General features: G+C 40.0%; 27 protein-coding genes, 2 long non-coding RNA genes and 15 other non-coding genes across 71 annotated transcripts; 21 read left to right on the forward strand and 23 right to left on the reverse strand.

The window, feature by feature from the left end:
* The first annotated feature begins 762 nt into the window (after positions 1 to 762).
* On the forward strand, positions 763 to 2,539 carry foxl1 (forkhead box L1). 2 transcript variants are annotated; one of them, XM_037254608.1, is made up of 2 exons: positions 763 to 1,865; positions 1,939 to 2,539. In XM_037254608.1, the coding sequence occupies exon 1, from the start codon at positions 782 to 784 to the stop codon at positions 1,742 to 1,744; it is 963 nt and encodes a 320-aa protein (XP_037110503.1). In that variant the 5' UTR covers positions 763 to 781; the 3' UTR covers positions 1,745 to 1,865; positions 1,939 to 2,539. The 2 variants fall into 2 exon arrangements, with proteins under 2 accessions (XP_037110503.1, XP_037110504.1); XM_037254609.1 differs by having other exon boundaries at positions 763 to 1,835; positions 1,895 to 2,539.
* Positions 2,540 to 6,542: 4,003 nt separating this feature from the next.
* Positions 6,543 to 16,722, reverse strand: kiaa0513 (KIAA0513 ortholog). 3 transcript variants are annotated; one of them, XM_037254606.1, is made up of 13 exons: positions 16,598 to 16,722; positions 14,460 to 14,948; positions 13,683 to 13,782; positions 13,397 to 13,470; positions 13,187 to 13,257; positions 12,822 to 13,029; positions 12,688 to 12,728; positions 12,463 to 12,535; positions 12,143 to 12,220; positions 11,921 to 11,950; positions 9,772 to 9,852; positions 8,922 to 9,016; positions 6,543 to 8,714 (listed from the first exon to the last, which is right to left on the reverse strand). In XM_037254606.1, the coding sequence occupies exons 2-13, from the start codon at positions 14,804 to 14,806 to the stop codon at positions 8,665 to 8,667; spliced, it is 1,248 nt and encodes a 415-aa protein (XP_037110501.1). In that variant the 5' UTR covers positions 14,807 to 14,948; positions 16,598 to 16,722; the 3' UTR covers positions 6,543 to 8,664. The 3 variants fall into 3 exon arrangements, with proteins under 3 accessions (XP_037110501.1, XP_037110500.1, XP_037110502.1); XM_037254605.1 differs by having other exon boundaries at positions 16,565 to 16,712; XM_037254607.1 differs by lacking the exon at positions 11,921 to 11,950 and having other exon boundaries at positions 16,565 to 16,711.
* Positions 16,723 to 17,237: 515 nt separating this feature from the next.
* On the reverse strand, positions 17,238 to 25,390 carry ces3 (carboxylesterase 3). The gene is made up of 13 exons (XM_037254651.1): positions 25,159 to 25,390; positions 24,788 to 24,989; positions 24,551 to 24,689; positions 23,804 to 23,937; positions 23,102 to 23,255; positions 22,245 to 22,349; positions 21,169 to 21,270; positions 20,956 to 21,096; positions 20,761 to 20,841; positions 19,447 to 19,588; positions 19,082 to 19,231; positions 18,775 to 18,847; positions 17,238 to 17,766 (listed from the first exon to the last, which is right to left on the reverse strand). Exons 1-13 carry the CDS (start codon positions 25,223 to 25,225, stop codon positions 17,583 to 17,585), a joined length of 1,674 nt encoding a protein of 557 aa, XP_037110546.1. The 5' UTR covers positions 25,226 to 25,390; the 3' UTR covers positions 17,238 to 17,582.
* Positions 25,391 to 27,414: 2,024 nt separating this feature from the next.
* On the forward strand, positions 27,415 to 103,044 carry zfpm1 (zinc finger protein, FOG family member 1). Of its 2 annotated transcripts, XM_037254650.1 has the most exons (10): positions 27,415 to 27,863; positions 64,192 to 64,341; positions 69,687 to 69,824; positions 85,270 to 85,403; positions 95,461 to 95,563; positions 95,764 to 96,009; positions 96,356 to 96,592; positions 96,682 to 96,924; positions 98,011 to 100,488; positions 100,580 to 103,044. In XM_037254650.1, the coding sequence occupies exons 1-10, from the start codon at positions 27,824 to 27,826 to the stop codon at positions 100,639 to 100,641; spliced, it is 3,831 nt and encodes a 1,276-aa protein (XP_037110545.1). In that variant the 5' UTR covers positions 27,415 to 27,823; the 3' UTR covers positions 100,642 to 103,044. The 2 variants fall into 2 exon arrangements, with proteins under 2 accessions (XP_037110545.1, XP_037110544.1); XM_037254649.1 differs by having other exon boundaries at positions 98,011 to 103,044.
* A 1,263-nt stretch (positions 103,045 to 104,307) lies between these two features.
* On the forward strand, positions 104,308 to 104,381 carry trnai-aau. Its single transcript has one exon. It is a non-coding gene; the product is annotated as a tRNA-Ile (tRNA).
* Positions 104,382 to 104,605: 224 nt separating this feature from the next.
* On the forward strand, positions 104,606 to 104,679 carry trnai-aau. The gene has a single exon. It is a non-coding gene; the product is annotated as a tRNA-Ile (tRNA).
* Positions 104,680 to 104,925: 246 nt separating this feature from the next.
* On the forward strand, positions 104,926 to 104,999 carry trnai-aau. The gene has a single exon. It is a non-coding gene; the product is annotated as a tRNA-Ile (tRNA).
* Positions 105,000 to 105,245: 246 nt separating this feature from the next.
* Positions 105,246 to 105,319, forward strand: trnai-aau. Its single transcript has one exon. It is a non-coding gene; the product is annotated as a tRNA-Ile (tRNA).
* A 250-nt stretch (positions 105,320 to 105,569) lies between these two features.
* On the forward strand, positions 105,570 to 105,643 carry trnai-aau. The gene has a single exon. It is a non-coding gene; the product is annotated as a tRNA-Ile (tRNA).
* Positions 105,644 to 105,889: 246 nt separating this feature from the next.
* On the forward strand, positions 105,890 to 105,963 carry trnai-aau. The gene has a single exon. It is a non-coding gene; the product is annotated as a tRNA-Ile (tRNA).
* A 245-nt stretch (positions 105,964 to 106,208) lies between these two features.
* trnai-aau lies at positions 106,209 to 106,282 on the forward strand. Its single transcript has one exon. It is a non-coding gene; the product is annotated as a tRNA-Ile (tRNA).
* Positions 106,283 to 121,283: 15,001 nt separating this feature from the next.
* Positions 121,284 to 129,071, reverse strand: trhr2 (thyrotropin releasing hormone receptor 2). Its single transcript, XM_037255171.1, has 6 exons — positions 128,912 to 129,071; positions 126,231 to 126,924; positions 125,925 to 126,057; positions 125,426 to 125,577; positions 124,422 to 124,545; positions 121,284 to 121,962 (listed from the first exon to the last, which is right to left on the reverse strand). Exons 2-6 carry the CDS (start codon positions 126,611 to 126,613, stop codon positions 121,363 to 121,365), a joined length of 1,392 nt encoding a protein of 463 aa, XP_037111066.1. The 5' UTR covers positions 126,614 to 126,924; positions 128,912 to 129,071; the 3' UTR covers positions 121,284 to 121,362.
* Positions 129,072 to 132,581: 3,510 nt separating this feature from the next.
* On the forward strand, positions 132,582 to 156,179 carry zc3h18 (zinc finger CCCH-type containing 18). Of its 4 annotated transcripts, none has more exons than XM_037254381.1 (21): positions 132,582 to 132,764; positions 133,579 to 134,564; positions 135,765 to 135,849; positions 137,346 to 137,494; positions 138,635 to 138,730; positions 139,508 to 139,650; positions 140,508 to 140,537; positions 140,683 to 140,797; positions 142,632 to 142,897; positions 147,976 to 148,158; positions 148,346 to 148,471; positions 149,318 to 149,410; positions 150,040 to 150,333; positions 150,698 to 150,814; positions 151,068 to 151,076; positions 151,281 to 151,489; positions 151,577 to 151,801; positions 151,844 to 151,980; positions 152,378 to 152,477; positions 154,114 to 154,210; positions 155,086 to 156,179. In XM_037254381.1, the coding sequence occupies exons 2-21, from the start codon at positions 133,593 to 133,595 to the stop codon at positions 155,282 to 155,284; spliced, it is 3,645 nt and encodes a 1,214-aa protein (XP_037110276.1). In that variant the 5' UTR covers positions 132,582 to 132,764; positions 133,579 to 133,592; the 3' UTR covers positions 155,285 to 156,179. The 4 variants fall into 4 exon arrangements, with proteins under 4 accessions (XP_037110276.1, XP_037110277.1, XP_037110274.1 ...); XM_037254382.1 differs by having other exon boundaries at positions 151,577 to 151,654; XM_037254379.1 differs by having other exon boundaries at positions 151,577 to 151,980.
* On the reverse strand, positions 144,011 to 159,788 carry LOC119124424. The gene is made up of 3 exons (XR_005098272.1): positions 159,778 to 159,788; positions 157,890 to 157,892; positions 144,011 to 144,094 (listed from the first exon to the last, which is right to left on the reverse strand). It is a non-coding gene; the product is annotated as an uncharacterized LOC119124424 (long non-coding RNA).
* On the forward strand, positions 159,723 to 164,488 carry il17c (interleukin 17c). The gene is made up of 3 exons (XM_037254383.1): positions 159,723 to 159,891; positions 159,964 to 160,193; positions 163,586 to 164,488. The coding sequence occupies exons 1-3, from the start codon at positions 159,835 to 159,837 to the stop codon at positions 163,830 to 163,832; spliced, it is 534 nt and encodes a 177-aa protein (XP_037110278.1). The 5' UTR covers positions 159,723 to 159,834; the 3' UTR covers positions 163,833 to 164,488.
* Positions 164,489 to 173,337: 8,849 nt separating this feature from the next.
* Positions 173,338 to 179,522, reverse strand: utp4 (UTP4 small subunit processome component). The gene is made up of 16 exons (XM_037255065.1): positions 179,109 to 179,522; positions 178,157 to 178,345; positions 177,990 to 178,074; positions 177,792 to 177,881; positions 177,486 to 177,697; positions 177,135 to 177,306; positions 176,590 to 176,681; positions 176,373 to 176,469; positions 175,581 to 175,645; positions 175,141 to 175,260; positions 174,802 to 174,958; positions 174,519 to 174,625; positions 174,336 to 174,431; positions 174,044 to 174,229; positions 173,842 to 173,952; positions 173,338 to 173,591 (listed from the first exon to the last, which is right to left on the reverse strand). The coding sequence occupies exons 1-16, from the start codon at positions 179,265 to 179,267 to the stop codon at positions 173,475 to 173,477; spliced, it is 2,055 nt and encodes a 684-aa protein (XP_037110960.1). The 5' UTR covers positions 179,268 to 179,522; the 3' UTR covers positions 173,338 to 173,474.
* Positions 179,523 to 179,563: 41 nt separating this feature from the next.
* On the forward strand, positions 179,564 to 181,275 carry chtf8 (CTF8, chromosome transmission fidelity factor 8 homolog (S. cerevisiae)). Of its 2 annotated transcripts, XM_037255283.1 has the most exons (4): positions 179,564 to 179,611; positions 179,696 to 179,740; positions 179,845 to 179,968; positions 180,841 to 181,275. In XM_037255283.1, the coding sequence occupies exons 2-4, from the start codon at positions 179,721 to 179,723 to the stop codon at positions 181,102 to 181,104; spliced, it is 408 nt and encodes a 135-aa protein (XP_037111178.1). In that variant the 5' UTR covers positions 179,564 to 179,611; positions 179,696 to 179,720; the 3' UTR covers positions 181,105 to 181,275. The 2 variants fall into 2 exon arrangements, with proteins under 2 accessions (XP_037111178.1, XP_037111177.1); XM_037255282.1 differs by having other exon boundaries at positions 179,564 to 179,740.
* Positions 181,276 to 182,695: 1,420 nt separating this feature from the next.
* has3 (hyaluronan synthase 3) lies at positions 182,696 to 188,508 on the reverse strand. Of its 3 annotated transcripts, none has more exons than XM_037255259.1 (5): positions 187,789 to 188,508; positions 185,402 to 185,495; positions 184,770 to 185,329; positions 184,008 to 184,109; positions 182,696 to 183,931 (listed from the first exon to the last, which is right to left on the reverse strand). In XM_037255259.1, exons 2-5 carry the CDS (start codon positions 185,493 to 185,495, stop codon positions 183,002 to 183,004), a joined length of 1,686 nt encoding a protein of 561 aa, XP_037111154.1. In that variant the 5' UTR covers positions 187,789 to 188,508; the 3' UTR covers positions 182,696 to 183,001. The 3 variants fall into 3 exon arrangements, with proteins under 3 accessions (XP_037111154.1, XP_037111155.1, XP_037111153.1); XM_037255260.1 differs by lacking the exon at positions 187,789 to 188,508 and having other exon boundaries at positions 182,696 to 183,480; positions 183,598 to 183,931; positions 185,402 to 185,507; XM_037255258.1 differs by lacking the exon at positions 187,789 to 188,508 and having other exon boundaries at positions 185,402 to 185,507.
* A 612-nt stretch (positions 188,509 to 189,120) lies between these two features.
* On the reverse strand, positions 189,121 to 201,045 carry tango6 (transport and golgi organization 6 homolog (Drosophila)). The gene is made up of 19 exons (XM_037254887.1): positions 200,870 to 201,045; positions 199,788 to 200,443; positions 199,476 to 199,592; positions 199,050 to 199,197; positions 198,872 to 198,975; positions 198,402 to 198,564; positions 198,080 to 198,147; positions 197,743 to 197,855; positions 197,345 to 197,521; positions 197,140 to 197,266; positions 196,788 to 196,994; positions 195,668 to 195,811; positions 194,918 to 195,412; positions 194,311 to 194,368; positions 194,018 to 194,176; positions 192,992 to 193,143; positions 192,732 to 192,845; positions 191,046 to 191,237; positions 189,121 to 190,951 (listed from the first exon to the last, which is right to left on the reverse strand). Exons 1-18 carry the CDS (start codon positions 200,919 to 200,921, stop codon positions 191,061 to 191,063), a joined length of 3,231 nt encoding a protein of 1,076 aa, XP_037110782.1. The 5' UTR covers positions 200,922 to 201,045; the 3' UTR covers positions 189,121 to 190,951; positions 191,046 to 191,060.
* A 364-nt stretch (positions 201,046 to 201,409) lies between these two features.
* cry2 (cryptochrome circadian regulator 2) lies at positions 201,410 to 213,480 on the reverse strand. The gene is made up of 12 exons (XM_037254644.1): positions 213,162 to 213,480; positions 212,104 to 212,212; positions 211,274 to 211,416; positions 208,667 to 208,851; positions 208,370 to 208,458; positions 207,811 to 207,951; positions 207,602 to 207,727; positions 207,208 to 207,393; positions 206,966 to 207,117; positions 205,768 to 205,970; positions 204,423 to 204,503; positions 201,410 to 204,304 (listed from the first exon to the last, which is right to left on the reverse strand). Exons 1-12 carry the CDS (start codon positions 213,317 to 213,319, stop codon positions 203,757 to 203,759), a joined length of 2,121 nt encoding a protein of 706 aa, XP_037110539.1. The 5' UTR covers positions 213,320 to 213,480; the 3' UTR covers positions 201,410 to 203,756.
* Positions 213,481 to 216,709: 3,229 nt separating this feature from the next.
* LOC119123820 (C-Jun-amino-terminal kinase-interacting protein 1-like) lies at positions 216,710 to 226,784 on the forward strand. The gene is made up of 12 exons (XM_037253139.1): positions 216,710 to 217,124; positions 218,511 to 218,586; positions 218,974 to 219,558; positions 220,154 to 220,717; positions 221,086 to 221,337; positions 221,557 to 221,632; positions 221,721 to 221,887; positions 222,232 to 222,335; positions 222,945 to 223,055; positions 223,115 to 223,185; positions 223,269 to 223,367; positions 223,985 to 226,784. Exons 1-12 carry the CDS (start codon positions 217,053 to 217,055, stop codon positions 224,055 to 224,057), a joined length of 2,250 nt encoding a protein of 749 aa, XP_037109034.1. The 5' UTR covers positions 216,710 to 217,052; the 3' UTR covers positions 224,058 to 226,784.
* A 904-nt stretch (positions 226,785 to 227,688) lies between these two features.
* Positions 227,689 to 232,758, reverse strand: c6h11orf49 (chromosome 6 C11orf49 homolog). Of its 2 annotated transcripts, none has more exons than XM_037253142.1 (9): positions 232,644 to 232,758; positions 232,278 to 232,380; positions 232,029 to 232,159; positions 231,646 to 231,730; positions 231,059 to 231,144; positions 230,430 to 230,631; positions 229,924 to 230,033; positions 229,336 to 229,399; positions 227,689 to 229,233 (listed from the first exon to the last, which is right to left on the reverse strand). In XM_037253142.1, exons 1-9 carry the CDS (start codon positions 232,675 to 232,677, stop codon positions 229,065 to 229,067), a joined length of 984 nt encoding a protein of 327 aa, XP_037109037.1. In that variant the 5' UTR covers positions 232,678 to 232,758; the 3' UTR covers positions 227,689 to 229,064. The 2 variants fall into 2 exon arrangements, with proteins under 2 accessions (XP_037109037.1, XP_037109036.1); XM_037253141.1 differs by having other exon boundaries at positions 232,544 to 232,758.
* Positions 232,759 to 233,690: 932 nt separating this feature from the next.
* ckap5 (cytoskeleton associated protein 5) lies at positions 233,691 to 259,247 on the forward strand. 6 transcript variants are annotated; one of them, XM_037253133.1, is made up of 45 exons: positions 233,691 to 233,784; positions 236,524 to 236,620; positions 236,907 to 237,100; positions 237,410 to 237,616; positions 237,872 to 238,043; positions 238,139 to 238,259; positions 238,793 to 238,893; positions 239,199 to 239,312; positions 239,716 to 239,820; positions 240,481 to 240,570; positions 241,035 to 241,199; positions 241,280 to 241,408; positions 241,490 to 241,654; positions 242,294 to 242,392; positions 242,877 to 242,987; positions 243,170 to 243,262; positions 243,386 to 243,571; positions 243,887 to 243,981; positions 244,106 to 244,289; positions 244,390 to 244,526; positions 245,524 to 245,698; positions 246,184 to 246,297; positions 246,371 to 246,499; positions 246,667 to 246,861; positions 246,943 to 247,063; positions 247,529 to 247,614; positions 250,061 to 250,171; positions 250,744 to 250,866; positions 251,113 to 251,262; positions 251,386 to 251,589; positions 251,675 to 251,810; positions 251,918 to 252,111; positions 252,202 to 252,377; positions 253,417 to 253,440; positions 253,904 to 254,077; positions 254,173 to 254,293; positions 255,072 to 255,251; positions 255,340 to 255,527; positions 255,838 to 255,913; positions 255,997 to 256,185; positions 256,520 to 256,657; positions 256,990 to 257,073; positions 257,183 to 257,342; positions 257,417 to 257,526; positions 258,551 to 259,247. In XM_037253133.1, the coding sequence occupies exons 2-45, from the start codon at positions 236,564 to 236,566 to the stop codon at positions 258,809 to 258,811; spliced, it is 6,144 nt and encodes a 2,047-aa protein (XP_037109028.1). In that variant the 5' UTR covers positions 233,691 to 233,784; positions 236,524 to 236,563; the 3' UTR covers positions 258,812 to 259,247. The 6 variants fall into 6 exon arrangements, with proteins under 6 accessions (XP_037109028.1, XP_037109031.1, XP_037109032.1 ...); XM_037253136.1 differs by having other exon boundaries at positions 256,520 to 256,642; XM_037253135.1 differs by having other exon boundaries at positions 233,724 to 233,783; positions 236,533 to 236,620.
* A 1,617-nt stretch (positions 259,248 to 260,864) lies between these two features.
* LOC119123822 (homeobox protein DBX1-B-like) lies at positions 260,865 to 265,785 on the reverse strand. Of its 2 annotated transcripts, none has more exons than XM_037253144.1 (4): positions 265,343 to 265,785; positions 263,786 to 263,893; positions 261,826 to 262,031; positions 260,865 to 261,474 (listed from the first exon to the last, which is right to left on the reverse strand). In XM_037253144.1, exons 1-4 carry the CDS (start codon positions 265,713 to 265,715, stop codon positions 261,184 to 261,186), a joined length of 978 nt encoding a protein of 325 aa, XP_037109039.1. In that variant the 5' UTR covers positions 265,716 to 265,785; the 3' UTR covers positions 260,865 to 261,183. The 2 variants fall into 2 exon arrangements, with proteins under 2 accessions (XP_037109039.1, XP_037109038.1); XM_037253143.1 differs by having other exon boundaries at positions 260,865 to 261,492; positions 265,343 to 265,780.
* Positions 265,786 to 283,841: 18,056 nt separating this feature from the next.
* Positions 283,842 to 288,686, reverse strand: dnaaf4 (dynein axonemal assembly factor 4). Of its 2 annotated transcripts, none has more exons than XM_037255287.1 (10): positions 288,540 to 288,686; positions 288,284 to 288,419; positions 288,046 to 288,193; positions 287,130 to 287,263; positions 286,332 to 286,548; positions 285,960 to 286,105; positions 285,760 to 285,869; positions 285,526 to 285,679; positions 284,962 to 285,067; positions 283,842 to 284,279 (listed from the first exon to the last, which is right to left on the reverse strand). In XM_037255287.1, the coding sequence occupies exons 2-10, from the start codon at positions 288,398 to 288,400 to the stop codon at positions 284,176 to 284,178; spliced, it is 1,236 nt and encodes a 411-aa protein (XP_037111182.1). In that variant the 5' UTR covers positions 288,401 to 288,419; positions 288,540 to 288,686; the 3' UTR covers positions 283,842 to 284,175. The 2 variants fall into 2 exon arrangements, with proteins under 2 accessions (XP_037111182.1, XP_037111183.1); XM_037255288.1 differs by having other exon boundaries at positions 288,284 to 288,413; positions 288,493 to 288,686.
* A 2,183-nt stretch (positions 288,687 to 290,869) lies between these two features.
* Positions 290,870 to 301,920, forward strand: anpepb (alanyl (membrane) aminopeptidase b). The gene is made up of 21 exons (XM_037255192.1): positions 290,870 to 291,205; positions 291,781 to 292,087; positions 293,242 to 293,384; positions 293,463 to 293,599; positions 294,268 to 294,394; positions 294,856 to 295,010; positions 295,225 to 295,338; positions 295,430 to 295,573; positions 295,697 to 295,762; positions 296,071 to 296,136; positions 296,685 to 296,860; positions 297,138 to 297,214; positions 297,951 to 298,084; positions 298,169 to 298,224; positions 298,494 to 298,641; positions 299,033 to 299,124; positions 299,229 to 299,336; positions 299,412 to 299,579; positions 299,663 to 299,803; positions 300,872 to 300,953; positions 301,297 to 301,920. The coding sequence occupies exons 1-21, from the start codon at positions 290,908 to 290,910 to the stop codon at positions 301,450 to 301,452; spliced, it is 2,895 nt and encodes a 964-aa protein (XP_037111087.1). The 5' UTR covers positions 290,870 to 290,907; the 3' UTR covers positions 301,453 to 301,920.
* Positions 301,921 to 302,275: 355 nt separating this feature from the next.
* On the forward strand, positions 302,276 to 319,868 carry LOC119124557 (aminopeptidase N-like). Its single transcript, XM_037254661.1, has 24 exons — positions 302,276 to 302,381; positions 302,469 to 302,617; positions 303,866 to 303,963; positions 307,943 to 308,059; positions 311,361 to 311,547; positions 311,641 to 311,783; positions 312,134 to 312,270; positions 312,526 to 312,652; positions 312,823 to 312,977; positions 313,055 to 313,168; positions 313,469 to 313,612; positions 313,833 to 313,898; positions 314,267 to 314,332; positions 314,809 to 314,981; positions 315,103 to 315,182; positions 315,342 to 315,472; positions 315,574 to 315,629; positions 315,952 to 316,099; positions 316,209 to 316,300; positions 317,037 to 317,147; positions 317,244 to 317,411; positions 317,477 to 317,617; positions 318,190 to 318,271; positions 318,349 to 319,868. Exons 1-24 carry the CDS (start codon positions 302,346 to 302,348, stop codon positions 318,502 to 318,504), a joined length of 2,877 nt encoding a protein of 958 aa, XP_037110556.1. The 5' UTR covers positions 302,276 to 302,345; the 3' UTR covers positions 318,505 to 319,868.
* Positions 308,382 to 308,455, reverse strand: trnai-aau. Its single transcript has one exon. It is a non-coding gene; the product is annotated as a tRNA-Ile (tRNA).
* Positions 308,677 to 308,750, reverse strand: trnai-aau. The gene has a single exon. It is a non-coding gene; the product is annotated as a tRNA-Ile (tRNA).
* trnai-aau lies at positions 308,988 to 309,061 on the reverse strand. Its single transcript has one exon. It is a non-coding gene; the product is annotated as a tRNA-Ile (tRNA).
* Positions 309,308 to 309,381, reverse strand: trnai-aau. The gene has a single exon. It is a non-coding gene; the product is annotated as a tRNA-Ile (tRNA).
* Positions 309,771 to 309,844, reverse strand: trnai-aau. Its single transcript has one exon. It is a non-coding gene; the product is annotated as a tRNA-Ile (tRNA).
* trnai-aau lies at positions 310,092 to 310,165 on the reverse strand. The gene has a single exon. It is a non-coding gene; the product is annotated as a tRNA-Ile (tRNA).
* On the reverse strand, positions 310,468 to 310,541 carry trnai-aau. The gene has a single exon. It is a non-coding gene; the product is annotated as a tRNA-Ile (tRNA).
* On the reverse strand, positions 310,819 to 310,892 carry trnai-aau. Its single transcript has one exon. It is a non-coding gene; the product is annotated as a tRNA-Ile (tRNA).
* A 504-nt stretch (positions 319,869 to 320,372) lies between the features above and the next one.
* LOC119124558 (synaptic vesicle glycoprotein 2B-like) lies at positions 320,373 to 346,426 on the reverse strand. Its single transcript, XM_037254662.1, has 18 exons — positions 346,415 to 346,426; positions 344,503 to 344,631; positions 336,570 to 336,728; positions 336,183 to 336,457; positions 334,720 to 334,943; positions 331,772 to 331,952; positions 329,635 to 329,786; positions 329,403 to 329,536; positions 329,049 to 329,138; positions 328,442 to 328,555; positions 327,367 to 327,455; positions 327,201 to 327,276; positions 326,830 to 326,918; positions 324,764 to 324,897; positions 324,392 to 324,589; positions 322,802 to 322,961; positions 321,516 to 322,496; positions 320,373 to 321,455 (listed from the first exon to the last, which is right to left on the reverse strand). Exons 3-17 carry the CDS (start codon positions 336,633 to 336,635, stop codon positions 322,313 to 322,315), a joined length of 2,166 nt encoding a protein of 721 aa, XP_037110557.1. The 5' UTR covers positions 336,636 to 336,728; positions 344,503 to 344,631; positions 346,415 to 346,426; the 3' UTR covers positions 320,373 to 321,455; positions 321,516 to 322,312.
* Positions 346,427 to 359,258: 12,832 nt separating this feature from the next.
* mical2b (microtubule associated monooxygenase, calponin and LIM domain containing 2b) lies at positions 359,259 to 389,406 on the forward strand. Of its 8 annotated transcripts, none has more exons than XM_037254018.1 (38): positions 359,259 to 359,446; positions 366,908 to 367,259; positions 368,228 to 368,435; positions 368,850 to 368,966; positions 369,218 to 369,319; positions 370,278 to 370,433; positions 371,491 to 371,591; positions 371,733 to 371,990; positions 372,081 to 372,196; positions 372,543 to 372,669; positions 372,836 to 372,917; positions 373,179 to 373,326; positions 373,812 to 374,011; positions 374,707 to 374,777; positions 375,041 to 375,103; positions 375,225 to 375,350; positions 375,787 to 375,848; positions 375,921 to 375,957; positions 376,106 to 376,327; positions 376,501 to 376,635; positions 376,950 to 377,369; positions 377,489 to 377,590; positions 377,731 to 377,823; positions 379,116 to 379,302; positions 379,399 to 379,463; positions 380,208 to 380,289; positions 383,724 to 383,870; positions 384,516 to 384,566; positions 384,714 to 384,835; positions 384,918 to 385,127; positions 385,245 to 385,423; positions 385,590 to 385,921; positions 386,730 to 386,797; positions 386,901 to 386,990; positions 387,106 to 387,199; positions 387,618 to 387,729; positions 387,820 to 387,893; positions 387,955 to 389,406. In XM_037254018.1, the coding sequence occupies exons 2-38, from the start codon at positions 366,996 to 366,998 to the stop codon at positions 388,188 to 388,190; spliced, it is 5,259 nt and encodes a 1,752-aa protein (XP_037109913.1). In that variant the 5' UTR covers positions 359,259 to 359,446; positions 366,908 to 366,995; the 3' UTR covers positions 388,191 to 389,406. The 8 variants fall into 8 exon arrangements, 6 of the variants coding, with proteins under 6 accessions (XP_037109913.1, XP_037109914.1, XP_037109912.1 ...); XM_037254019.1 differs by having other exon boundaries at positions 375,924 to 375,957; XM_037254017.1 differs by having other exon boundaries at positions 375,787 to 375,957.
* A 959-nt stretch (positions 389,407 to 390,365) lies between these two features.
* parvaa (parvin, alpha a) lies at positions 390,366 to 401,045 on the forward strand. Its single transcript, XM_037254023.1, has 13 exons — positions 390,366 to 390,673; positions 393,362 to 393,451; positions 393,946 to 394,016; positions 394,496 to 394,598; positions 394,781 to 394,921; positions 395,776 to 395,891; positions 396,038 to 396,096; positions 397,604 to 397,623; positions 397,736 to 397,797; positions 398,193 to 398,261; positions 398,461 to 398,562; positions 399,446 to 399,518; positions 399,854 to 401,045. Exons 1-13 carry the CDS (start codon positions 390,535 to 390,537, stop codon positions 399,928 to 399,930), a joined length of 1,122 nt encoding a protein of 373 aa, XP_037109918.1. The 5' UTR covers positions 390,366 to 390,534; the 3' UTR covers positions 399,931 to 401,045.
* A 7,929-nt stretch (positions 401,046 to 408,974) lies between these two features.
* Positions 408,975 to 441,779, forward strand: LOC119124437 (transcriptional enhancer factor TEF-1-like). Of its 2 annotated transcripts, none has more exons than XM_037254420.1 (12): positions 408,975 to 409,336; positions 423,022 to 423,403; positions 430,585 to 430,649; positions 431,006 to 431,068; positions 432,986 to 433,117; positions 433,292 to 433,341; positions 434,676 to 434,737; positions 435,900 to 436,024; positions 436,597 to 436,770; positions 438,119 to 438,259; positions 439,163 to 439,315; positions 439,397 to 441,779. In XM_037254420.1, exons 2-12 carry the CDS (start codon positions 423,199 to 423,201, stop codon positions 439,508 to 439,510), a joined length of 1,284 nt encoding a protein of 427 aa, XP_037110315.1. In that variant the 5' UTR covers positions 408,975 to 409,336; positions 423,022 to 423,198; the 3' UTR covers positions 439,511 to 441,779. The 2 variants fall into 2 exon arrangements, with proteins under 2 accessions (XP_037110315.1, XP_037110314.1); XM_037254419.1 differs by lacking the exon at positions 408,975 to 409,336 and adding an exon at positions 409,832 to 410,110.
* On the reverse strand, positions 435,256 to 457,380 carry LOC119124438. The gene is made up of 4 exons (XR_005098274.1): positions 457,367 to 457,380; positions 446,640 to 446,644; positions 439,361 to 439,366; positions 435,256 to 435,331 (listed from the first exon to the last, which is right to left on the reverse strand). It is a non-coding gene; the product is annotated as an uncharacterized LOC119124438 (long non-coding RNA).
* LOC119124436 (ras association domain-containing protein 10-like) lies at positions 446,672 to 448,717 on the forward strand. Its single transcript, XM_037254418.1, has one exon. The coding sequence runs from the start codon at positions 446,969 to 446,971 to the stop codon at positions 448,352 to 448,354; it is 1,386 nt and encodes a 461-aa protein (XP_037110313.1). The 5' UTR covers positions 446,672 to 446,968; the 3' UTR covers positions 448,355 to 448,717.
* Positions 457,381 to 473,857: 16,477 nt separating the features above from the next.
* olfml1 (olfactomedin-like 1) lies at positions 473,858 to 478,371 on the reverse strand. Of its 2 annotated transcripts, XM_037255050.1 has the most exons (9): positions 478,140 to 478,370; positions 477,884 to 477,965; positions 477,031 to 477,134; positions 476,738 to 476,928; positions 476,502 to 476,605; positions 476,123 to 476,314; positions 474,995 to 475,175; positions 474,321 to 474,480; positions 473,858 to 474,189 (listed from the first exon to the last, which is right to left on the reverse strand). In XM_037255050.1, the coding sequence occupies exons 3-9, from the start codon at positions 477,063 to 477,065 to the stop codon at positions 474,033 to 474,035; spliced, it is 1,020 nt and encodes a 339-aa protein (XP_037110945.1). In that variant the 5' UTR covers positions 477,066 to 477,134; positions 477,884 to 477,965; positions 478,140 to 478,370; the 3' UTR covers positions 473,858 to 474,032. The 2 variants fall into 2 exon arrangements, with proteins under 2 accessions (XP_037110945.1, XP_037110944.1); XM_037255049.1 differs by having other exon boundaries at positions 477,884 to 478,371.
* Positions 478,372 to 490,291: 11,920 nt separating this feature from the next.
* syt9b (synaptotagmin IXb) lies at positions 490,292 to 513,252 on the forward strand. Its single transcript, XM_037253964.1, has 8 exons — positions 490,292 to 490,466; positions 503,137 to 503,312; positions 503,828 to 504,045; positions 504,576 to 505,116; positions 509,855 to 509,975; positions 510,273 to 510,444; positions 510,527 to 510,656; positions 512,076 to 513,252. Exons 1-8 carry the CDS (start codon positions 490,319 to 490,321, stop codon positions 512,151 to 512,153), a joined length of 1,584 nt encoding a protein of 527 aa, XP_037109859.1. The 5' UTR covers positions 490,292 to 490,318; the 3' UTR covers positions 512,154 to 513,252.
* A 3,843-nt stretch (positions 513,253 to 517,095) lies between these two features.
* spon1b (spondin 1b) lies at positions 517,096 to 564,674 on the reverse strand. The gene is made up of 16 exons (XM_037253963.1): positions 564,067 to 564,674; positions 560,742 to 560,848; positions 552,634 to 552,767; positions 537,192 to 537,265; positions 536,270 to 536,392; positions 535,787 to 535,935; positions 526,216 to 526,280; positions 523,920 to 524,121; positions 521,752 to 521,892; positions 521,337 to 521,412; positions 520,876 to 521,058; positions 519,927 to 520,097; positions 519,289 to 519,456; positions 519,003 to 519,161; positions 518,323 to 518,574; positions 517,096 to 518,232 (listed from the first exon to the last, which is right to left on the reverse strand). Exons 1-16 carry the CDS (start codon positions 564,284 to 564,286, stop codon positions 518,069 to 518,071), a joined length of 2,388 nt encoding a protein of 795 aa, XP_037109858.1. The 5' UTR covers positions 564,287 to 564,674; the 3' UTR covers positions 517,096 to 518,068.
* Between the last annotated feature and the right edge of the window lie 6,574 nt (positions 564,675 to 571,248).

Below are 571,248 nucleotides of genomic sequence, written 5' to 3' on the forward strand. Positions count from 1 at the left end.
AATTATAATTTGAGAAATGTACCAAACAACTAAAAAACAAACAAGTAATGGTAGGAACAGGCAAAATCTGGGGAACAATGGGAAATTTGATAACGCTCTTTAATTTCATTAGTTAGTAAGACTCGGGTTTTTTTTCCCTGCGTCCATGTGACCAGTATACATTATATTTGCAATATAGTTAGACAATTTTGCTCAATGGATGGATGGATGGATGGATGGATGGATGGGTGGGTGGTTGGATGGATGGATGGATGGATGGATGGACGGACGGACGGATGGATAGCATTCGTTTCGTCCACGTTTTTGTCTGAGTGAACCCACAGCAAGTCCTAGAAAAAAAAAAGTCTGCGGTGTTTGCTTGTTCTTTCTGTGCGAGCAAGACTCAGCGTCAGGGGTGGACGTGAAATTTCAAACAGCACATCAGTGCGTTTATGTATTGGGTGGCCGGAAATTTTTCCAAATAAACACAGCTTGATTCAACTTGGGTGGGCAGACTTATCAAGCGACTAATTCTATAAACAGATGAGGAAATAAAGCGGCACCTGATTGGTCGTGGAGCCAAGTGGGGGTGGGGGGGCACATTCGCTGCAATGAAATTTTAATTAATGTGGGTGGGCTAAAACGGCACCGACGGTTTAGGGTGGACAATTTATTTTCCGGCGCAAAATCAACATAAACGGAGCAAAAGTACAACAGTGATTAACATTTATTTAGTAGAGCACATGAGTCAGAAGCGCACTTCTCCTCCGGGGCTCACTCCAGAGTGCTCGAACTTTGCGTCATGACGCTCTACCGCGGATGTATGGCGAGATTCGGCGTGCCAGCCTCCGCACTGAACTTCTCCGCACCTCCGCTCATCTACTTGTACAGAGGAGACAACGATGGGGTGGTCCCCGCCGCTTTGAGCGTCGTGTCCGCCCGCCAGGAACCCCCCCAGAAGCCCCCTTACAGTTACATCGCCCTGATCGCCATGGCAATCAAGAGCACGCCGGAGCAGCGCGCCACGCTGAGCGGCATCTACCAATTCATCATGGACCGATTCCCATTTTACCACGATAACAAGCAGGGCTGGCAGAACTCCATCCGCCACAACCTCTCACTTAACGACTGCTTCGTCAAGGTGCCCAGGGAGAAGGGTCGACCCGGCAAAGGCAGCTACTGGACGCTGGATACCAAATACACCAACATGTTTGAGAATGGCAATTACCGGCGGAGGAAGAGGAAGGTGAAGAGTCAACAGGAGCGCGCTAAAGGTTCCTCGTCAGCCTCCGTAAGGGACCATTCCAGCTCATCTTCCTTGGTGGTGGAGATGACGCTGAGGCAGGACGCTGAGAGAATCGAGACCCAACCGGACTCAATTCAACAGCAAAGCCGCAGAAAAAAAGGATGTCACGCCGTGAAGCAAAACAGGAGGAAGGTGGACCAGAGGTACATTTCACCGCGGACGCAGGGCGCACCAAGACTCAGCTTGCAAATTCCCGGTGACAACAACTCCACTTCTCTTCTTGCACATTTGGCTCCAAAATCAGGCGTTCCCAGCAAGGACAAATGCACGGCGTTCAGCATTGAGAGCATCCTTGCAAAGCGTGAAGGTGACCTGGGCTCGCAGCGCCAACGTACTGGTGTCGGTCCAAACATGGTTTTGGAAACTCGACAGCATCACTTCTACCAAATGGGATTTCCATTTTGCTCTTATTTGTCACTCTCTTGTCCAGATCAAATTCTGCCTTACAAATCTGAATAATGATTTATAATATTATTGATTCAAACCGTGATTCTCAACTTTTTTTGGGAGGGGTGGGGGCTTAGATTTCAAGGCACACCATCAAACTAGTGTCACAAAAATGAAAACAAGGATTTATTATGTGCATTCTGCCATCTAGTGGAAAAGCAGTTATTGTAGTCTGCCTGTCACCGCAATAGACAGGTTGGACAAAGAAATGATGAAATAATTCTGAGCTAACCTTTGGAGCAATAAAAGGAACTTTCATGCATCGGAAGATCTTTCATGGCACACTGCCACAACACACTAGTTGGGAATCACTGTATTATGCAAATTCTATGCAAATGCAGACCAGATTATTTTCAAATGCAAACTTTCAATCTCGCGACCCTTGTGAGGATAAACGGTTCAGATAATGGATGGATGGACATTCTTCTACTACATGGCTCAGTCCGTTTAGAAGCCTCTCATATAATGTTTTCTCTTCTGAAATAAGATAACATGTTCCAAAGTATAATGTACCATATATTTGACATAGCTATTTCTACATTTTGTGTATCGTCTTTTGTAATCCTGCAAGTAAGATTTTAATCCATGCATGACCGTTTATTTTCATCTGCTGTGAATTCATTGTGTAAAATAAATTTTAAAAGAAGACCACTAAATTGAATAGCTTGATTTTGGTCCATTCTTTGATTTGCAGAGTTTCAGAAGTATCGATAAACCTGGCCACTTTGTAATTGTGGAAAACTATCCAAATTAGGATATGATGTGTTTAAGGTTCAGAATAAAAGTTAAAACTGAATTTTGATTCAATTGATAGTATCATTATGGTTATTATGAAGTACAATTTATTGAAATTCCACAGCATGTGATAAATGTACTTTAACTTCCGCTGTATTTACAACACCCGCATGAAATCAGTCCAGTCAGCTGACAGCATCGTTTGCCTGTCTAAATATAATTTTACAGCTCGGACACCCAGTGGCCTGAGAAAGCTTGGCCCTGCAGGGCTGTGCAAATCAGGAATGTTTGTTGAAATAAATAAATTTGAAAATGACCAACTCATAGTTAGACGCATTTCCTGTTTATACTATTGTTTCTTTTTCTGTGTGTGTGTGTTCTGTAAACAAAACATGCTAAAATGTCAGAGGGGAAAGAATGGAGAAACAGATATTTATAGAAATAGAGCAGAAAAATCATTGTGTTCATTTCTTTGCTCTTTGTGTACATTAGTAATTCAACAAATCATTCATCCATCTGCATTTTTGTCTTCTCTGAAGTGCTGTATCAAGAAAGGGACTCATAAATGCTACTGTTATCTGATGGTGAGTGTTTGTATTGTAAAAGATCTTCATGAGATGTTACACTGGCAAAAAAAAAAAAAACATATCGTCTTGTTTGAGATACCATAAGAAAACAAATGTGTCTAACGGGTAAGCTTTGGCTACAACACTTTTTCATTTATTTGCATTGTTTGCTTGCTTGACCTTTTGGTATTCATCAATTCTTAAATAATTTTTTCAAGGCATCTCTCTGAGTGGTTATGAAAATATAGAATTGTTTGTATGGTTTCATAGTTATTTTTTGTTTAAGATGAGGATCAGACAAACGTTTTTGATAAATTATTGCAAGCATTTTTGATATTCCAAAGAGTTCACATACTTTTTCCTCGCACTCTGCAATAGCTCATCGAAAATATCACCAACTTTAAAAACATGCTGATCTATTTGATCACTATATCTTTTCATTTGACATAAACAGGTAAGACAAACAAGTGAGTGAACATCATTAATTGCTAATCAAACAACAGAATTGTTGTTTCTCCTCGATACAGAGTCAACATGTGCAAATTGGGAGTAACCTAAAAACAAATTCTCAGCCAATCATGTTTCATTATGGCACACAGACTGCTGTGATCACAAGTGAAATCTATTTTTTAATGACCAATGAGAAATATGGGTCATGCAACAGAAGCTGACACATTAATTAATTTCGACAAAAAGAACCTTATAATAATAGACCTTATAATAATAAACCTTATAATAAAGAAAGGGGGAGCTTGCTGTAAGGGGGATTTCTGATGATGCACCCAGCTTCTTTGTTTGTTGCTATCCTTAAAGTAAAAATCATATTTTTATATTTTGGTCTACAGACGGTGGTAATGCACAGACCAAGTCATTGCATATTGCATCACAAAACGGCTGCCATATTGGTTATCATTGTGGGAAACCTTTTTAATATCATGCAACATAAGCACTATGGTTCTAATATTGTCATTAAACATGAGAGATCATTTCACCATCTTGGACATGGGTGTAAAATTCAAGACCAAAGTTCTTGAGCAGGGGTTGCACCACGGCATGTTGAGAATATTAAGAGGACTACGCTGGAATACAGATAAAGGCCAAAACCGATTGACCGCTACTCGAGACCACTTCATGAAAGAAAGGAGGAGGAACAGAGTCATAAGGGGAGTTGGATGGATTAGTCTGGCGAGCTACATCCTCTAAAAACCTTCAAAAGAATTTACGGACAGAAAGATCAAATGTGGCGTTTGAAACGAGAACCCAAGCTGTCGCAACCTTATCAATAGCAGAAACAATTGCAGGAAAGCTGACAACGCATCTTCTAAAAGGGAATTGTGTTCATCATAATAAGAAACCTGTTGTGATTTAAATATCTTAATACCAAGGCTGTAATTGTTTGCATCGGTCAATTGGATAGCATTAATGCAGTCAGTTTTAGAATCCATTGCTAACATGAAATCCGTGTGAGAAGTTTATTAAGACGAAATATTTACCCTGAAATGTGAAAATATTTGATTTTGTGTCAAACGTTTACTCTGATAAATGTTTAATGAATACTTATGTTTGTGTATGTGAGCGTGTGTGTTTGTATGAACACTGCTAAAGGGACAGCAGGATTACCATCCCACGACTGGGACCACCCTGACGTTTAATCCAACGACGAGGCGGAGCTTCGTCACTAAGGGCCACCACCCCCTCTGTACACACATATGTAAACATGCTCACGACCTCACTGCATCTTGAGCAGTAAGCTAAAACAAACTACCTAAGATTTATATTGTACAGCTGCTCTTGTACAATTCGAACATGTTTGCTGACTGTGTTAATGTTAGAGGGACACCGAATGTATCCGTTTTGTTGAAAAAGTACAGCGGGTGTGTCACGGTGTCACCGAGCACTGTAATTAATGAACCTTCAGGAAAGGGATTAAATATATTTTTTGCTTTTTGCGTGGCTGAACAATGACAATGACAAAGGTGTTAAAGTCAATTAAAAAAAGAATCCAATTCAGGTTTGATTAATGTCAAATTATAAATTGTGGAAAGACATCGAATGACCACCTTGATTTTCAGTCCAAAAAGTTGTGTATGTGCCATTGTTTTGCAACTAAATGAACAAAAGTATTAAAATTCACCTCTTTTTATTCAACATTACTGATTAATATAGTAAATTTAAATTAAAAAAAATTGTTAAGTACATTATCATGTAGATATCAACTGCCTTTGTGGTCTTTTTCAGGGTTAGCAACATTAAAAACGACTTTGAAACAAAAAGCAAGTAAAAGAGGAGAGTAAAACATTTAAAGTGAAGCTAATAAAAATGCATTCAGAAGAGATTATTAAAGGGGTCATTCATGAGAATACAGTCATGTTTTCAGCCCTGAATTGAATTAATTGGGTCAGTTTGAGAAGACTTTCATTATTCAGGAAGTTTCTAACTATCATTTTGGAACAAAGAAATTTTGAACGTGAATACAGTAAAAAAAATACATCATGCTTTTTAGATAAACGTGGATGATATAAAAAACAGGAGTAGTGAAGTCATGATTCAGTCACATGGCAGTTCCAGAAGATGACACATAAAGTCCCAAAAAATTCTTATGCAAAGATATTGATTAAAGACATTATCAGGATGTCATTTCATTATTTTTTTTTTAAAACACCACATGATTTTTTTTTAAATTCAGACATCTACTTGGATGAGCATGAATATGCCAATACATATGACGTGGTTGTCCCTTGTGCAAAGGTCTGGTATTAATTAGATGGAGGAGGTTGTTCACGCTGTGACATTGCAAACTGGCTTGTTACAGAATGGCCAATCAGAGTGCAGTCAATGTGACCGCTGTTTATTTATACGCGGCACTGAGTGCAGGCAGCTCCAACTACAACGCAAACACTGAAACACTCCAGCACATTGTACAGCTACAGAGGCTCCTCATCAACACCTCACTTCTATTGACACGACCATATACAAGCGCTCACAGTCACACCTATGCACTCGGAGAAACGCTTTTGGTGTGCAGTATTTTTTTAAGCTGGTTCTCTTTGCTCAGCCTGACATGGTTTTGATTTTTCTGCTAACCACACAACTCTCATTAGAGTCATGGCTTCATTATGATAATTGGATAAGTTTCAATGTTTCTCATAGAAAACATCAAGGTTATTGTAACTGATACATTCTCAACTCAGGTAAAAGATACCATGGTAAGACATCTCAGAATGCAGTTGAGTGAGTGACTATGGTATCCACTTGGTTGTTTTCTCTCACTGGGCATGGTTCTTATGAGATATTCAAGAGTTTGGCAACACGTCATGTATGAAAGGTGCTTGTTTGGATTCAGAAATCACTTCCTTCGAAATCCATGAACAACTGATGTATCTATATCCCCTTTCTGTCATTGTGTCGATATTAGGTAGGCACAACCAAATCCCATTTTTAGTTTTGAAGTCTATCTATCTATCCGTCCATCCATCCTGAACTGATCGCCTCAAAACACACACAAAACCTCAACAAAAATACATTTATTACAGCATCTTGATTTCACATCGACTTGTCCATGCATAAAAAAAACAAAAAAAACATTCAACAACAAAACAATATGCGCATCTGAACGAATTTCTGAAAACTCAGGAGCTGCAACTGTCGGTCAACTGAAATATCAACATTGTATTCTTTGCTATGAGGTTAAATTATAAATTTAATTCCTTACTTATTTTGATTAATTCCTCCCTGTCTGTGAAAACATTTTGCAGTGCTACAAGTGGCAGCACCGATTTGTAAATTCAGGGGGAACTGGCTGGATACTGGAAGCAACTATCAAAAGCAAAGGCAAGAGTATCATGTACTGTACATATAAAGACTACATCATACAAATAAATGCTTCAAACGCCATATCAACACGAGTATTGTGATCAGCAGCAAAATAGGTGTAAAATAAAGAAAAATTGAAGCTGCCATAGTGAGGTCAACCTTACACACGCACGCACGCACACACAAACTAACATCAGGTTTCCCAATTAATATCCTGGTAGCAACATTGGAGCACACACAGTAAGTGACAGTTGAAAATAAACTCATAAAAACAGTGCAATCTGGCAAAGATGAAGGGCATTCTGTATGTGCAACATCATGGAAGGGGACATTTACTAATTCATACATAAATATTTGAAATGAGAACGGATAACATAGGTGGGTTCAACTACAGAGTGACAGACATTCATATTCCTCATGGATCACAACCACTACATATGTTTGTCCGCCTACAAATATACTGTAGACGAGTAATTCACGGAACGTTGAGCTTGATAAAGCCTGACAATATGCCCACAATTTGCTCAATCAAATGATTTGCAACACTCAACTGTAACAAGCATTTAAAAGCGCTTATTGTGCTGCCATCTAGAAAAACACTACTGGAGGAAGTTTAGTTGGTCGCGCTTCTTAAATCAGCACTGATCAAGACTCGTTTGGAAGGTTAAGGCACAAATAAAAATATATACATAGTAGGGCTGCTCGATTAGGGGTTAAAATCCTAATCACAATTATTTTGTTCAATATTGAAATCACGATTATTTACATGATTACGTTTTTGAAATTGGTATTTATTGAACATTTAAAAAAAACACAAATTAGTTCAAGGTTCAGTTCAAATGTTTTGAAAAGAACTTGTTCCGTTCATAGTTCATAATTGAAATTTTATTAGCTAACTTCATGGTTCCAAAAATGAAAACTTATTTTACTTGACACCTCTGCACTTTAATGCAAAATAAAATTTTATCCGACTAATCGATGGAACGATAATCGATTCGAAAAACAGTGACAGCGCGACTCAAGACCCATATATATTTATTGAGCAATACTATGAAATATTTGCTTGAAACAATTCTGGATGATAATTGACCAACCTCGGCACCCGCAACCCAAAAACTCCTGAATCGTAACAACGATCGATGACGGTGCACTTCAATTGTGACGATGACAGTGCAGTTTAACTCAGCAAGTAATTGCAAACTACGGTAATTGTTGAAATGGTCAGACCTCACTTATATAGACAATTAGACATTGCGTAACAGCTAGATCATGGAACTGAACAGTCTTTATGCTATCTCCCGCTGGCCATAGAGCTCTGATTTAATTAATTAATCAGGCTTATCAATGTAAATGTTCCTTTTTCTATGATTGGAATGATTAATTTTTTGCCCAAACCTTCCTCTATTTTAAATGCTACTCTAAAAATTGGAATTTGTTTTGGTCAATGTACGGTGTTATGGAGCGCTCATGAGGGTTGGGAAAGATATTCAGTCATTTGGTAGTGGCAGATGAAACCAGTTACAAGAGGTTATTGCATTGTATACTGTACAGTTGCAACACAGAGGCAGATAGGATTTTTCAGGTTACACACAGTTGCTATACGGTAAATATTTTCAATATTACAGCCGATGATGACGTATTATTGCTGATGTAGGGTGTGTTCAGAATAGCACACTCAAAACGGACGGATAAGCTTTGCTACAGCTATGATACAGTTCACTACAGTAATGTGTTTTCCATTCCACTTGACACTCGTTAGGCGTGGCTTACGTGAAGCGAAGACCGGAGACTTTGAAATTCGGCACGTCGTCGTGACCCTCACTCTGTCGCCATTTTCTCAATATGGTCACTTAACAACTTGTACTGTTCTGTAAGGATTTAAATGATGTCACTTTGGCATTCTTGGAAAACAAATCCAATATAGGTCAGTTGAGAGCAAGTGGTCATAAGATGGCATGAGAACTCGATAGCTGGCAAAGCGTCAGTGCCACACTCAAAGTAACACCAATAGCTTATGTATACTACTATATACTATACTATATCATATATGTATATTTTAAAATGTATTACGGTACCTTTATCTAGATTTCCAATGACAGCCTGCTTTTTCAGAAAATCGCCACAGAGTTTTTTACTGAGCCCAAATGCCAGCATGTTGTGAGTAAATGTCCTGAAAAACACACACAAAAGCAAAGAGGTGATCTTCTCGGGAAATGCAGGGCATACAGTACAATACTTGGAGCTGATTGGCCGATACGGCAAGTTGTACAAACCGACCAAACTTTTTGTTTTGACCAGTCATGATAACATCATCAACCGGCATCTTTACCAGTTAAAAAATTAAAGAGCCCCCCTCGCCTCTCGGGAACTGGGGAGAATTCTGCGAGAACAGAATTAATCGCGGTGCGTTCATCCACCGGTGTCACCGTGTTCAGCTTGTTCGTTTCCGCCAGCCTTCTTGTTTTCGTCACAGCGCATATCCCGCGCAGAAACGCAAAGTTGCTTGGTCCAAACTGCCAGTGATAAAAGGATCATTTATTCACCGGTGCTTAAAACGTGTGCGTCATGTTGTTTTTAAATATATGCCCTAATATTCCAAGATGGCTTGTTTTCAGTATCTTAAGTTAGCTTAGCAGGATTTAATACTATGATTTTATTTTATGGGTGTTTTTTTTTTTGGTTTGTTTTTTTTGGCTGCAGTTCTCTTGAGTACCTGACACGATGCAGTCAAACTTTCAAACAGAGGGAGACAACACTTAAGCCCATGTCCTGTGCACCCATATGATGAAAACGAACATTTACAAAGGCGTTATCTGACTGAATGGATCTTTTCGATTTGCGGTCATACAAAAAGGATTCGAAAAGATCTGCAACAAAACTGCTAAACAAAAGGTCGCATTTCCACGTTTTTCCACCCTTCCTTACCCTAGCTGGCCAAAGGCAATGTTCTCATCCATTTTGGAGCTGTCGTCTCTTTCCTCCTGGGTCATGTGACACCACTTCTCCCTGTTGACAGAAATAAGTTTGCCATGAATTTGAATTCTCCCAAAAAAGAGAAAAGGCCAGGCCAAGGATGGATGTTAAACAATGCCACTTTACAAATAGAAATATTCATAAATTCTGATTTATTGGATGTAAAAAGATTAAAAAGAAGATCAGTGGGAAAGAAGATAAGACGAAAAAGAATAGCAATTAATCACTAAGAGGCATTATTGTCATAGACAGACCACTCAGAAAAAATTAAAGATATTGGGCTACCGCTGCACCATGATGTATTGTAAGCTTTACAGCTGACTTTTAAACTTCAATGTTTCAGTACTTTTCACACTCGTCTAAAAAGGAGCTGAATGGCAAAATTCTCTCTTTTCTAAATAAAGTTCCCCTTTCGGTGTCCCTTCATACTCTATGTTGCGATCCAACAACGACAGTAAGATCAGATGTCAAAATGTGAAACATAATGATGATGAAGAGGAATTATAAGTGAAACTGGAATCTGATTGGCTATTTATGGATTAAACACCATGAATGACATCTTGTTGAAAGAAACCACAGGTGGGGAAGTGGGCTATGTCCCTTTCAACAGATCAGGAAATTAAATAAACACGTATAACAAGGCACATTTCAACATTTCTGGTGCATTTGCTGCTTTTGTGAAAACTGTTGCTGTGAAATGGCAAAATAGCAGCAGAATGTTTCCTTGCATTTGTTAAAAAAAAACACACAAAAAACCCACATGATACATGAAAGGGGAAAATGATTCACTGAGCTGTGAAGCAATAGTGAACAGCAAGCAGTGGATCTGTTGGCTCACAATATACAGAAAATATATTTCCGGACAATGTCTCAGCAGCACTTTTATCACATCAATTGTTGGTTAAAGAAACTTCACTTGAAAATAAACAAGAAGCAAGAGATCATTTCAGCGTCATAAAGCACACAGATTGTCAGACAAACCATGAGTACATGCCAACAGATGCCAAACAAAGACAAATGGATATGAAGTAGGACACGGGAAAAAGGAATAAAGGGGAAAACAAAATTGGAATGAGTTTCAAATATGCTTCGCAACAAGAATCAACACTTCAATACTTTTACCTGATGAACTCCTTTGAGCACTCGTGGTTTGAGCATTGTTTTCTTTCTCTTTCCAGATGACTCTCTTTTGTACTTTCATACTATGAACCGTTATGAAGTCTGCTACTATAATAACTTGTCGTCTCATTTCTGAAGCCCACTGAGCAGGCTCAGATGCAGACCAACCAATCGTTGAGTATGTCACACTCCACAGGCTACAACACGTCAAGACCACTCAAATCGGCTACGTTTGTGTACGACGCGTTTCAAAAGCTGACGTTGGCATTAATGACAATGGATCATTTCTCTTTGAGCGATTATTTTATAGATTTTTAAGCACTGTATGTACGGTGCAAACAGAAAACTATTAGATTAAACATTCAACTGCCTTACAAGTTCAGCCCTAACCCAGTCAAAGTCATTTTCATTTCAAACTATCGTTCAACTTCCATCCATCCATTTTCCTAACTGCTTGGGTATTTTAAAGTCCAGGGGTTAGCTCTATTTTCGTAGATGGGCGATCAGGGGTGGAAGGCGGTCGGTCTCCAAGTGGCCACGTTAAATGAACTCTGTGCGAGACGATCACCAGTATGATCACCCAGTCTGTTAAGCTTCCACCATAAAGATCGCACGCCTCATTTGCACTGCCTTAAAAGCGAATGAGTGGAGGCACTCCCACGACGTGAACGCCCATTTCTAACGGCGCACGACTATGAAAATACGAAAGGAAAGAAAACTCCCGTGCGCACAACTAGATTGCACTTGATGCTAGACTTGCGCTGGCCACGATGAAAATGGAGCCGCACACCTCAAAAGAAAAGAACTAAAGTACAAACTAGTGTTTAACATACTAAAAAAAAAATCATTCCATTACAAAGAACCTTATGAATCACATGAAGCCATGCGCAAAAAAACAAGACAGCCGCGAGAGCATTAAATTTTTCCTGCTCTTTCTTTTTGGAATCGCCTTTCGAAAGCAGCAGACAAATGGGAGACAGACCTCTGAGCTTTCTTTCCATCTTGCGTTCCCCTGCTCGGCAGCAAGGCACAAGAAGACAAGGATTAAGTCGACATGCAGAAAGAGGGCGTATAGAAGAAAGAGGAGCACACTTTGCCCAGGCACACACATGAAAGAAGTTTCTTTTTTACTATTTTAACAACCAATTCAATATAAGTCAATTAGTCAATTACTCATCTAGCCTTCTATGACTTTTAGACTCACCTTGTTGTTGGCGACCTCTTTTTCCGCTCACAATGAACCGCATCGAAGAATGCAGCGTTCCAAAATCGCAACGTATGCCTGACAAGAGCCAATAACAAGTTCTTGTTACTTCAAAAGAAATTCTTATCGGATTTAAAGGGGTGTATATATGGCCATATATGTATGTATATATATGTATATATATATATATATATATATATGTATGTATGTATATATATATATTTAAGACTTAAAGACTACTTTAAGACTTATGTTTCTTTTCTGTTTTGTTGTAGGCGTTCTGTAGCTCTTAAATGCGCAACTGGAAAAACAACAAATACCAGATAGGTTGCTGCTTCAGATGGGTGTACAAGTAAACCTTTTCTCCCTTCTTTTCCTCCGGCGCGTCTGACACTAGGGTGAAAAGAATGTGTTCATTGTTGTCAAGTGTCATCAAATTAAAAGAAACATGAATGCAGTAATCCAACAAGATTATTTTTGTATTTAGAACAAATGCAGACACACACACACACACACAACCCCAATGAAATTTCAATGCCGTTTACCTGTTAATTTGGGTTTTGTCTCAACTGGATTTTCACCATTCCTGAAGTGAATGTAAAAGGAAAGGGTACGTTAAATGAGAAACATGCATTACGTTTATGAGATTGTCCAAAACAAGGAACGTATATTTGCTTACTCTGTCTTTGGAGTTATTGAGCTTCTCAGTTTGCTTTCTAAGCCTCCGAAAAAGCCTTTGACGTCAGTTTTGGATGAGTTCTTGAGGAGGCGCTCGGCAGCGTCTTTCTTAACAGAGAGCCAGGAGTTGGCCTTGTTTAAATATGAGTCCAGTCCAGCTGGAGGACCACCTCGCTCAAGGAGCTCTGCAGGAGATGGCTGGGATTTCCCTTCACAGAAAAACAAAACAAAAAAACAATCAATAAACAACCTCCCACTCTATTCTGATGTTGCTCTTTTACATATTTATATAAGTCTCCGAGTGTTCAACCAGCATGTAGGTTGCAAATATTTGAATTTCCGTCAGAGGGAAAAAAAAATATTTACCGATATAGTAGTATGTAAAGCACATGGTCATGAGGTTTTTGGCTGGGCTGTAGTCATCCATTTGGTAACATCTGGGGGGGAAAACACACACATTATATAACACTTGCACTTGATTCAAACAGCAATAGTCATACAATACTGTCAAATTTTAAAACTATTACTTAGCCATAAATTATCTGACTGTCAAATGGACGCCACAAATTGACTTACTCAAAAAGCACGACTGCAAACGACTGCACCAGTCGGTAAAAGGTAGCTTCACTCACACATTTAGAGTGGCAGCGCTGAGTAGGGGAAAAGAACATTTCAAATGAAAAATATTTGATGCATTTCCGATACAGTAGACAGATTTGATGATTTTCAGAGAGGATTTGTCAGTTAACACACACTAAATGGTTCTGGGGAGAGAAAAATGCCACACTTCTGTCATTTGGTGTCTGGTAGTGTAAGGCAGTGTAGCAAAACTCGACTGAGTCATTCATTTCTTCTTGTTTACCTGGGCACTGACGTATATAGCAAACCATTCCCTGCCTTTGCCATTGTCGCCAGTGCATAGCTGTCCAAAACGAGCTATCTCTTCCTGGTCCAAGTCCTGCCTGAGAAAAGATGTGCACCGATCAAAGAAAGACAACATTGAAAACACAACTCTACAGTTTAATTACATGAACAATGATTGAAAAAAACACATGTAAAAATGTTATGACACCAGCGGCACGAAGACCTCTAAAGCTACTACAACAGAAATCTGAAAATGTACAAATGAAGGTTCCTCAACCTTAGAATGTAAAATACACAAAGTCTCAGCACCATCTGCTGGATCTGGAAGTCACTGCCCCCCTTAGCTAAAAGCAGAGGGGCTGTCCCAATAAGCAAAAAGTTGCTCTCTCCAACTTCAGTCAACAGTCAGGAGAATTCTTTGTGGCACTTATTTTTGCAGGTGGTCCGCAAAATTGGAAATGGAAAGTAATTGTAAGACTTTTAAAAATAAAATTGATTCCTTATTTGATTTATTTTCCAGATAATTTTGTGAATCATTAACCCATCCAAATGATGTCAAATGTAGCTGAGATTCCTAAAATAGACCTACAGATGCAAATCAATAGCCTGTATAGGTCTATCCTCCTTTGGTGTAAAATAAAATAATATTAAAAGAATATTCCACTCAAGAAGTGGTCCCCGAGTTGCTTCTTGGTTATAATGATGGTCCCTTGGACAAAACCAGTTGAAAACCCCTGTACTGGACTAACCTTGCATGCTCAATAACGTGCCTTACCTTCCATGAAACACTTTCTCCACATAAATCTTCATAAACTCTCTCCTCTCTAAGGCCTCAGCATGAGTGTCCCCGTTACTATGAACGGATGAGGATGACGACCGTCTAAGTTCCCACATGGTTGAAGGTGGATCCATGTCATTCTCACTGTCCGCAGACTCTGTTGCATCACTTATGTTTTCCTCTTCATCTTCAGGAATGTGATATGAACTGGACTCGGTGGGACCGATTGGCTCAGGGAGTACAGGTTGTTGAGCAAATCTGGAGGACGGAAAATCTGAATGGGCCTGAGGGTTGTCTCTCGCCCCGTTGAGAGTTGTAGGCTCAAAGTCTATGAGGTTGTCCATTGCGATAGATAGACTCCGCTGGTTCTTTCCTCTTAGGTTTCAGATCGACCTACTAAGCGCTCTGCAGGAACAAAATTGTGGCTGCAAGTGAGGCTGCATGAGGCTTCGTTCGGGTGATATGGGCATCACAAACACTCGGCATCTGGAAACAAAAGAAAGAAGCTCTTACATAATAGTCGCTTTAAACTGAAGGTCTGGCATTTGATTACTTTACTGGAAAAGAATAACAGCTACTGGAAATTGTGCACAATGGGTATAGCGCTTGACAAATTTCCAGCTAAGTGCTCTCTGGCATCCCTGAAGTTCCCTGACAGATGGAACCAATGCCAAACGTGGGATTTGAGTTCTTGAACAATCAGTGGACGGTGTGTAAGTTGAGACAGAAGGTATATTTCTAACTTGGTTTGTGCATTGTTGTTGCATGTTGGTTGTGCATGCTAAGTGGTGTGCCGCGAGGTTTTTATCCCCGTGTGTAATCTAAGTGCATTGTCTCAATAAAGGTTGGTAAACATTGAGTTCTATAAAAAAAAAAAACATGACTGATAAAACTAAAAGCAGCACTCTAATCTCTCAAAGAGGCACAGCAATCAGGCTGGGTGACAACTTCACAGCGTCACATGCTACAATAAACGTAGAACAAGCAGAAGTAGTTGACAGATGATATAGGAGGTGAGAGGTGAGCTTGGCCAATGAGTACCACCACAGACTATGTGAGAACTATAATTTATTTGATTTCTTGCAATGACGTCTGGTTTATTTACAATAAGACCGCAAACATACGCTCAGTGGACACGTTATGGAAACTTGTGCACATTCAAATTAGTTTCAATGAAAGTGCTGTACCAAGGGTTCAGCCTTTACAAGTATATTTAATTGCCTATTTTGAGTGACTCTGTAAGAGGTAATTATATCATTAATTATTATTCATTATAATTAGGACTTGGAGAAAAAGTCAAGCAACTCCGTTTAGTCGACCGCAAAAATTGGTCAACACAGACATATAGTATATGCTTCAAAACTAAAGTCATATTTGCAATGCCTAGGTTTTTTTCTCATTATAATCGACCTCAAAAACGTTTTATGTCAACCTCGCTCGCCTATTACTCACAATATGACAGAAACATGACTTGTTTCCTGTGTTTGCAGACAGACTAGAGATAGAACGGGAGAAAAAGATGAAGTGTCAATAAACTGTTCTATTTAGAAGCGACTATCAAGCCATCCCAATGTAGCAATACTTACTTATCAGACAGAAATAAAAATGGGGTGCTGGAAGGATTCTATGTTTTCATTCCAAATAACGACGGATGACAATATCCAGCACGGACGTCTATTTTTTAAAAGTCTGCTTTTAAGGGCAAGGTTAAAGAAAAGTCTTGCTCATCACCACAGACTTGTAATTTCAACCTGAGAGCTTAAGCTGGGCGCAGAGCTGCTGATAAAGGAAGCAGCACTGAATAAACAGACAAACGCTGCTTGACGTTTCCTGGAAGGTTGCACGCTGCAGTGTGATAAGCGTCACTGCGTAGCCATTTTTTTACGGAATACGATGATAACTTGGTTTTGTTAAAAGGTCAAACACTGGCTGAACAATTGTAGTCAAACATCTATAACGGTTGCCAAAAAACACCCTGACAGCACTGGACGGGACGAATAACTCGGACACCATTCAAACAACAACATAATTGTTTCAAAAATGTATTCAAACACGAAATTCTGCTGAAGCTTGAGGCATATGCAATAAATATGCGTACGTACATGTTACGAAACAGAAAGTAGAAGTGTACGTACAAGAGGGGGAGCTTTGCTGCCTGGAAAGGGGGCAGCTCCTCTCTGCCGTCCAATGTTTTCGCTTTTGCTGCTGGTGTGGCTCTTCGCTCTTGTTTTGTGGAAGTGAGCATGCGCAAGAATGGAATGACGCGAGGAAAACTCACGTGACGTTTGATCAGGACAACCAATAGCCAGCGCCCATAGGGAAAATGATCCAGGATGACGTCGATGAACGACCTAACAAACCGGGGCCCTGACAGCCATCCCGTTGCCATAGTTACTAAATACTTTTGTTCGTTTTTTGCAGAAAAAAAAAAAAATCGGAGTATTTTAAATCAGCATCCAGAAGTTAGATTTACACTTTGCACCTAATTTGTCCTGATGGGTTTGTTTTTGTCTGATGGTTCTGACATGATGGACGTGAATATTTAAGTAGCACTCAGATATACCTTAAAAGAGAACATTCAAAACTGAATTCTTCACTCTCCGGCCTCCTCCTACTGTGCAAATGTTAAACGTAACTGAAAGGTTTTATTTTTAACCTTTGACTTTTTCCCCTTTTGCATCTCGTGAAGTGATTCCGTAGCAAACAGTGTATATTGTATGGACGGTAACTGTACATGTACAAATTAAAAACATAAATGCACAGCAGGAAACTATGACTTTGTCAAGTTCCTTTATTTCTCCGGGATGTTTTAAACCATGGATGGATGTTTTTATTACATACTTGAGTACTGTGGAGACAAGTGAACATATTGAAAAATTGAAGTCGACCCCTAAATTTTCTTTATGATATTATGTTCTATGCAGCCAAACTAGTCAAAACACGGTGTCCTGATCAATGTTTTGTTTGTGGAATATGAATTAAAGAGGCAAAATCCTTTCTGTTTCTATCCATCTATTTTGCCAACTGTCAACTGAAAATGACATCACAGTTTCCAGGTCGCAGATCACCGGCCAGCAAATCTCTCGTCGTCAAGTAGTAAAAAAGGACACTACAACCAGTTCAGTTTCCAGATGTAGCATCTGCAGCTATCATTTCCACTTTCTGGGGCAGAGTGACCGTTGCAAAATGGACTCTGTCCTTCTTCAGTTTCTCTCTTACAGTTTGCTTCACGTCAAGCTCCATGTACTCCTGCTTCTGCCTGTCATACTGAGGCCAAGCCACCAGCCCTGGGCCATTGGGTGAGCTAATGAGAAACACAAGGGGAAAAAAAACATCATTGCAATTCATTCATTCATTCATTCATTCATTCATTCATTCATTCATTCATGTGGTTTTTTATTTGTTTGTTTGTATTTTATTAGTTTTTTATTTGTTTATTTATTCTAAAGGGCATCATCCACATCTGAAAATCTTAGTATTCTGTGCAAACTATAAAATAATCAGTCATTTGATTTTTACAGTCCACACCACTCAAAACCATTACTAACGTACTAAACTACCAACATGGCAGAGAAGTCATTGTTTACCATTCACAATCAGGTTTCACACATACACCAATCTTGACTAGCACACTCATAATACAAGCAGGAAAAAGAAATGTTTACAAATGTGAAGAATCAAAAGATAATTATGCGATTCTGCTTTTTAGATACGATTTGAATGAACAAGGCATCGGATCGCAGTATGCAAAACGGCGTCGACTGAGCCTGTCAGTGACAATTGATCAGTCTGATTGGCTGTTAGCTAGCACATCAGTGCATGTAATAGAAATGAGATACTGTAATAAACAAAAGCGACAGAAAAGTCAATTAGGATGAGAAAAACATTGCTTTTTAGATTTTACTTATAGACCTTTCCTGTTGTGAGCGTATTTGAGCAAGGTTCTGTACATTTGTGTATTTTATTTTAAGTAACCCTGACTGCGCATGGTGTCATAAACAGTCACTTAGAGAGAAGGGTACAAGCAAATATGACTGTGTGCTCACACGTGTGCATGTGCACATGTGGCCCTCCACTTTCCACCTGTTCATGTGCGCACGTGGTCACTCTCACAGATATTGTGTCACCTTTCCACCCCACTGAAAAACTTTTCATCACTTTAGTGTTCATGTTTCTTTTGATTCTGCTTCTTTTTTGTTTTTTGGTTGTTTGTTTGGTTACGCCCAAGAAATCGTTACCATGGGTATAATAGTGGATAGATCAATAAACGGATGGGTGGAATTCTAGCTAGCTTTATCGCATTCTTACTTACCCAGCACGGACATAATTCGCCCAGTATTTCATGATAGTTAAACACTGTTGTTCATCCTCTTTGCTAATATTTCCTGAAAATACATCCAAGGGAATCAGATAAGTCAAACAGAAAACAATAACATGAGGCAAAAATAACATTGGCCTGAATAAATACAAACCTCATACCCAAAGAACTGTCACTCAGCAACAAAAACGTAAGAAACTGTGAAAAGTTTTTTGGATGCATGTGAGATTCATTCTACTTGTCATCACTTAGCCTGCACAGTATTTTATGAATGACAGATAGTATATTATATGCAACATACCGATCATTTTTACACTTCCACTCCAGAAACATCCGCCAAACACAAAGCCGACATCGTCACCATGATCTGCCTTCACGAAATCGGGCCTGGAGTCTTTGTGTATCCCAGCACAATATCCAAATTCATACATGTAAACTGGATTGCCGGCATCTAAACATGAAAGACAATTTAGATACGGATGGACAAGGTCAATCAAAGGATGTACTAGCTAAAGAAATTTGTCATTACTGTCAATGACCTTGTCATCATTTGTTTATTGTAGATAAGAGGCACGCCTGAAATATTTCTTAACTCAATGATTCACACAGATTAAAATAAACAGTGCTAATATCAATAATATACATATAAATAAAGCTATTTCTGACCTGTGAGGTAGTCTGCCACTTTGACAACAGGTAGCGTCATCAGGAGGTCTCCCATGAGCTCAGTGAATTTGTTTCTAATATCATGTGGAGTTTTGGCAGTTTTCAGGTATTCATCCACAATGAGTCCGTTAGCTAAAGAGCCCTAAACCAAAAAGAAGGGCTGGTGCATTAGTTCACATTTATGTTTACGTATAATGTGAAACAAAATTGATGAGAGCTTAACATTCACGCCAAAGTACATTGATGTCATTCAAATTACGTAAGTAAAAATAAAAAAACTTTTATATTGATATTTTGCTGCCCCATACTTGACATTAAAGTTTAATGTTTGTGCAGCCTCCACCTTTTTTGCCCTGTGGTGTTTTGTGTTTTTCTTTCTTTTTTAATCACAAGACTCTGTTGTGTCCAGTGTGCTACTATGACCCTGGGTTTCCCCCCTCGGCATCATTAAAGGATTTCCTTATCTCGTTTTAAACACTACACTAACCAACTTTATCGCCGGTGCCAAGGAAAAACAAATTCCGGGAACTGCTCCCCTTGATTAGGGAAAACAAATAGAAGTGTTTAGGTAATGTTCATATTTTCCAAGCTGACTAATCGACATGAGTGTCAAGAATTGTTTTCATCAAAACAGACGATGACCGTGCTCCCTTCATTCTGGTAGGGAACTACACTTGCTTTACCAAAGGTCAAGAATTAAGGTAAACCCAGAGGCGCAATCAGCAACTGAAACATCGTCATCAAGGCCCGCCACACAGAGTTGGCGATAAACCTTTAAACCAGGGGTGTCAAACTCATTTTTTTCACGGGCCGCATTGTAGTCATAGCTTCTTTCGGAGGGCCATTATGACTGTCAACCCAAATAAATGTATGTCGGGAAAAAATGCATATGAAGGCTGAGAATAATTATGGAATTATTTGGGATAATATAAAATGATGTCAAATGGTATTGAACGATATGGAATGATATAGGCATACAATGATTTGGACTGAGTTGAACTTGAAGTTGGAATGGTTTGAATCAGTCAAAAAATGCGGAACCTGGAAGTGAATATGTAAAAATGTTAAGTTTTGGCTTTTGAAATCATATGAATTTTGTCAGTGGGAACAACAAATAAGACGGATAAAATTATTTGTGTTGGAAGTGGAATGTTTGAATCTGGCAAGAAATGCTGAGTAAATAATGTCCTAATATGGATTTTTTTGGGGGGTAAGGAATTCAAATTCAGTAATAAGTGCGAAAACTTTGTACAAATTGAAGAAAAGTCTTTTTTTTGTCATTAGAATTTTCACAACAAATTTCATGGAGCTCACCCCTTCAGGATTGAACATTTTCACCACTGCCATCACAGACTCTGTGGTCATACCGTTCTCCCAGCCAGGAAGAGCAAAACTCTGCAAACCACATTAAAAATATGTTCCAATTTAAATGAATTGTTTGACATCCATTTTAAGATAATTGCATTTATAATTGTGAATCATTTTAATATTTGGAATGAAATGTATTACCTGCGGCAGAATCCACCCAAACTCATGGTTGGTTATTCCCATCATAACTGGAACTGCCATTACTTCTTTTCTCTTTAGAAGCTCCTCAGCAGTATTCGTCAGAAAGACGCCATCTACCACGCCTCCCAGGTAAATTTTCATCTAAACCCAGTGTTAAAAATACTCCATTCAAATCGATTTTTTGCTTCGACATACTGCATGTGTGCAATTTACCTTTTTAGTTGCATCAACTAACTCCTCTTTGCTCTTTCCTCTCAAGCACTGAACCAGTTCCTGTGATGTATTGTCGTCACATCCAGTCAGGTTGGCTACAATCTGGTGTTGTGAGGAAACGGCAAATTTAAATATTCCAAAGAAAATGACATGCATGTGTTATTTGATTTGTTTATTTTTGCCATTTTGTGTCATTTTCATTCATTACGTACTGCATATGTTACTTATTACTTCATTTTTTTTAAATCTCGGCACTGCTAGTATGTGATTGTCACTCAGGCTGGATTTACACAATGTTGTTTTTTGCTCTTAAGTGGCACAATTTAGGCACAACATGTGTCATGGCAAGATAAAGAGAAAAAAGTGCAGGGAAACTGATATCAATGAGATTAAAACCATGCCTCTTCCAACTGTAGATAAACATTTGATGAGAACAAATTGGCAATATTTTCTCAATGAGAGCTTGACATAATCAAAATACATTACACATGCACACCTTCAATTTCATGCCAGGGCAAATTTTGTTTACTATCCATCCAATTTGGTGACAAAAAATAGACTACTTTTTTGACTCACTAAAAGTAGGTCTAAGTGGTGGCACAAATTATGTAATTTAGTATGACCGTCCGACAGTTTATACCGGCTTGTTCCGCCCGGCCCGCGTACAAATTCAAATGTCAATAAATGAAAATAGACTACTTTTTTGACTCACTAAAAGTAGGTCTAAGTGGTGGCACAAATTATGTAATTTAGTATGACCGTCCGACAGTTTATACCGGCTTGTTCCGCCCGGCCCGCGTACAAATTCAAATGTCAATAAATGAAATACACTGACCACGGACCAAAGTGGTCCAGTACATAAATGGGTTTTGAAATCATGTGAATTTTGTCAATGGGAACCACGAAAAAGACGGTTAAAATTATTCGTGTACAAGATGTCAGAGTGATCTTACAAGAGTGTCACCCTGAACATTATTGTGATTTAAGCAGGCCACAATAATGATCATACCTTTGGTTTGAAACATGATTCAAATGTTCGACTCAGAACTAATAAAAGCAAGATTCAGGTCACATACCTTGACAAGACCCGATGAATGGTTGCTAATGTAGGTTCCAACTGTTGCAACTCCACTTTGAAAAATTGCCCTTTGGAACAATCCTTTAGCTAGCGGAGACAGAGTCTGAAAAAATACCTTTGATTAAATCAATACACAACAGGCTGGCCGCTATCCAAATTGTGGCCTGATGCATAATGTCATTTCTGTGCCCCTCAAACGGTCGTTTCCCATATCATGTATTGGTCATGCACCGAAAGAATTTGGTTTTTGGGGCGAACGAAAAGTAAGAACACGAATGTGCAAACCGTGCAAACGACGTTTTTAATGCACTAGAACAATTTTCTCGATGAGAAGGGAGGGTAGCAAAGTCATTCTTATTTTTTGTTTGACTGAACTGTCCATAGTTAGCATGATGACTTTCATATTTAAAAGAAATATATTGCTGGCATCAGGCGTAATCCTCATACCGCCAAAATCATCACTTTTCAGGTGACTAAAAAATGTCAAGTGTGTTCAACTATTAATATAGCATGCTCAAGGACAGCAAGCCATTAATACTTTTATAATTTGTAAAAATAACACCAACACATGTAGACGGATCAATAATATAGATGTGAAAATTATCAAATTAACCAAGTCATAGGAGGAGCATTTTGACCCAACGCCAGCATCCTCATTCCGGTGTCTCTGTCGTTTTTAAGCACGCCCCGTGAGACAGTGTTTCCCAAAGCTAGAAAAGGAATCACCTGAATGCCAAGTCATTAGAAAGAAAGAAAAATGATATAGAAAAACACTTGGAAAACTCTGCCTCAAAGACAAGTAGCCTACTAAAATGTTATATTGGTGATTTTCTCTTTGCAATTTATTTTCTTTACCAGTATAGAAGCACTGATGCCACCTGCAGATTCTCCAGCAACGGTAACAGCTTGAGGATCACCACCAAAGGCCTCAATATTTTCCCGCACCCACCTCAGAGCTGCTAGCTGGTCCAAGAAACCCCAGTTTCCCCGCAGATGTTCATCTCCAGTTCTGTTGGAATGCAGTGTTGCCTTTATTCAGGTAATTTCACCACAAAAACATATTGGAAACTTCACCAACCAACAGGACAATAAATGAGTGACCATACAAAACCAAAGCAAGTACGAATGAACAAAACATCTTGTACACTACCGTTCAAACGTTTGGGGTCACCCAGACAATTGAGTGTTTTCCATGAAAACTAACATAAGTGCACAAGGGTTTTCTAATCGTCCGTTAGCTTTCTAACACAATTGGCAAACACAACGGACCATTACAACACTGGTTGCTGGAAATGTATGTGAAATGGGCCTCTATGTAGTAGCTATTGCATTAAAACCCAGATGTTTGCAGTGGAATAATCATTTACCACATTAACAATGGATCGAGTGTATTCCTGATTAGTTTAATGTTATCCTCATTGAAAAAATAGTGATTTTATTTGAAAAAGAAGGACATTTCTAAGTGACCCCAACTTTTGAACAGTAGTGTACGTACTGTTGTGCTTATTATTAGGAACATTTCTTTGACCATAGGTGAAGAACAAGATGATGTCTTACCCTAGGAATCCCAGAATGCCGAGGCGATACTGAATGATAACCACCACTATATTTTCATAAGCAGTCATTGGCGCACCATCATACTGAGAGGCAGCTCCCATTACTAGACCACCTCCATGGAGCCACACCATTACCTGACAATAAGAGAACAGTATATTTATTTATTTATCTATCTATCTATCTATCTATCTATCTATCTATCTATCTATCTATCTATCTATCTATCTATCTATCTATCTATCTATCTATCTATCTATCTATCTATCTATCTATCTATCTATCTATCTATCTTAGTTAGTTTCTATTTTTTATTTTTTATTTACATTAGCCAAGTATAGTTCTAACTACAAAGGAACTTCTAAAGTTCTAATGCTTTGGTCATACGAAAATGTAATCCAACCCATTCGTCGTAGCTTTAGTACTTTTGTCAATGAAGCGTTCCCGAAACAGCAGATTGCGATTCCTTCAGTCTGATCTTGAGGATCTTGTTGCTGATGTCACTAATAGTTCTTGTTGGTCCAGCTCTCGATCAGACATTTAGTGCTGCGTTAATCAATGTACTAATACTTTTGCTCACATGAAAACTGAGTGGATTCCCACAAAATGTATCTTGTTTCAAGCTGCATATCGGATCGAGATAAAATCCTTGATAATAAAAGCAATGTGTTGATTTCAGCTCATTTAATGTGTTTTCATTTCTTTCGAGGAAAGTTTTCACTGAATTTATGTGCAATGTCTTAAACCTACCGGCAGTTTGTCATCTCTTTTTGCCTCAGCTTGAGTGTATACATTCAAATATAGACAATCCTCTGAAAGTTCTGGTGGAGCGTATTCCACTGACATCATTCTGGAAACATTCACAACTATATCAGAGTCTTGAATACACCTGAGAAAAAAGAAGGGAAAGTCAGATCTATAAGCTGTATTAAGCAAATCTTGTAATGCTTTCTGTCGATTCATGATTAAGTGGTTATTAAATTTTACATAGGAGGCTGGCGTGTGCCATCTCTGATCCCCTCCCAAGGCTCTGCATCTTTGGGGGCAGCCAGTCGGAGGTGCCCCACTGGAGGGCGGGCAAAAGGTATTCCCAGGAACTGTTTGACTTTTATCGTTGTTCCTTTTACAGACACAATTTCTCCTCTTATTTGGCCATTTGTCAGTGAGACCACAGGGTCAATGCTTCTTCCTATAAAAGGGTGAAAGACAGTTAATCCTCTTCTAAATGCACATACTATATATGTATATATATATATATTTTTTTTGTGCATTTGTTTTGTTTTTTACAGTTTTTTACAGTTTTATGAAATTTTCCATTGACTATGCAAAGTGAACAGAGGTTAGTTAAAGCACCTTACCTTGTGATTCCTGTGCTTTCAGTGCTACAGGACAAAGCAGATAAGCAATGAAGAGTATTATTCTCATCCTGAATGTACCCTAAACTAGGCACTTTAAGAATGCTAGTCCTGTTTTTGTTCTGGTCCTCTTGAATCCCCCTTAAATTTAAGCACACACACACACTTCGACTTTTAACGTCACAAACACCGCTGCTCAAATTCTCCATTGATTTGATTGATTTGACCTCCACTGAACAAACAGTACTCTGACCGCAGTTGTGAATGACAAACCCTGTTTTTTAACCACTCCAAGCTCCAAAATTCTAAGTAGAATCCGTTACCAATGACTAGACAAGGGCAATTCAATCACGCAACTATAGGCTACATCTTTTCATGTTTGTTTCTTTTTAAGTTTGCTGAGGTCATGTTAAACTTATTGGTTGAAGACAGCTACAAGGTGGAAATTGTGTTTATACCAAGAGTGTACTCTGTGCTGTTATTATGAATGGTGTAACCATAAGTTGAACGCCCCTGAAGTCATACAATTTGGAATTTGACCATAACTTTCACAAGAAATAGTAGGTGTCCCACGCAGCTTTTCTTATGATTTTATAAACACGATACACTAAACTCACTTTTGTGTTGACGGCTGCGTCAAAATAATCAATAAAAATTGTAACTGTTTTGCAAAAGGGTGGGAAAGCTGTGTCAATCCAATGACAAAGGGTTAACACACTTGCATGAGGTGTCTTCTGCTCTGCTGAGATGGTGATGATGAAGACTAAGAGGTTCCCAGTTTCTTCAAATAGGTCAAAGCAATCAAGAAAATCTGTAAACTGAAACACCTTCCTGTTCAACTGAAATCTCAGTCGTATTTATGAGAGGGTTTCAGTAGTGTGTGTGAGAGCCTTTTACTTGTGTGTGAGAAAGCTTTTCAGTTTGTATGTGTGAAAGCATTTTACTTGTGTGTGTGTGTGTGAAAGCATTTCAGTCGTGTGTCTGAAAGCATTTCAGTTGTGTGTGTGAGAACACGACATTTTACTAGTGTGTGAAGTGAAACTTGGAAAATAAATGGAGATGAAACCTGAAAATAGTTTATTAAAAAAAAACTACCAAAGCAAAGCAAAACTATGTTCAACTCCATCAAACATTTCATGCAAGTATTTTTATTTAGAATTATTTTTTTTCTTTTTTTCAAGTTTCAAGCTCAACACGTTTATTATCAGTTTCAAGTTTTATTTTTTCAAGAACAAATTTTGTTTTTTCAAGTACAAAACTTGAACCCAATCTACCTCCATAGCTTCACCCTTGCCAGCTTTAGTTTTATATATATTAACACCATTCTCAGTCAACAGCAATCAACATTTTCATATTCCACCAGATAGTAGTGGATTGTAGCATGCGAGTGTATTTTTGAAAAAAAAATATATATATAAAAAACTTTTTTTTATCATCTGGTTTTCTTCTGCTCCACAGCTGCAGTAAAGCTTCTAGTTACAGTGTATTTGCCAGCAAGTGCATAAAAGGTGATAGGTAGTAACTAAGTTGGAAGAGGCTTAAATTAAATTAATACATTGCAAGAACTGATTTACTGGGATGCTATTAAGGATTGCGTTCATTGGGTATTTATTTACAAGTTGCTTGAAATGAAATGATACTTTGACGCCTACAGATGGAGGCCACGAGCAAAAAATGACTCTCACGTAGTCTAAAGGTTGACCGCCAGATAGCAGCATTGGATCTTCCAAACTGAAATAAACTGTGACCCGACCATTCGTGAGTAAAGGACTACTATCTATCTCCCAGATCGCTGTTTACTGTACTGAGAGGGAATTGGTTACACCTTCATTTGGGTTAACCGAATATATGATTACACTGAGCTAACCAATATTTACATAATATTATGCTATGCTTATATGCTTGAAGAACAATTTGCATTTGTATATAGAAATAAATGATATCTCATATACAATGCAGTCAAATTTTAAACGTATAGGCTATAGTGTAATAAATAAAAGTAATATAATGTATAATATAAAGTAATATTTAAAAATTAAAAATAACAACAAGTGTGTGGTTTAAAACAGAAATACCAGGCGAGGCCAAAATAGGTTCGATTTTTAAAAAAAATGAAAGACAGGCCATTCAAGAGAAATAATGTGCGTGTTTGTAATGTAATATAAAGTGCATGAAGTTTCAACCAATCGGAGAGGAGTGCGACATCTTACGTCACAAATAAGGGGCGGGCAAATAGTACGCCGACTTGACAGTGTGGTGGTTGGATAAGTGGCACTGTACCCTGCTTGAGTGCCGGTGAAGACGGACAAATAGGCGGACCGATGAACAAACGATCTGACATTACACGAGTTCTTATCCAAACATTCGGCATCGTTGCCTGGCAAGGCACGGAATAATAACGTGGACTAACGTTAGCAGTAAAAGGCGAGGTGTCGTGGACACGTTTTGGAAGGAGGATAGTAAAAGGACGGAGCCACAGGTAGGAAAGCTGCCGTGGCAGAAGATCTCAAAGTGCAAGCTGGTCATGTAGATTTTAGTCTCTGACCCGAGCGACGAGTTTCAGCTACGGAACGGCGCAGGTCGAACACAAGCAGAAGCGAGAAGACTTTGCACGCTGTTCCGCCTCTCGGTCCGGTCGACCGGGATCCTGGTCCCAGGAAAAGCCACAATGTCCAGGAGAAAGCAGAGCAAACCCCGACAGATAAAGCGTAAGTCAGATGAAATCACTTGTTGTTTTGTCGTATGCGATATTTGCTCGGTGTCAAACTTGTCAGACGAACAGAAGACAAGAAAATCGCCTGTAATGCTCCATAGGGACCGCTCCATCCTAAAAGTTCATAAACAGGACAAAATCCAACTATAATGCATGATTTTAATCTACAGTAGCAGAGTTTTATTGTGCCTTTTTAGAGCAGACAATATATTGCGTTTTAGTATATCTTACAGAATTTACCTTGCAGTGCAAATGACACAACTCCCCCCCCCCCCCCCCCCCCCGTGTGTGTCACACTAAAAAAAAAAAAATACACTGCAATGTTCTCATATAAATACTTAGGCTCGCATTGGCAGACTTAACTGTAGCCGAGACTTCCTGTTTAATTCTGTTGTGAAAACGTCAGTATTCTCTGAGAAAGCCGATGTGAACAGAGATAAAGCAGCGATCCGATGTGAGCCTTGATAAAAATTAAAATTGGATCTTTTTTATTTGTTTTCTGTCTGAGGCAGCGCCAAGGCCGCCGGTAAATTTCCCCGCTGGCTTTTCACTTTTCTTTTCTTTCTTTTCCCCCAGAGATGGTGCATTAGATAGCCCGATCTTTCCTCCGTTGCTGCTTACAATTAGACAGTTTTACATATTCCTCCTTTTCATTCAAGAATTATTGGGTTCGAACGTGTTTTTGTTGCTTTGCTGTTTTAATCATTCACTGTTCATCAAAAGTGCATTTTTCTATAAACTAGTTTTGTACCTTGAATGCATCATTGGGGGAAAATACATTGCAGTCTGTTAACAAAACGATTGAGGAATCAAGCCCACTCTCTCTCTACGTTTCATTGAAGCATCACCTGGATGTTTAGAACTGCATAGCATCACTACGCAAACATGAGTTTCAGGAGCCAGGTACCCTGTGAAATGTTAGTATTTTGTATGCAGTAGTTGACCAGTCCCGAACTTTGAAACGCAATAGCTGATTAACAAATGACAGGACGGTATTAAACAATTGGGCTGGTGATGGAAGAAAAGTTACAGTTACTACTAGATTCTGTTAAAACCATCACTGATCAATAAATGGTTGATTGTAATTTGAAAAGAGATTGCGCAACAAGAAGTGCAAGTTTGCACTCATTTAAGAAGCTGTTAAAATGATATTTCTTTAACTTAAAACGGGTGGGATTCCTCCCATTTTATTATTTATTTCATATTGTTAGTTACGGACTTTTCTTTGATCAAAATCAAACGAGTATGTTGTTCAGCCACAGATTAAAATAAGACAAGTGCTCTCTCTCTCTCTCTCTCTCTCTCTCTCTCTCTCTCTCTCTCTCTCTCTCTCTCTCTCTCTCTCTCTCTCTCACACTCTCTCTTATTCTCAAAATTTGTACGATCAATGCACCACATTTTTGTGCTATATTTAAAAAAAAATATGACATTGGCTTTCACGATGAAAGTGCCCAATATCATCAATACCTTTCTTCACTAAGTTTTAGGTGCTGTAAATCGCTAGTAGACAGTTTGGGAAGTGGCGAGGTGTGGAAAGGCATCCCAGAGCAAGCGGCTACTAAATCCCAGCTTGAATTTGTGTGTATGAGTGACAACAAGAGACACAGGGAGAGCATACTGTATTGTGTGTTTCCATCTCAGGGGTGTCATGGCCATCTTTATCAGCGCTTCTGGTCCCTCATGCTTCCCTGTGCAGCAGGCCTGGCTGTAGTCGAGGCCAACCAGCTCTCAGCCCCGTGACTCTCTTGTGATTTGGCAGACATTTTGATAGGAAAGAGTGTGGAGTGATAAGGACAACTTTGTTGATCTGGGTTTTGAGGGGGTCCAGCAGAGGTGTGGGCCTGTGCTGTTACAACTACATTAGCACTAATTAAAGCAGCGGGTCCACTGTGTTGTTTTGTGTCTGATCCATATTTTTACTGAAGTGAGGTATTGTTAATGGAAGGTAAGGTTCTGCAAGGTGGTACAACTCTATCTTCCTTCTGTCCCTCTTCAGAACAATGCAACATTTCTGCTGTGTTATTTATTTACAATGCAGGAATGATGCTTAAAGATGATGATGATTATGTTCTAACCAACATTGCTGCAGATGCAGGCAATTCCTGCATGGAAATGATTGGAAAGCAGTCCATTTTTTTATGTTAAATTTGTGTGTTCCACAAGACACTAGCGTAAGGAAAAGCAGAAGGGAACTGTCATTCAAATCATAAGGACTCCAGTGCATACTAATGTAGTGTCCAGTACCGAATTGTTGTATGAAAAACTGCCGGTAGCGCTTCCACTATCTGCACATGAGCAGGAGACTGAAACACAGCACTCATAGGAGCTTTAAACGTCTACAATGGCTTTGTCCGAATGTGCACAGTATTCCCACCCAACCCCTGGGTGAGGACCTGTAGCGGTCCGTGGATCATTTGGTACCAGGCCGCTAAAGAAAGAATAAATAATTAGCATTATTTCCATTTTATTTATCTGAGCCTGAAAGATCTTTTATTTTGAAAAAAAAATAAAAAATGGATCGGATTATCCCCTACACCTCGGTGACGTGAACATTACATAACATTACCCACAACGAGAGAACTATTTTCTATAGTGTAAGACTATATGAATGAGGCAAAGGGCAAAGGGTGTGGACATTCGGATACAGCCAATGTCATTTATTTTACCAAGATATTTTTAAGAGCTACCAATGACGACAAAGGGCGGGTGCACGGTCGTCACTGGGGCGATGCCACGCGGTGCTCGCGTTTACTTTCCCGCGCATCTAGGTCCTAGCGCCCAACGAGCTGCGGACAGGCTAGCCGTTGACATGCCTTGTCACTCATCACCGAAGGGAAAAAGTCTTTTGACACTTCCGTGAATATAAAGTGAATGTTAAAAATGATTGTTGTCTCACAGTGATCATTTAACCTCTTTTTACACTGCACTTGCTGTTTACAATTCTTCAAATGTTGCTTACCTGCCTGTACAGGTAAGTTTTACGAAGGAAACAAGAGATTGATCTAAGTTCATTATTTACTGTTTGAAAATAGTCGTGAAATCCAAAAGAAATGACAGCCCACCAGTCTTCCAGAGCCCGTTGTCAGTGTTTTAGGCTATCCAACTGTAGCGTACTTGTAAGTTTCCTTTCGAGACTCTTGTGTTTGCATTGCCTGACATGTGATGTCGTTTTTGTATGCACTTTTGTTCAAACCACCCAACAGCCTCTTTACAACGAAGTCGTACATGAGGACAACATCAGTACGTTGGGTTTCAGGCTTTCTCGTGGCCAATAGAAGAAGCGGATGTTTGTGAAGCAGATAGATATTTGTCTGTGCCTTTTTGTGCGTCATCCTCCCCTGCAGTTGGAGATCTTTGAGCCTGATAAGGCTTCTCTCCTTGATGGACAGATAGGAGTGAGAAAGGGAGGGGATTCGGAAGGCGGGGTAGGCAGTCAGTCAGCCAGCCCGCTGAGGCTGGATCCCTGGGCTTATATTTTGCCAGTTGAGATGGGAGACATGATAAAACATGGCAGTGATCCCTGCCGGTGATAACAGAAAGCAGAAGAGAGTGGAAGAGATGAGAGGTAGGGCAGATGGAAGGAAAGATCCAGATTGGAGGGCGCATTTTAATTACATTTGGCTGTTGCGTGCCATTCTTCCAGCATTGTCGCGCTGTTGTCATTAGTTTTGTTTGCGATCGGCTGGGGGTGGATCCCCAGATAAGTAAAGAGGAGAAAGGCAGAGCCAGGGTGATAAAAGAGACAAGATGCAGAGGAGTGGACATAGTTGTATGGTGGGGGTAGGTAGAGATAGAGTGAAAAGCGTGCAGAATACATAGCTGTTAGATGAATGTGTTGTGGTGTGTTTTTAATGGCAGTGCAGCCTGTTCTGCTGCTCCCCCACCCTTCTGTGGAAGATGTTTCAGGCTGATAAGAAGGCCTGCTGATGATAGATAGATAACAGCAGGCAGATCCACAATGCTGATTGTGTGCCTCTCTGTGTGTGTGTGTGTGAGAAAGCTTGGTTTCTATGACAGCCAAACCGGAGCTTCTGAGGTCAGCATGAATAATAGCTGCCCTCCTCCAGCTTAAAGCAAACCTGGAAGCCTGCAAGATCAGACGGAAGGAAATCTCGAAGCCAACCTCCTCTTTTTTTTTTTGTCTACTCTCATTTTCCCCGGTAACTTCATAAAAGTTCATAAATGAGGTTTGCATTTGTGAGATGACAGGCACGCTCTCGTTTATGGGTTGTGGTTCGCATTGTGAAAGCAAAGTTATTAGTCACGTAATTGTTTCATGGATACACAACTGAGAATTGAGTTGTCATGCTTTAAGCATGTCGCTCTCTCTCCCTCCCTTCCTCTCTCTCTCTCTCGCTCTCTCGTTCTCACTCTTTCTCTCTCTTTCTCTGCACACACACACACACACACACACACACACACACACACACACACACACACACACACACACACACACACACACACACACACACACACACACACACACACACGCGCGCATTGTGCCTCGATGCCTTGTTTTTTCTTCTTTGTTCTGCTTTTAGCTTGATGTGAACTTGCGATAAGCCACGGGGCCCGATCTCCGGTACAGATAGAGATTGCCAAGCACGATTAAAGTTGTTATCTGGCCAGAGCAGGCAGGAGCCTAGGCTCCACCGCAATAACAACAGGCCTCGGTTGGAGCAGCCAGGGTCTGGACCCTGGCAATCAGTTCCACTGGTAATGGGATTAATGTTGTTGTATAATTAGATGATAGGTGTGAATGCGCTTCAGTCTTTTCTCATTCATTCAAACCGTATCTTTCTCCTCCTCCTTCTCCCTCGCCTCCCCTATCTCTTTCTTTGCACCCCTTAACAAGCATTGTCATTGATTAATTAAATTAAAATTAATACCATGTCTTACTCATTCCGATAAAGTGTAAGATAGAGTTGACATGTTCGGAAATTTTTATGTTTGCGGATGCTTATCACCAATTTTCCCTTTTAAATCCTCTTTTCTCTTTAAGAGCCATAAGAGCGCAGCCAGTGCGAGTGAGGAAAACGAAGAGTAAAGTTGCTGATTCAGCGAGATGACTCACATTTCGTTTGATTCTACTGGCAGATTTTGAACAAGCAAGATGGCGTCCGATTTGGTTATTGGAACTTAAGTCTTCTCGTTCCTATGATCAGATAGCTAGCTCTTGCTCGAGAGCTGCATATAACTGTAGTCAGTAGAAAACCAGTGGTTGTGTGCTTTGTGGAGTTTGTAAAAGTACATAAGATGTACGGCCCCAAAATTTGACATCATTGTGGACATACCTTCTTTTATCTCAATCTCTAAATACATATATACACATACGTATATACACAGTTTATATTGTGTGCATTGTGTTGAGTTGAGCACAGCCAACAAAGTGTGTGTGTGCACGTGTGTGTGTGTGTGCATATGTGTGTGTATGGATGCATGTGGACATATGGTCAAATATACTCAAAAAGGGAAGTTGGCGAGGTTACAGAGGAAACACCATTTGTGCTCAGAGTGCAGATGAGTTATTACCCTTTCCTGCTATTTACCCAGGGAAAAGCTTGTTGAATCGTCCCAGGGCACGGCGTCATCACAACGTCACCATCCACCATTGTGGAGGCTATAGCCAACGGGAATAAAAGGCTGACTGTAGGCTGGTGCACAGGTTGCGTATTTGGAGCATTTCTTTGCAGTCAAGATGAAATGCAAGAAAGCGGTGGGATTTGAGAGATGCACACCTTGCAAATATTATTAATCATTTTGACCCCTGGTAAATTATATATAAAGAGTGGAGCAAAAACCCGGAACTACTGCCTCTGGATATTTTCGATTATCTTTGTGGATGGTGTGAGTGGGCCGGGCAATATGGCAAAAATATATTCACCATCTAATTTTTCCATAATCGTTCGAGCTTGATTGTTGTCACAATTTGTTTTCTTTTGTTGCACTGAAAACTGAAGGTAATGAAGATGATTATTTTACATAAAATACTCAACAGGAAAACAAAAGTAGAAAAAATGTTAACGTGGAAAATGGTGGCTTATATTCTATAGTGCTTTTGTAGGTGTGCAGAACCCAAAATTCACAAATTACCCTCTTGGGAAAAATGGAAAAAAAAAAAAATGTAAACATGCGGCTGAATGTGAAGATTGGTCGGATTTTCATGCTTCTTTAAATGATTAAATCGATTTGTTGCATTGTCGTGTTTTGTGGGTCCTGACCACTGACACATGGGCTTAATTTATTCCGTGTCACTTTGGAGATATCCAAACCAACGCCACACAACCAACGTTGAGTGACGTGAACAAAAGAACTATGAACTTTTCATTTTTGGAATGATGAACTTAAATAAATCCAGTTATGGATTATGAACTGAACAAGTTCTTTTTAAAATTTATGAACTGAACTTTGAACTAGTTTGTGTAAAAAAATGACGTTTCCCAACACTGGCACACACACACTCGTAAATCTTCGCCACTCAATGAGATACGGCCTCTTACTGTATAATTGTCGGACATTCATCATATTTCGATTCTACAAATTCTACTACAACTCAGAAGGGACGCAGCGATAGACAGAGCAATAACACGTCTTGTGTTGTAGTTCCATCATCTCCAAAATGACAGTCTATGATGACCCTGATGATGATGAGCGTTGCACGTTCCCTATTATGTAAACATTTTCACCTCCTCACTCTGGTGGGGCTGACATTGCCCTGACTAACAGGAGCCTAATCTAAGTCCAAACTATTTGCTCAAGCGGTAATTACAAGTCTGCCAGCTCTTCCCGAGGAGCTTTGAGAGGACTTAGATCACAGATGACATATGAGACACTGTGGAAGTTGGACCTGACCAACCCCAAAATCCTATAGCAATATCTTTTTTACATGAAGACAATTTGTAATTTTTGTAACAACACAAAGTTGATGCAAAATTTGTCTTCGCAGGCCACATAAAATTATATGGCGGGCCATATCTGGCCCGCGGGCCTTGGGTTTGGTACCTATGTTATAGAGGATGTTTGTTTAGGAGACAGCTGGTCAGAATGCCATTGGACACATGAAGGTGTGTGGATAAGAGAGACGGACACATGCGCACGCACACACACACATACGCACACACACACACACACACGGCAATTGTTATGACAAGGCCCCCCCAGTGGCGTTGATAAGACAGCCCATTCTCCTACTGTTCGGAATGCTCAGGTCTAGTACAGCACAGCCTGTTTTTACAGCTCCACCTCTACACGCATGCCGAGTTGTACTCTTAAACAAGTTGCCTATTATCGATATCGTTGTGTAGAAAAGCGGAAAAGCCTTGAGGGGATAGCGGTCCCATCCAGATGGCGACACAAGTTGACATTTTCTGGCATGTGCATTTTTGTATGCATGTCTTTTCCTTTCCCAGTTCTATCACTTTTCAAATCGCTCGTCATTCATACCACATATTCACTGAAAAAAAACACCTTTTTGTGACCTGACTCCAAACAGCTAAGTAGCATAGCAATTGGTGTTAGGGAAGCATGTACATGAATAGACAAGCTTGCAAGCAGAATGTGCATGGACATGTGCGCATCCAGTGCATGTGACTTTTATAACAATCGACTCATTTGTAGTCAATTTTATTAAGGATTATGTGAAAAGACTATTAAATTATACTAAATTGTTTTGGGATGGGGGGGCGGCTCGGTGGAGCACTGGGTAGCACGTCCGCCTCACAGTTAGGAGGGTGTGGGTTCGATTCCACCTCCGGCCCTCCCTGTGTGGAATTTGCATGTTCTCCCCGAGCCCGTGTGGGTTTTCTCCGGGCACTCCGGTTTCCTCCCACATCCCAAGGACATGCCTGGTAGGCAAAATAATAATAAAATAATATTCTTTACAGTCATCCGTGATAGAATCTAAGTTGTAAAATGTAGCATACAAGGTGAAAGTAAGTGATTGAAATTGCAACTATTGTAGTGTTTCATTGTTTTAGAGATGCTTGGCTGCCTACTGACAAAGTGCCCTTAAGCCGAGGCATTGAACCCCTCTGCCAGATTTCGATCACAAATGCAGTCAATGTTTGCGCGCCCCATCACTCAGACATCCCAACTTGCGTGCATGCATGGTCCTTTGTGCAGTGTGAATTTAATTTCCCTCGATATATATATATATATATATATATACTTTGTAGACTGTAAAGCATTTCTGTAAATGTATCACGGATAATATACAAAAGTATCTTACCGTTTTTTTTCCAAGAATAATTCTAGAATACCGTTAAATATTCATCCATAGCATGTAAATTAACAGTTAAATCATCAGTAAACAAGAACAATAGAAAACTGTATATTAACAGAATAATAATAATAAATAAATAATAAATAAAGAATAAATGCATGTATTGCTGTAAAGTTTTTTTTATTTAAATTGCAAAATATCTTTCAATATTCATTCCCACGTGTAAATGAACAGTTAATGCTCGGTTAAGAAAAACAAACTGTAATTTAACTGTATAAATTATGTCTAAATTAAATTATTAAATTTAAATGAATGTTTTCTCTGTTCTTCTTGACAACAAATACATCCCACTCTATTAATCACCTTGTATTGTAAAATACAATAACACAGTTATCCCACTGTCATATGCTGCACGATATAATGTTTCAAAATATGAAATTGTATTGTAATTCAAAGTACAGTACTGTACTGTTAATAATAACAGTAGGTGCACTGTAAAATAACAAATGACTGCTGTCTCATGCTGCCAGAAATGTATTGTTCTTTTACCACAAAATCTTTAGGTGTGTATGTAAAATAAACTCTTTATGTTTGTAAAATAAAAAATAGAGTTTGAAAAATAAAAAACACATCTTGATCTTGAAGGTTGTATTGGAAGGAGGAAATTGGGAGGTTGACAGTCAGTCAATGGGGTGATAAGGGTGACTCAGCATCATAGACAATGGGAACTAGAAAGACAAGATGCCGTATGATCTCCTGGGATCCTCCTTAACAGAGGAGCTTAGACTAGTGGCACCTCTTATCAGTCTCTCTAAACTGACTTTGCCTTTTCCCTTAGATCACCTTTAATAATATGTGTATGGAAAATAACAAGTCAAGCAATAACCAGCATTTTCGTTAAATTCCTAAAAAGAGACTGTTGTTTGTGTGTGCTTCCCCCTCTGTTTTATCAGCTGCAGACAAGACCTCCGGAAGCTCAGTCAGTTGTTGCAGTTACATCTGGCTGCCAACAGAGGATGATAAAAGCCATAAATAATGCGTCCTTTTTTTAAAATGCAATATTTATTTTCTGGATGGCAATTTAACGAAGGCCCATAGTAGGCAAGTAAGCACCCCTCTCTGGTGTCGGTTTGCGAGTCAATTTTATTTGACAATTCAGCGAGCATTGATCTACTGATCACTTGTGTGAGTGTGTGTCCATGCAAATAGATCGTCTGTGTGAGAAAAAAAACAGTTCTAGTACTTTTTATGTGTGGAATATCGCTGTCTGAAATACAGTAATATAGAACTCAAGGTTCCCTTTCATTGCATGCATCATTTGTTTATTGAAATCACGGTATTGTCTACTACGTCTTCTAGGTTTGTCAAATAATATGCACAATTTCAAGTTGTGCGTACGTGTGTACCCACGCTATGATTTAAAACTGGAAACATAGTTTAGTAATTTTTCGAAGGTTCATGTCACAGGTTACAGAATGTTTGTAGGACTTGGTTAACCTCAGATAAAATAAAATGTCTACACTATTTTTTTTATTTTGTTACATAACAGAACATACCAGTTTAGACAAATTCAGACAGCCTGAGCTGTCATTTTTCCCATGTCACTGTTTTACTATATAAATGACAGACGCAGAATGTCACCACAATCCTTCACCTATTCCACCTGTGTCTAAGAAACTGCAAAAATGGCAACAGGGACTCACTTCTCCTATTCTGTACTGTTGAAAGTTATTGTTGTTGTCCAACGATTATTTTTCTAGCACAGAAGAAATCTCCTCACATGCCACACATTTATTGCTGTGCCACTTTGTGACAATGCATACAGTTGCTTAAATATCCAGAGGTGGGAATTAGTCACCGATGTGCAAATCAAGTCTTAACCTACGAGTCTCAAGTTACTGTGGGGAGAAAAAAAAATTAAGCAAGTCGAGTCAACGTTGTCCTATGTGAAGCTCACAAGTATTTGCCAAGCAAGTTGCAAGTCATAAAATCAGCAACTCAAGTGGACTTGAGTCCAAGTCATATGATTTGAATTCCCCATTTCTGTAAATATCCCACTTTTGTTTTGTCTTTTGTCATAGCACAGTTGCAATTTATGTCAAGATCTTTGTGTGCTGTAGATAATCTGGTCGATTATGACCAATCAGCAATGACCTGATTATCCAATGTAAAGAGCAAAGGCAGGCATTCTGTCAGACTGACGGGAGGTCCTTTAGTCCGTCACTGACGGATGCCTGATTTTCTTTCAAGCTCAGAAGTGTTAATATCTGAATTGACATGACAGATTTTAGCACATGTAGCACACATACCTATTTTTTAGGTAAAATAAAAATGTGAGTGTGAATGGTTGGCTGTCTTTATGTGCCTCGCGACTGACTGGCGACCAATCCAGAGTTTACTCTGCCTCTGGCCAATTCATTTGGGATAGGCTCCAGCATATCCGAAACCCCAATGAAGAAAATGAATGGGTAGATAACATTAATAATGATAATAATAATAGAATGCATTTTTTGCAATTTTCCATTAAAATACTTCTTCCCTTTTCCTCCTGATGACCAAGATAAAACTAATTTGTACTTTTCAAGCTTATTAAAGCCACACTGTGATACCATCTTTTTGGAGTGTGTTGATCCAATATAACTTAAGTGTCCATAGAGGCAGGATGTTTGACTGTAAACACAACACAGCCTCGTAGATACAACAATTCAACGTCGCTGGTTGACATTAAATAACAGAGGTTTTTTTTTTTCTGTATGCTGGTTTCTAAAGCCTATGACACCACCTTCAGCCCTCCACCTTGTGTTATCCCATCATTTTATCCTTTCACTAATTTTCTACTCCAAATAATCTTCCATCTCAGTCTTGATTTTTAAACTCTATTGCTCGCCTTCCACCTCAACTTCTCTATCACCTTTTCTTTCATTCCATCTATCTACTCCCCGCTTCCACCCCCTTTCTCTGTCTCCAGCCAGACCCCTAGCCTTGGTGAACCAGGTCTTGGCGGTATGATAATGTGGAAAGTTGAACTGGCCCCATTACAGCGAGGCTGATGGTAGGTCCGATAAGGGCGTTGATAATGGGTGCAGATAGCGCTGACACAGCGGTCCAATAGCCTCGCCCTGCCCCCCACCCCCCTCCCCACCCCTCCCCATTATCATTCCTGCCCACCGATGGGCTCCCAGAACGCTATCTCCTCTCCATTTCCACTCCTGCGACAGATAAGGATGGAAATACTGACTTCATAGCTGACTGATTAAAGTGTCTGCCTTTCTTGATAATACACAGATAAATTATGTTTCTTTCCTTTCTGTTCTTCTCTCACTCTCTATTGAGAGAAAAGGGGTGGGTGTAGCGGGAAGAAAAACCTCTCTTCTTTTCATTTCTCTTTTCCATTGAGGAGCAATATGAAGTGCAGAGAGATTGCTGAAGGAGGAACGGCACATTCCGTACTGGTCATCTGATTGGAGGAACTCACTCGATATGTCGATGTGTATTTTATTAACACATCCTGCGCTGTATAAACGTGTGGCATCCACATACACAAAAGCAGAAAGAAAAACTTGAATTACAGGCATTTCCTGTCAGAATAAAGAGACCAAGAATGGCTACAAATGTAGTAAGACATAGAGATGGACAGACAGATTGGCGGGGGCACGGTCTGTTTGTCGCCCCGTGAACTGCAGCTTGAGCCATTTCCAGGTAGACTTTTTCTTTTAATCGCTGATCGTGCCACTTTGATATCAGGAGAGATCACTGACGGATATGCTCCCTGCATCCAAATCCTCGAACCCATTTGCGTTTTAGCCCCCAACTCGCTCGCACTTTTCTCCCCCATACTATTTTTTTTAAGCTCTCCAGCTATCAGTCTGTCTGACTGAACCTCTGTCATCTCTTTCTGCCCCTTCCCACAAAGAGAAATTCCTTCTTCTGGTTTTGATCTTGGTGGCAGGAATGACCATGGGTAATGCCGCTATCAAATTATAATATGGGTCTTTTGCAAATACATCACCACCTATGGAGAAGTATTTGAGTGTTGGGTCCATCTGTTTTTTTAGCTTAATTTTAGTCTCTACTTCAGCTTGTCAAATTGATCTTCTTGAAGTTTAAGCCACAAAACAATCTTCTTGGTACTAAGAACATGTAAAAGCCCCAACACACAGAAGAGTTTATCCATCATTTTTCTCAACTTTTTTGGTATCATTATGGGTAGAGATGAAATGTTTTTTAGGCGTTTATGATTTACGAATAAACGATTCAAAATTTTACTGTACTTTTAACGTCTGGAAAAAATGTATTGTTTCAGCGTATTAGCGTCTGGGAAAAAAAGTATCTGTTTCGATTGCATCTGGTGCTCGCTGCAACAGCAGATGTTATCAAACCATCAGTCCAACAATTTTCTATACAAGTTGTCCGCATTTAACGTCACCGATGAGATGTATCCTATCCTTAATTGGTTGCGCGGCAGGGTGGCCTGCTCACCAGCAAATTGTACATTTAGACAAACAACCATTCACACTCATTTTTACACCTATGGGCAAATTAGAATGTTCAGGTTGCCTCATGTGTGGTTTTGGAATGTGGGAAGAGTTTAGAGATCGTGGTGAAAATCCATCAAGCAAGGATCTTTTTACTATGAGGCCGCTTTTACAATGTGCTGCCTTTGGCAATCTCAAGGCTAAATAAATCTAGAAGCCAATCCAAAGATGGGTTAATCATCAATGAAGGCAAGTCCTTTTGCGCAACCGTCCAGCTGGCAAACATTGCCGTGAAATCAAATGACATCTGCTTTCTAAACTGCTCACTGTCTGGAGATAGGAATTTTATTGACAAAGTTGCAGGTGCACTGGTCCTCCCATTTTGTGTTGATGTCTGTCACCACAGATCAGCTGTTCCTTTGTGAGCTGACATTTTGTTATGGGGTGTAAAACGATTCCGGATGATGACTGAAGAAATGTTTGTGTGACAGAGATCACAATCAAATTATTTCATAATTTATTTACTTACGTTTGAAACTTAAGTGTGCAAATACAATGTGGCTTCTCAAACAAGTTGTGACATGATCCACCTGCAAAACTTTGGAAACAATATTGCTTTGGAATAGTTTCTATACGGCTTTACACATTGTAATGACCAACAACATGCCCACCCAACACATGGTGTATTTTCTGAAAAGATAGAATAATTTCTGAATTTCTATTAGGCTACAATGTCAATTATTTGTGATTTGATGATCGAGGATGTGGAGGCGGAATTTTGGCCGACATAAGAAACCAATTTCCACCATGGGGGGGCGTGACTGTTTTTCTCTTTTAACAGCAATGTGAAATGCATGCTGCCTGTGATGGTTACGCTAAGTGAGAGGATGCAAAACATGGATCCAACCACTAGCCAATGCCAAAAGCATTAAAGAGGAAGTCAACCCCCAAATTTTCTTTGCAGTAAAATGTTCTGTGCAGCTCAACTAGTGGACTCAGTGTTGTGTCGTTTGTGGAATATGAATTAAACAGGCAAAATCCACCTGTTTTTAATCCATCTCAGTGGGCGGCCATTTTGCCACTTGCTGTCAATTGTTGCCAGGTCTCAGATCACAACCAATCGTGGCTCCCCAGTTTTCCGAACCTGAGCCGTGATTGGTTGTAACCCGAGACCTGGCAACTGTGATGTCATTTTCAGTCGACAGCAAGTGACAGCAAGTGACAAAATTATTGTAAAGAAAATTCCTGGGTTGACTTCCTTTTTTCTGTGCTAATTGCTCAGAAACAGGAACGCTCGTAACTAAAACTTCCACTGTATATATTGGAATAACTGATGCATTTATAGCATTTATTGAAATTGTCATGCGATAACATCATCCATGTTACAACATCGTACAATTACAGTTGGTGACCCTGTCAAGTTAGTCATGATCCAAACATCAAGCGATTGTGTTCTCCAACCGGGAGTGCTGGAATGAAACAACATGCTGTTCGCCCAGGCCACACTAGCTGACCTTGATAGATTAGAGTCAGAGAGGCTTTTCTGTCTGACACATAGCAATGATAAGCCCGTCTACGCGAAATAGTTTTCCTCTGTCAGAATGATGGTTTCAGTCTGGGAGTGGACAACGTTGTTGTTGTGTGTGTACATGTGCATCTTCTACCAAATCTTTCCATTTGTGCCCCCAAGTAGGCATCTTCTGTTCCACCTTAATAGGTCAGCTCTTTTTTTCCTCTTGCACAGAATCTACTTTGCACATATGCAAACATTTCTCTGCAACAGATCCCTGTACATTACCTCACCATGGATAAAGAAAATCGGATTCAAGTTACTTTTGATACAAATCCACGTCTTGCGTTTGTGTCCCATGTGTCTCAGTCCGCAAAGGACAGGGAATAGACATCTGAAAAGGAAAGAAAATAGAAAGCATGAAAAATGATAAAAAGTGTAGATAAGCCAGGGACTGGGTGGTGTAGGAGTTGATATCAATGTTATCTATCTGTCTTTTTTCACTCAGCAAACCCTTTTGTTGTTTTTAGGCCTTATCTCATTGCACCAAAATGCCAAGAACAAAAAGAGTCGCGAGAAAAAAAAATCGGTGTGGATTATTCATGTAGTTAGGAAATTAGGAACAACGCAGAGAGGTGTTTGTCATTCTCTGGCAAGTTTTGGTCATTTTTTAAAATAATTATATTGTTGTTTTTTTTTTTTTAATGTACAATCTGCTATTGTTTTGTATTAGTAGAATGCACACAAGCGCACTCTGGTGGATGCAGATAAGCTCAGTCCCTAATCTATTGCTAATAGAGAGCCAAGAACCCATGATGGACAGGTTTTAGTTTCCCCAATGAAGGGCTGCAACGTCAGCGATGCATGAATGGGACACTTTGATTGCCCTGCTTTGTGGCACAGAGACATCAGATGGCGTCTCAACTGAAGACACGGCGACAGGCAGGTCAACAGCTTGACCTCACTTTACATCTGAATCACTAATTGTGTCGGTGCTTAACACAATACCTATGAAGTCCCAGCTGACCAGCATCTTTTTTGCTCATGAATGTTAGGTTGACCTATTAAAAGTAATCACTAAGTTCCAATGATGCAAAATAGCGGTACGGAAGTGCAACATTTTCTTTTTTACCCAAAACCTCATATTTTTTAATAATACAGTACTTATTATACATGTTGTCTCCTTTTTACTAATTTAGATGCCAAGGACTTAAAGAGAAAGTCACCCCAAAAAATGTCTTTACACCACTATGTTGTGTGGGCCTCCAATAGTCTAAACACAGCAATCTGATTGATGTAGAATTGAGTTAAGCAGCAAAATTCACCCATTTTTATTCATCTCGAGGGGGCGGGGGGGGGGGATTTCGCCACTTGCTATCGACTGAAAATCACAGTTGCCAGTTCACAACCAATCGTAGCTTCAGAAAACTGTTGAGCCGTGATTGGTTGGAGTTGTAAATGGCCATCGGCTCGTAAACACGTAGAGGAACTTAGTTGCAAACAACATGTAGCAAAACATGGAGCTTTAGAGCAGAGAAACAGATGACTGCCACGAATTGGAGTTATCCTCCGAAGATGACGCCATTGTTCGATGTCACTCAACGTCGGTTGTGTGGCGTTGGTTTGGATATCTTCGAAGTGACGCGGAGTAAATTAGGCCGGTGTGCGAGGTATGTTGGCGGTCAGTGCCCACAAAAAGCGGCAATACAGCAAATCTATTTAATGATGATGAATTTATTCGTTTCAAACAGGCAAACCACACATAACCAATCAAATGCAGACACATACATTCAAAAGCACAAGCAAGGAGAAAGTCATTAAAACTAGGACTCTATGCAAACAGAAAACAATCCACTGTACCAAATAGGTGGAGCCTACCTGTTTGAAAAGGAATGGGAAGAAGTAAAATTTATTTAATCCCACCCCCTATCAAATGTAATAATTTCAAGAAGTACCAGCCTGGTGATTATACGGAAGGCATGAAAATCCAACCAGTCTTCACAGTTAGCCGGGGCCTCCAGCACACTCCTAAGCACACCAGAAATAATTTTTACATCTGTTTAAATTTTTTTTCCCCATTTTCCCCAAATGGGTAATTTGTGTATTTTGGATCCTGCAGCCTTTTTTTACGCAAAGATGATGGATGATAGTATGAATCTCATTCTATGACCCTTGGGCAGTATTTGCATACTATCCTCAAATGCTAGAGCTGTCGCAATTTCATTTAGCTATCGCTTCCATTTGGACCTGGCCTGAAGCTATTCACCAAAAGTCATTACTTATTTGCATGGGCATTTATGTATATCTTATGCAATCATGTTTGGCACACACCTATGTGAATAGTCTTTAAAAACACAGAGAAAGACAATATAACTAGAAAGAATAATGAATTGGGAAAGAAAGAATTGCTTTCTTCTCTCACACCAGTGTGACCCTTTACCCCCGACTATGTTCCGCTCACCTCTCCTTCGGTCACCACACTATTGTCTGCGTATTAGTATTAACGGCGGCAGTGTTCCCCGAAGTTAAACAATCTGCTGTAATCTATCAGTTCATTATCAGCACTATCTGAAAGCTAAGAAAGCTGGGCCGGGGCTGTGGCGCCGCTCTCTGGAGCTGATAAAATTTCCAGAGTTCAGCGATGATGAATGCTAAGAAACTACACCCTCATTGCCGATGACGTCGACTTGGCAAAATACAGCAGAAGGAAGGGGTGGACAGAGGCGAAAAATTGGACAAGAGAAGAAAAGAGTTACATTGATGACAGGAAGAAAGAGAGGCATCAAGTCACTAAATATGTTGTTTTTTGGCTTTCCGCTCTTATTGTTATTATAACTCATTTATCTTCACCTCTGTTGACCCATATGTTTGGTTAGCACCCCAGTGTTATTTTAGAAACATGAAATTGCTAAATGCTAACAATAAAAAAAAAAGATCCCTACCAACCCTTGTTTCCTTTGGCTAGCCTGAACTGCTTCAAACTGAAGGTTGTCGTCATGAAAGTGGACGACTCCACAGTCTGTCCACATGAAGCCTCTATTCTGCTGCTAATTAAACTTGTAAGGCCTCAAAGTCCCACAATTATGATGCAGGTGATAAAAGTGGTTAGAACAAATGATAAAACATTCAATAGTGGAATAATGATGAATCAACCAGTTAATACTGGCCCCTTCTATTTTCTGACATTGTAATCATAAACGCATGAGAGAAGTTTGATGTCACAACAGCTCTTAACAGCTGTTAGTCAGGAAGCATTTGTTTTGCTATAAAGGAATGCTCGATAATATTTAAAATTGTTCCGATATTTCTAGATCAGTAGGTGTCAACCAGAAGCCTGTTTTGGAAGGTGTGTGTTAAACATATACACCAAAAACTTGGGGTCCAAAATTTGGAAATCACGTGAACCCTGAAAGCGCGTTGTATAAAAAGTCAAGGAGACACATTTACTCGTATACGCAGTGGATGCAATGATTTCTGCAATGACAGCGCTCAGAATCTGTGACATCACAGAAACGTGCTGGCTAGCACTTGCAGTTTGCAGGGCAAAGAGTGAGATGACATGTCACCATGAGTCAGGAGGGAGTCAAAAGGTTTAATAAGAGTAAGGTCGTGCTTCATTTCAAGGTAGCTAGATGTTGATGAAATAAAACTTTGTGGTACAAATGAACAGTTTATTGAAAAGGAATCTCTGAAAGCACCTCCAAATAAAATTTTGCTTAGGGCCCCAATTTTGTCAGGGTTAGCACTGATGCAAAAGGTCCTCCAGTAAATACACTTCAGAAGAGCTAATATTGAAAGCTAATGCAAAACATTTTTCGTTCTTGGTAAATGTTAAGCTGCAAAAGAAATGAAACACTCATCTATGTCTCCTCCAGAAAGAAATATATTTTATATCCTTTTGTTATTAGTCTTCTCTGTAGATACAATAACAAGACTGTACAGTTGTAGTCTGACTTTGCACTTGCAGCCCACACAAACACACATGTGGAAAAAGGAAGAAAAAAAAAAAGAGTTCATGAGCATATAATAGAAGTTAATGCGTGGCAGGGCGCGGGCAGCTTTGTTCGCCAAAGTGTCAAGCTCTTAATAGAATCTGATAGATGTCTGTCTCCTCAGGCCTCTTGGGGACTTTGTGTGTGTGTGTATGTGTGTGTGTGTGTGTGTTGTCGGGGGGGTGGCACTCATTATGCCAATAGTCACTCTTCCCCTTTACTCCCACCATTCCTTGTCTTACTGTTATTCTATGAAGGAATAATTTGTCAATAATTGGCCGTGTCGTTCTCGTCAAGACGGTTTGATAAAGTGCCATTACTTTTGGGTCCGGGCCATAGAGTATCTCCTAAAAACGAGGGAAGCGAGGAAAAGGCAGCATGTGGCAGCAGATCTGTGGCAGCGATAGGGCCATTAAGCGCTTTAGAAGTATTTTAGCTGAACCCACACAAAGCAGAAATAGATAAATAAATAATTAAAGCTGAAAAAAGTGGAACGTCAAACTGCCAGAGAAGTGATATAGACTTTAAGAAATCATTTGGGAGGGGGAAAGATAAAAGATTATCCCTCTTTTCTGCAAACATATTGCTTCCTCAGCCATTGCTGAAACCGATTTGCTTACTCAAGCATTTTATGCAGGCGTACTCTGAATGTGTGTGTGTCCCACACAAAGGCGTGCTAGGATCACACGCCGTTTCTATAAAAAAAATGTATTCTCTGTGTTTGCGTGCATATGTGCTTGTTGGTGGGGTGTATATTGCTTGTGTGAATCTGATCTTGCCTCAGTCTACATCACTCAGCATTGTATTTCATTCATTATCAACTACTCTACAAAAGACAGGGATTTTGCAGAAATATCCCAGAATGTTCATTATCTTTAAAATATCACACTGACGCACATTTGATCTGGTTGAAATCGTCCTCACCTAGCACATTTCTCAGACCCGGCTAACCCAAGGGGTGCAGCTTTATTCTGGGGCTCAGTTCATATCACTACGTTACACGTGTCGCCAAAATTGTTGTTGCTCGTCCATTAAAGAAAGAAAAACAACTGGCACTGAAATAGCTTGATTTTATTCAATTTAATACAAATAAATAATGAGAATTAGGCATTGCTTTATATTTGTGGTCCAATCGAAGTCTGTCAAAAACTGCCTTGGACAAAAGTGATTGTATCCTTAACTTTATATTTTGATGCACAACTTTTTGACGCTAGGCATGGGCGAGTACTGATACCAGGCACCGGTATCAGACCGATACCAGCCGTTTCAAGGCATCGAGTACTCCCGAAGACTGCCAATACCAGTCAGAATACTCGCTGGCGCCCTCCTCTTGTGACTGGTCTACCATCGGGAAGTAAATACCATACATGGATAGCAGAACATTTTGTGATTGCGTTCACGTCAGTCCTGTCAAATGTAGATGGATGTTTCGTAGGTTTGTATTAATGCTTAAATTGCATTAGCCGTCTGTTGATAACAACATGGACCCTGTTTTGTAGACGATAGAAATGGGTGCGTCTTCATTTTTGTGGCGGCGCAGGGGTAGTTTAGCGTGCTTGTGAATTTGGTGGACTGCATTTTGCCTCAATAAGCATTCTGGGATATTCAATTGCACGCCCCTAGAACATTTGTCAATTTGGTGATAAAGGTAAACTACATTTTAGTGCCGCAGATGGTGTAACATTTTTTTGTTGGATTCAAATGAGACACACTCCTTTTTGCATCTGAAAACATCGAGCTAATTCGCGTCGCTGAAAATATTAAGTTTTATCTCGTTTTTTTTTTTACATTCTCCCAGTAGCTTTGTACGCTGTCAATCGTCATTTTGATCAATTCAAGTGTCATGATCATTGTTGCTTTATTGGTTATTTTTCCTATGTCCCTACACGAAGGAAAGAACAATATACCTGTTGTGAAACATGGGGAAGGCTGAATCCACCTGTTCAGATAGAAAGTGCTGTCATAGGAAAGTATCTCCTTCATCTTGATTTCATTCATTTGCGGGATCTCGCTGATAACATCCGACTGACCTTTTAGTCAACTGGTCATGCTTTGCATCCCCACTTGTGATGCCATGCATGTTGCCTAGGATTGGGAAAGTCCATGTTGTTAACATACCATACAAATACGAATTAAGTCAGAAGTTTTATGAACAGACGAGACAAGGTTTGAGCTAGTTAGCCACAGTGGCGAAAAAAAGTGGATCGAAAATTGAAGAATATTGTAGGATATTTAATACATCCAAATTCTTTTAATTTACCATTTGAACAGAACAATAATCCCAAAAATGCATCAAAAATGGTTTTGGAATGGATAAAGACACTAACATTAAACATCTGGATATAATCCTGATCGTGGACAAATCGTAACAGCACAATCTATGGAAGAAAGTGTGTATTGTATGTTTGAGGTCGGAATTGCATTTCAAATATTGATTTTCTACTTGTGTTGGCAATAATTTGTGAAAATGAAACGGAGTTCCATCTGGAGGGGTCAAAAATACAATACTGGTTCATGGAGCAAATTTGAAGCTTCATTTCCCCATCACTAACAGTAATGAATGACTTCTGAATGGAATCAAATGGTTATCTGATTTACTTTTCTGAACTAAAGATGTCAGAGCCTAACAAATGAATAATCCAATTTGATCAAAATGGTAAATAGAGAGAATTTACACTTTATAGTAGCATTTTTTTCTACAGTTGAGGTGTCAAAATTAATTGATCATCTACAACTAAGCAACTAATTAGTTTTCATGAAATGTTTGTTATTTCACTACATATATGTAGTTGCGATTTTTCTTCAGTTGAGGTGTCAAAATTAATTGATTAGGTAATCTACAACTGAGCGACTAATTCATTTTCATCACATTTGTATTATTCCACCATTAGTTTGTATTCTTTTTCATTCATTAACAGGGTACCAACCTGTGTGTGTATATGTACGTACTAATACAAACTTCCGCTTAGTAGATTATGCTCCCAGTCTACGTTTATTAATCATATTTTACACTTGAATATATCTCACACAATCCTCACTGTGAAATTTTCCAAGAAAGGCCACTTGATCGCTGACATTCATCACAGATTTCACCTTGTATCTCTTTTCAAGTTCCTTTAATCAAAAAAACAGGGCCAGCACTCTAAACCACAAAGTGTGTGTGTGTGTGTGTGTGTGTGTGTGCGAAGTGAGGGTAAACCCGGCATCTTGCATTCATTATTCATCGATGTATAGCTCTGCCATGGTTGGATAAGCTGTTGGATTCCTACTAAATTTCCATTATTCACTTCAAAAAGCCAAGCCACGTCAATCTCACGACTGATTGACACTGGCTGCCCCCTCCTTTCCTCAGTGCACATGTGCGCACACACACACACACACACACACACACACACACACACACACAAAACTGTAAAGACAATTATTAATCATCCCATCGACTCCTCACATCTCTGGCATTATTTGCAGGTTCATCAGAGAAATAATACAAAAGGAGTGCTTCTGTGCTTGGGTGAGGGTGTTTCTGGTTACCATGGTGACAAATGGAAAAGGTCAGGCATAGTTTATCTTATCAGTGATAGCGAATGGTTACTAATTACAGATAGGTACTACCGCCACTCGTTCCACTGGGCCTTGCCTTAAAACATTATCAGCAATCCACACCAGTGAGATATTAAAATAATGTCTTCCGTCATACTCTCTTGCCCCCCCCCACACACACACACACTGAACAAGGCGAGGCTCCATGGCCTCAAAAGACATTAGACTCGATAAAGTCCTGCAAAGACTTGATGCTATCACAGATGTCAGCAGATGATGAGATACTGAGGTTACCATGAGTTAATCTAGTCAACAGTGTTTCATTTTAGAAGAGGAGGCACATGTTCAAAATCAGGAGAGGCTTAATCGACAAATAAAAGCGGGGTGGGTATCATACTTACGTACATGCCACCAACGCAAAGGTTAACTTACCAAAAAAATACATTGATGGCAATGCAATATCCATAATCGGCTTTTATTTTGTTAGTTGGCCAGCATGGTGACGTGAGAGTTTGCTTGACTTGATTTCAGCTTGCCCTATCCGTCCGTCCATCCATCCATCTATCTGAACCACTTATCCTCATGACGGTCATGGGAGTGCTAGAGCCTATCCCGGCTGACTTCGGGCGGATCTGGGCACAAGGCACATACGGTTTAGACAAACAACCAATCATTGTCACTATCACACCTACTGACAATTTGAAGTGGTCAATCGGCCTGTCATGCGCGTCTTTGGAAAGCCGAGGAAACATTTTGTGTGCAAGTTCATTAGTGGTTTGGTCATGTGTTATGTGCATTTTTTTTTGAATGTCAGGTTGTAACAGAGGCAGACAAGGTTGGGAAATCACAAACATATACAGCATGGAAAAAAACACTACATCAACAAAATTATCTTATTGAAGAACACTGCGTTTTTTTTTAAACGTGGGGCCAAAAGTAAAAATTTCTTTTTAAAATAGCCTTGTGTATGAGTGCCTTAAAATCAAAGTTGCAAGCATTAGTTGAAACTAAATACACAACCTGTCAGTCCTTTTTTTTTATATAACTTATCGAAGTTGGTTCATTGCACAGTATAGAAACCAACAAGGCACCCTAAGTGACTTTTAACATGGAAGAAACAGTTGTAACCTGTTGTATGTTTCTTATATGCCCAAATGAAGAGAGGGAGTATTTCCCCGTGTGTCTGCCTGCCTGCCTGCCTGCCTGCCTGTGCTGTGTGAGTGATCTTGTCTCTGCACCCTTCCATTTATCATATTTGACATTTGGCTGTACTCCCCCTATCTAACCATCATCTGAGGAAAGCACATTTTTCCCATCAAAACCCTGTTGTGACTTTTGGCGTTGTAAAGGGGGTGAGCGAGAGGGGGCTGCTGATACTTCCTTTGGCAAGGCAGAAAGATATGTAGATGTAAGTGAGCGCATCTTTTCTTGGCTCTGCTCCCTTTTTATGTGTGTGTTTCCTTTGTCCGTGTGCTAAAGTAATCCTTCATGACTTAGCTTTCATGGTCGTGTGTTATGTGTGTTTTTTCCATCTGCAGAGTAATTATGGCTGTCTTTTGCGCACAAACACACACACACACACACACACACGCACACTTAGTAACGTGGATTATCAGGGCAACGAGGGCTCCACTGATGCCCTGCCTCTTGAAAATGCCTCCTTTCTTTGCTGCTGCCAGCCATGCAATAGGTTATATTTAACCAGCTATCTCCTTTACATCCCCTCTTCATGCTCCACAGGGCTATCATCCCAACACTGCTGCCACCATCTCACTTTATTTTTATTTTTATTTTAAGCCTTGTGACAGGAGGCGGAGATAACGGCTGCAAAGCCAAGTGACTGTTGGCCCCCCCCCCCCCTCCCCACAAGCCCATCGCATCTCATCTCATCTCTCTCTCTCTCTCTCTCTCTCTTTTCTTTTACTTTGCTTATTTTGTATCCCCTTCTCTGTCTTTAGCAATATAACTTCAGATTTTCAAGAGGTCGCTCACATACTTTGGATGTTGCAGTAATGCATTTATAATTTACAGTGCAGCATGGGCATTAACCAATAGGCATATTAAAAGTAGAGGATTATTAAATCATAAAAGCAGGTAATTATGTTCCAGCTCCTGACTGTCTTAACATTTTTGTATGTCTTTATAATTGGTTTCCTTTCCAACGAAAAGAGGACCCATATCTCTGTCATGTCTTTATAATCTCAACGAATTTATCAAAATTAAGATGGTTCTCGTCAATAAATTTGAGCTTTGTCCCATCAAATGGAATTTTGAAAGACACGTTTTGATCGTTCATATTGAACATTCACAATGTAAAGTAAGTAGGAGTGAAAGTTAATGTCCTAAATTATAACATTATTCTCTGAATATGTTTTTTTAAATATGTATGAAGATGGAAACTACCCATGAGTTTCATTTTAATTGTTTGAGAAATGAAAGGATTATTTTCTTTTTGAATTAGCCTTTAAACTCCACCACAGTGTTATTGAAATAAAACACAGGTTAGACTGAAATGTAGGCTTTTCTGGCACTGACCACCATTTAGGAATTACTGTCAATTACAGTTGAGTTGGCATTTGGCAGCAGTTTGAAGCCCAAGTAAAGTGTTCTTCTGTGCTTTAGTAGGTTTTCTTATTTGGCAACATTACATTTTATTTTAAAAATAAAAAAAAAAAAGCTGAAATATAGCATAGAAATGAAATCCACTCAATCCCACCACACTGTCAAAGTGAAACAACCCTCAGGGAAGATATTGTTACACTTTCCATGAATGTTTTTTTCCCTCTTTGTACGGGCTGTTGTTCCTTCCTCCCTCGGAGTTGTTTAGTCTCTGAAAGCAACAGAAATGTGTGTGTGTGTCTGTGTTTGATCTGCCTGTGGAGCTTTAGAGTTAACACGAGTTTTCAGTTGACATTCCGATAAAGAGTAATTATGAAGGCCGCTGTCGTTTTGAGGATGAGCGAAAGAGTGTTACTTTGTCGAACAACCATCCGGTGTGATGAATACCTTCATCAAATATGTTGAGAGATAAGATGTTGGGCTAATCCAAATGATTAGTGTTACTTTTGAGCACTTCATTTGTCCTTATCGAATTGAATGTGTGCCCGTCACCACTTAAGGTTGCAGAAGCGGGTCAGCCTCTGGAAACTCGTCGCAAATATGAAAAGTCATTGGACTATGAGTGTTCAGGCTGAATCATAGCATAATGGACATGCTAGTATGGACCATACATTTGTAACAATGGACTGTAATACGTAGTAGCCAATTTGCAGATCTCAGGGTAACCTTATTCATGTGTCTTATTGAAATAATAAACCCTCAACTAAAGGCCCCCTGGTATTTACATTTAGGTCTTCCTACCGTTGGTTCCTGTACTACTCTAAACGAGACATTGTCGTGAACATAATCATGCCACTGAATTGGTAAACTTGCCGTTCCAGACATGATAATGTGTTTGGATCGGCAAGCTGGATACCCCAATGACCTTATTTCATCACACTGTGTGAAAATTCTCACCATTCTCCTCAAGGTCAAGAATCTTTGTAGCTAGAGGGAGAGACTGTGGAGTGAGGTGAGTCACACATGTGGTACTATTTTTTTTTTTTCTTAAGAAGGCTGGAAGTTATTTCACTGAATTCCATGCATTCTGTGCATTTGGAGAAATCATCCTCGTATCTTTCTACTGTGTATTAGCCTTGTTGCGGTGTTTCTGGGGGAACAGTGATGTGTGTGTGTGTTGGGGGTGTTAGATAGGAAGAGTGATTCAATAAGTAAGTAGACTCAACCCCTCCTTCTCTCATGGATCTTAGGATGGTGGGAAAGTTCAAATCTGCTGCTATTTTCCATCTTTTATCAGCGGAGCTTATCAGCTGGCTTTCTCGTCTGCATGCCTGGCTTCAATAGTCCAGGGTCTTAGCTCAGGCTGCATGGTAACTGCTCTTTATCACTCTTATTGAAAACTCCACCCCTTCCTTTTGCGATTTCAAACAACACCTGTTTTTAACCTCTGTTCTCAAAATTTGCTATCTCGGTTACATCATAAATGCACAGGAAATTGATTTGATTAGCTATTCTGCCACATTAAATATCAAAATACCACATTGCATCCAGGCCCTTCCTTCATGTGACTGGTGGAGCCATTAGGCAGGAAACCCAAACAACATAACTACAGACCTTTTAAGCATTGATGCTGCTTTTCGTTTTCGACAAAATGGAAACAAAAACCAAACTTTTGGACCTGAGCCAACCCAGACTTGCTAATGACACATACAGCACTGTATGTTTATTTGCTCTAAATACTTTGTGAATTGACCACGTGCATGGCATCACATTAAGCATCTCCGGTCTTTCTGTTGTTTCAAAGCTACTGGGAAATTATCTAGTAAAAACATGGCCTCATGCTTTAAATTTGTGTTGATGTGGGTTGCGTAATAGCTAGAGGTGGGGGACTCAAGTTATACATTATGTCTTGACTCGAGTTGGATTCAAGTTGCCATCTTTTGGACTTGCAACTTGCTGGCAAAAATTTTGGGAACGACTCAATTTGACGTCGACTATAAGCATGGCTTGACAAGTCATGTTCGTAGTTTGGAATCCGAGCCCCACCTCCGTGTAATAACGAGGTGAAGCGATGTGCACCTAAAACATGGACACCACCTAATGAATGCAAAAGAAGCGAACCGACATTGCTAGCAGTTAGTTGCCTGCATATCGAGTGCAAAAGCGTCGTTGAAGATTTACCATTACATGCATTATACACAGTATTATACAGGTCTGCTGTATTATGATGACGACCATATTATTCTGAGTGGCGTATGTGAAAGTGGGTTGTCCTTGAGTAGTACTTTTTTTTTTGAGCGTCTGAAGTGCTGCCAGAAACGCTGAAACCGAATACAGCACCAGAGGAAAGATTTGATCCAACTCAACAGAAAGTATCTTTGCTACTGAATGTGAAACACCTTAATTCTACATTACGATATAAAGTACAATACTTTTTCTTTAGAGACTATGTCACATTAAATTGCAAACATGTTGTTTCCTTGATACTCTGCTTCAAAATGCAATCTGGAGACCATTACTTTATTTTATGGAAACTGTTTACAAAATGCGCCAAACTCAATGTGCAACAACGATGAAAGAAGAGATCATCTGAGGAGCAGAGAGGTGACGTTATAGGAGCCAAATAAGTCTGATTAAATCTCTGTCAGAGGTGATGAAATATGACATGCATCATCTCGAATATGTTATCAACAACATGTCAGTAGTTATGTGACGCATGCTCATTAGATGTAGAGACCATTTCCACAGGATTTGCTGATGACTTGAACAGCAGTTTTAAAGATGTTGCACCTATTGTTATAATAAGTTATCAAACAAAGCAAAAATACTTTTGTTTAAGCGCCCATCCCATGAGCGGCAAATAATTGCGAGTTTGTCAGGATTCGTTCAAGGTTGCAAATGCTCGCAAAATGTTTGCCAAATAGTTCAAATTTAAGATCCATGAAGGCAACTAAAATACCCTTTAAGGGGAAGTCAAGCCAAACATTTTCTTTGCAATAATACAGTGAAATCCCATGTATATATACACATACATGTATACCTAATAAGATTTACTCCAAAAAATCCATTCGTTTTTCTCAGGGGGTTGTCATTTGTTTCCGTACTGCCACCTGCTGTCGACTAAAACTGACATCACAGTGCTGACGCGCTCGCCTTGAGAGCACTCAGACGACAGGTGAGCTGTGATGTCTGCAAGCCGAGTCCGTGGGCATTGTGATTTCCATTTCAGTTGACAGCAGGTGGCAGTAACACAACACAATATTAGTTCAAATAGAATATTTAGACGAGGGGGGGGGGCACAAAGAGCCTATTATTGGAAAAAAAGAAAAAGTTTACTTGACTTCTACTGTAATAGTTCGTTCGTTCGTTCGTTCCATCCATCCATCCATCCATCCATCCATCCATCCATCCATCCATCCATCCATCCATCCATCCATCCATCCATCCATCCATCCATCCATCCATCCATCCCATTAAATGGCATTAAATCTCACAAAAATCACAAAATCTCACAAAAAGTTATTTTTTGTGTATTGCCCTTTTCATCTGCTAGTGGTGATCCAAGAACCAGAAGTGATTACAGGTGCTAGTCAAGTACTGCTTATCTAATTCTGAAAAGTGTAATCGTGTACTGAGGTTAAGTGGTATAATATGAGCCTTTGGGATGACTGTTGGAGGGGAAAAAAGACAAGAAGACAGTTTTCATCAATTACAAAATAATTTTGACATCGCAGCGCATTAGATCTTTCCACATCTGTGTACTGTCAGTGTTCAGTTACCAGACTAGCTGGAGCTCCAACACGGCACACTGCTATCAGGCTCGAAGCAACATACTGTTCCAAGACTGAGCACAGCAACGGGGAGATTCTTTTCTTTGGGTTCAGGGCCAGTGAATAGTCCTCGTGAGAGGCACCGGACTATCAGATACTGTAGTCCTGTGTTGAAGAAGCTGCTGATCCTCTTCTCCAGGACTAGTTTTTCTCTCAGTGGGGCATGAAGGATATACTCCACGTCCGGACCATTCATCACGTCTGGCGCCAAGGCAATGCACGAAGGGTATCTGTGATGCTATGAGGCCGTTATCGCTATTATCTCACTACCTGTCCCCCTCTCGTACCTCCAGAAGCAAATATCTCCTCAGAGGAGAAGGAAGCAAAACTAATTGTTCCTCTGCATGGTGTCAAGTCTAACTCATTCTGTTTCGATTACAAGCCATCCACTGGCCAGCTCTATCACTTTCCATCTTCCCCTTACTGTCTCTCTCCAAAGGTTCAGCCAGTGTCCCACTTTGCCATCTCACCAGAACCTTTATCAGGGAGACAGCTCTGCTCATTAAGGAGTTAATTTTCTCCCTCCTATCTCTGATTAGTGCAGTCAACCTAAAGCACTGTGAATTCTTTAAATTTTCTTCCTTGTTATCAAAAGAGGGAGAAGCAAAAAAAAGATGAGAATGGGGGGTATTTAATCGTTTAAGTAGTCTTCCTGGGGAACCAGATTTCTTTTTTCCCCTCTTCCCAGCAATGCAAAGAAATCTCTCTGAAAGTCGGCACATCTCAGTAATGCAGTTTTTAAAGTGTGTGGATGGAGGGAGGGAGGGAGGGAGGGGGGACGGGGAAGACGGTGGTGGGGGGATGGAGGGAAAAGCAGTGGCAGTAGTGATGGCAGGAGAGGGAGTGGGGGAGAGAGACAGAGAGAGGGGAGAAAAAAAAAACGACTTGATGAAATTCCGCTATCAGCTCCGAACCAATATGCAAAATATCTCGCTGGAAATCAAATAGCTATTATGTTTTCATTTCCACGTCGGCGTATTTGCTTAATGAAGAGGAGACAGATCAGACCGGGAGAGAGAGTCTGCAGGAGCCGATAACCGCCAACGGCTCCCAGCTATCCGCAGAGTGACGCTCCCAGTCACTACGTTTTTTCGCTGAAAAATAAGAGGAGGAGGAAGAGATGGAGGTGAAGGAGAGAGAGAGAGAGAACAGGAGGGTGGTGCTATAAGGAATGGGGAGAGAGCAGAAGCGATATTAAAAGGGCCACAAAGAGGAATAAAGTAAAAGAGGCGATGAGATAGATAAGGAGAGAAATGAGGGAGACAGCAGGTCAGAAAGTAGAATGAAGGATAGAGACCGAGAGAATGTTCTTCATTTAGACATGTATGCAGTCAAGGTAAAGAGGCCTTGAATTCTTTTGAACTCAGGGTATTGAAGACTTTCAAATTCCCGTGTAGGTATTTGGTCTCTCATTAGGGAAAAAAGGGTCACGCGTATAACGTCTTGGGTTTCATCCACCCGTCCGTCCGCCCGTCCATCCTTCCATCCATCCATCCATCCATCCATCCATCCATCCATCCATCCATCCATCCATCCATCCATCCATCCATCCATCCATCCATCCATCCATCCATCCATCCATCCATCCATTTTCCGTACCACTTGTCCCCACGGGGGTCACAGGCGTGCTGGACCCTATGCCTATCCCAGCAGTCAACGGGCAGTGGGCACAATGACACACAATGAACCGGTTGCCAGCCAATCACAGGGCACACAGAGACAAACAACCATCCGCACTCGCACTCACGGGTGTAAAGATTGAACAGTACAGCCATATACAGAGCGACCAGACTTTATTGTGAAAGGGAAGGGGATCGATGGAGTCTTGGAGCGGTGGACGGGCGAGGCTGTATTCGCTGAGCGTGGGTGGCTGGATGACAGGACTCTTCTGGAGCGGACGACTGCTGCTGCAAAAGCGGGACAAGACTGACTGGACAAGGACCGAATCATCAGGAAACAGGGGAGTCAAGCGTTCTAAGATCGATGCGGACAAGGACATGACAAGACAAGCTGACAACTGGAGTTGCGCTGGTCACGCTAATATAGACTTCCTGATGAGCCAGCGCTAGGTGGCGGTGATCAGGGTGATAGGGGGGCGTGGCCGAGCGGCCGGCGGCGCCCACACGTGACAACGGGCAATCTGGAGTGCTCAATTGGCCTACCATGCATGTTTTGGGAATGTGGGAGGAAACCGGAGTTCCCGGAGAAACCCTACGCAGGCACGGGGAGAACATGCAAACACCGCACAGGGAGGGCCGGAGGAGGAATCGAACCTCTGAACAGTGAGGCGGACGTGCTAACCAGTGCCCTACCGTGCCGCCCCTTGGGTTTCATAACAGTTAAAAAATGCAATTGTTTTATGATTCACACTATAAACAGTCATAATGAACTTGAAAAAACGATTGCACTAAATAGGATGGATCTGATCAACGCCTGCATTAAAGTCCGCTGAGCTCTCGCTGGTTAGTTAAACAAGACCTGCTCAGTCCTCGCTGCCGTGGAGGGGAGAGTAACAAAGCTCCAGTGCACACGATTGCACTACATGGGTGGGTGACTTAATTAAATTTCTCAAACCACATGTTTTTTTTAAAGATATATTTTACAGTTAAATGCTTTACCAAAAATTTCGTATTTTTTGTGATAGGTTGGGATTCATGGTCTTTGTATTTACTTCATAAAGGAAATGAATGATTTGGCTCACCAGTGTGTCCCCATTAATAATTCAACCTGTAAGTCAAGGGACTACACTGCAATAAGTTATATTTCAAGGGCTCTCTGATTTTATGGCTTGGATTAGTTGGTGGCAGGTAGGGCATGGCCCAAGGGAGCTGTTACATGTGAACGATTGATTGAACAATTTTCACACTAAGTGGCTCCTTTTCAGTCACGTAAGTCATGCTCCCACCCTCTCCTGTCTTTCTTTAAATATCCTTTCCTCATGTTTTTCTTTCCAAGTTTCTGATTGTCTGATACAAGTACACCCCTACTCTCCCTTTTTCTCGCTGTGCGTTGGGTTATTAGCGTAAGAGCGGCGAGGCTTGCGTCTGTTTAATCAGGCTTGTTGAGCATACAGGTTTGATGTGTGTTGTCTCAGTGTTTAATCACCGAGCTGCCTGCCGCAGGTTTGATGTGGATGGAGAGTTAATAAAGCAGTATCTTGGGTGCCTTCATCAGCTGCATCACTTTGTTCTGCCTCTCCTCGTGCCTCTCTAAGACAGACAGCGACAGTCCCTGAGCAGCAGCTCAAGTATTCTCCTCTTCTACAAAACTCTTCTCAGTTTCATCTTGATGCCGCTCTGTGTCTGCAAGGACTTAGATTCATCACCACATTAAAGTCTTGTTTTCATTTAAAACTTTGACAAGCCTTCACACCATCATTGCATGTGTGAACAAGGGATGCTCTTGATCATCACTGAGCATACACCGCCAACAATACAATTGAGTCACAGTATGAATAAAGCTACTCCTAATATAAAATTAATTCCAATTCAATTCTCTTTAAATTGCAATTCAGAGGCCGTGGGTTTTATATTCAGGCTCCTGGCTTCCTCTGTGGAGTTTGCATGTTCTCCCCGTGCCTGCCAGGGCTTTTTCCAGGTAGCAGCTTCCCCCCTCACAAAGATGCATGTCTATATCAGGGATAGGCAATCCAGTGGCCCCAAGTCTCTTCCATCCAATTCACATAGCATCAAAATGACTTACTCAATCCGCCCGATATTGTCATCTGCGTATTGCTTCTCTTTTAATAAAATGTCAACAAACTTTGATGTGTTTGATAATTCACGGTGACGGATGGCAAAAGGACCCCTTCGACTGTCCAACAACATGCCTAACCTAAATTAACGTAACAAAATGTCCCTTTGACAAACAAGACAACGCACTTTCGGGGTTAAAACGATTTCCCTAAATCTGGACCCCAAAGTCCGCGTAAATTTGAGATTTAGGTGTATTTTATTTATTTATTTATTTACAAAACCCCAATAATTCTTCAGAATACACTGAGAAACACTTTTCTTGAGAAACGGGGGAAACTCTGAAACAACAAAAAAACAGGAAAATGTCACGTTGCAGACGGGACAACCAAATGCGTTACTGTTTGTTTATTGACTTTAACGGAATGGGACATAGAGAGCGGACGCCATCGTTAAGTATTTTCCCTATATTGATACTGCCTAATTTTTTGGTGGATTAGGAATGATGTGCACGACAAACAGCACCTCAATAATATTACATTTTTGAGTGAGTTGATTTTTGTAAAGAAATGTACAAAATTAGTTGTTTGTTTCTTGTTCAGCAGCTTTGAGCTGTCCTCGTCATTTTTATGCGAAAACCCTTTACACTGGGGGAAAAATGCAGAATGTGGTTCTTTTGTTGTTTGCTCAAAGCCTAAATTGTTGGGTTAGGATAATAGATCTTTTGTATGTGCATTGAAAAATGTATCAAAATTGAAATTTTACACTTACTATAGTAGGAAGTATCAAAGTTAAATGACATGAAAAATAAAATATTTCATATAACATATAGAAAAGCTTCATATGTTGTTACTGTCCAAAAATGCAACAATTGCACTAAAAATGTATAGAAGTATATTAATAAATCTTGATTTGCAGAGACTTTTGCAGAGATTTACATGCGTTTCATGGATTAAATTAATCTTAAGGGTGTTTATCTGAAGCAGCCTCTTCTTTTGCTAGATGTCCTGTCATCTTGTCAGGGATTATTTAAAATCCATGTTCTTATTAACTGACTGATTTTACGCAATCATATAGAAATGTTTGTTTTGTTTTGTCACTCAGACAACATCATTTACATGAATTGTAGCTTTTTCAAATGGAAACACCCTCTCAATTGAAATTGAAATGAATTTATTATTACTTAATCATCGTATCATTTTTCTGTCAGTTAGATATTTCTGTGTAGCTTTCATTCTTAGCAATGTGCTTAAGTTTTATTTTTCTGTGGTCATTGAGTTTGGGAATTAGGCAGCTCAAGGCTCTTTTTATGAGCTGTGGATTGTACGTCATTATTTCAAAACTCGGAAAGTTCAGTGCTATTTGATAAGTTCAGCACAATTGATAATACATATGTGCCTTGTGCAATTCTTTTTTCGTTGGTCTCCAATAGTTCCGTCCAATTTTCCTAGTGGATATATCACAGAATAACAATTAATATAGCCTTAACACTTTAAAGGGCAAATGAAGCGGAACATCCACCAGTTAAATCTTACAGTCTCCCACAATCCTTTCTACCAACTCTCCAAGACACAAGGAGAAGATATTTCTCCTTGGATAAAAAAAAAAGAAACCCGAAACTTTCTCTTTACCATTCAATGTCCGAAAGCAATGATGCAGTGATTGATTCATTAAACTGGGGCTGTAATGAGGAAAGAAATCACAATTCAAACTTAACATTTGAAACACAAAATGTAATTGGAATTTTATACAGAGAAGTCCCTTTGTACAATTATGATTAAAGCAAAATTAATTGTATGAAAATGTCCTCATAGATAGTGAAAACTAGATAAAGCAACGCTTGGACGGCATTGGCCTAATTCTAAAAATATTGTGTATGGGATCGATCTTTTTCTTCTCCCCCTCTCAACTATCTTTTTCTCTTATGAAGGTCCAAATCTAGCTATGTTAATTTTTATCTGAAATTAGAGTGAACCATGCAGGCGTGGAAGTTGAAATTAGCCTAAAGATGTTTCATTTACAAAGACAGAAACACTTTGTCAGGCAGCGATTGTTTCCAAGCATTATCTCTGGCTGCTTTTAATTGCTTTGCAAGTGAAATTAACAGAATTAGAAAAATTGCCTCTCCCTTTTTCTACAAGCTTCTTTATTCACAGGCATTGTTGTGTGCTTTGTATAGATTATAGACCCCTTTGTTTCAGTATTGTAAATATATACGCCCCAAGTCACGGCTTTAGTTCTGTAACAATCCCTCGACTGGTTTGACACAATCAAATTAGAAAATTCATTCACAACCTGTCTGGGTTGAGGCAAAGGGGTGGGGCGAATCATGGCTTTCCCTCTGAATTAAATTTCAAACCTTACGCCATTCCTTCTTTTTAGTATTTCGTCATCTGGTGTTCTCCCTTGACAGGGAGCACATTATATTAATCATGTCTGCCTTACTCAAGAGCTCAAAATGGATGGATGGGTACCCCCACTTTTTTAAATATACCGTTTTTTTCCGTGTATAATGCGCCCCCATGTATAATACGCACCCTAAAAATGGCATGTTGATGCTGGAAAAAAGCCTGTACCCATGTATAATACGCACCCAATTTTTTTTTTTTTTTTTTTGCTTTTTTTTTTTTTTTTTTTTTTTAAGTCCCAATGATCGTCACACACGCAGGGAGGCAATGGGTCCCATTTTTATAGTCTTTGGTATGGTCTTAACTAGGCTGGATGTATTTTTTTTTTGTTGGCGTTGATTTCTCCGACTGCCCGTAAAGGCACCACCGCGATCAGATGAAAAGAGAGGAAAGTGACGTGCGGACATGTGAAAAAGGCGGCTCTGTATGGGAGAGACGTTGAAGAGGAATAAAAACACCCTTGGAAACCAAAACTTGCCCCTCGTCGTGACTCGGAGCCGCAACAAATGTTTCGGATTTGTGTAGGGTACATTGTGACAGCAAACGAGCAGGTGATCGAGCAAGCGTCTGATACGAGAGCATTGCGTTCGTATGGAGCGTGTTTGAAGTGAACAGCAGAGACGAAAGGAACATGGCAAAGTGTTGTGAAATAAAATATTACCTGTAATACGCATTTTGTTATTTGCTGATTGTATTAAACTATCACATTCATTGTCAGTCAAGAAGAGAAGAGGACTATTATCCCTTCTTTGACGAAATGACCAGAGCACAGTACAAACACACTATTGTCGGTCAGTCCTGTTGTTGGTTTTGTTGTACCATGATTTTCTTAAAAAAAAAAAATAAAAAAAAAAAAAAAAATTAAAAAAAAAAAAAATTAAAAAAAATTTGTACCCATGTATAATGCGCACCCCAGATTTTAGGACAATAAATTAGTTAAATTTTGCGCATTATACACGGAAAAAAACGGTAGATATATATTGTCTTGTATTTATTACATTTGTCAAATATTAGTTAAACACCCGGCTTAATGACAGACAACTGGTGAGCTGGCCCGTGGTTGGTTGTGACCTGAGGCCTGGCAACTGTGATGTCATTTTCAGTCGGCAGCAAGTGGCAAAATGGCAGCGCCCTGAAATGGATAAAACCAACTGGATTCTGCCTGTTTAATCCATATTCCACAAACCAAACATCATTCAGAACACTGGTTCGATTTGTTGGGCTGCACAGAACACCAAAAATATTTTGGAGTTGACTTTCCGCTTTAAATGAAATGGTTACCCAGACTTTCAGGGAAATGAAAACGATGACTAATATTGTCTGGCAACCAAGCAGCAAGCCAAGAATCATAACTGAAGCTTGAATTCCAGCAAACAAGAGACGGTTCCGAGCGCCAAATGTACTATTTTAAGAAGGCTGATATATTAATCTTAAAGAGGGGGCATTAATAATGAAAACGCTTTTTTCACCCCTTTTCATGGATGTAATCTTCAAACGGGCTAAAATAGATCAAAAGTACTGTATAATTACTATGGTCAGCAGGGATTGTGAAATTGTAATTGATATAGATCAGCCCTTTACTAATCACTCTTTTAGCTTCAATTTTAGGTATACTGCAATTTGGCTTTAGGTCCCCTTTGGCTTCTGCCATTAATCTTATGGATTAGATCATTAAACGGGTCCCTGTCTTCAAACCATTTTTTTTTTTAAACCATTGGTTTAATTTGGATGTATTTGTCTGTTTTGTGTCTTGACAGTTTGCTTTTCTTTCTCTAAATTGCATTTGATTTGTGCTGCTACTAGTATAAGACAATTTTTCTCAAGTCCTTCAATGCCACTAACTATACACAACGAATGGTTTGGTTGGTTGGGAAAACTGTCTGGAAAAGAAGCCTTACAGAAAACAACAATGCATTTCAATTTAAGATGATTCATAGTTTTTAGGCTGTGCTATAAAAGTCCTCTGTGGCAATATTTCGTCGTTTATAACAACAATTAAAAAAAAAAAGAAAATCCTACCAACATTCACTTCTCACCAACCTGTAATAGTTTTATATTTACAGTCTGTTCCATTTCCCCTCATCTTTGCCCTGCAGGTTCCCTTGGTGATCTTGACGAGAATGAGACTGCCACTCTTGACAACTTGGGCCTCTCAGGAGAGGAGGCAGAGGCCTCGGACCTAGATGATTCAGCAGCAGAAGGTGACAGCAGTAGTCCACCATCCTACACACCACCGTACAATGAAGGTGAGATGCCTGGCACAAGCCTATAAAGCTGATTCAGCTTCACCAACAAGCATACTATGTATTTACAACACCTTAAAAAAACATCTAAAACACATTTTATCTTACATATTGTTAATAGTAAATATGAGAAATACGACGGTGAGTAAATTAACTTCTATTTTTCGTCTGATCTGTAGTGATCAAACAATCAACCACCACAAATGTTCAATTAACAATTATAAATTGTTGATCACAAACAAGCAAGTTGGAGGCAAGCAACATTTTTGTGTCCTTGAAAAATTTGGAACCTACTAAAATAATATTCATGGGAAATCTTGACCTTTAGTTTACGAATCTCTACTTTTGGTTTTCATAATGTATCCTCAGTTTAGAAATCTATATCCTCAATTTAGACACCTCTACCTGTCACATTACAGTATCATGTGTGAAGAGCTGTTTAGACACCTGATTAATCAACATGTATTAATTATGAGATAACTTGAATAATTTGTCACCCATATACACATTTAGTTGACTAAAACAGTAACAATGGCCAGCTTTCCTCTTCAGCATTATGTGCCTGCCTGTTGCCAGTACAAAGATCATTTTGGCAGTGAACAAAGATTCTTACTGAAACATGGCAACGTAAGTTTTCATTGGTTGTTTTTCACAGTTTCATTTTACATGCTGGTAACCAGCGCATATTATGCTGTTGAAAAATCTAAGTCGTCATCACATTTCCAGGACGTTATTACCGGGCAGCTGCCATGCAGAACAATCAACAATTGAAGGTTGCATGCATTTGTGTATGGCCATGTATGATTAATAATGGTTGATATTTCTCTCACTTCAAACCACCTCACCAGTCACCTCTGATTCTTTGCCATTGTTTTCTTTTTCGTAAAACTAGCTAACTTTTCAGAACATTGTCCTTTAACCCTACTGGAACTGCAGCATATGGTCAAAACTCCGCCACCACAAACATAAACTGCAATCTTTTTTTTTTTTTACTAAACTGCTGTTGATAAGTCGTCTGAAAAACTTGAGACTCAGACCACAAACAACCTGCTGTTTAAAAACTGAATTAGTTTTCTCAGTAACGCACATCCATTAAATAGCTGCAGCTCACACTACTTTGTTTGTTTACATTTATTTTAGCAACGTTACGATAATACTGATAACCGTGATTATATCGATCACTTCAATAGGAATGTGAAACGCCGTACCATTCTAAATTTCACACTAAATCACCACGCCTCTCCATTCTAAAGCTTAGTTTGAGCTTCAGCAGATTGCCTTGACCTTGCTGCCATGTGATTGTCTTACTGTATGTGATTTTCCCCTTAAATTTGTACCCAATAAAGTGCCCCCTCATCATATTTTAAAAATATATCTACATTCTAAAAAAATCCTCAGGCTCAATCTAGAGACCGGTAAATCTGTCCCCTCAATGCACCTCTTATCCCATGCCTCCCGCTTGTACCGTCTGATAGCAGAGTGTTCAGTCATATTCTTTTGACTTATTCAAGATTTCTCTAGCTGTGTTTTTGTAATCTCAAAAATTCCTGCACTTGTGAAATTTTGGGGCTGGAAGTGATAAGCGTCTGTTGGTTCGGTTGGTTTGATAAAGCCATGGAAATTCTGTCAGGTGCTAATCGAGACAAGATTAGAGATTAGGAAAGTCCGTGTGTGCATGTGTGCGTGTGCGTGTGTGTGTGTGTGTGTGTGTGTGTGTGTGTGCATGCAAGAAAAGGGTAAGCGGTAGGTTATGGGAACGATGGAATATAAAAGAAAAAACATGTTCCTACTATGTTATTACTGAAGCGCCCTTGTCTGTTTTGTTTGACCATCTTTGTTCTATCCCTCCCCCAACATGGACCATCCCATCACACTCTTGATATACTCCTCCGTTCTCGAGGGTTCCTCAGTTTCCCAGCGCTGTCATTATCAGTTCTCTATAAATCAGCCATGTTTGACGAACCTGCTCTTTCAACCTGGGATCAATACCAGGTCTTTATCTGGCCAGCGCTGGCTAATAAGGCAAGGCCTCTTATCCGCCATCTGGAAGAGAGAAAAAGAGAGACAATTGCTGACACACACACACACACACACACACACACACACACACACAGGTGATAAGTGCCTCCGATAACTAGCAAGAAAAACACAATCTACCAGTAACGCAAGCATGCATTCAGTTCTCTACCTAACACCCTTCTCATTTTGTAGTAATTTTTTATTATTGCACACACACTCACGCGTACATTCTCCCTCTCTTTCTCTCTCTCTTTCGCTCCCTCTCTCTCAGAATTTCTAAACCGCCGCAAACGTGTTCCGTTTTTACAAAAAGCTTCAGTAATCATACTTCTAGATCACAGGAAGCCTGGCCAAAAGCTTACTGATTAGTTAGTCAATGTATGACCCAGTTTTGACCTCTGACTTTCATGTCCTTTTTAGAGCCAACCTCATCCATTTTTGAGCATTTTTTTAAGGAGGAGTGTTTCAGAAGATGTATGGATGGATGTGGTATTAATTCACCACCAGAACTAATACAATGCAACAGTCTAGGATTGGTGCATATAGGTTTTAAAGTTACATGCACTTCTGTGCCACAGAGAAACAAGACTTTGCAAGCCTACCACCAATTTCTTCAGCAAAAGTGCAAGCAAATGTGGTTAAGGACTGTGGGAGAAACAGGTAGAACATGTCAACTACAATGTGCAAACCACCGCCTGTTTTTCTTTTTTAAAGTAGCGTCATTTTGATAAGTAGTTGAGGAGAGGGAATACTTTGCAGAGCTTTGTGTTTTATTCAAAACCATTTTATGGCTTTATAGCCAGCAGAGAGTTAAGAGAGAAATTCAAGATACGGTGCTTGGCTATACTCCAATTGGGAATGTTTGGGCTCGTACATTCTCTTCTGCTACACCTCAAGAGACCGGATGCACGAGTGCCCTTTGTTTAAAACGGTGTGTGCACTAGATAGTTGACTCATTTTTTTTTTCCATAATATGTTAGTGATTCGCCAGACGCAAATGTATCTTTTTTTTTTGCATATATGATTTACATTCTACCTACAAGCAGTAAACAGTGAATCATCTAAATACTCTTTAAGCTTTGCTCCTCTAAGAAAAAAAACCACACAATTTTCTTCCAAACTTGTTTTTATTGTTGTTTTTAATATTTTAACTGTTTTCCCTAAAGTGATGGACTGGACAAGGCCAGAAGTGTTATTTAAAAAAACAGAAGCCAACTTTATTGAAATAATAGCTAGTATAAAACTCTCAAATGCTAAATTATCTTTTTAGGACATGCTTATGAAACGCTTTTCCTCGATGTGATTTTGCTCTTTGTTTCATTGATCGTTTTTATTAGATTGTAAGTTTGTGGATAAATAATACCAGTCCACACTTTGATGCAACTGCTGCAAAGATTTCACCACATATCGATTGCAAGGTCACATCTAGTTTTTGTCACCCTGTGTCCAGCCATGACAGCATATGCAAGAAGGAAGAACTACACAGAGGGGCAGAATGAAAGCCAAAAAAAGAATGATAGAAATGAGTTAGGAGGTGAGATTGTTGGATGACTTTGCCCTGCCAGTTTGACAGGGGAAGTTGAGCTTATCAGATTGATAGAGACTGTCTTGAGACTGGGGGAGGGAGGATTTTGGCAGAGAAGTGTCTGTCGACTCCTCCCGATACCTGCCTCCCTGTCTGAGATGATATGGGAGATAATATTGATAATATTAAATGCAATAACTGTGTCTCCAGCTCCCCTCCCACGCTTCATCCCCCGCGGGATAAAATCAATGTGCCATTCAATGTGATTTATAGCTGAAAATAATGGCACTATTTAGACGGGTGGGGGTATTTGTGTGTGTGTGTGTGTGTGTGTGTGTGTGTGCTTGTGTTTGCATTGTCCTTTGTTGTTGTACAGTATGTTGCTACATAAAGTGGTAGCCATCGGGTGATTTGATGTGTGTGTATGGGTGTGAGAGTGGGAATGTTGCTTTATTTGATCAGATCTTTCAATGGTTACATTATTAATGTTGGGTGTGCCTCTTGGTCATCTGACCTTTTATGGTGGCTATTGATTGGACGCTATTGCTCTTTATCAAAGTGGCAGTGTTAGGGTAAACACGGCCTTTGTGCAGTCTAAGCTAAATTGTTGGAGGCTAAAAAAATATGCAGAGGTTAAAGTGGCTAAATCTTTAGTTACAGGTACTCATCCTCATGTGTTATTTATTTTTTGGTCAATTGATAGTGCCAAGAACAAGTGGATAGTAACAAAACAAGTCTTCGAGCCTCACGTTAAGAATTCAGCCCCAGTATTTATTCATTCTGTACGTTGGGACAAAAAAAGCGATGGTTTAGCATGCTGTTGCATACAATAAAGACTATTAAGGCCATAAAGATGGCAGGTGGTGTCGATTTAGAAAGGAAACACCTTGAAAAAAAAGTATGACAAACATAAAGACTTCTTCATTTGATACAACCCTTGTCCTGAATATGATGCAAGACTTCTTGAACAAGAAAAGAGTGATCTTTACTCAGATAGTCTGAGGCGATGTGATGTAACGATATATCGATCTAATCTTGACTAATCACGAGTTGTGCTAATAGGGAGGGGACACGACCGTTTGATAAACAGACTGATAGCAGCTCCACAGGCAAAGGTCACATGCATGGATAAACACTTGGCATTACCACACACGTGAAGCCCATGCACACACACACACACACTGGTCAAATCATGTGCCAAACCACACAAGGATCTCTTTGATCACTATAATCAGCTTGATCAATGGCATCTATATCAGCGTTGATTGGAAATACACTGGTAGCCTCAATTTTTGCTAAATGTGACAGAGCAAGGGTAAGCTAGCGGTAAAGCGGAAAGAAAAAAAAACCTGGAACATCCCCCGTTCCTCGACACTCTCACATTTCGCAGAGGGATCGAGAGAGAAGAGTGGTGGCTAACGATAAAAACAAATCATGAGATACTGGCAGAAGACAAGTGGAAATATTGTAGCCTCAAAATGAGGGAGGTGAAAGCAGGAAGAGTGAACGCATCATCTCTGATTCTCCAGAGTTGTAGACGCAATGAAAGGGCCCGTTTCTGTGTGGCGAGGTGTTGTGTTACACAGCTCAGGTAGTCATTTCACAGCAGCCTTTGATCAACAGACAGGAACAGCCACTGCCCAGACACATTCACACACATCACACGGGCAAATATCCAGAGTTTGCAAACACACCAGATTAGGTCGATGACTGTCCAGATTTGAAAGCCAGTTATTATGAATGGTTTATTTAGTCTGAAGCTCATAGGAATTCTCACTAACGACTTGGTGCGTCTTGTATCTAGATCCGAGGACACGGGACATTCATGGAGACCCGGATGAGGCAGACGAAGATGGGGACGAGCAACGTCTGCCACGCAGTGGTGGGAAAGAGGAAGATGAAGGGCAGGAAGAGGATGGGGTGTTGCAGTGGAGCGGTCCAGGTGAGTAGAGCCCCACACGTTCTCGTTGCGTTGAGTTCAGTATCACTCTTAATGTCCTTGACAGTGACCTTGGCACATTGCTCCTAAAATGTGCAACTTTGAAGATCTCTTGGACAAGAAGTTTGAAGGCAATGAAATGATCACATTCAATTGATGGTGTAAATTGTTGTGCCATCCCACGGTGGCGCCACTGTGCTTTCCTGAATCCTGCCCTCTGTCCCATCATTAGTTCTCTGCTTATAAAACCATAAAAAGGATCATGTGATTGCCTTCCTGCTTCATCTCCAAGTTCAAAAGATGTTTGAATGAACATGTGAAAATATGCTTGTCGTAAAAAAAGCATTTCTGCTTCGTCCCTTTTGTGGATACTTTTAATATATCAACTGTCAGAAAGGAAATCAATGTAAACAAAAAATACACGTGATTGCTATGGTCACTAATCTATCTGACAAAATGGTTTCTGACTTGTTGCGTCTCACCTTAAAATGATCCATCTGAAGCAGCCATGACCGTTCACAATTCACACACGTCTTGTGTATTTGCTTTGGATCATGGAGGCACGCAGGGAATGTAAACTTTAATCAGCATTTGACAGAAAAATAAGGAGAAAATAGGTTTTGCATAATAGCCTAAATCGTCGTCATCAGAAATCAATTAAAAAATATATAAGAAAAAAACATTCTCTTCTATCGTGTCACCGTCTTCCCATGTCCTTTCGGTCGTCCTACCTTGTCCCTTGTATCGATGTGAATACAACAGGGATGCAAATGTATTCAACTCATAAACAACAACAGAAAACAGACACACAGAGCTAGAAGGAGATAACACGAAAAATACCTTTCTTATCGAGGTTTGTTTATTTTGTTGTTTCTTTTGTCTTCAATGAGTTAAACAGTGCACAAAGATTAGCACACCATTTCTCACTAGTTCCTTTTCAAGCTGTGTTTGCATGTTTGAGCATGTGTGTGTGTGTGTGCGTGTGTGTGCGTGCGTGCGTGCGCGTATGTTTTAATTCCTCCAGTGGGGAGGAGAGGATGTGTTCATTATCGTCCTGTCCCAGCCTTGTCCTTTTAACAGTAATTGGAGCGATATTAATTGCTGCGTGGTGGCTGGTTGATGGTAGCACCATGATGCTGTACTGATATGGTCATTCGTGTTTTTTTTTTTACCCCCCAACACACACACACACACACTCCTCCACGCAAACTAACTGGCGGCTGAGCGAGGTGGTGGAGTGGGGGAGAGAAAGGGAGATAGCCCCTCTATCAGCTCCGGAGCAGGCGCTGTCTTTATCAGGAGCACGATTGGCAAAAAGGAAACTTTGACCAGTCTGAATTTTTCTCTTATCGTCAAGCCTCCCCTTCCTCCATCGCTCCATTCATCCATCCATCCATCCACCTTCTCCTCCTCTGGTCTCTCCATCACTGGCTGGCCAACAACTCCGCCAACCCGTCTTTCCTTCGCTGCTTCTTTTCTTCTCTTCCTCTCATCTGGCCCGTCATTGTGGATAAGTGCCACCAGCCAATTGTACTCTTGTCCATACAAAATGCTCATCATGTATCAGACACTTCCCATAAGCGCATGAGAGAGAAAGTGTGTATTGGCTAGAATGGAAGTAAACAGGGTTTTATCTCCCCTGGGAGTGTTGGCATTCCGCTCGTTTCTCACTCTTGTTGATTGTAGACACTGGCTTTAGGGACGAGAAGTTCCTAGTGTTTAATCTTATGGTGGTTTGCCGTTTACTCTGTGTCGAGTCGCTCGGGAGTGTCAACATTAACAACCTTTAATGCGCTGTCACAATGTTTATAGCCCGTTAACTTATTAATAACTACTAATGTGAACATTATAGAGTTGAATCCACTCTCCTCTAGACACCGGTTGACCTCTGATATGATCATGGAGGGTATTTTTTCCCCAAATGGAAATTGAGTCGTTGCCATTTTATGTCGTATTTTAAACCACAAGTGCATGAACACAACTGTGTTGACTGCAAAGTAACAAAAGTGGTGAGGGGAGAGGATTCGCTTTTCGACAATCTTCGCTGTCATGCAAATGTCGAGAAAACTGTGAACATCTTCGTGTTAAATGAATGATTCTTTACTCAATAATTCTGTGGTGAACCTGCAGAAGGAGTTAATTGTATTTGCGTGTCAGCTAAGACGCCACATATAAAGACTAAAATGGACGTCCGACTGAATTATACTGAATTCCATTATATCAAAATACGAACCGTGCAATTTCAGAAGCGTTCCGCTTTGGAAGTTCCACTTGAAGGTTCCACTTAAAGGCACTGGACAACAAATGTCCTTTTATTGCAGTCACTATTTCTAAGGAATGGCATTTTCTAATAAAGTATACCTACCGCCGTGTTCCAATGCACTGAAATGCAATCATATACAGATTGGCGAGTTTTTGTTTATCTCACGCAAGAACAGCAGTCAATTACGGCATAATGCAGCCAGCTGGAGCTCTCTTAAAACAGTTGTTTTTCCTCGTTCACTGCCACACAGACTCCCATTCCTTATTTGGCATCCACCTAAGGTTTGTGTGTTTTCCCCACTTCCTTCGTGCATCAATTCAGTTTATTTTAACGTTCTTGAATAGCAATCTTGTATTTGCCCTTTCTACTGTAACCATATGATGTCTCTTAATTTATCCAACTGCCGTTGCCAGTGCTCAGGGACATTTTTAATTTCTTTATAATTAATGATCTCCTTTTGTTACATACAAATATTATTTGATCACTGGAAAGCCTTTTTCATTCAATATATTCGACACTGTTGTTTGTGGTACTCTAAACTGCTTATATTAATTTTAGACTGTCGTCAACAATTTTCTTTTCATGATTACTTGCTGCAGAGTGAGAAACAAGACAATGACTTAGTGGCCTCTGCCGATATAATAAAATACATAAATTAAAGTAGTGATAATTCAGAATGGATTAGTGAGTCCAGCAATTTTCACTTCTCGGATGTGTACTCTATTGTGAAACAATCAAGATGACATCTGCCCGCTGCGGCACTGTGTGTGTATCTGCGTGTGTGTGTTCTCGTGCCATTTTGATCGCGCACTGGCAGCGAGGTGCCTTAAGAAAGGTCTAGGTGGGAGCCGCTTCCTATCAGGAATGATATGATTTGCTAAAGCTGCCATTTTTAATCTACAGTTTGTCCATATTGCATGATATGCAAAATAAATGATGAAGTGAAGGGGGAAAAAAACTATCTTTCGAATGACCTTGCAGGCTTGACGGTTCGATATTTTCTCCCTCGCAGCTTTAACTTCTTGATATGCAAATGGTGTCACAGTAATCCCTTGTCGTTTGCTAGCTGGCTGCCTGGCAGTCTCCCCACTTGCTTGCCTTCTAACGCCATTGTCAGTGGCCAAAGACAAGTGCTTTATGTCCTTACTATACAATTGCAAGCTGATGAACAACACAGTGATGAATGATCAAATTCACAAGCTCTCATAAAAACGATAACCTTGATGTCTGTGGTACAAACCTGTGAGGTCAAACTGCTATTCCCAGTTTCCGCTTGTCATTATAGATTTGAATATGAGAAGCCATCGTCATTGATGGGGCAAATCTACACCGCTGACGAAACGTACATTTGCACAATTTCACAAAATAAAATATTCAACTTTTACCATTATGATAGACCTTAGATTTGTTTGAAATTTGTTATTTATGAAATCATGACTATAACAATATCTGCCATTCTATTATACTTGTAGTATGATAATACCTGTCATTTTATTAACACATTTTAGTTTTCCAATTTCATGATGTGTCGCAAGGATAGCAAAGAATAGCCTCACGGGGCCCTTTAAAGATAAACAGCCTTTGAAAGTGTCAACTATGCAAGCAAGTCAGCCAAGTAAGACATATCGTCCAGCTTGGCACTTATCCATCTCAGCACAGGGTTTTAAATTACCAGGATTCCGCTAGCTACTTTAATAAGCACGAGTAATATTTACTAGGTCCTGTGGAAATTGCATTATCATACTGTATATAGTTCCGTGCTGTATATGGGCACATGAGGATACATTCCATTTGTCACAGTCAATGATACTTTACATCCTCTTTTGCCTTACAAAAATGAGGCCCTCAGCTGCAGAGCTAAAGCCAAGTACAGCTTTCATGACCATTTGTTGCCAAGACAACTATAGGCAACGCTTGGGGTCGATTACTTGTTGAGCCTTGCAAACGCAAAATGCACCCGAGCCCCGATAAACGGTGCGAGCTTTATTTCCTTTCGGCAGCACTTCATCACCCAAGCCGTCGAATTCATTGAAAATGCAGTGAATGTGCTCACAGACACATTTCAGGCAATAGATTTTTTTTTTTTTTATGTTTTCGCACTCGATGACACCCATTTATTGATATACAGTACATTTTCCGTGGTACTTTCCCTTTAAAGGGACAGGTGAGGTGAAGGTGAGGGAGCGTGGCCCTTATAGAAACGGTGAGGAATAAAGAATATTGAGTTAGAGCGCAGAGATAATGAGGGGTTTAAATGGGTGAGGGATTAAAGATCAATGAGAGGCACAGATGAGGGGTGAGAGATTTAAGAGGGCCAATTCAGATAGCGAAATTAGAGGTGAACGATGGGAAGTGGCTCGGGTTCAGAGTTGGAAGGCTGAGGGAGATATCATTTGTCTCGATGCTGCTGTTAAATGAAGTACCTTAAGTAGATCACATTTCAGCTTGGCTGTCAATTTAATATTCTCTTTTATCATAGCCATCCTCGAAATTTTTGTAGAGAGTTGGAACGAACAGAAAAAGGAACATTTTAAGATTGATTTTAAGATTTTTTTTTTAAAATAGATATACTTTTTCTTGGTTCATCTTCCTTTTGTTTTCAAGTATTTTTGTGGAAGGACCAAAACTCAAGTATACTGGAAAAGAGTGCAGTTCCAGAATAACCGTGAGCTGCATGAGAGTTGAGCTGACCCACATCCATCCATCTCTTGCAAACGTGGAGGTTACTGGGCTCCGACTGTCTCCTTGCACCATATCTCCAACCAGCAGACTCACTTGCATCTCAGGTGAAGGGTACCACTCTGCTCGCTGTCAATTTGAGATGTCAGTCGAAATGGCACAGGATGCTGATTGGCTGTCACACCACCAGAGGGCTTGTCTTGTCAGTATGGGTCATACTTGAAGGAGATGGGGAAGTTTGGCTTGGCAAAATTGTCAGTAAGTTTCCCCTTCAAGATTGAAAACCCACAATGGCTACTTCTGTGATTTGCAATTTCAAATGTCAATGTTTGGTAAAAGAAAGGTTGGCAGGAAAATATTTAGTCAAGGTTACCAACTTACCATCATTATCATCAGTATCAGTTTTGTCCATGACTATGTTGTTTAATAATTCTGTTGAACTAGAAAAAAAGGCAATGCAATATTATCATTAGTATATTTTCTTTCATCAGTTTGAAAACATTTCAGTGACCATTGCAGGCTTTCTTTCTTTTTTTAATGAGTGGCTGCCAACATTTTAGCCTACCCGTCATGTATGCAGGCTTTTGTTGCTCAGTGTCATAAGTACTAAAACATTGTTGTTCTATGGTCATAATTGGCCATCATAATTCTGCGATTCAAATGAATAGATTATTTGATCAAATCCTTTCTTTATTTTTTTGGACATGTTCTGGACATCTGGATTGATATCAGTGTCGTACTGCCCTGTGAGAACGTATGCACGAGAGGTCTTAGTGGATTTATCACACTTACTTATCGCCGATGTTCTTGTTTTCAAACTAGTTGAGACTAAAGAAAGCACAGGTGCTCGTTGCAGCCAAGCAGTAATCTACAATCGGCACATCCAGATGGTATTTTGGCCTTGAACAAATGTTCATAATACATAGTGGTAAATGCCTCGTGGAGTGTTTGAGGAAATCTTCCATGTTCCCGTGATCTTAACATCATTTTGTGACCAGAAACCCCAATTCTGATCCATTTGAATTGAGGTTAATCATTTTCTTGATACTTAATTGCAAATAAAGTTCATACCCTTCTTAGCCACACAACCCTCAATTATTGCCATAAGATCTAGTCATCTTAAAATTGATATAAAAGATTCCATTCTTTAAAACACCTCTCCAGTCGAGGCACAGGTGAACTGTTGCCTAACTCAGCTTACTATGGGTGAGAAGCGAGGTATTAACTGGACTGGTCGACATCGAATCACACGGCCATGTAGAAAATTCTATCTTTGACTTTTCATTCAGTTTACACCATAGACATGCATAAGAGAAAATCGAGTCTTTCTGGTCAAAGTTCATTTCTGGCCATTTCAGCTGTTAAACCATGTTCTGTATTCCTCTTGGCTGCAGCCCATGCCTTTCCTGATATGACTGACAAATGGTGCTCTCTTCTCTCCAACATCTCTCTCCAGCTTGTCTGTGAGGTGTCACTCACCTCATCCTTTCCCAAGACACAATTTGCTCATCATCTTTGATGTTTCTGTGGCATCCAGAGAGCGGGGGGACCTCCGAACTTTATATCATCACAACACTCAGCTGCGGCCCTTTAAATTAACAAGTGAAGCTCCTCTAGCATAAGATTATTTATATATTTCATTTTATATAAAAAATAATTTACTATTATGGGTGATAGGCATTTATTTTATTTTTTATACAAATTTCAAATCGATTAATATAATTGAGTGATTCAAACAATGTGAATAAATCAATGAATATCAAACCACTTGAGTACAAATGAAGAACAATTGCAGCGAAGATCTCCGCCTGGCTAACAAAGACACGCGCGAGGCGTTGAAGAGCGATGAGATTGTGCCGCAGTGGCATAACTACTTGGCCCCATACTTGCCTTTGCTCTGTCAGTTAATCAAATACAAATCGGCATTTAAAATTCCACATGGAATGACATACCCAACCAGAGGTGCGAACGATTCAACGATAAGGCAACATGATGTGATTTTGAAATGATATATTCTATACGTTCTTGTTTTCAAATGTATTACTTTTGTAGGCAAAAACATTCATTCACGGTTGCTGCGCTATATGAATCGATCTCACTGAAGATCGGCGCGTCAATGCCTTCAAAGAATAATTGCAATAATCATCCAAACTCTAAAATCTTCTCCTCTTCAAAATCAAAACTTCTGAGCCACCATTAAAGCACTAGAGGCTTTTGTCCACAGTATCTTTGCACTCTTTCTAGATATGAACACGGTCTGTCTTTAAGGGTCCCTCTCATGTTGTCTTCGTTTGTTCTTTCTTCCCTTTCTGGTTGCTTCTATTTAATTGTTGAACCTCTAAATGACCCTGAGCATGTCGAGCGAGTCTGTCACTCTTTAAGTTTTCTATGCTTCCTTTCCTGACCGCTGCCGATACTGGTTTGATTGAAACATCCTTTTTCATTGAATGCCAGAAGGAGTTTTTAAAGCAGACATGAATTAATTATCAGAGTCACATAGCATACAATTAATTTTGTGGCTTTGCCTCAATCTTTTTCCCCCCTCGTTCTGTCTGTGCTTGGAGAATGTCAAGTAACATTTTCTAATTAATTTATGTGATTATCAGGGATAGTTTCTAGAAGGTCGTCACTTTCAATTTGTGACAGGCTACAGCTGAACAAAAAGGGATGGCTGATGAAAATGGAGGCCAGGGTGTGATTTAGCGACTGGCTGAAATCCTAAAACACATGCTTGGAGGGACTTACATTGTCTTGATCGCTCCGATTCAAAGTTTCACAGCTGATTTACTCTTCACCCAAGTCACAAGAGTGACGCTACTTGAAAGAACCTATTAGCATTTCTGACTCAGTAACAATGACTGACTCATTATTAACGGGTTTGAAGAGAAAAGGTTCAAAGACGACATCACGGACTCAAAGCTAGCAACTCGGAAAAGTGGGCTGTAAAGATGGACATTCATGCTGCAAATTACGAGCATCTGTTATCAGCAAGCTGGCAGCTACCTTCGGGCGAGAGGTACACTCTACCAGAAACCCTTTCACACCTATGGCCAATTTAGATTCTTCAATTAATCTAAGAAGCAGGATTTGGGGACGTGGGGCAGATACACATAGATTATTTTCTTAAAATAATATCACATACGTAAATACAACATTTAGTCTGTTCACGAGTCTGTCTTTTTTAGTTTTGTTAGGGTTAAGTGTGTGTGCGTGTGCTATGTAATTGCCCATACTACAGCGCTTACTGTTGATCAAGACAGATATTGCCGTCTTAACTAATTGGCTCGGCCGTGCAGTTAATTTATAAACTGAAAGGCAATATTGTAAACTAATGTGCACATCACCAGCATGTGAAAAACCACAATAGTAAAGTTATTTTTGGCATCCATACGTCATGTCATTAAATGATGATACTTTATATTATAATGATTGGATGGATGGATTATAATTAGGGGCATAAAAAGAAAAAATGCTTTGAACTGGCAAACTTTTTTTTTTAAGATGTGAGTGCATTGAATCAAACCGTATCTAATCGTTCCACTTTGGACTATATCGACGTCGATATTAAATTGTATTTTATTGGAGAGCGATATCTTGGAAGGAAATGGAACTTTTACAGTACTAATAAATTAATTCCAGCATATGAAAAATTACAACACAAAAATTAATTTCGTCAAACCCTCTTCAGCTGAGCCAAAAAGAATGTCAAAAGCAATCCCACTGAGTTGAACCAAATCAAATGGCTCCACTTTGAAATCAAACAGTCTTTAAATCATTTCACAACCCACATATCGAAAACCGTATCGAATCGCCTTTTGTGGATTTGTGGAGTACTAATTGTAATCAATCTTTCAGTACCAGACTATTGTACGGATTGACAATCCAATTACATTTCCTTAATTTTGACCTAAATTAAGCGTGACTTTTTCCCTTCTACACTGAAATAGCCTACTGTGGAGTGCTTCATTTTGAGTTTCTGTGATATAGTGTATGTTAAAGTCTGTATCCAATGGCACACAAGTAACAAGCTTACCTATTGGTAACAACATACTAAAATGTGCCAGCGCATCTTTCATCAACAGATTTCAAATGTGATATTGTGGTTGATAATGGGATTTTCTTCCCACGCCATCTCATGGCCCACACAACAAGGTCAAAGAATAGTTGGTGTTGCTGCTGTCAAACAACATCTCACCAGCAGTTGATATGAACACAAATATTTTTTTTTTCTGCTTAATGTCAGTGGCAGCAAGGTAACTTGGTCCGTCTTCACTTCCTTCCTCTTCTGAATAAAAATGCTTTTAGTTTTTGTTGCCTCTTTCATTTTATCTTTCTTTGCATATTTGTGAATTTGCATGTTTGCTTCTTGCTCTTTTCTGGTAGTGTATGTATTTTGTAGATAAAAGTTCAGCAGTGCAGTTAAGAGAAATTAGTTGGGTAAACAGTGGTAAATGTCAATGATAAAGTTCTGTTGAAGCTCATCTGATTAGCGAGGCTACGCAGGTGTCTTATCTTGACTGTGCAACAGAGGGTAAAATGGAAATGATTGCGTGGTCCTGAGCAGTAGATGCCTATCCCAGAAATGCGTATCTGCCACTGAGCTCATCCTGCTGGACTCTCGGCTGCAACGTGGAAGATCATGATGAGAGAATAACGAGGAGAAAACGAAAAGCAATTAGACCTTTCTTGTTTTTTCCGATGATGCTCTTTTATAGAACAAAATTGCCATGAGAGTTAGAACTAATACAAACATCATGTATTGGAATACTTTTGTAAGCTTTAAAAGCCTCTTTTAGCAGTGTTAAGTGGTGTCATGGGGATTCAATATAGTACCATTTTGACATAAATGGAAAAAAGTGAATTTAGGGCATGGATCAATCTGCGTTAAATTGAACAGATTATGTATTGGCTCACACGCGTTGTGACATACATTGGCATGACAGTCAACACATTTTTAATGTTTTTAGTCAAGCTAATTTACTGTTAAACATTGAAACCACAATTGATGGATTTTCTTTGCTCCTGCAAAATGTTTTTTTTCTGTCATCATTTTCAAAACGATTTCTGAAATGGCTGATTTATGTGCTCTTGTTCACTTTTTTGCAACACGATTTTGTTTAATGTGGCAAAACGTTCCTTAGTGAGGGACCAAGCAAGCATGACTCAGAAACGTCTTTGATCACAAATAGAATTGGACTATAACCCATACCCAATCAACTTCCCACCCCCTCCCTTTGGAACCAGACCTGGAGGTCGGGCTCAATGGTGAGTGCCTGGTGGCTGAGCCCTGTACACATGAGGCCTGTCCTGGCACAGTCCAGAAAGGCAATGTAAATGCCACTTTCCAAGGGCTCACCAAATGTGGTTGGATGCAATTTGAGCTGGGTGGTGGCCAAAATTTGGAACCTTGGCTCTAGGCGTGCGGAATGTCATCCTTCTGGTAAGGAAGGAGCCTGAGTTGGCATGCTAAATTGAGATTCCGGCCAGATATACTTGGGCTCACCTTTTTATACATATTGTTAACTATATTTATCTAACTTGAGCTCCTCAGAATTGCAAGCGGACTGTTGAGTTCAGGACAAACTGACAGTAGCAGGCATAATGAAAATGTTAATGCTATTTCTTTGTCTAAATTTACCTCATTACTATATTAATTTCTTAGTGTGAGTGTAAGAAAACGAGAGAGAAGGACGGGTCGGGATTTTCTGTGAAAATCCACATAGTTTAACCCAAAACTATTAGTGAGGGGTCGGAGCAGCACCTTGATAAAGATTTCCTGTTGTACCGTGTCAAAAAATCAATAGCTCTGCCGTGATCTTCTCATTTGATATCAACAATAGTCCTTTCTAATCAATTAGCTGGAATAGAGGAAAAAATCAGTGTGGGGTTGCTCCTTTGTGAGACTCATTACTTTGTAAGCTGTCATTTAGTAAAGATGTGTATTGTGAGATAGACTTGCAAAGCCTTCAGTGTCTTTTTGGTCATCTGCATTTGACAGAGTGGTTGGTCAAAGCATATTGGCTAATATTCAATTAAAAAGATGAGAGTTAATGTTAGTATAAAAACAGAATTTGTCCCAATTTACTCTCACACTAACATGTTTCAGAAAGAAACGAAATGTTCATTTACAGGCCTCTTAAGATGGAAATGGTTTTAGCCTTTGGGTAAGACTGCAGTTTCTATTTCTACACAGAGTCATGGACAGTTTCCACACATAGTAGTAGATAAGTAGTGATTGCATTCCATTTGCAAGTTGCTTTTTTTTTTCCTTGGAAACACCAATAATAAGTTATAAAAACTTACGTTCTTATAATTTTTTCAAAAGATGATGATATTTATAATCAGTTTAACGATTCAAAGTCAAAGTCTGCTTTATTGTCAATTTCTTCACATGCCAAGACACACAAAGAGATCGAAATTACGTTCCCACTATCCCACGGTGACGACATAGTACACAATATACATACAAGTAAACAACACAAAAAATAAAAACAAGAAGGCACAAACAATGAATAAATAAGAGTGATGAATAAATAATAAATAAACAAATAACATAATAAATAAGAGGAGCAAAAATGGAGCAAGTGTGCATACATCAGACAGTCAGAATATAGCGCAAAAGAGTCAGATAGATTGTATATATGTATAAGATAATATCCTTACATCATTTTTTATTATTATTTGATAAATTCACACTGGAAATTCCTATTTGGAGTAAAATATTTAAGTCACAGTAAGAGAAGTTACTGACATGATTGTAAACAATTCCAATGTATGATTTGGAACTAGCCGTTCATGAATCTTTCAAACATACAGTGAATCTGTAAGTCATCATCATCATCATCCCCTGACAAAGATGGAATGGTTAACGTTATAACAACAAAAATAATGCAAAGGTGCTGCTCAGGAAGTCCACTCAAGATCCCATCTTCCAGGATTTCCTTCACACAATGGTAATGTCCCCAGCTCTTTCCAACCCCCAAATCATAGTTAATCGCGTCATTTGTTTAAATTAATAGCAGACTGATTGTTTTATTGTGTTGGCTCAGCGCAGACCTGGGTGCTACAGTGGCTGCTGGAGCATCCATATTGATAACGCCGTGTGTGTGCGTGTGCGTGTGTGTGCGAGATGTTTTTTTTTACATTGTAGCAGAGCTGTTTTATATTGATAACAAGCCCATGCTGTCTTGTGTGTCTGTTCTTTTTTTGAATGGGTCATCAAGCAATGACAGAGAAATAGTGTGTCAGCTGCGCACAGTTTGTGTACCGTTTATGGGGATAGTATCATACAGTGCAGTGAGGGTAGCATGCAGTCATATTGATAAGGACTGTCAGGTGATTGCTCAGGTCTATGGTGAGCAAGGGGGGTAATTAAAAGGGATTAAGATTTTTGCAGGCCTCATGGTATCCCTGCAAACACAGTAAACCTGTTGGGATTAGCAAAACGTAGTCATTAGTGGAGGTGTTCAAACCATCCGAAAAGAGTCTTTTATTAAGCGGACCTCCTTGACAGGGACATAATCTACATTTGATTATGCTGCTTTAATTAACCTACTTGGTTCCATCATTTGCATTTATTTATTCACTATGTACATTGATTTGTGGTTTAATCAGCTGAACAATGATAACAGTGATTGTTAATATGAAATACAGAAAAGTTTTTTTTTAATTATTCTGCAGGATTGTAGCCTTTTGGGGGCTTTGTTGGCATTGGCTTAGATCGAATCTCCTGGTCATATGTGCCTTCAAATCTTCACATTTCTATTTTTGTCCTTAGAATTGTCTGCATTAAATTTATAATCTTGATTTTTTTTTTTTTTAAAGTAACAGAGGTGGGGACTTCAATTCATATATTTATTAAAATGTGCAAAAATAGAAGAACACATTTCGTGAAGAAGTGATTTCAAGTTATTGTTTCTTTTCATCTTCTGATTGGTTGGTAATGTCTGACCTTTAAACTAGGGACATGGTTGGTTGAACAGAGCGCCTCTTTGTGGAGCACAGATTTCCAAGAAAACCAAATTCAGTATTTCAACTTATATTGATACCAAGAGTCTCATATCATCTGGAGAAAATGTATCAATATTGTGTATCATAAAAACACAATACAGCACAATACAGCTCTTACTGGATATTTGATTTTCTCGATCCTTGTTAAACTATGAGTAAATATTATTTGAACTCACTGACCGTTTTTCTTAACAAATTCTACCTTTAAACATCAAATAGAACCAGTTGACTTCAAGTTTGTTCATTTTAAAACAATTTTCCCATTAGAAATAATATTAAGGTCATTATTTTGTTCTAGACAATTATTAAAGCTTTTTAAATTGTGCCGGTACTAATTGTTAACATTTCAGTACAAAGGGATGTTAGCCAACTTTGATGACACTTGATGATTTTTTTAGATATTGCTGGAATTAACAAGTTGTCTGTGTATCTATAGGAATCATTTAAACACTTCTTAAGCTGTGTGGTTGCTTCGTCAGTCTGCGGCGTCAACACATTTGGTTGTGAAATTCATCTTTTCATTTGACTAGCTTGTTTGGTCATGTTCATATTAGTCAGTCCATTATGCTTTCAGCTAAGTTATATTTTGAACCAAATAAATGGTAAAATATGAAATAAAATGTTGAGGTCACTCTTGATACCGCACAAAATTTGGCCTTTGACGTATGTATTCCAAGAAGTATTTGGTTGTACTTCAAAATGTGTCACTTTTGGGGGCCTTCACCTTCAAGGTTTCACTTGGTAGTATTCCTCAACTTTTTAGCACTGAATCCCTGTATCAATGGAAAACAAATGTATATTGTAATATTTACATATTCCCAAACAACTATTGGCTAGTTTGATGAACCTGTGGATATATGCATGGAAGCACAGGAAGATCTGTTTCCACACACGATGAAAGTAAGGTGTGTATTCAGCCGTAACAACTGACAAGCTCTTGTTTATAAATTGATATCTGTGTTGGCTCACTGAGCTCAAATTCTAGCCCAATTTCACAATAAGGGTCAATGGAGCTGGTCAGCTTGATAAGACTCCTGTGTGGTGAGGATCAGCCAATAACACAAAAACAGGCTGGGCATTGATGGACTGCTGTGATAAGGAGGGTCACAGTGGCCAAATAGACCGTCCACTGGAATATAAGCGCCTGGACGGACATTGGACTTAAGACAGTGATGTGAGCAGGTTAGGCTGACTATAGGAGTCATTTTGGGTAGGCTCTTGACATGGAACGGATATCTGATGTTTATGATACTCAACTTTAGGCCAGGTTTTTTTTTTTTTGGTCGTCTTTAGAGCATACTAAAAAATACACCGCCAGCACAAATCTAAGTACAAAAGGTTGATGTTGTCATATGCAGCAGAGTGACAGAATAAAAAGTAGAACTGCTTATTGTACTGACCATGACTGGTACATTGGGTGAGAGGGCACATGAAGGAGACAGCTTTACATTTTCAGGCGCTTGATTTTCATAATCCATACAGTTGTCAGTATGCAGTTTTTATTGTCAATTAAAGAGAAAGTGTTATCTTTCAGAGTATTTAACCACTGCTGCACATAATTAGCTGAGCTTTTCATACATTATAACATAATTTTCCTTCTCAAACCATGCTTATGGACCTCCTCATAAATCTGCCCCCTCCCATCCCTGCACCAACCCCCCCCCCCTCCTCCCCCCACCAACTGTGGGAAAGACATTTTATCAGCGTCTGTCCGTTGTTCTCTGGTGGGGATAGATACAGAGAAGATAGATGAGTGTTTTGACATGGAGAGTGTTAGACAAACACTCTTATCAGGCCCAACACTTTAGACCGACCCCCTGAAACAGTCTCCTGAACCATGGATGAAAAAAGGCAGAATAAGAAGAGGAAGGTGAGGCTGAATTTGGATGTTTTTTCATCAGAGAAATATGAAATGACCATAATGAGAGAGATTTTCCACTGAAGGGACCCTCCGACTCCGCTGGTCACAAATCTTCAGATCTGCTGGAACTTCTCGAAAGTACAGACCACTCCCACAGCCCACTATCTGTCTGGGATGCACTGTGCTCCGACCGCAGCTGTCACTGCCATCCTTCTAGTTATCACATAGAGGAAATACACAAAAAGAAGCTGCTGAACTGAGCCAGAAGTCAAGCTGCTCAGCTCACGTCAAACGCCCCCTGCTGATGAGCCACAGACTGTTTGGTCAGTGTGCTGCTGGTGTTACAGCTCCAAGGGTTCAAGTCAAGTTCAAGTCGAATGCCTTATTTGTTTTTCAAAACCCCTCACGTGCTAATGTGACAGGGATGTGTTCAGTAATCCAGCAACTCACAGATATTATGTCCAAAGTATTCATTTCACAATAAATGCGATCATTAAAACTCCCACAAGAACCTCCACATAACAATAAGAATTTTCTACATGGAAGTAAACCACAATGGTATTAATGCTTATTTAAATGCGTATACTTATAATGTCACTGATGCTAATGTAATGCTGATGTTCTTCCCATGACAGATGAGCTGGAGCTCAGTAAAGAAGGCAGTGGAAGAAAGGTCGTCGCTCGCAGGGAGCTCCATACAGACACAGTTTGGGGACCCTACCCTGGAAGCCTCCAGTCAGACTGCAGTGCAGATGATGGTGCATCGGAGGTAACGACTCGAACCATGAAGGTCCAAATATATTATGTTATTAATGTGAAATTCAAATATGATACAGTACAAACAGAAAGGCTGCAGTGAATTTGTTTATTCTAATTGTTTAACTCTTAAAGGGGAAGGTAAGTCGAAAATGTTCGTCACATGACCAAACCCAGAAAACGTGTGAGCTGTTGTTACCAGATTACTCGGGTGGTCAGATCGGCTCAGGGGCCTGTTATCTGTTTTCCGTATGCACGTCATTCACATTGAAATACAGAGAGTAATGATAGAATAATACTGCAACATTACAAACTTGTAATACGAAGTACTAATATTATAAGTAATATTGTGCCTCAATAAATTAAGAGTCAGGATGTGTTCCTGTTTTCTTTTCAATCAAATTACACTGTTATATTAATAGTGGGAACATATTGGCAATATAGATTTAATTTTTTTCCATGTCTGTAAAGCAATTTGATTCTGTAGATAATTTTATTCGTGTTGAACTGTCTGGGTTTGTTTATTTCTTTATTTCTTTATTTCTTTATTTACTCACTCACTCACTCACTCACTCACTCACTCACTCACTCACTCACTCACTCACTCACTTATTGGACCAATCAGTTCCAATATTTATGTTTGAAATCAAAGACATTGATCTCCACCACTGACTCAAAACATTTAACATACAATTCACACGACACTAAAGAACCTCATTACAAATTTCACGAACTCCTTTTAAAATAGCAAAAACATCAATAAATCAATCACCAAAATAAAATGCACATTGTTTTTAAAAGTAATAGTTTTCTTTGCAAAATGTTTGTTTTCTCTGACAAACTACAATTCCATATGTGCAAAACAGACCAACGTCAGTCACTGTACTGTCTTCTACGCAATCATATAGCGTGATGTCATCAACAGGCGCAGGCCCCTGAGCCGATCTGACCACCTGAGTAGATCTGGTACATACACTGTGATTGCTTGTTATCTGAGCCCAAAGGCACTGTGATTTCATTTACCGCTGCTTTTAGGCGATGTCACTGTCAGAGCGCAACAGAGCGCAGGTTGGCAAAATAACAGCTGGTAGGTTTGGTCATTTCAAAATCTGGGGAGTCCTCGTGCTAACAATTTTGGTTGTATTGGATGTGTGCTCTGCTCCGATAATCAAGTGTCACATGAAATCTCTGATAATTGAGGAATAGAAGTTCCTGAATACACACTGAGGTCACCCAAACATTACCACAAAGAGACCAGAGGCAGAGCATTGAAAATGAGGTCAGCAAGAAAAGACTTGCTTTGGAAAATACTACTTGGCATCTGGGGAACCCGCTTTTATACAAAAATCGACTTTTACCGCTGCGTCTTTGTTCCTCTGTCCGAGCGCTTCTTTGTTTGGCTTCATTCCGTCACATGAAAGGCCGCGGAGTCAAACGGCTCGAGTAGTCAGCTTTCTTTTTTTGATTGTAGTACCATGCCTTTTGGTCCCAATTATCAGGAGAAATCCCAAATTAACACACCTCAGGCAGAAGGATAATCTTATTGGGACGGTTTTATAAGACATAAAACAGCTGGGCGTTTGATGTCTTTGGTCGGGAAGGGGCAACTTCAGGACGACAACAATAACCCGATTGTCTCTCTGTGTATGCCTGACCAAACGCATGACATTGAATTTGCCAATGGAGATTATTTAATATCCAGTTGCTTTCCGCTTTGGTTTGGGTTCTGGAGCCTTGCTTGATATTTTCCTTTAAATCGTAGGTTGGATTTAGGTGTTTTTTTTTAGACTGCCTAGGGATATTTATCAGGCTACTTTGCAGAACATTTAACCAGTTTGTGAAACAATAATGACATTTTTGTAGTAGTAGTAGTGAAAGCATTTCGGCAACTTGTATGCATCGTATGGCTGGGTGATTTTTTTATTTTTTTATTTTGCAATATAGCCATATGCTTTTCCTCTCAGCCTGTTCTTCACACTCTACATCAGATCATTCTGTCATTGGGACAGAATTTGTATGTTGTGGTTTTCGGAAACACACACTCGGTTGAGACTTCCTCCAAGGTGAAGTACAGGAGAAGTGGTTTGAATTTGAGAGGTGGATGGTCACGGGTCAGATGTGCGTGCGTGCATGCGTGTGTGTGTGTGTGGGACCGGATGGAGCCCTATCTGTTATTTTGCATCATGTGCAAGTCCATCTAATCATACGAAGCTCATGCCGGATGAGGCTTCCTGGTACGGAGTGAAAACTGTTAAACATGCTCACAGAGTATCATGTTAAATACCAACTGGTCAGTCAGCCAGTGCCTAGTTCACTTTTTGACTGAGGCTTTCTCTAGTTAAAGCCGGTCATTTACCTCTCCTCCCTTCCTGCCCCAGACATCCGCCTGTCTTTTATCTCCGTTTGGCGCCATCCTCCTGGACAGCAAACCCCAATGATTGATTTCTATTTGATAGTCTCTCATTTCTAAGATTTTATTTATCAGGAAGCATACAGATAGTGTGTGTGTGTGTGTGCGCGTGCATTTGATCACCCATCACCTTTTGTTCGTCTCCCTTCCCACTGTCCTATTTGTCCTGTAGTCTGTCCTTGAAGGCTTGTATTTGTATGATAAGTATTTAAAACTCAGCCTTTAATACTCATGCTTTTCCCTCTACCTCATTTTATGCTTCCCTTCTATCCTCACCTCCTCCCATCCGTCCTAGTGGACTGAAGGAGTGAGGAGTCGGCCCTTCAGTATCTGTTGGCGATAGCCGTCGCAATCTCACATTCCTCCTGTTTCTCCGCTTCTTTCTGTATCCTCCCCCTCATCTGACTATCACTCCATCCCTACCTGGGTCAGCAGAGGTCAGGGCTATGCTAAAAAAGAGAGATGTGCACATGTTAAGCAACCTGGGAATTTTTTTTATTCAGTTGTTCTCAAGTTGTTTGTAATGTATTCCAAAACACTGGTCTACTACTGAGTCATCCACATTTTTCCCCACTTTCAACTTGATAATCTTTTTTCATCAGAAAACACATTTATTAAGTATTTAAACTATAATAAAAGTGTAAAATAAATCAATAAATGACTTTTAATAGTACTGTGTGAAAGAAAACACTTCGATTTAACTAATGACAGAGGAGCAGTGTTGCCATGGTTATCTGGAAAAAAAAGTAACTTGTTTACTGAGTTCATGCTTTGAAACCAAATTAGTTTACTGATTATTTTAAACGTAACCAAGTTAGATTACAAGTTACTTGTATGTCGACATTCATAGCAAGAACATTGACAAATATAAAACTGTTTTCAGTGTGTGCATGCGTTTTGTAAGCATCCAGTCTTGACTTTATTTTTCACTGATGCTACGTTTTTATGTACCTGCGTTGTCCAGCTTCCTGTTTGGGAATTGCTTCCTCTCAATCTAGTTTTAAACATTATTGAGTCACAGATCAGTCTAATCATCTTTCTTTCAAATCGATTTATTATATTCTACCTATCTTCCCTATTCCTCAGCCAAAACTCCAGACCTTGCCCCCCCCCATTTCTAGGAATGATTGGCACACCCCAGCCCATGATGCCCCTTCTGGCACTTCTCTTCCCCTCTCAACTTATCCGTCAACAAATTTGTTTCGTATTTGGCCCAGCAAGATAACCTATCAGTTCAGTAGGAGGTCTACTTAGCAACACTACCCGGACGGGAAGAAATTTTGTGTGAGCAGCAGTATGTTTAAGTTCAAGTGAAGATGCTCCACGCAGATACATATGACGTATTTTTTTAATCTTAATCAATATATGGATTTGCTGCTGTTTGTGAGTGTTGGTGTGAGCAGCCGCTATATGTGCTCGTTATCATGCGGGTAGCAGTGAGCTAAGAAACAGATCTCCTTCATTAGATTAGCAATGTGTTAACTGGCCTGTGTCATATGGAAATCCCCCCATTTGCATCTCTTGAGAAAAAGGCGTAAAACCATTTATCTATTTAAACATATTCGAGCTGATATGGCCGGTGGAGTTGCGAACAGGGCTATGATAATGTTTACTGATGGACTGATCACATGGCTGCTGATTCCTCCCGTTTCTGGTTGAGCGAACAACCAGGTCCTCCTTGGCAAGACTCCCATGGCAACCCCACGGTGAGCCACTCATCTGATTGGATCATATGTAACAAATCTGATTTTAAATGGTGTCTTTTTTTTGATTGGATCCAGCTTTAATTAACTGATAGTAGAGATGCGTGTCATTGGACCAAAGTTTCAGCTTTGTTTTGAATCGAGATGGCTAAAAGTGATGATGCGGCAATGCAATAATCTGCGCAGAAATTCATCCGTTCATTCTTGAGTTGACAAGCAAAGTCTCGAAACGCCCGTGTACAACATCATTCCTATTGTTCTCTCTCCGTCATCACTTCCCAAAGGCTCACGCATCGCACCAATCCTGTCTTTCTTGGAAAGGCAGCCTCAAGGCACGATCCTAGAAGGAGCAGAGTAGTGGAGTTCAAAACGTTATCACGCGCAAACGTCTTTTCATCATGTTTTAGAAACAAGCGTTCGCACTAATCCCCCAATAATCTCTCCAGGAGAACTTGGGCGATAAGGCGCGCCACCCACGGCTTTTCAAACACTTTTGGGGTAGTCTCTTCCCACTCTCTCTATCTCTGCTTCTCTCTACCTCCACTACTTTCCTCATCCCTCCACTTCTTCATCATCACTTCCTGTGCTGGAAGGACACGTGAAGGTGATCACCTCCTTATCCTCCCAAGAGCGGTCTTCTTTCTTTCTCTTTTTTTTTTTTTCTTCATCTGAGCCAATTTGTTTATGTACTGATTTCCATCTTTGCCTTTATCTGGACTCATCAGCAGTTTTTCCTCTCTAGCCGTCTGTCTCCTCCGCCCATCAAATTAGAATGTTAATTAAAATTATGCTCCTTCATAAGATGACAAATCGATGTTTATGGTGAGACACCTTCTGTGATGCCCCCCAGAAGAGATGCAGCAGTTAGATTCTTTGAAGGAACAGAACAGCGAGAAACGGGCATCCAAAGTAGTAATCGCATATTATTTTCCAAGTTTTGCCCTTGCTACTTTCGCTAAGTTGTTTTAATATTTTTAGCTAATGAAAACCAAATTGGTCTGTTCACCTTTTGGCTAGTGGCTCAAAGAAACTCAGAGAGCATGAAAACATTGCAGTCAAGGATCCATCCAGTGCTCTTCCCAAGGAGAAACAATCATTGCCTTCTGATTTTAAATTGAAACGCTCAGGACCAAGTTACAAAAGTAATCTTGGGCCGGGACAACCTGTAAAACCACAGCTTGACTTTGGCTGTCTGTTTGAAGAGAGGAAAACTGAGATGGCGATGATTGGAAAGAGGAGAAAGAAAACATCTGGAGAAAATAAAACCACTCCTACCGACTGAAGTTAGCCAGACACACCAAGGAGAACCTAAAGAGAAAAAAAAAAAGGCTGTTAATTGGAACAAACTATGCAAGCAGACGTATCACGTGAAAGAAGGAATGTTGAGATGTCTGAGGATATAAAAGAGGAAGATTCCGGTATCTGCATCCCGCTGTCATCTGCATCGGCTCCTGCCCGGTGGAGGAGGAAAGCAAATGCAAGCGTTAAGCCTGCCTCCTCCATTTTCTATCTCGCTCTCATCTTTGGCTGTTCAGGAGCTCGCTCTCCAAGAGGGCCTCATTTTCCAATCTCTTGTCAAACTATCACAAGTTTATATTTGCATGTCATTTCCTTGCAGCCAATCCAACTTGACTCAGAATTTTTCCAAGCTATGCGTTCAAATTCAAATCTTGTCCATGAAAGGAAATTCTTCTTCCATTTCGACTGCAAAAGAGAATCGAAGCAAAAGAACTTAAGTGTGTATTTTGCGTGTGTTTTGTGCCAGAGTGTGTATTTGGATGGGAGAAGTGGGAGTAGGTTTCAGATTTTTATCTGCCTTCCTTTTCTTCTTTGTGTTTTTGGAGGATTCACACAGTGACCTCTTTGTTTGGGACAGTGAGTACAACCCTGTAACCCCCTGGATAGGGAAGGAGACTATTTCCTGTAGCAAGAGGTGGAAGAGAGAAAAAAAGCGCTCTGATGGAGATGAAGGGGACGAACGGGAGTTTGAGAGAGGAAGAGAATGGGAGAAGGCTTCATAGGAGAGACAGTGAAAGGGGAGATGGGAGGAAGTAGAAAAATCAGAGGATGGAGTGATTGGTTTTGTGAAGGAGTGAGTGAATGAATGAACAATGGTTGGGATAGGAATAGGATTCCCGGCGAAAGAAACACCAAAATGCTTCAAAATGGGAAATAAATTCAGGAAAATGCTTCCAACCTCAAGTTTGAATATTAATTAGTCAACACTGTACCTTCACCTTTGAGAAATATTTTTTTTTTAATGATGTTGAAATATGGTTGACTCTGGGAAATGTATCACATTGCAAACAAATACGCAAACTGCAAGTGGGAATTGAAAAAAGAACTGCGACAACGACAGAAGTAAAAAGAACCTTTGCCAAGTGCATAGACGTGCCTACAAAGCAAGAGTCTTGACGCTTGTCCAAATTGTTTTGTCTTTGGTCCAGAGCATGTAGCATCGGAAATGCCTCTGGGTACAGGGAATTAGAAGTCATTCTAGATACAAAGCTTCATTTTGACGATTGGAATTTTTCGGTGGAGATTTCATGTTGTGCTTGTCATAACAGCTGTCAAACATATCCAAGCCGTCTCTAGTCACATGTAATCACTAACTGAACCATACTCATCAACACAAAACATTCATGTAAATGTTGGTCCATCACTCCTTTCTGGGTTTTATGGAAAGCAAGTTGCATATACCCTTATCTGCCACTTTTTTTTTTTTGGAACCGACGCATTCCAATTTTGGATTCAGACAACTGCATCAGTAACACTTGTTAAAAGATGATGATAAAATCTTTTCATATTGAGACTTCCAGAGGAGCTGGAGAGTAACACTGCAATCCCAAATAGCAGGCGCTAAATTACTGTACCTACATGTTCGCTTTAGCGGGTTTGGCAACAGCTATGAAAATGATCTCGACTACTCTGTTGTCAACATGAAATATCTACTTGAGAACCACAAGCACAAACCAAAATTTAAAATCATGGAACTGGAAGTCTTAGAAGAAAAGGCCAAACCATTGCAGAAAAGAAATCAACACCGCTTGTCCTGTATGGTCCGATAATTATCAGGAAGCCGACAACCGCATCAAAGTCACATATTTCAAATGCATCTCGTTTGTACAATAATCGAGGCGAGTACACGTGGAACATGCCAATATGAAACGAAGAAGTCTCTTTGGTTTTGTTCAAGGAAAGTTCTCGTCCCCGCTTTCGTCATCTTCCAGTTTCGTACGGATTGAGCGAGAAAAGGATAGAGAGCAAGGAGGCATTCTGATAGTGAACAAGAGAATGGAGGAAGAAAATGAAGAAATGAAATCAGCCTGGCATCATTTGCATTCAAGTTTTATCAGCAAAGGAGGAGGGTGTTTTGGGGCCTGATAAGGAGAGAGTGTCGTAGGCTGTGCTAGAGGTGGAGGGGGTTGGTGGAGACGTGCGAGCTTGAGTGTGCTTACAAATGTGATGCAGGAATTGACTTTAGTAAGTGAAGGTGGCTCCGAGTTCAGTTCAGTGTGTGTTTGTGCCGCAATACATGTTTGAATGTTGGAAGAGCCAAGACGTGCTGTTGGACGTTGTGGAGATGTATGCGTGTGTGCTGGGGCTGTGGGAGCGGGGGGTTAATATCAGACCAAATAATTAGATTCGCTATCGTCTCAGCAGCAGCAGTGCGAGGATCAGGCAGATTAAAGCCAGGCTCAAGGCTAGTTAATATTCATGAGGGGACCAGGGTCCGGGCTTAGACTGTGGCTCAAAGACTCTCCTCCGGCTGATGGGGCTTAAGGCAACGCTCTCCACCAAGCTGTAGCGGAAAGGCCTGACTGATAGATGGAGAACTGCGTTGACAGTTAAAATGGCAGCCGAGGAAATGTCTTGACGTTGAATAAATCTTCATCTCTGCGGATTTATAGATCACTGTCTAATTGACTAATAACTGAAATGCTGGCTATATGATATTAATCAAATATTTTTGCCGTTTATATCCTCCAGTATCAAGTCTTGGTTCAACTCTCTTGTGTTTCAGTTCTCATGATATATTATTATAAGCCGTTATTAGCCCGTCAATGGGGAAATTCAGCACGTACTGTTTAGGAGGAACCGCCGATCTCGTATCGACTGCTGTTGAGGTTCATGTTGGATGTTGTCACATCTGACATATTCAAAAATGTGCTGTTATTGTTACATTCTCTTGAGAGACCGCAAGACCCCAAGATGAAGACATTGTGACGGCTCAGCGGTGCATAACTCGAGCACACTTCTTAAAGGCAAAACACAGCAAAAAAGATTTTTTTTAAATTCCAGTTTTTGTTGATGAGAAACAGATTGACATGTCATATATATATGTATATGCAAGTTTCAAATGTTCTATTTGACAATTTCCAGGATGGACCAGCAATTCTTAAAGTTGATTCTATAAGACCACAATGCTTCTCAAGTATGAGATACGATCATCGAAAAATGCACACTCAGTACATTTCGAGGTACAATAACTCAGCATGTCATTTTGGTGGTTTCTGCTTCTGTCCCTATTACTTAGAAGAAGAAAAAAGAGCATGTTGGGTGGGGGCATCAATTTTGGGGATCCTTGTAAATCCTTGATCCTTTCTTGTCTATTATTTACCCTTATGGCATACACGTTAGACTCTCGTTGGTGCCAGCTTATGATTTCAGTACTTGGTACAGATTCAGTACTTTTGACTTTTTTTTTTACTTTTATTCAGTGTTTGGATTAACTGTATCTCATGTAATTTGGTATACTCATCCTAATAATTCAATTGTACAACTGCGGGAGTTGCGTGATCAACATGCTCATTTGTTTGCTTTGCAGAGTAATCCACAGACGATTCAAAAGTTTGTAACCATTTTGTAACGTTGTCACCACTTGGGGATTTTAATTTCTAGATTTAAGTTCATTATACGCCCATTTTGATGATTTTTTTTCATTTTTTATTTTATGAGCGTACGGATGTGTGGTGTTTGTGTTTTCCACTGGTGTGCTACTGAGCTCTCCCAATTGCCCTATCATGGTAAATTCCAAACTCATGGCCATGATGAATTAGTCTGAAACAAATTAGAAGTACTTACGACTCAGACGGCTCCAGCATTGGGTTACAAATTAAAACAAAAGCAGTCGTATCGTCCCATCAGCTTCAATTCCCCGTGAAATACAATACGCTCGGCCTCGATCTCTACTGGAGAACAGAATGAGAAGCTTATTTCTCTCTTCCCACTCTTCTTTCCATCCCAAACAATCCCACGCATAATTTCCATCTTTGTCACGTGTTTTGGTTCTCCATCATGTTTTTTTTCCCTCTTTTTTTATTTGCACCAAATTTGTACTTTAAAAAGTCTTGCCTGTACCAATTTTCTGATTTCCAAACGTCTGGTCTTTGTTTACACCGGAACAGTCCATCGGCTCGCTCCGTAGTCTGTGACCTGCTCGCCGAACCGCCTCTGTACCGGTTCATGGACCCTGTGGAGTTTTTTATGTTTTGAGTGTCCTTCTGGGTGTTAGAGGGGGCTTTGTGGCGGACCTCAGGACCAGGCCTCTCACCCAGCAGGCCTGCAGTTAGGCGTGTGTCCTTTGTTACATCATATTGTCTTTGTAGGTTTGATGGCTTGTGTCTTGTTTGAGTTGTTGGCAATCAGTCGTGGAATGAAAACGTGTTCTTAACTTCTGCCACATCGTAACATTGAATCCCTGCTGCCCCCAACTGGCTATTAAACATAACTGCATGTGTGCTATTTATTTATTTTTTATTTCATTTAATGAATGACTGCACGGATGAACAAAAGTGCACTGTTGTTCTCTTAAGAGCATAATTGCTGAATCAGCATCAGTTCCACCGTTTCCATAAGGATTAGTGAAAGTGATGATGATTCTAAGAATTGAAGTTAAGGAGATTTGTGTGTTCAGCTCTTATATTTTGCTGTGCCTCTGTATTTTTTTTATGTAGAATTCCAATTGGACCTTGGTGTGTGATGATCCAGATTGTTGGATAAGAAGTCTTGCGTTGACCACGAATCCATCAGAGTCCAACTGTACTATCTACAGCCAAGGTGAGATTGGCAACAGAGATATTGCTGTGCCCAACTCGTCTCACAATTTGACTTTTAGCCTGAAGAGCTCCACCGCATGTCATATATTAATGAAATGATAATATGAAGTTTATCAAATTTAGATGCAGTTTATCATGATTAAAATTGCTTTAAAATGTGTCCCAGTTATTTACTCATATCCTGACCCTATGTGTTTTTAGGTGAAGAGTTATTCTGCAAGGTGACCAGAGACATTTTTGTAGAAGAAAGACTCCTGGCTACTCCGCTGCTTCCTCCAAAACCATCCTCCCCTGTCGCCAGGGCTTCCCCTCTTCCCAACATTATAACCCCGAAAACATTGGTGGCAAAAGAGGAGCCACTGTATCCTGCTGCTCTTCACACAGACATCCAGCTCCTCCCACAGCAAGCAGGCATGGCTGCAATCTTGGCTACTGCTGTTGTCAATAGTAAGTTTTTAAAATAAGTAGATATTGCAATCACCTTCCCAGAAATGTAATAACATTCTAATGTTTCACATTCTGCAATGGGAGTATTTAACAAGGATTTTTTTTTAACTACCTGTAGTAATGTTGACTTTAGCCACATGATGGCAATGCGGCTCTTTAGCAGCAACTATCAAGTACTCGATGACTGTTATGCTTGACAATAGTGCTGCCCTGTCTGGCTGTTGCACACTGTATATGTCGCTAAAGTTAGCTTTGTAAAAATCAACACACCCAGCAAAACTATGGAAATAATGAAATTCAGTTTGTGCGTTGAATCAACTCGGCGTTGTGTTATCTGTGTGATCAGAGGACATTTTCCCGTGCAAAGACTGTGGGATTTGGTACAGAAGTGAAAGGAACCTGCAAGCCCACCTCATGTACTACTGTGCCAGCCGGCAGAAACAGCCAGCCGCGGCCTCATCTCCCGGACCACAAGACAAACCGAAGGAGTCCTATCCCAATGAACGCATCTGCCCCTTTCCTCAGTGTAACAAGAGCTGCCCAAGCGCAAGTTCACTGGAGATTCACATGCGTACACATAGCGGTGAGAACATTGCATTGTAGACGACACAGACTTTTAACCTCAGCGACATTTTTGTTTCCCTGACTCATTTCACTTTCTTCTTCCCACAGGGGAGCGTCCATTTGTCTGTCTCATCTGTCTGTCTGCCTTCACCACTAAAGCAAACTGTGAGCGCCATTTGAAAGTCCACACCGACACATTGAACGGCGTGTGCCACGGCTGTGGCTTTGTCTCCACGACGAGGGACATTCTCTACAGCCACTTGGTTACGAGCCACATGGTTTGCCAGCCCGGATCTCGTAGTGAGGTCTACTCTCCAGGACCGGGCCTTCCAAAGTTGCCCATGTCTACAGGTAAGTCCCAATGTAAATATGTCTTAAGACTCATTGAGTTCCATTATGAAGAAATTTCAACTCTTGTCAGAATCAAGCATTGTTTTATTTTCTGTGTGAAAATGATAGCAAGCATACGTTGTATCTGAATACATCCAGCAGTTGCAGAGTAGCAATATTGATTTTAACATCTTATAGCGATTCCCAGTTCAGCCCAAAATTATTCTACGCACGTATCGACAGCCAATCAAAGGGAATTTGATCACTTGTTACTTTCTACCGTAAATAAAACACGCCGTATATTTTCATATATAAGTCAGTATTTCGACCGCACCTCTACAAAATGCTTCGTTGACTGTTACAAAAAAGCTTTTGACTGTTCATTTTAAGAAAGGAAGATGTGAGCAGGAGAGAAACTTTAATAGCTCAGGCAACTTGGATAATTATCAAGCCCTTACTTGACAGTTAGTCTGCCAAAATACCACTAAATCTTCTCCCCAATTGGAGCCACATGCCTGACGTCATGGCACGGCACGGCCGCTCTTGAATAGAAGGTTTTCTAATTCTCGGCACCTCGCCGCCCCTTACCACATATGCAATGAATGGGTTTGACGACGCCACGCTGCGCCCTGCTCAATGCGGTGTGAAAAGGAAGCCTTTCTCCTACGTATCGAAACAACAAAGCCTCAGTTACCCGCTTTATTTTGAATACTCAAGTCTGCTGTAATAAATAACAATAAAAGAGTGAACTATTTGATCGCAGTTGGCAGAGGCATTCTTTACAGTCTTGACATCAACTGCAGGAAGTGCAAACAAAAGTTCAGAACAATCAGCAATGGATTGAATGATCATTTTCCCCATCATCCATTTTCAACACCTCTTATTCTGTCATGGGGGGTGCTGTTCTTGACACGTAATTAATCAAGTCAAGGCTCTTGTACGCTAACCTTTGCTTCCGACATTCACTTGTAAAGTGTGGGTTGCAATTAAAAGCTATTTAATGTAAACCTGTCGGTTTTGTTTTACGTTTCTAAATGAAGTCACCAAATGAAAACAGTACAATGATTTGCAGTGTGAAGACTAGTGACTACTGTTTTATTTGATCAGTTCTCAGCCCAGGAGACTCTGGAGTGGTTCTGAAGTGTCAAGTTTGCGGCCACAACGCTGATTCGCCTTCCCAGTTGCAGCAGCACGTACGAACCCACCTTGAAGTCAGAGTCCCCGCCGAAAGGAGTCCCACCCCTCGTCAAAGCACCCCGTCATCTGCCGATCAGCCGTCGACACCAGAGGGTGAGCCTCTAGGCTGTGTCCCAAATTCAGATTCCTCCAGCCCAGGTGCTCACGGAGGCTCTGCCACTCCACGTGGATGCAGTCCACCAGATGACCTAACCACCACCCTCCGAATCAAAGAAGAGCCTCATTCAGAATCGGAGGCGGAAGACCACCAGATGGACTTTAAAGAGGACGGTGAGGAGGCTGACAAGAAAGTAGAGATGACAAAGGAGAAGCAAACGACCACCTCTATTTGTCAGACGTCAAAGAGTCCTGCCACCACAGCGGTAAAAGCGGAACCAACGAGTCCCACTCCTGGTTGTAGCCCAAGTCACATAGGTGGTGCTGGCTCCGTTTTCCCCGGTGGATCAATGTTTTTGCCTCAGTACATGTTTAACCCCGAAACAGCCATTTTGCCTCAGGCCTCCGAGATCCTGGCGAAAATGTCTGAGATGGTTCACAGCCGTCTGAAGCAGGGCCAGGCAATTCCTCAGACTAACGCAGCCACTTTCTTCCCCTCTGCGCCGACTGTACCAACAGCCGCAGAAACACCACCTCTAAAAGGCACCACCTGCTTTGAGTGTGACATTACATTCAACAATATCAACAATTTCTATGCACACAAGAGGCTTTACTGCTCTAGCAGGCACCACGGAGAAGGTGCAACCTCAGCTTCAGGCCCTGGATCAGCAAGAGATACTTCCCCAGCCACTGTGCCGTCCAGCAAGGTACAAGATTCATCAGCATCTCCTCAAGACGGAGCAGTGAGCAGAGCAGCTTCCGCCTCTCCCTCTGAATCCGAACCTGCTGCAGATAGCGGAGCAACAGAAACCAAGAGAGTGTCGGTGAAGACCGAAACTCCTACAGGCCGGGAAGGAATATCATCCTCGTCGGAAGGCGAGGGAGTAGGCAGTAGAGGAGGACGAGCGAGTGAAGGTAGCCAGAGCCCCGCCAGCGGGTCTGCTGAAGATCTGGAAGATGATCCCAACAGAACCTTTTGTGTGGCCTGCAATATTCGCTTCACCCGTCACGAAAACTACACCGTTCACAAACGCTTCTACTGTGCATCGCGCCATGACCCGTCCAATCATCGAGCCGTACACACGGCAAAGGGAACCACCACCACAGCAGCCTTTCATCCTCAGCCCATTCGTACACGCAAAAGGAAGAAGATGTATGAAATTCATATGGCGCGAACAGAAGCCTTAGCGGCCGCCGCCGCCGCTGCCACGGTTGCCGCTGCCACGGTTGCCGCTGCCGCGTCTGCGCCCTCTCCTTCCGTACTTGGCCTGGCAGTGAAGCAAGAGGTTTCTCCTACTGCCGCAGGCTGCTCTAGCCCAGAAGGCGACGGTCCGATTGATCTGAGCAAGAGGCCCCGCCTCCAAGAAGTTCCTCATCACGGTACCAGCAGTATTCTTCCTGCCTTGCCGCTCACCGATTACCATAAGTGCACCGCCTGCAGTATCAGCTTCAATAGCATTGAGAATTACTTGGCTCACAAGACCTACTATTGCCCTGCCACCACCCTCCAACAGCAAAGCTTACAGCTTCACAGGCTGAAAAGATCAGCTTCTACGTCGCCGAAAAGCAGGTCTCACCAGGATCGCCAAGATCTCCTTCAGCCCGTGGAAGCCAAAGTACTCCCCGCAGATTGGATGACACAGGCACAAGGCTCATCAACCAGTCCTCACACCTCAGCCTTAAGTGCCTCTGATGCCACACCTCCCCCTGATGCAACAAGCAGACAGGCGGCCACCCCAGGTGCAGGTGCCACAGGCGTTTGCATGGCTTCTTCTCAGATGGTCTGTCCATATTGTCCTAACAAGTCCATCACATGTGACCTAATGGAGCACTTCAAGACTGTCCATGGCTTGGTTGTTTCTATTCAGTCGCCCCAAGAGGCTCAACCCCAGCCAGGCAGCAGAGTTAGTCCCAGCCCGAGCCTTAGTCCCAGAGACGGAGTCACAGCCACCAACTCAACGAGCCCGCCGAGCGCCCCCTCAAAATTGCTCCCTCGCATTCACAGAGATACTATTAATGGGCAGGGAAGGAGTGACGCCACTTCTCCGTGCTCCCCTCCGATAAACGGCAGCCCATCAGGTGAGGGGCGATCGTCGTCAGCGAGTCCACCTCAACCCGTTTCCCCCTCAAGGGCTCCTCCCCCTCTGACTTTGTCACCTGTGCCTGATCACCGAAGAGAAACCGTGGGGCTGTCCCTCCCCCCTGGTAAGACTTCACCAACCGTTGCCTCGCGTCACCTCCCTGCACCCAACCCCGGTCCCAAAAGCCCAGTCGTGTCCCCGGTCCAGAACGGTAACTCCCGCTACTGTAGGCTGTGCAATATTAAGTTCAGCAGTCTCTCGACATTCATAGCTCACAAAAAATATTACTGTTCCTCCCACAGCGCTGAACATGTCAAGTGAGCTGAGCAATTGCCATCATCCTCTTTCTCCTTCCCTTCATTAATCTGACTGAGCAGATGCAAGTCCTCACTCAGCTCCAAGAAGGTCCCATGCACCCTTTGTGCTGTCAGTCCTTGCTAAAGTGGCACTCAACTGGCATGACATTAATCCCAATGAAAGGCTGTTACTCATCGGCAGGGCCCGGTCGGTGTCCATTTGCTCCTGAGCACAATTTGCCAGTGATGTTACTCACTGATTATTCCTCTCTCGTGGGTCAACAACACTGTGAGCTGAGAGGGATCCTACCCGTATGACTACCTGCACACTAAAGTGTGCCTCGTCCCCTAGGTCACTTTCTTGTCCCAAATTAAACACCAACCACTTGTCAATATTTTGCATCGTGGGACGTTAAAAGGTCCTATGTGAACAACCTCATTCTGTCTCGGTTGAACTGAGTTGTTGATGAGCAGTAATTACGTCGACAGGCGATCGTAGAGTTTTGCAAATCTCCAGTCTTTTCACCTCGGTCCAGACCTAAACAGAGGAATAATCTCTTGTATAGAAAAGACTTGATCATGTAATTTTATTATCTGTGCATAGTCGATGATGTCTAAAAAGAATTCTATAATACATTTTGGTTTCAACACTGGCTCTTTTATGCTTACTAGAAGAAGCTAAGGCATTTTTGTTAAGAAAAAAAGAAAATAAATGTGGTATGTAATGTTACTAATTAGTGAAGGATATTTCAAATTGATCTTTTTTTCTTTCGTACAAGCATTTTTTTTTATTTCTCTTCAAACGCAAGGGAGAGACAAATGTGAAATATTTATCTTCTAGTCCTCACTGATTTCATGTCAACAGAAAACTACCTACATATTGTGTATTTTTATTTGTTATTTGCTTTATCTTCATGCTGTTAGAAGGAACTGTGTGGCTCTCGGTGTGTTGAAGTGGTTTTGTGTAGATATCGGTCTTCTCCATGGGACTACACTGAATTTTCTTATTGTATAACCATTTTTCTTCTGCGTTTGTAGTCTATGCGATGGTGACATTAACATTAGATTGATTTCATATTTAATTGATTGAATCTACTGTTGGATGAGCAGCACAACGTGATCCAATCGTCAATCAAGGCTTCGGAAAATATATTTTGGACACAGCTGCTTGTATACTGTGATAGCAATGAAGTCACCTTCCAAACTGAAGCGATACAACATCTTTAATTTCATTCTGGCTTTATTGACATGCTTTCTTTTTTCTTTGTCCTCTAAGTGTAAGATGAAGTGTTTGACATCCCCCCATGCCATTCAATCAATATACATTCTAAAATGCTTTTCATTATGGTGATTGTTTGTCGTGGGCAAAGACACTGTCATGTTTCTTTACAGCACGGCCAGCACCTCATTGCACTAAAGGAAACACGTCATTTCATAACTTGTTGGGTGAGAGTCCATGTGACACTTTGATTTGTCATTTGTCGCACATGCAAATATAGAAGACCTCTTTTCATTTCATCAGATTCAAGCTCTAGTTGCAATTGCAAAAGTCAGTAGTGTCGAATTTATATCTGTCCTGCAAGCATTTTTGACGATCATGACCAAAAAGAAATTGTATTGGAGGTGTTAGAAAGCCAATTGTCCTACAACACAAAGTCCCCTACATTTTTCTCATCACCAGTGTTAGCATTATCACGACCTCGTCAGACATTCCGATTTCAAGGAACAACATTCAATAATGTATGCGTCACGTGTCTGTGCAGCCCACTCTCATTTTTTACACTGAATAAATCCAAAGCTGCTAGATGTTCCATATAGCTCAGATGGTTGCCACTCACTTAAATAAACACAATATTTCAAACAACCTTGTGGACAACAGCTTCTGCTTAATCCTATGAAATCACAGCTGCATTTTAAAAACATGACATAATGTCTGTAGGTTATATGCGATGATGGTGTGAGTCTAAAACCGCAGCCCAATTTTAATCATGTTTCCACCAATTTTCTCTTTTGCTGCAATTCATCCGACACATTTGATTTAATAGAGTCTTGATGTAAAGCCCAACCAAATTTGTAATTGATTATTGGACATCTTTTTACATTGATACATTATCTTCACTAAAATAGTTTACAGTTGCAGAGAGGGCGCAGAGTCAGAATCTTGTCAACTGCTGGAATTTTATTTTATTGTGTTGGTCTTTTCCCATTTTATTGCACTGTGTTGTTGTTGTTTAAAATTTATTTTAGGGATTTTTCCTGTAACTGTATTTATTTTATACAGCACTTTTCCCTATCAAAAAAAGACTAATTCCTATTGAACTATGAAGGACCCTCCCACTTTATTTTTCCTCAGATTTAGAAAACCACAATGAATGTCAAAACCTCTATTTTTTATTTTCATATATTTCATTTCCTCTATAAGCTTGTCCAAACTATGCATGGGAAATAAAAAAAAGTTCTGAGACACATTATGGGAATGTACTTTGTTGTGACGTCTGCTCCTTTATGCACTTTTCATTTTGCTACTGAGTGGCACATCTTAAGGTTGGTGGATGACGCATTCAAACGTATGTATGATTACTCACAGGTGAATAGCTTCCTTTTAAACTAAAGCGTCGTCTTGATGATGGCCTGTGAAGCGACCTTGAATGACTCATCAGACTAGCTTTTAAAATTATGGATGATCGTCTATGAAGAGCGTTTTAAGTATTGAAAAGAATATGCCGGTACTCCCTTTATTTGACTGTTGCCAGGTAAATTAGACGCATCAGCAGACCATAAAGGCCAAATGTTTGACGCCAGTGTATTATTTGTCGAGCTTTTATTTTGAATTTAGCCTTTGCATCGGTGACGTGTTACGTAAACGACGGCACGTAAATTGTCACCCGAGGCATAAAATATCCTCTGCCATTTTTTTTTAGGTGAATTACTGAAAAAGTCTTAGGAGTATTGTAAGGCGGAAGAGGGAAATAAAACAAGTGAGGGTACTGTGGGCTTATGTGAAGTCCCTGTATGTCGTAAAAAGTCCTGTTATATGAGATGCTTCAGTTGAGAAGTTCCAGGACCCACTTAAAGAACTGAATATGAAAAATTGTACATGCAACACTTTGGGAATTACAATGTAGTTACTGCACAGCCTTTTGGCATCAAATTCTCATCCATATCACAATAATTATCCTAATTTAATATAACATATTACTGAGAACTGGAATTGCTTGATCTAATGCTTTTTAGAAAAAATCTATTCACCTGGGAAGATTATCATATCTGAATGCATAGAAATCGCTTGATTTATAATGACACTTTTATCAACCATTTTGCATGTAAAGATTTATATACGATGAACAAATGGCAAAATGTTGTGCGTTGTGAGACAATTCAACAGAATTTGCATGTTTTCCCTATGCCTTCGAGCATTTCCTCCGGGTACTCAGGTTCCTTGCCACATTCCAAAGAAATGCACGGTAGGCCGATCGTGAGCACTCCAAAATTGTCCGGAAGTGCGAGTGTGAATATATGGTGCCCTGCAATTGGCTGGCGACCAGTTCCGGGTGTACACCTCCAACTGCCCTAAGACCTCTGGAATAGGCTCCAGTCACCAGTTCAGAAGATGACTTAAGCAATTGTTAACGATGAAAACGTCAGGGAATTGTACATAATCATTTGCACCAAAGAATTTGCAACCAAGGCAGGACTTTTGGGGACATTTGTTGACCAGATGCAAACTCAAATGTGGCCTGTTAGCGCAGTTGGTTAGAGCGTGGTGCTAATAACGCCAAGGTCATGGGTTCGACCCCCATATGGGCCACTGTCTTTGCTTATGTGTGCTGCTTGAGCTTTGCCAAAACTGAAATGCAGCAAAAGTCCTCGCTTGAACATACTGTTCTTAGTGGGTTGATATTTTCCATCACTGAGGTGTCATACATTGGATATGGTTTTATCTTCAGCAGACCCAAAGGAAATCGCGCGTCACTCCTCTCATTAAAAATGTTAGAAATTTTAAACCAATTGACCAGATTCAGACTAACCTGTGGCCTGTTAGCTCAGTTGGTTAGAGCGTGGTGCTAATAACGCCAAGGTCATGGGTTCGACCCCCATATGGGCCACTGTCTTTGCTTATGTGTGCTGCTTGAGCTTTGCCAGAACTGAAATGCTGCAGAAGTCCTCGCTTGAACATACTGTTCTTAGTGGGTTGATATTTTCCATCACTGAGGTGTCATACATTGTACATGGTTTTATCTTCAGCAGACCCAAAGGAAATCGCGTGTCACTCCTCTCATTAAAAATGTTAGAATTCTAAACCAAGGCAGGACTTTTGGGGACATTTGTTGACCAGATGCAGACCAAACTGTGACCTGTTAGCTCAGTTGGTTAGAGGGTGGTGCTAATAACGCCAAGGTCATGGGTTAGACCCCCATATGGGCCACTGTTGTTTCTTATGTGTGCTGCTTGAGATTTGTCAGAACTGAAATGCTGCAAAAGTCCCCGCTTGAACATACTGTTCTTAGTAGGTTGATGTTGTCCGTCACTGAGGTGTCATACATTGTAGATGGTTTTATCTTCAGCAGACCCAAAGGAAATCCCTCGTCACTCCTCTCATTAATATGTTAGAATTTTTAAACCAAGGCAGGACTTTTGGGGACATTTGTTGACCAGATGCAAGCCAAAATGTGGCCTGTTAGCTCAGTTGGTTAGAGCGTGGTGCTAATAACGCCAAGGTCATGGGTTCGACCCCCATATAGGCCATTGTCTTTGCTTATGTGTGCTGCTTATGTGTGCTGCTTGAGCTCTGCCAGAACTGAAATGCTGCAAAAGTCCCTCGCTTGACCATTCTGTTCTTAGTGGGTTGATATTTTCCATCACTGAGGTGTCATACATTGTATGTGGTTTTATTTTCAGCAGACCCAAGGAAATCCCTCGTCACTCCTCTCATTAAAATCTTAAAGCAAGGCAGGACTTTTAGGGACATTTGTTGACCAGATGCAGATCAAAGTGTGGCCTGTTAGCTCAGTTGGTTAGAGCGTGGTGCTAATAACGCCAAGGTCATGGGTTCGACCCCCATATGGGCCACTGTTGTTATTTATGTGTGCTGCTAGAGCTATGTCAGAAGTGGAATGCTGCAAAAGTCCTTGCTTGAACATACTGTTCAAAGTGGGTTGATATTTTCCATCACTGAGGTGTCATACATTGTATATGGTTTTATCTTCAGCAGACCCAAAGGAAACCCCTCGTCACTCCTCTCATTAAAATGTTAGAATTTTTAAACCAAGGCAGGACTTTTGGGGACATTTGTTGACCAGATGCACATCAAACTGTGGCCTGTTAGCTCAGTTGGTTAGAGCGTGGTGCTAATAACGCCAAGGTCATGGGTTCGACCCCCATATGGGCCATTGTCGTTACTTATGTGTGCTGCTTGAGCTTTGCCAAAACTGAAACGCAGCAAAAGTCCTCGCTTGAACATAATGTTCAAAGTGGGTTGATATTTTCCATCACTGAGGTGTCATACATTGTATATGGTTTTATCTTCAGCAGACCCAAAGGAAACCCCTCGTCACTCCTCTCATTAAAATGTTAGAATTTTTAAAGCAAGGCCGGACTTTTGGGGATATTTGTTGACAGACGCAGACTAAATTGTGGCCTGTTAGCTCAGTTGGTTAGAACGTGGTGCTAATAACGACAAGGTCATGGGTTCGACCCCCATATGGGCCACTGTCTTTGCTTCTGTGTGCTGCTTGAGCTTTGCCAGAACTAAAATTCTGCAAAAGTCCTTGCTTGAACATACTTCTTCTTAGTGGGTTGATATTTTCCATCACTCAGGTGTCATACATTGTATATGGTTTTATCTTCAGCAGACCCAAAGCAAATCCCTTGTCACTCTTCTCATTAAAATGTTAGAATTTTTAAACCAAGGCAGGACTTTTGGGGACATTTGTTGACCAGACGCAGATGGCTGATCACCACCATCTGTCCCGTGTTACCCGCTGATTAGGGCGTGTAAATAGACGGCGATCATCGCCAGTCAATCTTTGCCGTTTTGTCTGCTTTGACACACGCACGCCTTCCAACTGATTCCCGTTTGTCTGATCCGCGCTTGCCCGCAGCGATGCACATTGCTCATAGGCACGGCCCGCGCTATCAGCGTGTATTTAAACGCCGTTCTCCCGTCACTTATAAACACGCAAAGTCGCCCCGCCGCGATAGGTGAAGCGCGAAGTGGTGAGGGATCACTGTATTGTATTGTAAGCCAAGATTCGAAATGGAGCGAAAGGTCACAAGGACGAAAATTGCCACTTTCAAAACACTAATGTTCACAAACAGAAATGAAAATCCCTCACTCATTCACTTTCACACCCAACAGCCTTCAACACAAATACACACACTTACTCACAGCATCCAACAGCAAGCTGCCATTGAGTTTGGACAATGACTATCGATGACAAAAGTGGTCAAGTGTGACAAGCCAATACCAGCTGTCCACTTGATCACTGAAGCATTGCTGTCGAGTGGAGTCTAGTGTGTGTGTGTGTGTGTGTGTGTGCGTATGTGTGTGTACTCACAAAGCAGAGTGCTGCAAAATAGAACTCCCTGTCCAACAATCTCAATAAACTGTAACCGTGAGTGAACCTTGAAGCTACTGAAGCGCATTTCGTTTTTAGCATTGTGTAGTTAGAAATAAATCCAATACAATAAATAAATGTGAGTAAACACACTTTATTATCAATAAATAGCATGTACCTGTAGCAAATCACTGCACATTGTCATGTGACTTTATCATTTACTTTACGACTTTTCACACCCTGGTAATGTGCACATTATTTACAAAATTGTATTTCGTGTGATTAATTACACAACCTAACCAATTGCCTATTCCATGCAATGCTGTTTTTTGCTTGTGCAAAACTGTCACGTCTCGTCCCCAGCCGTGTTACTATGTGTCTCTGTTGTCATGGTTTCTGTCTGTGTGCTCGCCCCTCCCCTCCTGTGTGCCCATGATTAGTTTGCTTCTTCTCACCTGCCTCTTGTTACCTGTCGTGTATATAAGTCCTGTCTGCCCCTCACGACCCTTCGGGTCATTGTGTGTGTGTTGTTGTTGTCTTGATGTATTTTGGTTCCTGTTGTCTTTTTGATTCACGAGGCTTTTGTTTCACGTCCCTGTCGGTCAGTCCTCTTGTTGTTTTGTTAAACCATGTCAGTTTGCCGAGTCTGTTAGTTTGTTCTCTCCAACAAACCCTGGTCCAAGCTACATTTCGTCGCCCTGGTCCAGCCGATCCATGACAAAAACATATTACCAACAGCAAAAAAGTAGGCTAATTTCAAGTAGTGTCACCACTACAGCTATTCAGAGTGACTTTTTTTTATTTTTTTTATTAGCAAGCATGTGGTCAGAAGTCATTGAGTTACTAAGTTGGCAAAACCGAAGACAAGTTTCTTCTCTTGTTCGCTTGCATTGCTGATGCACATGCATTTGATAATATAACCAAAGCATAGTTGACATTTTAGTTTGACTTACTAAAAACTGCAGAGATGGTGGACAGGCTGGTTGTAGTCAAAGAGCCTTACTTTGCCCAGATGTGTTGTAAATCTTCTCTATTCATCTATGAGGTCAGTGGGTCAGGAAAAAATATGAGCACCAAACAACAACCATTGGTGGTCATCTGAGAATCCCACTAAAATATTTGTGCACTGAATGTGTGCCTTTTCAATTCCATGAACTTAGCATTCACACAATATATGTGAGAAATGTAAAAAAGGAGATTTGCTGGAAGGAATGGGACTAGGTTAGTATGACAAAATTATAGGTACTAAATTGTTGCAACTAATATGGAGGCCTACTCTTCATGCATAAAAGCATGAATATGTCAGTTAAAACCATGGACAATTATGTTTTCATAATGAGTGGATTTTTAGGAGGCTTAAATTCTGCAGCCCATAATCATAGAGTATAGGAAAATTAATTTAAATTCCTAAAAAGGTTGCTAATTACCTTTTGGTGTTGGGCCTTGGTTGCTACATCAAGAGGTAAAGGACAAAAGCACTCATCAAAACACTTCAAGCTGTGACGGAGGAAGCTCAGAAAAAAAGATTTTCATTTTCACTCTGAAGGCTAGTTTTTATACTTGAAAAGGGTCCATCATAGTCACAAGCAAAGGACAATAAAACAGAAGAAAGAGCTGAAGGACAGGCAGAAATGTGCAGGCTGGAAATGTCATTGGAAAAGTTGACTGGAAGAGAGTAGACCAAGCAACTACATTTTGAAACGTCCAGGAAAAATAAGAAAAAGCAGTCTAAATCAACAGAATCAAAAATGGTTTCATGTAAGCCAAGGTTTAATACAGTGACACATTTTGTTTAATACCAACAGCATGAGAGTGAATACAGTTGTTTCTGTGCAGTAACAATTTACAGGCTGTCTAATATTGGCTGTAAAAGGGATTACAAGCAAAAGCAGGATTCACAAATTAAAAATTGTCATTGCCATTTAAGACATGATTTCCATAGTTGACTTGCTTAAAATCATATGCGTTCGAAATGTACAATAAAATAATATTTTTCAAGTTTTTAACACTCTTGCTGGCATGAATTTGGACAAATGTATTTATGTAATATTTTTGTCTTCGTTCACTGATCCAATCATTTCATTGAAATTTAGTTATTTTAAGTTTTAAAAAAGACTGGAGTTAAAAGTAGTTAAAATTACATAGAAATTAAAATTACATCGAAAAAATAATCTACTTGTACATGACCACATTACAGAGGGTACGTTTATAATTTATCTGATGCATCAAAATAAGAACGGCCGCACATCAGCTCAAGTTGCAGGCACAGCTGCTCTGAGAAACTGGGTGTGTAATTAGTCCACAGGGGCGGTACAGGGATACCTCACTTTGTGACATCACAAAGTGAGGCCTCGGTCATTCTCTTGAATCGGGCGGGGGTGGTGCTTAGCTGGAATGGTCCAAGTTGAGTAAAAGGAGATGTATTCATACATATTTTTACAATGAGTCATTCACTCACAAAACCTAGTACACTGTCTGAAAGGTAAAATGGGCAGAAGCGTGAGCTGAAAATGAAATTTAAAAAAATATCTACATTCTTGGACTAACAATTATTAACTGATATACGCAGACAGGAGACGGCTGGAGACGAGACGTGACACAGTATTGTAAATGACATCTTAATGTTTTTTACTGCTTCTGAAGTAAGACCAAGATTCCACAAAATGGAATTTAATTAATGCCGCCCTTGGGTATTGCTCCATGAACAAGTACCGTTCAGTTAGTTAGTCAGTGACCTTGTTTGATTGCCATCCATAAAAGGAATGTTGCCTCACCCGTTCCGAACGCCCACGTATACATACGTCTTGTTGCCTTGGAGATTTTAGATGTACAGTACATATCCAATTTTTAAGGCAGTTATGCGTATTTCCAAGTTCTGCCTTCTGATGTATTTTTATCGGTGTTAACAAGCATTATGTAGCCACCTTGGTGTTACAGATAGATGTTTTGACCCCCACCCACTGGCAGCCACGCATGCTTTGCAGTGTCACAGCAATCGCTTCTCTTCCAAATGTCAAACCCATCTGTTCCCACGTCCTATGTTGACGCATGCGGCTTGTACAAAAGGTGAAGGCATTTGCTGTTCTGTCAGCTGGAGCTTCGAGAATCAATAGTGGGCTCACATTTCGTTATTTGTCTGGAGACTAAATCATAAAGGAGAACAATATAGATGATTTGCAATTGCACCTAAATAATTTAGCGCATATTCATTTGAAATTAAATAAGGTTAACTTTTCGCTACCGGCATGATTGATGACACTTTTTTTTCTAAATGTTTCTTTTGCATGAGAGTAAACATTATTGGGATAAATATTCAATTCTTTTAAGATTTTTGTTGTATGCGTACTTTTGTGAAATTATTTGTACTGACCTGAACAAATACATTTTGAAGAATATTTACTTAACTCTGAAAATTCTTTAATTTTTTTTGTAAAACCAAATAATGCCCTGTTCAGTTTCATACCCTTTGTCAATGTTGGCTGAAAGTTTCTGCTCAATTAATCTCCTCTAACCTAAACATAGTGCTGTCCAGCCGGAAGGCTTTCTTTTTCATGACGTCACATTGAAGTAATTTCCCGCTAAACCATTCTTTGACACCAACCACAAAATGTTCATATTAGCTGCGTGTGAAGATCACCTCAGAATACAATATGCTGCAATATGATTGCAAAAAGACATATTGGGTCAGAATGTTACCTTGTCTGTTTTGTGTAGGAGTAATGCATTTGGCAATATGTTATTTAGGCTCCGAAACGATAAACTTAATAAATCCCCCTTATTCCTATGCCCCATGATCCTGATGAAATATGGGAGGAACTTCTGATATGTTTTATTTCTATGGGAACCCACTTTCAATGACAGTTACAGACTTTGCGGGAATGTCACCTGTTGCAACCTCTGAGAGAAAACATTTCAATCTCACTTCCTGCTAATCTTAGCGGGGGAGGAGGAAGACATAAAAAAAAGCGGCTGGCTCCAAGTTACAGTCACGTCTTACGACATTCTGAACTCTGCTGTTTCAGATGTGATGAATCTGAAAAGCTCTAAGGCGTATGTAATAAAGTTAATCGCTTTTTTTTTTTTAAAGAGGGTGGACAGCAGTCTTATTTAACTTGAAGTAGACATAACTGTTTGCAGCCAAACTACTTCCCACTGCCTGGTCACCGGGAGACTTAAATATAGACAAGCTTGACGTCACTCGATATCATAAAACTACAATCATTCTTCAAAGTTCATGTGAACAAAAACGCTAGTTCCTGTCCATAAAATCTAAAAACACTCGCATTGAACTCTGTGCTTGCTCGCTCTCTCCAGCTTAGTTTTGTAGCAATAATTTCAGAAGTTGACAAATAGTAAAGTCTCCCACACACATTAAACAATGCTCGATGTTATTGTGGCACTCATGGTGACTCTGCTCCGGTGGTTTAATGCAAGCACATTAGCACAAAATTCAGTGCGAGTGTTGCGTCGTATCTTCGTCCATGAAAGGAAAAGCAGGACGTGTACAATGTCGAGGTGGTCTTTTTCAAACCACTCTCAGCCTAATTTGTTCCTTATTCCCGGGTAGAAGATTGACTCTTTGGAGGCTGAAAACAGCACCTTTTTCCTCGCCCGGCAAGGCCACTTATAAGCAATGTACTTGTCATGCCACATTCATTCTTCTGTTTGTTAGTACAACCGCCAGCAGCAAAGCAGGACATGTCCCAAGGTGTGAGAGACAATTTTCAATGCCGTCCCGTGAAGTGGAACCAATGGGAGCAATTGGCTGGACGTTCCTCCCACATTCGTTCCCTCAAGACAGAGCTCCGGAAAAAGGTAGATACAATTAATCTAGTATTTATATATTGACTGAATATTTGAGCTCAAAACCAGTTGTTGGTTGCCTTCTAATGCATAAAACTCGATCCATAAAGACATCGCCGAGAGAGGTTGGTGTGGATGAACTTGACTGTAATGCCCAAAGTCATGCCCTCAACCTGAGAGTACACCTTTGTGATGAATGTCCAATATCAGTGTGTGATTTCCCACATCAGCGGGTAAAAACCATCATAAAATACATTAAGACAGTTCCTGAAACAATACCGTGGCAATTACTTTGAATAACACACCCGCCCCTCTTTTTTTTTTTTCTGATAAACTCTAACGGTTGTCTACTAATGCTATCTCCCTGTTCCGGTCATTATTTTGACCGGTGAGTATTTTGTTTGTTGAAAGTAGCCCAGACCTGAAAATCCACCAATGGAGACTGAATCTGAAATATCACGACACGCCACTTGTCTCATGGGTATTCACGCGTTTGTATGCAAGGGAATGACTTCACTTTGCTTCAAGTGGACAAGAGTGAGGAGCACTTCCCCGTTGAGAATGTTTACGCATCGCCAGTCAATTTTGTCACCGACCGTGGTTATGTTGGCAGCTATCTTGGTTGACACAGTTGTGAACAATTCAGTTCACTCACAAGATAGCCAGTAAGAAAGTTCGCTGTGTCGTTGTATGTTTTGCAGACCCCAAGGCTATTCACGACCTTTACATGCGTCAATATTTGGTTTAAAGTCAAAATTACAGTTTCGGAATCACTAACTCGTTTACATGCCTGAGCGACAGAGCTACTCCTACATTAAAATACCCCATTTGAAACTGTGACACACGTCAACATTATTACACAAATAGACCATTTCCGCTTGTTGCTTTCTACCATAAATAAAACACATTATAGTCATGTCACTCACCACGGAAATAATGCAGTAAATTTCCTCGTCACATAAAGAGGGGATTGGGATGACTATTTTATGAATCGAGGGACAAAGACGTAAGGATGCCCAGGGATGCAAAACTCGTGCCCATCTCTATAGTTTTATAGATGAACCCCAAAGTATTCTTTTGTGAAAACTCTATATACTAAAGAAAGTGGCAGAGGTGGGCACTTCAAATTTTGCCGCTCCGTCCCACGGCCCAAGACATGTGCCGACTTCCGTCCTCGTCCCTCCAATTCAGAATGCACAAGCATGCTTATTGAGAAACAGCCATGTCTCAACTGAGCTCCTCAGCACTGATTGAAAGTCTTTGGAAGTCAAAGCAGGACAAAAATCGATCCAACTGTGGCTCGTACGTCTTGAAATTTGTATCTTGACTCAAGGCACTCAAGGCACCTGAGTCTCTTCTTGCTGTGAGGTAACAATGCTGACCAGTCGTTCAGTTTTGTTCCATTAATTTCAAACACAACAGTCAAAATGGTGAAATGTTGAAGGTTAAAGATGCATGCTTGTTTTGTTGCACTTTCTGTCTGCCTCAGTTCCCCCTATTATAAGCCATTGTGGTAGATTTGACGCTGAATTGGATTTCATCTGGGCCATTTGTAGAATGGCTTTGCTATGTGATCAATCAGTGAGGCTTTCAAACCACTTCAGAGATAGCAATTCCACCCTGCATGCGCACTTGTGAAAGAGGAAAAAAGAATCCAAACACACAACTTGCAGTCTGCCAAAAACTGACGGTAGATTTATTGAGTTTAACAGGGATTTTAAACGCCGCAATGAGGCAATTACAACAGTCTTAATCACAGGTAAGCATTTCGAATTATTACGTGTCGATCGGATTTTGAATGAACGGCCACAGAGTTCACAGAGTAAGTTACCGTAGTAACTGACCCAGAGTTTAAGTTACCTCTCTTTCTGGAACTAACTCACTCATTTCAGGGTTAATTTACTCAGAGTTTTATTCAGAAGATTATATAGAGAATATAGAAATAATTAAAAATAGAATTTCATCTCTGCAGTCCAGTGCTGCCATTTGCTCAATCTTAAAAGCCATGACACAAGAGCCCTGGAGGCAAATATTATGTTTCTGTAGCATATTTATGCAAAATCTCATTTTATACTTCTTCAAATTGATGTTTATTAGTAGCACCTTTTAAGTCATAATCTGTTTTACTAGCTGTGTGAGTCCAGCTAATTCATGGTCAAAAGTACCATATGGAAATTAGATCGGTTTGCATCACAAGTCAATGCATTGGAATTCAAATCAGGATCTTTAAATGCGGGAGTAACTATGTCCGTTCAGATATTAAAACGGGTTATTCCAAATGTTTCAGAAACCACAATGCTAATGCATGTGAATGCATTTTCTAGACTTGTTATTCCTGCAACGATGTGCAGTTCTGTTTCGGCAGCCCTTAATGCATGTGAGTGAGAGAGAGAGAGAGAGAGAGAGAGAGAGAGAGAGAGAGAGAGAGAGAGAGAGAGAGAGAGAGAGAGAGAGAGAGAGAGAGAGAGAGAGAAGAGAGAGAGAGAGAGAGAGAGAGAGAGAGAGAGAGAGAGAGAGAGAGAGAGAGAGAGAGAGAGAGAGAGAGAGAGAGAGAGAGAGAGAGAGAGAGAGAGAGAGAGAGAGAGAGAGAGAGAGAGAGAGAGAGAGAGAGAGAGAGAGAGAGAGAGAGAGAGAGAGAGAGAGAGAGAGAGAGAGAGAGAGAGAGAGAGAGAGAGAGAGAGGAGAGAGAGAGAGAGAGAGAGAGAGAGAGAGAGAGAGAGAGAGAGAGAGAGAGAGAGAGAGAGAGAGAGAGAGAGAGAGAGAGAGAGAGAGAGAGAGAGAGAGAGAGAGAGAGAGAGAGAGAGAGAGAGAGAGAGAGAGAGAGAGAGAGAGAGAGAGAGAGAGAGAGAGAGAGAGAGAGAGAGAGAGAGAGAGAGAGAGCTGTTGTGGCAAGGCCTGAGTGGCCAATTGAAAGAGATGGTAACAAATTGCACATGCATTAAAGAAAAAGCCAAGATGATTGAGCTGCTTTTATCTAGTGAGTTTCCAGGGAGACCTGAGAAAACTTGATTCACGTTTAACTGTTCAAATTATCTACTAGTGGTGGACCATAGTTGCGGGTTCGATTCCACCTTACCTCCCACATTCCATAAACATGTTTTAGGCCAATTCAGCGCTTCAAATTGCCCATAGGTGTGAGTGTGAGTGCGAATGGTTGTTTGTCTCTGTGTGCCCTGCGATCGGCTGGCAACCGGTTCAGGGTGTCCCCCGCCTACTGCCCGTTGACGGCTGGGATAGGCTCCAGCACTCCCGCGACCCCCGTGGGGACTAAGCGGTTCAGAAAATGGATGGATGGATGGATGGATGGATGTTTTAGGCCAATTCAGCGCTTCAAATTGCCCATAGGTGTGAGTGTGAGTGCGAATGGTTGTTTGTCTATGTGTGCCCTGCAATTGTCTAGCAACCAGTTCAGGGTGTCCCCTGCCTACTGCTCGACTCCAGCCCGAGACCCACGTGGTGACAAGCGGCACAGATAATGGATGGATACTGGTCGCCAGCCAGTTGCAGGGCACGTACTATAAAGATCTGGTCTTCTAGTCATGGCCCATTTTTGACGTGTTTTCCTTTTTCAGATTCCTGTGTGCCCGCTGACCTTTACTTGGTTATGTGCTTACCCATTTATATGGTACCATTATGTGGTGACCAAATAAATGTCATAGTTGTTTGGTTGTCACATTGTTCCGCCTCGATTTCGTTGACACCTCGTATGTCGCTTCACCTCCTGTGCAAAGGATTACCGTCAAAAAGGTAATCCTTGCTTTCATTTCATTCCTCCGCACTTTGCCACTCTTGTTTCTGGCGTTTCCAAACTTCTATTGCAGCATGCAGGCTGACTTCAAGGCCCCAATTTGGGTTCCGTAGTATCTTGAGAGACGAGTTCCAGTTTAGTGGCTATCCAAGGATCCTCCGCAAATTGCCTGTCCAGAACTGTTCCGCCAGTGACCCTTTTTGTTCACAGGTCCTGAAGTTGCATTCTGACCCCGCTCTAGTGGCACACATCCTTTCTCAATTTGGTTCAACTATCTAGAATTGATGTACGTGGGTTCAGAGGACCAACAAGATCAAGCACTGCCAGGTGGACAGCAGGCAAATATTTCACAACAGACACCGCACACATTGTAATTACATTACACAAATGTTGTCTTAGTCTTGGGTGATATTTTGCCTTTGAAATCATCATATTTGTCAATACTTGTAATGAGGGTGACAGCTGGCGCCTTCACAGATCCAAAGAGAACGATATCATAGTCGCAGTGCTCGTCCTGACAGGATGTGACTCATGGAAAAAGAATCTTAAATGCCACTGATGATTGAAGCAGAATCAGAGTGTATTTATGACGCTTTATAGAAGGTCCGATTTTGCAAATCTGCGCTAAGGAAGTGACTCATCAAAGATGCACGCTGTGCGCTGCTCAGATGTTGATTTTTCAGTGCCAGTTCACAGATAAGTGTATGGTTAAAAAAGGGCACAGAGTATCATGTTTAACCAAAAGGGAGAAAAAAAGCAGCATGAATTTGTTGCCATAGGACAAGATTTGTTAAGAACCTTGCTCATCAAGCATTTGTCACTTTTGAATCTGGCTCAGTGAGGAGATGAGATATGCTTCTTTATCATTGAGTTGACACACAATGTTTGAATGAATATTGAAGACTTCTGGTGTGAAGAAGTCTAAACTGCCTCTTAGCATACTCAATAATCAGTCAATATTTCCTTCCGGAGCGGTCGGTGTCTCTCCCAACAAGGAGTCCGTCAGCACCGGCGTCAGCACTGATGCATTACTGACTCAGCAGTGTACCAGTTTATTCAGTGAGCCAATTCATACTTGTGATCATATAACACTTGTCATTTTCTTTTTTTAGGTTCTACATCCTCTGAGAAATTCAGACCAGCTCCATCCAGCAATATCGCCAGCAAACCTGTTCAGAAAGCCCCATTGGTGTTTTTCACCTGAAATCTTTGCAATAAATCTAAATAAATAAATGTTTTCCATGTCTCCCTGCTGCAACAGACCTGATTCAGGTTCTGATTTGTGTGCATTTTATTTCATAGAAATCGGATAAAACTGATGATTAACAATAACTTCTTGGTTTTCAAAGGTGCTCACAAGAATGTGAATAATGCGAAACAAAACACGCCCCATTTACTTTAAGCTGAATGTCAAGAAAATAAGTGTGACTGAAAAATGGAATTAAACATAGAATGGCAACATATTTAAATGTAAGACGAATCAAACCGAAGAGTAATTTATTTTTTACGTAAATCTAAGGGCACCTGAGACTAGAATGTCATTTTTACTGGAGGTTATTTCACTGTCATTTGCACAAGATAAGGAAATGACTTCAACCCTTGAGATAAGAATTTTAAGGAAAATCTGAGATCGAATTGATGCCATGAATTCAACATTTGGTTCAATCATCTTTGACAAATAACCTTTTTACCCTCTTGCCACTGGAATTTAGGTAGTGTGATGGCTATTACGCCCAAGAGTTTCATCCCCGCCCCCCAGAAAGATTGATTTTCAACAACACAGACCAAACAAGACTAATACGACAATAGAATGCTGTGGGATGGAATTCTAATAAGGAATAGATTACATCTGGGTTGACATGTGTGTGTTTGTGGGGAGGGGGATATTTGTTGCTATTAGGGCTACTCTCACTCATCTGTTGCTCTCTGCACATCTCCTTGTCACAGACAAAATCTCATCCCTCCAGACTGCAGTTAAAGCCGAGAACACAGAGTGGAAGAAAACACACTTAGCTTTTAGATGAGATATTTTGATTCACAAGGAACAGACGTGACCTTGGGTTCATATGCATATGGAAATGAAATCGTTTACAGGAATAATAAACGTTTCATGGACTGCATGCTTGACTCATTGGCAATTTTTGATGTATTCATCTTTGAGGTTCGCATAGTTTTTGCATCCATACAACGAAACCACATTTTAACCGTATATAGTCACAGGTCAATGTTACAACTGACATGAATAGAATTAGAGTGGAGATTAAACATTGCATACATATCAGTGCCTAGGTGAGAAACGCATAAATTTTGCTTGCCTGCAAATAACAGCTATGAAAGTCAAAACACAGGACTGCGTGGATGAATAACTAACAGTTTGATCAAAAGTGCAAATGATGTCTTGACTCATGTATTATTTATTTGCCGTATGTGTACATGTGTATGAATATTGTATGCTGATATGTGTGGCAATATTCAAGGAAGGTACTCTCTTTCATCTCATAGATAATTACTTAGAGATACAAGGTGCTAATTCATATAGATCCTCAGGGTTCACATACATAGTCCTTATGAACACAAGGAAGCCCAAAGGTCCACATGAGTAGCCTGCTCTAAAATATAGCTCATCAGTGATGGAACATTGTGATTTCCAATGAAAGTTGGAGAAAGGATCATTTGAAAATGTAATTAAGGATGTGTCATCATTTATTAAGAAATTATTGTTGCATGTTGTTACAACTGTTTCCTACCTTGTAAAATAATTCTTGAGAAAATAATATCAGTGTCTTCACATAGACAAACATAATTAATTATTACTAATTGCTCAAAGTTAATTTGAGCAAAAACTGGTAGCCTTACTCATTAATTGGGACTTCTGCATTTTTCTCTTGATAGCTTGAAGTATGTCAGTAAAAATTCATAAACCATGTCACATTAAAAACCACAGGGTTCAAAGAGTGGGAAAAATGCAACGACCTTTAGTCCAGAAAGCACGGTAATTATTTAGAAATGAGCTGTGACCAAAAGATGCTGTGCAAACAGAACTATTTATTCCCATTGATTAAGTGAAAATAATTTATGCACACTTATTCACTTATTACTTATTCACTTATTAAGTGAAAATAATTCATGCACAAATTACACAGTAAGAAGAGAGCAGAACAATAAGTACAATATTGGGAAAATATTTTACAAATGGACAAAAGATAAAACCCAAAATATTTAAATAAATTGCTGGCATTGGGTGGACTTTTCACTTTTCATCCAACTCCAATAATAATAATAATAATACTAATAATAATGATGATGATAATAATAAACACAGACAGGTAGACCAATACACCAAGGGTATAGATTTGTGGAAAAAAAAAAGGGAAATTTATCCAACTGTGACATGGGAAGTTCCAGCCCAACGCCAGCGGTATGCAATTACAACAGTGATACCATATACCATATAACAAAAGCAGCTTTCCAGGGCCGAATAAACACGGATAATGAAGTTTTAAAACTTTTAAATGATGTCAATAAAGCAAGGCAATACATATCACACAACAAGTAATTAGGTGCAACAGTTTGTTACACATATTGTGCACTTCTCTTCATAAAATATGTTAAAGTCTACTTTACATTTTTTCCTTCAAAACAAATTGCCAGACGAAGGAAGGAGCTGGTCGAAATACAGTCCGGGTCTCGGTCATAACTTTTAGTGACTGACTCAGAAAGACATACATTAAGAGGCCAATTTCAGAAGGCAGCCTTAAATTATCAACTGAACATAATGATCAATTTTATTTTTTATTTTTATTTAACCTTTATTTAACCAGGAAAGTCCCATTGAGCTTAAAAACCTCTTTTACAAGGGAGTCCTGGCGAAGAGGTATTTACACATCTTACTAAATTGTACATAAACATTATAAAAAGCAGTTGCAATTTGATCAAGTAATCTCAAGTGCTACCAAACATGATAAACAGTTAAGATATTGGCATTCTTGAACAACACATCCATAATCTGAAACAGATAAAAACGTTGCAGTAACAAGTCGCTTTTTTTTTTTGCCTCAAATGAGAAACACTGTTAATTTTGAAAGAAAAAGCCCAGTTTCAGTTTTTTTTAACAAGATTGTCAATATGGGTCCTAAAGGTGAGAGAGTCATCAAGCAAAACTCCAACATATTTTGTACACAGGAACCACCTCTATGACATTTCCCTTCAAGGTAGACATCGTGGGCAGCGCTTAAGGGACTTTTGTTGTGCTTGAAAACCGCATTAGTTTTGTCTTGTCAGCATTAAGGACCAACTTTAGTTGAAGATGAGTTTGCTGGACCACATTAAAAGCTTTCTGCAGAGAATCAACAGCTTTAGCAGGGGTTAATCCAAAACAGTAAATGATTGTGTCATCGGCGTAAAAATGCATCAATGGGAAAGAACTGCAGCTACAAAAAGTTAGTTGCTAGATGCTACAAATTGCTGGCATCGGGGCAAATCCTTGTACCTCTAAAAATGTCACTTTGCACGAGACCTCAAAAACTACACGTTTGTTCTTAACATTGCATCATCAAAGAAGCCAAGGCATTTTAAACACTTTGGATAAATCAATAATTGTGAAGGTAACACCTGCATGAGTAAACTGTATTTTTTGAAATGATATCTAGTTTTGTAGCTTATAGGTTTTAGTTCACTCAGCATCAGCATTCATATTTGCTTGATAGTCAAACAGTATAATCATGCATTCTTTATAGGTAAAAACAAAAACATATATTGTATTTTTGACGTCGATCACATAACACTCAGAGAGTCACAGCACTAAAGCTTACAAATACAAAATCAAAAAGTAACACAAGGCTTGGAATTACAGCAGGGAGTGACGTACCAGGATGTTGCCTTGTTCATTTGTTGCTCAGAAGACATCCGTTTGTTATAACCCTCTGAGTGGCAATAAGATTTAACATTTATAACGGTATTATTTACTATATTTGATTGATCTTTACATTGCTAAAAACGTAGCGATTTTCGTTTCATGCGTTGAATGTTGGATGATGCAAACTTCATCTGCCTCAGTGCTTGCTATTGCCTCGTTTGTTGGCTCTTGCTTGCTTAATGCATTTTTATTTATATTGCAGTTTCACATCTTTTTGTAATAAATCCTGCCAACTACAACACACATCTGTTCCTTGGAGAAGATGTTGCAAGGAGTTAAGCTGGCTGTGAAGCTCAATATAGAACAGGAGTTACATGGAGTATAACAGAATATATATAAAATAAGGCTTTATAAACCCTCCCCTATACTTTTGAACCTTTCCCATTCCCTTAATATCCATTCCCACACTGTTCTGTGCATGTACTGTACCTTTACAGTAAATATAAGAACTGAAGATCTTTCTTTCTTTCTTTCCTTCATTTCCTTCCTTCCTTCCTTCCTTCCTTCCTTCCTTCCTTCCTTCCTTCCTTCCTTCCTTCCTTCCTTCCTTCCTTCCTTCCTTCCTTCCTTCCTTCCTTCCTTCCTTCCGTCCGTCCGTCCGTCCGTCCGTCCTACCTACCTACCTACCTACCTACCTACCTACCTACCTACCTACCTACCTACCTACCTACCTACCTATCTATCTATCTATCTATCTATCTATCTATCTATCTATCTATCTATCTATCTATCTATCTATCTATCTATAATCTATTAATCCAGCTATCTATCTGTCCGTCCGTCCGTCTACCGATGTAGCATCCGGTTGAGCTTTTGTTGTCTGTGTGTCAAGAAAATGAGTTGTGTCATCAGTTGATGGAGACCGCTTCACATCACTCATCAGGGATGTGTCAATGGAACTGACATCTAAACAATAAGATGCCGATCTGATAAAGTTGTCTGCTTTGTTGCCATTTATCAACTTTGTCTCTTGATGACCGTTTCCATTATGTTTTGTGTTTATTACATCTGGAGTAGAATTTACAATATCTCTTTTTGCTTTTTCATTTGGTGCACTAATATTGGACAAGGATGTACGTGGCTCGCGAACGGTACTGAAGCCGGCAGGAATGGCTGATAATCTCTGCGTTCCCCCTTGCGGCTTGCAGTGGTACAGCCCACGAAATGCTGAGCGGAACTTCTGAGACATGGCATTGTATATCACAGGGTTGATTGCACTGTTGGAATAAATGCACGTCCGACAAAATAATAGAAACCAGGCATCCAAATAGGGTGTGGACACAAAAGAGTTGATCAAAACCAATGTTCGATAGGGCATCCACAGCAGAGCAAACAAGATCACCACGACGGCTAACATTTTGGTCACCTGTAGAAAGGAAGCAGAAAGAGAAGACATGCATTGAACGCGTGCTGCGGTGATACATAACCGGGCAAAGCCAAAAATGATAGAGCAGGAACAGGTACAAAGAAAAGAAGAAAGATAAAAGGCTCACAAAAGAGTCGTGCACCATAGTAGTTACTGTTAGTTACGTAGGTAATTTGAAATTCTGAAGGATCGGACAAAGTATAATTAAAATAGGTAATAATTAAAGGCTGTGTGCGTGCGCCTGTGTACGTTATCTCTTGGTTTACTCACCCCTCCCAACACTTACCCACTACCGCACAGATGGGAACAGACATTTTTGAACATCACAGAGTTGGCGAGGAGGGCAATCTAATAATACTGGCTACCTTTAACCTCCTACGCATCTTTGCCTCAGTCTTCCAGTGGTCATTTTTGTTGCAAAAGCCTTCCTTCTACCTTTGTTGTGCCATGACCTTTTAAGTCAAGTGTGTATATTTCCTTTCATGCAGCTGTCTCTTTTCACCACCAAGGAAAGAACAATAGGGGAAAAACAAGCAGGAAGTACACCATAAGTGTGTTTTAGGTCCAAGCTGTGCGGGAAGCCAGTTTCAACTACCTCAGCAGGTAGATAAAGAAAAAATGTGGATGCAGAGCCAAATGTTAGATTTGAAAGGAGAGGGGAATATTTCTAATTACATCATAACGAGCAGAGCAGCACTGGGTAAATTTGAATATGTAGATTAATAATGTGGTGGGAGGCTACAGGCTACTACTCCAACATAAGAAGACCCTCCACTCTGGGATTGAACAATAGCGTTGTCTTCAGAATCAAAAAATAAAATATATTTATCTTCCTGCGCTATCAAAATGCTGCAAGCAACAATGACTCTACTGTATAAAGTCTTTTTTAAGATCCACATCATAGCCACATGATAGCCACGGGGACTTAAATAAGATTAAAAGTGTTTAGAAATCTGGCAACGGACTGCTTTAACCTTCATCCATAAAAGTGCAATTCTTCAGCGAGCAAAGGTTTATCAATATCCCATCAGATTAAGTTGGCCTATCAAATGATGAATGGAAGAGTGTGAAGTACCTAAGAACTGAGAGGGTAAAATCATCAGCGATATTAAGCACACTTCTTTGTAAAATGAAAATCACATTATGCGAATCTTCTGCTCTTAGATTAAGGCTCTTGACTACACGAGATTGTGGTCTTCTAAAACTCAGACTTCAGGCAGTGCTTACCACGGATACATGAGGTAACTCCGAATGCAAGCATGATAAAAAAAAATCTAGGCATCTGATAAAAGTCAAGAGAGAAGGAAAAAAAATCTTCCAATGGTCATTGTCATTATTTGAGACTGACAAATTTATCATTTCTAAAACTTGTGAAAATCATCATTGGTTTATTTTTGTGGTCCAAAAGATATATTAGAGCGGATACTACAAGCAGCCTGCCTCTTCCATTGGCACGGTTTAGTACAGGTGTGTCCAAATTCCGGCCCGCGGGCCAAATCTGGCCCCTGGTCAGAGTTCATACGGCCCGCAGCTTCGGTCTTATAATGTATTATTTATGGCCCATTTGTGTATGTGTGTTCGTATTTGGTTTCTGACCACATTAGAACTCTAACCTTCTCACAAATTGTATCAGTTGAAAGAAATCCATTTTCAAACTCACCGACGCAAGTCAGGGTGGTAACACCAGGCGTCACAATGGAGGGGGAAAAAAGGAGGGAAACTTTTCCTGAAAGACGATCGACCAAGCTGGCACGCTCAGAGTGCACCGAGACATGGCAGTTACCAATCAGAGCTGCTTTCCATATCAAATTATGGAAACAGACTCGATCAGAGCAAAGCTTATTTACATATTGATTTTTTTAATTTTAATTACAAGATCATTCAAAATCATGGCCATTTCTGATGAATGAATATAGCTTGAAAAAAGGCATCCTACTCATTTCCAACCCAAATGATCTTCCAGCCCCAATAAAAGGACATCAAAGCTTATAAGAAATAAAAAAATAAATAAAAATAAAAATAATGGCATGTGATATTTAAGTAAATGACTTGAATATGTGCTTTTACCTTCTACTTTTTTGTGTTTTGCACAGTTTTTAGACACTTCTACTTGAGCGCAGAGTGTGAGTACTTTGGCAACCTCTGATTTTTATTCACAAATGACAATACTGATTGCACTTGACAAGTACTAATTTTAGATGTTGACGCTTTGCAAATTGGAGGCAAGTTAAGCCTACTGTGGAAAATAAACCATTGTTTACCACTCAGATAAGATGAGATGATGCTTGTTTTCTGTTCTCTCGTGGGTTCTTGTGTGTGTTTAGCACAAACATAAAGAGCTAGTTGCGTGAGGATTAATAAAAATAAAAAAAAACAATCTAGCTCCAACCTTGTGTTGGAGACCCTCACAAAGCCAAATTGTACCTGTTGATCAACATTTATAAAAGTGAGGTACAGACCTGCTTCCTGGAGGAGAGTGCACTCTTCAGACGGCGGGGACGACCCCCCTTCCCCATTTCTGTGACCTCCCGACAACTTTGGCGCAATGTTGTGGCTCTGGTTTCTGGTTGGTTTGGCAGAGGTCTGGAGAGACGTGAACACAAACTTGGTCAAATTCCAAACTGGCTCACTTTTCCACTATTGTTCCATCATTTGTTGATTTGAATTTAATTGCATTATTATCTTATTCTATTCTTTTGTATTTGGATTATTTAAATTAGTACAAATAAAACCATTTCTAAGTTCCTTAGCTGTGGAACAGCTTCTAATGAACAAGCCCGGGGATTTGCGCCACCATGTGGCTACTTGCATGGTCATGTGATACACCGTTAAAAAGTGAGTTCCTGGAGATTTGAACAATGCCCAACATCTTAAGATACAATTATGTCTGGAGGCTCAGCAAGCACTTCAATCAGACAGTCGGAAACACACAAAACAGGAATATAAGGATATCTTTTCAGTATTGAGGCATTTCATGCATCAAAGTCCAAATTGTGGTATCGTGACAACATAAAGTTGCTTCCGCTAAGTGGGACATCCTGAAATGTAAAGCAAAGTTGATGTTGACATGGGGGCATACGTTGCATTTGGGTTTGGCTGTGTCAACTCCCTGCGTCACAAGTTTGGATCTGTAATCGACGAGTGTAATTCGGCAGTGTTAGAAGTGCTGCCTCTCCGAGTGAAAATGTAAATGAGGTTATTGCTTCATCTTCATTGGCACCACTCACTTAGTTGCAAGAAAAGCCATATACTGTATTGACCACAAGTGATTAAGGGTGCAGTGGCTTATTTGAATGAGACCTAACAGCCCCTGCAAAATGATTGTTTAATTTTGTGTAATTTGATTAGAATGTAAGTGACCTTTTATTAAAACATCTGGAATTTTTTTTAAATTGTAAACATAAATGATCTGTCAACTTTAATAGTGAATCACTGGTATTGTCAATAATGAAACTGTAATTACCCGAGGTAGAGAATCCTTGCTATCAGTCCGTAGAGCACAACAGCGAGAAGTAATGGGACAACGTAAAAAATAGCAAAGTCGATGAGGTAGATGGGAAGGTAGAGCTCCCGCTTCACCTTGTACCCACACTGTACATGTCCATCCAGGCTCACCTGATCACAAATTTATTGGAGAAATACAGCAGACTGAACATTAGAATGTTCATTTACACTTTACCTCACCACACAGAAAAGAGTGCTCTCAAAATGGCTTTCGACGTTCACTTATTGTCGAGCAAAACATTCCTCGTCTCGTAAAGGTTACCACTATTGACTGAAGGACTGCTAAGTATGATCAAGGTGGACCACATTTTGAAAACATAATGTTATTTAACTGCTCTATTATTTTGGAGTGTTTCAAGCACAAACACTTGTCCTTTATACCTTTCGTATTCCACTTAGTTCTAAAGGTTACCGTTGCTTGTAAATACATAAATTGGCAACTTCTGCATTACTCCTACCTGAATATCCACAAGGAAAAACCATAATATGCAGTAAATACAGGTGAAGATCCAAACCCCTGCAATTATCCTCTTGGCCCTGGACACTGTGCACACAGTCTGAGCCTTCATTGGATGGCATATCGCAATGTACCTGCACATGTGACAAACCATTCATTTATCCTTGATTATTAATGGTAAGACAAAAAAGACAATAAAAAAAAAAACTCAACTCAATGGTTGATAAACAGAAAAAGCAATCGATACATTTTATTTGATAAATTAGTGGCAGCAAAGACAGTGGAAATGTTGATTGGTCATGCTCACCTTTCTACAGTGAAGGCGGTGATGGAGCATGATGAGACATTGATGCCCAAGTACTGCAGGTAGGTGATTCCCAAGCAGCCAGCGTGCCCAAACACCCAGGTTCCCGTGAGACTGTCTGAGATGTTCGGAAGTCCCGCCGCAACTAGTACTGTTAGGTCAGCTATTGCCAGGCTCACCAGGTAACAATTTGTTGGTGTCCTCATGTGTCGGGTGGTTAGGACAACGAGGACCACCATTATATTTCCCACGATGCCAACACCACACACAAGCAGGACCAAGAAGACAGACACAGTCTTGTACTCCAGGGACTGGGAAACGGCATTGCTGGGACTCAGAGAAATATTGGTTGGGGTGTCAACTCTGGCGCTCGCATTGTCAGTCATGTCTACTTGAAAAGCTAAACAATTTTTTCCTCTTAGTGCGAGTTAATGAAGGCTAGAATGATTCAATTTTAAATAATGATGAAGGACATGTTCCTTCCCCTGAGCTGACTCTCATTTTAGGCTATTTGATTTCAAAGGAATGGAAGGATATTTGTTACCAGAAACTTGCTAGCGGCTTTTTTTCCTAATTGATTTAATCATCAAGTCCTTATTTTAAACAAACGCAGTTGTAAACACATGAGGCAACCAATACGACATTAAAGGTGATTGTCTCTCAATTTCTGAGCAGCTCCAGGCCCATAGTCAGTCACCTAGAATAAGAATGAAAACAGAAGAAAGGGATCAGTTTGTTGTCGATGATTTAAATCATTTATCGTTCCCAGCATGTTTGAAAGTAGTGTGTCACCAGAGGGAATTATTGAGTTAATTGAATTGATCATTCTCAATGTCGGTTGAATAAGCAGAAGAGTCAAAGGAAAATGAGAGAGACATTAAAGCCATACCATAAAATTAGGCAGGGGGGGGGTATATAGAAATGTCTTCTTCATTCAGCTGCTCCCGGTGCAGATGAGAAATGGTACAAAATGTCAGTGACACTTGAATAAGATGGTTACTTTTTAATTACTTTGAGGTCAGTTTAAAAACCTTGCTATATTTTGAGGTTGTCTTCATCCTCCATCGAAAATTAAGTGAGCGGCGTACAACACTTTGAAAGTGAAGGAGGCATATGTTGCTCTCCTGGCCCATCTCCCAGACAAAGCACAAGCACATCTTGGACTTTTTCTCCTGGGGTCTGCCTCTAATAAATTGAGGTTCACATGGAATGAAAAAGCAATTTAGTTACATTATTCTGCCATTAATTTAAATGTGTTACAAAATAACTGACCTTATGCATCTCCTTGAAATTATGTTCCCATACATGCCATTTGCATTCTCATAAAAATTGCAGCTGATGCATTTTCATCAATAGTTATCAATACTTCCATGATCTCATTTACCAGCAAACACAGGGCGATGGGAAGGATACACCCTAGATTGATCACCCATCAGTCATAGAACTGACAAATAGAAAAAAAAAGATTTAGCATAGAATGGACTTGAGTCCATGTAATAATTTGAAGACCCCGTGAAACCTGTCAAAACATACCATGTGAGTAACTCACTGCGGCGACCCCTGACTAAAAGAAACGAAGCCAAAAGTCAACCTGAGGTCATGCAATTAAGCGCCACACAAATTCAGTTTTGTTGCCCAATCAACCTTGCTTCCGCACTACTCTCCCCATTTGCATGTTGACAAAAAAGGTGACTGACACTTCATTTTGGGAACATGATTTGTCCTCGATGAGTTTTAGTATGACTGACAGTTGCGTTTCAGCAGATTGTATAATCAGTGGCGCATTGTCCTTCCAACAAATACACCACAAAACAGTCATATACAGTATTAACTTGGGTGACACTGCATTTTTGAAATATAGTGGACTTGCTTGGTGTGTATTTGACTGTATATGATGTTCTGTCTCTACAACCAACTCAGAAATCGAGGAAGATCTGCAGTGCGTATTACGAGCCAGGAAGTCTTGTCCAAATGTGTCAGTTGATCTGACCCAACAAAGCTCTTCTAGATTAATGGACAACTATTCCCAAAATTCGGAGAAAACTACAAAAGATGTGAACTCCGTATTTGTTTTTCTGCATACACAAGCATAAGGCTCAGGTGCTTTGATTCATTGTCCATGCCTACATGTGTATCCATATTTAGTTAAAAAGAGGAAAGCATACAGGTACATCAATAAGAAGCGTAATTGACAAACTTAAGTTAATTAATATACAAGGATCTCTGCTCATGTTGAAACGCTGACAAACTATGGATAGTATTCGTCAGCTGATGACAACACATATAATATGATGATGCAGCCTAACACACATTGACTCCAAATTCCTATACTCATGTATGCAACATGCATTTGCAAGTAGAAGGCACACAAGATTGAAAATAAAAAGACCATATCAAGCTATTCAAGCTTAACTTCTATGTGAAAAACCAAACGGTATGCAAACATGTTCAAAGACTGCATAATTAGGTAAAGGAAATAAATGATCAGCTATTTCATGACACAATGTGGATGTATCAATCTTGATCTTCTGCCTTAATTGCTTCAATTATTGTAGTCGTTTTGTGTTAAAACCTTGTTGAATGCAAAAAATGGAATGAAGGCATCAGTGTGACATAATACGGCTGCACATATGTTGATCCTAAACTTATTTTTAATCTAGTTGTAGCATAAAGGAGTTACTTACCATACGTCTCTCTGCAACATGTTAGTTTCATCCTGAATCCTTGTTAGTTCATATCTACTTACATGATCAAAACTATTACTAGTTCCCCACGTGTCTGGTTGCACCAAAGCAATTGTGACACTGTCAGTGGTCGACTTGCTGTAACGCTCCCTTCGCAAGATAAATCACCAGTCACTCACTACAACTTGAGAAGCGGTGTGTGATTTCAAAATAAAAGCACTATACCTTCACAATAAGGTACAGTATACAGTGTGGGGCTTTCAGTATTTTTTAGGCTACACAATTCTCACCATGCATACAAATTATGTACTCCTGCATTATTTGATGCATCATGTCCGTATTTTCATAAAACAATATACAGTGGTACCTCTTCTTACAAACTTAATTGGTTCCGTGATAGGGTTTGTAAGTGGAAACCTTTGTAAGTAGAAGCAATGTTTTCTGTAGGAATCAATGTAAAAGCAAATAATGCGTGCTGGACTATCCCAAAAGTCACACTTTTTGCCCTATTACTCTGTGTAAAACACCCAGAAAACCAAAAGAACAGTTTTATTTTTGCTTTTTCAAAACTCAAAAATAATAATAATGTGACTTGATTCTTGACCTCCTAACTTTGCTTGGGGAGGGGACCTGTTCTAATTTTCTAGACTTGCTAAAAATAAAGTCAGACTAATAAATTATTGTATGCTTCCATGTACTACTCCTTGCAATGTGCTTACGTACGCGTCATTACATCTTGGTGCAATTAGTGAGTTTTCCGACTGTGTTAATGGTCAGTGAATGCACCTACTGGACAACGCGAGTGAGAACTTGCATCCATCCATCCATTTTCTGTACTGCTTGTCCCCACTGGGGTCACGGGCGTACTGGAGCCTATCCCAGCAGTCATCTGGCGGTAGGCGGGGGACACCCTGAACTGATTGCCAGCCAATCACAGGGCACACAGAGACGAACAACCATCCACACTCGTATTGACACTTACGGGCAATTTGGAGTGCTCAGTCGGCCTACCAAGCATGTTTTTGGGATGTGGGAGGAAACCCGAGTGCCCGGAGAAAGCCCACGCGGGCACAGGGAGAACATGCAAACTCCACACAGGGAGGGTCGCAGGTGGAATCAGACCCGCACATTCCTAACTGTGAGGCGGACGTGCTAACCAATGCGCTACTCTTCCATACTTTTTCACATTTGCCATTCTCATCCCTGATATCTACCTTCCTACCTACCTACCTACCTACCTACCTACCTACCTACCTACCTACCTACCTACCTACATCAATAGATGTCCTACATGAATGAATATGATTATGATACACGAGAGGATTTATATTCAGTGCACGTGTGCATTCAGTTCTGAATGACTCCAACTATAGAATATAACCTACTGATAATAAACATTCCAGATAGCAAAAGCGTAGAGCTCGTGAAAATTATATATAGGTGAGTCGTCGAATGGCATTTACTATGTAGGCCTAACTCATGGAAGCTTCCATGAAAGTTTAGACTTCCTCTTCCAAATTAATCTGAGAATAAAGTTGATGGCACCTGTGACTTGGATTTGATATATTATTAACATACAAGACTTTATAATGCATATATAATGGTTTTTTTCCCCCAGTTCAATATAAAGCGTCTCCTCTATCAAATGTGCCAAAAGTTAAACGGTATTAAAACGCCTATTATGTTGAAAACAAAAAGAAGTATCTGCAGGAATCATAGGGAGCCCCTAATAAAGTAGCATGGAAAGAAAATTTTTTGTGGGGAACATTTTTTTTCGTTGCTGTACTTCTGGGTAAATTTGGGGTAAACCAAGTAGCCTTCCATTCAATCAGTACTGGACCAAATGACTTCATTTGCAGCAATGAGTGTAGTATCAACCCATCTGTGCACATCTCGTGACGGATGAGCAAACATTCATTCATTCATTATTTACCGTCAATCTCGTTATGGAATTCCGTGGTAATAATCATGCATGATAATGCTGACCCCAAGCGGACAACAAGGATACCTGCAACTTACAACTGTATTGGATATAAAATCTTACCACTATCAGCAGTTTTTTTCCCCTTCACTTTAGTGGCGCTCCACAGATGTAGCTAATTTATTTACCTAAAACCAAGATCAAATATCATGGATTGCCTTATGTGCAAAAGTGAAAAGACTAAGACTTGAGGGCACACTGGAAGCAGATCTACTAGCGGCAGGAAGAGGCACTTCCCCAACTGTATCATAAAGCTATGGATCTCCTGAGCTGGATTTCAGTGCAATCGACCAGACCATCTCCACTTGACATCCAAGAACTAGAGAGCCGCAATGCCCCCACGGTACCTCTCTTGCAAGGTACACAATGGATGGCTGGAGCAAGTGGCATGTCATATGCCTTGACGTGTTGCACACGGAAGATGTAGAAGATGTGTACATCTTGAGCTTCATCGGCTGGCTCTCGCTGACCCTCCTGGACTCAACAAGAAAATGGCCAAGCTAAAGGAGGCCAACATGGGAGATGTGTGATCGGTCGGTGCAAGTACCGCCTGTTGCTGGGGACCATGCCCGGAGTGCCTTCAGGATTGTGACTCTAACTCTCTCGAAATTGATTCAACTGTCACTGTTGTATTCAAATCAAACTGTTAAAACATGTTATAACTAAATCAACTTGGCATTGCTGTATTCAAAACAAATTGATATAATTTGTTATGCAAACGTCCTGTTTATTTGTTATTGCTGTATTCAAATCCTATTCAAACTTCCAGTTTGTTGTTGCTGTATACAAATCATTGCTGTATTCAAATCCTATTCAAACTCCAGTTTATTTGTTATTGTTGTATTCAAATCATATGTTATCCTGGACACATTTCTGTTTTCTTTTGTTTCATGATTATGTCAGTATTATAGGTAGTCCTGTAGTAATGTAGATTGTATGTCCGGCCTGGCAGTGAAACACTCGGTTGTCATCGGGACTTTTCTTTCTTGCAGTCATCTTCGTCGACCGTAGAAGTGCCCCTCGCGCTTTTCAGCAGCTCCTCTTCTCCGCATGTAGTTTTCTCTTTTCAGTTGGTCAATTTCCAATTTCGTCTGTTTCAGAATGTCTTTGTGGCAATTAACATTCACACCAAGCTGCTCGACTGTCGAAGTTATCCTTTCAATGCGTCGAAATGTTGAAGTTGTTTCCATGATGAGTTCAATCGTTGAAATCTTCTGGGAAGTCTCATGTTTATTTGAAAGCCCTTGAGTTGCTAACAAAAGGTCACTGTTGTCTCCTTTCTTTTGTCTAATGACAGACTTCTTGCTTGTGTTGTTGGTTTGGACTTTAGAGTTGTCCATTGAGGTTTCTGCATGTTTCACACCAGGTAAATACATTTCTGTTGAGTTCTCGGCGTCACTCACTTTGAGGTCGCCATTTACATGCGTCCCCTTCTTTCCCACAGTGTCCTTCGTCAGCTTCAAACTGTTTTCACCTCTGCTTTTCAAAATAGTATTTTCCATATTGACGGATTATTGTTCCGGGTACCAAATATCAAAGTTTTACAGTCACTTCGTTTCTCACGAAGACAATGAAATTACGACATATTCTGGTGGTCTTTTCATGACAGGCCACTGGCACCTTATACTCAATGCACCCTGGCTGCAGGTCGGTCTCCATCGATGGCGCGGCGTTTTTGCGTTGCCGTGTCGTGTCTTTATGACGTCAGCTAACGGCCAACCTCGCTGTGTCGAGTGGGGTGTTTTATTTTCTCAATCCTATCGGTTAAATTAGATCGTATATGAGACATTATAGACGTCAAACACCACTATCAGTGCGGAAGGACAGTTCTTAACGCAACCGTGACGCGTTTAAGGAGTTCCGGTCGGCAAGGTGAATTACATCGAGGGTTTGTTCATAGTTAGCTTAGTGGCGTTACGCGCATAGCTTACCACCGGGCTCGGCGCTCATTGTTTGCGAATTGTTGGTCGATTTACAAGTGTCCCGAGGTTGCCCAAGTGATAATGGACTTAACCTCAGAACATGAAGCTAATCAGTTTCTTCGATCATTCCCCGAAGACAGTTGGTTGTTGTTAGATGATTAGCCTGTTAACTATGCGCCCTCGCGTTATGGGCCTTGTTGCAGACTACACGTCCTGGCGGCTATTAGCATGCTTACCAGTCAATGACCCTGTCATGAATTGTGTCGTGTTTACATTCTCTTGATCGTTGTATACTGCTGTACGCACTAGTAGGTGACATTATTGCCTCTACATATGATTTTGAATGCTTTAAACCCATGCTACCAACTAGCAAATTGGCTAGTTTGCTAATGCTAAGAGGATGGTTCATTTGAAACATTAGATTCGTTGTGTGCACACTTACGTGTAAACATATGTAATTATTGACTCTTTTATTCCCTCCTTTATTATTTTAGACTGATTGTGTCTACAAGTGTGTACACATTTTACTTGAATTTGGCGATCGGCTTTAACGCAAGTGTCTTTACTAACATTAAAGCATCAAAATGGCCAGAAGGCCTGAACAATCAGATATTTTTCGCCTTATCACTTACAACTTGGGTGTGCTAAGAAATAGGGAATTATTGGAGTTTGCTATAGCAGCTTAATTATAGTTATACACAAGGAGACTGCCTTTTGAATCCATATTACCTTAAACTGTACGTGTGCCTTTTTTTTGCCTACAGTAAAATATTCTCAAATGGATACGCCTGAAAGCCCTACCCGGTCATTGCAGTCTCCCGTGGAGGAAAAGGACATTTCTGACAGTGAGCTACTGGATTCCCCCGGTGAGGAGGATGGGGTCATATCAGACAGTGAGCTACTCTATGAAGAAAATGGAGAACTGGTGGAAGAGGATGAAGATGAGGATACAGTCGAAATCAGAGGAGGAGGTCTGGCATTACAGGCGGTGGCAGGGGAAGAGGATGAGGTCGTACCTGACTTTGTTTCTGAGCCAGATGATGATGAATCTGTAGGAGAAACTGATGGACTGGGCCAAGAGGATGAGGCTATTTTGCTAATGGAAGGGGATGAGGACGATGACGATTATAAAGATGATGACGATGATGATAGACAGCATGAGGGTGGTTTGGATGGAGAGGATGAGGTTGAAGATGGAGATGATCGATTACTTCACACTCTGTCCCCTGAATTAGAACCAGCACAAGGCAAGAACTTTGTCACCAAGGAAAACAAAAAATCATCAGACACGTATGGGAAGTCCAGAAGGGATGCAGCGGTCCTTGGTGCTGATCGTGAAGATGAGGAAGAAGATGAGGAGGAGGAGGGAGTGAAAAACGTTGCAGAAGAACAGAATGATATTTTGCGGACTCGAGACGGGAGAGCTCCTGTGTCGAGAGACATTAAGGAGGACTCGCCGTCTGTTTCCAGGGAGCTGGATGAACATGAGCTGGATTATGATGAGGAAGTCCCAGATGAGCCCAACATCCCCCCACATGACGATGAGGAAGAAGAGGATGCAAAACTAGCCTTGGAAGAGGAGGTGAGCGAAGCCACAACTGTAAAAAAGCGAGAGAAGAAACCAATCCTTCCCCCGTCCCCCAAAGATGGGGAAACCAGAAAGACCGATAACTCCAAAATTCGTAGAGAGTCTTTGAAAGACAAGAAGAAAGAAGAGGATGATGGAGAGATTGACGAAGGCGAGATTGATGTAAGTAGACACGGTTTGGCTGATAACCGCATGGGGCTTGATTACAGTTGGTGTCACAGTGCAGGCAAATCGACCCAGATAGGATTTTATTTTCGCCCGTAATCTACCTGTATCTTTTTTAATGACACTGCGTCCTGCGCAATTCCAATTCCGTTAGCAACCTGGGTCGCGTTCATATGTGGTCCTAGATCGAATACGCATCAGAGGTTTTTTTGCAATGCGACCGCAGTCTAAACGGGCAGGGTGCATATCAGACCTGTATGTCACTAAAAGCGGGCTGCTTGGGAGTTAGATTGAATCTGTAGAGTTGTTCTGAGTAACAGTGTTGACTTATTATTATATCACATTAATCCAACTCGGAAGATGAAACATTAAGTGGTCCCTTGTGGCGATAGTAATTTAGCTAACGTTCAGCAGACAATTCTGGCGGCAGTGACGTGACGTCATCTTGAGTGGCGTCTCCATGTAATTAGGTCCAAGAGCCTCACTTCATTAACCCAAAAATGTTGTATTCATCTACCTCCTCCCAAATTGTTCATGTGGAGATATGAGATGATAAAACGTTTAGCCCCTACGCGCTGGACCATATTTACTTCCGAAATCTCTAAACTGTAAATGATGTCGTCTTTTTATGCGCGGGTGGGTTTCTTTGGGGACCCATTGAGTTCACACTCCAGACAGACTGAGGTTGCATTTAATAGTATGTAATGTGCTCAGTGGCCTAGTGGTAGGGTGTCCCCCCTGAGACTGGAAGGTTGTGGGTTCAAACCCCGGCCGGGTCATACCAAAGACAATAAAAATGGGACCCATTGCCTCCCTGCTTGGCACTCAGCATTAAGGGTTGGAATTGGGGGGTTAGATCACCAACTGATTCCCGAGCGCGGCACCGCTGCTGCTCACTGCTCCCCTCTCCCCCAGGGGATGGATTAAAATCACACGGGGATGGGTTAAATGCAGAGGACAAATTTCACCACACCCAGGTGTGTGTGTGACGATCATTGGGACTTTAATCTTTAGTCGATAAAAGACAGCATATTGTAATTTTTCTACTAAAAATCATTGAATGTGTTTCACTGTTATTTCGAGGCTCTCATTGGCAGCGTTTGCTGAATGAGCCGCTTCATACCTTGCAAGTTGAACATCATGTGCCTTAAAATGTTCTGTTCAATGTAAAGCTGTATTTTCGTGTTTAATGTCTAGGACGATGATTTGGAGGAGGGGGAGGTAAAAGATCCGTCAGATAGAAAGATCAGACCACGTCCTATCTGCAGGTTCTTTATTAAAGGTAAGTCATGTTAGAACATATCGTGACCTCTGTTTAGCTTCTGTTGTATAGAGAACCTGTAAAAATGCGTCCTGTAAATTGTGAAACAGTGTTCACAGTTGTGCCTTAATCCTTGTGATCCTCCACGGAACTATACAGATCATGTGGTTGAAATTTAAGAAATTGAGTTTAGGGCTCAAATGGCTCCTTGACTAATTTGGGTACCTTTGTTCAAAGAATTGCCCGAGGCATTTTTTTTTTTTCTGCCTTGAGTACACATTTATTTATGTGTACAATAGAAGTAATGACGTAGTAAGACGTCAAACTGCAGGAACAATAGTTCAAGCTATTTATGACAGTAATAGGCCGCCAACTTGATGAGAAAGCCAACTTGAAAGGTAAACGTAGCTCTTCAATGCCAAGTTGTTGTTTTTTTTGTCAATGTTGCAGCCTAATGACTGACTTGTTGTTTCCCAGACTCGCGTTTGCCGTCACAGACTGAAATAACATTCAATCGCTAATTAAGGGCACTAAAAAACAACAACTTGTAACTGTGATTACGCTGACACTGTCATGCGGCACCTTTTTGCAGCGTTTAATGGCACTCCAGCGTTAGCTCCTTGCAACGCTAGCTGCTAGAAGTGCTCAAGTGCCCCATATAGGCTTGCAAGAACTTTTTAAAGGCAGTTTATTAGACCTAAATGACACTATCGCAGTTTGATTCTCGCTGACAGCCTGACTGATGCCGTTCCTACAAATCACTTTTTATCAAACCAGACTTACTCAAGTCAAGCCTGCTGTTTTCCGCTAGCAAAATTGCTACTCTGTTTCTGTTGTTAATCTGTCTCATAGATCTGCTACGCACAATTGAAATTTTAAGTATGAAATATTGTCTGAAATAAAAATCAGTTGGTTGTTCGTTCAGTGGGAATTTGTTTGGGGTCTTCTGTATTTATAAGACGATTTTCGTTAATTATTATTTCTATCCGAATACCCAATCATTTGATAATAATTAAGGATAAACAGAAGACTAGGTGATTACCAAAATATTCCATAGCTGAAGCCCCAATAGAGTTATGTATATTTTCTGATAATGCATTAAAATGCTCTCACGTGATGTGTAGATTGTGGAAATTGGACAATATTTGGTACAGCTATATGAATTTAAAGATAAGGAATCAAGTAGTAACATTGATCTAAGTTGGCCCTAGCCCATCGGGAACAATTAGCTTAACAGTAAGGCTCTTAGTGCTCTCCAACTCTCGTCTCTTAAGTGTCAGTTGGAATAACGTAACATGGTAAACATTTCTTTTAGTAGAACTGCAATTTTATGACACCGCTCTCCCCAATTCATGCAGCTCACTGATTGATGAAGTCAATGTTTTTGAAGAGTCAATCATTATTGATCATTATTTATTGCCAAAGATGAACCACTAATAACTCCAACCTAAATCATTACAAGATTCTATTGTGTGGTCTATTTTCATGAACTTTCAAGAACTATTTTGTTTCACCAGGCAATTGTACTTGGGGTATGAACTGTCGGTTTATCCACCCTGGTGTCAATGACAAAGGTAACTATTCCCTCATCACAAAGCCAGACATCTTCTCACCTAATGGAGCACAGCCTGGAGGACCCCTGCCGCTTATACCCAACAACTCCTGGGTAAGTCGCTGTCTCACTTCTTCAAGTGGGTATTTGTGTTCTTTTTAATCATGTGTGCAGGACAAGGGAAAGTCCATTTATTTGAATTTGTTTGACAAAGTGAAACTTGTATGTTGTATTAGTCACAACGACGTGAAATATTTCAAGTTGGACTTTTTTTTAATTTAGATCATTATTGTCAAATGTTGGCCTTTTGAAAAGTGTTCTCAAACTCGCAGCCCGCAGGCCAATCACCTTAATATGAGAGTTTAATGTTAGTGTCGCCCACGATTTTGATATGAATGATTGTGTGCGAGTGGATTGTTTTCTGTTTGTATTTGTTGTTTGTATAGCGTCATAGTTTGAATGACTTTCACCTTGCGTTATGCTTTAGTGGTTTGCCTGTTTGAAACGAATAAATTCATCATCAATGTGGTTCAAGTCAGGCAAGTTTGTTGGCCGATCAAGTAGTGTTAGTCCATGGCTGTTTAGATAGGTATTGGTAGTGTTGATGTATGGTCAACTACCAAATCCTGCTGAAAAATAGAATCATTGTTTATAAAAAGCTTGTCGGCAGCCAGACTCATTTTTTGCTCCAAGATTTTGTGGTTGACAGCTGCATTGACTGTGGACTTTAACAAAGACAGTGGCTCCACACCAGCATGGTTGACAAGGTTCCCCTTAGCATTACGGACCGTGGAAACATCACAGTGGACTTAAAGCAGTTTGACTTTTGTGCTTATTCACACTCTGTAACATTGAAGTGCAAATGAAATGCAAAATTGACTTTCTTCTGAAAAGAGTTGAGACACTGGGCAACAAACCTGTACTCCCAGGGGAAAGGGAGCAGGAGACAGAGTAGAAGTGGTAGTCATCAATAATCATTGAAACTTCCATCCATTATCTGAACCACTATATCCTTTATGATATCATTTAAATATACAAGTTCATTGCCAGTTTTGGCAGAGTCATCGCAACATGGCTCACGGTCCAAAAAAGAGGTTTCCTTTTCGGAGGTGCTGGCACAACCTGTTAGCAAATTGGCTTTGCCTCACAAGCGCGGGCTGCCTTGTTTCTTTCTGTTGCTTTGTTTTCACACCTGTATTTGCATATTTGTAATTGTTTTTTGGCACAGTATAATGATCATCATTTCTCTTTCAGGCTGCACCCGCAGTGGAAGAGCTCCCCCCTCCTCCACCTCCTGTCGAACCTCCCGTGGAAAGTGCGTGGGAGAGAGGTGTCAGGCATGCCAAAGAGGTAACCATCATGTGTCAAAACTGGATGAATCACATATGGGGTTTCGAAGGGCAGTCACAATGTTGCATTATATTTGTTTTAGAATTCCGATGAGAATTTCCGTACTGGTAATTCTCAACTGGCCTGGAGAACGACACAATGGAAATAAATCAATGAATGCTCACTAAGACAAACAATACTAACTTGCTTTGCAAACTACACAAAGCGGTCTTTAGTGTCGTTCGCTGAAGCTTTTATTTTACCCGTTTCGCAGTCCAGGGTCAGCCCACTGCATTTTTTTGGAAGGGGGGGGGACAATTTTCACTCAAAACTACTCGGATCATCTGTTAACCTGGTCAATTTCTTTCAGTATTCTTTTAGCAGAGTGGCATTGGAGGCTACTCAAAACAAGAATGATCAAATACAACGTCAAATATCTTGTCTTTGTAGTGTATTCAGCTAAATATAGATGGAAAGGAATTTGCAAATCGGTGTAATTTGTTTTTGCCAAAATCTTACACAAAGTTCCAATTTAATTTGATTTAGGATTTGTAGTTTACGGACATAATTGGCCTTTATTTGGTATTGCTATTTTGGCTTGGTTTTGGCTACTCTGGGGGAAAAACTCAAGATATCACCACTGTCACTGATGACGGCTGTGTCTGTAAAAATTCAGGAATGAGTAGAATATTTGGGTAAAGTGTTATCTTCAAACTAGATAGTGGACCCACCAATGTGCTCAGGCATGGCCGTGTTCATTTATTAAACAAATTCTGTTTACTTTTACGTTTCCTGTAGATTTTGAAGAAGGCCACCATCCGAAAGGAACAAGAGCCAGACTTTGAGGAGAAATGTTTCAATGTGACTATTGGAGAAGATGAGAGAGAATTTGACAAGGAGAACGAGTTCTTCAGGGACCGCAGCTACCGTATAATCAGAGAGTATGATCTACCTGCATTTGCTGCACTGATTCCTTATTTGAAATGACTCATACTTACTGACCAAATGGTCAGCGATTGGGACCCGAATTATTTTTGTCTTTCAAGATTCAACTGACAGGGAAAACGCTTGTTAGTGGGACATCCCCACATATTGAATGGGTGTCACTCAGTTATTCGGATTTTCACTATTGGGTGCAAATAGTGGGCATCCTCCGTAGGCTACATGGTTTTAAAATTAAGTAATAACATAACCTTGGATGGAATTAATTTGATTTCCAAAAATTTGCAATGTCTACATTTTTTAATTTGAACTTTACCCAGTTACAATGGGAGAACTGAGTGTCAAAATAAAGCACCTCGATTGAGAGGTTCTAAAGCCATTATGCAATCATTGAGGGTACTTGGTACTATATTTTGTAAATATACATACTGGATTGATAAACTAGACAATATAATTTGGTTTTTTGGTATTACCTTATTGCTCTTTCTTATGAAGACCAGATACTGCAGGCAAGACTGCATTAATAGGTGACCTGACTTTCCTGGGACAGAAATGACTTAGGACTTTAAGTCTTGATGGTTAAGACTTTGTAATTCTTGCACATGTGGGACTTGGGGATGGTATCACCAAGCTCACTGTTCAACATCGGCTCATGTAGATGGTGTTGGTGATTAAACGACAGTTAACACTGTTGGTATTAATTGATTAATCAATATAATAATTAATACATAATTAATTGATTGATTACTCAGCTTTTTATTTAAAAAAAAAATACTCTTTTGGATGTTTTAATCAATATGAGACAGTCAATAGAATATAAACAGTTTATTCACTAATATTTAATTTGCTCTTCCAGAGAAATGGACATCAGAGAGCCAATATATGGGTAAGTATAAACTAGTCTATATTAAAAGCTTGCTTTATCATCCCAGTTGTTACAGTCCATCAAAAAAATCAGCAGACCTTTAACTCAAATGTTCAGGTATGCACATTTTTGATGTGTCCATTAAATTGCTGTAATACGTTCACAGTGATCAATATGCTGATCCATACTATGACTATGAAATGGAGGCCCTATGGCGAGGTGGGCAGTATGAAAATTTCCAAGTGCAGTATACCGAAGCTCCTCTTCCATACCACTATAATGTAAGTATCCTCAACGCATGCAACGACTTATACAGGCTGTTGATCTGCTTCTTGCTCTCGTAGTGCAGAGACCTTTTTTTCCATTTCTTTTAAGTTGATCACTTCTTTTAAGTTATTCCATTTATATATATATGCAAGATGCCATTTACCATGAATAACTGTCAAGGAACTTTTGCATTACAGTAATTGTATGACACGTCGTCCATGTGCATGCATGACCAATAGTGTCAGACCACCTCTTCCAAGCGTGCCAGAGGAGGGGAAGTGTACCGAACCTAAAAAAATCTGGAAAGTTGCTCTAAAGTGTTGTATCGTGAGGTGATGCCGCACGTAAACATTTTGAAGGATGGATGTTTGCAAAGCAACGTGAGTGCAGGCTAGAGGAGGCCAGGGGAAAGAAGGGTAATCGCACCAAAGTGTGTTACTACAGAACTCATCTAGTGTGAGTGATCCCTTTTAGACAGTTGCTTTTCTGTTACTTTATTTCACCAGCATTCACATTCACACGACATCAAGTTGATCAACTTTGAGCGGGAGTGAACATTCACAAGCAAAGGAAGAACATAGACTCCACACAGACCCTGAACAAAACCCTTGTTGGTAGGGCTTCACAATATATTGAAAAAATATCCATATCGCGATAATGGCAATATGCCTATCGCAACGGGAATACAAACTTAAATGCACATCGCCGTTTCGTAGTTGAACATTAAGGGGGTTAAAATTAAAGTGTACCCGTGGAGCACAGAAGACAAAATATGGTTTATCAAGAAAAACTGTATCCAAACACATTTTGGGTTACACTGGTTGTATTATAGCAAGCTTATAATAGTTTGCCGAACCCATTTGTCGAGTCTCCCGGGGCACATCCATATTGCCTGTAAAAAAGGGGAGCCTAAGGTGCGCCATGAAGCGACGGCATTGAGAGCGGTTTTGGGTCGACCACCTCATCAATACAAGGTGACTTGGCGTCTGACTGCAATGCAGCTTTTTCAAGGTCAGATTCAGAAATACCTGAGGCACTCTCACAATTTTCCAGTGTCGATGCTGTCTGAAGGTAAATAAATGATTTTATCTGACATCTCCATGTCAAATGAGGAAGCAGGCGGGGCTGACGGCTTGCTCTTGGCTTGCTCTTGGCTTGCCCTTGGCTTGCCCTTTTCTTCTCCCCCTACGACCGCTCATTAGGGTCCCCTCGGTATTAGGGGGGAAAAAAAGAAGGCAGATTTACAGCCCTAAGTATGTGATCTGGCGTATCACTCAAAAGCAAGTGCTGGGTGCAAGGGAAGAGGGCCCTGTCAATGACTTGACATCACATCCGTTCCCAACATGGCCCTGTGCATTAAAATACACCAAGAAAATTATTTTGGGCAAATACAAGACGAGACACAAAAATAGAAACACCAGATTGCCTTCAAACTTTACAAAATTGCTCTCTTTTACCCATCAAGGCTGTAGAAGCCCCAAGGGTACACTTTAATTAGAATACATTATTGAGCTTGTCACAGGAAAAATAATATTGAAGTTATATAAAAAATGTGATTTATCTTAGGTACAAAATGAATATTGCAATAATATATATCGCTTTATTAAACAGCATCACATTTTTTTCAAATATTGTGCAGCCCTAGTTCTTGGTCTACATACCATTGCCCCACAGTTGGGTAATCCTGACATCTAGTCAGGACATCCAAAAAAAAAAAAGCCTTTACAAGACGTTTTTGACCAAGCAACAGATGTCAATCCCAGGGGGATCTAATCCTGTGTATATTGTTGGTAAAATATTTTAAAAATAATACAACATGATTTGTAATGATTTTTGTCACCATTCCAGGAGCGGGAAAGGGAACGGGACCCTCGGGAGAGGCACAGAGATCGAGAGCGGGATAGAGATCACCGTGAAAGGGAACGCCGGCAGAGGGAACGAGAGCGGGAGAGAGAGCGAGAGAAGGAGCGAATAAGGCGGAAAGAAGAGTGGGAGAGAGACAGGATAAAGCGCGATGAGAAGGAGAGACCGAAGATGCGTCCTCCTCGAGACATGCGGGAAAAGAAAAATGATAACAAACTCAAGCCACAGTCACCTTTAATTCTACCACCCAAGTAAGTAAGATACGTGATCAATCTCTAAAATCTTGCGATAGAAGGAAGTAAAGATGGTGATTTGAGTCATTGTGTCTTGGACTGAAGTCAACTTGAGTTTCCCTTTATAAATGTATAAATTGTTACTGAATATGATACAAAGTAGTGCTGTCAGGTGTTTAAAAAAATAATCTAATTACAGGATTTGGAATAAATTCATTTTATGAATCACATTTTTATCATAATACCCCTATTGAAAGTTATTGTACAGACTATCGCTTAAAATGTCCAAAACAGCGATTAATTGGCACCAACATTTACATGGACATCTCTACTTATTACTATTTCAACATATTAAAAGGATTAGCCTCTCCATGGCTGATTTAAGAGCAAGAAATGAGCAGCCTCTCTGCAACTCAAGTGCCGTTTCTGTCACGGCTATATCCTTTCACCAGTCACAAACGTACGCAAACACGATGCGTTTCCGAAAGGCTTTACGTAAGAGGAATTGTCAATGCGTCGTTATATTTTCAATTGAAATTGAATAGTTTAAAGCTATAGACATGGAGGGGAGGGGTCTGTGGCCCTATTCTTCATTAAAAGTGGGCGGTTTAAAGGCGTTCGTTGTTTCATTATTTCTCCAAAATGAATAGATAAAATAAAAAATGACTAACTTATTTTCCTGATTAAAAAAAAAAAAAATAGATTAACTGGGTTCGTTAGTGAAAAATGAATCAACCTGTTTCAACCTTTCTTTACCGTATTTTCTGCACTATACGGCGCACTGGATTATAAAGCGCACTTTCATTTAATTTTTTATTTTAGAATTGTTTTCATATATACGGCACACCCGTTTAAAAGGCGCATAGAATAGAAGCTACTACAGCAAACTGGGGTTGACTAGGGTTACGTTATGCATCCACTAGATGGAGCTGTGCTAAAGGGAATGTCAACTCAGTCAATGAGGTAAAAAAAAGTCCAACTCCCATTCCATATAAAAGTGATACGGTTTGGCTTCTTACTTGGTCCAGCAACCCCACTAATTTTTGATGGTCAAAAACATTCTATAGTTTAAAAGAAAAAAGTACGTGCGTTGATGTGTAACGCGTTTATTAGCTTGTTAGCGTTGGCGCCAGGTTTGTGTATGCGCAGCCAAACTTGCTGCGATGAGGGGGTTTGGTCACTGTCTATTGCGCATGTGCGGTTCACTGTGTTTGCCTCCCGACAGGCTACCTATATGTCAATCAAGCGATGGGATGGATTCTAGCCTATAGAGTTTTTAAAATGTCAAGCGATCGACCAGTAGTAGCTTACTTCGGTGACGCCCCTGACCACGGTTGCTGTAATGCTGAAAGCGATGCGACCTTGTAGTTTACTAGTTGTACTGCAACGTACGGAAATATTTTAGCAGAGCGCTGTGTACAACCAGTATGGATCAATAAATTCATCAATTGATCCGTATATAAGGCGCTCCGCATCATAAGGCGCACTGGGGTTTTTTTCCGAGTAAATTATAAGCTTTTAAGTGCGCCCTATAGTGCGGAAAATACGGTCATTTGCAATACGCATTGAGTCGTCTAATATTGTAGAGATATATTTTTGAATAAAATGTCCCAATGACAAGTTAATATGTAAACCAGAGCTGCCAACTGTTACAGATTGTTTGTATTTTGTTATGGAAATCACTGATTGCTGGAGGAATTTTTGGGCCGTAACATTTATTATAATGGATATAAGCTGGTGGCTCCGGTGACAGCGCACCTCACTGGTTTTTCACGATGAGTAATAATCCAGTGACACGATGTTAACGGGATGATATACACGTGTAGCAGGAGAGAATGTGGAAGAGAAGTCAAATGATGAGTCAGTGTGTGGGTATGCTGACCAACAGCGAGCCAACATTGTAGCCGCTAATGTAATCTAGAAGTGCGTTACCAGCACGAGCCAAATACAGCAGTTACATCACCAGAAAAAAAGTTATTGGCGCTTCATCAGATTTTTTTATACCATGTGTGTGTGTGTCTGTAATTTCAAGATGATACTTCATGTACTTGTACTTCAGTATTTGGCCACTTTATACTTTTCAAACTTCTGTCGTATTTCAGGCTTCACACATAAATATATGAATTGTAACTTTTTGGTGAGGAATGGGACACACTCATGAAGTGGAATAGATTTTTGGGTATATTTTAAACTTTTTTCACAGTTAAAAAACTGAAAAGTGGGACGTGCAATATTATTCGGCCCCCTTGCTTGAAAACTTTGTAGCCGCCTTTTGCTACAGCCTTAAGTAGCTTGGGGTATGTCTATCAGTTTCTTGCCCAGTCTTCCTGGAAAAACATCTCAAACTGAGTGAGGTGGAATGGAGAGCGTTTGTGAACAGCAGTCTTCCGCTTTTTCCACAGATTTGCGATTGGATTCAGGTCTGAACTTTGGCTTGGCCATTGTAACACCTGAATATGTTTCTGTGTGAACCATTTCATTGTGGATTTGGCTCTGATCTCCTTAGTTGAGATGAAAGTTTAGAGGGACGGCCGGGGTCTTGGTAGATCTGGAGTTGCCTGGTAGTCATTCCATTTCAATATGATCACTTGCACAGTGCTCCTTGACATGTTCAAAGCTTGTGAACGTTTTTGTATCCAGATCCGGTTTTAAACTTCTCTCCAACAGTATCTCGGACCTGCCTGGTGTGTTCCTTGGTCTTCATGATGCTTTCTGAGCTTTAAACAGAACCCTGAGACTATCACAGAGTAGTTGCTTTTATACAGAGATTTGATTACAGACAAGTGGATTCTATTTATCATCATCAGTCATTTAGTACAACATTGGCTCATTCAGAGATCTTCACTGAACCTCTGTAGTGAGCTTGCTGCACTGAAAGGAAAGGTGCCGAATAATATTGCACGCCCCACTTTTCAGTTTTTTATTTGTTAAAAAGGTTTAAAATGTCCAATAAATTTCATTCCACGTCACTTGTTGATTCTGAAAAATTACAATTTATATCTGTTTGAGGCCTGAAATGTGGGAAAAGGTTGAAAAGTTCAAGGGGGGGGGGGGGGGGGGGGGTGCTTTTCTTACGCCTTTACAATCCACTTCCTGTAAAGTCCTCACTTAGACTGAGCTATGCTTTTCCTGAACCCTCATAAAAATCATTTAATTACATCGACAAGCTTTGAAAACACTGTTTACTTGACATTGAATGGATGGATGTTTACTTTCTTTGTTTGATTTTTTTTTTTTGTTTGATCCTTGAGCAAATGAAATGCTTCATCAAATGTCTAAAAATAGCTTGCGATTCTATTTTTAGTTCTGACACCCAGATGTATTGAGTCATCTATTTGCTCTTGCATCACACTTGCGGAATTTATCATTAACACCAAGTCATTGACTAATTGACATACAACGACAATATGTTGTTCCAGATAAGATCATCACCAACTCTCATGACAATGGTCTTCTGTTTAATTATCAGTTCTTCCTGTTTTAGCGTGATGCTAAACTTAAATGGGTGGATATCGCAATGAACCAAAATATGCAACAGTGCTTAGCACCACTTTTATTACAGCCCTTTTGAAATGCAAGAGTGGGGAAATCCCCGAACATGTTCATTTCCTCCTGTCAATACTTGCAGTAATTCGTTAATTCGAACAATATCTCTACCCAAGCAAACTGTCACGTAATGACCGGCCAATCCTGAATGGTTCACATAACACTTGAAAGTTTTTAGATATAACAGGAATGCTTTGTTTGTATTACGATCCTTGATGCGTCACAGGGAGTTGTCCGAGGATGTGAAACTCATTTAAATATTGCAAAAGGTGTCGTTTGCTCCTTTATTGTTGTTTGTGGTTAAAATTGGATTTGGGTGATCTCGCTGGACTTTATCCTGGTAATTGTATAACATGGCAGTCAACAAAGAAACGTCATCTGTGTCGTGCAGAATCCTTGTACCACCGTCATAAAAAACAAGCCATTTTTGACACTTCAGATCCGGCAATAATTTGTAATTTGTCAATCATTTGTCTACACAGACTAATAGTATCAACTGGTGAAAAAATTCTAATTTTCCAAATTTTAACTTGGGGTTTTGACTCGAAGCCAGCAATATGTAGCAGGGATGAGAATTTTCCGCGGATCCGAGGATTTCTGTGTTTTTTTCCGTCGAAAGTATCATTTTTGTGAATGGTGTAAATCTGTTGAGAAAATTATTTTTGTATATATGGGGGGGAGCGGCCGGCCAGCTGGCCGGGCAACGTTAGCCTCGGCGACTTGCGAGCATTCCCTCGCCTGCCGTGACGGCATCTTTAGGCACATCTCAAAACAAAGTTAGTTAAGATGTGAGTACGGAAATTGGCTGGCAGCAGTGATGCGACAACATCCGCCTTATTTTCGGCAGCATTTTGGCGCTACTTTGGTCACATCATTTCCACTTGTTAACTTACGCGGAGAACTAAGTAAGTTTTCACACTGTCACAATGTGAATTTGCGATTGGGTTTTCATCACTTGTAGACGAGTTATTTAGTTAGATAGATCGAGGGCCTACTCAGCAAACGTTTTCGCCAGCATGGCGAAGGTTTTGGAGAAAAAAGACGAGGATCGTGCCAGGGAAATAGACAAGTCGAACTGCTTCAGATGGGCATGGCTCGAGAGCAGCGTCATCGTACAACTCGGAACACAGTCCGTAACCATGTGCCTGACTGAACAGATCCGTGAAGTAGATGTCCCGGGGAAGGTTTTGTGTATTCTCTGTCAAGATAGGATCAGCTATGGAGGTCGCGACTCTAGGAACATTAAAAGAGCACATCGAAGCAAAAAAAACCACAAAGCTACGTTTTGACTTTTACAAGCATGTGGGTTTAGAAAGTAACATGATGTTACATGTAAGCTAGCTGTTTTGTGGCAAATATCTGTCCAGCCAATATCATTACGACTGTTTCAATTAGTGTATCAACACATTTACACAGATTTACCAAGTTGCATTTAAATTTTATTGGATTGAAAATAATTTGTTCTGAAAATGTAGCACTTCACAAAATTCTCAAAGCAGTCCTTTCATTCTAACATGTCTTACTTATTGCTTCGTCTTCTATCTTTTCAGCCGACCAATGGAGCCTCCCACCAAGAAAGAGCTTGTGCCAGCAATGAGACAACCGGACGAGTGGAAGGACCCTTGGCGTCGGTCAAAATCCCCCAGGAGAAGATCCAGTCTGGGTTCTCCACCCCGAGGTCGTCGGAGAAATCGTCATTCGGGTTCTTCTGTTTCTCCATCAAACTCTTCCCGGTATGAGCTTTCCTTGCAAGTCATCATGCCTGATAGAATGATGAAAATCTCATTCTACAATATACCGGCTGTATGGCTTGCGATTTTATTCTTTTATTGCAGCCACCAAATGATGCGCAATCTCCAAGTATCTTTCGATTTGTGTCAATGTTTTTCTTTGCTCCTTCATTTTCTCTGTCTGCCACAGGTCTTCGTCTCACTCTTCGTCCTACACTGGCTCGGGCTCCTCTCGTTCCCGCAGCCGCTCCACCTCATTCAGCTCCTATACCAGCCACTCCTCGCATCACAGCTCTTTCAGTGGGAGCCGCTCGAGGTTTGTTTGTCTCACAATGCCTTTTAAATCATTTTGTATACCTTCTCTGCAGCTTTACTAAATATACCTGCTCGCAAAACTACCTGTATAAAATTCACATTAGCTCAAATGGCCTTGTTCAGTCACATTCCTTGCAGACTGCTTATTTGCTGTAGGCTCACCACAGACGGGGAGATGCGGCCAAAAGCGACTAAAGTTGAGCATTGCCAAAATAATTAGTTGTTGAATCAAACCCACGTACAAAATTTAACACTGCTGTGTTCTCCGGACGGAAAAAGACAACTCGGTGTGTCATATTTGATCAAGCCTTACTCTTTCATTAATATATTGAAATTGTAATCCATTCCTGCTTTTTCTCATTAAAAGTGTTTCTAAACTTAGGTTCATACAATCCCAATCAGAAAAGGTCTTTCATACCTTTCTCTTCTCACATGTTGAAAATCGCAGTTTTCTTTTGACCCATCTCCATAAATTATCATTTTATCCGTTCAAAATGCCAGGCTGAGCTTTTAGCTATACCTCATGTTTCGTTATATCACTCTCATCCTGATGGTCTTGCACTGTTCATTTTAGCATTGAGTGCAAAATAGTTTTTTCAAGCTAATGTTGCAAAATTGTGTACAAAAGAACCACGCGCGTTATTAGCTGTCGGCTTTTCTTTTCCCTGTGAAATGGATAGTAAGCTTACTTTACAAAGGCGTTGTCCTGAATATATTGATATTTTGTTTGTTAGATTGGGTTGCTCAATAAACTTATGGAATGGAAATTGTGTATTGTTAGAATAACAAAAATATAAACATGTGTACTACATTAAACTTGTTCTTGTTTACTGCGTTACTGATTCAGGTCAAGATCCTTTTCCACGTCTCCCTCTCCGGCTCCAACTGCACCAAGGAATGCCAAAAATAAGCCAGACCTTCCTCCAGTGCTAACTAAAGGGTAAATCAAAGTGCATTTCTTAACTGCAACAAGTGATTGATTTAATTAAATGCTTAGTGTGGGACATCAGAGTTATGTTTACTCCGCAAAACCATGTTCCAATTTTCCATATTTAGAGCTTTTCAGCTGCTCCTTCTCGCGTTATTATAATAATGCATTAAATTTATATAGCTCTGGACACTCAAAGATGCTTTACTGAAGATACATTATTCATGCACACACACACACATTCACACTTTGGTGGTAGTAAACTGCGTAAATAGCCACGGCTTCCCTGGGGCAGGCCGACGGAGGCGTGGCTGCCATTATGCGCCTACGGCCCCGCCGACCACTACCAAACAGGCATACATACCACTCTGAGTGGTACTGAGGGCAAGGTAGGTGGGATATGAACAGCCGATTCTCTGAACGCTCTACCACCTGGGCCGCAGCTGCCGCAAGATCATAAAAATGATCAAGTATAAATCCATTCAAAGTTTGCACATTGGCCAAGTTTGGTTGTACCCATTTTATAATGCGGGGTCACTGTCTTTTTTTTAAATAATGAAACTATGTTTTTATCATTTATAGTTTGTTTGCACTATGTTGTCTGCATGTTTCAAAATGTCCCCCCCTCTTCCTCTCCATAGCGTGCCATTGAAACAGGGTGCTGCACCCACTCTACGAAGAGATAAACCCCCCATTAAAAAGGTTCCGACGCCTCCACTACCCAGTGGCCCAATGAGTAGGCCTTTCAAAGCCTTGCCTGAGGGAGGAAAGCCTTCCGCTAATCTTCGGCAAACCGGAGGCATGGTTGTCGGGCCCAGTGGTGACGGTAGTGCTGGTGTGATGGTTAGACAGCTACCTTCCCGAGAACCTGGGAAGCATCCTAACCAGAGGGAAGGAAGGCTGAAAGAACGGCAGCAGCAGCAGCATCCTCAGAGGTAAGCAGTAAATTCATGTCAAAAGATTTATTTAAGATTGACTTATTTAGTGTCTTCCTTAGAAGTCTGTTGGCAATCTGATTGTATAATGAAAAAAAGCAAAGCTTAAAAAAAGTCTTCCTAAAACTAACACGTGTACAAAATATGACACTTGTTGGCCCAACAATGCGGTTTTTTTTCCCAGTTTTTTGAACCTGCAAAAAGTCTAACCACTTGGACAAACTACATGTTGGTTTGTGGGGAGGGTTATCTATTGGAGAGCGGCTCATGAGAGGCCTTTAGTTGTGTCCTGTTTATCTTATAAAGCATGCCTGTGTGCACTGTGTTGTCAGTTCTTTCCTTTATGGTTGGTCTCCTCTTTTAGGCGCACTCTAAGTGGAAGTGTTAGCGGAAGTGGCAGTAGTTATTCTGGTTCAAGCTCTAGGTCCAGATCCTCTTCAAACTCCCTGTCACCTTCACGTTCCGGATCCAGAAAATCCAAGTACGTCGACCCTCAACACACTTTTTGTTGCATGCATGGTACATACTGCAACGACAATGTTGATCCAGTCGAGCTAGGAATTAATTGAGCAATGTGGAGTGGCATCATACTGGGAGGGGCATGATGACGAATCATATTGTGAAAAACTGTAACAGGTCACGTGTTTTCGTGTCTCCTGTGCTGTAAATAACAAAAACCTAATTGAGCAATCTCTCGTTTCCACATGCTTGATCGATCTTGGGAAACCTTTCAGGAAGTCCAGGTATGTTTGTCATGATTTGTGTGTTAAAGGAAGTGTCTTTGTGTGTGCCTGCAAATACTACTAGCTATCTTCTTACGTTATTCTGTCGACATGCTAGCAGCCAGTGGCAGGCATGTTGCGCAGTGTGTGAATGCTTGTCCATTCCACATAACCAATACAGTTGTTTGTGAGACTCTTGGATAACCGACTTTTTCCCTGCCACAGGTCTTTGAGTGTAAGCAGTGTGTCATCGGTGTCATCGGGTTCAACGGGCAGTAGTTCTGCTCGTAGTGCCGACTCTGATGACATGTATGCTGACTTGGCTAGTCCAGTGTCTTCAGCCAGCACTCGCTCACCTACGCCAGGGCACCCACGGAAAGAGCGAGCAGTCCCCCCTCGGGAACGACCTCCACAGAACAGGGACAAGAATAGGGGTCAGTGTGGATGGAATGCGTAGTGATGACAGTTGGAAGCATAACATGTTTGTACAGAGGTTTTACTGATGTGGTCCATTATCATAGAGAGGCTGGTGAAGAAAGAAGAACCCTTAAGAGACGATCGCAGAAAGATGAACCCATCTGGCGGCCCACCCAGAGGAGGCAACCCCATGCCCAGAGGAGGCAACCCCATGCCCAGAGGAGGCAACCCCATGCCCAGAGGAGGCAACCCCATGCCCAGAGGGGGCAACCCCATGCCCAGAGGAGGCAACCCCATGCCCAGAGGAGGCAACCCCATGCCCAGAGGAGGCAACCCCATGCCCAGAGGAGACAACCCCATGCCCAGAGGAGGCAACCCCATGCCCAGAGCAGTCCCCGGAAACAGAGGTGGTCACCCTGGACACCACGCTGCTGGGAATATGCCCCCACCGGGAAACTATGGCGGGCCAAGTTCCCATAAAGATATCAAACTCACCCTTCTCAACAAGGTACTTGCGAATCTAATTTATGGCTGAACAATTCATCAAATTCAAATCAGCTTCTTGGATGCACGTGTATTGTGGATAGTTACTCAGCCTGCTAATGAGTTTCGAGCCAGTAGTTCAACAGTATGCTCAGAGTTCAAAATTGTGAAGTAAAGAACGGGGGGGGGCGAATGATTTCATGTCTGAGTTTTAGACTGTTATATTTACGCTCACATTCGCCAATGTGACTTGACACCAAGCTCCTGATTTTGCTGACATTGCCATGTATCTGTAAAAAAAAAAAAAATGATAGTAACTTGAGTTACAATTTGGTCACTGAACAAATTAAACATGAAAGTGAAGGTACAACTTGTTTTATTGTTGTTGTTTTTAACACGTAATTGAATGGTTTTTTTTCCAGCAGCATAGTGAGAAGAGCAACAGAAAGCGCTATCTCCCTTCTGACAAAGACCGGCCTGTTTCGCCCCTCAGCAAAAGGATGGCTATGTCTCCTGACAGAGGTGAGAAACATCGTAATGCACATGTCCCACCAACACCAAAATAACTGCTCTGAATTGTAGCACATTATTGCAAGCTGAATTTTGGGTGCCATTCGTGGTGGTACAGTAGGAAGGGTGTGGAGGCAGATTGCAAAGAGAACAGAATGCTTAATGTTGTCCGTCCGTCCATCCATCCATTCATTCATCTGTCCATCCTTCCATCCGCTACTGCCTATCTGGTGTCGGGTCGCGGGGGCAACAGCTTTTAGCAGGGAAGTCCAGACTCCCCTCTCTCCGCCCACTTCTTTCTAGGGAATCCCAAGGCGTTCGCAAGCTAACTGGGAGACATATTATAGATTATCCACCTTTTTGTAATTGGCTGGTTAGCACTGTCCCTAGGGACTCCCTCGTTCTGCTGAGAGACTTCAATACTTAGAATTGAAAGTGAGACCTGCAAGGGCGTGATTGGAAGGAATGGCCCGCCACTCATCATGGATTGTCCATAAAAAACACCTTGTTCAAACATAAGGCTGTTGCAGCATTTCCCCCAAAATAAGAAATGATTACCGTATTTTCCGCCCTAAAAGGCGCACCGGGTTATAAGGCGCACCTTCAATGAACGGCCCATTTTAAAACTTTGTCCATATATAAGGCGCACCGGATTATAAGGCGCATAAAATAGAAGCTATACTGCATCAAACTGAGGTTGACTAGGGTTGCGGTATGCATCCACTAGCCAATAACCAACGAGCCCTCTGTAAACAATGGCGTTTCTCAAACGATCTCCTATAAAATGATCAGAACTGACTAAAGTTCGATCTAACGCATTGGTACTACTTACCTATGTTTCCCTTCCATATCGATCCGTAGATTTACTCGAAACATTAACAGAGCAGCCTATTTTGACATGAAATAGCCTGGTACGTATAGCAGCTATCGCAATAGCATTAGCCATCCGCAAAGTCTCACGAGCCTCAGCTCGCAATCTCCCATGAGCCTCAGCAAAGTGTAAACAATCGCGTTTCTCAAACGATCTCCTATAAAATGATCGGAACTCACTAAAGTTCGATCTAACGCATTGGTACTACTTACCTATGTTTCCCTTCCATATCGATCCGTAGATTTACTCGAAACATTAACAGAGCAGCCTATTTTGACATGAAATAGCCTCACGGGTACAACAGCTATTCGGTGACGCCCCCTGACTACAGTTGCCGTAATGCTGGGAAGCGATGCGACCTTGTAATTTACTAGTCGTACTAAAACGTACTGAAACATTTTGGCAGAGCACTGTGTACAACCAGTATGGATCAACAAATTCATCAGTTGATCCATATATAAGGCGCACTGGCCTATAAGGCGCACTGTCGGCTTTTGAGAAAATTTTAGGTTTTTAGGGCGGAAAATACGGTATATTGTTATTTTTGCCAGCTAGATATCATGGTACGGAACCATTACTTGGTCCAACACTACACAACAGTTTTGTTTTGTTTTTTTAAACCAAGCTTTGTCTATCATAACCATAAGCCACAATGTCTTCTATTGTCCTCTATGACGAAGGCAGCAGTGGATGTGTGGTGTATGCCACAATAGCTGCGGCAGAACGTATCACAAAATGCCAAGAATCATTACTAATGGCCTCATCAACCTCTTTCAGCTCGTGATCGCAGGATACCTGGCCGACCCCCACCCTCGCCTCGAATGGATCGATCCAGAGGCCAAGGACCCCGGGCGGTGCCCCCCCAGGGAGACCGGTAAGTGCAGCTGTCCAACATTTGTTACACTTCATCACACAGTAATTCGAGTTGTCAAAAAGATGGACGTTTAATAATTACCGCACGCGCGCGCGCACACACACACACACACACACACACACACACACACTTATTATTGTTACCAGCAGCTGCACAAATGTGTGCTCTGGTCACAAATGTCTGGTCTCAATGAGGAACATATCATAAAAGGTACATATGTACGTGTGCAATTCTCTAGTTCAAAGCACGTCTCTGCTGACGTCGACTGCTTCCGCTAACTGCAAACAGGAATGGGGGTTTTTTGTTTGGTTTTTTACAACAACGCAGCCAGTGTTGCCAACTTAACAAGTTTTTCGCTATATTTAGTGACACAAAAGATTTTCGCATTAAGCAATTTTAATTCCTGATAAGAAACAGCAAAATATATTAAAAAACAGTATCAAAGCATTATTATAGGAGGGGCATAAACAGGTTGTAAAATTGATTATAAATTAAAATAGTGTAAAGAAATTCATCAAATGCATTTTTTTTTCCACAATAAATATAAAAAGCGCCCCTTGAACTCACAAAATGCTGCTGATTTTTGCCACTCAAACTAATTCTGGTGACATTGGTGGACGAATGCATAGACGCTGCAATTAATTCTGTTAATTATCCAGTTTCCTTTTTGAAAGAAGAACAGTGAGAAGCACCTTTCCTTTTTTGGCTGGTAAAGATGCCGGTGACGATAACCCAGACCCCCCCCCATCCCCATGACATAGCAGATGGTCAAAATCTAGGCGGCTGAAAGTTTACAAAGATTTTTGGGGGGTTGGCTACAACCCCCAAAAAATACAATCACAAAAACTGGAATATATTTTTGTCTGGTTTTGTAGAAAACGTCCTCTATCACCACCCTCAAAATCATCTGGGAAAGGCCCTGGAGTTCAGTCTGGCAAGGTCGCTGCCCCCACTCAAGCTCCCACTTCCAGTAAAACCAGCAACACTCTGTCTCGTCGTGAGGAGCTGCTCAAACAACTGAAGGCCGTGGAAGACGCCATCGCTAGGAAAAGAGCAAAGATCCCCGGCAAATAAGCCAGAGTGCATCTCTCGCTTCTGTTGACTGGCTGGCAGTCCACACCAGCGCACAGCATGGTAAGCCCAGGCCACTCGCAGGTGGGGATCAATTCCCAGTGAATCCTGCTTTATTCTTCTGGCTCCAGTGGACATGTACAAATGCTGTGTGGCGCTCGTGTACATTGTGTAAGTAAACATGTGGCCTCCACAAGAGAGTTTTGTCTTAGAGCATCTTTCACTCCCGTATGCCCTCATTCTGCGAGTAGTTTTAAAAGCAGGACAGAACACAGGCATGCTGGGATCATCTAATTTGTCTCCTGACTAACAGAAGGTGTCACTCTAATCTTTGAGTGATGAAACAAAATCCATTATTTGTTCTTCTGATGACGAGCAAGATTCTAACGAATCTGCTTTTGCTGTTGTGTGGACTATTTTTGATTTTGTTCCATCAGATCTTGGTGCCTCCTGTTATTTTCTGTATGAAGTGTTCCCTGTAGTAGGACACAGAATCAGCAAGACCCTCCCCCCCAATCCTTTGTAAAAAAATAATAATAAATTTGTTGCAAGTGTGTAGTGTTTCCTTGTATATGACAACACTGGTCGTAGGCCCACCTTCAACCAAAGGTCTGTCTGGAGTTATGTCGTGACACCATGTCTGTCACACCTTGTACCATGACAAGAAGTCATCAGGAGCTCAAGAAGATTATATACAGCAGTAGTGAGTTATGCTTTTTAACAAAAGAAATATGCATTTTATTTTCTTCATAGCTCTTCTCGGAAGTAATGAATAAACCAATGTTTTATTTGTGTCATATTTGTAGTTGGGGGTGAGAGAGGTTGCAAATGGGATGTTCGAGACAAGTTATGTCTTGCTTTTGTGACAAAAGCCCAAATAAACTATTTTGATAAAGAGCACAGTTGACTTTTTTTGCCGTGCTGTCCAGAGGAACTAGGTCAACCTCAAACTTACTATCCAAATGAGGATTTTCCAGTGGTTTCCCAAACTGGTAGCCCTTCGGCTTAATCAGTACCAAAGTGGCTTTCACTTTCAGAAAGGTTAGTGACAAAGTTGAAGAGATAAGGCTTTAAGAGATACAAACTTGTGTAAGTGATTAATTTGCTGTATATTGTCATTCACCCGTCATAGCATTCTTGGAACATGGATCATCACAACTGGATTGTTCTGGTTGACATTTTGCCTCATCAGATAAGGCATCATCAGTTCATGTACATAGGCTAGATAGGACAGCAAAGAGTGGGGATTAGTAGTTAATGTGTGGCTTTTCTGGAAAGCCCAACATGGACATGCAGTCCAAAAAAAGATAACTTGCCTAAATTGTCTTTGACATCATTACTGCACGCCACCTTGATGTTTTTGTCCACTGAGGTAATGTGCTCCGTCATGGTTTCCACTTTCAGTTGTTGATTTGAACCTACTTGTCATCCACGTCACATATCTGTACTAAGACTTGAAACAGCTCCCTTCGCATCAAATGAGACGAATATGAGGTTATGAGGTGACTGAAAGGTGACTTCGTTCCAAGCAAATGACTGCACTAGCCACATTAGCCCCACCCCCAGCCGTCTGGCGTGTCTGAAATAACTCCAACATGCCATCATCTTGACCACACCTACTTCTTGAAAAGAGAAGTCCTTACAACCTGAGCTACTGAGAGAGAGAGAGTCAATATATATATAAACAACAAACTATTTATTTGCCAACCCAAGATCATGACCGTGAACGCACCCTTAACCCCTGCGACTAGTTAAAAAGTCTCACGGCATGGGGGAGAAATGAACCCGTCAGCCTTTCCGTGGAGCAAGATGGTGTCTACAGCCTGTCACTGAAGCTCCCCCTTTGTCCAGTGACGGTGCTGTACAGTGGGTTGGACAGGATTGTCCTTGATGGACAGCAGCCTGGCCAACACCAGCTGTTCTGCCATAGACGCCAGATTAGGTACAACAGATTGGTAAAACATCTGCAGCATCAAATTGCAGATGTTGAAGGATACCAACAGTCCTTTTTTGCACAAAGCGTCCACATGCGCAGACCAGTCGAGTTTGTCGGCCAGCCACACTCCCAAGATATTTACAGGTCTGCACTATCGCCACACAGTCTTCATTGAATGTCACTGGCTCAGGATGAGGCCTGGGCATCCTGAAGTCCACCAGCATTTCCCTGAACTTGGCGGGGTTTAGGTGCAGGTGGTTAGAGCCACACCAACCGATGAAGCGCCGGACCAGGCCCCTGTACTCCTCCCGTCCATTTCCAATACAGCCAACAATTACAGTGCCGTCCGCAAACTTCTGCACATGGCAGAACTCAGAGTTGTACTGGAAGCCAGAGGTGAACAGGAAGGGAGAGAGCACCGCTCCCTGCGGACCTCCCACGCTGCTATTCACCGTGCCTGACCTACAGCCTCCCATGCGTACATAGTGAGGTCTACCCGTAAAGTAGTCCATGATCCATGCCCTCAGATGTGAGCTCACACCCATCACCAACATTTTGTCTCTCAGGAGCATTGTCTAAATGGTGTTAGAGGGCGCTAGAGAAATCCAGGTGGACCCTTGTCCAGGTGAGAGAGAGAGAGAACATATAGGCATTAGCATCCTCCATCCCCACCTTCTCCTGATATGTGAATTGTAGAGGGTCAAGAGAATGCTGAACCTGAGGCCTGAGGTGGTGAAGCAGCAATCGCTCCAGGGCGCTTCATTACGTGTGAAGTCACCGCGACTGGTCTGAAGTCGTTCTGCTCCGCTGGTCGTGGTTTCTTTGGGACAGGGATGATGCACGACGTCTTCCACAGCTGAGAGCACACCCTTTTCCAGACTGATGTTGACCTGTTTAATACGGAGTATCGACACCAGATACCGATTCACTCACCTATCACTAAGTGGCTAATGTCAGTGATGTTACACATGATTGCCATATTATAACTTCAGCATCCCAGTGCAATTATTTGTCGTTTATTATTGTAATGTGATTTATTCTTCCTGTTTTTTTTTTTTCTGTTCAGTCTTGCATACAACACTTTGTTACACTGCGGTTGTCCAGGTACTGTATAAATTGTCATATTGTCAGTTTCACACTTATACGACCTGTGAGTCACCTAAAGTTGTATACAGAGTCTGAATAAGGAACTATAAATGTTTAATGAGAGGTTGTATTTCCTTTTTGGCCTCTCTGTAAAAATTTGTCTAGGAAGTGGAAGGCGTGGGCCAAAATACTCAGGAATTTCTAACTTATTTGGATTACCCGTATCAGTTACTTCATCATTTTAGTTGACATCAGGGATTTTGAGGTAACTGCCTATATTCAGTATGTAGAGAAACACGGTGAGTAGGCATGAATGTACTTGTTTGAATAGCAACAAAAGTTGTGGTGGGACAAGTTTACATACATTCATAGCTTCTTTCGGAGGGCCATTGTAACTGTCAACCCAAATAAATCTATGAGCACCTCATATTATACACAATAAAAGCTACAAAACAAACTGACAAATAACTCATTTTCAAATCAGACGAGTAAAAACTGGTCAAATATTTAAAAAAAAGATATTATTAAAAATAAAGACAATTTGCAATTCGAGTAATGACACGAAGTTGATGCACAATTTGTCTTCGCGGGCCACATAAAATGATGTGGCGGGCCGTATCTGGCCCCCGGGCCTTGAGTTTGACACCCGTGCAGAGCAAGTGTTTGATTGACAGGTAAGCAATTGCTCAAGTCTCGTCAAGCACAGCGTCATTATGTCGTGACTACACAAAAATGGCAGGTTTGTTAACAAACGTGTTCTCTGTCACGAAAGACAAATTATTCACTTGACAAGGACTTAAAAGCATACTCGGTGAATTGTCAGCAATTCCTGAAAATAAGAGTGCCAACTACAATCACATCTTTTGTATACTTGTTCATTTGTAATGGATTGGACTGGTTTATCTTAAAACCAGGTTTCTGGTTGTCGATTGGCAATTTCACGCGGAAAAAAAAACATTTTATGAATGAATCTTTATTTCGAACAGGATTTAAAGAATAAAAACAATTTAAAAAAATATATATATACTATATATATATATATATCACTGTTCGAAAAGGAGTCGGACCTAAGCCAGAGATTCTGTTACGTTAGAATTACTCACATCTGTGAAATTTGCTTACACTGATCTTAATCGCTCCCTTTCTTTTCCTGCACGGGAAACTTTCCATCATTATTGGCTACATTCATTACAGCGAGGAAATTATTAATAAAACGCGGTTAAACAATCCTCGATGCACAGGGATTCTTGCCCAAGTAGTTAAACAGTACTTTGGCAAATAATAAACGATAGCCGACATGACGAAATCTCGCCCCATGCGTCACCGGGCATTATCTTTGTTGTGTTTAACAATTTTGGGGGGGGAGGGAGCGACCACGTGACGTCTCCTGCAAATCAAAACACTCGTGAGCGTGTAAACACCACTATGCGTGAGTGTGTATGCGTGGTAGTTATCCAAACTCTTTACCAATTACACCTGCTTTCCATTTCCTCATGCCACCGTAGCTTCCGCTGGCTCATAAATAATAAATATGTCCGCCAGCAACAGTCAGTCAGGCAAAGAGAGCCAAGAGAGGATGGAGACTCAGGTGAGTGGGGACGTCACAATCGACTGTTCCTCATCCCATCCGCGGTACCAACCACTTTCGCGTCCGACACAGATCATGGCCGTGGTGGCCCTCCTGGTGGGGCTCGTGTGGTCGTCCAACCCGAACCGTTGCTACGAGGAGGGGGAGCTGAGCAAGGTGGCCCTCAGGAAGCTGGCGAGCCACTACCCGCAGCCGCAGGAGCCTGAGGTGGTATCGGCCCACGACTCCCCCGCTGAGTGCCCCCTGGACCTCTACTCGCATTGGGACCTGGAGAAGAGGTCACTGTCTCCCTGGAGATACGTGTAAGCATCCTTTTCATCTTTATCAGCATCATCCGCATGTCCTGTACAGTTAAAAAGAACTGCTTTCCAAATGACAACTGGATAAATAATGGTTAAATCAATCAAATGAAATGACACTTGAGTAACCCCAAATGCTCAGCTATCTTAACAGAAAATTACTTTACATTAGCATAACCATTGTTGAGTATTACTCGGATAAATGTTTTAACATGTGAAATTACTGTATCGAAAGTAATCTTGTGATATTATTTACACCTAACTCAGTTACTTACAAGGTTTTATTCTAGTTAACAAAAAGTAAGGAAAAACTGAAATTGAAAAAAAACTTTTTGTTGATAAAATTAAATAAAAATGAATAAAAAACAAAACAAACTGAAACGAAATGATATGTTTATATAACTAACTCAAATTAATTGTAGCGAAAATAATTATCATTTTTGTCTTTGGCGATCATTTGAAATTTTGTTCAGTGCAAAAGGGAAGGTCAAACAGTCGTTTGAGAATTGTAGTTTACTATATCACACAATACTTTTCATGGTCTTGATCTCCACAAATACTCCACCTATTTACAAAACAATAATACTCAAACAAAACTAAACCAAAATGAAGCATTTTTGAAAATAAAATAAATCAAACTAACTGAATTTAAAAATTAAAGTCAAAGTGAAATGAACAATAACTATATTGTAAAAACAATCCAAATTTCCTGTTCGTCTGTCACTGCCAGCCATTTTAGTGCATTTTGACTGTATTGTGTTTGGTGCTCCACTTTGGTGGCAACCGTGGCATATCTAGAAACAGTGACACCTCAAACTTTATAAAAAAAAAACAAGACTATGAAATGGCTTTTGATGGCAAACTAATTATCAAGGCATCACTGTGTCGCTGCATGGCTTAAGTTGAATGATTTTATGTGCAGTGTTTATCATGCGAGAGATTCATCCTCTAATCTTTATCTTCAACTTAAAAGCTGTGCTGATCTCAAAATCAAAATACATCTTAGCTAACACGTCACCCCAAAATGCACAATAGCATTTACAGTTACAGGTCAGCTTAATTTGACCTTTTCCAACTTTATAATGTTTCAGTACTTTGGCCAATGAAATAAATGTGTTTCCTGGCTCAATTAAAATGGGTATTTAACCAGTTTTCTTTATCATGCTGTTTAAATGTTGACATCATGAGACAGACACAACACCCAAAAATGGTACCAAGGCTTCAAACAGAAATAATATTGCAGGGAAGTGGCCATTCAGAGTGTTTGTTGCACAGTGTAATCAATAGCAGGTTGATAGAGAGACTGAAATTGATAGACTAGGTTTTGCTGTTCAAAATATAATACAGCATTAAACAGTTAGGCATGGATTTAGAAGTTTAGGTCTAATTAAGTTCATCAGGTTACCTCTTGAAATTTCACCTCAAAACTGAATGTTTATTTTGATTGTATTAGATCATGTCCATCACCTTTCACATTTAAAAAAAAAAAAAAAAAGGTGTATAAGTCGAGACTGATGAGGACAACAAATTACGTCACACTGCTTGCTGTGTGACTTGTGTGTCAACTGGTGCCATCAATTATTGAGGCGCTGACGCGCTCTCGCGCTATGATGACGAGTGATCACGTGATCGCTGAAACCAGCTGAGTCTGACAAGCGGTGTCATGTGTTGTCATGACGGTATTTCCAGACTTTCACCATCTCGTACCTTACGTTTCCTTTGTTCCAAGTGAAAGGCATCAGTTAACCAACAAGTGGGAAATGATCCTGTGGCGAAATCAGCAGGTGGGAAATGATCCTGTGACGAAATTGAACGCACCCATCTTGAAAGCACATTCGCTAGTATATTCCCCGATCGATATATTTTGACGTTCAAAAACATTCGTGTGGATGTCAGATTAAACTCAATTTTTCTATTTTTATCTATCCATCCATTTTCTGATCGTTTTTCCTCACAAGGGTTGCGGGAGCCAATATCAGCTGACTTCGGGAAGTAGTTTGTTGTTTATACAGCGAAGTGGGCGGTACAGGGAGGATCTTTTGTCTTTACTTTTTTCAACCGGGTTTTGCAGCATTGCATCATTGTACAAATTGCATCATCATGACTCGTACAAAACTTGTGTTTGTTCTATTTATAACCCAGACCTATTTATAACCAGAGGTTTATGACCAGAATAGCATCAACTGACTCTTTCAAAACTGGACTTAAAACTCACCTCTTTACCTTAGCATTTCCGTAATTCCTCTCATATCTTGGTTGTCGTCCAGTTGTTTTAAACTTGTCCTTGTTTTGTTTTCTTGTTTTTTATCTGCCATGTAGCACTTTGAGATTCCCCCGAATGTAAAGTGCGTTATAAATATAATTTATTATTATTATTATTATTATCAAGGAAGAGATCTGTCATTGGAAAAAGTATTCCCCCAAATATTGCTCGAGTAAAAGTAATTGTGGGAAAATTAGATAAGGAGTAACTGCTCAGTCACTTGTGATTTTTTTGATTGAAGGATGAATGTCAATTAGACAAAAGGTTAAACTGGGAGTGTGCAAATTCAGGTATACAGACAATATCAGTCTAACTGAAACAATAATACATTTACTTTTGAGAAAATAACAAATTAAGGCAGATTCTGCCACACAAGAAATTTAAATAAAATAAATGTGTATTTACACTCATGAAACAACACACTAGGCTAACACATCAGATACATTTGCTGTTTTTTTTTTTTAATATTCATTTATTTACTTAAACAGGTTTGTGACCCGAATTGAAATTCTTTTAATTTTGCTCCGATCAATTCCTCATTGTTTAACAATGCGATAGAGAGAAAACCAAATTCATTTTTGTTAGTTATTTTTGTTTTATTGATTCCCCTCTTGCTCTTACCTGCATCTGCTATCATAACTGCATGTCTGATGTTTCTAACAAACCAATCCGTGTCCAAATCATAACAGTTGCCTTAATACAAGTGAATGTACTGTATAGTACTTCAGTTTTATTATTAAACACAGCAAAATGCTGTTAATACCAATTCCTACCGAATTCCTTTAGAATTGTTAGGAAGTATAATCATCAAAATAATGAAAACCATTGTAATCATGAAATCTTTCACTTTGTGTGAATCTGATGCTGTGCTGTCCACGAGAGTCCCTTTTTTAATTGAGCCACTGAAACAATGTATATACATGATCAAATAATATATTGTAATTTAAAGGGAGATGCCTTAATAGTTCGTCTATTAGTTTCCATGGCGGCGGCTCGGTGGCGCACTGGTTAGCACGTCCGGATCACAGTTAGGAGGGTGCCGGTTTGATTCCACCTCCGACCCACCCTGTACGGAGTTTGCATGTTCTCCCCGAGCCTGCGTCGCTCACCCTGCGCTGTCGTTTATCTCCAGATGGAGACCCATGAAGGACCACTACCCGTCCATCTACGTTGAAGCTCAGTGTCTGTGCTCCGGGTGCATCGTGATCAACAGTAAAGGGAGAGCCGAGTTGACCCACGACTACAACTCGGCTCCCGTCAATCAGACCCGAGTGTTTCTGAAGCGGGAGCGCTGCGTTGACGGGAAAACGTACTACTTGAAGCCTGTCTCCGTGGTTGTGACGGTGGGCTGCACCTGCGCCAGACCTCGTCTTGTGTAGTCTCATCTCAGGTCAACTATGATCTCCTGCTGGAATGTGGATTTTGTGATGGTGGCGTCCCATTCCAGAACAATTGGAGTTGACCTTTTCTGTTTTTGCTGTAATTCAGTCAAGACTTTAGGGTTCAAAGTTGAACCAACTTTTATTTATTCTACACTATTTATTTATTGTCATGTTTACAGTGCTGCATTTTGTCTCATAAGGGGAATTTAAAAAAACAAAACTGTTTTTTTAATGAAGATGTTCTAGTATTTTAACATACAGTATTCGGAACTCATTTGATCTATTCTGCAAGACTTAGATGTTTTGAGAGTGAACGAAGAACATCTGATATTGGAAGCCAGTGAATTGATGTATCTATGTTGATATCGTGTTTGTATTGTCCCAATGGGACCAGTCGACTGGATTTAAAAAGAGAAGTTTCTTTTATGAAGATGTTCTGGTATTTTAACATACAATATTCGGGACTCGTTTGATCTATTCTGCAAGGTTTAGATGTTTTGAGCGTGAACGAAGAAGATCTGACATTGAAAGCCAGTGAATTGATGTATCTATGTTGATATCGTGTCTGTATTGTCCCAATGGGACCAGTCGACTGGACTTGTATGGTTAGCTTCATTCAACCAAAATAAAGATGACATTACTTTCTCATGGTTTGCAGCCGTTTGCTGGGTTTCTTTGTCAGGCTGACATTTGTGTTGCTCATTTGAATTTGCATTGTGTTATTCGTCCTGAATGCAAAGGAATATGAAAAGAATACGATACAAATATGAGCTATTCACCATGTTATTGAAAGGTCATCTGATTCAGTGTTTCCCAACCAGTGTGCCGTGTTCAGCTGTGCCGTGGGAAATTGTCGAACATTAAATACCGAGCGCATTGTAAACAGGATCGCCAAACCACAGGTCAGTTAGCGCAAGGCCTGGTCAGCCACTTGCTGATCGTGCATGCGTGGCAAATCGGAGAATCTTAAGATTTCATGTTGTGGCATCGGCACATACTCAGTTTATGCGTGTGTTGCTGTTAGTGTTGGCTCGTGAGTGAACGATTCGTTCAAAAGAACGATTTTGTTTTCAGTGAAAGAGAGTGAACGAATCACTTCCTAAAGTGATTCGTTCTTTTTTCAGTTCATATGACTTCAACCAGTAGGTGCCGGTAATGCGCATTGAAGCTGGTGCTAAGGATGTGCATTCCAGTTCTTTTAGGTGAACTGAATCTTTAGAATCAGTTCACTCAAAAGATTCGTTCTTCGATGAATCCCCCACACACACACTGATACAGCTTTTTTTTTTTTTTTTTTACATCCAGTGGAAACAACCCATACACATTAAACAATACAACTACACACAATGGGTTCAAAAGAACGAATCTTTTCAGTGAACGAATCACTTCCTAAAGTGATTCGTTCTTTTTTCAGTTCATATGACTTCAACCAGTAGGTGTCGGTAATGCCCATTGAAGCTGGTGCCACCTCGCCGTAAAAGAAAACGAAGAAGAAAATGACGTCACTTCCCGTTCACGAACGAGTCGTGAATTGCATTTCCCGTTCACCAACGAACGAATCTGTGAGTGAACGAATGATTGAGTGATTCGCATTTCCAGTTCATCGCGAGAACGGATCAGTGAGGGAACGAATCCTGACTTTCCCGTTCGCGAACGAGTCAATGGGTCAACTGCCTTCCTTCCCGTGCATCAACGGATCAGTCAGTGAACGTGTTGCGTCTCCCTCCTGGCGTGGACTATGCCTAAATATTGTTATCCAAGATATCTACTGCAATTTCACATTGGATTGCTGGTTTGAAATTTACTTTTATTATTATTTTTAATAAACATTTATGTTAAAACTTGTCTGGTGTTTTATTTCTTGTTTTTATATTCGCCAATTAAAACATAAAAATCAGACATTTGGTTAACTGCTTTATATGACAATATGTGTAGGTACACCTCATGGACACTTCAATAGGTACACTACACGAGGTAAAAAGAATAAAAAAAGAATAAAATAAATAAAGGGTTAATTGCACAACAAAAGCACATTGAGATATTTTCTCGCACCTGGGATCGAACCAAGATCTTGCCGAGCAAGAGCCCGTGGCAGTAACCAGTCGGCTGTTTCAACATTGCAGGCAATGGTCGTATGGACTGTTTTGTACTAGTACCTGTAGGTAGTGTACACGGTAAAAAAAATGAATAAATAAAGGGTTAATTGCACAACAAAAGCACATTAATGAATTTTTTCGCACCTACGCTTGAACCAAGTTCTTACCAAGCAAGAGCTCGAGTTACTAACCATTCGGCTATTTCAACCGGCAGCCTACAATTACTGGTAGTGTTTTGTACTAGAGACGTGCGTTCCAGTTTAAGTGATGAATCTTTAGAATCGGTTGTGTGTGTTTAATGAGGGTAACTTGGAAAACATATAGGAACGCAGCCCCGAGGACTAGCGCTTGACACCCGTGACCTTTGACCATGATATTTCCCTAATAAAATGGCCTGTTATTAGGTACACTTGAAAATGGCGGTGTACCTAATGGAGTGTCCATGTGATTCCTTCGTTAAGTGCACCTGCGTGAAAAGTTTTTGGTCATTTTCACGTTCTGCAGGAGCTAAAACTTTTCACGCAGGTGCGCTTAACGAGGGACTCACGCGGACACTCCATTAGGTACACCGCCATTTTCAAGTGTACCTAATAACAGGCCACTTTATTAGGGAAATATCATGGTCAAAGGTCATAGGTGTCAAGCGCTAGTCCTCGGGGCCGCGTTCCAATATGTTTTCCAAGTTACGCTCGTTAAACACACCTGCGTGAAAAGTTTTAGCTCCTTTCACGTTCCGCAGGAGCTAAAACTTTTCACGCAGGTGCACTTAACGAGGGACTCACGCGGACACTCCATTAGGTACACCGCCATTTTCAAGTGTACCTAATAACAGGCCACTTTATTAGGGAAATATCATGGTCAAAGGTCATAGGTGTCAAGCTCTAGTCCTCGGGGCCGCGTTCCAATATGTTTTCCAAGTTACCCTCGTTAAACACACCTGCGTGAAAAGTTTTAGCTTCTTTCACGTTCCGCAGGAGCTAAAACTTTTCACGCAGGTGCACTTAACGAGGGAGTCACACGGACACTCCATTAGGTACACCGCCATTTTCAAGTGTACCTAATAACAGGCCACTTTATTAGGGAAATATCATGGTCAAAGGTCATAGGTGTCAAGCGCTAGTCCTCAGGGCCGCGTTCCAATATGTTTTCCAAGTTACCCTCGTTAAACACACCTGCGTGAAAAGTTTTAGCTTCTTTCACGTTCCGCAGGAGCTAAAACTTTTCACGCAGGTGCACTTAACGAGGGACTCACGCGGACACTCCATTAGGTACACCGCCATTTTCAAGTGTACCTAATAACAGGCCACTTTATTAGGGAAATATCATGGTCAAAGGTCATAGGTGTCAAGCGCTAGTCCTCGGGGCCGCGTTCCAATATGTTTTCCAAGTTACCCTCGTTAAACACACCTGCGTGAAAAGTTTTAGCTTCTTTCACGTTCTGCAGGAGCTAAAACTTTTCACGCAGGTGCACTTAACGAGGGAGTCACACGGACACTCCATTAGGTACACCGCCATTTTCAAGTGTACCTAATAACAGGCCACTTTATTAGGGAAATATCATGGTCAAAGGTCATAGGTGTCAAGCGCTAGTCCTCAGGGCCGCGTTCCAATATGTTTTCCAAGTTACCCTCGTTAAACACACCTGCGTGAAAAGTTTTAGCTTCTTTCACGTTCCGCAGGAGCTAAAACTTTTCACGCAGGTGCACTTAACGAGGGAGTCACACGGACACTCCATTAGGTACACCGCCATTTTCAAGTGTACCTAATAACAGGCCATTTTATTAGGGAAATATCATGGTCAAAGGTCACAGGTGTCAATCGCTAGTCCTCCGGGCTGCGTTCCTATATGTTTTCCAAGTTACCCTCATTAAACACACACAACCGATTCTAAAGATTCACTTAAACTGGAATGCACGTCTCTAGTACAAAACAGTACCAGTAATTGTAGGCTGCCGGTTGAAATAGCCGAATGGTTAGTAACTCGAGCTCTTGCTTGGTAAGAACTTGGTTCAAGCCCAGGTGCGAGAAAATTCAATAATGTGCTTTTGTTGTGCAATTAACCCTTTATTTAGTTATTCTTTTTTTTTTTTACCGTTTACACTACCTACAGGTACTAGTACAAAACAGTCCATACGACCATTGCCTGCAATGTTGAAACAGCCGACTGGTTACTGCCACGGGCTCTTGCTCGGCAAGATCTTGGTTCGATCCCAGGTGCGAGAAAATATCTCAATGTGCTTTTGTTGCGCAATTAACCCTTTATTTTATTCTTTTTTTATTCTTTTTACCTCGTGTAGTGTACCTATTGAAGTGTCCATGAGGTGTACCTACACATATTGTCATATAAAGCAGTTAACCAAATGTCTGATTTTTATGTTTTAATTGGCGAATATAAAAACAAGAAATAAAACACCAGACAAGTTTTAACATAAATGTTTATTAAAAATAATAATAAAAGTAAATAGGGGTGTAACGATTCATCAATACACATCGATTAATCGATATAATGCTCTACGATTTATTGGCATCGATGCTAAACGTAAACATCGATTTATATCGCCGTGTTTGACCTCGGACATTAGACGCGACTTTATTTTGAAATCCAGTTCATTGTTGCTTGCTTCCTCTTTCCGGGAGCAGTACGCGGCGTGCTGTGTTGTGAGCAGAGCAGGCACGTGAAAGGGGAGCCGACAACTACGCGGCTCCTGGGCTGGTGCTATGGCTAGTGTCTGTCCAAGAAGACGAGGAAATTCGCTCCCCTTTGGGCTTCAAGTCATTCGTTTGGAAGCACTTTGGATTCCAAAGAAAAGATGGCTCAACGGACAATTAAAATTATTGTGAATAAATAGTTCAGTAATGCACTTTAAAGTTAATGGTATTACAAAAAAAGAAAGAATATTCATTTTTCTTTACTTATATGAGAAAAAATATAGGAATTTGATAAAGTTCAGTGTTAAAATAAGCACTTTGTATACTACAATACTCTTGTAATTTCCTAAATAAAGAGTTTGCAGTACCTTGTTGATTTTGCGGATGAATTGTTATAAATCAGGATATTGTTCTATATCGATCGTAGAGCACTATATCGTGATGTATCGTGAATGAATCACAGCAGGCTTTAAGATATCGGCGAATATCGTATTGCGGTTCTTTGTATCGATATGATATCGTATCGTTACAAAACCCGCGATTTACACCCCTAGTTTGTAACCCTAACCTTGATTTAAAACCCTAGTCGGAAACCCTAACCCTAGCTTGAAACGCTAATTAGCAATGGCAAAACTCCTTGGAAACCCTGGTCAGAAACCCTAACCCTAGTTTTGAAAGCCTAGTTAGAAACCCCAATCTTAGAAACCCTAAAAGTAGTTTGAAACCCTCGTTGGAAACCCTAACAGCTTTAAAACCTAGTTTGTAACCCTAAGCTTGGTTTAAAACCCTAGTCGGAAACCCTACCCCTTGTTTGAAACTTTAATTAGCAATGGCAAAACTCCTTGGAAACCCTGGTCGGAAACCCTAACCCTAGTTTTGAAAGCCTAGTTAGAAACCCTGATCTTAGAAACCATAAAGTAGTTTGAAACCCTCGTTGGAAACCCTAACCCTAGCATTAAAACCTAGTTTGTAACCCTAACCTTTGTTTAAAACCCTAGTCGGAAACCCTAACCCTAGTTTGAAACCCTAAATAGCAATGGCAAAACTCCTTGGAAACCCTGGTCGGAAACCCTAACCCTCGTTTTGAAAGCCTAGTTAGAAATCCTAATCTTAGAAACCCTAAAAGTAGTTTGAAACCCTCGTTGGAAACCCTAACCCTAGCTTTAAAACCTAGTTTGAAACCCTAACCTTGGTTTAAAACCGTAGTCGGAAACCCTGAGCCTAGTTTGAAACCCTAATTAGCGATGGCAAAACTCCTTGGAAACCCTAGTCGGAAACCCTAACCCTAGTTTGGAAAGCCTAGTTAGAAACCCTAAACCTAACCCTAACTCTAGTTTTGAAAGCCTAGTTAGTAACCCTAACCCTAACTCTAACCCTAACCCTAGTTTTGAAAGCCTAGTTAGAAACCCTAACCCCAACCCTAATCCTAACCCTAACTTTGGAAACCCTAGTCGAAAACCCTAACCCTAGTTTTGAAAGCCTAGTTAGAAACCCCAATCTTAGAAACCCTAAAAGTAGTTTGAAAGCCTCGTTGGAAACCTTAAGCCTAGCTTTAAAACCTAGTTTGTAACCCTAACCTTGGTTTAAAACCCTAGTCGGAAACCCTAACCCTAGTTTGAAACCCTAATTAGCAATGGCAAAACTCCTTGGAAACCCTGGTCGGAAACCCTAACCCTAGTTTTGAAAGCCTAGTTAGAAACCCTGATCTTAGAAACCATAAAAGTAGTTTGAAACCCTCGTTGGAAACCCTAACCCTAGCATTAAAACCTAGTTTGTAACCCTAACCTTTGTTTAAAACCCTAGTCGGAAACCCTAACCCTAGTTTGAAACCCTAAATAGCAATGGCAAAACTCCTTGGAAACCCTGGTCGGAAACCCTAACCCTCGTTTTGAAAGCCTAGTTAGAAATCCTAATCTTAGAAACCCTAAAAGTAGTTTGAAACCCTCGTTGGAAACCCTAACCCTAGCTTTAAAACCTAGTTTGAAACCCTAACCTTGGTTTAAAACCGTAGTCGGAAACCCTGAGCCTAGTTTGAAACCCTAATTAGCGATGGCAAAACTCCTTGGAAACCCTAGTCGGAAACCCTAACCCTAGTTTGGAAAGCCTAGTTAGAAACCCTAAACCTAACCCTAACTCTAGTTTTGAAAGCCTAGTTAGTAACCCTAACCCTAACTCTAACCCTAACCCTAGTTTTGAAAGCCTAGTTAGAAACCCTAACCCCAACCCTAATCCTAACCCTAACTTTGGAAACCCTAGTCGAAAACCCTAACCCTAGTTTTGAAAGCCTAGTTAGAAACCCCAATCTTAGAAACCCTAAAAGTAGTTTGAAAGCCTCGTTGGAAACCTTAAGCCTAGCTTTAAAACCTAGTTTGTAACCCTAACCTTGGTTTAAAACCCTAGTCGGAAACCCTAACCCTAGTTTGAAACCCTAATTAGCAATGGCAAAACTCCTTGGAAACCCTGGTCGGAAACCCTAACCCTAGTTTTGAAAGCCTAGTTAGAAACCCTATTCTTAGAAACCCTAAAAGTAGTTTGAAACTAGGGGTGTAACGATTCATCGATACACATCGATTAATCGATATAATGCTCTACGATTTGTTGGCATCGATGCTAAACGTAAACATCGATCTATATCGCCCGTTTTTGACCTCGGACATTAGCCGCGACTTTATTTTGAAATCCAGTTCATTGTTGCTTGCTTCCTCTTTCCGGGAGCAGTGCGCGGCGTGTTGTGTTGTGAGCAGAGCAGGCACGTGAAAGGGGAGCCGACAACTACGCGGCTCCTGGGCTGGTGCTATGGCTAGTGTCTGTCCAAGAAGACGAGGAAATTCGCTCCCCTTTGGGCTTCAAGTCATTTGTTTGGAAGCACTTTGTAATTTCCTAAATAAAGAGTTTGCAGTACCTTGTTGATTTTGCGTATGAATTGTTATAAATCAGGATATTGTTCTATATCGATCGTAGAGCTCTATATCGTGATGTATCGTGAATGAATCACAGCAGGCTTTATGATATCGGCAAATATCGTATCGTGATTCTTTGTATCGATATATCGTATCGTTACAAAACCCGCGATTTACACCCCTAAAAGTAAATTTCAAACCAGCAATCCAATGGGAAATTGCAGTAGATATCTTGGATAATAATATTTAGGCATAGTCCACGCCAGGAGGGAGACGCAACACGTTCACTGACTGATCCGTTGATGCACGGGAAGGAAGGCAGTTGACCCATTGACTCGTTCGCGAACGGGAAAGTCACGATTCGTTCCCTCACTGATCCGTTCTCGCGATGAACTGGAAATGCGAATCACTCACTCATTCGTTCACTCACAGATTCGTTCGTTGGTGAACGGGAAATGCAATTCACGACTCGTTCGTGAACGGGAAGTGACGTCATTTTCTTCTTCGTTTTCTTTTACGGCGAGGTGGCACCAGCTTCAATGGGCATTACCGACACCTACTGGTTGAAGTCATATGAACTGAAAAGATTTGTTCTTTTGAACCCATTGTGTGTAGTTGTATTGTTTAATGTGTATGGGTTGTTCCCACTGGAAAAAAAAAAAAAAAAAAGCTGTATCAGTGTGTGTGTGGGGGGGATTCATCAAAGAACGAATCTTTTGAGTGAACGGATTCTAAAGATTCAGTTCAGCTAAAAACTGGAATGCACATCACTAGCACCAGCTTCAATGCGCATTACCGGCAACTACTGGTTGAAGTCATATGAACTGAAATCAAATCGTTCTTTTGAACGAATCGTTCACTCACGAGCCAACACTAACAGCAACACGCGCATAAACTGAGTATGTGCCGATGCCACAACATGAAATCTCAAGATTCTCCGATTTGATACGCATGCACGATTAGCAAGTGGCTGACCAGGCCTTGCGCTAACTGACCTGTGGTTTGGCGATCTTGTTTACAATGCGCTCGGTATTTAATGTTGGACAATTTCCCACGGCACACTGGTTGGGAAACACTGTTAGCACATGGAAGTGACCAAAGCAAAAATAAATCTGAACCACTTTCACTTGGAGCCTGGATCCAGTTTATGAGACAGTGCATGGCAGTCGAGAGAATATTTCTTTATGAACAAACTGTATGAATATGGCATGTTTTTAGGAACCTTTAACATTTAGTGAAAAAGCTGGTATTATTAATCTTTTAACTAATACGTAGACCTAATTTACAATTCCCTTGGTTATAATTTTGTTGTTTCAATGTCTATTAAAATATTCCTATATACTTGCTATATATTAATACTTAAATAATACTTATTTTTTGTCTTTTTCTGATACAAGGTACATATTGTAACTGGATGGTGGATACTGGAAATTGTATGTGTACGCAGATGTTTCGGTAATTTTTTGTTATTTTTGTTAACTGAGGTGACCATGTACAAAACAGTGTTTTGTTTGAGGAGGGTGGGCAAGGATGGGGTTTAGGACTGCATCATGTATTTGTAATCATGTTGAAAATAAGAAAAATTGAGGAAAAAAGGTTAACCGGAATAATCAATGATTCATGGTAGAAAATCTTGATAAATTACAACGGCGCCCAAACTTTTTGATGCATACTAAGTTCATCTCCCAAAGCAGACGAACTGAAATTAGAGCTGTTCCGTCATTTGTAAACTTTGGACTGGACACAGCAAGTGTGACTTGCAAGGATGATCAAAACAAAGCATTAACATATTAAGTACCTCGTGATAGCGTTGACAAAACAAAAATTAAAGAGAACAGCAAGCAGAACAAACAAGAATAATGGTAATAATTGTGTTAATTTATCAAAATGGTTTTACAAAATGATAACCGGCTGTTTTTTGGATGTGCTCCAGCAACAACCTTCTGATATCTATGCTGACAAGTCGGTGAAAAGCTGTATTTGCGTGCTTTTGTTTAGGTGGCAAACGTTTTCCGTCGTACAGGTGCAGGCAGCTGAGACTGGATGTCCGACAGGGGGCGCTCAACCACAACTAAGGACTGGTCATCCAGCAGAGACAAACTCAAAAGAGGCTGTGGAAGCAAAGTGTGAAAGTCAACATTGCTACTTTTGAGTTATTAAACTGAAAGCTCAGAAACTCAACACCTCCCTGCTTGCATATCTATCTATCTATCTATCTATCTATCTATCTATCTATCTATCTATCTATCTATCTATCTATCTATCTATCTATCTATCTATCTATCTATCTATCTATCTATCTATCTATCTATCTATCTATCTATCTATCACCATAAGCACAATCAGCATCATAAAGGATACCTGAAAGGTTTTGCAAATCTTGAACGAATGGCTGTATTCCGTCCTCTCTAATGCGGGAAGACTCCTTAGTGCCATCTGATTGGAGAGTTGCCACTTTGCTTTAGGAAGGGGCTATGTGGGGAAAACAAAAAGGACCTGTTAATTTGAATTTCGCGCCCCACAAAATAAGGCAATCAAGGTGGATTTTAGTCTGTTCACACACCAGGCTCTTGTCAATGATGCAGAACATAAATGCATCGCGCAGAAGAATATGAGCCGAGTTCTTGGGGTTGAAGGAGACGTGGGTGATGGGCGTGTCCCTCTGCAGCCACAGAGGGTGCAGCCCATGATTCTGCAGCTTGCGACTCCAATCGGTGTATTCCTTTTGTACTAGAGAGAACTCAAATATCTGCGTGGCGTAGATGCACACATCACGGGCAGGTTAAGTGATTGCAACATTAATCTTGGGTATTGCACAAGTAAGAGATATGAACAAAAGTGACGGAGATGTTCACCTGCCGGTCAGCATGCACTGTGACGAGGTTTCCAGTGGTTGGGTGGATGGCCAAGGCGGTAGGACAGGAACTGTACACCGGCAGCGTGCAGTGAAGCTACGTGCACATGCAAATAGGAACAAGTTGAAGCCGTGTCCAGTCAGGCACACATCTTGTGTCCAGTCAAAATAAAATTAAAATCACCTTGAGCTTTTGAAGGTTGTAAACGTGGATCTCACAGCCTGTATTGGCTGTAACCAGCCATTTGCCATCGTCACTCGCATTCAACAGGTGGACTGCCTGTGGGGAACCTGAAACACAAACATACACTGGATTGTCATCCATCGCTATATGTTGCGGTTCACTTTTTGCCGGTTCAGTGCATTGCTTAATTCATGGGGAACAATACATTATAGTCAATCAACTGCATAACCAAGGGATTATTGCAGGTCAGATGAGTCCAGACAAAGGTCAGTTTCAATCACACCTGGCTGAGGTTTAAGGGTATGGATGTATTTGCACTCTGACTGGCTGAGGGAGACCACAACAACTGATGACAAGCTGCAGGATGCAAAGAGTTTGGAGGAATCCGAGGAAAAGCAGAGCTGCTGGGCTGAGTGAAGGATCTTGGGTATTTTAGAAACCTAAGGTGAGGACGAAAAAAGGTAAGAGGTGAGTAATCTTGAGCCAGGTCAACCTGGCTTTGCATGTCATGAGTCTGAGATGAATATTATCAAACACAGAATGTACATGAGGCGCAACAGTGTTTCATGCTTTTACTAGAAGTCCGACTTAACAGGTTTCATGTCAGCATCGAGGCGGTCACCTTTGTAATGCTGATGTTGTTGAGGACCTGTAGCCTGTACAGACGAACGCTGGAGAGAGTCGAGTATGCCAGCCACTCTCCGCATGGAGACAGAGCACTGCACCAAATATTATCTTCGCCCTGCGCACATCACAGCTTGTCATTAGAGTTGGTAAGAAGTTTCTCTACTGATCAGCAGTGTTAATTTTGGGTCCATATGCAATCGTAGTGAGTCAATAAAGATAAGTGTCCTCAACGAGAGGAAGTTGTGGCCTTGTATGTGCAGTCACGTAACACTACTTTTAGAATTCATAATCCGCTTGAAATGTTTGGCATCTCAGATTGGCCCGTACATTTATGCAATGCCAGTATATGAATCAAGTCCAGATCCTCTTACAATTCACCAGTCAACGCTAGAGAAAAGTATCAGGCTCAAGTTTGGTGAACTTCACACCACATACCTTCCTCTTCAGATGAAGCAGTTTCTCTGGTTTCCTCTTCAAAGGTAGACTATCACCAGGCTTTCCTGGTCAACAACATAGTGGTGTTTTAAAGGTCATGTTTACAGTATGCTGACATACGTCAAAGGTTTGTCATTCTTTACTGGCGGCTTTCAAGTGCTTTGAGCTGTGCTGTTAATTAGACACGTGACCACCGTATTGGCCCGAATATAAGAGGACCCCCCTCTTTTTCAAGACTCAAGTTTGAAATTAGACTTTTTGAACACCAAATTTAAATTTTATACAGAAAATAATTACAGTACATCTGAAATAAATGAGTATAACAATATATTCAAGAGAAAAAGCATGTTATTTAGCCTCATTCAAATCATGCAAAAACTGTATCACATCCTAATATCTGAACATTTAGATAGGTAAACTAAAGTGCAATCACACTTGTAAATGACTGGCTTCTGGGTTTTGAAATGTAAATAAACCTACTGTTTCTCCATCTTCTGTTATCTCTTATTTTCTTCTCCTTTCTTTCTTACTGCTATTTTTTATTTTTCTTCTTCGTGCTACCGCTATTTTTATTTTTATTCTTCGTGACAGGAGTTCGCTTTGGCCTGCGGAGTTAAGTTCAGCATTCGCTTTAAAGATATCTGGCGCCATCTAGCGTTGCGAATGGGTCTAATGTCACCGTCGTATATTCGAGCCCATACGGTATACCTCACGGCTACACATTACCACTTCATATTTGAGAATCCAAAATGAGCACAGGTATCAAAATTGGGCGTGTTATTGTCTTCTCACCATGCCCCTCACTCTCCCCTAGTCTCCACAGCTCAAGATGATCAGGGAACTGGAAGAGCAGCAGTCCAGACTTCTTGGCACAAGACACCAAACTCCTCTACATAGAAGGGAACCACATTGACATTTTGTATTTTACGTTGTGATTGCCCAAACAATTATTAAACGGATCCATTTTCATGTGGCTAACTGAAATAAATTCAAAATTTACAGTACTCACATGAGGGAAAATTATTTTACGCTGAGCCGACTCTTGTGTATTCTTCTCCACATTGTGCAGCAAGGGATGAATTATCAGCTGTGTATCCATACCTGACAAGGTGGAAACCATAAAAAATGTTTTAGCTGCTTTCTTAGCCTTCATAACAAGTTTCTTTTCACAGATGGCTATCAGGGCTTATTATATGAATGTTTGAAAGAGGAACAAAGTCAGGAACGCACAGTGGTCATCCCACATCTTCACAAACTTTGTCTCCATATTCTATGGATTAAAGTTCAATTCCAGATGGCATCGTGAGCTGGAGTTTATGAGTTGAAGAAAATATACTAATTTTTTTGTCACAATGAGGTCACCCAAAAAACAAACAAACAAACAAACAAACAAACAAACAAACAAACAAAAACCCGACAAAACAAGCACAATTAACAGGCATTTTCAAACATCCTCTTTGGGGTGGTCCACAATTGATAAAATATTGAAAGGAAGGGGGGGTGGAGCATAAAATATACCGCAGAGCAACCACAGAAGAAAAACTTAAAACTAACCTCCAGATACAACAGCAGTCTCGGTGTGAACCAGTGCCCCCACGTCATGTGAATGGTGTTTAAAGGTTCTGGTTCGGACCCAGTCCTTATCTTCGTGGTTGAAGGAGCGGGAAATAAATTCGAATTGGGCAACAGTGCCTTCTGACGTTCCTGCTACTAGGCTGTTTTCATCCTGCAAAATAAGCAATTCATTTACATGCACCATATACATACTTTGCAAAGTCTGATTTTGGAAACAATCCCTTATAATGCTCTGAAACGCACGTTTATCTATGTAGTTCTATGTATTTGGACTAAAATAATGACACACTACATTTGGAAATGTGTTGCTTCAACTAATGCCCCACTTGCCTCGGATACAGAAAGCGAAAGCACGTCACACTTGGCGAGGAGGTGAGTGCGGACGAGTGTTCCTGTAATTCCGTCCCATATCTGGACCTTTCCAGCAGAATCACCACTGATGACAGTGTGATTAGATAAGAAGACCATGCTCCAAACCACCACCTCCTTGGTTTTGGATGCTTGCGCAGCTCTATCAACAAGCATTCTGTGCAAGCTCTGACCTGAAATAAGCATAGCCACCAAAAACAAAAGGGTCATTTTTATCCATGTACCATGTGTTCGGCATACATTTATGTCGGGTTTGAATCAAATTACCAGTCTCAACATCAAATATTCGGATCATGTCCATCATGCCTGCGGCCAACTGCGTGCCAGAGGGATGCCAGCAAAGACTGATGACACGACCTACAAGATTTCAGTAACAGACGTGTCACAATGGCTGTAAAGACACATGCCACATGCGGTGTGTGTGCGCTGGCAAAATAACGAAGATTCTCTCAAAAATGGTCTTACTTTTCTGCCTATTGAAGTTTGTCTGAAAGTGAATCTTGCCCTCGAGTATTTCAAATATCTTCACTGTCCCATCTTCACAGCCAACCTGATACAAAAATATGCATCATCTATCCAAATTAAAACGCTGACAGATTGAGTGAACAAAAAGAAAGAAGGTGCTAATTTACAGCCAGCAGGGTTCCCTTGCTGTTGCAGCTGATGGCCCAGATCGGTCCCCCATAGGCATCCACAGTGTACATGGGCTGCAAGTTCTCGAGGTCATATTCTGTGATCTCCCCACGCAAGCCAGCACTGAAGAGACGCTGACCCACCCAGCACAGAGCCTCAATGCCGGCGTTATCCTGACCAGGAATCACCTTACCAAAAGAGTGGAAATGGTCACTGCACAATTATACGTTCAAACATAAGAATAAAAACTGTTATTCTCAGTTCCAGAATACAATCATTCGCTTCCGTAGGTGATTTTCCTGTAGGGCCACAACAATTAGGGCCAAAACCATCACTTATTTTTGATGTAGATGAATCTCAATTTTACATTCTTTTTTTTTTTTTTATTAACTAATGGTTATTTTGTCAATTGGAGAATCATATTCAAGAAATGTTTTATTTTTCATCATGTTATTTAAACAAAAACAGGACAATTCAAATTGGTAGTACAAAGAAAATGCACAAAAATGATGGATGGCTAGATTATTGATCCCAAACAGGGAAATTGAAGGTGTCTAATAGTAAAAAACTACATCCATACCAAGTGTACAAAGTAGTCAACAAGAAACAAAGCATAAAATAAAATGTTAAAAGTTACTTTAAATAGTACCAAAAGGGACATTACCAAGACTCATTTGCCTGCCTTTCGTGGCAGCAGCCCCCACTAGTAGAATATCTCACTTTCGTTGTACATCAGTTGGACAATGACAATAAAGTCATTGCATTCTATTTTTACCCCAAAGTGAAAGTTGATGTTTGTAAGGGGAAGCAAATGTCTTTAATAATAATAAAAAAAAACATTCTGATTAAATCGTTCATGTGGTTGAATGCTTGGTTTGTTAAATGCCATTTCTCATTAAATTGGAATACAGCAATCAAGGTGAGAGTTGAGTGAGCTGACCACAAGCTTACCTTCTCTTGGAAGTAGTGGTCAGTGAAGTTAAAGACCTCCACAGTCCCGTCAGCCCGGGCCACTGCAAGCCTCTCAGTGCGGCTATTGAACGCCATGGCTCGGATAGCGCTGGGCATGTAGTCGAAGAAACGAACCCGGTGCACCTTAAACTCACCCATTTTGTTCGAAAGGGAAAAGCCACGCTCAGGTAGCTCCTACACGAGTAGGGGGGAGCCTGGCAAACACGTGCTTTCGCTACGTGCTAGCGAGTTAAACAGCTAACACGTGGGGAAAAAAATAAGCGCGTGAAAGTTGGCCGGAAGAACACGTTGAAGATTACGAGTTCTCACGTTATAATAAAGATTCACACAACTTTGACACACGCTGGAAAACATGGGCAGCCACGTTAGGAACATCTGACCCGGAAATGAACAACCTACAGGCGGTACTAACCGGAACTACGTCATGAATCAGGGACCCAGCCCACCGGCGTCTGGCGGGAAACGTGACTGTCAACATCATCGAAAGACCTTTTTTGGCGAGGCTTCGCTATGTGTGGTTACTTGTATTTAATGTGCATTTATTGTTTTTTGTGTACTTTGTTAATGAATTGAGGAGTACGAGTGTCCACAATGGTTCAAATAGTCATAAGGTAAAAAGCGAATGCTCTATTGTTGACTTTTGAGGTTACTATTCGTGCAGTATATGTAACTAATACTACTTGTCAATATGTATTCATCTGATTTATGACTGTAGAGGAAGTGTTGATGGCAGCAGTCCTCCTGAGTGGCTGTTGATCGAGCTGCAGGGAGAGATGATCTCCAGACACAACTCTGGTCTGGCAGGTAATGTAATGGGAGACCTGCTTTACACCAAAGAGGTAAACGATGAACAATGTTCGTTAAGAATGCTGAAGATGTTTACATATTTGCTGACACTGAACCACACTCAATAATCAAAATACAGCGCTGTATATATGACATTATTCTAATATTGCTGATATCCAAAGCCCTAAATAAGGGTAACATATACATGTATACTCATTTAAAACATTTAATTATCTTTGTTGTGTGCATAACATAGGTCAAAGTGAATTTGTTACTTAGTTTGACTATTTATGCAGTTTGTTGTTTGCATGCAATAGTCTTTGTAAGGCCTTCAAAAATGACTCAGTGGATTTAAATTAGCCATCATACACTCATTCAAGTCCCTGGCCACTTTGTGGTTGCTACATGCCCACTTAACTCATGAAAACGCTTCCAAACCCAATAAAATATTTTCACTTGTCCATAGGTGTGATTGTTCTGTGAATGTGTTTGGCCAGAGCAGAGGGTCTCAAGTGACATCAACCTGGGGCCTGCATTTTTCTAGTGTTTCAAAGTTGTGACATATTTTACAGAAATCAAGAACAGACCTTTTTAATTTTTCTTAGAAAAACCCTTTGAAAATACATCTTAAGGACGTTTTTAAACGATTGGCTGGCGACCAGTTCAGGGTGAACCCCGCCTACTGCCCGAAGTCAGCTGGGATAGGCTCCAGCAGCCTCGCGACCCTTGTGAGGATAAGCGATTTGGAACTTTTGGCTCCAGACCTACTGATAAGAATCACTTGTTCCCTGCGATTGGCCTTTTTTCCCTTTAAAATATCTACATTGTTATAAAGTAAACCCAATTCCCCGCTAAATCAGAGTTGCTTGTTCTCTACGTTGTCTTGATTTTTAATCAGCCCCGTTGTCCTTTCTCTTTCCAACAGGGGGTGCCTGTGTTAATTGTAGGACATCACATATTGTACGGGAAGCAGGTCAAACTGGAAAAAGCCTTTGCCGTCCTTACTAAGCATCCTGCCCAATCACAGGACGTTATGGACAGCACCGACTACCACAATGCCTCCCAGGTTGCCATGAAAACCGAGCTGCATGACTCAACCTCCTACTCCGTGTCGGCACTCATCAAGAGAAAACTTATCTTTAAGACGCGACCCAAACCCATCATCACTAATGTACCCAAGAAAGTATAGTGTATAAACTGCATTACAACACAGTACTTATGTGGTGGCCGATATTATGAAAACAGAGGTTTTATATTTGTTTACAAGCAGTTAGGTCTCTGGTGTGCCTGCAACCCTAACCGAATTTTTCAGCTAATGCCATGATGTGTTTAGGCTGACCTGTCTTCAAGAGAAAAAAAACAAAAAAAAAACACTTTGACAATCATGTCAAAGCTTAGTCAATTGAGGCTGTATTTTCAAATGCTGTTGTCATTTAATGTCGTATTGAGATTTAGCATTTCTGTTTTGATGCTTAACTGTTTTGGGGCAAAGCATTAAAGCAAGTAAGTAGACGTGTAAGCTTGAATTTTTTTGTCGGAAACTTGCCTTTTCCTAAAAAAAGACCAGACGTTAGGTTTGATCAGTATACACTATATTGTAGGGATGTTCCAATCACTATTTTGTGCTACCGATACGGATCGTCCATGAGTGTTATCGGCCAAAAGCAATCCGATACGACCACGTGGCTTCAGTGTAAAATTTTCAATTTTAGAGCTACGACTGCCTATATTTCTTAAATAAGCGATGATTGTGTCAGATCTCACGACCCTCAGTAGTCTACGTTTCAACACGGCATACTGAATGAAATACAAACATGGAAACACTCAAGTATGAATGAATGGCTCCATTCTGTCAAAAGCAGAACACATTTTATTGAGTGAGAAACATTCCAGTGATTTCTTGAGATCATCATCAAACAGGAGAGATTTGACAGTCGGACACCGAATTGTCACAGTCATTTTGCTCGGATAACAGGAAAAGAGTGTGAAACACTCAAACACGAGGTTCCCAAGTCTCTCACAAGGAAATATATTTGGTCCTCAGTTACAGTTAAAAGCATTTTCTTCTACTGTAAAAGGTCAAGAGAAGAGTGCCCTTTGGTTCAAATATTACTTGCTGCACAGATGATGCTCTGGCACCTCAGGGATCACTAAGCTAAAAACTCACCAGAACAAAATAAGGAATAGAAATAGCTGGAAGGTAAATTTGACATGGTACATCCGTTTTCTGAACCGCTTCTCCTTGCGAGGGTGCTGGAGCCTATCCCAGCTGACTTCGGGCAGGAGGCGGGGGACACCCTGAACTGGTCGCCAGCCAATCGCAGGGCACACAGACAAACAAGAATTGGCATGACAGCGATTCGTACAACAGCGTCAAAATTCCCGTTTTATCAAGTTCTAAGAGGATGCCACTGGCTTTGGATAGCCACTTGATCAACTTTGGGACAGGCTGAAGGATAGACAGCCACCCTGACACATTCTTTGAGCTTTTAACCTAATCCACTTGCTCGATAGATTGATCGGAGCCATCTCAGTCAGAATATGGCCGTTTCATTTTGTTAATTTCTCTATCTCACTTCCTAAAATGAATAGGTTTGATCCGTTTTATAATCAAACCTAAATAATTATTCAGCATGTTTCCTGGAGATATTATTTCAGGAATTGACACCTCTGAGAGACTGTGACTTGAATCTTCTTTGCTGTCCTCGTGTTAATTTATTTGGTTGTTGAAGCCCTAATCTCAACCATCTTTACTCCACTTCATTCCATTTGATTAATTCTTTGTTCTCATCACAAGCCCTGTTCTGGACCGCTTTTGTTGTCAGCTAACCGCTACCCATGAACTTCATGATGTTCAAATAGAGTACATGATCTTTCCTTTCAGCGCAAGCAGTGTTGTGCTTCCTGGACTCAGTCATAGCTCACAAGTTCCCCCCCAACTGGATCTGCTCCCTGCTGCTTGGATTTCACATCCCCACCTTTTTAGCACTGGCACTACAGACATGACTGTGCATTTGCTCCAGCAGTTCACAAAGGTGTGAGGATACAGCAGTTGGCCTTCATATTAGCAACTTCTTGAAGCAGTTTTATGCCTCAACATACGGCAGGCGATACTGCTCTTGCCGCTTGTTACATCGTTTGGCTACAATCGCAAGGTAAAGCACCAGCAGAATGAGCCAGTAGCAGGCATACAGTATCGTCCCCGATATCAACAAGACCTTTTCGGATTCGCTCAACGGCTGTTGCGTTTCACAGTAAATTGTATACACCACGCCTCCGAGCAGCACCATCGTCCACACTGTCACAGGGACAGCCCCGATCAGGTTGACCACAAGCTTCCTGCGGCCTGAAGTTCCCCAGCCTGCTTTGTTGATTGTGAGCAAGGCAAATATTTTGGCAGGGAGTAAGCTCGACATGTAGAGCAGAGAATAGAGCGACATGAAGATCATGACCAGGCTACCACGCAAGAAACAGGCGTAGGTGGCCTTCAGCATCCCAACCAGCTGGACGGTCAACAGGAAGAGCAAGATGTTCCACAGCCTTCCACGGTAGAAGAGATGGATGACTGTGGCGACCAAGAAGAACGGGAAGAAACCAGTGACCACAGACTCATAGGTCATCCAGAGGCTGTGCTTGTGAAACCACAAAGCATTATAAAGCCACTCGCGGAAGTACGACTTACTCCAGCGAGTCTGCTGGTTGAGCCAACGCAGGTACTGGGTTGGCGTTTCAGTCTGACACTGTGATCGGGCTGTATATTTTGTCTTGTAGCCGAAGCTTAGCACTCGGTTGGTGAGGTGACGGTCATCGCCGAAGCTGCACTTGGAGCCCAGGAAGGTTTGATGGTACCAAGCCTCTAGGAAGCGCTGGAGAAGGCAGTTTCTGTACATTCCCAGAGGGCCGCTGATACACTGGACGCATCCAAAGTAGGACTGGCAGGCACGCTCAATGTTAAAGGCCATCCAGTAGCGTACACTGCTGAGGAAGGAGATCCAGGAGTCATACTTGTTCAGGATCTGTGAAAGGAAAAGAACTGCATGTTCATCCGTTGCCAAGAGAGATTTTTGTGTTGAACTCTGACTCATGTTCTACCTGTACATCTCCGCCTACTCCTCCTACTGTCGTATCTTCCTCGAAGATCTTCAGCATCTCAATGGTACATGCTGGGTCCAGAACTGTGTCCGAGTCACACACCTGGAAAAGGCACAAGCACATGCTAAGGACAGATGCCTAAATCTTTGCGGCCCATGACCTTATCCATTAGCTTGAGAACAAAAGACGTAAAACAGATGGCATTTGGCCGTTGTTAATTCAAGTATGCCAGGCATTTATTTACTGTACCACTGTTCAGAGTATCCTAGGTGGTTCTGCCCTACAGTATGTTCCGTAGATAGGGCACTACAAAATATATATATTATATATGTTACTTTTGTTATTTGTATTGCAATTTTATTGGCAAGACTGCATCATTCTTATACAATATAATATTGTTTTTATTCTTTAAATCATGTTCGAAATAACGATTCATTCAATACCGTACTATGGTATTTCTATGATGAAGAATCACATTACAATTTTTTTTACTGTTTAACAGGGGTCGGGAACAGATTAATGGCTTTTTTCTTTTTTTACTGTTTTAAAGGGGAAAAGTTTATTTGAGACAATGATTTGAAAATTTAAAAATGAGATGAGAATGCTTTGAGGTATACTACGAACGTGGTCAAAGAATAAATGATCCGAGTATCTCAAGTGATCATTGTATACGATATAGCCTCCTGGATGATTTGATATTTATTTCAGTCCTTACCAACCAGAATCATATCATCAAGACTCTTATTAGTGTGTGGTCCTTACCTGCACATAATCCACAGTGTCCCCCAGCGCTTTAAAAGCTGTATACATGACTTCTCTCTTCCCTCCCCACTCCTGCATGATGCAGGAAAAGCGGCAACTTCTGACCAGCCGAGTCACCCGTAATGCTTCCTCCATGTGAACTGTGCTCCCTCTGACTCCACCTCTGACTCCAACTCCGACTCCACCGCTTCCATCGCTGTGATAGTTTCCCTTCCACACCATGCTGCCCGCTTGGTCAGCCCCACCCATCACCTCCTGGAAAATGTCCATCATGTAACGGTCTTCTGGTCTGTTTCCATCCACCACCAGCACTACTTTTAATCCTGGGAAAGAAATCCGTCTGATACTCCGCAGACACTTCCTTAAGTAGTCTGGGTCCTCCTGGTAGGCGGCGATGCAGAGGGCCACAGTTCGGCGGAGATGTTGAGGGTGAGTGGGGATCTTCATCTGCCGATGCTCCAGAAAGGCAAAAAGGCTCTGGAGGAGAAGGTGGAGGGAGAGGAAAGCGCCATAGAGGCCGAAGGACAGGTGGTGCTGCTCAGTTTGAATAAACTGGTAACCTGCAAAGCACAAGAACAAAGTTAACTCAAATAAGTACTTGGAAATAAATGACCGCTATAAAGATGCTAAACCTGTGATGTAGGCCAGCAGGATGGTGAAGAGGACCACCGCTGCAAAAACGGTGGTGACCACGATGTTCACCGCATTTCTGCAGCAAGAGGTCATCTGAAGGGGCATCGCAATAAGATTAGGATCAGCACGTAAATGCAGCGCAGCAGAAGATGGAAAGAAATAGCGATGACTCGAGAAAACTGTTTTCAGCGGAGCATGAATTTGTGATTTCTGTCACAGTTCGTGCTTTGACATTAGCGGTACATACAGTATGCGAGTCTTTTGGAAAGCTTGAAAGGTGTCATGAATTGACTCAAATGCGATTTCCTGGGTTTTTTTTCCCCCATCAGCTGAAAACACATCATTAGCCTCTGGATGACATCATGAATACACAGGGAAAAAACATGAACGTTGAACGTCACAGCCTGGAAACGAAATAAATTCATCACGGACACTTACTATACTACGCAGTTGATTACTTTTAGCGCCCTTGGGAAGAGTTTCACTTTGTAGACTGAAGAGCAACTTGGAGTTGGACTTTCTACCTAAAGATTTCTCAGATTGGAGGATCCATTTGGTAATAGTAGTAGGTACAATAAGAACAATCACTCCTAATATATCTTCAGTACAACTTAAACAAATCCCAACATAAAATTCCAGTCCTGCCACTGCCAATTTGATTACCACTATTACGATGTGAGCAGTCCCAGAGCTCATTCAATTTCCACATTCAATAAATATAGAGCATTTACATTAATTGTCATGATTCAACTTGGGGAGTATAGGGTTGCGGGACTAAAGCTTGCTATGTATATAAAAATGGAGGTGTTTGTTGGAGGAATGCCAGTATGATTTTTGAGCATTGGCCATTTTGTAGCGATGGAAATTGGCCCCATCAAGTAAAACACTTCATGGATGCACAGCCTCAGTGTTGTATCTTTCATCTTCCTCCATCCTGTCCCTCGCCAGATGTCCCCTTAGTCAAGCATCTAGCACTCCCTCTTTAGCCTGTCCTCATGAGAATATAGTAGGACTTTGTACAAACTGTAATGCACCATTTTGAAAAATGGTAGCTTACATGGAGGCTACTTCTGAAAGAAAAAAAAAATGGTTGCGCAATATATAGAGTCTAACATGAGTGTTTTTTCATATGAAATTCTCACGAGAATATCCCTGATCCTTTGTTGCCTGGAGGGGTTATAAAGCTGATTAAAGGTCAGTCTGGGTGTGGCTGGTGCTCAGAACCGGCGTACCTGGAGCTACAATTCCATCCTTTCATTCCTAACATTTCCTCCTAACCAACCCCCATCAAAACCTCCCCACCAGACCTTGACAGCAGACACAACCCGATTTATTTATCTCATTACGCTCAGCTCTGAGAGGCCCGTGTACACATGTACAGCTTATTGAGATGACATAAAATAAAATAGATACTGTATATGAGCACTGTTTAGGGGGTAAAATATTCTAATGTAGCTGGTGGGAAAAAAAATCAATGTTAGAAAGCAAAAGATTTTTTTTTTATGAGAGCTTGACCCTCAAATTAATTCCTACAAGCTCCCCAAATCTGACTAAATTGGAGGTTGACCATCATCCTGGAACCGATTTTGCTTCAATGTGGAAGACTCTGATGTCATCCCCATTATTGCCCATATTTGCATTATACCAGATCTTAAAATTGGTGTTTGGCAAACTGATATTCCTTAACAGTCTTCTTTCTTTTCAATAGAAAATATGTATGTGTGTCACCAAATTGTTTCTACTTGTGTCCAAATATCATTCACAGATTTAAGCATGTTTTTCAGTCTAACTTTCCGAATGACAACCAATGACATCACCGTTCATTTGGAAGGCCCGCACCTCTGCAACCGCAATAGTTTACATCATTAAGATGAATTCCTGTCTGACAGGCTCAATTAAAACCGGACATATTTTGGAATTCAGATTATACTCAAACACACACACGCACATATGAGATGAATATGCATGTACTGCACCCAAACAAGTGCACCTACCCATGCACACACCACGGTTTCTCTACCCCACATTGCAAACACATTTGCCCCACAAACATGAACACACTCAGCTCTTTGTCCTGCATCTTCTAACTCAACTTTAATGTCGCTTCCTCAAGCTTTTAAAAACTTTTCCATTCAGTGTCAGTCCCTGAGAACATGTTTGCTCATGGATGAAGACTTTCATTCATTTCTTAACAACAAACCCTCACAATTGAATCCATCTAATTATGGCTTTAACACTAATCCTGAGTCCTGTTTGAATACTAAAGTTAAAAAAAGTGGGAGGGGGTGGGGGAATGGATCTTTTCTCCTCTCCCAGTGGGCATCAATTTACATTATAAGGACGCACCGCTGTCTCCTCGTAGTAGGAAATTGAATGCCTTCCTTACCTTCCTGATCCAGCAGACCCACCGGCCGTCTTTGTCTCCCCCCCAAAGATCTGTCCTCCCAGTCTGTGCGCCCAGCTGGGACGTCCTCTCCTTCCCTTAGCACAGCGCTCTCCTTGTTTGGTCCCCCTCCTTCCACCGGCTCACACTACATCTTTATTCCAGCGCACTCGCTCCATTCGCAGGATCCCAAAAATACAGCCGGCAGCCGAAACCACTGCGAGACCACTTCTGAGAGACAGCCCCCCACCGACCACCTCCTCCTCTTCTACCTCCACCCCCCTCCCCCTTCTGTCTCCCAGGACGTGCTCTCTGATGAAGCCCTTGAAGATTGGTCAGATCAGTCCAGCTCTTCTCCTAGTTTTCCATCCTGGCTGGCCCACTGGGAGGTCAAAGAGGTTAAGAAGGTTGAAGGTTACCCATGCTTCATCTCCAGCGCTCCAGCCGTCCTTGTGCCGCAATATCAGCTCCACTTCAAACCTCCAGTGCGCAGATGAGCCTCCATCTCTCTCCCCCTCGGTTGCACTATCGGCTCTTACCTCACGCCACCACCGTCCTGTCTTCGCCTCTCACTCTCCTCTTCCCCCTCCTGTACCTGTACACTGAAGCTCTACCTTGGCTTTCTCACTGCAATGCAGCCAGCGGAATCCAACAAGCCACGGGACTGTTTGGTTGCGTGGAGCCACCTCTCGCCTTCCCGCCGCCTGACTCAAAGCATCTATTATGACTTTATTTATTCTTCCCTCCCTCCTTCCCTCCCCTGCTCTGAGGCTTAGCTGCAGCTTCCATGACACAGACTGCCTGCATGCCTCAGTGGGATCGATATGAGGCTACTACTTAGATACTTCATTAAAATCCAGTAATAAATAGTGTGCACTTGTCTGTTAGGGAGATGAAGCAGAAAGGGTAGCTACTTAATATTCCTCCCTCTCACGCCTCTCTGCATGACCTTTAACTTGATGATTGGGGAACACATGGTGGGAGAGTCTTCTCCTGGAATAAAACAAAAAGTTTGATTGTCTTCGGGACAATCACAGGGAAAGAAATGAGACAAAACAATCGGACGGAGTAGGTAAAAACAGGCCCCTCGTGTGTGGGAACTGGATCGTCATTCCTCCAGTTAAAAGTTATACAGTCAAGGGATTCATAGCCTTGTTAAATTTTTAATCAAGGCGACATTTTAATCTTTTAACATGAAATGTTGCACAAAAAATTGTGTTATGGATCCACCCAGCCATTTTTTATACCACATGAATATGTCAAAAAATAATGGCTGGCTGTTTTTACTGTTCTCTCTAATAAAACTGGTGTGATACTGAAGCCAATATGCTTTTCTTTTTTAATGCTGTCACTCGTCTTTCTTAATAGCAAGAATCATAGGCGAAAAGCTTCTCATCACCTAAGAACATTTACAAAGATTAATCTTCCATCAACATTGACACAGTTCATAAAATATTTGGAATATGGAATGCGTGTTTGGATTAGGGTGTGAATGAAGGTGGTCAAGGGGCTTATTCATATCTTTTTATTCAGCTTGCAACTGTCTATAGTAAAGGTTTATCAAATCACAAAATAGCAGAAAAACAAGTAAAAGGTAAAATCCTTCCAGATTAAAGATAATCTACATTGTCAAACTATTTGCCTAATTACTACTTTAAAAAAAAATAAAATCTGCAATGCAGCAGTTTTTAAGAGTAAGTAATGAAAAACAAAACATGATCACTTGGTGGCTTGGTTTTGTCATGTTTAATAAATATTTTTCAAATGGTCCCTGGAGTCTTTAGTTTATGGAGTCCACAAAGAAAAAAGTTCAGACATCCTTGCTTGAACTGCAAAACGTTCCCTGTTCACCACCTTAGTACAAAATTGGGCAACATTTTGTTCATTCACGGAGAACATCTTAAAGGTCACCAATGTTAAATAAGGGGATTTTTTTCCACACTACTCAAATTATGCATTTATGGACATTAATTTGTGCATTGTTGGAAGCATAAAATGTTAAAACGTCTATCTAGCCAAACCCCAGATTGACTGCCTTTGACGTGTAAACTTGCCAATTACTATGGTGAAGGAGAATCTGATGGTGCTCCACTGCAAAGTTCAAACTTGGAAACTACTTTATTGATGCACAACAACCAATAGATGGCAGCAATGCACCATTTTGAATATGAAATCAACTCAAGAGTCCAATGGGGAGAAAAGGCTTCATTTTGTTCGACCACTTTTGTTCTAATGCTGATTATAAACGAATGGAAAATATCAGAATCAACCCCCCCCCACCTCCAATTGCACAACCCCTTGGTGAAAGGGGGGAGTCTATGTTGTATTTGTTCTTCACGAAATAATATATAATTCCAGAATAAACACATCTTTGATTAAGATGCCAGTTCCATGATATTCCTGGAGAGGCCTAAATCACTCAACAAAGAGATTTGTAAAGCACCTCACACCACTGCAATACCTTGACTCCGTATTAAAGAGAATATCCATGGAAACCAGGCTGGTCTGCCATGTTTGCCCTCTGAGGGGGAAGAGGGGGAGGTCATGCTTCATGCACTGTGCTGGAGGGATGAGAGGCATGATGAAGGACAAAAGAAGGAATGCCTCTTGAATCAGATCCTGTTCAAACCCCGAAGGTCATTTGGGTGTATTTATTTCGAGCCAACCACCCCTACCTTCTAATTCAGTCTATATGTATGACAATACTCCAAAATTAATTTCTAATGGATTACTTACATGATTTTCAAACAAAGTCGGCATCCAGTTGGAGAAACAAGACCAATTAGAATATTGTACAAAGGAATTGATTTGTTACAAACACAGTGGGGGTTGACGCCCCTCAAAGCCGGCCGGTTAAGCAGATCAATTCTCTTGTAGTCCTTTATGTCAAGTGAGGCGGACCATTTCTGGTACATACGGTGTCTTCAATCATTCCATGGGGAATTTATTCAAATCCAGCTTGAAATGTCCCATGTTAAATAGGGATAAGTCATGGAACCTGTGCTGATTTATTTTTAGTTTTTAAAATGTGTTACACATATCATGAATATTTGGTTTTGTTATGAGCACACTGTAACACAAACTAATACTATACACCATTTGATTTTGGGGGGACTGATTATTTGGGGTGTTCAACTTTACTACCTCTACGAGCCAAGAGATTTATGGTGACGCACAATGATTCTGTGGGGTCCTAAATATGTCACAGAGTTCACCATTGTGCTTGGGGGGGGGAAGAAAACGTAATACTGAGGGAAAAAAAAAAAATCCAAGTTTTACGGCAAGACAACTATCTTCTTCTCCAGCTTTTGTTTTGGGAAGATGAGGCTTCGCATAATGTCGTCCAGCTCCTCAAGAGCGAGCTGGGCATGAAGCACGGCGACCTCATCCGGGTCAGCTCGAACGACCCACTTAAGAGCTCGGTACAGGTCCAGCAGAACATCGCTGAGGACCTGGTGGACACAGAGAAATGCTAGATGTTACACTGGTAAAGTGACCCTGAAGCCGCATCCAATCTTTTTCACACTGAGATAATCCTCACATGACCCTTCGCCCTCCACAAGAGCGTCACCACCTGGCCTAACCTTTGTGGTGTGTTCTGCTGATATCTGTTCGCATGTCACCGGGTATCATTAAAGCATCTACAGATGGTGCACTGCAGCTGTTCGGTAATGACAGAGCCTGGTTTGAGAACAGCAGCGCAGCCCCACCTGAACATTTCTTTCTTTGGGTGGAGGTGTCAAGGGTCGGGGGTTGCACCACAAGAAGGTTTTAATGATGGGCCCCTACCATTGATTGAATAATAAAGAATGTAATGCTGCTGCTTATTTCAATGATTACCTAAGGCTAGCATAGTGGAATGGTTAGTACAGCTGTCTTGCATTTAGGAGTCAATGGGTTTAAAACTCAGCTAAAGCCTTTCGAGTGTGAGCAGTTTTTTTTTTCTTTTCTTTTTTTCAGATTACTCCAATTCCTCCCATATTCCAAAAAATGGACTGTAATGTTGGGTTGATTGAAAACTCTGACTGTCAAGTCAATTTTTTTCTTGACAATAATATGTCCTTTGCGCACCACTAGTTTTAACACGGTATTTTCATTAATATTGTGTTTGTGGAAAATGAATTACAGCAAAATCCTAAAAAGTGAATTTTGTTACTTTGTTCATATTCCACAAATGCAACAGTAATCAGAATACCATGTTTAGGCGAATGGAGTTGCACTGAACATGTTATTGTAAAGAACATATATGACTTGACTTCCCCTTTCAAGAAGAGTCAATTGACTATATATGGAAATCTGAGTGTAAATTTTCATTTGATTGACTGGGCATAGAAAATAGATGTATTGTATTGTATATATATTATAAACACACAGAAACGTTTATATTTTCTAACCTAAAGTTATCTTTGAAAAACAGTACAATGATCTGGGGATAGGATAAATGAACCTCCTCTTCTTACTTCAGCATAGGTCAACAAGAATACCACAAGATAGCTTTAGCGTGAGCACAAAACAGCAGACAGGTGAGTTTTTCCAGCAAATAATGAAGGGAAAGTACCCCCACCCCAAAATTTGCGAATAGGAAAATTTGGAAATTCATGTATGCAAGGGTTCACATTATTACTAGGTGTTAAGAATAATATTACCTGTGAAAACAGTAATGACCAACAGTGAGAAATTGCTTGATTGTTAAACGTGACGGGAGGGTCCCTCTGTGTCCTGGGCTTGGTGAGAAGCTGACATTAATCATTTCCTGCCATGGTATCAAAGAAAAAAGAATGCTTCTTTCCCCTGGAACATTTTCATCCAATTTTTGGAAGCATTAATATTAAATCTACGTATTCCCACTGCAATGTTCCTGACAGAATTTTAAAAATAGGAGCATTTTACTTGGAGGGAATGCAGTCAACTGTTTGCATTAGAAAATTTGCTGTGCGTGTTTGTACCTGGGTGGTTTTGTCACTGAGGCCTCGGAGCAGTAGGGTGATAACGTGAACAGCAGCTCTCCTCACCTCTGCTTCTTTCTCTGTCTTTATCAAGGCAGTAAGACAGGAGCTCATCTGAACAACACAAGTGGGACACATCACTGCGCTGATCAACAATAGCTTCATGAAATAAGGACATAAGAAGTTTGGATCCTGTCACTGTGGAAGCATTTGTAATAATGTTCAAAGCTACGATACTGTCATTTGTTGTTTCTACTTGCCTCCTGAGCCAGCGGACCCAGTGCATAGTCCAGTCTCTGGCACAGTTCTCCCAGATTAGAGAGACTGCTGGCACGGATGCTTTGGTCAGAGTCTCTGGTTCCTCTCAGGAACACCGACAGCAGGGGACGACCGATGTGGGGTGCCAACTCCCCTGCAGTAGCAGAAGGGGGGGGTCGAAGGTGATCACCTTTAACACTGCCTCAAACAGCAGTGCATATTCCATGCAAACTTGTGAACATTAACAGCTCATCTCAGAACACATACTAGAATTAAGTTCAGCTATTTTCCAACTCCATATCTCAGTAGATTGTCTGTGTAATGTTTGTAAAGGGTGCTGAATAAACTAAAAGTCCCAGGCAAGGCAAAAAAAAAGAGAGAGACTCTCTTGGTGAAAAGCAGCAAAACCAAAAAAGGGTAGGGAGCTGAACAGAATTTTTAGCCATCGGGTCACTTCTGGAGAGTTCTGCATGGAAAACAGGACAACATCGTAGGTTCTGGGGTGAATATTGTCTACCCAGAAAATGAATGAAATACAGTATGCCTCTGGACTAACATATATTCGAAACATTGTTTAATGACACTGTACTGAACGTAGCTCCAGAAAATAAGATTTAACCAGGAATATGAATGTTACATAACAAGAAATCATCCATACATGTGGGCCAAGGCTGAGCTAGAGCCTATGTATCAGATGAATTTGGGGCACTGGAGCCTGGTCGCCAGCCAATGGCAGGCCATATAAAAGTAGATAAAAACAACCGTGAATGCTCACATTCACGTTTTGTGGGAATAGGAGGAAGCAGGTGTACCAAGAGAAAACATCGACAAGCACAGTGATGACATAGCAACATGTCTTCCCCAAAAGAATGTTGGAGCTGGGATTCAAAACTTAAATCTCTGAGTTGTAAAGCAGACATGCAACCAGTAGGCAGCGTGCTGCCTTCATTAATCCATAATAATAACATATTACCTACCGGTTGTGAAACAATGATTCCGAAAATGGATAATGACACGCTGATGCTCACCCATAGCTCTGCTTGCCCTCATTAGGACTTCACCCATTTTAAGGCGAAATTCCAAGGAGTGGCCCTTATTGGATGTGGAGAGCGAGGAACCATGTTGAAAGTCTTTCAGGAGCCTTTCCAGAATTCTCTCAGGATAGAAATCAGCCAATGAAGCAAGTCCTGCAGACAGTATACAGTAAGTCTTTGTCTCAGGAATTAGCCGTACTCAAAGGCTTCTCCGCGACTATAACTTTATGAGCAGTTCACAATTGACAAAATATTACATTTACAGCCAGATCGTTAGATTACATTACCTTGAATGGCTGACAGGTAGACAAAGGAGTCCTCATGCTCCAAGTTTTCAAGGAAGAGCTGGGGAAAACAAATCAACTGCTTCAGTAATCACCACACAGCAGAAGACAGTTGGAGTTGAACTTACAGCAAGACAGACATCTAAATCAAAGATGATCAAAACTGGTAAAGAACAACAGGACTACAAAGGGAATAATTCAAAATGGAGCCCCAGGACGGTATAACGGTAACCCGGGGATATGGAAAAACATTCATAAAATGATACAAATACAAAAAAAAAAAAAAAATCAATATTGCGAGGTCCTGCTGTCCAGATAGACGGTTAATGGATGTCCAATATGACAGGGAGGGAACATCGATTAAAGAGAATGTGAAAGTAGTTCTTGTTCCTTTTATGCCAAGGCAAACTAACAAGTCCCAAGACATCACCAATGTTGCCATGGAGGAGCTGGCTCAAGTGATTCGTCCATGACACAATACACGCGCATACAAGCAATCGTGCTACAAGATACTGTGGAAACCTGCAGCGCCCAACAGACAAGTTATCTCCACTGTCCCTTTTGTTCAAAATGTATTCATTGCATTGACTGAAAATCAAGAACAACTTACAGTTAGGACTTTCTCCTGAGCTTGTACAATTTCTTGGTCTTTGGATCGCACCATTTGGGTCAAGTTCCTCAGGGCAAATGCTCTGGTTGGAACATCGGGGTGACACGCCTCGAGTAGCCAATCAGAAAAGGCCTTCGAGGAACGTGAACTTTCACCTGCCAAAGAGCCCTCAGAGGACGTTGATTGTTTGATATGGGATTGTTGAAGCGTGTTGTTGAGAGACAGAGGTGATGGAGGACAAGTCTGTGTTGTTTTAGTTTCAATCTTATTTTTTCTCATTGAAGGCAGATTGTTGTCATTGGGTGACACATGACAGTCTTTGGAACCTGGGAAGGCACCGCTAGTGAGGTTATCTGGTCGGTAGGCACCGTGAGTGGCAATGATTGCTCTTAAATTTGAAGCCAGTTCCTGGATGAACACCTCTGGGTGTTGCTGAGAAAGAGTTTCGAGCGGCCGGAGCAGTCTTGACATTGATGAGTAGACGTCAACAGTAAGCTGTGGATGTCACAGGAAATGGAAGCGGTTAGGCATGACTCACTTTGGTCTCGCTATGCATGATGTCCCCCGGGTGAGTGTAGTGTGGTAATTCTGAAGGTGGTAACCCTTTGCAACGTTTGGCAAGGTAAAAAAAAAATCTTCTAAATGACTTGCAATAAAACCATGCCCTCTAGCGGCCAACAGGAAACATCACATGTTGGAAATTTCAACACAATGGTGTTTATATTTCTAAATACACATGCTGTTTTGTACCTGGGGTCCGGAGAGCAGAGTTGCCACCAGGCCCATCCCCATACTCAGCGTTTGGTTTTCTATTGGGTTTTCAATAATAACACCATTTGCCTTCTCCAGAACAATGCATGCCCTCTGAAGCAGTGAGTCAATAAAATCAACCACCTAGAGAGAAGACAGAATGAAATCAAACATTGTCTTTGGAAAAATTCAACCTCTTAAATAACCACAGCATTGTGGAAATAAAACAGCAATGACTAGTTTAAAACCGTTAGTACCAAAGGTTTGTGGGAGAAAATGTATTATTATTTATTCCGCAATGTAATGCCAATGTATGAGTCATTTCGTAATCCGTCAGGCAACGTGTTAGCCCTACATTTCCAGCCAGACAAATATTTATTGTACTTATCACAAATACATTACCAAAACTGTAATACCTCTTCCCTTAATCTGCTTCAACTGAACATGAACAACTATTTTTTTTCAACAGCATGACTAAACATGGCCTGCTTTCATTATCTTGCGCTGAGCCTTAGCCAAACAAGAACATCCCTCCCTCCACTCAAAAAAAAATGTAATACATTTTGAGGGGGGGAAAAAAAAAAAAAAAATCTGACTGCATATGACGCGAAGCCTTGGATTATTAACGGCAGCAGAGAACATCCCTTGAGTGTACCAGATAATATTTGCTGTAATGTCTTATTTCACGGATGTGATCAATAACGTCATTGATCAATATGCAAATCAGGACATTACAAACTTTCACCGATTTTGCATTAAGTGCGGACTATCTGCCCATCTGGTCCATCCGATCAGATCTGTGTAAAGTCTAATTGATGTAACTAAAATTGCTTGTGTCATGATATGGCTCCAGAATGGTGAGCCTGCATGTAGTCGCATTTCTTAGGATTCCAAAGGATTGTGCTGGCACTCCACAGCAGGGATAATCTGGAGTTAGGCTCTTACAATGAAAATGTTTGAAGAAATTGCATGTGAAGGCTAAAAAAAAAAGACATCCAAAGGCTTCAAAGCAAACAAAAAATCTTTGTAATGAAAAATGAACGAGCATGAATCTTAACATCTCCGAATAATTTGGATTGTTCAGCATTCTAGAAGGTTGGAATGCACATTCTTCACAAACCTGTATGTTTTTTCTCAGCACAACCGTATGCTGAAGGGACTCCACCATAACGGCCAACAAGTGAAGCAAAGCCAATGCGTGGCTTTGCCTTGCAACACAACCCTGTTGCTGCTGCTCCAACTCCAAGAGAGTCATGGAGGCTATGTCCAATTGCTGTCCATCTTTCTCCTCTTCTTCTGCCGCCACTGCCGCCCAGCTTGTTAGCTCCTGCGGAAACCCCAAAGAAATGTTTTCAAAATGTACTGCCACTTGGTTACCAATAGGTGAAGTAAAACAGTGTCAAATATGTATTGTTCTGCATGAATGATATTTAACCACACAAGTAGCTGCCGGCCTGCAATCGATTGCTCACGTGCAGCAGGTCAAGGAAGAAATCTCCAGGGACATCACTGTCTTTGAGTTCAGCCAGCAGGTGCATCAGACATTCCAACCTCCACTGCTCCCCTGACAGCTTTTCATACAGCGCATCATCCTCATCACTGGGAGACAAACCATGGGAAAAATGATTCTATTATAGAGCTCTTTCGCAAAGACCATCATTGAACTGGATCCGTCACCTGCAGCCTTCTCTGCAGCTAAGTTGAACTCCACCATTGCTGCCAGGGGTGAAATGAAAGCCTGTTGCCACATCATTCTTCTGATCCTTCAAACCTGAGAGCTGCCTGAGTAGTGACAGGACCGCAGAGGTCTCAGCATGGCTCAGATACCACAGCAAAATATCCTGACACGGGCCTCTGTGGAGCAGAAAGAGCATTTATTCAATCAATGAACCATCAAAAAACATAAACCATGTGACATTGCTCTCATCTCTTATTGGTCAGTCGTGGGTGCAAAAATATAGACATAACCTTAATATCTATATGAACAATCTATTAGATTACGCTAGCTGGACTTCAAACATCACAATTTAGTTCCTGAGCCAACAATATTGGACAAAAAAAAAAAAAAAGCCTACCGTAGGTTGGAGACATTCTGCTTGGTGAAACAGAAGAGTGTGAAGACAACTGGAAGCACTTCTTCTAATGCGCCGAGAAGACGAGTCGAAGGACTGTTGCCCATAACCCAAATCTGACCATTAGAAATCCATTGAAAAAATACTGAGACACATGACATTGAAGTAGAAAATGCTTAACCCGATAAACTCATACATACTCAATATCGTGCATATCTGAGAGTGTGCATGGTTTGTCAGAATCAAACTCCATCAAAAACCAAAGACAACCTGCTTTTTTTCCTATTCAAAAATATTTCTTCTTATGAACACCATTGCGACCACTTTTAGAGGATCTCACCTTGTTAATGTCCTCTACACACCGTGTCATCTCCCATTCCTCCACAGCAACTTGGCCGTGAACATCATCTGGTGAAAAAAAAAAAACATACAGAACTTCATTTAATGGCATTTGGACCTTCTTCAGTCACACAATCTGGTGGGAATTTCTCTTTACGATTGAATGCATCATAGTCATTACTGGAAAACATACACACTTTTTAAACGTCTGAGTAACGCGTTTTGGGCATCACTGGCCATAACCATAGGTATGCAAGACTTAGTAAACATTTTATCTGCTGAATAGGAAATCTATTGCATACAGAAATGTGATTGTTACTAACCAGCAGCAGTGATGCAGTGATAGAGAGGACCCAACAGAGGAAGCAGCAAGTAGGGCTGAGCAAAACTGGTCTTGTCTTGTATCAGGTAGAGAGCTGTCCTGGTGGCCACACACTGAAACTGTTGGGCTGTGAAGGTGTCTTTGAGGTGCAGGAGCTCGAGGATCTACACCAATACAAACCAATGAAATACATGCAATTAGATGAGATCGTTTTATGAAAAATGATGTAAAGGGTTCAATTACAATTATAGCTTGATTAATGTGCTTTTTGATTATTTGGGGGGGGGGGGGTTACTTCATTTTTTTCATGCTTTTAGATTAGATGTTGGGCTTTTGGTCATGTGAAGCACATTGAGTTGCCCCTGTGTATAAAATGTGCTATACAAATCAAGTTGCCTTGCCTTGTCATGATGGTTCTGCACGAGACATTCTTTTAGTCCCATTATTATAGCTTTGTGTGTGTAAACTGACCTGAGAACAGACTTGCTCATAGTAAGCGTCGGCTGATGCAGACTGCTGCGGGCATGCTGTGAGAATCTTGGCAATCCCGTCACATTTCTTCCAGTCTGACTCACCTAGAGGACATGAGCAATATCACAAGAGATTTTTGTTTGACATTTCTGGGCTTCATCATCTGCCACTTGCCTACCTGTTCCTCCTTGCAGGATGGCTCTGACTACAGCTTGGACTCCATTTGGTTGCATCAGACGCTCAGACAGTAACTGACCACAAAGGCGCCTCAGCCAACCAGGAGCTGTCCTGCTTCTGGAACCACTGGACCTTGCTTCTGGACTCGACTTATCGGAGGGACATAAGATGACGGTACATTCAGCCTCTTTTCTACAGTCTGACTGTATTTGGGTCAAACTGTTTCATGTTTGTATTTTTTTTCCTTGTTTTATCTTTCCATGTTCTATACTGCATAGTCTCATCGAGGTCACGGGTGGGCTGATTTTGGGGGAAAAGGCAGGGTACATCTTGGACAGTTCGCCATTCAATCAAAAGGCACATAATGAACCCCAAATCTCAGAAGTTTCAATTCTATTTGATCAAGGCACAGAAAGAAGAAACATACCTGTTTGGCTCCACCTTGTAAAATAAGGAGCTCCTTGATCACGACTGGTTGATACACTTTTACCAGAAGACTTTGGAGAGCCTCTCGACTATTTCTACGTTCCTCTTCACTGAACTCCTATAGAGAAAAAATAAAATCTCAGCCGACACTATGCAAATAAACAATTGCACAAGTACAATATACATTCTAATAAAATCCACAACATTCAAAAAGGCTGCCTTGGTTGATATTTTTTAATTGGCCTTTAGAGAGAGGCATGAATTGAATTCCATTAACAGACAGCAGAAATAAACCAATTTGAGGATGCACTACCTGCATATCATTTGTGCTGCTTGTCTTGGACTTCTGCGGCTGATAGCCAAGCTGACAGAGTGCCGCCATCACATCTCCCAGGTGTCGGGTGAACACCAGTGTGGCAAGAGATGACAGTTCCGCTAAACGCAACAAGATAGTTGTCGTTGTGAGAAGCTGGTGTGGTGCTCTAACAGCACTATGAGGATTCACCATTTCTTCCACCATTGCGCCAAATGCAGACCTGTGACCCAGTGGCACACCGACTCCTGGAGCCAAAAATGGGCAGAGGCCAAAAGAAACCACAAACTGAAGGGCTGCCCCAACTGTTTTCTGTTGAGTGAAACTGAGGACGTCTGGTGGTAAGGGTGGAGCCATCTCAGGGGTGTGTAGTTTAGCAGAGGGAGCAGGTGTCTGCTTAAAAAGCTCGAGTTCAGCAGAGAGGTGGCGTGCTAAACTGAGCAGCAGAAGGAGACACTCCTGGACAAAGCTCCATATTACATCCTCTGTATCATTTAAGAACCAGTTTGCGTGAGCAATCACATCCTTCCTCAGTTCCTTCGCCTCCTGCAAACTGTGGTCACTGTGCAGCTGCTCCAGGAGAACTTCTCTGTTCGCCTGCAATGCTAACAAAAGCGCCTCCTCCTTTGAGGTTTGTGCATTACGTCCAGATGCCTCTGCAGACAAAAACAATACATTATCAATACATATCTGGATACGCAAATTAGTTTGACTCTTTATTAAAAAATGAATAATAGAAGCGATACGAATCCTACTTCCTTGTCGACCACAGACTCTATAACTACCTAAATAATGTACAGAAGCGGAGATGTACCGGAGTCAAATTCCTTGTTTGGCATGCTCAAACTTTGATTTGATTTGTAAAGTGCTGAATCATGAGTGAGTCCAGTTTTATAAATTGGGCTAAAAAACGACACAAGGGCTCAAGTTTGACGACTACAACGAGTTAAAGGACATTAAAATTGAAGTTATATACACAGAAAATGCATTTCGCCACTTGGAAGTATTTCATAGTTTTAGACAACTCATGCCACATTTGGACAGTTACGAGACAAAACCGCGAAAAATTGTTAACCACTTACCACCAGCAGGTTTCGTAAGCACATTCAACGCCGAGATTATTGCCGTAGTCATTTTGTCATCAAATGGATATCCAACGTGAATAATTCCTTATTTTACTGCATGTCTAGTTTTAATCGTTAGCCAACTTGTTAATTAAAAACATGTTACTGTCGCTTAAATTTTACGTCACAACGCATTGTACGTAGGTTGCGTTCAGGAACGGTAGGAAGAAAAAGAGTGGAAACTCCACCAGCAAGCAATGTTACTTCTGTACTGTAATGTAAAATGACCAGACAATTTTGTGTAACTTATGTTTAGTGCTATTAGGTAGTCAATTTTGGGGGTTGGGTGGAAGTTGACGCGAATACTAATAATAAAGCGAAAGGTAATTAAAAATAACACGTTTTTTCAAAAGTGTATCAAACTTCACACTAATTAGTTAAGCTCTGTTTCCAAAAGGTTGATGACCACTGTTTTTAAGAAACAACAACTTATACATTATACATTTATTGTAGATGTGACCCTTTGTATAATAAAGACTAAGTAAAAGAGACAGTGAATGGGTTCAAATATTTTATGTACAAACTCTTGATAAATACATGGAGAACACCCCAGGCTTTTCTCTACATTCATTAAATACAAGCAGCATTATCAATTGCCAGAAGAAAAGTATGGCAAATATTAAAACTCGACTGCATTTCATTATTCCGAGACTTCATAAAAAAATTCCAGGACTGGTGTCACCAAAGATATTATAAATCCAAACTATACGTTTCCCCTTTTAAGAAAGACCTTTTGGAATCAAACACACTTTCTGGATTCTTGCGGTACTGTCAGAAAAATATTTCTTTGCACTTGTAAAATGTATTTTTCTCATAGCATCATATGAACTGCTTTGCTCTTATGAAGGTCACCTTGCTCTTATCTCATTCCTCTCTTCTCTGATAACACACTATTACAAAATATTCCCCACATGACTGTCTATTCATGTTATGTTTGTGCATACTTTACATATAATTAGGCAAGCATTTCTTTGCGGCTGCCAGCTTGGTTATTATCGAAATGTCACGGCGCAAGCAAGCAAGCAAGTTTTTTTTTTTTTTTTAAAAAGATTTGAATTGCATTTAATTTTTTCTCACTTATTCTGTCTCTTGTCAATTACAGTTTCACATGCACTTTTGCCATTGCAGTGACCATGTGCGACTCCATTGTCAGGAGCTTGGTTGCAGCCTCTACCACAATTCCTATCTCTTCTCATGCAGTGAACAAAATAAACACCGTAGGATCTCTTTGTAGACGTGTTGGTTTGTAATCTGACCCACACGGAAGCGGGGAAAACTCCTAGTTTGGATTGGAAATATTATCTTTCCAGTCACAGAACCTTTCTGACACTTTATATTCAGTATACATTATATACATGCGCGCCACCAAAAACTGTACATTGAAGGCCCTACAATGGGAAGTTCAATACATTTCATTTTGGGGTCTGCATTCTCCCATTCCCCAAAATGTTACTTTTCACCAAATTGCAAAGCAGACCAGGGAGCAAGTTACATCTGACACCCTATTCACTATAAAATAGCATTACAGATAAAGTCAAAATACACTGCTTTATCTTTTGTCAGTTAAGAGATGTTGTCCCTTTGGGCTGAATCGCACAGACGTTTCAGGTGATCTTGTATCTGGTTTCAATGAAAATGTTAAGAGAAGCAGTAAGGTGCTACAGACGACTGAGGCCAGATTGTACTGTTAAACAAGGCGAAGTCACGAGTTGCAATGCAATATGGTGCTCCGTGTTTGTTGTGTGTCCATCACTTCAGACACTTAAGACAATTTGCAATCACCATAATTGTTTTGTTTTTTTCCCAATTTAAAATGATGAGTGATCATTTATTTTCAAGAAGCACATCTTGCATGCACACACGACTCTGCAGTCTCCCATTACTAGACCAAAATATAAGTACATTGGTTCTGTACTGCTTCAACTTCATGATACGTACTGTTTATAAACACTTGACAGATTGAATTAGGCAAACCTGCACAACCAAATGAGAGTTAATACAGGAAGCATTTAAGTAAAGATGTTGTTACGAAGATAAATGTTGGTTTATCAAGAGTCATGTTAAGTTTGTGGAGGATGATAAATAAGATTTTGGTTACATTATTTATCTACAGAATTATGAAGCGCTACACAATTGCAAAAATAAAATCATTAAAAAAATGTGATATTAGCAAATATCAGTGTCAATCAAAACTGACATTTTTACAGAACAGAAAATTTAAAATGCAGAATTTAGGGTATAGTTATTCTATTGGCCTAATTGGATTTTAAACTTGTATCTTTAATTTTGTAATCGAGTGCAGATTTTCTGAATAACCACATAAGCATCTCATTCGGTTTAATCGTCCAGTTTTCCAGAACAGATGTTGGATGCTACTTTTTTGGAAAGTTGAAAAGAAAAGAAATTAAAGAAAGCAAATGCAAATTGTGTTTCCAGACTATTTGCACCATTCAAATGTTGGCAAGATACAACAATTGACTGGGATTTAGAAAGCGATGTGTTGTGAAGCACCGCGTCTTTGGTGTACCTTGAATAAATGAAAAGCACCTCTGAACAACATTCTGTTTGGAAACTCTGAACGTTATTCAAATGTGCCGTTGACTCAGTCAGTCGAGCCGTGTAAGCCGGATGGTAAACAGTTGCGTTCGGGGTGGCGTGTAACAAGTGTATTATTATTATTATTTTTTTTAATATATAATTTTAAGTCAACCTGTACTTTGTGGATTTCACTTATTTCGGGCATTATTACGGGAAAGTAATCCCTGCGATAATAAAGGGAACACTAATGCATTTTATCACTGTTTTAACATGTTTGTAAAACCAATGATGGTTTGATTGTACTGTTTTATCGTGGATTTCCTGCATAAGCCTCCTCCTCCATTTTCTCTTCCTCCATCTCTATACCCTCTTCCATCTTCTCATTCTTGTCTCCTGGCTCCGTCTCTTCCTCGTCACCCCTTCTCTCTCCCTCTCTGGCTACTGCGTGGCAGCCGTGTCGTCCTCGTTGCCTCTGGCCACGGCGTACCTTACGGGTAAAGCTTTTTCTTCTTGGTCCTAAAGAAGATGTCTGGGTTTGGGCTGAAGATGGACTAGGAGACGGGGGCAATGTAGAACACAATGAAGAAGGCGTGCATGCCTTGGACTCTGATAAAGGGCTGTGGGCTGGTGTTGAGACTAGCGGAACGGGATTATCTACAGCTGATGAATGGTCTGCACATGTTGAGGATGTAATGGCTGCAGAAGGATGCATTTGTGATACTGAAGAGTTGGCAGATGTGTGGGATAAGGCTCTCATTGCATCCTTCTCCAGTTCTGGGTGTAAAACAGTGTGGGAAGATGTGCAGACTGTGAATGAATTAGGAGCCGCTTCATCATGAACTATGGCCGGAGAGTCTAGGGATGGAGGTTAAAAAGAAAAATGAAGCACATGCTGCTTTATTAATTAAACCAACTGTGATGAAACTGCTCTCAATCTGCGTAAGATTAATAAATATGATGGGTCTTTTCTCACCAGGACCACTGCTGGTCTGGGACTCATCAGTCATTGGTGGCTCTGCCTCCTCCTGGATTGTTGGCACTGATGCAAGCAGACCTGAAACACAAACAAAGATAAAATTACAACACATACGGTAACAGTATGTTCTAAAATAAAACCATCAACCCACTTTTACAGATGCATTTCATCTGCTTGTTTTTACATTTGATTTTGAGACAGAGAGAGAGACAGAGACAGACAGAAGCCAGCTCGTCTACGCCGCTTCCTCATTCGAGATGTCCCCGGCATCCGTCTCCAGTAGCCAGGAGACAACCTGATTCTAACAAATCCGAGTTATTCTCGCAATTTTGCAGCATAAATATTCACAGAAGGCCTGTCAATCTGTCTCTAATGACGCGCTCTCTCTGTAAGTCTGTATCGGGCTAACAGGTGCTGTGCATAAATAACCACATGCCCACATGCGTAATACATAAATCTGAGTCGAAATGCCACATTCAACGTGGACTAAGGAATAATGAATTAATAAATTAATCAGAGTCTCAATGCCACGTTTTCTCGCAGCCTGGCAGGCAGTGGGCTTTTTCTTCTGCTTCGTACGATGGCTTAATTGGGTCACCTAATGAATTAAAAAAAGATTACCATCCATAGGCAAGTGATCTTTAATAACTCTCAGTAGCGAGTGGTGGGTGAAATATTGCTCTCTTCCCCATCAAGACCTCAATGTGGGATGCTCTGGAGGTACACTTTAGGAGTCGTTATTTATTACACAAAGACACTTTACAGAGCTTTAGAACTATACAATTGTGGACAATTGAGTGTCTGGAGTGACAAATTTGCTTCAAGAATCATTCAGACAATAATGTTGTCTGGTATAATACTGTAAAAAGCACTCTCTGGCTAATGTTTTTGGGTCATAAACAATAATAGAAAATATTGAATCAACAAGATGAAGAAAATGTATGTAGTTGGCAATTAACCCAAACCTTCAAAAAATTGGCCCAATCCTTCAGAAAGCTTTGTAGAAATTGTGAAGTAGTTTTTTTTTTTTCTTTTTAAAGTTAGGCAAGTAACAAACTTAAAGACAAGCAATTGCTAAATCAGAAATTGAAAACGGCTTATGAGAGTTTTATGAGGAAGCCTAACAAACAAACTGACCGTTGTTGGGAAATTGCAGTTGCTAATATTCAACCATTAGCTGCTGCAGCAAATGAATGAAATCGTAATTATGAAATTACAAATTCAATCCTCCTCATACGTCTGATTTTGTCCTGGTGTTTTGCCCCATGGATGATATATTATTTTTGTGGGACATCAAATTATGTTATATTCTCTCACACGTGAATGCATAACACAGACTTACTGAGTCCTCGATAATGTGACAGTTGCTGGTAAACTTGCTTCATCCTCTCAATGTTGAGTCTGCTGCTCTCGGCGTGGTTGATCATCGGTTTCGGATAGTCCACTCCCACCACGCAATTTGCCGCTTTCTGGACGGACTCTGGTGCGTTCCAGGGCTCATAGATGTAGCGGTTTGGGTAGTCCTTTAAGATGGGGATGTAACGCCTGCAGGAGAGTTCAATCGTTTACCTTCAATGTTTCTTTCACAAGAATAACCTTGGTCTAAACATAACTTTATGAAGGAGACACAACAGTGCTTCTATAGATTCGATACAAAAAAAAAAGTAGCATAATCAATAAAGTGCAAATAGAGGGCGGGATAGGGACCGAGCTCTGCGGTGAATAGCAAAACTTAAAAGATTTGTACTGCAATTGCCTTAGTTTGCCACAATATGGTTTTGTCAATATACTGTGCTGTAGTTCCCTGCCGCCAAGCTGTTGCCAAAGCAATACTGTTATAAGTGACAAGGCTTCGGCCAGAGAAACAGAAATGAACTGGAACTACATTTAACATTGATAAAAATAACTTGTAAAATCTAAAACTAACTTTGAAATGATTCGGGTTTGTACAACAGCTGAACGATATGGCCATATACTGTACAAGAAAGTTGTTTGGGTTTGTAGTTCTCTTCCCATGCTGCTTGTATGGTAGCTGTCCAGTGAATGCCAGGGAGCATATCTGTTAAAGTTTCTCTTCTTTCATCACTCAACTCAATTTGCCTGCAATGCGATCCTAAATAAAAACTGCAATTTTCATTCATATCAACAAACAGGGCATTGCCATTCATCCGTCCGTCCATCCAATTTTACTATGACTGTCACTGAGAGGGTTAAATGACTTGTTTATTACAATGATGTACAAAAAGCTATGTAGCATGTGCCTTATGAATGCTTTTATCGTATGCTGTGATGCATCTAAGCTTAGACGACTGTACTTGATGAGCAAAAATAAAGGAATAAAAACTTGCTAAAATCAGCTGAATTCAAAAAAGTAAAAGCAAATTAAAAATGAAAGAAACTATCATAACCTTGGCCTGAGCACAAAATAGCAAATATGAGTTTTTTAGAGCAAAGGTATAATTTCCAAAAGAAATCTCCAAATCGGTGCCTACATAAGCGCTGAAGCACAAATATGAGGGGTGTTACTGCACAATGCCTACCGGATGTAGTCTCCTGTTGGGTTAGTTCTTTTTCCAAAACCAACAGGACAGTAGCAGTGGAAAAACTGTTGAAAGAAGGCACTGCAAGACAGCCACATCCAGCTGCCAGCATTTACGCTCCAGTCCGCATCCAGCAGCAGCTCCTCAAACACCTGCAGGAACATAAGATGACTCAATTCTAAAAGCTGCTCCACGTACTACATCTAACCTAGTAGATGACAAAGTTTCAGGCCGTGCCCTACCTTCATGCCACTCTCCCAGGAGATCCACAGGTCACCCCTGGTGAGGAAACAAGCCACAGCGTGCCGAGCCAAGTGGTGGATCCAACCCTCCTCTCTGAGCTGGGTCATAATAGCATCAATCCAGGGGTATCCAGTCCGACCCTCAGCCCATTTGGCTAACGCTTCTGGATTTTGATCCCATGGAATCTGGAGGCAAATTTCTTATCATTTTCAATTGGGATATACCACCCAATTCTAGTAGCCGTTGTTGTTGATTCGTTTAGGTTCTGTGTTCGTGATGCCAAGGTTCAATTTGATTTACTGTAGTTTATCAGTTTTCTAAATACATGCACTGACTTTGCTAATGACAGACTTGTATCCATCAAGTGTCTGGTTCTGTTTAATTATTGCCCACCTGAACACAAATTGGGTTTCCATCCATACGATCAAAGTTTGGGTTGTTGGTGGCAGCAGTGTAGAAGAATTCTCTCCATAACAGTTGACCAAAAAGAGACAAAGGAGGACTGCAACGCTTCCGGAGCTAATTGCAAACAAGGTCGAGTGTAAAGACAGCAATTGTGATGCAGTGGTCAAGATAACAAGAAATTGAGTTATAGGCGATACCTTCATGTAGAGCTCTCTGAGGTTGTAGTAGAGGACCCTACAGGACAGGCAACCAAAGCGCAAATAAGGACTCAGTCCGGTCGGACTGGCGTACAGTGAGCACATGTTCCCCCGAGGATGCTCAAGGTTAGCCACCCACACCTACACACAAAGAGACAATGACTCAACATTTGTATTTTGCTCAAAGATACAAAAGACATGAGTTCTAAGCAGAAACTGCAGATGGTAGAAACAGAACAGCCACTCCACGCATGAGCATTGGGGCAGCATGGCTCAGTGGTAGAGTGGTGGTCTCCCAGAGTTTGGGGGATCCCCCACCCATTGTGACCATGTCAGTGAACTCCCAAAAGGTAAGAAATCGCAATACAAGTGACAGCACATTAATTGAGCATTTCAAAGGTGCTTGTGTGGAACTGGTTTTGGACTGTTTTGTAAAGCTATTCTATGAAAATAAATAACATGAAAAACAATAATCGGACAAGGGAACGTAGTCAAATAAAAGCCAGCCAGCACTCGGCACAAAAGCAATCGGATGTGTTTAACTATGTATGTGGCTCACCTTTTTGTCCAAATGTTTGTTGAGTCTGTCCAGTGCTTCAGACTCTCCTCCACGCCACACTGCTGGTGGCAAACCTTTTGTTTGGAAGCCTGGAGAGATTGATGTCAAAATAAGTTCCAACAAAGAACAACGAGCACTCATCGACCAAGTCTGAGCCCACTTTCTATAAATGATGGCAATGTCATTGGTGACAATTGGTGCAAAAAACTGTACTGCTTAAATCCAGACTTGTAGTGCAAAATCTCATCTCCACACGAGAGAAGATCAAGTTTAATGACTAATGTAAAACATGTTTACCCAATTCTTCCAGTGATGGGATACTGTAAAGCTGGTCATGGTTGTCTGTGATTTTAGTCTGACATTTGTCCATCTGCTTTTGGTTGACGGGAGGTAGTGGTCTCCTGGGCAACTCCAGCCTGCTCACAATGGTCTGAAACCTTTTAAAGGTCAGTGGAGGGCTATTGTTGTTCATCTCTATTATCCTGCAAGCAATGAGGAAAGGAACATATGTAGCAGTCTGATCTGAGGTCAAATGTAAAATGTACAGAGACATGCCCGAACAACAAGGCTGATGAGGAAGCACATTTCAAATTCAAGATATGATGGATTATTGTTTGTTACTGGGCTGCCACAATAGAGTCTGTACTTCGATTAAAAAAAAAATTAAAAAAAAATTTTGTCTGATGATTCTGGAAAAAGTCAGATTAAGAAAATAATTATTTGCAGCCATAGAAAGAATAACTGACACGTAGTAGTCGGCTCAGAAATGCACATCAAACTCTTCACACTCAAGCCCTTTGAATTAATCAGTACCCAAGGAGTTCAAGTTTAATTACCATTGGTGATTAATCTATCACTCATTTTATTTATTAGCTTTCTATTTAGCTTTGTCTAAACACCACAAACACAACAACAGATTATAACAGTCACAGATTTTTTTTTTGCAATAAACAGTACAAAATGAAATATATCAGATGAATTAATCAACGGAATGATTTCAACAGTGACAGCACCACTTGGTCGTTAATATAATACACAAAAATAATTCAAAAGTGTTTAAGTTTCTGTTATTTGTATTTCATCTTCATGGTTTATTTCTGTCTTGCCACTGGGACTGATGACAAAGCTGTGTATTTTTACTTTCTTATACAACCAGTAGGATTTGCAGCAGGCTTTCTATTGGTCAATTTACCATGACTGCTCTGAACAAGCGCAGTAAGCGTGCATGTGCTCAAACCCCCAAGCACAACCCCACCCCCAACTCGGTGTACAACATACATCAACTTCCTTCAATCTATTCCACAATAGGGCTACAACAATTTATTTCAATCAATTGATTAATCTGTGCATTGTTTGGTTGAGAAATCATCTTAAAAATCTTTTGATTCAAAACTGGAGTTTTTTTTCAAAGACAACCATAAATTGGTTATGATTCAGTAACTAGGTTTGTAACATGTTAGGAAATAGGCAATCATGTTGATAATTGTTTTCCAAAGTAAAAGGAGTTGTTTGCAAATGTCTTTTCAACTCAAAATAAATTCAATACAGAGATCGTGAGTCGACTTTCAAGTCGGAGTCTGAAATGACAATATTTACTCATGGGAGGGTGAAATTCCAAAGATTTACACAATTTTAAATTGAACAAGGTCTCGAAATGATTAATTGATTACCAAAATTAATTTTCCTTCAGGGTCGGAAATGCTTTCCAAATGGTCAACAGACATTCGCCAACAGTTTTATTTAAGTACACAGTAAGGCCTTGTGACTGTTTGGAGAACATTAGCGACCTTAAACGAACCGTGATGAGGACGCAAAATTCAGTACCTTTGAAAAGACTTGCAAATGTTTGCATCTTAGTGGAATGGGGACATCGGGTTGTCAATTATCGTTCCAGCTCTATTCCAAATCATTATGTAATAACGAGCTGATCTGAGTACTCTCCATGTAGCAGGCATGAGGTAAGAAGTCACACAAGGGTCATTTTCTCTCCCTGACATAGTTTCATAATCTGTTCGTAGCATTTAGAGAGCAGCGTGACACACAAGGGCCATTTTCTCTCCCTACACCGTCTCATAATCTGTTCGTAACATTTAGAGAGCAGCGTGACCTAGCAGATCCACCAATTTCTTTTACCAGTGCAAAATGTTCAACCACTCTTCTATTTATGCACATTTGGTCAAGGGCTGCAACTCGTGATTATTTGAATAATCGCTGCATCGGTTTTAATTCCCATCCCTTTATTCAAAAACAGGCTATTTTATTCAAATTGCACAAATTATGATTCCGTAACTGATGCTTTCATACACTAATAAGATTATTTAATTCAAAATAATTTATTGTTGAGCATCTGAAATTGGGACAAATTTTATTGTAATAAGTACAATTGATTGATTATCAAAAAGCCTTGATTAATTTGATAATTAGATGGACAAGCACCGGTGCTGGAGAGATTTGAGAGAACAGCCAGAGAAATCGACCCCAAGCCGCCATTGCACAATGCCGCCCTGTCCAACCAGCTGACTTTCACGTACAGCTGACGCATTCCAACCCAGAGTGGACAACTAAAACAATTGATGTGCTCCTTGGATGTGGGTGGTGGCTGCTGCCAGTCTCACCTAGCTGATCTGAATCAATAAAAGTTGGTTCACACGGCCACTGACGACTAGCAGCATACATCTAAATCCTTACTCAAGAACACCAATTGCCCATGCCTCCTCTCCATTTCGCTTAATGCTAACACAAAATTGGCGGCAATAACACAAAGGAAATCTTTAAAAATTCTTATGTCATTTCTCAACAAAAGTATCATTCAACGAAAAATTGCTTCAACACAAAATGTAGCCAGGAAATGAAACATATTGGGCTTAACTTTATAATACATGTGCATGTACACGTGTCACAAACCTGTCCAAGTTGTAGAGAGTATGAGAGTTTCGGACAAGCGTCTCCACTCCAAACTCTTGAGCCATCTTGATTATGGCGCTGTCCCTCTCCTTCCCGTACGGCTCAGGGTCGTACTCAAAAGTTAACCTTGTCATTTTCCATTCCTGGAGAAAAACAATGATGTGTTTTTTAATAATCACATTTTTAGGCCGGGTTTTGGTAAGTCATTCATAAAATGGGCGAGGTCTGTCGGGACTTATTCCAATTAGCGATGGTTAAACTGATGGACAAAAACCCACTTCCGTCCATCCTCATTCGCTTTTTGGAACCTTCTCGTCCCTCATCTGTAAATGGGCATGCGTCGGTGACTGACGAAATGCCCGTCTCTGCTGAAACTACTACAAAATGCTGTATGATAAATTTGTATTTGTTTGGCCACATGTTAGCAGTAGTATATTGTGAACAACCAAAATGTTAGGATTGGATGGCCAGGACGCTACCTTTTGGAAAAAAAAAAGAACAGAATATAAAAACCTTCAAAATATTATTTCATTTGTTTGTTGTACTTTGTGCAATCCTATTTACAAACAAAAAAAAGACTCTCGATGCATCCCGTTTGAATTGAAATGTCAGTGGGTTATTAAGTGGTACCAACGCAATAGGAAAGGCATGCTAAATATTTGAATGAAAAACAATTCAACGTCATTAATCTTCAAGTCTAAATGAAATCAGTAGGCACACCAACAACTGAGCATACATTCTTGTACAGCATGATCTAGTTTTCTGTTCAAATGAATCAATTGTATGACAAATTATATCATTATGAGCACATTGATGACAGGAGTACAGACCTTAAAAAGTCTTGGAAAAACCTCTGCAGGCTGCCCTCTGACTACAAATAATCTGGAGTTGAGCTTCTGCAGACTGCAGTCCAAGTCCTTCAGTGCCTCCAGCAAAAACCTTCAGGCAAAGAAGTGAGTCATTAGACAGGGATCCAATCGCATTGGAGACAAAATCATCAACCTTCTAAAATGAAGTAAGACGTTATGGCACCACTATGGTGTAATTATTTCATGTGTTTTCAAAATAAATCTGGTTACTTCAGTTGTGCTGCTCAAATCAATTCAATTGTGAGTCTGACGACAGCAAAGCGGTGAAATGGAGTTCTTAAAGAAGATCAAATAAAATAACAAATTAAGTGCATCCAAACCGAGAAATATTGTATCCTCAATTTCTTATATAGCAAAATGAATGTAATGTTTAATGCATTATTTTTATGTTTGTAGAAAAGTCATTTCATCCCACATCTATGTATAAATTGCAATTGCTGTATTTTAATTCCGTTACACAATGGCTAAGCTTGATGAGGCAAGCAATATATGGTGGGGAAACGCGTGAGAGGGAATCCGTTATATAAATCGAATCCGACGTAATATTACAACAAATTCCAACCGGCGCTGCGCGTTCATCTACGTTGTATAACACATGGCCCGTAAACACATCACGTTAAAGTGGTTCATAAAAAGTGAATCCAGCACTATTTTTTGACACAGCCAAAATAAAACTAGTACCAGGTTAGACCTGTCAGATTTATAACTTAAGCAATGAGTGAATCAATTGAAAACTATCCAAAGGTCTTATGATTTGACAAAGTAAGCGTTTAGCACGAATCTAATCAGTAATGCGTTCTTTTCCGATCACCGATACGTCGACGAATATAACATCAAAGTACCTCATTAGTTCGCACCCTCTCCATTCTAATCTAGCATTAGCTACCTGACATAGGGAGGAGGCCCGAGCCTCAACTCACGAGCAGGGACCGCAATGAATCATGCAAATTGCGAGATTATTTTTTACATTCTTATTGGTGTAGTAATCAACGAATATAGTAAATCGGAGAGAACCAAACCTCCATCGGTTGATGCCCACGTTGGAAGCGCCAGCAAACCACGGGTCCAGAATATAAACACAACGCACTGAAGTAGCTCCATTCAGGGCCTCCTGCAACGCCGGATTATCGTGCAAACGAAGACATTTGCGAAACCAGTGCACTGAATTCACCACCATGATTCCTTTTCATTCTATCATAAGAGCAAAATATGGACGGTTTCGACAAGAGGTTACCAAAAAAAGCAAACGTTATTGGTCTTGAACGGTCCCGAACGAGGAGATTCGTCTAAAGTTTACTATCTGTCAAACTAGACTGCGAAGCGACTGGATGGCGGGGACAGAGCAACGTAGGCGTGGCTAGGTTTCTCTCGCCTTTGCTGATTGGCTGGCCACATCAACAACAAATACGTCAACATTTCATTGGTTTGTGTGGGAGACATTGGGGGACTGTTGGATAAATCAGTGTCACGCTCTATTTATTTTTATGTGTCTAAGAATTTCCGCGAAATATGTGCCCACTTGTTGAAAACGCTCCTGTTATGTATGTATTTATCTATTTATTTTTTAATTTTTTAATTTTTTTAATTTTTTTATTTAATTTTTAAATACAATTTTGACACGTAAATTCACAACATATGTGGGATTGTCAACCGGTGGTCCATGGCCCTCTAGTGGTCCGCGGTGGTACTGCAGGTGGTTTGCGAAATTGGAAATGGAAATAATTGTAACATTTTTACAAATAAAATGGATTTATTATTTAGACGTGATTTATTTTGTGAATCATTTACCCGTCCAAATTATGTCAAAGATTTCCAAAATAGACATACAGATGCAAATAAATAGCCTGTTTAGGTCTAGCCTCCTTCGGCCCAAAATAAAACAATATTCCGCATTAGCAGTGGTGCCCGAGTTGCTTCTTGGTTATAATGGTGACCCCTTGGACAAAACTATTTGAAAACTCCTGCCATAAAGTAACTTTAATCCCAGGAAAGTTCAGACTTTTTTTTTTCTTTTTTAATCACACATTCCCATTGATTGTCAGCATCTGTTTCGAGTTAGACACTTGGTGTAAGGGCCCATAAAAGAAGGTCTTGGACGTTCTGCAGAATTGCAGACGGGCTCTTGAGCAAGCCACTTGGTGGATTTCTAGCAGGTAAGCAGAGTCTTTGTTGGTTGAATAGGTCTTATTCTTTCACTTTAAATTGCAATGGTTTTATGTCATTTTCATACAGAGCCTGACAACATTCTGTGTCCCCTCCTCCACCAGTGTTATGTAAGTAACTTTGCTGCAAAAGTGGTCAACTTTGCAGTGGTAGCATGGTAGTAAAATGTATTTTTAAATATATCAGCAGGATGATGATTTCATGTCTGCTGATTGGAAGCATAATCTGTCATATTTTACAATTTGGTAAGTTCTACACCATGTGAAGATGCACCATCACTTCCGTTCTTTAAATGTGCAAGTGTTGTGTATTCTTAGATTATGGCTCTTATGCTGCTTCGCCAGTAGTCAACTCTGGTTTTTGGATGCAACGCTACCAAGATCCATCCAAGTTACGTGTTCCTCTAAGTGCCCGTTTTAATGCTGAGCCTCCTAGTCGTGAAGGTCAAAACGCATTTGAAGGAAATGCGCTTCAGGGTGATGTTTTGGGGCCGCTTCCTAATTGGGGTCCTGGTGTCTCTGGCTACGACGCTGAGGCTGTAGTTGATGGTCAAAATCTAGGGCTTCCAGAACTGAATGAGTTTGTACCATCTCAACCAGATCAATGGCATATTCCTCCCAGTTATGATCCCAGAGATCAACCCAGGAAGCCAGTCGTCAGTCACGTGTCACATCTAGAGCCAGTCTACTCCTTTGACACTGGCTCAAGGTACAGACGAGGAAAGGCTATGTTTGTGCAAAGTCGTTACATCCCTGGTGAGCCCCGTTACCCCTTTTGGCCAATCTACTGGCGTTTTGGCAAAAACTGGAGGAGACCTGCCAAAACTGCAGGCCCTGGTGGCTTTTGAAAGGATTCTGCTGGTAAGACTTGAACTCTCTACAGTCTGTCTGAGAATATTGTTCATATTTTTATTTTTTTTCCCCCCCTTCAGGTCTGGTTTCCAAATGACTTGCTGTTGGCTGTCTCCTTGGTGTCGGGAAGTTTGTGACATGCCAGTGTAGTCTGAATAAAATAAATGGAAAGTATTCATGTGCAATTTTGTCCCCCCACAATGACTTTATCATATTTCATTCAACATGGCTGAACACTGTTGCAATGTGGCCCACAATACCAATCAATGAGGAGACTGATTTTTAAAGTCTAATTTATGTGGTGTAACCTAGTCATGTCAGGGTTTAGAATATTGCAATTTAGACAAGATTTTTGGAGAGACTCTCAAAGAATGCCCCCACCCCGCCCAAAAAAACCCATTGACAGCATCTTGTTTCTATTACATTTGCATAAATAAATTCTGTTTTAGATATGGTACATTGAAACAAATCAGGTGTGGTAACTCTAGGAAGTGCACTACCTGTATAAAACTGGCCTGAGACTTACCTTAAAAATTACTAGTGCAATGAGTTACTCTTGGTGGCCAAAGAAATTTCTTAGAATTCTCTCTTCCTTTCAAATATGGTAGGCTGATTGACACTCCAAATTGTCTGTCGGTGAGTGTGGATGGTTTGTGTCTCTGTTCCCTGGAATCTGCTGGCAACCAATTCAGGGTGAGCCCCACCTACTGCCCAAAGTTAGTTGAAATAGGCTATTGCATGCCTGCGCCGCTCGTGAGGATAAGGCGGTCCAGATAACGGAAGGGTTTTCTTTTATATGAAACATTTACAATTACATGAGATCAAATTGTATGGTTAGGTTTATGGATTTGGGGTTCCAATCTTTGCCGATTGTCACCAAAAGTGTATTTTCGGCACTTAATAGAGGGAAAAACATATGGGGGCAAAGGTTAATTCATTGTATGTATTCTGATTTTTCTTTTAGATTGAGATTAAGATGCACCCTCCATACCAGTTGGTAGCAGTAATGCACAATTAGGTTTGCCAGCTGCCAAATAAAAACGAATGAACACACACACCGATTTGGAGAGAGTTTGACCGACTTGTCAAACTGACCCAAGTTAGTGGGTCAGTCCCAGCAGTTTTAGGGGTATGTATCCTTTTTTTTTAATATATGCTTTTGGGGAGGATTACTGCTATAAACATACTTAATGTTTTTATGTACTGCATTAAATGACTTAATCAACACTACTCATCTAATGTTGACTCGAAACCTTTACACTGTGGAATTTTGTGGTGGCACACTGCATTTGCTGACATCCTCCTGGGGGGGGGGGGTCAAACAATTTGTTGCTGATGTTCCCTACTTAAGATTCAATTTGTGAGGGGAATATTCCCCCTTTAACTCATTCTAAATAGTGTCCTCTTGTATAACCGAAGAACTGATATGCACTCATAGTGGCTTCTGCTTACGGGATTCAGCATAAGCAGAGCATCTTAGAAGCTGGTGATGTCATGCCTTGTGATGATTGGTCGCTGAGGACTTTCTCTCCTCCCCCTTTGCCTTCTTTCAACCGTCCATCCTCACTGCATCTACTACATCATCCACCCACTCCTCTCTCCATCTCCCATCTGACTGCCATCTCTCCCTGTCTCGTCACTGCTTTGCTCCTGCCGGGAAGATGATGTCGATGATGTTGTGACAATGAGCCTGGCCAATGATCAAGCATGAAGGGAATGCAAGGGGTGTGTCCACTGTCTAGCTTGGGGCTGATTCAGGAGTCAGAGAAGGGAGACGGAGAGAAGCAGGGAGGTAGAGAAGACGGAGAATATACACCGGCTTAAAAAAGGGGAGACGAGGAGGAGGAGGGTGGGTGGAGGCTGTCACCGCTCCACGGCGGAGCAGTCTGTGCTGTCATGGACAAATATCGACCAAAGAGGCCCACCACGCTAGCTCTAATGCCACAGCGACCACAAGCCGGCACCCAGGTAGGGATTAGGGATGGCTCCACCCTTGTTATTTTTATCTCTTTCAAATGAGTTTGTGTGTGCGAGAGTATGGGTGGATCCTGTACTTAGCAGCAAGCATCATTAGCTCCACTCTGTGTGAATGTTTGTGTGTCATGTCATCATCATGATACAGCATCGGCTGTGTGTTTGAGTCCGTCTTTGCGGTCAAGCACCGTTTCTGGAAAAATATGAAGAATTTACATGCAGTGCTCATTTAATGGGCAGTGGATGTGGTTTTTGTCTGTTGATAATTGTGCCAAATTCACACAATTAGAAATGTATCAAATTGCAGGTCAGTGCAAATAAATGCTTGGTTTAACTCTGGATATGCGGATTTAATATCTTCAACAGAAATACGATGTACAGTATATTACAAGACATGCATACGAGCAAAGCTTAGATGACTCATCATTTCACAAAGAATATTCAAACAAGTTTAGCATTTTTTCAGTGTTAGTAGGCCAGACCATGAAGGAGCAGTATGCCTTTAAATGAGCTGCATCCTGTTTACAGTGTGAGTTCCTATCAGAGTGGAGTCATCTCATCGCAGCATCCCTTTATCATCAGCTTTCAAATTGCTTAATAAAAAAGTTCAGGACTTCATGCACGACTAGTCATAGAGAGACTATGACTTGTTTAGATCATGTACAGAATGTCTCTGTAATCGTAAGGACGAGCCTTTTGTCCAGAGGGGCCTAAACCTGACACATTTGATCGACTTTTAAAAAATATATTGAAATATATATTTTATTATCAGTGATACAATAGATGGCTAAAAATGTGTTGCATGTTAAACGTGACATTGTCTTTCTTTCAGCCTACGACAGTAACATTATTATTTTCACCGCAGATTGAAATGGAAACTGAAAGTACATAAATCTGTAGGTGGAGTCTTTTTATATATATATATATATATATTATTTATATTTATATATAAAGTCAAAAAAGTCTGAAAAAATAAAGGTCCTTGAACTGATTAGTCCACAAGGACATATGGTATTGCCAATTAGATATAGTAACACTACTGATATTATTTGTGACAGAAAGAGAATTGAATAAAATAGTAATGTCGTACAGCTGCAGGACAGCAGACTTTCAAAGTAAAGTCCTAGAAAAACAATATGCTTTGAAAATGGAAGCTAGGAGAGTGCAGTGGAACTGTTTTGACCCCTGCTATTTTCAGCATCTTGGATTGGATGTCTTCACTGGGGGTTGATATCATTCAAAATCAATAATGTTTTTGCATTGACATGTAATGAACAATAATCCTGCAATATTATTTCGTGAAGGATTTGACCTTGGCTGTAGGAAAAATACAATACCAGATTTTTTTTACTCCTGCTCTTTCTCATCATCTGTCCCAAGGACACCATTAACAACAATTCTCTTGGGGAAAAGGAGAGCTGGAAGGAGTCCCGATCTTCATCCCCACACATTAAAGGTATGGACACTAGGGGCCCAGACACACAAAAATCTGGGTGGAAAGCAGGTTCCTCCGATCTGTAACCACCCCAGCCATCTTTTACATCATTCACCCTTGGAGGTCTGCATGCAGTTCCTTATAAATGTACTTTGCACACTTCAATCTTCTGCATGGACTTCAGAGAATTGATTTCTGCTTCTGCAAAAAAAGATGATGTTTACTTTGTCAACTTTGATACAATCATCATACATTAGTTTATTAACAGTGCAAGTTAGCAAACTTGGAAATGATCATGATCTCTGTCCCAAAAATATAAAGTATGTGTGTACGGATTTTACAGACCTCCCCGAATTTCCACATCAGGTTGCCGAATGAATAATCCGATGCTTGTCTTTGTGTTGTAAGGGGATAAAACACAACCCGATAGCCAATCGAAAGCAGAGGACAAAGTCCGACCCCGCACCCGCCGCCCAGCCCCTAAACCTCCAACTGCCAATGGGGCCAACAGTAGAGGCAGCACTCAAGCTGCAGCTGGTGACACGCGGGCTCGGCCACGAGACAAACAGCCGCTCGGAGCCACACACGCTCAGTCCTTGAGCGTGCCTCGGAGCCAACGGAGAGGTGGTGCAGCGGGGCCAGGTAGAGGAAGAGGGGGAGGGCGGGGAGCAGGTGGGATGAGAGAGAGAAGCTTGGGGGACATCAGAGGGAAGGATGGAGTGACATCAGGGAGAGAAGAACGAAGAGGTGGAAGACTGTGTGATGAGTCCAAGGGCAAGGAGAAAGAGAAAACCATACATCAAAGAGCAAAAGAAGGAAATGGACTGAAAAGCTCCGGCTCAGTTGGGAGTGGGAAACTATGCACCAAAAAGGAAAACCTGACTGGACGGGGGAAGCCCAACAACTCGCTCCCAAACCAGGTTTACTTGACGGCCATGGTGGTCCCACGCACACCCGTAGCACCAAGAAAAGAGGACAAGACCCAGGTCCAAGGTAAGAAATCACCCGTGGCCTCAAATTGAGGATTGGCTCTGTTGATGTGTCCGTTTGCGTGACTCTTGATCATGCAACATTGCTGACCGTTTCGACTTCAAGACAGTTCCAGCTGAATAATAATTATGTAATCAATATAACGAAAATGAGTATTGCAAGAAATTTACCTTTCAATGTTATGATTTCTTTTTTACCTTTAATATTAATCAAATATTTTATATTTTTATATTTTATTTTGTAATTTTATAATTACAAGACAGGGACCAACCAATTTAGAGCCCCAAACTCATACTCTCCTTCTCCTGCCTCCCCTCAAAGTTCTGCCAAGTGTTCATATGGACATTCTTAAATTTAGACATGGTTAGATGATGGACTATACGTGTCAGTGTCAACCTTAGAAATAAAAAACAATGTACAGATTGGGTTCAGCACGCTGCAGCTATTCCAGGTCTCGCTGTCTTTGCCCACATGAGCATAAAAGTCCCACAAGGGAGAACTTCTGAAAAGAAATTCAAAACTTTGAAAAATAAACGACTGATCAGAATGGATGTGCTTTTAAATTATAACCTTTGTTGATCTTTGCGTGTTTTCTTAGGCCAAAACCATGACAGGAAAAGTCAAAATACCACTGGCCGTTCCCAGTCTAGCAGAGAGGTGGTTTCCAACAGAATGTCCCTCAGCTCAGACACAGAGGGACCTCCACCTGAACATCCCCATTTATCGCATCGAGCAAACCCTGACATCCGGGAAGAAGAAGGGCAGGGTAAATCTTCCACCCGGAAAGCTCATCAAAGTACAAAATCCTGCCCTGAAAGTGATTCAAAATCTGCGAAGGTCCAGTCAGAAGCCAAGCCAGTGCATGGAAAGGATGATAATGTGAATGGGGCTGAGAGCACCAAATCAGCCTCTCAAGGAGCTCTGGTAGGCGCACAAAATGTACCAAAGAGCGAAGCATCTGCAGTGTTAAATGAGGACGCTGCCAAAAACACCCTGGCAGTTGAGGAACACACTCTGGTTGGCGTCAAGGATTGCGTGAACACTAAGAGTGGACACAATGATGACAGTGATGCAGAGACGGTCTATCAGTCAGCCAATGAGGAGGAAGATCCTGAGTATGAGGAGGAGAGGAAAAGGAAAGAAGAAGAAGCAAGGAAGGAAGGTGAGACATGTCGGTTTTGAGGTTTGCCGTTCAAATTTCTGTTCTTTCCATGATTGTGGGGAATACTTGGCGTACTGTGACGCATGCATGTTCATTTCATTGACATGTTAATTGCGACATTCGCACCTGAAGTCAGCTGCGATGGGCTCCAGTTCACCTCTTAACCCAAATGAAGACAAGCAGTATCGAAAACGGATGAACGTTTTTATATTTTCAATCGAAACAAAAATCATTTTGAGCAGTGCCAGCCAAAGCAATGTAGCATAAAATAAAAATGGTTCTCATTGAGATTTATGTGATTGTGAAATTAAAAGACCAGACAAGTATTCATTAAGCGGATCGGATTTGTCGGTGTTTTCTGCTCCAAGGGCGGAGGAAAGAAGAAGAACTGAAAAGAAAGGAGGAGGAGAAGAGAAAGATGAAAGAAGAGGACTTGAGGAGGAGGCGGGAGGAGGAAGTGAAGAGGAGAAGAGAGGTGGTGGCGAGGGTCAGCAAGCACCCCAAAATAATAATGGCAACCAAAACATCAGACCAAGAGGAGTCAAATGCGGGGAGGGCAAGTGCCCCCAGAAGCAAGAAGTTCCTCAACCTGTTTTCTTCTGACAACTACAATTCCACTGGTTTGTTACCTCATGCACTGTGGTCATTTTCAAATCCTGGATAAAACATAGCAACAACTAACAAGCCATAATTTGGTTTTCTTAGTGTTTCCGATTCAGACAAAGGTGATATTACTGTGCAACATTAAATATTTAAGAAACATGTTCAAGTTGAGTTCTTTTAACAATAATACACTTGGAAAGTGACCACGTGTATGATACATATTGATATTTTTTCAGGTGCTGGCTCATTTGGTGTGTTTTCTTGTATTCTGGATGGCGTGGAGCAACAGCAGAGTCACAGAGCGGTGTACAGGTTGACACGTTTCCATGTTAACCTTCTCATCGATGTGTCATTCAAGACATTAGACTGAAATACTATGTTGCTCTTTATGAACGACTAGGTTTGTCCCCCGCCATTCTGATGAGCTGTACCTGGAAACAGATGACCCGGTCTTAATTCTCAAGCAGTCTGAGGATCTATGGTGTCAGGGTTACAACATGAGGACTGGAGCGACTGGAATCTTCCCTGCTTTTTATGCTGTCAGGCTAACCAGAAATACTAACAAAGGTGAATAAATCAATAAATATGACACTGTCCTCACCAAAGACTAAAATGACTTTGATGCAATCAGTTGAATAGTGGCCAATGGTTTTTACTGTCACCTCAGTGCTTGTCTGGGTTTCTCTTGGTATCGCAGCTTCCTCCCACAGTCCAAAAATATACAGCGTATGTATAATATAAATGTCCCCAAAAAGTAAATACACTTAAATTATGAGGCTCTCTTACTCACAAATGTGACACACAGGCATGTTTTGTTGGACACAAATAGGCATGTTTTGTTGAACACAAATCTTTTATAAACTAAATATATAAAAAACAAGATTTTCTTTCATCGTATCTCACTCTCTCAGGACAAAAAGATGGTTCCATAGAGCAGTTCCTGGTGCGATTCTTAGGTTCCGTTCAAGTCCCCATCCACAAAGGCAGTGATGTGCTGTGTGCAGCCATGCGCAAGGTAAACAAATATATCTCAAAGTCTAAGGGTCAAGATGGAAATAAAATTTGTATGGATTAATACTGTATGTAAATTAGGAGCAGTAATCTCAAAGCCACTGTGCGCTTGATTTGTTTGGACGAACAATTTTTTTTTTTCCCCTCACCTTAGTGTTTGTAGGAATCATCAAAAATACAACTAAAGCCGTGATGATTTTATCAGCTGGGTGTCATTGGGTATATATATATAAAAAAAAAATCCTAAATGTATTTTCTTCTGATCAGGTTAACTTTCTTTCAGAGGGAACGTTTGATTCAACATGGAACAGCACGAAAAAAATTGGTCGAACTCGGGAAAACGTTTGCTGTCAAACCTACTGTACAAGTTTTCAAAACTGCAGAAAAATAAAAGGAATTTACCTCACAGTTCTAATACTTTTTCAAAGGGATTGTAAATAAAACATTGTCTTATTTCCACTATAAAACTGATTTCGATATATTTATTAGTATCTCTGCGTAGTTGCATTTCAGTTTATTAAGGAGAGTGAGAACAAAAAAAGAACAAGAAAATGTTACATTTGGTAGTTTGCATTGACAACGCTGCAGGTGGTATTAACTGATATGTCAACAGGTTGCATATAACAGACGATTAGCAGGACAGCCTCCCTCGACCTGTGCGCTTGAAGTCAGCGTGAGGGGTGTGAAGATCAGCGTCCAGGACCAGTGTCACGCTGCTCACAGGGTACGTACAGCGTGACTTTTTTGCCATTCATATTCTTCATTTCTTTGTCTCTATTTCAGGGAGAGCAGTGTTTCCATTTCTTTCATTTGAAGAACATCTCATTCTGTGGCTGCCATCCAAATCATAGCAAGTAAGTGGAACTATTGAGGTCACCAATTTGGAATCGTCTCTTCAGCATGCTCACCGCACGTGACTCTAATTATTTTACTCTAGGTACTTTGGTTTCATCACCAAACATCCTGACCAACAGCGCTTTGCCTGTCACGTAATGATGGCAGACACAACTTTACATCCTCTGGCCAAGTCAGTCGGGTAGGCCGGTTTTGTATTCTGTTTTTTCTTGCACATTATCCACTTTAGTTCTTAGCCCTTTGGGGTACGGTGTTGCAGTTTATTAAAAAAAAAGTACCGTATTTTCCGCACTATAAGGCGCACCGGATTATAAGGCGCACCTTCAATGAATGGCCCATTTTAAAACTTTGTCCATATATAAGGCGCACCGGATTATAAGGCGCACCTTCAATGAATGGCCCATTTTAAAACTTTGTCCATATATAAGATATATACATTTGGCCCGTGGGCCGGACTTTGGACACGCCTGGCTCAATATTGGTCCATATATAAGGCGCACCTGATTATAAGGCGCACTGCCGGCTTTTGAGAAAATTGGAGGTTTTTAGGTGCGCTTTATAGTGCGGAAAATACGGTATTCAAAGATAAGATACTGATGTTACTCTTTTGTTTGCATAACTATAAAAACAAATCCAGTTTAAAAGTGCTTGCTCTTTTTGACAATCCAAAATGAATGACTGCAACATCATACATGTGTGTATTAATAAAAAGCAACTGTCATTGTGTTTGTGAATTCAATAAAGGTGTTTGTCGATTTTCTGTCACATGTCTGAACTGCATTCCTTCATGTTTTGCAGGAAAGCCTTTCAGCAGTATTACAAGGAACACATTGGCTACTCTTGTCCCACCGAAGACATCTTCATTGAATGACACTTCTTTTTGCTTCAAGCAACAGTATGTTCTAAATATTATTGATGTGCATGTGTAATCCATCTAGATCAGGGGCTCCCAACCTTTTTGGATTCAAAATCTACTTTTCAAGCAGCCAACTGCCTGAGATGGATCAGTTCAATGTTAACACCACAAACTCCCACACACCATCTTTTCCAGCCTGCAGTGACTAACCATACAACACTAGCCATAACTGACCCTAAGAGGAACAAAACGTAAAACCAGATAGAACACAGGTAGATCTCTGAGTTTGAAAAAAGTAAAATCAGAAAAAAAGTAGCTTATTAAAATATTTTTAAACAGATTTAAAATACCTTCATCATATGTTTCAAGTTTTCAATTAGCTATGGGGAATCAAAAATAAAAAACCTGGTTTTAAAAACAGTATAGCAGCTCCATTTTAAATCACCCCCAAACAAGATTTGAGAATTCATGCAGGTTATGCGCTACTGTGACTCTTTTCTTTCTGATAGGGTGCCCAAATTCAAAATATACTATAATAATGAAGTCCAGTTGGCTTGGAGGTAGTCTTGGTTTGTGGGGGGGAGGGATTACATCATAAACTGGACCACTTCAATGACCAATGTGAGACTGCTTGCATGTTTGATTCTTCTTGTCTGCATCCACATACAGGCAACAACTTTTGCCCGTATGTCACATAGCCATGTCTAGATGGAAGGTTGGACCTGATCATGTGAACTATCCAAAATTGTAACGTACAGCATACCTGCCCAGGACCACACATACTCAAAACATAATGTACTTTAGGAATAGGCCTGCAAGGTTAGAAAGACAATAAAATAATGTTTAAACGATCAATAGAGACTGTTTAGCGACCATAAAGGTGGACATGATTCAAATGATGATGATTCAAATTTGACTCTTTAATCGTGTTTAAATACATATGAGTTCCTGCCACAATAGAAGCTCTACGCGCCACCTTAAAGGGGAAGTCAACCCCAAAATGTTCTTAATAATATGTAGTATGAGCCCCCACTCGTCAAGACCTAGTGTTCCGATGAATGTTTTGTTTATGGAATATGAATTAAAGAGGCAAAATCCACTTGTTTTCATCCATCCCAGGGGGTATCCATTATGCCACTTGCTGTTGATTGAAAATGACATCACAAATGCCAGGTCTTAACCAATCACGGCTCAGCTTCAGAAAACTGGTGAGACATAATCGGTTGTGACCTGAGACCTGAATAAAAACAGGTGGATTATGTCCGTTTAAGTAATATTCCACAAACAAAACATTAATCAGAACACTGTGTTTTGACTAGTTGCACAGGAAAAATTATTACAAAGAAAATTTGACTTCCCCTTTAAACTAATCCATTTAGAGTACATAGTGACTCTTGTTGAACAAAACTGTGTTCCTTTTGTTCCCATATTATATTTTTTTATATGATTATTTTTGTCTTTTGACTAAAATTACAGTTTGCCTTGCTGTAATAGTAGATACTACTTGAAAGCACACATTAGCAGTCGATCTTTGGTCATACTGCAATCCTAGATATAAATGAAGAGGGCATGAAGTGTGCATCTATCCTCAGCAAGATGCATCACTTTTCAACATTGTTTTGAGTAAAGTCAGCTGTATGAACTCAAACTTCTCACAGTCCTTGTGCCTCTCCTGTCATCAAATTGTCATCTTTATTGACGCAGCACAGCCAAACAAGGGCTTCTTAATAACTTCCATTTGCTGTTTAAAAGCACTATAAAGTAGTGTATCATAAAGTAATGGCCCTGCTTTTTCTTTGCACATACTGTATGAAAACAAAGTGTTTAAAAATAATACAAACGTGTCACTTTTTATCGTACAATCCCAAGACAATCTACTGTGGTTCAACAGTTCTGACATTGTTTGTTTTTTGCCCACCACAAAAGTAGTGTTCTGAGTAGGGGTTGCACAACTTACAGAAGAAAAAAAAATACATAATCTGAGATAATGCTTAAAAATGTGTCCTCCTTTTGGGCCCATCACAGCAGAACATTTTGGGAATTTGTCACGTTTGCAATAATGACTGACCTCTTCCTACAGCAGAATAATTTCCCAATCTCCTTCCACCATCATTGTGAAAAAAAATGTCATGATCTTCTAGCCTGACTTTTTTATTGTTATTCGTACCCCTTTACTGGTTTTCCATCACTTCACAGAAGATACACATTCAGAAATAGAAGACAATGTTAATCAATTAAGCTCTTGAAGTCATCTAATTGAGAGCCCTCTTGCTGCAAGCAGCTCTGCTTTCTCCTCAAGCCAAAAACATGTGATTGGTGACCCATCTACGTCCAAACGACTCTGAGTAGTAAAGTTGACAAATGAATTGGTCTGTACAACCCCTATTCTTGACATGCAGTTTTTTGTAAGCACTGTGTAGTGGCCTAGGTGTTCTGTGCAATTGAGTGTAATGTTCAACACCACCGCCTGTTGTCTTAGCAGTCAACATTATCCTCAGCCAGGGGCGCAGGTGGGATTTTGGAAGTGGGGGTATGGGGAGCAACTGAAGCTAAAATATTTGTTATTGTGACTAGTTTCCCAACGTTACAGAACAATTAACTGCCACAGCTGGGATAGTCTACTTGACTGCTTTTTGAGACAATGCTGTGATTTCATCATTTTTCTCTTATTCTGAACACTAAAACCGGCTACCTGTTCCCAGTAACTCCCCCTCCACAACCCCTTGCATGGTAAAAAAAAAAGGGTGTCACTAAGAACGAAAACAGAAATTTAAGTACATTTTACTACGGATAGAATTGATCCGGGTACTCTGGTTTGTTTTCACATTTCCAAAACATGCATGGTAGACCGATTGAGCATTCCAAATTGCCCGTAAGTGTGACTGTGAGTGCGGATGATTGTTTGTCTTTGTGTGCCCTGCGATTGTGACCGTTGTCATCCTTGGTTCGGAAGATGGATGGATGGATGGATGGATGGATGGATGGATGGATGGATGGATGGATGGATGGATGGATGGATGGATGGATAGCATTGAGTACATGATACAAGACAAAAGAAAAAGTTACGTTGTGATCCCCCCCCCCACAACTGTGCCCCATCTCCCATTTGCGTTGATGCCCTGAGCTCACATGAACTTACATTGTTGTTTCCTGTTTAAATCTGATCACACTAGTCTGGCATGCTCTTGAATAAATCTGAAAAAAAATATCTCAACTGCAAATGAACTCCAATTTTTAAGGACCTCGGTATATGAAAATCATCTGGCCTTCACACGCACCAGATCCGGACCCAGAAATGAGTAGTACTGCCTTATCAAGTGATCACCTATCAGAACATGAACTTCATCATGGTGGGTGACTGAGAACAAGCTGCTGAATGACAGATTTAAGCAGGAAATATATGTTGAAGTGTTTTATGCAAAAAAGAGTGCCTATTTATTTTTCTTTTATGATTATGTTCTGTCTATATTTACTGTTGTCTTCAGATGAATTCTGTATTTGTACAGCTTGGTATTAATTGGTTCACTAATATCGCTAACATGGTTATTTCAAGTGGGAAAAAAAGTGGTAAAAATCTCAGCAAACCTCAGGTTCTGACCTCAAGATGTAATTTTGAAGTAAAATAGAACAATTAAACACACACAGAAATGATCAATTCCAAACTTTAATGGGGGAGCTTTTGATCATTTCCATGCCAGATAGCCCAGCTGATTGTTTTGTCCCCTTGAACGTCTTACTTCATCTCTTCAGTTAAAGGGATCAACTGTACATAATTATCCAAATACATGGAGAGTGTATGTTTGTATAGAAGTTATTATTCTATACTGGAAGTTTGACCAAACCATGGGTGAAACACTGCATGATATTGATGTTGAATTATGCACAGACTAGTGCCGATGATGATGGTGAATTGGTTATTCCTGTCAATAAAAAACATTCAAGAAAGCAGAAATTAGACTTGTATGACATCGCATGTACCAACTGGCCACATTATAACTCCTTGCACATGCTAATAAGATCCGATCAATACAAGACCTGTTTTTTTTAGACATGTCTCTACAAAGACAATACTGTACAGCCTAAATACATTTGGCTCGATAACATTTGTAACAGTTGTTGTCCTCACAACGTTTGTCTACCTAACCAATATTTTAGTAACAGCTGTTGACATAGTGCAGTTGTACACCTAGTTCACTATAGTGAATTTAAATATTTAATACCTGATAGCTAATAATTAATAGGTCCAACAGTGTCAAACACAACTGAACATGATCGTCACTCATTCCAAATTTTGGAATATTTTCTAAGTGTCAGCGGGGGCTGTCACAAAAAATGTCCGTGCCACGCTGGTTCCGCGGTCGGACTAAAATGACTAAATTAACTCTACTACGCTTGATTCTTCCCTTTTTTTTTTTAAATTTGAGTACTATATTTGAATCATGCAGTCAATTATATGTGCTGGATAATGGCAAAACGGGTGGGTTGTTTCAGAAAGGACATGCAAAACGTGCCAAATAAATCCCGCGAGTGACAACCCTTGATGGGATAAGCCAAAAGTCGCAACAACAGAAATTAAATCAGTAAGAACTTAGATTTTTACCAGTCTTAAGTAGCCTGTGTCAACACTTTTGTCACCTTTTGCCATGACAGCTATTGTAAGTCAATGCTGTAATCATTTTTGTAGGTATCAGAAATAGTCAGAAACAATCTCACAATTACATCTTTAATAGCTTTATCGTATCTTTCAGTCTAATACCCCCATTCCAATAAAATATAGAGCATAGTTGAGTGTACAGTTAAAGGACAGCTAGTTTATAAACTTTCAGTCACCAAGTTCTAAAATAAGCTTAAAATACGCTAAATTTGTACAGTGAGGTCTTTTTGTTATACGTACTTCCTTACATTAGAGGTTAAAGTATTTTCATGCTACTAAACTACTCAGATGTGAATGACAGTAACTAGTGTGACACAGGCGAGAAAGAAAATTGTATTATAACCGAGAGCATGGTGGATGGTGAAGGCTCAGTTTTCAGAAGAGTCCGTCTCCTCTGTGGAGCCGTCACTCTCCACCTCCATCTTCCTCCTGTGGTGGATGTTCCTTCTAGGTGAGGCCTTTCTCTGCACCTCCTTCAGCATCCCCACCGCACTACTACTACTGTTGCTGCTGGGGCTGACTGAGATTTGGGCGATGCTGCGGGAATGAAGGCAAATTGGGCCAATTTAAGGAAACCGCAACGAGAACTGAAGGTGAAAGGAAAAGCATGACGAGGAAGACAATCTATGCATATCTCACAGTTTGTCCAGTTCCTGGTCCATCTCTGGGTCATTCAGTACTTCGGTTTTACACGGTAAGGCTCCTGTAACCGACAAGCAAAAACTGAAGATTTCAAGTTCCACATATCCATCTACAGTAACTAATCCTGTCTTGGTAGTCAGTATTTCCATTTGTAAAGATTTGCTACAAGAAATTATGTCTTTAGGTTTCTGGTTATGTTGTTGGTAGTCACAACAACATAACTAGAAACCTAAAGACATGTTAAGAACAGAACATTGCTTTTTGATGACTGAGGCAGATTTATTTGTTTATTGTGGTTGTAATCTGCACAGATTTAGAGGGTATGAGTTGAAAGAATAACAGACAATGAGGATGAAACTAAATATAATAATCCTAAATCGGTGGTACGTTACACAGTGAAATGAATGAAAGCAACAGGCTGTTAAGCAGTACCTGTACTGTTTAACCAATGAGAGAGTTGGAATAACTACCGTATTTATTATTTATGTCATCGCTAACACGCACTGGGCGATTATTAGAATATGGGCGATAATTAGAATAAATACGGTATTGTGGGCATGACATAATGACAAGGAGAATATTTACCAATCATTTGGTTTATGGTTTCATGCTTCGCCAGGCTCCTCAGTAAACTGTAGTATGACAACTTGGCAGTCTCTTCCAGTGCTTCTTGTAAGCAGGACCTGGGAGGGTGGCTACACACAACACACGCACATGCAAACACACGGTTATTAAGCAAGTCCAGCGGAGTCCTGAATTGCAGAAGGATGAGGTGGACGCTCAGGGGGAGAAGGAACTAAAAATGAGACTTTCAGAGCATCTCCTGTGGTGCAGATGAACCCCAATGCCCCTCAAAAAAATTGGGTGATTCATTGATTAATTGAAAAAGAAAAAAAAAAAGAATGGTCAGACAAATTGATTATTAAAATAATTGTTAGTTGCAGGCCTACTGTTGTATACTAACCAAGATTCCATACATATACACAAACACAGGCTATATAAAGAGGCTGGATACATTTCAACTGTACTGTATAATCTATCAGTATCAGTTCCTGGTGAGACTAAAATTGGTGGGACTAAAATTGCTCGACCTGTTTTTGATGCGGTCACAGAGTGCATCTATACACCCAGCCAGAATGGAAGCCTCGACCTCTAAGTCCTGTTTCTTGTTATTTTCTTCTGTAGTCAAGCAAGAAAGTGGTTCGTCAGAAGTTGATGTTGGAACAATGACTGTGTTTGGACTTTTCCCAGCTAACAGATCCTGGTAGATCAGCAATACGCTATCCAGGAATTCTACAAGCACAATTGGGAGTAAGGGTTAGAAGAACAGTAGCAACACACAGAAAAGGGAATCAAGAATGATGTCGAATTTGAATTCATTTTTCAATGTATTGAGTGTAAAACAGGATTAACTGAATCTAAATCGATCAAGAAGTAGGGCTGTGATATGCTCTCCAAATCAAACTGTTAAAATATATTATAACTTAATTAACTTGTCATTGCTGTCATCAAATCAAACTGCTATCAATTGTTATCAAACTTCCAGTTAATAAGTGTGTTGTACTTTCCGAAATAAACGAATCAAATCAAAAGTAAATGTCAATGTTAACAATAAGATTGTTTAAAACCAAAATGGACGTACATTTTAAGCACGACGGAATATCTGTTTTCGATCACATAAAATCGATAAATGATCTGCATGATTAACATGAAACAGTACCTTGGTAGTAGAATTGCAACTGGAAGGCATACAGGAAGTCCGAGAAAGACATCAAGGAATCGGAGCCATCATCCATCAAAACAATGCTAAAGGGACACAAGAAGAGCATTTGAACACACTGAACTGCTAACAGGGTGAATATAACGCCCACAAACACTTGTATGAATAATCTGTGGTGTGTATTCACAACTCAGCATTCATCACATTTATCATGTTTTGTGAAAACAGTTTTAGCTGTCTGAAGACATTCTTCCAAGCTGAGTTTAAAGAAATATTCTAAGTTAGCTCCACTAGCCCATCTGGAGTTTAACGAGTAAAACTGAATTACTTGAACTCAGTTAAAAACCACAACAGAGTTGATCTTTTTAAATTTTTGGTCAATTATATCTGATATTAACTCAGCAGTCAAGCAAGTGCTGAGCAAAGCTCGAGTTAGCCCCTCACAACAACAGTCACTGTCTGCAAACAGCATTGCAGATGAGGCTCACCCTCTCAGTGTATAAATCCAAAATGATAGATCATTGCAAACAAAATATCCAGGGATTGATACTGAAATTGTGTTATCTGTGATGTTGCAATTAACGGACCTGGCTGCACTCTTTACTACCTCCACTGGGAAGTCTGGACATAACAACTGGAGCAGGGAGCAGTACTCCAAAATGGACAGAAGGTCTGAAAGGAACAAATACAAAAAAAACAGAAAATTTGACATGAAACGTGCAAGAGCGCTGCTCAGTTAGGATAAATATTATAACATACTCTTGGAATATTTTTTTTTAATGATTTTAATTGCAGCACCTATGTCTAAACACAAACAAGTGATCCATTTGTGTTTATCAATGAGTATAATAATATTTTCTGCAGATCTACTTGTTGAAGAACACTAACTATTTGTCCTCACTCAATTGAATTTTCAAGGTCATTTGGTCAAATGTTTTCTTCTGTTTTACTTTCAAAGTGTTTCCCTCACCTCCACTCTTTCCAATTTGCCGGTAGCATCTCCAGAAGACTCTGATAAATGAGGCTCTATTATGAGGGGTGGCCCTGATGTAGTTAAATTCTCTGAAGAGGATGTGGTTACTATTCTTTACGCTGCTAAAACTACAGACACACACAATAAATATGTTCAAATATATTAGACACATACACATATACTAGACAAGTGATGTAGATTAGAATACAATTCCTGTAAATTAGCAGCCTAATAAATGTGACATACTATTCAGCGAAGTAGCTGATTACGCCAAAATGGGTGTATTCCTCTTTGTGCTCCAGCAGCTGGGTCAGAGCATCACTCAGGTAAAACAACACATGACTGTCAGCTGTGAAGCAAATAAACAACAATTAAATAACACGATCTGAGAACTGGGGCTCTCCCAGTTCTTTTTTTGTTTTTTTGCATGAACTCAAAATGCCACCATGGATGACCTCAAATTCAAAGCTAAGGAAAAGCAGACGTGAACAAGTCTCTAGGAAAGAACATACCAAGATATTCGTCGACCGAGACAGTTGGGTTAAAACGATTCAATCCTGACGTCATATCGACAGAAAAAGATGAACATTACATCTTCCGAAAATACATAACACGATATTCTTGAGTCGCTCTTGACAGTACACATATGTGATGAGTCTCAGGATTTGCTAGTTCGTTTATCCTTCGGTCTGGATTCGAATGTGTATGTACAAACCGGATGTTGTGAGTCACCATTCGAATAGCGTGAAAAAACAAAAACAAACATATGGTTCCTACCCTACTCTTCGGAAAGGCGAATGTTCTTTTTCATCGCCACTACGCTTGAAAATAAGCAAATGCTGTTCTCAGATAAATAGCTTAAACAACATGTTGAGGATTTATATTGTAGGGAAATTCTAAACCTGGATTTACCAACATGGAGTCCTACCAAGATTCCTTTGGCCCTTGCTTGTCTAGTTTTTTTTCCATCAGTTGTTTTTTTAAATAATATAACATTGCAATAATTATTGGGATTGATGACATACAGTAAACACGTTTTTTTCTGTTAGATGAAAACTCATTTGTGTATTTTCGTTCGAATTCTGATTTGTTCGAGAACCGGGACGTTCGAAAACCGAGGTTTGACTATTTCCAAGGATCATAAAAGCCCATCCTGGACCAATTAAATCGGTCCTCAATTCAAAGTTACACTTTAGGGTGGAGCTTAGTTTGAAAATTGACCAATCAGTTTTCGACCCTCGTGACACAGGAGGAATCCATTTCGCAGGCATAAAATAATTGTCGGGTTAAGCGAGATTTGAGTAAGACTGATCTCCGATACCTTGCATTCGCTTTGAGGAAAAAAAAATCTAAAACATGTTTCTAAAAAACATTGACTCCCTCATTCTTTTTTTTTCCGCCCCTGGAAAGGTTTCAAATTATTGAAACAAGTTGGACTCAAATAACAACGCCACACCGGATGTAGTGCATACAACAAGTCTTAAATCTTTGAAAATGTCTTCGAAAAAGATTCATTGTATTGAAATACAGAATACAACATTTTCACAATAAAATATTCACTACATATCACTGAACTTGTTTCATCAACAGACGGCACAATGTCAACAGTACGGGCAAGCTTTTATTTCTTTACCGGATGTTATTTTTTTGAATCCTGCACGTATGATGACTATTTTATGAAGCTTGATCGGGGTGATTGCATTTTCACCTGCGTCTCACCACCGCACATCTACATCAAGATCCCCCCCAAAAGGTATTCAATCATCTTATAAAGAATTACTATGTCGTCAGTATTAAAATGTGTAATCGGCTCATGGATAACGTGAAAGGCTATTATGTTTCAGTTGGGAGGCCGATGTGTATGCGTTGATCGGCCTGTTTGTGTTGGCGCCGATGGTTAGCTCGTAGAGCAGCTAAAGGCGGCTACCGTGTCCGATGAACAATAAGCGTTTTCTATGGCAGACACCCAGTTAGCATATCGATCATCGCATGTTTAGTCCATTTACACACGTGTATGTATGCGTGTCGGCCTTTGCTTTTTCAGTGGAAATGTCTCCGAGCTAAATGAACGATGTAATGCGCTAGCTTGTTACTGTTAGTTACGTGTATGACGATGACCCGTTTAAACAAAATCCTCAAAAACATTTGTTCAACAATATGCGAGGGAACTAGCAGTCTGGTATAACATCCGGTGTATCCGATCAAACTGATCTTCCATGTCTGAGTAAATTCATACGTTGTGGATGTGCGTGTGTGTGAGACTGAAAAATCTTTGTGGCGGTGATGCTTTCAATTAAACTCAGGAAATCGTGTCCTGTGTTTTGATATGGGATATTGCCAAAACTATCTGTTTAATGTCTTTCTTAACATTACCATTGTTATATTAGCCCCTTCAGAGGTTTGTTTGTCATTCTGATGATAATGTGGTCAAATTTGTTGTTGCTTAAGAGTCAAAGTATACGTGATGCACTGGAGCGTCAACTTAACAGAATAGAGGTCATAAGGATAAGCAAGTCCAAATACCATATCGGTATTGAGTCGATCTAGCTTTATTTTCGGGTATTTGGTACTCATGGTGGCTGCCGATACCAGCCATTAATAATTAAGTTGGAAGTCACGTCAAATGTGTTATATTTTATTATCCAGGTATCCAATGGCTGTGTGAGTAGGATTTTGGGCCGATATTACGAGACAGGTTCTATTCGTCCTCGAGCAATTGGAGAAAGTAAACCCAGAGTGGCCAGTTTTCTTTACAGCAAGCAACATTCTGATTAATATTTGTGGAATATAAATTACGCAGCAAAATACACCAATTCATTTATTCATCTCACGTAGTGCCCATTTTGCCATTTGCTGGAGACGGAAAATGCCATCAGAGTGCCTATGGGCTTAGCTTACGAATGTCACATGACCAAACCAGAAAACAGATCATATGTGAGTTCCACCTGATCAAACGCAGCTTTGTGTGACACAAGATTAGAGGTCTGGGAGATATCTTTTTTTTTTTTTAACTAATTTGAATTTATTGTTGCAGATGATTTTGGGTGCAGGTTAAATCTCTAAGTTTTTTTCACAGTGCACTATTGGATGGATGGATGGATGGATGGATGGATGGATGGATAACTATTAATCCCAGGGGGAATTCGGTTTTCCAGCGACATTAATATCGCAGAGTGGGCATATAATATAAAAGACGTACAGATGACATGAACGTAAACTTAATAGGGTCCAAGTAAAGGCTGCCAATAACATGGCGCCAACAAAGAGAAGCAATAAGTGCGACAAGATACAAGTCATCAAAGAAAAAGCAACAAAGACAGTACATTGTAACAAAAAACTAACTGCAGGCCTGCCGGTGAGAGGCCTAAATAATAGACTTCGACTTATAACCTTACAAATTTGTTGCCAGAAATATTTGACTTAAGGCAGGTGTTTTGCACTTAAATTCTGAAAATAAATTGGTTACTTATATTAGCGAGGGTAAAGCGAGCCCAAAATTGGCACTTACGTGATAGAACTGTATTAAAAAATGATGTCAGTGCTGCAATTCCCCCCTGAAAAAAACTCAGAAGAGATTTAACAATCTGCTCGATCACAATTTTCCTATTGGAAGTTATTGTACAGACCCTTGCTGTCAAAAGTAAATCTTTTTGATATCAATTAATCTATCGATTATTCGTTCGATTAATCATAGAATACCCCCTGTAATTAATAGTTTCAAACATACATTTTTGTTTTCACCAATTTTCATGGTCGAGTTGGTTCCCAGGCCAACAGACCGGGCATATTTTTCTCACACTTTGATGAACTTCTGATGTGTGAAACTTGAGGGACATTCAACGTTCGGGGTTCCACACGTACCATTTTTGCTTGATGGAGGTCAACCAATATAAAAAAAATAAAATAAAAAAAAAGGGAACTGAATGCCCACACTTAACATGCATTAGTCTATCTACTAATGCATTTGAGTGCAAGAAGTGTGGGCAAGTAAAGTAATGCCAACATAGATAACATAAAGATAGCGCAAAAGATTGGAGGCTCTTGACTGCCTGAGGTACAGAAATGCACTGAAGGAACCAAGCTACGCTAAGCTCTAACATTGAGCAAATAGTTGCATTTGTCAAATCTGGTAATATGGAAAATCCCCATTCATTACAGAAGTTACATTTTGAGTCTCCCTTGCAGCTAGTGAAATTTGTGATACTGAACTACCCTATTTAAATATGTCATAGGCATGTTTTTTTGTTTTGTTTTTCCTCCTAAGAGAATGGCGAGTACCAATACCAGATGTTGGGTCGCCGCCTTGTGGATGTTCTATTAGAAATAGAGATGAGCTCAAATTTTGACACAAATGTCATCCATGCACTCAAATGTACAAGTCATGACTGTTTTGAGGGCTGACACTCCTCCCTGGTGTCAGTTTTATTGGGCCTTTATTATTCACCGTTTTCTGCACAATTTAACTGTTCTTAAAATTGTTGATGTTTTGCAGTTGAGTACCGTTGGGGAAGCCTGCCGCTACAAGTGGCAAAATGGGGGACGATAGTGAGTGGATGAAGCTTCCCATCGACCAGAAATGCGAACATAAGGTATCTGGTACTTGTGCTCCAGTGATATTCTATTCGATATTGTCCTCTCAACCAAAGGCTAATCAGAAAATAATGCATGTCAGGTCAAAGTGAAATCACCAGGGCATAGAGTAAAAGTAACATTATCCCCTAAAATTACATAGCTATTATTGTGAGACGACACAAACATAATTTATACTGACAGGAAAATAAATCATTTGAGGGGGAATTGGCCACGTAAAACTATAAGATTGGACTTGTGCCATTTTGTGCATTTACAATTTGTTCTGAACCTTTTGATTTCCAGGTGTGGAAAGCTCGTCTAAGTGGTTACGAAGAAGCTCTACAGTTGTTCAATAGGATAGATGATGACAAGAGTCCAGAGTGGGGGAAGTACCTTGGACTGATTAGGAAGTTTGTCACAGAGTCAAATGCAGTGGCTCAGCTCAAAGGCCTCGAAGCAGCCTTGGCGTACGTTGAGAATGCTCACATCGCTGTGAAGTAAGTGATGAAAAGTTTCATTAAGCAATCCTTTCGTAAAGTGACAAGCAAAATGCTGTCATGGGAAAAATTAAATTCATTCAGATTTATTGACTGAATATCATGGCTCCAGATTAATATTTAAGATTACGTGTAATATTGATTTATTAATCAACCCCCCTGTTCCAAGACTTTCTAAATCACACGCTTTTGGGGGTTTAACACGATTCCCAAATTGTAGACCCCAAAGTCCGCGTAAAATCAAGGCTTAGCTGTATTCATTGAGATTTTACGAGTGCTGGCATGGGCTGATTTTCATTTTTTTTGCAGGACAACAGGTGACGTGGTGTCGGGCGTGGTGACCAAAGTGTTCAACCAGCCAAAGGCCCGGGCCAAGGAGCTCGGCACAGACATCTGTCTGATGTACATTGAAATTGAAAAAGCTGAGGTGGTACAGGATGGGCTTCTGAAAGGGCTGGAAAACAAGAACCCCAAGATAGTTGTGGCCTGTATTGAGACTCTACGGAAAGCTCTCAGGTCAGTGCTACAAACCCCCACCCTTACCCCCTCCACCCCACCAATAAAGAAAATCACTGTGATGAAAACACATTCAATGAACTTTAAGGATGGCCTTTGCCAGAAGAATTTGATGGAGATGTGTGAAAAAATGTAAATGGAATGAACTTGAATGTGTGACGTGTGCCTACCACAGCCTGTCGTCCATTAGAAAACATAAAAACACAAATCGCACAACTTGCATACGACATTTTCACGTGGGTGTCATCCTTTCAGTGAATTCGGATCCAAAATCGTGACTTTGAAGCCAGTAGTGAAGATTTTATCCAAGCAGTTTGAGTCCAGAGAGAAGGCGGTGAGAGATGAGGCAAAGCTGCTTGCTGTTGAAATCTACAAATGGATCCGAGATGCTTTGAGACCTTCACTGCAGACTATCAATTCTGTGCTGGTGGGATACGCTCATTTCTGGAAACATACTACATCCGTACTTGCTGAGTACTTCAGTGTGCATTAAATGACCCAATGTCTGTCGCTCCTCACTAGCTGAAGGAACTTGAAGAGGAGTGGGTGAAGCTGCCGTCAAGCCCACCCAAGCAAAGCAGGTTTCTGCGCTCCCAGCAAGACTTGAAGGCGAAGTTTCAACAACAAGCACAAGAAGAGTCTGGTATTAACGCTTGCTGAATTCCATTTGTATTTAACAATGTAGTTCGCAGGGTCTCCACGGGAGTTGTAAACGGTATTAAAAGGTAGTAAATGAAATTAGCAGAAAATAAGGCCATTGAAAAGTAGGAAATGCCATCTGATGAGGTATTACACTTTCGAACCGCTATCCACCTTTAAGACCTTTTCCCATTTATATTAAGAAATCAATCAATCAAACGTTACTGATCACCATTCTTTCGATCAATTTACTTTGCAGATTTGTACTATGATCTAAAACATACAAAACGTTACGGGATATTTTGCCAAAAATATTTCAAACAAATGTCTTTATAGTTTCATAAAACCATTGGAGATGTCTCCATTTAATTAAATTAAACTGCTCAAGAAACAAGCTACAAAAATATTCAGTATGTGCTGTTGCGCAATTTTCTTGTTTGCAAGTACGAAAAGCTGTGTTTCAAACAACGTTCCTATTCTACAGAATGTATTTTCATACTTGGTAAATTAATCTGATGGTGTTTCCCCCTTTTGCAGGGGAGGAAGAGGAGGAAACCGTTGCAGCAGTGGATCCTTATGAGCTAATGGAAGCTGTGGATATACTTAGCAAGCTGCCCAAAGACTTTTATGATAAAATTGTGAGTGTATTAAGCTTACGTTGTGTGTGCGTGTGTGCGTGTCATATACTCCCCAAAAAATATTGTGTATCTCGTGTTGACATGCGTTTACCGGAATAGTGTCGTGAACTTTCTCATGGCCCAACAAACTTGTTTACATTCATCAGCACTGGTGACTTGTTTGTGGAAATCGGTCAGCTGTTCCATCCATCCATTTTCTGTACCACTTTGTCCCCCCGGGAGTCGCGGGCGTGCTGGAGCCTATCCCAGTCGTCATCGGGCATTATCTACATTTTAATTGCAAACCTACTTTTCTGTTTCTGCAGGAAGCCAAAAAGTGGCAGGAGAGGAAAGAAGCTCTGGAAGCTGTTGAATCTCTGTTAAAGAATCCCAAACTGGAGAGTGGAGACTATGGAGACCTTGTTAGAGCACTCAAGAAGGTACATGGTTGAGTTATTTGCATCTGGGTCTGTGCAAAAAACTAAAGCCATGGCTCATTCTGGTGGATTCGAGTCATTTTCAGATTTCAGATTTTTTATTTTTTTTTTTTAAACAGTAGCGCTCTGTAAAAACATGGCATAAACATACATAAATCACAGACTCATAATCAAAACCAAATCAAACAAACAAAAAAAAGCTTCTGTTTTAGGTAAAAATATGTGCGATTCGTTTATGATTTATATTTATACACATACACGCAGTTGTCGATTATGACAAAGAACTGGAAGATTAATGTTTGGTTATTTCTAAAAAAAAAAAAAAACTTACATGGCAAGTTTCTGACTGGCTCTTGGTGTTTTAACACTGGTATGATGACATTATAGTACTGGTTGAATGTTGTAGGTGGTGGGGAAAGATGCCAATGTCATGCTGGTTTCAATGGCAGCTAAATGTCTGGCTGGTCTGGCCACCGGTCTCAGGAAGAAGTTTGGAACATATGCAGGACAGGTAAGTTCTGCTTTTGGATCGATGGGTGAATGGAGGGGAAATTCGCTTTTCCAGCAGCATTCATACAGTGGAGTGGGTATAGAAAAGACAGACTAATGACATGAGCGCAACTCAAGAGGCTTCTAGAAAAGGCTGCCACTCCCAACGGCGCCACAAAAGAAACCAATAAGTGCAACAAGTTACAAGTCATCTAAGGCAAAGCAACAAAGACAAAGGAAAAAAATGAACTGCAGGCCAGCTGGTGAGAGGCCTAAATAATGTAAAAGATCCCAAGGACTATTTGGGTAACCTGCCCTCAGCACACCAAATTATTTCACCGAGATTGTTGATTGATATTTAAAGACCATGGCAGATATTTTTCCCAATCTTTTCTTCTTTTATTTTATCATCAGTTATTTTTGTTTGCATTTCTTCATTGTCACTGTGCTGACAAGTTTATTTCATTAGATTTATAATGAAAAACTACAGGCAGTTTTCTGTATGACCATCTAAATAAATGAGAAACTGAAAAATGATTCATGAAAAAGTATATTTTTAGGACAGACTAGGTTACATTTTGCATGGTGAAAATGAAATGAAAAATAGAAAATAACCCATTTTTTTTTTTTAAAAATGGTTGTTGATCCCTAAATAAGAGGTGCAATTTTCTCCACTCCCCAGGTTGTTCCAACTATTCTGGAAAAGTTTAAAGAGAAAAAGCCTCAGGTTGTCCAAGCCCTGCAAGAGGCTATTGATGCCATTTTTCTTACTGTAAGTACACACAAATTCTAATATTTCATGAAAACCTTATGCAGTGAGTGCAGTAGAAGGCACAAAAACAGGCACTGGTTGCTAATTCTGGTACTTATTGACCCTTATTGAAATTTTCTGGCAGTGTCACTCGACATATTCGCAGTTTGACGCAAAATATTAATTACAAACGCATTTTCTTTTAAATGTACGTGAGGGAGTATTTTTTTTATTTATTTTTTATGGTTTTATGTTCCGGTTTAGACAAAATTAGACAAATTGCTGCGGAACTCGATGGCTTCATTTTTCGATGCTCCTTCCGAAACAAATTAGCGTCAAATTGCGGGGTTCTATTCTACTCATCCGCAGCCACATGAACTTAATGAGAATTTATGGGACTTTCCCCCGTGGGTCATAGCTTATTGATTGCTTGTTAGTTGTTTATTTTTTTGCGTGAAACTTAATGCAATGTAACTCTCTCCTAGACTACTCTACAAAATCTGTCGGAGGACGTCTTGGCTGTGATGGATAATAAAAACCCTTCTATAAAGCAGCAAGCCTCTCTGTTTTTGGCCCGCTCCTTCAGACACTGCACTCAGGCCACACTGCCCAAGAGTGTACTCAAACTCCTCTGTGCTGCCCTTGTAAAGGTACATGCATGCGCATTATATAAAGAAGGAAATGAAGTCTGAACCACTCCACATCTGTACTTGTCTTTTTCCTCTATCAGCAAGTGAATGACTCTGCTCCAGAGGTGCGAGATGCTGCTTTTGAAGCTTTAGGGACAGCCATGAAAGTGGTGGGCGAGAAAGCTGTCAACCCTCACCTGGCTGATTTGGATAAACTGAAACTTGACAAGGTGAAATACAACGATTAGCCTGACTAGAAGGGAACCTATTGATTTCTGACTTGTGGGTTGTCCTGTGTTTTACCACCACAGATAAAAGAGTGCGCTGACAAAGTAGAACTTCTAGGAGGAAAGAAGGATGCAGGAGGGGGTGGAGCTGTTGTCAAGAAGGCAGCTTCGAAAGCACCTCCTGCTGCTGAAGCCCAAACTAAATCCTCTGCCCCGCCCAAGAAGTCCCCAGGTGGTGCCCCCAGCAAGGTAACATTTTTATTGTTTTTGTAGTTTTGTATTTCCTGGACCATGTAGTATGACTTGAACTTACCGTATTTTCTGCACCACAAGGCGCACTTAAAAGCCTTTAATTTTCTCAAAAACATCAAATATGGAAAATGAGGACTTTGATAGATGTGTGTATGAATATCAATTAACACTAATATGAGTACAGTAGAGCACATGGTTAAATACTATAATAAAGTACAACCAAACACTGTCTTGCTTCCGTGACTTTTTTTTTTTGGGTTAAATCGTAAATCAGGGCATCCACGCACCCTATAATGCCCTATGTGTGGATTAAATACGGGCAAGTACCCGCAATTGAGTCTGCGCCTTTTAACCCAAAGCGCCTTATGGTGTGGAAACACTGACTTATGCTACATTGAAAAATTGTATTTGAAAAACGATGTAGTTTCGCCAACATTGTAACTTGTGCCCTGGTATGTTGTAAATAGATTGTGTAACTTGAACAATAGTTTTATTGAAGGCCTTTTTTTTTTTTTATTGTAAACGCTAGCATTAAAGATGCATTTTATGAGAACTACTGTAAATCTATCCAAAGTATAGTCCCTGCTTTGCTGTTAAAAAAGTGGCTAAAATTGTGATGCTTTTTCTCTGTAATAGTCTGCTGGTCCACCAAAAAAAGGCAAACCAGCCTCTGCTTCCAGCGCGAAAACCAAAAAGACCATGGAAAGTAAAGACTTCACAGAAACTGAACTGTCGGTGAGACCTGTTTTTCATCCATTTGACTTTTTAAGTGTTCTTCTGTCTCAAGTAGCTTTGCTGTCCACCAAAAGTGACCGTTCGAAGTGTAATGAAATTAGGGCTGTCATTATGAAATATTTTCAGAATAGATTATTCGATTAATCAATTGAATAATTTGATAACATTTTATTTGCGTTAAAAAACCTTCCCCAATTACTATTCAACACTATTCCTGCTTAGTATTTGGTATTTTTTATTGATTAAAGAACTAAACAACAGCAATATCACACAAGATTCGTGGTCGTTGTTTCCAAAATAAAAGCAGATCTTAGCAAATGTCTTATTTTGATTAAATAAAAACCGCTTTCACGAAGGCGAGAGAATTCCGAATTCTTACTTTTGAGAGCCTGAAGTTTTTGAAGGGAGCACATTTTTGTTGTTTAGACAGTGTTGCTCTTTGACCCACTTAAGCGACATGTTGACGTTTGCATTTTTCTTTCAGATTGAGGTGTGTGAAGAGCGAGCAGCCGAAGTACTTCCTGCATCCTGTCTTGAACAGCTGTATTCAGCTAACTGGAAGGAGAGACTCGCCAGCATGGAGGAATTTCAGAGGGTAGGTTTGTTGATTCACTTCAGGAAATCCCACCATTATAAGTATAATCAAGCACATTCATAACATTTGCACAAGCAAATGACTGAAGGTCTGTATTTTTTTTGTTTTGAAAGCTGGAAAAAGAGCTGATAAGACGCAATGGACAAAAGAATGCCAATTGATGAATTTGCATTTCTTTTTAGGCTGTTGAGACGATGGATAAGATGGCGATGCCATGTCAGGCCTTGGTCAAAATGTTGGCCAAGAAACCAGGCTGGAAGGAGACAAATTTCCAGGTAACCTTTGTATTATGTTGAATGTAAATTAAACTAGGCAGCCTGTTCCAGTGATTCAGGATTTATAGTCACTAGTCTTTGTGATTCTAGTTTATCGCAATCTTTTGTGCTGCTCTTTCTTAGGTCATGCAGATGAAGCTACACATTGTGGCCCTTATTGCCCAGAAGGGGCAATTTTCAAAAACATCAGCCTCTGTAGTTTTGGACGGCTTGGTGGATAAGGTTGGTGATGTCAAATGCGGCGGAAATGCCAAGGAAGGAATGACCGCAATTGGGGAGGCCTGCTCACTGCCGTGGACTGCTGAACAGGTTTTTAACTTTACAAAACTATTTTCAAACACGGAATAGTAGGGTTGAGCTCTATGCTCCCACACCCGTGCAAATCTGATTAGAAAAAAATCAATTGAATCTTGCACCAGTCCTCCCTGCCTCATTTACAGAAAAAGCAAACATTATTCAAAACAAGTTTACATTTTTGGTTTCATTCCTAGAATTTGCTGTAGTTCTTCAAAGAGCAAACTAGCAGTGCACACAATCTATGAAAACACCCATCCCTACCAAAATAGTGATTTTATGAAGATAATACCGTAGTAACATTGGTTATTTTTTTCCTGTTGTGTCCAGGTTGTGTCTTTGGCATTTGCACAAAAGAACCCGAAAAACCAGGCAGAGACTCTAAACTGGCTGGCTAATGCCATGAAGGAGTTTGGCTTTGCTGGGTAATTAACAGTCGTTATATTTGTTTCGTTTAGCCAATTCTGACGACAAAATTGACGGGACTGTAGAAATGGAAGAGGCTTTAGCAGGTGTAAAGTAAACTGACGTTTCACTTTTTCTTCTCAGTATTAATGTAAAAGGTTTCATCAACAATGTCAAGACAGCGCTTGGCGCCACTAACCCGGCTGTTCGGACAGCAGCCATTACCCTGCTGAGTGTTATGTATCTCTACATGGGAGCTCCACTCCGCATGTTCTTTGAGAATGAAAAACCAGCTCTCCTCTCACAAATAGATGCGGCATTTGAGAAGGTAATGGCTTTTTCTAATGCTCACAATGATAACATCTGTTCGTGTTAACAAGAGAACTGTACAAGCTACCTAATTTTTCTTTTGTAATAATGCATCATAGATGCAAGGCCAATCACACCCAGCTCCAACAAGGTTTTGCAAGAACGCTGGCAATGAAGATGAGTGTGACAATGCAGAGGAGCAAGAAGAGGAAGGAGGACAGGACATCATGGACCTACTCCCCAGAACAGAGATTAGGTGATTTACTGAAAATTCAAGTTTGTCATTTAGAAGTACGGCGTTCCCTGGCTATGTTGTGGTTCACCTTTTGTGGCCTCGCTGTTTCGTGAAATGTATTTATATGGTTTTCTTTGCGCGGATGGAGATATGGATAGTGCACATTGTCAAAGAGCGCAGGTGAAGGAGCACGATGGCGCCTTGTGTGCGTCGGGGAGTATCAAACGTTTATTAAACGTTTGTTAATTCGGTTCTCTAAAACATGCCGCGCGCACAATGGGTGGGTTTGGTGACAAGCACCCATTAGGGCTTTGTGCGTGCTGGGATTTACCTGGCAGGGCGGGTCAGTAAATTTTGCCGGACTGTAAAGTCATTCGCTATTGACTGGATCATAGTCACACAATAAATACATTAATCCCAATATCGCATATTGACCGTCAAGATAAAAAGTTAGGAAAGTCAGAAAAATGAGCCTCCACTCACTGACTTCGATAGATGTTTGAGATGTCCTACTTTAGGAGTGGTCATTGAACACAACTCGTGTAAACAGCCGAACGTGAGTTCATTTTTTTTTTCTCTATGCAGCTATCAATTGTTGAATGCAATAACTTTTTTAAACTTTCTTCATAAAAGTGAACTCAAGGGAGTAACCCCCAAAATGAGAAACAAGGCTGCTTTGAAATATATCACAAAAGAAGAGGGAAAAAAAGATGAATGATGGAGCACAGGCTTGATACAATCATTGCAAGCTAATGAAGCCCTATTTGGATGGATGAATGGATGGATGAATACATTGCAAATGTCACCTAAACATTTGATATTTGATTAAAAATAGTGTATCTGGTCCAGACATAAATACCTGGAAATAAAAAGCTGAACATCTCTTATCTCCTATTTGTTGCCTCCTATTTGTTAATGGGGAAAAAAAAAATTGTCAGTCGAAAACCTAGCCAATACGTTTGAAATAGGGATGTGTGAAAATGAAAAACTAAATTCAACCTTTTATTTCACCTTTTAGTGACAAAATTACTTATGATCTGGTCTCTAAAATCGGAGATAAGAACTGGAAGATTAGAAAGGAGGGACTTGATGAGGTTGCAGCCATCATCTCCGAAGCAAAATTCATAACTGCCAACATCGGGGAGCTCCCTCTGACCTTAAAAGGACGACTCTGTGATTCCAACAAGATCTTGGTAGGTGGAACAAGAATATATGAATACATTTGAATGATGGAGCAAAATCCACCTGGTTTTATCCGTTTGATGATTAACATGTGGGTAGCTACAAACAAACTGCGCCAATAATTGTAGTCATCATTGGGCTCTTTTGAGCCATGCGATGTCTGGTCCCTCACCTAGGACCTGTGTGCCAAGGGTAACCTTGCCAGGGGCATAAAGCTCCTAAAATGACTTGACATTAAGGATCACTGGGACACATAAACCCCTCTAACATGACAAGTCAGGGAGGAAGGAGTGTGTTGTAGTCATCCATTTCAGAATTTGTATTTGCCAACAATAAAAAGTTTAGCAATTTGAACATTAGATACAGCAACTTGTCTTGCATTCGATTGATTATTGGTTGGATGTATTGTCAAATTGTGTTTTTGTTGTTCAAGTTTTTACACAGTGTCATTCAGCCTTATAATTAAAACATTTGAAATGACTCTGCGCATGTCCAGGTCCAACAGAGCCTGACTATCCTGCTGCAGCTTGCCACAGCCATGGGGCCTGGACTCAAACAGCATGTTAAAACACTCGGATTCCCCATCATCTCTGTGCTTGGAGACAGTAAAGTACGTAAGCGCAACATATTGTGTATTGACTGCCCATATATGTGCTCCCAATGAGCAATGTTTATCTGTATAGTCCAATGTCAGGGCAGCTGCAATGGCCACTCTGCAGGCCTGGGTGGAGCAGACTGGGATGAAAGAATGGCTGGAAGGAGATGATCTAGCAGAGGAATTAAAGAAGGAAAACCCCTTTCTACGTCAAGAGGTACATAGAACGTGACAGACTGCAGAGTAATGTATATATGGAGAATAGGGGGAGAGAAAAAATTGCTACCCTCTGAAATAATTGTAATAAGACCTGATTGAGAAATAGAGCCATATGGTTCTTAAAGTCATGATGTTAATGATCAAAACATTTCCTTCCTCTCAAAGTTGTTAGGGTGGTTAGCCGACAAGTTACCCACCCTGAGATCCGCGCCAGGGGATCTGATGAGTTGCGTCCCGCAACTATATGCGTGCCTCGAAGACAGAAATGGTGACGTGAGGAAGAAAGCTCAGGATGCCCTCCCCACGTTCATGATGCATCTTGGCTATGACAAGATGAACAAGGCTACGGGCAAGCTCAAGGTACCCAAAAATGTTTCAGCTGATTCTCGACAGTACTACTTTACGGTGATTCCTATCATACTCAGTGTTGTCTCTTCTTAGACAACTTCTAAAGACCAGATCGTAGTCATGTTAGAAAAGGCCAGAGCTGTGATGCCAGCTAAACCTGCTGCTCCTGTCAAAACCGGAGGAGAAAAAGGCTCATCTGAGACAAGCAGAGCAGGTTAGTATCATTCAGTAACTGCATGTTAACTAGGGATAAAATCATATACATTCAAATTTGATATCATGATCATAGTCAGGGTTTACAGTAGTATATAATAAAAATGTCATGGTTCTCAAATGAGCAAAAAAGGTGGTTGTTTTGGTGCTGCTATTATCTGAACTAAATAAGGTATCAACAAATATGATAATACTAAAGGTTCAAAGTTGTATTGCATTCTTTGTTAAGCTGTAAGATACTCAATGAAGTTGAATTACATTGCTTTATAGACTGGTATTTTGTGTATACATTTGTTATATGGCCCAAGTGTAAAGACAGTCTGTTACATTTGAGTTTGTAGAGACTTTTGTGGTGTGTATATCGGAAGAAAATTTGTTTTATTTCAGTATCACACTTGTGGCCAGGTTGACACTTATGTAATATAAGTAAAATTGCTCTTTGTGTCGTTTTCCTATTTTTCTGCAGCCCCCAGGCCTCAGGCAGTCAGTGAGGATATTAGTGATAATAAACCAGAAGCCAAGAAGATAAAAGGCGGAGTAGCTGCCAAAAAGGTACTGTATTTCTATATCAATGCCCATTTTAAACACAATAGCAGTATCATACTGCAATTTGTGTGGATTCTAGATGATTACAATTTATTTGTAATAGTTTGATCATAGTTATTTTGAAATCGGCCCATAAAGTAAAATGTCCGCTTTTGAGTCCAGCCATACCATTTAGAATCCGTCAGTCTGTGTTGGGCCGAGATATTCAGTAACAAAATGTTTCTTGTGTTACCGCATACACCGTATGTATAGAGTAGATAAATACAAACTGGGAAAATTCTATTTAGGGTCCACCAGAAATCTTGCTAAGCCTGGTGGTAGAGTCGGGAAAAAAGAGCAACATTTGCATTGAAATGAAGAATTAAGAATCGTGGATAAATGGAAATGAAATTAAATAGATCAAGGTGCTTTTTTTTTAAAAAAAACAAAAAAAACAAACACCATCCAACATATAACGCATTCAACACATACACTATATGTAGTGGCATAATAAAATTACCGTAATTTCCCATGCATAATACGCCCCCTAAAAATGGCATGTCGATGCTGGAAAAGAGCCTGTACCCATGTATAATACGCACCCAAATTTTGACTCTTAAGTCCGTAAACGTAAAATTATTTCAGAAAAAAGATCATCTTTGGGAACAACCGGATGTTATTCTGCCGGTCAGTATCACTGCGCATGCGCTAGCAAACTCGATAGCGAAGAAATGTTTCGGATTTGTGTAGGGTACATTGTGACAGCAAACAAGCCGGTGATCGAGGAAGCGTCTGATACGAGAGCATTGTGTTCGTATGGAGCGTGGTTGAAGTGAACAGCAGAGAAGAAAGGAACAAGGCAAAGTGTTGTGAAATAAAATATTACCTGTAATACGCATTTTGTTATTTGCTGATTGAAACTGCTAATTAAACTGTGAATTGAAACTAATAGGTAGAGAACTGAACTCTCGCTCTTTATATAGCTGACGTGTCTTGCGCATCCGTTCTGCGCATACTGTCATGGCGGCCTCCGTATGATATCCGGTCTGCGATGGAGATTAAAAAACAAACAATATTTGACAATAACACACCATCAAGGATTGCACCATCGCATCAAACGATCAACGTCAATTATGAATTTTACTGACTAAGTGTGTTGGGCAGGATGGCTGAATGCGATGCGCGATTGACAACAAACAAGAAGAAAGGTGATTTCAAGTTTTATTTCGAGGGAGATTTTCTTCAAAAATTGTTGTACCCATCCATGCATAATGCGCACCCCAGATTGTAGGACAATAAATTAGTTAAATTTTGCGCATTATGCATGGTAAATCACGGTATCATTTTATTCCCTTCCTTCCTCAACAATTTATTTTAATTTTTGAAATTCCGTCAAGATGATTACAGCAGGACTGCGCACGGAAGTCTTTTATTGTACTGTATATATATTATTGGTTCAAAAAAAGAAATCACTTAGAAAAAGCCTGGCCTGAAACGCCAGTAGCGAAGGTACATGTAATGTCCGTAAAGCATATCAATGTGAACAAAAGGATGGTTATTGTTGACAAATACAGTAGTTTTTTTTATTGACACGGTTGTTATCGCGTGAACTCAACTCGTCACGTGATTCTTGTGGTCTCGCCAGTGCGCACCTTGCGCGATTGCAGTCGGGCGTCACAATGGTTTAAAACACGCTAAAAACAACGCCAGCTAACGGCAAATTCCGAAGCTTTAGCAGTATGGCTTTAATCTAAAAAATTCAGTAAACGGGAAAAAAAAATGCAGAAATTATGTGGTGAATGGACCGCACTCGTATAGAGCTTTATGGACACCACATGGTGCCCAAAGTGCTTTACAATCCTTCACATTGACCCATCACACACGCATTCTTACATCAATGGGAAGGCTGCTGCCATGCAAGGCGCTGCCATGTCCATACTGGGAGCAATTTGGGGTTTAAGTGTCTTTCTCGAGGACACTTCGACATGGTCACCAGGTTTGAGGATCGAACCCATAAACTTAGAGTTGAGAGGCGAACACTCCACCATTGATCCACGCCACCCATTTTTGGAGATAAGCTCGTTGTTAATGTGCCTGCCAGCTTGTCTCCAACTATGGCTTTGTCATTACTGAACTTTGAATTGCCCCAAATATTGTCATTTCCAATTTTACACAAGTTTGATGTGAACAAAACAAAAAACAATGGCAATAAAAAGTTAGATCCAGTTCTCTGGTAAGTAGCTCTATTTTGATTTCTTTTTTTATAATAGCTACGTTCACCAAGCATCTCGCTGGTGAGCTATTTTTAGAACTTGCCCCGCGAGCTACTTGTGTGGTCCTTGGGCGCAACCTGTCCACAGACACCCTGTCTTGGGCATTTGCTAGTGTTGCATGTCTGTGTATATCATTTATCACCCCCTCAGTTAGTTGTTGAGTGATTTGTGAACATTATTTGGTTTTTCTGTTCGCTCAGCAACCCTCTCCCCCCGAGGAACCTGACCCTACCCCTCCCTCAAAGGACAAGGACAGTAATGCTAATAAAAAGTCTCTCAACAAGGGAAAGACTGCTGCTGGCAGTCAACAGGTAGACGTAGAAAAGCTGTGCTGCTGATGAGAGAGATTTTGCACAACTATACCACTAACCAAATGTTTCTGTGAGGTCTTGTTGTCAACGAGCAGTAGTCCAGCAAACAAAAAAAGTTGTGATCGACACATGAATGTGTAGCCACTAAGCTTTGACATTCGTCGTGACCCCTTGGTCTGCGTTTACAACTGTTTAATCCTTAGACCGTCGTCACAAATGGTGGTGTTACTATTTAAATGTTTAATTGTGCGAATACAGTCCTCTCTTAAGTAAAAGCTTACTAACCCATTCACACGTCAGTTTTGATTCAATGAATAATCGTCCTTCTGAAAAATGATTCAAATTGCAGAACTTGCATGTGCATAGAAATGGAACGCAAATAAGTGGTCAGTTTTCCTTCACAGCAGCTGCATGAATTAAGTCGTTGCATGTTTCATGGTTTCCATTTGTTCTGTCTGTCATTTGTGTATTTGTTTCTTTTGAGTGCGGTGTGCTTGTTTTGTTATAGGGTAAATATATTTGTGTTAAACGGCTGTTATTGTCTGACGTTTTTGGCCTTGCCTCACTTTTAGAGTGCACCTACCAAGAAGCCTGCGGCCAAAGGCATAAAAGATGATGAGGACAGGTCTGGGCCTCTCTTCATCCTTGTCCCCAATGCTAAGGAGCAGAGGATCAAAGAGGAGAAGCAACTGAAGGTACCTGATATATTGTGGTGATTTATAAACGAGCGCAGAGAACATCTCGCCATTAGTCTTTCATTGTTGTGGATGGTTGAACGCACTCCTGGAGCAATGTAATTCTCTTATTTGCTTTACCAAATGTTGCGAAATCTAATGGTACTTGGTATAATGTGACCAGTATCATTGAAAATAGAGAACCAAACATTTCTGGAATGTTTGAATAAGTAAAATGTAACTTGATTTTTTTTTTTGTCCCAATAGATTTTGAAGTGGAATTTCACCACTCCTCGAGATGAATATTTGGAACAGCTTAAAACTCAGATGTCTACCTGCTTTGCCAAGTGGCTCCAGGATGAACTCTTCCATCTTGACTTCCAGAGACAAGTCAAGGCCATCAGTGTCATGAGTGAGGTGAGATCGCAAGCGTTCATTTTTCTACAGGGATTTCAGGCGTACATACACAATAGTTCCTTGTTTTTTATCGATAGATCACACAAGTATCTAAACGGTCACTGCACTTTTGTTTTTTGACAGAGGTTGGAGAGCGAGAGTGATGCCACCATAAGCTGTCTGGACTTAATTCTGAAGTGGTTCACTCTGCGCTTTTTTGACACCAATACTACAGTCCTCATGAAGGTGCTGGAGTATTTGAAGATGCTTTTTGCCATGCTTGATAGGGAAAACTATCATCTCACCGAGTATGAGGCAAACTCCTTTGTCCCCTACCTTCTACTCAAGGTCAGCGCACACGTTGCACTTGGCTCGGCAAGCCTTTGCTCCGTCAATGATAGTTTAAGTCTTGGCCCCTCTTTCTTTTTCTCAGGTTGGAGAGTCGAAGGATGTAGTTCGCAAAGATGTCCGTGCAATACTGGCCATGCTATGTAAGGTTTACCCTGCCTCAAAGATCTTTCCTTTCCTCATGGATGGTACCAAGTCCAAAAACTCCAAACAAAGAGCTGGTGCGTCACGATGATCAACAAGCTAACTGTCATTGCAGTATTGACATTTTATGGCTCGCTGTGAGTGTAAGCCTACTTACAATGTGTCTTTGGATTTATGTCTTAAGAATGTCTAGAGGAGTTGGGATGTTTGATAGAAGGCTATGGAATGAATGTATGCCAACCTACTCCAGCCAAGTGTCTGAAAGAGATCGCAGTTCATATTGGTGATAGAGACACTTCTGTCCGAAATGCTGCTCTAAACACGGTAGTGGCCGTCTACAACGTCTGTGGAGACCAAGTCTATAAACTAATTGGAACTGTAAGTTTGAGGATTGCAATCTCTGTAGTAGTCGCTAAGTTTATTTAAAACTCAACTCCACAATTGACCATCGACTTCCATCACTTCCAGTTGTCGGAGAAAGACATGAGCATGTTGGAAGAGAGGATCAAACGTTCATCAGCGAAGAGGACAGCTGCTGCTCCAGCCAAGCAGAGTGTAAATGAGCGGTCTCCAAAAGATCACGCAGCTAACCCCAATGGCACTTTAATTCGCAAGTCTGCACAGGAAGACCCCAACAAACTCAAGTAGGTAACCAAATTGAACATTTGCACCAGTAATAGGAGGTAAATGGAAATGTTTGCAAAGACACATTCATAAATCATATATCGCGGGCATCAGGCGGAATCCTTCCACCTTCCAAAATCTTCAGGAGACCCCAAAAATATATTTTTTTCAAAATGCTTGCTCACTCAAAATGCTTAATTGTAAAATGGCGGTCAGAGCGTTTTATGATCTTCAGGTCATATTCCTGAAATGTATTTTCATTGAAAGCAAGCCACTGTAACATACTCCGCGTATGCACAATAAACGGTGCGCTTTTAGAAAAAAAAAGCCCGTTTTACATAGATACAGTTGAAAACAAACATTAAAAGCAAATGTACTTGAGTTTAAACAGAACAGACATCAGGCGGAATCCTTCCAGTTGCATATCACCAAGGGATCTCGTTACCACTAGTACCACACTTTGACAATCACTGCACTAATCCATCTCATCTCAGAATTCATATAATGTAGATTAAACGTCTCTTTTATTATTTCACCCTTCCTCCTCTGCTCATTCCTGCATGACGTTGGGTTGCTCTGAACGGATGTATAATAATTATTAAACCTACTACTTTATGTGGACAAATTAATTTGAAGCTTAAAACGAGAGTAAAAATCAGGGCCTAAACTTGACCCATTACTTATCACTTGTCTGTCTTACCAAGACAATTTCAAATGGTCCTATTGCTCAATGAAACACCCTGACGGGTGTTGTTGGTTGAGAGATTGAGAGATTTCCCCCAAAGCCTTAAATTCAAACATGTCTTTAGAAATTAGCGAGATTGAAAGTTGCGATCTACTGTCTGATTAGACAAATGTTCTTTTGAAATGTTGGGTCAGTTTTGTAAACTCCTTCTTCTCAGGAGGGTAAAATGAAGGAAGGATGATGCAGTGAAAACAAGCATTGTGTGTCTTTTGGCTGGAAGGTGGACCTGCTGCCTGCATGTCTCATAACTCCTTATCTGTTTTTCCTGTGATTTCCTCTTTTCTGTATTCTTCTTGCCTTCCTTTCCGGAGCAGAATTATGTATCGCACTTATAGGATGTGAGTACTTCTTCCTCCTCCTCCTCCACCTCTTGTGTCGGTCCTTTGATAAGAATGTAAAATATCATTTGATCATCTTAATGCAACTGGACACCATCTTTTGGATTTGCCCCATGATGTCGTGCCAGCAATTACCCAATGTCAGTCACTTTGGAGTTCCTTTTAGTCGCGCTGTAACACAAGGTTAACATTTTAGTTTCAAATCAAAGTCAAAGTTTTTTGATCAAATAAAAAAAATCAAAATGTCTGGACTTAGATAAATCCCTGATTGTTCAATGTATTAACAGACACTTATCTTTGGCAGTGTTCATCCCAATTGATGCTGTGATTGCCTTCCACGGGGGTCCTTTTAAATCTATTTATAAAAAGTCCTGAGCAATCAACTCAATGACTCAAATCAAATGATCGTCCTGCCTTATTGATTAGAACCACCATTGACATGATACACTGTTCTCTTCCCCAGCCAAGCCCGTCAAAATGCCCAGCACAGTGAGTCCTCTCACGTACCCTTCCCCAAAGTGTTCCAACTAGACTTGGACATGATTGAGCAGGACCAGATCAGGGTAAATGAGCTGCCAGACCTTGTCCAGCACAAGCTCGATGAGCTTCTGGAACCCATTGTGATACCCAAGCCCAAGTAAGTCTAATTAATTTGCACAAGATGTATCTAGAACAGACATGGAACATAGAACTTGATGTTCATTTGAATGCTGTTGTGTTTTGTCTCACAAGGATGCGGAGCATTTCACCACACTTGGATGACCTTCACAACAGCACTGCGTCCACTATAAACTTTGTGATCTCTCAGGTGGCCAGTGGAGACATTAACACCAGCATACAGGCACTTGCACAGGTAAGGATCACTGCTTAGCCCTTTACGGTCGTTGTTATTTTGACAGCTATAGGCTGCTGATTTCATTTTTTTATTTATTTATTTATTTTTACTTTTTTTTTTTTTACATTAAACTCCAGTCACCTGTGTGGAGCTGTTATGAGTTTTATTGTAATGGATTAGCCAAACACAATACAGAGGACGCCCAGGACCAGAACCCAATTGATTCCCGACTTTCAATTAGCAAACATTTTAGCATCGTAATGTAGCAAACATTTTAGCACTGTAATGAAAACTTATTAAAACGGATCGTTGCATGTGATCAGATAGAGATATCTGTCTTTGACTTTGTGCAAATAGCATGCTGTAGCCCACAGTCAAAGGTTTTCATGCACGCCTTATTTTAAGTAACTTTAACCATTTGTATGTTTGATTACAAGTGTGCTCTTATACAGTGTGGAAGACAAACTTGCGGCTTCCTGACCAATTGACCTCGCATGCTTGGAATAAAATGAAAAAGATTAAACTTGCTGTTTCCCTGTGTTAATTACAGTAATATTAAAAATATTGCCACAGCAAGCAGTTTGAGTGTAAAATGAAGGACAAATACCGAATATTTAAATATTAATACAAGCTAATAAATAAATAACTTGTTGCAATCCTTACTTTTGACTTTGGCAAAAAGCCCGATCATTGGCATCTGCAGTCGTTCCCCATAACCGGTCTCTTCCCAAGGACGTGGCAAACTATTACATTAACGTATCGATACCAATGCTGACAAGTGGGTTTCTCCTTGCAGATTGATGAAGTATTGTGGCAAGAGAACAAGGCAGAGGTCATGTCTGGACACATTGACCAGTTCCTCATTGCCACCATCATGCAGCTTCGGCTCATCTATAATACCCACATGGCAGATGACAGATTGGACAAGAAGGTTATTTTTAAGCTATATAGCTGCATCCTTGGCAACATGCTGTCTGTAAGTATCTTCCACATATAGATTTTATTGGGAAACCCTGAGGTGGATACACCGGATGCATTAATGGTCGCCATATTCTTTTCCTCAGTTATTCTCGTTGGAGTCTTTGGCGAGAGAGGCATCCATGGGTGTTTTAAAGGACCTGATGCACGGCCTGATAACTTTGTTGCTAGACAACAGAGTGGAGGTCTCTGAGGAGGGACAGCAGGTCATCCGATCTGTAAACCTGCTCGTAATCAAAGTGCTGGAGAAGTCCGACCAGACCAACATGATTAGGTACATAAATGACTCCTAGATGTTAACAGACTCAACTTTAACCTCAAGCTTTATCTGAATATTAATTGATAAGTCGTTGAGAGTTTATATTTTTTTCCAATACCAAGGGAAACAAAACCATCCATCCATCCATCCACCCACCCATCCCATCCATTTTCCGAACTGCTTTATCTTCTTGTAAAAAAGCCAGCTTAGATGGACTCATTGGACCCAAAGAAAACAGAACTTTGGTCCACAAACTATAACCCCTATGTTTTTTTTTTTTCTTTTTCTTTAAATGGCATTTTGTCAACCTGTTGACTCTGGACAGTGCCCTCCTGGTGATGCTTCAAGACACTTTGGTTTCAACAGCTGGGTCTCCTACGTTCTCTGACCTGGTTTTGAAGGCAAGTCCCTTAGCTAAGCAGCAAAACCGGAAGTGTAGATGAACTGAAACAGAAATCAAGGCTAATGTGACATGTTTACTCAGTGTCTGTGGAGGCTGATCCGCCATCTTCCGGAGACCATCAACAGCATCAACCTCGATCGGATTTTATTCGATGTGCACAACTTCATGAAGGTTTTCCCCAAAGAGAAACTGAAGCAGCTCAAGACTGATGTTCCACACAGAACCCTGAAGACTCTACTACACACACTTTGCAAGCTTACTGGGGCTATGGTAACAAGAGTTCACGTACTGTAGCTGGCAATGTTTTGTTTTCCTTCTTCTAGACTCCTTTGCCATTGAAAATCTTATTTCAGTAGCGTGCGGTAAATACAAATGCCTTTAAATGTGAACCGTGATAGGAGTGGCACACTGCATTGTAAATGCCACTGTAAGCACACAAACGGTGTTCATGCTGGTTTTCAGACATTTAAATATGGTTGTTTGAAGTTTTTTTTTTTTGCCTTTGGTTGATTGTTGATCGTAATTGTTTCATTATTTTCCTTTTTGTTATCATCCTAGGAGGGTTTTGTTTTTGTCAATGTATTTACTCTTTCTTAATTGACAGATCCTGGACCACCTTTCGATGATTGAGAATCGAAATGAGTCTGAATTAGAGTCCTATTTGAGGCGTGTTGTCAAACAACCGGGGATTCTGTTTGGTATCAAGAGTGATCGAGGCAATGAGAAGGTTAGTCTGATCACAGTGAGTAACACACTTATTGCAAATGCCGTATTTTTCGGACTAAAAGTCGCTCGGAGTGTGTTGGATTTTGTCAAATAAATTTACCCGAAAATGCGACTTAAACTCCGGTGCGACTTATATATGTTTTTTTCCCTCTTTATTGTGCATTTTATGGCTGATGCGACTTGTACTCCGGAGCGACTTTTAGTCTCAAAATTACGGGAATCTGGGAATCTGTTGGGAAACGAAAAACTCAATATTACCGGTTTGATGTTGTATTTTTTTTAAAATGTAAATTTCACAAAATCTTTGACTTTCAAGTTTGATATTGAAAATTTTAGTTTTGTTCCCAGGAGGATGGGATGCCAAAAGCAAAGGCCCGTGACGATCTGAGTGAAATCTTCAAGAAGATCGGCTCCAGGGAGAATACTAAAGAGGTCAGTTTGATTATCGTGGCTCACTTTTAAACTTTATACTGCAAAAATATTCATGTATTAGAGGCTTATTAGCAACATGTCTTTAAGTACTGCACCTGAATTTCCCCAGGGTTTGACAGAGCTGTACGAATACAAACAGAAGTGTTCCGACGTGGACCTTGAGCCCTTCCTCAAGACCACAAGCCCATTCTTCCAGAGCTATGTGGAGCGAGGGCTTCGGATGATCGAGTCGGAGCGAGAGGCCAAACCTCGCATTCAAAACCCAGCAGGTAAGAACATAGACAAAAAGTGTTCTTGAACTTTGTTGACCGATAGCCATTTTGACTAATGTGTGATTATGCAGTGATTGGACAGCATGGTACTGACAACAGTAATGAGGAAGATCTAAAGCCAGCCGCCTACTACGAGCGACTCAAGATCCTACGTCAGAGACAAGGCCTGGAAAACACCAGGGTGAGTTTGTCACAATTTCACTTTGTAACAATGTTTCACATGACCGGAATTTCATATTCACTACAGTTTATTTTTCTTTATTTGTCCTTACGTATTCCCTCACTGCACCCATCAACCTTCTTTTTGTTTTTTCTCTCAATCTTTTTTTTTTTCTTCCTCCTGACAGCTCCTTTGTCATCACCCCTAATACTGATATTCACTGTTGACTATTTCGCATCTGGATGTGCCCGAACCATTTAGAGAAACTCATCCTCATTTTTCCCACCTCCATTCCAGCCACTCTTCCTTTTCTCTTCAGCACTGTTGTCTTTAATCTGTCCATCAGGGGTTTTCAACTCGGTGTCCACTGCTTTGGCGGAATATTTTATTTTGCACCGAAGGAGGATAGCCCTATACAGGCTATTTGCATTTTTTATGTTTATTTTGGGAATCTCAGCTACATTTGACATAATTTGGATCGGTAAATGATCCACAAAATTAGCATGAAAATAAATCAAGTCTAAATAATAAACCAAATTTAGTTTTAAAACTGTTCCAATTATTTTCCATTTCCAATTTTGCGGATCCCCTGCAATACCGCCATTGGCCACTAGAGGGCCGCAGACTACCTGTTGACAATCACTGCTGTAAATCATCACTGTCTTATTAACCCCCCCCCCCCTTCATCCTAGTTTAGACTCTCTCACAACACAACACACACCAGACACTTTACTCAACCTTTTCCAACCTGCTTGAATTAGTTTCTTCCCCACTGTACCACACTTACCATTACTCTGGATTGTTGCCCCCAAGTATTTCAAGTCCCCCACCCACGCTCTCTTCTCCCAGTAATTTCACTCTTCCTTCTCCAACACCTCTCATTCACACACATGTATTCTCCCTTACTTATGCTAACTCAAAATGTGAAAAGTTCAAAAGTTTGGTTATGTTTTCAAATCAATGAATACCGTTTTGGGAATTTCATGGTACGCCACCCTGCAATTTAGCCTTTTGACTCCAATACGAGTCTTTGCACGTGTTGCAGAGCATCAGTGGGGGTGACGATGAGCCGCAACTGCGAGCCCCATTGTCCTGTCTGCTGTCATCGAAGCCTTCGGTGGCCTCCTCTACCGACATGCTCCATAGCAAGCTGTCGCAGCTCAAAGAGTCCCGCGAGCTCTGTCAGCAGGAACACAACGCTCAGCCCCGCTCTCCGTCCAACGCACACACCCGCTCGGCCTCGCCAGCGGCGAACCTAGGCGACTTGAAGAAACGTCTGGAGCGTATAAAGAACAATCGGGAGTAGGAACGAGACCAAGATTGTGATTTCTCGTTTGACCCACCTTTGTTATTTGCAAACGTGAAGCCCGCCTCACTCTTTCCCTTGTTCTTTCGCCATTTAAGAGGCCGTGCGACACATTAACAATGGCAATGAGAATAATTTAGAATTGAGATTTTACTGTTAGAATGTACCGTAAACAGTTTCATCCCTAGCGTGGACACTGTGAGTCCTTGTAAATACTGTTTGTATGTACTAATGTAATGTCCTTGTTTAATGCCAAGACATTTTCTTTGGAACACGAGTCCAGAGCTAACGGCGTCAGGAAAAGCGCTTCAGACCACATTCTTAGTTCTTCATCCCACTGAAGCAAATTCTTGCTGCGCAGGGTTGAGAGCATGCCATTACATTCATGATTGTTTTTATTTTGGTCACGCAAATAAAGTTTACATTGCCTAACATGCTCCTTAATTACATTTTTCCCCCCAAGGATTTTTCCTTACAAATATTTGTATTTATAATTTTTCTTCTCCAACTTGCAGTACTTGGTGTTTCGGTATGCGATACTGTAATTTAAAAATACAATACGTACGTCCACACTGCATACACATGATCTGTGCAAGTCTGAAGTGACAATTCCTTAAGACTGTTGTCCAAACCTTTGCCTCGGAAGGCTGCATACAGAAAGATAGGACGAAGGACCCGTTTGACATTTATTTATTTTTACTTGAATTTTTCGAACATGGTGAAGTCAATCCAACTAGCAATTTCCGTGTTTTCCGCACCATAAGGCACTTCGGGTTAAGTTCATATTAATACTTTGTTATACACTCTTTGTTGGCCAATGACAGAGGTCAAACGTTTTCAGTAAGTCTTCGAGGAGATCTGCATGGCGGAATGGGCCAAAATACCAGCAACGGTGAGTGAAAATCTTGGGAAGACTTCCTGAAAACTTTTGACCTCTATCATTGCCAATGAAGAGTGTATTACAAAGTATTATGAACTTTTGTTATTGACCAAACACCTATTTTCCACCATGATTCGCAAATAAATTCCTTAAAAATCAGACAGTGATTTTCCGGGTTTCTTTTTTTTCCTTTTGTCTCTCATAGTTGAAGTGTACCTATAATGTTAATTACAGGCATCGCTCATCTTGTAAGTGGGAGAACATGCACAATTGGTGGCTGACTAAATACATATTTGCCCCACTGTATGTATTTAAAATAGACGGACAGGATATAACGTGTTCATGATTCACAGGTAGGGGTTTCCTCTGGCCACTAGAGGTCACTAAGGAGTTAGTGACGGATTACTGTCTCCCGATGCTGTCACCCTCTACTCTTGACCCTCTCCGGGATTTGTTTTCTTTTTTCCACAGTTATGTGCAGTTTGCATCAGGTACCGACTTTACTCCTGTCATCACTTATTTCATTATTAGTTTGATGGTTGTTGGTTCGTTCTTTCTTCAGCAAAATTATTAGATTTATTGAGCTATTCTTTCGTTGGTCAGCAAACCATTGATCAATTCAAGTAAGAAGTCATGAACTTTCATCCATTCATTTTTAACACCTCATCAATTGTGTGTAAAAATAAAAGTGGCATCTTCATATTTATAGATGAAATGGCTATTATTTTGAATGTAGTATGTATTTTACATTTGATTTGAAATGGTTCAGGGTGTACCGGCCTACTGCATGAAGACTGCTGGGATAGGCACTGGCACACCTGCAACCATTGTGTGGATCATCCATCCATCCATCCATCCATCCAATAAAAAATAAATGAATGAATAGTCCTTAATTCAATGACAGAAGTTAAAAATTGTATATGTTGTCTATCAAATTTTGTCCATACAAACACTCCAGTAAGCATCAGAACAAAACAATGCGTCGACCTCCAACATGGCAGTTGCGGGCATGTCCATATATGCCCGCAATATAGATGTGACGTCAAGGCAAAACTATCTGTAAACCTCAGTTTGAATGAATGTTTTTGGCATATTGATGAGCAATTGGGAAATTACTGGAAAGTTTTCTGTGCTGACAAAAATTGTTTGTAATTTATGACATACATTCACTGGACTTTTTCAAGATTTATTTACGAAAATAAAGGAAACAAATATAGTCCGCTGAATCAATTGTATCTTTTGGAGTTAAAAAAAAAATAGGCTATCCTACAGATAGTCAATCTAAATTGGCTCCATATATTTTTTTACAGTGTGTACACAATATGTTGAACTAAATATAAAAAGTCAAATAAAACACTATACACAAATAGTGATTAGACGCTGATAGAATACAGTCAATTCACAACGCCACCAGACGTTCTTGTGGCTTTGCTCCTGACACGGTAAGGCAACTGTCGTGCAAAGAATGAGTCTTTTTTTTTTGATCATTTTCTTATGAAACTGTGATTTCTTCACTTTCTGACTCTGATGGTTTACTGCACTCTGACGGAGAGGAGCGATGCTGGTGGTAGTGATGATGATGAAGAGGATGGGGAAGATGTGACTCCTGGCTCTGTCCTTGGCTGCTAGCTGCAATCCTCTCAAGCCCACCGTGGCAGTAGACGCTGCCCACATCCGTGAGGTCTGGGTTGGGGTTAGTTTTGGTGGGCAGGGTCTGCTGACGGCAACCTCCTGTCGACAGCAGCTCTCTTTCTTTTGAGTTCCTCCATTTCATCCTCCGGTTCTGAAACCAGATCTTTACCTATGAGAACAAACAAAGATCCTGTTTGTCTTATTGTATGAGATGCATATAACAGCAGCTGAAAAATGGATGACCTTTGACCATTAACTACTGAATGCCAACCCATTGGGCTAGGCTGTTCTTTACTTATGTTGTCTCTGGTTTGTGTTGAAGAAAATAACTTCTATAGCTCACCCATGGTTGCTGCGTTCAACGGTTTACACTTAGTTTTTTTCCTTACTGCAGTGACTAAAACGTAAATCTGCATGTAAAGAAGTTCAAGCGTGTGTATATTTTGTACAGAAGAAATGTTCATGTCAACCAAATGCACAAAGTACTTCTATATATACGTACCTGTGAGTCTTTGAGTCCCAGTTTACTAGCTAACTTCTTCCTGTCGGGCTTGCTGATATACTTTTGCTTCTGGAAAGTTCTTTCCAGGGCCTTTCTCTGAAGGTCTGAGAAGACGGCACGTCGCAGCATGCCCCTTCTTGGCTTCCCTCTGGGGACCAGAGGCCATGAAAAGGTTCCTGGGACAGGGACCACAGAGGAGGAGGAAGCTGAAGCGACAAAATGTAAAACAGAATTTAAGGTAAACACATTTATAATACATGTATATACAGTTATGAGTATATAATGGACTTGACATCAGTTCTTGGTGTGGTATGAGTACCACTTGTGGTGGGTGGGCCAAAGAATCACCCAATTAAAAAAAAACATGAATTACAATAAAACACATTGAAATGAAGCTTGTAGCCATGCATAGTACAGTTAGTTCAAACTTTTTTTTTCCCTTTTTAAATCCACTACTGTGCTTTTGTACTTTCAGGTACGGTAATGCCGTTTTCTTTATCCTTATGAACTGGTTGTTTTTAAACGTACACTTAAAATGTTTATGATCAAAACATTCTAATTAAATCATGACTTAAATAGCCCCTATATTGAAGCACAGTGGCTGGCTGTACTTAGTGAGGGCCATTGCTCTGAAGGTTACATTGTAGTCTCATTAACATACAGTAAATACAACCATTTATTTTGCTACTGCTCATATAACTCAAGTAAAAGAGAATGTGATGCTATCCATCAAATGACTTTACAGAGTGAACATTTTCTGTCGTCTCTTGGCTGCTTTTGCCATTGGTAGAGTAGCGCTCTTGCTGTCAGTAGTCGGAGCAAGTCAGGACTTTCATCGTCTTGACTCTGCCTCAAATAGAATTGTCCTCCCTGAAATGTGATGTTTAAAAGTCCAATTTGTCAAGTGGCGCAAACAGAGCCAATGCTAATGAGACCGGTTCTCCAAAGCTCAGCTCACACTACCTCTAATGAAGCATGAAGAAGGATTGTATAGGCTGCAAACGCATAGAGAAAGCTGATTGTGTTTCAAAGAATTGCGCGGAGAAGGCTGTCGACATGCCAGTATATTACAGGCCCATTAAAGGCAGGTCAGTATAATGTGCTACTGTTAAAAGGCTTGAGCTGCTGGGCTCTTAGAGATGTTGCCAGTTATGTACTTGCCTTCATGACCTAATGCAGATGTCAAAAGCTTCATGTCCCTACAAAGTCATCCAGTATTTTTTTTCCTTTTAATTTTGAGGTGAAGTGAGGATATGCACAGAGTTGCTTGTCTGTACACACAGCATAGAACTATTGTAGTGATACATACTGTAGCTCTAGAATAAAATCTACAAAGTGTATGTGTGGGTGGGTGGGTGGGAGTCGTGGCTCCTATTGGTCACGGTACAGGGAGTTTTGTGAGAGCTTGGTGGGAAAACGACAGCGCGTGAAGAGGCACTGAGTTCCCGAGCTGGGAAGATACCCGCCTCACATTTAAACCATGACAAACGGCACTTATATATATGGAGCGTGACAAACTAGACTAATTTGTAGATAACAACAACTGGTGCTAATGTCAGCAGTCAGATTGTCTCCTAAATAGGTCTTCAAATTGGCGGAGCTGGTTTCGTGCTGTCCGTGGTATTCCCATGCTAAGAGGCTGACAATGTCTTGAAAATGAAAACTCGGAATTGGCAGTATTTTAAATGTGTGACTTTTTTTTTTTTTTTTTAGTTTCTCAAACTATGAGGTGTAACTTACAAAATTCAAAGAGAATTGGATATGCAATTTATTGTCCTAAATGTTCCTATAGTTTCATTTTACTAAGTAACCTGCACACATGAATCAATTCCAAGTTTACAAAGACAATCATACTCAATTTGACAGATACTGTTAGAGCAATGTTAATAGAAATGTTTATTTATCTCAAATTTAATTCTTGGCTGCTTGTATGAATTTGTAGAGCTGCTAGAACTCCCACCTGTGAAATATGAAGCTCTGATGAAAGGAGATGAAAGAAGACTTGCATCCAAGAATGGTAGCGGGAAAGATTTTGTCTGCAAACTGTGGACTGGAGGAGAAGAACAACCTGGAAAAAAAAATTCAAGGTGTGTCACAGTTATGCTGTCACATTTGTTTCCCTCTGAGGGTCGGTTATGATTGTGACGCAACATAAATACACTACTCATCATATATCTATAATTACATTATCCCCTAAATTCAATTATCATTATTCCCAAAAAAATTTGCATATGTGTTTGTTGATATAATTAAAATAAATAAAATATAAATAAATAAAATAAAAATAAAGTAAACCTCTGTCAAAACTCATTTGAAGATGCTCCATAGTTTTTGTAGGTAATGTGGCAGACTATAAAGAATATAAATGATCATGATACAGTATTACCGTTTTTTTCCGTGTATAATGCGCCCCCATGTATAATACGCACCCTAAAAATGGCATGTTGATGCTGGAAAAAAGCCTGTACCCATGTATAATACGCACCCAATTTTTTTTTTTTTTTTTTTAAATTTTTTTTTTTTTTAAGTCCCAATGATCGTCACACGCGCAGGGAGGCAATGGGTCCCATTTTTATAGTCTTTGGTATGGTCTTAACTAGGCTGGATGTATTTTTTTTTTGTTGGCGTTGATTTCTCCGACTGCCCGTAAAGGCACCACCGCGATCAGATGAAAAGAGAGGAAAGTGACGTGCGGACATGTGAAAAAGGCGGCTCTGTATGGGAGAGACGTTGAAGAGGAATAAAAACACCCTTGGAAACCAAAACTTGCCCCTCGTCGTGACTCGGAGCCGCAACAAATGTTTCGGATTTGTGTAGGGTACATTGTGACAGCAAACGAGCAGGTGATCGAGCAAGCGTCTGATACGAGAGCATTGCGTTCGTATGGAGCGTGTTTGAAGTGAACAGCAGAGACGAAAGGAACATGGCAAAGTGTTGTGAAATAAAATATTACCTGTAATACGCATTTTGTTATTTGCTGATTGTATTAAACTATCACATTCATTGTCAGTCAAGAAGAGAAGAGGACTATTATCCCTTCTTTGACGAAATGACCAGAGCACAGTACAAACACACTATTGTCGGTCAGTCCTGTTGTTGGTTTTGTTGTACCATGATTTTCTTAAAAAAAAAAAAAAAAAAAAATTTAAAAAAAAAATTAAAAAAAATTTGTACCCATGTATAATGCGCACCCCAGATTTTAGGACAATAAATTAGTTAAATTTTGCGCATTATACACGGAAAAAAACGGTAATTGATATTATTTGTAGGACCTGTGACTCTAAATATTCATAGATCTTAATGAAACGGAATTATGTATTTTTATTCGAATGTCACATGGTCCAGAAGTCGAATTAGTTTGAGATAATAAATACATCATTTTATGAGTACACATATTTCTATTAGAGCTAATAGATTTTTAAAAAATCTATTTTTTAAATCTAATTTAAAAATAAATACTGCACTGTATAGTAGTCCAAGCACGATCTAATTTCCACCAATATAATGAGTTTCTTACCACTCCTGGTTGATGGTGCCAGTATGGCACTGACGCCGAATTTAAGACAATTCGAGGCCGGACATGCGGACTGTGTGGCGCCACCCCCGCTGTGGTTCGGCTGCCCGGAGCACTGAAACACTGAGCGGGCAGTGCTCGGTCCCAACGCCCGGTGCGAGACGCCCTGCTCTGGGCTCAGCGAGAGGACTTCCCCGGGGTTTGCAACCGAGAATGTCCGCTGTATGTAGCTGTACGCCGGTTGGCTGATTCGAAGGAGATCTTCCACCCTGTAGCCTGAGGGCGGTGACCGGGGAAGATGGCAGGTCAGAGCGGCCGGGGGACGCAACAGGTCCGAGTAGAGAGGATGTGGCAAGGCGCTGCACGGAAACATCATGGCTGGGCCCTGCAGGCAAAAAGTTTGTTCTTGGGTGGTGATTAGTTGCAACTTTTATAGAAGCGATGTTGGCTGGCAAGTTCACCGCCCCAGCCCGTCATCGGAGTGGATGAGCCTTCGAGAAGGTCCATTACCGGGGATTGGTCAACGCGTCTCTGCTCCTGGCCTGATTGGACTTGGGCTCTTTTTTTTTTTTTTTTTTTTTGCGCCTATCTCATTCAAACTTTTGGAGTTAGTGCGGGGGACGGGGGAGTCGTATATGAGATGGGTCATTATAGAAATAGAAATACAATTATCTTGATGATGTCATTTCTGCTGAGTTATATATCTCACAATTTCTTTCTCTGCCTCTGAGTGTACCTAAAAAGGTTTTAGTAACAGGGTTATTCAATTTTTGCAATTAAACAAAATGTTTCACTCATTGAACTCTTGTTGTAGCTGTTGATGAATAAATTGGTGAAGAGAGAGGGATACGAGAAATAAAAAGATATATTGCAAAGTACCGCTACAGTTTGATTTAGGACAACTTTAATTTGCACGCGTGCAGCGATTATTTCAATTCTGGATTGAGTCACATAGATAGCTCAAGTCGATTGAAATATCATTTTTCATGAGTATGTTATTATCAACATGTTTGAGTTGAAAGAGGTGATAGGTGGACAAAAGCGCTTTTTTAAAGAGCTCATGTGGGACAAGAGCCATGAGTCCCAGGGGGCACGTGACAAGATGCGTGACTAATGTTATTTCACTCCGTCGATCATCCTTATAAATTTCATCATTTAACCAACAGGAAATCTCAATCAGTGTAAATTCTTATTTGGTGATTTTGACTGATGTTTTTAATCTTCATGCCCCCATAAAATTAATTAGCGCTTATCTTTACATCCAAATGACCAAAACACCCTCCGTGTTATTTCTGGAATACAATGGTCATTATTAGGTTTATTTTAATTCATGGTTTTGAACTATGCAGTAACTTATGTTCACTAAACATATATGATTAGCCTGAGTGAATAATGTACTGTATAAAACCATGGTTTAGATATTACTGGTGTAACCGTAATGAACATGCATTTTTTAAATGTGTACATATGTCTTCACCAACAACTCAAGCAATATTGTAGGTTATTTCCAATCCCACAGTTGCTGTTGAGCTTCAATGGCTTTATTTATATATATATATATAAATATGCTGTATAAATAAAATTGTATTGTGTTAAATTGCACTGTATATCATTGCAGTTGATTAGAGAGATGTTAATTTTACTGGTATTATTTCTTTAAATCATACAAAAACAAAATCTTCATAGTTTAAAATGAATTGTTTGGTTAATATTAAAATTTGAGGCACACTCATAGCAAGAAACACAACTAACAAACAGTGATCATGTGCATTATGAAACGGAGTAGATTTAAAAAAAAAAAAACATTTTGAATACTATAATTAAAGTCCATAAGAAAGGTAATTTATGATGGAAGTAGCTCATAGAAGAATAAATAGAACCCAATGATAAGCAGAATAGCAACGTTACACTACGACTATGTGATATACAATAACCTTGACATAGGTATATTACTTTATACATTTTGGACATTCACAAAAACATGTCGTATAAGTTCTGCACATGACTCATTATGAGGGCATTATGATGAAAGGATCCACTCTTCAACTAAAGGAGGCAATCATTAAGTGTGCAGCTGATTCGCTGAGCACCTGACCTGCTGGGAAATGTGACACTTTAACCAAAACTTCTTTCAAAGGGAAAGAACCAGAAATTATTATGTTCAAAGCATTTTATTCCTTCACAAAATCCCTCTTTTGTATTGAAGTAGAGCAGATGGTTCTCTGGGAAGGAAAGTGGACATCAGCAGAACTAATTTCTCCTCCTGGGTCGAAAAACAGAACAGCCTGCACTGAGATTCTTAACAAACGTAACAGCTGTTAGTGAATTAAACACCAGTCAAGATTCATTTTAAAGCTCTTTGCCTGGAGAAGTCCTCCAACATCAACCCTCCCCTATAACTGCCTCACTTGATAACACATGCAAAGAAGGTCACACAAGTGAGGCTGTGTCAGTGGGGATGTAATTGTTCTTTAATACTCATGCCGATGCATTAACTCTTGATTGCTATTAATGAACAAATGGGCAGGGTAACTTGAAGGCTAATTAATACACCAGACAACTTAAGGTTTGCCAAACTGATGAGAAAACATCCTGTGTATGTCAAAGTTGATTATATGACAACATCAACAAATCAAATGTATCTTATCTATATCGTAATGTTTGTGAATGAGACATAACGATCCAACCCTTGCGCCTTAGTATTATAACACTCAAAACTATTCATAAACTACCTTGTCATGACCGCATAGCAAAACAATGTGGGTGGGTAATAGAAAATGACATGCATCCATCCATCCATCCATCCATCCATCCATCCATCCATCCATCCATCCATCCATCCATCCATCCATCCATCCATCCATCCATCCATCCATCCATCCATCCATCCATCCATCCATCCATCCCTCCCTCCATCCATCCCTCCATCCATCCCTCCATCCCTCCCTCCCTCCATCCATCTTCTTCCGCTTATCCGGGGTCGGGTCGCGGGGGCAGCAGCTTCAGGGGGGACTGACATGCAATAAAATGCAATATATTATTGATTATGACAGTATTAATATTATTACCTATTATGCATTCATGGATAACTAGTCATTTGCAAAATTCTGATTGGGGTTTCCTACCAAAACAAAAATGGCAATGCGTACGTTTAACCACTTCTTCATCTCAAAATACTTCAAAATCATGTTTTCTCTTGGCATGCCTGTCTGTCTGTCTGTCTCTCTCCCTCTCGTTCTCTCTCTCCCTCTCTCTCTCTCCCCGAGCATCTGTTTCCAGGCGGTGTGGAACAGAGTGGATTAGTGGGGCCCTGGGTGTCGAAGAGCAGCGACAAGCATTAAAACCATATTAACTTTCCATTAAACATCACCTCGCTGTGTAGTGGGTGAGAGAGACAAGGCGGTGAACAAAGCTGCTTAGAGTGCAACAGAGAGACAGAGCGCACCTGTTCTCTCAGTGTAATGTACACTGAAAAAGATAACCAAATACAATGCCTTTGTCAGACATTGTGATTGTACAAATAGAGTGGATTTAGATCAACTGAAAAAGATTCATAATTTTCATCAAATCCCAAGTTTCACCCATGAGTTATTGAAGAACTTGGCGGAACTGTTCACTTGACAGATCTGTGATGTTTCAAGCCAACTTTATGTCATCCACCCATGTAAATTGTACTTTCTTCGAAATACTTTGTGCACTTTGACCTGCCCTGAACTCAAACCAATCAGTGTCTTCTTCCGCCATGTCAAGGGCTACTAGCACAACACTTGGAAATAAGCAGAATCTCTTTGATTGGTGGCGAAAAACAACTGTGTTCACACCCACAACTTCGCAAAACACAACTTTTAAAATGCAGCATTGCATGGGTCTGTGAAATGACCAAAACTTGTTTACAGTGTTTGTTGCACCTGATTTACACTGGACAGGAAAATAGAGCCCCAGAAGTTTGGATTCGAGCACGGTACCGTTTCCCGGCATAGTTGAAAGGGTTGGATTAGCAACCAAACATGGATGCGTCATGTCAGTTTCAAACAGTTGCAAATGTTTGCATGAGAGAAATAATACACAAACAAAATACAATGATGTGTTAATCAGTTAGCCACTGTGCTGCTAGTTGGGCTGGTGTGTATAATGTGAAGAAAAACAGATGACAAAGAGGGCAAGTATTTACTCTCTTTGAATACGATTCCTGTAACATTTTATAAAAAGCTGTGACCGCAGCAACAAAAGACAGGAAAAGTTGAGTAATGCTAAAAAAAACACCAACCTGTTTGGAGCATTCCACAGGTAAACAGATTGATTGACAGTTGAATTATTGAGTGTAAAAGGAGCATCCCGAAAGGCTCCGTCGTTCACAGGCAAGCACGGCGCAAGTTTTACTACTTTGTGAACAAGTGCATGAGCAAATAGTCCAACAGTTGAAAAACAATGTTTCTCAAAGGACAATTGCAAAGAATTCCGTGCTTTTATTTACTGTGGTTGATAATATTGTCAAAAAAGAATGAAAAATATATTGCCCTTAAATCACAGTTTTCCTGTATGTCCTCAAAAGAGGCATTGATGAAACAATTTTTTTTTTTTAAAAATAACCTTTTTTTTTTCTGGGCTCATTCACAGAGAAACCAGGCAAGCAAATTGCTTTTTATAGTCACTGCTTCAATAATTCATTCGCTGGATGCCTCAAACTTTGCGCTGTGAAATGCTCATTAGCCAACCCCATGAATTTTCATCGGTGTCAGAGTGTGAGAACGTCCCTAGCCTGAATTCATGCGTGCAACAAAAGTGAAAGTGCACCAAAGCAATTAGACTGTGTTGCAGACAAATATGAGAAGTAGCATGCCTCTGTGTCCCCATCATTGGGGTACTTGTGACACATAGCATGCTCATTAGTTGCAGATTGGTCATGGGAGCTAAGAGCATCACATCACTGTTCCACAATCGCTGCCGTTATAAGAGCAGCCGTTCTTCAATTCAAAAGCCTTTCTGCTTTAATCTCATTGGAGTCTCATAATGTTCTACGGCCTTTTAGTGATGGTCTTAAAGAACCTGGCAGGTTGTTTAGAAGGGAGCTTGTAAACGTCTGTGGTTAAAATGGGCCCTGGGGTTCAAACACAAGCCAGTCGCTGCACAAGCAGAAGGAGGGGCGCCGATTTGCTTGTCAAGTTTAGTTTATGTTTTGGTTTTTAAACAGGGTGGGGATAGTGACACACTTTTTGCAACAACTTGTTGCTTTAGGTCTTTCACTAACGTTGCCTTCTTGCTTTTGGAAAACTGCAGTGACCGATTTCTTCCTCCTTGCATTCCTTCTAAAATGGGCGCATTAGCGGCGCAGTCCTTGACATGGCACAAGAAGAAATTGATTTGCCGGAGTCCAAGCAGGAGGTTGAAGTGCACAAAGTACGTTTATAAGGAAGAGCAAGCTGACCGGGGAGATTATAGATCTGTGAAGTGAGCACTCAGAAACCAGCATCTAACTCTGCCGTTTATGCCCTTGTCCATAGCTGTGCTAAGATCTGATTTTAAAAATATAGTAACAAAGATTTAATAATACTAATGTGTTCAATGAATGGATTTCTACAGTGGGTTAGAGCTTTTGATGCACAACTGTTGCCGTATTTATGAATAAAATACAATGACATCCACAACACATCTACACTTTGTGTCCTACCAATACTTAGACGTGGTTCAATCAGTTGTAAAGTTTAGGCGACTTTCACTTGTCCGGCGAGCTGACCCTTGGTACATTAGAATGTCAAGTGGCAAAACGAGGTTAGACCGGCGTAAAAATCAGAGGTCATGCATAGGTCATGTGACATCTTGCAGACGAAGTACAAGACGCATTTGTCCATCGTTAAAAGCATATTTGGCTTGCAATGGCTGGTGACCACTGGAGTGGGATTAAAAATGGATGATGGACAAAAGAATATTTTCCTCAGACAAAATGGTGAAACGATCAAATTCAAAACAACTGTTAACTGTAGAAGCTCCAAAGTGTATATAGTAAGTACCGTACATATAAATCTGCATTCTAACATTAAAATGTAATTGGAAAAAGTTATTAAAATGAAACAAAGTTATTAAAATTGTTTCTGTTCAATAAAAAGACCAAGGGGAAGTATGTGAGTGGTTCAACATCAAAACGGGCGTAAAGCAAGGATGCAATATGTCAGAGTTCTTGTTTTTAATTGTGATAGACTGGATTATGAGAAGAACAGTTCAAGAGAGAGAAAATGGAATTAGATGGTACAGACAGATTAGTGTACAGACTCAGTAGACACGTAGGACCACTTGAGAATGACATTTCCTACCCTAATTTCTATTCCAACACTTTGATGGTTTCTGATCTAATACTAAAATTTCTCGAGATGGTGAATTTGCTTTCTTTTTTTAATTCTAAGCTAGATAAATCATAATTGTCAGAAAATATGTCACTTTGTGTGTAGTGAGTGTACTATTTAAACTGAATTACTGAAAAAGAATTACCTAAATACCAGTACAAAAACTCTTATCGCATCTACATATTTTGTGTAACTCCGGATTCCTCGACGTAGACGTTTCTATTCTCCTTCCCCTTTATTTGCTTTTCTTTACTCTGTATACATAATTATTTCAGTAGCTATTCATTTTGATGACAATGTTGGTTACTTTAGAGGGGACTTTCTTTCATTTTTGGAGTTTGAGTGAGCCAGGGGATGCAAATTGTCCCAGTCCCAAAAGGCCTTTAGAAGGCTGTTGGGCTCAGAGTTGAGGGCAGAGACTCCAAGCTAGCTGAGGTGAAGCGACAGAAAGGTTAGCAAGAGGCTTGACGCTGAATGAAAAACGCAGTCTCATTTCTTAGGCTGAATACAAGGACGCCAGCGCAACTCTGCATGACTACCAGGTATTGAAGCGGTCCACGCCACATAATTGGATTGAACACTGGCTACGGTATTTATGTCACTTCTTGTCTTGTCAATCCTATAACAGGCATGGCAACAGCGTGGGGATCTCCCATGGTGACGGAGCTTTGCCTTATTCAGACAGAATGGAGAGAAAAGAGCCAAGCCTCATTTAATTCACATTTAATTCTCACTCAAAACATTTTAAGAGCTGACGTTATTTGCATAACAGGGAGAAGGGACTCTGCCTTTTCAGTGTCCCTGCGTGTGTGTGTGTGTGTGTGTTTGAGAGAGAAGGAGAACAGGAACAGTGTTGTAACTGAAAGTGTATAGCAGGCTTATATATGCATATGCTGGGCAACACGCTTTCTCACACGGATCAGCACACAGAGAGATTCTGTTGCAATACACTCATGCATGCTGCTGTGTATTGACTAATTCACATTGTTGTGATGGCATTTCAAGCAAGTAATCGCTCAGACTCAAAAGGTTTTGTTGGAATGTACGATACCAAATTAAACAAATACAACGATATTGTTCGTCCGAGGTTCTGTTGCACAATAACTGCTCACGTGAGAAAGACCCGCCGCATGAATGCTTCCGTGTGTGATCCATTGATATTTATGTGTCATTGGTAATATATTATAATTATTGATGCATGTACCATATTAGCGATTCAGAATATCCATCGGAATTATCCGAACCATCATTTATAGAAAACAAATGAAAATGATGATGAGGAAAAAACAGTAGTGTTTATATCTCCAGATAAAAGACTAATGAGTCGCATAATGACACGCAAAAAAAAAAAAAGTTGTTAAATTATAAGAATAATGTCTAGCAAGAAGCTAATTGCAACAATGTGAGGCTATCCTTCTCTGAAGACCAGCCACGGAATAAATGAAAATTCCTGCCCTTAACACTCTTAAAAAGTAAATAAAGTCAACTCGTGATAGTGTTGATGAAATTTTCTAGCTGAGCTGTAGCTCCTTCAGTTTGAAGCCACAGGAAAAAAATATAGAATTCAAAATAATGTTGGGCAGCACAGTGAGGTAGTGTCAAGGATGTCTAACAGACATTTCTGAGATTTGAGTTAGGAATCTCAGCTCACCTCAATTTTACGGCATTCTTGTGATATGTTTGTATTTTCACAAGTCCTTAATAAATTTCAGCTCTGTGACGCGTTGAAACTGCAGTCAGTGAAGGAAATGCAATTTCGAGTTCCGCACAGTGACCCAGTTTTCCGACGCACAGACAGACATTCTAATATTGCTTTCAGCGAAAGTCAGTGCGCCCCTACCAATCTCTTTTAACCCGAACCTCCCTTCAGCAAACCTCCCCCCCCCCCCTCTCTCCACCCGAGGCTAATCCGCGGTTTAGCCTTTGATTTTAAACTTCAACTTTCTCCCTTCATCCCACCGTCTGCTTTCGCAAGGAGAGATGGCTGGGATAGAGTGACTAGTCAGCTTCCTGCTGCTCTTCTCTTCTTGATCTTTGTTGCCTTTCGGCCCTTTAGCCTGCTTCTTTGCTCCCAGCAAGTGCACACACAAATCCATGCAGGCACACGTTATATATGCAGAGTCTACACATGTATATGAGTGTGTGTGTGGTTTGATCTGGTTTCCTAGTGGACCCTATTGTGTCGAGGCAGGAAACAGCTAATCCAGTCGGATCTAACCCCAGTCAGGGGCCCGATGCTCTTATTATGATCATCATCTTGGCTTTGGCACAGCTTTTTACCCAAGGGATAAATACAAATCCTATTTCTACAGGGTTTCTGTACCTGTTGATTATAAAGTAGATATCACCCATAGTTTGAAAGAATATGGAATGTTTAACGAAATGAATGCTGTCAACGAATAAGAAATAGGTCATACTGAAGTATAGGATAAAAACTGTTGAAACGGTACCAGATTTTCCCCCAGCTATCTGGACTCGGTCCTTATAACCTAAATCAGATCCTGTATGCCAGTTAGAATCATAATTTGTTACGAGAAGAACAATTTAAATATTATGGATAAAAACAAGTAAAGCTTGTACAAAATACTGCAGGCAAACATCCCGAGCTAGGGCCAAGGTGAGAGAACATTGACAGAAAGGGTAAAACAAAACATCCAATTCAATTGATAACCCCCCTACACACACACACACACACACACACACACACACACACGCACACACACACACACACCGCCAGCAGCTTTGCCTATGTAGTGCCAACACAACCAAAAATAAGGAAATACTTTCAATACCAAACAAGTGAACTTTAGTTTTCCTTTCGTAGAACCATTATTTGCAAAACCGCAATTGATTATTGAGGCATCTAAACAGCTGAATATCCAGTCGGGAAAAATATTTTCAATTTAATGGCAGAAAAGGCCATCAGTGGGAAGTGTAAAAAGAAGGTGCTAGTAAGGATGCGCACCAAAAAAGAAAAATAGGAGAACAATATGAAACAACACATACACACACACGCAACATACAACGCATTACGCCACTGTGGTCATGGTGCCTAGCATGACTCCATTCATTTGACTTCCTACTTCAGCTTTGTCAAATAATTTCACAAGCACCAAAGTCAGCAGCCCGCGCCAAACATCCTGCACATGCACACAAACGCACATTGACTGACACCCTGCAGAAGAAAGGAACAGCTAGGAAGGATATCCTCATTTCTTCCATATCAGGGCTCCTTTGAAAGCTTTGACTCTGAGCTGAAAGAGAGGTTTCACTGAAGCCATTCACATCAATGATCTGCTCTGATCCACTCACAATCGACCATATCTGTTATACATGGCTAGGCCTTTCAGACCCAGCGACACGGGAACGGGACAGGGGGAAAGAAAGGAAGGAAGAGCGTAAAAGAGAAAAGAAAGGGAAGGAAAGCAGAGCTCAACTAACTAATTTATATCAATTTACTATGCACATTATCGGCACACAATGTTTTTTTTACACACACAGTAAATGATCACTTAGCAACGCAAAAAAGGTGTCCACTTGTGGCGCCGCTTCAGAATTAACCAATCGCATTGAAACTCGAGTTAAATGTAGTCCGCACATACCTGCCACAATTCAAAGTGACTTTGATTAACCCCAGAGAAAGTTTAGCACCATATCTGCATGGTCTGACAACATCGTGTGTTGGTGTTATTTTGGTTCAGCTGGAACTGGGGCCTTAGTCAAAGTAGAAGGAATTATAAACACTTACAAATTGTAGTCAGTGTTAGCACAAAAAGTAAGAACTGCTGTCAAGCTTACAATGCAGGAAAAGCCTACTTTATTTAAAGGAGAAGTCAAGTCCGAATTTTTCAAATGTTCTGTGGGTTAAACACAACATGCAGATTAATATTGCCTTTGTGGAATATTAATTAAGCAGCAAAATCTACCTGACTTTATCCATTTCAGGGGCGGCCATTTTGCCAATTCCTGTTGACTGAAAACAACATCACAGTTGCGGCTCAGTTTCAGAAAACCGGCGAGTCAATTACACAAACGCAATATTAATCAGGATGTCGTTGTCATTGTTTGAAAGAAAATTTCTGAGTAGACTTGGCCTTCAATTTCAGTTACTTTAAGTCAGATTGTCAACCGGTGGTCCGCAGCCCTCTAGTGGTCCGTGGCGGTATTGCAGGTGGTCTGTGTGTGTGTGTGTGTGTGTGTGTGTGTGTGTGTGTGTGTGTGTGTGTGTGTGTGTGTGTGTGTGTGTGTGTGTGTCTGTGTGTGTGTGGCCTACCCCAGCATTCTTAATCCCTTTAATTGAGTGGAGCTCATGAATTGTCCTCAAGTCTTCATAGTCTGCTCCACTTGACCATATGTCTGATAAACGCTGATGCTCAAGATAATTTCTCTTTCTCGTTTCTTCTCAAAGAAAGGCCGACTCTCTTTTACTCCTTTTCTGTGGTGCGTCCACATCTCTTTGTGTCAAGATAATTGTTGCTTTTCAGCTCGTAAAAGGTGCAAGCAACGAGGGCTAACCATACGTGCGTGAGTATGTAGTCGTCTGCATTTTAAGTCAAAGACTAACCGAGCGTGAGCGTTTTGTTAAAGATCCAGCTTAATCCCGCACAGAAAGGACTATTTTGAAGAGTTGGCCATCATGCAATCTTATCTTTTGTTTCGCTGTATTTTGCCTTTATACACCACCACAATAGATGCAAAATGAAATCAGTAATATTCTATTGATGGCAAGAACTGGAGCTTAAATTTGAGAGGTTTCTGAAAAATATGGCATTTATACACATTTATCAAAATTGTTGGTTCTGTTGAAACCAATTTAACAATAAGCCACAAAGCCTCTGGGAAAATGCTCTTTGTTTTGGTCTTAGATGCGCCCAAAATTGACATTTTATGAAAGTTACAGTGCCATGAAATGCCTGTTTCATTTGTTTAGTTCTTTTCCCCTCTCTCTCTCTCTCTCTCTCTTTTTTTTTTACCAATACTTTTTGGACTTTTCAGTACACATACTATTAGAAGTTGGTCTGTCACCCACAAACAAAAAAGCAAAGCAAAAACCAACCAACCAACCAACCAACCAACTGACCGATCAACCAACCAGAGCTGTCCAAATTAATCGATTATGAACTTAATCAACAACTATTTTAGTAATCAAGTAATTTTTTTACCAAAGATTTGTCCAAATCCTCTAATGCCAGCCTCTCAACAGTAATGTTTCATTATTTTTTTTACAGTCATTATGAAAACAGATAATCTTTTGTATTTAATCAAAACAAGACATTTGCAAAAATTTGCATTTTTGTCTTGTTTTGATTAACCAACCAACCAACCAACCAACCAACCAACCAACCAACCAACCAACCAACCAACCAACCAACCAACCAACCAGGCAAACCAACAAGTAGCAAAATTATAGTATCCCCATCAAAAAGAGTGTGATTTGCCCATTTTATTTTACCTGGATCTTAACAATTGCAAACCATGAAAGCCATATCAAACAAGGCATTCGGGCATTATACAGATCTTATGTAACTAACACTTACATATAACACTTATATAACTAAATAACTCTAACCCCAATGCTTATTTTGTCTTCCGGTACTACTATTCCAACTTAACTTTGAAGTCTAACACTATTCATTCAGCTCGTAGCATTTTTCAGTGTTTGGGTCAAACATAAATACAACATAAAGGAGGAAGATGATTTAATTAGAACGCCCTCTCTCTCTCTCTCTCTCTCTCTCTCTCTCTCTCTCTCTCTCTCTCTCTCTCTCTCTCTCTCTCTCTCTCTCTCTCTCTCTCTCTCTCTCTCTCTCTGTCTCTCGTTTCACTAATGGCTCTTATTTTAGGAGCTGTCAGGCCACAAGGACCCTCTCAAGGCCGGTTTTTGGGCATTCCTTATGCCACTCTGTTGAGCGGATGTAGGGATAAGAGGTGATCACAGAAAAAAAAGTTTGGGTGGCAGTAGTGGAGCAAGACCAAAAGAAAGAGAGGCAGCGAAAGAGGTGTTTAGTCTTGGACTTTAATTAAAATCACCAGAGGAATTCTAAGCAACTCTCTTCTTTCTTTCTGTGAGCGCACAGCTTAATGTGTTGGAAAACTTGTTGGGGCTACAATGGAAGAGGGATGAGAGCGGAGTGGATAGGAGTAGGCACTGAAAGCAAATGAGAGGATGTTTATAGATGAAGCCATTACGGTTGATCGTTTATCAATTAAGTCATTCAAGACGAATGAAAAGTCTAATTAGCTTTAGGTTAAAGGCCATGAGAGGTTTTTGAAGAAGGAGAATTGCTGCTGAATTAGAGAAGTGCTACAAGTTACAAGCAAGTACAAATAATCAAATTATTGATGTAATTATTATATCATCTGCTCATTAAAAAGCAATCAACATCTTCCATGAGGACATTTTTTTCAAAGTAAGTTCAGAGATTTGTTTCTGAATCTGTTCTGTTCAATTCCGTATATCTTGCGTTTGAAGAAAATTGCTGAAAACGTGCAAAGCTCGAGATCAATGTAGTAGTGACTCAGATCTATCATGATATCATGAGATATATTTATAGCATTTTTTGGCTCCCCCGACTAGAAAAGAAGCGAGCGTCTTTGTTTGCATCAGTGAATATCCTGCACATTAGTGACGCTCAGTTCACACCGACTGCGTGACAAATGTGAAACCTAGGTTTCTATTTTCTGCGGATAACGCATGCAGATTTTCATGAGGCTGAAGAAATTCGACGAGCCACACAGGAAGTCGGGCGTCGGCATTTGAGGTCGATGTGGTATTTTTTCAAAATAAAACTATTCTGCCTACTTGTAAGGATCTCCTTTCCCACCAGTGCTTGGCATAAGATGGATTTTTGGGAGGATAATAATGTTTGGATGTTTCACCCTGAGTGTTTATTCTCACCTTTGGGACTGATAGAAATCCTCTACAGGAAGACCTGACTCCTGGATGGCTCATAAAACCACATGTGATGAATGAGCAAGACATTTCAGTGAAATTTGTGGGAGTGAGCATTCTGTTTAGTCAGAGGCTTTACAAAAGAAGCACTGAGGCATGCAAGGATAGAGACCTATGGGGTTTTATCTACCTGAGAGGAAACGCACACGACTGCACGCATGTGTGCGCTAGAAAGCACACACACACGAGCACGCAGGCATGCACATAAACACAGATGCACACACACGCACGCACGCACGCGCACACACACACCAAAGGAAAGTGATGTCAAGTGCAGCTTAGAGAGGCCGCAAGTGGGGCAGTAACAATTGCCCCATGGGGTTACTGGGTGACCCCTAGGAGTCTATAATTCAGAATGGGGTTAGTCTATCATTCACACGCTCAGACCACCACACACAAACACACACACACACGCACGCACACACACAGATTAACAGGGGAAAGATTGAGGAGTTCATTTCGAGAGTTTGTGGATGAAATGAAAAGATAGGAAAGACTATGAAGCAAAAGAGAAGCTTGTGATTGCGTATTTTGATCTGATTGAGACACACATAAGAAAGTTTGGGGGTCAAAGGTCAAGTCTAGAGACCACAGTGTTTAAGACCCCAATGGTCTCCTTTATATGGACACATAAACATTTGACCTCTGACTTGAAACTCCAGCCGGAGGACTTGTTTGTCGGTTTGTTCGTCCGTCCGTCCATCCAACCATAGGGCCGGAGGTGGAATCGAAGCCGCAACCTCTAAACTGCGAGGCGGACGTGCTAACCAGTGCTTCACCATGCCGCCCATAAAAATTAGTACAGCATGAAAAAATACAACACTCAGAAAAGTATTATAAGGCACAGGGAGAATATGCAAACTTCACGCAGGGATAGCCGGAATTGGAATAAAACCCTAAAACTTTGAAGCGGACGTGCTAACCATTGCGGCATTAATTCGTTCAAATTTGAATTATTAAAAAAAAAAATGCTTTACAAACAAACTTTTATAATAGCTTGTGGGATTTTTCACTACAACAGTGTTTATTTCATTATGACTTTTGTTTTTCAAATAATTTCTTTTTTGTTTTTAGACCAAGTTTGTTAGTCTTTAATTAGTTTTTATTTCTTAATTCTATTTTTTAGTTTGTTTTTATTATTATTATTGATTATTGATGGTAGTTTTATTATATATGTTTTAATATATGTGTTGGTGAATGCAAGATGAAAAGGTCAAATGACTGTTTGGCCTCCCTTCTTTGGTATGAATGTACATTTAAAATGAGCCCTAAAAGTTCATGTATGATATTAATGACTAAGAAGAAAACAAAGGACTGTTTTCATTAAAATTAGATTAAGTTTTAGTTAGTTTTATAAACATAGGATAAAGATTTCTTTTTTTTTTTAAATTTTATTTAATTTTGATAACAGATTTTTTTTTTTAGTTTTACTAGTTATTTCCTTAGTTTTCATTAACTAACTTTCAAAACTTTGGTTTAGATCAGGGGTCTCCAGACAGTTTGAAAAGTGGGCCAAATTTGTTGTGGTGAAAATGTGAGAGCTCACCACGTAGCTTCCAGTTGCTTTAATTTTTACTCACCTTGTCGTAGTTTGCATATTTCATCTGGTAATGCTTCTTTAGTATATTGAATTCCTATCAAAATAGCTACACTCACTGTTTTGTATTTTAGAGGAAATATCTGACAAAATATACCTTTTTCCACTTATGTTTTACGCCAGTAAAAGTTAAAGTTAAAGTTAAAGTCCCAATGATCGTCACACACACATCTGGGTGTGGTGAAATTTGTCCTCTGCATTTAACCCATCCCCGTGTGATCTTAATCCATCCCCTGGGGGAGAGGGGAGCAGTGAGCAGCAGCGGTGCCGCGCTCGGGAATCATTTGGTGATCTAACCCCCCAATTCCAACCCTTAATGCTGAGTGCCAAGCAGGGAGGCAATGGGTCCCATTTTTATAGTCTTTGGTATGACTCGGCCGGGGTTTGAACCCACAACCTTCCAGTCTCAGGGCGGACACTCTACCACTAGGCCACTGAGCTGTCCAGTGTACGTCGGCCTCTTGCCCAAAGTCATTTGGGATATGTACAGCTCATTGTGATCCTAATGAGGATAAGTGTTACAAAAGTTTTATTTCTTAATTTATTTTTTATTTCTTGTATTAGTAATTGTTTTATTTTGAAGGATGCATAAAAAAAAAAACGGCACAACCAACCAAATAAACCAATTCAACTTTGTGGATGGGTGGCAGATATGCCAAGCGGATCACACAGCTTTTGAAGATAAAGCTGCAACTGTATTCATTTATCTTTACTTTTCGTAGTTATAGTCCACGGACATTGTGGTAAAGTGGGAAGATGGGCAATCAGATTGAGCACTTGGAGTTGTCCAGGATGACCATGCATACTACTTGATTGCTTTGTTTCTGCATTCCCACTTCAGCTAACATTGTGGAACATTTGTACACTTCAAAAAAAAAAAAAGGGATTTTAACCACTTCCATGTGTACTTTTAGTGGATTGAAAAGTTAAATGGAGCTCAGATTGTGACGTTTACCCGCATAATCCATTTAACTATGTCTTTGGAGAGCACATTAACCACATAATGCCAACATATGGTGACTGGTGTATGTGCGTGTTTGCATGTGTGGTTGTGTGTTAGGAGATACCACACAGAGCTGTGACGAAAGGAGCAAAATACAGACATTTCACACACACACATGCACGCAGATACACGCACACAGAGGAGTTTTTCAGCTCATTAGGCAGAGGGTTGCGTGTCAAATCAGGTTTTGTATAGAGGCTGCAGGGTCATTATGATCTAATTTACCTTTAGTGGTTATTCAGCTAGGCAGACAAGGAAAGGAAGGCGGAGGGAATGGAAGCGGGAAAAGATGAGCCTGGAAGGTAAGGAGGGAGTGACAGAAGCTAAAGGACCAATTAGGATCAATCACTTTTTCTCCTATCATTCAAAAGTAAAGAAAGCAGAAGGTAGGAAGGTGAATACATATATCACGATCACAAGACCTGACGAATTTCGATTAGAATAACTTTTATTTATCTTCGGCATGCTATACTGATTGTCACTAAAATGATTCTAAAGCATCTTTTAACATTCTAAAGTATTCTTTAACAATCTTTGCTATACGCCAAAGAAAAGGGGATCCATGGGTGGGATTAGAATATGAAATGTTTATATTCGTTAACAAATGAGCAGTTTGATTTTTAGTAACGTGACGCATCAAAATGACGATACCTGCTTCAGTTGGAATGTTTTCAAAATGATTTCAATGAAGAACATGTGCATTTATGTGCCACAGCTACATGGCAGTGTCAAGTTAGGTAGGACATCGATGTTGTGCAGTTTTTCATATTCATGGTGGACATTGGACTTAACAGTTGCATCATGTACATAACTTTAAAATTGTGGACAGCGCAATGGTGTGATTGGAGTTACGCTCACTCAAATGGCCATTACACCTGCTGCGATGTGCGGCATTGATATTTTTAGAGCCGTTGATCCCTCTGATACCACAAAGACCGATTCTCGAACTTAAACACGAATACTTTGAATATTTGAGGCGGTGAATTTTTAGTATACCAGCATGAAAAGCCATACAGGTATCGATTAGCGGACTCCACGCTGGACTGGTTATGAGTCAATCACAGAGTACAAATAAAAGCAGACAACCACTGACACTGACCGGGATCTTAGCTTACGCTACCTGCACTTGAACTGAGCTTGTGAACTCTGACCAGAGAGGAAATGTATTCCTGTTTCAGTGTTTCACAAGAATCATCACTAACCAGACCTAACTTTGAATCCAAGTGCTGATTCTTTGTGGCCGGAACATGTATACATGGGGGTCCCCGAGCCTTTGTATAAGTGTGCAAAATGGGTTAAAGTGTGGTGTCCAGAAGCAGCAGTGTGTGTCTTGGCCAGTGCGCATGGATAAAGGCCTCCATATTGTGCTGGTCACTCGGACCCAGTCGCCAGCCAGAGGGGGCGTCCAGCTGCCAATCAAACCACCTCCAGCAACAATGGGAAAGTCGCCCAGAGCTTACACACAGGTGCACACACACGTGCACGCGCATACGTGCGCACACACACACACATGCACACACACACACACACTGATGATAACTAGATTTAGATTTCCATATCATGTGGAAAATGATCACAATCTGATGATATTCCTCTGAGACGTGAGGAACCGTAAGAGTCTAATCAAGCCTTCAGAATGAATACTGCTGTCGAATTTATTAGCAATGGGATTGTTTCTTAAACCAATCAATGTTTTTTTCACCTCACATTACCCACAGCATTTTTCTGTCCTCTGATTGGTTGGTCAGAGTAAAATGTTAAATTCAGCTGACAAAACTCTGCGCAAATAATGTAATAATTCACACCTCTGGTGATTATCATGTATTTTATTACATTTATTTTTGCTTCTGCATTGCTCCACCTTCGATTGTTGTTACATTTTTGCATATTGATGGTTTCTGTAATCGTGACTTAATATTAGAATGTGAATACAATTGCGTGAATCCCCACTGATTCTAATTTGTCTTAATGGTTTCCATCCTTCATTCTATCATCGCTCAGTAATCATACCATTCTTAGTTATGTTGTTTAATTGAAAAGAATCGAATTAAAATATCTGTCCCCGGTTGTCATTACCAGTACCTAATCTAGATATCAGAGTACAAACTGTTGAAAGTACTGCAGTGAATTCCCAGCAGCAGCACTCAGTGCACGACCCTCCTTTAGTTCCATTTCCAAGGCCCTGCATTAATCTTTTGTAATAACACTTGAAGCCATTCGCTTGTCCGTGAGCTCTGGAATTGTGTTTATCTTTTCAAACGCTTTGAGACGTCATTCAGTGACAGCCATTCACTGCAACTACCCCGGCACAATACAGCCCCACTACAAATCACAGCCTCTTAATGACCCCATTCTTTTGATGCAGAATTTCAACCACTGGTAATTCCAGGCAAAGCTTTCGGCACATTTGATTAGAAGATTAGGGGGAAAAAACCCCACAAAATTGGCAGTAGGATAAAAAAATAAGAAATGCGGCTTCACGAGGTGTTTATAGATTTCAATTGTGCCAACTAACAGAGAGCTGGGTGTGTGGTCGAGGTTCCTCAAGTGCCACTTGACAATCTTTGGAAAGATTGGATCTGTGTGGATCAGCAAGAAAAAAAAGGACCACATTGCAAATGAGGAATATTGATTTTATAATGACTCACAAGATGAACTCATGGAATAGGAATTAAAAAATAAAAGCAACTAGCACTAAAAATTTGGATGATTCAAGCACCATCTCAAGAAATAAGAACTATTAAAATCAAAACTTTTTAAATCGAGAAATAAGGGAAGAATTTGACTTCTGAGAAGAATTTTCCAATTTGATTAACTGATGTGTCAGTGAAACTGGTGAGTGTAATGAGTTTGACCTTTTGAAATGAACTACTGAAATAAATAAAACTTCATCCATCCATTATTTGAACCGCTTATCCTAAGCCTCACAGATTTGCCACAGTCAGCCTATTCTGCACTGCCTTGTATGATGTCCCTAATTTTTTGAGTGTCTGCCTGCAGAGATTCATTGTTTGGCTCAATCCTTAAAGCAGTTTGGTACTCTTGTAGTCCTGTGGAAAGGAAAGTTAAACAAGTTAATCAACAAATATTTGGTAAAAATATGCTATGATGTGTGTGTTTGCTTTGGATATCAGCTTTTTACAGTTAAAGTAATTTAGAAAGATTCATTCTGACACAGAACTACGCTGACATTACTAGGAGTTTCATTTGGACATAAAAAGAGCTTTGCTGCCATCTATTGGCAATTGTAAACTTTTTTGGGGTGGTGTGGCATCATTTTCACGATTTGCTGCATGAGTGGTTCCTAGCCTCCACAAATTGCTGGGATTTAGCCGACTGTGTAAGCACAAGTCAGTGATAGACGATTGCAAGTTTCAAATGACTGTAAATGTGACGCTGAGCATCGTTTTCGGGAGTGAGTTCAAAGTTGGAGGTTGATCTCACCAAAACTTTGTAGTATCTATGATACAATGATTCCCCTATTACACATAGAAAATAGATTTAGTCGTCAGTAGAAAGTTTGGATTAAATTGTGTTTAAAAAAATATAACTTTTATGGTAAGGTGCAGTGTCAGGTACAGAAATAGTCCAGTTTGAACATATCATGCAAGAGTACTTTACTTCCTTCCTAAAGTGTGATGAGAAGAGCTGCTGTTAAGTGAGTGGCTTGTTAATCTGAGTGCTTTGATATACGACTCTGCTTAGTCAGACTGAGTGTGGTGCATTTCCGACCTTCCGCATAGAGCTGCAGCTGGCAGAAAGCAGAGCCTCGACGCACGTGAGCTCTCGCTCGGGCAGCCGCATTGGCACAAACGGCTGGAGTCAGCAGTTCAAGAGCCTGCAGAGAAAGATTCATTTCAGTCTTAACCACCACCTTTTAATGTATTTTGAAATTCAGCATTACCGTAATACTTGGATTGGATATACATTTCATCAGAGGCCATTTATAAACCTTCGACGAGTCTAGTGTGGTACTTGACAAGTGCATGAACCTGATTACTATTGTCCTGTTTTTCCTCCCATATCAATAACTGATTTATTGTAGAATGCTTGTCAGCCTGTGATACTGTACTGGAGACCATAATAATAACAACTATGACATCATCAGCTTTATTTTTGTTGTTGTTTTAGGTGTGTAATTATCTCAGTGCAATACTACTTGCAATGATTACTTCAGAGTGACAGTGCAGATTTTTTATATAAAATGATTGATGACCCCCTTTAACGTTAGTTTGGTGTCTATTTGTTACTTGTCAACTTCCTAAAATGACACAGTCAGGCATATAACATTCTGACCTGAGAGGAGTCCTCAATGGCTTTGTGAAAGTTGCGTAACTTGAGATGACATGCAGCTCTATTTGAATACAAAGCTGGGATCTTCCTGTTGAGTCTAATAGCCAGGTTGTAGGCATTTAAAGCACTCAAGTAGTTTCCAGCTGCAAAACATTTGCTTGGAGAAAGAAATGATTTATTTAGTAGTCACATGTCAGGATCGAGTTAACGGTGGTGATGAGAGAAAACTTCACATACTTGCCTTTCTCCTTCAACCAGTCGGGATTCCTCTCCTCCTCTCTTAAGTCTTCCAGCTCTTCTATACCTGCATTGATGACACGCCTAGCCTCTGCTTGCTTTTTCAGCCACTGCCGTTGTTTGGCCGAGAGACGCAGGTGTCGGGTGCAATTCCAAATTCTTTATTGAGAGTTTCTTTGCACGAAGGACGAAAATGTTACCTCTTCTTCCTCCTCAACTCGTGACTCTCTGAGAGCCGTGGGGAAAACTCGAGGAGTGAATGAGACCGGAATGTTTCCTGAAACTCTTGGAGCAGGAAGATCCACTTGCTTTTTCTTTCTCTCTGCTTCACGGACACCTCTTTTATCTAAATGCAAGGATGCAAATCGGAACTATAGTAAACTTCAGTGCTCAATATAAAGTAAATAAGCACGTGAAACAAAAAATAAAAATGAAACTAAATGAAAAGCACATGTTTACTGGGAAATAATTAAAATAACGTACTTTTCAAAAGTGTACAGTAGACATTATTTAGCAATAGCACTGTATAATAGCAAATAACATACTCGGCATGGCACCTGGACATTACTCACCAAATATGACCTTTCTCTCATCCGATCCTCCGTTTTCACGAGTGTGTTGTACACTTTTTGCTTTGTTTAAATGGTTGCTCCGACTTTGCAGTTTGAGTCGAGCTTCTTCGTCAGCTTTTTTCTTCTCCTTCAGCTGCCATGCCTCCAGTTCAGCTGTGGTTCTCTCTCGTTCAGCATCCTTCATTTTCTGGATTCTGTCTTTTTCTTCACTTTCAATCTATAAACAGATAACAATGTGATGCAAATGCTTAAACCAGTTCAACCTTTATTTTAGTTAAGTCAGTTATTTAATAGCAGTCATCTTGTTTAAAGAAGGTAAATAGTAGGTCAGATAGGACGGAGAAAAAAAATAAAGCCGTGATACTTAAGTTGTTTCGCAACAGCTATTTAGGCTCTGCCGTGAGGGTAGTGTGAAATTGAGATGGGTGGCGCATGGGCAAGGCGTAAAGAAAGATTGGTGAGATCTGGATGAAGGCGCATACGTTCCCCTGCTATTCATGATGGATAGGGAGAGAGCAGAAAAGCTAATCAAGAGAATGAATAGCAAAACTTTGCAAGTAATTGATGCTGCAACCCAGTTGTGTAAAGATGCCACAAGATGGCACACAGAACTAGTTTAATCCAATTCCGTCAGGTTACTTCGACATTAGTACTGTGCCTCAAGTTGCAAGCGCCTCATCCCACTTCAACGTGGCACCGAAATATTACTACTGTTGCTGTGACATGAGCACAAAAACAGCAAATGTGTGAGTTTTGCAATTTGACTGTTGCCACTTGACGCCCACTGGGCATTCTTACATTCATCATTGTTTTCACAGTATATCTCTTCTCAGTCTGCCTTTTCTCTGATCTGTTTTTGGCCTGGGCAGCAAGCTTTTCCTGCATATTTGACAGTGCTCGCTCACGGATTTCCTTTTTTTTCTCTTTATCATCTGAAAGAGAGCAGATAAAATATATCATCACATAAATTAGTTGGTTTTCAAGTCATCCCCATTTAGGAGGATGTGCAATAACATTTTGACTGCTGCTATTTATTTTGTATATTGTATCATAAAATATATATCTTATTATAACCTAATAGCAGAGAGGTTTAATAAATCCCTCCTGTTAGTTTGTGCGGTTTATACGCAATGTACATGTATATTAAATATGTTGATGAGGAAGCTCAAAGTGTCATTTATGCAGTTTATATTTTTTGTTTGCTAGAGAAATACAAACATGTATTGAGTATTTTCTCCCATACTGAATTTAAAAAGTATTTCTATCTTATACATCTATTATTTTGTGTTAAAAGATAAATGAGTCCAAATAAATCCTCAATGTACATGCTATGTTAAATAATTTAATAAGTAGCCTCAAAGTCTTATTTATACTGCCTTTATATATTTTTGTTTGTTTGTTTGTTGGGATTCTAATAAATGTTGACTCAGCTGATGCTGTAGTAACAATTTTGGATGGCAATTAACAGTATGAATTATGTTGAGGGGTTTATGGGTGGTCAACAAAACTGACAATACAATTTTCAACAAACTCCATAAATCGAGTGTAACAAATGTTAGTCATTTCCAGTGGATAATGTGCCTGACTGGCCTCAGAGCTTTCTCGGTGGGACTCCTGGCTGGCTCAATGCTGACTTTTTTCTGCAATGAATGACATTTATATAATGACCTTAGAATAAAACTCAAAATCAAGCCAATCAGTGAGACAGTCTTACATGTGCTTATTGATAGGTGCTCCCACAGTTTGTTGGTCCTCTTTGACAAATTGATGACTGCGACACCATTTCCAATCTTTGCTGAGCTTTGGTCATCATCAACAAGCTCCGAAGGGAACACTTCCAACAGGAATGGTGGGAAATGAACCTATTGAAAATAAAATCACAAATCTGTGGATTTTCTCACCAGCTTAATAATTAATTTGATTCTGTCTTGAAGAGGTTTATGTTAGCTCACCTTCAGGTACTCGTCGGACGACATAATGTCTACCTTCTTGGCCCCTTTCAGAGGCACGCTGATGAAAACCATGGACTCTGTCTGCGTCCATGAGTGGTCTGTTACGAGGAGGGGCATCTAGTTCGTGGGTCTACACGTACAATATAATGCACACAGACAGATACAGCACAAACTCCGAAACCAGGGACTGGAAGACTGACTTTAGTTACCTGCCACTTAAGTACGACGTCCTCTCATACAATTTCCCTAAATGTATGGATTTGTGGATGTTTCTGGTTATGTATCTGCAGTTACTGTCGAATTAAAGTCGCGCTTAATTTATGATTCGATACAACTTTATTGCCAGCGAGAGGCAAAAGGCTAACGGAGATGTTGTTGATGTTGTTACTATGGAGACCATGGAGTTAACGTTGCATTCATGTCTATCGGAAACATGAGTGTCGAACAAATGCACTATGATGAGGATTTTGTATTGATCATTCTCACGAGAACTGGATGGCATCAGTTATCTGCAGAATACGTGTTTTGTTAACCTTCCCCTTTTGTTAGCTTTCTGCTGCCATCTGTGGTGTTAGCGGGTCATTTTGGACCCGTGTATTAAATCAGCCATAAAATACCCTAAAAACAATATTTTATCATCCAATGTTTTTCTTAACTCTTGTTTAGCTGGTTGGGCTCCCTTATCCATGAAAAGATTGGTTTTAATATTTTTTTGTGGCCCCCTGGGGCTTTGTTTTATTATTTATTATTATTATCTTTTACTGAAATGTAGCTTTATTGACTATTCAGCCACTTAAAGCTCATAAAATACGATTGAACAATCTTACATAATATAAACCTTTGCTTCCAGTTTAAATGATCTTGACTACTATTTCCTGTTAGCCATTCTGAAGAGGCCGGTTGTCATTTTATGTCACACTCCAAGGTTAGGTTGTGCATTAAAACATTTCCCATAAATGCTCACAACCTTGTCGCAGGTGTAATCTGATGGAGATACCAAGTCTTAAAAATCGCTTATCTCTTGAACTGTTGTGACCGATCGGTGACTCATCACTTGTTCAGATAATGCTGATCCTTTATGCTTTTGTCCAGTTCATTCTGTCACAAGCCAGATTCCATAATGTTGCTATACAGTTGTCGTTTCCCTTACTATATGCTTTGCTCCGTTGTTATGTCAACCTTTATTCTGTCAAACAGGCCTGATGTCTTGCGGGATGTAAGCCCGGGTTACTCTGTGAGAAGTTGTCAGTGTGTCAAGCTTTCTTCCAGGTAGAACCTCTAATTTTCTTGAGTAGCCATCCCTACTTTCTGCGGACACTTGATAAAAAGGTATACTTTTCAATTTTTGTATCATGTCTCCTTCTGGGACCCTATCTTGCTCCACACGTGACATGAACATCACCATTGGAAAGATAAAGTAAATCATTTACTTCTACTTGGTTGTATCTTTATTGTCAGAATGGAACAAAATAATTCTTTGTGTGTCCTAGCATGAAGGAATTGACAATAAAGCTGACTCTGACTCTGAAAATACCTATGCTGACTGTGCTTTACTGCATGCAAGATGTTATACAAATGATAATATCAACACGATGGTGGCGTGACTTTCCCTGCAGTTTTATTGACGAGGGAACAATTCAATCATGGGAGACATGTGATAGCGTGTGTATCCGGTAATTTGTGGATATCTCTGGCACTGATAAGCATTCAGGTAGAATATTAAACATCTCAAAATGTATCATCAGCACTTCAATTGAAAGTGCAATTGTCTCATGTTGAGAAAGAGGAGATAGTATCACAAGTGCATGCCTGTTTACTGTTTTCTGTTATTTGTAGAACATTTTAATGAAGAGAGCACAATTCAATGACAAAACAGTATCTCAAAAACAATTTAAAGCAAATATTACTAAACGTATATACGGATAAAATGCAAGCAAAATCTTTATGAAATTTGAATGAGAACATCTTAGTTATCTTTGATTGTAGCATAAAAATACTAATATTGTCCACAGAGGTTATCAAAAACATAATTGAAAAACGATATATGTATGGATAGGTCTGATGCCAATGAACATTTTGAGTGCTTGAAAATAAAAAAATATTCAGAAATGACTTGCGTTTTTTTTTTTTCTCAAAAACTGTCAGCAAAACAGGTTTTAAAACAAATTATTTTGTTGCTGTGACTTAATGACGCGTTCAATGGTATAAGTAAATACCACTCCCATTTTTTAAGTGTAGCAAGAAAAAGAAATGTCTTCACAACTGTTATATTATTTTACATCTCAAAAGATACATACTTTGTACCTTAGCATCTTTGTATGTTATAACATTTTTATTTCAAGGTAATCTGACTTTATTTCTCAATATTGGTAAGTGACAATATCAAATTTAATACACCTGACTGAAAAAAGAACATTTAGTTACTTGTAACAATTAGTAAGCAGTAACAAGTTATTGCAAATTATTAGTATTTGTTATAGTAATGATGTCCCTGTTAATGCATCACCTGCTCGGCTGCTACAGCAAAAAGGGAGGAGGAATACTTTGCAGGGCCACATATAAAAGCTGACCTTTTCTCTGTTGCATGCTCCGTTTCTGAGTGGGGTTCAACTTCAGGCAGAGAAATGGGGAAAGGGTTCTTTATCAGTAAAGGCGTTGGGGTAGTTTGTATTATTCTCGGAGCTGGGGCTGTAGCCACTATAATAGCATTGAGTGTTGTTTATTCCCAGGAAAAGGCAAAAAATGAGAGTCATGTCTCCCCAACAGCTGGAGCAACGACAATTGCCACCATCACAACTGCACCGTCTAACAATGCTTGGGACAAATATCGACTGCCCAAGAGCCTGGTACCAGAACATTATGACGTCACACTGTGGCCTCGGCTAACTCCAGATCCAAAGACTGGACTCTACATTTTTACAGGTAAAGTGGTTTCATTTTTCGACCAGTCTAACTTGTATCACCAAAAAACTGTTCAGTGTTGTTACTCTCATGATCAAAATAAGACCAACACAAAGTGATGGAGTTTGATAAATAATTACGTCTTTTATTTGATAATGAATGGTATTTATTTAAAACAAAATCCCTATTTTTGTATTTTTTTTTAAGAATTTGTTTGACAAAAACATCTCTAATTGTTCACATCCTTTCCCAATATAACCATGTCCAATTTCCCTAATATGGAGTTGATAAGTTGATTAGAATTACTCGCCTATAAGATCTTGCAAATACACATTTTCGAAATATCAAAAAGGGCAATGATATATATATATATAGTTGTCTTGTTTGCTTATTACTCTCTATTTATAAAAAATGTGGAGGCCCCAATATAAATTATAACTCATCACCACTTTCACAAAAGCATTGCCTGCTTGTACTTTGTCATAGAAGCTTCTGGTTTAGAAAAAGACAATTTGACACACTATCTGTTATATTACATGTGTTTTTATATATTTGTATCTATTATTATCATCATATCACACTCAATGTCATTCCAGGTGAATCCAGTGTCGAGTTTGTGTGTGCTGAGGAGACAAATCTGATTCTAATCCACTCCAATAAACTGAACTACAGCAAGCATGACAATAACCAATTGGCAATGCTCAATGCTGTGGAGAGTGTAATCAAAGCTCCCTCAATAGTATCCTCCTGGGTCAAAACAGAAACTCAGTATCTGGTCATAACACTGGACAATAAACTGATGAAGGACCAACGGTACATTCTTTACACAAATTTTACTGGAGAGCTGGCTGACGACCTTGGAGGCTTCTACAGAAGTGAATACAAGGAAAATGGAGTGACAAAGTATGTGGACTTGTTTCTATTTATGTTTGTAAAATATAGTGGAAAAAATGGATATCCCTTTGTTAAGCGTTCACGTGTGCAAGACAATCATTTGCTTATCTGTTTTCTTATCAGTGTGATTCTTTATTGCTCTTAACACGTTTGGTCTATTTGTGATTAACTAGCATGGGATTAATTCCCACCTATTACTCTTGTCACAATCGCGGTGCGATTGATTCAGTATTTGAGGGTGTAGTTCACCTTTTCCCTGAAATCAGATGGGCCAAACTCAAGGCTCTTGTTGCAACCCTGAACAGAGTAAATGTTATGGAAAATGGATATTGTTGCTCTCTAATAGACTTGTTTCGAACACACTATTAAATGCTGGGTTGTTTTCTTATGCCACATCTTATGGAGTTTTAGCAGAGTGGGTTACTTTCACCCAAGATTACATTCTTTATTTTGACCCTGCAGATTGACATGATGATTGGGTCCAAATTGAATTTGGTTGGCCGAAGAACTGAAGTTGGTAGTTTTTGACATTTTAGTGTACTGAAGTTGAAGTAAAAATTTTAAGTACCTAAATAAATCTAATTTATTAAACATTGATGATGACTGGACGACTGTGACACTGCTGGTCAGGGTGAATGTTACATTCTCAAATTGTCCCAAGTAGCAGGTCTTTCCAATTTTTGACTAAAAGCGGGTTATTTTTGACCCAGTAGTTTCAAGAGTGTAACCTCCAGGGCTAGTCAGTAGTTGTTTATGCCATATGGCATTTTCAAGCCTGCAATAAAATGGGCAGGTTGCATCAGTAAGAATCTATTGAGAGACCTCTGACCACTGTAAGTTGTTAGAAAATATTAGAAGTAAAATTTATATTTGCAATCCTCAACCCAATGTGCTGTGTATAAATGACTCACAATTGGCTCAATTCCTTTTGAACCAAGTGATGCATTGTCTATTTTAATTATTATTATTTGAACTATCTATTTTTTAAGTTTGGGTAATCACCCTTACAACTGCTGGGTCAAAAATGTGACTGATCCCTTTAACTTGGGTCAATTCGACCCAGCTTTGGGTTGTTTCATACCTGAATTACTGTTCAATTGTTTTATGAGTATTTTATGAATCATTTTATGAGTATTTTATGCAGTGATTGCATTACTGTTTAGGGTTGTTGCAACAACTCAGATGCAGCCAACAGATGCCAGGAAGGCCTTCCCTTGTTTTGATGAGCCGGCTATGAAAGCCGTTTTTGACATCACTCTGATACATGACAAAGGAACTGTGGCACTCTCAAATGGCGAACCAAAAGGTTTCATCCAGATTATTGTTATGTTTATTTCTTATTTTGATGTTCATTTGTTATAATCCATCATATTCCATTCTGCAGAAACAAGCAATATTGTCATTGGTGAAAAGACTCTACAGAAGACAGTGTTTGAACCAACTCTGAAAATGTCCACCTATCTTTTGGCATTTATTGTCAGTGACTTTGGCAATATCTCCAACATCATTGATGATGTCACGGTAATGTATTCAATCCAGCAATACCAACAGTTGTGTTACTATCTATATGTTTATGGCTGAGTTTACTTAAGTATAATGTTCGTAATTAATTTTTATAGCATGTAACAAAACCAAGTGTTCATAAGGAAATAGCCATGGAACCTCTTAAAACAGAATACAATAATCCATTCCAGGATGTTTTTTTTTTACCTTCATTGGGAAACAGAGAGAAAACTCATAAAGGGTAATAATCTGTTTTTAAGGGTCGAAAGGTTGATAATTAACATCTATACGCACTCTCCCATTCTACTGATGAAATGTTAGAAAGGCAGAATGTTCTCAGTAGTTAGCATTATTACAGTTGTGATTGAGACTACCACAAGCCTGGGCAACCCACGGCTCCCAAGTCTCATGCGATTCTTTACCCGGTTTCATGTGGCTCTTAAAGCCCTTTCACTTTCCACACTAAGCTTAGTTAGCCACGAGCATGACAGAGATCCAGTAAAACTTAAAATAAAAAACTGTGCACTACCCTCTTACACAAATTTTCATATCATTAAGTTTGATTCGCATTTAAAGAAAACAGATGCGCTCTAAATCATCTTCATTTGAGAAAATCAATTTTTCACTTCATGAGTTGTGTTTTATTTGCGCATTAGCTTCTGTTGTCTTTTGTTTTGTTGATTTAGATCCGGATCTTTGCCCGCAAATCTGCTATTGATGCTGGCCAAGGAGCGTATGCTCTTAACAAAACTGGACCAATTCTCAAGTTTTTTGAGAGGTATTACAATTCCACGTACCCCCTGCCCAAGTCAGGTATGTCAAATGCTTCTACTTTAAATGGAATTTGCGTCTTGGGGCTCATGATGTTATGTTACTGCTTTGTATTTATGCAAAGGTGAGGGTCAATTGGAGCAGCTATAACAAACATTTGTGATCAGAATGAGCTTCAAAATAATGAAAATCAAACCATATATTATAAAATAAGTCTGCATTTATGTCAATTCACCAACAAGGCCAGTGTGGTTTTGATAACATTATCGATAACTTCTCATAAACTGCTTTGTTGCACTCTCGTGTCATTTATCATAGTAGGTGAGAGATGCCAGACTTTTATTAGCTCACAGTAAATATTTTATTTCTTTGTGGTTGTCTTTCATGTCTTGTTTGGGAACTGCATTGTACCTGGTCATAAATGATCAATGTTTAACTGAAAAAGCAGTCATTCAAAGGTTTTCTTTTACAAATATACAGTTGTTTACTCTTACTGAATACAGATCAGATAGCCCTGCCAGACTTTAATGCTGGAGCCATGGAGAACTGGGGTCTAATCACCTACAGAGAGACAGCTCTCCTCTACGATGAAGACTTCTCCTCCAACGGCAACAAGGAGAGGATCGCTTCCATCATCAGTCATGAACTGGCTCATATGGTTAGTTCAGATAATGGTTAACAGCACATCTGTAAGGTCGAAAAGCCCAGAGTGTGGGAGATTCAAATGTGAGAAGTTAGGCGAAGCCAATTTATAAATAAAACGAAGAACAATCTGTAATTAGGAGAGGAAATTTAATTCATGCTACATATAGTATGTAAGGTGACATCTTATCAGGTTTGCCTCAACAGCTCCATTTGTTTGTTCTCTTTAGTGGTTTGGGAATCTGGTCACCCTGAAGTGGTGGAATGACTTGTGGCTAAATGAAGGTTTTGCCTCATATGTTGAGTACCTTGGAGCACATGAAGCTGAATCTGAATGGAATGTGGTAAGGATTGCTTTCCAACTCGGTCTCTTGAATCTCACGTTAAATGATGATGATCAAGCACTGTGATTATTTTTAATATTCCTTTCAACAGAAAGATCTTATTGTGCTGAGTGATATGCACAGGGTGTTTGCCATTGATGCTTTGGCCTCCTCTCACCCTTTGTCCTCGAAAGAAGAAGATATCCAGAAGCCAGCACAAATCAGTGAGCTGTTTGATGCCATTTCATATAGCAAGGTAACCTATCAGGCTTTTCACACATACTACATGTGAATTTTCAAAATCTCTATAACTGAAAAAAAAACCTGCAATATTTTGGTAAGTAATCAGCAGAGTTACACCTTTTTCCTTCATTTGTAGGGAGCATCTGTACTGAGGATGTTGTCAGATTTCCTGTCTGAAGATGTCTTCACAAAGGGCCTCAGGGTAAGGAGTGCTTGCACCAATATTTACCGCATGAATTAAACAATATTCACATGATGCTTTGAATAATTTTCACTTTGATGGTTTGCTAATGTAAATTGCAGCGTATCATGCCAGCAAGCCGCTGCGCTTATATACATCATTTCATTACAGCTTGAATTTATTTAAGCAGGTGCAAATTAAAAATAAAGACAATTACGATGATATTACATTCACCTTTTATTAAACTTTGCAGCTTGTACCAGCATTTCTAATGTTTTTGTTTTAGCAGTATTTATCCACAGTTCCCATTTTTATTCATGTCCCTTTAGACCTACCTGGCTGAATTTGCATTTGGAAATGCGGTTTATACAGATCTGTGGGATCATCTGCAAAAGGCAAGTATTTTTTTTATGTGTCAAATACATGAATAGAAAAACAATCCATTTAGGAGCCTATATCTTCAAACAGTGGCACCCTCTCTTTTAGCCGCTGTGTTGAAGTTTATGATTGTGCGTGCTGTCCACATTAAGAAATAATTGTCTCTTCCCATATAGATGCCGCCCCCACCCGAGAAAAGCTTACTGTAATTGTCTTTACTATTCCACATTCTTGGTTCAAATGAGAATAGTTGTTTTGCCAAGTTGATGCTCAATGGGTGTAGATTTGTGCGTCCCAAACTTTATGACAAGGCTATAATTTGCATTAGAAAAATTGATACTAAGGTTAATTTCACTTTCTGCCATGTAATGGGAGAAAATTGAATTGTTCTGCCTGTCATTGAACTGCCACACATAGATGAACAAAGATCCATCCTTGGCTGCTTCTGCTCCAGTGGGTGCCAACAGCAGTGTGTGGTCACTGTGATGGGTCAAATGCAGCGGTCAAAGGTCGTGTAAATATGCAAGTCAATTGAACAATGAAGAAAACTAATATGTCTCTGCAGGCTGTTGACAGTGCTGGTCCTGGTGATCTTCCCCAAAGTGTTCATAACATCATGAACACATGGGTGCTGCAGATGGGCTTTCCCGTGGTTACAATCAATGCAACAAATGGAGTTATTACACAGAAACATTTTCTCCTGGATCCCGACTCCGAAGTTACTGCACCGTCTCCTTACAAGTAATTGTGTTCAGTTGTAATATTTTTGAAAATTAGACCATCCGAATACAGGCAAATTACTTTGCAAAGCATTTTCATCTCCATTATTTGATCCTAGTCAACAGATAATTGTAAAACTTTACATCCAAAAATCAATGAATAAACAAACCTACAAACTATATTTCAGAAATAGAAAATCAATTAAGTGCATATGATTACTGGTGTAATTAACTGCAAAGGAAGGCATAAAATGATTTTTGTAGTGGTCCAACAAATTTGTATCATCTGTCTTTTGCAGTTATCAATGGATTGTACCCATCAGGTGGATTAAGACTGGAGTCACCCAAGATCAATTATGGTTAACTACAGGAACAGGTAAATAGCATAAGTAGTTTTAAGCAAATTTTCATCTGGGCAAGGTCAGCATTAGGCTTGAAAATGCAAAATTATACTAAGATGATCATATCATCATGTCATCATAGCCCTTATAAGTTCTCCTGCATTTGATTGCGACCACATATTATGAAACATCTAGGGTAAAAACAAAGTCGTAATAGATCTTCACATCCATTATACAATTTAAAAAATGATAGTAAATTCATCAATACAAGAATATGTTGTTACCAAAATAGTAGACGCTATGGGCTCTCTTTTTGTAGACATGCACATGCTGAAAAAAAAAAACTGGGCGTTCCGACAGATCAAGGTTGTTTTTTTTTTTTTTTTACACTGCCCAGCACACCTGACAGTACACAGACTTAAGACAAGCTTGGAGTAGGTTCAAGTTGCGGCGCAAGTGGTGTAACGTTTAATGGATTCGATGAGGTCCATGGATATGTGTGGTGGAAAGCATGCATCCAACCTAATCATTGTAAAGATCTATTAATTGAAAGCATCATTATTATCATCGGGCCCCCTTCACATTGGTGATCACAGTGACCATCTTCCATCCCTGGAGGTCTGCTTTCACTTCCTTTTAAACATATTTTACACACTTCACACGGACTCAGCTGAGTGTATTTCTGCACCTCTCATGCGTTTAATTTAAAGGGAATGAGGGGAACTGCTTCAAATGGCTGGGAAACGTTAAATGTTACATTTTCCTCTCCAGATACGAAAGCGTCAATGAAGTTATCAGACTCTGAGTGGCTCCTGGCCAATCTCAATGTGACGGGTTACTACAGAGTTAACTATGACCAAGACAACTGGAACAAACTTCTGAATGTCCTGAAAACCACTCACGAAGTAAGACCGTTTGTGACATCACACTTCTCTACACTTTTTTGATTCATTTTAGTCAAGCGATAACACTTGTTCTGTTGTCTCAAGACTATACCGGTGATCAACAGAGCTCAGTTAGTGGATGATGCTTTCAACTTGGCAAGGTAAACACACTCACTCACTCACTCACTCACTCACTCACTCACTCACTCACTCACTCACTCACTCACTCACTCACTCACTCACTCACTCACTCACTCACTCACTCACTCACTCACTCACTCACTCACTCACTCACTCCAGCCACAGGGTTAAAAATTGGACCGACCCAGGAAGTTTGCTCAATTTGACTATATTAATGCTGATACACAGTATAAAAAAAACCTCTCCTGTAATGTTATACTTATTTTCACAATGCTTTAAACTCCACAAGGGCAAAGATCATCCCCACTGTGCTGGCTCTTGAAACCACAAAGTATCTGGATAAGGAGAGGGAATACATGCCCTGGGAGTCGGCCCTGAACAACCTGGACTTCTTCTACCTCATGTTTGATCGTAGTGAGGTTTATGGTCCCATGCAGGTGGGGTTTCTTCCTTTCATAAGAAATACAACAAATACACTCCATTGATCCAATAACTAAAACATGACTTTTGATCATATAATCCCTGGTTAGCTGCCTCTGAATAAATATTTTGGAAATAAACAGTGTGGAAAAAGTTTGGCAGGGCCAATGAAGGCGTGTATAGAGTTTGATAATGAAGTCATTCACTGGCCCACAAATAAGCACACCCTATGATTTCACATACTGGAATGTTCTTCTTAACAAAAAATAATGGTAACTATTCTTCATTAAAGAAACCAGATGTTGCGGAATGTGTCGTGTATTCTGTATGCGGTGTGCTATATGCATATCTTAATATGATCTCTTCCATGTTCCTCAACTAATTCAAGCTCATTCTTCTTTGTTTCAGGATTATTTAAAGAAGCAGGTCATCCAACTCTTTAACTACTTCAAGACCATGACTGAAAATTGGACAAAAGTACCAAAAGGACACATGGACCAGTGAGTATAGCTTGAAATACAGGTTTGGCCGACGTTGAGCCTTCAACACTTCCAATATCAATACATTCTTCAGCCCTTCCTCCTAACTTTGGATTGCCTTTCAGGTACAATCAGGTGAATGCCATCAGTCTGGCCTGCAGGACGGGCCATCAAGAATGCCAAGACCTGACCAAAGCATGGTTCAAGCAATGGATGGATGGGGAAAAAAACCCGTACGTGAATAGCAAGATGTGTCCATTTTGTATTTCTGATTTGCTATCATTGCTGTTTCTGATTTCTCTGTCCAGAATCCACCCCAACTTACGTTCCACTGTATACTGCAATGCCATCGCAGCAGGTGGTGCTAAAGAGTGGGACTTTGCTTGGTCGGAATTTCAAAGCGCTACCATTGCATCTGAAGCTGAAAAACTCCGTGCTGCTTTGGCTTGTACAAAGCAGCCTTGGCTGCTCAATAGGTACGTTCAGTCGACACTACTATTCTACAGTCCAGCATGCTTTTACTTGAACAATGCGGATTTATTTGGTGGGGTCTCCTCAGGTACTTGGAGTCCACGCTGAATTCCACCTTGATCCGAAAGCAGGATGCCACCTCCACCATTGTCTACATTGCCAACAATGCGATTGGTCAATCTCTTGCTTGGGACTTTGTCAGGGCTCGTTGGTCATTCATTTTTACCCAGTGAGTATAAAGTCGAGCTTTTTAATTCCTTGTTTTGACACATGATGTCTGCTCATCATTCGTGTTCACAACGTGACTGTTTCAAATTGCTGAAGTTAACTTTACGGCCCAGTGTAAAAGCTTGCCATTGTTGTGGCCACTAAATTATATGATATGTCAAGGAACTTATTTACCTGACATTCGACTAAACAAGCTTAAAGCAATTAAATGGTCTCCACTCATGTCACATAAAAATAGAATGGCAGCTTTATAGCCCAGATCATTGTGACCCTGGTTGTAATTCAACCTCTGCTGTGCTGACTGTTGCTCTCTGGGCAAGTGCAGCTTGTTCAAGTTAAGAATCAATCCGATACTTTAAACTCACCTTTTGATCATTTGTTTGAAGGGTTCAATGTGTATTTTCAGCATTACATTCATATTATGTTCAAGAACCTTGAACATAATATGGCAAGTGTTTATTTTTCAAATCTTTGTATTTTATCAATAGGTTTCATTTACAATGCATGTTATCTTTGATTTTTTTTCCCTTAGTATTATTGCTTGGTTTTACCGCCTCTTATATTGGCTCATGAGTTGTGCAGTGTCCATTCATTGAATTCAGTTACAGTATGTTAAAAATAACATTCCTTCCACAAATGCACAACTTAAAAACGTTGACCGCCAAACCTAACCCCCCCCCCCCCCCCCCCAGAAAAGATTAAAGACTGAAAGCACCAAATAGAGTTTCAAAAATGAATCATAGGGTTTCACAAAAAAAGATGCAATGCTACATTTATTTCTCTTTTTTATATATAGTTAACATTGCTGGTTGATTACTCAGACATACTAAAAGATCAAAACTACACAATCACTTTGTCTGTTTTATTGAAAACAATATTACCATATTGTTAAGCATATTTTCTTTTTTTTTTTTTTATTATTTTTGTTATAGTTTTCTGCTTAAATGATATTTAACATATGCCTGTCCAGACCAATTTCTTTGTACCATTACTATTACTGTTTTATTGTTACGGTTTGTAAAGGTGTAACAATATAACTAAGTCAATTCTTGTCTTCCTTCACTTACAGATATGGAGGAGGATCTTTTTCCTTTTCCAACCTCATTAACGGAGTCACCAAAAGATTTTCCAGTGATTTTGAGCTTCAACAGGTTAGATTGTTTTTAGCTAATCTAACAGGTTGGAACAGTCATTTTACCAGTTGTCAGACATCATTCCTTACGGGACACATTTAGCCACAACATGATTTCTTTCTGTCAATCCTGCAATTATGCAGACTAGTTTGGGTCACCACCAAACATGGTAAAACAACCTAATATTTAGATACCGTAATGATAATAATGAGCTCTGTTACTGTCAAGCACATATTCACTTGCCGTCAGTGTTTGTGGCAAACAAGCACTTCTGTAAATTAAATTCTTATTCTGCTCAACAAAACTTCATAAGTGTTAGCATAATTTCTAATAATAATGTCCGTTTTCTTTACCATTGTAGCTAAAGCAGTTCAAAGCAGATAACGCCGAGGTCGGTTTTGGCTCTGGGACCCTGGCAGTGGATCAGTCCATTGAGAGAACCATCGCCAACAAGAAGTGGATAGCAGAGAACAAGGAAAATGTCTTAAAGTGGTTCCAAGATGCAGCAAAACCTTAATGATGCCTTCACTTTCCATCAACTATAACATCTATTGTTAAACAAAGTATCTTTTGAAGCTGTTGATACTTTCACCTTGACAGAGTAGGCACAACTATTGGGTGTTTTCTGCCCTTGAAAATACTACAACCTCAATTTAAGATTTTTGTTGGACTCAAAAGTGAGATTCCTATTGTAAATAAATAAATGATTTCATGTTTTCATTTACAAGGACAACTTTGCAAGTCAATTTGGTTTTAACTATTCATAACAGGATCACTCTATTACATGATTTGAAAGAATAAAACTTAACTTAAAAACTATATACTGTACTTTCTGGAATGTTTTGTCAGTCAAGCATAAAATGAGAAACAATTTTGAGACATGTAAATCCATTATTTATTTTTATTGCATTTATCATATGTACTCAAGCTTTGTTTTGTAAAATTTAATTTCATCAGCTTTCTCCAATAAATATGTCTCTATTTACTCATTTCGTCATTCATTTCCCCCTACGCTGAATACTACACAATTAATTTATGTCAAACAAACAAAAGAAACTATTTTGGTGTGTATATGTGAGATATATGTAATTGGTTTTGTTATACAGAACTTTCAAGGTACTAAAATCAATACTCGCAGCATTGTTTATTTCAAACTCATTTTCGATGGGGATAAGTATCTTTACTGAGCTGTGATCACTGTGACAAAGGCAACACATCTTCACATTTTATGAGGCCGTGGGAACATGCCATGGACATTGTTGAAAAAACATTGTAAACCACTCTTATTGCTCCCTCGAGTCAATGGTTATCGGCTGTTTATGTCACTCCTCTGTCCAAATACGTCATCCATTCCCTTGCAAATAATGAGAGGACTGAGCAAGGGAGCATAACTGTAGTGATGACTTTCACATGATTTTTGTCATTTTGGATCCGAAGCCCTGCCAAGTAAGTGTGCTTTAGATATATTAGCCTTTTGATTTAATTGTGACTTATGTGTTTGAGCCTGTGAACATTCTGTGTCTTGTTTATCAGGTGATGGAGAAAAGACGTTGTCGGGTCCGCAAGTTTTGTATGCTGTGTGTCCTTTTAACCTTTGTCTCAGTAGCAACCATTATCACTCTGTGGACTATTGCCCTGTCAGGAGGAGATGAAGGTGATCATGCTGTTGCTCCTTGGGACAGGTATGATTGTTGGCCTCAGGAGAATTTTAACAGTTTAGTGATGTTCATAAGAGATCTTTTTTTTCATTCTTTTCATGTAGATTGAGTTGCTTGGTTAGTCAAGTCACCAGTCACCACTTCGCTTTGATATGATAATTGTTTTAGGATTAAATAACAAGCATTGTTTGTCAGTAAATTTGCAAAGAAATACGTACACTCACACAAGGCTCAAAACACCCCTTCCTTATTAAGAAATACTTATTACTCAACATTAGATTTAGCCCAGATATTTAATCATGTGTGTATTGGATACAATTTCACCAGTATTTTTATACACTGAGAGAAAAAAACATAACATTGCAGTCTCTCTAAGAATGTTTCTACTGAACACACTCGCAATCCAAACAGAATTACTGACATGATGCAGTACTCTGATATTTAATATCTTACAAGAAAATGCAAAATATGTGCATACATGTACATATTAAACCTACTGATATAACAGGCTCTTCACGTCAAAAACTTTGCTTTTATAGTTGCTCTAAAATCAGCTTGCAGTAATAGCAGCAATATTCTGTACTGTACAATGTTTTGTAAAATTGGTCACACCTTTGGCGAGAAGATTCCGTCAACTCCATACCAACTGCAACATTCCATTGCTTTTAAATGCTAAGCCTAAATACTGAATGCACATCTGACTAAATACTTAGTTTTCTGAAAGAAAATTTAAATTCATTCGCTGACATGACATTCATTCAACACACTGGAAAAACATTTTTCCAGTATACTTAAATCTCACAAAGGTTATTCGAGCAACAAAACCATTCAATGAATTTCGAATTCATTTATCTTCCATCTATCCTTCCTCTTCAACTGACCTCAAGATAAAGACAGATTATGCGCTGGACTTGATGCCAGTTAATCAATCATCATTTATCTTATTATTTCTCAGGTCAAACTTCCTCTTACGACTGGGGTTAACGTTGTCATGACTGCTTAGCTTCTCTCTCTCTCTCTCTCTCTCTCTCTCTCTCTCTCTCTCTCTCTCTCTCTCTCTCTCTCTCTCTCTCTTTATAGCTATTATTTATTTTATATCCTATACTTACATGACTATGCAGCTCCACTTTTATGATTAGATAGGAGCCGTGGGCTTTGATCCTCTCGGCATAATGATTTCATTCCTCATTACAATTTATGTGTTGTTGTTATTTAATGAGAGAGGCTAATTTTACTTGAGCTGGGCCCACAGTAAATGTTTTGTCTCCCCAGGTATCGTCTGCCCACTTCTCTGATCCCTCTTTCATACAACATTACCTTGTGGCCTCATTTAAGCCCTGACCCCGACTCTGGTCTCTTCATCTTCACTGGTGAGTCACAGCATTGGATAGTTGTCAAGAGGGATACATTACTGAAATGTTGCTATTCTGTCGAACCAGCAAGTGCAGTGGCATGAAAAAAAATATTGTAGCAACCTTGTATAGTTCTTTAAATTCCGATTGTCTGGAGAGGCCGTGAAAGTAGCAGGAGTGTGGAAGTTGAAGGGTGACAGTGGGAGAGGAAAGACAGGCTAACACAACACTTGGCATTGTGGTGGTTGTTCTAGTGTGGTTTCGGCCAACAGTAACCTTTTCAGATTTTTTTTTTCATAACAAAGATTGCTGTGAGGTCACTGTTTGACCTGATAATGTCTGCAAAGTTACAATACTTCCCCATCACAAATTCAGAGTTTTATTTGAATAGGTTCACTACTTTGTTCAAGATTGCCAAAGAAATACAGGTATCAGACAATGATAACCCAAGTAAATATAAAATGTAATCTTGTTAACACTGGCAGAGCTAAGGTTAGGATTAGGGTTATACGTGGGCCTAAAATATGCTTGGAACCTCCAAGTGTCAGGCCACATTGTTGACGTTTGGGTATGTTAGATCAGTGTTTCCCAACCTGTGTGCATGTGCCATGAGAGATGTTCAGCTGTGCCGTGGGAAATTGTCCAACATTAAAGACCGAGCGCATTGTAAACAGGATCGCCAAACCACAGGTCAGCCACTTGCTTATCGTGCATGCGTGGCAAATCGGAGAATCTTGAGATTTCATGTTGTGGCATCGGCACATACTCAGTTTATGTGTGTGTTGCTGTTAGTGTTGGCTCGTGAGTGAACGATTCGATCAAAAGAGCGATTTTATTTTCAGTGAACGAGAGTGAACGAATCACTTCCTAAAGTGAGTCGTTCTTTTTTCAGTTCATATGACTTCAACCAGTAAGTGCCGGTAATGCGCATTGAAGCTGGTGCCACCTCGCCGTAAATTAAAACGAAGAAGAAAATGACGTCACTTCCCGTTCACGAACGAGTCGTGAATTGCATTTCCCGTTCAGCAACTGAACGGATCTGTGAGTGAACGAGTCAGTGAGTGAGTGAGTGAGTGAGTGAGTGAGTGAGTGATTTGCATTTCCAGTTCATCGCGTGAACGGGTCAGTGAGGGAACGAATCCTGACTTTCCCGTTCGCGAACGAGTTAATGGGTGAACTGCCATCCCGTGCATCAACGGATCAGTCAGTGAATGTGTTGCGTCTCCTGGCGTGAACTATGGAAGCCAGAATGTCGATTTACGATTTGCCAAGGAAAGAAAGAACCACTCGCTGAAACACCACTTCTTTTATGCACGTTTTCTCCAAGTTAACGGCTAACTTTATTGCATGAAGGGATGCACGTTATGCAACAACGGGGAGATTATGCTTCTCTTTGGGTCATCTTGATTTTATAACACTTGTAGTAGTTTTTAAATAACGTGTATGCATATATACGCCTAAATGTTGTTATCCAATACATTTACTGCAATTTCACATTGGATTGCAGGTATGAAATTTACTTTTATTATTATTATTATTTTAATAAACATTTATGTTAAAACTTGTCTGGTGTTTTATTCCTTGTTTTTATATTCGCCAATTAAAACATAAAAATCTGACATTTGGTTAACTGCTTTATATGACAACATGTGTAGGTACACCTCATGAACACTTCAATAGGTACACTACATGAGGTCCAAAAAAAAAAAGAATAAATAAATAAAGGGTTAATTGCACAATAAAAGCACATTCAAGTATTTTCTCACACCTGGGATTGAACCAAGACTTTACCGAGCACGAGCCCGTGTCACTAACCAGTCGGCTGCTTCGACATGACAGGTTGCACTCGTATTTACTGTTTTGTACTAGTGATGTGCATCACAGGCCAATAGGGAAAAAGCTTAAGTGAAAGTGAAAAGTGCCACACCCGCCCTCACCCCCACCTCCTGATTGGCTGTTTGAGCTGTGACCTCACTTGGACACTCCATTAGGTACACCGCCATTTTCAAGTGTACCTAATAACAGGCCACTTTATTAGGGAAATACACGAGGTGAATCTTGGAAAACATATTGGAATGCGGCCCCGAGGACTAGAGTTTGACACCTGTGACCTTTGACCATGATATTTCCCTAATAAAGTGGCCTGTTATTAGGTACACTTGAAAATGGCGGTGTACCTAATGGAGTGTCCGTGTGATTCCCTCGTTAAGTGCACCTGCGTGAAAACTTTTTGGTCATTTTCACGTTCTGAGGAGCTAAAACTTTTCACGCAGGTGCACTTAACGAGGGAATCACACGGACACTCCATTAGGTACACCGCCATTTTCAAGTGTACCTAATAACAGGCCACTTTATGAGGGAAATACACGAGGTGAATCTTGGAAAACATATTGGAATGCGGCCCCGAGGACTAGAGTTTGACACCTGTGACCTTTGACCATGATATTTCCCTAATAAAGTGGCCTGTTATTAGGGACACTTGAAAATGGCGGTGTACCTAATGGAGTGTCCGTGTGATTCCCTCGTTAAGTGCACCTGCGTGAAAACTTTTTGGTCATTTTCACGTTCTGAGGAGCTAAAACTTTTCACGCAGGTGCACTTAACGAGGGAATCACACGGACACTCCATTAGGTACACCGCCATTTTCAAGTGTACCTAATAACAGGCCACTTTATGAGGGAAATACACGAGGTGAATCTTGGAAAACATGTTGGAATGCGGCCCCGAGGACTAGAGCTTGACACCTGTGACCTTTGACCATGATATTTCCCTAATAAAGTGGCCTGTTATTAGGTACACTTGAAAATGGCGGTGTACCTAATGGAGTGTCCAAGTGAGGTCACAGCTCAAACAGCCAATCAGGAGGTGGGGGTGAGGGCGGGTGTGGCACTTTTCACTTTCACTTAAGCTTTTTCCCTATTGGCCTGTGATGCACATCACTAGTACAAAACAGTAAATACGAGTGTAACCTGTCATGGCGAAGCAACCGACTGGTTAGTGACACGGGCTCGTGCTCGGTAAAGTCTTGGTTCAATCCCAGGTGTGAGAAAATACTTGAATGTGCTTTTATTGTGCAATTAACCCTTTATTTATTTATTCTTTTTTTTTTTGGACCTCATGTAGTGTACCAATTGAAGTGTTCATGAGGTGTACCTACACATGTTGTCATATAAAGCAGTTAACCAAATGTCAGATTTTTATGTTTTAATTGGCGAATATAAAAACAAGGAATAAAACACCAGACAAGTTTTAACATAAATGTTTATTAAAATAATAATAATAAAGTAAATTTCAAACCAGCAATCCAATGTGAAATTGCAGTAGATATATTGGATAACAATATTTAGGCGTATATATGCATACACGTTATTTAAAAACTACTACAAGTGTTATAAAATCAAGATGACCCAAAGAGAAGCATAATCTCCCCGTTGTTGCATAACAGCGCATCCCTTCATGCAATAAAGTTAGCCGTTAGCTTGGAGAAAACGTGCATAAAAGAAGTGGTGTTTCAGCGAGTGGTTCTTTCTTTCCTTGGCAAATCGTACATCGACATTCTGGCTTCCATAGTTCACGCCAGGAGACGCAACACATTCACTGACTGATCCGTTGATGCACGGGATGGCAGTTCACCCATTAACTCGTTCGCGAACGGGAAAGTCAGGATTCGTTCCCTCACTGACCCGTTCACGCGATGAACTGGAAATGCAAATCACTCACTCACTCACTGACTCGTTCACTCACAGATCCGTTCAGTTGCTGAACGGGAAATGCAATTCACGACTCGTTCGTGAACGGGAAGTGACGTCATTTTCTTCTTCGTTTTGATTTACGGCGAGGTGGCACCAGCTTCAATGCGCGTTACCGACACCTACTGGTTGAAGTCATATGAGAAGCATTGAGACGTCTTCGGCTCCTCCATGGTCCCTTCTGGGAAGAAATCCTAGCTCCAACAGTGTCAATATATACTAAAACATGTGATGTCTTTTCCCATCAGGCACATCTACTGTGGAGTTTAAGTGTGCAATAGAAACCGATCTGGTCCTGATCCACTCAAACAAACTCAACTATACTGTGCTGGAGAACAAACACATTGCCCGGCTTCGTGCTTCAGGTGTATTCACACATCAACACATACTGATGAAGAGGGATTATGTCATGTGATGCCTTGACATCATTGTTGTGCTTCATGTGTTCTACTATGTGTTGTTACAGCTCTCAGACTTTAAGATGCAATGTTTAATGATTGTTTATATGGAGTTCATATGAAGTTAAACATGTCAAAAACTGGTCAACTGTCAGTCACAGGGCAAAAACAAAGACACACACCTTAACGAATGACAACCTCACCCCACTTTGAACAGTATGTTCAATCGAGGACTTTTGCAACAGTTCAGTTCTGGCAAAGCTCAAGGAGCACACAAAATCGAACACAGTGGCCCATATGGGGGTCGAACCCATGACCTTGGCGTTATTAGCACCACGCTCTAACCAACTGAGCTAACAGGCCACATTTTGGTTTGCGTCTGGTCAGCAAATGTCCCCAAAAGTCCTGCCTTGCTTTAAACATTTTTAATGAGAGGAGTGGCGAGGGATTTCCTTTGAGTCTGCTGAAGATAAAATCATACACAATGTATGACACCTTCGTGATGGACAATATCAACCCATGAAGAACAGTATGTTCAAGCGAGGGACTTTTGCAGCTCAAGCAGCACACATAAGTAACGACAGTGGCCCATATGGGGGTCGAACCCATGACCTTGGCGTTATTAGCACCACGCTCTAACCAACTGAGCTAACAGGCCACGTTCTGCCTTCCGTCTGGTCAACAAATGTCCCCAAAAGTCCTGCCTTGCTTTAACATTTTAATGAGAGGAGTGACGAGGGATTTCCTTTGGGTCTGCTGAAGATAAAACCATATACAATGTATGACACCTCAGTGATGGAAAATATCAACCCACTAAGAACAGTATGTTCAAGCGAGGACTTTCGCTGCATTTAAGTTTTGGCAAAGCTCAAGGAGCACACAAAATCAAAAACAGTGGCCCATATGGGGGTCGAACCCATGACCTTGGCGTTATTAGCACCACGCTCTAACCAACTGAGCTAACGGGCCACACTTTGATCTGCATCTGGTCAACAAATGTCCCCAAAAGTCCTGCCTTGGTTTAAAAATTCTAACATTTTAATGAGAGGAGTGACGAGGGATTCCCTTTGGGTCTGCTGAAGATAAAACCATATACAATGTATGACACCTCAGTGATGGAAAATATCAACCCACTAAGAACAGTATGTTCAAGCGAGGACTTTTGCAGTATTTCAGTTCTGACAAAGCTCAAGCAGCACACATAAGTAAATACCGTGGCCCATATGGGGGTCGAACCCATGACCTTGGCGTTATTAGCACCACGCTCTAACCAACTGAGCTAACAGGCCACATCGATCTGCAAGCCTGGTCAACACATCTCGCAAAAACTCCTGCCTTGGGTTTAAAATTGTAACTTTTTTAATGAGAGTGGTGGATTGGGGTTAGGGGTGAAGCTTCAGTTTTTTTTTTTTATACATTTCCTTTTGGGTTATGGAAAACGGTTAGGGATAGAGGAGTTGTGGGTTAGGGTTATTTTTTTTTTTTTAGGAATTTCCTTTACGCTTAGTTGTTATTTTTAGGCATTTCCTTTTGGTCTGCTGAAGATAAAACCATACAACAAGTAATGAGACCTCAATGAACGAAAACCTTAACCCACTAAGAACAGTATGTTCAAGCGAGGACTTTTGCAGTATTTCAGTTCTGACAAAGCTCAAGCAGCAGACATAAGTAACTACAGTGGCCCATATGGGGGTCGAACCCATGACCTTGGCGTTATTAGCACCACGCTCTAACCAACTGAGCTAACGGGCCACATTTTTGTTTGCGTCTGGTCAACAAATGTCCCCAGAAGTCCTGCCTTGCTTTAAAAATTCTAACATTTTAATGAGAGGAGTGACGAGGGATTCCCTTAGGGTCTGCTGAAGATAAAACCATCGACAATGTATGACACCTCAGTGATGGAAAATATCAACCCACTAAGAACAAGTATGTTCAAGCGAGGACTTTTGCTGCGTTTCAGTTTTGGCAAAGCTCAAGCAGCACACATAAGTAACGACAATGGCCCATATGGGGGTCGAACCCATGACCTTGGCGTTATTAGCACCACGCTCTAACCAACTGAGCTAACAGGCCACAAGATTGGGAAAGTCTGGTCAACAAATGTGGTAAAAACTCCCACCTTGGGCGTAATTTTTAATGAGAGGAGTGGTGGGTTAGGGTTCGTTTTTTTTTAAGCACTTTCTTTTGGGTTAGGGTTAGGCTTAGGGTTTTTTAGGGCATTTCCTTTTGGTCTGCTGAAGATAAAACCATATACCACGTGATGAGATCTCAATGAATGACAACCTCAACCCATTAAGAAACAATATGTCCAAGTGAGGACTTTGGCAACATTACAGATCTGGCAAAGCTCAAGGAGCACACAAAATCAAAGACAGTGGCCCATATGGGGGTCGAACCCATGACCTTGGTGTTATTAGCACCACGCTCTAACCAACTGAGCTAACAGGCCACACCGTTGGGAAAGTTTGGTCAACAAATGTCGGAAAAACCCCTGCCTTGGGTGTAATTTTTAATGAGAGGAGTGATGGGTTAGGGTTAGTTTTTTTTCAAGCATTTTCTTTTGGGTTAGGGTTTTTTAAGGCATTTGCTTTTGGTCTGCTGAAGATAAAACCATATACCAAGTGATGAGATCTCAATGAATGACAACCTCAACCCATTAAGAACAATATGTCCAAGTGAGGACTTTGGCAACATTACAGATCTGGAGCACACATAATCAAAGAGAGTGGCCCATATGGGGGTCGAACCCATGACCTTGGCGTTATTAGCACCACGCTCTAACCAACTGAGCTAACAGGCCACAACGTTGGGAAGGTTTGGTCAACAAATGTCGGAAAAACCCCTGCCTTGGGTCTAATTTTTAATGAGAGGAGTGGTGGGTTAGGGTTAGTTTTTTTTCAAGCATTTTCTTTTGGGTTAGGGTTTTTTAAGGCATTTCCTTTTGGTCTGCTGAAGATAAAACCATATACCAAGCGCAGAGACCTCAATGAAGGACAACCAATATGAATGCTGGTCGACAAATGTCCCAGAAACATCTGCCTTAGTTATACAACTTGTAAGTTTTAATGAGAAGTGGTGAAGTATTTTGTTTAAGTCCATTCAAGTCAAAACCATGTAATACAAACTGATAAAACTTTACTGAAGGACACTGCTGACATTGTCTAAATAAGTTTGTTTAAGTATGTGCAATGTGATTTGCCGACTATTTCAGTGCATGGTTCAAATAAATGGTAGCGAGCATATCTCACTTGTTTGTATTTTTATGCAGGCAATGGTTACGTTCCAAGTATTAGATCCACCTGGTTGCAGCCAAAGACACAGTACATGGTGGTTCAGCTAAATGATATTTTAACCAAAGACGAGACGTACCTTCTGCACACTGAGTTCACTGGAGAGCTGGCTGATGACTTAGCTGGCCTTTACAGAAGTGAATATGTGGAGGATGGAGCCAGAAGGTATATTCTACTGTATATTTTCGTGCAGTATTTTAAGATTTGTTTTGAGTGAGGTAAAGTCAGGTGCTCAGATTGATTATGACTCATTCACAGGATTATTGCTAGCTCTCAGATGCATCCAACTCACGCAAGAAAAACCTTTCCTTGTTTCGATGAACCAGCTATGAAAGCTGTTTTCAACATAACTCTCATCCACCCACCCCAAACTGTAGCCTTGTCCAATGGCAATGAAACAGGTCAGTTTTAATTACAGCATTTATTCATATTGTATATAGGCTCTCTGCCACTTTTGCTTTACACGTGAATTATTGCAAATATTAAAATGTGTTCTATATACAGGAAATTAATTACTGCCCATCAATCTACCTTCCTATGGAATGTAATGATTATCATGTAATCATCATCCAAAAGCAAAACATCTTTAGTCATTAAGAAAAAAATATTGTTACACTCTCAAATAACTACGCACATTGTAAGTATTTCATTTTTGGCATGGTGAGAGTGGAGGATGAAACTCAACAACATGTTGATGTTAACTCCCTTCACAGTCGTCCTTTATTTGATTGATCCTTTGTGTTCATTTTAGAGGCTGTTAACACCACTATTGACGGCATAGCTGTGACAAGGACCAGATTTGAGCCAACGAAGAAAATGTCAACATATCTATTGGCTATTGTCATCTCAGACTACACACACCTCAATTCTATGCAAGATGACATCTTGGTAACTCATATTAAGAATATATCTATATATGTTTTGACATCACATTTGTGAAAAATATTTTCTGAAAATTAAGTATTGAGTTTAGGTAAACATGAATACAGCTACTATTCTGCTGTCTCCAATTACTGTTAACCCGCAGGCTATTAAAAGGTGAATACATACTATATATATAAATACTTGTGTTATTTTCATTTATTTTCTTCATTTAGATGAAAGAAAAGTAATGTGTGGACTAAAACATGGGTGTGTTTTCAGTTACGTGTCTGGGCCCGGAGGAAGTCCATGGAGCAAGGACAAGGAAACTATGCGCTCAGTGTGACGGGACCCATTTTGGAATTCCTTCAATTCTATTACAACATCTCCTATCCTTTGAGGAAGTTGGGTTAGATTAGGAGAATAGCCGTCATACACAAATACAATTTTCCCCTTAAACTTACACTTTTATTTCTTAAATAAGAATGATTCTGGAGTTCTTCATATTGTTCACCTACATGTTTTTGATGCCTCCAAAGACCGTCAAATCAATACTTTTTCTGCTGCTCTATCTCATAGATCAAATCGCTCTGCCAGACTTCTATTATGGGGCGATGGAGAATTGGGGTTTGGTGACATACAGAGAAACCAAACTGCTATACAGCCCTTTGACCTCCTCCAGTCAAAATAAACAGAGCACAGCCACCATCATTGCCCATGAACTGGCACACATGGTCTGCTGACACACTTAAAATGAGTCCTTCAATTTGACTGAATCAGTAAAGTTGTGTGATTTTATTCTCTGATGCAGTGGTTTGGTAACCTGGTGACCCTGAGGTGGTGGAATGAGGTGTGGCTCAATGAGGGCTTTGCTTCTTATGTCTCTTATCTAGCAGCTGACTATTATGAGCCAACATGGGGCTTGGTGAGGACCTTATTTCAATCTTTCTATTTTTGTATTTGCAGCTTGTTTTCTTGCTAATGCACAGTAACGATTGCTTGACTTCATTCAAAAACCACTGCAGATATTGGGCCACTTAGACAAACAGATTTTACATTTTTTCATGATAGTTGTTCAAGTCGTCAGAGTCTCACTTGTGTGTTGTCGCTAATGTTACTGTTTAGAGTGGTATGATGCGCTTGTACATTTTTTTCCCCCCTTCCTACATAAATCTCTTTTGTGAACACCAGAAACTGATTATATATCCCTGTTTCTTTGTTCTAGAAGGATCAGATCATTCTCATAGAAACCCACAGAGCGTTTGCAGTTGATGCCTTGACCTCCTCTCACCCTTTGTCTTTGAAAGAAGACAGTATTCTACTGCCTGAGCACATCAGTCAGCAGTTTGACACCATCTCATACAGCAAGGTTTAACACACGCACACGCACACACACATACACACACACACGCGCATGCATGTGCACGTACTGTAGGAAAAGCTGTGACGCTCCTATAGCTAAAGCCAAACAGTGACAGGGTTTTTACTCTCTGAATCTGGATTTACCACCTCTGACATTTTCCAAGATTAAATGAAAAAGTTACAAATACATTGTTGCAAGTTTCAAAACACAACTTTCTGTTCCCTAGGGTGCAGCAGTCTTGAGAATGTTGTCTTGTTTCCTGTCAGAGCCCGTCTTCGTCCAAGGAGTCAATGTATGTATCGTTCTTAGAATTGATATAGAACAATTAGCAATGTTGTTCAGAACCCATAAATGACGTAATTTCCAGACTATAAGACGCTGCTTTTTCCACAGGCTATATTATACTATATTATAGTGCGGTGCTGCTTATCTATGGATTTATCATGATTTTCATAATAATGTAAAAATGATTTGTTTTGGTAATACAGGAAATAGAAATGAGCACATTTCATTTAAAACACGTGCGATTTATATATGAACAAAACAGGATTTTCCCCTAATTTTTGCTGGTGCAATTTATATTCAGGTGCAGATTATAGTCCGGAAATTACGGTAATTGCAAATCTAATGCAGCATAATGTGCTTGTCTTTCTTCTCCAGAAATACTTGAGCCACTTTGCCTACAGTAACACAATAGGAAATGACCTATGGGACAATTTACAAATGGTAAGGAGTTTGGTTTAGTTTTATTTTACTTATTGCAGAGCCTATAAAGAGCCAAAAATTGTATTGAATCTACTGCATCTTTTTCGTCATCATTGCTATTGGTATTGATTTAAGTTCAACATTAAGTTCAAATCCCAGGGAATAAAAGCTTCCGTTAAAATCTGATATGGTCAAAATGCACAAGTGATCATATGATGAATAGTGTGAAATGCATGGAAAACAACACACACACATATTAAATACCATATCAAACATAAAACTGCAAGTTGTTTAGGTAATTTTATATTTGGTTTTGTAAAGCACTTGTAACTATATCATATGACAAGGGGAACACAAAAATATTTACTGTAAATGTAGTGCGGTTTTATGGATTCTTCAAAAAAAACATAATATGCTTAGATAATTCCAATGTGACAAGTGGTGCAACTGAGTACCATGAATATGTCAGACAAAAATGGGGCAATCTTTGTCAACAGGCGGTGAAAGCCAACGATATATATCTTCCTCGTCAAGTTCATGACATCATGAATCGCTGGATACTCCAGATGGGCTTCCCTGTCGTTACCATTGATACTTCTACAGGACAAGTATCTCAGAAGCATTTCTTGCTGGACGCTCAGTCCAACAGATCCTTGCAATCACCATATAAGTATGTACTTCACTCTTTTTAAAATAAATAAAGAAATAAAGAAAAGAAACTGTATAAATAGATTTGACAAAATATAAAAATATATATGCTTTACAATTTGCTTTTATTATGAATTCTACAGCTATGAGTGGCTAATTCCTATTCAATGGATGAAGTCTGGTGAGGTCCAAAGAGATACCTGGTGGCTGTTGAAGAAAACAGGTATGGAACAAATATCTCTCTGTAGATGCTCAAGTTGATAGTCTGACCTACACTGAAGGGCAAATCTTACATTGTTTTAGCATTGGCTAAAACGATTTTTAACATCAGTCCAGGAACTATTTTTATTAATTTTTTTATCATCCACTTTGCTCCTTTTAGCTGTAAACATGAAGATGAAGAGTGACGGCTTGTGGATTCTTGCTAATATCAACGTCACAGGTTATTATCGGGTAAATTATGATCTAGGAAACTGGGAAAGACTTCTTTCTCAGCTCATCAAAGATCATCAGGTACAGTATATCAACTCTAATTAGTTTGTGGTTCTGTCTTCTTTGTGGACTAAATATATACGCTAACATGTTGTGTGCGAACATTCAAATCTCTTGTGCAGGTTATACCACTAACAAACAGAGCCCAACTTGTGGATGATGCCTTTAATCTGGCCAGGTAGAGAACTCAAGTGTGTCTGTAATATTTTTGCTCCGTTCCCAATCATTTACAGGACATTTGTTAAAATCCACTACAACATTAAGTTAACTAAATTGTTAGCAAATTCCATCGATTTTCTTTTTAATTTCCATTCCTTCGACCAATTAAATTCAAGGATAACATTCACTATTTCCCAGCAAAACATAACAGAAAAAAATGAAGACAAAAGTACCTCTGAATAGTGAAAAAACTGGGAAGAAGATTCATTCATTATTTCATCACCAAGTTATCAATTCGATAACCCATCGGTCAAATTTAGGTATTTCTGTTCCCTTTGCAGAGCTCATCTCGTCTCTGCCTCACTTGCTCTGAGAACAACATCTTATTTATATGCTGAGACTGAGTACATCCCCTGGCAAACTGCTTTGAATAACTTTGACTATTATTACCTTATGTTGGACCAAACTGAGGTCTACCACCCTATGCAGGTACGTAAAGAGTCACTTTTAGACCCATTGTCATGTTTGTTCTACTCTGTAGTTTTGGAAAGTAACATTTACAGTCTGTACTTCACTCATCTCTCTGAAACACTTCCAGGAGTACATGAAGAAGTTAGTCACACCTCTCTACCTGTATTTCAAAAACATGACGTCAGATTGGATCCAGATTCCTCAGAGACACACAGACCAGTGAGTATATCAGGTTGTCCACACCTGGCCACTTACAAATATGGGGAAAATATACTTACAAGAACAACACAAAGGAGGCCATGGTAATGGGTATTACCTGTTTAATCCCCCACATGGCTTCCACTAGTGCAGTGGTTCTTAACCTGGGTTCGATCGAAGGTCCGAACACACTTGATTTATCGTGCAAATTCGTGATGACGTATCTAAACTGGCTCGCAAAGGCAACAGCAGAAGTCACACTAATTTGCAGGTATGTACTTTGTTGTGAGTTCATGCATTGTGTTGGTTTTGTTCTCTGAAGAAGGTGATGCTCATGCACGGCTCATTTTGCGCACCAGCAAAAACATCTACTATGTCCTGAATTTGAAAAAAAACTATTTTATTTTTCACTAAAGAGGGGTTCAGTGAATGCGCATATGAAACTGGTGGGGTTCGGTACCTCCAACAAGGTTAAGAACCACTGCACGTGATAGGTCCATACTGCGTTGAGGTTTCGGACCATGCATGAAGTACTAATACTGTTGAAGTTTGACATTTGTTGGTTGTCGTGGAAAATTGTAGCTTATTTGCTGATATGACGTCATTAAGGTCGACAAAGCTTTTACCTGTTCAGGAGCTTTAATGATATATTAATAATCCAATACTTGCCTGAATCTAATTTGATTTGTAGTCATGGTAGCATTTTGATAAGAAGAATTGCGCACCAAGCTGATGGCCATGTTGTTTCTCCCTGCAGGTACAATCAGGTGAATGCCATCCAAATGGCCTGTCAGACTGGAATAACACAGTGCCAAAAATTGACCAGCACTTGGTTCGAACAATGGATGCAAAACCCTCAACATAACTCGTGTGTTCTTCATAATACATGTTATACTCCACACAGTACTCATTTAATGTTGTTGAACAAACACACAATGCAACCTTCATTGTATTTCTCGGACAGGATCCAGCCACACCTGAGAGATGCAGTATACTGCAGTGCCATAGCATCTGGGGACGAGGCGGAGTGGGAGTTTGGCTGGGCCCAGTTTAAGAATGCATCTGTAGCCAGTGAGGCAAATAAACTCATGTCTGCCCTAGCGTGTAGCAGCAACACACAATTGCTGGAAAGGTAAGTACATTTTATTCATTCGTGCTTTGAAGACTGATTTTAATAGCTGTTGTCGGGTTTCACAGGTATCTCTCGTACACATTAATGCCAGATATGATTCGAAAGCAGGATGTCGCTACAGTCATTGGGGCTGTGGCCAGCAACAGACTGGGTCAGGAATTAGCGTGGAATTTTGTGAGACTTCAATGGGACTTCATGTTTAATGGGTAAGTCTTGCACAGTCATGGATAATAGTGCTTAATGGATGTGTGCTTTTAATTGAATTTGAACTTTTGTCGTCTGGTTATCTCCTGCTTTTTGGTTGAACAGAACAGCACAGAACATTTGACTTTCCTCTTTAGTGATTTCTTTTTTGCTTGTGACCTATGGCTTCAATTGAGAAATTGAATTACAGTGGTACCTTCATTTATGAAATGAAATTTCTGGCCAAAATTGGAAACACAAACTAGCTTCTGTTATGGCTCTACAAAATAAAAGGAGAGTTGCTGATGAACTTTAACAGAGAAACAGTGAAAGTAGCACGGAGGAGATGCCAATACTCGCCAACCGAACTAATACCAGATACCGTTATGCCACTTAAAGGCACATGAGCACGCAAAATGTATTTAACTTTTGGCTCAATACAGCTTAATACAGATACCTGCTGGATGTCTGCCTGTTAAAGTGTTCCAAGATAGTCCAACCATGGAGCCCGAGGGCAGACCTTGAACATGAGAGCCTGGGTGAAGATAAGCAGAGGAAAATAGAGTTGAAGCTGTTCCCGTGTTCTTCTTTCCAGATATGGTGGTGGCTCCTTCAATTTTGCCTCAATCATTGATGACGTCACAGCAAGGTTTTCCACACCTGTCCACTTACAACAGGTCAGTCAATGTAAAAAAATCATGATGTATTGTAGTCCTGCATCTGTCTGAACTATTTCTCAAATTTCCTCTGGTAGCTGGAGGATTTTGTGACTGAACACCATGCCACAGGCTTTGGTTCAGCAACTATGGCAGTGGAGCAAGCAGTGGAGAGGACCAGAGCAAATATCAAATGGCTAGAGCAGAACAAACAGGAGATCCTCCACTGGTTCACCAGCCAGACAGACCAGTGAAGATTTTGTATCTCGACAAGATTTGATGCAAACGTAATACTTAACATTATGTCACTATGGAAATCACCTGATAATGGCCCAATGTTTTCTATACACACACGAAAATAAAGTAGCAGAGCATGTGTGTGTGTGTCTGTGTGTGTGATCAGCAATGCATTTATGCATAACACTTACCCGTTAAGATTTTGTGACTTTTGCAACTAAGACAAAGTCACTGGTTTTATTAATGAATTGAAAACCACATTTATGTTGATGTTAAAGCCAGGGGAAGAGTGTGACCACAAATACTTTTTACGGGAGAATGTCACTATTTTACAATTACTGCACCCGGGCCTAAACTTTGTTCGGCTTTGGGAGAGAAGCTATGCTCATGCTAGAATTTATACTTACAAAATTGTGGTTTATAGTAAGAATTTAGTATTACAAACCAATGTAGATCTACAGTCGATATAAAAAGTCTTCACCTCTTATTCTGACTTGTAAAACGTAATTAAAAAAAACGAGCACATGCCTGTTCATGGTCTTGCTCGCGGGAGTTTTTAAGGTGGTCTTATGAGGGTTGTCCTTGAAAGGCACACATATTTTTGTGTGCTAGCCAGATGGACCCTGGCTGGTATTAGCAAATGGTCGGGCTCTGTCCGACCATTTGCTTAGGCAGGCGTTACGCAGGGCTCCTTCTGGTGAATGCAATTGTCAGTGCTCATGAGGCAGAAGTAATTCAGGAGTTTCTGAGTGATGAAGGCATATGATGCTATTGATTGGCCCCTCCTTGAAGCAAGCATCGTTGCTTCCACTGTCTCCGATGCAGGAGACCTTGGTAGGGGTCTGGCAGGAAAATCCGCTGGAATATTCCTAGATGAGGGTAGTTACAGCAAATCATTTTTGTCAATTGTTTTGAAGCTGGTCTCCAGAATATTTGCGGAGTCATTTATGGCTATAAATTGGCATCAAAGCTTATTCTGGTCTCTTTTTAGTCATATGCATCTTCAAAGATTACAATATCTGATTTTATATCTGAGTTTATGTCGAAAGTACAGTAGGAGTATGCATGTGTTGTGTTTTTCGGTCATGGAATAAATAGATGTACTTCAAAGACTGCAAAGCATGGACAATTTTGCTTTAATGATCAGATTTGTCATTGCCACAAATACACATGTAATAAATAGAAATCAAATTATACCAAGAACCACCAATAAAATGAAAGACAATCATTTCAATCACTTGCACTTGGAACAAACAGTAGGCTTTGCTTTCACTTCTTCCAGACACAAATATTGACACGGGAAAATTATAAATATAAGCCATGAAAACTGAATGTTACTATTTCATTGTCATAAGCAATTTGGTTATTGGTGTCATGACATCAAAAAAATACTGTCACCGTTTGATGATTTGCCCTTTTTTTCCCTTCACTGCAGCAACAATTATGATCGAATCAAAACAGTGTTCTGATGTATGTTTTATTTATGGAATATCATTTTCAGTCGATGGCAAATGGCAAAATAGCCGCCCCCTCAAATGGATATAATATCTTACTGCCTAACTCATTCAAAAGATGTCGAATTTGTCAGAATGCCGTCTTTAGACTAGTGTGGGTACATACAACATATTATTGTAAAGAATATTTTGGAGTCGCCTTCCCTTTTAAATTTGTAAAACTATCTGCAATAAAATAATTGCTGATAAACAGTAGTACAAAATATGAAGATCAGTAAGATAAAAGAAATATACACACAATAAAATTCAAAAACCCAAACAGAATTTGCACTTGTTTGTGTGGTAACAATATGGAACCTTTTCAAGGGAGTCGAGGTTGTGGGAACAAGATTCTGATTACTTTTCTAAAACCCTTAAAGTATTCTGACAGCTTGGTTACAGCTCATGTACGTAAGTTTAACTAAAGCTAGTAAATGTGCTGGTGCAAGACAACACTTGTCATTAGACAACAGAGCAACCAAAACCAGAGCTAACCGAGGATGTAGAATAAAATTTCGAAACCAGCTTTTTTTCCCTCTTTGGATGCGAGTCATATGCAGAGAAATGAACTATTCGGACTTTAGAGCAGGGTTTTTTAGAGCATTACAACCAAGATGCAACTCGGGGACCACTGTTTTTGCAGTGGAATTTTTGGGAATTTTGGATAGACCTACACAGGCTATTTATTTGCATCTGTATGTCAAATTTGGGAATCTCAGCTACATTTGACATTTGTATAGGTAAATGATTCACAAAATTAACTGGAAAATAAATTAAGTGTAAATAATAGATACATTTTATTTTTAAAAATCTTACAATTAATTTTCATTTCCAATTTCGCCCACTAGACTGCCGCGGACCACCCGTTGACAATCCCTGCTTTAGAGGAAGCACAGACCATTTGAGGAAATTTTTTGTGGTGCACACGTTGACAAACATACAAACAAGAGAAAACATCAGACAAACATGCAGTTAGTTACTTACACAACCAATTGCGCCACGGAACCGCTTGCAATAAATACATGTCAACATCAAATTTTACAAGAAAAATAAAACATTTAGCTCCATCACCCACACATGTAATGTCATCCGTATATGTTGGTATGTGCATTGTCAGTGTTGATGTGCTCATCAGTTGCAGGAGCGGCTTGGAATGCAATAATAAATGTGCCTGTAAACAGAATTCACTGGACACTTTAAATCTATTAGACACGCCTGCGCGTTTGTCATTTCCCAAATTGTATTAAATGATGTGCCTTTACAAAGGTGAGTTATTTTTCGACTGACACTATTAGAGATTCAAATATCTTGAGTGCAAATAAGTACTTTTCATGAGATGAATGTGTTTATTTGCTGCAGCCACGAAAATACACACATTAAGTAAGGAGTCATTGACAATGTAGTGGTTCACGCGCCTGATCAATTCGTTTTCAAGTTTGCATAGGTGCAAACTTGTCTCTATAAATTAACCGAGACTAATTGACAAGTCCAGAGTGCTTTGTACCTTCTTTGATACATCAACGGGATAATAGGACAACAGAAAACGCACGGGTGAATATGTAACACATAAAACATCTCTCTAATAGTGTCAGTACTAAAATAAACATCTTCAATGTAAAGCAGCTATGAATGGTAATAGTACATAACTGACTACACTTATAAAACCTCATGTTTGTCAAGTCTCGGGACAAAAGCATCGGTGCAATTTAGCCATGGATTTGAGTACATTTTAAAAATGTGGATTATTATTGATTTAATTATCACAGTTTATCCTGCCTTATGTTCCAGTCACTCCAGTTAAGAGTACTGACAAGTGTAAACATTTAACAAGGACACAATGAATAGCATTAGGACGAGCTGGGTATCAAATCACAATTGTAGGATCATTTTTGCAACACATTTAAAAATGGACTTTGCTGCCAGTGAGACAATTAAAAACTGATGTTGTCAGTTTGTGATGTCATTTCACATTATATATTCAACACAGAGCATGGGGAATGATGATCAATTACATTGTGATTTGTGTCATATTGAGTGTGCACATAATTTAAGTTAGTGTATGCATATTCTTTTCACACATTATTTTAAGATCATCCCTGATAACTGAAACAAACTAAATCTATCTCATCTCACTTTGTCTGATCTAGCCCTCAAAACGCGCATTGTCAAAATAAAAAATAATCAGTACAACATGGCATTTTGTATTTGAAGTTGTTACCGTCCTTGCCTTGGAAAGAAAAGTGCAGTAAAAGTCAATTGGTGCTGCCAAGACTTCAACATCAAGCAATTACAGTATGTCTTAAACACTCTCAATACTGGACCTCAAGTCACCTCATTGGAGAATTTTCTCTCGGGTGTCCGGCAATTTGAGGGCAACCATGCCGCCGCATACCAGCGCAACAAATGATAGCAGGATGGGGATGGCTTTGGTGATGCCCACAAAACTGGCGAAGATAGAGCTGCCAAGAACCGCTGCCAGCTTACAGAGAGCATTCAGGACACCGAAGGCTGTTGCCCTGGGATACAGACAGATGTAAGAAGATTTTTTGCAACCTTAAAATCGCTTGATATTCCACGATTAATCGATTTACAATCAAGGTAATCGTGACACTAATGCACAGTAAAAGTTAGGTTAATCTTGGTTTGAGTGATCATGCCTGCAAAGCGACAAAGACACAAATTAGACAATACCCATGTCTTCTTTTGAATTACATGCTTCTGGGGTTTGAATGACTTGATTTGTTTCTGGTTATTTAAAACTCATTCAATGCTGATTGATGTTAACAATGTCTCTCCTGTTGTGACAAAAGTAGGCAAGTACCTTTTAGAAGCAGGGTAGAGCTCTACTGTCACCACCTCAATGCCATTCCATGCAGCCACACTGACGCCACAGAAGAGACACTGTAGAGCGATGATCGCAGATTGGCTGAAGCTCAGAAACAGGAAAAAGGTACAGCCTGCTGAGATCAGCATTGAGCCACCTGAGGAGATGATAAATCCAATTAAAACCCTACTACAAAGGCCTGACTGAACTACTCATAATGTTGGACTCAAAATCGATTTTTACGAATCCCACTTTAGAATTGAAAGGTTCTGTGCTCTATTTTTGTGACTAACATAAATCTGGCGCAACACACAGCATATCTCTGCGCAAAGGAAAGTTCAACCCCATGTTGGTAATTTCACAAACGAGTGTAAGCCGGCAGATCTGTGAAGGGGAGGGCTGTGCCACTATGGGAGTGGTCACAGCGGACTTCAATCATGGCCAGTCAAAGCAGCTCTTTTCATTCCCTTTGAATATGCTTGTTGAGTCTCCCCACGGACATAGATTCTCGACATCTGCGACGTGAAATGGGGACTTGGAAACTGTGATATGCGCATGCGAAAACCTGACCCTGACTATTGCGGGCTGATTTAAAAAAAATATAAGAATAATAGTAAAATACTAATGATAATAATACATTTTAATTATATTGCATTTATTATTTTTACGCAAATCTCAAAGTGCTGTCCACGTCTTTATAAAATGATTGTCTGACATCCAACACACTTGTTCACACAGCCCAAATTCTATCTGCCAGAATATTCCCATTTAATAGATCAACAGATAATCCCTTTCATCATCTAAAAATCTGGATGAGATAGATAGGAATAATGTAGGCTTCCCAGTTCCTGTATGAGGTTCTGGGTTTGACTTTCAGCTCCAGCCTTCCTGGAGTTTGCACGTTAGATTAATTGAACATTTTCAATTGCCCACAGGCACTCCATCTCTCGCCGAAAGTCTGCTGGAATAGTTTATAACCCCAATCAGGACAAGAAGCTGATTTTGCAAGTGCTATACAGCCTTACTCATTTGAACTAGTGTACACCAACACTGGAGGTCTATTATATTTTATGAACACACTATATTGGATTTATATTGTACCTATCAAGACACCGCCAATTAAATACAGAAAAGGGTGGGGGTTCATGATACGGGAAACGTTGAGTGTGCCAGACGCCATAGATCTGTCTTTTCTGGGAATGTAAGTATTTGTAATCTGAAAAAAACTTCCCTAAACATTTCTCACTCTCATGGGTGCACCCAAAAGCCTAGCATGTGAGCAACACGCTAATACCTGTGTTGATCCGGAGACACTGCCTTGTCTCAGTGGGCAGTGGTGGGAATAGGGAAAAAAGTGAGGCAGATATACGTACATCATGTTCTTGCAACTAAAGAGTAAAAACGGCGCCTCCCTTAGATGAATAAATGCCATGTTTTGAACGTATCTTTTAAAATAAATACTCGGTAGACTAAATTAAAAAAAAAAAACACTGTTAAGTAAATATGGCAATTGGACATCTTGGGTTGACTTTTGCATATAAAGAGTAATGACCATCAGAGAGGTCAGCAACGTAAAATCCACATCACCTATAATCTTGACTCTGCCGATCTTCTCCATGAAGAGGGCGGAGATGATGTTGCCAGGCAACACAGCCAGACTGCCAAGGAAACTGACCAGATATATGAGGACATCATTCTCTTCACCAGTATCTAGGTGACAGCCAAGTTTGTCGTCCTCAAAGGTGTTGTTTTCCATTTTACAGTCAATGAACTTCTCCTTCAGATCTACAGAGTATCATAAAGCAGATAATGCATAAGAGAGATTCAGGGTGTTGTCCCTTGGTGTACAGTATTAGGATAGCTATAAATTTTTCTGTCTACCTCCAACCATGATATTTAGTAAACATACCAGCCAAACCAGTGAGCCTCACCAACATGAGCTGCTTCACCTGAACCTACCTGTATTAGTGAAGACAGTGTTGCGTATGGTGCAGTTCTCAAACATCGTGTCAGTGGACTTGATGTCCTCAAAGAGACAGTCTTCAAACAATGAGTCCTCAAACTTCACAGACTTCAGTTCTATTTTGATGAACCTATGGGCATGGGATGGGACACACAAACAAGCCAATAGACCAAACAAATATGGACTCCGACTTCTATAGCTGAAGCATTGCAGAATGAGCAGAATGGTCTCAGTAATACATTGCAGTCAGTCACAACTGCTATGCAAACAAGCTTTGTCGCACGCAAAGATATGAACGCCATACGATGCACACATGTATGCATACGTGATGCGCTCCATGGCAGTATCATAGTTTGAGCGGAAAACTTGTTATTATATTGAAGTGAAGTCCCATTCTGTCTTTTTTCAATTTTGCAATAGCATAGAAGTCAAGTAATATACAGTAGTAGTAGTCACATACTGTATACTGAAAACATTATTAAATATAGTCACGTACAGATGATGTAAAGCCCAATAGCAGCTACAATTTTTTTTTCCACTTTAGAGAAATTCATATTTTTGTTTGTTTGTGAGCAAACCGGATGATAGATTTGGTGATGTAAAGTCCATCCATCCTTTCATCCATTATCTGAACCACTCTTTACTGCTACAGGAAGTTTGGTAAGTCCGCACAATGAGCAACAGGAGGGTCAGACACTCACACCTACAGGCAATTTGGAGTGGTCAATTGGCCTACCACACAGAAACACCACACAGGAAGGCCGGAGCTGGAATCAAACCCACAACCTCTGCACTGCTAACCAGTTGACCATTGGGCCACCATGACTTCCCTGGATTAATTCGCAATCCTGCCTGGTCTCTGATGCCAGTGATTAATTAACATGTGCTGCCATGCATAACTTATTTTAAGCAAATAGCCAAATGTGGGGTACACGGTAGTCATCAGAATTTAATTATAGGAAGTCGTCCACTTGACATGGTATGTGTTTGTATTTTTGTAACAGTTGCATGAAAGTAGTAATTAAGTCAATTTTTTTAGTCAGGAGATACTTGGGAACCCATGCAGACAGGTGAAAGACAGCTCAGGGGTCCTCACGGGTCCAGACTGAGGAAAAGATAGGCGGGAAGGAGATCCGAGTGAGTAGTGTGGGGAAGCCGTGTCTGGGACATGTTGTAGTAAATGTGACCGAATAAAAGAAAAAGAAAGTTACAACACTCTCAGTGTCGTCATCCAACCACCCGTGCGCTACACAAACCAATAAAAGTTTGTTAAGGCACGTTCAGAACAATATTTTGGGGACCTGCCAGAACTTTCTTTCAAACTTAACACACATCCCTCGTAAACTATATCATGGAGGCAAGCAATAGCACACGTCATGTTCTGTGTTTACATCGTTTTTTTCTGGCGGCTCTTTCAATCACATTTCAGGCCAGCCATTGGGACAAAATACAATGGACTGGAGACAAAGTTGTGAGGAAGTGAGATGGGCAAATGTGATGCTGGGCCTCATATTTAAACTGCCAAAATATTAGCCACTAAGTCATGGTATAGATGAGAAATCTAGTCACTGTAAAAGAAAAAAAATGAAATTGCAGTTTATCGATCTATTCCAAGTACATTGTACAGTTTCAGTAATCAGCAATTAAATGATGCCTACGCGTAAACCTCACGAGGTTGATCAGCTTCTCAACTTAAGTATTTGGCCATTATGCAAGAGCAAAATGATTAATCACATAGAGCAAACATGCACAACATACACTTTGGATAACAAATGAAATGCATTAACTCTTGTGTACTCCGCACAAAGTGCTTATGATGTTTTTCAAAGTGAAAGGCATCGGATCCTGGCCACATTCAAACTACAGAAGCTGTACACGTCACATCAAGATGATTTACTGTGCTTTCACTGAGCAGGGCTGTGGAGAGAAGCTGAAGTCATTTCAACTTTACAACAATGTAACATTTTGATAGTTCTGCAACCTCGTAGTTTTACGTATTTAAATGACAAATCACGTAAATGTCAATAAAACAACTTTAAGAGAACGAGAAAGAAGCACCTACTTGTCATGGATGTATTCGCCTTCTTTATGGACCTGGTTCTCTAAAGAAAAGTTGAAATGGAAGTTCTCCACTTTTTCTTTATGGAATACCTGAAGACAGAAAAAACTTCAGCCAGAGGCAAATATTCAGAATTGAGCAATTGTATAGATAAAAGTAACATTTCACAGATGGGATATGTGAGAGGTGAGAATGGCACCTGAAAGAAAAAGTTGGGTATGAAAATGTAATCATTATTTTATGACACAAAGTTGTTTAAGTTGGTGAAAATTCTTTATTTAGGTGGGACGAGCCCCTTGAGATGTAACAGCTCACTCGTGAAGGGTCACGCACAATCTATCAGATCAATGAATGCAGAGTGATGCTTGTATTACCTTGACTCTGGATTCATACTCCTCATATTGAAGGTGCTTGATCATGTCTGGGAACCACACAGATAGGCCATAGTAGCTGTGAGAAAGCAGTGTGAAAAGAAAAGCGGGTGTTTAAAATGCAATAAGTGGCAAGTTTCACCTGCAGTGGGCGATAGTGTGAGCAAACCTGAAAGCCATGCAGAACCAGATGATGGCCATAAAGAGAGTAGCAAACCTCAGCTCAGCAGAAAAGAGAGATGCTACGTTCTTAAATACCTGGGAACGAAACACAAATATACATGACAGAAAAATCTACATTTAATTAAACTCTCTAATACACAGGTGTCAAAGTCAAGGCCCGGGGGCCAGATACGGCTCGCCACATCATTTTACGTGGCCCGCGAAGACAAATTGTGCATCAAATTCGTTTGTCATTACTAGAATTGCAAATTGTCTTCACTTTTAATAATATCTTTTTTTAAAATATTTGACCAGTTTTTACTCATCTGATTTGAAAACGAGTTACTTGTCAGTTTGTTTTGTAGCTTTTACTGTGTATAATATGAGGTGCTCATACATTTATTTGGGTTGACAGTCAGAATTGCCCTTCGAAAGAAGCTATGACTACAATGTGGCCCGCGAAAAAAATGAGTTTGGAATCTATCCCAGATGGCATATGGTGACTGGTGAGAGATAAGGTACACCCGTTGGACTGATCACTACTCCACCTGGGGGAGACACGTGGGGCTTTATTTTCGTAGACTGCTCTTGTTGGCCAATTCACTCATCAAAATTCATTCAAAATCAAAAAAGCTCCAATCGACATAAACCCTGCTTTTATTTCCCTATAAAAGGGAATTCGTCTGGCACATCTCAGCAATGTGTGGAGCTTAATTGGGAGCACCAGATGTCCAGCGAGGAGCTCGACCCTTCAGCTGAACGGTGATAGGTGGCGGAGGTGGTACCCCATATGTGGACTTCAGGGGAATTGTAAGTCAAATGAACCCTTACCCATTTCAATTGAATATATAACAATGCATGAATAAATAATTCAGTTTCCATAAAGCCTCTCGGAACGCGTCGTGTTTGCATATGTTGGTGACTGGTGAAAGGAAATAGACAGTTAGGGAATAAGGTCCATTGTTTGCTTGGGAAGAACAACGTTAAGCCAGAAGAGCAATGCATGTGTTGTGAGATGTAATACACTTGAATTAGTATTCTCTATTCAATTTAAAATACAGTATTGGGTGTGATTTACGTACCAGTTTACATAGCGTAAGTGAGCGGACAGCCCAGCGTTGCACAGCTGTTCCTGTAGCACTTTGAATCTCAATTAACTCATCCTCTGCTGTCTTTGGAGCCTTGATGTGAGTCACCTGAAGAAGGTAAAGGAGAACTGATATACGTGATCAAATTTGTCCAACATCTCCAATGACGTAATTTTTAATTTCTTCAAATAGGACAGACTTTCAGGAGACAACAACGTTTGAGCCAATGCAGATATTTATAGATGTTTGCAAAATCACCAACTCTGAAACATGAACAAAAGTCTTATTTCTCCACTTTTTGACACAATTCTGAGGCTAATTATATGTAAATGCAACAATGATATCCATTTTCGTAAAATTCTTGCAAATGACGCCCTCCAGTCATGTTATAATATTCAGGGTGGTTCTGAGAATGTTAATGCCTGATGCAATTTTTCCACCCAAAATAGTTCAGTTTCATATTTAAAATGATCCTAAAACTTAAACCTGACTGACTCGAAAGATGAATGTGGGCACATTTTGAGACAAACACCCAGCCAGTATGTATAGGCAGTTCTATCCATCTGGATAGCTTTATTGGATATCTACAGTATTGACTCACGGTGAAGACTTTTTCCGGCTGTCCTTTGGCTCTCCAGTTGGTGTCGTGGACCTGCTTCAGAATCATCCATGCTTCATCGTGCTTGGCATTCTGCTCCAAACAAGATGACATTTTCAGCACCAATTCTGCACACTAAATTCTTGGTGTTTATAGAGCAACACAAGAACAAACAAATTCATATTCTTTGTGCTTGTAGATTCAAAGTAATTTGACACACTATTAATCCCCTTTATGCATTAATTGATTTTTCAAGTCATGCAGATTGCCTCATTGAAAAAAACTACAACACCTATCTACTAAACAAAAAACATTTGCAAAAGTGAGCATGGAACCAAAACATGGTAGCTATCTCACCTCAAGCAAGAAGCGAGGACTCTCAGGCATGAATGTTAGTCCGATGAGAGAGGCGATGGCAGGAAGAGCTGCAACCAGAACAAATAACCTCCAACTGTGGAACTGGAAGTCTGTGCCCATACTGAACCCCCAACCTACGCAAAACACAAGCACAAATACATCGTATTAAACCCAAGAATTAGATGCCAAGTTGTGCTGTACATGTAGCTACAATGACAGTAAATCATCTTACCATATCTGGGGATGATTCCCCAGGCAGTAAAAGAGGCAAAAATCGCACCAATCATCCAAAACATACACAACCAGGAAAGATGCTCTCCTCGCTTGTCCATCTGGAGGAACTCAGAGAAGTACGAGTAGACAATCGGCACTGTGCCACCGATACTGAAAAACAGATAAGACTCCTTTAACTAACTTTGCTTGCAAACATTATCGGCATAGAATTTTGTTTTCAAATGATTTGATTCAAAGGAATAATGGAATTAAGGGTCATAAAAACAACAAAGGCCACTTGGACTACTAGAGAGAGAGAGAGAGAGAGAGAGAGAGAGAGAGAGAGAGAGAGAGAGAGAGAGAGAGAGAGAGAGAGAGAGAGAGAGAGAGAGATATGAATAAATCGCGCTATCAATCAAATACACAAATAAATACACATGGAGGTCTATATCTTAGCAGAATGCATATTTGTACTCCCCTAACCTAATATATTTCCCAATGGTATATATATTTTAGATATGCTCATGTTGATACATTGTTTTTCATAGCTAACGTAAATGTTGCGAGTGTCACAATATGAGGATATGTTAAAAAAAATGTATTACTTTAAAATTACTGGTACCTTATGATGTCTTGCTTGCTTAGGTATTATCAAGTTTTAAAATGATATGAAAGATCAGTAGTGGTCAGCAGGGTGGCCTATTGTTTAGCACATCCACCTCTTCATCGAGAGGTTACGACTTTGGTTCTCGACTGATACTTTTCAGTGTGGAGTTTGACTACTAGGTTTCCCAGCTTCTTTCCACAGGGATTAATGTTAGACTAATTAAAGACTCTATTATCGTGCATGGGCGTGAATGTGAGTGTGAATTGTCTGCTGTGAATGTGCTCTATTGGTGACCATTCCAGGGTACACTCAGATGGAACAGTGAAGACAAGCTTTAAAGAATGCATGGATGAAATAGTAATACTAATAGTCCATAGTAGGTCTATAGTTATTACACACATACAATGAGGCAGGACACGGCAGACAAGCTATAACTACAAGAAATTTATTGATGTGGTGCAAGCTGTTTGTAGATGGGATCATTTGTGGTGTGCCGTGACCTGATTTCTGAGTGTGTGGTTCCCAGTGGATTTGAGTTATTTTGAGCTTAAGCATTGTGCTTGGTCCCTGCTATGAAACACCAGACTGCCGAGGTAGGGTTGTAAATATGAAAGTAAATATGAGATTTACAGCACAAGGCAAGATAATTTAATGTTTAATGTCAGACGTCAGACAAATGCTGTTAATTAATTAACCCATGTGGACTTAAGAGGTTTGGTGAGGAAAGATTTTAGTTTTCCCCACTAAAGTTACTGGATCAAAACTATAACCTGAGTGCCAAACATGCTGCATGCTAGTACAACCGTTCAGGCAGGTAGCGTCACCAATCCAAATTCAACACAATGACTGGGTTCATGGCAAGGCAGAATGAGTAAATCCACACCAATCCAAACTGGAATGGAAGTGTAGCAAAACTTCAGTACCATAATAAAAGATGTGCTAAATATCAACTCATTCACTGCCATCCTAGTTAAAATGTATCTTTAACGTCTATAGCTGTCAATGGCCATGAAGGTCGAGGGTCGCGGGCACACTGGAGCCTATCCCAGCTGACTTCGGGCAGTAGGCGGGGGACACCCTGAAGTGTTTGCCAGCTAATCGCAGGGCACACATATAGACAGTCAACCATTCACACTCACATCGCAATTTTAGAGTGCTCAATCGGCCTAGCATGCATGTTTTTGGGATGTGGGAAGAAACCTGAGTAGGAGGGCCAGAGCGAGAATCGAACTCTGCACGGTGAGGCGGACATGGTAACCAGTGAGACACTGTGCTGTCCTCTACTGCAAAAAATGTTTTCTTTAGAAGCGTTCTCTGTATTTTCTGTGTCCATGCGGTATCAGAAAAAGGACAATGATCCAGAATTGATTTACATTTTGCAGAAATGTTGTCTACCACAATATACTGATCAAAGATAATCATGTATTAAAGCACGCAATAGTGGATAATAATGGAGAAGTATGAACCCTCTGAGTTCTTGAGTAAAAAGAAGTGAAGGCAACAACACAACAGTTACCAGTGATGTACTGATGTACAGTGCATGACTTACCCGATGCCTGACAGCAGCCTGAAGAAGAGGAAGAAGCCATAGCTCTGGGCGAAAGAAGATAGGAAGACGAAGACACAGTTTATAGCTAAGGCCACAACCAAACAGCGTCGACGGCCAACTTTGTCTGCGAGACCACCCCATATGAATGCTCCCACCATCATACTCAGGAAGACAATCAGACCTGCAGAGAGAAACAGAAGGTGTTAAACTTGAGAAAGAGGGAGTGTTTCATTCATTCATAAAATGCCATTTGGTTGACATTAAACGCACTTTTTCATACTCATGATGGCAGATGCATAGAAAAAGATTTGGGCAATTTCTGTACTTCATAGTGGGACAACATTGAAAAAATGTTTATCAGGGTAAATTACTGTACCCTCAAAATACCTCAACACACGCATTGTCTAAGCCACTGGCAACAAAATGGACATGCCCCTTGTGACAGACAGGACAGAACAACCAATTACAGAAGCGGATCACTACTCCGCAGATGCATCAGTCCATAGTCAGGAACCGGCTCAGGGGGCGGCGGCGCTTGAATCCCGGGAACAGAGGCTGCAGAGGAAGAAGCTGAACGACAGGTGCGGCCGCCCGGCCTGACCAAGCAGGAGGTCAGGCCGGGCGGCTAGCGAGACGTGGTCAGAAATGGGCAAGTGGTCAGGGTGGGCGGCAGACAGGGCTAGACAGGTCAGTACATGAGCAAGGTTGGCAACGGGAGTCAGAGGGGTAAAGCGCAGTGAGCAACGAGTGGCATCACGGGACAGACTGACAGAGAAAAGCAGGTAGTGCCGGGTTTAAGTAGCCTTCACTAACAAGGACAGTTGCAGGTGATTACTTGATTTCGTGGGTGTGGCTGTGAGCATGTGACGTCAATGGAAGTGACTGGCTGGGTGGCAGGTGACACAGGCACGTGACACCCCTATGTAAAAATGTCCAAACTTGTGTTAATAAGTGTTTATCCTTAAGTGTCAATATGTTTTGTCCATTATTTTCCAACAGTGTATTAACCCTTTTGAGAATGGACTTCACCAGAGCTTCTTGGGTTGCCACTGGAATCCACTCCTCCATGACAACATCACAGCAAGGGCCACCGCGCGTGACTCTTCCGGATTCCACCCCGGTCCGATCATCGTAAAAAATAGCCACTCACTCCGCACTCCAGGTAATTTAGCACAATGATTCCATGTGATGTGAACTGTGCAAGCCTGTATCTGTATTCCTGTCATTCAAGTAAGACACGTTGCTGCAGAAAGACGACATGGGTGAGAATAAAGCCAAAAAAACAGAAGTCGGCCATGCAAACGCCACACAAAAATGTTCCAACAGAGATTCGAACGTAGATCAGCTGACTGTGAGGTAGATCAATGAATTTGAAAGATGTAATTAAATTATAGGATGTGATCTCAATATATCTGTGTGAAGGAAGGAGCTTGTCTGTGGCAAATGGAATTACAGAATCTTCTCAAGTTATTCAAGAGAGTTGTGGGCAGATCATTCTCTTTATGTATTTGTTGCATCAGACTAATTCTGGAACACAACACCAGTGTGCAGATGGTCATACAACAGGGGTCGAGCTATGGCTGTGACTATTCATCTTAAGATTCTTTTATTAGGCTGCATACGTTAAGTGAAAACACATCAGAACATTTCTTATGAAGACTGTAATTGTCTTAATGTCTGACCAGACTCCATTTTAGAGCATTTGATCTACGACTGAAATAGTTCATGATGACCGCACTGCAGCAGGCTTTTTCCTCCACCCATATTTCTTCACGTCACATCTCCATTTCCCTTTGCCATCCACTCCCCTGCTTATTCATTCACACACAAGTTGTCTCTGTATCCCCTTGTCTGCATTTGACTGCTATTTGTTTTCTTGTTTCTGCTGCTGTTTGTTTCTCACTTTTCTCTCCCAGTGGAATTTGATGGCTCAGCGTCTATCCTACTTTTTCTCACAGTTGCATGAATGTCAGTTGTACAAATACGCACTTCCACTTCTAACCATGCCCTGCATAACTTGTAGAATAGAAATAAGCAACTCAAGTAAGCCCTTAATATGTAGAGGAATGAAGACTGCATGCAATCTCCAGCAAGCAAGCAGTTTTATTTCTGCTTCCTCAGAAAACCAGACTCATTTGGGGATTTACTGCATCAACAATACTCCACATTACTGACACCCAGTCACGGACCATGATCAAACTGCCTCCACAAAAAGTTGTTACTATATCAGTGCAGCAATTAGCACATTGTGGCATTCTTCGGGTCTTCTCCACACTTCTGAACTCAAGCTCATCATAGTATTCCTCCACATGTACAGAACCTCAAAACGAGAGTCAACAGCAAAATAATCTGCTTGTCACTAGCTTTTTTTGAAAATTCTTCATGGGCACAAACCTGCTACTCAGCTCTGCTGCTCATTCTACAATAGCAATGTTCCTAACAATTGAGGCAAAATGTGCTCTGCTTTCCAAAGGTGTCAGTTCAATGACAAGTCTCTGGAAAACCCAATATTCCATGATTTACAGCCAGCCTCAGACTTTATTGAGTCATGCCTCTTTGGTGTTTGCCTACACATTTCCAGGTTCCTAACAGAGGGTGTGTCAGCAATTTGACGGGAGAATCCGCTGAGCTGGAAGGTGTGCAAGCCAAGCACATAAAAAAAAAAAAGACTTATTTGCAAATGAGAAAATGTGGCTCTAAAAGAATTAAAATCATTGATCGTATCCTGTATTTCTGGATCCTTTGGGTAATTAGATTAAATCTTATCACAGACCTGGTTTTAAAACACCAAGGAAATGTTTTAAATTGTCTGAAACGAGCACTACAGGATATGCCAATACACACACCCGTTTGGAATGCAGGAATATATTGACTCGCGGATTAGACAAAATCAAAGAGCACACATAACAGGTAAGCCAGTATCAAATCAGTAAGACAATCAACCTTACCCAACATCCCCTTCTCTGCATTGGACAGGCACAGGTCCTTTTCGGCAGATGGCAGAACAAAGGCAACTACAAAACATTCCACCCCATCAGCCATGAGAGCCAGGCCCAGCACCATGAAGAGCGTCCACTGGAACTTTCCATGGCCACAGTCTTCCATGATATCCTCATACTGTTCCGATAACTCCTGCAGTTCGGTGAGTGCACCGCCAGCTCGAGATTTTGCCCTGAGATTGCACAAAAAAGGAGAACAAATCTTGAGGTGGAATCACTCCCTAATGAGCTCACGTTAACATCAAAATGATACATGATGTTAATTGGACAGAATGACTATTAAGACTCAAATTAGTTTTCTTTCTACTATACTAATAACTATATTTTATTACTGCAATTAGTTCTCTATTCATTTTACATGAGTTCAATGTGCATCTGGAAAGTCTTTACGATACAGTTTTCCCTCATCAGCCTTAGTTCAAAATTCATTTGATCCCCTCAATGCTACACAAAACATCCCATAATTACTGTTTTTGGATGTTTTGGCCAAATCTTACATAAATTAGCCTTTGTGCAGTATGGTACAGCGTGCTGTTTCAAGTCTTCTTCAATATGATGCCTCAGGCTTTGCATGTTGACAATATACGTACATGTTGAGTATAATTTTGAGATAAATTAATTTATTCCACTTTGGAATGAGGCTGTAAGATAAATTGTAGAAAAAGTGGACTGTGAATACTTGAAGTGTTCAGATGGACTATTGTTTTTATTTTTTAATTCCAGACATAAATCCATAGAACACAACATGATATATACTTCAGGTGAAAAATAATTGAGGATACATCAGCTATGTTAAGCTATGTTGCTGCTATTTAGGGGGAGTCTCGTCACATTTTGGTTGACTGTCGCCTGTGTGGAACCATCCGTAACTTCAGTTTTGTGCCAGCACAAGTCTGGTCAAGCTTGTTTGGGGAAGTGTTGCGCCTATCTGAGCGCAGGGACTTGCCTTGACCCCGAATCATCTGACAACTTGGTAACATAAAGTAGTCCGTGCTTGGCGTAAAAACGTGTAAGCAAGTGAATGAATGAAATGAAACCAAGTGCCACACATTTAGACTGCGCTTTGAGCTAGACAAAAGTAGGGCCCAAAGATTAACGGCAGTTCTATTTTATTGTTGCCAAAGACAATCTGGCAGTTTCTTTTTGGTTTAGGTGAAGAAAATATTGGTTCATTGAGCAATTATTTGCTGCAATTCGGTTAGCGCAAATTTTAAAATATTTTTAATTCAGATGGTATTGAGTCAAGACAACTAGCTGAGGGTTTCAGATGGGTGGATTTATAGGTGTTGCATCATTTTATGATTTGTGCTGCTGATATTTGACCTGATGATTTGTACTTTTTCACTAAAATAGCAAGCAATTTCCTTGCATTTATCTGTTGAGAAGAGTTCATGGTAAATGTGTCTCCTCACCTTGCAGCCCTCTGTGCGGCCTTCACCTCATCAGGATGTGGTATCCCTTGATATTCTCCTTCATACATTTGGTCTTCTTCATCATGACCTTCAGTCACATCACTGGCAGCGTCCTCTTCTTGGGGGGGATATTCGGCCTGGTAGCCATATCCATCGTGACCACCTCCATCACCTTCTCCATAAGTCCCATAGCTGTCGCCGTCGCTTTGGTGGTATATGTTGTTTTGGTAGCGGTCGGCCATCCTGTCTGGTTCTACCTTCTCTATGCTGATAGACTAATCGGAACAAGTGGAAACGTCTGTGATTTGTGGGAATAATCGGCAGCCTGTGTGACGTTTCAAGGGTGTAAACTGTGAGCTTTCAGTTAGAGCATGATGTGTCAATTACTAGAAAATATCTGATCCGTTGGTCACACTTGCACTTGTTGCTTCCTTGCAGCGAGTGTGTAATCATGCATGCCTGAATGTCTTAAGACCTGATTTCAGTAGCTGCAGTGGTGTTTGGGTGACTTCAGAGAACTGAAATATTTGTTTTCAATATCCAAACCTGAAGACAGAAAAAAAAATGTAATTATCAAACCACAATACAGTCTTTCACAGCTACATTTACATTATGCTCCTGGGTGCCGCAACAGCCCCACTGTATACTGCCAGAAACGTAGACCACTGTGAGATTTTGCCCATTTTTGACCCTGTATGACCCTCCTGTATGTTTTCTCATAGCAAGCTGTCACGGGTTGTAAGGGGACGGGGCTGTTTAGACGCGGAGGCTCAAAGGAACAATATGGTTCGGCCCGCGGTTAACCACAGAATACAGTATGTTCCCTATCGACCCTTCATGTTCTGGCGGGGTCACTTGCAATTCTCACTTTGTGTCAAGGCTTTCTACACATGAAACATGAACACCCGGCAGCGTTGAAACATGTTTGTGGCCCCAGTAGAGTCTAACAAAGCTCCACTGCCAGTGTTGGCATCCGGGCTGGCGGTCACATACAGTACCGCAGAATCATAAAACCTTGTTGATATTACTTTTATTGACGACGAAGTATTCACTAATCCACCTAAATACCAATAAATGCAAAAGAGCCAATTAGTCAATACACCAATGCAGTGTCTCGCTGTCTTTGTTTCTCTCTGGGTAAATTAAATCTCTCTGTGTTTCTCTGTAGGTAAATTAAACATAACTTAGCTTTGTGTTGTAATTCAGAGTCACTCAGGAACGCACAAAACAGAGATTTTGTGATCACATGATCGTATTTTGGATCGGATTCTGGAATTGCAATTTCTATTAAAATAAAACAAATCGTTTTGCACGAATGCATACTTCCTGCATACTCCCAGATCAGGCATCCATTGTATCTAATTCTTATAAAATAGCAAATGGTCAAATCTAAGAAGTTTTGGATAAGGAGCAAGTGTCCACTGTAGGCTGTGTTTAATATTTTAGATATGTAGGTGCGCCAAAATGCTTCATAGAAGTTTGAAATTGTAGCCACTCTATGCTGCATTACACTCTTTAAAATTTGTGAGTTAAAAAGAAATGCTGAATTGTTAGTTTGGTTTGCTTCCCGTAATAGTCTTTTTTGGATGATTCATAATCCAAAACTCATAACATTCTGACGATTGTACGTTAGTTTTGTCCAACCGTGCTTCCCAGTGGAAATACACACAATTCTTCAGTCTCATAATTTTTAAAGTCCTGGTTTTGAAGGCATTTCCTTTTTTGGGATTAAATGTGCATGCAAGATTAAATCTTGTCCCAGTTGGAAAAGGTACCAGATAAATCTGAAAGATATTTCTGAAAAAACAACATAATGTTTACCTACTGTATGGGTTGATTGATTACTTCTTATTTGTTTACTTTCAAAGCAATCAGTAACAAAACAAAGTCACAGAAAATATAGTTAACACAATAATGACTTATATGACTAACAGTTGACCAGCAATGATCCAACCTTCCATCATTATGTACGGGGTATTCGCTACTGACGGATAGGCAGCAGGAAATTAAATTCTGGCAGCGTCATCAGCTCGCCATTGTCGCCAGACCTTATCTGCCCTCCATCTTTGAATAATGCACATAATTAATCCGATAAAGTCAGCAGCATGTACTGCCAGTTTCAACAAGTTGTAATCAGATACATAATTGTCTGATTCCAAGCATGTCACAGTCCCAAATGTGTGTTTTCATACTTTACCAATCTAATACAATGTAAAAGCTGAAGCAATCTACATTGCCGTCCAGTCATGAAACAATATGGCTGGACCTAACATGCAGCATCCATGAGCTTGGCTCCTGCATGCAGTGCATCATGTCCTTATGAGCGGTCACTTGTCTTTATTCCCAGTCCACTATTATAGTTTGCTTTCAATTGATAAAATGCTACTAAAATTAACCTGTACAATACTTGACCCTGTAAAGAATTAATTTAAATCCTATTATTTTCTGTTAGATAATGTATCTTCAAAGGAGGCAAAATGTAGGCTCCATTTTATTGGTAAAATCATTTTCCACACAAGACTAATACAAAAGCTGAAATAGGTGCACTGAGAAAAAAAATAAAAAAAATTAAAATGAGTGGGCTATCATAAGAACAAAGATCCATGTGTGGGAACTCAAACATGTGTTGAGCAGTCAGGATCTGTTCTTAATTTCCTTCTGAAAGAATATGGTTTCTGAAAAAAACTCCAGCCATGTTCTGTGAAAGTGAGATGAAAATGTTTCATCTATTTAGCATAAAGAAACTCTTGCAGTTCAACAACTGTGTGGATACATCTACAGTACGTACGTACGTATCAACGGAAATCTATTTTCTGTTCTTCATCTGTTTTTCTGCAACCTCATCCTTTAATTAGTGGCTCAGGAAATGGGTTTTGTCAGGAACAGATGCTCAGTCAGGTTGGAATCTGATGGTTCATTAGCTTTTAAGTTGATACGGACTGCACACAAGAACATGCAAAACCTGCATGCATGCTCTCACATATACTGTCAAAACTAATAAGTACTCAATGAGCTTGATTTACTGAAGGTTTGTGAGTGCAGCAATGTATGCAAACTTGATTGCTCATCCAAACAGATATGGAAACTGATTTGCATCATGAATACATCTGTCTATAAAGTTCATTTTGTGTATTGTGCGTTTTTAATCATCTTTAGTGCAGGCCAATGTAATTTCAATTATTAGCAACAGGACCGTTTCTACAACAATCAGACTTCAAGTTTTTTTCACAGGTCCTCGATAATATCAAAATTTTTCCATCCTCTGATTGGTTGGTCAAAGATAAAAATTTATCATGTTGGTTTTTTTATGGTACTGGTGGTATCTCGTATAATTATATTGTAATAGTGATTGTTGTAAGAGATGGATTACGTTGGATAAGTCCCCACTGTAGGTCCAGGTACAACATGCACGCTCAACACTTATGTACCGAGTGGGACTGCAAGGTCTATAGTATTTGCAGGATCTAGTTTGTTTTGAGTTTTTCTTGGAAATCAGCAGCAGGGTTAGGACTTGGACTTCGATTTGCCTAAACCTGCCTTTGTCTCGAACAATTTTTAACATTTAGGCGACTACTAAAAAAAAGAGCTCCTTTTCTGTAAGTCTTCTCTAAACAGGCAATTCAATGATATCAGGAATGAAACACTGAACCAGAATAATATTCAGACCAACTTTAGCAGTTATAATTTCTTTTCATCCATCATTGAGCTGAAATGAGACACGTTGACACGCGGTTGTTGAGATTTTGGTGCAGCTCTGCCACAGGTTATTGATCTGGGAAATCAATTATTAAATGTTTCCACCTACCCCATGCAATGTGCTCACATACCACAGGGCAGTCCTTCTATATAGCGGGGTGCCGGCTCCTAGTGCTACACAGTGCAATGCCATGGGGGTCACATGTGACCCACAGGAACGTGTTTTTTTGCCGTACTAGAGTAAAGTGTAATTGCACATCCACTACAGTAGGTGGCAGTGGCGCTCTAGCTCTAAGGTTGAGGGTTTGCGCACATACAGCACAGAGCAGGATAGCTAGGAGACATGAAGTGCAGTAAATAAACCTTGAAAAATATTTAACTGACATGAAAAGAAAGATGGGTAGAAACAATGTTCTCATCAATGTTAAATATCAAAGTCACCTGATTCCCTGAGTTAAGGTTTTAGCCGATTGAGTATCAAAATAGTGACATACCCTGTGAGCTGCCATTTTGGACAACTTCACATAATAAAATAAATTTTGACCGGTTTGTTCCTTTAAGGAACGCTTGTGTAATGTGGCAAAGCTGATTTGAGAGTATTTTAGGGTAAAATGTACTGATATCTGAGGTCACTGAGGTATTCCTTGTATGATGTTACAGCTTTGTTTGATCCAGTCAAGGTCTTTTCACACCCAACTCATCACACCGTGCATTTTAAGAGCCTTACTTTGTATACTGAGGTACAGTCACGCAGAGACAGGAAAGAGCCTTTGTTAGGGTAGTGTTCACTCTAACTTATACAGGTTACATTCCAACATAATCATACGATGAAGATATTCTGCAAACCCTAACAGCCTTCCTTTGGGCCCTCCCACAAAGTCGAAACGATTGACTATGTCTTCGAAAGAAGATGAAAGATTCACTTGTGAATAATTCATTCAACTAGATGATTTCTGGGGAGGAGGGCGGAGCATGTACATATCTGTGTCACTTTTAAAGGTTCTGGGTTTGAACCCTAGCTTTCTATGTGGTGTTGCATGTTTTCCACATTGGGTTGAACTAAGAGATGTGTTGACCATCTCCCTGCCAATTAAGACGATATTTCACAAAAAGTGTATTTAACCCCTCCCCCAAATCTGTTTCCCTTCCACCCTCCTCGGTTATAAATGTTGCAGGTGCAGTGTGTGCCTTCATGTATATTAAATGAACGCTTGGTCCCCTCCCAGGCTTGTTGTTCAACCAATGCTGCAATCACTCTGGGCTCACATCAGTCCAAACCCTTGAAGAGTATTAAATTAATCTATACAATAGTATGGAAATATGCTGTTAGTTTTTCTGTCTAAGTGCTTCCTTGTGGATTAGTACAGAAATTTTTGTAGAACAAAAACCTTCAAGGCAATCTGACAGAAGCACTTCTCCCTTTCTTTGCAGAGACCTCGCTATAATCACAGTCTTCTCAGTCCGATTGCTTGATAAGTAAAGATTACATTAAAAAAGAAAAAACATGTTAATTCATGCTTAATTAACAGTAAGCCTTTAGCACACATACTTCAAAAAATAACACTTGTTTTAGTTTAGCAAACTGAAGAGCACAGATCAATAAATTCCGCTAGCTTTAAACGACCTGTTATCTTGTCATGATAACTTTCAAAAAACATTGAGACCTAACAAATGAGTCCATGAGATAGCTTACAGTATAGAGTATGCTCAATTTGAGGAAACAATTGTTTTAATCAACAATTTCCAGTTGATATCTAAGATTAAGATTTTCCACATTCGATTATCCAGTTTTACCCAAGTGCAAAATATGGAACAGCATCCCAAAAACATAACAAATAAGCATTCCGTTTTGAGGGCCTATCATCATTCACCTGTACATCAATGGACAAAAAACAATTATTGTCACGTACCAGCACACATGGAATTTGATCACAGAAGTGAGCACAACAAACACACGCTTTTCGTGGTACGTATTTGTTTTCCAGGGTACCCATGAAGCCTGAGGATTAACATTATCATGGTAAACAAAATAACATAAGCATTTATCATTGATCAGTCATCCTGTACGTTTCATACTGTTGCAATATCTCAAAGATCCACTGAAGTCTGATTCCTGAGGTCCATTTTGCCACATCATCATATATATATATATATATATATATATATACTACGTATATATATACGTATATACTTTTGTCTCAGATTCAGAGCAGATGTTTATTCAGTACAGAGTAGTTGTTTTAAGTTTATTAGGTAACCCTCCCACCAGCTACACATGTGACTTTGCATGAAGCCAGGAAACAACTAACATTTTTACTGAAGTTCTAACATCATTCATACATACGTACATATGTCAATTTTAATCTGTGCTATATGGAGATCCTAATACTTATCGTGAGACTGCGCCTAAAATATCATTTGAGCAATAGAATCCACTTAAAGTTGTGGGATTATTTAAAAAGTGCATTCAAATGTGATCTGAGTCCTAAATAACACAATGTGGTAAAAGAAATCAGAAGAAAAATAAATCGTAAGTACACCAGAAATAGGGACAAACAGCCATAATGATTTTATTTAATACTTTATCAGCCAGAGGCGATTGCTCAAATGTGAGGTAATGATGAATTTCACCAACATGTAGATGCCTTGTTTTGATTTGCTGCTTGTGACGCAAACTGGTGGGGGGGGAAAAATTCCTATGGGGATTTTAGCTTTGGAAATATTCAAAAATCGGTGCTTTTCCACTTTAATGAGTGAGTGAGGGAATAGGCAGAAAACAACGTTGAGTAGAATAATTTCTAAAGTTCCCTTCAATGGCCCTCAGTACTTCCAGGTTCCAAAGATCCTCCATCTACTCTTTAACTTTACCCAGATTAAATATATTTAATATTCTTTGAATTTATTTGACTGGATTTAGACTTCAGGTTTGCATAGTACGAGGCAACGCGAGAATGCTATTTATACAGTGCTGTAGAAATTCAGCAATAACACAATTAAAAAAGACTTTGTAGAATTGGACCACATAGACTCATTAAAAAGTGGAGTACGTCCCAAAACAGGACTGCAGCTGTTCTACTGTCATGCAGCTTTCACTGAGCAGCCTGTGAGAGACTGAAATGAACGCCAGCGGGATGAGGTATGTTGAGGGGGCTGCTGTTTATATAATACTTTGACTGCGTATAGCTCAAAGCCTTTCTATATCCGCATCATACCGCAACCTTTAAACACAACAACACCTGATAGCTTATAGTTTGTATTGCAAGGGAAAAAAATGTTCTCAAGGGGCTTTTTGTTTTGAAAATTGCAAGTGATGTGTTCAAAAAACAGTGCTGCTTAGGGCTGTGATGGATATGAAAAGGGGAAGCTGAAGAGTCAGCCGAGTCATTTAGACACAATTAATAATGCATCATGTTCCTAGCTACAGCAGGAAGACTCTCTCTTGCATGCGTTCTCGTTGACCCCCCCCCACACACACAAGCAATAGTGCAGTCTACTGAATCAAATTGGAGCTGAAGTAACCTGCTGGATGTTATAAGCAGCATCACCAGATCTGAGCTAGAACAATGGAAGTTTGTTCTGGTGCCTTTTCTATTAGTGATGGCCATTATTTTGTAGCGCCCCTTCACTGTTGGTCTATAGTCCACGCCCATCCCGCAACTCAGCAGGTTGGGAGCTAAAGCCTTCCGCTGCTCTCATCCCCCCCCCCCTCCCCCCCTTGTGTATCTCACGCCTCATGAACCATGTGATATCTCCCAGTCGATAACAAAAGTAATAAAACTATTGAATCTATCCATCCCATCTTTCCATTTATTCATTTTCTATAAAGCTTGTCCTCATTTGGGTCATGCATGAAGGCAACCCAAGCCAACTCTGGATGTGTCGCCACTCAGTCACAGGGTTAGGGTTTCATGATAATAGTTTGTGTGTGTCTCTTTAATTGAAGTTGGCAATTGAAATAAAGTATTCAAATGATCATTTTCTGGAGTTAAACGTTAACATTAAGATGAGTTTTATAAAAGGTTACACTTGAGACTGGAAGAGTCGGCATAAAGCTTTTTGAAACCTTTAAGATGGGTTTAAAATAGTCTTGTTCTGTTACCCTCTGTCAAGAAATACAGGCTTTCATTAAAATGCAAGACTTCAAACAGTTTGTAGTGGTCCATTACAAATGCACCTTTTGATGTGAGAGTGTGGCGAAGGAAGAATATTATACACAATATGCCATCAGGTACCATTGAACACATCTCTAAAATATGGTTTGAGTGTTTTCAATGTGCATATTTCTTGTATAACACTGGCATGCAATCTTTGCCTCTGTGCTTCTTGACAGTTTGTAACAAATTATTGTCGTATAATAGCCAAAATAGTTTGACTTGTTTCCATACAATTGCATCTGCAGTATTTATGCGCAATGCGTTGTCACATTAAATAAAATAGAACTACATTGCATGCATTGTTACATAAAGAATATCGACAGATTTCATCTATTGGAATAGAAAATACTTTAAATATTTGTCTTGCATTTCATAGCCATCACATGCATCTTTGAACTCAAATAATGCTTCAATAAAAACACTTGTCTTCATTCATTTCAAATTAAATACATGACAAATAGTTGACTTACCAGAAAGGAGTCAACCTGAAGTTTACGAATTTTCATTGGCGTCACGCTCTCACAATAAATCTATCTCATAGTTCGGTAATCACCCTAAAATGTGAATCTGGAGCTTGAATAGGCAGCACGCAGACAGAGCTGAGGGATTAGAAAAGCAAAGGATAGATCTCGCCTCTCTTTCTCTATCTGTCTGTTGGTCTCACTCTCTCTCTTGTTGCAGCAGCAGTCTCTGCTGCGTCCTTCCTATCTGGGGCATAATGGTACAGTCTGTCTCTGCCCTGTCTCATGAGCAAGACCATTCCATTTGTCTTGCTGCAGGGGGAGGCCAGGAGTGATGTGAGGAAAGGAGGGCGTGTAAGGGGGAGGTGGTGGTTTGAGAGGAGCAGATGGGTGGCTTGTGGGAGGGGGATGGATGGAAGCAGGGAGGGATGAATAGATGACGAGGTGGAGTAAGCGAGTGGGGCTGCCCAGTGACAGATGTGTTGACTTAGTGTGATGCTTTCTGCACATTGATGGGAAAGTCCTGCAGATTTGCACAGATATAAGACTCTAACTCCTCTGTGTGTTTTCTTTTGTTTTAAACAATGTTTGACAATTACACACAGTGAGCAGAGGCCTCGAAATAAAGGCCCACATACCTGATTTGGAAAAATCATGACCATCTTACAAGTTTAGTGTGCCTCAATGTTGTCATAAAAAACAAAAAAAATCATGCATCAATCATATTTTTCACACAGATAAAAAAATCTGTTCTGAGACAAAAGGAGGAATTTTCCTTGCCCCATGCTGCTGCGCTGATTCATTCATTCGTTCATTTACTTATTTATTCATTCATTCATTCGTTCGTTCGTTCATTCATTTATTCTTTATCCATCCATCATTCCATTCCATTCCATCCATCCATCCATCCATCCATCCATCCATCCATCCATCCATCCATCATCCTCCGCTTATCCGGGGTCAGGTCGCCGGGTGCAGCAGCTTTAGGGGTACTCCCAGACTTCCCTCTCCCCAGCCACTTCGTCCAGCTCATCCCGGGAGATCCCAAGACATTCCCAGGCCAGCTGAGAGACATAGTCCCTCCAGCGTGTCCTGGGTCGTCCACGGGGTCTCCTGCCGCTAGGACATGCCCGGAACACCTCCCCAGGGAGGCATCCAGGAGGCATCCTGATGAGATGCCCGGGCCACCTCATCTGGCTCCTCTCAACGTGTAGGAGCAGCGGCTCTACTCCAAGTCTCTCCCGGATGACTGAGCTTCTCACCCCAAATATTACACCATAATAATGGCCTACTATTCATCAGAAGGTAAGCACGTGTCCAGTGTTGACTTAAATAAAATTGACAGAAAACAAATATTGCAGAAATGCATCTGTCTGATGGAAGGAGCTGAAAGGATTATGGAGGGGACATGATGAGAGAAAAGTCCAGGACCAGGATTATTATTGATTAAAATAATGCTATGCTTCCATCCCTGGTTGTTGATTCAATGATCTTAAAATGGCTACTTGTTAGAGCTCCTTGAAAATGCTGCAATCGTTGATTCTACATTAGAAAATATAGGGTACGTTATATCCTACTGCTTTGAATGTGTTTATTTCTTCACTTAACTTTTCCTTTTTTTCTTTTGTAAAAACCCCTTATTGAGATTGGTGAATATTTTTTCATAAGCAAGCATTGCTTAAGGCCAAAAACCTCAAGAAAAATGTGTGCTATGTCTGACCATTTGGCAGATTGTATTTTGAATTATTTCTCCTAGTCCAACAATGCATCTATCCAAACCATTCTTTTTTTATTTTGGTTCTGGGTTTAACGACATAAAGATGTCGATAACGCATCGCTTGATTTCCCAGGAAACATAAGGAATTTGATATTTGTGAAATTATACTAAACTCACTCACTTCCCACTCTGTCTCAATGACACCATTTCTTTGACGTAATTTGGAGTCAGTCGATCATTTGAAGCAGGAAGAACACACATGCAGAGGATAGGAGGAATCCTTAATCCCAGTGGTACTCTTTGGCAGAACAGCTCAAAACTGGCGGTAGAGGATTAAATCAGTGTCATCAGTCTGCCAGTCAACCGAACAGTCAGTCTATACCAAGATGAAATCGAATGAAAATCAAAAACCCAATTTCATTTCCTGTGCATCTCTCAAAGGCCATGGCAGGTAGCATTCAGTCTGTAGGAGTCATGTCAATGTCTTTTTTACATCACTGTGCTAAAAATCCTTAAAAAGCACATTTACACATTGAGATACATACATTCGCATGCCAAATGAAAACACACAATAATCTGACCATTTGACAATTCTTGCCCAAGAAGTAGCAAGCTCTCTACTCACCCGACCTGGCTCCATGTGAGTTTTTTTTCTCCCTCTTTCCAAAGCTCATGAGGTTTGTCGCTTGTGAAGACAGAGGTTCCCGTCATCCTTCTATTGTTTATGAAGGCTTGGCAGACTAGGTCTGAGAAAGTGTGTTAGGCACCAGGGGAACTACTATCTTAGTTTGCAACAACCTTTTCTCACGTGTCACAATACACAAACACAGCTTGGTGGAAAAAAAATGCCACATTCACGGTTTTGTTAGATATGTAAACATTTACAGTGTGAGTGACAAAAGTATGCGAACATGAATGTGGTCAGATTGAAAGTGTTGGTTAAAGCGGTCACGCCTTAAACCCACTCACAAGTTTGGAGGTTTCCATTTTCAACAAGTAATGCCCAATATAAACCTAAGAGCTCTGAGAATACCTAAAATTAGAACTTGCATGAAGCTGGAAATAGTCACAAATATACTAATATCTCTAAAAGCCTTGATATTCATCAGTCCATAGTAAAACAGAAAGAAAAGTTAACCACCACTTTTACTTGTCATATGAGTTGCTGTCTTGCAAAGCTGATTCATTGAGGTAAAAAAATAAGTAGTGTCTACAGACTTGCAGAAATCTTTGGCACGGGCAAAAAAAAAAAAAGAAAACTTTAATGGCCCCAAAGTCTGAAGTGAAATTACAAATGCGGTATATCAATTTCATGAGGTCAACGAATAACATATGAGAGCATTAACTAAATTAATTAAATTTAATTAAATACCTGATCATGACTCAAAATCCTCCATGGATAATCTAATCAATCACTTTTTAATACCTAGATGATTATAGAAATGTATTACTTGGTTTTGATAATGAAAAGTGGCATCATGAATACCTGCACAGTCATTGCTGTCTCTAAGATAAATCTGCCAAGAAACTCACAAGTGGCAAATAAGCCAAGTGATTTACAACCAAGCTTAAAAGTCAATGCTAATCAGCTAATGCAGGAGCGAAAAGCTTGCTTTGAGTGAATTTACCGCCATCTTGTTCACTGCGCTGTTTGCTTCACCACCAGAATTGTGGTTCACAGAGTACATTGATTTAAATCATACAATGTTCAGACATCATTGAGGGAAAATCCTGCATTGACGTACGCCCAGCCCGCATGGGCTTATAGGACACCAAACAATCAGGATCATTGGGCACCAGGATTCAAAACCACAAATATTTACGTTAACAAACTGTCATGTCTTATTTTCCAGGGTTTAGATATAAAATCGCAAAAATCAATTCAATCTTTTCTTCATCTCACCAATAGAGTACATTGACTTTATACATACATTGACATCTAGATAACCAAGATAAACCTATTGTTCAGGGGTAAACCCATCCTTGATCTGCATAATTGTTCTCAATTTCTCAAAACGTCTTGAAACAAGGGTACTTCAAACTGAAAGAAAATCTTATTCTAACAGAACTAATATTAGAACAGGTTATTCATATATTTCATATCAACATCTTCTAAGATTGACAAAAGCTTTTTGGTCGAGGAGACCTAGATTTGCTGTTTATCTTTTTCATCAGCGATGTTAGTTTCCACAAAACACTTTTCATAATGGGATATTGTAACTGGCAATCATGTTTAAATGTTAACTCGTGAAAATGATGTGAGAAAACGATAAATGAAGTTTACTTGCCTTATCCTTTACAATGTAGGTAGGTGATTGGGGTTTACTCTTGCGTTCTTAAAGGATGGCAGAGATCCCAAAAAGATGATGCAGGGAAAAATGAGGTGGTACAGAGGGAGAGAGAGAGAGAGAGAGAGAGAGAGAGGTTTCTTGATGCAGTCTCGACAAGGACTGAATACATATCAGCTGTGTAGGTTTGTGGATAGGGTTTTGGTAGCGTCATTACGAGGAGAGCAAGTTCATTCCTGTTTTCACTAGATGACCACATCCACGTGTACAAACACAATTCATCTTCACATTTATAAGGCACACTGACTTTTCCCAGTGTCAGAAGTCACTTCATTTATTCCATTTATCTTGTTCAGCCGCTGACCTCAATTCTTTTCTTTGAGAAATGTTTTATGCTACCAGATGAAATCATAAGGTCTGTAATCAGCAAGTTCTGGAGAAGCTGGATGACGATCGTGACCATTGTTGCATCAGGGAGACTGTAATGTATGTTTTTTAGTTACTACATATATTTTCATTTACCACTCACCACACACTGTGCACTTTTCTGAGAGAGGGATTAACATTGTGTATAGATAGATAGATAGATAGATAGATAGATAGATAGATAGATAGATAGATAGATAGATAGATAGATAGATAGATAGATAGATAGATAGAAGGGTAGGTAGGTAGGTAGGTAGGTAGATAGGTAGGTAGATAGGTAGATAGGTAGATAGGTAGATAGATAGATAGATAGATAGATAGATAGATAGATAGATAGATAGATAGATAGATAGATAGATAGATAGATAGATCGATAGATCGATAGATAGATAGATAGATAGATAGATAGATAACTATATCGGGGCCAGCGCAAATCTAGCGGAAAGTGAAGTCTAACTGCACATAGGTGGCGTTTTCTTTTATTTTGCTTGACTAGTGCAGATAGAAGAGAGCATTTGAGCAGTTGTGCATCTTTGTGTGATGGATCGCTGTCAACTCAGACAATAAAGACAGCTCCGCACGGTAAACTACACCTGGCTCAGCACGAAAAAGATGTGCCTGTTTTTAAATCAAGCGCCTGTCTACACAAATAGGACCTCTAATGTCCAACATAAATTAGTACAAAAGCATTTATTAATCAATTTCAAGGTGAACAAGTTCATCTAATGTATAGCATTAATTATCGCTTGGCATTGTTTTCTCATCACTCACCCAATAATTTTCTCTCTGCCTGTCCCTGTCACTAGACCTCTTCCTAATGTTATATTGCCTTGGGCTCTGCTGTGAATTGGGGCTACATAAATAGAATTTACTTGACTAGTACCCGACAGACCTTTGAAAACTAAATTGGCATTAGATAAAAATATTTACCCTTTTATACTTTAATGTCTTTATCTTCTCGTGGAAAGTAGCAACTAGAAGAATGTGCATATGGGGAAGAGACATTGGAATAATGCCAGATGTGAAAAAATAACCAACATTTTATTTGTCCATTTGCTTTCTAAATTTACATTAAACTTGACAAAAACATTAGGGCCCTGTCCTTCTCAGCCTCTCAGGGAACCTAATCATTACAAAAAAAAACAACACACCAAAAAGTAAAACATTCAAAATAGGGATGACCAATCAATCACCCCCAAAGAAAATTCCAACAGGAACACTCGCAATGCAGTTAAAACTGTAGATGTGGCTGCTCCTCATTTTGTCTTGTGTTGTGAGACACTCTCAATTCTTCCTGATGCTTAACTGTTGAGAAAACCTTTAGTGGAGCGTCATCCTGATACCAGCAGCTTACATTAATTCCAGTGACAATACCATTGACTGTTGCACATTCATGTCAAAGCTTAACTTGTTCTTGTCACTGGATTTTCACTCCTTGCCCCAAGCGACACATTACTACATCTGCGTCCAGGGGACTTCAGGGTGCATAGGGTGGCATGGCTTGGGACCGGTCTCATTTGTTAAAATATTCTTGAGCAAGTTAACCCAAATTACTCTAGGTGTCAGTACACACCATCATTTGGTGAATACTTAGGAGGTAGAAAGGCATGGTACAATACTGCAAATTAAGTGTGCACTCAGTACATGCTCCACTTGAAAGTGAAAGGTACAATGGCTGGCTTCCTGTTGTTGGATTGTTGATGAAGATTAGCTGCCTGTGTGCCCGCATGATGCCATGCCCTCTAGTATCCATTTTTCGGGCACTGAGCATTCTCTTACTCAGTTCAGGGAAACCTTATGCAGGTCTGTAGAGCCTTGGGAGTTTTGAGTCATGCCTTTGCAAACTAGTTATGGATGCTTAGGCCTCCTGTTGTTATTTCCTCCCTATCTCCACTATTTTATATATGCATGTATTTTTATATATACATGCACCCCAGTGTACAAGGGTTCAGGAGTTACTGTTTATGTGGTACCAATGGCTGCAACAGTGGTGGTGCAATTTTGTCTCTCTTTAGCAAGCTGGTTTTGGCTGCTTTGACACCTGTGGAGGTGGACAAAAAAGGGAAATATTAGTCTTTTCAAATGTTATATAGTAGCTTGTTTCCGTATACCTATTCAGTACATATCGTGCCATGATGAAAGGGATGGTGTTAATTGATGTGATTGATCACACCAAATTGTTTGTAGGAGTGAGTGAGTGCAAATGGTTATTTGTCTATGTGTGCCCTGCGATAGGCTGGATGGATGGATGGATGGATGGATGGGTGGATGGATGGATGGATGGATGGATGGATGGATGGATGGATGGATGGATGGATGGATGGATGGATGGATGGATGGATGGATGGATGGATGGATGGATGGATGGTGATAAAGGAGACATCGTGCTTTAGGACAGTTTCCCTGCCTTGGGCCCTGAAACCATTATAAATTAAACATTCCTAGGTTCATGAAGACATTTTTATGGAGAACTCATCAAGTTAAGTTTAATAAAAGATGGGCAATGCAACAGGACAGAGCAAAAGGATAGAAGTAAATCAAGAGACTTAAAAGAAAAGACTGAGTGATTCAAACCAGAACTCTCGGGAATATTGCCTCACTGAAACAGTTTGTGAGGAACAATCCCCAATTCACTGAGGATTGAGCAGTCTGATCTTAAACTTCAAGGTTATTGCTGCAAAAGGAGGCTCAAGCATTAACCCAATGGTTTGCAATCTTTTCCAACCTGCACTATGACAATGTACAAACATGTGTTCTCTAAAACCTGAATATATATAATTATATGTCTGTGTTTGTGGCATGGATGATGATCAGATCATATCTTGTGACCAAATCATGGAATTTATGACATCTAGATAATTCCAAAGACTTCACCTACTTTTTCTTGCAACTTAAAATAACACCAAACAATACAATGCCATGGAACCCCTATGGTCAATGAGATATTTCAGTCTGTACTCAAGTGTTCTGAAAAAGTAATTAATATGAAAACGTTAATGTTTTCATATTGAGTTGAAGCATACAGTATTAGTGTTGACTCACTCGTTTTAATTGCCGTCTTCATTGGTTTGGACACATCTGCGTTTAGGATCCATGGATGACGCAAAGCTTGTTCTGGAGTTAGACGCTTCTTTGTATCATATCTAACAAACAATATACATGCACTCAATGTACATTCATATATTGTTTGATGATACTACAAGTACCGACTGTCATTGTATGTTCTCTTACTCCAAGCAGGTTGAAATGAAATCCAGAAACTTTGGATTGCTTGACCTTATCCTCATGGTCAGTGATTTTTTTTGCTGTTTGGTGGATTCAACGTCCGGACTACCTGTGTTAAAAAAAAAAAAAAAAGTTATGGTAATGTTGGGGCTAATTTGGCACTAAATGTTGTGAACAAATGTGCGACTAAGTAAAAAAAAAGACCATTCAAGATAAATGTTCCATGCACTATTGTACGTTCTTACTCGACAGCTATATTGACTGCTGGAGTTGGGCCAAAACCTTTAAGTCAGTTAATTTTTTATTTTTGGTCAGTCAAGACACGTATGTAGGTGTTATTTTCACAAATTATTGACCAAGCTAAAATGTAGAAAATGGCTTGCTGATATTCATTTTTCAAAAATATACAGACCTACAGGTGTAAAAAAATGGCTTACAGATATCATTCATTTTCCTTAACCGCTTATCCTTACCAGGGTCGTTGGTGTGCTGGAGCCCATCACAGCGTGCACTGCTTGGTGATATTTACAAACCTGGCATTTTTGGGCTCTCTTAAAAGTGATGATTTTGGAGGTATGAGGATTCCGCCCGATACATATATTCCGATACTACTAGTATTTGCACAAGACTTTTAAAGCACTTTATCTACACTATCTGTAGAAACCGTTATGTTCTATTTATGAGTTGTCTTAGTTTGCTGCAGAGACCATAGCTAAGATAGTCATCTGACCAGTGGACATTGGCCCAAAGTGTCCTATTTGAAGAATGCATGATTGAGAACGAGAATGAAAACCCCAGAAGGAAAATCCAGAGACCGTTCAAATATTCAAACAAAATGTTACTTTTTACGGTATTTTAAATAAATTATTTTAATCAAGTATAAAACTTTAAATACTTTTTCTCAATACGATCCCCCATTATTTTCACATAAAAAGCTCCCACCCTTTGGAAAAAAGAAAACAAAATGGCAAAGAAACTTGAGGGAGAAAATTGCCATCATCAGGAAGAAACGGTTTTTTTACTTACCAATGCGGAATTTTTTTTCATTTGCTTCCACCTGCATTTCCATTGGTGGGAGGCCAAGCACCTGAAATGATATTCAATGCCTTGCTTACTTATTAACAACTAGTGAGGCGTGCAATTGTCAGTCTTACTCTTGTGATAGAGTAGAACATATCTGCTTTGGTATGGCCACCAAAGAGAGCGTAGCCTCTGTCGAGTTCAGCCAACATACAGCCTAGGCTCCACATGTCGGTCGCTGGGGTAGAAATCTTGCCGAGAAGCAGCTCTGGAGACATGTACGGCAGAGTGTAAATCGTCGGTCTGTCTGTGGTAGATCATATAGAAAAGATACATAAGCTTCTGCATTGTTTGTGGTGTTTAATTTAATTTAGTTGTCAAGTATAATGGGATTTTCTGTCCTGGTAGTGTTATTTTTCCCGTGTGCACTATTGTGTTAACAACACACACACGCACACACAGTCGCATAGACACACACAAAGTCTCCTCCAAAACAACTGGAAAGGCAAGGTCAGTTCCTTTGTTTTTGTTGTAAACTAAAGACATTTGTGTTTCAAATCAAAAGAATATGAGCCAAAAGTTCAGAATTAGCCTACAGCTTTTATACCTAGATGTGTTAAATGTGATTAATGTTTAATGACTGGAATAAGAATTAAACAAGCAAAATCCACCTGTTTTGATCCATTTTGTTGCTTAACTCATATTCCACGAACGCAGTATTAACCAGAATGCCGAGCAGTGGGGGCACAAACAACATATATTCCAAAGAGACATTTGGGATTGACTTCCTCTTTAAAACTTAATTTTGTCACTTGCTGTCGGCTGAAAATTACATCACATGTACTGAGGTCTCAGATAACTAATTACGACATCGCTTGCAAATGTCACAGGAGCCGTGATTGGTTGATTTGACGTCTTGCTCATTTTTTAACTCTCACAATTTTCAACTCTACCTCCACTGTTTTCTACTGTGTGCTTTACTTTTCAGGGACATTTAGTTGAAAAAGATGCACTTGCCATTGTCTTTCAAAAAAATGCAGCCGCCAAAATCGCTCACTGCAGCATTGTTTTCCTTGTCTAATAGAATGTTTTCCTGCAAAGAGAAAACATAGTATAGAGGTTTACCAATATCCACCATAGCCCAAAGAGTGAATTACAACTGAGTTTTTTAATTAACAAATTAACTACCACCTAAAATCTAGAATCACTCACTGTTGTTTTGGCTTTGATGCATTTGCACCTAACGCGTGTAGTTTTCCAAAATTACATTTTTCACAATTCACAAAAATATATGACCTTCTTTCGAGACTTGTACATATGGTTGTCTTACAAATTTAAAGGGTACTTTACCGGTTTCAGATCACCATGAACAATCTTCATGCCTTTGAGTACTTGAAGACACTTAAGCACATCGGTGGCATATTTTCTAATGTCCCCATCATGGAATCGTCGCATCTTGCTCTGCATTAAGGCTTTAAAGAGGTCCTTTCTGAAAATAAATATAATTGAATGCTTACTCTTACTGCATGAATCAGAAGTTCTAGTCCTACTACAGAAAGAAACAAAAAGGGTTGTCAACTTACTCAAAGAGGTCAAATGTGATGCACAGATGGCTGCGGAAGTAAAAGTACTCCTTCATGTGAACTATATTGGCTTTGTTGCTCTTGTCTAACTTTTGCAGGGTCTTTAAAACTTTTAGTTCCGCCTCCGCAAACCCATGACCCCTACAAGCAAAAGCATGTCCAGAATTATTATTTTTTTAACAACCAGGGTTCTTAAACTTTGATGTATTATTTTTATTGTTTACATTAACAAGGTTCCTGGCCTTTTGACATTTCCTCTGAATATGTATCATACACTGGCTGTAATTTCATTGTATTAAAAAATTTATGAATATATTCTTGAGAAAATAGGCTGTCGTTTCTACCTTTAGTACTCAAAGCTAGGGGTTTCCGTTTTTGCTTTGTCTTGCATGTGTTATCCGTACGTTTAGAGCGAATGTGAATGTTGAAAACAAAAAAGAAGTTTCTTTTTTCATGCAGGTGGAGAAAGGAGACTGACGTGATTTTTCTATCATCCTGTTTATGAGAGAACATTTCCAGAAACACAATTGACTCTTTTCAGTTACACTGTCAACCAAATCTTGTAATATATTACCATCTGGTGATCTTTTTGTGTCTCAGCAGTGTCTTACTATGTCAACATCAAATTTAATTTTCACTACGCAAAAAAATAACAAATAATGAATGTTAACCCAGCAGTGAGTTCTCGTAAATCAAGTGGATGTAAATAGCAAACTTGCCATGGCCAGAGCCTTTTTCCATGACGGACAAGCACAGAGGGACAATTATATTATATATAAGGACGGACGTTATCTGTTATGTGTCTGCATACCCCTCAGAAAGTAGGTATAGTTGCATCCCTGGTGAGTACTGTAGTAGGTTTGACTGGCTCCCATGTCTGTTTTAAGCTAAATAAGACTCTGTCCAAACTCTTTTGACAAAACACAACCAACTTCATTAGTGAGGCTTTTCAGATTGCCTCACATCTGAAGCAAAGGAGTTTGTTACGATTACCATACCTTGTCGCTGGCCTTTTTTTTTTCCTCATCCTCCTACTCTTACATTAGCAGGAAGCGGGATTGAAACGTTTTTTTCTTATAAGATGCAACAACCAGAATTACCACATTGTTAAGTCTGTCGCTGTCAGAGAAGGTGAACTCGCAGATTTTCGATGCGCACCAAATTCACGCGAAGGCTCGTGGGGCGTTAGAAGGAGGTGGATTAAAAAGTATAAAAAAATATTTACGTCATTGTTCCTTCAACCGCCAGTCAATCCACTCTATTCATTTCAATGTATATCTTTTGCATCGCTCGGACATCGCCCACCAGATTTCCACAGCAACCAGCCGTGAGTGGTGGTATGGATTGAGAAAAGGGTCATTGTGGTCTATAAAAATAAACGACATACAAATAAAGTAGAGGCATTACATCTGCTTCAAAATATTGACGAGGCTATGTCTGAGGATGAGTGGTCACAGGATGATTTGGCTGACAGCGAGTCTGAGCGAGCAGTCACCCCCCTTGGCCAAAAGGAGCTGTGTCGATTTTAACTGTTTATTTCACTGTAATACAGTATTGGGAGTTTAGAGGGAGAAATGACTGATCGGACATCACGCAGAGATTGTTGGGGTTGAAATTTGCGAACTGGGAAACTTGGCACGATTTCTGTTATACACATTAGTTAGGTGACATCTTACTCGGTTGTGTTTCGAAAAACCTTGACTGCCACCAGCATTGTTGTCTTGTGGTCCTTACACTTGAGGACTTTTCCAGCAAATCCCGATCCAATCACCCTCATTATTTCAAAGCGGTAAGCCAGGTGGTCGCCAATCCTCTGTTGATGGAAAAAAATCATTGATCAATGAATGTGAATATATTAGTAATATGTCATGCAGAGTTTCACGATACACAGTAGAAATATGCAGAAAACGCTTTCATTAAGAGTACTTGTGATTAGAGGATGAGGAGGGTGGTCACTCGAATGTAGCTGTTTTGGCAATGCAAAAGAAAAAATACAGTATGTCGTGGTAGAATTCAATTCAATTCAATTTATTTACAGAGCGCCAAATCACAACAGAAGGTGTCTTAAGGCACTGTTCACATGGAACAAGTCAAAGACCACACGCCTGACTTATTAAAATTTCAACTGAACTCTACATGAGCCAGCACTATGCGACGGAAGCAAGGAAAAATTGGTTGCGAAGCAAGATCGACAAGATCCACGATTCGATGTGAGGTGGCCTTCTACCTTAGCAGGTTGGGTTAGACGGTAGAAACGAAACATATATTTCGCTAAAACATGAAATTTCATGATGACATGACATTGAATTTTTTTTTTCCTTGAGTGGCAGCAATACGCTTCTTTAAAAATAGACTTTTTGTGAAGAAAAAAAATAAAACCAGTAGTCGTTCTGCACTTACTGATTTGTAAAATCCCTGTTCATCATCAAATGACTTGACCTCCTCAGTTGTGGTTTGTGTCCGAATTTTACTGTCCTTTTTTCCTACGTACCAGACTTTTCTGTATTCTTTAATTTCAATCTGCTCGTACGGTGTCAAGAATCGTCTGTTATCTCTGAGAATACCTGTGCACATATTAAGAGATTACATTTCACGTATTTGTCATCAGAATATAAACAATGCATGAAGCAATAATACAAAGGCCGGTCCCTGAAGCCCTTACTTTCATATGTCATACTCGGCAAATTGAAAGTGAAGATTTTGTTCTTGATGGTTGTTCTGTACGCCTGAATAGAAAGAGAAACTGAAAACATTTCCAAAACTTGACAAATTTACAAACAGAAATACATTTGCAAGACGCCATTAAAACTTACGTGAACAGGTTTGGGGTGTCCTTGTTGATACACATGTTTTTGTGGGTAGCTGATCTTTTGATATATTAATCCAATTTCAGTAATTTGAGGAGGATGATTTGATGGTGGTGACATCTTTTTTCCAGCACATTTGCTTGACTTTTGGTGAATCTTACTTATTGAAGTTGGACAGATCTAGATGTTTATCAGAAAAGGTTCATATTTAGGATGCTGTAAACAAAATAATCTGGATTCATATTGACAACCCAGATTATATCATCATGCATGGAAGCACTGCTGAAACATTTGGCTCTTTTTTTATGAAAATGTGCAGTGCAGTCTATAGTTCATTTTCGTAAAATTATTTTCACCTTGTTTCATCTTAAGAAAAGGCTTGACATCTGACAAATTGACCAGTTTGATTATAATTTGGCGCAACAAATGAGCAATGAGTGCGTGACGTAGACACTGGCGGGGCGGAGAACCCAGAAGAGAACACAATTAAAGTGTCAGTGAGAATGAGTGTTTTGTGCCGACATGGGATGGAACGATTCCGTAGTTGAATAAGCAAGCTATTCAACATCCTGTTCCTTTGTCTGTGGTTGAAGTCACTGGACCAAGATGTGCATTTAACATTTTTGTTTCAGCCCTTGTATGCATATAGTGTGCAAATATATCCATTGCTGCATAGAAACAGAAGTTTGCAGTTTTTTTTTTTTTTTTTTTTCTCCCACAGATAAACTGTTACATGTAGATGGTGGGCAATTTATGCATGTATGAAAATAATAATCATATATACTCCACATTAACATAAAACATCTTAAAATATAACATACCTTGTTGGGTTGTAACATTGCTCTGTAAATACATTGTTGTTTTTGGAACCTCCTCGCCTGCAGTACCTTTTCAAGTCCCAAGCACCTCTGTTTGAAGACTTGAGCAATGTCAAGATGGTTGAAAGTAAACATTTTACGCCGGAGCTGAACATACGTTGGTGGTAAATACGATTTCTTCAGAAAACCTCGTAATGGCATTGGGTCATTCTTTGACTTAAAGGCTCGTTGATGTCGTCATAGTGTATAGAATAACTCCTGCGCGAGTCACTAGACAATCGGCGTCACAATTTGAGTTACAAGAGGGAAAAAAATTGCCGGATTCCAACTTCGCCTCTGTCCTTATTTCATGGACTTTCTTCATCCTAAAAAATAGGTCTATGTCTATTTTGTTACAATTAATATTAATATACAATTTCCTGTATTGTATCGTGTCAGTGCCTTGTGTTATTTATTCTACATTCCCATTTATAAATGTAAACGGGCAAATATTGCAGAGCTGCCACTACCACCTGAGGGCAGAAGAGGACCAAACATGGCGTTCCATGGATGATAATTACTAACCTATTTATCCAGTTCTGTTGGACATTTTCCTATTTTCTTTTTGACTGTTTAGTTTTCATGAGTAGAAATTTCGCTTAGTTTGAAGTATCAGTTAGGATGGCCCAAATAAATAAATAAATAAATAAATAAATAAATAAATAAAAATTTCAGTCAAGCAAGGAATAATGGATTGGATTTTTTTACTTTATTAATTGGTCTGTGCAAAAATAATTAATAAGCGTCCTTTATAAATGCCGATAAAGCAGTATGTTGTTAGGTTGTCTGCCTCTTATGTTGAAGGGCAAGACGGAAGCGTGTGATTTACTAGGAAAAAAAAAGACTTTATGAAGTAGTTGTCACACTCGGGCGGTCGTCATGTGAACAGCGATCAGGTTCAACTACCGTAGTCGCGTGTCGGCATTCAAGCCAATTTGTGCCAATACTTGGAGGAAACTATTTGGGAGACAACGTTGAATAAAGACGGAAGCCTGCGACAGGTCGCCGATTTACTGACATGAGCTCCCCGGTAAGTAGCTGTCAGAAAGCCCCTCTGCAAGTGTGCGCACGACTTAATGCCCATCACGAATGTTACTTTGAATTTCGCACCTGGTTGCAATTCCCCTAGTCAATTTCATATTTTCTAACCAACCTGCTTAACATGATTTTTTTTTTTTTTAACCCGCTGCAGCTTTATTTACGCTATTTCTCGCTTGAAGAGGCACAGCAGGTGAATTAAAGCAGGCCATGAGCTAAGGTGTAATGTTCATGGACTTGATTCAGGAAAGCCGTAATGTCATAAGTTGCTGAAAATGACTTTGCAATGACTATTATGGTTCTACTTCAAATTTTTATTAGCTTTGATTCAAAACAGATAAGAAATGGAAATAAAAAAAAGGCGAGAAGTCCTGAAAATATGACATGAATTTCCTTTTGGCGCAAGTATCCCATTACATATCTGCCAAATGAAATTATTTTCACAAGTACTGCAGCCATTTGAGATGTTCAATTCCTTCAGGCTTGTTGCTGCTCATATTTCCCCGTGTCAAAAGTTAACTTGTTATAAATCCTTGTCTTATACAAGGGAGATAGTCATTCACTGCACTTAAAACCTCTTTTCATGTTGAAACGCCACCACTTAATGTTCAAGTGACACGATTGATTTCTTCTTTTTTTTTTTTTTGCTGTCAAATGGCAGAATTCATATATGCACCATATCCGTGCTTTAAAAAAAAAAAAAACTTGGGATTTGGTATATTCAGATTGGAATCACACAGATAAAATAGAAAAAGACACAAGCTTTAAGTCTAAAACAATAAAATTACAAGTAAAATAGTTTTAATGCTTTTATTTGCTTTTAAAACAAATTTTTATATATTGATATTCATCAGAATGCTGTTTTAATAATACTAATGGCTGTCTTTCAACAAGTTGGGCTGCATAGAACATATTATTGAAAATAATTTGTTGACTTCTCCATTAAAGCAACAACATAAACCCAAATGTGTGCCACAATTGGAACATGGAACGTATTAAAGTCTATCAATCATCTATCCAATTACAGAAAACATTTGCGTGAAAAACACTAGGCCATTAATATAAAACAATCGGATGAAAAACAGAGTACGGCTGTAATTGAGTTTGTACCTTGTGCCATCAAGTGATCTACAGTGTTCTGATTTTACTGCGCTAGCTCATTGTTCACCGTGTCTAACATCGACGCGTCTCATGTCAGCGCTGTTGTAAAATGACATTCCACTGTAATTAAAGATTCTGTATGAACTATGAATGTCATGCATTTAAATTGTACTATTCCAAATATCCTATCGGTTAAGCTGTAATAAGAAAATGGTTCTACTTTTCAAAAGTTATGTGCATGTGTATGTATTGGGGAGGTGTTTATGCACCTATTCTGTCCACAGTATCAGTTGGAGTTCCATACCTCTTTGTACAGTATATGGGTTTCTCTACCTGTGTTGTATTACAAAGCAATGACAACATCCGGATAATATGAGAGTAGTGTCAGGAATTAAAAATTATGTTTTTATTATCGCGCTGTTGCAATTGACACCAAAGATGTGAATATCATATTTCCTCTGAGTCTTTTCTCATTTATCTTTCTGTCATTCAGTGTGCGGGGCCATGAAAACAAGCCACTACGGCTCACGCTGTTAGTCGCTGGAATGAGTGATTGACTTATATGGGGGCGACGCTGCACATATCAGCTTTGGGGGAGAGACATCAGGCGACAAAAATACACCAGGGAGCTAAGTGTTGCTGGCTGACAACATGAGCTGCTGTCAGATGAGAAAGGCCAAGTTGAACTCTAGTGTGTCAGATAATCTTTTCATGAGAACCGGACGCTGAGAAAAAAAATCTTAGATCTCAATGCTACTTTTTAAAATGCCTCTGTTGGGCATAGTAAACAAATCAAAACAAGATAGATCATGAAAGAATAAAAAAATGAGTTTGACACCCCTGGACTACATAAACAGTAGCGCCTCAGAGTTAGGCTACCTCTTCGATGTCAAAGGTCCTGTTTTTTAAATTTGATTAATCTATTATTTTTGTAGTTGTCAGGCAGCCCTTAAAGTGAGTAGGTCAGGCTCAGATGTTGACAACGTAACAATGACGAGGGGAAACCTGGCATGTTTAATGGCGAACTTGTCAAACTGTTTAACTCGTATACAGAAGAGGAATTTGATGGATTTGCGTATGAATAACAATTAACAATAATATGAGTAGTAGAATGAAGTACAACCAAACTGTCTTGCTTCCGTTTCATATTTTTGCTTACCGTAAGTCATGGCATGCATGCGCCCTATAATGCGGTGTGGATATGTGTGGATTAAGTACGAGTGCGAATGGTTGTTCGTCTCTGTGTGTCCTGCGATTGGCCGGCGACCGGTTCAGGGTGTCCATTTGCCTATTGCCCAATGACTGCTGGGATAGGCTCCAGCATGCCCGCGCCCCCCGTTAGGACAAGCGGTAGAGAAAATGAATGGATGAATTACCGTTTTATTTATCTGAGTCTGAGAAGAAGCTTTTATTTTGAAAAATGGACCGGATTTAACAAAATAGGATAATAGGACGTGGCTTGGTTCATCATTATTATTTGACCGTTGCTTACAACTAACATATTCTTATTCCCGGGTTGCTTCTCGCACTTTATAATGCACTATGGAAGTGCAGGCTATTGTGTCACAATAACTGCTGACAAGTTTATGGGCTTAATCCTGCATTGGTCATCTACAGTGTGTGGTGTTAATGCTATGAGGATTAGGAGTGTGATTTAAGGACTTGCATGCAACAGTCGAAGCTGGTCTCAGTGCAGTCCTTGTACACATAGCATTCAGAACACCATGTGCTCAATGAGGCTGAGGTACGGTATATCACAACACAATCTTGACTTTAAAGTTGGATTTGATTTCTCAAACACGCATGTAAAAAGTTAAATAAATAAAGAAGCTCAATAGTTTTAGATCTTTCGCGTAGCAACCCATTTAACCAGTTAATGTAAACGTTTCACCAATTGATCAGAATTTTGACAAAACACGTTAATTATTATTATTATATAGGCTATTTTGCATTTTATTCTCATGTTTTAATTTAAAATGCATAAAAAATCACCACTCAGTAAAAATGCAAATGCATTTTAAATACGCAATGCCGGTCATGAATTGTATTGCATGCCTATCCAGTTTATTCTCAGTTGAGTTGCAGACGAGGTGAAGCCCATCCCGTACTAGCGGACGGTTTACACACCTGACTGGTCAAGAGTCAATCGCAAGGCACATAGAAACGAACAACCACTCACGCTGAGATTCACAGCAATGGTCAATTTAGATTATCCACTCACTGTAAAGTAACTTGGATTCGTAATTAGGATATTCATCCAAAAGTTGTCTAATGAGTTAAACAAGGGAAAAAAATAGTTCGTGCCCATCCATCTAGTTTTAATTCTTCCCTCTAGTCTTAATAGATTTATATCAGTGGCAACAAGCAAGGGCAGCTGCAAAAAGGGAAACATTGTGGGTTGGTACAGTCATAGCGGGTAATGCACTACGACTGCTACTAATAAATGCATATATGCACACCACAAAGTATACTGCGCTAATGGGTAACTGGGTCCCGCAATAACGTTCTTGACAAATGTATGAAAATTCAGACGAACAAAATGTTCTGGAAGTGAATTTCAATATGGTGGCAGCTCTGCTTCCTAGATCCACTGCTTGTCTAAACTGAGTGATCGGGAAAAATTTGGGAAGTGATGAAAAACTTGTTCACTCAGCGCTCCAATGATCCCCTGCCAAAAGCTGAGAACCTCCTGGAAGGACCTCTGCTGCAATCCATCAATTCCAATGTTAGAGTAGCCAGACCGAAGCCACTTTTTATTAAAAGAACATTAGGAGGAAACCAAGCACTCCTCATCACCTGCCCGAAATCATTCATACACTCAAGCAGAGTGGTGGCAGCATCATGATGTGGGGGATGTTTTTGAGCATCAGGAACTGAAAGACAAGCCCGGGAAGATTAATGCATCAATGTACATAGACATCCTTGATGAAATCTGCTCCAGAGCACTTTTGACCTCAGACTGAGGCAACAGTTCATCTTTCGGCAGGACTGCGGCCTACAACATTCAGCCAAGATATCAAAGCATCATGTGAATGTCTTTGAGTGGCACAGATAGCGCCCCTCAAGTGTGGGCGCTATCCAATTTTTAACATTTTAGGAGTAATCTAAAAATGCCTGTCCTGTGCAGTGATTGCCCTCATTTGATCTCATTCTGTTGTATTGTTATTTTATGGTGTTAAATCTGTTGATATTTAGCACGGGGTACTGATGATGTTCGACATCACAGAATACCAGATTTAAATTTAAACTGTTATTGGCAAAACTATTCCCTTACCAATATAATCCTCTAATAGTTATGGCAAATGGAAAGGGTACAGCACACGTTAACTGTATTTCAACATGAATTACCCACTCCAGTGTGCAAACTGCAAAACTAGCTGATAAAGGGTGTACATTTTGTTAGTCTTTTATCTAAATGTTAGGCATGGGTGTGTCATCCTCCACTGCGGTGGTGCTTTCGGATGTGGCTTAATAGATAGTCGCTCTGTTTCGCCTGATACCCCTGAGCGCTTCGGCCATAAGTCGTTTATCTTTAGATTCAGTAACCAGGAAGCACGTAATTACTTAAAATTAGCTTTGCTTTCTCCCAATATAGTGATGTCATTAACAATTTCCTTTTATGAAGCATATTGTTTGATAATCTGCTATTTGTGCAGATGCACAAGGTAGCTAGTTACAATAAAAATGTTATTATTTCAAACTTTTATGTTTACACTACATATACTGAGGGCAGGAGAGGTCCAAAGAGAGTCAGTGGGAACTTCAATATGTCTTTAGATTCAGAATTAGACAAATAGTGCAATCTGGGATTTAATGATTTGAACAGATTGTCTGGATTTAAGGAACTCAGAAAACATTTCAATTTCATATCAACACTGAACATGTGTTGAAACGTCGGTTCTTTTGAATGACTTTATCCGGTGTTAGACTGTTTGCCCAATGTGAATCATGCACTCCTACAAGAGAGCATGTTATTATTTCATGGCTGTCTACTAAAAATGACTGCAAGAGCTCTAATAGGTGCAGATCTTTTTTTTTTTGGTTCTCAAATTCAACCTAGTTCACACACCAGACTGACTGGGATCACACTTAATATGGGATGTGAATGTTTATACAAAGAAAAATCGGACTTCACCCAAAAATCCGAATTGAGCATAAAGACCTGCGGTGTGAACGCATCTTTAGAGTGCTCTGCCTGACTTTTTTTTTTTTTTATCAGGATGCTTATGCTTAGTTTTTCCACTTAAAAAAATAATACAGTAGGTCATTGTAGTTATTAAGATAAATGTAAGCTTATTTTGATTCAATATTTCCTAAAAAGATCGGTTATGTGTAATTGATTTTGAAATTGAAATTAAATACCAGAGAAAGGATGAGGTTTGTGTTCCAAAGCTAAGCTCGCTTGTGTGAATTTGTTTTTATTGAGCTTGTTGAGCCGAACCTATCCAGTCACATGCACACAGTCGTAATCCTATCAGGCATTCAGTGGAGCTGCAGAAGAAGGTAAATATGTTTTGTAGGGGGGGGAAAGAATAATTAAGTTTGAACAGTCTTGGCTTGTTGTTGGCTATAAGTATACTGTACATGCATGCGTGTTCAAAGCAAACATGACAAGTTAAGCAAGGCAGCACACGGACGTGTGAAGGCTATTTTCAGTCCCCGCTACAAGCAGTTATTGCCTTTGGAATGTAACCTTTCCTTTACCCAAGTTTACGATTTTCCATTTCAGTTTGATATCCCAAATGATGCAGTGACCAATGCATTCAAGTCCATAGTTTAATAATTGTTGCTATTGCGCAAGCCTCCAAATTGACAGTTTTATGTAAATCTTTTTTAGTTTGTATTCATCGCTGAAAATCTCCATCCCTTTTTACAGTTATGTATGTAGTATATTGTTCAATAAATCATATTTGAAATTTATTAACATTGAAATAGCTTAATTTAATTCTTTTATATTTAAACATTTATATTTAGGGTGTGACAGATTAATTGTTCTGCTGATTAAATCAGGATTGTAAAATAGTCAAATGTTATGTCTTTAATTATGTAATAGTTGCAAATTACAAACAAATGTGTTAATTTATTCAATAGGGCTGCTCGATTATGGAGCCTAACCCCTAACCCTGCCACAACATTCAACAAAGTAAAGGGGGAAAAAAAAGGTTGAATCTGCAAAGCCTGGTCAAACGTCCATCATCAACACAAAAAAAACAAAACGAATAACATTAAACTAAAATTCTGGTAGGGCCACTTGTATGTTCTTAAAGGTTTTTTGCCGAAACACCAGCCTGTTGACCTAACCTAACCATAACCTTAACCCATACTAATGAAGTGGTTTTGCCTTTTTTGTCAACCAAGTGACGATGCTCAGCCTCGCCCTCTACCATCTTCACACTTGCTAAAACCGCCGGCCTGGATCTCTACTCTCCACATTCGCGGAGACGTAGCGATGGAGTTGTGCATGCGCGTCTCAAAACGAAAACACCAAATAATCATTTTTCCTTGATTATATGAATTTCGAGATCATCTGGAGCCCAAATCATAATCATGGTTATATTCAATTAATTGAGCAGCCCTAATATTCAGTATGTATTTTCTTGGAAATCGGCTTTATTTTCTTTCAAATATCGGCATTGGCCTAAAAAGAAATTCCTAACAGTCTACTTAAAATACAATCCACAACCATGGTTGTCCGTCTGCATCCAAAAAAGCTGTCCAACTATTTTCTATCCCACTATTTCAAAATCAGACGTCCAATACATTGCCATTACCCCAAATATGTAAGCCATTAAGAGTGCGGTTTGGTATGCATTATTTTATTTCAGGTTTTTGCTTTCCTCATCTTGTCAACAGCGTCACTACTCTGTTTATTTGTTTAACTCCGCAACATCCTTGCTTCAGTCCCTATACTTAGTGTGGGTAGAAAGGTAAATCAATTTTTTATGACGACTCAGCTGAATGAGATTGGCCCAACCAACCCGTGTCAAAATGGGGCTGGGATGGGTAGCTGAAGAAAAGTTTGATCAGAGACTTCCTCTTCTTCATTGGCTTGCATAACTCCAGTTGTAATCGGACTCTTTTGGGATTAATTTAATAACCCCACTGGCATGTTGCTGGCATGAATTCTGCTCCCCCTGCAGAACGCGACAGACCAGCAGCCAGAGAGCGGCCGTGCTTAAATTGGCTGCATGCACAATTATGCAAATTTTTTGTACACCATTGCAATTAATATCTGCACCCTATATAACTTGGCATTGCTTCAATCATTTGGATTATTTTTACACACGTTCATATATTCTGTTTTATCAGTGAATAATCTTGTATTCATTATTTCTTTATTTTCCATTCCCAGATATGCATGGCAACATTCTAGGACAGAGTTCTCTCAGTTGTGCAAGGAGTCAAAAGGGGAAAGGAGACATTGGTAACAATCAGACAGGATGGGCGAGACGGAGGATGAGCGAACCGCTAAGGCTAGTCAACTCTTTGAGAACTTTGTCCAGATGTCCACATGTAAAGGAACTCTGCAGGCCTTCAGTATCCTCTGCAGGCAGCTGGAACTGGATCCGCTGGATTATAGCAATTTCTACAGCTCACTGAAAGCAGCAGTCAACTCCTGGAAGGTCAAACCTCTGTGGACCAAATTGGACAAGAGGGCACAGCAAAAAGTGTACAGCCAGAATAAAGCCTCTCAAGGAACTAGGGTAAGACACAGAATTGCTCACAAAACTATAATTCTTAGTATATTAGGTGCACATACACAGTGTGATATATTACTTTTGCGTTAGCCAATGTTCAGTTATTAAAAGTATGTTTTGACAATTTGTTTATTTCTGTTGAAAATACATTATGACCAAATGATAAGAATAAAGCTTCTATTCTTGACAAATTGCAGTCAGCATATTGAAAATGTTCCCACCAAGTCCGAAGCACAAAATAGTCCAAAAGGCATTCAACTGAGAGATTAATATTCTGGGGGAGACTAAGGGCCACCATTAAATGGTTTGCCTCAACAAAATACTTCGTCGTGTATGTTAAGATAAATCCAGGGCACACTCCGCCCCTATGTTAGCAAAGCTACACCCTTTTAACATGCTGCTTCAATGACTTCATACATAACTGAAGATAAGATGTCTGGAAAGGAAAGAGGGGAGATAGCAGTGTTGGCTGGCCAAAAACAACAGCTGAATTATTACCCGAGACTTTTTTTTTTTTTAGTGAAAACAAAGTATTTGAAACAAAACATTTTGCTCCTAGCTCGTTGGCCAAGCTGGTTCTAAATTTACATTGTGGGATTTGAAGTGTGTGTATGCAAAATATAAATCGATTTAATTGTATTGTTGCATCTTTTTACTGTCCAATTGCAAATATTTTTATTACATTATCCCACTTAAAAGTTTCAGAAAGTCAGTTGTTACTGTGATTATTATTATTATTGTGAATTTGTTTTAGTCTTCATTGCTAACCACAGCAAATGTGTTGTTTGGTTGTGCTGCAATTAAAGGACTTTGACAGAGTCAGCAAAGGAAAATGTTTTCTTACTTTTAGTTGAAACAGTATGTCTTTGCTAATCTAAGTACTTCCACACTACAAATATACATATTAATGTTATCATTAGCCCAAATTGTCTTCCCCTCGAGTAGTTCTTGATCACCTCTCTAACCCTGTTTAGTGTCTGATCATTGGTGGCGGACCTTGTGGTCTGCGGACAGCCATCGAGCTGGCTTTGCTGGGTTGTAACGTGGTGGTGATTGAGAAGAGGGACGCGTTCTCCAGGAACAATGTGCTTCATCTGTGGCCATTCACCATTGAAGACCTCAGAGGCCTTGGTGCTAAGAAGTTCTATGGCAAGTTCTGTGCTGGGTCCATCGATCATATCAGTGAGTACATTTGGCTGGCATTGTTTTTAATAGTTCCCTTGAAATATCATTGTTTCCAGTGCTGAGGAAGCACTGAATAAAAGCAATACTTTTATTTCACAAACACTGTTTCATTAGCTTTACTTTTCCCATGAATAATGCGGAATTATTTCTGGATTTGGAATAATATTATTGTGATGTGTGATTTTTCCGACCGTGTTTAAAGAACGTACTTAAAAATGAAACATTAAATGACAAAAAAAGAGTGCGAGTCAAGAAGAAAATTTGCAGCACTGTAGTAACATCCATGCATCTTCATTTAATGAATGGATGATTTGTGTACGTATGCTAATCTGTCCTTAGTTTTACAAATTGTTTTTATTTTTTTATTTTTTTTACATGCATCCTCTCTGCAAGTGCTAATATCTCTTCCAGGTATCCGTCAGCTCCAGTTGATGCTGCTTAAAATTTGTCTCATTCTGGGCATTGAAGTTCATGTCAATGTGGAATTCATTAAACTTGTTGAGCCACCAGAAGAACAGACTGACGACAGTAAGTTTCTCTTCATAAACATTGGTAATGTATATTAAAACGGAGTAATCCAAACACAGTCACTAATCTCAGCATTCACGCTTTCCCATTGTTCCTCATGCAAATCAAAACGTTGTCGCTTAATAAACAGCAGCACATGAAAGATTCCCCTTCTCCACACTGTTTTCAATTGAACAGAATTACTGTTGAACACTTCACATCCAACTGCCTGTCATCTTTGTTAATCAGACTGGTTTGCTTTAACCCTGTAGGTCCGAGTTGGAGAGCAGATATCCAGCCTTCAAATCACCCCGTCTCAGACATGGACTTTGATGTGGTGATTGGAGCTGATGGACGCAAAAACACATTAGATGGTAAAAATATCCGCAGTAATCGGATTGTGGATTATTATACTTGGTGATTGTGCTTTTTTTAGGCAGTCTTTAAATGTTGTCCTATTGTTCACATTGTTAGCCCAAACAAGCCTAAGGAATGTTTTTCCCCCAAAAGTAGTATGCTGAGTGCAACTATATTTGCTAATTCCTCTGTAGTCAAAGCACTGTTTATTTTCTGTGGAAATGAGGTGAATAGTTCCAAAGCTACCCTCCATCACTGACTAAAGCATTTCCTGTTTACATGCTTTTAAGTGGAAGGCAAGTATTGTATAATGTCCATCTGAGTTTGTGGTCGAGGTCATAATTTTTTTTAATTTAATTTAATTTTTTAAATTATTATTAGTATCATTATTATTATTATTATTATTAAATAAAACTTGGACTCTTTGTTCAGGTTACTGCCATTTAAAATACAGGACCATTAAAAAAAGAGCATTTCCCTATTTTTCTTTATAGTTTACCCATTTTGTTTAATGTATAGACTCAAATAACAAAGCTAACCCAAGTAAACATGAAATGCAGTTCAGAATCATTTGCGTGCAAGTACATAAATATTGTACTTTAAATTCTCATATTTCTGCACTAGGATCTGCTATCGAGAAGTCTCTTCTTTTGAGCTTCTCATATCTCTAGCTGTCTGCTTCAAGAATGGGCGTGTTTTATTTGACTAATCTTGATAGAGTTTATGCGATATGGCATCCTCAAGTTGGTGTTCCGCAAAAACAAATTGTGGCATTATTTGGAATGAGACCTTGTGGCATCTCCAAAATCAAGGTTAAATTCCATATAACAGGGGATTACTAAAACAAAACAAGTACCGTATTTTCTGCACTATAAGGTGCACCAGATTATAAGGCGCATCTTCAATGAATGGCCCATTTTAAAACTTTGTTCATATATTGTTGTTCACAAACATTTCTTTCTTTGCTTTTGGTAGGTTTCAGGCGCAAGGAGTTTCGAGGAAAGCTCGCCATTGCTATTACGGCAAACTTTGTCAACAGAAACACCACAGCAGAGGCCAAAGTGGAGGAGATTAGTGGAGTTGCCTTTATCTTCAACCAGAAGTTCTTCCTTGAACTCAAGGAAGAAACAGGTCAATCACCAAAATATTGCCCCTGTATATACCCTTAAATTTCACAAGACAATGATCCGAAACATAAAGCGGAATCTGGACCAAAATGCTTCCTAACTAAACAAATCCAGGCTTTCAAATGGCCAAGTCCAGACATGGATCAAGTGAAAATCTGGAGATCTGAAATCTTCTGTTTACAAACACTCTTCGTCTAATCTACCTGGTGCTGTTTTGCAAGAAAGAAAGTTTCCGTCTGTCTGTCTGTCTATCTATCTTATCCCCTGATCTTAACTCCCAGGGCCCGGTTGTTCTAAACTCTGTTATTTTTTAATCACTGGTTCAGTATGTTTAATCGACCGTTGAGTTTAACGGCACATTCATCTTATTCGAAATTCTGTTGAATTTCCCCATCTGATAATTTGACGTTAAAGTTAACATAACTAAGGAGCTAACTTCTTAATCGTATGGTTAGAAGTGCTGCGCTGAAGCAGCGTAATGAAACTGCAACAAATATACCGACAATCATTAGCACAGTCCACTGATTAAATCAGTTATATTTTGTATTAAATACAGAATGCAAATAGACGTGCTCCTTCAATGAGCCATCGCACATGACTAGGGACAATCGTTATATTGCTCCCAGATCCATACAGAAGTCGCTTTCAAATTTGAAGTGTGAAATATATCCCAAACGGATCTCATCCTCATAATTCAATCGGTCACACCTCTTCCGTGGCTGCGTAAACTTTCACCGGTTACGCAAGTAGGTCTGTCTGAAGCCTGGACGGGAGAATCGTTGCGAATTGCCTTGAGAAGAAAGGCTGATAAAGAATTGACTTAAGTGTGATTGCAAGACTATGCCCCTTAATGAATAAAATCTATATTAGACTAAACTAGTTTAAATATGCCACAGGCCTCTGTGCGCTAAGAAAAAAAAGACCAATCAAAAATCAAATCGATTTGAAGAATTGTGACACCCTGTACATATATACTATTATATTATACTATAATATTATACATAATTTAAGTGAAATGTCAGTTCTAAATCTCAAGTCTGTCTTTGTCTTCATATTTTCAGGAATTGACTTGGAGAACATTGTTTACTACAGAGACAACACTCATTACTTTGTCATGACTGCAAAGAAGCAGAGTTTGCGGGACAAAGGGGTCATTATTGATGTAAGTTCACATGTTCATAGAGCGGCTTGACTCAGTGGTCGTAAATATTCAATTAGGAATGCAACCCCCATCTCCCTAAATAATCACTATCCAAGTTGATGTTCTATAGTGTTGATTTCATCTTTTTTGTTTTTCATATAGGATTATGTAGAAACGGATCGTTTACTAAGCACTGACAATGTAAACCAGGAAGCATTGCTCTCGTATGCCCGAGAGGCAGCTGATTTTGGCACAAATTACCAGCTACCATCACTGGACTATGCTATCAACCACTACGGCCAGCCAGATGTGGCAATGTTTGACTTCACCAGCATGTATGCCTCGGAGAATGCTGCTCTGATCAGGGAGAAACATGGACACCAGCTACTGGTTGCACTAGTGGGAGATAGTCTGCTTGAGGTATGTATTGTCAGTGGAAATAAGCACTAACTCGATCTTTAGAGAAATTATTCTCCTTGACCAAGATGGTGATGATGATTCTCTCCACAGCCTTTCTGGCCGATGGGTACAGGTTGCGCGCGAGGTTTTTTGGCAGCTTTTGACACGGCTTGGATGGTGAAGGCCTTTGCACAGGGGAAGAGCCCTCTGGAAATTCTGGCAGAGAGGTTATGTGACATTGCTTTTCTTTCTCGAACAAGAAATACCTTGTCTGCCATTATCCTTGATTGTTTTCATCTGGAGGAAAACGGTGGTACACGATCAAGGCTTGTATATCCAAAGTGTTTCACTAAGTCTTATGTTCGAATGTCCTTTATTATACTCTGTCGACAGTACACCATCAAAACAATGAATGCAAAATAGAACAGTCCAGAAGGATTGTTAGCATTTAGCAAACAAAATACAGCCTCCCTTTTTGAATGTTGTGCAAGGATAATTAATCTTTACAAATAATGATAATGCAGTGTGATACCTACAAATTGATCCTCAGTTGTTTGTTGTATCATTCTTTAGGGAGAGCATCTACCGGCTACTTCCCCAGACCACACCAGAGAACATCAGTAAAAACTTTGATCAATATACCATTGACCCTGCAACCCGCTATCCCAACCTTAACTCCAGTAATGTTCGCCCCCACCAGGTCAGTCTAACGCTTATTCAAAATGAATCCATTATTACATAAAAGAGTGCAGTTGCAATTTTGGATGGAGATACCCAGTGTTACTGCTTGCTCAAGGATAAAAATGAATTGTGTTATGTGTCATTGCTTTACAAAAAAAAGCATCACTTCATTTTCTACCTCTAAGGTGCGCCACCTGTTCAATGATGGCAAACATGACTCTTCTCACTTTGAAGGTCCCATAGGTAGACCTGTCTACCTTTCCAGAGGTGAGGCTCAAATATCATATACGTTCAAAGCCTAATAAACACGACGCTCCATTGCTGCTCGTTGCCATCGGTGCTTGTTGCCATTGGCGCCAGCCCCATCGGCGCTCCAAAAATGCCTCCGCATGCATACAAGGCGTGGGTGGCGACGAGGACCGATGGTAACGAGTGCCGATGACGGCAAACGGTGTGCGTCAAAACCACTTTATTTCAAGCCTAGATGTTCTAAGTTCAGTAACGTGAATAATGTTCTTTCTTATACAGAATCTGAGGTGTGCCCCAACAGGCTGCTGACATGGTGTCAGAGACAGACTAATGGCTATAGAGGGGTCGACATCACCAACCTGACATCCTCCTGGAGGAGTGGCCTTGCTCTTTGTGCACTCATACATAGGCAGAGGCCTGAGCTCATGTGAGAATGCACTCTCTGTATTCCTCCCAAACTATTGCAACAACAATTCCTCTGTTTTTACCTCAAACTTAAGATGTTTGGTTTTGAAATGTGGTGGTGGGGGGGGCTCAATGGGTTTGTATTTTTTTTTTTACAGTTTAATTATAAAATAATAATTTCACTTGGTTTGCCTTTGTGAGATACTGAGATTGGATTGATGATTGGAAACATTGAATTATGAAAAATAGACAAAAATATTTCAATAAAGGGGGCATGAAACTGAATGCACTTTGCCATTGGATTGCAAACAGTCCACGATGTATTGAAAATTAATATTTATAATTGATTTCCCATCTTCGCACAGTTTCACAATTGCTTGTTTTTCACCCATGTGATTGTCAAGATAGTTATACTGCTAACTTGTGATCTTCAAAGGCAGAACTCGCTAGCATATGAATTGGAGCATTGATAATGAACATGTCTATGTGATTGTCTTTCTGTTTCAGCGACTATAACTCCCTTTATGAGGATGACGTGGCAGCAAACAATCAATTGGCATTTGATGTGGCTGAGCACCACCTCGGGATTCAGCCAATGACGACTGGAAAGGAGATGGTCGCTGGGGCTGAACCAGACAAGCTGCTAATGGTTTTATACTTGTCCAAGTTTTATGAAGCCTTCAGGAACTTGCCTGGAAACAAAAAAGGTCAAGGTTAAAAAAACATGTTTGTTTTTTGTTTCTTAACTTTTTCTCAGTTAATACCCAATTATTTGTTTAGGTTTCTATTGCAAAAGTATTTTTTTTATAATGAAGAGGTGGTGATACTTAGCATTAGATAAATTGTGTGATTTGTTGTTAGTGGTGGTCTCGCTAATATTAAAGTTTGCGTCGTTGAATTTGAGCCTGCGGAAAAAAATCCAGTTGAAGTGAACAAAATGAGTGAGGCAGTTGCCTAAAATAACATTTTTGGTTTTAGCCAATTTCACAATTAGCGGAGCACAAGAGACAAGTGATTTACAGTAGTGCTCACAATAATAGTGCCGTGTGACTAAAAATATTATTGCAGGTTCTAAGTATATCTTTTTGGGTTAAATGGGAAACAAGGTATCAAAACAATTATGGGACTGATCTCTGTTTTGTCATTTGCTGTTCCCTTAATCCTCTATTCATAACATCCCCCTGCAGAACTTGAATGTCACTGATAGTTTTGGTATCACGTCCCTCTGCGAATTGTCACTTTTCAAGTATCAAACAAGTTCATGTGTGTCGGCTGTGAATCAGTGTGCGACCGTGCATGTGTGTGTGTGACTTTTGAGAATGTTTTGTTTTATCCCATACCTTTATTGCTTAAGTATTGCCTACTTTTTTTTTTTTTAATCTAATGTGCTTCTACTTTCCAGGAGCAAAAGAAAGGAATGAAAATATTGAAAGACAAACAGGACAAAGCCAACCCAGGAAGAGGATCCCAAAGGTTGTATAACACTCTTTGGAATGAATCAACTTGTTGAATTAACCAATGGAAACGCTTTATATCACTTGGCACCTCGTCAGAGAACCATCATTGCTCTTTTGACATAAAAAAAAATATATTCTTTCAAGCCATTACAGTAAAGAATGGGCATGAAACTGGTTGGATGGATTATTGGATGTCTGCTGGGTGTATATTGCAAGGAAAATGATCATGTTTAGGTTTGATTTTTTTATAATAAAGGAATCTTGTGCTTGCTCTCGCAGGATGACAAAAAAATGGACGATGATTCAATTAATAAAAGGCGACGCAAGGGTAACCTCACAAAGGTAGGCCGATTATATCATCATATTTAAAAAAAAAAAAAAAAGGGAATTTCGATCATTTTATGAAGTTTACGACTATTCTTCACATGATCTTGCTTCATATTCCTTGGGTCCATTGGACCAGTTATCCTGTCACAGTGCGCCCTCAGCCGGTGAAGATGGGAAACTGCGGGAGAACAAGGTCCGATCCATGGCAACCCAACTGCTGGCCAAATTTGAGGAGAACGCGGCAGAAAAAATGCATGGCAAGGTCGGATATCAATAAGTAGTCAATGCATCGACATTTGAGAAATTTATGAACCCTTGGGTGCATGGGCTTGTCTTCTTTCTGCATCCATTGCTGCAAAACAAGTGGAAATAGAGAATTAAAATTAAAGCACCCTAAAAAGTGAAATTCTGCCTAAAAATAAGATACGTTTGAATTGATTGGGGCGTGGTGTAATACAGTGGTACCTTGACTTATGAGTAAGTCGACTTTTTAAAATTTTCAGGAAATGAGTTAGCCAATCACTGGGCCAATTTTCTTTCTTTCATTTGCGAGCAAAATTATAGGTACGAGTGTTAAATGGCAGCAGCAAACTTAACTCACGTCATAGCAAGGTGCAGATTTGCAGATTGTGAACAACCAGACACCACTTTGATTTCTCTTATTTCATATTTGCTTTTCCCATTCCTTCTATAATCAGCCCGAGGATGACCTACCTAGCCTGCCCTTTTCTTCATCTCTGTCACCTTCCTCCACCCCACTTCCTCTCTCAAATGAGGAGGAGGAGGAGGAGGGTGAAAATCCCCGCTTTGCAAAGCCCAAAGATACTCCCCCTCCTCCTCCTCCTCTTTCTCTGCGCCGCAAATGGCAGGTATGCTCCACCCATTGTATCTTGTGTCATGTCACGTTCATTTATGGCTCAGTAGTTTTCAACTTGCTATTCTTACCACAGATGTAGTTTGTAATCACTCCCTACTTATTTCCTGTGGCTCCATGTATCTTTGTCTCCATCTCCTCAGCCTTCCATCTACCTCCGCTTACTGGAGAATCCTGATTCTTACTCAAAACGCGGCAGTCGCTCTCCTTCACCCTCACACGCCGGTAGCCCATTGCGCTCACCAAGCCCTGAACGACACTACGCAGAATGCACCTCTCCTGTAGCTAAAGCCAGCCATTATTCTGCCTCTGCTCTGTTGGACACTGATCTTTCCTCACCAAGGTCAGAGGAGGAAATGCAACAGGTGAACATATGGGTGTACCGTATTGGCATTTAAGGAAAGAACAAAGCTTCATTCAATAATCAGATGCCGTTCATTGTTGTTTGCTTTTGAGTGTTCATTATAAGCTGTAGTATCGCCTTAGCTGTATATCCGTGATCTCGTTTATTGCTGCCTCTTGTTGGTCCACCCTGCAGAATCAAGCTGAGAGGCTGTCTGCTAGACAGTTTGCACAAAAGACGATAAAGGAAAGAGCTGTCCTCCTTTCGTCCTTGTTTACTGGCTCCGACAAACCTACTCCTGCTCATTTTCCCTCTCTTCCTCAAGCACAGGTTTGAGTTTGTATATTGTTGGCGTCAGGCAGAAACCTCCTATGTTACAATTTGGTGATTTTTTTTTTTTTTCCCCAAATCTATGCGATATATCAGTCAGGTGTGTTTATTAAACAACTTATTGATCTATCCAAAGTGTTGAAAATAGCTTGCTGTCTTTGACTATGCAATGTTAATGTTTGAACAAACATTTGGGGTCTACTGAAAACTCATGGTTTTGGAGGTATGAGGATTTTGCCCGACGCTAGTAATAGTATGTTGAGTTCTTGTTTTCCTTATTCTACTTCATCCTTTAACTTTTAACTCTTCCCTAGGTTGAACTATCTACCTCTGTCCCGCCTATTCCTCCATCTATAAGCACAAAAATCTACCCTATGGTCCACCCTGTCCCTGACCCCACTGCCCAGGCTGGTTTCTTTAACCCTCTTCACCTCAAGCACAAGAAAGAATCTCCCTTTCCCATGTTTCACGTGGACTCTGAAAGTTCACAGCAAACTAGTCATGCGGATTCCTTGTCTAGTAACCGCAAAGTCCCCACTGAAATATCTGGTTCGAATGCAAGCCAGGATGCCACATCACTCCCTGAAAACAACTTTTCTTCAAGTCCAGTTTTTTCTCTGTTAAACAAAGATACAGGGACTCAATACAGGCCTCAGGGCCGCCTCGAAACACAGCAAATCCACAAAACTTCGAATGAGACATCGGAGAGCCACAAAAATTGTATAAATGCAAAGGTAACAAATTTGGGACAATAGCAGCAGCGTGCATGGCATGAAGCAACCTTGTGCATGCGTCATTTACTAGGAATCAGCACTTTTTCATAGGTTGCTCTTCCCTTTGCTGTATGTCTTAGTGCAATGGAAGTTCTGTTCTCAAAGACCATAAAGGAACCGTTCGAAAATCAGTCATTCGTTCTGAGAGTTGTCCAACTGGAGCTCCGAGCTACAGTAAAGAGGTACCAGTTAAAAACCGGTTAAAAACAGCCTAAATCCAGGTTTGTTAAGGGAAAGGGTGATCTGTTCTTTTCCTGACTTTCTTTTGTCAATCTTCTGCTTCCCTCTGTTGTCCTTTCATTTCTGTTGATGTCAATGTTAGCGCACAGTTGGAAAGGTGTCTTCAGCCATAGATGCTAAAGCCCAAATGCTAGCCATCCTCTATGAGACAGATCACAGGCCCAGTGCTGCGATGGTAAGATGTGTGTTTTGATATTGCAGTGAGAAATCCAACAGTCAAGTTATTGGGCTTCTCTGCAGTTTTGTCGGGAAACCTAAGTTTGCAAAAGATATTCAGAAGTTCTGCATTATGCATGCAATCGCAAATAACTTGAATTTGTGATTTAAAAACAAAACTCGCTCTAAAAGAGTCGTTTCAGCAGTGGATAGCGACTGTACAAGGCCAGCTTCATGCTCGTTTAGCACGCCTGATATCGTGTCACATCCTGACTCACATCCTGTCAAATCAATGGTGTTTGGTGCAAGATTCCAATTCATTTTTGTTTTATAGTTACTGGACAGGTGCACAGTGAATGACATTCTGGTGCAACATTATGTAGAGGACAGTATTATGTTCAAACAAAACGTTTAAAAGAGAAGAGCAGAATGGCACTCAGTAGTGCTCTGCCCTCTGACAAGGCCTAACGATGATTTGTTTGATAACAACTACACAACTCATTGCCTGCAATCCCTCATAGCTCAAATGATGTAGCAGAGTTGGAGTTTGCAGGGATATAGCAGTGTACTGCAATTTAGCAGCTTGAGAGAATAAAATAATAAACAACTCTCTCATGCATCACGGAGAAGTACAACCACAATAATAAACAATTGTGAAATGATTATGGCAGTGTCAATCAAAGCGAGGTGTTATTATCTTTGGAAAGGCAGACATTTTGGTCCAGTTTTTGGAGTGGATATCATATTGTGCCAGGACATTGGAGGTTGCCTGCTGGGATCCAAGCCTTTGCGGTGTTCTCCCTCCTTGCTTTTTTGCTTCCTTCCGTTCTTCCTTCCCTCCTTTCTTCCTTCCCTCTTTTCTTGCTTCATCCTTTCTTTTATTTCCTTGCTTCCTTCCTTCCTTGCTTCCTTCCTTCCTAAGACATTTTTCAACTATTGCCACTCATTTCACATATTTTGCATTTCAGTGCGCAACTCAAATGCTTGCTTTGTTGTGGAGTGATCGACCGTGTTCTCTGGGTTCATTCTAATAAACAATCTTTATTTTTTACACAATGAGTTTTGGTGCAAACTTTGCTTTATATATTCTGATTTAAGAAAAAAAAAAAAAAAAATCCCGGAATTAAAGATGGCTGGTATTCAACTTTTTTTTTTTTTTTTCTGCGTTCATGCATTTAGGAATATATTCTTGTATTTAATCCACTGGTTGAAAGTTTATTCATATTGAAAATGTTCCTATGATTTGTGTAATATGTATTCGTATAGGGTTAAAGTCATTTTAACGTTACCCATGTCTTATCGTTTTCTCAGTGTGTGGGACGTAAGGAATTCCAGTCTGGACTTGGTGGCAGCGACATCTGCCATTTCTGCTTGAAGCGTGTGTATGTCATGGAGAGACTGAGTGCTGAAGGCTACTTCTTCCACCGAGAGTGTTTCCGCTGTGACGTCTGTAACTGCACACTACGACTGGGCGGCCACACCTTCAACTCGTATGAGGGTATGCTTGAGTCACTGTCAAAATGTACCATTTAATCTTGAAAATATTGCCTGTGTTGTGAAATACTTTGAATTTGTAATGTTTGTATTCTTCCAGCAAAATTCTACTGTAAGATGCATTATAGTCAATACCAGTCCAGTACACACTTCAGGAAAAGAAAGGTAAATATAACCATAGTATGGTTTGATGTCACATCTTTTGTGACACCAGTCCTGGAACATTCCCGACACACCTTGTACATAATAATGTTTCAGACCATGGCTGGAATTGAAACGGTGATTCTTAATTTTTTTTAAATTTTTTTTTTTTTATTCAGTGAATCAACAACTAATCGATGATCTAATTCATAGTCAATTTTACTAATCAATTACTTTTTTTTTTGGCAATTTTCTGACAAATGTTCCTTCAAATGTCCATTCAACGTGGTATACAATACAAGGTCACTTTTTAAAATCAACTAAATTACTTACACGACTATAATGTTATGTTTCAAGATGAATAATTGCAGACTTACAATACAAACTTTTATTTTAGGCTGGAGCCTGAGGCAAAACTTTAAAAGTATTAATTAAATCACTGCCATTTCTGTTAAAATGAAGCTTTGACATTTATAGCTGTGAATGAGTTTACCAGTTGAACAGGTCACCCATCCTTTTAGACTAGACTACATTTGTTCTCCCCAGTCGAGATGCATATGGCTCACAGGGCCATACGCAAGTTTTATTTTTTTAAATTTTTAATTTTCTGCATCACAGATTTCCGAGTTATTCAAATTTGTGTCGACATGCTATAAGTGCAAATAATGAGGGATAGCTTGAGCAACCTTTGGACAATCCAAGTTCAGAACACACTAACATTGTTATTGTCTTGCATCTGTCATCTCTTGTGTGATTTGATCTGTGCAGGACAACCACAATCACGTCACAGCGTTGGTGCTAGACAAAGAGAGAAACCCAGTGACAAGCGACATCCAGACACAACCTCCAGGTACCCTGGTTTCCTTGCTTTGGCGAGGCCTGAATTGGCCGAGGCATGCCAGCCGGGCTGTGTGTGTGATTCCTGGACATCTTTTGGGCTGTGTGCGTGAGTGTTTCGCAGCTCTGAGTATCCATGTGAGAAGCTACTCGCATGATTATGTGTTCCTGTATGAGTTGATGAGCATGGGTTGTTCTCTGCTCTGCGTAATGCTCGAGGTGCTTGGACAGATCAGCCAAGAGCCTCAGCTAGCTCGCGTATTGAGCTGAGGAAATAGTCAAGGGCTCTGTCTTACCTAAGTGTGCTCCGCTTCGTTCCCGATCATGTGGAGTTTGTCTAGCATTATCTATTTCTGCATTCCAAAGTGCCCTATTGGATATAATATTTTTGAAGGTAAAGTTGATTTTAATAGTCAAGGTATACAACACCTAACTAGTTTCCATCATTTAGTTGTATGCAACTTGATGCCATTTTAAGCCAACTGTGAAGTAGCACAGTTATGGATGGTGTAAAAAGCTGGTGAGTGGAAATGTCTAAAATGTCAGAATTTTGTTAATGCAGCATTGATTTGCAACTTGGAAGTAACCTGGAACTTGCTTCAAATCTAACTTTCACAATGCTTTTAAACAAACTATAAGAATTCCACATGGCAGTTGACTCGGCATATTGCCTGCTGCACAATGACTGCAATGGAAATGCCAAAACAATGTTTCGTTTACTCTTTTGTTTGACTTCATTTGTTGTCTTGGGTTTAAAATCACTGCACTCAAAACATTTGCACAGGGACACCAGTGATAAAAATCCATATAATGAGAACATTTGTGAGACTGATATTTATTTTGCTTTCTAGTTTAGTCGCGTACTTTGGTTCATTATTATTTTTTATTTTGCCTAAGGCCAATAAAATTGCTCATTTTTAACTCTCAATATTTATGTACTTTATGCTTGAAAAAAGACCAAATACATCATTTCAATTTTGCATTTCTCTGGTTCGAGTTTATCTATTTATTTTCGGTATTCTTTCTGCATTTAAATCTGTTCTGCCTCCAACAATCTTTTCTTATCTATTTTCTTATGTTTTTCCTCAGTTCATTCATTCACTTCATTTTGTTCAGTCTAACATTTGCAACCAAAGGAGGGTGACAATTGGCAATTGTGTATCATGATTCAATTTGGGAGCTGCTACATTTCTTTTTACCTTCCCACTCAGAAGAATTGTGATGCACGGATGAACATTTTATTGAACATATCCATCCCTTATTAGTCACTGTATTTCCTGGCAGTCATAATATCAGTGTGAGCCTCGTAACCCTTGTGCTTAGCAGTTCCTCACTAACACCCTAATACCAACCAATCTGTCTGCCTCAGTTGATCCATCATAACCATCATCATCAAGCGTCCTACTCTTAGGCTAGTTTGACAGTAATGCGTGTCCACAACTGTGTTACAGAAGACCTCTCCCCTTCAGAACCCCTCTCCAGATCTCTCTCGTGTACCTGCTAGAATTTTTCCAACAAATACGTAGCTGCTTTTTGCTCCACACATCATCAACCGTTTAATATGCTGTTATGATGTAGTGAATATACAAAATGACATTTTTTTTTTTTTACTGACGCTCACTATTTTTTATTTTTTTAAGCAATACCTAGTATGGCATAGTTAAAAATAAATCAACAATTACAATGGGCAACTTTTTCTGTACTCACTATTCAGACGGGATAATGAGCAGATATTGGCGGACGTGTATTTCAGAAAACTGCTGTAATTAAAGCAAAATATTTTAAGGCGTGCCATGGAGTCATCCTACTGTACATTTTTAAAGTTTAAACATGTTTACGTTCCTTTTCAGCTGCATGTTTACAGGTTCTAGGTTTTTATTTATATTCAAGGATACAGGGCTTTAACAAGGTGTGTTCACTTTCTTTATCCAAAAATATTGTCTTCGTTGCTGGATATTTAGATCTTGATGTAGTCTACCAACATTTGTATTTCATTTCCTTCTTGAGAATCTCTGTAAAGAATTCTTAATCTATTTATGCAATGTCAATATAACTGAAAATAAACCCAAATGATAACAATTGTTTGTGCGTTATTATCAGATATGTTAGTTTGCATTACACGACTTAAAATTGAAGTACCGTAATTTTCGGACTATAAGTCGCGGTTTTTTTTCATAGTTTGGGTGGGGGGGGCGACTTATACTCAGGAGCGACTTATATACATATATATGGTTTTTTTCACTTTTTTGGGCATTTTATGGCTGGTGCGACTTATACTCCGGTGCGACTTATAGTCCGAAAATTACGGTAGTTTTCAGTTTTTGTTAATATTTTTTTTAATATTTCCATACCTAACCACACAATTAACAATTGCATTCACAGCCATCTGTCAAGAAAATCCTCTGTCTACTTTTGCGTTTAGTTGCCCTAACATCACCTACTTGTCATAATGTTTGTCTGTCACATTTGGAACTGTGAAAGGACAGGAAATAAAAAGCACATGCCATTTATTCATCTCTACTCAATTGAATTTGATACCTGAGCAAAGCTGAAGTGAATCATGTCTCCTGTCAACTTCTACTGGGCTTTATTTCACTCTATTTCTTTTTCTTCGGGTGATGAGGCTCTTTCACATTTTCTCGATTCTTTACACATGAGGCTTATCAGTTGCTTCTTACAAACCTGTAGCCAACTGAAATGGGAACATCAAACTATAACAGTAAGTATTTTTTGCTCCAAAATTAGTGGACCTATTCTTATTTATTTGTGTATCTATTTATTTATTTGGTTTTGCTGTAGACTGAAAACATTTGAGTTTGAAAGCCATTAGAATCATCGTTCAAGTGGAATCGCATCACTTTTTCTGTCCAATAGGTATTTTTTGGAAGAGATGCAGTTATTGCACACAAAATATTTGTTTCTTTTGTTACAAATGATTTTGTGCATTATACAAGTTGTGTATGAGATACAGATTTTAACACCAATATTTTAATCAATTAAAGTTTAATTTTATTTTTTTCTTGCTTGATTTATATATTTATGTCAAACTCAAATGTTTCAGTCTCAAACTGAAAATAAAAGAATTGGCCTCACCATTTCCCTACATTTTGGTTTTCTTTCTTAATTTTTTTGCACTGATTTAGAGGAACCGTCATTGGTAATATATGTAATGTTGACATCCTTTAATGTGATTCCAGCACTCTGTTGCGATATGTTGAATCGTAACTTACTGTGATAGTGCCAGAAGTTGACACATTGTTTTAGCTAACATTAGACTTGTAGAAATTGAATCTATACTTACTCCTTGCATTATAAGGCTGTGTACTTGTTCTCAAGCTCAATTCAAACAATAACTGTGTATTTAACTTGTCTATTTCTTTGAGATGGTCTTTGAACTTGAATTGAATTCATTCTCCTTAACCAGTTAGTGTTGTTTTTCATTTCCAGACAGGTCATCTAACATGCATTCGCAGCATGCCGATAGAAGTTTGACAGCTGGTCCCGGAGAAACATTCATGGCTGTGGAAACCCTCGATGTGCCCAGCATAGAAAAGCCTGCAGAGCAAGATGTCACAGAGGCAAAGGGGGCTGAAGGTCAGGATGGTTTTCAGTCCATAAATTCAATTACATATAGTGTATGTTGAGCAATAACTCAATTCAAATATCATGAATGCTTGGACATTAGAATTAGATCTAAGAACACTATCTTGATAGAATAATAGTCCTTTTTTTATTCTTACTGTCTGAGAAGTGTTAGATTTTCTTCTTTTTTGTTTGTCCTTGAGAATGTAATATGACTAACTTCACTGTCATTGAAATTGGAAAACAAAAGTAGCTGTTCCTAATTTGGTACCGCAACTGGATTTAATCTAATGAGATCAAGTGGTAATGATGTTGTGACTTGTAAATACAACTTGATTTTCATTAACCTAATCAAATGATGCTTGCGTTAGTATTTAAACTCCTCTTGAGGTTGGTAGGGAAATAAGGATGTTCATTGCTGCGCTGTAGCTAGCTTTCCATTAATTACTTCAAGCACTCATCTCTATCAAATAGGATGATGAAACTGTCTCTGATAATGCTTGTTCAAACCTTTCTGCCCTTTTAAAACTTTTTTTTTTTTCCTTACTGTTGAATTGATCAAACAGAAATGTCACGTCAATGTCATGACTGATTTCCAAAGTCAGTACGGGTTGTTGTCTTTTTGTTTCTTGATTGTTTTCCCCCAAATGTGTGCAGGTCACTGTAAGACCAAACACAGTCCTTTTTGGAAGCAAAGAATCAGAGCAAGTGAGTATATTTCTCTAAAGCTCAACTTTTCCGACTTTTAAATGCATCGTCATGTATGTTGAAAATTGGTAGTGATGATTGTTTTTCCCCATTAAGCAAATGCCTTATGTAAGCATTGTTTTCTCATCATCCTCCGGCCCCTCCCAGCATTCCCTTTGACATTTGTCAAAAGCTTCCAACGAAGCCGGCCCCGGCACAAAGACGGACCGGAAACTGTTCCTGAAGTGGATTCTGACTTTGAGGAGATTGAGTCGGCTGAAAAGCAAACAGTACGCTCACTTTCTTTTCCTCTCCATGTTGCCAACAGTATTAGGTATTTGATTAAATAGTAATTTGGTGTTCTTTACTCAGACCTCAAAAGCCAAGACACCAGCTGATCCCAAACACAGAATTGAGAAGAGCGAAAAGCATCCAAAGCACACAACATGCAACTTGGACTGTCCAAAGAAATGCTTGATCTTATCTCCCAGTGAGAAAGAGAGACTCTTGAACTGGGACACTCATTCACTTTCAGAGGAAACTTCACTTGATCCAGATGCCAAGACCCCAAAGCAACACCAGGTTGAGACATGACTATCGCTCTCCTTGTTATAACGCCATGGTCCAACGAGAATTAAGTGGAATTCATTTCACCTCCTAATGACCTGCATTACATATTCCCCTCTGATGTTTTATCAGGTCCAAGCAGAGAGAGAGGCAGATCAGCCACAGGCAGATTCCGGCCAGCATGGAGAACTAACTGAAAGCCAATTTGCCAGTGCCTCCTCCCTCTCAGCATTCCAGCTTATTGCCAACGCCTTCAGGAGGACATTTGGTGTGACCAATCCTTCCAGCAGCTCCAACACAGCCCCCACAATGTTTGTAAAGACACAATTATGTGCCCCACATCAACACTGCTCATATTATACAGATTGTACTAGAACCCTTCTTATAAGGTGTCTCTTTCAAATGTTTGATTTTGTGATTAAGTGTTTCTGTGATGAGTTTCACACTGCGTTTCGGTTTATTTTTCCATTTCACCAGAAGGCCCAGACATGACGGCCAACGCAGACGCAGGCCTATGTCAGAAGGAGAGTTGCATTTTCCCATTGCTGAACCAGAGTTATCCAAAGAGAAGAAAGCTAGAAACCACAAGGCTGGGCCGGAGCTGCCGTCTCTGCAGCAGCAAGTCTGCTTGAAGGGCCGCAGAAACTCTGGAAGGGTTTTCAATGATGACGTTTCGTCACTGCCTTCCAGGAAAGTTACCCTCTTCTCTTCCCTGAGGCTTCGGAAGAGGGAGTCATCAGAGAGTGACAGGAAGGACCAGGAGCTCCAAAAGGAAATCAGGATGATACTTATCAACCTGAGAAACAAAGGTCAGTATAGTGATTCAACCAACCTGAGATAATTAAGAAATTTGTCTAGATTCAAAATGTCTATTGAGCTGAAGACGAGTAAATGGGGTATTTACTTTCAATATGTTTTAGGGGCTGTTCAAATCGCCACATCATCCGATTACCGTATTTTCCGCACTGGATTATAAGGCGCACCTTCAATGAATGGCCCATCTTAAAACATTGTCCATATATAAGGCGCACCGGATTATAAGGCGCACCTTCAATGAATGGCCCATTTTAAAACTTTGTCCATATATAAGATATATACATTTGGCCCGCGGGCCGGACTTTGGACACGCCTGCTGTAGTGGCTCAATATTGGTCCATATATAAGGCGCACCTGATTATAAGGCGCACTGTCGGCTTTTGAGAAAATTGGAGGTTTTTAGGTACATACACAGAGAGGTGTTTGCCTTTTCAAAGCAGTTCCAATCAACTGTTTACCAAAGGTGAAATCTAGTGATCAATGGAAACCAGATTCAACTGAACTCAATTTTGAGATTAATTGCAAAGGGTGTGGATACTTAGCAATATTTTTATCTTTTTAATGTTGTTGTGGGATGCTATGAAGAATTTAAAATAAGAAAATATTTAAGACAGCTTGTGATAAGGCTAATATAAATTGTGGAAGAATTGAAGTGCTGTGCTGTGAATACTATTCTGCAATACAATAGATAACTTTTATATTTGTTGGACATGTCTTTAATGGCCAATTTATTAGTCTCTTAGAAACATTGTCAATATTTCTTTTTTTTTTTTTTTTTTTTTTTTTTTTTTTTAAACCTAGCTTCCAGTCAGCAGAGTTTGGAGGAGCCCAGCTCAACTGATGATGAATGCGAATCGACTCATATGACGGTTCGTACACCTGTATGTAGTTTCTGTAGAGTGCATGTCTGTGTTAGTGTTGTTTAATCTTGTGTACATTTTAATAAATGCTGATGAAACCTTCTGGTAACAGGTGTCTTCAAAAAGACAACAAAAGAGGCAAGAAAAGACAGTGGCGCTGCAGGCCAAACAAGAACAATTAAAGAGGTTGCATAGAGCTCAGGTACATTTGACCTGTACTACTCCATGTTGAACCTACGTATTTCTCTTCACGTGCTATTTTGAATATTAATCACCACAGTTTGATTCTGAATACACCGTGTGTGGTTTTCGTTTAGGCGATTCAGCGGCAACTGGAGGAGGTTGGAGAGAAACAAAGAGACCTGGAGGAGAGAGGAGTGGCCATAGAAAAGGTTATAAGAGGAGAAGCAGGTATTGAATAATGCAGTAGAATGTTGAAAACACATACAGTAGGCTAAATCAGGCAAGAAAGACTAGAAAAGTCAAACCTCAATAGATGCCCAAACTGAAAATCCCTGCGTTTAATTTTCCTCCCTTCATGTATGCTCCTCTATACAGTGTGTCTTTAATAATATAGCGCAACAAGTAGAAAATGTGATCTTGCTGCAGTGTTTTTATCCCAGTATATGGTTCAGATTTGATTCGTACAATAGAAAGCTATGCAATGACCTACAAAAAAAGTCTCAGCCCTGTGTTCTCCAAAACGTGATGTCTGATCTTCCTGTGTCACCCGCAATCCCCGTGATTTATTCTTTCAATCCCTTCCGGACCCTGCCCCACCCAATTGTCAATTTTGCCATTCATCCTTGCTTTTGCCTCCTCCTCCAAGGCACTGACAATCAGGAAAATGATGGTGACCAAGCCCACCTTTATCAATCCTGGTTCGAACTGGTTTTGGAGAAGAACAGACTAGCACGATACGAGTCTGATCTCATGATCTTGTAAGTGACTGCATCTGGTGGAGAAATGTGTGACTGGGATGCGCTTTCCATACCTGACCAGTAGAGGTCACTCCTTCCTGTCCGTTTCAGTGCTCAGGAGCTTGAATTGGAGGACATCCAGGGCCGACTGCAGCAAGACCTTCGACGCAGGATGAGTAAAGACGGTAAATCCCACACAGTCATTGAGCTGATTGTTTGTAGCTTCTCACTTTTTCTTTTCCAAAGATACAAAGAAGAGTGCCTCTGAGCTCCAGAAGGAGCAGGTGATCCTATCTGAGATTATGAGGACAGTGGAGAAGAGGGACATGCTGGTGTCTAAACTTGAGGAGCAAAGGCTGATGGAGAGAGCTCAAGACCGAGACTTGGAAAGCCTTGTGCTGTCTAAAGGCTACCAGTTCCATTGGGCCCAGGCTAATGACAGCTTGGAGTCACATGAGGCAGTGCTGAAGGGTGACTATTAAAAAGACCAGGTCAGATGTCCTAAGACTATGCGCAACACTAGACAAAGTAAGAAAAGTTAACTTTCTATTTAGCTTTTTGTCATTCATAGCCTTCATCCAAGTCTTGCCTATCATTTTTTTTAATCAATGAAAGAGACTTGAAAGGAAGACTCAAAATCAAACGAATGACGTAAAAGAAAAAGCTAACAATGTCAATGTACTTTATATTTACTACTTCTGATCATGACTGACTGCCTTTTCGCACACTTTATAATGCAACTGGCCTGAGGCCACAACTGCTATTTTGTTTTTTTTATATACGTATATATACCTATATAAGATAGATTGGTGACAAATACGTCTTATTGTAGGCTACATAGTCACATTTTATCACATGGACTAACCAAACTCTTTACTTGGGGTTTCAGTTTTTCACAGCTAGAATTTTGTAATTGCATAATGAATCCACAGATGTACAGTATATTGTGTTCATTAATATATGTATGTTTGTTTACTGTGTGTTTATGCGTGTAAAACTGTTTTTACGCTGCCATCATGACAAATTGGTGCATCACTGGTGTAACGGTAGAGCCGGTATTTAATAGCGGGTCCCTTTCAAACAAAACTCAAACTTCTGTTATGGAATTACTTTTCATTTACAGTAATTATATTCAAAAAGTCATCAGTGCATTGCTTTCAACACAAAGGTGCGTGAACGTTGAATCTTGTGGGGTAAACCTCTTTATCCATTTAAGTACCTGCTGCATATTGCCTCCGTCACGCCTCTGATACTACCTCAGAAAGAGGCAAATTTGCAGGTCCAATTTACCCTTCATCATGCACCCAATCAAGAAAAAGACTGTTAAAAGCAGACAAAGAGGGTCATTATGAAAGTGGCTGCAGTCTCAGAAGGTGTTTTGTTTTTTCATGTCGCACTCATTTATTTGTAATGTAATGTGAGAAATAGGTGAACAGTAAGGCGATTCACTCTTTCATGTACAGTATATCGAGCCAATCAGTGATGCAGTGACCAGATAAATTGCTACATGGTTGAAAATGAGTGTATCTATCCTATATAGCTGTGAATTTAGCCAGCCACTACTGGTTAGCCAAACTGTATGGGCTAAGAGGATGTCTGTTTAGTGGTATTATTTGATGTTTCTTCATGTTTTTACTTTATACCATATGGTTTGTTTTAAAAGGAGCTCAATCTATAATAAAATGTATTTAAATCTATAAATTCCTGCAGTTTTTCATCAATGCTACACAGGGGTGTAGGGGGGGTCACATTGGACCCAGCATTTCCTAACCAGATTTATGACAAAAATGCCACTTTAAATCTGGACAAAACTCATACAATTGTGCAATGTGTTCTTAATATATTTCCGAATACATTTCTCAATGCATGTAGAAAAAAAAGAACCTATTCAACAACATAAGGTTTGAAACAAACAAAAAATAAACACATACTGTGATTTTGTTTTTATTTTGTCCTCCCAGTGCAAAGAACTCTTGCATTAAAATACAAAGAACACATTTAAGCAAAAAAGCAACATTTAGAATTCTGAAGAATTAAGAGCTGTTTGTGTCATTGTGCTTTTCGAATATGATTTGAGTGAATGAGACATTTAGTGCAGTTTGCAAAATGGTATTGATTGTCAAAATTGGCTGTTATAATGAATCAGTGGCTGAAATAGAAGTGCGTGATAAGAGTATACACAAATGAAAAGCATAGGAAATGGCATTACTGTATCTAGTCAATTAAGCTCAGAAAATATTGCTTTCGTGCATTTTATTCCACAAAACCCTGACTGTGAAAGGTATGATAATAAATGACTTATGTTTTCTTAAAGGGTTACTAGAATGCAAATGATTCACGCATGCCTACGAGGCAACCCAATGAGCACTCCAGTCCTCAGTGAGGTGTTGTCATCCTGGCCACCCCGCTAAAAAAAAAAATCTGGCTACGCCCCTGGGCTTTATTCAATAAAGTGTTTATAGTGTGGCTGAAGTGTATACAGTGGATAAAAGGTGCTGTAAAACATTTTTTAAATTTCTCTTGAAATTAGAAAAATCAACCATCTGTTATGATCCAAACAGCGCGTAAATGGAGAGAGGGATGGCTTCCATCATTTGTCCGGCTACCACAGCTCGTTTCCCGCGATGGGTCGCCGCTTCCTCCCCTGATGTTCTTCCAGAGAGGCGGGGCCTCTAACTCTGACCAACTTCGAGAGGAATTGTGGAATTCCATTTCCGCTTCAGGGAGTCGACCGGGATTTTTCTCCCAACAAAATTTCAACATCTACGTCAGTTTAGAAAGTTTGACTCAACAAACGTCGAGTTTATTTATTACTCGACAGCGACGATGGCTTCCTCACCTCAGAAGTCGCCGTCCTCTCCCAAATCCCCGACAACGCCGAAATCTCCTTCTTCGAGAAAAAAAGACGATTCTTTCCTTGGAAAACTTGGTGGGACTCTGGCGAGGAGGAAGAAAGCTAAAGAAGGTAAACAACCAACAAAGTCTTGAGCCATGAATTATTGTGTTTTACTGCCTAGTGCTGGAAATTAGAACGAAATGATAAATCTCGTTTCAACATAGGCGATGGTCCTAACTAATAAGAGTGACCCACGACAAATCCCAAAATGTTATGCGTGTTAATGAGGTAACAGGTTTAACCCTGTGGTATTGTTCATTTTCGTGGAGTAAATATCAATCACTGTCAATATTATACGTATGGGCTACGTGTCTTTATCCATCCATGTAAGGTAAAGAATTCACTTGTGACGTTTTCTTGGGCTCTCTGACAAGTCTCGCCTCCCTTCAGCCACTTTTCAACAATAATAATGGAAGCTCTCATAACCTAAAAGCCAGGAGGAAGCTGGTTAAATGACAATATTGTGAAATCATTAAGGGTTATAACTATTGACAAAAGTTATTAATTAGTGAAAAATAACAAAACAACACACTAGCTCTTAATATTAATGATCGTGTGAATCTGAATTTTTGTATCTTCCTCCAATGCACATGTGTCAAAGTCAAGGCCCGGGGGCCAGATACGGCCCACCACATCATTTTATGTGGCCCGTGAAGACAAATTGTGCATCAAATTTGCGTGTCATTACTAGAATTGCAAATTGTCGTCACTTTTAATATCTTTTTTTTTTTAAATATTTGACCAGTTTTTACTCGTCTGATTTGAAAACGAGTTATTTGTCAGTTTGTTTTGTAGCTTTTACTGTATATAATATGAGGTGAGAATTTTAATGCCCATATTTTAAGGTTCCGCAGCTGCGACACATTTGATGTATGTTATTGCATCTAATTCATGAAAGACGTGTGCACACACACTCGCACAGCGTGCGTTCCTCTTATAATTTGACGGAAGACCTTGGCGACTGGCTCTTTTGCCGATCGTTGATTCAATTCCAAGTCACTGTGAGGTTTATGGTCAGTTGCCATAGTAAAGTGTAGTAATAGCCAGATGGAATTCAAGTGAAGACAGGATGAAGATGTTAGCTTACTCTAGTGAAAGCACAGGGTAGGATGAATCAAATAGATAGAGGAGATGGTCACAAGGTGGAATCGACAACATTAGTAAGGATGACAGAGCTCAATCGTGCTTGATGAACACAAGACGGGAGGTCATTCTTTATGCTGAGTGAAACTAGAACAAATCCGTGTTGTGGCTGAGTGTTTTTAGAATTTTGTTGTCAGCTTTAGGAGGGTAAGTTCTTGGGGAGAGAGCTGTTCTGCAAGTTGGGGGACGGAGACCTTCAGTACAGACATGGGCTGTGGAGCACTTAGCTTTTCCGAAAGCAGCACAAATGTTTATTGTTGCCAGAAGCCAGATTGCGTATTTCATAGCAGACATGAAAACACAGATAAGAGATTTCTGGATCAATCCAGTGGTCATTTGGTCTTAGTGGTTATCATTAATTCACTGCTAACTACAATTACATCACAGTACAGTGACACAGAAGAAAAGAGAACTGGATCTTTTTCCTAATGGTACTGTTCTCGTTTAAAATCTAAATCAACTGGCACAGGTTGAGGCTAGTCTGATTTTGAGCACTGTTGATGTGTCTTTGAACAAGGCAGTTAACTGTAACCCTGACTAGACAGGCTGACTCCGAACAGGATGGGCATATCTTTTCTTCTGTGTGAATATTTTTTAAATGATTGTCACAAACAAATTGGGTCCATTCAGTCATGCCATTTTGAAGCTACTGAATGTTTGAAGGGAGGGGTCATCAAACATTTCAAAAGTGAGGGCTACCTCCCACCTCAAAATCTTTTAAATTCAGTAGTCGTTTCCACTTGAAACAAAAACAGAAAACACGTTTCATCAAGCTCAATTTTAATTGTCTATTTTATGAATTTATTTTTAACAAGGTGTGTGTTAGTGATGTATGGGATGCTAGGATGGTGTTGATTATGCAGTTTGCAAATTGACAGGATGTTCGCTTTGCGCTCCCATTACATCAATCCGTTGAATGGTTGCGCCTCCTCAGCTATCTGAAAAAACGAGACAAAAGGCATGCTGGGCATGCTATAAGGCCTGTTGAGAAGCAGGAAGCATCACTGCTTGTCTTTTGCTAGCTCTGACTCACGGCAAAACAGTACTGGTTAAAAAAATTGCATTTTGTGTCTTCCACAAGTGCTTTCCTGATAAATATTAAAGTGATTGGCGAACAAAGGTGTTTTCCCTTCCAAACCCAATGGCTACAATCTACTGTTTATCTGAGAATTTCCATTGCCATGCTTCTCTTTTGCCGCCGACTGAAAATGACGTCACAGTTGCCAGGTCTCAGGTAACAACCAATCACAGATCAGCTTCGGAAAACTGGTGTGCCGTGACTGATTGTGACCTAAGACCTGCCACCAATGTCAACGATGTCATTTTCAGTCAACAGCAAGTGGAAAAATGGCCGCTCCCTGAGATTGATAAAAACAGGTTGCCGGTTTAATTCATATTCCAAAAACGAAACATTAATCAGAACACTGTGTTTCGACTAGTTGGGCTGCACAGAACATATCGGTGCAAAGAGAATTTTGTGGTTGACTTCCCCTTTAAGAATATAAATAGAAGAGTCTGACTCAAAATTTCCATGAGGATTCGATAAATGTTTGCATTCTTCCTGATTTTCTTTGTCAGTAATGCTTTGTAATCTCTGTTTTTCCACCACTCCAGTGTCTGAGCTTCAGGAAGAGGGGATAAATGCCATCAATCTTCCTCTCAGCCCCACCCACTATGAACTTGACCCCGAGGACACCATGCTAGGTATTCGCATCGGTCCCATCAGTCCGATTACACTTTTATAGTAAAGTATTCAGAAGCCGTAGACTAAATTAGAACTGTATTATCACGATAGTGTGCTTTAATTTTGTATGGCAGTCATTTAAAGGACATCAAACTGCAATACCGCGCTAACATTCTGAATTAATTGGGATGCCTTCAAGATGATGCAAATATTAGCATTGATTTGCTTTTGGCATGCAGAAATATCATACTTGCCTCTAAGTAGGGGAAATATCAAACTGGTAAATGAAGCCCCATTTTTACTGGAAAGTACAGTTCAGTTAGTCGCCAACAATTTGCAACACGTTTGTGTTCTCACAATCAAAAATTAGAGATACAATAGCTAATCCCTGTCACAACTTGTGTCAGTGACGTATTGGGCTCATCAATTATCCCTCCAAAGAAAATAAAAGAGATGTTGTCATCAACAGTCATGGACCCTGATGAGCATAACTGACATCATGTTCTTCTTCTAGAGGAGAATGAGGTGCGTACCATGGTGGATCCAAACTCCAAGAATGACCGCAAACTGCAAGAACTCATGAAGGTCAGTGGTGTCAGGAAAAAAGCATTCAAACATCTTACCTGAATCTATTGACACCAAACAGCAGACCAGTGATGAGAAAAGCTTTGAAAAACATGTGAAAGTGAAGAACGAGTTGCCAGAAGGGGCGGCAGGCATCTTAATCACTTAGAATAAAATAGAATCACAATATTTCTCCACTAGTAGTAGCATGATGCAATTATTCGCTAACTGATGTAATTGAAGAAAACAATCTACAACAGTAAGAAACTAAAGGCAAATGTAAAGAAAGAGTCCATGGCAGTTGGCACAAGAAGCATAAAAATCTTGAAGGAATTGATAACAGCATCGAAATGGAGACAAACGAAAAGCAAAAAGTTATTGACAGCAAAGAAATGTAGTTAATTAAAACATCAACAAGTTGTGATTGCTCATTCCTAAAATTGTTTTAACTGGCATCTCGTCATTACATTGCCAATATATTTTGTCCTGTGCTCACATAGGTGCTGATCGACTGGATAAATGATGTTCTCGTTGGGGAAAGGATCATTGTAAAGGATCTGGCTGAAGATCTCTATGATGGACAGGTCCTGCAGAAACTGTTTGGTGAGTTCATTATTTGTGATTTATACATCGTCATAGTATTCAAGTTTTAAAAATTCCCACAAAATCTGTACCAGTTGTGCAATACACTGCATTAAATTGTCTCATCTCAGAAAGCTGCATTTTTTTTTTCCTCCTGAAAAATATACAATCGCTTGCTGTTGCTTGCTCATGATGGTTTTCAGAGAAGCTGGAAGGTGAGAAACTCAATGTGGCTGAGGTGACACAGTCAGAGATTGCACAGAAGCAGAAACTGCAGACTGTTTTAGAACGGATCAACGACTCACTCAAACTCTCCACCAGGAACATTCGCTGGAATGTCGACTGTAAGTGAAAGGCTATACAGCCTATTCATTCAATCCTTGTAATTCGTGCACTTTTTTTAAGATATTATGCTACTGTGTCAGCTTTATCATTTTAATCGAGTCACTCTGACTTGTCCTCACTTGTACCCTGTTTTGAAGCCATTATGGGAATCTACATCTTTGTCAACTGAATCTATTGATTGAGCCATCACATCTGGTCTGACTTACAGTAGTTGTTTCAATCATATGACTCATAATTGCTCGAGATCATTTTTACAAGCCTCTTTTTTTATATTCAAGAACTTTTCATCTAAATCAATATCCACAACTAAAAAGGCTGCTGTAACCAGAAGAAATCTGAGAGTTAGTTATTTTACTTTTGAAAATTTCATGTTGTTCAGTTTCATATTTTTTTTTCTTAGTTTGAATAATGTTTTGCCAAATAATTCCTTTGTGAGAGATGTTTATTGCCCAAACTTTCTTTAGTCAGATGTTTTTGCCAGTAGTTTTCACTGGTTTTTGTTTAAATTATGTTTATTATTCGTCATTATCATTTCCGATTTTTTAGTGTCTCCATTTGTGTTATTTCTCCATTAAATGAATTCATTAAAAATGCTAGACAAAACTTAACATTTCTTAAAGAGAATGAAAGGGGAGAACACATTCATAGGTTAGAGGTTGAATTTTTTTTTAAGGAACAGCTATAGCTAGTACGAATTCAGATTTTTGACAGACAAATAATTTTTTTGAATCACTGACACTACCCAACTTGTTTGTCTTTAACAAAATGAAGCTGTTCATGCGAAGAGTATCGTGGCCAAATATGAATTTGATGAATCACTGATACTATCCAACTTGTCTTTCACAAAATGAAGCTGTTCATGCGAAGAGTATCGTGGCCATCCTTCACCTGCTGGTAGCACTGTCACAACACTTCAGAGCACCAATTAGATTGCCGGACCATGTTTCTATTCAAGTCGTCGTGGTCCAGGTGAGTTTCAACACTCTGTCTGCTGTTATTTGCATTTCTGTACCACTATTTTTATTCCTTTCATATCTATGTGTCTTTGTTTATTTTTTTCCAAATATGTTCCACCTCATTTTACTATCACAATGACATTAATCTCTGGCTTTCAGAAAAGAGAGGGCATCCTCCAATCCAGACAAATTCAAGAAGAAATCACTGGTAACACAGAGTAAGTAATAGCACTGAAGAAGTCAAACATTTTATAGCCTTCCAAATGCATACAGGTGACACACCGCCTACCAAACGTTTCACCTTTACCGAGGAACTTTCTTTTCAGTCTTGGCTCACACACTGAAGATTAGGCAGGGAGCCACAGTGACTTCATTTCAAGCAATTTAGCTGATGGTGTCAAAAGGATGGCAGACATGGATATAATATGTAATATAAATGACGGGCGCTCAACATAAAACTTCAAATTACTATTTCACGCTGTCTTAAACAAAACCAAATCAAGTTTGCTAAATTCAAACTTTTTACTGATTTTTTTGGGGGGGATCTTCAGTATTTTGTCCAGTTGTATGGCACTAGTGCTAGAGACTGAGCTTTGTTAGAGAGGTAAAGAAGTGACTTCTGAACTTCACGGATAATTCAAATTTTCTGCCAATACAAGTGTTGTGTGCTTGGTCCTTTTATTTAGGAATACATCCATCCTTATTTGACAGAGGCTTTTTTTCCCTCGTTTTTTTTTTTTTGTATAAATGTAGGGATACACGCAATACCCCACAAACCTAAATTGGGAAAGATGGGCATTTAAATCAGTCCCAGCTCTGGTCAAAAACACATCAATGCATGCATTGGTTTCTCTATACATATGATTGGATTGATTTACAGTATATCCTCTCACTGTCTCTGTGTGATAGTATTCTGAGGTTTCTGAGATTTGTGTGGACTTTCATCTATCCTTTTACCGTGTGTAGTTTTAATGAAATCAATAATCTACACATACTGTACTGTGTCAAGTAGTCAAGTATTGGCGATGTATTCAAACTACAAGAGAGTCTCTCTCTCTCATTCGCACACGTCCGCACGCAAGTCACACGTTCGGGTTGCTGTGGAGCAAGAAACTTGCGAGCTGACAGCAGCAACAAAAGAAATAACAGCAAACGCAAAGGCACCAGCTTTACATGGTCACAGTGAAAATATAGTTATTAGCACAGCACCAGGAGGACTGCTCAGACTTGCCTTTCCTTGATTACACACTTAATATACTATGTGTACGGAATGTGTGATTTCTTCCTGACCTGCCCTGTAGTGATAGCCCCTCTTCAGGGACATTTGGACCGCTGCAGTGATGATGACGAGGAGTGATATTGTAGGTTTACACAGAGAAGCTTTCATTTATTGTATCAATACCCAACAGTGTTTTGCTGCCGAGATGATGTTACAGTTTGGAGTCACTCTGGGCCTCCGGCTGATGATGCCCAGGTTTTTCGGGTAGCAGAGATGTACCTGTGTTTCTGGTTAATCTTATTATGATGCTATAGCTACGTCTATTGTTGAATCATAACTAATCCTCCCATTCTCCACATTCCTCTGTGATTGAATTGGAAGCACTCGCCTTTCATTCTCTCGTATTCTATAGAGACTCGAGTGTGAAATTGTGAATAACATGAAATGACCTGTGATTTTTTTATTTATTTTGACACTTTTTTTCTTCTCGTGTTCTAATTTTCCAGGGCTTTCTCTGGAAGACATGGTACGTTGCTACAGCAGTGAGAGATTACCCAGTATTCTCTTTTTCTCATTATGGTCGTATATTGTTTTCCTTTTTTTTTGCTATTAATCATTTAATCCATGTTTTCCCTCAGAACGTGATGCTTTTGACACCCTGTTCGACCATGCTCCAGATAAACTGAATGTCGTCAAAAAGGTAGCGATGCACTGCTGAATGACGGACCATAAATTTGGCTGTCGGTGTCTGCATGACAAACCCTTAAATGTCTAAAGCAGACATTTCACCACCAATATGTCAACCCTGAGCAACGTTTTGTAACCAAGCAAAGTACACCAATTTGGATCAGATACACCTATAGCTTCATGAGCTAAGCTCCTCAAAGCAAAGCGTCTTGGACTGTGAGAGACGGTCCCAAGTGGAGCTTCTTGAGCCTGCTTCCAAATGGTGCATTGTACGAGGGGGTGCACTGCTTTTAGAGAAAAACAAAATGAGGGGGGGTCATACAGCAGTACAGCACACCAATATTACTCATTCATTTTTCTGTCTACTTATTTAGCAGCTGATCAATGAATGGCTTTGTGTTTTCCCAGACACTGATCACGTTTGTGAACAAACACCTGAACAAGCTCAACTTGGAGGTGTCTGAATTGGAAACACAGGTATGACACCTTGACACACCTCAGAGAGGTTGTTCTGGGCCTCCTTAATGGGAAAGGGTTGTGAAGTGATATTTTTGTCTCGTATTCTTCTAATTCAGTCTCAATCACTTCTCTCTTTTCCCACAAACCATGCCATCCAATGTTTGCATTGTCTCCTACCAGCCATCTGGTCTGTTTACCTGCCTGTGCTGTGTGTCAGTTTGCAGATGGTGTTTATCTGGTCTTGCTGATGGGTCTGCTGGAGGGATACTTTGTGCCACTCTACAACTTCTTCCTCACACCTGAAAACTTTGACCAGAAGGTTGAGTTTGCTCATTTTCATCACAATCTTTGACTCTGTGGCAGACTTTAACAAACATTTTTAAGTTGATCCTCTGGTTTTCTGAGGAGCATCAGGGTCTGCCCTCAGAAGTTTGGTTCCATGCCATCTGTTTTCCTTAGAGCCCATTCAATGCACAGCCATCTCTCCTCTCTATTGGCCTCTCTAGTACCACGGTATTCTAAACAGGCAATCCTCGGAGACACCACAGTAGGCTTTTGTTACGGTCTTGGCCAGCCACCCTTGCCAAGCTGTGAAGCAGAATGGCAATCCCTGATACAATGTGCACAACTCCAAACACACACACGCACACACTTCTGGCCTGGAAGAGCAGGCAGAAGCCCATAGCATCTGTAATCTCTTCTACGCAGGGAAAGACTGAAGCGATGGCTCAGGGGCTCAGTTTTGTGCGTGTGTTTGTGTATGCCCCCCGGAGCCTGCTCGTTGTTAACTTAGCTCATCTTGTTTTACTAGATGAGACGGCCACACACAATGCTTGGGAAACTTGTTTAAAACCTTTCTGCTCTACTAATACTAATACTGCAGCTTAACCTGGGTCATGCTTTTCTTTGACAGTAGCTGTAGTTATGTTGGTTTATTATTATTTTTATATTCATTATATACTGGCAACTGCTATACTACATTTGGAATTGATAACTGTTTAAACCTACAAAATTAGTAGAAATTTACCACATTGTCAACTAAGGAAGCAGCGTGTTTCTGCGGCTGCATATAGATAATTGATATTTGAGGTCAGAGGTGTGGTGCACGCGTGTGTACACATGCATGCGTGCATGTGTACGCGTGCATGCGCGCGTGGTGAGCAACTTGTCTAATGTTTAATCAACGTTCACTCTCACCGTAGGTACATAACGTGTCCTTCTCATTCGAGCTGATGCAGGACGGAGGTCTGGAGCGACCAAAGCCGAGGCCTGAGGGTATAAAACTTTAACACGATGATCTTATTGACGCATCCGTTATGCAATTACTTAAATGCCCACTCTTTGTAAAAACATCTTTATCTTGTTTAATCAAAGGCATATTTTCTATACTTTTACCCATTGTCTGTTTTGTTCATTGTTTTTCCTATTTATTGGGTCTTGTGATCATCTAACAACTCTGATACCTCATTACCGACAGGCCAGTTAAATAATTAGAAACTAAAGTGAACTGAGCTATTATTGGACAATAGCAAAAAATACAACGGGAAACTCTTTTACTATGCATATCTGTCTTGATGGTAGTCTCACTGGTTTTCCTTTTCTTTTCTCAGATATCGTGAACTGTGACCTTAAGTCAACCCTCCGTGTCCTCTACAACCTCTTCACCAGGTACAGGAATGTAGACTGAATGCCCAATCGACAAAAATAAGACTTTTTATATCAATGGACCACATGCTATCGCTTATAAATCCATCAATTTATTGTTCCAATGTGTTTTTATTTGGATTTGTATGTGCCATTTTACAAATGACCACAATCCCTGCAGCATCACTTGGTGTGACACATTTGGACACATTTGAAAAATCTCTTAAATGTGTCACATTTCATCATTGTACTTATTGTAAATTTAACACACTTATCCTGTCATATTTTTCTAGCTTTCCTGCTCCTCTTGAAGTACATTTAATTAAACTTCCACTACTTGATATAATGTGTCTTAAGGAAAGAAACTATATTGGTGCTTCCACAGCAATGTTACCCTTGTAAAAGCAAGCCCAAACTTTTTTTGCACATAAACAGATATTGAAACTTATTTACTAAGCATGCGCAAACAGAAATGCGTCAGGAAAATATGCAAAATTGCTGCGCCTTTCGTGTTATGCTTTGTCCAGCTGCGCTTTGCACCACCTGAAAGGCCTCCTGGGTGAACCCAGTTTGTGGATCAGCTTTCACAAATGTTTGTGTGCACAACCAAGTTTGCACCTGTTTTTTAATCACAAACATTTAGGGGCTGATACAAAGCATTATCCTCTTGCTTGTGCAGATATGGATCAAAACATAAAAAAAAAAAATCGTATCTTCTGCTTCGACTTTGCAATCTACTACAGGTTCTAAACTCCACTGCATCTTAGACTGAAAATAGGAGCCATTGAGCTCAAACACATACTATAGCCATTCCATTCCACAGCAGTTAAATTAAAATGGCATACATTTCATAGCTAGGACACATTGCCATTAGTCATATACTGTAATCGCTCTGTATTTTGTGCTAAAAACATTGGTGGCGTCTCCCATGTCACAATTTGGTATTGGTAAAGCCACACGGGGATGTTATTTTTACAAATTGATGTGGATTCCGCCTGGCGCCAGCAACATGCATCTTGATCTATCATACCGTACTTTCAGGAACGTCAATACATGTTAAGCAACAAATGTTTATCGTCAATGCTGCCGACAAGTGACATGTCATGTATCTATTTATGTTTTAATCTATATCATTTAATAAATAGATCAATATCATAATCAAGCTGTACTATTTGTATTTCCTAAAAACGAAAGCCAGAAAATGTCACTGCCTCGTCCACTGTGTATCCTGCGTCTCGCACAACAGTCATCAAATTCAGGCTCCAACTCATTTTTGACACTAATTCGGACCAGCGGTGTAGATAATGGTGGGATGGCATCTGAACAGTGTGCGAATCAACATAATGTCTGCAACAGAGAAGTGTTTTGTTCGAGAAACCGTATCTGGTGCTTAATGCCTTCTCAGATGCAACCGATCCTGAGGGATCCGAAAACCATGTTACTACCATTTCCTCTGCTTCTTCGCCCAGGGAACAATTTCACGTTGCCAGTTTGGACCTTGTTGTATTAATACTGTTACATTTATATCATGAGTGCGCTTTGTTGGAATCACAAGGGACTGTGAAGTTGTGAACTACATAGTAATGCCACTTTCTCTTGACAGGAAATTTTTAAACATGTGTTACCAGACTCTAAGTACAATTTACTTGAGTCATTTTAAAAGAGGGGTAGATTGATTTGCTTGTGTCATTTTCACATGACTTGTTTTTGCTTAGTAACTCACAAGAGTGTATCAGTCTTAATGTTTTGATTATTGTTATGGTATCATTTTTCATCAAACATAGAAATGTTGGATTACATTTCTCATCTAATTTAAGTGTCAATTCTGCAGTAACCATGGAATTTATTGTCAAACTTCACCTATCTATATTCATCATCCTGTCTGCCTTTTGGGCGTTTATTTCTTCAGTGATACAAAACTAAATCAATAGTCTATTTTATATAAAATAATATTGGAGAAGACACAACTAAATGAAAAATACGAAGCGAAGTGGTTGGTGCCACCACCAATATCTTAGTAGTCTCAGTGTTTCACTGTAGATTCAGATTTCTTAAAACCTGATTGTGCTTGAGGATTTCTAACAGCATTCATAACAACATAATAATTCAGAGAGCTCACTAATGGGGGCCCCTATTTTGCGCTACAACAAAATGAACACATTAATTAGGGCATGCAGAAAGAACAATGAGGATGAAAGGAGGGGGATGGAATCCTAAGAATAGAATCAAGACATGATGGCATTTTTCTTTGGTCTCTCCGGTCTGTGCAGTGTTATCCCTATTTCAAATGTGGCCCCTGATCACCTGTCATGAACATAAAGACGTGAAAGGTAACACTGATTAGATCAGTAGGCTCCACTCTGAGATGCAGCAGAAGAGTGAAGGAGGTTCTGACCTCTTTTGACAAGTTCATTCAGTCCATCTCCTCCTCTGAGCAGTTTGATCAATATCCATCATGAAAATGGAGCCTTAAGGCCAATGCTGTAAATGCTATCTTTCACATCTGCATGGTGCTCTAGCGTCCAATAAATGTCAGGAATGTGAGAGAGACAAGGCTGTACCTTGTGGTCAAGTTTAGTGTTCACTGAGATGAAACTCGTCAAGTGTGGGACAAAAGTTACAAAAAATCTAAAGTTTAAATATATGGACAGAAAAATCTATAACATCGCATTTACCGTAATTTTCGGACTATAAGCCGCACCAGACTATAAGCCGCACCATTTAAAACTCGTGATTCCGGGTTCAAAATTTGCGAAAAAAGCCACGGCTTATAGTCCGAAATTTACGGTACTATATAATATTGCATCCTGATGTTGCAGGTCACTTGCGATTATATCTATACAGTAATCCCTTGTTAATCGCAGATAATTGGTTCCAAAAACCACCCGCGACAAGTGAAATACGCGAGGTACGGTCACCAACAAGAAGTACTGGGCAGGCTAACGAGTTAGCGTAAAGATGCCAATTGGCGATCGTGCTAACACGCGAAAACGGACTTCTAAAGGAATGTAAACGAACATTTAGAGCAATACTACATTGTCCTAAAGGTTACACACATGTTTCCTCAATTTAGAAGTTTTATATTGACTTTTAAATGTTTTTTTAATTTGGAAAAAAAATCCGCGATGTAGCGAAGCCGCGATAAATGAAACGCGAAGTAGTGAGGGATCACTGTATACCCCAAGTAAACAAATACATAGAAGGACAAATCACAAACATCAAAAAACATCTCATGGCATATGAAAATGTATTTTATCATATGTAAATAGAGCACTTAAAGCTAAATAATGAAATATATTTTAAGGACACTGCTTTAACTGTGTGCATTTAAACCTGCTGACCATCACTGGCTGGCAAGTAATAACTGATGTTTTGCTAAGGGGTCAACGATGTATTTTAGTCCATAAAATTCACATCGCTCAAGTTTTATACACTATTTGTATTCTTCACCAATGTTCTGTACCATACAAAACCATTAAAATTTTTGCTTATTGTTTTTTGCTCAAACATTTAGCAGGGGATCAACCAATGGCTGTAAATTCAGCCTTTCCAAAGGAACCCATTCGTGTCCTTGAGGCTGAAGCGGCTCTAGTGCCTTTCTATCTCTTAAGAAGCATTGACGACAATCCATCCAAGATATGTAGAGCACTCTTAAGATGCAACTGATGAAATGATGTGCTGAAAAAAAATAATTATACATACAAAAGTACATGAGCATAAAATAAAAAGAACATTTCACTACTTACAGATGCAAAACAGCGGGAGATAAATGCAAATAAAATTATCCTCCATTTTGTATAAAAATGCAGACACTGGCGTGGGTGCTTCAGTGAAGGTTAAAAATGTATCCTACATAATAAAACTCCTCAATTGAATGAAAAGATGCTCAAGGCTTTGGTGAACTACAGTATAATACTCATGAATGCCATTCATTTTTCTTTTCTTCTAGTTCCCAATTTGTTGGATTGATTTTTGCTCTCAAGTGTTATTTTAATTAGTTATTTCACATACAGATTTATTCATTTTGAAGTATAAGCAAAGCGTTAGTTATAGCTCAGTTTTCATTTGCCATCTGTTTAATTCTAAAGGCATACTTTACCACCTTTGCCAAATTATCGCGGCTCATAAAGCAAGGACAGCCTTTTATTGGTGACCTTATTAACAAGCTTTGCAATTTTTACATTTGACTTAACTGCAATCACAGCAACTATTTGGCACAACAATGCATCCATATGTAGATGTAGAGCACTACATCTGCAACATGGAAGAAATAATGAAGTCTGAAGCTTGTTAGCGGAAGAACTTTGAGGATGTTGCACATTATTTTATTTTATGGTATATTGTTGCCATTAACAACATGTGACATAGATAACAGTTTTATCAGATCAACAAAATCTAGAAAATCTGGCCCATAATGCAGGTGAAGTGCATGATTTTGAGGCCGGCTACAAACATGGCTGGCATAGCAATGGTGGTAACTTCATTTCTTGCTGTCTTTTAATGAATAAAATGAGGCATAAATGAGAAAAAATTAGGCAAGGTGGATTTCTAACAACATGAGTGGCTTTGTTTAGTGCGCTAAACTTTTTCATCAAATGATTTTCTTAAAACCCTTTACATCATCTTTGTGAAAATAAAATGTGCTGACCACTTTTCTATCCATTTTACTGAACAATAATATGACTTCCCTTTTATGCGTTATTGTTAATCCGCGTTTAATTCACCGCACTTTCTCAATATGTATTTCTTTAGCTTTCACCATTTGAACAAGAGTGATTATTTACAATGGCTCACATATGGTGGAGCTGTTCATGTGAGTGCAAAAGGTTGACATTGTCTATGAATGTCAGCCCACATTCTCGAAACATGCATCCATCCATTATCTGTACCACTTGTCCCCACGGGGGTCACGGGCGTGCTGGAGCCTATCCCAGCCGTCATCGAGCAGTAGGCGGGGAACACCCTAAACCAGTTGCCAGCCAATTGCAGGGCACACAGAGACAAACAACCATTTGCACTCGCACTCACACCTATGGCCAATTTGGAGTGCTCAATCGGCCGACCAAGCATGTTTTTGGAATGTGGGAGGAAACCGGAGGACCCGGAGAAAACCCACGCAGGCACGGGAAGAACATGCAAACTCCACACATGGGGGGCCGGAGGTGGAATCAAACCCGCACGAATGAACAAATGAATGAATAAATGAATTGTAACGTGTGAAAATTATATGAAAATAACCCAGAAAGAAATCTAACATGAAACTAAAATTTAAAATTAGACCGTAGGAAAAAGTACAATTTATTTATTCCCACTGCTTACACATACAAATCTCGTATTTTCCGGACTATAAGACGCTACTTTTTGCACAAGCTTTGAACCCTGGGCTTATAGTCCAGTGCATCTGATCTATGGATTTTTCATTTTTTTTCATGATTTGTGCATATTCTCTTATATATGGAAATTAAACATTAAAACACCTGCGGTTTATAGTCCAGAGCGTCTTATATATATATATTCCCCTTTCATTTTACCTGGTGCGTCTTATATTCGGGCGCAAGTTATAGTCCAGAAATTATGGTAATCGCACTAAAACGATATTGTGACATTGTGAGTTACGGAGACAAAGTGATATTCATATTCAGCAGATTCAAAGCACAGTTCCATTTTGCCATTACAATCAAGTGTTTAAGGCCTCCAGGCACCAGGTCTGTTAATAAAACATAAGAAAACTAGGTGAGGTCATTTTTGTGCTCTGACTGATACTGCGTTGAATATTGGACCGCCTTTGTGTGGCAGGAGTCGCACATGTTGCCACACATGTATGTCACACACAGGCAGTGTTTTCATGGCGCACATGTGTCTCAGCTGCATACGGATATGTATGTGTGAATCCGTGAATATTTCTTCTAAACATGCTGCAGGGTGGAATGCAGTGTGGCTGCTCCGGCTCTGCTATGTGCTTGTGGTGTAGGGTTTCAGTAGGTGTTCCAGGCTGTGACCCTGGCATATCTGTTTGTTGTATGTCACAGCCCCTCCCTTTAGGGAGATGACAGTCCAGCTTCGCCTGAGGGAATGAAACCTGAGATAGGCAGAGCTTAGTAATAGACAACAACTCCTTTATGGGGCGACCGCTTGCTGCATTCAGAGATCTGCAGAGCAAGAGAGAAAGAAGATTTTCTGGTTAGGGCAGTGGCTCCCTGCTGTGCATTCCCTTTCATGGGGGGCACATACGGTAAAGCCACACTAAATAAGTGCCCATTTCATATACAGCTAAAACAGTGAGAAGAGCTTCGAAATGTCAGATAAAAGCATCTTCTTGGTAGCCGGCGTAGCAGTTAATGGGTGTAGCATACTCAAAGGAAAAAGGAAAAGGTGTATTTTAAGAACGTAATTTCATTTTATTATTTATTGCTATTTTTTTTCAAGATTTTTCATTTCCCACAAGCATGTAAACAACAAAAAAAACATTACACAAAAATTACATATGTTACATGAAGTATTCCAATTTTTTTTATGAATTTCATCACCAACATTTTTGAAAAACAGACCATTTGTTTGTTTGTTACGTTTCGTAGCTCACATTTTCTGCTTTTTGCAACCCTGTTACAGATACTCAGGCACCTGAAAAATGGAAGTATTTTAGGGTTAGTTCCAGATAATATTTAGGAGCTGCAAACTACAGTTACACAAGTTTTGTTCCTAATACAATAATAATTTATCAAACCAGTACATATTTCTGTAATTTGTGAATCAATTGCACTGGTCAACAGCAAATGTTAATCAGAAATGGTTTTACTATGTGTCACTGAATGTATTTTTTGATGCTGGATAAAAAAAAAAAAAAAAAAATTGTGGGAGTATATCAGCTTTCGTCCGCCTCACAGTTAGGAGGGTGCGGGTTCGATTCCACCTCCGGCCCTCCCTGTGTGGAGTTTGCATGTTCTCCCCGGGCCCGTGTGGGTTTTCTCCGGGCACTCCGGTTTCCTCCCACATCCCAAAAACATGCTTGGTAGGCCGATTGAGCACTCCAAATGGTCCCTAGGTGTGAGTGCGAGTGCGAATGGTTGTTTGTCTCTGTGTGCCCTGCGATTGGCTGGCGACCGGTTCAGGGTGTCCCCCGCCTACTGCCCGATGACTGCTGGGATAGGCTCCAGCTCACCCGCGACCCCCGTGGGGACTAAGCGGTACAGAAAATGGATGGATGGATATATCAGCTTTCATGAGTTTATTTTTTTCGTTTTAAGTTTGATCAATAAAAGCTTGAACAATACGTTTTTTATTATACATTGTAATTTATAGCTGAGATGAAATAAAATTCTACCTTTTGCTGAAACTTACTCTAAATTCATAAGTTACAAAATACATAACAGCTTTCACAGCGCAGCTTGCAAATGATTGACAATCTCTCTGCATCCCGTTCAACTAAACCAGAGGTCGGGAACCTTTTTGGCGGACACAGCCATAAATGCCCATTTTTTTTAAAAATAATTTCCCGTGAGAGCCATATCATTTTAAAAAGAAACGACAGGTTAAATACAATTAAATGCATGTATTTTAATTAAGACCAACGATTTTTTGAGTGTACTAATGTATTCTTTTTAATAACGTTTTTAACGTCGTCAAAAGAGCCATATCTGCCTTGCGAGCCATAGGTTCACGACCCCTGAACTAAACTGTCTCACGCCGTGGCCAGGTTCTTCAAATGCTGCACTTCAACCGCCAATTAACCAACTCAGTAATTTCAAAAGAGCTTTGAAATCCAGCCAAGAAATGCGGCCTTCTCTCTGAATTGATTTTGTAGAGTATAATCAGCTGTTTTCATTATTTTGTTGGCTTGTTATATTTACATATTTTGGAGACAAAAGAGCAAGTAAATTTCAGACACATGTGCTTTGGCATTTGCATATGTTACATACAGAACTTCCAACTTATAAGAAAATGAAAACTGGATTTACTACTTCAAATACAGGTTTGTCGTTACAGATGTTCCTTATGCAGCAAGCCTGCTTTGTGTAATATGTGGCAACTGTCTGGCAAAACAGCTTTGGCAAATGGAGTCGAGTGTCTTTAACTTCGCAAGATGGGAAAGTCTCAATGAGGGGAAAAAAAGTTCAGGGATCCCACTAATTGAGTCAGATTTTCCATAATTTGCTTTTATGGCCACAACATTGGCCCATGAGCCAAAACAAAAGCATAGCAACAGAAAAAAATATGAACAACATAATCTCTTTCTTTCAATAGTTTTCATCTTTAATTTATTCAATACAATGTCAATTTTGTTTGTAATAAATGCATTTCTGTGTGTGGCTGTGTATTATATTTTCAATCTAAATGCTGTTCATAGGGTTACACTTGGTTGCAACGCCAAGTGCGTGATAGCCACTCGCTCGCTTTTTTTTATTTTACTTTCCCGTAACAGTCGAACACATTGCAATTGCCTGTAACAAAGCAGGACCAAACCGTAACACTTGGCATCATACAGATACTATGTATGTGTGGCCAATGTTGTGGTTATCTTCATTTCTCAATAAAAGTGTTATGAAGACCTGAAAAGCACTAACTTCAATTAAATGTGTCCTGACTGTCCTCGGCAGCTGGCAATGTTCTTAAGTGGCAGAAGGAATCTCAGTTGACATTTTGTATAGTCTCTATTATGGCCCTAAGAAAGAGTTTACTTGTGATCTGGATGACGCAATGGGGTTTCACAAACAATTGGAAAGGTCAGAGCGGAAAATAAAATAGAACGGAACAGAATAGAACTTTATTGTCAGTGGCACAGAAACAATTATGCCCCCAGATGAAGCGGTTATACGGATTTCTTTAAATACGAGCAAGAGCTTTAAATTAAAATCCTAAAATGACAAATCATTTGTCATAGTGGTTCAATTCTCAAATCAACTAAATGTCTGTGTGTCATAATACGTGTTGCTTTTGGCATTATTTCCTTAATGTGTGTTTGTGTTTTGACTGACTTCCTGCTGCTGCTGGCTCAAGTTTGTATTGAAGCAGCCTAGTGGGCGGGGCTGGTTTTTTTTCTTTTAATGCATCAATGATTGAAATCTGCCTAGCAACAAGTGGCGGCCAAGACTTGTATTTATTGGTTTACTGTTATTATTATCCACCCTTTATCTTAACTGCTTATCCTCCCTCACAAGGGTTGCGGGTGTACTGGCGTCTCTGTTGACTTCAGGCAGTAGGCGGGGGACACCCTGAACCGGTTGACAAACAATCGCAGGGTACCCAGAGACGAACAACCATCAGCATTCACGCCTATGGGCAATTTGGAGTGTTCAATCGGCCAACCATGCCTGATTTTGGAATCTGGGAGGAAAGCGGAGGACCCGGAAGAAACCCACACAAGCACGGGGAGAACATGCAGATCCAACACAGGAAGGCCGGAGCCAGAATTGAACCCTGCAGCTCTGAGCTGTGAGGCGACGTGCTAATCGGTGAGTCACCGTGCCGACAATTATATTATGATCATTATTATTGTCTCTTTTTTTCCCCAGTAAATGACATTATGTACAACAACCAATGAAATATTTCTCTATTGCATTTGCCAAATATTAGATATTTTAAAACCTTAACTAGAGAATATTTTGTTCTAATTTAAATGTGTACATTTATAAAATAATAATGAAACAATAAAAAAAAATCTTTTCAATAGTTTAATTTTGCTTAATAGCTGGGCAACTTGTCTTTATGTAGCGTGTCAAGGAAAATGTTCCAGCCTGCTCTGCTGTCAGTGTTTTTATTTGACGCTGGGTGGATTTGCTGTCAGCTGCCTGCTCTCATTCTCTTGGTCCATTGAAAAGAGTTTGGGCGCTTTTCTTTTGTTGTTCAACACAGCCGTGTGCCTCCACTACAGTCAGGCCGCTTCCCCCCCCTCCTCCCCGGCCAGCTCTTTTTTCCGCCACCCATCCTCCCATCTCTCACTCACTCACTCATTCGCTCACTCCATTTCATCCATCCAGGGTGACGCCAGTCACCCCGCCCCGTTCAACCCAGTCCACCGCGTTCATTTCATTCCTGCTCCCATTCCGCGCATATTTCGCATCCTTGGAAAGACCCGGCGTATTTTACGCACTCGGCGCGCCCGATCCCCCGTCAGACCAAATCCGAGTGGACGATCGTGAGTTGCCAGGAGACCTCACACACGCAGCGGATGCACCCGTGTGAGGAAAAGTGTGGGAATTTAGCAAGAATCAACCAATTGAATCGGGGTAAGTTATCCAGGAGGAGTCCCCCTCCTCCGCTTTTTGCTTGTAAACGGACGTCAGCTTCAAGTGCTCACTGACGCTTCGAAACACTTTCGTCTTCATTGAGAGAAATTTAAACTCACTCGCATCAAGCACACATTTGAAAGTGTTTCTCCAAGAATGCGAACGTATACGTAATGTTTGTCGTGGCCGCCGATGTCGCTTTCGTTCCACTATTAGTTGGCGTTTCCCAAGATGCAAATATCGTTTCCTTACCGAAATGGGCGCCTTTGCGCTCTTTCTTAACAGTTTGTTTATGCATTGGCTAATTCGCGGAAACAAATGCAGACGGCGCCGAAACACGCTGGTAGTTTGCAAAGCTTGGCGTCAATGGAGGACTTGTTGCATCGGCGGCTTTTCTCTTGGTCGACAGGCAGGCAGCGAGGAAGGGGGAGGGAGGGAGAGAGGAGGGGAGGGAGACAGCCAGGCAAGCGTCAGGCAGGCCCCAGGCAGCCACGACTCGCACAGGCCACAGACTCAGCACAAAAAGCACCAAAAAGACTTTAAAGGTGAAACTCACTTGCTATGTCTCAAGGAAGTGTCTCTTTGTTATCTCTTTGTGAATTTGCTGAATTCATATTAAAACCCGGTTGACTAAAACGCAAATGCTTTTTCTTCAATATAGCCAGACAATCACCTGTTGTTTGGTTTTTCTTCTTTTTTTATATTAATGGATGACTGTTTGTATAGTTGTCATGCAATGCATATTAGGATCCCCAAGTACTTATTAACAAGTTAGAAATAAATAAAATACAATTCAAGTAAATAATGTTTTAGTGACCAAGGCATACTCCACTTTTCACTCAATTTGAGTAGACTGGCAAGCAGTGCAGAAAATGGATTCAGAACTGGTAAATTCAGTTGTTACATTAAAATACCATAGTTTTGTGAGCTATTGTTTGAGTTTCTCTTGCATGGGTAATTAATAAAGGTCTCTCTAGTACTACATAGTTTGAAATCCATAGTGAAATACTCTCAGTATGTATTTGTGTAGTATCGATATATATTTTTGTAGTATAAAGGCTATCAGCAGTATCAAGTAGAAATGAAAACAATATATCCCCCAAATCACATTCCCGGGTTCTTTAATAACAGTAGATGTATTTTGCACATTTAGTCAAACATCCGAGATGTGCGAGTGAATTGTTTTGTAGCCTGGGACATTACAGTATTAATGTGTGGTAATGAGCATTTCCTTGCTTGAATAAGGGTTATTTATCTAATTTCTTATTGATGAAAAGTGGTTAGAACCAGTGAGTGCATGTATTGAAGACGATCCACAACAACAATCCACGCCATACAATTGACAGAATTCCTAATTGTCATCATTACATCAGTTAATAGCCATCATTAAGATGTCATGTACTGTATAATCAATTTGAGATTTAAACTAGAAGGAGTTTTGAAGTGTAAAAGAAGACTTAAAATGAATTCTTTAAATGTAGGATTTTTTACTTGTTACACACATTCACAGTTACAGTACATGCTTTATTCCTACTTGGGAATTATTATTAGTACTGTCTTAGCTGTAAAAGTGTGTGTGTGCGTGCGCGTGTGTGTGTGTGTGTGTTAGTTCATTGTCTTTGCTGTGTCCAGGCTTGGAGTGTACAAAGCTTTTCAGTCACCCTGGGCAAACAGCTCCCCCCACCGACTTTCCTGCCCTCCCCCACCCCCCCCACCCCCCCTCTTCATTCCGTTGACATCTGTTTTGAGTGGTTTGTGCACCTGTAGACTGTGTGTGCGTGTGTGTGTGTGCACGCTCGTGTGTGTGTTAAGAAGGGGAGGACGATAAGGGGAGGTGCAGAATGCAAATCCAGGCGTTTATTCAGGGACTAAGCAACGCAGACCGGCTGACTAACGACCATTTGGTGTGCGTGTGAGTGTGTGTGTGTGTGTGTGTGTGTGTGTGTGTGTGTTTGCTTCTTGCTGTCCCGGCCAGGCAGGTCTATTGTTGCAGCAGCAACAGGCGTTGGTGTATGAGGACGCACCATATGGCCTCTGTGTGCTTTAGTCACAACTGCTGTGTACTTGTGCATGTTTGTGTGTGTATTCATGTACCAAACCAATGCGGTCTCAGTATGGTGGACTTGCTCGCTGCAAGCTGCTCCCTTTTGTGTCATCTGTCGTCTCATTTCTTGACACAAGGACAAAATCTGGCATGCAGACCTCTATTTTTTTTTTAAACATCAGATTTAGTCTGCCTTACTGGCAAAAGCTTTGAGCAGAATATTTCCTGCTGTTCACATCAACAGGTGTCAGGTGATAATAAAGCTGGGAATGAACCCTTGTTTTGCTCATTTGTTAATTACATAATTCTTATTTAAAACACTTGACCTCAACCTGAAATAGCTGTAATTCCATAATCACAATGAAGCAGCTTGCTATAATATAATGATTTTTTTTTATGCTAGTTTCCACTTCTTAAATAGGGATCAGTGTGGTACTTAATGGACAGGCAGTTTGTGTAAATATAAGTGAACTATTTACAGTATGTGATGAAATTTAGGGAGCAGGAGAGACCGTTTATAAGATGTGGAGTGACTGGGTGGGATCTGAGGGGTGCATGGGGCAATGAGAGTAAGTGGGGAGGGGGTAGGTTTTGGTGTGGGAGTTTGGTAGGCTTTGTTTAGGGGATAGGGGGAACAATGGGCATCCTCCTGGGTGGGGTGGGTAGGAGAGGTGGGGATGGGTTGGGGGGTTAGTTTGTGGCTGCAGGAGGACAGCAGAGCCTGTGCTAGCTTGTCGGACTGTGCCGGCACCCTGTCACTCCTCTCCTGTAGTCTTTGTGTCTGTGTCTTTCAGTCTGTCGCCAATAGCCACTAATGACATTTGACCCACAATGCACCTCTTTCACCTCTGCCTTTGGAGCGTTCATGATAACAATCTCATACAATATTGCAATATTTAGGGTGATTGTACAATTTATTGCAGAGTAAGCTTTGGTGATGTGCAGTGGTGGGCCCGCCGGTCTGTCATTGTAATTTTAGCCCTTCTTCGTCGAGATTTAGGTAATACTTTTCTTCAAATGGGTTTTGGTCACAGTATTTTGTTCAACTGTTGCACTCAAAAGATTAGGTATTAATAGCTAATGCCGTTGCCGTGTTATGGCAATATATACTTTACCATCTGTGTGTGACAGGAAAGAAAGTATGTCTCTGACACTATAATAGTAAAAAGAATCACCATCATCAGAATACAGAATAGAATTCAAAGGCAAAATCCTTTCTCTCTAATTTGGTATTCATCACGATTTGCAAAAAGGTTTCATTTTATATTGTTATTGCGTCCGGTTCTATACACTTAGAACATAAGGACAGCAGACTGACGGCTCATTGCTAGGTCGGCTGAAGACAACAAACCAAGGTTGGACTAGGAAGGAATCAGGCAACAGAGTGAGCTGTTTCTCAGCTAGGAGGGTTCATCGTGTCAGCTCAGCCAGCCGGGAAAGTAAGCAAGATGGAGCTGAAATCCCCACTTCCTGTTCGCCTCATGCTGGGCTCAGGAAACAAGAGTTTGATTCAGGCTTCCCAGTGAGGGTTAGTCACTCCGGTTTATCTGATGGCAACAAGCCAAAAAGCAACAGACGCAGGACAACACAGATCAAGATAAATTACGAGAAATATCCAAATAATTATCCAAAATCTCTGAAAAAAGATAACTAATTAAAGTGCAACTAATTTTGACATGTATGTCATGTACACAGTCTTTAAGACAGTTTTCAAGCAGTAAGGAGAATTTTTTTTTTTCCTGAAATTAATTTATGTAGGTTAAAAATGTAGATTTAAAAAAAAAAAAAGGTTTCACTTCATTTCACATGTTGCATAAATTAGCTGATGAGGGACACGATAGTAAACGCTACCTGTTGATCAAGACTAACAGGAAAGTCTATTATGAGGTTGTTCAGGCTGACGAGCAGACGAGTAAAATGACGGCAGATTGTGTGTCGGCGAAATGTGCTTCAAACTGCATTTCCATTTCAAAACACAATAAATGTTATGCGTGTTTTGTTTATGTGACTGAAGCCATTGCGATAAATCTTTTGAACGGCTTATTGAGCGCATGTAAACAGAGTCAGTTTTCAACTAGCAGGTGAAGGTAAAGGAATGCAATTTTTTTCAGAATGGTTCGAATAAATGTGTAGCATTTTGGGAAACAACTCTTTGGTAGCGACCAACAATCTGTGTCTATTTAATGACATTTTATTTTGTCAAGTAAGAATGTGCATACACAATTACAATGTCATAAACATCCAAATACATTTCAAATAATGGCATGTGCAGTGATTTAAATCATAGCAAGCCATCAGAATATTTTCAACTCACTTTTATCATACCAGTCTTCATTTTGGCTTGGCATCCGAAAGATATGAGAATGACCTTTTTAGAAATATCAAAACTATTGACACCCCATAGAGACATTTTTTTTTCATTAAAATTCCTGTAAGACCTGAAGGGAAATTAAACACTTTGGTATTTACCTCTATTTTTTTGAGAACCAAAACTAACATTTGCAGGCGTGCAAGGACAGACGTCAGGAATAATCTGCAGGCACACAAATGGTGAGTGACTATACACATCTGAGGTGAAATTGGGTAGTTAGGTGCCTTGCTGAAGGGCACCTTGACAGTAGTCAGGGACTGGACCATCATCTCGCCAGCCACTAGTTGCTATATTTACATGAGCCATGATCCATCAATTCCAAACCGAGCTAATGCTGCTTCAAATTTTGTTAGCCTTTGAGCACCAGAACCATGAACCAAAGAATATCTCCTGATATGAAAAAAAAAATAATACAGCACAAGTAGCGACAAACATTTTCCTTGATGAATCTCTGCAACGAAATGAGATGAAAGGAACATAAATCCTCTCCAGCATTTCTGAGGACATTGGCCAAAACTGAATAGCACCAAATGCATGCGACCACATCGAGAAGTGTGGAAAAAGTGAATGTCTGTATACGTGCACAAAAATTTACTGTTTTATTTGTAAAACTTTGAGGCACCTTTTAAAGTGTTTGCATTTTTAGGCTGCAAAAATCCGATGAAATCAGAAATTCTAAATTCAATTGAATGAAAAAAGAGACAATCTAAACAAAAAATGTTTTCATTTAATAAATGTGTTTCGTAAACAGACCCCATACATTTTAACAATACAATCGCTATCATAACGTAGCCTCTCAACTTTGGCTTTCAACAAAATTTTCACATACATGTGCATGGACTGTATTGGATCTTCAACAAGTGTAATAGTGCAATAAATATTAGGTCGATCACTTCTTCATCAGATAGGCATGGTGACGCACTGGTTAGCACGTCCGCCTCACAGTTCAGAGGGTGCGGGCTCGATTCCACCTCCGGCCCTCCCTGTGTGGAGTTTGCATGTTCTCCCTGTGCCTGCATGGGTTTTCTCCAGGTACTCCGGTTTCCTCTCACTTCCCAAAAACATGCATGGTAGTCTGATTGAGCACTCCAAATTGCCCGTAAGTGTGAATACAAGTGTGAATACGAGTGTGAATGGTTGTTCGTCTCTGTATGCCCTGCGATTGGCTGGCAACCGGTTCAGGGTGTGCCCCGCCTACTGCCCAATGACGGCTGGGATAGGCTCCAGCACGCCCTTGTGGGGTACAGAAAATGTTTGTATGGATGGATGAATGGACTTCTTTATCAGATGTTATTTGTTTTTGGTGTGTCTTGAGTCTTGTTTGGTAACAGCTACATTTTCAACTAGTTATGATAGTAGCAGTTACATGACATCATCTATGGATTGGGCGAAAAAAACATCACAGCCACAATATCCTTGTGCGGGTGTCAACTTTCAATTCTGTGCTGGCTCTTTTAAGTACAGTCAGTATATGCTTGCTTACCATTGTTGATTATGTTGATCCTGTTGCTCTTCCGCTAACTCTCAATTCGACTTCTGTTTTATACTGCTTTGTGAGAGAGGAACAGGAAATGACCAGAGTGAATATTATCTAATAAGATACTGCACATACGCTTAGACACTGTTGCAGCCTTTCTGGATTTACAGCAACCTCAACCCATGCCTCTTAATCGACGTACATCTTTCGAAATAAAAAAGCAATAACCAAGATATAATGGACAACACATATATGGCTGTGTGTGTTTGTGTGCGTGTGTGTTTGTGTGTGTGCGAATAAGCGCGCACTTGTGTGGTTGGGTGAATGCAATTATTAGATAGAAGAGGATCTAATTGTGGCGGATGGATGGGGTACTTCTGGTGTGTTGTGTTTAAAGTATTTCTATATGTGCACACAAACACGCACGCACACACACACGGGCACACACCAGTGTCTGTCTGGGCAATGCTCCTAAATTCACACTTATTAAATGGTGTTGGTATAGCTCCCCTGGCCTCTTTCCTCTTGTGCCACATCTTGTTGTTTTGTGTGGTTCTGCGTGTACGTATGTGTGTGTTGTTTTGTGTTGTGTGTGTGTCACATCCCTGCTTTATCCATAAGGAAAAGGCTAGATAATGGCTTCCTCTGACTCAGCAAAAAAAGCACATGTCGACCACAGAAAAGATTTCAACCTTCCCATCATATTTCCCACGCCATAAGCTGATCATTGTATTTGTGTGCAGCCTGGGACCAATTACCTTGTGTGAGTGCTTCAGTGCTAATGAAGACATGGTCTATAATGAGTTTCCTATGAATCAAAGTGTTCTCACCACAATAAAAAGCAAGCATCTCACTCGTAATATCAGTATAGAACAGAAGAAGCATGAAGGGTCTTTGTGTTTTTTCCATGTAAGCTACTTGCTTCTGAAAAGGTCAAATCAGTCAATAATAACTTAACTACTTTCTTTATACTTTTACTTCTTATACTTTCTTTTACTTTCTTTACCAAACTTACAGATCCACCTCATCGGATCATCTGGAAAAGTATTGTGACACCAAACTTAAATGAGCAAAGAAAATCTATGTGAGCTTCTAAGTATCTGGGCAGATTTGGGCGAATTTTTGTCTATTCATCCAGATGGACATTTGTGAGATACCCTGCCAGGCTCAGCCCAAAACCCAAAAAGATGGGTTGCTTCAGGAAGGGCACCCGGCGCAAAGACTTCCAAATAAATCATCATTTGAGTGAGTCGCTGTGACAAACCCTGAAGGGACAATCGAAAGTACGAGATCATTTTTAATTTTCCGATATGCAGCTCTTTGAAACGTCAGGCTCCAGCGTCTTCCTTCCTGATTAATAGAGTCATTAATTGAGTCATTAGTGAAGCCAAATGTCAATCCAGACCCAAACAAGAAGAAACTCAGCCTTTTAGGTTAATAGAAACTGTGTCATGTTGACTGTCCCTCGAAAGCCTGTTCATCTATTAATCACTTGGGCCTGTAGTCTTCCACATATGCTCTGGTGATGTCATGCTCTCCCACTTTGTTATCAAGGACACGTGTCCTCATGTGACTCTGCTCAATTCTCCATCAAAGGATGTAGTGTTGTGAGATGCACAAGCAGTGGCAGCGTAGCCACTACATTTTCTTGTGTCTATAGCTGGTTGATGTCGCTGTTTCAGACCATTGCACCATTGCTGTTTTTATTTAAAAAAATAAACAAATATATATATTATATACATTTCCAACACCGCTCATCCTTTTCAGGGCCGTGGGGGGTGCTGGAGTCTAGCCAGCCAGTCGCAGGGCACACATAAAGACGAACAACCAGTCACACCCACATGCACACCGCCACTGAGCGGGAATCAATCCCAAGCTGCCAACACACAAGTCAGGCGAGTGTACCCCTACACCACAGGTGTCAAACTCAAGCCCCGGGGGCCAGATACGGCCCGCCGCATCATTTTATGCGGCCCGCGAAGACAAATTGCGCATCAAATGTGTGTGTCATTACTAGAATTGCAAATTGTCTTCACTTTTAATATCTTTTTTTTTTTTTAAATATTTGACCAGTTTTTACTCGTCTGATTTGAAAACGAGTTATTTGTTTTGTAGCTTTTATTGTATATAATATGAGGTGCTCATACATTTATTTGGGTTGACAGTCAGAATGGCCCTCCGAAAGAAGCTATGACGACAATGCGGCCCGCGAAAAAAAATAGTTTGACACCCCAGCCCTACACCATCAGCGACTTCCCATTTATTCATTGTATCCAATCTTTTTAAGTTGACGTTTGCAATTCAAAAACAAATGTGAGTACTAACGTAGATGTAATACGAAGTGATACACAAACACATCAAGTCACATGCACTTGCAAAAACGTGACATCATGTAGCACAGCTTTTGTGGAAGTAAATTTGGCCCCATATGTAAGGGCAAGTATTTCAGCATTTGTGGCAATTTCAGTGATTTTGTGCTTGGAATAACCAGTGCCCTCATACATTTATCACTAAAGCTTGTTTTTGTGACTGTTTCCTACTCCTTCATCTGCTGTTGTGATGGTTATCACCTTTTGATTTACTAACTTACTGGTCAGTTGGTTATTATTAACTCTCTTGCAGCTCCAGTCAGACCTCTATGAAAAGTGTACCAGTACCAGCTAAGCACTTTTTTGGTATTTCGTGAGTTCACAGTCGCTTCTCTGTTTTCTCCTGGTATTTACTTCATCTGCTCCTTTAGTGATAACGAAACTTTTCAGAATATTTGCTTAATTGCCGCAATGAATGTGAGGACTCGTCACTTACACCGTCGAATGGGTAATGTAGTGAGTTAGTGCAGTGCAAAATAGTGTAGCGCTGAGAATTCCAATGGCTGTTCCCAAACAGCATGGAAAGCAAGGAAGATGGGTGACCTTTCTCAACTTAGCTCAAAATTATTTATAACGCACTATAAAACAACCACAACTACATACAAAGTGCTGTATGTAAAGTAAAATTGAGATGTGGAAAAACAAAGACATTAAAAATAACAGTGTTCCACAGGGTTCAATTTTAGGGCCCCTGCTGTTTCCTTTGTATTTTCTGCCCCTGGGTTCCATCTTAAGAAAGCATGGTATTTCCTTTCACTGCAATCTGGAGGACAGTCAGATCTATGTCCCGCAAAGCTAAAAGAACACTTTCTCCTAAAGACCACTTTTTTTCTTGTCTGGAGGAAATCAAAGTACTATATTTCTTGAACTTCAATGGAATGAAAACAGCTATGTTTGGTCCCAGTGGCCCTTTTGGTGACCTGGGCCTTCTGGCGTCGTATCTAAAGACAACAGCCTTGAATTTGGGTTTTAAATTGGACAGTCATTTTTAATCTTTTTTTTTTTTTTTTTTAAATTCAGGCCATTGGCTAAAGTAAAGCTTTCCTTTCATAATAATCCATGCCTTTGTTACATTATCAATTATGTCAATTATGTTAATGTACTGCACTTCATTTTGGAGTCAGCCAGCTCTCTTCCAAGCATCTCCAGTTAAGTTTCTTTTGTTTGTCTTTAAATCTTTAAATGCCTCACCTTAATCTGATTGCAGGATGCATATATAATAGTACCTAGGGATGTGGCTGTGTTCAGAATTAATCACGTTCAAACTCATATTTAATGGGAGTCAGCACGTACCTATTATCATCTCAAGTGCCTCCTATTAAGGCAGAATAATTTTGAGCCATTCAAGAGGGCTTTTTCTGATTTTTTTTTTTGCTTTCACATCTTACAACACAAGCGATCATTTAGAGAGAACGTCCACAGCATCAGAGAGAAGAAAATGTTATTTTATGTGGTTTATGGTTATTCCTTTAGACCTTGTCAAGTTCAGGGACAGAAAGTGTGTCAGCGGTAGTAGAGATCATCTTCTTGGATAAATTCTGTTTGAAAAACATGAGCAAAACAAAGAATTTTTGCCTTGCAAATCTGATCAGGTAACAAGACAAATGAACGATCACCTAAATATTCTTACATAGTGAAATAGTCAATTGCTTTAAAAACAAGTATGGTCCTTGAGCTGAAGGCAAAATTTCACTCTGGACAAAATATTACATAATTCAGAATAAATTGTTTTTATCCTCAGGGGTGCACTTAAGCCTGACAAAAGTAGAACAATGTTTGTGCTTTGTGGATTATGTGAAAACCCGCCTTTCTAGAAACTGTGCACATGTTGGAACCAGTTAGAACAGATGCTGTCGAGTGGTCCAATTGAAGAATTAATGGAGGGAAAAGAGTAGCTGGTAATATATTGTACCAACAAGAGCCCACCAGCAACATCTTCATACCCTCTCAGTGTGCAAACAAGAGGACATTTTTACAGGATTAAAACAACATGGAGGCTTTTAGCCATGGGCTTTACATGCACATAAAAGCATACATGTCTTTGGCTTGTAGAGGTGCTGCAACAAACTCATATGCTTCATAGGAAAAGAATGGATACACCAAGGGAGAACATGAGGGCCCAAGGCAGCTGCAGGATTGTGGCTCGATGCCCTGCGTGTGTTCTGCTGAGGGTTTGGCACTAACACCGTGAAGCCTGCCGTCCTGGCTGGAGTGTCCCAAGCCTGCCTGATGACACACACACACACACACACATGCACACGCATGCATACACTTAAGGAGAAGAAGGGGTAACTCAGGATATGAAGCCCAGTAGTCAGAGTTGATTGTTGTGTGACTAATGTTTCTCTCCAGCGTCCATCTGTTACTGGGCCCCTCTCATGCAAGAAGCTCATAAAAATTCACTCCTTTTGCCCCCTTCAATAACTCCCTCATTATAAGCAATTCCAGATGAATTAAAAAGACCCCAAATTCATTATGAGCTCGCAAATGGTCATTTGTTGCGAAATCAACCTGATGCGTTAAGTGGACAAATCAAAGGAAGATAACAGTTGATGTTGCCTTGAAAATTTGAAGCCTTTTTATGTTGAAAAAGGTATTTGAAGAAAATAGCTGACAAAAAAAACCGATGTGTGTTATGAATTTAGTTACCATGTGATGCGCCTGACATACAATAAGACAAAGAGAGAACGCCCTTGTGATCCTGACCGTAAAAGTAGAAGGAACTGATTGCCAAATTATCACATGTACAAAAATCCTCAGCACATTTGTCGATCTGTGTGTTATTTGTTATTGAGGCAGGAAGCATACAAAAGGTGATGAATCTATTTCTTTTCTAAGGGTTAAAGAGAGATGTGGTTGTGTGTCATATAACAAAAAAAATGTCTTTATTTTGATTTAGACAATCCCTTCATTAATGATAAACATCAATCCTTGCTAAACAATAGTCTAAGACATTTAAATCCATACTCACCAAAATCTGTATTTTATTTTTTTTTTACATGGAGGTGATTGATGTCCACTGGGTGTATTATCACTTGAAGACATGCAGCTGTATATGCACACTGTCACACACACTGCCGGAGCAGTAGAAACAACATGCCGCCTTTGGAATGAATGGACTCTTGCCTGAATGGAAAACTGAGGGGTGTAAGGGCAGGAGAGGAGAGGGGATGGAGGTAAAGGGCAGGAATTTGGAGAGGAAACATAAATGGAAGAGAACAGAATGAGCACGGAAGGGGAACCGGAGGACAAACACTCGTGAAAACAGCACATCTCATTTATTGCGTGTTCTGGGGAGTCCAAGTTATCTGATGTTCCCTTGCAGCTTTGTTGGTTCTTATTGACTTATCATGCACTGCTCAAGTGTGTGGACCCTCTTAAATGGAGTCAAATTTTACATGCTCCTGTTGCACATATGTACGCGTGTTAATCTCCAAGCACCCCCCCCCCCCACACACACACACACACAATTCAAACTGTTTGTTCATGCTGTGGCAAGGGACAGCGCATGGGAAGTGTGAACAGTCGAGCCCTGACAAAATGACATGTTTGCCCAAGGAGCTGGCACTGCAATTGTGTGTGTGGTGTACTTGGCCAACCCTGCTGTTTACCGTAGGGGATTTGGGGAGAATTGTAGGCAGCTGGCAAACCCATGTTTGGTTTTTTTCTTTCTCCTTATTGTCTACTTGCGATGTGTAGTGTTTGTTGTTCCACTTTGTCTGTTTTTGGAAAAATGCTGATCATGGAAGCAATAATAGGCCTCCAGCAGTGGGCAGATACTTTAGGTCTACTAAATATAGAAATTGATATTTAGACTCACTTTATAGCAAGGCATCTGGGTGTTAACAATTGCATCAGTGAAGGCTATAGTAAATTCAGTTTATACTGTTGATAAGAACAGTATGGTGCATGTGGTTTATCAGGAATGTTAGTGAAATGTGGCCATTGTCAATACTTGAGTTTATTCTTATGTGTTTGTTGATCTTCAAAACGTCTGGTATGAGTTTTATTCAGATCAGGCTGGATGAACTTCAAACAACACTGCAGAATGGCGTAAATTGATTTATGCTATAAATTTGGCATTTTCCTAGCAATGCGGCTTTTTTCTCAAGCGTGTGTGTGTGTGTGTGTGTGTGTGTGCGTGCGTGCGTGCGTGTGTGTGTGTGTGTGTGTGTGTGTGTGTGTGTGTGTGTGTGTGTGTGTGTGTGTGTGTGTGTGTGTGTGTGATTCCGGCTCACAAACAAAATTGAAACACTCATTATTTTTACAATCCTGTATATAGACGAGTTCAGAAAAAAAACACTTATGTTCAAAGTGAACCTTTATTTTAAACGGTAACTAGTCTGTGACAGCTTTTTCGATTTAACTGATGCGGGTTGAGATAATAAAGCATAGACGCTAGTGACCACTTCAGCATTTTGGTGAAAGCATGCCCATATTTGGAAAATGGCAACCATGATTACAAAATAAGTACAAACATAATTGTAATCGTGATGCTTTTGCAGTGGCTATTAGAAAATGTGTGTATACTGACATCAGAATCCAAGCAACTGAATAATCCTGATAATTGATCATTTTGGATCGTTTGAGCTGTTCATTTTTTCTGCATACATCACACAAACATTTCTTTCCTTTGTCTTGTTTTCATAGGTTCCCTGCCACATGCCCTGGGATTTTGACCAACGTCTCTCTTTTCTATGGTTTGCCAACCAATTTTGAGGCATTATTTTGGATCGTAAACAATTTGGGGCTAACCCTCCAAAACAAACTAGTTTTTTTTGCTTGTGCACTGACCGCACACCAGCTTGTCAACATTTAGCTGCCAGGATGGAACGCAGCAGTTGGAGTGGCAGTGAGAGTCCCGGGGACGACATGGACAGACTGAGTGACTCTGGAGGGGACAAGACAATGGACGGAGACCCTGAGGGGGTGTGGAGTCCTGACATTGAGCAAAGCTTCCAAGAAGCTCTTGCCATTTACCCGCCATGTGGAAGAAGGAAAATTATATTGTCGGATGAAGGGAAGATGTATGGTGAGTGCTAATGAACAAAACATGTTAAACATTGGGAGAAATGCTCATTCATAAATTTTACTGTTTGTACTGTTTTCGTCAAGTAGTACTGCATTGTAATAGGAATGCCTCAATGACCCGCCAGATTTGTTGTGAACACATTTCCCCAAACAGAAACCTCCTCTGCCCCAAAAAAACAGTGCTTAATTACCATGAAACATTCAACAAATCACAATTAGCAACCACTAGATGCTGAACTATTGTTCAGAAACGAACATTAAATATTCCTTTCTTTGTGGCTAACTAAAACAACAACACCTATCAAGGCACCGAGTTGTTGAAGTTTGGAGGCATTTGTCCTCCTCTCAACTTGTTACGAAGTAGAGCAAGATAGAACAATTCTAGGGTCAGTGGAGAAAAAATATAAAGGTTTGCAGGATGGGATTCTGACTTTAAAGTGAGGATAATAGAGGAGGAGAATCAATTGCGCACTGCATACTACAGGGGGTCCTCGGTTTACGATGGTCTCGAATTACGCTGTTTCGTGTTTACAACACACGTCTCATATATTTGAAGCATTTTTGGAAAATTATTTTCCAGCTAATTTTGTAAATCATTTACCCCTCCAAATTATGTCAAATGTAGCTGAGATTCCCAAAATAAATATACATATGCAAATAAAAAGCCTGTATAGGTTTATCCTCCTTCGGTGCAAAATAAAATAGTATTCCGCCAAAGCAGTTTTCCTCGAGTTGCTTCTTGGTTATAATGATGGTCCGTTGGACAAAACCAGTCGAAAACACCTGCTCTAGAAAACTATACAGTAGAGCCTTCCAAGGTCACTAAATTTTGGATCACTTTCAAACAAGGACAATTAGCCGGGTTTCAAGGCCAGAACTCTGATCAAATCAAAATTAATACCGATGATGGATCATTATATTCGATTTTTTACAACGAGACGCGTCATTTCATCACCTCTCCCATTGTGCCAGTAAAGCGCGACTTTGAGAAATGCAAAGCCCCTCAAACTCTCAAGCTTTAAATAATGTTGTGAAACAATTTTTAAAAAGTTCCATTCAATGCAACTTCATTAGTACTCGTATTTTAATAGCGATGTGTGTGTGAAAATTGAGGAAAAAAACTTGTGGGCGGGCTTCCAATGATGCAGTTCTTGCCAGCGAGCCAGCAGGCAAAGTGTCCCTGCAAATAGAGGGCAGGGATTTGTGATGACCACAGAATGCATGTTAGGATGCACCGCAAGTTTTCAAATACGACCCCTAGCGTTTCAGCCGTTGTCCACAAGAGAGTGCTGAAGAGCCCTAAGGTCCCTCCGACACACAGAAAACAGAAAATGTGTTTGTGCTTGTGTGTGTGTCCATTTTTGAGCTAATATAATAATGAGCAGATGGTCCTCTGGCTGCCACCAGCTGTGCCTCCCTCGCGCCCCTCTCTCTCTCCATGCAGAGTGGTCACTAGTGAATTCTTCATGATATTGCGTCCAATCAGGACTTCTTCAAGTAAAAAAATATGACCTTGGGTCTTGAGTACTTCTTTTTCTCTGACTCAGTTCATGGAGTCTTGCGTGCGGACATTGCCAGGTAGCATTAAAGATAGTCAAAATCCATTAGTCATCTACAGACTTATTGCATTTTAAAGACTAATGTTCGTGACCTTTTAGAGGCTTTTATGTTCTTGTTTTGCTTTTTGAACCCAGGAGTATTTCTTTGGTCTTTTCCCAATCTTTCCTCATCTGTGTTCTGAACTGCAGTGGTCAGCTGGTTCAGTGAAATGTTGTGATAAAGCCACTGCACACCACCTGCTTCACAACAGCCGGTGTGCATTGCTAATAACTCATTCACATTTGTCAGGTAAAGCCAAATAAATGTCGTTGCTGCTTTGTGTCTGCTGGACGTGTCAATGCTTGTTCACATCTTTCACGGTTATAGTATGATCAGCTAAATATTTAGTTGGCAACAAGCAGCCTCAACATGATCAATATGGCGAAAATGCATCCATAAACACAGAGAGCAAAACTGCTTCTCAGTTGTTGAATCACAGCTCACCCGTTTTAGTGGGGAGTATTCGGGTTGATTGCTTCTTTAAATTGTGGGAGAAAATGCACAATTTGCCGCCTTAAATTTTCACCTGTGTCCATCTTGCCGATGCGGTTATGGTCTGCCTCTAGAAAACCCGTCGAATTGTTCAAGAAAGCGTATTTTATTTAAGCAAAAAACATAATGTATGCTCTCTTGGAAAACCCTTAAACCATTTTCCTCAACACCTCACTGTCATTAATGGTGGTTTTGTGTGCCAGTAAAGGTAAAATGAGCTGCAGGTGAGCAAAAAATGAAAGAGTAATATCTTACTGTGACAGGCCTATCTCTGGTTAGATACCCCCCACTGGCTGCAGGAAAATAGGCTGCAATAGAAAAGAAGGAGCTGTGCAAAGGGTGCCGTGATGTGCTTCTTAAAGGAACATGTCAAAAATTAAAAATGAATGTCTAAAAGGGAGTAAGAAAAAAACAAGGTGAATGATAGCAGATTGATGGGATTTTTGTAGCAGATATTCAATGGAATAACCAGGAGGCGTACACGCATCATAACCAATCTATAGGAGAAGATGTTTAGAATGTGCAGTTTATGATGCCAAGTTCCCCTTACATCCGGAGGTCTCACATTGAGGTCTTGCTGAGGAAAGAGAGCAATAGTATAAAGTTTGGGCAATATCTGGTGTTCCTATTTAAGGTGTCTAATCTTGTATTAATAATCTTGCATGTGTACAAAATAATCCCCCTCTCCACCGTTGAATGCACTGCGCCATGTTGGAATGGTTGACGTCATGACGTTGACAGGGCCATCCTTTCACCCACCACCTGCTATTGAGTGGCTAGCCAGATGGCTTGCCTATGAATGGAAATCTTTTTTTTTCCACTAGGTGACTTTGTTAAGCCGACTTTAAACAGTCCACTACCCGCCAGGCAGGCTGTCGAGCAAGCTCGTCACCACTGCTGCTGCGGTAGATGCTTCCTCGCTTGGCTTGAGATGTCTCCAAAATCCACATGGCGTGGGCTGTAGACAACACCTGATTCTAACAAATCTGAATTATTCTCCCAATTTTGCGGCGTCAATATTGACAAAAATTGATAAGTGGTTCAGAAAATGGAAACATGTTAGTTTACTGTACAATTAGCCACCGCTTTTCACAGAAGACCGGCACAGCCCACCAACAGTGAATTTGAAAATATTTAAAAAATATCCTTTTTTTTTTTTTAATCTGTCATTATGCAAAATGGATGGATTATGCAAAATCGCAAATGCCAAATCTATTTATTAATATTCTCTTTCTCATAATTCTTCTGTAATTCATTGATTGATTTGGGCACAATAACTCAATCCAGGGAAACTTGTCTGACATCACATTGTCATTTGATAGATGATGGTGGACAATTTGACACCGCCTCTATCACACAATCACCAGCGAACACTCATTTTTCATTTTTCTGTTAGTCTAAGAAATAAAGAGCAAACAACATCAAGGATGACGATGATTCAGTCGCCTTCCTTATTGATGCACAGAGCCAACAACGCAAGAAAAAGGACAGCACCTTCCTAGCTTCCCTTCCGGAGCCATTCAAGTGTTTACTCTACATTCAGAATAAAGATGAAATATCACTTGCCCCGTGTTTCTCACGTTACTTTGATTGCAGGCTATGAACTAAGATGCTCCCCCTAGTCCAAGCCTGCTATTTTTTTAATTGGAAGCTGGCTTGGTTAAGTACCACTACCAAGTGACTAATTATTTTGTCCTACAGTTTTCCCACACAGGCTGTGGTGTCTATGTACCATGTACCAAGCCGGCAAATATTTAGCTCAACCCACGTTCGATATAACTGCAGTGTATCTCGTATCCTTGTTTAACAAAAGTGGTACGCATTTACAATGTACCTATTTACGTGTTATTTCAAACAACACACCTACCAGCTTGTTGCGTACGTGATCTGCTGAATGTGGGTAGCTGAAAGTTCCTCGTAACATCCCTCTAGAAATACTATAGTTCACGTTTAAATTGTTCATTTTAATTGGTAGGTTTTCTCCCAAAAACAATACGGAGGTAAATGCACCCTATTCTTCAGAGCTCTTTCCAACCATTTTACTGGTACAAAAACCAAATTTGTGGTTGACATTAACAAAAAAGGAGTCCACATAAAATTAATTTGCAGGCTGCCAAGCCCATGTCACAGCAACAGGTAGTGATTCCCTATCTAACCGCGATTCAGACCGTTTAGCCAATTCAAATACATTTCTGGAAAAGGCACAAAAAAAAGAAGAATCAGGGCAAAGGGCAATCCTTTGAGAGGACTGATCGTGAACAGGAATTGAATGGAGGTACAAAATAAATTTAACAACACTCAGCTTTTGAACAGAAAGCCTAAAGCTGTAATAGATACCCCGTTCATGTTGGTCCATTCGGGCATGAATGGAGTCACATCCTGCAGGTCAAGACATCTTCATGATTTGGAAAGGGGGAAGAAGGTATCTAAGGCTCTGACCTTTTGTCCGAGAGCTCCTCAGTCAAGCAACCTTAAACACAATTTCGTGATGGTGGTGGCCAAGCATGGAAATGCTTGTTGTTGAGGTCAGTCAATAAGCGACAGTAAAGACGTAACAACCAATCAACCATTAAAAGTGACACATTTAAGTGTTTTCTTCTGATTGGTGTTGCTTTCTTTATACGTACATGTGCGGTTATCAGAAAGTGTGATCCAGGATTGTGACATGAAACTTGTTCAAAACAAGGCCATAAGCATAAATGCTCTAAAATCAAACCTTGGGGTCTGAATGAATAAAGATAGGTCACTCGCTCAGCCTTTTGTTTGCAAGAAATTGTTGAACGTGGTCTAATCTATTGTGTCACTCCAGTGACTGTGTTATATATATATATGCATATATTAGCATTCAAATCCTAATACACTAAAGAAACCGTGTGTGTAACTAGCTTGAAATAATTTATCGATCTATTTGAATGAACGTGCAATATCAAAAAGAAGTACCCAACACTTGACATGGAGCTTACTCAGCCATCGTCGAGAGTTTTAAAAAAAATATTAACTTTGTATTTTGCGGTGAAGCAACTGAACTTACTCTTCAATTTACTGAACTTACAGTTCAAAAACAAAACAAGACACATTCTGGATAACGTGAGACTTGATTAAATGCAATCGTGTTGTATTGTGGTGTGCATGTCTATTGATAATATTTGTTTTTCAAGCCGAACACGGGACTTGATTAAACGCAATTGTGTTGTATTGTGTTGTGCGTGTTTATTGATGATATTTGTTTTTGAAGCCGATTTGTTTAAAGGGTATAAGAGGCTCTCTAATTAGTACATGGGTATTTACATGTGGCCGCAACGGCTATTTTTCAGCTCTCAAAATAGTTTCGCACACAAACGACAGCACAAATCTCAGTCGAGTCTTGTATTTCATCTCGCAGTATGTCTGCAATATTGTAAACTGTGATTGATTGTAAATGGAGGAGAATAATGGCTTCCAAACTGGTTCAGCGTTTGCCTATCCGGTTGGACCATACTTTCTGAGAGCCACCCATGTAGGGATACTTCTATTAGAAGTATTTGAAACAACTACTGATGAATTACAGTTATAAAAGTTGGCTTTTTGACTCATGTTTTCTGTCACTATATTTATTGTGCTGTATCAGAATATTACAAGTCAGAATGGAGGAAACTTTGATCAGAACAAACAGTTGTACGCAGTTTACGATTAATTGTACGTTCGTATAAGTGAGTGTGTGTGTGTTGTGGGGCTTCTGTTGGTCACGGTTAATGACAATCTGACTTTGGCCTTGAAGTCTTTCACTGGGCAAGTACAGCAGGAGGTAGAGACAGGAAGGGGGAAGGAGCAGATCCTATTCACTTGGAGAGGGACAGAGGAGGGGAAAGGGAACAGCCAGAACAGACGATAGATCTACAGTGCGTGGGTGTGCATGTGTGTGTGTGTGCTGGAGAGTTTAAAAAGAGGGAGGGCCGGAGAGAAAGATGTGTGCCGCAGGGTTAGTGAAGGATGATAATTCACCGTTAAGCCTCCTAGAAAGACCAGCTGGCCCCTCTGGAGTCAGATGTCAGCCTCCGCAGCCAGGACTTGTTCTCTGTGTCTGTGTGTGTTAGTGTGTGTCTGCTGGCAGTCATGCATGTATGTACATGTATGTGTGTGTGTGTGTGTTTTGTTGTCAGTGGCAGCGTTTGACTGCTGGAAGGAAAACACCTGCATGGGGAGCTGTAGATTCTATCAGTCTAAGCTGCCTGCTGCCTATCTCAGTGAGCGTGCGATTGAAGAGTATACACAAACGCACACACACACACACACACACCATCTGCTAGTTAGTTAGAGTTATTGTTGTGAGCCATTTGGGTTGTGTGTTGAGGTTTGGCTTTGTGCTGATCTTGACCGTCAGTTAGCCAGCTGGCCAGACTTTGGTTTTTCACTCGATTGGAACAAAAAGCACTGTCAGAAACCAACAAGGCAAAACACTGAAAACCCTTGTTTACAAGTATGCAAAGTAACACATTATGTAATTTCACACAGCCTTCTCAAAAGAAAATACACTATATTGGGCATAGTCTGCAAACACTGTGAACACACACTTTATTCTTTATGGCTCCTTGGGCTGCGCTAATCTATACTAGGCAGGTCATGCTGTGATCGCCATTCAATGGGGTGAATTATTCAGCATTGTCAGTGTATGTCATTGTGTACGTGCCTGTGTGTGTGCGTGTGTGTGTGTGTGTGTGTGCACGCGCACTCACACATGTGTACCCATGTAAGCATGGTTACAGCTGGCCTGGTACTTTCGTTAATCGGGGGGTGGCCAGTCTGCATGAATGCTCGTATTGTTGGGTCATGTGTATTCAGAGCCACGGCGTGTTATTGGGAGTTCCTGATTAAATGCATGTGTGTGTGTGTGTGTGTGTGTGTGTGTGTGTGTGTGTGTGTGTGTTCATGTGATATAATGATCACAGCGCCACTATGTGAGGCTGCATGGCATAAGGTCACAAACACCAAATTGTGCCACTCAACATCATCTGAATTCTTATTGTGATGAAAGAAAATACATTTGCATGTATCTGTCAATACAACATACAATCTGTCAGGAGAAATAACTCCTGTTTTGTCTTTGCCTTCAAGGTCGAAATGAGCTTATTGCAAGATACATCAAGCTCCGCACAGGAAAAACGCGGACAAGGAAACAGGTAAACATAAAGTTAATTCAAATGAATTTATTGTCCCACATGTACATGTAATCATGCAATTTTACCCATAAAGGCAAAGTAATTGTTCAGATATTTTATTGGTGTGTATAGTACATACCCCGTATGAATACCTCAGTCTTTGGTCCAATGTTTCTTCCCTGCTCACTCATTTGACGCACGTAGATGAATCTAGCTTGTTGTCAGGGGACTAGTGTGTTTGCATGTGCGTGAGTGCGTGAAAAGAGTCCTTTCATAACCATGGTAACCCACTGTTCGTTGTTTCCTCTGCTCTTTTTGTCATCTCCTCTGCACTCTTTTCTACTTGTTTGTATTCTTCTGTACTCTACATCTTCCAGGTTTCCAGTCATATTCAGGTATTAGCCAGAAGAAAATCAAGGGAGTTCCAGTCCAAGATAAAGGTAAGACTTTACAAAGATATTTAAAATTCAAAATAAATGCAATGTGTTAAAATGTTAACATGGTGGGAATACTTTGGTAAAAACCGATCTGTGAGGACACGATATGACGTCTTCAATTAGGTTTTTCTCACCCATGTCTTCATGACCTCTTATAAGTATTCACCCTGCATACGTATGGTCCTTTTTCCCCTACTTTCCATTTTGTCCTCTAAGACGGGTTTCAGTATTTGTGTGGACATTCTGGTATCTGTCTTCTCGTCTGTTTCAATGTAATTAATTGAATAGTCAATACTGTACTTTTGTGGAGTCGAAATTTCCTTTTAAACAATCTGAGCTTTTCAATGACATTCAGGTCCCTAGTTACTATAAGATGGTATGGTTTGGGGGATTTAATGTGAAAATCCAGCACAATTACCACCTCATTAGTCCCTCAGTATTGAACATTTGCTCACTTGCGAGGGGATATTTCAGTATATTATTTTCTACCACATATTGTAGAGCATGTTGGGCGCAAATTTTGCATGCTTGCCAATAAGGCCACAGCACCACACACAGACAATTACTTGGAAAATGCTGCTGACATCCCCAACATTGGCAAAGGAGCAGAGGTAGGCAATTTACTTAATTTTGTCATTCTTCAATCCTCAGTGGCCAGGGTACCTGTTTGACATAATCAGTCTGTCCTTATTTCAAGCCATACCAATTTGTAATCATCGGTTTGACTGTCTGTCATCTTCTTTTAACCAGGCTTCCATTATCACTAAATTACAGTTTGTCACTGCTATTTTAGGACCGACAGATCTTCTTCTCCTCCCACTACTTTGACTTAGATCTACACCGGAAAAGAACCACGCCATATACCACAAATACAAAAGCAAAGATGTAACATAGTATTTACAATAATCTCCTTGACTCAAACATTCTATAAATAAAGGAAATATAACATGCCTCCACATCTTGTAACCCAGCAGATGACATGACATGACATTCTCTCTCTCTCTCTCTCTCTCTCTCTCTCTCTCTCTCTCTCTCTCTCTCTCTCTCTCTCTCTCTCTCTCTCTCTCTCTCTCTCTCTCTCTCTCTCTCTCTCTCTCTCTCTCTCTCCCTCCCATCAAAACAGGAAGTAATAAATAATGTGTGACATCATCTGGTTCCAATTCATAGCCAATCAGACACCACATTTACATGCAGTCAATATTTGGATGAAGGTCAAATTTCCTGTTTTTGAAATATTAGTGATAACCTTTCCATGCCTGAACGGACAGAGCTACCTCCGCATTTAAATACCCCGATTGAAACCGCAACACACATCGAAGTCATGACACAAATAGGCATAATTTCCGCTCGTTACTTTTTACTATAAATAAAACACATTATCTTCATGTCACGCACCACAGGAATAAAGCAGTAGGTTTCCTCTTTGCTCCAAAAATCAGCTTTTTGCTGCATCTCTGACCTACTATGCCTTGTCCGTTTACCTCCGCATGTGTATTTTCAGCGAGTTGCAGGCCAGCAGTTGTACAGACTTAAACACAAATAGATGTGTTTATGTATACACACTGTGTCATTTTCACCGTAGACAGAAAAGATTTTTAAAAGCACCCCACTGTTCTGCAGCACAACTATGGGTGGGAAGGGGATTGTCACGCGCATGATCGGGGATGGAACCCGGTCTCCAAGTGCCCTCGTAACTGCGGCATCATCTACTTGCAGTTGCTCAAAAAAATACATGGACTTTCATTACGTCAATCTCTTTCAAAAAAAATTAAAGGTAGACGACCAAGCTCAGTATTTAATCATTCAGCTGGTCAGATCAAATCGAAATGACTGATCTTCAATTTATAGCCAACCTAAGAAACTGGATTTTTGGTCGATTTTTCTTTATATGACTTTAATGTTGTGTCTGCTGCATTTTAGGATCACAATGCCAAGGAAAAAGCACTACAGAGCATCTCGTCCATGTCCTCTTCTCAGATCGTTTCAGCTACTGCCATACACAGCAAGCTGCTGCCGGGAATTGTGCGGGCCAACTTTGCCGGGAACACACAGGTAGCGAACATACACTGAAACATCAAAAATAACATCTGCATAAGTAAAAAGTATTTGATGGGCAGAAGTATTGTCACTGTAAGTTATACAAACAAATAAAATAAACTGTCCATGTTTTGATGTTGAATAATGTAGTATGTTCATGCACCCCTTGCTCAATGCTTCATTTTCCAGCTATGGCAGGGGATGATCCCTGGAGGACAGTCCAGTTCCGCCTCAGAAGAGTAAGTCACATTATGCACTCTTTCAAGCTACATTGTCGTTGTTAATTATGAATGATATCACTTTGTACTGTGTTCTAGAGCAGCCTTTAGTTAAGCCGTAATGCGTTCCCAGTTTTTGGAAGATGTAGTTGGTGGATCTTAAAATAACAACTTCAAAATTAATTTGTTGGGACTTGTTTATTGGTAGTTGCTAGTTGATAACAACCAGCCTGGGAATCTCTCCTGCTCTGTTAACCATTACTATGTGCACATGCCATTTTGTTTAACATTACAAAGAAGAAAAAGTAATGGAAGAAGGAATAAAAGATTTAATGATAACCTTTGCTTCCTTGTTAGCTCTTTTGCGGTGGCATGCTCTTCTCTTCCTTTTTTGTGATGAATTATGTTAAACAACCTCACGCACTTTGTTGCACCTTATTTGTGGCTGGCATCGGGTCGCTTTCTAATTTGCTTTGCCTTCAATGTGACAATCATAACGTCGATGGCTGAGCCAAAGTCTATGATGACCACATAAATATTGAACACATTTAACATTTGAGGTTGCCAGCTCTGGTTTTTTTCCCAGCAGATGTGAAGAGGGGACTTTTAACACAGCTAATCTGTCAGGATATGATAGAGCCATCCGCCAATTAGGCTTTTGCTCACTGATTGCCGATTTGCTTACCAATTACTGGACTGTGTGTTCACCGATTAACTCTCCCCAGTCACCATTGGTGTACTTTATATAATTTGGTCCTCTAAAATATCCAGCATTGTTTATTTACAGATATCATGAAATAAAAATATTGATGTGTGATGAGTTTTTGTAGTTGTTATTTTCTTTCTTTTTTTATAGCTTGTAATGGGCTTGCTGGTTGCACATCTTTTATTGGGAAATTCATCATTTATTGAAAGGGCAATAAACCTCTTGTAAGAGTATTTTTAAACAACTATTCTTTACCAGTAAATCTATGTCTTTATAGCACAGTGTTTTGAAGGTAAATTAAAGTACTTACGGTTGTGCTTTAAAGACTGCCCATGTAAAACAGTGCTTGGAGCAGACAGAATTTACTTACGTTTGGGGCACTTATATTTGACCCTCCTATCTACAAGCATAATGTCTTGAGTTCAAGTTAAAGTCACATGACCGCATAATGGTAATGAGGATATGAAATGAGGCCTTCTTAGCTTTTAGACCCTCTTGACCTCTTGTGCTTGTGCAAGTGTTCCTCCAAGTCACAGAACACACTGTAATCCCTTTCAGTACAATGCAGGCACAATGTGACTGGCCATGCTGTGTCTTGGGTCCTTTCAGCCTTTTAATGGTGCCCTTTCTGTCTGCCTCTTTCTCTCAGCATCAAGCCGTTCTCGCAGCAAGCCTACTCGGTGCAGACAGCGGGGACCACCACAATCACAGGTGAGAGGAACCACACGACAATTATCTCTTTTCTCTGAAGCAAACAGGTGGTCCTCCTTCACGCTCTTTAGGCCACTCCTTCTCTATAGAGCAGTTTTTGATTGGGCCAGGTCACCTTGTGCCAAGGTCCCGAGTAGAAAAAAGTGGGTCAATCTGCTTCCTTAGATTTTAAATACCATCCATCCATTTCCTGTACCGCTTCGTCCCCACGGGGGTTGCGGGCGTGCTGGAGCCTATCTCAGCGGTCATCCGGCAGTAGGATGAAACGGTTGCCAGCCAATCGCAGGCGATTTTAAATACCGATAAATTTTAACCAGTTTTTTTTATGCTAGTTTAGACAATGAAAAGATACACCTTACATGGAGAACAGGGTTTACAATAGGTTTGGTTGATTAGAATTGTGGAAATTCCAGTCTGTCGTCAACTACCATATCCTTTGTGTAGTTAAAAATGAAATATGGGGTGAATACAGTGTATCAACGTTTGAGTCCTTCCCTTTGTTGTATTTTTCTGTAGCTGTTAGTTGAATTGCATGTTTTCATTTATAAGCTTTATTTGAATGTGATTATTCTCATGAGTTTAATTCAACCTTTGCTGTTAGTCGTTCTGGATAACATAAATGTGTGTCTGTGTATTGTACATTATTTTTGTGAAATAGATTTCATAATTATTAATAATAATTTAATACTATTGAACACAGCGTTGACGTGGTGAGACTCATGGCTGGTTAGGCACTGACAATTTCACATTTTCTGGCATGGCAGCCTGACATTAAAAACTGGTGAAGAATATTTTTTTCATCAGCATTCTATTCACAATAATAATACCTACCTACCTACCTACCTGTCGATCGATCGATCCCCCCGGAAGTAGTGAACCCGAATGAATCATTACAAAATGAAAATAATAAATATCCATCCATCCTTGCTGGATCTGATCGTTTGCCACTGTGTCGCGGAGATCTCAAATCTATGTCATATTGTCAATAATGATGCAATATTGTTTTTTTTTTTAGATATAAGTGTCATTGTGCCAATATGTCATATATGTCAATCATATCAATATGTCAATTGTCATAAAGCAATTTAATGATGGCACTCCTTAAATTTCTTTGTGTGCGCGCGTGCGTGTTTGTACACATGCGTGTATGTGTGTGCTTTAGGTTATGAGCGTCCTGCAGCCGAGTCTCACAGAGAGCCAGCGTGGCAGGGTCGCTCGATCGGCACCACTAAACTAAGACTAGCGGAGTTCTCATCGTTTTTGGAAACCCAACGAGAACAAGAAGCAGTCAGTATCACACAAACATACACATGAACTCAGATGACAGATAGCCCGCCTGATAACCTTGTTGATAACCTTGTTAAAGGTCTGTCTCTTCAGTCAATCTTTCATACTGCCACTGTGTAGATTCAATGCCATTTTTCTGCCTTGCACATACAGACAGCCGCCATTCATCTTGTTTCATCATTTTTGTTTGTATTTTAAGTTTTTACGGCACACAATACCTCAGCTGGCAACTTTATTGAGTACTTAAAAGATTCGTGTTCATACGCTGCAAACTCCCAGCAAACTAAATAATTTTACATCCCTGTATTATGATAACTTTATCTTGTTCTTTATTTTTAATGTGTTCTTTGTTTTGTCTTAACATAAATCGGTATTTCAATGTTTGGTTTTGTCAATATTTGGTTTTGTGTTTTTTTTTTGCATTCCGCAGTCATTAAAGTGACTCATCTAACTAAACGTATTGAAGGAAGAAAATATCTAAATCCACTCTATCCATAATTAACAACCTGTGTTGTGAATGTTCTTAATGTGTCTGTCGGCCTCTAATTTGTCCGTTATTCTCTCCTCCTTAGTACAACAAGCACCTATTTGTGCACATCAATCAGACTAATCCGAGCTACAGCGACCCCCTGCTGGAGTGTGTGGACATCAGGCAAATCTATGACAAGTTTCCTGAAAAGAAGGGCGGCCTTAAGGAGCTGTTTACCAAGGGCCCTCAAAACGCCTTCTATCTCATCAAGTTTTGGGTGAGCGCACAACTGAACTGGACTTGTTGCATACGATACACACATTTGTGGTTTTCTCCATCTCTATTCTCAACCCATATAATCCAAGTTTCAGACAGGCTTTGAAACTGTCCAAAATAGTGTCATAGGTCAACCGGTAGATTTCCATTGGGACATTTCCTTGTGCTGACAGGTGTGAAAGTGAGTGTGTATGTTTTACATGTGTGATGTCTTTCCACCTGGGATATGGAAGTGGTGCAGTGATCACACACACACAGGCTTTGTTTGAACACCTGCTCACCTCCCGACTCCTGTGTCGCTCCATCTCCAATTAAGAAAATATATGACATTAAGTGGCACCCAAAATCCACTCTGTTGTGATTATGAAAGCACAGGGTTTTTTTTTTCAGAGACTCAACAAATGGCTAGGAGAACCTCGGTAATTAGAAACTTATTTCAGTCAGGTTTTTTTGATGGACTCGATTTTTGAATTTAGTTGAAAGCACCTAAATGTCACGGTTTCTCAGAGTTCTCACGGGTCTTTTCAGTGAGCAAGCAAGGAAAACAATAGTGATTATACTAAATACATTCACATATAAATATTGCAAAAAGTCTCATCTGCGCACTAAAATAATAATCATGCAAAAATAGTGGGTTTGAATTCTGTTTGAATCTTTTGAATCTACGTCTATGATCAAGTTATTCAATATATGCAGCAAGAAAGAGCTGTTTATGTGTGAGTGCGTGTGTGTGTGTGTGTGTGTGTGTGTGTGTGTGTGTGTGTGTGTGTGTGTGTGTGTGTGTGTGTGTGTGTGTGTGTGTGTGTATGTATGGGAGCGTGCGTGTGTTTGTTCATGGCAAATTTAACTCCCACCACAGCTGTCCTTGGAGAACTCATTACAAGTAGTGCACGCCGCCCCCCCCCCCCCACACACACACACACTCACACAATTCTCTCAAGTAGTCATATAGGAGCAACATGTTCTCGTTAGTCTGGACTGAATGTTTTCTTTTCTCTGATTAAATTTAAACCCAATTACATCCATTATTGTTTTGGTATCTTGTTGGGTGAAATTTACATGGAGATTACATGTGGTAAAAAATGCACAACTATTACGTTTTGGATTCTTGTCAAAATAATCCTTATTAGAGAAATAATTTGAAAACAGATTCACTGTTCACAGATTCAATCCGGCTTCTGTAGAGACAGTGACAGCCAGCAGAGGACGCTGCGTGGCTTGTATTTTTATCAGACCAGACCCTCAAGAGCTCTCACTTTGTAGAACCATTTGGACATAAGTGAAGGTTGTGTCATCATCCTATTTGTGTAGTTTGACTTCATTCTTCCTTTTTGCTTCCTTCTCGGCAGGCTGACCTTAATTATAATGTCCAAGAAGACCCAGCGGCCTTCTATGGGGTCACTAGCCACTATGAGAGCTCAGAAAACATGACTATCACCTGCTCCACCAAGGTCTGCTCTTTTGGCAAGCAGGTTGTCGAGAAGGTGGAGGTAAGACTGTATTTTTTTATACTCCTTTAAGAAATGTATTTTCATTGACATGTTACTTGGCTTGTGTTTCACTCTCTCTAGGTTACGTTCAAACTGCAGCTCAATTCTGAATGTTTTGTCCATATACAACTTGTATCAGATTTATTTACAACGGTCTGAATGGCTCAATTTAGATTTTTTTTTAAAAATATGACCTGGGCCACTTTCATATGTGGTCACATGTGTAGAGACATAAGATAATGAATTGTGCATATACGTAAAAGACACCAACAATAGGAAAATTTATGTTTAAAAATAAAAATTAAGATATAAATAGTAGTAGTGGTGCACATAATGCAACAAAAATACTGTAGACAAGAGCAGAAATACCGGTACCACAAAAAATATATATACCGTAATTTTCGGACTATAAGTCGCGGTTTTTTTTCATAGTTTGGGTGGGGGGGCGACTTATACTCAGGAGCGATTTATACACATATATATGGTTTTTTTTCACTTTTTTGGGCATTTTATGGCTGGTGCGACTTATACTCCGGTGCGACTTATAGTCCGAAAATTACGGTATATAAAATATAAAAATAAATTTTTTTGAGTACCTGTTTATTGCTGGTAGTCCAAAGCACAACTGCGCAATAATCATGCTGTCAAATTAACATCTTAAAACACCGCACCGGTGAGATGCATAAATTACTTCAACCAAGGAGAAGTGCTCACAAACACAGATTTATATAGAGTTGTGAACAATATTTATAAGAAAGAGAGAGGCCTTTTGTGCACATAGAATTAGTCTTCGCTCTTTGAGTTCAGTTGCACTTTTCTTAGCCGGATGTCTGAAACTTATGATTTCCCAGGAGTGGGTATGGACTTGTCCGCAAAAGTCATGTCACCCCTCTCTTTTCTCAGACGGAGTACGCCAGGTTTGAGAACGGACGTTTTGTCTACAGAATCAGTCGCTCTCCGATGTGTGAATACATGATCAACTTCATCCACAAGCTCAAACACCTGCCAGAGAAATACATGATGAACAGCGTACTGGAGAACTTTACTATTCTGCTGGTGAGCATACAACACAGTATGTGTGATGTCGTTTTGTTCGATGACACATTTCTGATGAGTCTTCACATTTGGGGATTTTAGGTTGTGAGCAACAGGGACACTCAGGAGACCTTGCTGTGCATGGCCTGTGTCTTTGAGGTGTCAAACAATGAGCATGGAGCACAGCACCACATCTATCGTCTCATCAAGGAATAATTCCACCCCCCCAACACACACACACACACACACACACGTATGGCCTTTTCGTGGTGTAAGAATTTGACATTTAAAGTGAAATGTCAGAAAATTTAATCTACAAAAGTGTCTTTGAATCAGACAACTCCCCTCTAGGAAAAAAAATAGCTGCACCATCATAACTGCTGTGAGACAAGTTTCATTTCAACCGAATATGTCAGATCTGATGTAAGTAAAGTTTCTGATATCGCCTGATGATATCACATCTCCATGAGGCTCATCTCCAGTTACTGCCAGTTATTTTCTAATTTTGCATTGCGTATCTACTTGAAAACAAAACAAAAGCAAATATTCCTCACTTCCTAAGACTCCGTGTGTGTATGTGTGTGTCTTAAAGATCAGACCCTGTGTATCATCAATAGTCATAGCAAGTTCATGTTAGGGGGAATAACACTACCACATTGTCATATAGAACAGTACAGAGGTGCTTTTGTAAAGATAGAAATGTTAACTTGTGCAAGCTACACATCTTGCACAAACAATGGTCTGTCCCAAAGAAAATCAAATTTTTCTAACATTTTCTATGTTTTTGTCACAAAAGAAAAGATAGCCTTTACATTTTGGGAAATTATTATGAATAGAATATATATACACTATATTGTAACTCCAGGAAAACTATCAAAAAATGTATGTTATTAAAAATTTATAAGCAAAATTAAACAATTCAGGTACATTTTTGTGAAACAGCACTGATTTAGATGTCGTGACAATGTGAAATATCAACTATGTTGTAAAGGATCTTTTGCAAAGCACTGTGAATTTTATAAACTATGTAACACAGTTGCTCATCATGTACAAAATGGAAGAACGATTGAAAAAATGATGATGTCCCTCCAAATAAACGTTCAGTCGATTTATACCAGCTTACTTGAGCTTTAACACGTTAACCAACTTATGTGTTTCAAAAGACTGAAAGTCTGCTAATGTTCATATTGATCATTACAGGCACGTGGCCTCGCTTTTTTTTTTTTATCTTTATTTTTTTAGTTGTTGACTAGGGCACATTAAACACCTAAAAACAGCACCTTCTTTCCTGTTTGGTTACTCGCTAAGAAATACATTTATGATACAGAAACCAAAAGCTGTGCACTGTAGCAGATGGCATTTGCTGGTTGGTCCACATCATCCTAAATGGCCATGCTAAAGTGCCTTTGTCTAAAGTGTCTTCTCTTTACCACCAAATACCATTCCATGTTTTTTCCCTCCCCTGTAATATTGTACTAATGTCTTATCGTCATTGTCTTGTAGCATGTATTCCTTCCCACGTAAATAAAACACTGCGTCCTTTGATAAAAGCAGCATCTGGTCGCGTACATGTATCTTTGTGTTGTCAGATGACTCATTCAAAACAACGTCTGTGTGCTCCGTTGAAATATTGTAACTATTGATCATTCTGTTCATCGTTGAGATTCAACAGCACTGACGTTTGGTGGTGTGTGACCACCAAGTCTTTGTGGATACATTTTGTCATGAAGGTTCATGCATTCAATGAGAATATTGACTGTTGGAGGATTTCAAACAAAATTTTAATTCTGTCAGAAAAACTGAAGAGAAAAAAAGTACAGCAAAAATGGAAAAGAAACCTGAAGGGCTTCTCGCTGAATCCTGTAATTTAAGCGTATATTTTTTCCAGTACATAATCTGATCCTCTAACTGTTTCACCATTTTTTTTAAACATACTTTTGGGACACTTTTGATCAACTTGGTTGACACTCCTCCAAAGAGAGAATGTCCTCACCAGTCAAATGAAAGCCCTACTTTCGAAATGGTGAATATTTGATGTATTTCAAATCGTTTCAAAACGCGCCTGCTACGTTTGTGAATGCCTGCTGTGTTGTTAATACTGTCTTAGAAGATTTAGAAAGATACATGGCACAGCAACTCAGTAACATGTTCCCAAATGGCCTTGAATATTTGTTCCCCATCGTTTGAGGAATGGGAAATTTTTATTTGTTTGTTTTTAAGGTGCTTTGTATAAAGGTGACAATGACGTTTATTACAGATGTTGTGTATATCTTTGATATTCTAATATCCATCCTGTTTTGTGAAAAAGAGAGTACTTTACATGTAAGAGAACCGAAATGCTAGTGGTGTGTCTATTGGTACCGCACAGGGTCTGATCTTTGCTTTGTAACGTTTTCCCCTCTAAAGTATGTTAGATATTTTCTAGCTTTGTAGAAACTTTGTATGCTTATGCTATTCACTTTCAAATAAACGGCCAGTTCTAAATGCTGTTCAGTATTTATATCTGTCTATAAACACAACATGCAATCCTGAATTAGACTGCAATATTGAATCAATAACAAATACTGATACTATTCCATCCTTGGCAGTTTTCAAAGGCAGTTTATTTATTTATCTATGTGACACAAAGCATGGAATCATTTTCAAGAGCAAAACATTTATGTATACAGTATGTGTCTTGCGATAGGCTGGCGACCATTCGAGTGTGTACCTAACCACGGCACCGATGAAAACAAGACTAGGATTAGGGGTTTTCAATCCTGGTCTTCGAGGACCGGTTACCTAGATGTCTATATTTCCAGTGGTGGAGCTGGGGGGCAGAGGGTGGAGTGGGGCATGAGGTACTAACACCCCTCTGAAGTGTGTTTGGACCCCTCCCAGGTGCCAAACCAGATAATTGACCGTTGGGTATTTTCCAAAGGGAATGTAAATTGAATTTATTATCAGCTTTTCAGATTTTTTTTTTTTAAGTTTGTAGTCCTCCCAAGGAAAACATCCTAGCTCTGCAACACAACTAATTCAAAAGATCACCTTAAAAAAAACATTCCGACCGATTACCTGTTCTGTCGATTGAATCGGCTGATTTATAAATCTATTGAGAATAATCATCGGCTCAAATTTAGCCCATTATTCTATAGGTCTCACAAAACAATAAATATATTCTAAATGACGTTTGAGTGGTGCAGAAAGGTGTCCTTACTCTGTTTGTCCACTAAGGGGAGCTGTGACTTCATTTCACCTTCAAGTCTTCTCAGAGGCTGTTACAATAGTGGGCTGAAGAGAGAATTCCATCAGGTAAATTTGGGGAATTAACAGTGGCTCAACATGTCTCCCATTTTAGTCGTAGCTCTCTTCATCATTTGTGCCTTTTGTTTAATTTCCCAGCGGTATAATGTATGATTTACTTTTTTGTTTTTTGCATTAATTTAAACCTGTTACATTGTTTTGAGATTTACCTATATATGTTACTACTGATTTGAATCTTTATCATTATTTTGGATATTGTTGGCTGTGCACTGGTGGTTAGAGTGACCTCACAGGAAATGAGTTCAGAGATGAGAAAAAAAGTCTGTTATCTCACAGCCCAGACGCATCAACAATCTTCCTTATCAAATCTACTTTTGTCGAAATACACTGTGTGTGTGCATGTGCGTGTGTGTGTGTGTGTGTGTGTGTGTGCGCGCGTGTGCGTGCATGTGTGCGTGCGTGTTTGTAACGTGATTGTGGATGCTTTTATCTCCCAACAAACCTCGAGGATCTTTCAGAGTGAAGGTAAATAAAAAAAATACTAATGACGCGGTATTTCCGTAAAAGTCTCTGTCTTGTATTCAAATGCAAATCCTTTTATCGGATTCCACACCCATTTTTAAGATTATATAGTTAAATACTGCTATATATAGTATAATATAACGGTAATATTATCTTTTGAGTGAACCGATTCTAAAGATTCAGTTCACTTGAGAACTCAAATGCACATCATTAGTACAAAAGAGTACAGACAGCAAGAACAGCCAGGTCGAAATAACTGACTGGTTAGTGACACGGGCTCTTGTTTGGTAAGATCTTGGTTCGATCCCAGGTGTGAACATAGATTTACATCTGCTTTTAGAATTGGAACCTCGTTTTGTATACGTATACGCATATGCAAACTAATGCAAGTATTTATGTAGAAATACATAAGGTACCCCGTCTGCACTCTTTTCAAGTGTACCTAATAACAGGCCACTTTATTAGGGAAATACACGAGGTGAATCTTGGAAAACATGTTGGAATGCGGCCCCGAGGACAAGAGCTTGACACCTGTGACCTTTGACCATAATATTTCCCTAATAAAGTGGCCTGTTTTTAGGTACACTTGAAAATGGCGGTGTACCTAATGGAGTGTCCGTGTGATGCCCTCGTTAAGTGCACCTGCGTGAAAAGTTTTTGGTCATTTTCACGTTCTGCAGGAGCTAAAACTTTTCACGCAGGTGCGCTTAACGAGGGAATCACACGGACACTCCATTAGGTACACCGCCATTTTCAAGTGTACCTAATAACAGGCCACTTTATTAGGGAAATATCATGGTCAAAGGTCACAGGTGTCAAGCTCTAGTCCTTGGGGCCGCGTTCCAATATGTTTTCCAAGTTACCCTCGTTAAACACACCTGCGTGAAAAGTTTTAGCTCCTTTCACGTTCTGCAGGAGCTAAAACTTTTCACGCAGGTGCGCTTAACGAGGGAATCACACAGACACTCCATTAGGTACACCGCCATTTTCAAGTGTACCTAATAACAGGCCACTTTATTAGGGAAATATCATGGTCAAAGGTCACAGGTGTCAAGCTCTAGTCCTCGGGGCCGCGTTCCAATATGTTTTCCAAGTTACCCTCGTTAAACACACCTGCGTGAAAAGTTTTAGCTCCTTTCACGTTCTGCAGGAGCTAAAACTTTTCACGCAGGTGCGCTTAACGAGGGAATCACACGGACACTCCATTAGGTACACCGCCATTTTCAAGTGTACCTAATAACAGGCCACTTTATTAGGGAAATATCATGGTCAAAGGTCACAGGTGTCAAGCTCTAGTCCTCGGGGCCGCGTTCCAACATGTTTTCCAAGTTACCCTCGTTAAACACACCTGCGTGAAAAGTTTTAGCTCCTTTCACGTTCTGCAGGAGCTAAAACTTTTCACGCAGGTGCGCTTAACGAGGGATTCACACGGACACTCCATTAGGTACACCGCCATTTTCAAGTGTACCTAATAACAGGCCACTTTATTAGGGAAATATCATGGTCAAAGGTCACAGGTGTCAAGCTCTAGTCCTCGGGGCCGCGTTCCAACATGTTTTCCAAGTTACCCTCGTTAAACACACCTGCGTGAAAAGTTTTAGCTCCTTTCACGTTCTGCAGGAGCTAAAACTTTTCACGCAGGTGCGCTTAACGAGGGAATCACACGGCCACTCCATTAGGTACACCGCCATTTTCAAGTGTACCTAATAACAGGCCACTTTATTAGGGAAATATCATGGTCAAAGGTCACAGGTGTCAAACTCTAGTCCTCGGGGCCGCATTCCAACATGTTTTCCAAGATTCACCTCGTGTATTTCCCTAATTAAGTGCCCTGTTATTAGGTACACTTGAAAATGGCGGTGTACCTAATGGAGTGTCCAAGTGACGTCACAGCTCAAACAGCCAATCAGGAGGTGGGGGTGAGGGCGGGTGTGGCACTTTTCACTTTCACTTATGCTTTTTCCCTATTGGCCTGTGATGCACATCACTAGTACAAAACAGTGTATATGAGTGTAGCCTGTCATGTTGAAACAGCTGACTGGTTAGTGACATGGGCTTTTACTTGATAAGCTCTTGGTTCGATCCCAGGTGCGAGAAAATGCTTTTATTGTGCAATTAACCCTTTATTTATTTATTCTTTTTTTTTTTACCTCGTGTAGTGTACCTATTGAAGTGTCCATGAGGTGTACCTACACATGTTGTCAAATAAAGCAGTTAACCAAATGTCAGATTTTTATGTTTTAATTGGCGAATATAAAAACAAGGAATAAAACACCAGACAAGTTTTAACATAAATGTTTATTAAAATAATAATAAAAGTACATTTCAAACCAGCAATCCAATGTGAAATTGCAGTAGATATATTGGATAACAATATTTAGGTGTATATATGCATACACGTTATTTAAAAACTACTACAAGTGTTATAAAATCAAGATGACCCAAAGAGAAGCATAATCTCCTCGTTGTTGCATAACGGCGCATCCCTTCATGCAATAAAGTTAGCCGTCAGCTTGGAGAAAACGTGCATAAAAGAAGTGGTGTTTCAGTGAGTGGTTCCTTGGCAAATCGTAAATCGACATTCTGGCTTCCATAGTTCACGCCAGGAGGGAGACGCAACACATTCACTGACTGATCCGTTGACGCACGGGAAGGCAGTTGACCCATTAACTCGTTCGCAAACTGGAAAGTCAGGAACCGTTCCCTCACTGAACCGTTCACGCGATGAACTGGAAATGCAAATCTCGAGTCAGTGACGCAACTTTCTGTTCAGTGTGTGCGTGTGTGGGGACGATTCTTTGAACGATTCGTTTGAACGAATCTTTTCGAATGAACTGATTCTAAAGATTCAGTTCACTTCAAAGAACTGGAATGCACATCACTAGTTGCTGTGTCTTTTACTAACAGTGACACGCTGTCAGAACAGCAGAGCGTCTTTAAAAGTGACTTTGTTCTTAATGTCGCAATATTTTATAGAGCTAGTCTAAAACAGTAAACAAAGCCATATTGATTCTTTTGGATTTTGATCACAATCACTTTCAATGGTTTATTCCTTACACTGTCTAAAACCTTTTTTCAAAAACTGTCACTTTCAAAAGAAATACAATTTAAAGAATATTTTGTATTTATTTTTATTCAATTATTTGACTCTCCATACATATATAGGAATAGAACTTTACGTCTTTTGTTGTAATATAACTGAATTTAATATAGAAGCTGGTGTAACACTTAACAGATTTTTGTTGGTGGTGTGCCTCGAGATTTTTTCCAATGAAAAGGTGTGCCGTGAATAAAAAAAGGTTGGGAAACACTGATATAAACTACCTCTGCAGGCCCTAAAAGATGGATTTTTATCTGCTTCATCATCAGCGCTCTGTATGGCTTTTGATAACAACGCATGCTACTGTGCAGTGTGCAGCTCAATAGAACTACAAAATTTCAAACGTTTTAATTTTATTACAGACTAAATAAAATCCGATTATTTGGATTGATATTTTCTGTATTTGCATTTGTGCACGTGAGCAAGAGGAGGAGGAGAGGACTAGAGGGGGCGTGTCCCAGAGCCTCCAGCAGCCACTTTTTCTCTTCCACGCACAAGCAGCCTATCTCAACTCAAGCAGGCACGCTCGTCTTCTCTCTGCTGTTTTTTTTTTTTTTTTTTTCTGCCGAGGGCAGTGACACGATGTCCACGCAGCGGGAAAAGACCGCGTGAAGTCGACGACGGGCAAGAAATGGATGTAATAACTTTCGAAATGAGCTCTGATGCTCATTTGTCCTTTCAATATATACTTTTGGACTTGCCGGTTTTACTTTTCTTAAACTGACTGTCACACTGGAGTTTGAGCCCCAAAGATTGATAAAAAAAAGAAATAAACAGAATATAGGAATTCGCATAAGGTGAATGAGATGGACCCAGAAGAAGGTAAAGTCTCTGTGTGGGTCTGCCGGGAAGAGAAGCTGGTCTCCGGGTTGACTAAGAGGACCACATGCACCGATGTGGTGCAAGTTCTGCTGGAGGACCAGAACCTCCGGCAAGGTGCCTCAGCTGGGATGCTGTCCGGACCCCCTCAGTCCTATTGTGTGGTGGAGAAATGGAGGGGCTTTGAGCGGATTTTACCCAACAAGACCAAAATTCTCCGTCTATGGAGCGCCTGGGGGGACGAGCAGGAGAACGTCCGCTTTGTCCTGGTCAGGAATGACGCGTCACTTCCTAACAATGGGCCCCGGAGTGCTGAGGCTCGGGTGGTCCAACGTCGGGAGAATTGGGGTCCTGGCGGGGTGATCAGGGCCCCCGCTAGGATCTGCTGGCCCGCTGCAACTACCAACTTGTCCCAGGAGAGGCAGAGGCGCATTGTAAGAAAAGCCTTCAGAAAGTTGGATAAGATGAACAAAAAGAAAGAGCAAGCGCTTGGTAAAGATAAGAGCTCTGTGGAGAAGATGGAAACTTTAGTCCACTTGGTCCTCTCGCAGGATCACACCATTCGCCAGCAGGTCCAGAGACTCAAGGAGTTGGATAAGGAGATTGAGAGCTATGAGTCCAAGGTGCACTTTGAACGCATGAAGCGACACGGGGTCAACTATGTGCAGGACACCTACTTGGAGGACTCCTCTGGATTCCCGGAGGACCCTACTCACAAAATCGCTCCGGAAGCTCTGGCCCAGTTCGAAAAGTATGTGTGGCGTTGCGAGGAGGTTGTGCGGCTGCAGGAGGAGCTGGTGGAGCGAGAGGCGCTCATGGAGAGCATCACCGCAGAGATCCAGGAGGAGCTCAACCGCAGGTGGATGAAGAGACGGCAGGAGGAGAGGGGAGAAGATGAAAATATGTTGGAAATGTGCTTGTCTGTTCCTCCAGTGCCGGAGTGTGTGTCTGGAGATGAGATGGCGTTGGAGGAGGAGAGGATCAAAACACAGCTGAACACCAGCCTCTACATAGGCCTGAGACTTAAGACAGACCTGGATGGCATTAGGGGGGACTTGGACCTAAGTCTTGCACTCTGGGAGAGCAAGGAGACTGAACTGCTGGACCTACTGGCCAAAGTGGAGACTATGGACCTAGAACAGGAGGACACCAAACCGGATGAAGATGATGATATTGATGCTGATGCTGATGATACAAAGGCAGATGAAGATGAGGGTGCAGTGGTGCCAGGGGAGAAGAGTGGCATTTGGGTGGAGCAGGCCCGAGGTGTGTCAAAGTCTTGCAACATCAACGACGAGGACTCGGACACAGGCCTGAGCTCCATGCATAGTCAGGACTCTGACAACCCTCCTGTGTGTGAGTCTTTGGTCTAAACCAGATAGCATGGATTCGGGAAGTGTGTGTCACTAACAACAGCCACATGCTATTAAAATTGCAAAGTAATTCATTAAATGTTATCAGATTAAGTTTGGTTTGATAGGCCATGCCTTGTCACTTCCATGGGGTGATTTAAAAAAAACAGTGCTTCTTCAGGCGATATTAAATCTGTGAAAGAAAACCACATACAAATGTAAATGGAATATATTAAATCCAGGTGTCAAACTTGAGGCCTGCCAAATTATTCATGTACTACTAAAGCAAATCATGAAATCGTCTTCACTTCAACATTGAAATATGGAAAACATGTTTTTGTTCCTAAACCCTTTTTTTTTTAAATAAACCAGACAGCAGTTGAACAATTTTCTTCTGACTTTTGATTTTAAAACTCATTATTCATCAATTTGTGGATGGAAGAATTCAATAAGGCAATTAACATACAGCACAATGGACAACTACAAAAACTATCATTTGGTCCTCACAAAAATGAGTTTAACACATTGTCCGAAAGGAAGTGGTAAGGATTCTAGATTGTGACAGCATTGATTCTCTGCTCAAGCTGCCTGTCATTTTGGCTCCAATCACCATATTCATTTATTTCCCTATTAACAATCACACAAGGTCACACAAATGCATTATACATCCGGAACCATATCCTTACAAAACAGGAGTAGGGAACCAGGACACTTGGGCTGAAAAATCATTTGATCCAGCCCACCAGGCGAAAAAAAAAAAAAAGTCAATCCTCAGCTTAGTTTTGGTTTCAAAAACCCAATTATAACATAACAAAAAAACATTTGCCCAATCATTATATCTATTTCATACATTTTGTATACCTCGGGGGACTTCATTAAACTTGAAGTGGTGCTGTCATCAGTCTGCTCACTATTTGGCAAGGTCCAGCTAATACCACACTCCACGGTTAACAATTTACTGTCACTATGAATCCCAGTAATAAGTGGCAAAAGGATTGCTTAGTGAACTGCGAGACGTGTCATTATTTAATAATGATCCACTATCATTAGGGAGGAGTTCTAAAGCCATTGTTGAGTGGGTCGGCTCACACCTTGGGTCACTAAGTCACTGTTTTGTTGTTATCGAATAACTTATGACTGACATATCCATAAACAATCAAAATATAATACGTGTACGTAAGAAATTCTTTCTAAGACCTTATTGTATGACGGTGCTTAAATATGAGATCCCTTCACTGCAGCCTGGTCTGAAAACAAACATAATGCACATAATTACTGTCATTAATTCTTAAAAACACAACTAGGTGCTTTCTAAAGTGTAAAAGCACAATAGTGGTTGTCCTTGGTGGAAACATCACAAATGTTCTTTCTTGTCAATCTGTCATTATCTCATTTTTTGGGGAATATTTTGGTTAGAGCATAACCTCTCGTGAGCACTGACCAAGATGAATTTATCGCTCTATTTCAGAAGACAATAATGATAGTGGTTAGTTAATAATGGAATATTTGAGGTGTTACACCAGTGATTTGCAGATTCAAATAAGCAAATACTTGCCTGCTTATTTGTCTTCCACCAAGACGGCGATCTTGGTTCAATCGTGGTTCTATCTTACAAGGTCAACATGAGAATCATGATAATGTGACATTCAAGGGTAAACATTTCATCTTTACATTCCATTTTACTTTTGAAATCAAAACAAAACATTGTCTCCTGTGCTATGGGCTTTTTTTGTCTTGAGTATATATATATATATAAAATATATAGTATATAAAGATATTGTGCAGACATATACATATATATATATATATATATATATATATATATATATATATATATATATATATATATATACACACACAGTATATACGTATGTATGTTAGTCCCATTAGCTGGCTTGTGTGTAGCTAAATTAAGGATACTTTTGCGTGGCTCTCAAGCCACAACATGGCAACATCTAACTCTTTCATAATCATCTGGCTCTAGATCAGCGACTCAGAGTCTCCATATGCACTCAGATAGGCAATCAGCTCCACTGTGGTTGCAATATAGTGCATAATTACACATGACTGTACATGTCGTAATAAACAGCAAAACCTCTGGCTTGTCGTGTCGCGTCTTTCAACACAAGTGACATGTCTTAGAGCATCTTCAGATTTTATTTTATATGTAACTCTTCTTTGGTTGTATGGCAAAAAATAGTTTGCACTGCTTAGGGCCAAAGTGAAAGGTGTGTGAAGTCAAGCATGTTGGAATGAATATATGTGTATGCTGGTCACACATAGTTGAGTGTAATTGTTACTCCCTGATCACTCTTGCATGAGCTTCTGCTCTAATCATCACAGACTGAAAGAGAGACATGAATAGACTCCTGCGAGCTCATGTTACCATGCAGTAACACACCTGCACACAGCCTGCGGGTGATGTCTTCCAGGGTCAGGCCACTTCTCACTTGCCTCCTCGGCGGTCTAAACATGCAGACATCTTTGTTCTCTTGGACCTGCAATTAAAGACAAGGTGTTAAATTTTCTTTTAAAATGCTTGATATTTTTAGAAGGAAAGTGATCATTCCAATGATTCGGGTGCTGATAAAAGTTTATAAGGTTTTCTTCTTTAATTATTAGTGCCTAAAAATATTCATATATTTATATCTTATTTTGGTTTTTGGTCATGTCTTACAATATTTTTCTTTTTTCTTCGACAACAGTGGAAAGATATAGGCCTGGCCAACCCCAACTGGTACAACCTCACAATTTCATGACATCTGCTAATAAAAGGTTTGTAGAAAGATCTGCATTTTAAAGTATAACGGTTGACACGACTGAAGAAGTAAAATTTGATTACTGTGGTTGTCATCAATAAAAGAGTATTGAAATATAGTATATAAAAATATATATAAAATATTGTATTATAATTGAGAGACTATGGGTTTGAATCTCAGCACTCCTATATACTGTCAATAAAAATGCATGGTCATCTAAACATATTGAACATATTTGCACTCCTATTTACTGTCAATAAAAATGCATGGTCATCTAAACATATTGAATGAGTGTGAATTGCTATATACGTATCATATACTGTATATGTAGCCAAACAATTCCATTTACCGCTTGTCCGAAATCAGCCGGGATAATAGTATAATTTGGGAATATGAAACATACCAGAGTAGCTGGAGAAATCGCTGTGAGCACAGGAAAAATGTGCAAAGATCAGAGAACTGAGAATTTGAACCCCGAACTTCAGAAATGTGAGTCAGGCCTCCTAACCGCTGTGCTGCATGTGGGTAATAATGATGCCGGATAGTCTGCTTGTGGTCAAATTACTATAAAAACTTGATTCTGCCTTGTGCAGATAACATGGGTACCCCGAGGCTACTGTTTGTCGGCTTACTCATGATTGATGTCAAAGTGTCACTCGATACAAACTGCTGCCATCCTATACTGTCCTTCTCATTCCAACAGACTGCTTGTCAACGGGGAACATGTTTTCATCACACGGTTGTGTTAATGACGGTCTGTGGCTGCTAATTCTTGACTTTCTTCTTGACTTCTTTGATTTAAGATTGACGCAAATTACCCGCCTCGGTTTTCCCTTTACTTGTTTCCGTGGTTGCGATGTTAATATTAGCAAAGTCACGGAATAATTCCCACTTGTTACCTGACTATGAGGAAGGTAATATTTCTTTCTGGTGGTATATGCAGTAATTTTTAAGAACTAGATTAACAGCTAAAACAGCTTGGGGTCAAATTGACCCCAGAGGACGACCAATGCGTGCAATATGTGGTCAGTACATTGAAAAAATATCATATAAAAATCATGCCAGTTCAGTTGTCCCCATCAATTTAGGAAAAGTCATGAAATATGGTCAACTACTATTTTTTGAATGCTAAACATTGAATGGGGTCAAATTGACCCCTAGGACGATAGGAGGGTAATTAAGTGCACATTTTCCAAACGTAGAGCCCTCATACAATACCGTGTTCCTCCCAGTGAGAAGTGGGGAAAGACTGTAACACATTAGCGCCAGTCATTGAAAAGAAAGTAACATTAGAAGACACTCCACCCATAGGACAATTTGTTGGTACAATAGTGTTTTCCGTGTCCAGAGATAAATCAACTTATCATTGAAAGGTTCATAATGACCTGTTTCTCCTTTGCACATCCAGATTTCTTCTCATGATAAAAACGACGTACTACTGAACAAAGTGTAGTGGGAACAATGCCTTACCCTTATCATGGCACAATAATGACACAATGTTTTTTTGTGTTGTCATCTACTAGCAAGACTTTCCATTATTTTCTCTAATTGTGTTAACTAGTAAATATTAGAAAGTTGTTGCATGCGTGTGTGTTCGCTTGCTGATGAGCTATTCAGAGCTGTGTGGGGCAGTACAAAGTGTCACAGCTTGCATCTCTTAACCTCAAACACTGTAGTTTATATAATAAAACCTGTAAACACATGTGTGTGTTTGCATGTTAAAATACATGTGAGACATGCATTACATTACATTCATTGTTGTGTGGGTATTAATATGGGATGGCCATTGCAGTTGTGTGTAAACATGTTGCATTGCAGACAAAATGTTGTAATTTTTTGTGCCGTTTTCAGTTTGAGGTTAAATCACTACACTGAAAAAACGTTTATGTTGAATTTGCTCCTTTTTATTTTGTCAATATAAAATACATCTGCTCCTACAATACCAGATACATTTTTAAGTGGAGTATACTGAATCCAAAATATTTTGTTTTGTGCAACCATCTGAAGAAATAAAATGGAGTAAATTCAACAAAAAATGTTTTTTTCAGTGAAGTAATTTAACCACCAAAAATGTACAAAAAATTGTAAGGTATTTTGATCTTGGACATTTATGAGACCAAGAATTTGTACTCTAAATTTTCAAATGCCCTTAGGAAAAAGAAAACAATTGAGTTTTCCTCATGTTACATGCTCTGAGACGAATGTTAAATCAAACGTAAGCTGACAGTTGATCTTATTTGCGAAGAGTGCTGTAAGCAGACTGGATTTACTCTAACGGCAAGTGTAACGTATAACCAAGAAGGAGAATATCCTGTACACTAGCTGTCAACCTACTGGTGATAGTAAAGGCAAATGTGTTAGTAACTTGATTCATTTTCTGGGGATCTCTCTTCCTGATCAATCTCACAGAACTCACAATAAAATGCTGGCCTGGCCAATCAATAAACCTCGTGACATGTACTGTACAGACGTTGTGCAGTGTCACATTTTTAGTGAAGAATATTCACAGTAACTAATAAAGTAGTTTGGCAGAATAGACAAGATATGATATTTTTGCTGCATAGCCATTGCTTAGCAATGCACTCCAACGTGAATCTCTTGCCGGAGTAATGGAACGGTGACCCCTAAATAACATGTTACCCTGCCCTTGATTTATACAGCTTGTCAGTGATATTATTTATTTAGAGGTGCAGAATGTGCCAAAATCCACCCCCTTCTAAAATTCGCCTATACTGACAGCTGCTGAAGACACCCTTATCATGAATAATGAAGCACGGACAGCTTGTAGGGCCAGGCTGCTGTTCTGCCATGTCAACTAACATCAAAACAGGAAATGATGACATCATATCCATTTGGGAATCATCCTGTGACCTAAGCCATTAATTCATATTTGCATGTCAGCGACAAAGGACTTAATAAATATACTAATAAATATATTAATAAATACTGAGCCAGCTCAGTAGCCTAGTGGTAGAGTGTCCGCCCTGAGACTGGAAGGTTGTGGGTTCAAACCCCGGCCGGGTCATACCAAAGACTATAAAAATGGGACCCATTGCCTCCCTGCTTGGCACTCAGCATTAAGGGTTGGAATTGGGGGGTTAGATCACCAAATGATTCCCGAGCGCGGCACCGCTGCTGCTCACTGCTCCCCTCTCCCCCAGGGGATGGATTAAAATCACACGGGGATGGGTTAAATGCAGAGGACAAATTTCACCACACCCAGATGTGTGTGTAACGATCATTGGGACTTTAACTTTAACTTTAACTTAAAGCACCATACTTAAGTCACCCTTGCAGCGATGGGCAAAAATGACTATAGGCCTTCCCATCATTATTTAATCGGTTATCGTTTGTGTTACTGTCTATCAATAAATATATTTACTTTGCAATAAGGCATGTGGCCTGTCCTGTGTTTATATTTGAAAAGTCTTGGGTCACCACCAGATAAAAGAAAAACTCGAAACAATGGCAGTTTTGTAGCCTTGAATGAAGTCATATTTCATAGTTATTTATTTTACATTGCTATCTCCACTGTGCCGCCGTGGATTAGATTCTAAACAGAAATTACACTGTTTATGTTGTGTAATGTGAAATGCCAAACATTTTTAAAAAGTACTCAGTAATTTTGTTGCTTAGCCATTGCTGGGCATATAACCGTAAACACTGTGGCACAAAATAGCAGACATTAAAATGGTTATTTCAGCTTTAGATAACATAATGTATCAAAGGAGGACCGCAGTTATTCATGTGTGACGTGACAATGAGACTTAATGAGGCAGATAAAACATTGGTGCATCATCTGTTGGAAAAACAATGGATGGAAGACAACAAACAATCTGGAACACTGGCATTAAACAAAGCAACAGTACATTTAGTTCCATTCTGCTTTCATGAGGAAGGAAGTTCACTCTTCTATTTTTGTGCCTGGTTTTCCAGATGGACAGGACCAGGTCGGGTGAAAACTGCAAATGTGTCCAAAAATATATAAATATAAAAAAAGGACAAGCACTCATAAGATTTTTTGCATATGAAAAGTGACTCAAGTTGATGGGGGAACAACGTGGTTTAAACAATAACATGCTAAAATCAAGAAGGTAGAATATAGAGTGCGTGCTCTATGGTTAGGAATTAAGAGCAGGTCTCTCTAGGATGTGAAAGTTGTATGCTAAGATAAAAGAAGTTAAGATTTACTTCAGCGATGCGCTGCAGTTGCGCGATCGGACAAAAATGCGCAAATAAAAAAATGCTTAAAAAAGGCGTTTTATTTTGTCTTGGAACGGATTAAAAATCTTTCCATTATTTGTAATGGATAAAATAGATTCGGAATTCGACCGATTCACTTCTCGAATCGCCTTCTGAAACAGACTGTGGTCAAAAACCGAGGTTTGACTGTAATAATAATAATAATAATAATAGTACCGTAATTTTCGGACTATAAGTCGCACCGGAGTATAAGTCGCACCACCCATAAAATGCCCAAAAAAGTGAAAAAACCCCATATATATGTATGTAAGTCGCTCCTGAGTATAAGTCGCCCCCCCACCCAAACTATGAAAAAAAACCGCGACTTATAGTCCGAAAATTACGGTAATAATAATAATAATAGTAATAATGTGTTCAATCCATTCATTTCTACAACGAATCAGAGGGTTTGAAGGATGTGCGGGTGGTTATTGTTTTATTTTTTAACAGTGGAAGAGAAGGGCAGAATGGCACATTTTAATAATTGGGCAGCTAACAGAAGATTTAATTACATTTTGAGTTTTTTTTATTTCAGAATTGATGAGTGCACAGGCGCTCACACAACTGCTTGTATCTTCATCTTTCGAATCAAATGTTATATGCATCCCGACCCTGAAAATAAGGTCAGAACTAAGTTTTATGCAAACATTTTTAAGATTCATATTGATCACCTTCTGTAATACGTTTTGATCATGTGTGTGTAGTGGTTTCCTCAACCACACTAGCTGATGCAACCATCCAAGTACAAAGTGCAATGTTTTAGGCGAGGTTGTTAGTGCAGCGGTCACAGTTGTAACCTCCAGCCTGTGTACTAATGTAAACTTCAGCCATGAGTCCGCATAGAGGTCCTCGAGTTATCAATCCCTCTGTTTCCTAACTGCATTCAAAGGCAAACATGATGTTATCAGTAAAAGATATGATTTTTGATATGTTGTAGGTGTGTGTGTGTTTGTGTGTGTGTGCATGGAATTGAGAGCTAGCTCAGCTACAGTACTTCCAAACATGTCTATATGTGTGACTTATGTGTTTTGGTGTGCGTCAGAGGGTGTGAACACTTAAACACGTTGCCACATGTGTGTGGTATCAACAGGGTGTTACTGAGTTATTGGTCTTCTTGACAATCTCAAACACAACCACCAATTAAATCTCATATCTTGATCCTGTCAGCCCCTCCTGTTCGTGCAATGTCAGGGTGGACCTCAGTAACCAGGTTTACATGGAGACTTTTATGTCATTCCAATTGAAATCATTCTGAATGAAGATCTCTGTCACCTGTTCACATGTGACGGGATCAATTCCGATCTGCCAATAATCGGTTGAGCAGTGTTACAGCCGTGCGACACGCAGAGATAGATGTAAACATCACATTTCCTTTTAAAAAAAAAAAAAATGACTGAAATATTTCACCTCTTGAATGTGTTTTTAATGCCATTATAAGCCCACGGCTAGTGCTGGATAGTTGTCATAGAGAACACATTTCTGGTCCTTTCTGTGTGCATACCCTACTGCACAGGTGTCAAACTCAAGGCCCGGGGGCCAGATACGGCCCGCCACATCATTTTATGTGGCCCGCGAAGACAAATTGTGCCTCAAATTCGTGTGTCATTACTGGAATTGCAAATTGTCTTCACTTTTAATAATATCTTTTTTTTTTTTTAAATATTTGAACAGTTTTTACTCGTCTGATTTGAAAACGAGTTATTTGTTTTGTAGCTTTTATTGTATATAATATGAGGTGCTCATACATTTATTTGGGTTGACAGTCATAATGGCCCTCCGAAAGAAGCTATGACTACAATGCGGCCCGCGAAAAAAGAGTTTGACACACCTGCCTTACTGCAGCAGTTTTCCGTTTCTGTTAGCACTGACATTGATTTGATTGACAGTTTTTTGGATTGAGATTAATTGGGTAACAACTCTCCATGTCCTCCTTTAATATAGCATCTCATTTCAACTGTTAATCGCAACATCTGTTAGTTTGGAATCTGGGGATATTGTATAAATCTGCTAAATACATCATTCAGTTCAAAACCTTTTCCATTGAAGTAAATAGCGTTGTCATCTGTGGCAAAACACACTCGGCGTCATTTCACATGCCCAATTACACTGACCAGTGTCACAGCTGCAGATGTGCAGTGGGACGAAACACACGGGGCGATAACGTAAGCGACGCACAGGATGTTCATCTGACTCCAACCTCCTCCTCTTCATCATCACCAAAGATGAATAGAGGGAAACAGATGCTTACTGCTGCTTTCCTGATTGCCACTTCCTATTACATATATCGTGAGTGTGTGTTGTGTGTGTGTGGTTCACTTTCACATTTCTGCCCCAGTCAGGTGGAAATGCAAGTGAAGGATCATGTGTGAGAAAAAGAAATCACGTGTCACCTTTTTCTGCTCCTTCTTGCAGAAGTATGTGATTTTGTGCTTATGCATGTTAAGTGACTTTTACCCCCAAAGCAGGTCATCCATGCGTCATGCTCTCACGCAAGGAAGCTCTTATTTAATTATATAGTGGTTGGGTTTGTGGTGATCACTGAGTAGTTCACTAGATCAGAATGAAGTGTCGTCACAGCATTTTGACAACTCATTTTAACTTGGATCAAAGGGATGACTCATGCATCGCATTTTCCCATACAAGTAACTTCAAATTCATCAAGAATGAGTCTTGTCATGCCAGACTGAATAAATTATAATCTAGTTTAATAATACCGTTTGTGTTTCATCATATAATTTGTACATAAGGACCTGCAATATGTAAAACAGACATATTCGCTGCCTTGAATAAGCTTTTTTTTTTAAATTATAATAATTAAGCTGCGGATAATGATAATATGTCTTCCACCCAGCCGTCTTTATATACATAGTTGCTTATCTTATTTAAGCTTGCCAGGAATTTGAGCCTTTCCATGGGAATAAACGTCAATTTATCATATGTACTATATATGTAATCAATGAAAAATTGACATCATTGAAGCTTGTCGCTTAATATACTGCAGTTGGGGGGAAACTATTTCATAAGATTCTGATTAAAACAAGATTTCATGCAAGTACAGTTATGTTGATATGAAGAGCCCATTGCCAAAGGGGATTTACTTAAAATGCAGATGCTAAGCTTAAGGTCTCTTTTTTTATTTCATCAGTTTTAATTCTTGATTACTGTGCTCCTTGTTGGATGCAGAAATGTCAAAGTGCAGAGGGAGGGACCCACCTCTCTTTTTTCCCTGGAATGTAAGAATGTGATTGTAGATTAGCTCAACAGGGAGGATATTGGGAAATCATTAACTCCTATTTGCTGTTGATGAGTTTTTTTAAATTTCTCGTCTCATTCTGAAACTATTATACTTTGTGTGCGATTTCTACCCTTAACACCTATAAGACAGGCGTTAATCGTGAAAATTACAGATCAGAAACAAAGTATAGCATTAAAGTCACGTCAGGCAATACATTGTGCGTATGTGGTCAGCATGTTTAAGTCGCAACCGATGCTTCTGGGTTGCAAACTTGACTTTGACCTTTTTGTATCGGGTTTGAATATCATCCTGATGTTTGCTTGGGTTTTTGCTTAATTCCACATACCAGAAACATGCATCCTATGTTAATTGCTAGATCTGAATTGATCTAAAGAATCTAAATTTGTATTTGCCTGGTAATTGACTGGCAATCAGTGGCCAGAATGATCAATTTTTGGAAGAAGAAAATGCTCCTCATAATGCCTCAAATAATTTTTTAAATATTAAACAATGTAAAGTCATAGTACTGCACCACTACAAATGCTTGTAGATCTAGCATGCCATGATTCCAGGCAGAAACAAATCCACTTTTGCCCTCTGCGACAAATGTCCAAGCAGCAGGTTGAAGTTTCATTCGGGTTTCTGATTTAATAATCAGGGCTACTTAAAGTGTGCAGGTTAAGTGAACAGAGGTATGTGACCCCTCCGTCCAGTCCGGCTCAGTTTGTCTTTGATCCTGAAGTACCAGGTCCAGCCATTAAAGGGTCACAGGGTCCATGTTGTACATTCCAGAGCTTTTAACAGGTCACCACCAGAGTACTTAACTGGCATGAGCTGACCTCATTTTTTATTTACTGGAAACGGTGCTTAAAAAAAAGTGAGAGTCACACAAACAAAAAACATTCTTATCTGACATAATCCATCGTCAATTTAGGCCTACAAAGCATTTCTAAAGCCATTGTCGCCTTTAAATAGATAATTGAAGAGGCTTGAAGAATAAAGAAAATAGTCAAGGCTATTACTACTACGAATAGATTTTGTTTGGAACGCACTTTTCATTCAAAGAATCCCACAGTACTACAGCAAAAGGACACCTTTAATCCACAATTGTGGGAAAAATATCATCAACTGAATTTATGTTGGATACAAATTACATATTTTGTATCCACCATAAATTCTTTGTAGGGTTAGAAATTGACTTATTTAGCAATAAAGTGGGTGGGAGCAGTAAGCGTCAGACATGGGTTAGCGTAAAATATGGTGTGCCGCCTCTCTGACACTAGTATCAGAATTGGAACTCATTCAATTGTCATTCTATTGCACACTAAAAATGTTTCGTAATTCAATGGTGCAACATGAAACATAATGGAAAGTAATAAACCTTAGTAAGAGAGTCTAGGGCAAAAAAAAAAAAGAAACGACATGTCATAGCCCCAGGGGTCGGGAACCTTCTTGGCAGACAGAGCCATAAATGCCCATTTTTTAAAAATAATTTCCCGTGAGAGCCATACCATTTAGAGAAAAAAACGATAGGTTAAATACAATTAAATGCATGTATTTTAATTAAGACCAATGATTTTCTGAGTGTACTTATGTATTCTTTTTAATAACGTTTTTAACGTCGCCAAAAGAGCCATATCTGCCTCGCGAGCCATAGGTTCCCGACCCCTGGCCTAAACAATGTGCAATGAACATCAGGTGTAAGTTTGAAGTTTTAAGTGAGGTTTTGTGGTCTGAATGGCCTCCTGCCTGAGGGGAGAAGGCCAAACTTGCTGTCCAGCGTGTGTTGGCTCTGATAGGCAAGGAGGTGGGAGGTGATTGACTTGAGGCGAGGAAGAACCTGGTGTTCAAAGGACTTCATGACTACAGACCTCAGTGCTACAGGTCTGTCAAACAAAGCACATTACACACTCCTTCCCAAGCAATAAAATTGCCTGGTCGATTTTGCTCCCACATGGGGATAAAAAAAATGTTGCAGCTATTGAGTTGGATTAACCAGCAATCCTATTGAACTCTAGATGTCTCTATTATGAGACATTAAAGCACTCGTCATGAAGAATTTTCATTGCCTCGTTATTATTAAAAAAGCTGTGACTCTCTATCCTTAATATCTGCTTCTAACTTTGTCAGCTACTCACACTATTTGGTTAAGCATCCCACTCAGCGGCGTGAGAGAATGTCAGAAATCGGTGTGGGAATATTCTGTGCTCTTTCTTTCTGAGTGTCTGTTGGTTTGATTGAGATGGTTTGTGTGTTCATAAGCAGTGATTACTCTGAGCGTGTTAGCTATGGTGGCTTAAGCTGCATGTGGTTGGAGACTGTCCCAAAGCACTGGTAAATGGCCATTGAATGGGGCAAGTCTAGACTTTCGAAACAATATCTTGTGGAGATAACTCAATGGAAGCATTGAAACTAAATGGTAATGTGCTCCTCGACACCAGCCTCATACATTACAAGTCTATGCCAAGCAGTCAGATGCTGTGTGCCAATAAGTACAATGCTCCTGTGTGAGTTGGCCCCCAAAGATGGTCTTTTGCTTCGTCTCTCAATGAACCCTAGTAATTATTTAAAACTCAAACAAAAGTCAGTGCCCCTGGCAACAATGGCATACACACACTATGACAAAATGAGGTTAAAAAATGACCAAAAACACATTAACTCAAGCAGTCGTGGATGATGTCATCACACATTTACTTGTGTGTTTATTCCTTGCTGCTTTACCTAAGAGGGTCGGATGCATACTGAAATTAATGCTACGGCAGTTCTTCTACAATCTAGAGTAAAACAAACAAATAAAATGGTAGTGATCTGTATTAGATGAGAGACAGAACTCAAAATGAATTATTGCATTTAAACAGAATATCAAAAAATGCTGCACAATTTGTCAGATCCTCTGATACATACATTTTCTTCCTGAACTCATTACCTTTTGCATACTGTCAAAAGCACCAGCAAGCCTAGATGAAATGGGTCACTTTTCCTACAAGTAATGACCATGAAGTCAAAATAAAATATGCAATTTTTTATTTTAAAAGTTGTGCTTTTATTTTAAGTACTTGTGTGAGCAAGTGCAGTATCAAGTTATGTCTGTGGTGTTCCCAATTTAGCAACATTTTCATAATTTTTAGTGAGTTTTCTGACTCCCCCAGCAACTATTTTTCCCAAAAAGAAACTAGCAAAAATGTATGAAAAATCAGTGTTACTGATGTTAGAAACAATCCTATTTCCTGCTCAGAGGGCCAAGATTTGGCCTGATAATACCGTACGCAAATCTACAATTTTATAGATCTTATGTGTATTATAAGCCATTATGGTATACATCACTACCAATAATATTATAAATACTTCATGCTTAATGTTAAAATTTTGAATGTGTGAAGATGTGATTTTAATGACAGCTACAATTTTTTATGACCTATTTCTAACAATACATACCACAACTACACAAGTAGCAATTTAGTGAAACAAGATAATATGCATTTCTAAATACATTAAAAATAATATAGACACAAGTTGTGGTTAACATGTCAAGCTGGTCCGCGGCAACAAGCGTTTCAGTTTCTCATGTGGCCCCTTTGCAAAATTAACTGTCCACCCTTCTATAGAGGGATGGAAACAATTCTCACACACGCACGCACGCACGCACGCACACACACACACACACACACACTCAGTATTGTGTGTCTAGTACAGCAATGGGAAAGTGTTAGCGAGGTAACATCAGTCAGGTGAAAAGAGCTCAGGTTGTTAAGCTTCCTTTAAGTCAAATAATATGCCCCCCCCCCCAGAAACAATCAAGGAATACTGAAAAGAACCACTGTATGAATTGCAAATACAATCAGTGGTTGTAAAAAGATCAAAGTTTACTAACAGTGCTGCACATACCACATAGATGTTTAAACTCACAGTGTTAAAGCAGCCTTCATTCCAGGTCCTGTCAAACCTTTTCCTGCAAACCACATGAACCTCTGTCAGTTTGTATATGAAAGCCTGCAAACGTGATTACTCTGTAGTGTTAGACATATAATGTATCACCTTGACAAAGAGGTGAGCAAGCACGCTGGATAGCAGGGCGCAGTGCGGGAACGTGGTCGGGGACAAAGTGAGTGGTCAGGACGGGCGGCGTTCAGGACGTGGTCAGGAGCGAGCAGATGGTCAGGACGTGTGGCATTCAGAGCAAGCGGGTTACAAGCAGGGTTGGCAACAGGAGTCAATACGCGTAAAGCAGGAATGGAGTGCAACACGGACGGGAGAACAGGATGAACTGACAGGGTGTAACTGGGAGTCCAGGGTTTAAGTAGGGAAGTTGACGGTGATTAGCGTGATTGCAGGGGCGTGGCTGAGAGCGATGTGCCTGTAGGGAAAGTTACTGGCTGGGTGGCAGGTGGCACGGCCACGTGACAATTTCCCCTGGGAAAGAGATTGGAGTTGAGTATCACACCCAGGCGTAGCTTGCACACTTCTTAACACTAATGGACAATCATTAAGAATGGAGCAGTTAACAAGCTTTGGTTAACGAACGTACAGCACTATGCGTTGCCCTGTGTCCACCAAGCCATCACTCACACGTGAAACCCAAAGCGTAACAAATCGAACAATGTTCCTAAGCAACACACTGGAGGTTTGTGTCTTTTTTACGCACAGAATTGCATTTATGGCAGGCTGCAGGGGTCACATATGTTCATCTTCTTTCAAATGAGAGATGGGAAATAATGAATCGCTCAAACTGGGTCAGTGACTCCAACCTTTAAAACCTGAACACAATGTTTAACTTTTAAATGATTCTGTGAGGAGAGGGACCACACTATATACAACCCTTACAAAAAAGGGAAGTTGAATTTTAAAACTCATTTATTGCCATTGACAAGTACATTTTTTTTTCACGTTAACAATTCAAATATGATTCTGAATTTTTGTAATCTGTGATGCCACAGTTCAGCTAATTTAATTATTAGAACATCTGCAACATACAACAACCGCACACACAGTGGAATGTGTAATGACAGTGCGCAACACAATATGTGATTAACAAAAAAACTTGTTTACTTGACAAAAAAATTTCATAGAAAAGAAGACAAGAACTATCAACTACATATGCTGAAGTGTCACCACCTTGAGGTGATTGATAGACCAAGACGCCTTTTTCAGTTCCCCATGAAGACCACAGTTTGACGTCAAAACTGGTAGAGGTAATAAAAGGAACGTCATGGTCGTCAAAAAAGAATTGCAGATGAGTAGTTTAGCCACAAAATAATTTCAGAGTACTGGAAAAATTGGTCATTGCATTTTGTACATTGTGTGCATAACCTACTCAACAGGAAACTTCAGTTCTATTTCCAGGCTGGTGTGGCCCCACCCAGCCCAGCAATAAAACAAAGCAGATTTTCTTTCTTTTTTCTGTATGTCGCACAGATGTGGTGCTGTCGTGAAATAGCTTAGAAAGAAAGGTATTGTAAACACTTTAATATGAACAATTTTGACACACAAGCAGAACACAAACAGTTGAAATTATTTATTTCCACATCCTGTCTGTGCAGTCACCCACAAAACCACACAAGTGAGGGGTGGGAGTTGGGGGTGTTTGTACAAACAACCCAACTTTTCGTGGGAAAAAAAAATAATTTCATGACAATGAATTGAAAATGATCCTTTCCTGTAAAATAAAATCTAAAGCAGGGGTTTTGTTTTTGCGTAGTGTTGCACAATTACCAAGAGCGATTCTTCACCAAGCAGCATTTTTATTGCCATCATAATTTTGATTTACTGTTTAGTGTCAGAAAGATTCCAAGTATGTTTTGGAAACGCGTTCATAATTATCCACCCATAAACGGTGACTTTGAAATTTCTACATCTTCTACCTGTCTGAGTGGCCTAGCAGACTTTTGAGACTTGATGTGTCTGTCAGGTTTGGACGACTTGTCAGTTATTGCATTTATTGCGATGCGAATGTAGTATTCTTAAGCAATGCAGCTTTCTCTGTGCATGCACTCTTATTCATATAGGAACCATTGCGCCAACATAACATGACTAAACTAGGTTACATTAACTGTGACTAAAAAAAATGATTGAGTCACATAAAACATTCCCTTGTGTCTTGCTGCACAGCAAAGGGCGCTTTTCATAGCTGTGATCAAAAGCTGTGACTCAAAACCAAAACAAGCTAAATGAGAAAATCTATCTGGAGTTAAGTCTGTCTGATGCTGTGGCTCTGAGGAACGTGTACAATCTACAAACACTTGGGTCAAAGAACCCTATTTAGAGTTTAAAAAAATGGGCAGGTTCATTGCTGGCGTCAACTTGCTCAGACTTTCCCAACAGGGTTTGCCCGTCACTGGCCCAACAAACTGGGTCATTTTGTACAAAACAAACAAAAAATTGTTATTTTGGTCAAAACAACTTTATAAATCCTTTAAACATACTTTGCATGTGTCAATCTCTACCTATAAAAACAAATACAAACACACAAACACTTAGTACTCCTATATATTCTCATTTATATAAAAACATTTAAGCATGTACATATAACTTATTTTAAGTGATATTTTTGTTCCTTTTTTGTTTTTCTCATCGCCCAATAGTGTTCATTTAACAGCTCAACACTGTTTATCACTGCTCTTACGAAATATTAAATGACAGCCTGCAACAACAGAGTGTGGCTTTTGAACTGGTCAAAAAAATAAGACAGTCGGATGTGTCTTTCATTTCTGAGTTAACATGAATAACTTCATGGACATGAATTTTCACTGCAGACAATACTGAACTAAATCCTCCCATTAGTCACGATGACAAGTAGTTAAGACTGCTTCTAGCAAAGCTATCAATCATTGTAAAGGAAAATATACACAAAGCGTAGGTCAAATTGCAGTCACTGGAATTAATGGAGTAGGTCTTGGGCTGAGAGAAATTGTTTGGTCCACATTCAGAAAAATATACAGTTGTATTACTCTGACTGATATTTTTAGCATGCAGACATCGTAGTTCAGATAAAGTTATCCCAACTCAATTTCTCATAGTGGAACAAACTGTATATACAGTAGTACATACTGTAGTTAAATGAACCCGACCTAGACAACTATGACTCACACCACGTGAAGCCTAGGGACCAGGAAGAACATGGTAAATAGGGGGCTCACTTTATGAGCCTTTAAAGAAGCACTTAAAATGTTCTGGGAATTACTACCTCAGTGAACATTTATTATATACTTTGCTGTTACTTGCATTGCAATTTATGTGCAGCCTTGTACAATCCCGACTCTAGTGCAGTCACAGTCCATGCAATCGTTTGGGCGATTTATCAATCGTTGTATGCAGTTCCATTGAGTGGTCATCAGTGTGTGAATGTTACGTACCAATAAGATCAAACCTTTACTTAGTCTTTTGGGATTAGAAAATAGTGTGCATGGTTGAATAGCAAATTCAACCATATAAATGGATGTTTGCTGTACGATAAGCCAAAATATTATAAAATGAGTCCCAGATAGTTGGAGTTCAGTGTCATGAGGCCAATTTTGCCTTCGAACAAACATTGAATTGGATGACTTGGATTTTACTAGTTAACTAAATTGATTGTTAAGTCTTAGATAACTATCAGGGTTACAATTAAGCTGGAACTAAAATGGCAAATAAATACTCAGGTAAAAAGTAGATAGACCCGCTGAAAGAGGCAAGCAGCAATGGTTGTGAAGGAGATATGCAGTACAAAAGAGAGCACAGGATTCCTACCGTTGCTTGAATATTTTCTGCCTGCAGCTCAACTCATGTTTGATCTACCAGTTTCTTAACAAATTCAACGCGTCTGACAGTACTTTGAGCAGAATACCAAAGAGCCAAAGAAGTTCCGATACCTAAGGTGCTCAGACAATACTTTTACAGCCAGAAATATGTAGCACAATTGTGGTATAATGTCAAGTGGCTGTGGTATTCCAATTGTGTGACCCTTAAGGCAAATTGAGAATGCCAGCTACTGAGATGCAACCTTTGCCTTAGTAGGTGCACTCAGCCAACTCCAAAATAAACTGAAGACCTAGAAAGGGAATATGTCTTTACTTGGTTTTTGTACACATTGTCTTGATACAATATTTGAAAAGACAAAATTCTGAAATGTTTTTCCAAGATAAGCAACATTGTGATATCAGTTGCTATACAATCAGTGTATGGCATTTGAAGAATCTTCACCATGGTGATTTCCAATTAAGATCTTAGCCTAATCATCCGGAGAATTAGATCTATTTACATCTAACCACTTGTATTCTAGACTGGAGCATAAATAAAGATGCCTTATGCTTGGCTCTTACTCTCACTCATAGGTTTTTGTGCTTACTTTTGTGATTCGTTTGTCACTCATTTACAATAATCCTTTTGGTGACCCGTGTTGACCCACAGCCCTGGTTAAAACAACCTACAGCACTTGGCAGAAAGACTAAAGCTGAGAGGAATGGTAAATATGCAAAAACATGACTGCATGCGCACGCACGCAAACACAAAGGAACACACGTACAGTATATGCACACTTAGACGCCATCAGGACAGCCAGGTACTCCCATCGCTGAGAAAAAACAGCAATGCAATGAGAGCATTCAAAGGCTCATGTGAAATTCTAAGTGCTGTGGACGAACGGACAAGCAGGATTAATAGCAAAGAATACCTGAACAGTTGTAGTAGCATTCAACTCACAAAAACTAAACTTGAAAGCACATACATGTGCATGTAAATGTGTACCATTTAAATAACAAGGTGAGAAGGGTTAGGAAATAAGTAGGTAGTAAAACACCCAGGGAAGAATCTAACGACCTTGATATTTGTCGTACACTAAAATGAGAAAACATATAGAGAATATTGGACAACTCATTCTGGGTGAAGTAGACCCCGCTATTCATAGAGATATAGGAGATATTTCTCATTTATTTATCTCATTTCGCCTCATTTTCAACCACTTACCAATATGCTGCGTTCACATTAAAACGTGTGATTGTTATTGTTCTGTGTGACTTCCGAGAACTTGATGTCTGGGACGGGGTGCCTGGTTGCGAACACTTTTTTGTTGATCTATCCTGGGCCAAAGATGCTGCTGAGTGAATTGCAACACCTGCTTTAGCTCACTTTTAATTCCAATGACAGTCAAAAAACAGTAGTGTACTTTAAATTCTCTTTTGCCTTGTTTTAAAAAACAGTCAAGACATGAAAATTTAAAGATATCAGCTAAAAAAGTCAACATTTGTAGACACTAAGTTGTAGTGTTACGAATGAACCTTACCTTTCCATTACAGTATTGTCATTACTGCTGTGTATGTGTGTGTGGGTGTGTGTGTGTCTGTGAGTGAATGTCCTTGTTATTCCCATATGAATGTTATCTGTGGCTCACCATATTTACTCAGGAGAGAGCCTCTGCCTGCTTAGACAAGCTGTGTACACAAAGACAAACTTATATTCACCACCGCCTGCGATGGCGGTCCACAAGCATGCAAACCTTATGTTTGATAGACAATTGGAGTTTTTGACATACTTTGAGGAGAAAGTACAAGTTGACGTTTTATTAAATCGAACATAATGCATTAACTGTGTCACGGTGTATTTACCATTCAATAAATATCAATGCTGTCATAAAATGCGTAATTCTATCAAAAATATTAGGAATCACATTCACACAAAACCCAAGCTCGAAAAGTAGTCATTGATGACATCACTTAAGACGAGCATACAGTTTGTGGAGTCTTAAATTCACTGAGTATTTTTGGCTTTTTAGGACAACACCAAAAAAGGATAGAGGGTGTGGCAAAGAGGAAAATGCGACGGTCGGCAACTATCGAAATCAAGAAATGGAAGTTTAAGTCATATTGTGAAGAGCCCAATGGGAAGCACAAGCAATAATGTTCAGCGATAGATTTGTCAGCTTTTAATGTAAAAGATGGCAGGTAGATTTTTAAAATACAAATCTTTAGAGGAAGGCTCACCTTTTGTTAATTATTTCCATAAAGTTATTAAACGAGCTGGCACGGTGTAGCACTGGTTAGCACGCCCGCCTCACAGTTAGGAGGGTGCGGGTTCGATTCCTTCCCTTTGTGGAGTTTGCATGTTCTCCCCGTGCCCGTGTGGGTTTTCTCCGGGCACTCTGGTTTCCTCCCACATCCCAAAAACATGCTTGGTAGCCCGATTGAGCACTCCAAATTGTTCCTAGGTGTGAGTGCAAGTGCGGATGGTTGTTTGTCTCTGTGTGCCCTGCGATTGGCTGGTGACCGGTTCAGGGTGTCCCGGCCCGATGACTGCTGGGATAGGCGACCCCCGTGGAGACAAGCGGTACAGAAAATGGATGGATGGATATTAAACTAGTTATACTTAATAGACACATTTTCACGACAAATGGGACATTGGCTAAAGCGATGAGCAACGTTTCAATACGGAAATACTGAGAGTATGGATGTTTTTTAACCAATAATGTAGAAAAATGTGATACAAGTTCATTGTTGTCATGGCACGTAAACTGTTGTAAAGACAGTTATAACTTTTACTAAAACCATGTCAGTAATATTCTGATCAAGCAAACATTTTCACGTTACGGACTTTTTTTTAAAAATTACCTTAACAGTGATGTCATACGGAAGCGTAGGGCTTATGTTGATTTATGTCAGTGTTTAAATTAAGCTCCAAGTGTAAGGCCTCTGCCAGACAGGAAGAACCAATGATAAAATGGAGTGCATCACAGCCTAATGTGAGGTATTTGCTGAGTCCTGAGAAGAGATAGCTTTGATGTTGAACCAACTCCATTTCCCACACATCCTCCCCACTTTGTGTATCTGATGGCTCTCTACTTCTGTGTCTCTCTTTCCGATCCATCCCTGTCACACACATGGATAGCGATTCCCCGTCACGGCCCAATGCTGACTTCAAAACACTGACGTGTTACAGCATGTCTTCGTCACCCAAAGTTAAACAGGATGAGAAAATTTTGCATCGGCTTACTATGAGCTCAAAGTCTATGACTCAGAGTTGTAATGACAAGGTTTTTAGGCATGTGAGTGATTTATTGGTGGAACATGGCCCCGTAGGTATTGCTTCCGCCGCGACAAAGAGGTTCTTAAGTATTGTTACAAAGCAAGTTATTTAAGGTGTGTTTACATTTGACAGCTCTGTTTGCTTTAAACAAAACTTGGTTATCAGAAGTTTTGTTCATTCAATGATTTGGCATAGGGAAAATGCCCCATGATTATTTAGCTCATGGGTGACATCAGTGTATATGAGTGTATGAGTTTCACAATTAAATGGGACACCAAGTCAGCCTACTCTGAAGTGATTATTTAAAAAATTTGTAAAAATATTTTTCTTTCACGGATATGGTTTTGATTTAAAAAGAATGTTCACTTCTGCAGAGAGAGACCTAATGTAGGGATTTTGAATCAAACACTTCTCCATCAATTACACAGTACTGTATATCTTTGCACATTTAACGTGACCCACTTAATGAGACCCTGCTGTTCTTTTCTTTCTCTGTCATTGTTTGTGTGCACCAATAAAATACATAAAAAACAAAACAACTAGAGCGTTTAATGAATCAGACATGTTTTCTTAATTTACCTTATTGATTTACTGTCAACAAAGACATGAATATTATAATACATGTTTTGCTGTTTCTTGATATTAAACCCACTGATAAACAAGCTTGCTTGCCTGTAGGTAAAGGAGAAGCACTTGTGGCCAAAGGCAAAATGTGTCAGGGTTTTTACTAACTGGACCTGGTTTTCCCATCTCTGCTCAAGAATACTTTGCATGGTCACAATGAACAGACACTCTACTACTGAGGCATGCCGCCGACATGACTGCAGGCCATGCATGGGCTGTGTGTTGTCAAACATTGTGTTATCAGACTTTGGCAAGAGAGATATTGGTTCTGCAGAGCCAAATCTTCAGATCAAAAGCAACATGAGATGCAATGACTGTGACAATGATGGAAAGGTGGTGACAGTGACGGCTGGGGGATGCTGCTGGGAGTCGTGAGCTGTCGATCTGCAAGCTAGGCGGTCACAAACTTATGGTTGTGCATGTAGATATAGGCCTGGCTCGGTCGAATTAAAAAACCAAAAGGGATCCCACACTTTTGAACAGTAGTGTATGTATATACGTATATACTATAAATTAGCAAGCTGAAAGGAAAAAAAGGCCGTTGCCCAGGCTGGTGGATTCCCGTCCTGCCCGAGTCTTGTGTCGTGTCATTGTGTCATTAGACAAGACACTTCCCCCACATTGCCTCCAGTGTCACTCACACAGCTTGGTTTGAATGTTTGGTGGTGGTTAGTGGGACCGTAGCCATTCTTCTGTCAGCCTGCTTCAGGGCATCTGTGGCTACAGAACGTAGTTTAGAACCACCAGAGTGGGAATATGCGAGTGCATGAATACTGTGCTCACTGTGAAGTGTCTTTTATTGGCCAAAAAAACGCCATATAAATCTGATGCATTATTACAGGCTGCCTGAATGACACAGAACGAATCAGGTTACATCATCCTGACGTTTAGAGGGGTTTTCAGGCAGACTTGACTCATTGACAAGATACACACACACAAACACACACACACAGAATGTATTCGATAACCATTTTAAAATATCAATTTAGATACGGTTTATACTGTTCCATACAACTTACCTAAACAGAAATGTTCTGTACTTTTTAGGGTTTTTTTTTCCCAGGCTTTACTATTCTTTCCACTGCATTTCCAGCTGTGTTATCAAACACAGCCCTAAAGCCACCAGCCAAGTGACTCATTCTGGTATTCCTGTACTGTTGGAGCTCAGACAAAAACACTTGTGCTCATTCACTGTCATAGACACACATGGTGCATCATGAGAAGTGTTGCATATATTACTTGGAAAAAAGTTATTAATGACTTTCTCCCAAAAAGTATATTCGTTGAATTAGTTATTGAATTACTTCCTCAAAAGTCTACTCAGTCAGCAGGAAACTTTAATATTTTTAAAAGCTGTCAAAGAATTAATATCAAAGTCAAAGTCAAGACACACAAAGAGATCGAAATTACGTTTCCCACGATCCCACGGTGACAAGACATAGTACACAATATACATACAATGAAGAAAACAACCAAACAAAACAAGTAACATGAATATATTCTGGCAATTCTAAAGTCTTAAAAGGGATTCAATTAAACAGAATGTTCAGTGAATGGGACCGAGTCAGTGACTAGCATAGCAAACAAATAACACCCCCTCCGACTGAATGGGGTGACAATTTGTCAATGAGAATGGATAAAAGAAAAGAAATAAGGCAGAGAGATGAAGAGTTGGTTGAATAACACAGAGTAGTATTTATGAGAAGTGACAAATGGCCATGAGGGGGTTGACGATCCAGACAGAACTACAAGTGGTGGAGTGAATAGTAATAAGCAGCTACGCATATGTAAGATATCCGAACAGAATATCATAGTAGCCATCCTAAACTTTGAGACTTTTCTGTTTGCATTAGGATCCACTTGCTAAGATATTTCTGCTTTGACACTAACTGACATTATGGAGATGTAGAATTAGCGCCATTACATGTCTCCATTAGCAACTTCCTCCTGTCTAACTTACTCACAGGATCCTGTTTCTTTGTTCATCAGCATTATACCAGTGTAAGGGGATACTGGGAGACAGTGAGACCACTGGGTGTTAACTTCTTCTCGACTTCCATATTGATGTCAATGAGAAAAACAAGGATTTCACATATAGTTGCTCTGTTGGCAAATTCCCCACTGGAAACATACGTAAAGTAAAATAAGCCCACGAAGTGCTGCCATACGCATATGCATATACATGTATAGGATGTGTAGGAGACACATATGCTATACTCTACCGATTTCTGTCTTGTAACATTTTTTTTTGTCCTTCGTAAACCAAGATTTATAATTACCACTTTTCGTGACATATGTAGGTTCTTTAATGGAAAATCCTTGGTTGAATTAAGGTCCGAAGACTCCAAACTAAACAAATTGCAAGTCAACTCTGAAAAGAAATACATTTTTTGAGAAGCATTTGGCAATTCAATTTAAGTTAATTTCATAAAATGATTTTGTAAATCACATCAAAATGATGATAATTTACATTCAAATAACTACAGAAAAAAAGTCAAATAACAGGATATATTGTATACACAAACCCAGTAACCCTGCATTGCAAGTTGCTATAACGACAGCTTCACATGAACAAAACACGTCTAGAAACACGTCACAGTTCTATTCAACAAAGAGGGAATCCCACCAAGACGTCCGGCAGAAAGCCGCATGAGCTGCTATTGAAAAAGGCGGGGAAAACTGTGAACTGGTTGCCAGCCAATTACACAGCACACATAGACAGACAACCATTCACACACACAAAATCACACCTAAGGACAATTTAGAGTGCTCAATTCACCTATCATGCATGTTTTTGCAATGTGGGAAGAAATCCGAGTACCCGGAGAAAACTCACGGAGGCATGGGGAGAACATGCAAACACCACAGGAGGGCTGGAGCCGTTATTAAATATAGTTTAAATTCACAAAATGCATCCTGCTTTTTTTAATTTACAACTAAGGGCTGTGCTTAAAGCACAAGGGGTGTCTACTGATGTTTATATTAAATATTAAAATATACCTATATCAAAACATGCTGAAAAATCATCTTTGACTGTAGCAGCTGAACAAATTAAAGCAAAACTTCATGGAAGTTTTTATTTATTTAAGATGATGGATTTAAAACAACAGCAACAAAATGCACATACAAATGATATTGGATTTTCAACAAAGTTTCTATCTATTTGATTTCAAAGTCCATCCATCCATCCATTTTCTGTAATACTTGAAAAAATGAACACACAAGATGCTGACAAATGGGTGCTTCAAGGGTGTTAAATTGATTGTACATTTCAAAGTAGGATAAATCATAACAACCTATTAGTGCGGGATGATAGCATCATTGGTCAGATGAACCACCAATACAGAGAACATTATTTAATCATGTCTATCAATTATCCACTTTATGGTCTTAAGATAACAGATCCGGAAAGTATTTTATTAATTGCATTTTGTCTCCATCTAGTGGTCTAAAGGTCACATACAATACATGCACACATATATTTGTGTGTGTGTGTGCGTGTATTGTATGTGACCACTAAATTGAAATATGTCAGGTTTATTCTAGAATATGCAGGGTCTTTTACTTTCTGCTACAAACTTGAATTTCTCAAGTTTATTCAGGTTTCTATGAAGCTGGAAGCACCTCTACTAATAGTTCAAAAGTGGCTTGCTTAAATTTGAATGAAAACACACATGCCTTTTAATGCTCTTTATTATTGTGATACAACATGTAACATTTATTTGGTCTACTGTCTGCAAAGTACCAGGACAAAAGACTGTAACACGGGCTTAATGTGTGAATACTTATTGTGTGTAATAACTGGTAGGAATATGATCACTTTAGAAGAGAAAAAATGTGAAACAAACTTTTACTCGGCTGTAATTTGATCACTGGTATGTGTCTCCACTTGATATATTGTCTGGTAGCCATCATCCCAGGCGTACAGCTGTTTGTCTCCAGGGTGGTAGTGGATGCTGCTGTGGCTCGTGTAGCGTTTTGGAAAGAACACCACAGGACTCTCAGCACTTCCAGGGTCAAAGAAAAAAAAAAATTTTTAGTTGGCAAGACTTGTAAGACCACTCTGCTCAATTGTAGTACAAAACATTAGCACTCTATCTGTATGTTCATACTGTAAATTTGTGAGTTCAAGACCAACCTGTGGATGGTGTCGTGAATATCATAGAGACACTGTACAGTTGACCGCCCTCCATAGTGTGTGTTGTAGACAACGTAAAGAGTCCCACATATTATGAATGCTCCTTCAGCATCATGACTTTTACACTGTGTATCCCAGGTATACTCGGCTGCCAGGTTTCCTAGAAAAGAATATAATTGTCACCAATCATTATATTCATTTTCCTAGAAGCACTACACAGTATATATGAGGAGCACTTGTCCTAATTAGTATAAATGCATTATTTATTATTCTGGGGGAAATCACATTTGTTTATGCAAAACTGCACATTTTCCCAAATAATTGTATCCTATCGTTGACAGATCAGTCTCAGCATGAAAAACTAAGGTCTGTATAAAACTAATGACAGGGTGAGACAAACAACAGTTGGAAGGTGCGGAAGGGACTGTGAACGTCAGGATCAACTCCAGTTATCCAGGTCCCTCGGGATGAAGGCAAACACCATATAAATGGATGTCTGGATATACTTATGTGTATAATTACGAGGTGCGCCCTATAGTCTGGTGCGCCTTATAGTCCGGAAAATACGGTACATGGAAAAAGCACTGAATAATGTGAAATTCAATTTCCTGATGGGGAAAATGTTATTAATTCCAAGACACACACTTAGCAGGCACTACAAGTGTAGTATTTACCTTTATCCAGTTTAGTTACAACCAAGTTTCCACCGTATTCCGGGTCAGCATGAATGACCCAAAGACCTAGTTCATCCACAGCCATGTCCAAGTAAGTGTTGGTATTCAAGCTGTACACTGGGAGACCACCAGCATTTGGGAGAATGGTGCTGTCCACCACTGTGCCATTGGACAAGTCAACCTGAAAGAGAAATGGCAGGAGTTAAGGCTTTAAGCTACAGCAAAGGGTAGATATTAGTAGAATATTGTATTTGCTATCAAAACGCAATTTGATGATTCTGAATGTTTGTATGTATTAATGCATGATTTCTTCTTTTCAACGGAAATAGCAAAATAGGACAATTTACAGATCACCCCAAAGACAGACCCTGCGTCAAGTACTTGGTAGTCTCAAAAAATAAATTCATGTGTACCAAAGTTTGGGTGAAAAGTTTTATAATTACAGGATTTGATCATTGACTTCTATTCCATGGTCATTTTGTCTAAATCACACTCAAAATATGTCTTCTTTTTTTTTTCCATTGTTTAATTTTTTTTTTTTTTTACGTTAGACCAAAACCACTGAATGGTTGCACAAAAAAATAGTATAGCAATGCACGTTGAATCAAAACACTTCTGTTGAAGACAAAAACATTAATACTTTGAAATAAATAGTTTTCTACTTCCTCATCTCAACTGGTCTTTCTTCTATATCACCTTAACCACCAAAGAAAATATGCTTTTGTGGGATTAGAGTTTTGTATACATTTATGCCATACTATCTTTGCTGATAAGTTGTGCCTTTAAGAACTCAACTATTTGATGAGGGAATGTAAACTTTGTGGTCACTTTCAAGTCGAAAGTTTGTTTTGGAAAGTTTCATTTACTGGCCTGAAATAATACTGGATAGCAAAGAAACCAGCAAAAACAATCCTGCCCGATGAGTTCAAGTTCACTTGTAGTGCATTCAGGCTCCAGCCAAGAGCCACATTGTTATGCAATGTGTTGCAACTTGATGAATCCGGCATTACAAATTGCCAAACTATCCACTCCCTCTACAGGACCATTGCATGAATTTGGATATTTTACAATTCAACAGAAAGAACAACACATCACAATTTTGTATTAGACTGGATATACTTAATGCACCTTTAGTATCTGGTTGGGCGTGTCTGCTTTGTGGTAATAGAGGAATCCATTGTAGACTATGTGGCCTGTTCCCTGCCATGAAGAAGGCAACTTGACCACTTTTGCCGGGGGTACCGCGACTTTCTCTGAGAAGCTTTGTAGCGATGTGTACTCCAGCAGTGTGTCGTTACGGATTCCACTCAGCAGGTAGACCTTTAAGTTGGATCAGATTTGACGTAAGTGAACATTGTTGTGGTCAAACCAAACGTTTTTGTTTCATCCTTACAATAACATTGTACTATTTCATTTTGGTTAAGTCAGATCACGTCAGCCATCAAGAATTAAATGCTGAAACCAATTGCTTTTGATTCTTGTGGCCTGCAAGACGTTGCTTACATACCTTGGCTGAGCCATCAGAAGGATCCTTGAACCAGGAGCCTGCGTTATCTCCCATCTTTTTCACCATTTTGAGAGACTTGATTTGACTCAAGGCTACATTGCAATCTGGAAATAACAAAGAGCACCAAGGATATTTTTAATTGAGCTGTATTGTTGATAGACTTTTTCTTGTATTTTTCTTTGACTACATGTCCTGTTACTGTAAATACGCTTCCATCATGTACAGCCTTACCATACCATTTTCCACTTTGATTTTAGCTTTCCTCTTTATCTGGTCGAGTTCTGCTGCTTTTATCTGTTGTTCAAGCAGCGCCTCCTCCATCTCGATATCCGATTGTGCGGGCATTTTGTTTTCGAGATATTCCAGTTCTCTCTCCACTCGCTCTACACGTGCAGAGATGCTGTCCAGCTGGCTCCTCACCTCTGATCTGAAGGGGGAAATCACTTCTTATTTAATGCACTTGTAGTTCTCCATGATGTTTCTTGATACAACATCCCTCAAATAGGCAACTGTTTAGCAGTAATCATACCTCATAACATTCAAGGTGGACAGATGAGCTCTCATTTCTGAGGAGACATCGTAGGTCTTCTGAGTTATGCTCACTGTGTTTTGCTCACATTGATTCAGCCGCTCCTGACACCAGATACATTTAAAAAAAAAATAATAATAATAATACAAAACTGAGGTTAGGTAATGTTATATTAGACACACAAAAAAAGCATAATCTCTTTTAGAACACCAATTTTTACCACGCAATAAAATCATGAACTAGCCCTCAGCAAAGTGTTCCTCAAAGAGAAATGTGAAAGCTGACGCAAAAAAACCCCACATTCTTGTCTAAATTTTCTCAGCTGTACGGAGCTCTTACGGTCAAATTTCAATTTGGAATGTTAGCTAAGTATTCAGCACTTAATATTCAGTACAGATTAAAAACCCTGTAAACCTTTAAGCTTTGGAATTGTATTTGCTTGCCCCACTGTATCATCATCTTCATAAAGTAAGTCTTTATTGCTTTATTTTGTTTTTTGGGAAACACAAAAACTGATGTATTTTTTAATGATTTCATTTTAGGGGTAAAATGTTATGATCTTTTTAACTAATGATGCAACTGGTTTTAGTAGAGCTGACCAGCATCATGAGGAAATGTTTAAGGCTACAATTACCTTTTGGGAGGTTTGTTTGGATGGATGGATGGATGGATGGATGGATGGATGGATGGATGGATGGATGGTGTGTACATGTACACATGCTTGTATTGCACACACGCATGCACGCGCGCGCACACATACACACGCACGCACACACACACACACATGCGCGCGTGAACACACACATTGCACACATTATGTATGTTACACACCAAAAATATATTCCACACTTACCTCTATCTGAACCAATCTCCTCTCCAGGTACTGGAGTAAAAAGGCATCTTGGGTAGAACCCTGGCTCTTGACTGTACTCACACTTAGACAAAGAAACAGCAAAAAGACCCAAAATTCTTTGTCTAACATTATTTGCGCTCCGAGGTAAAATAGCTCAACACTGGATTTGTTACGAAGTTACAAAAAGTTGTTTTTCAATTATTCTGCAGATCCCCCACAGAATACATTTCATTGAATAGTTTCCCTGAAAAGATACACAAAAAGAAGAATCCCCAGAACTAGTTACAATAGTCTTGCTGTGTTGAAAGGTTTCTTGAGAAATGGATGCTCTTCCCACTCCTTTTCTTGCTGGGTTTAGAAAAGGCTCTGCTCTGATTTGTAGCTCCAGAACATTCTGTGTTGTTTCTCATTTAGTTGTCCAGTGGTTTTTGGATCCAGATGCACATGTGCAGTTCCAGCCCCTCAGTTCCTCTCTCCTTGGCAATCTGTGACTCCCTCCTTTGGGCTCTGCCTTTCTTGGAGTTTCTGCTTATGAGGGTATGAGCAATAAAAATAAGGAAAGGGGTGGTACACCTTAAAATAACCAAGGTAGGAAATACTGAGAAATAACCAAGAGGGTAAAACAGTGGTGAGTGTTTTACAGATATTTTTTCCATGAGACACATTCTTAGCTTTCACACAAAACAGCTGTACAGCAACTGAAAACAGCCTGATTATAGAGCGTGGGTGTCAAACTCAGACCCACGGGCCAAATCTGGCCCGCAGTGTAATGATATTCGGCCCGCCAAGTCAAATTCTGCATCGCCATTATTTCTCAAAACTAAAATTACAAATTGTCTTCACTAATAGAGATGTTACTCACAAGTTTTATTACCATTCTTCTTTTTACAATATTGAACAGTTTTTATCAATGTCTGATTTCAAAACTACTTATTCATCAGTTTGTTGTATACTGTACTATACTGTATATCAGGGGTGCTCAAGTCTGGTCCTCAAGAGCCCCTGATTTTGCCTGATTGAGATGCATCCCTACTGCAACAATGTAGGAAGAAAGATTTTTTGACTGGCAAATATGTTTGAACATTTTCAAATGAGTTTTGAACATCAATCGCTCTCATGTGATATTGGTTAATTATTGGTTAGGCGACATGGTAGCGCACTAGTCAGTACATCTGCCTCACAGTGAGAAGGATGTGGGTTAGGGTTAGGGATTCAGAAAATGGTTGGATGGATGTTAGTTGTTAATTAATCCACTAAACAATACAACTAAAAATTGGTTAAGAAGCAGTCATTGGGAAAAATGTTTTATAATACAATTTAATCTAATTACATTTTAATTAAATTTCAACCAATTAATATATGGAATTGTTGATTAATCAATTATAAAAATATTGAATAGTATCGTCCCTAGTTATTTGAATATACTGTTAGGAATTGTAGTGTTTTATTTTGGCTTCCAAATGCATTGCAATCATGCATGATCATAAATGTAGTGATTTATTGGCGATTAACATTGTTAAAGATTAGGTTCCAGCACACCCTCTTGTGAAGATAGGTGGTTCAGATGATGGATGGATGGATGGATGGATGGATGGATGGATGGATGGATGGGTGGGTGGATGGATGGATGGATGGATGGATGGATGGATGGATGGATGGATGGATGGATGGATGGATGGATGGATGGATGGATGGATGGATGGATAGTCAAACACTAGTCCTTAGTCTCCATCTGTCGCTTTTTTAGAGCCGCCTATTTCTGCTTCAAGGCCAATTTTTTTATGGCACACATGAGCCTTCGGCCAGCTGCCTAGTAAACAAAAGAAAGAAAGAAAAGAAAAAGTTTGGTAGGATAACAGACTAACAAGCAACCAAATGAGCATACTGCATGATCCCATTTCGCGTTTGTTGTCGGTAGCTTGTTGAATCACTGACGTTATTCCACATTGTATCCACAAGAGAGCAGCACACCTTATGAAATAAATACTAAGACCACCCACACGCTCACATAAACTCTTGTGAATTGTCAATACAGGTTAGTGTTAGAGTTGGTGTAAGGCCTTTCAGGCGCATAGCCAGTGAAATGTTTTCTCGTGATGCTCGTGTCTCATTCAAGGGGAAGTCAAGTCAAAAATGTTATTCATAATATGTTCTATGCAGCCCACGAATCTATCCATCTCAGCAGGCAGCCTTTTGACTTCTCTTTAACGGTATGCCGCGGCTCAAACCTTTACACACTTCTAAAATACATTTTCTGATGCACCTGAACACATTATCACTTGGTGACCTTGGGTGTTTGGGCTCTTGCAACATTATACACCTTCTACCTGACAACATCACTACGTATGTTTCATAAGGTGGAGCAGTGGCTCTCTCGACTGCTTTGGTGATGTTCTTGATGTGCTCTGGACCTTGCTCCTTCCATAATTCTGTGGAGTGACTAGGCATGGGCATACACTTCACTTTCCAGTCTTGCTCTCAACAGCTTATGGCCAGATGTTCATATTTGGTCCTTTTCCTTTCATGCGTCTCCCCCAAGCGGTTTTCCAGTGGTGCCGTCAAATCCATGATGACGGTGTTTTTGTGGCCTTGGAAACCAGAAGTGCCTCAAGGTGGCACTTATAATGTGTTGCGGGAATATCAATCGTTTCTCCAGGTCTACAAGAAGCTTCCATTCCTAGGCTGCCGAAAGGATACCTGCTGCCCCACTCTTGTGCTCTGGCCTTCACTATACGCCTACTTCACAAAAGAAATTGCACCGATGGTGTTTTGCCCTCAACTAAAGCTGCTAATATCCTTGCTGTTGGTCTCTGCAATCAGTTTCAACACTTGCTTGTGATACCAGGTGGAGCAGCCCTCATCTAGCGCTTTCCAGCAGGAGCTCAGGATGTGCGCCAATCACATGAATTCCTTCAATCAAGACATTTTGAAAACAAAGAAACAGAAAACAGATTGCATACATTCAATGCAACTAATGCATTTTTATCATCTGTTCCAGTGATGCAAATGAAGTAAAATTTTTAAAATTAAGATCTTCTTAGGACTTCAACATTCAAAAACTTTCACCATGTCATTATAAACCACACTACTGTATTTACCCACTTTTTGTCCTGACCATTTTGCTAATAAAATAATAATAATTGTCCTCATCACACGCTATAAGGCGCACCTTCAATGAATGGCCCATTTTAAAACTTTGCTATAAGGCGCACCGGACTATAAGGCGCACCATTAATGCATCATGTCAGATTTTTAATCCAAATCAAATCATTCTCCATTTTATCTTTTTTATTTCAACTTCAGACGCTACAAATTACTTTATAATCACAAAATAATGATCCATAGTCTTTTTGATTCATGATTCATAGTCTTCAGCAGGCCACTTATGATTGATTTCATGACACAATGCTTCGGGCCAGTTTAAATTTAGGAATTTGGTCCATATATAAGGCGCACCGGACTATAAGGCGCACTGTCGGCTTTTCAGAAAATTTTAGGTTTTTAGGTGCGCCTTATAGTCCGGAAAATATGGTACATCATTACATTAAGCTTCCAAAAATGTGTGAAATATTGAGCACAATATTGATACTATGAGCACCAAACAACAGCTACAAATCTCTGTCTGCACATTGCTCACATGAGCATATACATGCCAACTACCCCATACACACATTCAGATGTACTCTCATGAAAAATTCATTGCAATTTGTGGAGGAGACCTTTAAAATATCCATGAAGTCTCAGCAGGACATCTGTCTCTTTCTCTGAGTCTAAGGCTTCTCTTCCTATATAATGCATGTTGTTGAGTCAATAACAATGACTATGCCGGTTGATTGTATTATTTATTTTTATTTATTTAACATTTGTCGTGAAAAAGCATGGAGTTGAAGCAAACTTCAACGTTTGCCTCCAACTATTTTGTAACTAGTGGTTAAAAGGAAGAGGTAGTGTTACTTTCTATTCATGGAATGAGCTTTGGTTCTATATACAAGGGGTCATCTAAAGGTTTAGAACCCGGGTTTCTCATAAATATATTTACTGAAAAGAAAAACATACGAATAAAACTCAGGGATCGGGGTTTTGAATCAGACTTTTTGATGTAATGTCCGTGTCTCGCAATATCAATTGTTCATAGGTGAATCAGGGCCGACTGGTGGTGTAAAAGGTAGGCTGAGTATTTTTTCAGCTTGTTTGACTTGTTTATCAGGATTGAATTGCTGCCCCTAATAACATTGTTTAATGGTCCAAAAAGATGATGGTCTGATCGTGCCAGATCTGATGAGGATTGGAAATGGTTCTGGTCATCAGTCCAAATAAAACGATGACTTCTGAGTTTTGAGAATGGTGTGAAGCCTGGCATTATCGTGTTGCAGCAAAATCCGAGAGAGTTCCAGGCTACATCGAACTCTTTTTAATCTCGCTTTCACTTTGCGTAAAGTGTCAACGTAAAGGAGCTGTATCATGCTAAAGCAATTCTTTGGCTCTTCTCGCTTCTCGATGAGCTCATCAAAAACACCCCCAGTGATGTCTCTGTCTACTCATCAACCATGCCCGCACCGCCCATGGAGACTAAACACTCGCCCACTTTATGTACAGGATTTACTTTATATTTTACAACCTTGTTTCCAACAGTGTTTATAACCACTCTTTGACCTTTTCTCTCAGGGTTTCTTTCAAAAACTTTATTTTCTTTTCCTTACTCAAGCTGTCATTCTGTGGATACTGGTACTTCCTGCAGCTCCATCTTTAAAAATGTAATTACTTAGAGGCACCCTGGTGCAACAAGGCTGAGGTGAATGCCAAGTCAACTCCGGGTATATAAATTAATCAGGGCTAATTAAATCACAATGCATTGTTCATCACTGAGACATTTGCCTTGTCTTATTTCAAAGCAAAGCCCTCATTACCCAATAAAGTATGACAATTCGTGAAGTACCAGAAACTTGAGAAGTCCACAGCAAGGGCACGTAATTCATGTGAACGCGGTCTATCCCTCTGTGTGTAGGCAACCTAGACCAAGTTTTTGGTATTGTCACAGACAAGTTAGCTTGGCATGGCATAAAAATTGTGTTTTGCGCCATTGTGGGCATGAACCTAACAGACTAGATTTGCCACATATCAAAGTGGCTCTTATCTTATCTTACAGCCAAGGTCCCCGCCTTTGGCTGCCACCCAGCTTACTGCGCACCCTCCCAAAGGTGGTGAGCCCCATGGGAAGGGGGACACGCGTTACCTTTTCCGGCTGTGCCCGGCCGGGCTCCATGGGAGCAGGGCCAGCCACCAGATGCTCGTCTTCAAGCCCCACCTCCAAGCCTGGCTCCAGAGGGGGGCCCCGGTGACCCACGTCCAGGCAAGGGAAAACTAAACCCAATGTTCTCAATCATCATCACGGATCTGTGAGCCATGCTTAGTCTGGCCCCTCACAGAGGACCTGTCACGGATCGGATGGAGCAGGGCGACCAAATGCAGCTTGGACCAGGGTTTATTGGAGAAAACAAACTAACAGACTCAGCAAACTGACATGGTTTAACAAAACAACAAGACGACTGACCGACAGGGACGTGAAACAAAAGATGTGAATCAAAAAGACAACAGGAACCAAAAAGATATCAAGACAACAACAACACACACACAATGATCCGAAGGGTCGTGAGGGGCAGACCGGACTTATATACACGACAGGTAACAAGAGGCAGGTGAGAATAAGCAAACTAATCATGGGCACACAGGAGGGGAGGGGCGAGCACACAGACAGAAACCAAGACAACAGAGACACATAGTAAAACGGCTGGGGACGAGAGGTGACAGGACCCTTTTGCCAGGGGCATAAAGCCTCAGACAACTTGGCTCCTAGGATTATTAGGGCACCCAAACTCCTCCACCACAATAAGGTAACAGTGCATGGAGAAACAGCTCTTATTAAAGTACTAAATGATTGAATGAAGCAGTAAAAGTGTCAGTGCTAGTCTTATTGGATATCAGTGTAATATTAGATAAGACTGATCATAATATACTGTTGAACAGGTTGGAAAATCAGGTGGAATTGAAATGAACGGTCTTAAAATGGTTCTGGTTGTACTTTTTGTGACCATTCGAAGTTTTCAATCTGACCTAATGGTCATGATGTGGGGTCCCTCAAGTGTCGGTCATTGGACCCCCTTTTTTCATCCTGTAAATGTTACCTTGGGGCAAATGCTTCAGAACACCAATGTTGGCTATCATAGCTATGCAAATGACATTTTGAACATTTCATCTAATTTTTAAAACATTGGAGGAAAAATCAGCATGTGTATATTCACTAATCTTTAGCGTGTACTTTACTCGAGATGACTGAAAGAGCACACCATTCACATAACAAGCTGCGGGACTCAGGCAAATCAATGTCTTCTTCCACCATGTCAAGCACTATCAGCACGCCCCAGGGAATGAGAGGAGTCGCTACGATTGATGGCAAAACAAATCGGTTGTGTTCGCACCCACAACAGCGCAAAAAGGCCTTTTAGTAAAATGTGTCATGCTGCAGTAGTTTGCACGGGCCTTCTAAAATACCAAAACTTAGTCTATCCTGTCCCTGCGCAAACTGCACCGTGTGTCTCGCTAGACTTGCACCTGGCATGAAACCCTGAGTATTAAGACGGAGTGAAAGAAGAGCAGATGCAATATAATTTTTTTTTTTCAATCTAATATAATCCCTTTCAGATTTCATTATAGGATTTTTGTAGAATGATCCTATAATGAAATCTGATTTGCGGCTCGGTGACGCACTGGTTAGCATGTCCGCCTCACAGTTAGAAGGGTGCAGGTTCGATTCCACCTCCGGCCCTCCCTGTGTGGAATTTGCATGTTCTCCCTGGGCCCGCGTGGGTTTCCTCCGGACACTCCAGTTTCCTATCACATCCCAAAAACATGCTTGGTAGGCCGATTGAGCACTCCAAATTGTCCCTAGGTGTGAGTGCGAGTGTGAATGGTTATTCGTTTCTGTGTGCCCTGCGATTGGCTGGCAACGAGTTCAGGGTGTCCCCCGCCTACTGCCCGATGACGGCTGGGATAGGCTCCAGCAACCCTAACCTGTGACCCCCATGGGGAAAAGCGGTACAGAAGATGGATGGATGGATGGATGGATGGATGGATGGATGGATGGATGGATGGATGGATGGATGGATGGATGGATATGGAGCATATGAAAATAAATCAATGACATGCCGATCCCTACAAGATGTAGCCTTTTCCAAGAAATAATACCGAGGCAATAATGTATGATTTGTTTGTCCAGACATTCTGTTACTGTGTCCTTGAATAAATTGCCAGGCACTTTGTATAGGACCATTTAATTGTTGTGTAAATGGAGATGGTGAAAGGGTACTGTAGTGATTCTTACCTTTAAAATAGTTATGATGATACTTAAACTCCTTCCAGTTTTGTATTTCGTTTACTGATCCATCATTAAAATCTTACAGAATGTTAGTTATGAAATTTGAAAAATACGGAATTGATATTTGACTAATGTACATCATAAATAAAAGTATTCAAATGTGGCTACCAATTAGCTACAACAACCTTTGTGGAAAAACTTTGATTCAATGTATTCAACCCTACCCAATTCAGAACCAAGATCACGAAACCTGTTTCAGTCCCTTTAACCTAATTGTTGATGAGCGGATGCTGCTCTTTCACAAGCAGTGAGGAACAGAGCAGCCGGTGTGGAGGTGAACAGATCTGTTGTGTTGCTCGGGGGCAGCTGGGCCTGGCTCTTAGCCTGGCTCCATTCCGTCGAATAATGAATTTGAATCACTCGCAACTGAAATACAACAGTGCATCTGTGAAGGGAATTGCAGGTGCACAACTTCTGAACCGTTATATTTGATTACGTCTCATTGACATGAATATGCCACTGAGATTGGATGCAAAAAACAAAATAACAAAAAAACAAATGCAGAACTGTTTGTTTTACTGAATCAATAAATCTTCCTGATTTGCACTGTTCATGAGAAGGGGTGCTCGCATCTATTGGATGTGTGCATTATTTGATATATAATAAGGCCGGCTGTACTCTAATTTCAACAGTACACAAATGTGAAAACACATATGCATAAATAGTACCTTGTGGACAATTTCTGAAAACCAAATAAATTGTGTTTGAACCTGATGTGACATAGTCATGGAAAAAAAAAAAATTTAATGCTTGGTATCACTAAAGGTTTAACATGCAAGTAAGAGATGGAAAACTAAACATGCGTGCCTAAAATCATTGCTTTTAACAAAAGACAGACATTGATATGTATCAGTTACTGATGAAAGACTGGTTTTGGTAATTATCAAGAACACCATGGAAATGGCACCATATTATCTCTTAAAGGGACAATGTGTAGAATATTTTTGGTTTTTACTGTTCATTCATTTGAAAAAGATCTGAATTGAATAAGATGCAAATATATATTTATATATATACGTATATGTTCTATCACGTCATCATGTTTTTTGGTAATCATAGGTCCATCAATTGCTAATTATATTAGGTGCCGAGTCCCCTGGCATGGATCGTTCCGTTAACTTGTTAAGTCATATGTTCCAGTATGGTTTTTGACAGCCATTTTGATTTTAGTTTGGACAAAAAATGCTTAGTGGTCTTATTCATATTTTAGTCATCTCTATGTGAAAGCTTTAGTCCCCTTGCATACCCCTTTTGTACCCTGAATATTTAGTCATTAAAACATGTATTGGGATACCTTCATTAAATGGAACATTGATTTGTGTTCTGTGCGTGCTTTATTCTCAAGGAATGTGGCGATGTCACTTGTATTCAACGTCACAAGAAGGAAAACCACCAGAAGTCATCTTAGGTTGCCACTCCTTAAGTGAGCCTAACTTAAATACATTTATTTCTCCGCTGTGTTTTGTAAGTTATTCTTTGTCTCTACTGCTAAAATGACACAGGGTGTATAGACCCCTTCAAAGTTTGTAAACAATGAAATGTCATTAATGGGACACGACTTAACTGGAAGCAAAACGATTCAGCTCGCTTGCTTGAAAATGCCCGTTAGCATATTTCAACTGAGTCTTTACATAGGAATGGATGCAAAAATTGTCATTTGAGTGAATATGTTTATACCAAACTGTAGACAGCACGACATCAAAATGGTTGCCACATCCCACAATATACTGCAGTCCTCAAAGCATGCAATATTGTATGGGGAAAAAGCTTTATGCTCACCTTTGAGGTCACTCCAGGCTCTTGCTACCTCAGCAGAGCAACAATTATCATCAAGGACAACTCCCAACTCGGCAATCACTTGTTTAAACTGCTGCCCCCTGGCCAGCGTTACAAAGCACACAAAAGCCGCACAGATAGACTCAGGGACAGCTTCTTCCACCGAGCCATCCACACTCTCAACATCCATAAATGAACCGCCGCATAATCCACCACAATCTCTTCACTCTTCTCTTCATTACTCACGTACAATAATTCCCGATTGCATTATTCATATTCCCCTATTCGTATCATGCAATCTATTTGCCAGCCATGTTACCTCTAAACATGTAATAGTGCAATAGTTGTATTTTACATTTTACCTGTACAACTATACAAGTGGAATCATGTATGTACTCTAAATTCCATGTATTGTTGACAAGAAAACCAGTTGTTTATAACCATCTTACTTTATTATATTTTATCTTATTGCAGGAGGAACGATCGCATTGATAACATGCACATCAACTAGGCTTGTGCATGATTTAGTCCTCTGCGGGCGGCATTGACTCCACTGCAGGTAACAAGATGCTTGCCACCCCGTTGACTACCCCTGCTGTACAGTGTATGGGTCATTGTTAATCCTTGGCAATCACTAGAACCAGAGCCTCCTTTTGAGCGTCCAATATGAAGAAATATTATATGAAAAAATACCAGATTGTTTCGCCCCTCAAAACTTCAATTCTGATTTCCATTTGGTTGTCATGACTGCCTGGAGTATAGCAGAACTGACCCTAATCTTATTTTACAGTGTAACATAGAGTTTTGGTGACAATTGTAAATATTGGCACCAGTCTCGCCGATGCTGTTACAGACGTCAATAGTTTTAGGTAAAAAAAAATACTATGGTATTTTAAAATGTTTGTTGCCCACGACCTTGGTGAGGATAAGTAGTTCGATGATGAATGAATTAAAAATTGCTTGTCCTATTAAACATATGTTGTGCAAATTAAACATTGTTGTTGAGTTCTTAACCGTTCTATACTACCTTCAATGGAAACATGCCTGGATTGTTGTTTTAAGTTGCAATCCACAAAGTAATATTAATCTGCATATTCTTAGTGTCTGCCTCTCTTAAATTCCTTTAGTACAAATACCTTCTCCTAGCTTGTTTTGATTTGATCCATTAAATAAGCAAATCAGTGCACATTGTTTTGTTTTCCTTCCCGCTGGTCTTGTATTGTATTGCCAATCAGAGAGAACACGAGATAAATTGTGCACTCTGCTTGAAGCTTTGAGCTATTGTCAATCAGACAGTATATTTTATGTATGCCACAATAATAAACACCCAGCTGGTAGATAGAAAAGATCAAACGTATAATACGAACCTTAACGTAAAATGCCTTAACGTAATATTTCAAAATAACTGAAATCATAATCACGTAAAATGTCCATAACTGTACACAGTAATACCGTATTTTCCGCACTATAAGGTGTACCATTCATTGAAGGTGCGCTTTATAATCCGGTCCGCCTTATAGTGCGGAAAATACGGTATTAGAAAATAATCATAGAAATAAATATAAAGGATAGATACTAGCTCTATGCGATACCAATATTTGCATTATTCTATCGACATCAAGATTAAGAAATGAGGAAAAAGCAATACAAATTCATCAGTACTGTAGGTCTTTTGTCCACAAATTTGACACTTGCCTTCAAACAGACACAGCAATGAACAAACACAGCTACACACTCAGCTGTGGTTCTCAAACCAATACACAATTCACTGATCATGGCAGAAAGTAAATGCGATTCATTCATTCATTTGAACCGCTTTATTCCCACAAGGGTGAAAGGTATGCAGGAACCTATCCCAGGTCAGTCTTAGGGCGGAAGGTGGGATACACCCTGAACCGGACGCCAGCGAATCGCAGTGGACATATCGAGGATCGACCATTTACGCTCACAACCACGGACAAATAGGAGCGGTCAAATGGCCTACTGTGCATTTTTTGACATGTGATGGGAAACCAGCGTACCCAGAGAACATGCTAACTCCACACAGGAAGGCTCGAACCCTGCACCTCTGAACCGTGAGGCGCACGTACTAACCAGTGGCTCACTGTGCCGCCAACAGTAGTGATTAGATTCTGTTGAATGCAGCTTTAATGCGTGTGACTGGAGACATAGACATAGTGTAGTTGATCTGTAAAACACAAGAATGAAGTTTACCAGGTTTAAATTTAAAACTAAATTATAGCTAGAGGATTGTTTTCAAGTATTACATTTAATGAGCTCAGGGCTACTTTCGATGTTGATGCACCTGTCTGTTCTATTTATAAACTGGCTGTGACAGGCATGGGCAGAGACCCCTTTATTGGATTTATCAGCACTTTAATGGCGCAGTTATCCATTGTGCTTGCTCTTTATTACTTCTGTTAGTAAAGGTCAGACACATGCATTACGTCTTATTTAGGCCTCTAACCATCTGCAACAGGCAGTTGGCTAATGGACATTACCTCATCACGTGCATGTTTTATACTAGTAGGAAGAACAAAATCTTTGGCTTAATCTATAGGTTTCCACATTGCGAGCATGGTCTCTCTTCTCATCTTATGAATAAAGAATTAGTAAGTACATATTTAAGTAATAAAGGAAATTAGGTCAGTCAGTAAAGTAAATCTAAAGTAAAAGTAAGTGAATGAATAAAATGCCAAGCGGGTAGGATAGTTTCATGTTTGTTTAATAAAAAGATCACAAGTGAAAAGAGACGTGCTGTTTGAATTGCAGGGTAGAAAGTGCCATGAAGGAGGAGGAGGGGCTGTTGATGGAGACATGAACTTCCTGTGCGTCTTGGCATCCCATTGCATTGAGTGGATCATAGAGAGCAGAGCACATCCAGTCACTCATTCATTCGCAGCCATTGATGCTTCAGTAGCGGATATAGGAGAAACATCAGGAGGCAGGCTTGGGAGCTTTCACTTTCGCGCGTGCGCGTAAATTAATTATTATAAGAATAATCAACCCCGAAGATGTTTTAATTTGGGAAAAAAAAAATTAAAACCATCTTTACTGCTAAGAAAAAACCTGAAAGTCAGACAAACTCTGGTTTTGCTAGACTTGGCGGCTGCGTCGCCATCTAGGGGTGTAGCCGCGGTGTCGAGCCAGTGGTTCGTCTCCGCCCGTGTGACTGAGGTGGACGATCGGGTAGAGTGGCCGAGCAGTCAGGAGGATGCTGGAGGGCAATGCCTGGAGAAAGAGAGTATGAGATTTGTCGAAAGGCGCTCGAGCTGCTTTCCGACCTGTGCTCCAAAGGAGAGGTGCAGGACGACAACTGCTTGGATTTCACCTACTACTTTAGGGACCTGGCCAGACCTCGTTACACGGACTCTGGTAAGGCTCAAAGCATCACTGTAGTTGACGCGCAACACTATATGCAAACTGTATTGCAGATAATAAATATATTTACGTTTGAGACAACAGATATTGTTTTTAATGCTCTCTTGTCATATGCATGCAATTTAAGCATATCAAATTGTGTGTGTATGTACACAATCCGTCTAACTTTACTGGTGGATAAATTCAGCAGTGGCGACTCCGTTTATTCTTTGGAAAAGCGACAATTGTGAACTTGTTGCTTGCTTGCGTCTTTGAAAGTATCAATTCTGTTTTACACAGCGCATCAACATCAAATGGCGAGTTGTTAGTATTTCATTTTTTAATGGACTAGATTAGAAGATGGACAGTGAGGTAGAAAAGCCCCACCCATTTCTCTAAGCCCCGATGTGCACTTTGCATTTACGGCTTCCTCAAAACCAAACAAGAGATAAAAACGCATTTATGTTGCTTGTTTGTCTCATTTGGCAGCATTTTCAAAACCGCTTAACCAGAATATTCAGAGTGAAAACAAGCCAGCTTGGAAAACTTTCAAACAATATCATGAAGCAAAACAGGACATCAATTAAAACAAGAGCATGACGTATCTTACTGTATATACGTACAATGGGAATATGTGCGCGAGCTATTGTATAGCCTACATATTTATATTTTCCATACGCTGAGCAGATGTATGTAAATGACGTGTGTGTGTGGTGCTGGTTGACTTTGTTAATTGCCTCTGAGGCGTGGCATTTGCCTTTTAAAATGGATACAATCCATCATTAAACATGTATGATAAAGAGGAATTTCAAGCTACCAGATTGGTTCCCCCGAGGAGCTGTGACCCACTTCCTCTTGTATTAGACTGCTCTAAATGCATGCTCACGTCGTTTGATTCACATCAAGCAACCGTCCTGTAAACTGAGAGACTGTAGTCAGTACAATGAATAGTTATGCAATTTGACAAAAAAAATGGGCGGTAATAACTCCCGTTGGGATCCTGTTGAGATACTCTTACAAGTGGTTTGGTGTCCTGATACATGCATTGAAGTTGATCCGTTGTAAAAAAAAAATTAAGTGTCGATGTGCCATAAGGCAACTTCCAGCACCCCCCCAAAATTACACCATTTGCTATTTTGATCTTCTTAATTCTCATATTTGTCTGAATTAACCACACCTATAATGAACTAAATAGGTCCCTTGACACAAAGATCATTACTGTTACACCACAAACATTGTATATAAAAAATAAAGCACTCATACTGAATTTAAATAAGATCATTCCCCACAAACATGGCAGCTGATGCAAATGTTTGCTGTCTTCTGCTTTCATGCCATGATGACTGCATAATTTCATACATGTTCTGAAAATTAATTCATGAGACGTGCCATGCCATTCATTACTTTTAGTATAAATGCCCACTTAATTCTGGGGAGTCACAGGCTCAGTGGGGGAAACAAACAAACAAACAAACAAACAAACAAACAAACGTAAATAGCAACCTTCAGTTACCGCACATTGTTGTTTTTTGATACGCAAAAAACCCCCGCATTTTTTCATTTGCGCATTTTTGTCTGATCGCGCAACTGCAGCGCACCGCCGAACGCGCAAACGTAGCGCGCCGCCGACCGCGCAACTGCACCGCGCTGGTCGCATTATTGTGACAGAGCCGTCGCTGAAATTTAGAAAATATTTTTAAAGTGCTTATGTACTTTCCAAAATTTAAGTGGACATCAGTGCGCAGGGAGCTTAATTTGGTCCGATCGCACAACCGCAGCGCGCCGGGCGCTCACTGTCGCATTGCTTTAGGAGCGTCTTTGTGTTTTAGGATGGCTTTACTGCTCCCACTTGCTTCCTTTGGAGGCATGATTAGAGGTGATGCAATTCTCAGAGTAACGAGAACGTAATAACGAACGGAGTCAGTTGGCATGCGAGTCCTCTCGGCTCATCTCGCGAGGTTCGACAACCGAATTTCGTCCGACATCCGAAGCAAAAAAAATCTCGAATTTTTTGTTCGAATACCGATTTGTTCGAGAACCGGGACGTTCGAAAACCGAGGCTCCACTGTACTTGCAAAGCACATTCAAAGCATGGATGGGGGAGCATGCATACATTAAAAAATGTCTAATAGGTGAATTAGACATTCCTTTGAAGAGGAACATGTGTAAATGACCCACTAAAAATTGCATCTGAATAAAATTATGAATTAAGTATTGTAGAAGCAACATGTCAAAAACCTTATTGTAAATATGTTACGTCACTCTAAATATGACCGATGGCATGTATAACAAAAGCTTGCTTAGATGTTGTTCGAAATAACATCTCTTAATTCAAGAATGCGGTAAACTGGATGTCTGTAAATATAAAATGTAAACCTATCCGTACACCTCAGTTAAGCAAAGCTGTGTATCTGAATTCAACACAAATGCTGTATTTTTCTCCACTCAGTCATTTTGATTAGTTCTACATATACAAGGCAGCAATTCATTGTTAGCTGCTGCTTTTTGGTTGGAGCTTGGATCAAAGGGATATGGCATGAACAAATGGTTGATGCTGCTCTAGTTACTGGCCTCGAAAATGTGTTGATGTAACAAACAGCACAGGGAAAACTTTGCAGCCTTTAATTAGGTCAACCCCAGTGTAAGCTTTCTTATTAATATTGACCTGGAGACCATCTGCATGGGCTTATATGTCCTTTAGGGCTGGGCGTGGTCTACATAAATAAACTTGACTTGTCTTAAATTTAGAAAACTAATAATTTTCAATATTTACTGATCTAAACACATAATAATAATAATAACAACCGGCGGAACAGTTGCGCACGTCTGCCTCAAAGTTCAGAGGTTGCGGGTTCTGGCCCTTCCTGTGTGGAGTTTGCACGTTCTCCCTGTGTCTGCGTGGGTTTCCTCTGGGAATTCCGGTTTCCTCAAAGCTCTTACACACCCATTCACACTTTGGTGGTGGAAAACTATGTGAGCAGCCGCAGCTGGCCTGAGGCATTCTGACGGGAGCGAGGCTGCCAGAGTGCGCCTACGGCCCCTCTGACCACCCCCAAACATGGCCAAAACATGAATGTACTGTTTTCTATATTTCTGAACTGTAACACTTTCCCTGGTAACGAGTTACTTTTATTCAGTATGTTGCGTTTTAGTTCAAGATATCCGTCGTTGAGCAAGGAAAACAAAAATCTGGAATAACAGTTGGTTCTTTATTTAATAAGATCTTTTATAAAATCTTGGGTTGCTTGACGGCAGTCAGTACACAATGCACTTCAGCAGAGGAGCTGGTCAGCGAGCGCGCATTGTGCGTCAGACAGGCATAGCAGTCTCGTGGTCGGGGAAAGGCAGAAGGTCAAGCCAAACAGAGTCCAGAGCAGATCATAAAACTAGGCTTTCGCTAAACAGGCATCGCGCTATACAGCGGATCAGGCAAACGGGAACCAGGTGACAGGCGTGTATCGAGGCAGAGAAACAACCGCAGATTCTTCTTGTTTTTGTCGCAGCCACATATCGCGCCCGCCAACACATTGTTGCTTTGTGTTTGGCCCGGTGATCCCGTGACAAAATCAGTGGACTCGGGACAAAATTCACCTTGCAGGCAAGGTTACCAAAAGGGTAGCAGCGACCCTGGTTACATAGTTTTGTTCTTTAGGACTTGGTAAAATGGGTTTCCTGGGTAATCTGAACCAAATTATGGTTCTCTCACATTCTCCTTTGCAACTTCATTAGTTATATTTGCCCCCCCAATGTTCTACGTACCTCCCTTCTTTGTAATTCTGTGTATTCTTCCAGGTATTGTTAATGCTGAGCAATTTTCCCACTCTGCAGAAGAACATTATGTAAATATTTCCCTTTAGACTCGCTCTCCAAAGCCCCTTTCACTTATTGTTTCTTATTGACCTACTGCTGACTCGGCTGCTGCATCTTATTGAGCTGTTCTCGGAGGTTGACTATTGGGAGGAGACAATACGGTACAATCTAATGTGCTGGCATATACGTATAGTAGCCTCTTTCTCGCTTTGACAGCAGCATTCTACAGAAAATAATAAACTGGCCTTAATCATAGGCTTTCATTGGGTAATCCATTCCAATATTGTGAGTGTAGCAAAGCAAAGCTATGCATCTCATCCATAGTTTCAGTCACAGCAGTGAAACAAGGTTACTCGCTTATGGTGTTCAACAAGTGTCATGCTTACATCTTGGTATGAGAGCACTGCCATGGTGCCTAAATGGATTTCAGTACTCATCATGCTTTAATATTGAATAATTCACATTCAAACCGTGTTCAGTGCAGCCCAGTTTTGTAAATTTGGCATTTTTTAATTTACCTCAGTTTAAAATTGCATATGTGGTTTCAGATTTAATAAATGTAGGATTTAAAATGGACCCATGGAGACCCCACATTAAGGTCTTGCTGGGGAAAGGAAGCAATAACGTAAATTTTGGTCAACATCTGGTGTCCTCATTTTTGTGTCTAGTCTTCTATTTGCCAAAATAATCCCTATCTTTCCCTTTAATGCACGTCGCCATGTGGAACCCACCACCAACTATTGAGTGAATAGCCAGATGTCTTGCCTATGGATGGAAATCATTTTTCTTCAATAGGTGACTTTAATATTTTCATGAGGTGACTTTAATATTTTTTTCCTAGGTGACTTTAATATGCTGCCAAAGTCTCCCAATTTTGCAGCGTCAATATTGATAAAAGGTTTGCCAATGAAAAGAAAGCCCACTGCCTGCAACCTTGTAGGGAGAGTGAGAGAGCTTGACGACTGAAAAAAAGCTAAATGATTATAGCCGAATTGAAGTTGACTCGACTATCGTCATCGTAGCGCCAACTGCAAGAAATTAGAAGTTAAAAGCTGATGACCCTGCCTCTTGCCCAAAACCATTTGGGACGGGCTTTAGCAAACCTAATAGTGCGCCTTATAGTCCGGAAAATACGGTATATATATATATATATATATATGGCATCTTGATATCCGGCCTTTACCCCGGGTACTCTGGTTTCCCCCCCATTCTAAAGATATGCATGGTGGGTTATTAGGGTGCTCCAAATTGTCCACAAGTGTGACTGTGTGTGTGTGTGTGTGTGTGTGGTAGTGTGTGTAAATCGGATGCATCTGCCCATTTGTACAACTCTGCATTTAAAACTTAGGACAGAGCACCTGGTATACTCCTCCCAGGGTGGCCAGGACTAATTGTCACTGTGTGCTGAAAGAGTTGAAAGCAGTTTTGCCATCTGGCTTTTCAAAACCGTTTGCACAAGCAGAAAAAGTTTTTTCCGCCGCCTCTCATTTTGTTGAGCTATGCTGGCAAAATTATGTTTGCACCCACTGTACCTTTAAAATGGGGGCCATTACAATTCATCTCATGTTTTATCAATCAAATTGTGCTGTAAACTCATCTAAAAACTAATTTTGGTTTTGTTAGAACGAAATCTACTTGTTCACAATATGGTCTCCTGAAAAAATATGATTTTGGCAGTATAAGGATTTGGCCTAACCCCAACAATAAACTCCACAGAGAACGTGCAAAATGAATTGTGCCGCAATACTGCTGTTTCCTGAGCACGCCCTACATCCAGATCTACATCCACATTTTTTAGTATGAACGAAGGTTTGTGGCCATCTTGGCACACGCACAAATGAATTATTAAGTGCCTTTTTGTAGTAGTATAATCAAATTGTTAGTTACTTTTGTGTTAATCAGGTTGAAACTTTTGAGGTTTTAAATTTGCTCTTGTAGTAGCTAAGTTGGTTGATTTGTTAACCATTTTGGAGTCTTGTAGTATGTGCAGGTTTGTCTATAGACTGTCCAACGTCATCAAAAGCTGCGTCTGCCTTAGAGGAGCAAAAAGACAGCAGACATATTTGTGTGGATGGGAAGATTTTTCAAACAACATCATGTCTAGTTGTGTGTGCTGGTGTGCGAGGTAGAGTGGAAAAGTGCAGTTCTAGTGCTAACCAGTAACTACTAGTAGTTAACTTGTTCAACTATGAAGCGCTTTGGTGCACACTAGCTCCATGCAATTTAACCTTTTAATTTGTTATTGTTGTTTGTTATGTTTACCCGAGCCGTTTTCCCCTGGCATCAGAGACCACCTCAGCAACTTCAAAGTAGCCCTACAGTGCGATCCCACCGAGAGCACCATCTCAACAATTTGGTGCGATTCTCAGTTCCCTTTGATGTCAAGCAACAAAACGAAGGCGCGGACGAGCTGGTTTTGTTACTCACCCTGCCATTCAAGTTGTTTGCATTGAGGCCATAGTTCTCCTTTCTTTTGGGCGATAGCCCAAGCAGGGTTTCTCTACTGATTAAAAATGAACATCGGGCCACTTTGGAACATCTTTTCCCACTCTGAAATCTCAAAAGGATTGGTAAGTTGGCCACCATCTGGCAATGTTTGTTTTTTTAAAGTAAATTTCACCATCCATTACAGTTAGTCAGTTTGTTGGTACAAATTATTAACCCCTGTCCGTTATGCATCAACTCTGCCCGTGCGTCCTGATTAGTCATCGTTGTTTACAAACATGGAAAGGGGACATAATAAAATAATGAATGCGTGTGGGGCGACTTACCATTTCAATATGATACTGTATTCAGTGTTGTGGGTTGTTCAGCTAACAAATCAATAAAAGCAACCATCTGTGCCTGTGTTGCCTATGGTGGTTTAAGCTTGAGTACTCTCAGACCCAGCAGAACATTAGTGTCAGAGCTTCTATCGGAAAAATCCAATCACATCGTTGGACAGGTATAAAGTGGCTCTGATGTTCTCCATTTATGTGATTGTAGATTGTAAAAGCTTCACCGACTTTTGCTACTCCTACTTGGTAACTCAAAGGAGCTCTTTGATTCAGTCCCACAGATTACTAGCCTTTTTTTGCCTTGTTTTCTGCCCAAAATCGTTTTCCCCATTAAAAAGCTTTAATCAACCCCTAATTTTAAAACAGTCTTAGATAAATGAAGGAAAAGGCAAAGCGTACTTAACCCATCTGAAGCACCACTAGGTCTATATGTTCTGGTGCCTGACCCCCTGTAATTTTTTTACTACCTTCCTGCGGCCCACCAGTTGAGACTCACTGATTTAGCTCATAATAAGAACAATTGGGCAGTCAACTAAATGGTGAATCATACGTTAAAATGAAGTTAAGTCTGTCAAATGTCAGTCTTAACTATACATTTGACAAAAGAGTAAACAATAAATATAGTAAATAACAAACATACAAAAGATTAATCCAAGACACACACAAGCCACAAAAAAGGCTGTTAAGGATCGGATGGAGCAGGGCGACCAAATGCAGCTTGGACCAGGGTTTATTGCAGAACACAAACTAACAGACTCGGCAAACTGACATGACTTAATGAAATAACAAAAGGACTAACCGACAGGGACGCGAAACAAAAGACGTGAATCAAAAAGACAACAGGAACCAAAAAGACATCAAGACAACAACAACACACACACAATGACCCAAAGGGTCATGAAGGGCAGACAGGACTTATATACACACGACAGGTAACAAGAGGCAGGTGAGAAGAAGCAAACTAATCATGGGCACACAGGAGGGGAGGGGCGAGCACACAGACAGAAACCATGACAACAGAGACACATAGTAACACGGCTGGGGACGAGACGTGACAAAGGCACTTTCTCCATATACCTTACAGAAGGACCCAAATACACCTAAATCTCGATTTTACGCGGACTTTGGGGTCAAGAATTTGGGAAACCCACTAACCCTGAAAGCGCGTCATATAGGAAGTATTTGTTTTTTTTTTAGAAAGGCATGTTTCCAGGCCAAAGGGGTTGTTGGGCAGCCGATGGGTCCTTTTATCGTCCATCACCGTTCATTTTCACACACATCGAAGTCTGTTGACATTTTATCAAAAGTGAAGCAATATGCACATGAGTAAGTCAGTAATTTTGATGCGATGTGAATTGGATGGAAGAGAGAATAAAACAGCCACTTAGTCTACTACTGTGTCCGGCTATGCTCTTTGACTTATGAGCAACTGTGTGGATGAGGCGCTTCCGCGAACTTCCCCCCTTCTGAATCCTTAACACTATAATATAACGCCTATAAATTGTTCACAGAAATGTATCAAATCTCTAGCACTAAGGTTTACGCGCTAGTCATTTAGCTTTATACGGTCCTTATATCATCCATTTAAAATACTCCTTGAAAATGTATTTACGATGAAAAAACATAGCAGCACAGCTCACTCCACGGGCCACAAGCCCAATCACATTACCTTAATCAAATTCCTTCGAGATATGTAATGATGATTGTGGCATCTCGCAGTATAATGTAGTGATCTTAGTGATTAGTGGAGCTACTGAATGCAATTAGCTGCTCCGAGCTACACAGATATTGATTACAGGCTGAAAGCAGATGTGGAAAATGAAGACACCCTGTAGCAACTAAAAAGTGCGTTTATTGCTATTTAAAAAAATAAAAGAAACGAGATTGGGTTTCTTTCAAAGTCAGTATAAAGAGGCATTGGAACAAATGAAGAAGGTTGAATCCTCTATGCATATCTGTGTCAGGGAGACACATAATATTCAGCTCATCCCAGCTGGAGCCCTGGTCAGTTCAGCACACTTGAATTGACCTCATTTCACACAAAGTATGTTCATTTGAATCTGTGCATGTTCTTCTCACTGTGAAATGTGGGCAATTGTCATGTAGTGTCACCAATAAAATAAGACATGACAGATGGATTTTGAAGCAAACTACCAATATAATCTTCTGGCTAGACTGTTTCCTGACAGGAGCATTGTATAAAGACTGTGTTGCACTATTACATCCAGCTTCAAGTACTGTATTGCAAAGCGCAGTCTGTGATGAGTCTGACTGAGACTGACAAGCGCGACTATGAAAGATCTACAGTATATGATGAAATACGACACTATGTACATAATCATCCCTCAAGTATCTACAGTGGTTGGACTCCACCATGCCATTAGATGTGCTTGTGGAAAGTTGCTTCACACTTGAGCATTATCCACCAGCATTATCTGTTCACCACATTACCTTCCTTTCCTCTGCAGTTACAATACCAGGTGAAGACTCATTTTATAACACAGTATACACTATCCTTTATGCTGCTTCAAAACTATCACAGAAAGTATAAATGATGACTACGGTATTTTCCGGACTATAAGGCGCACCTAAAAACCTCAAATTTTCTCAAAAGCTGACAGTGCGCCTAATAGTCCGGTGTGCCTTATATATGGACAAAGTTTTAAAATGGGACATTTATTGAAGGTGCGCCTTATAGTCCAGTGCGCCTCATGGTCCGGAAAATACGGTATACATTTAAAATCAAAAGTAACAGAAAATGGTGGCAAGTTAAATGTTACTTCCAGGATGACATGGATGGATCGCATATAGTGTAGGCCTACATAATAGAGCTCAGCTGCCTAGGATGTCTTGGAAGGTGGGTCGGTCAGTTTAATAACATTGAATAGTGAGGATTTTGAGTTGCAAAATATGGCTGGTAAACATCATATGCATATACATACATTTTACATACATTTTTGACTGGCCATGCAGATGTTGGTGTTTTCAATATCTTAATGGGTCTTTTATCTAAATGGAAAATAATTCTATTTGAGGGATGACTACTGCTATATCCAAGAACGGGATTTTCTTAACAATATAAATCATAAGACAGTTGCATTAAACCAGCCGCTAACTGATTCACAATTGCGTCTTTGCAAACCTAACATTTGTTTGCGACAAATGCCTTGAAAAAAACCTGCCGTTTTCATTGGCTGTAAGCATCTGTGTTGTTGTAACACAATTCACATGTGATTTGACATTTAGAATCACAGCCAAACTAGTTACAGATGGCTGGCCATTAATGGAAGCTACAGTGAGAGTCATACATCATCATTTGTGTCACACAAGAGTACTCTTGAGTTTTTATCTGTTCTTTTCTAGTGTGCTGCAAGGAAATAAATATTGGTCTTAATTTATGGACATTCCACTACGACGAAATGTAACATTTGGTGACAGTTTTTAAGTATATAGATTGTGTGAGTGTCAGTTTCAGTTCAGTTTAAATTTCAAAGGTTAGATGTTGTATAGTTCTTGTCACACGCTTATCTTAAAACACTGTGTACAGCTGTTGCTCATACCCTTTTGAAGGTGGAGGTAGAATGTCCAAAATGGAGGCAAGCAGGCATGCAGGCCGAGGGAGAGAGGCAATGGCAGGCAGGCATGCAGGCCGAGGGAGAGAGGCAATGGCAGGCAGGCAAAGGTGGTAGGCCAAGCAAGGAAAGGGGGGAGAGGGAATGGCAGGCAGGCAAACAGGTGGCACACAGGTACAAATCCAAATTGTTTGTAATTCAACTAAGGTTTCAACATAAAGGGTTCAAAGAAGTAAACTAAAGTTTGTTTTCTAAATTCCAAGTTTCAAGTTCCAAAAATTACAAGCTTGGAGCAGACTTGAAGTAGCTTGAAGCGGCCTTTTTAGCGGTAAAAAACCATGTCACTACTATCTTCCTTCTTTGTCTAACTGAGACTGACTACCAAGTGGGAGCAGCCTATTTATTTCCCTGATCAGGTGACTGATCAGGTGACCAAAGGCTTTGTCAAATAAAAGTCCATGGCCCAAGGTCAGCGAATCTTAAACAAAATTAAGAATTTAAGCTAAGGAAACTAAATTGGCTCCAACAGATTGTATTTGGAAATTTTTGGTTGTGATACATTACCCAATTTCTTTTCCAAATGTATCGTTTTTCTGTACGTGTACATCTGTCCATTTTCTTAATCTTGTTTTTTGTGCATATACACATCCATGGAGAATTTAGTCATTTATTAACCGACCATGTATCTTTTTAAAATGTGGAAGGAAGCCAAAATAAGGGCCAACTCCTGATGGCCAGAGATGAGAGTTGAAATTTGAATGAAAAACTAACTGTGAGGCAGTAACCACGACTTGACTTGTCTTTCCAAATTATTTTGAAACTATTTGAAAAAATTCTTTCATGATCACTTTTCTCTGCTCTCCAAATGAAGTAGATAATTTTGGCCTTGCAAATACTAGTTTTGAGGATCAATGCTTGTGTGCAATGTTTAAAAGATGAAAACTTGTAATGCTGTGTGAACGTGGCGTTGCAGAATGACTTAACTTAGCCTGCTAAGTCATTTTAAAAACATCTTCTGAAGTGCAACCAGCTGTGGCGTTTATTCACCGTCTCTCTCCATTTGCTTCTTCAGTGGCCTGACAAGATTTTGCACTTGAGCACTGCAGTGCCTGCAGCTTTTCTTCTCCACCTCCAGCATAACTTTGACAGTATATCATACTTCCCCTTTCAAAGCTAAAAACGAAGACGGAAATAAAATTAAAGGCAATAAAAATTAACTGGGAATGGAACACTCTTAAACACTGCTTCAAAACTACAAGAACCAAGAAATGCTGATAAACAATTCCTTGTCAAAACAAGTTCAGCATTCTTGGAATTTAACTTATTGCTTAAGCCCCCATCCCACTGAAGATAGCAAAATGCGCGTTAGGGTTCAGCAGGGTTTGTTCAAGGTCACCAGATGTTCACCAACAGGTTTAGTGGTATTTCTTGTCCCAAGGAAATTATTAACATTAAAAAGTCTCGAAAATTCCCAAGAAAAGTACAGGGTAAGGTCTGGCGAAGGTTTAGAGAACATTTGGAAACTTGAATGAACCCTGACGAGAATGTAACATTCTCTACCTTCGCAAACATTCACAAATGTTCGCCGCTCAGTCTAGATTGTTTGGTTTTCTTCGTATTTTCAGCCTTGAAGCATAATAGTGTGAGTCATTTTTAATTTACCGTCACAATACCAATATAAAATGACAATGTTCGTGTTAAAAAGAGAAAGCCAGGAAGCCAGCTGACAGTAAATAAACAAGTGTTTGGAGAGTGCCTTCGAAAAGGGGAAAAGGTCAAATAATGAATCAAAGTCAATCAATCAAAAACCACATTGTGGTTCATCCAACATAGAAGTCCAATAACAGAACACTAATGGGGTTCTGACTAGGGCTGCCATTCCCCCCAATACTGTCATTATCACTCTGATTGCAGCAGGTATTAAGTGCAATTAATATCAAATAAATAAATAAATAATCTGGAAGGTGCCAAATACTTCTTTTGGCGCTGTACATGATCATTATGATATTGCTACAACAATCGATTTAATGACGGTCCTATGGCTTTTACATATACTACTCAATGGTCAAAATTCATGAGATTAATTTCTTATGGCCAAATAAATCATCTAAGGAATTATAAAATCTTGATCGACACCACACTATGAAATATTGGATTTTATAGATAGATACATTTTTAATAAATTTGATTTTATAGATAGATTTTATAGTTAGATTTTTTATTTGAAGCAAAGTACTGCAATGTGCCTAACCTATCTCATAAAATAAACAAAATAGGTCAACAGTGTTAACAGATACAACAGTTCATTCTGCATGAAACAAGGTTACTTTCTTACCTGGCTTAGGTTAATGTTTTTTACTTATATTTGTGGAAATAAAATGTGACAGAAGACATTTCCACAGGGACATGAAACACATTGTTCATTAACAAAACTAACAGACATGCCTGCCATGAATTGGAGTTTTCTATGATACTGTTTAATCACTTGAACCATGTTTAGTGTCTCCCGCTCTCTTTTATCTCCAGATGTATCAGTGAGCCTGCTGTCCCTGCTGGTCACCACCTGTGGTCTGGCTTTATTCAGTGTCTCCCTATTTGTATCATGGAAACTGTGCTGGGTACCGCTGAGTGGCCGATTTCTCCCAGATGTCCTAAAAGGTGCACATTTTCTGGGAGGGGACCAAGAACCTGTTCTCACGGAGGTAAAGTGAAAAGATGTGAAATATCTATCTATCTATCTATCTATCTATCTATCTATCTATCTATCTATCTATCTATCTATCTATCTATCTATCTATCTATCTATCTATCTATCTATCTATCTATCTATCTATCTATCTATCTATCTATCTATCTATCTATCTATCTATCTATCTACCTATCTACCTACCTACCTACCTACCTACCTACCTACCTACCTACCTACCTATCTTATATATGCACACAAACGCGCACGCACACTCACACATTCACACACACATGCACACTCGCACACAGTTTTTGTATCTATATTTTAGCGGAGTAGTTATTTTTCAGCCTACTCTGCATTCCTTGTCCTTTGTTTAGTTTTTTGTTTTGTTTTAATATCTGTATTTATGGACATAGTATAGGGTCCTGTACTCAGTGTTTTATTTCCTTTTGTTGAATTTTTTTTTCACAGTAGGCGTTGAAAAGTATCACTGTTAATCATACGATATTGAAATATTTGTATCCCTAGGTGGATGGGGATGATAGGGAGTACAGTGAAGAAGGCTGTATGAAGGAGCCATCAGGACTCCCAATGGCTGTTTCTGTCCCAGAGTCAGGTCTAAAGATCAGCCACACATCACCTGACATCCCTTTGGAGGCCCAGGCCAAGGTAGACCATATCCAGGCCCACACCTTGGCCAGGGACAGAGTGCAAAGACAAATCACAGAACCTACGTCATCAGTACGGTCAGTACACTTCAAAACTATTGTGACGCTAACGCAAATTGAAAAAAAGGACATAGTACGTGTGAACTTAGAAATTTTAAAACAGCTGCAGCAATGAAATGCAATACATAGAGTTGTATTGTGTTATATTAAGTGACAAATTCAGAGCAGAAGCTTTTACATTATATTCTATTATCAACAAAAAGTTGAATCATATCAAGCATACTAACATTGTTGACCTTCTGTTATTTGAGATTAAATCAGTAAAGTGTCAGAACAGTTATTTTCTCGCTAGTTTCCCTGCTATTTCCCTAGATTGAATTGGATGCTCTGCTCTGTCACTTAGCTTTCCTGATTTGTAGCTATTGTACTGCTTCAATCTGGTTGGTAGCAGCTCTGCAAAGCTCCACAACAGGCCTTCACCCAAAATAAACTTTCAATAATGTAAAACTAAACATTTTTGTTTGCATAAAAGGGTTATATAAGTAACAGTTTGTAAATAAAACAAAATGTGTGATTTTTGATGCCTAAAATGTTACCTTTCCTTACAGACACAACTCCATCCGTCGTCAGATGAACTTGTCCAACCCAGACTTCAATCCTACTCAGTTCCAGCGTCAGGATAGTCTGACTGGTTTAGGTCGGATCAAGCCAGAGCTTTACAAGCAGCGCTCGGTGGACACAGATGATGGACGTAGGACGGACAGCTGTGGACGTCTTCATTTCATCCTTAAGTTTGACTTTGATTTGGAGCAGCTGATAGTAAAGATTCATAAAGCTCAAGATCTTCCCGCCAAGGACTTCTCTGGGACCTCTGATCCTTACGTGAAGATCTACCTGCTGCCTGATCGTAAAAACAAGCACCAGACAAAGGTGCACCGCAAGACTCTCAACCCAGTATTTGATGAGGTGTTTCTCTTTCCAGTGGCATACACCGAGCTGTCGAACCGAAAGCTGCACTTCAGTGTCTATGACTTTGACAGGTTCACTCGCCATGATTTGATTGGGCAAGTGGTGGTGGACAATTTCCTGGATCTTGCAGACTTCCCACGAGAAACTAAATTGTGCCGGGACATCCAATATGTCACTTCGGTAGGATATAAATCTTTATCTTAGATAGTATGTGTTACTCACTCTGTTGTCCTTTTGATAATATTACCATTTTCACATTTTACCAGTTGGCGGAGTTGACTTGACCTAATGTGTTTGCAGATTATATAGGCCAGGCCTATCCAATTTGGTCAAAAAGCCAAAGAGAGTGGCCATCTGCTCAAATGATTTTAAAAAGGCCAAAATCCTGTCCAGAGAGAATAGTAACAGGATGTGTATCAATGGATATGTGTCTAATTTTCCCTCAAAGTAGAACTCATATGCGGTTTCAAGAGACAGAAACACTGAAATATACTTAGAGACAGTTAATGTTTAATGAAAGCTGTAAGAATCCTTACGGGTGGTGACCCAGATATAACCAAACACAACGAGAAATAGCGTGACAGAAACACACAGATGCCATCTATAGTGAATTATTCACTCAAATTTATGTATAGCGTTGACACACTGTGTGACAGCGTGAGCACCTGCCAAGCAATTGTTAGAACTGCTAGATTGTTATTATTAAGACCCAGAGGTGGGCATTGTCCTCCGCCCCTGAGATTTCTGTCGCTATTTCAGCCTCACCCAGTCCATCCGGGTCAGCGAAATTCCGCCGAGAAAGAACTTACCAGCACCCCAGCAGGCGCTACACACCTGACATGCAGCCAAATAAAGGACAAATAAACAATAAAACACAGTTATATACCTTTTGCTAGACCGCAATGACATGTCCCGTATTGTTTTTAGATCACAGATCACCAAGCTGTGCGTGTGTGTGTGTGTTTGTTGTTTTTATTTTATTTTTTTCTTTAGCTGCATGTCTGCGCAGCGCCTGCGTGTGACGGGGAAATTCTGTTCTAAACGCCGATTGGGTCTTGCGACCAGGGACGGGCTGGGTCCGCGTGGGTCAGGGATGCAATACTCAGGGAGGGAGCATGATGCCCACCTCTGTTTAGACTGTGACTTGTTAAATCGGCCCCTAACCGTCCATTCTTGCAACCATTCTCAACACCGAAAGCCAGGTTATATCACGGATTTCACTCATTGCAAACATTTTTTGGAACGTAACCCCCGTGGTAATCGCGTGAACACTGTATACTAGTTACTCAAATTTGTGAATATGTACTGTGTTTGTGGTGGGATAAATTTGGAAGTTTGTCAGGTTTGCGTAGGAGAGACAAACATTACTCGTATGTGCAGTGCTTTGATAGACGTGGTTATGTGTTGCATCACGTTGGCATGAAAAACATCACTTCAGATGCCCACGTGTTGATTATCTTAACACCTTACCGATTTGACAGCTATGCCTGGTGAATAAGGTCAATCGAAATAGGTTAGACCCTAGCCTGAGGGTTAACGCTTTTCAACTACAGCTGCACTGTCTCCTGTGTCAAAGTATGAGGAGACACTTTGTATACTTTAAAGTCATATTTACTATACAATTAATATTTTTTTTCTTAACACACGAGGTTTCACTGTATGTTTTTTTTAACTGTAAACACATGAGGATGGGCAGTAAATATGCTCAGGGAATCTGTTTTTATCCAGCAGAAGTAGGTTACATCCACAGGGATTGCAAGAAGGGACTCATCTATAGTCCCTAGACTATGTGCATTAATCAGAGCCGTACAATATTCAGAAATCCTGTGCTGGGCTGTAATTAACACATACTGACGAGACCCAGACATACTTTACTTCAGTGTGGAGTGAATGAATAGGGCACATTGATTTTTCAATTTCACTCTTTTGTGTGTTTCTTTTAGCTTTATTATTTTATATTATTATTTATTATTATGACCTTTCCACACAGAATTGGGACACTATAAATTGACCTTAGATTGATGCATACTATATACACAAATAATAAATAAAATAATAAGCTATTTTCCCATTTATATTAAAATGAGAGTATAAAGAGAGGAAGACATCTTTTTGCTGAAAAACACTCGCAAACAAAATTAACAAAAACCCAGCAACAAAATTAATTACAGAGACTAGTGAACTTGGGAGTGGGGTCGAAATTACTCTACATGGTCCAAATTGTATAATTTTCTGGATTTAATAATACAAATAACAGCATCTATCCAGCCATCCTTTAGCCGAACCGCTTCCGATTTACGAGGCTCGTGGGCGTCCTGGAGCCTATCCCAGCTGAATTAGGGCAGACGGCGGGGGACACCCTGAACTTGTCACCAGCCAATTGCAAGGCACACAGAGACGAACAACCATCCACACTCGCACTCACACCTACGGGCAATTTGGAGTGCCCAATCGGCCTACCATGCATGTTTTGGGGAAGTGGGAGGAAACCAGAGTACCCGGAGGAAACCCAAGGGGAGAACATGCAAATTCCACACAGGGAGGCTGGAGCCGGATTCATACCAACAACCTCTGCACTGTGAGGTTGACGTGCTAACCAGTGTGTCACTGTGCCGCCATACAAATGACAGTATATAAGACATAACTGGAATTTTTTTATTTTGTGATACAACTATTTTTTTTTAATTCCTTCACATATTTATTGACAAATTCCTCAAATAATGAGTACACAAATGATAACACACTTCATTGCTGATGAGGTCATGCTATTGGGCTCTTTTTATCTCCATTTATGTCTTTCTGCTAATTCAGATGCTCATATTATATAATTCATAACCTAGTCACTTAATATTAGAAGCAGAGAAGAGGAAAAGTTGGCAGAAGTACCGCAAAATAACTTTCTTCACATTTACGTGCATAACTTTGTTGTGAAGCAATAGCCTCATTCTGTCAAACGTCGCAATATGAGACTGATTTATTTCCTTCTACCATCTTTAGTCAGTCATAAAATATTTTCTTTTTACTCTCGCGCGAGGCTCCTGGGTAGCCTTCTGGTCAATACAGAACAGTGTTGGGATTAGTTCTGTGCTAAAGTTTTTCAGTAGAATAGTGCTGAACTTTATCCATGTTTTTATTGCAATCTGATCCTAATGTGGTCCTCACAATCTAAGATTGAAGTACAGATATGCTATCATTCATTTGGCTCCAACAAATTGTTTGTTTCCCCAAAAGAAGTCACAATGTAAGTGATATTGCAAGCATCCATGTCTCATCTCACTTTCAGCACCTGAAATGAAATTACAATATCTTTGCTTTTATTTTCTGAGACTTTTTTTCATCAATCTTTCATCAGTCAGGTGAGAGTCTATTTTGTTCTACTGCATTTTGGTTATTTGAACATCAAATCCTGAAGAACTGAATGTAGTGACTCCCCAAACACATCCACAAATATCACTGTGTCCAATTATTATCTGCATTATACTCATAAGACCTATTTCCATTAGCAAAGACCAAAAATACCATCAAACTTGACAGTTTAAATGACGTGAAAGGCTTGCGGGCTGCATTTGTTCCAAGGAAGCTGAACAGGCCCGACCGATTCTCTTAAAATAAGTCTAAAGTGTGCAATGACGAAAAACTAGATTTTTCCACAATTCATGCCAATTATGGGGCTACTGAAGATGTGGTACTGATCAATTATTTTGATCCCCTAAAAAATGTACTTGAACCAACAGTTTTTTGATTTTAGGTCCTAAACACAGAGTGACAAAGCGAAGAAGAGAATGACCAAGAAACGGTGGCAAATCGAGCTAGACTGTCAAAATCTATCAAAGTTTGAGAAAATTGATGAAAGAACCTTACTTTCCCTCGGGGAAAGAAGGTGTTGCTATTGTAATTGGAGAAGATGAACTGTTCTCTCTCACTCTGCTTTATTGTTGTGCTTCAGGTCTCAGCTCTAATTTCACTGGCTGAGCACATGCGACCATATTATTGACCGCAGGTCCCGATTTGAGTGCTCAAGACTAGTGGCCAGCACTCTGTAGTCTGAAAGCAAGTTCAATGGGTTTGTGTAGTAGGATATGAAATTATTGGTGGAGTGCTTTATGGAAGGCTGATCAGTTTATGCTTGCCTGTTTAAGTATACGTCGGCACAGATTCAAATATTGTGTTTTGCCACTTACAAATAATGTACCGTATTTTCCGCACTATAAGGCGCACCTAAAAACCTCCAATTTTCTCAAAAGCCGATAGTGCGCCTTATAATCAATACATTTTCATGGTTATTGTCAAGCAAATATGTTCACGGAAATGCTAATGAGCCAGTAATGGGGGTTTGAGTGTCTGTGTGCTTGCGTGCATGTGTAGACCACTTCCAACTAGTCACCGGTCAGTTATGAGCTGCTTGGCCAGATAAAATGTGTTCCCGCCTCGAGCCATGATAATTTTAAATTAAGCTTAACGGACAGGCTTTGTCGTGTTGGTCGGTTTGCCATGGCTGGCGGGAAAAACTTTCCCAAAATCTGGCATGACACTTTGCATGGTGACCGAGGGGAAAAGTATGGGTGTTGAATCTTTTTACCTGGAACATTGTGGGTGTTAAAACACATCCTAAATGAGTATGACACCCCTGCAAGTCAGAATAACATTTGCATTTGTTCCATAAATTGTGGTGCAAGGTGGCCGTGCGTTAGTTTGTCAATTCAACAAAAAAACAAGAAACACTCTCAGCAGAACAATTTTTTGTTTTATTGCAAATTGTATGAGATTGTAACAGTGTCTCAAAATAGTTGTATAACAGGATTGCTTCCCAAAAACTACAAGTTTGACCTTGTAAAATCTGTGATTTTGGTGAATACACTTAGAAGGGAAAAAGCTTGATTGAGGTATTCAAATGAAATATGTATATATTTCTTTTTAGGACAATGTGGATTTGGGAGAGCTGATGTTCTCATTGTGCTATCTCCCCACGGCTGGCAGACTCACCATCACCATGATCAAAGCTAGAAATCTCAAAGCCATGGACATCACCGGTGCTTCAGGTGGGTTTTTGTTTTTAATGCAACATTCAAAGGAGAATCCAAAGGTATGTTTAAGCAAACCATTATCTGAGCCATATTAAAAATAAAGGGAAGACCGAAGACTGAATATTTTTCTAAGAACAAAAAACAACATTTCAAAAATGTTTATAGCTGTCTCCAGAGTAGGAGAACCTCAATAGTCACCCTCACCACACATCACTGGTTGAAGCTCCTAGGTTTTAATTTAGAACACTTTTGCAGCAGAGATGTTCTTGTCCATTGATTCTGTAATCCTTATTGAACATGCTTACTCTATAGATCCATATGTAAAGGTGTCACTGATGTGTGAGGGCCGGAGGCTAAAGAAGAGGAAGACGTCAACCAAACGCAACACTCTAAACCCAGTTTACAATGAAGCCATCGTTTTTGATGTCCCTCCAGAAAACATCAATCAAATAAGTCTACTTATAGCTGTCATGGACTATGATCGGTCAGTTAGTTACTTTTGATGCTTTTTTTTTTTTTTGTGAGCAAATCTGAGATTGAGCACTTTGCTCTTGTGCTTCCCCTAGGGTTGGACATAACGAAATTATCGGGGTGTGCAGAGTGGGTAATGAGGCTGACACTCTGGGACGAGACCACTGGAGTGAGATGTTGACATATCCACGCAAGCCTGTCGCACACTGGCACCCGCTAGTAGAGGTATGACAATTTATATCAACATTAGAACATAAAGGTCAATCTGGATTCATTGAGGCATCATTCAAATCTCGAGGAGCTCACTTTTTAACGGTGTATCACATGACCGAGCAAGTAGCCACAAGGTGGAGCGAATTCTCCATCACAGTCTAAACAAAGCAGCTGTCCCACAAGTCGGACCCTTGCAGAAAAATCTAAAGGTTTTGCGGGGCTTAAAAGGAGTTAAAATGGCAGAAACAGAATAAATAATGTATGTATGTGTGTTTGTGTGTGTTTGTGTGTGCGTGCGTGTGTGGGTTGGATGGATGGATGGACGGATGGATGGATTGTTTTCTACATTTTGCAAAATATTCCAACTTTATTGGAATTGGGGTTGGTAGGACATTTCTAGACTTGCTGAAATTAATCTGTTTTGAAGGGATAGTCCAGTCTCATACAAATATACCAATCCTTACTCCTGAGACTGCAAATTTAATTTAGGGACTTTCTTTATCCAGTGAGAGACTAAAATAAATAAATAAATAAATGGTTATTTGAGATATTTGGAGAGTCTGAGACAAACAAACCACTGTTCTACATTGTAATTTCAGAATTTATTTCAAATATATTTTATTAGTTATATTATCCCATCTGGATTCTTTCATTGCTCCTTAAACACACACTTTAGAAGTAAATGAAATCCTCGCTGTCACACTGTGTTTAGCATAGAACGGTCAGATTTGATTGGAGGTCAGTGACCCTGACTGTCAGTGGTGATGAAGTAAGATGAGCTCCAAACACCACACTCACTCCACGAGCAGAGTTCTCTCTGAAGCCATCAGATTTAGCATTGGACCAAGATTTCACCTAATGGTGCATGTCATTTCATTACATGTAGTACAAGTGCATTCCTGTAAGATGTTTCAAAACTAGTGCAATGTGCCCCACTTTAACTACGAGCACCTGTCTTGCCGAAGGTTTCTGCACACACCTCTGATTTCAAATTACACTTCTGCTGACTTAATGGACTGAGATTGATAATAAAAATGATAATAATAGGCTTTTCAGTCATGGTTCTAAACAGACTCACACACTAAATCGATAACGATTAAAGGCTTTCCAATTCATCAGATACTTTAGAAGCACCTTTTATGTCATTGAGCAAAAAAGACAGAACCTTATCTGCTCTTTTTGCCGCATGAATGTGTGGCTGAATAAAAAGGAGGGGTTTTGCCAGCACGTCATCTGAATTGAAGGCATCTTTAAGCCTTTGTCCATGGAGACCTCATTTTTAACAGGCCCGAGTATAATCGTGTGACACCAGAGTGGATGCTAATGAAAGAAAATATGAATTTACCAGCGCCAGCTTTGCATTATTTTCCCATGTACATTTTTCTGCAACTAACTGCACCATTCTTGTCTTTTTTGTTTGTGGTGAATTAGTGGGTTGGACAGGGAGCAGCAGGGAGCGGAAGTCAAGGAGGATCCACCAATTCTCTGAAGGCACCACCCTCACCCTGAACACACACACACACTAACACCAGGCGCACGCAGGCACACACTCAGACGTGCGCACACACAGGCACCCTAAGCCTCAGGTTGGTAGACTAATGAAGAATGGACCTACAAAAAGAACCATAAAGGCTTATCCCTACTTTACTTACAAAAAATCTCAAATACATTCCAACTAAACTGCTGCATTATACTATAATCATTGTAGCTGTTAATAACAATATTAATATTTTGAAACTAACTTACTTTTGTGTGAGTTGTTAGATAACTGTGACTGACTACCTAGGATTAAGTTAAGGTTGGTTCAACGTAATAAATGTCAAATTTTGAAGTGAAAATATTTTTTTCTTTCATTTCAGCTTTCTAAAAATATAGTGAACTATTTGCTTCAAGAACATGTCAAGAGGCTAACAAAAATAAATGAACTTTTTTTCTTTTGCTTAAAGCATGTTTAAGTAGCATTTATCACAGTGTTTGGTCAAAATAAAGAAAATAGAGGCATAGAAATATTTGTGTGTATGCATTTTTCAGAGAAGAGCTCTTTTAGAGTGTCTGGGTACAGTTTTTTAAATGTATTCTCTTTCGCTTCAGGGCATTTTAACTGAACTTTCCTAATTTAGAAATATGCCCCACATAGAGTAAGTGAAATAAAATCAGGATTCCATTTAAAAATGGAACCACCAACCAGTCATTGGCGATATGCTATTTTAGCAATTTTTTTATCGTGTATTTAAATATAAACAAAAACTCGTTCATCCCCAAAATGCCTTTCTATCTTTGGTAACATACACATTCACAGGAGTTGGCTAACAAACAAACAAACAAACAAACAAACAAACAAACAAACAAAACAGCCAACATATTGTGAGTAATAAATGTTCTTCTTAAAGTGAGACAACACCATGTTGTATTTGTAAACTTGTTTTACATTTAGGTTTTGAAAAAGTGTTTTGGACACTGTCACAAGTTGCAGTGATGATTTATGTTTGTCAAGTAAATGCATGCATTATGCTTAGCTTTGCTTCTGTCAGACGAGAATACAAACACAATCTGTATTGGTTACAATGTCCCTTCAGATGTTATTAATAAATATTTCTTTATGAATGGATTGGTGTGTGTGTGTCAAAGAAAACAGCTCACCTGCTCTTTGAGTGCTTTCTACTTATTACTGTAAAAAAAGGAACATTTATGATTAACCACGCAATACACACGGTTGTGTCAAAAGAGATGCAGGAGCTGACATTAGTTACATCAATCTTCAAATGTTCAGCAAAGGGATATCTGTCAAAACTTGAGCCATTAAACCATAGGTGTCAAACTCAAGGCCCGGGGGCCAGATACGGCCCGCCACCTCATTTTATGTGGCCCGCGAAGACAAATTGTGCATCAAATTCCTGTGGAGTTTGCATGTTCTCCCCATGCCTGTGTGGGTTCTCTCTGGGTGCTCCAGTTTCCTTCCACATCGCAAAAACGTGCATGGAAGGCTGATTGAGCCCTCTAAATTGCCCGTAGGTGTGAGTGTGTGTGAGGATGGTTGTTCGTCTCTGTGTGCCCTGTGATTGGCTGGCAACCAGTTTAGGGTGTCCCCCGCCTACAGCCCGAAGACCTGCTGGGATGGACTCCAGCACGGCCGCGACCCCCGTGTAGGCAAGCGGTACAGAAAATGGATGGATATTATCGACAGTAGAACATTCTCCTCAACATCGTAAAACGTGATGTCTGTTATACATACTACAAACATGCTGACATCGGAAATGGCAAATGGTATTTTACTTGTATAGTGCTTTCCCACCTGTTAAGGTCCCCAAAGCAGGGCCACTGACAAATAGGCCAATTCTGGTGGTCTCTGGCAGATGCCAGTCAGGTTGCTTCGAGCTTGGCTGTAGGCGGAGACTCTTGTGGGGTGGTGAAATCATTAAAAAAAAAACATTTAAAACTAGCCAGGAACTAACCAGAAAGAAGATTTTTGATTTTCATTTTTCAGGGCAATTCAATAATAAATGGCATCAAACTTGCTTCCAGGGTCTTTCCCAACTTTTTGTCAAAATCTGTCACAGTTTGTTTCCTTGTTTTAATGTCATAGTTTTGGTTCGCATGTCTGTGTGCTCGCCCCTCCCCTCCTGTGCTCACAATCTATGTAATCGGCGTCGCCTGCCTCTCGTTACCTGTCATGTATGTCAAGTCCTGTCTGCGTGTCACACCCTGTCGGATTGTTCTCGTCTCTTGTCTCTCGTCTCCTTGTTTCTAGTCTGCAGTCGGTTCTGTTCTAGTCTTGTTTTGTCTTTCTGTTCCGTTATTCACGTCCCTAGTCGAGTATCTATAGTTTGCCTTTTGAATTTGTTCAATGAACCCTGGTCCAAGCTGCATTTGGTTGCCCAGCTCCAATCGCTTCATGACACTTTTCTTTCTATATCAGAGAAAATGACACGAGTTGATAAAAGAAATGGTGAACAAATGATGAACACTCCTTTAATAATTTAGTAATGTTATGATTTAAAACTGGCTGATGTTGGTTAGATTAGACTGTAGACATCAAACAGGGTTTTAATGCTACCGAAAAGGTTAGCAAATTTAACACAGTATCGCCAAAGAACATAATGCATCTCCTATTCAGCTTTCTACTAAACAAAACCGTTAAAAATGCTACAATTTCTAAAGAGACTGTAATTTATCACCACTCAAAACCTTGCCATGCGTCCATTGTGTACACTTTTCCTGGTCAGTCACCCAAAGGTACATAAAGAGACAAACATCTACATTGACACCGCGTGGAATCTTCTTAAGGTGTCCAATTAAAGTTTTTTTTCCAATGTCAGAGAATGTCAGGGTTTGTGAGAAAAGCAACTAAAGCATGTGAAGAACATTCAAACTCCACACAAAACAATAAAGCCAGAACTCTTGAATTAGTTTAGTTTTTGTTGTTGTTTTGAGGACTGGATACCAGAGGCAAAAGGTACTCACAGACCAGACGTCTTGTGTGAATCTAATAAACCTGCTTAAGCTGTCATTTTATTAGATTTACCACATCTGCCCCTGAGGTGTCTAATCTTACCATATAATGAGAATAAATGAAACCGGTCTCCTTGTCTAGTTCAGAGGATGCTCATCAATATAAAAAACTCAATGGAGCAGCTATTTGAGCACGCAATTTCAAACAAAAAGACAATCATAGGCAGAAACACTGTCCCGGTAACCATGAATTAATATCAATATATCATTATTTAATGTTTTGACTCTAAATTGCTTGCTGCTGTCAAAACAAACCATCACCAACTAAGCAAGGCAATAACACGTATTTTCCGCACTATAAGGCGCACCGGATTATAAGGCGCACCTTCAATGAATGGCCCATTTTAAAACTTTGTCCATATATAAAGCACACCGGCTTATAAGGCGTAGAATAAATAACTCAACGTTGCTCAAACGTTAATGCAATCACAATATAGTAACACTCGAAATAGTGAAAACAATAACAATATATCAATAACTCAACGTTGCTCAAACGTTAATATCACACAACACACAAAATAAACACGTAAAGCTTACTTTAATATGTTTGTCCTCATCCACAAATACATATTGGTCCATATATAAAGCGCACCGGATGATAAGGCGCACTGTCGGCTTTTGAGAAAATTGGAGGTTTTTAGGTGCGCCTTATAGTGCGGAAAATACGGTATTAAAAAAGCATTTAAAAGTATTAACAAACAATAGATCCAAAGATATTTAAAAACAAAGTGCAGATTAAAAAAATAGCTTGTTGACATTACTTAAAGAATGTCTAGTGCCAGAATACAATATTGGAAAGTTGATCTCAATCGTAGGTACTGTTCTTAACCTGGATTGTTCTGAAACTGCAGCTCAGCTTCCCCTAAAGTCGCATCGCCTGAACAATAACAATAAAAATTGTAAATTATGTTCTGCTGTGTGTACATTTCAATGGACTAAATATGTGCTAGAATACCTCTGCATACAATGACGGTGATGGAAAAGCATCTATATATTTTTTTAGTCTTAAATTTGGAATAAATAGGTCTTAACTGTGAAGTAATTATATGTTTGTGAACAATACCAAACTGTTTGATTTTACATAGCCCAACTGATTAAATATATCAAATAACACGTCTCATGTGTTTAAGGAGCCCAAGAGAAAATTAATTTTAAGATTAGAACTAAAGTACTAAAAGTTTATTTGAGGATGTAACAGATTCTGAAGTTATGAAAACTTTGATGACAAGTCTTTTTTTTAATCTTTGAACAATTCAAGTACAGACACTTAGCAAATACATTTGTAATTGTACCGTATACAATATTGTATATCATATCATAGGAAAAACATCGGTAGAGATAAAAAGATTGAGATGTGTAAATTTAGGGCGTTCATGATTGATTTGATAAATGGGACTATGGGTTCAGGTTTCAGTGAATTATTGACAAACTAGGATAAAGATATTGAATTTGTGTTTTTAGGTAGGGTTAGTGTTTTCATCTGTAGTTAGGGTTTTAAATTAAGGTTACAAAGTACATTTCAAAGTAGGATTTCAAACTCTGGTTAGGGTTTTAGATAGAGGTATGTGGAAGGAAAATTCTGCTGTGCCAAATGAACTTTATCAACATCCCAAATAAGACAGTGCCTATTGAGGCATAATCGGTCATGTTTTATATTTCTTTAATGTTCAAATCAGTATTACTTTTAAAAACGGCTTACATTACTTCCTATACAGTCTCAATCCACCTTTTGTGCTTCAATTCATCTGTATGTGCCACCTCCATCTAGTGGAGTAAGAACGTAAGAACACAAAAAGCTAGAATGAAATGGTTAAATTGTGAATAGTGGGAGTGGGAGTTACTGAACATATTTGGGTGGATTTGTGCATCATAGCACATCTGTCCCCCAGTTATGATTTAGTATTGTTTGTTTTAATACACACACAAAAACATGAGAACAGTATAATATGCAATTTGGGACATTTACTTTTGTTTTTAATTGTAAATGTGGTTTCTTACAAAAGAGTCAGAAAAAGCAAGAAAGCAGCTTGAAATCCAACAAAAAGTGTGATAACTTGCAAATCCTCCACAAAATGCCTGCAGTCACAAGAGCTTTGATAGTTATATTTATCAAAACAGGAAAAGGATAACAATATCCTAGGTGATGATACAAAACACTGAATGTTAATAGTCTGCGGCATCACAATAAAGAAGCACTCTATAAATCAAAGCCTACTTAAGGCCAAAACAAATTGCAATTAAATTGACAACCAAACAATGTGCTGTATATATTGTGACACTTTTGAGGTGTTGCCTGTCATTTCACCGACTGATGAAGGCAGATTTAGCTATGGATTATACTTGGATTCTTGCTAACGGAGCAAAAAATAAAAAATAAACTACATGCAATTAAGTCAGAGAAAAATGTTGCAGTTTCAATGCTACATCAGTTGATATGACAGATAAAACAGCAGTGGCAAATATATGACTAACAGTATGTATAAAGTAGAATTTCTTAATACATTTGTAACTCATAAATGTTGGTTAAATAGCAGATAAACAGTCATGTTTTAGTCTTTACAGACTCCGTGTGGTGTCAATCTTGTTGAAAACTGTTCTAAGTCATTATGATCCCAAATTCTGATACGCAGCTCCATTTCATGCCCCAGATTCCAAAACACTCAAAATACAGTAAAGCTACAGTGCTAGTACTCTTTAATAATTCTGTAGTGCTATAAAGTATAAAAGGAAACAAAATAAAATCAGCCCTCAAGGTGCACACAGGCTTCCCCTCAGCTTTTCTCTGGAGTCACCATAACCCTTCTCTGCACTGTGCACACAACATTCTTCCAAATCCTTTTTTTTAAACATAGACAAAGACAGCATAGAAGCACACATTTCTCTTTCTACTTTGCTGTACAGCAAAACAGCGCCCTCTAGCAGGGATCAACATTACAGGCGCGTATCTCTTTTCGGTCCTTGCAGCTGCCTGTCAGAGTGCCTTTAGCTCTTTTCTTCTTCAACATGAAACGCTCCTGGATGCCCCCTCCACATGATTTGGTGCAGTCTGTCCAGCCAGTCCATGGCTGTATCTCACAACCTTGGGAGAAAAGACAAGATTGTTGCATCTGTCATAAGGCTTTCGGGCGGGTGGGGTGCGTTGAGGAGTAATTTCTATATCATGACCAACCTGACTGTTCTTCTAACACCGTATCTCTTCCCTGTTTACCCCGTCTTCTCCTCTTGCCTTCATCTCTCTCCTCCTTTGGTTTTGATCGACACTTACGAATCTTGCATTTCTTGCGCTGAATGGTCTCGGGACATGCGCTACCCCCGAACTGTGGCTCCAGTTTTACCATGCGGGTTCGGATGGTGTGTCCTTTACCGCAGGACTTGTTGCATTCGGACCACTCAGACCACTCTGTGACCATGCAGTCAATAGCTGGAAGAAATCAAGAAAACGTGCACACGCACGCACACCCACACGCACGCACACACACCTATTTTATTGAAATTTCATTTAAATGACTATTGCAAAGTGGAACATAATGTCATGATCTGTATTTTGATTTTTGCATTGTGTTGAATACTTTTAGCTTTGTTTCATGGTGTGTCTTGTTTTTCAGTTTTGTTTTTAGGTTTTTCTTGTTTAGGTTTTGTGTCTATTAGTTCTGTTCTTGGTGTTGTATTTTGTCAAATAAAGTCCCCAAAAATGCGACTTGTACTCCGGTACTACTTATATATGTTTTTTTGTTCTTTATTATGCATTTTATTGGACTCCGTTGTGGCTTATAGTCCAGTAAATACGGTAATAAGTATTTGCTTCATCAATTACATCAAGACCCTGCTATGTGCGAGTGGGATACTTACGACACTCTGGCAACATGCACTTCTCCGTCTGTTCCAACTCTTCAGTGCACTCTGCCGGATCCGACTTCAGCATCCTCTGACGGGTGCGTAGGCCACGCCCACACGAAACGCTACATTCGCTCCAGTCAGACCACGGTGACAACATACATGGGATGGTATCTGCAAACACACACACAAACCTTATTGAACTCATTTAATTGAATTAAAAGCTATGTCACCTACACCATCAAGCTCCACTTTATTGATTTGATTTATGAAACAGAGGGTCAAACTTTTTATTACTCACAGCATTCTGGCATCATGCATTTGTCAACTTCGACCACCTCCGTTTTACACATTGATCCATCAATAGGAGGCATTTTAACCATGCGCTCCCGTCTTCTCATGCCCATCCCACAAGACACACTGCATGGATCCCATTCAGCCCATTCAGTAACCACACAGCTGCTGGCTGCTATAGGGCGGAAAAGGAATAAATCTTATACTCCTGACACAAAAGAGACTTTGAGATGACATTTAAAAAAATAGTAGACAGAGTATTAAGAAATCAGGGCCAACAGAAACTAAAAAAAGAATACGTTCACTTCTTTTAGGAAGTTATTGATGCTTGATTAAATGACGTGGCTCACGATCTTATAAACATTGTAGCTTATTCCAAAAGTGTGCTTGATAGAACCAAACTCCAATTACAACTTTATGAACCATGCTTTGGGCACAGTCATCTGGAGCAGAAAACAGCCTTTTCCAAACGTTGGAAGCCAACAATTGTACTGCACAAGACTTAATAGTGCAAGCAATTAAAATACAAAGAGGACAAATGTGTTGAGTATAAAGTCAATTATTAATAAATGAAATATAAATAAAAGGAAGAGAGAATGCCCAATTCCTGACAAGCGCAGGCACACAATATCATAACCGACTCACAGCATTCTTCATTGACGACACACTTCTCTATCTCCTCTGTGTTGAGTTGGCAGAGCGATCCATCCTCTGGGTACTGTTTGATATAACGCTCTCTGGACCTCATTCCCATCCCACAGGAAACGCTGCAGGCCGACCAGCTTATCCACTCGGACATCATGCATGTCGATGGCTCTGTACATCAAAAGAACAAAGACTAAGGGCTCTATTTCATATTCAGTGCAAGTCTAACACAAAACGCAGTCTAACTGTGTGCATGGCACGAGTTTGATTTGCTTTGGTATTTTCACAGACGGAGCAGAGTTAGAAACAGGCTACTGTGGGTGTGAACACAGCCGATTAGCTTCCGGGCCAAAGGAAGCGGCTCCTATTAATCCGTGTATGACCATTATAAATACACAGGGAAACATGAAATGTATGAACATACAAAAAACTCTACCTTGACGCACATGCACAAGGTTCTGTTAATTTGCATGAGGATTGCGAAGCCACTCAAATACATTCTATCCCTTTTATCCACGAAAATGTTAGACGTGAGAGTAAGCCTCAAATGCCCAATTTAGAGAGACCCGACATTGTTATGCTCATCCTGCCTTGTTTCCTTGATGTATCTCTGTCATCAGGCACACAGACACTAACAACCCTCTTTGTTTTCACTTGGCATCCATTGGAAGTGGGACTAGAAAATTGCTACAGGATGGGTCAGATACACAGTCCCCCTGCTTAACAGCAGCTAATAATGCTAGTCCTGTAAGGAGGCTGTGTTTGGCTTTTATTTGCTTTGTAATTATATTTATTGAGTGTTGACAATGTATTTATTTTTTCATTCATTCATTCATTCATTCATTCTTAATGAAATTTTATCGCATGAAATGTGTGTCTCTGCTCGTGCTAGCGCTCTGTCTGCAAGTGAAGTTCCTAACGGATAAATAAAGTTATTTTGAGTACTCACCTTGCATACTGCATCCAGGGCCCATGCAGGGCTGGAAATCTTGAGTGTGGGGACATGGAACGCTGCGGTCGAGCTGGGCCTTGAGCATCCTCTGCCTCATCCGTCGGCCCTTTTCACATGATGCACTGCTGCAGGCCGACCAGGGAGACCAAGCAGAGTAGATACAAGTCTCAGGGGTGTCATCTAGGACAGAAAATCAGGATATTGGCTAGGTGGAGGCCACAAAGAAAAATACATCGCTGGGGTCAGGCATGTATCTCCTAAATCATCACCTTTCAGGAGAGCCCCAAAATGGCAGGTTTGTTCAACTATTAATAATGCATTGTGAGAAAGAGCAAGCCATTTTCACACTCATACATCTGGACTGAACAAAAGTACCAACTTTGTCCCACACTCCAAAGTTGAAGATTTAATTAACAGCTCACCAATAGTTTTTAGGGCTATATGTGCTAATAATTTACCTTTCTCCGTTTCCTCCTGACCAATGTCTGCTACAATGTCATCAATGCTGTCTGGCACCACATTGCACTGCTCCCCCTGTGTAATAACATAGACAACAGGAATGGAACCTGAGGAATACCCTCATATAGCCAAAGCTAAAAGCCATGCAATTGATTTCAAATGGAGTTCGCTTGTGATGCATAGGTAAAAGTACCTTGTGATTTGATACATTAAACATATTTAGCAAAACAATGAGAAATGCAACATAAGTGAATCCGTGTGAGGACAATTAATATGATTGCATTATTGTCATGTTCGCACAATAAAAGCCCAAATTGACAATGTATACATATGTTTTGATCCAAAAGCTATCACTGGTCAACTAAAAAGATTAGTCACTGCAAAAGTAAAAACACTTTTTTTTTTTTTTTTTACCTTCCTGGCGATACGCTCCACCACGACCTTGGCCACAGGGGTAATCGCCCCGCCCTCAGGGTCATAGAAGGGGCTCTGAGGGTGATCCAAACTAGTTAAAGGTCGAATTTTCTCTTGGGGAATGATGGGCTTGTTTGGCGACTAAAAGGAAAGGCAAAAAAGAAAGGGGGTCATCCATCTCAAAGAACTTGTTCAGCAAATGTTTTTGTCTTAAAATGAACCCATTTCATAATGCCGAAGATTCGAGTGACCCGACTAAAGAGATTTTAGAGATACAAAATTGATATACAAGCGCTGTATTGTGGAATTAAACGCAATTCAAAAGCAGCAGTTTGTCAGATATAGATCAATTCATTAAAACGGAGTCTTCAAACTGTTTAACGTACCACACAGTTCACTATTACATTACACATAAGATAAAAAGAGAATATGACATGCACATGTAAATCACCATAGCTTTTCTTGATGTTAACAAAATAAAATGACAAACAGTTAGCAACGATAATCACAGTTTTAAAAGCATATTATATGTATGTATTTGAATGCAAGCCTTCGAGCAACACATTTAGACAGATGTCAACACATCCACAGCCATATATGTATATTCCTCATCTTCTACGAAAAATAAATCACCTGTCATTGTTTTAAACATTTCTTTTAAATTGAAGGGTTATCACAAAGAGGTTAAAATAACTTTAAGTTTCAAATAAATTATAGCTGTATAAAGGCATTATTTTAAATCTAGCAATGATTCAAAATCATTGTTAGATGATTTTGAATCATCTAACAATGATTGCAACATTATGTTGCATACAATGCAATAAAATAACAGTTTTATTGCATTTTCATTAATTTAAATGGGGGAATGATTTGTTTTTTAGTTAGGAACAAGGGCATGAATTAATTGAACTCATATTCCAAGGTACCGTTGTATTATATTCTCATGCTATAAATGAAGGCCCACGAAGGACGATAACTTAGAAAAGGATTTAAAGCAAATTTAAATTTTTTTATGATATTTGGGGGAAAACCAACTAAGAAGTTGCCTCAATGTAAACATTCGCATCTTGCTTTGACTTAGAAAAATATTGAAGCAGATACAAAAGCTATTGATATTTGAAATAGTGCTGGATACAAACGACTTTAAATCATGATTTAAAAGCTATATAGCTGTAAACGATGGCGTGTGTCACATGGTTATGCAACACTGAACTTTATACTTTAATGTCAATACAGCAGCTGTCTCAGACACACACACACTTGGGATCTATTAAACGCGCAAAGGCAGCATTTATAGACGGACTACAGGGATCTACAACGGATATTGAGGATTCTCAGCAATACCTGATTTCATAAGCTGTTTTTTTTGTACAGTTTGTACTGTACACTATATCAATTTATTTTATTACATTGGTATATCACACTTCTCTTTAACAACAAAGATCTGATGAGCTCAAGGGCTCTAGGAAAATATTTCTATTCACAAAGAGAGTAATGGTCTGTTTTCACCGACACTGTTAGAGAGAGACAGTGAAAGCTCAATTAAACAGACTAATTGGGAGGTGGATGGATGGATGGTCTATTGTAAGTCCGCCTCTGTATGACAAGAGCAGCACAAAAGTTGTTAGAACTTACTGTATTTTCCGCATCATAAGGAAGCCTTTAATTTTCTCAAAAACTGAAGCCTTTTGTGTAGACCAAATTCCAATACCTGTAAATGTTTTTGTGTGGCTGCTGCTACAGGGACGTAATATGCAGCTATAATATGTATAATGTGATATAATATGTATAATATTCCGATGAACCAATCAGAGGACATTACGTTGTACGTTAAATCCAGAGATCAGGGTGGTCGGTTTGCGACCCCTTTCTGTTGAGTAGGATATCCGTTGGTTACTACTATGTTAATGTATGCTTATTACTTTAGCTTGCTCTGAAATACAACAATATTAATCTATAGATAAACATAAGTTCATCAAACTACCAAAAATATTTGTCAATACAGCTAATATAATAACCAAGATAATTAATAAGTCAGTAATAAAATCAAACAAGAATACTCCACTGTAAACTCCAACCATCCATTTGGTTGTTGATTCACTTATGTGTTCACAGTAGCAAGAATCCATTACAGTTGTATATGAAAAATTGTAATTAAATGAAATTACTTCATATGTGATACCACCATCAGTGCCGGCATCCCAGGGAATAAGGTCTGTCACCAGCCGCTGGACCCAGCCACACTCCTTGGTACATAGGTCCTCTCCCGACAGCCCCACATTCCAGTCAGGACTTGGCCCGAGCATAGTGAGGAAAGACATCAGGTGGCGGGTCTGGTCAACAGAGAATTCAGCAGATGGAGCAGATCGCCTGGAGAGAAATGTGGAGGAATTTAAAAATATATATGAGACAGCGTTATACGGTACGTGCACCCAAACAATTTCTATATCACTATGATAAGAAGTGTTGATAATGAAATTATACCCTGCAATAAAGTGGTGACCCAAATTCAGCTGGGTTGGACTCTCGCCCACGAGCAACGATAATGAGGACAAGCGATATTGAAAACTGATGGGTAAAATTATAGTAATAAATATAGTAATAAATAATATGAAGCTCTAATTCTTTGGTAGTAGCTGCTTTTAAATGTAATTTTCACCCATGAAAATCAATTCATTTAGTTGCGCAGCTTCAAAAAGACTTAGTAAGATGTTTAACAGTGCATTGTTTGTCACCAATTTGAACATCTTACCAAGCCTCCAGAAAAATCTGTCGTCACGTTTAACAGGGACATTGGTTTCTACACTACAAAGCTCATCTTTGTGTTTCAGAAGATATTGCCACACAATCGTCACAGCATGTGCACGAGACCCACATTTTCTTTATCTTTTGTTTTTTATGTACTTTTTCTCTTCATCATGCCTTTTCCTTTCATGGCCAGCAGATTGCAGACTCTTATCAGCTTCAACTTCTCATGACGCATGCATTCTGAGATAATCAGTGACTGCAACATTTGCTAATAACTAGTGTAAGAAATGGTGCTTAAAATTGTGTTTGTCATCCATCCTTGTCCCCACGGGGGTCGCGGGTGTGCTGGAGCCTATCCCAGCTGTGGCGGACACCCTGAACTGGTTGCCAGCCGATCAGAAACGAACAACCATTCGCACCCGCACTGACACCTATGTGCAATTTGAAGTGCTCAATCTGCCTGCCAAGCATGTTTTTGGGATGTAGGAGGAAACCGGAGTATCCAGAGAAAACCCACGGAGGCAAAGGGAGAACATGCAAACTCCACACAGGGCCAGAGGTGGAATCGAACCTGCAACGTCGGAACTGTGAGGCGGACGTGCTAAACAGTGCGTCTGTATTCAAGTCAGTGCTTCTCAATTATTTTCTGTTATGCTACGCTAGAAAGAAGAAAATATTGCACACCCCCTCCACTCTCCTCAGTGACTATAAATAGTATCATTACCCTATAAAATTGTAACAAGTACACCTCTGCATAACATTGTCTTTTAGGATCCCTTGGGGTCACATGGTAGCATAGTACCGCGTCTCCCACAGTGAGGACCTGCCCCGCTATTTGAGAAGCACTGATTAAGTGGTTAGACCATGAATTTCATTCCCATCTTTAAGAAAGGTTAAGAGCATCTCGTGCTAGGGTCATCATTTTTATTTAATTTAATTTTATTTATATTCTCATTCTTCGCTTTTCCTGTGATATACTTCTAATTCCCAGGTAGATTTAGAGAATAAATGCTAAACACTGCACTGTCGAAACACTGCATTGCATTAAATAAATAAAAGCTGCATGAAATACATAAAAGCTATTAACCTTTTCGTAAGCTTCAAATTTACTCAAAATTATTCAAATGTATCATCCTTCTAATTAATGACAAATTCCAGAGGGTTTTCATCTGTGTAAGCCTTCTAAATTTAATCCCAAAACAGAAGTGGTGCCCCAAGTAGCGGTAGCATCAGTAAACCAGGGCTAATTAATTAATTCTAATTTATTCCTTATTATCACTACAATAGCTATACGGTAAGAATGTTAAAAAAATACTGCACAACAGGAGCATACTTTGGTTTTGCACAATCTTTTTGCCACAGTTATGTGAATTTTAAATTCAGTGAAATAGTGTGCTAATTTTTTTTCTGGCTGCACTCCTGATCATGTTGTTCGCCTCAGCTGTCCAATTTTGCTTGCCTCCGTGACTCCCAAAAGTGAAACTATGGAATTAACTGAAGTACTGTAATTTTGTGTTGTTTTGGCAAGTCACAAGAAAGAGAAAGTAATTGTGTTGTTAAATGGTAGGGTTACTACATTTTGGACCTGGAGTTGATGATACCTCTGTCTATCAACAGGTTTTCGTTTCCCACTTTTGCTAAAGTCCTGATAATCTCGACAGTCATCTCTCCCTGTGCCTTTATCCACTGGTGAAAGTAAAAATATGTAATACTTACAGGTTGAGCGGCTGCCACGCTGGCCACTGAGCTTTGGTTTTAATGACAGTCAGAACTTCATCACCCTAACCAGAAAGGACAAAAAACAATTTCATTGTGAGAACAAACGTCTAACTCATTCCACAATCCAATTTTAAGTTTAAATTCGGAACCACATTCAATTTAATAGAATCATGGTGAATGCACTTCATTGTAACAGCCTTTATTCCAGTGATGAACTTTCCAAACACACAGCACACATGAGCCAATACTTTGCATCTCTAATTCAGACAAACTTGTTATAACTTGGGGTACGACGATTATAGCCGACAATGATGACACTGGAGGCGAACACCAGTACTCACGAGCTTGTATTGTAGTTCTACCACACTCTTCAACCACACGTCATCATCACATATTACCCAGCGAGCACCACGGCACGTTGCTAAGAAACGTCAGCAATCAATACGCAACAAAACGTAACAGGAGAAAAATATTAAAGGGGTGCTTTGAAGTCAATTACCGTATTTTCCAGACTATAAATCGCAGTTTTTTTTCTGTTTGGCCGGGGGTACGATTTATACTCTGGAGCGATTTATGTGTGAAATTATTAACACATTATTATATAATTTCACATGTTATTTTCACACTAAACCACAAGAGGGCGCTCTAGGCCTGTGTTGATAATTTATGCAACTGACAATGAGTCTGACGTAAGTGACGTAGAAGAGGAAGCGCCGTATCTTCTATCTCTAGAGTTGTTTAAAAGTGACACAGAGGATGAAGATTTCATTGGATTTTGTGATTTGTGACATGGATGGTTTGGCAAACTTGTTAGCATGTTATTTATGCTAAAGTTATCTGAATAACTCTTAATATGTTATCTTAACATATCAGGCACGTTCTCAGTTCGTTGTTTGTGTCATGTAACGTTAGCATACCGTACAATTATTCAGCCTGTTGTTGTCTCTATTCTATTTTTATTTTAAATTGCCTTTCAAGATGACATGTCTGTACTTGGTGTTGGATTTTATCAAATAAATTTCCCCCAAAAATGTGACTTATACTCCAGTGTGACTTATAAATGTCTTTTCCTACTTTATTATGCAATTTATGGCTGGTGCGACTTGTACTCCGGAGCGATTTATAATCCAGAAAATACGGTATACTGCAAACAAATATGTGTGGTAGTGGCTGGGTGAACTGTCAATGCAAAAATAAAAATTTGTTTAAGAGTCAATGTGCATCTTGTCAATCATTTTGACAGCTTCGGCGCTCTTCGGCTTCTCTGACCTCATGTGTCATTCCATCCTGTGAGCAATGCACCTGTGTACTGACATGGCAGTGAGACTAATGCGGGGGTGAAAAAGCACTGCTTCTTTTACGAAAGAAGATACACACTTGTGAGCCTTAAAGAAAATGCTGACTACCGTTTGATTGTCTATTGTGGGCTGCAGCCAAAGGCAGAGACCTTGGCGGTCCGATTCCCAGCTACAGAAGCTCGCTCTTGGGACATGGAATGTCACTTCTATGGCAGGAAAGGAGCCCAAACTAGTGTGCGAGGCAGAAAAGTTTCGACTAGACGTAGTCGGACTTGCCGCCACATACAGTTTGGGTTCTGGTACAAGTCCTCTTGAGGGGCTGGACTGTCTTCCACTCTGGAGTTGTCCACGTGGAGAGAAGCCGAGTAAATGTGGGCGCCTTAGTGGTCCTGAGTCAGAAAAGGGTGGAATGCCCCGGGGATGAGATCCTGCCACAAGTGGAGGAGTTCAAGTATCATGGGGTCTTGTTCATGAGTGAGGGCAGGATGGAGCGTGAAATCGACAGGCGGATCGGTGCAGCGTCTGCTGTTGTGCGGACTCTTGATTTACCAGCCTATCTACGTTCCTACCCTCACCTATGGTCAGGAGCTATGGGTCGTGACCGAAAGAACAAGATCCTGGATACTAGTGGCCGAAATGAGTTTCCTCACTTAGAGATAGGGTGAGAAGCTCGGTCATCCGTGAGGGACTTGGAGTCAAGCCACTGCTCCTCCACGTTGACAGGAGCCAGATGAGGTGGCTCGGGCATGTCATTAGGATGCCTCCTTGACGCCTGCCCGGGGAGATGTCCCACCGGCAGGAGACCCCAGGGATGACCCAGGATGAGCTGGAGAGATTATGTCTCTCAGCTGGCTTGGGAACGCCTTGGGATCACCTGGGATGATCTGGACAAAGTGCCTGGGAGAGGGAAGTCTGGGCTGCTGCTCCCACGACCCGACCCTGGATAAGCGGTAGAAGATGGATGGATGAATGGAACGATGGACGGATGGACGGACGGATTGAGTTAAATTTCAATCGTCGTTGTTAATGTGCCATTAGTTAGAGTGTATGGTGATTGTTTCAGAAAGTGAACTAAGCACATTTCAAATCTGAAAAATAATAGAATGCAGTCTGAATATTCTGAATGAAGTGCACAATTGAAGAGAAACTGTATGATTACATTTTATTTAATCATGCCAAGTCATTTTTTAAATCATAACCTTTTCTGAGTGTTCTAATTTGTCTAGGACTGTCATCTCTCTCTGGCTCTTAGTAGTTTTTCAAGTAAAGTACATAATAAAAACTTGCTCCATTGTTAAATCACTTGGGAAATAAAAGGTGCTGACATTTATTCAAGGTTATGAATGTTGAGTTGCTGGCCGCGGATGACAGATACTGATCCGAATTGCTGTCGAGAGCCATTCCTTTTCGGGAGCAATTTCGGGAAGCAAAACTGATTACGGACTGCAATTCTTTTTTCTTTTTTGCTTCTGGAGTGTCAGGTAATGTCATTGCCTCTGGCTTTGAATTATACCGCATATGTGTGTCGATGAGAAATTGTATTAAAATATTTAAAGATCTCACATTACTCTCCTGATGTGTTAAGTAAAAACGCCATATAGCCCAGTGGTCCCCAAGTGTTTTTCCACCACGACCCGGGTTATAAAAGTCCATAACCCTTTGTGGATCGGCAACTGTTTAGCAACCGTGGTAGTATTTTCTGTTAAATACATCTTGTTTTTTTATTATCAGGCATAGGCTCGTGTTGAATGTTCACTGGTTGTTTTTCTCATTTTTCCTCATCAACATTTTTTTAAATACGTCTGTTTTTTGAACTCCTTTTGCAAGCTTTCGGGTTTAATATGAGAACAAATAAAGAGGCAAAACAATTGTGCGGACTAAAGAGGAAGAGAAAATTAAGTTAAAACAAGAAGTCAACAGAAAATGTAGGTGAAGAAACATTTTGTGAAAGTGAGAGCAGGTGATTTGAGAGGAGACAACATCGTAGAAAGTTGCAGTAATTGCTTTGACACTGTGCAGGGACAAGATTTAACTCAGTTAAGAAGAGTCATGAATTCTATGCCCTCGGCCCTGTCACGAGTATAAAGTCACTTTATGAAGAGATTTTAGTTTATAACCACTTGTAAAAACAGGGAGGAAACACCGAAACTGCATTTCACTATTGTACATGGAAAAAGTTACGTGGACTGCTGCCTGAAGCTTAAGACATAAAAATTATATTATCTGCCACAGGATTTTGGCTGATGTAGTCTGGTCAGGGTAGCCTGGCATGTTTATCATTCCAGAAAGTGCAGGTAAAACAACTGGGAAAGAAAACCTGAACTATGGTTACAGTAACACTTATACAGATTTTTTTTGAATGATTATACTGGCTATGCATCACGAGCTCTAATCTTTTACTCTCAAACAATTGTGGATTTTCTTTTCATTTCTCGGTTAAATAAAAGTGCCATTGATTGTCCATCTATCCATTATCTGTACCGCTTGTCCCCACGGGGGTCGCGGGCATGTTGGAGCCTATCTCAGCTGTCATCGGGCAGTAGGCGGGGACACCCTGAACTGGTTGCCAGCCAATCGCAGGGCACACAACGACAACCATCTGCAATTTGTAGTGCTCAATCAGCCTATCAAGCATGTTTTTGAGATGTGGGAGGAAACCAGAGGACCCAGAGAAAACCCACGCAGACATGGAGAGATCATGCAAAATCCACACAGGGAGGATCGGAGGTGGGATCGAACTCACACCCTCTGAACTGTAAGCCGGTCGTGCTAACCAGTGCACACTGTGCCAACCGGCCATTGATTGTTTAGTGCTTAAATGCAATGCACACCATTTTGATGCTTAAATGTAGCTATGATTTGAAATCAATTTCTACTCAATGCCCAATTCACAATTATCAAGTGACTAATTAGCTTTCTCCCAAAGTCAGTTAGGTTAGGATTCAGCTGCTGCTGGAAAAGGAAATTTTATCAGATAGATATATTTAATGGCCCGCTGCCAGCAATTCTTGCCCTTATGGTCTGTCATCACCTGATCGGTAAGTCATTGGCTGTGATCTGTGATCCGAGCTGTCTCTCTAGCTTGAGGTTCAGTTAAAATGAACACACTATATCTTCTTGGTGGAGAGGCCAATTAGATCTACAGCCTTAGTATGCTATAAGGGTTCGACCGCAGGCAGAGCTTCCTTTATATACTACAATGGTTAAACTGTGGGCAGAACTCGGGCCTGCTTCCTTAGAGACCTGTGGAAATTATCTTGTCAAAGACCTTCCTCAGTAAACTGAACACAGTGGGATGATGGACATAAACTATAACTGGCTTCCGAGTACTCAATGAGGGGGGGTGGGGACATATGTGTCAAGAAGATATCACGCTGTAAATGCCACCCCACATATCAGCACTGAGGTCGAGACGGGGGTATTGATTATAATTTATTCAATTTCAGAATTACAGGAACTGACACAGTGAACATCAAAATACTGTCCATTATCAATTGTGATGGAATACACTTTTCACAGAAGTTTTTTCACAAAATTTTGAGTATGCAACTTTGAAAGGAAATAGTGTCTCAAGACACAAGAGATTCAAGAGATTTCAAGAACTCTCAATGCTAACATCAATACACGCGATCCTGGAATAATACTCATTTGCTGATTAAGGATGCTAAGAAAGCAATAGTTACCGTAATTTCCAGAATATAAGCCGCTACTTTTTGCTTAAGTTTTCAAACATGCATCTTATAGTCCAATCGCAAGTCATGTCTCTTGTGCTCCAACTTGTTTTGTTGTGTTGTAGTTTCTTTGTTATTGTATATGTTTTTTTACCACCTTACATTTATTTTTCTCACTTGTATTCCTGATTCTCTGCCTGTGGTACCATTTGTGTTCACTTACAAAGCTGGTCCTGCCAATGCTTACCTCCATTGCTAATAAAAATGGTCTCATCTGTTTCACTCAGTCAGCATTCATATATAGTCATCATGTCAGGACAATGACATATCCAACGCAGAACTAATTTCTGAAAAGATTCTAAAAATTAGGTTGTTCCAAACACTACCAGGAGATCTGGATAACAAATGGATTCATTTTCAACCATTTTAAAAAAGCATATGGAAGCTTATGCCAATGCATTTTTTGCTGGACTGATTCTGTATCTTTAACACCAGAGAGGATTTATCCTGGCTGACAGTCTTCTCCCTTGCTTGATTTGCTCACTTGTCTCATTCAAGTAGCCAATTAGAGCCAATTGTAAGACTCTTCCTGTCACAAGTGCTCTTCAGTTCCCCCCAAAGAATTGTGATCTTTCACATGGGTGTGTCTGGAAGACTGTGTGGATGTTTTGATGTCATCACTTCAGCAAAGCATCTCAAGATATAGAGTACCATTTTCCACAAAGCATTATGCTGGCATCATAATGATACTCTCAAGTGGTCTCAAATGATACACATACTGACACAGGCGCACACACATTTTGCCAAGCCAAGTACAACCACCTCTTTCCCTCTGAGATGAGTGACAGTAAATCCAAAAATAGCCCATTTGACAGCCAACCTTCAGAGTAAGATGCTTGATGACCAGCTCAACAAACACTAGCACTACAATGCTGACGGCAACAGTAGCATTTTTATGGAAGTCCATGATGGACTGTCCTCACGCATGGTATCATCTGCTGTTATGCATGTTATTATAGAAAAGAAACGTGGTAAATTTTGATATATTTTGCAACAACATATTTTATTAAATAATCATGAGCCTCATTATTTATGGAGGTCTAAGAGGTTGCAGAATACCTCAGCGAGAAGAGGCACACAGTATGTACTCAAAACAAGTAATTATCTCCCATGACTAATTTTTCCCGAGAAAAATTAAACACAATCTGCTGCAGTTCCTTGCTTGCTCAATTGAAGAATATTGAATATTGAAATTCCTTTTTATATTAAGACATGTTCACTTGTGCAATATGAATTTGCCACAGTGCCTACTACCTACCCACAGGCATTCATTTGCAAGACCATGGGGCCTATTTTGGTAGACTGGCACCCATTTAGTAAAAACAAGCATAAATTCATTTACGTGCCATTTTTAGGTATAGTCGGGCGTGTTCGGAGCCATCTTGTACCTCTCTGGGCATTCCAGCATTCCCCGACTCATCCAACAACTTGGTAGCAGAAAGTACTGTACTTTCCGCACTATAAGGCGCACCGGATTATAAGGCGCACCTTCAATGAATGGCCCACTTTAAAACTTTGTCCATATATAAGATATATACATTTGGCCCGCGGGCCGGACTTTAGACACGCCTGCTGTAGTGGCTCAATATTGGTCCATATATAAGGCGCACCTGATTATAAGGCGCACTGTCGGCTTTAGAGAAAATTTGAGGTTTTTAGGTGTGCCTTATAGTGCAGAAAGTACGGTAGTCTGTGCTTGGTGTAGAAACTAGGACATCTTCATTTACATGCAGGGGCAATGGTTGAATTCAGCATGTTTGTCAAATTTACTTAGACTAAATCTATTTTTTTTGTAGTCGACGCTAAAAGTGATGATAGTCAAGTCGATTTCAACCAATCTATGAATTTTTTATTTTAGTTCAGCAACTCCAAACACAAGCTTGCTCTCACTCTCTCAAATTGCACATTCCTAGGTCCTGCTCCTCTCTTTACATCATCACAGCTCCCATCAGAAATTCCATCAAGGACAGAGGTAGAAATGTTTTAGGGTAGTGAGACCGTTCCTCAATGTCGTTTGATGGAGACCTCAGTAACACTTTGCGTCTCCTTTTTATCGTGGTGAATTACTTAAGGGGCATGTTATACAAACACTCAACTCAAGGTTCGAGTTGCTTCGTAATTGGCTCGAAGACAGAGGGCCGGCTCCACAAAGACTGAACTGTGGCCGCTAATGACATACCAGCGCCAACACAGCCACAAAGTTTGACAGCTAAGTACAGTTTGCACTTTCCCCCAGATTGCACACTTGGCAAAGAAAAATGCGAGCTTTGCCCAAGAACACCTGTCTTTTCAAAACAATGGGAAGAAAGTCTTTCACTCAATTTGATTCACAACTGAAAACACACTGGTTTAAAACTGCCTACTCAACCTGTCACAGTTATATGATCTGAAACCACATTTTCCTACATTTTCAAATTTGGGACTGGATGGAAATGTTGTTTAAATAAGTGAAATATGAAATAATAAGTTATGAAAAAATAGAAGAAAAACCATTCCATTAAAAATGTAAGCATAATCTGGCGAGAGTATTTTATGTCAGAATATATATATATATATATATATATTTTTTTTTTTTACAGCAGTTCATTTGTTCATTTAAAGTATAACAATGCATGTGGCACATTTGTAAAGATGTTACATAAGGAAGGCCATTTTGTCATTGCAAATAGTAAGACTTAGTAAACAATGCAATGGGTAACTGAGCCACAACTTTTGAAAGTATGTGAATAAAACAGTGATTCCAAATGGCACCTGTTCATTATATGTATTCAAACCTTTTTTCAGGCTTTTGCTTGAGTAATGACTCCTGTCCACACAAAAACAACATCTATTGTTTTTGCAGTACCTAATAAGCACAAAGAGGCAAAAGCAGCCAAGAATGGGGTTAGGAAAGTCTGTCAGCCCCTAATGTGTGCACAAAACAGTCCAAACCGGAAGTGACAGGCACAAACTGTGGACGCTGACAGCACTCCATTGTTCCTTTGCAAATGGCCAAAACACACCTTTCTATGGCCAGAGAGAGTGGGTGGACGACAGGGGGATAAAGTGGTGCACAGGGAGATCCAGATTAACCAACACAGGTCCAGAACTTTGTATTACAATATATTCATGTAGTGTTGTTTATATACTGATGCTTTTTCAAAATGACATTACATGGCTTGAATGGATTCAGTTTGTTTTTTTCCCTTCCTCTTGTTTTCTCCAGCGTTAATGCATGTGACAGACAATGTAATGAATGTTTGTTTGATTCCACCCGTATGAAAAAAAATAATAATCTGCATCGACTGGATTCTTTGCTGGCAATTCACTAACTCATAGTTGGAGTGGAATTTATCAGGTGGTACAGTGTCTCCCAACCTGAAGGCTGTGGATTTGTACCCAAACTCTTGACTACCTTTTAAAAAAAATATATATATACTCAAAAACTGTCCTTGTAATACCGTATTTATTTTGAATTGCTGAGTGACAACAATTTGAAATTAGATGAGGTCCACTTGAAATTGAAAAACAATGTTTAGAATCTAAACTTTAGATACAGCAATAAATAGGAATTTGCAGTGTAAATCCAGTCTGACGAATACTCACTGCAAGACTAACTCTGATGGCTGTTTGACATCAGCTACCTTTGAACATTTTGTGTTGGATATTAAAAAAAAAAAATCAACACATTATATAAATTAAATATATTTGAAATAAATGATCACAACCCTACTGACACGGATAAAGAGACATATTACGTAAAACTGTTTCAAGTTACTATTGTACAAGCTCAAAATGTTCAAATCATCAAGATTATGACAGCAGGTGGAGCAGAAGTCACCTTGCAACAATAAATACTTGTGGGGCCCCTCTTGGGTTAAATGTGTGAATGGTCCAAAATGTACAAAAACATGCAGCAAGTGTACAGTTAAAGTGCAATCACTTCTGGATCAAATATCTAAATGGTAGTGCGAATGTGTTTCTTTCTGCTCCAATAAAAAGCAGCTGTCTTTGTATCGACAGCTGTTTCTTGGCTCAAAATCGTGTGACCAGTTTTCTCAAAGGGTGAAAGCATACTATCCAGATGTGAATTGAAGTATCAACTTTCAAGATGTATTCACAAGGTTTACCATCAGGTTAAAAGCTACTGAATGCAGTTGTTAATTGTTATAGTTTGAAAAATCTTTTACGGAACCAAAACATCAACATTAATTCACTTGTTCCACTCTGTAGAATTTAAAGGTGGAACATAATCCATTCCTGGATTACCTTTTTCAAATTGCACGTCTATTTTTTTTCTATACGCACACACTTAAAGAACTAATTCTGTCCTTTAGAATAATTATATAGTTTTTATGAGGGTAAGGTCAAGTAGACATTTTACAGTAAAGTATACGCACTGCTAATTTAAAGAGAAGGATCGTCCTTCCTCACTACAATAAGACTCTTTTGCTCATTCACTTCATTTCATTTATTTAGAAGCAAGTTTCTTGAATGAATTAAGTATATAAATGAAACACATGGAATCCCATTGACACTTCTTCCAAATGTGAACTCTACCTTCTGTCGAATCTCTTCTTCCATTTTGATGGGGGAGCCAAACTCAGCAACTTGTCGCACCCCCTCACTGGCATAACCTCCATACTCCCAGAGCACATAACCTCTGGAATGGGATGCACCAATCAGTGCAGACCAGTGGTTGGCGCGTCCTGTAGGACAGAAACGTAACAAATATTGATGAGTAAAAGTAGTTTCTTACAAGAATGAAGAAGGACCTGACGTAAATAGTTGGATAGGTTACGCTAGTATAAATTTCCTCTACTTAACCATGGCACACATTTTACATCACATTTTTTTAATATTAGAAAAATGTCAGGCCACATTGCTACTGCAAGTCTAGTGCGAGTCAAAAAATATGTCACGGTATGGTTTGAAATCAAACAAAAAGCCTTACATTTATGATATAGCATATTAGTGAACGTTTTATTTGTTCGGTAGCCTATATGTGTGCATATGCATGACATGCTTGGAATTTGAGCTCACTGGGATAGTCTTTGGGATGCACTTTCTCTGACCAGTTTCCATAGAAGGTGAGTCTATATTTGGCTGTCCCACAGGCACAACACTCCAAGGCAGGGTCTGCTGTTGCCTCCCCAAATACACGTTCTGCACAGAAAAGATTGACTCATATTATCTTGGGAAATTTTTGCAAAAACAGTGTCAAGAAAACATCCTAAAGTAGAAAGAAAAAATACTCTTTTGGAAAATTACAAAACCAAATGCAAATTGTCATATTAATTACTTTTAGCCTTGAAGCGCAGTCATCCATATGCATATCCATTATTCTCCTTGACCAGTGTTTGGCATTGACAAGATGAGGCTAATTGAATATTTATCATAGCAGAAAATTAGTTTGAAGAAATCCTGCCATGCTACCCAACGTTTTTGTAGGATGAGTAGAACTTCTACAGCAAAATTTGCAAACACATTTGAATAAAGATAGGGGATTGCTTGTCCGTATAATAGCCTATTTTGGTCAGGAAATAACTTTTTAAAAGACTTCCGAGTTCTGTCAGAGAAATAGTTTGTCGCATTGCTTAAATCAGCATTTTCAGAACTAAGATGCTCCAATCCCCAAATGCAAACAAAAAGACTCAAACAAAACAGAAAGGCAGCATTGTTACAATTCTGGCATGGATGTTAGTCTGCAGCAAATTCAAAGCAACCTGAAGGCTGAGACAAAGCTCTGTGGCAAAACACAAAAGAATATTTCAACATAGACTCCCAGGAGAACACAGCTTTTCTCTCTGCCTTTCTTGGCGTCATTTCCAAAAATGGCACCGAGATACTGGGAGATGATGTGCGCTTATTAAATAAAATGAGACATGGTGAAGCCCAGCCCTATATTTGCTGGTGAAGGATATGATCGGCAAGGGGGGAGACGATGATAGGCAGCTGTCATTACCTTTCTCACATAGCCGGATGGTAAGAGAGCCCTCATCTTGGAAATAGATGATTTTCTTCTGGACAATGCTTGCTCTGCAGACAGAGAATAGAGACAGACAGAGTTGAAATTATTGAACTCGCAGAGAAAACATTTTATTGGGAAGAAATGGGGCCAAATAAGCCATTTAATATTGTTAACCCCTTCCAATCATCAAATCTACACATCCAGCCATTATCTGAACTTCTTGTCCTCATGAGGATCGTGTGCGTGCAGAAGCCTGTCCCGGAGTCAGCTGTTCAGTAGGCGTGTTACACCCTGAACTAGTTGCCAGCCAATAGCAGGGCACATACATACAAACAATCATTCACATTCACAATCAAACCTACGGACAATTTGAGGTGCTCAATCGGCCTACCATCTCTGGAATGTGGGCGGAAACCAGAGTACCCAGGGGAAACCCACACAGGCATGGGGAAAACATGAAAACACCACACAGAAAAGCCGGAGCTGGAATCAAAACCAGCACCTCTGAAATGTGAGGCCAAATGCTAACCAGTGCTCCACCGTGCCGCCCCAATCAGTAAATGCATTGGATGAATTAATATTGTTACCCCTGTCCCTTTTGTGGGAGTGCAGTCATTTTAATGCTCCTTCCATCAAAGGCACGGTATTAGAAATTGTGGCTTACACGTCATGCTCTTTTCAGTCTTCTGTAGTTCACGCACTATAGTTACGCCGAACACTTTGGACATAAATATGGAATGCAGACTGTTTCATACAATATATCAGGGTTCACGCCAGATCCACAAATGCACATTAGTCCATGCATCCCTATGGATTAACATGCTGCATGAATTCTCATGTTAATATCTGGCGAATCTCCTCATGCTTCTCCTAGCATGTATTTATTGTTGTTGCTGTTTATTCATCCGATGCATGCAATTTAAGCCTGATGAAAAAAAATCTTCATCTACACATCATTTTTGTCATATTTAGATGCTCAAAGAGTGTGTGTATTTTGAATGAAAGATCGGCCACATTGAGGATAACCCTGCCAGAATAGAAAGAAATATGTTTCAGTATACAATGAAAATGGAGGCCCCAAAGTAAGAGCTGCCCCCTCTGAGTTGGATTTAAAGTTATGCTGTTGTTAAATAAACAAGTTTAGTTACATTTATTGAAAAAAAGAATACTAAATACATGTCTATTGTTCTCTGTATTGTTTAGAACATTTATTTTGGCTTCTTTGAGGCTCCCTATCACAGTGACTCGAAGGGAAAAATTCAAAAGAATAGTTCTTCAAAAGATGTGTGACTCTTTTGACAGAGACACAACCCGTTGACAGATACATTTCTGATAAAGTGCCAAAAAGATACTATAACTATATAAATTATCATTAAGATGACTTTGTCAAGTTATGGAGTTCAAATCTAAGTCAGTCTGACTCGAATCAAGTCGTATGACTCGGGTTTCCCGTCTCTGGCGGCAACAGACTTGAAATGAGGCAACATTTTCAAAACTGTTTTTAATTATTTTTCTGGCAGTCCATCAAAATATTGCTTGACATGAAATCAGAATGTGGGGCCAAAAAAAAGTGGACAAATAAGACCATACTGTGCATTTACATAGACACAAATTCTAAATTGTGTTTTGTTGTGTGGGCTTTGATGGCACCACAAACAACAGGAACAAATTACACCTTATCATGTACTTCTCTTGTAAGAACTTCTGTTACTTGTTCTCTACAAGTCTTTCATTTGCAAATACAGTGTGACAGCATTTTGGCTGGTGTGTCACATTTGGTCCATCAAGGCATGTGCCAGTTTGATGGCTCTCGGAGCTCATTATCACGCGCATTGCTCTGAGCACAAATAACTGTGAAGCCATGGGTAAGTCTGAGGAAATGTTCTGCCAAGAACCCATGCCACAATTTATTTGCAATGTTATGAACCACAGACATCTGCTGTATTTTTATTTCATTTGAAAACAAGCTCTCCCTCAATATCAAGGGTATTGTAAAAATGCCAATACCCCTAATGTTTACTCTGTCTCCTTGGGTTTGCAGACTCATCTCCCTTTAATCTTCATCATTAAAACTGCGTTTAGTGTCACGGTGCTCTAAATTGTTCTAGATTTCCCCATTTTTCAGAGTCTCAGTTTTGTCTTATAATTAATTAAGGCCTCTTTATATTCAAACATATGTGCGAGCGACAATATTTCATGTCTCATCATTTATTTTAAATTGTCAGTTTTTAGTCCTCTCCTTCATGTTGTCATATCTTGTTTTGGAAGCTTTACTTTCTGCGCTTGTGTTCCCTCATCATGGTAAATGGACCCCTTTCGTATAGCGCTTATTCTAGACTGTATAATGATTCTGTCCACCTGTGGCCCATTACCTGTGTATAAATAGTCTGCGCCTACCCCTGTCTATTATCAAATCGTCTTGTTTCCTGCCACATCCTGGGACAGACCTTGTCAGAGTTAAGGGCAAAGAGTTGGTGTTTTTTTTTTTTATTACTAATTCGCCTTTGCTAGTTTTCTGAGTTGATATTTTTCTTGCATTGTTTTTGTCTAGATTTGCTGGGATTTTTATTTGTTGATACTCTGAGTATATTATACTGATTTGTGCATGTTCTCTTATATATGGAAATTAACACACCTGCACCTTATAGTCCAGTGCGTGTTATAAATTAACAAAACAGGGTTTCCACTCATTTTAGCTGGCACATCTTGTATTCGGGTTCGGTTTACAGTCCAGAAATCACAGTATTCAAGTATTGACGCAGTAAAAAGTAATGGTAATAACACCCATAGGTAACTGATTTCTTGCTTTTCATTAAGGGGGTAATCTAATTTTACCAAAGTTGAAACGCTGTTATTATTGTATATTAAATGTGGTGGTACGATTATAATTGATCATTTTATGACTACTGCATAATCCAAATACATTCTGGCACCACAAATAGGCTGCTTGTTGGGTAGAGCTCCTTAAAAAGACAAAAGATCATGAATTCAGCACTATTTCAAATTCATTGAGGTCAAATCAACAACATCCATGTGAAATGTACATTGTGCCCCCGACCAAAGACTTTGTTGACATCCGTTGAGGGACTGTTTAGCCTGAGGAAACTAGTGCTTACGCCAAAGAGAAACAGGATGTCTGATAAGAGCTTTGAAATGCTGCTGCTTCTGAGACACAAGAATTGTTTTGAAGGGTAAAATGGGTAGCCTATAATATTTGAAAAAATATTTGAAATCATGTGAGTTCTACAGATTATCTGTCTCAAGTTATGAGCATTTATTTAATTGCTACAATTACTGTGAACATATTTTATATTATTAAACTGTTAAAGTTTTAAAGCAATACATGAACCATAGAATGTCTGCAAGACCACTTATATAATATTTGAAATCATGTGAGTTCTTCAGATCATCTGTCTCAGGTTGTGAGCAATTATTTAATTTGCTACAATTACTGTGAACATATTTTATATTATTTAACTGTTAACGTTTAAAAGCAATACATGAACCACAGAATATCTTAATGCCACCGGGCGGCCGCATTTTCTAACCAGATGCAGAACAAAAATGACAGTGGAAATATTAAACAAAATAACCACGTACTGTGATTTTTTTCAGTGCAAAGGTCTCGCTTGCATAGTAACCATTCCAGGATGGCATAAATTGCCGAACAGCAACCCAACATAAGGTACAAGACCTTTTTCACGAATATCAAATCACAGGAAATGTTAATGTTATTGAGATACTATGTCTGCATGCCATTCCTTCCATCCATTTACTGAACCACTTATCCTCTCGATGGTCGTGAGCATGCTGGAGCCTATCCCAGCTGTCTTAGGGCGGCAGATGGGGTACACCGTGAACCGGTCGCCAGCCGATCGCAGCAGGTCATTACAAATCCACAAAAAAATATTAAGCCGACTCATCTTGAAGTATACAGTGGAGTTTACGACATGGTGCTAGTGCAACTATGTCATGTCTACCTAAATGTAAACCTCCAATATACAAGTATTTGTTTACCAGGGAAGACGGGTGGTTGCCACCCTTCGCCCCCACCAAATAACTAAAACTAATACAAAGAAATATTGAACGAAAAATCTGTGAATAAGTGAATTCACAGCTGCTGAATAACTGTGGTAGTCTACTATGGTAGAGGAAACATGTAATTGAATTTAAGATTTCATTTTGCTCCCTTTTTATTTTTTTGATAAACTTAATCAAGGAGTCACTCAGAGTGTATTCGCCACGGGCCGCCAGTTGATTGTCAGCTCTTGAAAATGTCCACTTATTGTTCTCATAACCTTTTTGTCGCAATTATACGCACCTTCACCTGTTCTTAATATCTGAACCTGCCTCAGTGTTGCTCTCGAATTGCTTTCCTTCAATTTTGGTCTTGAATTATACTTCCTAGTTTTTCTTTTGGTCATGACTACAACCTGCCCTGTCTCAAGATATACTGTGCTCGATATCAAACTGGGACAGAGAACAGAATATTTTAACAAAGTGTTAATTTCGTAAGTGCTACACAAAAGCCGGGACCGTTAGTTTGCATTTATAGAGTTCTTCAAATGTTTGCCATAAAAATCCATTATGTTTGTACGGTGGCAACAAGGTCTTGGGTGCCTGTACTTCATCAAGCAGAGCCACATAAAATTGTGTTATTAAAGTGAGCCAAAACACATTGACTGGACACAAGGGAGGTACTGGAGACATTATATTGAAGTTATTAGTTATATTGCTTCTATAAATCTAACAGAGCAAATGGTGCAATAGGGTTGACTGCTAAGGCATGAAATTGAAAAAAATGAAATATACAGAGCATCACCATGCTTCACTTGATGACTCCATAACATATTATTCAGTATTGCTAATGGTCAATTTATGTGTATCAAGTCATTTAATCATTTAATGAAGCAACCTAAAAAATGGAGGTGGGCATGGTGTCAGCTTGGGTGACATGCAATGTGTGTGTTTCCTTTTTTACTTGAATAAATAAGTAAAGTGACATTCCCTTACAATTCCTGACAGCAGATTGCAGATGATAACCACATCTCTTCAGGAGCAGGATGAATCACTGACCATGCAAATATTGCATTTGACAGCTGTCCGTCAATATCTCATCGGGGCTGAAGGAGCTCGAGCTTATTCCTTTGGCACATTAAATCTTGCAAATTGGAAACTATCGTGGAAAATAGTGAGTACACTTTTCAAACAGTAATCCATTGCTCCTGTTGTTGAAAATAATGCTGTGATATTTTCATTATCAGTCCACTGCTGTCAGTATTTCAGGCCGGCCCAGTCAGTGGTGAAGTTTTAAAAAATGACATCTGACTTTCAAAAACAATGACACAACAATAGAATCTGAACAGACCATATTTATAGATCCAAGATATTTTGAGCTGCTTCTAATTTTGCTGTTTTGCCCAGCCATTCTACTGCTTCATTTCGTACAGCTTCCTTGGAAAGGTGAGACGGTCTTATTCTGAGATAAAAGAGCCTACGACTTATAAGAAACGGAAGAGTTCATTTAAGACAGGTGGTCTAGATGAATCGACAAAATAATTACATTACAAATTATTTAAGTTCAAAACAATGTTGCATTACATTAGTATAATTTTTGGTATCCTGTATATGTAAAAATATTTGCATAATCAATTCATGATCAAGTCTTTTCATCACAATACGAGAGAATAATGACCACTAAATTATGCAATCTCATCATGAGGAAAACTGTAAAAAGTCCTCAGACACCCTGAATAAAAATGAGCCTTAAAGTTGCCGGAAGGAAAGAAAAGGAAGTTTTTTTTTCCACTGACATTTGGCACTGAAACAGTTTTCATAGTTGTGCCTTGGCCTCAAACGTGTGTACAGTACTTCGTGCTTCCAAAAGCAAATTCCTCACAGTCCTTAGAGTATGTGCATACAAGTGTTTGTGAGGTCAGAGTGATCTTCTGGTAGTTGAGATTGAGTTCAACCAAATACGCTCTTAAAGAAAAGTCTTGGGTAGGTAGGCAAAAAGATCCAAAGGACATTGAGAGAACTTTAAAGAACAAGTTTTCCAATCGGAGTTTCAAGTAAAACCTAACGTTTGCATTAGCACTGCAAACTAGTTCACTACACTACTCTGTCATCAACGTGTTCGCCTCATGTCAACTTGAGTTCAGTCTCGCCATCAGTATTCTCATGCTGCTGCTGCAAGAACTACAGGAAGGGTCAACAAACCTTCAGCTTGCCCCGTGGCAGCACATCACACTGTGAGCTGCTGTTTGGCAAAATGCTCTAAACTCTTCAGTCTAAATGCAGCCAAATACAGTATTGATCGTTGAACAAACAGAGTTGGAAGTCTTGGTGGTTTCAAAACACCTGCGAACTGAATTATTTATCTATTGGCTAGATACTTTCAGAATGATTTGCAATGACCTATAGTGATTTTTTTAATATATATTTCTGTCAAATAATACTACAAACATGAAATATGGAAGAGACTTGTGCAGCTGAAATCATCTTTTGTTATTCATTTTGAAATTTGAAACCCATTTTGCGCATAAGTGGAGTTTTCTTACGTTGGATTTCTTCACAGATGGGTGCAGTTGCGAAGGAAAATTTTGGATGGATGGATGGATGGATGGATGGATGGATGGATGGATGGATGGATGGATGGATGGATGGATGGATGGATGGATGGATGGATGGATGGATGGATGGATGGATGGATGGATGGATGGATGGATGGATGGATGGATGGATGGATGGATGGATGGATGGATGGATGGATGGATGGATGGATGGATGGATGGAGGGATGGACGGATGGATATGGGATCTCGTTCTTTTGAGTATGAACCACAGCTCATGAGGGTAGGAATGTAGATGGACCAGGAAATCTTCTTCACCAATACAATCCGATTGAGAGGCCGCATCACAGCACACATTATAAGTAGATGTTTCGCAATAATTTTATTTTCAAGTCATTTCAATGAACATTGTGGCATTTTCATTCTTTAAATATAGGTAACTAGCAACTTCCCCCATCGATGCATTTGTCATTAATAATGGTCAACCTATTTTCATACTTGTTAAAGATTGACTACAAAATGCCTCCAATGTTTCATTATGGAAAAAGTTGAAACTAAAAAGATTTTTTTTTTTTACTCTGATACTATTTGAAAAATGGTTTCAAAAACACATGCCTGTAAATAAGAGGTCAAGCAGTGGACTGGAGTGAGGAGAACGGATTGTGTACATGATTAAAGTGTAAAGGTCACTATTTTGTTTTATGTTACAACAACACCAACCTTGGCCACATTTGCAAAAAAGAAAAAGAATGGTTAACCGGCTGGCAGCACAGTGACCTTGAGGTGCTTGCAAGGATTTTATCTGCTTCAAATACATGCATGTTCAAAGACTCTAAATTGTGTACATTTAATGGTTGTGCTAATAACCTCGTGTGCCTGTGAGGTTTCCAAACAGCAGGGTTGAAACTGTTAATAGAGACACTGAACATGCATTCAATGTGTCAACTCAGAAGGTGAAGGAATATTAAACAGCTGGAGTTTGTTTTCAAATATTTACTTTTTAATGGATTTCCACCACATTCCTGTTAGATTTCTTGTTGCACACATTTCTTTTTGCTGTCACAGTCTACCAATAACAAAACCTTCTCTTTTAAGACTTTCCTCTGTCTGTGTGCATGCGTGCGTGTCATGCATACTGCTTGCGGGCAATTCAAATGTTCTGTTATTTGCATGGTAATTCACAAATTCATAATTTCACCAAGTGTGTTGTCATGAAAAGTTTTCTTGGTCCGCTATCTCATTTGAAAAACAGAACAAGTTTTTAAAGTTAATCCCACTCCTCAAGGCAAACGTTTTCAGTGCAGAGTAGTGTGTGACGAAGAACCCCCCTTTTTGCTTTTTAGGCTTATTTTACACTTAAGGCTATTTGAATTTGTGAAAGAAGGGTTTGGGGAGTTTTGTTTTTATTTTAAAGGGATGGGAGGCTTTTTTGTTGCTGTTGCTCAAGGACAGAGCTCTGCTGAAGTTGGGTCCTCTGCTGCTATATGGTAGCTTTCAACAACAACAAAGTTTCTTTACGTGACCAAAACATGTGATAAGAGCAGCAACTTGTTTTTATTACTTGGACACCACATTTGACCTAAAGATCCCAAACGTGTGGGGCACACTGAAAAGGCCAACCATAACCTCTGATACCTGCAAATCGCTTTGTAAGAGGATTTTAGCTGGCTTTCATGTAGTTTGTCCTAAGACCAGTCGAGAGCAGTCAATTGACCCTCCTTACATTCTTTACACTGCATGAAGAAGCCAGAAAAACTGAGACAATAATGGGGAAAGAAAACAGACTATGGTATAATAGATCGGCCAACTCTTATTTTGCAATGATTGGTTGTTGTTGTTTTTTTAATCTTAAAGTTAGTAGTGACTATGTTTGAAGAAGGAAAGAACGAAACAAAGACAAAAAACTGAGAATGTAGTAAAGAAAGTTTTCAACATTGGTGAAACCAAGCACCAAGTTCATCATTCCCTTGGGTGGAGTCAGCACTTGCTGTTTCTTTCGAGGTAGACAGTTCTGCAGAATGAGTGAAAAGAGTTGAGGCAACAGCCAGCTGAGGAAGGTCTGACACTTGACTTCCTCCCTCAAGGTGCAAAAAAGAGGAGCACTCAGTGAGTTCCAGTGCCAGTGGCAGCAGTTGAGCTGAGCAGAGACAACAATTGATAGAGGGACCTATTTAAAAGTTGCTGACATCTTTTACTTGCCAAGAAACTGAGGGGAATGTTTCACAGTTGACTACAAGTGTACAGCTTTTGCATTGCAAGTATCCTACAAGACATTTTCCCGAAAAGTTCCACAAAAAAGTCCTGATTCAATTGAAATGACTTAAAATGAAATCCTGCTGGTATGATTAGCAATAACCAGATCTAGATTCAATTAGATATTAGCAATAATTAGAACTATTTAAAAGTTCAGACATCTTTTAATTGCCAAGAAACTGAGGGGAATGATTCACAGTTGACGAGCATTTGCACAGCATTCAATCAGACATTTTCCAAAAAGGTTCCACAAAAACGTCCTGATTCAAATAAAATGACTCAAAATACAATTCTGCTGGTATGATTAGCAACGTCAGCCCAGATGTTTTAATCATCGTAGGCTTATTTTTGACAATTGGCTGGTGATTGGCTGACGACAATTATAGCTTCAAGTCTGACGGAATTTGCTGTAGATCACCTGCCGCCCTAACAAGCATGGAAGCAATGTAGACAAATAATCTTTTAAAAATATTTCAGACTTCCTGAAGTTAAAAAAAAAGTAGTTGTTTCTTTGATCCAGGGAAAAAAAACATTATTTTAATAGGTAATACATCTTTCAACTTTGGTAGAAGTCCACACATTTTCACCCCCCATTTTATCCAAAAGGTTCATGGCCAAGTTAATCTGTAAGTGTGGTTTGTAATAAAGAAAAGAAGTGAATCGCCACATTTTAAATCCTACTTCAAGAAATACAAAAAAATAAATAAATACTGCAGGAGTCACCTTGCACGGCCAATTGCCTGCAAGAGTTCACTGACTTCTTGAGACTCAACAAATTATAGCTGCTAAAATAACTTCTGCATCCTGGTGGAACGAACATAAATTATGATATTACTGTCCATTGTTAGTGCACACCTAATTGACCCGTAATGGATTTGAAAAACAGAATTTCACCTTTTTCATTGCCTGCTTGAAACACTTTCTCCTTCCCAGATGGATTTGTACAGCAATCCATCTGGCATGTCAAGTTACCCCTGCAGTGCTCAGGGCTGTGATAATCAGAAAATATGAGAAAATAGTTCCACTGTCACACCAGATTCATGTGAATGATGGCTGCAGGAACAAATCTGTTTTCATATACGTAATAATCCAACTGTTTGACAGTTTACAAGTGTGACTGTTACTGCGTATACTGCAACACTTTAAACAAATGGGAATTGGCTTTTACAAAGAGAAGTGCAGTATCACATTGAACCAACGGATGTTTAAAAGTTTACACATTATTTTTGTAAAATTCAATGTTGTATATCAACTGAAGGTTCTTGTCAGCTTTCTACACTTGCAAATGTAGTTGGTCTAAGGAATATTACGTTTTATTAAGACAACATGCATCATCCTGGAATTAGATGACTGGATTGTATACCATTATCCAATTGGTTTTTATAGTGTGCTCAAAATTATTAGGCAATAGCTCGTCTACACAGAATGCATTTTTACAGTTCAATAATAACTTTTTTTTTCCGTTGTCCATTTTCTTTTAATCAAAACTAACAATTATGGTGGGTTTTTTTTGTTGATCTTTTTTTTTTAACCAAAACTACCTATTATGTGTCACGTCTTGTCCCCAGCCGTTCCACTATGTGTTTGTTGTCATGGTTTCTGTCTGTGTGCTCGCCCCTCCCCTCCTGTGTGCCCAAGATTAGTTTGATTATTCTCACCTTCCTCTTGTTACCTGTCGTGTATATAAGTCCTGTCTGCCCCTCACGCCCCGTCGGTTCACTGTGTGTGTTGTTGTTGTCTTGATGTCTTTTGGTTCCTGTTGTCTTAATGTCTTCACGTCCTTTGTTTCGCGTCCCTGTCGGTTTGTTGTTTTGTTAAGTCATGGCAGCTTGCCGAATCTATTAGTTTGTTTTGCTGAATAAACCCTGGTCCAAGCTGCATTTGGTCGCCCTGCTCCATCCGATTCCATGACGTTATGGTGTTTTTCTGAGGCCCAAATGCACTGCTTTATTATTTTAACATCTCGTTTTGGGTGGCTCAACCACAAATCATAATGACCTCAGTCCCATGTGCTTCCTAAACAATAGCAGGTCATGAATATCACGTTTCAAAATCTGTGCTGCTACATTTCCAGGCAAAGACGGGTTCAAGTTTTTCAAAACTTCTTTATGTTGCAGAAAACACATACAATAATTCCTCTTTTTTCTGTGCGGGCATTGGGCAATTTATTTTTTTGACTTGTCTGGTCAAAATGTGAAGTTTACGGTCTGTACAGAACATTGTATTTACTTAGCACAGCATTTTAATGGATAATGTAATCTTAATTGCATTGATTTTGAAACGTAGGTGTTTGAGTTGGCGGCGTCCTGAAAAGTACAATACTAGCAGTCCGTTTCACCAATCATACAGCTTGTGAGAGAATGTTTTACTTCAAATTATTGAAGAGTTTGCTTTTAAATTTGCCGGAAATAATTTGAGACAATTTTTGGACTGGAGACACGCAGTCTCACCAGTCCAGAGAGAAACACACAAAACAAGTTAAAGCAAAGCATTCATGTAAAATGAATGTTCCCTGGGAGCAGTTCATTTTTTTAAATTTTTTTTTTATTCCTGCAATTTAGCGTAAAGATGTGTCTTGTTGGTGTTTCTTCACCAAATGCTCCACATATCAAATGGAAGCGCAGATGTGCTACAAAAAGTATACTTCCTGTTTAGAACTAATGGGATTTGGAAGACCTTAGCATGGGAAAAAATACCATCATGTTTAAAACTTTAAGTGATATGCAAGTTGAAAAGTTAGTTCAGAGGAAGTGGGACAGAACTTGTGAGTGTCAGTTTCAGTTCAGTTTAAATTTCAAAGGTTAGATGTTGTATAGTTCTTGTCACACGCTTATCTTAAAACACTGTGTACAGCTGTTGCTCATACCCTTTTGAAGGTGGAGGTAGAATGTCCAAAATGGAGGCAAGCAGGCATGCAGGCCGAGGGAGAGAGGCAATGGCAGGCAGGCATGCAGGCCGAGGGAGAGAGGCAATGGCAGGCAGGCAAAGGTGGTAGGCCAAGCAAGGATAGGGGGGAGAGAGAATGGCAGGCAGGCAAACAGGTGGCACACAGGTACAAATCCAAATTGTTTGTAATTCAACTAAGGTTTCAACATAAAGGGTTCAAAGAAGTAAACTAAAGTTTGTTTTCTAAATTCCAAGTTTCAAGTTCCAAAAATTACAAGCTTGGAGCAGACTTGAAGTAGCTTGAAGCGGGCTTTTTAGCGGTAAAAAACTATGTCACTACTATCTTCCTTCCTTGTCTAACTGAGACTGACTACCGAGTGGGAGCAGCCTATTTATTTCCCTGATCAGGTGACTGATCAGGTGACCAAAGGCTTTGTCAAATAAAAGTCCATGGCCCAAGGCCAGCGAATTTTAAACAAAAATAAGAATTTAAGCTAAGGAAACTAAATTGGCTCCAACAGAACTTGTTGGATGGTGTTATGCCGAATCTTTATCTTCCTGTTGATGGGGGGCAATGACAGTAATTGGAGGGGAATTTGCATTGCAGATGTGCCTTTTGTAGAACACAATTTATTGGCCAACAAACACTGAGATGGATGTATGCCATCTGTCAAAGAGAAAGCAGCAGATAAAATTAACATTTGGGAAGGTACAAGGAAGGTAAAGGCATGTTGGTGCATCTCACTCAGCTGTGGGAGCGTCATGGAAAGTATTTCCCTGGGGAGTTTAGGTGAGGAGATGAAAACCACACAGATGACAAAAAAGGTAGGGTTGTGAATGAAGACAGAGCCAGGCAAAGGAAAAGGCAGCTTTCAACAGGTTGTGGTCGAGCAGTTTAACATATTTAAGTTCAGAATGGATATTTGTGTGCCCACAATTTTAGTCATAAATGTTTATCCATAAACAGAACTGTATTTCCTCTCCCATTGTATGTATTGAAATAATGCTGATGTTTTTCGGCGTCTGCAAATTCAGTTCTTAAGCGGCAAAAACCTCAATGGTCTTTATGTTAAAAGTGATATAGTAAATGAAACTCTGTGACGTAGAATGAAAATCAAAATACTGTGGTCAGTGGTTAACAAAGTCCAAAGTGGAACAGAAAAAAAGAGTTCAAATCATCATAAATCATTCTACTCTCTCCTGAGGCTTTAGCTGAATAAGCATGAACGGTAAATTATTAATTTAATCACTCAAAATATGTTTTGCTTTTTCTTTTACTTTTGTGTGGTTCCACCACGGATGGTCACGTGACGTCAGCTATTTTTGAACAGTGCATCGGGAAACAATTCACAGAGCTTCACTTTTGCCATCTTTTGTGATTTTAAAGCCTCATTACAAAATGGAATCAATTCACTTTTTCTTCTACAATATTTGACACCCAATACCCATAATGACAATGTTATTTATTTATTTATTAATTTATGTATTTTGACATTCTTTTGTTTATTTAGAATAAAAAAAAAAAAAAGAAATCAAGTGAAAAAAAGTGGTTGAAGGATGCCACTAAGTTCAAAATTCGGGGGAGGTGACCAAAAACCTGATGGTCACTCTGTCAGAGTTCCAGTGGTCCTCTGTGTGTGGTTGGACTAGAACCTTCAGGAAGGGCAACCATCTCTGAAGCATGCCATCAATCAGGCCTTTATGGCAGAGTGGCCAGATGGATGCCACTCCTGAGTAAATGACACATGACAGCCCTTCTGAGGTTGGCCAAGAGGAGAGGAAAGACTCGGATGACAAAAAAGAATATTCTCTGGTCTGATAAGATTGGATGGATGGATGGATGGATGGATGGATGGATGGATGGATGGATGGATGGATGGATGGATGGATGGATGGATGGATGGATGGATGGATGGATGGATGGATGGATGGATGGATGGATGGATGGATGGATGGATGGAATTTATTACTTTCCAATACCTTTTTAAAACCATCACAATATTTTTAATACCAACACGACTTTGAGCTGCAACTATGACAACATTTCAAACTTCAATGTTAGGGGTTACTAATAAAGTTCCATATTATATTCGTTTTCTCACATGACCTTCTGAGTGGGTAATTGCACACAGAGGACAAAATGTTTTTTCATTGTTATGTGTAGAAAGAGCACACACCACTTTTGCAGCGCTACACTCGCTTACACAATCATTCTTATTGTGGATTCAACCTTCGCCTACAATTGTGGCATTACATTATATACTACAACATCAGATGTTTTTTAATTAAATAAATTTGCCAATATTATAGCTACTATTACAGATAATCAACAGTAAGCTAAATCGTTAAAATAATCAACAATCCATGAAAATATTTATTTACGGACAGTACTCACTCTCTCTAACACACACACAAGCACGAACAACCTTGGCCACAAATATGGTATTTAATTTTCCTTAGGTACAACATAGGGCAGTGAGATACATAAGTTAGAAAAAATTCATGATTTTACCATGTATTGTATTCTATGATATTTATTATTAATTATAGGTTCACATGTCCCAGGAATTTGGCACCAAAATATCTTGAAGTCACACAGTCAATCTCTAAAAAACAAACATGTATGTACATCTGTTTTATTTTCTGTGAACGCGTATTGAGACTTTCATTGAACACGAGGGCAAACGATCCGGCTTTGCTGTCACTCGTAACTTGCTTCTTCTTGAAGTATGGCGCTAAACCGAACTTGATTGCGTAGCTGGTCTTGTCCTTGCCGCACACAAAGCTTTTTTGCTATTTCGGAGTCATTAAACATATTGTGGAAGCACTCTCCTATCTCCCCATTTGGAGGTGTATGAGTGGTGTTTGGTCATTGTGAATCTTTGAATATAGTGTCCTCCAACCAGATAGCAAAAAACATTTCCCCATGACTTTGTTTTGCCTCCATTACCAGGGAATATTACGTATGCGCAAATTATTTTGTTGACGTTTTTACCACGAACGTACACTGATAGACGTCACGGACCTGTTTTTTTTAACGGTTGTTGGCATCCACATTAACGCTGCACACTACAATATACTGTGGGACAGAGGTGCTACTCGCACATATAATTTATATGATGAATGTAATTACGTGATTTTCAGGGAATAGGCCTGCACTTCATACAAATGGGAAGAAGTCTTACAGGTGGATAGCAGTTAGAAAATTTAATACCTTGTCAGATGGCATTTGCTACTTTTTAATGGCCTTATTTTTTGCTAATTTCATTTACTACCTTTTAATACCTTTTAGAACCCTGCGGATACCCTGGAAAATATGCTGTAATCAAGTGCAATGACAAGACGTAATTTCGTTGAAATGATTCCAATTTCAGATTCAATTACTGCCTCTGTATATTAGAATGAGTTAGTGGGATGGCAGCACAAGTGAGTAATGAAAGTATCCATCATTAATTAATTCAAAATTGAATTCCCCTTCTTATTAATGAGCAATGCCAGACTCTGAGATGGCAAAGTCAACTTGGTCCATCAGTGACGACGCCTTCTCAAAGCCATACATATTTTGGATTTGAAAAAATCTTTATACATAAGGTGATGAAAGCATAAAAGTGTATCAGGAATATGGAAAAACCATGATGAAAATGTGAAATTGAAAATGTCATCTTGCCGGTGTTTGTGATAGTGTTTCAGCGCAAAGAGAATAAATAAAAAAAAGAAAACACCTACTTGAGTATGACACAACCAGTTCCGGTAGGTGGCGCCGTCCAAAAAACTTGTATCCTGGTGCGTCTGCGAGGTGTGCTCTCCGTCACTGCAGGGGGACAGTTGGTCATGAATTGTGTGTCCTCTTCATCAATGATCTAAAAAAAACACACACAAGAAAAACACAAATGAGTTTTTGTCTATGCACCCGAAAGTATTTTTATGTGATCTGATTGTTTAGAAGTTGTTACTCGCCTTGCCATCTGTCAATCTGCCGGTTTCCTCCCACCACACTGTCAGTCGCAACCACACCCATTGATCACATCAATCACCTGCATCTGCCTCTGCTCATCAGCCACACACCCATCACTTCCCTGTCAGTTAGTCCCAGTTTGCTACCCCTCCGTGCTCTTCCTTTGTGCCTTGTTGTTCTTATTGCCTCCCAGTTGCTGACTTGTTTCCGTGATCTGACCTACCAAGCCCGAACGCCGCCCACCCTGACCAAGGGCCCATCCAACGATCAAGCCCGAACGCTCCCAGCCCTGACAGAAAGACCAATCATTGACCACGAGTCCGTCTTGCCCATTGAGCTCCATGCCCGATCCCCTCATTCCTCGAATAAACAGTGTGTCGCATTTGGTCGCCTGTCTGTTTTTCCGACAGAAGTTGAGGCACATACCCCTTATGATGATGAATATAAATGTTTTGGACCGCATTTCCGGCAGTAAGTCGGATTCGTTCCCAGTGAGGGTTGGACACTGCCAAGGCTGCCCTTTGTCACCAATTCTGTTCATAACTTTTACGGACAGAATTTCTAGGCGCAGCCGAGGCGTTGAAGGTGTCCGGTTTGGTGACCTCAGCATTGCATCTCTGGTTTTTGCAGACGACGTGGTGCTGTTGGCTTCTTGAAGCCGTGATCTCCAGCTCTCACTGGAGCGGTTCGCAGCCGAGTGTGAATCGATCGAGATGAAAGTCAGCACCTCCAAATCTGAGACCGTGGTCCTCAGTCGGAAAAGGGTGGATGAGATCCTGCCACAAATGGAAGAGTTTAAGTATCTTGGGGTCTTGTTCACGGCGGGATGGAGTGTGAGATCGTTTATCCGTTATTACGGATTATCTTGATCGTTAAAGTATGCTGGCTGTTTTTCTATTCAGTAAGGGCAGAGAGAAGCTGGCACTTGAATAGGGAATGTGACAGTAAATTCATGTATAGATTTTTAAGTTGCTATGTGAGGTCTTGTGTATTCAAGAGATTTGTTTCCAAGTCCAACACACACACACACAGCGTCACACACAAAGAAGCAAAGCACACACACAGACTGACACAAGCATTTACCCTCTGACCTTGTTGCCACAATTCTCCATTTGCTCACATCATCCAAATACCCACAAAGGATACCAAAAGTATTATGTCACTGTAAGCTTTCTCTTCTTCTTTCGTTTTCCATGCAAACACAACCCAAAACTAACAGCCCTCCTCTGTATCACACAAATAGACATGCACATACAAATTCACAATGTGCAGTCTGAAAACCCACATTCAGGCAAATATAACATGGTCCTGGATTTCAGTATTGACCTCCCTCTGCCTCTCTATTCAGTGCTTTGCTTTACTTTGTGTCACTAAGCCTGAAGCTGTGTCAGTCAAAAGCAGGCACAAACAAGGGGCTAAAAGGCATTCGAAGAGAGAGACAAAGCAAGCTGAGAAGCGTGAAGACGGACAAGGAAGAGTTGCAGGCAGCATCGGAGTGAGAAAAGCACAAGAGGAGACAAAAAACTGGAAATAAAGAAAACCAAAAGCAAGCGTTCTGACAAAAAGTGAAATGAAAGACAATAAAGATACACAATGATTTGGTGTTGTGTTGTTCATAGGGAATTTAATTCTGAAGTGTACTCTTGTGGCAAAGCTGTGTGACTTTGTCACATGCAGACTACTTACTTTCAGAAGATCTAATAAGCATCGAGGGCAGACAGAGGAAAAATATAATTTTATATAACCCTAACCCTAACCCTAACCCAAATTCCACAGCATTAGCAGACCTAATGGAAAAGCTGACAGAGCTAAATATGACTCTATAACCGTGTAACTCGATAACCTTAACTCCTTGTTTTACAGTATTTCTACAGGACTTCATGGAGGGCTAAGCAAGAAAGCACAACTTTTTTTGTTGATGTAATCGTACTAGGTTTGCCTCTTTCTATGTGACGATTAGCCATTTTCAAGATACACCTGTTCTGCGTTGTCTGAAAACACGATAATGCAGGGCAGACACTGAAAGTGGTGTTTTCACACTTCTACTCACTGTATGAGGCAATTGCCTACCACATAAAAGTCAAAGCGAACAATTGAAGTACTCATACAATATGGACCACCAGAGAGCCAAAGGCATGACATGATATTGCTCTCAGAGATTGTGGCATTGCTGCTTCATTTAAGCCTTGGGTGTCCCAGCTTACTTACCTCTTCTGAAATGAGTACTCAGCGAATCGCAAGCCAGGAATTGAAGATTTGAATCCATGCAGTGGGTAGTAGGATGGTTGCTATACTTAGCGTGGGTTCAATTCCCAGTCAATCCACAATTGTGTTGTGATTGACAAGCATTCAATCTTGGGTGTAATCCACTTCTATTCTACCTCTGCTGGGACAAACTCCATCTTCCTCTGTAACACCCAGCACGAAAAGCAGCATAACAAAAATATATGCTCGATGCATGTAGCCAAGGTCCCTACAGAAATAGGCTTCTGAAAAAAAAAATACCTTAAAACATGAATGAAAAACAAATTAAAATGTCAAGTTAAAAGTGGACCCCCACAGTCATGAACATATTTTGTTGTGGCAGTCAAAAAATTAATATCAAGGAGGATATCTGAGCATTTCAGTTGAATGATCTGATCCTTCCATTTTCTGAAACGCTTTATCCTCTTGAGGGTCACAGGTGCGCTAGAGCCTATCTCAGCAGTATTTGGATGGTAGACAAGGGACACCCTGGACTGGTCACTAGCCAATCGCAGGGCACACAGAGACAAACAGCCATTCACACTCACATTTACGGACAATTTAGTGTTCTATGGGCCACCATGCAGTTCTTTGGAATGTAGGGGGAAACCGGAGTACCTAGAGAAAACCCACGCAGGCACGGGGAGAACATGCAAACTCCACACAAGAAGGCCGGAGCCAGAATCGAACCCTGACCTCTGAATTACATATGTCGGATTGTCACACGCCTGGCCATCTGTCAATCAAACGATAGCCTTCCATCAGTCACGCACTCACAGCCACGGCCCACCAATCAACTCAATCACAACACTTAAACCCCGCGATCCCGTCACTTCCCTGTCGGTGTGTCCCGTGATGCCACTCGCTAGCTCACTGTGCACTGTCCTTCTGACTTCCGTTGCCGACCTTGTCCGTTCACTGACCCGTCTCGCCTTGCTCGCCGCCTGTCCTGACCACCTGCCCGTTTATGACCACGTTCTGATCGCCGCCTGTCCTGACTCTCCGCTTGTCCTTAACCACGATCACCGCAAGCGCCACACCCTGCTACGCGCTTGCTTTGCTGCTCTCTCTACCAGATCGACTTCTGCCCATCTGCACCCCAGCGCGCCGTGGAGAGTGTTCTGCCGCGAAGCTGCTGATTCCAGTCGACCCCCAAGCCTCGAGTGCCCCATTGTATTGCCCCTAAATCATTATTATATGATGGTAGAGTGAAAGTATGCCCTATGGGGCAGAAAATACGGTATATGGAAAATATATTGAGTAAGCATATTGCAAAAGCTTACAAGGGAGTTGTCAGAACTTTTGTCAAAACTAACAAGAAATTCAATTTGAATACGCAATCAACTTGTAAATAAGTTGGGCATAAAGCTGGGCAAAGTGTTCCACATCATCAGACAGATACATAAGTGTGACAGACTGAAGCTCAGACAGAAAAGGAGATGCAGATCGAAAAAGAAATGGGGGAGGTGTGGGAGACTGGCAAAGAAGCGTTTGTTTTCACTGCAGAGCCTGGCATGTCTGTGTGTGTCCACGGTTTGTCTATCTCAATCTCTCTCAGTCTCTCGCTCTCTGTTGAGACGGTAAACACAGAGGCTTCAGAGTGCCTGCACAAGCAAACTCAGACCTTGTTCAAACACAAGCGCAAACAAACACACACATGCGCGTGCACACACACACAAAGAAGCAAAGCTGGAGGCAAAACAAGATTCCAACACACACCCAAGATATCAGGAGAAAACAGATGAGAATGATAGGGTGCACAAGGGGTGTTCTTGTGTGGTTACTATAGATGTGAGCACAATGCATCTTCACAATCAAATGAAAAGCAGTGATGTAGGGTTGAAATGGAATGCATGGAAAAAACGAATCAATTATTGAATTGTTAACTTTCCAAAGTAAGAGCACAGGAAGAGATGTGTACAGATTGAAATGTCACGCTGACACACTTAAGGATGAGCTGACTTTTAAAACTAACAAAGTCTCGATGAAGACCTCGGGGCACTGGCATTTTGCCTTGAGCTTTCCATCAATCAAAGCTCTGCGTTTAGTGCAAAATTCCATGAGGAAATCCGGGCTTCACCAGTATTGCATGGTGGCACCACAATAAATGTTGTGGTTGTACTAAGTTCATCTTGTTTTTCCTTTTTAATTACTTCACTGGTTCTTTTATATCAAACAAATTATTTTAGGTGCATTACCTGACATGTTTCGGCGGGTTCTTCGCCGAAACATGTCAGGTAATGCACCTAAAATAATTTGTTTGATATAAAAGAACCAGTGAAGTAATCAATGTTGTGCTTCCCTCAACCAAGGCAACGCTGTAACAACTTGGAAAACCTACTTCGAAAAACGGGATGCTACTTCATGGATGTGTGTGTACTTGTAACACGTTTGGTAAAATATGTTATAGAACGTATCGTATTGGTCCGAATATAAGACGGTGTTTTTTGCATTGAAATAAGACTGAAAAAGTGGGGGTCGTCTTATATTTGGGGTCTAGACAATGAGCTCCTTTAACTGCTGCAAAACTACGTCATAATAACCCATGGTTTTTTTTTTTGTGTCCCACGCCATTTCCTGATAGTTAAGCATTTAGTTTATTTCATCTATTATAAGTTTTCTTCAGTTTATGTTAACACATACTCAGCGGTTTCCAGTTCCTCTTGCATGGGGAACAGTTAGGGCGCCCACATGCAGGCATGCGAAGCGTGTGAAAGAGGCGTACAAAGAGTACTGCACCACTTGAGCCGGGGTAGTGGGGATGGTGCCTTGCTCAGAGGTACTATAACAGTTGCCCAAAAGCAGACCAGCATCTCTCCAACAACTACTTGCCATTTTTACATTGTTTTGTCCATAGTGGGACTTAAACCTGTGTCCTCCAACTCCTCCTCTCCTTACAGACTGTTCTGTGGAGCCCTCCCCTCCTTCGCATCTTTATGTTCATTTTGTTTAGTGTGAGTCAGCAGCACACACCTGCCACCATTTAAAATGCCTCTGATTAACCCCAAGTAAAGTTCAGATGTTCTTCAAGGCTTTTCCGGACATATTTTCATAGCAGAAGCCTGGAGGTTTTGTGTTCACTCTGTAGTGAGAGTTGCTCAGATTCAGAATGCTCTCCGCTTTCACTAAGGCCCGTTTCAGCTGAAGAACACCTCATTAGCTCGGTTGTTTAAGCCAAAAACTTTACTTTTTAAATTATGCAGACTGTAGGTCATCAAAATGTATTGAAATGCTTTATCTTAGTTTCATTTTTAATATTGCAAAAACCTGGCATTTGAACAGGGGTGAGTAAATTTTATATTCACTGTGTACTGTAAACTTGATGCTACGATAACAGGCCAACAAATATGGAAAAAATGAGCCTCACACCAATCGTCCTCTAATAAATATTTAATACTCAGATCGCTGCAGAGCAGGATAATATTTATGTAAACCCTAAGCATCTGACCCATGCATGTTAAATTCAGTACAGTGAAAACAACAGGGTTGTTCACTAGAAGGTAATGAATAAGCATTACCCCATCCTCCATCTTGACAATATAAAAAAAAAGAGAGGTGCATGACTGAGAATTAGAAACATTATTGTGTGCTTGTTGTTTGGGTACTTAGTGAGAAAATAATTACTTTCAGATCACATTTGGGCGTGATTATCTTTCTTATCAGCTCAACATCTTTCCAAGCCTGCACACAGCCAACACAGCCTAGTCCTCAAAGACCTCAAAGTTTCATTTAGCTTACGTGATTGCCTTGATCTGAAACCTTTATAATGATTACATTTGTTTATCCCCCGCTAAACAAGGAGCCTTGATGATTTGTGCTTGATAATACATCAGGTCTTCCCAAATCCAAACGTGCGGCATTTGTCTGCCTAAGCTATAACATGTTGTTGTCCCGAGAAAAAATATGTGATACTTGGTGGCTACCTGGTGCCCCGGGGGACACCGGTCGGCGACTTCTACTTTAAACATTGCACAACAATGCGGCTACCACTTATTTCTGGAAATATTTAATCAGTTTCAAATGCAGACAAAACTATAATTGCACAATAGAACATGCCTGATGGGCTCGCCAATATGTATTCAACACATTACAAAGCCAGTATGTCAACTTTAATTTTGCTCAAGCTCATCCCACGGTTCATCTATTCTCGTTCTCCCCCGAGACTGAGGTGTTTGCTATGCACATCCACGCAGACAGTGGTAAGAAGGAGACAAAAGGCCTGACATATTTGCGTTTAGAAATGTTTCAAAAGGACTGGAGCGTGGGCAGTAGAGTGACAGAGTGGTTTAGTTCTGCTGCCTTATACGTAGTTCCGGGTCAGATTAGCCCGTGATCCACGACATGGTTTAGCCAGGGTTCCTGTACCTGTACTTGCTTTTGGTACATTTCCACGTTCAAAAACATCGACAATCTCTCAGACGGCTTCTAAATATGCTAACACCTCTGATCATATACGAGTTTGTCATCACATCGTCCTTGCAGAGTTTCAGCATAAGTGTATTAAGATTTGAGGATAGACGGCTATGAATAATAATAACTTACATTAACTTATACCCTAACTGTTAATTTTCTGAACACCATTTTGTTTTCTAACAATGATCTGTTTCTCTTAAATAAAACGGATCATTTTAGTCTACTTGGAGTTAGAATCCAGCTCGGCTGACTACTTGGTGATCCTAAAATGCAAATAATAAAAAAAAAGAAAGCAGTTTGATTTCATCTTATGTGACTGAAACTGCAGTACCTTCTTGTTAAGGACAGCAGTGCCCACAACTGCATTGATTAGGAAAAAAATATTCTTCATAAAGTCATTTCAAATCAGAGAAATGTTAGTGATAAAGTATAATACATTTAATCACAAACAGAGGAAGTGAATAAAACAGTCAAGAACAAATTATCCAATATGTTTACCCTTTAGCAGTGATCTCATCCATCTTCTGTAAATCTGTAATTTTCTTATGACAATGAATTAAAAACTATTGACAAGATTTAAAGGTTCCTCCCATCGCAAATGTCAATAAAGAATCATCAAGTAATTCTCCATTGACTCAAAACTTGCACTGGTCTGCAAATATCAAGTCTGGTAGATGGTTCTTAATTTAATGAAGAAATAGAAGGCATTAACAAAAGTCACTTCATATTCAACTTGAGCCATACAGTGTGCAAAACAAGACAGAAGGCACAACCGGGAAGGGAGGCTTTGGTTTCCAAGTTGCTGGCACCAAAAAAGAAGCCCTTTGCCCAGTTTGTTTGGAGTGTTGTTATGGCCAGCATGCAGAAACACAACCACAGATGTGTGTTCCTGTTTACACTACAAGGGAGGTAATTGAAGAAGTCTGCCTTTCTGCTCAGCGGCTCTCAACCTTTCAGCGGGAGCTGTGTTGCTACTTGGGAAAATATCTCACATCTCTCGCCTCTGCCCACTGAATCTCCCTTTATTTATCTTTTTGTTCAACATAACCTCCTCTCTATCAACTTCCCCCACTCCTTCGCTTCAGTCTTCCACACGAACTAATATCTGTTATTCATCCAGAAGAACGCCTCACAGAGTGGCGCTGCACTAAATGCTCAACAACAAGTTCATCCAATCGAAAGTTCCAATTCAAATTGCAGAGATTCTCTTCCTATCTCTCACCTGGAACTGGCCGGTGTAGTCGTCATCTGTGGTACCCTCCCGGCCCTCCTTCAGTGCAATGAGGGTAAAACCTCTGAAATATGCAGGGCTGGTTGCCAAGAGGATCACTGTTGGGAGGAGGGAGAGTGTGTATTAACACCTTGGACACACTGAGCAGTAGAGGCTTTACTACATTGACACTTTGAGGATCACCCTGAATGATGCTGGCAGCAAAGCAGCATTCCTGTCAGCATCAGCATGATGTGGAAGAGTGAGCACTGTAAATAGGGACTTAGCATCCCACTATGGAAGTAAGGACACCGAACGGCAGATGAGAATGCAGTTATATCACAATGTGAGTGTGTTTGTTTAGTCTGAGCACTATTTTAAGGAAAAACTGCAACGTTTTTTTTTTACTATATTATATGTAAAAGCTGCAAAAGCTGCAGAGGCAGATTTTATATTTATTTCTCGTTTGTAGTTTGAGACCGCAAAAATGATCCATTGATGGAGATATGAGACACTGCAGTTCCCTCACTTCATGCTCAACTAATAATTTGAAGCTTGAGAAACAAGCTGTTTAGGTCATTTTTTTTCTAACTGCCACTACACTGGGGTGAAGATCTGTCGCACCATGCAGCTAAGCCTTCCAGCATTTTGTTTTAAAATATTGCAAACTCATTTTCTCAGGCCCTATTTAGCCCCAGGAGGGGGAAAAAAACCTTTAGCCCTCTTTGCTAAGGGCTAAATTTTGAAGACATCTTGGAGCAGGATGTTTTGAAGGTTGAATCCATTGAGGCTGAATAATTGGAACCAGATATTTGACTGATCTCCTGTTGTGTGTGCGCCTGCATGTGTCCATCCACTTGCTGGCAGGAAGAGGTGAGGAAGCTAATATAGGTCAACATTTGGAACACTAAGTAGACAACTCTCCCCGCTGGAGCCTGACGGATTTTAATGAGTTACTTGGGAGAATTTGACACCAATTACAGTATAACACTGTATACAGTTATCCCTGACCACCACCGCCATAAGTGAAATCCGTAATAGAGAAAAACCCAATTTAAATACACCCCATAATTGTTTTTATAGCAATTATGGCACTTTTAAATTTAATCTAAACACACTTTTAAAATAAGTCCAACACATTCAAAGGAGACGTCAACCCAAAAATGTTGCTTACAATATATGTTGTATGTTCCCCTACTAGTCTAAACACGGCATTCTGACTATTATTGCGTTTGTGGAATATGAGTTAAGCAGCAAAATCCACCTGTTTTTATCCATCTCAGGGGGCGGCAGTTTTGCTACTTGCTGTCAACCGAAAACGAGAAACACCCCAACCCAACCAGCGGAATCTCAGGAGAGTGGAAAAAGTGCAGAGTTGGATTGTATCTTATAACCGGAGCTATACCACATTGGTGAGGACATGCACGGCTCTGAAACTGTAAAAGTGGCCATTAAGGATTAGGTTATTGCTGAAAAAATCAAAATGGGTATGACATCAGGTATTAAAAATGTACCCGTCAAACATGATGTCATGTCTCTTATTTTTTAGCTTGCAAATGCTTCCGAGCAGAACAGCTTGACTGCCATTAGAAGCACACACAACTAGTGAGTTGGTCTTTAAGAAGATTTCCACACTTTCCTCAAAGAAAGAGTACAGATATGGAGCACGTGTGCATTCTTGTGAAATATAGGACTCTATCCAAAGCAGGTTAAGTAAGTGAATCAGCAGCACGTTGGTTCGTTGATGCACTTTGGATCTCATCCTTACACTGCATCGTGCATCAGAGGGACACTTAACATCTTTTATTTGTTTTATGCACTTATCCGAGGCTGGGTCGCGTGAGCGACAGCTTTTGCAAGGAAGACCCGGTTTTCCCTCGCCCTGGCTATTTTTTCCAGCTTTTTCCATGGGATCCAAAGGCATTCCTAGGCCAGCCAGAAGACATAGTCTCTTCAGTGTGTCCTGGGTCAGCCTCGGAGTTTCCTGCCGGTGATGCTTAAACCACCTTATATGGCTCCTCTCAACACGAAAGAGAACATGAGTCTCTCGCGGATGACTGAGTTTCTCACCCTATCTCTAAGAGAAAACCTGGACACCCTGAGGAGGAAACTTAGTTCGACCGCTTGTATCTTGACGTTAAAATACAAGGAAAAGATCAAATAAACAGAATGACTGTGGAGTCAGTGCATAAAATATAAGGTACAAATGTTCACTGATGGATTTTATTCATACTCTTTAGGCTTGTTCACATTAGGGTCACGGATGAGATGCTGTGTGTATCCCAGCTGACTCTGGGCAAGGGGAGGGGTACACCCAAGACTGGCCAACAGCCAATCAGAAAGCACATGTAGACAAATCACCAGTCCACATATTCACACCTATGGGAAAATTGGAGTCTTCAATTGACAATTTTGGAACGTGAGAAGAAGTCGGAATACCAGAATAAAACTCAAGCAAGCATGAAGAGAACATGCAAACTTAACACAGGGATGCCTAACCCAAAACCTTCACCCTGAGACAGCCGTGTTTGACACTTTTCTACCTATATGACACAAGCCACTTATAAACAGAACCTCAGAACTTATAGAAACATTTAAGACACGATTAAAGACACATTTTTATGCTATGGCCTTTAATTAACCTATGTTGGCCGATTCAGCTGGAGTTTGGGTTCTCTGCCCCCCCCTTAGGTGACACCCAAACTGAAAATGGCTGTCTGGATTTCTTGTCGACCAATCGGGATGAGGGATCTGAGGCAGACACTGCCATGACAGTTGAGGGCACCTTCCTGCAGCTTTTCAATTTGAATATGGACATCTACTTTTTCTTGGATTGTGTTCTATGTGCCCTCTCTGCATCCATTGCAGCCTGGTCATCCTGGAAGGGGCATCCTCCCATCTGTGGTCTCTTCTCAAGGTTTCTCATTTTTCCCCAGTAGGGCTTTTTGAGTTTTTCCTTGCCCTTATGGGAGTTAAGATCAGGGGATGTTGAGAATAATTGTCAATTTTGCAAATGTGAAGCCCTTTGAGACTTGTCTGTGATTTAGGGCTGTAGAAATAAACTTGACTTGACTCAAATCGATGTTGATGGACAGTAGGCTAGTACATATTGTCTTAATATGTTGGAAAAAAATGGCTAGCCATAATGAAATTGAGCATCTGTTTATAAAGATGAAAAATAATTTATATTTTTAAATTTATATTTAAAAAAATCAACATCACCATACATTAAGTTGTAAAAGCGCTTGCATTGTTATGTTGTCTATAGTTACAAAAAAAAAAAAAAAAATCAGAACAGTTCCTTCCACCTCTTTGAAAGTGCGTCTACACCTTTTACCTCTGTAAGTGGTGCCAGGCTGGTAGGCTTCTGGATCCCCTTCCATTCTGAGACGGAACTCATGGTGCCCATCACGCCGGGTCCCCTGGGTCTGTGCCCGTAAGATCCGCCCGCAGTACCCGTCCGCTCTCCCTCCAGCGGGTTCCTCCACGAAAGCGATCGCGTTGCACACAAAACTCGACAGCAAATAATACTGCAAAAGCAACAGCAACATTGCCATGTCGATGCCTGGAGTCCGCTGAGGACTACACAGTGGTCGTTGTTTTTTTTTTTTTTTTTTTTTTTTTTTTTTAATCAAGTCAAAGAAAAAGTCGTAAAGCTCCTTTTTCTGCAGAAACTTTCACGCAGCACCTCAGCGGTTTGTCAGTAGCAGTGAAGGTGACAAAAAGGGGATGTCTCCATGTGGGAGCGCTTCGGCGAGGAGAGCGATAAAAAGAGCTCTGCTAATCCCGGATCGGGAAAGGTGTCTGGAAGGAAGGAAGAGGGAGGGGGGGGGCAAAAACTGACAATAAGGGAGCGAGCGCACAATGCTTTCTCCTTAGGGGCTGAGTCTCCTCCCTCCCTTCCAACACGCACGCACAAAAACGCACTCACACACGCGATGCTATTGCAGCTGTTCTTATGAACTCTGAGGACTCTTGTATCCAAAATCCTTCCCGATAGTCCTCTCAATGTTATTTTTTTGGGCCCGCCCCGTCACATATTCGAATAATAAAATTAAGCGCACTTTCATCAAAACATCATGAGAAAAATGTCCAACTGTTCAAAGAGCGCACAATATATTTTTTATTCTAAGTAAAAAATCAACAAAAGTCGAATGTTAAGCTCTTTTGATTAAAAAAGAAAAAAGAAAAACGAAGCTTCCAATTTCCTTTCTATGCTGTGACAGCTAAAGATCATCGTGTCATCACACCAGCAGGTGGTGCAAGAGTATCTTCACGCCTTAAGATTCTCCGGATCTGTTTTGTACTGTCTCATCACAGCACCTCTTCTCTTCCCTCACCTCAAGATTTAGGACGTAATAAAAAAAGTCAAAGGGGATTATGGAAATGCAGGATTTTACCTCTTATCTTTGCTGCGGAGCTTGGGGTGCGTTGCAGAAAGTTTAGTTGAAGGACAGTTTTCACTGCTATCTTCCTTTTTGATGTTTGGCACATCTATTCATAATAAGAACAATAATAAAACATGCCAAACTTTTACTGACTTAGTTTGAGGGTTGTCAGCAATATTTTACAATAAAAACAAAAGAACTTTCTTGTATTTTTGACTTTGTTCTGCACATGTATGTTGAGGAGTGTGTCTAAACATGCACAGGAAAGTAATTGAAACAAGTTGCGGTCTAGAGCCGGAGACTGTTAAACTAAACAGTCCTGACATGTCTCGCACTGTGTGATGAAGCCCATCTGGAAGGACTCTTGCGCAATAAACGGGTGCATGAAGAAGGTCTGGTGCATACCCTTGACCGAGGTGCGCCGTCAACGATTCAGTCACTTTTCAGTCAGACTAAGTTCAATTCAAATGCTGCATTTGAAAAGGATTGAGGATTACCCGAAATGTGTTGCTTCAAAACCAAAGTTCTGGTTTGATCACTGGGGTCGAGTTAACCTCACTAGACTTGAATGACACTTAAAATATTTCCTGAAATGTTAATAGATTGTAGGGTAGTTGAACCCGAGTAGATGGCATGGTGGAAAAGTAATCACATTTATCTTTGTTTGTTTCAAGTGATGTTTGCCTCAGGCTCCTCACAGTTGAATGAACCAAACCTGGCCCGCTGCACAATATAATAGCTGTGAGAGAGCGCGCTTAAATAATACTTTGCTGAAGGTAGTAAAGCTCCGATGTTGGCAGCATGTGTCAAAGTGTTGAATGGAATAAAATGAAAATCACACTGACGTTAGTTTGTTGAAATTATTTCCTCTGATGGATGACTGCATTTCTAATTCTCACTTTGCAATTCTACTCATGCATGAACATCTTGACTTGTTGATATTGTAATTACTATTGGCTGAAGACATTTCTCATCTTGCCTTTTTCCCAAAGAGAAAACAGCTTCTTTTTTCTCTTTTAATGGATTCAGCTTACTCAATGTGACTACTTATGCTTAGCAATTATTTTTCCCTTTCTAAAATTAATGGCAGTCAATAAGTGCTAGATAAAAGGTCGAAGAGAGAGACAGTAAATAACCTACTGTAGAAATGTTTTTAAAAATGGTCTTAATTGCAAAAAGAAGAATTCCATTTCACAGTTCTAACAGAGCATTAAGGAAATAGTAGTCTTTTGAATTGTTTCGTCTTCACGTGAAAATTATGTGGCTTAAAAAAAGTCAGTTTTTTATTCTGTTTACTAGTTGATATGTTCAAAGAAAAAAACGATAGTCATGTTTTTTTCTTGCAAGCTGGTTTTATTTGAATAAATAATAATAATGAATACCTACACGTAATAAATACTTGGCAGCATGACAACTGGAACCAAAACGTTGATATCGCGACAACCCGACTGCAATTTATGATTTCTGTTTGGCATTTTTTCCCGTAATGCCACTGCGGACAGTAAAAATCATAAAATTCATGAATAAACAGTGTATACTGACTTAACATTTGAACATATTGTTTTAATGTAGGCCAAATGCTAAAAAATACAAATAATGTATATAATTTTTACTTGTGTATCAGCAAGTAAATATCCTATAGCATTACAGTAAAAAAAATGCCAAATGGAAATCATGCATAATAATAATGACTAATTAACAATGTTAATGTACTTAATTTATGAATGTATTGGTATAACGTTGACCAAAAAAATACTCTTCGGCATTTAGGCTAAGGTTTTAGCATTTAGCTAACAGATACAGATGAATGCATGAAAAAAAAAAAGTGTTATGTCGTGCATGTTGTTGTTGGGGAACTACCACCAAAGAGGCCGTGTGTTGATTCCGTATAGTTAGTTGAAATTTCCAGTATTAAAAACCTAAATACAACTTGATCAAAGCAGAAATCTGCGTTCTCACAATCTCCATTGAGTAAAAATCACTCATTTTTATCACTGGGAAATTTTACAGCATTGCTCCAAAATGAACGGATGCATGCTCATGCTTACGCAGTGTTCACTGGTTGTAAAGCTGCAGAAGGCAACACGAAGCTGTCACCATAAAGTAAGCCCATCAAATTTAATTCCGAGAATGTGGGTAACCATGTGCATGCGTAGTGATCCGAGTCTGACGGAGTGCACGTTTGCGAATGCACTTGGCATATGTATAGTATTCTACTGCAGTTGTATCCTGAGTGAAAATCATGGAGGACTTTGGTTTTGTTTGATTTAAATGAATACATTTGCATGATTAGCCGGCAGTACACTTTGTTTCAGCTCTCCAGAGAATGCAATGTCTGTCTGTACGTCATGCAGTGTCTAGCAGATTATTGCGGGGACATTACTTTTTACTATTTGCATTGCTTGTTTATGAATAAAGTCCTCATACATTGTTGAATGTCTCTGGGTTGCTGGAACTTGTTTGTCAGTCAACAGTCAAGTATGATAATACAACTAGACGAAAATAAAGTCTCTCAATAAAGGCAGTTTCTTTTCTTCTACATACTCTGTGAGTGTCAGTTTCAGTTCAGTTTAAATTTCAAAGGTTAGATGTTGTATAGTTCTTGTCACACGCTTATCTTAAAACACTGTGTACAGCTGTTGCTCATACCCTTTTGAAGGTGGAGGTAGAATGTCCAAATGGAGGCAAGCAGGCATGCAGGCCGAGGTAGAGAGGCAATGGCAGGCACACATGCAGGCCGAGGGAGAGAGGCAATGGCAGGCAGGCAAAGGTGGTAGGCCAAGCAAGGATAGGGGGGAGAGGGAATGACAGGCAGGCAAACAGGTGGCACACAGGTACAAATCCAAATTGTTTGTAAATCAACTAAGGTTTCAACATAAAGGGTTCAAAGAAGTAAACTAAAGTGTGGTTTCTAAATTCCAAGTTTCAAATTCCAAAAACTACAAGCTTGGAGCAGACTTGAAGTAGCTTGAAGTGGGCTTTTTAGCGGTAAAAAACTGTCACTACTGTCTTCCTTCCTTGTCTAACTGAGACTGACTACCAAGTGGGAGCAGCCTATTTATTTCCCTGATCAGGAGACTGATCAGGTGACCAAAGGCTTTGTCAAATAAAGGTCCATGGCCCAAGGCCAGCGAATCTTAAACAAAAATAAGAATTTAAGCTAAGGAAACTAAATTGGCTCCAACATACTCATTTACCATCACTGGAGCGGTGATTTGCAGGTCATGTAAAAATGGATTCATCAGCAAATTATGAAAAAATAAAACTCTCTTACAAGGCAAACAAGTGCACGTCAATACAAAGTACAAAGCTTGCAATCCGACTTGTCAAAGGTAATGAATCATTTGGGACAAATAACCCGAACATAAACGAGCACCCATTCATGCGGTACTGATGCTCACCACAAAATGTTCACAAAAATCTTCAGTCATATTTAACACACCCTGGGCAGTCTTGGTGGTACTCCTAAGAGTTAGATGAGAAATTGGCAAAAAAATAAAAGGATTCAAATTTGGAGAGAGATAGATATATACACATTAGACATACATTGACTTTATTCAAAGGCCTGCAGTAAAATATTCAAACCATTAAGAAGCAGTGGGATATTAATAAAACAATAGGCTCATTTATAAAACCGAATTAACCTAGCTCTATCATTCGCAAGAACTGAAATAATGCAACCTGTGTAACGTGCCTACCCCCTTAACAATGCATGTCCTTTCAGTTCTCTTGCTGTGACGCCTACTAGTATTGATATGGTTGATGTGAACAAAGCAAGGTAAAAATCTGGTGACCAGATGCAGTACAGACTATTAAATTGGCAGGTTTAAGTGTCATGTGGAGATAAAATGGAAAAAGTAGAATGGTGCCAAGAATCCCACAAGGAAATAACTGTTGGCAAGCCTGTTTAGTCAAAGCCAAAGAGTAGCTGCCACAGAAGTTAGATTAACAACGTGAGAAAGGGTGAGGAGCCAGTGGCCGTGAGCTTCTTCATCGATGCAAGTGAGAGGAATTAGCAATGAGGAGCAATAAAGACAAAACCACACACTGAGCAGAGTTGAAAGGGAGGCTGGAGAAGCATGAAAACTGGAAAAACTGGAAGCTGATGAAAAATGCTGGTTGGGAAACAATCGTCGGCAGGGGGGAACGGAGGAGAAATTAACACTCAGATATCAGTCGGCGATGAGGGGGAGGAAAATTTCTAAAGAAACTCACGTGTGGAGATGTGAATGCTAAAAACAAATCTTTTGCAAATTCAATGCCCATCACATTTGTTTGGGTGCCCTCCCTAAATTGGATGAGCAGTGAGGTGGACGTGCTGACTAGTGCGCCACCTTGCCACCCAAAGCAACTATTAACATTAAAAAATATCCAGTTACAAAGGTTCTTCAAGGATACTCTGAGGTGTTGCGATGCTAATATTATGAATATATTTGATTTCCCGCTTGTGCACACATACTGTAAGATTGCTTCTATTAGTTCTTGTTTAATCACTGATAGGATTTGTCATCATCATCCCAATAAAATTCCATCCGTGTGCACAAGCTTATGTTTGCATATTTAGATCGAGAAGTGATGTCATCTTTTTTTCTGGGGCCCACCTACTTGTCATGCTTTATTACCTATAAAAGCCTTATAAAAGCTCAAGGCCTCACAGGCTTACAGTGTTTATAATAGCTTTGCAGTCTGAAATTGTCTCATGTCATCCCCAAGCAAAGTCATGCATTTTTTGCATCAATCTACCCGATATACTTTTTAATGGACACATTCACTCTTAACACAGCTCAGACAAATGGATAATCTCGTAGGTTAGTCTTTTATGGCATAAAATAGTCTGGCATTTGAGAGCGTTGGTCAAGATGAGCAAAATTGGGACAAAAATTGTGTTTAAGTACGTATGCATTTAGGTCCAGATCAGCCTGAGAAATCAACTCTGGTCCATTTAAATTGGACTAAACAGTACAGGTATGACTACACACCAAGACAAGAACGCAGAACAAGAACTCGTGAATTCCTGCTCCCCTTCAAAGTACACATAACCAAGAATGTGTGGAACACCTGGTTGTTGTTTATGCTCTTTGGGGCGTGACGACCATTCGCCGAAGGTAAAATCGAGTACTGTCAATTTTTAAAATAAAATAAAAATGTGTTTTCCTTTTGTCAGCTCATTGGCTGAAGATTCCACTGAATAATACAATAGATTTGTCATTAAATTCATGAAATGTATCTTTCTTTGGTATTTGGGTTTTTGTTTATTCTATTCATAGCTCTAATTACTATTGATATGACATTTCCCTCTCTGCAAGTGGTAGCGCCTCATTTTTCCTATGTTGCTCTGCCACCTGAAAGAGCCGCTGCGATCATATCACAGATATTAATGGGCTCTCAGCAGGAGAGCTGTGGAGATTAGATAGATGGATAGGAGGAAGAAGACAGAAATAAAAAGATGAAGATGGAGCAGATGCTCTGTGGCTTTGATTCTCTTCTCTCCAGAAGAATCATTTTGTCACTTCCTGCAATTTTGTTTCTACTCTTAATCCATTGGAATGTTTGATCCTGTTTACTTTTATAGCACGCACTCACCCCACAATGGCCTAATTCTCTGTTATAAATCCTCCATTGCTGGAAGCAGTTTTCTTCACAGCTGTTTCCTCTTGCCAAAGGCTCCTTCTTTGACAACTCTGATGCATACAAGGCTACTCTATTGGGTGCACAATGTCCCAAAGACATACTGTCTGGTGAAAAAAGTAGCAGCCATGGCCTTCACTAAGGCTGCCAGTGACCTTGGACATCTATTTTTAGTTTGGGGGAAGAGTGGAGAAGAAAAAAAACAAAATGCACAAACACAGACACATCAGTATGTTTTATTTGTACCGCACGTCACAGCTCTGTACAGGTGTGGTTGAAACTAATGCATTCAAACATTGAAATACTAATACATAAAATGTTAACGTATGCAAGTTAACAGATGGATTAGAAATCCTAATGTAGTGTGTAATGTGCTGCACATGTCACGCTCAACAGTCTAATTACATAACATACACATTTTACATAAATGTGTGTGTGACATATTTATTCTTAGGCTGCATTCAGACAGACAGACAAAATCTGAGTCACAACTCACATGAAAT

Source organism: Syngnathus acus, chromosome 6, assembly GCF_901709675.1.
Source record: "Syngnathus acus chromosome 6, fSynAcu1.2, whole genome shotgun sequence".
Classification (NCBI taxonomy): domain Eukaryota; kingdom Metazoa; phylum Chordata; class Actinopteri; order Syngnathiformes; family Syngnathidae; genus Syngnathus; species Syngnathus acus.

Excerpts from the sequence above, each read along its gene's own strand:
- utp4 (XM_037255065.1), bottom strand. The coding sequence starts at position 179,267 with ATGGGTGAGTTTAAGGTGCACCGGGTTCGTTTCTTCGACTACATGCCC. Across the intron at positions 178,075-178,156 it reads GCAAGGGAACCCTGCTGGCT|GTTGGCTGTGAAGATGGGAC; the intron begins GTAAATTAGCAC and ends TTTTTGTATCAG. Across the intron at positions 177,698-177,791 it reads AATATTTGATGTTGAGACTG|GTCAGAGCTTGCACAGAATG; the intron begins GTAATTTGATTC and ends TGCTTATTTCAG.
- ckap5 (XM_037253133.1), top strand. The coding sequence starts at position 236,564 with ATGGGGGACGATAGTGAGTGGATGAAGCTTCCCATCGACCAGAAATGC. Across the intron at positions 254,078-254,172 it reads ATTGTGATACCCAAGCCCAA|GATGCGGAGCATTTCACCAC; the intron begins GTAAGTCTAATT and ends TTGTCTCACAAG. Across the intron at positions 257,343-257,416 it reads TCGCATTCAAAACCCAGCAG|TGATTGGACAGCATGGTACT; the intron begins GTAAGAACATAG and ends GTGATTATGCAG.
- trhr2 (XM_037255171.1), bottom strand. The coding sequence starts at position 126,613 with ATGACTGACAATGCGAGCGCCAGAGTTGACACCCCAACCAATATTTCT. Across the intron at positions 125,578-125,924 it reads TTTTCCTTGTGGATATTCAG|GTGAGCCTGGATGGACATGT; the intron begins GTAGGAGTAATG and ends ATTTGTGATCAG. Across the intron at positions 121,963-124,421 it reads CACTCTCCTCCAGGAAGCAG|GTGACCAAAATGTTAGCCGT; the intron begins GTCTGTACCTCA and ends TCCTTTCTACAG.
- tango6 (XM_037254887.1), bottom strand. The coding sequence starts at position 200,921 with ATGACTACGGCAATAATCTCGGCGTTGAATGTGCTTACGAAACCTGCT. Across the intron at positions 200,444-200,869 it reads GCTTACGAAACCTGCTGGTG|AGGCATCTGGACGTAATGCA; the intron begins GTAAGTGGTTAA and ends TTTTGTCTGCAG. Across the intron at positions 194,177-194,310 it reads CTACCTGTCAGCCATTCAAG|GACTTGCTTCATTGGCTGAT; the intron begins GTAATGTAATCT and ends TACTGTCTGCAG.
- dnaaf4 (XM_037255287.1), bottom strand. The coding sequence starts at position 288,400 with ATGCCCCTCCTCGTAACAGACCACTCATGGACGCAGACAGAGTCCATG. Across the intron at positions 285,870-285,959 it reads GAGTTGAGGAGGAAGAAGAG|TGGCTGAAAAAGCAAGCAGA; the intron begins GTAACATTTTCG and ends AAACAACGGCAG. Across the intron at positions 285,068-285,525 it reads CCATTGAGGACTCCTCTCAG|GCTCTTGAACTGCTGACTCC; the intron begins GTCAGAATGTTA and ends CTTTCTCTGCAG.
- zc3h18 (XM_037254379.1), top strand. The coding sequence starts at position 133,593 with ATGGATACGCCTGAAAGCCCTACCCGGTCATTGCAGTCTCCCGTGGAG. Across the intron at positions 139,651-140,507 it reads AGCTACCGTATAATCAGAGA|AGAAATGGACATCAGAGAGC; the intron begins GTATGATCTACC and ends TTGCTCTTCCAG. Across the intron at positions 152,478-154,113 it reads GGCTATGTCTCCTGACAGAG|CTCGTGATCGCAGGATACCT; the intron begins GTGAGAAACATC and ends AACCTCTTTCAG.
- LOC119124436 (XM_037254418.1), top strand. The coding sequence starts at position 446,969 with ATGGACCCAGAAGAAGGTAAAGTCTCTGTGTGGGTCTGCCGGGAAGAG.
- cry2 (XM_037254644.1), bottom strand. The coding sequence starts at position 213,319 with ATGGTGGTGAATTCAGTGCACTGGTTTCGCAAATGTCTTCGTTTGCAC. Across the intron at positions 208,459-208,666 it reads CCCATCACTGGAAGAATTGG|GCTTCCAAACAAAAGGTTTG; the intron begins GTAAACATGTTT and ends CAATCTCTCCAG. Across the intron at positions 205,971-206,965 it reads CCAACAGGAGACTACATCCG|GCGTTACATCCCCATCTTAA; the intron begins GTAGGCATTGTG and ends ACTCTCCTGCAG.
- LOC119124437 (XM_037254420.1), top strand. The coding sequence starts at position 423,199 with ATGGAACGCAGCAGTTGGAGTGGCAGTGAGAGTCCCGGGGACGACATG. Across the intron at positions 430,650-431,005 it reads AAACGCGGACAAGGAAACAG|GTTTCCAGTCATATTCAGGT; the intron begins GTAAACATAAAG and ends TACATCTTCCAG. Across the intron at positions 433,342-434,675 it reads TCCAGTTCCGCCTCAGAAGA|CATCAAGCCGTTCTCGCAGC; the intron begins GTAAGTCACATT and ends TCTTTCTCTCAG.
- chtf8 (XM_037255282.1), top strand. The coding sequence starts at position 179,721 with ATGGTTCAAATAGTCATAAG. Across the intron at positions 179,741-179,844 it reads ATGGTTCAAATAGTCATAAG|AGGAAGTGTTGATGGCAGCA; the intron begins GTAAAAAGCGAA and ends TTATGACTGTAG. Across the intron at positions 179,969-180,840 it reads ACCTGCTTTACACCAAAGAG|GGGGTGCCTGTGTTAATTGT; the intron begins GTAAACGATGAA and ends TCTTTCCAACAG.
- c6h11orf49 (XM_037253141.1), bottom strand. The coding sequence starts at position 232,598 with ATGACGTCAGGATTGAATCGTTTTAACCCAACTGTCTCGGTCGACGAA. Across the intron at positions 232,381-232,543 it reads CTCGGTCGACGAATATCTTG|CTGACAGTCATGTGTTGTTT; the intron begins GTATGTTCTTTC and ends TTTGCTTCACAG. Across the intron at positions 229,400-229,923 it reads AACCATAAACCAAATGATTG|GAGCCTTACCGTGTAAAACC; the intron begins GTAAATATTCTC and ends TGTCGGTTACAG.
- has3 (XM_037255258.1), bottom strand. The coding sequence starts at position 185,507 with ATGCCCCTTCAGATGACCTCTTGCTGCAGAAATGCGGTGAACATCGTG. Across the intron at positions 185,330-185,401 it reads CCTGCTGGCCTACATCACAG|GTTACCAGTTTATTCAAACT; the intron begins GTTTAGCATCTT and ends TGTGCTTTGCAG. Across the intron at positions 184,110-184,769 it reads ACACTGTGGATTATGTGCAG|GTGTGTGACTCGGACACAGT; the intron begins GTAAGGACCACA and ends TGCCTTTTCCAG.
- mical2b (XM_037254017.1), top strand. The coding sequence starts at position 366,996 with ATGGGCGAGACGGAGGATGAGCGAACCGCTAAGGCTAGTCAACTCTTT. Across the intron at positions 377,824-379,115 it reads ACAGGCCCAGTGCTGCGATG|TGTGTGGGACGTAAGGAATT; the intron begins GTAAGATGTGTG and ends TCGTTTTCTCAG. Across the intron at positions 383,871-384,515 it reads AGAGGCAAAGGGGGCTGAAG|GTCACTGTAAGACCAAACAC; the intron begins GTCAGGATGGTT and ends AAATGTGTGCAG.
- il17c (XM_037254383.1), top strand. The coding sequence starts at position 159,835 with ATGTCCGCCAGCAACAGTCAGTCAGGCAAAGAGAGCCAAGAGAGGATG. Across the intron at positions 159,892-159,963 it reads AAGAGAGGATGGAGACTCAG|ATCATGGCCGTGGTGGCCCT; the intron begins GTGAGTGGGGAC and ends CGTCCGACACAG. Across the intron at positions 160,194-163,585 it reads CTGTCTCCCTGGAGATACGT|ATGGAGACCCATGAAGGACC; the intron begins GTAAGCATCCTT and ends GTTTATCTCCAG.
- ces3 (XM_037254651.1), bottom strand. The coding sequence starts at position 25,225 with ATGAGAATAATACTCTTCATTGCTTATCTGCTTTGTCCTGTAGCACTG. Across the intron at positions 24,990-25,158 it reads GAAAGCACAGGAATCACAAG|GAAGAAGCATTGACCCTGTG; the intron begins GTAAGGTGCTTT and ends ACCCTTTTATAG. Across the intron at positions 24,690-24,787 it reads GGCACACGCCAGCCTCCTAT|GTGTATTCAAGACTCTGATA; the intron begins GTAAAATTTAAT and ends CTTTTTTCTCAG.
- syt9b (XM_037253964.1), top strand. The coding sequence starts at position 490,319 with ATGCCTGGAGAAAGAGAGTATGAGATTTGTCGAAAGGCGCTCGAGCTG. Across the intron at positions 509,976-510,272 it reads GGACATCACCGGTGCTTCAG|ATCCATATGTAAAGGTGTCA; the intron begins GTGGGTTTTTGT and ends CTTACTCTATAG. Across the intron at positions 510,445-510,526 it reads GCTGTCATGGACTATGATCG|GGTTGGACATAACGAAATTA; the intron begins GTCAGTTAGTTA and ends TGCTTCCCCTAG.
- foxl1 (XM_037254608.1), top strand. The coding sequence starts at position 782 with ATGACGCTCTACCGCGGATGTATGGCGAGATTCGGCGTGCCAGCCTCC.
- kiaa0513 (XM_037254606.1), bottom strand. The coding sequence starts at position 14,806 with ATGGACAACCTCATAGACTTTGAGCCTACAACTCTCAACGGGGCGAGA. Across the intron at positions 13,471-13,682 it reads CTATATACGTCAGTGCCCAG|CGCTGCCACTCTAAATGTGT; the intron begins GTAAACAAGAAG and ends TCCCCTACTCAG. Across the intron at positions 11,951-12,142 it reads AAGAGGTCGCCAACAACAAG|GGGAACGCAAGATGGAAAGA; the intron begins GTGAGTCTAAAA and ends GCTGCCGAGCAG.
- LOC119123822 (XM_037253143.1), bottom strand. The coding sequence starts at position 265,715 with ATGATGTTTCCGTGCAGCGCCTTGCCACATCCTCTCTACTCGGACCTG. Across the intron at positions 263,894-265,342 it reads GGCACCATCAACCAGGAGTG|GTTGTTCTTCTCCTCCAGTC; the intron begins GTAAGAAACTCA and ends TTTTTTTTCCAG. Across the intron at positions 261,493-261,825 it reads TGGGACTCAAAGACTCACAG|GTAAAGATCTGGTTTCAGAA; the intron begins GTACGTATATAT and ends TTGTTCTCATAG.
- anpepb (XM_037255192.1), top strand. The coding sequence starts at position 290,908 with ATGGGGAAAGGGTTCTTTATCAGTAAAGGCGTTGGGGTAGTTTGTATT. Across the intron at positions 293,600-294,267 it reads ACATCATTGATGATGTCACG|ATCCGGATCTTTGCCCGCAA; the intron begins GTAATGTATTCA and ends TTGTTGATTTAG. Across the intron at positions 298,225-298,493 it reads GATGCTTTCAACTTGGCAAG|GGCAAAGATCATCCCCACTG; the intron begins GTAAACACACTC and ends AAACTCCACAAG.
- parvaa (XM_037254023.1), top strand. The coding sequence starts at position 390,535 with ATGGCTTCCTCACCTCAGAAGTCGCCGTCCTCTCCCAAATCCCCGACA. Across the intron at positions 396,097-397,603 it reads GAAATCACTGGTAACACAGA|GGCTTTCTCTGGAAGACATG; the intron begins GTAAGTAATAGC and ends CTAATTTTCCAG. Across the intron at positions 398,563-399,445 it reads CTGAAAACTTTGACCAGAAG|GTACATAACGTGTCCTTCTC; the intron begins GTTGAGTTTGCT and ends CTCTCACCGTAG.
- spon1b (XM_037253963.1), bottom strand. The coding sequence starts at position 564,286 with ATGGCAATGTTGCTGTTGCTTTTGCAGTATTATTTGCTGTCGAGTTTT. Across the intron at positions 521,893-523,919 it reads ATGGTGGTATCACATATGAA|TCGCCAAACAAGCCCATCAT; the intron begins GTAATTTCATTT and ends CTTTCCTTTTAG. Across the intron at positions 519,162-519,288 it reads ATGCATGATGCCAGAATGCT|ATACCATCCCATGTATGTTG; the intron begins GTGAGTAATAAA and ends GTGTGTTTGCAG.
- zfpm1 (XM_037254649.1), top strand. The coding sequence starts at position 27,824 with ATGTCCAGGAGAAAGCAGAGCAAACCCCGACAGATAAAGC. Across the intron at positions 27,864-64,191 it reads CAAACCCCGACAGATAAAGC|GTTCCCTTGGTGATCTTGAC; the intron begins GTAAGTCAGATG and ends TTTGCCCTGCAG. Across the intron at positions 96,593-96,681 it reads TCACATGCGTACACATAGCG|GGGAGCGTCCATTTGTCTGT; the intron begins GTGAGAACATTG and ends TTCTTCCCACAG.
- olfml1 (XM_037255049.1), bottom strand. The coding sequence starts at position 478,012 with ATGTTAGACAAAGAATTTTGGGTCTTTTTGCTGTTTCTTTGTCTAAGT. Across the intron at positions 476,606-476,737 it reads TAAAATCAAAGTGGAAAATG|ATTGCAATGTAGCCTTGAGT; the intron begins GTATGGTAAGGC and ends TGTTATTTCCAG. Across the intron at positions 475,176-476,122 it reads CGCCCAACCAGATACTAAAG|GTTGACTTGTCCAATGGCAC; the intron begins GTGCATTAAGTA and ends TTTCTCTTTCAG.
- LOC119123820 (XM_037253139.1), top strand. The coding sequence starts at position 217,053 with ATGGACAAATATCGACCAAAGAGGCCCACCACGCTAGCTCTAATGCCA. Across the intron at positions 219,559-220,153 it reads GGACAAGACCCAGGTCCAAG|GCCAAAACCATGACAGGAAA; the intron begins GTAAGAAATCAC and ends GTGTTTTCTTAG. Across the intron at positions 223,056-223,114 it reads AGTGTCACGCTGCTCACAGG|GGAGAGCAGTGTTTCCATTT; the intron begins GTACGTACAGCG and ends TCTCTATTTCAG.
- LOC119124557 (XM_037254661.1), top strand. The coding sequence starts at position 302,346 with ATGATTTTTGTCATTTTGGATCCGAAGCCCTGCCAA. Across the intron at positions 308,060-311,360 it reads TGCCCGGCTTCGTGCTTCAG|GCAATGGTTACGTTCCAAGT; the intron begins GTGTATTCACAC and ends ATTTTTATGCAG. Across the intron at positions 315,183-315,341 it reads GTGGCTGTTGAAGAAAACAG|CTGTAAACATGAAGATGAAG; the intron begins GTATGGAACAAA and ends TGCTCCTTTTAG.
- LOC119124558 (XM_037254662.1), bottom strand. The coding sequence starts at position 336,635 with ATGATTACACACTCGCTGCAAGGAAGCAACAAGTGCAAGTGTGACCAA. Across the intron at positions 331,953-334,719 it reads TGCAGAGAAGGGGATGTTGG|GTCTGATTGTCTTCCTGAGT; the intron begins GTAAGGTTGATT and ends TTCTCTCTGCAG. Across the intron at positions 326,919-327,200 it reads AGTATGAATCCAGAGTCAAG|GTATTCCATAAAGAAAAAGT; the intron begins GTAATACAAGCA and ends TTCTGTCTTCAG.